General features: G+C 39.6%; 7 protein-coding genes and 1 long non-coding RNA gene across 23 annotated transcripts; 2 read left to right on the top strand and 6 right to left on the bottom strand.

Annotated features, from left to right (window-relative positions):
• Positions 1-2032: 2032 nt before the first annotated feature.
• MINDY3 (MINDY lysine 48 deubiquitinase 3) lies at positions 2033-53460 on the bottom strand. 2 transcript variants are annotated; one of them, XM_085050621.1, is made up of 16 exons: positions 53277-53410; positions 48375-48496; positions 46679-46758; positions 44486-44543; positions 43883-44056; positions 40275-40326; positions 38271-38385; positions 37768-37841; positions 37213-37292; positions 32496-32566; positions 30142-30222; positions 13141-13213; positions 12257-12329; positions 7211-7298; positions 3971-4042; positions 2033-3109 (listed from the first exon to the last, which is right to left on the bottom strand). In XM_085050621.1, exons 2-16 carry the CDS (start codon positions 48439-48441, stop codon positions 2960-2962), a joined length of 1308 nt encoding a protein of 435 aa, XP_084906747.1. In that variant the 5' UTR covers positions 48442-48496; positions 53277-53410; the 3' UTR covers positions 2033-2959. The 2 variants fall into 2 exon arrangements, with proteins under 2 accessions (XP_084906747.1, XP_084906746.1); XM_085050620.1 differs by lacking the exon at positions 48375-48496 and having other exon boundaries at positions 53277-53460.
• Positions 53461-63891: 10431 nt separating this feature from the next.
• LOC146440927 (uncharacterized) lies at positions 63892-109091 on the top strand. The gene is made up of 4 exons (XM_085049821.1): positions 63892-64054; positions 67167-67400; positions 93299-93370; positions 108535-109091. The coding sequence occupies exons 2-4, from the start codon at positions 67307-67309 to the stop codon at positions 109089-109091; spliced, it is 723 nt and encodes a 240-aa protein (XP_084905947.1). The 5' UTR covers positions 63892-64054; positions 67167-67306.
• Positions 109092-159872: 50781 nt separating this feature from the next.
• LOC146440926 (uncharacterized) lies at positions 159873-162254 on the bottom strand. 2 transcript variants are annotated; one of them, XR_014850377.1, is made up of 3 exons: positions 162064-162254; positions 161255-161356; positions 159873-161170 (listed from the first exon to the last, which is right to left on the bottom strand). It is a non-coding gene; the product is annotated as an uncharacterized LOC146440926 (long non-coding RNA). The 2 variants fall into 2 exon arrangements; XR_014850378.1 differs by having other exon boundaries at positions 161255-161353.
• Positions 162255-206555: 44301 nt separating this feature from the next.
• PTER (phosphotriesterase related) lies at positions 206556-227715 on the top strand. 10 transcript variants are annotated; one of them, XM_085050612.1, is made up of 6 exons: positions 209264-209821; positions 209910-210029; positions 217586-218021; positions 219720-219985; positions 223378-223518; positions 226862-227715. In XM_085050612.1, exons 3-6 carry the CDS (start codon positions 217590-217592, stop codon positions 227070-227072), a joined length of 1050 nt encoding a protein of 349 aa, XP_084906738.1. In that variant the 5' UTR covers positions 209264-209821; positions 209910-210029; positions 217586-217589; the 3' UTR covers positions 227073-227715. The 10 variants fall into 10 exon arrangements, with proteins under 10 accessions (XP_084906740.1, XP_084906734.1, XP_084906743.1 ...); XM_085050611.1 differs by lacking the exons at positions 209264-209821; positions 209910-210029 and adding exons at positions 211167-211416; positions 213276-213379; XM_085050614.1 differs by lacking the exons at positions 209264-209821; positions 209910-210029 and adding an exon at positions 206556-206656.
• A 137-nt stretch (positions 227716-227852) lies between these two features.
• Positions 227853-236405, bottom strand: C1QL3 (complement C1q like 3). Its single transcript, XM_085050619.1, has 2 exons — positions 235122-236405; positions 227853-230577 (listed from the first exon to the last, which is right to left on the bottom strand). The coding sequence occupies exons 1-2, from the start codon at positions 235707-235709 to the stop codon at positions 230398-230400; spliced, it is 768 nt and encodes a 255-aa protein (XP_084906745.1). The 5' UTR covers positions 235710-236405; the 3' UTR covers positions 227853-230397.
• A 23503-nt stretch (positions 236406-259908) lies between these two features.
• On the bottom strand, positions 259909-363236 carry RSU1 (Ras suppressor protein 1). The gene is made up of 9 exons (XM_085050607.1): positions 363123-363236; positions 362714-362825; positions 355086-355136; positions 340523-340643; positions 336990-337108; positions 335442-335524; positions 335056-335170; positions 321888-322020; positions 259909-260377 (listed from the first exon to the last, which is right to left on the bottom strand). Exons 2-9 carry the CDS (start codon positions 362820-362822, stop codon positions 260275-260277), a joined length of 834 nt encoding a protein of 277 aa, XP_084906733.1. The 5' UTR covers positions 362823-362825; positions 363123-363236; the 3' UTR covers positions 259909-260274.
• A 6413-nt stretch (positions 363237-369649) lies between these two features.
• On the bottom strand, positions 369650-511014 carry CUBN (cubilin). Of its 2 annotated transcripts, none has more exons than XM_085050605.1 (67): positions 510816-511014; positions 510524-510653; positions 510108-510200; positions 509102-509140; positions 508245-508346; positions 507251-507354; positions 503445-503571; positions 501821-501989; positions 500951-501082; positions 499682-499777; positions 498975-499096; positions 498260-498446; positions 496400-496518; positions 494763-494994; positions 493272-493453; positions 492312-492474; positions 491928-492118; positions 487757-487913; positions 486834-487012; positions 486183-486345; positions 485722-485938; positions 484601-484731; positions 477287-477473; positions 473553-473713; positions 472850-473031; positions 472046-472202; positions 469611-469798; positions 456334-456493; positions 448250-448431; positions 441400-441574; positions 439598-439779; positions 434249-434405; positions 432443-432559; positions 430073-430186; positions 428363-428491; positions 427950-428082; positions 424797-425002; positions 423686-423867; positions 421874-422063; positions 421130-421327; positions 420652-420798; positions 419596-419786; positions 419123-419306; positions 417621-417795; positions 416400-416578; positions 415041-415250; positions 414601-414741; positions 412887-413068; positions 411168-411339; positions 410020-410226; positions 406785-406934; positions 405806-405927; positions 403739-403964; positions 401522-401709; positions 399089-399245; positions 397674-397823; positions 390365-390565; positions 387991-388120; positions 386863-387080; positions 376453-376658; positions 375393-375555; positions 374786-374994; positions 373971-374118; positions 373669-373850; positions 372385-372550; positions 370373-370608; positions 369650-369974 (listed from the first exon to the last, which is right to left on the bottom strand). In XM_085050605.1, the coding sequence occupies exons 1-67, from the start codon at positions 510932-510934 to the stop codon at positions 369867-369869; spliced, it is 10902 nt and encodes a 3633-aa protein (XP_084906731.1). In that variant the 5' UTR covers positions 510935-511014; the 3' UTR covers positions 369650-369866. The 2 variants fall into 2 exon arrangements, with proteins under 2 accessions (XP_084906731.1, XP_084906732.1); XM_085050606.1 differs by having other exon boundaries at positions 373971-374115.
• Positions 511015-518810: 7796 nt separating this feature from the next.
• Positions 518811-548329, bottom strand: TRDMT1 (tRNA aspartic acid methyltransferase 1). Of its 4 annotated transcripts, none has more exons than XM_085050602.1 (11): positions 547905-548321; positions 539830-539939; positions 538121-538197; positions 536564-536635; positions 533131-533196; positions 531580-531649; positions 530203-530286; positions 529091-529461; positions 525086-525143; positions 523929-524058; positions 518811-519543 (listed from the first exon to the last, which is right to left on the bottom strand). In XM_085050602.1, the coding sequence occupies exons 1-11, from the start codon at positions 547966-547968 to the stop codon at positions 519443-519445; spliced, it is 1203 nt and encodes a 400-aa protein (XP_084906728.1). In that variant the 5' UTR covers positions 547969-548321; the 3' UTR covers positions 518811-519442. The 4 variants fall into 4 exon arrangements, 3 of the variants coding, with proteins under 3 accessions (XP_084906728.1, XP_084906730.1, XP_084906729.1); XM_085050604.1 differs by lacking the exon at positions 547905-548321 and adding an exon at positions 547350-547880; XR_014849719.1 differs by lacking the exon at positions 518811-519543 and adding an exon at positions 527276-527461 and having other exon boundaries at positions 524009-524058; positions 547905-548329.
• Positions 548330-552162: the final 3833 nt, after the last annotated feature.

Here is a 552162-nt window from a genome sequence, read left to right as displayed (position 1 = left end):
CACACAAGGAACAGAAGAGGTAAGAAAGAGAAAGCATACAGATGGACCAGGTAAGCAGAAATGATAACTGTCTGAAGGAACAGAATTTCAACAAAAGCATCCAAAACCCAAAATGCCCAGCATGTGCGTAAGTGATTAACTGCTTTATAACGCCCTTTGCGTGGATTCTAACATGGACATTTACTTTTCAGTTTGTACTGGCTGCTTACCATTGAGACTTTAACAAAGCAAATATGTATTTGTAAGCCTTCAGCCTTCAAATATACCTCATCTGGGCTAATATGAAGCACTAGAAGTAGTCTTTTCATTATTTACTTAGCTAATTTACTTGAAGCTGTCTGACTGTGAACCTCAGTATACATTGAAGTTGGAATAATTTCTTTTACCATTTAGCCAGCAGTTGACCCCACGACTTTTTCCCCCCCCTCACCTCTTTTTTTATTCAAGTGAATTTAGAGCAAAAAGACACCAACATGTATCTGACCATTTTTCTGTCTCAAACAGTTTTGAGACATGGGAAGGAGAACACAGTTTTCCAGAACTGGTCGATGTCCTGCTAACTGCACCCTGTTGCCAGCTATGACAGTAGTTGTCTCCCAGAAGGTACTGACCTTTCCTTGGCAATTAAAATTTAACAACTCTGCAATACATAAAAAGCCCTAGAATATTAAATCAAAATGTAATTTAACTGCATGTTTAGCTCACGTGCTTTATCTTAGAGTTATTATTACTATATATTATTATAATATTATAAATTATTATTATTAAATTATTCATTTGCTCTGGTTACTTAAAGCATGTATTTAATCCCAGAGTGCTCTGATTTTATCAACTAAGCCTCAGTTTGCAAACTGCAATATATACATACACACAGATGTAGCACTTAGAGCAGAACAATTTGTGAAGATTATATAGGCTTCTGGACATTTTTCTATGAAAGCAATTAAAAAGTAGCAGACATTAATGTCCCACATATTTTAAGTCTTCCATCTAACTAACCACATTCTTCTAGGGGACAAAAAGTGAATTTTCATCAAGGCAGAATCTCTCCCATCTTGCTCATCAGGAAAGAAAGGACAGAAAGGTTCACTTAGTTGAGGCTCTCAGACAAGCTGCCCAAATGCCATTAAGCACTATTAGGTAGCCTCTGTAGTCAAAGAATAAGTGAAGTAAACCAGAAGCAAGGCCTCTAACAACTAGGCAGTATGAAGGAAAAAAGGATATAGGAATGAGGGTTCTTAGATCACACCATCATCAGATATATGTCTCTGGAGTACAGCAGAAGTTTTAATCCAGACTAATGCTTATATATAGATCTCACACCAGTTGGGCTTCTATTTTTTTTTTTTTCTGTGAGATAGAACATCAATTTTTTGAGTGGGCTAGAAAAAGGGATGCTTATTCTAACAGATTCAAGCTATGATTCAGTGCAAAATCTGGTGTGAGACACTTTAGCACAAGCCAAGGACAGATACCAGAATTCAAGAGAAAGAGCAAGAAAAGTCAATTTTTCTCTTCCAAGGTGGAAGTCTAAAGACATCTGTCTTAAATGTGCAAAACCAGCTAAAACAAATATTTATCAAGCTTGAGTATTTTTTGAAAAGTAAAGTTTCACACTTAACAAGCAGATTCTCTTAATTTGTTAACTATAGTTTTCAGCAGTAATACCATTGTTGCACAGGTTTTTAATGCCAGGCCCACACCGCAAGACAGAGTACTTGTGTTCTAAGTAAAGTGAATCCAAAGACAAATCAAGGAATATTTTCAAATTATTGTTATCTGCAAAGGAATTATTTTTTTCAGTAAAAGAAATTGAAAAAAATTACTCTCTTAATACTACAAGACTATTCTGTCAGTTTGCAATAAGGAATGGTCCTGGTAATTCCAGAAGTTAGGAAATTACCTTTTGCTGTTGGTTTTTTCCCCTCAAGATGTGTTCAGCTTGAAAGCTGATGTTTCTAAACCTGTGGTACCTTTTCATCATCTCAGAAAAGGAGCAAACAAGTCAAAGTAAACAAAACTTTAAATAATATATGGTTCAAGGAAAAGATTTTATTTTAGGGCTAAGAAGTTGATAATAAATAAAGGAATATAATAATGTAATAACAGATGTTCTCATGCACTTAACACATACAGTAATGCTGGCTTACACTGCTGTTTGGACAAATTAAGAAGAGGTATTTGGCAATATTATAAGTTTGAATAGTTTAAAGATTATAGAACAAGAAATTCATTCTGCTGTTTTTACATTTCTTTTATACAAATTCAAATAAATATTAATATATCTATTTTTCCTCAGATTTTCTGTTCACTTTTAACATGCCCAATAACTAAGCCACAGTAATATACAACTGCTAAAAAGAGTATTTAATAGTATTTAAGAATTATACTTATTCCTAAAAATGTATCATATTTATGTCACATTGTGCAAGCTGTTTAGGTAAAATTAGATTTTAGGAAAAACTGCAGAAAATTTAAATTCATTAAAACATATCCAGTGCAAAGGCCAGTCTAGTCCACACATTATGGTACTGTAATGTAAGCTAATATAATTTAAATAATAAAACATGCCTATATGATTCTGAGAAAGCTGAGTATGTTTCATGTTTTAAAGATCTGACACCTAATATGCAGATTCTGCAATATCAGAATTTTTCAGATCTTCATGAGATGGCAAAATAATGGTAAGACTTTATAATTAGGCTTTTTTTTTAGGATAACTCACATTAACAGTACTACAGTGGCCAAAAAAGACAAACTATTATAATAGGAATCAATCTGATTAAAAAATTAAATATTCCAATTAACACTGAAAAAGTGTTTGTAATCATTATTTACAATTCATCAATGATACCAGTGTATAACTCCACACAGTCAAAGTATAGCACTCCCCAAGCAAATTCCAATTCTGCATCCCCATTTGAGGATCCGACAGCAGATGTTGTTCCTGGACAACACATCAGTTTAGGGAAGGAGATCGATCTGTGGTCCAGAGCAGTTCTATGTATGGCCATTTGGTCTGCAAGCAGCGTTTCACAGGAGTGTCGTCGGTCTGCAGCATTGGTTCTTCAAAGCCCATAACAACTGCTGTGCCCTCTACGTACATGACCTGCCAAAGGAAACCCAACTCTGTCAGTCTCTTCAAAAACTCTAAGATAAGATGATTATTTTCACCAGGTTAGGAGATGATTTGTTATGATACCTATCAAGGCTGTGAAGTTTTAAATACTTCTTTCTTTAATGAAATGGAAGTATGAAATTAAAAAACTCTGATCTTTGAATGGTTCTGCCTACATTTTGCAGTGAAACTGCTGGAGATTTCACAGGGGTAATTTTAAGGACTTAACTACAAGCTATTCCAAAGACTGAATATATATATTTTCTGGAAGAGTCTTCTTACTTGATGTCATTCTTGTTCCTTATGTCTCTTAATGCCTTACAATCTTTTACCCCAAATTCTCCTTCAGGAACTTAGAAGCAGTCATACTGTGTCTGGTATACCCATTCTTTCAAGAAAGCTGAAAATGAAACAGGTCATCTTTGTTCCCCCAGTAAATGGCTCCCAAAAAATACTGATTTTTTGATGCAAGCCTGGACCACTAAAAAAATTTCACAAAAAGGTTTCAACATCTTAATTTAGACCTAGAGATACATCCAGAAGTTGCATTTTGTGTATGTTACATCTCTACTGTTCCTTACAGTTCAGATTCCCCCTTATCATGGAAAGGTGTGAGAAGTGCTCTTTTCAAAATGCAGTTTCAGAAATGTGGTTTGGCCAAGCAATCCAGTATAGGTGCTTGAATATGATTAGGAGCACAAAGCAGTTTCCAGTTCCAAATATATAATTTTGCAAGAAAATGATCCAAGTAATAGCTTTGTAAAAAGCTTTTTTCAAATTAAGTGTTTTTTGCCTGTAACTACGTTCAGTTTTGCACAGTGACTGTTATTAGAGCTTAATTGTAAACCTTACCTTTTCATTATAATTAGATTGCTTCAGTCCATTGTAATGGTAAACAGTGAATGACTCTGAAACCCTGGAGTCCTAGCAGAAAGAAGACAGTTAATTTCATTGTGCCTTGAGTCTCTTTACAACTGGATTGATGCATTCAACCAGGATGACTCAAGGCAACTGTAAAAAAGTACAGCTCTTTTTAGGTGACAAAAATCTTCATTTTACCATTGTTATCAGAAATAAAAAAACAGATGTCAGTAAATTAATAAGTAGTACCCCCAAGAGCAAGTAATGATTTTCTGTGTTCACCTGTACACTTTGAATTACAACTTCAGCACTGAGCATGTAGAGGCTGTCCTAATTTTTAATGTCAGACACCTTATGCAGTAGTCACATGTTTGTTTATGACTGTTTGGATGCCACAAAGATTTTTACTAAAGACCAGATCCAATCTCTGGCCCTCCATCTGAGAGCTGAAAAGCCAATATACTCCCATGACTGTCTAAGTAAATTAATTTTGAAGACACTGGTTCTGCCAAGGTCCAACAGCAAAAGTACTGGCTCTTGTTGACCTTTACCTTCCAGGTGTTCAAATGCTTTAGTTCTAAGAGCTTTGGATTTCACTGAACTAGGAAACACAAATCAGGTGTAGTATCAGCTCTTTTATGCCTATGGGACCAGGCTCCAAACAAAAGCTTATCCCTTCTTTAAGCACATGGAAGTAAAGGTTGGAATGAGAATAAATCTGCTCAGGTTACAGTACATCCATCAAATAACAAAAACCCTCATTCATTTTTCTACTCTTGAATGATTCAAACTCTATCTCTCTATGGGTCCCTCACAGCCATCCAGGCTATTCAGTGGAGGGAGGGGGGTGAAAAGCAAGATAAGAGGTAACTCTGCTTGCAGGAGTTGCTTCACAGAGATAAACAAAAATAAGCTTTGCTGGGAAAGAAGGAGGACACATTCTTTTCCCTGAGGAAGTTACGCTCACCCAGAAGGCAAAGAAATGCTGTTTTCCAGTTGCTGTCACATGGAAGTTAAAAATTTTGTGCAGTTACTGTTCCAAAAAATAAATTAAAAAAAAAGAGCCAGTTGGGAATTCAGGAATCCCCCTCTCCAGGTGACTGTCCTAAGCTGTAAAGAGTTGGGCTTGCTCTGTCAGGCTGAATAGCTTTGAATAATTTTCTTCTAAGCCAGCAGCTTTCAGAAGGAAAGCTGATATATCTTTCTACTTTTGAGGTGGAGTACTTTCTGGGAGAGTAGAATAGAGGTTTGAATATTATCAGTGAAGAAGGAATCGAATCTGGATCTCCAAGCCCTAGCTACATGTTCAAATATTAACATCAACAGTTCCAACCATCACTGGCATCTGCTATTTCCTCATAGTATTTGAAAGAAAGACATTATCCTTCATTTCTGCAGAATTTCACTTTCCCAAAGAATTCTGAGCAAGGTGTCAATATGGGTAAGGGCTACTGCTACCTAATCCACAGAGTACAGACAGATTGAAGAAATGGATACTGGCAGGTTCCAGTCCAAAACATGCCGATTGCTCAAATAGCACCCATAAGGCAGTAACAATTCCCATGTTTTGTACTGGAGCCAGTGAATGTTTTACAGGACAGGCAAAACTGAATGGTGGGGAATCACATGTAGCAGGGGATTAGCATTTGACAAACACTCATTGACTTTGGGGTTCCAACTTTACAGCAGGCAAAGAGTATCCCCACCAACTCTGTAGGTGACCAAAGCAGGGTTCTGCCCATGATTCCACTATGCTTTGTTCTCCAGCTTCCCCTCTTCAGCCATTGATGCCCCTTAGTGACAGGCAAGAGAGGCAGCAGCCCCATACAGTGGCTCTTTTCTCCTCCAGCTACCTATGGCCCATGGTACTGGACAGTTTAGGCACAGCCAATTATGGGGGATGTTCTTTGGCTTTCTGAACTTCATTCTAAGAATCTGGGCCTAAAATTAGGCAGTGGAGTCTTCCAGATTTGCAAGATAATTATTATATAATAGTAATTATAAGAAATAAATTATATTCAATTGTACATATATTTCCACTTCTGGATAAACAAATGAAAGGAAGAAGAAACAGCTGGCAAAAATACAATGTGGATGCAATTCTAAAAGTCCAGAGAAAATGAACACTAACTCTTCTTTCTCTTTCCTCTAGATGATGAAAGCCTCTGAATGATATATTCAGTCTCTACCATCTTTGGCAGTGCAATTCTATTATCCTCTGACTGATCAGAATGTTTCATAGTATATAATACTATACCCAGTGCTGCACAATCCTTAACAAAAAGAATCTTGCTGAAGGCACTTAAAACCCATCAGTTTCACGTTTCCTTGACTGTAAAAATTAAGCCACAGTTTCAGTGACTCATTAGCTACAAAAGCCTTTAAAGAAGCACTCCTCTCAGCCCTTCTCCTGCTTCCACCAGCCTAACCTTCTATCCCCAGGTAAACCTGCTCTCTTTTGCCAATACAGCATGTGCATGGCCATGGAACAAGCCCTGACAAAGAGAGCAAAGAGAGCTCTTATCCAGACCAGCTCCCTGTATTGGCTTACCACATATCTGTTTAAAGAGGCTCCTGGTGGCAGGAGGGCAGCATGAGGGCAGGAAAATGGGATCCAAGGCAAAGGGAAAAGAGGACAGCAGTGCTAAGTTAACACTGGCCTCTCAGCAGTGGTGCAGTCTCAAAGAATATATGGAACAGACTGAGAAATGGAAGACCATTTTCCAGTACCCTAACTTCCACATATGTTAAACCTGAATCCATAATGACTTTTGTTAAACTGTCAAATATTTTACATTAGTAAGAAATATACACAAAAATAGTTTTAAATATGTTTGCAACTTTTTCCCATTTGCTAGCAATATTTTTAATATTAATAAAACCAGAGTAGTCATTCATTCTCAGAAAAACCAAACTCAGATGAACTTTCTGAGTAGGGAAACAATTTAATTCCATATGCAAAATTATTATATATTTCCTGAAATTAAATTCAGAACTTGTCACTGCAATGGAGTTTCCTTCCAGTGTAACGCTGACAAAATCATGGACATGTTATATGAAACAGTAGTCTACCATTTGCAGTGTAATACAGAAGTTATTTGCTGATCAGCTGAGTCAAATGAACCAATAATTATTAAAAATTACTCCTGTGATATTGATGAAAGTGTTTAATGAATGTCAAAGCCAAACAGAAGAGATAATGCTCTGCAACAATAAAGCTATATTGATTACCTGCTCAGGGAAAAATTCTTGCAGAAAAGGACCCAGTAGTATGATGCCCAGTCCTTCTGGATCTAATTTGGTCTTCATGAGGTTTACACTAAGATAAAAACATTGAATATAAAACTATGAGTAAGACACTTTTATTCTTGCATGACTAAGTTATGCTGTGCTACCATAGTACTGACTGCCAAGTATAGCAATACTATTCTATTTTTAATCGTAAGTGACAACTGCACCAGAATGGCATGCAAGTTGCCAAAACATGGTTATTTTTAAATAAAAGTAATCTGTTATTTTAAATTAAATAAGTGATAATTCTGAAGGACCACCATATTTGGTAAAATAATTTGAAACCCATATAATCTAAAACCAGGTTTACAGCCCAAAAGGCATTTTGCCGTCTTGCAAGCATTTTTTAAAGACACAGAAACCGGTTATCTTTAAAATATAGCTCTGTCACTGCCAAACAACCTGTTTTTAAACAGAGATTTGAAAACTTTCCAAGATTTTCTAAGTACGCAGAAATAAAATTAAATTTTACAGATACATTTCTTAGTTACATCACGTACTTGATATCAAAGAAGCCAGAACCAACAAACAATGGAAATACCAACAATACTAATCTGGAAGCCTTACTGCATGACTATGGTTTAATTTCAGGTCACCACAAACTAATGTCAATTTTAAGTCTACATTTCTATTTAAGCAATGCATTTCTACAGGCAGGAGATTCTATCTATTTGCATCTACCTAGCCCTCTGCTTTAGTTACAAGTTGTACCGTACACAAGAACGTCCTCTTAGGGTCAAACCAACAGAGTGTCTTGCCCACAATCCTGTTCCTGACACTGGTCAGTAGTGGATGCTTACGATAGAGTACAACAGGGCAAACACACATCCTTAGTTTACCCTCCCCATTTCCAGCAGTCTGCTGCTCAAAGACATCTTCAGTGACAGGCAGTATCTAAAACACAAAGATATATATTTTTCTTTCCATGCATGTGCCTAATTGGCTTTGAACCCATGTATACTTCTGGCTCTTAATAAACTCCACTCAAAAAATTAGAATTAAACTATGGATTCTGGGAGTGTCTTCTCTGTTTTGAACCTGCCACCTGATAATTCAGTTTGATGACACCTCATTTTTGTATTGTGTGACACAATTAAAAATCATTCCCTATTTACTGTGTCAATGGTTCTCTATCTTTTCCACGTCAAACAGTACTAACCTAGCTTTTCCTTGAACTAATAGCATTCCCTATCTTCAATTAGCCTTGTTACCTTCCTGATACCTTTCTAAAATATTCTTTTTCCAAGATGGAGTGAAACATCAGGCATTTATACAATGACATAATTCCTATGAATTCCACTCCATATGTCTATTACTATCAGTTTAAATCTAAGATCTGCTTCCTCACCAGTAATAACTAGTTCACAGACCAACAATGTATATGTGAAATCAGGATTGCTTTATCCCCTGAGCAACCAATCTACATTTCCTGTACTGAGACTTCTCTGTTACTGATCTTCTAGTAACTTCTCATGCTCTTCTTACACGCTGGTTTTTTTAACATTTTGAACACTTTTGTATCAGCAGTAAACCATCATACAAATCTCTACTGTCAAATCCTTGCTGAAACAATGACCAAGTTCACAGACTTAGTACAAATTCCTGTAAAATTCCTTTAATTATCTCCCTCCATTATGAAAAAGTGATGTTTTTATTCTTTCATCAGTTCTTTATCTACAAAATCCTTCCTTCCTATTCCATGTTTACACATCAAATATTTACATGTGAATTTTCCCTAGATTGGCCTTCAAATCTATTTCTAAGTGCTATAGCTCATTTGCATCTTCTCATTCTGATACTGTTTGGTAGCAGCACAGTTCACAGTGGTAGGTAACCTAAAATAGTTCAGCAACATTGTTCTGATGTTTCTTCAGGATTTTTGGAGTCTTTTACTTATTCTGACACTTCAAAATCTTAGTTACTCTGACTACCCATAAAAAGGCTTAAGTGCAGAACCTCTCAGTAATCTTCTCCAGTGATGAGTAGAACTGGTCATTACCACCTTATGTGGTGAACACGAAGTACTCACTGCACTTTTCTAATAGACTTTGAATACTTTTAAACATTGAAAGTCATCCATCAGAACTACAAACCTCTTGCAAACCCTTTGGCACTGATGGGCTCAGAAGAATACTATTCATTCTTTATTTTATAACTTTGCTGAGTAGTCTACAGAAGATTTGAACTCTGTTTTATACTGTATTTACATTTAACATTCCACAAATCCAGACTCCTCCCTTTTTTTTTTCATGTAGGCACTACGTTTTCCTTTCAGAAGACACAATCTTAGCTTCTCATAGATGCCTCTTTTACTGCTTAGGCCTTCAACCACCCCAGGTCTCTTTTGCTGGGGGCTGCGGGCAGAAGGTGTCATTTCCAAGGTCTTTTTGATTGTTTCACAGAAGCATTTTGTCCTTTTGGCTATCACTTATGTGTCTTCATCTTTAAGTAACTTCCTTTCTTGGTCCTAACATAGTACTAATAGCAAATTATTTGGATTATTTTTGTTTCTTCCTCAGCACACAGAGGATGTATTATGCAAATCTTAAGAGAGTGACTCTGTTAAGATCCTCAGAAGAATTTTAAAATTCGTTACACTGCATGTGATATCCCATGAACTATGCTAATCTATTATCTTTTAAAATGTTCACTACTCAAGTGAAACCACAACTGAGGATTTGCAAGGTACTGGACTTCAATCCTTCCATTCCTCAATCTCACTACTCTCAAAATGCAAAATTTTAGGTATTTCAGTGGCTGTTTGAAACCTGACCAAATTCTTGAAATGCTGCAATAGAGTTGCAAAAACTTTGTGTTTGCAAACAGAACCATGTTTTGTTAACCAGATAATTTTTAAAATGCACTTAAAATTCTGTAAAAAATTAAAGCAAGGTATTTCTCACTAAAGAAATACAAGAACTATTTAAAAATACAGAGCCATGCTAAGTTTTTAAATATGGCCAGTGTACAAAATTCAATCAATTAAGCAGGAGGGTAGACTTAATAAACTTGGATTGTGGTGTGTTTCAGCTGAGGCTTTTTCCTTCAGCAAATCCCTAACACCTTCCAATGTTACTGGTACCTCAGCAGAGCTACTGAACATGTATGTGTCCTTGTGTTTCAGACTCCTCAGTGCAAAGCCTGGCACCTGAAATGAGGAGGTTACAAGTGTCGGGGTGATGGTCTTTGTACTGTTATGGCTGAGAAGTGTGTGGGACAAAAGCCTCCACTATTGGTCAAACAGATAGAGAAGATAAAATGTTTTAAACAAGCTAAACCTAGATAGACAGATGTGCTCAAACTGGTGCCCTAAAGAGCATCAAATGATTTTTAGAAACAGGCAAAACAAATGAGACAGGTGGGTTCTAAGATATATTTACTAAAAGACTAGAAAATTTTGCTAAAAAACATGCAATGGCATTCAGTACTGGCTAAGTCACCTTGCTAATTCATGTCTGCTCTACAGAGTTTTCCCCTCCACAGTTCTAAAATTCTAATCAAGTCTGATCATTATACATCCTAAAATTCTGAGAATCCTAAAGCCTTGGATTAGATCATCACAAATTTAAATAGTACATTTGGAGACAAGGCCTTTAATTTTACTTATGAACAAAAAAACAAGCAGAAAAGCCTGTATGTAGTCTGAAATATGTTATTTATACTTGTGTTCCACATTAAATAGACAGAATATCTAGAACAAAAAGAGAGTAGGTTCTCAAGATAATAGTATTAGGCAATATATTTATTTAAGAGGAGATGATTGAAGACTGCATACTACATGGTTTGATCATGGCTTTTCAATATCGCAAACCTTTTGATTGGCTCTTCATACATCACTTTATAGTTGATGTGCTCTGCACAATAAAATAGGACAGGGCTGTGCTACAAATGCTCTGCAAGCCAAACAGCCAAATGGAAAAAATGCTGAGTAAAGAAAGAGGATTTCTGCATATTTATTGAGACAGCAGAACAAAAAGGTGAAAGAAAGCTTCTCAGATCCATTAATCAGTGGCTTTTTTTCCTTTCCCTTCCTTAAAAAAAATATTTTGCAGATTTCACCACGTATTGTCATAATGTGAATGTGAGCCTTTTGTCTCGTACTTTCTTTTGGTTTGGATATGTCTTTATTGCAGTTTTCACTCCTATCCTTCAGAGAACAACTCAGTAAACTTCATTATATTTCAAACATTTAAAAGGACAGAAAATGGGCTCAATCACATTTCAGATGGCTGTGGTAAGTAAACTTGCCGTCTCCACAGTCATTCCAGCTTTGACCCAACTAAACTAGACCAAATGTTTACAAGAGAACAGAAGCATCTTTTGGAGCAGTAAAAAAGTTCAAGCACTCGGCTCTCCTTTCTGGTTTAAGCATTTAGTCACAAATAAGTTTTGAAACCAAAGGGTAACTGTTGTCACATAGTCTTGTCTGTCCACATTAGATCTAAAACATTTGAGTTTTAACTCTAATCCTGAGAATCAATGTGTCATTTCTGAAAATAAATGGTAATTACTTTAGGTCCTGAGTGCTGGTGGAAACAAAACTGTAACTGAAGCAGTTTCAGCTTCAAACTCTGCAGAAACATCCATGGGTAATTCAGATTTGCCTCTGAATACTCTGACTCTTTGGCTCTTCTGTCACACAGTTTCACCCTAATTAATATACAGAAATAGAATCCCAACTGTCTCTTCAATATATAGTAATGCAGTAGGTCTGAGCATCTTTTTGCTTCTAGTTATCACTACTAGAGTTAGAGACATCTTGACTTTAATTCCTCCCCTTTAATTTAAAGCCGACTAAAATATTTCCAAATAACATTCTACACCCAGAATGTAAACTAGGAAAAAAAATCCAAACTAGAAAAAAGAAACCAAAACCAACCTGAAATTATAATAGATATGTGGTTAATTGAATCCAGAAAAAAGCCTTTAATTATAATTAATGTGATTAATTGATATTTCTGAAGTATTTAATTTTATTATACTTACTATTCAGGATCTGAAACAAGGTCCAGAGCCTTCATTACATCTTCTAGGAGGGTATCAGGTATAAAACCATTATCTGAAGAAGTAGCAAAGCTTCTTGTGAGGAAAAGAAACAAAATGCTTTCCAGGAGAACAAACTTCACTCAAAAAACCAAATACTACATATCTTTACATGTAAAATTTGCAAGCAAATGGTGGGGTTCTAGAAGGAAAGCAGTTTTCAAAAGCTTCTTTCACACTTAAATAATAAAAAAGAAGAGTGCAATACAGAAACTGTGGATTTATCAGTCATACACTTAGAAGCTTAATACTTGCTAAGAATTCAATCTTTGTATAGAGTTTTCCACTAGGTACCTTGGAATAATAACTGTACAGTTTTTCCCTTTTGATTAGTTAAAACAGTACCTGAATGCTAGACATCCTCTGTTTTCCAAAACAGAAGAAAATTTTCCGTGTATGCTGCATACATTCAAGAACAAAATCTCATGAAGAATGAATCATATCAGATCAGTTATTTTATGAATATTTAATATTGGAGAAATAAAAGTATATTTAAGCTTTATGTTAATTACAAAGAACATTACAAGGTTAAAACCATCTCTTAAAAACTCTAGTTCCTATTGCACAACTTCACTTACTGCAGAGTTCTCAGGTAATTTCTTCATAGAATTACAGAATGGTTTGAGTTGGAAGGGACCTTAAAGATCATTTAGTTCCAACCTGTCTGCCGTGGGCAAGGAGACCTTCCAGTAGATCAGGGGGCACAATGTCACTTATAAACTGACTCCCATATTGAGCATTTCTTAAGTGCTAGGCATTTCACTCCTCTCTTAATGAGTACATTTCTATTACAAAAGTCTTATTTCATCACGAAGTACAGCCCTTACCCTCAGGGTCATATGTCTGGAAAACCCTTCTTGCTTGTTCTGAAGGCGCTTCAGGAGCAACCAGGGCCATATCCTATAGGACAGGGAGGGGGAAAACAAAGACAACTTTCAGATACAGATTACTAAGAAAAATATTTAGCCACACTACACCCAGTTGGAACCTAAATTAATGAAAATTTCAATACAAGAGAAGAAAAGTTAAGGTAATTTGGCAATTTTTCTGATAGCAACGTAAAACAGTCAAGAAATATGTTAAAGATTATTTCACAAACTTCTAGACAAATTTTATGCAAGTCTTTTTACATGGATGTTGTGGGACAAAAGCTAATTGAAAACTTCAATTCCAAGAGCTCCAAGTGGGAAAGTACACAGAAGAAACTAATTTGGGAGGAGTCCTTTTGTCCTGCTAATCTCTTCTGGTGAGAATAACTTGAAAATTGGTTGCTTTACATACTGGAAATACAAATGCTAGATGTTTACATTAATTCAGTATCACAATGTAATTTTAAGGATCCATAAATATGACGTAATTGGAACAAACCTACCGTGTAAAGAAAATTTTTAAGTGATTTTATAGATGAATCATAAATAGAACATTTACAGAAAACCAGTATTTAAACAGTGTGTCTTCATGTGTACATATGTTCTAAATGCCTTTAAAGTACTTCCAGATAAAAAGACCACATTAGCTCAACACAATTAGTTTCATGATGCCAAATAATGTATGAAGTTGTGCAGTTGTTGAGCACATACCCTGTTATTATGGGTAACACATGTTATTATATGAGGTACATACATACAGAATGAAATTCTGTAATATGTGACCAACTCTCAAATAATTTGGAATACAAAATGTACAAAGCAGGAGTAGATTATATTATCACAGTACTTACTAATGCTAATACTTCTCAGTTTAAAATTGATAATGCCATAGCACACAGAGCTTACTAGTAACATGATGATTAGTGATTTCAATATTTAGGATTTAACTCTGATGAAGGGATAGTATAGTGGTAGCTTCTTATGGATGAATTAGCAGCTCACAAAGCCTGTGTAACAAGAGAGAGCTCTTAAAATTTCCAATGGTATGGAAGGATACAACCCAAAGTAATTTCCAATGGCACAGACATATAATTTCAAATGTAAACTACATAGTTCTACTTTGGTTTACCAGTATGCATTTATTTCCAAACAATCTTAATGTAATCCAAGACTAAAGACTACCATTTGCGTTGTCCTCCCTCCCCACAAATTATCTTGTTAATGTAGTACTTTCCACAGTTTCATGGGATGCAAAACAGATTTTTTAAAGCACTTCTGCAAAAACCAACAATTTGTTTTGATAATCCAATTGCAAATAGTGTGTATTTTTGCTAGCATTTTAATTTTCCAGGTCCTTAGATTTTTGGTTCATGTATGTGTATATGGGAAGAACTTAGAGATGAAGACACTGAAAGCATTACTCAATACTGAAAATTCTCCTTCAACAGAACTTCTAAACATGGTAAAGCCTCCAAATTGTTACATATTAACAATATAATTACATATAATGAACATTGTTACATATTAACAATATTGTTAACATGTAATATTAACAGTGTTACATATTGTTACATATGCTTTTTATTCACTAAATGTGATTTCCTGACATTCTAAGCAAGTAACTTCAGGAGGAACCTTAGAAAAGTCTACCTTAGAGAGATGACCAAAAACCCCTCCTCTCTTATCTGTAAAATAATTCTAACTTTTCACAGAAACTGTTGTCCTATGAAAAGTTAAATACGTAAGATCCTTTATATACAAATTCCATACAACCTCTAACTTGTCATTCATTTCCAATATCCAGATAAATCTGAATGTCCATTTATTTGTATCTAGGGGAAAAAAACCCCATAGCTCCGTCATGCAATAAGGCTGAAAATGTGATAAACATCTAACAAAAACATACTTCAGCTGCCCAAACTGATATTTCACCGTATGTGCCAAAATATATTCCCCACTCCAGCTTTATGAATTGTATTTTGATGTAACCCATGCATTGAGAGTTCCATATAAGGGAATCCTATAAACAGTTAATTACAATAATTATTTCCAATACTAAGTACAACATGTCCCAAAAATCATGTTTCACTCATTGGCTCTTGTGATACACAAACAAGTCATTTTATATTACTTTGAAAAGTTATTCTCATCAGTAGTACCAGTTATTTTAAGATCCCATGTTTACCCTCAGAGGCAAAAAATATTCTTCATAAGTTTTAATGAAAACATTCCAGAAGTTTTCATTCTACAAATCAAAAGCAGAACATAATGGCTAAGCCACACTGAAATCCTGGCTATGAATTTTTACAAAAATCACACCCTGAAAGGCCCAGTGCCATGAGAAATGAAATCTGCATGCATTCGAACTGCTTTATGGTTCTACACTACCACTGTTGAGGGATACGTGGAAAAATTACATATTGTAATACTAACTTTCTTAAAAATTTACCTAGAAACAATACACAAACACTGATTATTTATCAACTTTTTAACTTGCTGTAACTTAATAGGATCTGGAGAACTGAAGTTTATTTAATCCAGTCTTGTATTACAGAGAAAAGTATATATTTTTCAATGCTATAATCAGTGGCTTTGAAGACATCAGCTTTTCCAAAATGGCTTCCTAAGAAAACAAGGTTGATGGGATCTGTGAAACTGATTCCCATCTCCCTAGCTGACTTCTGAATCCATTGCCCAATTTCAATTTTACAGAGGAAACAGGAGTCTCACAACTGGTTGTTCAAACTGGATGCCAGGCAGAGAATCTCAGTGTGGAGTTGGTTCAAAAAGAAATTTGATCTTATGTGTCAGTAAGGTTCCTTTGGAGATCGTCTTTTAAAAGAGAAAAGACACTTCACACAATCCTACTGATGTACTATGTAACTGTATCATTATAATTTGGACATATAGGTCTTCCACACATGACCAGAATGCATTTCAAATTGGATGCTCTGAAATAAGAATGTGCAACTCCAGTTCCTCCTGTGGCTGTAATCCTTCATTTGCAACAAATATCCACATCTACTATACACACCCCAGAGGTCACAGAGAACGTTCTTCAAAAGGTGAAGGTGCTGCCAAAGCCAGAACTGAAATGCTCTTTACAGAGACATAACAACTCAATTAAGAGAGAATAGACTGGAATGCAGCTTTATTTGGAGGCAAGGAGCAGAAGTGCCATATGCATCACCACACATACAAATGAGGTTATGCATCCTAAAGGCATCAGCTAGTTTTACTTGTAGGGACTGGCTAGGAAGTGAACCAAAATGTAAAATTTAACATAGACTGGTATCAGTTGAGAAGTAGGAAAGCTATCATCACTACAGTGGCAAAAACAGCTTCAAAGTCTTAGGGTGATATAAAAATCCAGCTGCTAAATGAAGAAGGCTCAGTAGAACTTGGGCATTGCTCGAAATTAAATAATAGCTTTTTTTGTAAGTTTTCCTAGGAGCTATTTATCAAACCAAAGAAAAAGAGTCCTTAAGATGTAAAACAGGAGGCTATTATTACCATCATACAAAGAACTGAACAGTTACAGAAAGGTCATAGATCTTGTTTCCTCTTAGGCACTACTGAAGAAGTCTGGAGACTGCTGAGGTATGAAGTTACTGGTTCTAAAAATACTCACCAATATAGCATCTACTGTCAATTTAGGCAGACTATTGTAAAGGGTCTGCCTGGAAGGGGACTGAGTTAGAGAATTATGCCGTGGTAACAAAGCAAGGCAAATCCTAGAGCCCTTACCTGCAAAGGGCTGTCCTAAAGCATTTCATGTTATTTGACATAAATGTAGTTTAAGAGTATGAGTCTGGCTCTGAACAGAAAGATGGCCAATGAAGACTAGTTCAAGACTACTATTAGTGTTCAGGGACATCATCTGCAGGAACAGTTTGCAGGGGACACTGCCTCTGGTTGTTACAGTGATGGTAGTGGCCTGCAGAGACCACTTACAATGTGCTGGCAAATTGAATGTGAGATTCCTCTGCAGTGTATTATCTTCCATGAGAGAAAGCATTAAAAATGCCAAGCAACTGTAACATACCCAAAGAATACTTGAAGGAGTATAAGATTTTTGCCACTTGAGATCTGCATACGGTGAAGCTACAGAAAAGGTCCTTGGCTTTTCTGTCACCTATACAAGAGCTCTGCAGCCGCAACTATTTCCACTTCAGAATGGCAGGTGTCAAAGATCATATACAGCATCCTCTTAAGCCTTGAAGAGGGGCTACGAGTCTATCTAAGATCCAGAAAATGCCAAAAGAAAATACTTTTCTTGAGTAAGAGAGGCAAAAGACACAAAAGGAAGAATGCCACCACCAAGGTAGCAGCAGAGCTCTTATCAGGGGTCAGAAAATAAAGTACAAACCTTGTTTTTTAGACCAGGAAAAGACAACTGTTTTTCTGAAAGTGCTTGTCAAGGGAGAGATGTGGGGGTGGAGGAGGAACATTCATGGTGAGCAATTTGTTGCAACAAGATGGTTAAAAGGTAGCAAACTGCCTTTAGCTGCATGCTGTCTTGCAAAAGTGAAAGGACTGCATTCACATTACAGCACCTTGTTGAGAACAGAAGAGAGTTCTAAGTAGGGAAGAATGAAAAGCTACATATGGACTACTTCAGGACTACTTCAAATTCTTTTTCACCTACACCCATACTATCAGACAGAAAAGAGAGACTACTTGATCCAAGGGTGGGGTGAGGCTGTGGAGAACACAAACCAAAGAGGAAGAATTAATAACAGAAATTTTAAGACCCTGTCAGCCTATTAATCTGGAAAGCAGGGCTTTTAACATACTCTCAAGTTATAGAAACTACAATATATCCGCCATTCCTGTGGAAGAGATTGGTTTAATAAGACTGCCAACAAAAAAGCCACAGCATTGCAGTTTTTAAGAAATAAGAGCAAATCAGAAGTACAATGAATATCTGCTTAACAGTTACATTGCCACAGATGGTGGTGGTTTAGTTTAAAACATCACAAGAAGGCAGCAATTCACTTGGTGACTAAAAGAAAAATAAGAGTTTCTTCAACATGTTCCTTGCTTTCATGGACAGATTACAAGAGATTACTGTAAACCAATAAAGATTAGGTATATAGTCTTTTTCTTACTCAGTTACTAGTTTGTTTCGTTCATCAACACAGAACAAGGTCTTTGTTTTGAAAGCAAAAAAAGATTACTGGAATTATAGACCAGGAGTCAGCAAAATTGAGTTTACTGGAATTCTTATCTAATAACTAAATTACATACTACCCTCCAGTCACAAGATTAATCTGAAAGATGAGCTTTTCAAATTATATTCCCAAAGATTTTGGGTTTTTTTTGTTGGAAGACAGAATGCATTGCTATACAAACACCAAATTTTGTTCCTTAGAGGAATCAAGCTGGAAGTGGACAAATTCCATGCTTTATGACTTCCAAAACCTCCACAATATAATTCACTCACTATGAACTTTAGCTTCTATTATTATGCTACCTTTTTTCCACATTAAAAAAAATCTTTATTAAATACTATTTCTACAACTAATACTATTTCAGCCTATAGACATGAGCTGATTGCTATACAATGCAGTGGTGAGTATAAACATACTAATTCTAGTTGGCAATGCCAGGAACATTTGAAAGCATAGTTTAAAACTAGTGGAGATGTACTGCAGAAATTTAAATCTTCCTAAATACAGTTCTCACAACACTGAAAGCTGTACTTGATGCTGGAAACCAGCTTACAGTATTCAGTTTCCCATTTAAACCACATAATTCTCTCTTGGGATGACGAAAACCCTCTGGTTTCCTTCAATCCAGAACGATGTAATGTTTTTGAAAATAGACTGGATTAATTATTTTATAACTCAAATATGACAAGTGATTCTAAAGGACAATTTTTACCTGGTTAATTAATCTAACAGTAATATTTCATGGCTTTTCATGTGAAATGTAGAAGCTCTATGAAGCAATGAAAAAAAGAAGTGTATTAATAATGGCATGTAATCCACTGTTATTTAGTATGGTTTAGTAGTATGTCAGGAAATCTTTATATGCATATTATTGCTACATGTACAGAGAAAATACTAAATATTCACAAACATGACAGTTTTATATATTATAAAAAGGTATTGCTGTTTCTATTAATATTTGAAGCATAGTATTTCAGGTAGCTAATTCCAACAGTAGCAGAGCAGAGCAATTAGCTTATATAAAAAACAGCATGTTTATTCTTTTAAAATAAAACTTGTGATATTTTTCTCATTGAAGCTGTATTATACAGTAAAGCCCATCTCACTTCATTCTGACTGCACGAACTTTCTTAACTACGCAGCTTTTTCTCTAAATACACCTGCACTGTTTCAGTATTTTCATACCACAGTCTGTTTGACTGACAACTCTGGCATCCCTCTGTAACAGTTATTTTAAAAGTCTATATATATATATATACATATATATATATATAAGATACCCCAGACTATCAACTGGTAGAGGAAAATGGCACTGGACTCCCTGCAATACAAAGAGAAAACAGATTTCATATACATCTGATGTAAAACAAACCAACACTGGAAAAAATGCACCTAGATATTGAAATGAGGTTACTACAGTTTTAGAAACAAAAAAATATATTATTAACACAGGTGGTCACATGTAACTTCTTATGTTATGTAAGAGGAGAAAGACAGAAAATGAGGGCAATATCTAAAGTATCATTAAATATTTTTCACCTTTGCTAGGAAGTGTTCAAAGCTTCCTCCTCCATAGACAATCCCTGTCTCTGCCTTTTCTTTGCATTTGTATCCTTCCACATTTAGACTTTCAATTCATTCATTCACATATCCTAACCTGAGAGTAGAGTTATCTTATCAAAAGAGATCAAAGATATTATTCTGCCTGCAACAAAGCTATCAGTATAAAAGGAGCAAATAAAGGGATGAAAGACTTGTTTTTCAATACTTTTAAAAAAGTGGTTAGAAACTGGTTACTGAAGATCTTTGTGATTATACTTGGATTAAATCGGACGCTGTATATGCATTCACTCTGTGTTCCCAGGGATTCTACAGCTGTTAGATGTATTAAGGTATTATCAAACAACAGCTACAACCCAAACTGATTTCTACTACAACCTACAACCAAACCAGATTCCTCCTATTTATAAAATTACCTAAAGTCTCCTGATAGAGATTCTCTACACAAGTTCAGTCTGTCATGTCACACATTTATCAGGAAGTTTCTGAGTTTTGCAAAAAGCAGAACTCGGTACAAAGTTTCAGAAGAGGACAACAACAGTTACTATTTTAAAGTGTGTTTTTATTACTGAAGCATATGTTGACATGTTTTCAGTCTCATTTACTGTTTCTAGTTCCCGCTTCTATCCCAGTAGGGTTTGGGAACATGGGAATAAAGCAGGCTGAACAGAGAATAAAAAAATGTCAACCTCTTCTTCCAAGGATACATGGTGCCCTGCTCAGAAAGAACATCTGGTCTTCAGACATTTTGGGGAAAAAATATGCAGAGAGACAAATGGCCACAAAATAATTTCCCTGTTGTTTAACCCAAGAACACTTCACTTTAAAATACCTTTAAGAGGCATCAGTAACTACATTTAAAACTCTCTGTTTCCTCAGTTCCGTAATACATTGACTACAGGACATTTTCCCAGGTAGAAAAATTGTAAGGGGAAGAATGATTCCTCAGATTCCATCCAGAACATGCATTTATAACATGTAAACAAGGATTAACAGCCATTCATTGAGACACATTTTCTCAAACAGAAGAAGGGACAGGCAGATAATCAGCTCATAAACTAGAACTAGCATTCTGTCACATGGTGAATATTAGATTCCCAGTTCTAAGTCTTAGTATTCCCAGTGTCATTACCTGGTATTAAAGATACTAAGTTAGTAGGCTACAATTAAAGTAAAAGGCAGGTGACTTGTAAAGCAAAGAATGGATGGTGTGAGGCTGGCACTATGAAGGTTTATGATTTCTACCTCTTACCTCATGTAAAGGTACATGGCATATGTGAAAAAGTTGTTCATTTTACTTGCCTTCTCTTCATCGTGATACTACAAGCATATTAAGTTCCGTATTTTGAAAGACCGTTTAGCTTTTAGGGCTCTTACAAAGAATTCTGTGTAGAAATGACTCAAAATTTCTCTTTCAAAATTCCATTTCTGGAATGATTTTACAAAGATAACCCCTGACTATAGTAGAATATACTACTGGCTGTCCTAAATTGGTTTATTTACTGACCTGCTCTGGTTTAGGAACTGACAATCATGCATACATACGGTTTTGGGGAAAAAAAAAAGGAAACTAAACTCGCCTTTTTTCCCCTCTCCACGTGCTGAGGTTGCACCTTATGACTAGAACAGCATCTTTTCCTCTGCTTATCTCCTTCATAAATACACCATTGTGCCAAAGCCTGGTGTGAACACTGGAGCATAGCACTGCATCTACAGAACTTCTGGAAAGGAGTGTTCTACAGCTTGTAACTAACACCCTTCCTTCTATTCTTCACTTGATGCCAGATTAACTACTAATAAAGCTAATGTCTTCTTCTTAACCGTGTGCTATACAATGACTTGTAAACTAGCAGGAAATGAAAATGCACTAAACCTATTAAAGTCAAAGCTTTTGGGTTAAGACTTCAGAAGATCTTCACGGAAAACAAGAAGTTTATGCTTCTCCCCTCCATTTAATCACAAATACTGCATGAACTACAAATTGCTTAGGGTGGAATAATACTTGCTCCACTATCCAGAGGGGTTCAAATAAAAAGGAGAGTATTATATCCAAACACATGCAGAAAGCTAAAGTGTAAAATCATTTTGAACACTAAAAAGCCAAGGCATAAACACACAAATGAGAAAAAGGCTTATGAAAAAGAGTTTTATTTTTCAGGCCAAGATCTACTGTGAACTAAGCATTAATTCATTCCCAGCCTGGAAGCTATCAGACACTGGAAGTGTTCCAAGTTATGCCATATAATATTCCATGGCAATGACCGCAGAGGGAAGGTGTCTGTGAATCAATTATGCAAAAACATATTTATAAACAATACATAATTTCAGAATATTATGAACAGACTGTAATAGCTGCAAACATAACATATGTCAAATGCAGAATCAAGTGGTAAATGTTAATGCATTGCATGAGGTGGAAATGTTTGGTGACCAGGAGGAAAAAAAAATAACAGAATACACAAGCAACAAAAGGAATGTTTAAGAAAACTTCAGGTGAGCTCTTAATGGATGGCTGTATACTACTGCACTGCTATCTGAGCAATAGCATAAACAGTATTTTTCTATTTAGTACAGCTGAAAATGAAGTAATTGTGGAAGAATTAAGTGGGACTTGTATGTGGAAAGGTTAGGACACCTGACTAGTGGAAGAAGCAAATGATGGAGGAAAAAGCTATCAGTATTCTGCTTTTCACTTGATTTGGAATGATAAATACCATTTTTATAATGCAGTGTTTTGTTAAATATCAATTTGATTATTATTTAAATACTTCAATACTAATAAAAAACTGTATCAATTTATTAATTGTATTTCAATGATGAGCTAGTATGTCTATTAATCCAAATTTCAATCCCAAAATTATTTACCCATCATGTGATGACTCAGGCCCTACGTCTTTGCTATTGTATCAAATATAGCTGGAACCAATATTGGTTTCATACCTAAAAGGGATACAGAGTGATACAAATCTTCAGCCTTTGTTTCTATCCAGTACCTTCACTTTCAGAATCTATGTGACATTGACTTATTAATTATAAAATTGCACTTAGCAATTTCTTGGATGTATTTACTATTTGCAAACCACTCCGCATATACTATCAAAAAGAATGAAACAACTAAAATGTGTTTTTTTAAAAATCAGTCTTTGGTAGGCTAATGTACATGCAAATTAGATGTTGCACGTAACCTCCTCCTTCCAGAGACAAGAGGCTGCAATTCCTTCCAGATACCAGTAAGTTCTCCTATGAGGTAGGAGCCGATTTGTTACCTTCCAGCCCCCAGTTTCAGTTCACATATGAAAGGCATCCATTCGAATATGAGGAAAAGGAAAATGTACTCCTTGGGACAGCACTGCCTACAAACAGGCTGTAAATGACCCACCGTTTCTATACTGCTCAGTGCATTTTGCACAACAGGTGTTTGACATGTTCACCACTACAAGCTTTCCACTAAACACAGAGCTAGCTCCTGTTCAATGTATCTGTCAGCTTACTGCCAAAATACTGTCTCAAGGAGATGACTACCCATTAGCCTCAAGTACATTCCCACAACCTACTATTAATTTTAAAAATCAGACAAAAGTTTATTTCTTAACCAACTGAAATGCAACCGAGCAAGCAGAAAGTAAACAGAGCACACACTTTGAAGGGAGCTAGGAAGTTGGAAAAGTAAATTGATAGATGTCCTCTAGAATCACTTTTCTTACTGGTTGTATTTAAAATAGACTTGAAATGATTAAGGAGACATTTTTCCTAAAAATGTTTAATGTGATATTCGTGGTCATTGTTTAGACATAATTTCTTTGTAAGTTTTCTCATTCAGAAGTGCTCCTACAATACACCAAATTGAGAGCTTAGCAGTTTGTGTGAAATTCCTTCATTTTTGATTTGTGGATCAAGAAAAGGTTTTCTTATTGCACTGGCTTTCTATCCTTCATTCTCTCACCCTTCCATCGTTCATTTCAAAGAGTATCTCATACAACAAGTAGTAGTGTTTTATTTTCAGTTTTTGTCTCTAGATGTTGGTGGATTGAAAGTTTCTATTGGAACTGCTAGAACTACTCCCCACTCCTCATTTTACACGTTTTCATCTAGGCTTGGAAACAGCGTGCCCAGAGTCAGCACAAAGGCATGCTCTCATCTACCTGACAACAGAGTAGTATCAAAATGTGTAACATTTTAGGATAAACTTTTTTCAGTGACTATAGCCACTCAGAGGAGCTTTTCTTTGTCCATTATTTAAAAATTCTCTTATTAAAGCTGAAGTAGAGACCATCAAAAATTATGAGCAGACAGAGAGATCTGGTATTTCCTAGCAGCTATCAGAACTGGCTGCTCACTCAAACAATGTGGGAAATAGGAAAACAAAATGAAACAAATATTTCTCCCGAGTAAAGCTAAAAACTATATGATGGCTAAAGTTTCTCATGACAGCCACCTCCACTTAAAACCAAAACAACATTTCTAATTAAATAAAAAAAAAAAGAAAAGAAAAGAAATACAGACTTCATAAATCACAATGCTCCAGTTTTCTTCAGTGAAGATAAAAACACCGTGACTTTGGGTAAATTGATTTTATTAACTGGTTTCACTAGAAAGAATTATACCACTACACCCTGTTACATCACATATAGAGTCTCTTTTACTAGAATGAAAAACTTAGACAAAATCTAAAAGTTGCTTGATAAATGCTGGTGTGAAAATCACTGACATAAATATAAAAAGCACAAGTTCTCCCACAGAAAACCTTCCAAACAAACAATAAACAAACTGTCCAGAAGCATCTGTTCACAAAAAGGAGCACATATCTGTAGTAGGAACAAATTCATTTGCAAATAAAACTGGAGTAGACCCACAAAGAGCAGAACAAGGTTTCACAGTTAGGCTCTGTGATGTCACAAAGCTAGAGTAGGGTAGTACCTTTCAGAAGTATCTTATTTTGAGGTGTCCCCTGCCAACAATGAGACCTCAAAGTTGGACCTTCTATTAGAAAAATCATTTGGAATTACTTATGAACTTATGAACTGCTGTGTTGTTCAGAACAACTTAAATTCATTTAGCAATATCATTTACACTACAAAATCCTAAACCAACCAGTAGAGTAACTTCACTTCTTTTTGGGAGCCCACAATTGCCACAGGAAACACCCTCCGTTAACATTCATTTTGAAAAGGGCTCTCTTCCTGCAGAAAGGAGCTCCAAAATTAACAGCCAATAGAAATATTTGGAGATTCAATGCTGATTTAGTCAGGTGAGAGCTATTTTCAAAAACAGAGCAGTATCTGCCTCCCTGCTCCTACACAGCACACAGAAAATGTGAACCTTACTTTAAGCCCAGAAACAATTTCTGCAGTTGCCTCATATATATATATATATATATCTTTTCCATTATGTGTGCAGACTGTTCCAACCAGAACCAATTCCTCTTACTCTTGAAAACTAAAGACTCTCAATCCACATGCTTTGCAAACATTTCCTGAAGTGGAATCTTCAAAATGTGATTTTAATTTCATCTCTGATGAAATTTCATCTCTGATGAAATACTTGTTCAAAATTTGATCACCTGCATTCACTGGTCGTGGGAGCAAAAAACAAAAGGAAGTGCATAGATATTTTTCACTACCTTTCCAAATCAGAAGAGTTCTTAAGTTAAAGGACACACATAGGTTACTTTTGTAGAAACCAAAGTTGTTAACACATACTAATGATGATTAAATTTTCACACATGCATCTTGTTTTATTTCATGACCACTGACAATCTCTGTTGGTGTTCTGAGCTTAAACACTGTACAAGTAACACTCCTCCTCAGCCCTCAGTCCTGGTAAACACCACTGACCCAAATTAAGGCTCTCCTATAGCAGTGTCAGTGTTTGTTAAGGTGCCCCTCAGTTGAACTCTGATGAAAAAGATTGTTTAGGAAGGGAAGTGAATGTTCTTTCTTCTGAGAGACAATTCTATCAAGGATGCAGAAGAAAGGCCCTGAGGATACATAGAACAGGTTACAGTGATCAAAGTAAAAAAAAAAAAAAAAAAAAAAGTAATCCGAAACCAACGTGCATCCAGGAGACCAGGACAGGACATTTTCGTTCAAAAGCAGCAATGTGTAACTTATTTGGATCTCTCAGAAAACTCTCTCAGAGTTTTCTCTGCTTATCTGACCCTTCAAGTCTAGAAATGTTACAACGCTGTAATTGAAAATGGATAGCCAATTCTGTTGTGGCCTGTGTGCTCCAAGACCTAGAAACAAACTAAGGGAATTTTTTAAAAACTTACATAGCTGAAGTGTCCCCACAACAGTTACAATCACCTGAAGTCCCCAGAAATTCATTCCATGCTGTCTTTTCCCTTTCAAAGAGTCTAAATTCAAACTTCTACACCATATGGATTTGCATGTCAGTGGAGAGTACTTAGAAAGTACCTATTAACCTGCTGTTACTCTTCCTATTCTTTGCACTGGAACATTTTCTTGTTATATTCTGCATAACATTTCAACATGTTAGTATTCTTTCGTACACTGTCTGACCACACTTTGACAATCCTAGAAGTTCTGAATTGTCTCAGCTTATCATAACTTTTGATACATAAGTATTATAAAAATAATTAAGAAGTGCCCATAAAACATTTCATCCAGAACATCACAGCCTTATTTAGAGCTGCACCACTTCTATTCTCTCTTATCCCTACAATAAAAGAGGAAAAAAATACAGAAAGACTGTAATGGTAAAGCTGATTTTTCGAGGACATTTGCAACACCACATATTTGCCTTCACACTGTCTGACAGAGCACACAGGCAAACTCAGTGTGCCAGATGAAAGCCTCCTTGTTTGCTATTTTGGACTGAAGCCATTTGAAAGTTCTTCTATTCACTGAGAAGAAGGGTGGGCATGGAGAGGCAGAAATCATGGCTGCTTAGATTTAGTAGCCTATGAAGAATATACATACTCACTTTTTCACGCAAAAATCTACCTTGTTGCAAATGCACAGTCCATGACCACTGAGAGTAACAGCCACACTTATTTTTTCAAAAATGTTAAATTTGGACTGCTGAGCGTTAAGCAGTTTTCTGACTTTACAGTCACACAGTTGTGAAGAAAAAAAATATGATGGTATTATTTATGGTTCCTTGCTAGGATTTGTGTCCCCTGCTAAACGATTCACAAAAGATTTTCCAAATCTGATACACATAAGTATCAGAATTCTGGAGACCTATTTGGCTAATACAGATATTCGCATGTCCTTTCTGACTTCATCATTTACTCCTCTGCAAAACAAGACAGTCTACCTTAGAAATGAATTTATGAGGTTTCATTTAAGATATTTCTGGGTTCTACTTCTTTCCACAAGATCTAACTACAAATACTAATTTGGCTGATGACAGGTTGGCTAAGCCCCAGACAACAAAACTACTGATATTGTCTCCAATAAAATGTGCTTCAATCAAAATTGCTGTTTCAATGAAGAAAATAGTTATTTCTCTCCAAATCTCTGTACTAAAATGATGCTAATAACTTACTGAGCATGTACAGAAATGCAATGACCATCAAGATGCGAAGACCATGCAGGTAGAATAAAACATCATTTTAGTAACAGGAGAAACCACTGACTCACTGTAGACTTCTCTTAGAATTAGGAATTGACTCAACTGTCTCTGTTTAAGGCTATTTCATGCAGCAGCAATTACCAGAGAGCTTAAACCCAATTACCTACTTTAATTAATTTATTTTCATTTTAAGCTATGTGACCTTCGGGCAAAGACACTGTGCTGCATTTCGCTCATTAAAATCCATTGAAAATATACAAAGTTTTAGAATGGCAGCTATGAATAGACTTTTTTATTTTGCAAAATAAAATATTTCTCACAGTCAAAGCTACAAAAGAAAGGTCCACATTCAGAGTAGTGCAAATATATTCTGGCAGACAGCAACAAAAGTCTACAATATTTAAATCAAAATGTTCTGAGACAGAAGTGCAGTGGTTTATTGTTCATTCCACTGATAGGAGAACAATGTTTTATCATTCACCAAATGTAAAAAAATCTGAGTCAAGCATCTGAGTACTAAAGAACAGCAGCCAGCTTTCTTTAAGTAGGGTAGTATGCAGAATTTGAGTAAAACCTTTTGTTGAACCTCCATGCTCAAGAAAAGTCCCAAAGATACCAATGAGGATTCTGTTCTGCTCCCTGATTTTTCCATTCTAGTTGTCTATAGCAACAGTAGCCTAGGAAGATTGCCGTTTCTAAATTTCTACACCAAATTACTCAGCTAATGACAAAAGTGACCACTGTTCTGCTTAATAATTGCCTTACATTATGCTATTTAAAAATAAGGCTTTATGCTCCTGTGAGATATATGCAGCTCGAAAGAATTAAAACTTACTTGGTATTTTTGAACTTAATCTGCAATGGTTTTGGCTCCACAGTTCATTTTTCTCTTTCCATTCTGAAAATTTCTTTCTCATGTAACCAAACTCACCATCAAACTAGAAGCTACAGCCTCAGCATCAAACACCATCTACACAACTACACATGCTACTTGAACAACTTGCTGATTAACCATTGGCAACGAATTCAGTTTTTGTCTTGTAGTTTTTGGCACGGAGTTTCAATTGATACAATAATGGTTTGAGAACACAATTTGTATTTCCACTCTAGCTCACATCTCTGCTCCACCTGAAATGCTCAACAACTGCTACTTTAGAAAGGGTGAGGTTAGACATGCACATTCAAAAACTAAGACCTTTTACACACCGTTAGCTCCTGCTTTGCTTAATATTAACAACAAAAAAAAAAAACACCCTAAGAAATTCTTTACCAAGATCATGTCAGTTCTTTATTCTGCTTTTTATTAATCACAAGCTGAAGTCTTCCACAACCTAAGTGAAGCTCAGTGAAGAAAGGAGAACCTATTGGACACACCAGATATTGATACCCAGTTACTCTAAACCCAGGACACAGCTTTCAACACCCTAAAAGAAAGAGCATTAGAAATGGATTTCTGTTTGGAAATGGTCCCTGTAGGCACTAAACATTAGCTGTAATAACACTGTGATAGAAACAGTGGACTGGCATAACAGAGTGATTATACCTGTCTGCATCAGACTGGTGCCTATATGACAAGGTACTGACTTTGATGGCATCCTTCAGAAAAACTGTGGATAAAATTTCAAAATTGAAATAATAAAGCTTTACTAGGAAAAACTGGGGAGAGAGTAAAGCAGGAAACAAACACCCAAAGGAGAATATGTTCATGGAATAGGGAGGAGTATTTATCAGGCATTAGGGATTCAAAATTTGAAAAAAAAAAAATCAATGTTTAACACTCGCTAATCAAAGTATTTTTTAAAAATGAAGTTTAAAAGTAAATAAATACTAATACACATAAACTTTCAATATATTGTGGGTGATTGTTTTTTAATAAGAAAAATCTTAGCATTTGTGTTTTCTTTTTAAAGACTAGGTAAAAATTTTAATTAAGGAAATTCAACAGCTCGAGAATTTACAGCTTTATCTTTGTCATATGTTCTAGTATTTGTTTTCAAGATTTATAACTAAAATTCTAATTCATTATTAAGATATTAGGTATAGGGAAGTTAACTTCTAATAAGTACCAATAAATATACTTGTAGATGCCACTCAGAGTTTCAATGACATTTTTAATCTGAAGCAAGTGTTCTGTAAAAATAAAATCTACAGAAAACAACTTACAATCTTCAACTAAAGAAACAGAAATTGTCTCCTTGGAAAATCTGTTCTAAGATTTTAAACTGAGAGTTCTCCCAAAAGCATTTTATGTTTCACAGGGTACAGTAGATACCTGACAGAAGATATATCAAAAATTATTGTAAGAGTTCTGAGATCTATTTTTAATCTAGAACAACCAACTAGAGATTAAAAATTGTGGAAGTACTGTCAGGGAGATGAAACTACTACCTAACTCTTACTTGCACTATAGAAATTTAAGATAGTACTTATCCCAAGCATGGTGTTCCAAAGCATAAACTACCACCAGCCCAATAAATTAAGCTAAAAAGGAAAGACTTCACTGAGATTTATGAGCTATTGCTGAAGTATGTGATCAACTCTGCCTTCAAGGGAAAGCTTAATTAAAAGGTCTAGTGACTACGTTTTTGTATTAAAGCCACATAAAACTCACATTGTAGCAAGATCTGCACTTTGAATTTCTGTCCTGAGTATGTGCCTGCGGTTACCAAAACCACATCTAACATACCTTGGCAAAGAAGACTGTGAGGTGCGTTTCACTACCAAGTATCCAAATGGGAAATTTTGGAGATTTCAGATAGGAGCCAACCTAAAAAGGTACGACAAAATCAGAAACACAATGCAAACCCAGAAAGGTCATCTAGTTAGGGGCCAAGTTAACAAGAAATCAGTTAGTTTTCAGAACAGTTGGGACTCCATTGATATAAAATGTTCAATAAAATGACATAAGTCTCTTAAGTTGCACACAAGTACTCCTGAGCTTAACAATACCATAATCACATGCTAAATGAGGTAAAAGTCCACTTGACTTATTAGCTGGTTTTGGATTAATTAATTCAGAATTGACATTGAAGGGACAGCCAGTTACAGTCAATACACCAACATTCTGTCAAGTACATTATCCTCTTTAACTGTGAGCTAAGCTAAAGGAATTCAATAGAGATTGAAGAGGAAGCAAAGAACAAAAAGGTTTTGGAATTAAAGAGTATTAATGCTGTTTCAAATGCAGTATTTGTAAAACAGCCAGGACCTGTGATCCCACAGGAGACCCACACTGGGTAAGTTCAGGGAGGGCTGTCTCCCATGAGTGGGACCCCATGCTGTAACAGGGGAAGTAGATTCCCTTGCAGCCCGTGGTGAAGACCATGGTGAAACAGCCTGTCCCCCTGCAGCCAATGCAAGACTGGGACATGGACTATAATAATGGTGGGCTATAGCATTGCTGCAGCCAGGCTGGGAATAAGCAGAGGAGTTCATTGCAATGTTAAACCAGACAGCCTGGCCCAAAAGGTCCAAGAGGTGGAGTTTGTAATGGATGTCTTTAATTTGTTGTAAGCCATGATTTGAATTGCATGTTAAAGGAATTACTGTAACAGAAATCACTGAATCAGTGGAGGAGAAGCCTTACAAGAAGCAGTTGCAGTGCAGCAGTGACCCAACCTGAGCAGGCTTTGGTGCTCAACTCCATGCAGCACCCTTCTCTATCCTGAGTGACCACCACATGGAGCCCAAAGTCATGGACCAAATGACTTCAAAGGATGTTTTGTGGACATTGTATGGACATTCAGTAGGGGTGGTCAGACTAAGGGAATGACAGATACATTTAATATCAAAGGGTGGGAAGGAGGGTGATGGTTAATGAGGTTTTAGTGAATAGTGTGGGACCAGAGCATGACATAAATGGTATGGCATAAAGGAGTGAAATGTGCTTGTTTGGAATGGAATAGAGTTCATTTTCCTGAAAGTGGGAAGTATGGGGCTGTGTTTTGGATTTGTGCTGAAAACAGGGTTGATAATAGAGAGATGTTTTTGTTGATGCTGAGCAGAGCTTACACAAAGCCAAGGCCTTATCTGCATTTTGTACTGTCATACTGGCCAGGGAGATGGGGGTGCGTGGGAGGAGATGAAGCCAGAAGTGACACAGTGACCAAAGGGACATTCCAGACCAAATGGCATCATGCTCAGCATATAAAGTGGGAGGGAAGAAGGAGGAATGGGGGGTGTTTTGAGTGACTGTGTTTGTCTTCCCAAGTAACCATCATATGTGATGGAATCCTGCTGAGATGGCTGAACACCTGCCTGCCCATGGGAAGCAGTAATTAATTACTTATTTTGCTTTGCTTGTGTATGCGGCTTTGCTTCCCCTATTAAACTGCCTTTATCTCGACCCATGAGTTTTCCAGATTTAAATCTTCTAATTCTCTCTCTGATCCTGCTGCTGGGGGAGCAAGTGAGCAGGTGTGTGGGACTTGGCTGCTGGCTGGAGTTAAACCATAAGAGTAAAGCACAAAATTTCTCAAATAAAAACCTGAAATCAAGAAATTCTGTCACAACAGGAACAAACAATATGGACTAAGGTGCACATCAACTACTTTCAAATGTTCAGAGATAAATACATAAAATACCTTTAAAATCTTGAATATATTATATTTAGACTAAATTTGCTTAATAGTTTTACAATTTTTACTTACAGATATTTATTTTAAATGGAAGACAGAGATAGTATAAAAGGAGATCAGTAAAACTGTAACACTCACAACAGCAAACCCCTTTGTGACTTTCAGTTTTATAACCATCTACATAACTTTCATTAAGAGTTATTTTAGTAAAAACATAAGCTTCTACCTAGCAATTGGTGCAATAAAGTTCTAATTTAAACAGCATCAAATAACAATTCAATAAGGTGCATTTAACAATTTTATCATATATGTCTTAAAACATTAGTCTGTTTGAATCTGGATATTATTTGAAAGTTCCTTGATATCTCCAATAGTACACAGTAAAGCTTTCACTAATACTGTTAAAAAAGTCCACAACACCTTAGTGAAAGAAAACTTTTAAATTATGTAGGAAACAGCTTACCTTACAATATCTCAGAGATTCCATCAATGTCAAAAAGCCTACTGTTGCCTGTTTGTGTATGCCAAGAAGTTCTGTTCAAAATAAAACACAAAATTTATTCATGAAAAATCAGCAAAACCTATTTTAAGCCATTTCTTCTTACTTTCAAAATTGGTCAAAAAATGATTTTAAGTTATGCAGTTTTAGTAACAAAGGCAAATAATCAAGGTACAGTCAAAAATGGTAAAGGTTTAATGGTTTAATAGTTTCTCTCGATATAAAATGAGATCCAGACTCATGGTTTTGTAAGCTTCCTATTGATAGCCTATTTTCAAAACCTGTTTGATTTCGGAGGAGATGAAGTACTTGCAACTTACGCCACAATTATTCTTAGAAAAATCTAAGGAAAACAGCTATCTTGAAGAGGAGAAAAGCCCATATATATGCATATACAAATGTTTCTTCCTCTCCCCTTCTTTTTTCTTGTCCATATTTATCTTAATAATTTCACATTCTGAATAATAAAGCACATTTTTTCAAATAACAGTTTTGTTAGCAGAAAAACTAATTTGATTTTCCATAGTGACTTCCACTTAATGTATCATAGAGCTCTCACACACAGCTGGCAGGAATAGCTGAAATATTTATGTACTACTGATTGGAAGAGACTTACTTGAGGTCCTCTAATAAAGAATGAGAATGTACTTCAAAATTCAAGCTTCAAAACTAATTATATGCATTTGGAAAAATCTCTGGGCTTTCACATATGTCGTCTCAAGAGTTCCAAGTACTGTCTGCTTGGAACAACTCTGTTAGTTCCCCAAACACTGTCTAACAAGAGCAGCACATACCTGGAAACACACACTATAATTAATTTCAGAAGATCTGGATTTTCTTTTTTTCAGTGAACACTGAATTTCATATTTTAAAGTTCCCTCTAAAACACTAAGTCTCAACTATAATTTTTAACATCAGTCATGTTTGTACAACGGCATAAAACTGATGTCTTTATCCATGGGCTAAAGCCTCAGGACCAGAACAAGTAAAGAAACCATTCCAAATTTAAAAGGTTTCTGGATTTGCAGCAGTCAACCCTGTATTTCATTGGAACTCACAGCACCAGGCATGCCATACTCCTTTCACCACCTTCAAGTTTACCTGACAGAATTTTTCAACAGTGCATAACAGTTATTATATGGTTTGACTCTTCCCTCTACTCTTAAGCAAAAGTCTGCATACATCCAATTCTGAAAATCAAAACCCAAAAAACTTACCAACATGAGCTTGTTCACTACCTTTGTGTCTGGAAGTACAACTCCTTCCTTGGAGTGTCAGCTATACATATTAAAAGGATCTCTGCAGTGTAGAATTCTTTGATCTGAAAACCGTGCTTTCACAAACTATCTTCCAACTTGCTTGGAATTAAAATCTTCAGGGGTGCATAGATTATCCTTTGCAAAACCCCATTATCTCACTGACTTGCTGAGTTCTCACTCACTGAGTTGCTGTAAATTGCCATACAGTGAGAAACAGTTCATCCTTTCTTTGAGCTGAGGGAGAGCTATGGCCCAATTAAAAAAAAACTAGTGAAGAATCCTGCAAACTAGGGAACAGCTAACGTACAGAAATAGCACATTTATATGTGCAATGAAGGAAACGAGTGGCAAAAGTAAGCAACAGTACATTAGAGAAGTAATTTTACACATCACATATATTTCTTAAAAACCATTAACAAAAATCAATGTAAAGTTCACTCTGCTAAACAAGGCCTTCAGATGTAGGAGCCAATGCCTGGGCACAGAACAACAATGTTACACATAAATAATATTTACTATTCAGAAAATTATTCAAAATAATTCTGTGATTAAGTACTTTTTTCCTCTGACTGATAACTAGAGAGAGCTGAGATGCTGGCTACAAGAGTAGCCATGCAGTGTGAATACTCTGAATAGTTAGTAGTCAAGCTACATAGAATGTGTATCTGGAAGCTCCTAGGTTAACTTCAGCTTGTAGTCACTGGTCTAGCCATGCCTCCTTAGAATCAGCCAACGGAGAAGAGCGACACAAAAGCAAAAACTACTCTCAGGTGATTTACAAAGAAACAAAAGAAGACTAGCTGCACTAAAATCAAAGTTTATCTGTGAATATTGTCACCCCACAAAAAGAAAACATGACTGGAGGACATCTGATAACACCAAAGATCAACTAAGAAAATGAATATAGATGCGCCTTGTCACAATGTTAGCTTCTCTTGCTGGGAAAAGCACTTTTGCAAAGTACTCAAATTTCTGAACACGTTTCTGTTCCAACCGCATCAGCACAGCGCCATCCAGCGTCCACGCCAATCCCAAAAATTCCTGCCACTGCGTGGGAAAGCAATTCCAGCACTAGCTGTATTCATAGGAAATTGCTACGGTGCATATAGGAACAACAGTCCTAAAAAAGCAGTAAAAAAAATTACCTCCCCATATCTTCCCACTCTGGATAGCTGTGGCAGGAGAAGAAATTAGAATAAGAAAAAAGGTTTAAAGGAGAACATGTAGATATTCAAAGAAGAGATCATTTCAACTGGCATTTTTACCACCGGTGGCCAAGAGCAATCCCAGTTCATTGCTCCTGCCCTATTTGGAAAATATACAATACTGTGAGAGTCAGTGCTCTGAGAACAATCTGCAAACACTTGGTAATTCCTCAAGTTTACAATCCAGTATGTTCTTTTATCACTGCTAAAATTCAAATGTCTTATAAATAATTTTAATTACTTATTAATTAAAAACTGCTTCTATAAACAGTTGAACAGGAGTTAAAGTGACTTTACACAACTTCTGAATATAACAGTATTCAGTCCTTGTTATTTTGACACCTGCAACCCTTCTAGATGAAAAGCTCATAAGCATTGACAGGAAACAAGCTGAAGGTTACAGACAAAGACAAACAAAATCCAAGAGCAACGATCGAAGAATAGAGGACAAAAATGATTTTTAGATAAAGAAAATGTGACAATGCATCCAAAATTCAGTCTTGCCTAAGAAGCCGTGAACAGTACCAGCTGTTCTTTATCTTTCTTTTTGATCAACTACACAAATCACTTGGTAACAGATACCACTATAGACTTAAGACAGTGAATAATCAGGTTTTGACTATAATTATCCAAGGCCTTCAAGAAAATGGAGGGCTCCCAATAGTAATGTCCAACTACTCAACTGCTCAGAAAAATCTAACAGGACGCATAATACCAGATCCTTAAGAAGTACTGAAGATCATTTTCTGCTCCTCCACTGCCCACAAAAAGAGACAGGACTCTATGGGAGTTCTGGTTCTAGGTTTTTAGGGCCGAACTGACTGAGAACCTAAATGCAGACTATTACTGCACCCAAAGCAAGTTCAGCATTCTCAGAAAAGGAAAAAAATCCACCTTGGATAACTAAGAAATAAGGCCTACCAGGAAGATAATCTCAAAGGCACACAAGGGAATGAACTCACAGTTTTCAAAATCAATATACTGAATTGTGGAACAGCAAATTATCCTAATGTAAAGAAAAGCTGCACGAACAATTCAGATTGTTTGATCGATCATAATCTAGAAATTCAGACTGATAAACGAAAAAATGAAAATTAAAAATACTGAGGAGAACATACAGAAAAAAACAGGAAGGCTAATTGAAACAAATTTCAGTTAGAAATGGGGGATAAATGACAACAATGTCAGAGAAGTTCAATATCCAAATGACATTCTGTAAAAGCCTGCAAATATAGGCTGCATGGAATCATAACCAAGTGCAAGTCTAAGATGTCTCAAAGGACAGTATACTACTTGTTCGTTCTCAAACCACAGCATTTTAGTTCAGGTCTTGCATGGAACTGTCTCCAACCTCAATTCAAGTAAGCATTTTTGGTGCTTATTTAGATGATGGAAAATAATTGTAAGAAACATGCTGATAAACCTGAGATGGATTTTATAGCAGTGGAAGAGAAGATGTGAACATTACCACAGTTCAAACTGTTCCTGCTTTCATATAATCTGTATTTGTAAAATGAAATGCAAAAAACATAAAAGCTACCTGATCATCTTGGTGAACTTCCACTCCTCCTCCATTATGTAAATGTCTTTCCTGCACTGGGGAGCCAAAAACTGGACCCACGACTCTAGAGGTTGTCCCTCAAGTGCCAGATAGAGGGAAAGAACCACCATTTCTCTCCAGCTGCTGGTTACCCTCCAGCACAGCCCATGATGCAGCTTCCCTTCTTTGCCAGAAGGACCCATCAGTGACTGAGTGCAGCTCACTGCCCACATGGGCCTCGGGTCCTTTTCCACAAAGCTGCTTCCCAGCCAGCCAGTGATGCCCTGTGCTGTTGCATGGGCTTATTGCAGCCTGGGTGTAGGACTTGGGTGAGTTTCAGGAGGCTACTGTCAGTTCATTTCTCTAGATTGATGTGGCTGCTCTGAATAGTGGCCCTGTCTTCAAACTCCCCAAATTGCAGACTGCACACTTCCTTCCATCATCCAAGTCATCAGGTAACTCCTATGTTCAACTTGTACCTGCCAATCCTGTATTCACTGATATTAAGAGCAGCAATTCTTTGCAAAGATGTTTTATTTCCATTTGAAGTCTACTGGAGTCAAAGGGCAGTAACCAAGGAGACTAACAAAACAGAAATGGAATGTATTCCAAATCTATAGGTCAGCATCTCAAAGTACATAAAAATTATGAACAAGCATAAACTAGAATCAACTTACTCATTCCTGAACATTCTCTGTCTCCATCCCACACGTTAGAAACAGCATGTCCCGTCAACAACAGATTAATCAAACTTTGGCTATGTAACAGAAAGAAATTATGTAAGACATAAGAAAATAAAAGGGGCATATAATTTATTTTCAAAAAAGTGGTTATCTGTAGCAAATTAAAAAATTATTGGATTATTTACACAGTCAAGCAGACATTTTGTAACTATTTTCCATTAACTAGTGTGTATTTGTAGTTCAGCAATGCCAATTATCATCTCCACTCTTTCAAACACAAACTTGATATAGAAATGTAGCCCCGAATTTAAAAATTATTCTTCTGAAAATTCAGCAAGAACAGAAGCATTTCCTCAGAATTGATTTGCTAAATGGAGTTAGCAGCGAAAAAGGCACACTTTTCAGTGTTGCTTTTAGTTATTTTAAAGTTATAATTTAATCTTTCCTTTAATGTCAGTAATTTCATAAAAGAATGATCAGTTACATAAAACATAAAGAATTAGCCCGCACATCTATTTTAAGTGGTAGCAAACCTATTTTGCAGCTTACCTTCCATGACCATAAACAGGATCTATCAATGGCTCCGAGGCATCTTCAATTTCATTTTTTATGTTTTCAATACCCTGCAGAAAAATTACAAACACTTTTTCTATCTTAAGGAATGAATTGCAACACTTACACAACAGAATGCAACAGTAAAACACTGGGAGGCTGATGTTTTTACATGAATTGATAACTAAACTGGCTGCTTTCTCTTCAAAAGAAGATGTTTTCAAACATCTTGGAAGGAAAGATGTTTTCAAAATGTGTAATTCTCCCAGATCAAAAAAGACAAACCAAAGCAAAAAAATTCAAAGGACTTAGCCTTTCAAATTTTTAGGGTGGAACTCTACTGCAACACAGATGAAGATACCATTTCATCCATTTATCTGGACGTGATTTAGTTCATCAGTTTATTGTTCACCTTTTACAGAAAAAGGGTTACATGATCAAACTTTCTCTTAACAAATAAATAAAAACCACCCACAAAATACATCAAGCAACCCACAAACCTTTGTCAGTATTACAGAATACAGAAAGAGCAATACTCCAAATCTGTTTGTCCATGCTGAATATTGATCCCAAACTGCATCCTTCAGTTCAGGGAAGCTTTTGAATGCTCGTTTGCTAAAGACAAAAAACAATAACGAACAAACAATAGAAAAGAAATATGTATTTAGATGAAGCATTAGAATAGTGCCACAAAGCACAACCAAGAACTACTAACACCTAACATGAAAATGTCAAAGTACAAGTAGAACACATCTGGTGTTAATATACAGTATGACAACAGCAGCTCTTCAGGAGTTACTGTAGCTGCCATAAAGTCATTGGTATTAATCCATCTGAAGATGATAAATAATACCGAAGCAAAACGCAAGAATGAACAATTTTTATATGTAAACACTAATCATAAATTTACATACATGTGTGATAGAGCTGAGTCGCTTGCACCACCACTGTAATTCCATAAAACACTGTTACTGAAATTGCAAATAGACTGTATGTCACCAAAATAACATTTGCATTGCACGGTGTTCTGAAATACATTCGGCCCATAAACAATGGAGGAAAAATGCTTCTGCTTAACCAGGTAAGACTATCTCCCAGGCTTTGGAAGAAGCTAGTATATTTCCCATAAGAATCTGACTTTGTTAGACTCTAGCTCTGGAAAAAACAAATTGTTCAAAACATTGAGCAGTAGTACACTAACATTTGGGACACTATCTGGTTGCATAATATGATAACTGCCTGGATGATAACGTAGCACCATCTGATTGTATGTTTAAAAAGAAAAAAACAAATAAAAACCAAGGAAAGGAAGAAATTAATCAGTATTCCAGTGAAGCAATACACTTTCAATTTCTTGGATAGTTAGAGCTAAACACTACATTTCAGAACACGAACATTAGTTTTTATTGAGTCATTCAAACTAGATCATAGTCTGTGCTTATCTTACAAAAACAGGTATATTATTTTCTTTCTGATTTCTTGCACACTTTTAGTAAACTTTAGTAAGCTAAAAAAGAAACAAACATCTACAAAAATATATCCATAGATGGATTTACTCTGGCTAATACTTGATTTTTAAACATCCTTTCTTTATCAGTAGAGTACACATGGCATATAAGGTATGCAAGACAAAGCCAGTTCTGAAATCCATTTGATATCTAAAGGCAAATGCCAGAGCATTTAATCCCAGTGAGAACAACACAAAAAAATTAAGTGGGTACCACAAGTCCAAAGATTGAGGGGGTGAGCAGGAGAGGAAGGCAGGAAATTAGTGTTTTGATCAGATAAGGTTATGAAAAATTTTTTTATTCTCCTCTTTCTTATTTCCTTATATGACAATGGGCTTAGAAATAAACTACAATTACTACTGATAAAATAAGATGGAGTTTTTTCAGTTCTCATTAGCAACATTTTCCATCTCAGGTGTTTTTTGGAATTCTTCTGCTCTTTATTTCCTCTCTGGGGATTGATTTGTATAAAATGTAGCCAACTGTTCACTGTGAAAATAAAAGGCTGCTACCTTTAAATATAAACTCACTAGCAACATGAGCTCTGCGTTTACACCCCCAAAAAAAAAGAACAGAATTTAAAGCATGAAACAAAAATCGGTCTTGTAAATGAAACATTTTAATAAATGTTTCTTATGATATCTCAAATCAGGAAAAATACTAGATGACATTACATAACTATTGAGGATTAACATCTTTAACTTAAACATGAATCTTGATTAGCTGTGTTCATATACTTGAAATGCACGAACTATCTAACCAATTTCGCACATTACATTGCTTCAGTTTTATTTTAAAGCCTAATACTTATGCTCAAAATAACATTCCATTTTAAATTGTAAAAATGCAAAGAAAAACCCCCAAAACAAAACTTGAAAACCAAGTTTAACCCAATGAGTAACACACAAAAAGTTTCTCAGCATATCCCTTTCAGGCCTGTGAATATTAGTGTAACTTCAAAATATTGTATTTTAAATGTTCCAACATATTACTTACTGAATTAATGCATGAAATCGCTCAAAGCCAAGCTCTTCGACAGCCAAGGCAGCTATACACAAGAGACACTTTTCAGCACTACACATGGCAAAAAAATGACACAAGATACACACAGCAAGCTAGTAAACTTTCAAGCTCTAATTATATTTTTAATCCTCCCTTGACATTTAAATTTAACTGATTAGTATAAACTAATTTACTGCAACATTAAGATTCCACCATACAAATTAGTGAGAACATTTCTGTTTGGACTAATCAATTAATTAAAAGCACAAAGCCACTGGAGTGTGTAGTCTTGGAAATATTTGTCAAATACTAAGCTGTTGATTTTGTACAAAATGTGGCTCTCACAAAAGTCACCAAGCATATGCATACTATAGATATTTTGCAGGTCAACAAGAAATACTATTACCTAGAAAAGCAAGCATAATTATTTGGATCATTTTATCACTGTAGGTAAGCTGTATTTTTTCTTCAAATATACACTTCTGTTATTGAAATTTAGTTGTTTTTTTCCCTTTAACGCTTATTTATTGTAAACAAAAAAGTAGAATTATTCTACACAGTGTTACACACTGTTTTTAAATAAGTTCTTGTTGTTTTCTTTCAATAACAGATAAACAACCTTTCAAATTACTGTTGCATCTAAGACATAAAAAAATACAGCATTCGTGTCTTCCCAAGTTCAACACAGGCTTTATACCTTTCTTTTTTCCTTTCTGTATCTTTCTGCTAGTAGAACAATACATAAAACAGAGAGATCTGCCTTCTGATAGATGCCACTTGATGCTGAATACTTAAGCAATGTCTGATCACCTAGCTACTGAATTTGACTGCATACAATTCGGTTAAGACCTGAAGCCGTTAGGGCTAATACTAGCAATTATTTCCACCAGAATTCCAGAAAAGGCTTTTTATGCCCATTCTGATTGTATTTTAAAAGATGCACTTGATTTGCCCTATATGCAAATACAACTGATTCTCAAGCAACAGAATACTTTAATTTTCTACTTCAGAAATACAGCAGCAGTCTTAAATGTTTAGCTTTTGTCACTTGAATAACTGCAAGGAATTGCTTAAATTAGGCTACCAAGAGCAAAAATGGACTTAAAAGAATGTATTTTCAAGACATTTTTGTAAAATCTAACTTAATCTAAATTGCAGAAAATGCTGCAGAAACTAACCTTGCTTGAAGAGCACATGTTTTTATAAGCAGAAAGTTAGAGGGACTAACTCATATAAAGCAATCTTTGAACCTGGGAACTTGCACTACTAAAGCCAATGCATGGCCAACAAGTCACTGCTGTACACCACAAAAGCAGATGAAAAATGCTATTGCATTCAGTAAGTGTGCTCGAATCCACCTTTTGTTCACGCAGCAGGATGATAGGCAGTTTCATTCTGTTACTAAAGAACAGAGTGAAATGCTAAGAGAATGACTATTTGAAATAAAGGGAACGAAGTAGAAATTCTAAAGAGAAGTAGAGCTATACATAACCCAAACAATGCTAAATAAAGACAGTGCTTAGTGGAACGAAAAAGAATGAACAGGAAGAGAACATGAGATGTATGAGAAATACAATTATATAGAAACTCTTTAAAATGATACTCTATCATGCTGTGTCTAGCCATATTTCATGGTTTTATTACAAACATATCCCCATTTTCAATTCCCAAATAGCCTGCCATATGGAACTGTATCTGTAACACTCCCTGCTCACCCGACTCATCTCTTAAGTCCTATCAACTATGACAATGCCAGTTTCTATTTTTATTGAGTACAGCAGTCAAGCAAGAAATAAATGTATTCCTTTGCACTAGCAGTTACACAACTCTGCATTACTCACAGTATCTTCTCCTCAACATCTTTGTCCCGCCCCTAACCAGATTAAGAAGATGGTTTACAGTTAAATAGCAGGACAGAGGAAAGGGAAAAAAGCCCAAACCTGACTAACATATCTTAAACGTGTATTGTACATTGCATTATACATAGAAGGCAAAATACTGTACATATGAGAGGTGCATTCAGTGTCTAGAAGGGAACGTAATATAGAAACAATGAAAGAGATTAACATTGCCCATGACACAAGCAGGTTGTACATAGTGAATGTATCCTGGTCTTCCTTGAGCACATGCCATGTTATTAAGGACAAGTCAGGCAGAACTTGAAGACTTGTACAGAAACATGAGAAATGTAGTTATGTAATAGAATGGATTAGTTCGTGACAGTGTTGAGAGTAATTATTAACTGTGTGTGTGTTTAAAAAGACTGTTGAACATTTTCTGCAGATAAAAGTCCTTTGGAACAAGGCAATTCATGAAAAAACAGTAAGATCCTGTAGATAACTAGGCTCTGCTTCACTTTCTCTTCAAAGCAAAGTTCACACCATTAGCAAGAGCTTGAGAGACAACTGAAAAACGCACAGAAATTAGGGATTTCAGAGTTACGACTCCTTTATCTGGCAAAGGAAGATTATTTTTATTACGGAAAGGTTGCAGATACAACTTTCTGTATAACACTTTTTCTTAAAAAAATTCTCACTTTGGAACTCTTATGCGCTGACCTTCTGTTTTTTCAATGAAATAACATTTTAATTATTATTTTTTGAGCCTTCTAATGCACATGCAGCACTTGCAATAAGCAGATGAAGATGACTTGTAACAAAGGGCACCAGCACTACAAATTGCTGTAACTAGCTGAGAATGCACAAATCTATTTGTACAATTCTTACTTTGTAGTTTTGCCACAAACTGATGAATAACATATTCCTTCTATCAAAAGATGGCACCTCTATAACCAACCTGTTCTCATGTGAAGATTTTTTCACTTCTTAAGGGACACATTGCGAACAAAAACTAAAAGAAAAAGAAGCTTATCTTTTAACACATTAGATTTCTCCCATTAAAAAATTAATACATACAACTCTCTGTGCATATGTGCACAGATAAACTTTCCATGTCACTGGCTCTGCAATAGTTAGATATGACTGGATGCCTCATCTTAGTGCAACAGATGACGTTCTCTGGATCCGTGATGTCAGTAACTAATGAAGGAATCAAGACATGTGCAAAAACAGGCAACTGAAAAATTCTAACCTACAAAAATATTCTGATAATTTACCAGAAGGTGATTTAAACTGTTTGGTACCTCACAGAATCAGACAAATGGAAAAACGTTACTTCTCCATAACAGGGGATCCAGAATATTTTAGAATAAGTGAAGTATTGGAGAATTTCCTGCAAAAACTTCTAAAGCAACAAGCAACAAGTTAAAGTATTCTTTCAGTGTTACGAAGCATACTTAACTTAAGATGTTTCAAAATTAAAGATATATCAGGTCTCAATAAATTACAAAATAAAATTGAAGATTACGGAAATTTATGAAATTCCAAGAAACACGTATGTTAGAACTCCAATGACAGAGAGCACATTCCTTTCAACAAAAAGGATCAGTGCTTCTAATTACAACAGACAAAAATCCGTCTTTTGCTAATAGAATCACAGAGGCAAAACTCCCATCTGCGAATTAATAAAAAGGCAGTGGTCCCTCACAAACTATGTAATACTTCACTAAGTGCTGAGTAATTTAGCATAGAAATACATCTTACAAGGCTGTTCCTCTTGATGACTGGATTCTGCAGGACTTTCAGAAATACTAGCAGTTTCTTCAGCTGTTTTTCCTCTTATCCATGTTGCCAGACAGTATGACTCAGAATTATCAGAGCAAGCCATTTCCAAAATATCACATAATGTGTGACAGAGAAGGTTCTTCTGCTCCTCTTCTGAAAGATCAGAAACCTGCGTGAGTTTAGTTGCTGGTAACCACTGTCATATATAAGCTACTAGTATCTTTTTTATACATTAATGCTTATCTAAGTAATTATGACTTTTATCTCATTAATTACTAATGTTAATTACTCTTTGGACCAAAGAGTATAAAGCTGTCTTTAGAAAAATGTGATTTTATGGGATTTCTAACCCATTCCCTTTCTTAATAAGGGATTTCAATTAAATATTTATAAAACACTAGTATTAAGGACAAACATAGACCTTACATACAGGAGCTCCGAAGCATGTAGTATATATATGGTATGGAAGCACACATAAAGTAAGCATGAAATATTTGAAATCCTTTGAACTAAGACATGCTTTACAAATAAATAAAATGGAGAAATTATGAGGGGGGAAAAAAAAAAAAGAGGTCTCAGTACCTGGACAGTCTCTCCAGGTAGACTTTTCACTGGTAAAAAGCCTCTTCAAAAGGAATGCCTTTGTTATCAAAGAATAAAATAATATGAAAATACAAGATAACACCAATATTACATTATGTCACAAGCTCTACAGTGAAGCATTTTTGTATGTTATTAGAAGAGTTTCAAGCTGCTCATCATTCAGTACAAGGCTCTGAGCATCCCCTGTTTACTGACTTTTCCTCATCAAACCAACTACAAAGGTGGCTTCATAATTACATTCAACATTATTGAGTTTGAACCTCAAGTACACTTCAAATACACATAGTGCATATTGACATGTACATTCCCAGCCTCACAGGACTGCAGCAATGGAGGCACAAACATTTTTCAGTAGAACTGATCAGTAGTACAAGACATTTCTAGTCACTAAGACAAACCCCTTTAATAGTTAACAAGCCCACCTCTTCCAACCATTGCAAATCATAACCTGCAGATCAGGTTAAAAAAATTCTATGCATCTCCATGTCCCTGCTTTGATTAATCATCAACATTAATACTGCAATTAAAAATTAAAAAAAAAAAGAAAAAGAAAAGTGCTCTAAGTTACAGACAAGGAACAATGGAAGAAGAAACTCTGGGAAGCAGTCTTGGATTTTCTAATTACTCTATTAAATGCCATTTCAAGTATTTGCAGCTCCTTAAAAACAGCTGATTCAATTTTCACTGCTTTCCTGACACGCTCACCCTGTTGTCCCATTACAGATCTTTTGCACAGACTTCTAGTAATTCACAGCAGCTGCAGGCACTGCAAGATCTGTTTGATCCCTTCCTCCTTCTCTATTGGGAACTCAATTCACTTTTAAATATGCTTTAACTACTTAATTTCAAGAAAGTTTAACTACACATCATCTGAAATAAACATTTGTCTACAAGAACATTTGATATGTTAAAGACTTGGCACTGCCTTTATAGAGCTGGCTGGTCCTACTCTTTACTCTCTCCAATACCCCAAATAAAAGCTTTGTAATTCTAACATCAAAGACCAGACTCTCTGCATCTGGTTTTAACAGCACAGAACTAGAGACAGCCATATTATAGAGTGCAATTCATAATAAAATAGTTTTTTATTGACTGTTTGCCATTTGAACAAATGGTGCTTCTTCCTGTGGTACAAGTCTTTTAGTGGGACCAGGGTTTAGAGTGGCAGAGGTTTTATGACATTATACACACCAGAGAAGCAAACACTTCCACAGTGTCAGTTGTCTGACCCAGTTACCTTCCAGTTCATAATCAGATTCACTCTGCTACACAACATAAGTATGTCCCCTACCAGTGGACAAGGCCTCCAATCAGACTGAGACATACCTGCAGAATCTGATCTGTTTAAGAGGAGTCAAGAGAAGGTTACCAGAAAAAGTAATCTGGTCCATGACTCAAAGCCTGCCTGTCCCTACAAGGTGCTCCTACAAGAATGAAGAGCAGTCACAGTTAAACAAACTGCTCCAGCACAACACATCCAGCCTACAGGTCCTAGATCCACCCAGCAGTCAGAACTGCCCAGAAACAGCATTGCAAAGAGCATGCACAGCCTGCAAGGTACAAGCCAGTAAGAAAACAAAAAAATCACAACCACAGTTGGTTGTGCATATCTGAAGCCCAAATGAAATCCTAAGCATGTGATCAGGAAGAAAATATATTCACCTGACATATTTCAATTATTCTGCTAGTCATGACTTTAAAAGTTTAACTTTTCCCCTTTTATTACACAGAAAACCTTGTTAGATTTGAAAATCAACTACTTCAAATATTTCTAATACAGAGCTACCAAAAAAAAAAAAAAGCATTGTGACACAGATATTAACCTTAAGAATGGGGAATTAAAGAGATGTGAAAGGATTAGGATTAAATTTGTATCTGATCTCTTCCTCCTCCCCTTTATAATGCATTCCTGATTTTGAAGTTACTTCTGCTTGGATGAGCCTGCTGCATTTCCTCAAACAAATGCCCTTCTGCAAAATTATAGTTCCAAATCAGCCCATGCCCATTTCTGCCTTTTTACAGAGATTTTGCCTCCTTCACGCTCTAACTATGAAATCAAAATACAACTGATCTGCAATTTTTTTCATTTTTTTTTTTTTTAGCTCCAAATATGTAAAGAACAAATTTTAGGCTCACTAATTTTAAACCATTCCTATAATAAAGGCATCTTACCTGCACAGGTGCTATCACTGCACAAGGGCCACCTTCAAATTGTTCTAATGCAGTTGATTCAGAGTCGCTAAAGACAAATCCTGTCAAATGAAAAAAGATTTTATTTAGTGAAATATGCAAACAAGCACATGTTTATGTATACTCCTTCCTTAACAGAAATGACACCTGATTTATTCCCTTTTAAAAATCAGGTTTTTGTTTCCTTGACAATGCAACTGCATATGGTTAAACTATCTGAAGAAGTCATGAATACAGATGAAAGGACAGAAATCAATTATTTATATCTGCAATTAAATCATGACCACAAAGGTCCAACAGCCTAGGGTTTTAAACAAAAGAATTTCTACTTAAACCATGCTTTTTATGATAGTTTATTTCTTATCAATGAATTTCAAATTGTGTTATTGTCTCACATATGTAAAAAATTTACATATTTGAATCTTCACTGAACATGTATGATATGCTTTTATTCCTGATGAAGGGCACAGTATGCCTCCCACTGATCTCATTTTTGACCTATCACTGCATCCTATTAAGACTGGAATATGCTGAATAGCTTGAATATTCACTTGTAACTACTGAATCAAGCCTCTTAATGGTGTTCTTTCACAGAAGATACACTACATTTACTGAGATGCAACATTACTTATTTTCTCCCTCCATCTTTAATATATTTGTATTTCAGAATTATCTTACAGTCACATAATAAAGCAAATACTGGAACAATTACTGCAAAATTGTTTCATTACCACCTTGCCCTTAAACTTGTCTTTAAGATAAGGTGAATCATAGCTTTCGTTTCTCATGGACAAATGCACATGCAATTACCTTGATGAAGCTGACACATGGCAACTTACAGCAAGTGGTGTTTTGCATTATCCTTTTAAGTAACGATAAGATTGTGCTGAAGTAATTCTAGTTCACTGTAATTTAGAAACCATGCAAGTGTAGTCAGCAACTAACCAGCAAACACAAGCAGGTGGGGGCAGGCAGAAAGGGGATACACATGCATGTTTTCACAGACTGACAGTGTCAGCCTCAGCAGAAAAAATGTTCAGTGCTTCTTTCCCACAATTTCTCCTTTTCCCAATTCTGTATGATTACATGCTGCCATATCAAAAGCACCTCTAAGCCCTGGATGTGAATTTGAACTGAGGAAATGTACCCCCCACACTACAGCATGGCAAGTACATCATCCCAAGCAGCAAGAAAGGACTACTGCATGTTTTGTAAGCCATATTTCATCACAGAACCGTAGTTGTCCCTCAACAACATGACATTTTTGTTTTAAAAAGGATCAGTGTAGTCATGGGGTTTCCCCAGTATCTGACAGAAGGCTCCAGGTTTATTTTTAACCCCAAGTGCAAATGTGCATTACAAACGTATTTTATATCCAAAATCTAGGTGCCTATATCAAGACTCAGATCTGGCATCACCTGATGTAGCAATGAAGCCCCATTAATTCATACTTTAATCAAAATTTGCAGTAATGTCATTTCATTTCCCCGTTAACATTCCCTACTAAGAAATAACATTAGTCCTTTAAACCTTCTGAATTGGTTTGTGCAGGCTTAGAATATTAAAAGGTAAGTACTCCTCTGCTTTGAAGTGTTACTGCATGCCATGTAAGCACACTGCAACAAGAGAGCTTTTTTAGTTGTTTTAATGATTTGGTCACTGCAGAAAAACAACATACTTTGGTGTGGTACCATTAAACCACACTTTAGAAATCTTGAATTTGCTTCACATTCTTCAGGCTTCATATAGAAGGCATGAACTGTCTCAGCTTAACCCTGCCTTGTTTTTCAAAATTGCTTCCTAAAAACAAAAAACAGCAAGTGATCCACCAGCATGAATACAAATTTGACACAGACAATGCAAAGCTGATATTGCACCGAATTTCGCAGAATACAACCACAGGCAAAACACATATATGATACCTGAGGAAACACTTCTTATTACCTAAATTCTGCTCAATACTTAATAAATATCAAGGTTCTAAAAGCTGTTAAGCAAAAAAATGGGCTTCAGGCAGTATGGTCTTGCTCTCTTTTTCCAAAGTTCTACAGAATCGGAAGTCAGCTCAGGTAAAATTTCAGAAATTTGCATTATGAACTGCAGCTGGATTCAAGTCTACCTCAGCCTGCAACCACACCTATTTACCTTTTCAACCCTCCACAACAGTCACATTTTGGGCAATCTCTGTAAACATTCATCAACCCCACACTCTTCCTTATGATTTGTAAGAATGGCCCAGCCACCCTTTAAGCTACCAACTAAGATGAGCATCTCTGATCCAGAGTCACTTCTGCTTACTCTCACACTCTTAACCATTCATATCCATCATACAGCTCTGTTCACTCAAGACAAAATTTCAAGAAGAAAAAAGACGTAATGCAGCTAAAATAAAATTTTTGTAAATTAATCTGTCTGCCTTTTATCCATGAGTATAATTAGCATCATTTCCCTGCAAGAAACATAAAATAGTATCATTACCATACATCTTCCATGTCATTTATAACCCTATGAAATGCTCCACTGACCCAATTTTTTCAACATCACAACTGCTCTGCTGCTTTAACCTTTTGGGGCAGTGCAGCAGGGAGAAGGATTGGATCTAGATTCCTGTTGGTAGTCAGTGCATTGCCCAGTATCTTCAATAGTGACATTGAGAAATCTGTCTTTATTTCCCTGTCCACTATAATCCCACAACATAAAGTTTTATTCTCCTTATTTCCCCATTTGGCATTTATCAAGGTCCATGTTTCTTTCTTGCTCTTAATTCTTACCTCTTCTACATACAGTTTGCCAACATCAGCGCAGGACTTAGTAACTCACTCTTGTCCTTCATCTAAATGCCACATCATGGTCCAAAGCACTACGAAACCCATTCATTCTTCTACTGTGACTACTCTACCACTTTCCTGCATCCTTTTATTACTAGCCTATTTCCAAAAAGTATTTTTTCCACCCAAGACACCTTATACATAATTGTCATTTCACAAAAGATGCGATGTCTCTTTAGTATTTCCTGTACAAGAACCAATTCTAACTGAACGAGACAAAAAAACTAGCAAAGAGCATGCAACTCTAACCAGATTAGAAAAACCCTAGCTGACCCAATCTAGCTACAAAGACGCTGTGCTATTCACTATTTGCCCTAGAAGTGTAGAATATGCTAAGTTGGAAGGGACCCACAAGGATCACTGAGTCCAACTCCTGTCCCTGCACAGGACACCCCAAGCATCACACCATGTGCCTGAGTCACTGTCCAAACACTCCTTGAACTCTGTCAGGCTTGGTGCTATGACCACTTCCCCAGGGAGCCTGTTCCAGTGCCCAGCCACCCTCTGGTTTTTCAAACTTTTTGCTGATACCCAACCTAAACCTCCTTTGACCCAGCTTCATGCCATTTTCTCGAATCCTACCACTGGTTTCAAGAGTGAAGAGATCAGTGTCTGCCCCTCCACCTTGTGAGGATGTTGAAGGCCACAATAAGGTCTCCCCTCAGTCTCCTCTCCTCCAGGCTGAACAAACCAAGGGACCTCAGCCATGGAAGTGCATTTCTTTTTCTCTTCTGGAATACAAGAACTGCATGACAGAAACACTAACACATTATTACCCAAGCACAAGGTTTACAATATATCTTAATGTTTCATTCTTTCTCTAGCTGGGAACAGAACGATACACATTTTGCTTGTGGCTTTGGGTTTTCCAAGTGTATCCTTACAGTAAAAAGAAACTTCTAAAATTTTCTGTGGGGGAAAAAAAACCCCAACAAACAAAACAACATCTTCCTGCCCACAAAAAGGAAGGAGCATTTACTACAGCAATACCACAACAAAACTCCACTGAATGGATTGTGGATAGAAAGATAGGAAGTCCTATAAGGGTATGAGGAACATATACAAATTACCTGGTAGGCTACCACTAAATTAGGCAACTGGTAGCTGGAAGAGAATCCAGATAAAATGGACCTTTTAACATTGTATGTTATCCATATTCACATAAAATGTACTTCCCACCATGCTTTTGCAGTTAAATGCTTGTTTGAGAAGACCATTCCATGTCTTTCTTAACAGAGACCAGTGAGAACACAGCTTATGTAATTCTGAAAGGATGGCGTGTGCAAATATTCCAGACATTCATATTGGATAGACAAGAAGCCTCATGCCTTGGAGATGATCTGAAGAGCAGTTTTATGCATGACATTTGCCCCTTGGATCAATGAAGAAATTTAATCTTAACATAGGTATATTTCCTTAGGGTTCAGTCGTCCTCTCAGCTCCTCACCAAGTCATCATATCTAAACCAGGAAACACTGAAGAGCAAACTGAAGTTTTGCACTACATTCCTGTGTCTGCTTTGAGGATTCTGGCAAATGGAATCCACAAGGTTCAAACTGCAAATTCTGCTGCAATCATAAAGAAAAACAATTCTGTAAAGACCTCCACACTAAAACCCTCACAACAACTTTGCAGCCATGCCTTTGTTAAGTCAGGAGTAAAACCAATATATTTAAAGTTGCCAATGCAGCAAACTGAGGGAATTACTGTCACTAACTTTCAACAGCACATCCACATATGCTGGGTCAGTTCTCTTAACTGGTTGCAGATCAGCCCATCTTCAAATGAGTATGATGGTCAACAAGTTTGGTGCATGGCAGGACACCTGGAATGCTGCTGTCTTTACTGAGAAACTGATGGGCATGGGCCTCACATTCCTCAACACTCTCCCTACTGCCTACTTTTCCTTCTAAATGAAAATCATAGTTCTCAACTTCCAAAGGATTTGAGAAAGGATCAGACAATGTTCACCAAGTATCTAAAATAAATGCCTGTGCTGGCCTTACAATCAAAAGAAATAAAAACAAACACAAAAAAATCCAACAGCAAACTAGTTGTTTGATGCTTTCTACACACTTTATGTGGAACAGGGTCTATCTTTTAAACTTTCAAGTCTTTGGAAATAATGAAGCTTGATATATTTGTTTGGTGGTTTGTTTTTTTTCAAATCTTGATGAGTCAGTGTTGACAGGCCTCCTTTGCAGCAAGTAAATGCTGCAGAACTTTTTCAACAAAATAGAAACTGAAAGCTGGTGAAAGCATTCTGCAGCTACACTAGGTAAGTGACTGAAATTGACTGTTTTGATTCTTAGCACAAGACCTCCAAACAGACTAACTTAATGTCATGGGGTTTTGCTACACAAAATTGATTATACTGAGGAGGATATAGAGAAGGGAACAGATACACTACACATTATAGTCAAAGGAGCTTCCCTAAAGACAGACTGGAAACAGCAGCTTCATTGCAGAAGCCACTAAGAACTCCAGAGACCTTTTCCATTAATCCTTCACTTGATCACACATACAGTGCAGTATAACACGCATTTCAAAATATGTTGAAACTGCTAATATTTCTCCAATTATCTTTAAAACTTCAATTGTGAAAATTCAATATTACTAAAGAAATAATTATGCTTTTTAACACCAGTACTTTTTTCTGACTTTGCATGCACTTTGTACTGAAACAGAAACATTACAAAACTTAAAGAGGTATTTCAGAAAATAATTATATTTCAATAATCAATTTTGTTAAGAGAAGCAATGGCTTTACCATAAATCTACCGAAACCACGTATTTGCCAACACCCTTGGTTAAAAAAAGAAACCAAACAAAAAAAAAAAAAAAAAAACAAGGCAAGGAAACTTCTGTTCCAAGCAACTTTACCCTGAGACCTGGATGCATTTTAAAAAAAAATCTATAAATTCCACTATCACTTACGAATTTTCTCCAGGAATTAGTAGCTTTACCATGACCTCATGGTCATTATCACAATTCTTTAAAGCTCAGAGTAAGTTATACAGAAGGCTATTATGGCCTTCTTTCAGCCAGGGCAGGTACACAGACTGATTCCTTGCATATAATTTTTATAGGTAAGCCTTGCAATTGCACTTTTAAGGATCACCAGCAAGTCTCCATCAAGAAGAAACCACGCATAGGCTGCATAACTTCAATATAGAAAAAACACCTGGCAAATACCGCAGCTTCCAGCGTTATTGCTGCTGTACCTCTTGACACATCCCAATACTTGCATGCACCTGCTTCCACGGCCAAATAACCACTTTAAGGAACAAATCTGTGACTCTGTGTCCCAAGCCTGTCCCCGCTTTTGCTAAGTCTATTTCTGACTCACATATTCCTCGCAAAAAAACCAGAACCAAAGCCCAACTTATGCTCGTTTCCACAAGCTACGTAAAATCACGACATGAGACACTGTTGCAACATTTAAGAAATTCACATCCTTTTTTTACACACTATTAAGCTCCTGTGGCGATCTGCGGCTGAAGACGACCATGCTGCAAAAACCCCAAATGATTATTTAGCAGGGGAAGCTGCCGCATCATTTCCCGCGTGGGCCAGAGCGGAGGCGCCGCTGCCCCAGGACAGGAGCGGTGAGGGCACGGCGCCCCTGAGGCACACGGACCCGCAGCCAGGGGGCGGCGGGGCAGCCGCGGGTGTGTCCGGCGGGTGGGCCGGGGCGGCGGGCGGGAAGGGCCGGGCGGGGCGCGGGGCCGGGGCACGGCGCACGCGAGTACCTTGCGCCCAGCGGCAGAAGATGGTGTCGGCCAGCCCGCGGGGCCCGGCCTTCTTGCCCCACACCAGGTGGACGAGCTCCTGGCCCGCCTCGGACATGGCGGGGCGGCGGCGGCCCCGGGCCGGGCGGGCGCGGCGGCTCCGGCGGCTCCGGCGGCCCCTGCGCAGGGCAGGGAGGGCGGGGCGGGCCGCGCGGGCGGGGCGGGGCGGGCAGGCCGGGCGGCCCTTCCGCTTCCCGGCAGGCCTCGCTGCTTCCGCGGGGCGTGTGGGGAGCGCGCTGCTCTGAGGGGTGGCGGGCGGAGGGCGTGTGTGAGGGAAAAGCCTCTCGAGCTGAAAGGTCCCCAGATCGAGCTGTTGTGTATTCGCTCTTGGAATTCTTCCTGGGGTGTGCAGCTGAAATGGAGCTGCGTGCTGTGCCAGCCCCCTTCACAGAAACAGAATCGCGGAACCGGTAGGGTTGGAGGGACCGCTGGAGATGGAATTAGAGTATTGAATCATCGAGGTTGGAAGGGACCGTTAAGAGCTTCAAGTCCCAACCGTGATCCAGCACTGCCACTGTGTCACCTAAACCACGTCACCTGGCAGATGTAGACACCTGTTAGACACCTCCAGGCATGGTGACTCCGCCACTTCCTCGGTAATCCGTTCCAATGCCTGACCACCCGAACGGTGGAGAAGATTTTTCCGATAATCTAATCTGAATTTCCCTTGTGATAATCTCTAGATCATCTTGTTCAAGCCCCTGCTAAGGCAGTCGGCTGGAGCAGGTGACACAGGGACGCATCCAGGTGGGTTTTGAGTGTTCCCAGGGGATGACTCCATCACCCCCCTGGCAGCCTGTGCCAGTGCTCTGCCACCCTCAATGTAAACAAGTTCTGCTTCATGTTGAGGCAGAACTTCCTGTGTTTTAGTTTATGGCCATTGCTCCTCATCGTGTCGCTGGGCAACCCTGAAAAGAGCCTGGCACCATCCTCTTGGCACCCACCTTTGAGATGTGTGTATGCATTAATAAAATTTCTTCTTAGTCTAGTCTAGACTGCATAGGCCCAGGTCCAGCAGTCTCTCCTCATAAGAGAAATGCTCCAGTCCATTAATGAATTTTGTGGCCCACCACTGGACCCTCTCCATTAGTTTCTTGTCTTTCATCATCCATTTAATGCTTTATGAAGACTGAGCACATATTGAGGATGTTACATGTGCAATCATTCTGAATCAAATATGAAAATAGCCAATATCAAGCGTGTTTCTGAGCTTTCTGACATGTCATACCATGAATTGATCAGAAGATGGGGTGCTTGTACTTCTGATTTTAAACATTTTCAAGTATATGCACAGTTAAGCATTTTCTGAATAATTACTGACAAGTCATCAATTCCTTCAATATCGATTAACAGAATGGATTCTGGATTTGAATAAATAATGCAAATATAATGGACATTTTTGATTTTTAGCATAAAGAACTTCAAACAATGGAGAAGAATTTAATTAGAATTAAAGGCATCATAACAACAAAATCAAGCTCTGTACGTACAAAGGCCATTATGTTGCTAGTTTATGTGTCTTTTGAATCAATAGTGCAGTAAAAAGTAAATTTTGTTGTCGTACTTTGAGTTTAATACGGGGTATACCTGACTTGAAATTGTAAGCATTCCATGAGCAGGAGGAAAATACCAAAGCACATTTATTTTGAAGTGTATTGTCGTAAATACATTTGAAGTACTTCAGAGAAGTAGTTTCCAAAATGGTGCAATGGTGCAAGTCTAAGTCAGCTCAATGAATTTCAGACTATATCCATTGATAGGAAGGCTTTACAAGGTAGAGAAAAGAAGTGCAAGTTTTAGCCCATCTCTTCAAGTTCCTGGGCTTGTTGTAAGAGAGAAAACCTATATTGTCATGGATGCTAAGGGTGCAAGCTGAAAAACAATTCAGTAGACAAGTGGATAACAGAGGGGAGAAGGCAATGTAAAACAAGGATGCTGAACCTGCAGTGGGGTGATGGCCACTGCTGTATGGCAGAGGAGTTGTGTGGCACCACCCAGAAGCACCAAAAGGCTAGAAAATCTCCTCCATTTCCATCTCCAGTGCACTGGATCATCACTTCAGGAAAAACACTGTGTGTGTCCACAGAAGGACAATGAAGCTGGTGAAGGGTTTAGAGAGTAAGTCATGAAGAGTGGCTGAGGGAGCTGGGGTTGTTTAGCCTGGAAAAGAGGAGGCTCAGGATGGACCTTATCACTCTCTACAGGAGGCTGTAGCCATGGCGGGGGTGGGCTCTTTCCCAGGCAGCCAGCAACAGGGTTAGAGGACATAGTCTCAAGCTGCACCAGGATAGGTTTGAGTTGGACATCAGGAAGAATTTCTTTATGGAGGGGGTCATCAAACATTGGAATGGACTGCCCGGGAAGGTGGTGGAATCACCATGCCTAGAGGTGTTCAGGAAATAGCTGGACGTGCCACTCAGTGCAATGGACTAGTTAACAAGGTGGTGATCAAAGGTTGGACTTGATCTTGGAGGTCTTGTCCAGCCTAAATGATTCTATGACTCTGGTGATTGTGGAAAGCAAGTTAATTAGACTGAGCATGCCCTTTGATTTCATCGGTACAAACAGGTATTCACAGTGAAACTTTTCCAAATATAAGGAAAGCTGAGTCACAACCTGAAAAACTGTGAGGCAGAAGAGGTCCTGCAGTTTAATGTGCTCTAGATGAAAGTGCAACAGGTTTACTTTCTCACCATACAGTGGAAGAATGTTTATCAGCTTCAAATCTGTGATTACAGACCTGCAGGTGAGCTAGCAGCTGATACTCCTGCTGTAACATCACAGTATAAAAGTAAATCTATATTTCTGATCAGAGTTAGAATGACAAATAGCCGCATTTCAGTGCAATAGCAGTATTTTTGTGTAGCAGTGACAGGTTTGCAGCTAACGCCTTGTGTTGTGTAAAAATGCTCTCACCAGCAACTGATGTGAACTCTGATATTGCTGATTTGATCCATATAATTGAATAGAAGAAAACACATTTTCAGAGTTATTCACAATACTGGCAAAAGCAAAGACAGTAGTGAGAGACACAAGATGTAAAGTGATGAGGCTCATCTTGATTTGGTTGGTGTACAGCACATGGAATTCAATATAGACAAATAAAAATTAATTAATCTAGGATCAAGGGAGCAATTTTTGGGATATATGCCAACTAGAACAATCTGCCATGTGCTGGTTAGGAAAAGCTTTGGGAAATTATTTTGGAAATACTATGAAACATCACTGAAATCATCAACTTCACTAATACAAATGGTGAAAAGCAAACTGTGTATCAGCTGTAACAAACAACACTGAATCCAAATTGTTCAGACTCTGGATGTCGCCAGTTTCTTATTAGTGTTGGACATTCATAAGCTAGTGATACGTTGCATATGCCTACCAAAAATTTGGACAGGAAGATTTGTTAGGAGAAACTGCATGTCAGTTGTGTCTAATAGCAGGTTGATATCTATGCTGTATTTCAGAAATAAACGTGAGTGGATTCGAGTCAGAACGCTGAACAAAGAGAATGCAAATCTGCGTACTACTACATGAAAATAGTTTTTTTCTAAAATTATGAAAATGGTCTTAAAATCTTTTTTTCTGTGGACTCTGGGATGTAAAAACTGTTCAATGAAGTCAGGGCTTCATGGAAGATAAACAGCAGATTTATCTGCATATTGGGTCTTGAAGTCCTTAAAGTATTTAGAGGTGTGTAAAAAGAGAAAGATTGAAAATTACCGCTCTGCAACATTGTTCGGTTATATTCTGAATAATATGCATAGATTTTAAACTACTTTTTTGAGTAGTTTTGATTAAATGCAAGGTTTTTTTCCCTTTTTTTTTAGTGTTGGACTGCCATCATGTGGTTGATTTGGTGACTTAAGGTGCACTTTTATTTCTTTGTGAAAGGCTGGTGTGGTGGGTTTGGAGTTTTAGGAAAACGTAACAAATACTGTTCTCTGTCTTCTAATCTCTAATCCAAACTCACTTAGGTTAGCTTGATTCTGTTGGTCGCAGTATGTTGACCATACTGTGACAAACAGAACAGTTGGTAGAACAGTTTTCCACTAGACAGAAAGAGTAGGTAAAGAACATAAGCATATACTCTGTATGTGTGCAGTCCTGTCTGGTTTATTTAACATATTTTTTAAGGATTAAACCTGTTCATGAAAGTTTTTTTATTAATTGAGAATTTATGGGTTTAATGCTATGAACTGTTGACAGACAGTGCAAGTTACAGACATTGTACATTTTTGCCAGACAAATCTTGGTAAAGTTCATCTACACCTAAGATAGCTTTGCCTTACATATTGGTGTGGGTGGAAAAACAAATATATTAATTAATGGCAGGCTTCTTAGTCCATACAGATCTGAAGGGAATTGCAGTGGTGTTGTATTACTAAATTGTTTGGAGGAGGTAGAAATGAGTATTAAAGTTTTCTGCAGTTCCCTTTACTGTTTATTCCCATGTTTTAATTACCTCACCCTGTCCATCTGCCCTCTCAACCCAACAAAACAAAAATCAATCTATTAATCAGTTCTGTATAGAGAAAATGTTATTGAAAAGTTGAAACATTGTGGTGTTCAAGAGTTAGAAAATGCTCATGAACCAAATTACAAAAGTATTTAGTTGTCTGCCTAGTTGAGGTTGGATGCCTGCTTCCTACTCGTGTGAATGTATCTGGACTTTGTTTATAGTACAACATGAAGTGCTCTATAACTATTTGTTCTCAGGGTAATCTCTGAGAGGAAATTTTAATATCAGATGTCATGCTCAAAACTGCATCGTGTGCATGTTTGTGTCTGAGGAATAATGAATGCCACCAGCTTAGAAAATGCTGATTACTCTGTCCCTTGCAGCAGAAGTAAGTTCTGGACTGCCACTGACATTAATTCTTCCAACTAGTTCTCGGTGAAGAGGTAAAGATAATTGTAGTAGCAGTGATGGCAAAGTGGTGGTGGGGAGAGATGCTGATTCCTGTTTTTTTTCTGAGGTTAGACAATGGGACACTGACTTGTTGACATTCTTGTGGAATGGGAAGGAATTTCTGCAGAATCACAACTTTCTTTGATAGCGAGGCAAAAAAGCATTATTTCCTGTGTATATACAGAATACATATAGTGTCTTAATGCTATAGACAATAGATTCGTTTCAGGTAAGCTGTTTAAAACTGCTTAACCTAAAACTCCCTAATTTGCATAAACATCAGTGAGTGAATACCTGTATATTCCTAGTGCAAGCTGCATCAGAACTTAAACATTCTACTCACTGTTGCATTTCATTTAGGATTCATAAGTGTATGGAAGAAGAAAACGGACTATTTCAGAAACAGTCATTTATTCATTTTTTGCACGTTACCATGGCATTTTCATGTTGTTTAAAGAGAAAAGTCATCTTTTTCCTCCCAAAACATACTGAGGTTTTCTATTATTTTCAGATAAAATGATCTTACAGAGACAGGTAAATTTAAACATCCATTATCCTTACATGGTTACTCAGTGTGTAGCTCACAGCAAATGCTTTGGATTATGGACTTCAATTTTTTGGGAGAAAAAGAGAGAAAATGGCATTGTAATTGGCAAGAAAAAAAGTCTGTAATTATTAAGACTATTAGGAGTATAATTAAATTAAGAATGTCAAGTTCCAACATAGTGATAGTAATACTATATCTCTGGCATTAGTTAGAAGTGGCTCAGACAAGCTTAATGCAGCATCAGTGGGCTAATAACTTGCTGTGGAGTCAGTATCCTCTGGTTAATTGCAGTTTTCCTAGCAGTAACAATGCACAGAAAGAAAGATAAAAGGCATGTAGATCCATCAACTTTTGTAATGCAAACTGAATTTCAAACTAAAAAGTTACTTGATACAAGGGACTGAATTTTTTATTTCAATAAAGCTGAATTGAAATATATTAATTGCACTGAAATGTTAAAAGAATTAAATATGCATTTTTTTAGTCAAACAGAAGTTTGACTAAACTTAGTTACAGTCTTCTAAAATGACTGGTTTCCTGCAGAAGCTGCCATCAAAGTGTTTAGACTAGCTTTACATTTTATCTTGGAAAGATTGAGGAAGAGTTGGTTTTTTTGGGGAAGCTTTGTTTCCAAGCAGGTGATGTGTTGGAAGAATGCAGAATGAAGAGGTGGTTCAGATTGCTGATAGGAGAAAACAAAGATACTCAGAAAGTGGTCTGTACTAAAGGCACAGGCACATCCTTCTCTTAGTGTGGCAATCAAAACCATTTGCCCATTTAAGTGTCTTGCTCTCTGAATTCTTTTTTTTACTTTTACAGGTTTTGTTTTCTGTTTCAAACTCTTGTTTTATAAAAGCCTGACACACTGGTTCTCACCTCCCCTTCATCAACAATACTTCTGTTCAATAATACTTGCCTTTTTCTTAAATTTTCCATCCTAAACCATTGTTTTGTTTCTTAAGTATTAATCTAAATGTTACTGCTTTTTTTATTCTTGCAACAATCTATTTCTTCCTGTATGACATTGTATCCTTCCAAACTGTGATTAAAATTCATTATTTCCTCCCTTTTCACAGAGGCAGCTGAACATCCCATCTACTTGCATATTGGTACTTTCTGTACAAGAATCTGAGATCCTTGGGCCTGTGACACATTTGTGTCTGCAATGCAACCTTCAAAAGTATCACAGACTTGTGACGTTTTAAGAATGCGTAAGGAAGAATGCAAGAATCAAATTCAAAAGGAGCACTCGTGTTGGTAACAGAGGTTTGTTCACAGGATATGCTGGGCAGTACTGAGAAAAGCACCCATCAAATGAGAAAATTCAGGGAAAGGGAGTTCACGAGTAACCTCTTAATTGAGTTGATATGGCCTTTTCTTTCATCAAAAGGTGAATTCCTACTTCGTCTTTATAAAATATTATCAACACACCAAAATAAATAATAGGATTTTATACATCATTATAGTTGTGTATAGCTTATTTGTATGCACTGTGTATGTGTACATCATGCACTCAAGCTTGATCTTTGGAAGATTGCAACTAGTGGTTAGTTTGGATCATTGAGAGTAACTGGTTTACCATATCTTGAATGAAAATTCTTTGCCCAATAGAGGGCGGTGTAGTTCTTAGAATAGCTAGAGTACTGCTACTTAGCTTGACTAAATTCAGTGAAAAAAAAAATCCTCAGCACATTCCTGTGGTTAAGAAATTAAGGGTCAGGGAGTTTTGTGGATTTATAGCAGCTGAACATCTGCTTTGTAATACATAGAGTGAAGGATTCAAATTTACAGTTTTCCACAACCATGACTTGTCTCTGCTTTACATACTGTTGGCATTTTTACTGACAACTTTTATTCTTGAACATATAAACTCTGTTAGTTTTTGGGTTGGTTTGTTTGTTGTTTTTTTGTTGGTTTTTTTTTTAATTTCTACCCAAGCAAAGTTATACTGATATTTTTGTCTTCTTCCCATTATCTTATTTTTGAAAAACCCCAGAAGAGTAAATACAAGTGAAATCCAATAACCTCTCTCCTGTTGATCTAAGTAGCAGTTGATAGACATCAAAGCTTCAAGAGATGATTGTGATCTGGAACTGTCTAGATTAATTAGGAGCATATCCTCAGTACCACATTCCTCTTTCAGTTAAAAACTGTGTAGATGAATAGGAGCATTTCCTCAACACTACATTCCTTTGTTAGTTAAAACCATCTATTCCTGAAATAAAATCTTGGAATGATTCATAGTCCTTATGGACTGTAACTGCAAGTATTAGAAAGGTTTTGTTTTTTTGTTTGTTTTTTTTTTTTAAATTTTGCCATTAAATGGAAATAAACAAGCTTCCTTGTTTTGTAAAAATTCAGTTTTCTTTGGATTTTGCAAAACTAACAATTCCAGAAAGTCTTGAGCCTATTAAGAAGTGTTTTTTTCTTCTCTTCTGGCTTCCCTCCTGCTTCTTTGAAATATACTAAGTAGTTTTAGGTATTACATTTTCTTAGAAAAAAATATATGAACACCTGAAAATTAAGGCTAAAAAAACCCCTGCTCATTCAGCACAATAGCAGATCTGCTGCTGCTAACACTGCTTTAAGAAAAATAATCAGCAGACAAATTTAAAGTATTATGGCAGCTCTCATTTTAAGATGGCTGGCTGTGGAAAACAGAGGAGACAGTCTGATATTGAAGCAGCTTGTCACTTGAATCACTAGAAATGGTTGAAATTTAAATGCTTGTTATTAAATTGTAGGAATCTGGTAGTGTCAGAGCCTGTTCTGCAATTTGACATATGGTACATCCTTGCATAGTGTTTTACAAAACTTAGCATTACACGAAGTGTGTATGGAAGGATTTCAAAATCCTTTCGCCTCTGCCATTGCCTCACTAATTTTTTTGCTTTAAAAATCTTCGTAAGCAGTCAGCATTAGTATATTTTTAGCAGCATCACCTATGTACAGTGAAATCCTAGTGCAGCTTTCCTCTTCTCTTTTTGTGATTGATTCATTCTGTAGCAGTGCAACTGAAAGCAAAACTCAGGAGCTCATTGGGAAATGTGAATGTAACTTAATGCTATGATGACTCACATGACGACAGAGAAACGTTTTTGGCTTGAAACATTTTTCATATGACATTGAAAAGAAAAATCAATGTGTGGCTTAGCATGACAAAATTTTTAACAAGCTTTGTGTATTTTAGTGAGGAAATCTGCTCATTTCAGGCAATGAGTGATAAGGATGTATACTCTAAAACTTGCACTTCTGATCTTCCAGTGTTGTTGAATTTGCATGAGAAATTGCTACATCTGATGGAGAAAATGAAAATCCTGACTTGTTTTTTTGAATTTCAGAGGGCATTGTGTTTAAAATGAGCGGAAACCTTGGGGAAAGAGAAGTTTCCCAACAAATTTTCAGAAGCAAATGCAAGGCGAGAAGGCAACTGGTTGTGGCTTCCCAGATTTCTGGATTTTTATTTTTGTTTTCTAGTTTGCATCAGTTAGAAACAGTTGCTGTGGAACTGTTTCCTATGTACTCTGGGCACTTCCCATCTGTGATAAGCTTTCTTTAGGTTACCTATATATCCTCTGTGCCTATATGTGGTCTGGAAGGGTCATCTGCCTTCCATTCTGTGATGAGATGACTAGCTAAAGCCATTAAGAGCAATGGAAGCTGTATTGCAAGGCCTTAAACAATCTACATAGTGCTCCTACAGCCAAACTGGTGAGCTGGATAAACAGACAGTATGATGGGTGGAAATGATCTCAGCCATTGAGCTCTAAGGTAGTGATCACTGGTACAAAGCTCACCTGGCAGCCAGGTATGAGTTGATTGCCTCAGGCATTGGTGCCAACCATGCTTGTTCTCAGTAACAGCTTGGATGACTGGATCAAGCACATCCTTTTTTTATTTGCAGATACATAAATTGGGAAGCTTGTTCAGTACACTGGAGTGCAGGAATGTTGTTTAAAGGAACTTTGTCAGGATCCAGAAATGGGCTGTCAGGGACCTCAGGAAAATTGCCGAAGGCAAATACAAAGTCCTACATGAAGGATGGCCCATGCAACAGCACAGGGCAGCATTGGCTGGCTGGGAAGCAGCTTTGTAGGAAAGGACCTGAGGCCCTTGTGGGCAGTGAGCTGCACTCAGACACTGGTGAGCTGCACTTCTGGCAAAGAAGGGCAGCTTCTTTATGGGATGTGCTAGGAGGAGGGTAGCCAGCAGCTGGAGAGAAATGGTGGTTCTTTCCCTTTATCTGGCACTTGTGGGACCACATCTCTAGTGTTGTGTCCATTTTTGGGCTCCCCAACACAGAAAAGACATTGACATGGTGGAACAAGTGCATCAGAGTGCCATTTTGGTGTTTTGCGAGCTGTAGCACAGGATTCAAGTAAAGATGTGCTTGTTCTGTCTAAGAAGAGAAGGGTAATCTTCTGCGTGACTACCTCACAGGAGTCTGTTGAGAAGACAGAGCCAGCCTCTTCTCAGAGCAGCACAGTGGAAGGACAAGAGCCTGGGACCAGAAGTTAAAACATTGGAACATTGGAAATCCATCCCAGTGCAAGGGGAAAACGTCTGCCCTGAATGGTCAAATGCTGCAACAGATTGCCTGTATAGCTTGTGGAATCTCCACCCAAGGAGCCACTGTCTTCAGCATTTGGATCTGAATGGACTTACACTGAGTAGGGTATTGGTGTGTTTTCCAATGGTTCCTTCCAACTGACCTGATTCTGTCTAAGGGATTCATTACGCGGTAGTCATTGAATGCATATGGACTGATGCCAGTAAGAGAGATTTCTCTCCATTCATATTTTTGAAGTGACAGGTACAGGTCAATGGAGTTTTGTTTTGCAGGGAACAATATCAAAATGAAACAGCTAAAACGAAAGAAGAAGAAATCAGTTGTGAATTCTCATTTGTATAATATGTTACCTGAGTCTTAGAAGTGCATGAGCAGTATTATATGTATATATTATTATACACTTTCTCTATTTCATCTTGATATTTCATTTGATAACTCTCATAAGAACTTCATAGTAATTGCTTTCACTTTCATGTTGCAGATAATCACATCATGTAATTGTTTGATTACACCAATGGTGATCTAGTTGAAACCTAGACTTTTTGCTTTTCCTGGTCTCACTGGGTTTTTTTCCCTGTAGTTTCTGATTCCCAGACTGATGACGATGATGATGATGATGATGATGATGATCATGAGCATGATGATGGTGTGTATTCCTACTGCTGAGAGAAGTTTACCAGTAACTTTGAAGTCTCATGTTCGAAGGAGAGGTGAAGCAATTTTATTGTAGCAACAACATACTGAGATAAGTTGTATATCAAGTGCTTTGATTAACAGCTTAGCAGTTTCCTACTTGAAGTATCTTAGTTCTTTCCCACTACATTACTAGCTGGAAAATTACCAGGCTTTGAGATTTCCCCCACTGACAGTCCAATATTTGAAAGCTTGAAAGAGAAATGTTTGTATGCAAGGTAGTAATTAGTTACAGGATCATCTTTGTTCTCTCAGGCTAATACTCCAGAGAAGAAAAGCACCAAGACAAAACCAGTGTGCAAAATATGCTCAGACATAAAGTCTCACTTCAGATAGCTTGACTGTTGTAAATTGATAATGGATCTGTTTCTAGCCTTTTTTGGTTTTCTCTCTTGTAATGCTTCCCCCCATGCAAAGTTATGTATTTCTGGTATCTAGTAATTTTATTCAGAAATTAACAGTAGTTATAGAGACATTATAGTCTCACTATGGGATTAAATACACAGGCAGTTCTGGGTGAAATTGTATAAATCATAACAGTGTACTCCATCAACTTCCATTTTTATACCCATAAGATGAGGCATTAAGAACACATTTTACCTTGTAAAATGAAGGAAGAGAAACAATAAGAATTTATTACAGCCCATAAACAAAAGGAAATAAAGGGAATAGAATTTAAGAAATAATGTACTAACTCAAAACAATCCAGAGATTAATATTAAATATATACAGTATATACTAAACTAATTCAGTGTAATAAATAACATGGAAAGAACATTGTAAATCATAGGAACTAGTTTAGTTTCCACACAGTTTTTTTTATGTAATATCAAGCAGGCCTTATAGGAAACCATAGGGCATAATTTTATAGTGCATTCCTTTGAACTGGGTTTGTGTATGTAAAGACTGTGAAATAATAACTGAATGTTTCCAATGTTCCCAAGTGTTATGACAATCTTGCTGTTTGCCTACAGATCTTGCTATAGCTGGGTCTTTTTCTCTCCTTGAGCTTCTTAATAGGCATGGTCTACATGCCTATTTGATTTTTCTGCTTGACTCCCAGTTTTGATATGTCAAAATTAATCTTTTAGATTACTGAATGAAATTAGGATTCAGTGCAAAAATTTTCTATTGACTTGTTGGAAATTAGGTCAGGTGCCTCTTGCAGTATGCTTTTGAAGCATTTTTAAAGTAAAACTCAAAATACATTTAAAAATTATCTACAATGAACACCTCACTAACACTTTTGCCAGCAAGGTTTTTGTAAGCATGAAAAATATATCAACCTCTTATATACAATTCTGAGCATCCTCTTATATGTAACTGTACATGGTAAAGAAATACAGTAATGACAACTTGTATGGTCAGAATCTTAAGTCCAAAGAGGTCCAAATTTGGATGTATTTTCAACAAATGGTTTTGAAGGGTTGCCATTTTTCTGTGCTTACCTATGACTTGTTAACAAAGTTGCATTATAGACCATCTTTCAGGAACCAAAGCAAAACAGCTTTCACGGGAGAAGCTATTTAAAATTAGGTCCTATATATTCACTTTTTGTAGCAATCACATAAATACTGGTCGGAGTTCCCTAGATAAAAGACAGTCTCTTTCCTTTTTCAGAAAAAAATTATATAAAAATTTTGGTTAGGATGGTGTTGGAAATATTTTGATGTTGATTGCCAAGTGCATCATAAGAGTTATTTTCAATACTTGTCCAAATTTCTGTTAGTATGAAACTTGGCACAAATGCTGGTGCCAGACCTTCAACCTTGTGTCAGCTTAAGAGTCTGGCAGAGATTTGCCAGATGGTCTTCTAGCTGCTCACCTGGAACAATGAAGGTAATAGAAAGTCTATTTGGTCTTTTGAAATATAAATCCCATTCTCCGTATCTCAGTTTGGATTCCCAGTATTGAATGCTGCCTTTATCTGTAGAGGTTTTGGATACAAATGCTTCTTCAGCATCATGAATAGTTAAAAAATGGGAGAGAGATCTGTTTCATTTAGCTTCTACAGCTAACTGAGAAGCTTTACCAAAATAATTGATGTATTCAGCTCCAACTAGCATGTTTAAAAACTTCTCTAAGCCATATTGTTATTGTAAGCCTAAAATGAAAAGCTTAAAGATCGGTGACCCAAAACCGTGATCACATAGTGGTTAATAAGTGGCAATATCTGTTTTCAAGCTGGAGAAAACAATAAGCTACTCAGCATTAGCTTCCTTAGATATTTATACCGTGTACGTTTCTAATGCAAAAATGGATAAAGAGTATAAAGTCCACTGTAAAATACAGTGCTCATTATATCTCATTTTTCTAAGTTCCTTACTAGGTGTGAGAGAAGCAGTTATGTAACTATGAAATATTAAAATGTGAGTTGTTTCCAGAAGAACTGCTCCAACGTGGGCCCCTTACACAAGGTGCAGTCCTTCAGGAATAGGTTGCTCCAGCATGAGTCTCTCACAGGGTCACAGGTCCTGCCAGCAAACCTGCTCCAGTGTTGGCTCCTGCGTTCACAGGGCCACAGGTCCTGTCAGGAGCCTGCTGCAGTGTGTCCTTCCAATGGGGTGACAGTCTCCTTTGGGCATCCACCTGCTCTGCTGTGAGGTCCAGCGTGGGCTGCAGGTGGATCTCTGCTCCGCTGAAGGGTCGAGTGTGGGCTGCACAAGGACAGCTGCCTCACCATGCTCTGCAGCATGGGTTGCAGGGGAATCTCTGCTCCAGCACAGGGAGCATTTCCTCCCTCCACTCACTGACCTTGGTGTCTGCAGAGTTGTTTTTCTCACATATTTTCACTCATCTCTTCTGGCTTCTGTTATTTTGCAGCAGTTTTTCCCTCTTCTTAAGTCTGTTATCCCAGGGGTGTTACTCCTGTCACTGATGGGGTCTGCCCTGGTCAGTGGTGGGTCCATCTTGTAGATGACTGGCATTGGCTTTGTCACACGTTGGGGAATCTTCTGGCAGGTTCTCACAGCAGCCACCTCTGTAGGCCCCCACTACCAAAACCTTGTCACGCAAACCCAATACAAATAGTTATGTCAATGTATTCTGTAAATGTTTTAAATGTATTATTTGTTCCAGAGATCATGCCTTTTTTTCTTTTTTTTTCTCAACCTGTCTTATGTGATTTAGGCATTCCTCATCCCAGCCTGTAAAGAATCTGTGAAGCAGGGCAATTGGACATCTTAACAAGTGCCCTGGAGGCCCAGCACATCCTCCACAGTGTCTGAAGTTTGCAGACTTGTTCCCTCTGCAGCAAACAGGCAGAAATCATGCACCACGAATGTCGGGTGAAGCAGAAGTCTTTTCCAGTGACACTGAAGGGTCTCTTACATGCAGTAAAGTGCTGCTGTGGAAAGACAAAAGGTAAAGATCATCACCATTATGTATTTATACTGCTTTTTTAAAACTTGAATTCCTAAAGAAGCAAAGCATATGTAATTATTCTTTTGGCCCATCTGTACATCTTTCTTTCTAGCTATCCACAAAAACTTTTGAGTCTTAAAACTAATCTCAAACAATATGGACAGGGTGGATCAGAGATCTTAAAAGTAATGAATTTTGAGAAGTTTTTTGAAAATTGGTATTTGGATAGGTAATATCTATGCCATTGAGGAAAAGACAAAAAAACCCTGCATGCGTAAGTACAGTGGAGCCAGTACACATGCTGAAACAGCTGGTCAGTCACCATGTGTGTGACACCAGGCAGCTTTTGCACCTTTTGCCCATACAGAAAGCTGGGATAAAAGCAGGAGGTGTGGCAGCAACCTCTATAAAGGATGTAGTATGTAAGCTGTTAAGAGAAAAGGGTTCATTAACTCTGTTGTTCATGGAAAAAAATTTATCTTGTATAATTCTTGTTATATTTCAAAGTAAAATGTTTATGATCACCATTGAAAATATTAATAGAAACAAGCTGATAAATGTATTCCTTGCTTTGTAATTAATTTTAACTAATATATTTGAATTGATACATAAGTTTTTGTTTTAAATGACTTTTTAAAAATACAATTATTACAATGGTATCCTGTCTGTGTCAGCTAAGCACTCTAATAAAATAGAAAGACAGCTTACTTTTGTTGTTTGCAGGTCATACGGTATCTTCATTAAGTAAGTCATATGCTTTCTTAAAGGAGCAGTTTTGATCATGAAAAATTGATCAAAATTTTGATTTTCTTTTCAAATCTCTGCAAACAATGAAACTTACTTCACACATAACTACAATTCTCTCTCTGTTTTGTGTAAGGATTATTTTAACAGAAACTTTTAAAATTGATAGGTACATGATTTAGTTGTGTCACTTGCAGTACTATAAACCATATCATGCTACATTCTAGATATTAGATATACAGTACAGATTTAGGGGCAGTTTGCAGAATGTATTTGTGTAGAATAAAGTTAAGATATGGAAAGTTAGTGCAATCTGTTATAAAATTTCTTACTGTTAAAAAAATTGAAGGAAAACAAAATCAATATGTTCTGCAGTTGCTATTCAACTGATTAAGTAATTTACACAGCAGAGATCCATTTCCAAACTTAAGCCCTCAAACAAACCCATTGTTTTGCAACACTGGGAGAGTACGTACAGCTCCTGGCTTCGTTCTATTTTGATGAAATGTGTCATTGATAAAAGAGAGTTCAAGCTTCCCTAAACCAATTAAAATGTTCTTGCCTCAGGTGGTAAATAAAAGCACATGATAGAACTAAAGCAGAGTGGGAGAGTGGTAATCAGTACAGTAGTTCGGTATTGAACAATATTGAACACTGTAACAATAACACATAATAAATCATTTTGAAAGGTACATTGGATATATTTTTTTTCAAGGACAAATAAAGTATACTCACAAGGATCAAAAGGACACCTTAGTTATTTTTATGCTTTATTTTAGAAATTATTGACAGTTTCTTTTTGAAGTAGCTTTAGCTTGCTTGACTGCAAAAAGTTTATGAAAATACTTTTAGGTATTGGTCAGATAGATATAAATATGTTTTATTGAAAGATTTTTTTCTTGATCACATTATGAGACTGTAATGTTTCATTTTTAAGAGTGCTATCCTGATTTTTACACATTACATATCTTGATCTCATAAATGTGAAATGCGTTCCACCCAGTTATATCATGCAAGCCAATGTGTTGTTGCTGTACTATCTTTACCTTTATATAACTGATTCACTGTAAAAAATTCTTACCTATTAGGAGAAAATGTTTTTGTCTGTTCGTTAATATGTCACTGTGGACCTAAAAGCAGTGCTATACACAGTGTTTATGAAGAAGCTAAAATGGGATAAAACCCCTCCTTCCTACTGGAAAATTTCCCTTAAGGCTAAAGGAATTTGACCATTCCTTACTATCAAAAGTTTACCACAAAATGCCAGGCTATCCAGGTCAAAATATAACTGGGGTGCTGAGGGTAAATTCTGGAGGATGTCAGATTAGCTAAAAACATGTTGAAGTTGACATGGAGTTACTTCACTACATCAGTATAGCCAGAGATTCTGTGGGAAATGTCTTTGGTTTGGGTTAAACTCTCAATGTGCAGCTTCCTCATCAGAAGGCAACATACATGCTGGAAATGGAGGTGAAAGTGAGTTTGATTAGCTTTTGCCACTGGGTATCAAAACTAAAACCAATTTTTCTCTCCTTCCCAAAGGACAGTCAAGGTCAAGGACAGTAAACAACCTGTAAGAGGGGAATTTGAAGAAAGTCTTGGTGTAGTACTTTAGTGCATGGAATACCTGCTGCTATTATGCATTAGTTGACCTCTCAAGATAAATATTTGCCCTCACAGAAAGAAAAGAGCAGCAACAAACGTATAATGCATATCATCTGCAGCTTTAAAATGTGCATGATAATGCTCTTTTTTTCTTTCTTTTTTTGTCAGTGCCACTGCTTGGAAACCTGAAAAGAGACTAAAATTTTGGTATTCTGTGCACTTTATTAATAAATATAGAAGACAAGCCTTGTCCAGAGAGTTTACCAGAAAATTGCTACATCATGCAAAATATGGCAAAAGACAGCAAATGTTATAGATCCAAGAAATAGTAAAGTGAGAAAATGTTTCCATGAAGATAAAAGACTTAAATTTATTAAATTATATCTGTATTTTAGCATAAGCCATGGTGACTTCTGTATTATTTTTCTTTCTAAATCTCTGTTTTTTCTATAGACAATATAGAAGTTGATCAAGTGGTGAAAGAGAATGCCCAAATGATAGAAATTAGAGGTCTTGTTCATCATTGTTGTTCTCCAGTGCTCTGGTCTCAGTCTCAAGGAACTCCATGACATCAAAGCCATTACTGCCTTTCTGTGTCTATTCCAAGCCCTTAAGATCATTAAGGGATTTCTTGTATTGGTTCCATATTCTCTCAGACTTTAAACATCTTTGTTCTAGATTGTCCTGGAAAACTGTTCTTTATATCCTTCAAATATTTGTCTCCATTTTTTGTAACTTCATGGAAGGTTTGATTTCTCAGACCACAACTGGTGTCTACCAAGCACATGCATGGTGTATTCCTATGGGTCCTCTCCAGTGAAGCATAAGGAAAAGACAGTCCTGTGTTTAGAGCAGTAACACAAATGTGCAGTCCTAAAAAGACATTAAGCTTACTCCAGATTTCTTTTACTGTGCCATATTTAATGTATGTTTATTTCAGTAGCACTCTCAGCTTCTCTGTTGCCACTGTTCACTTCAAGCCATTTGCTCTGTTGTGTGCCTCCCCCACTGCTGTGCCAATGGGTCCAGCAGTGGTTTCCCACTGGTAAGCCAGGTCAGGAAACTAATAAAGGCTTCATTTCTAAACTTTGTTTTGGGTTATTTTTAGGATATCATCTATCTCTATAGCACCAGCAGGTAATTTGCTATTTCAAATGCCATTCTGGTCTTTCATGAACAATTTTGCACAAAGTGGTTTCTTGCAGCTCTTTCCAGCTCTATTTTGTTTACTGAAAACCAGGAAGATAAACACAAATCTTCAAGATCAACAACTAAATTGCCAAAAACATGTGCATATTAAAGATATTTAATCATTGTGATTTCTTTTTGTGCTTTGCAATATAGCTGTTGTTCTTTAACAGTGATGATCTTAGTTGTGCTCAGTTGTGCTGTGTTTTCCATTTTTCTTTGTTCCCAGTGATGCTCTCAGAAGACTGATGAAATATTGCTGCTCTTACCATAATATATACACTTGAGAAAACACCAAAAAGGCATGTTTGTTAAGCACTCCAGGCAATAGCTGAGCATTCATGCTACTACTTTGGCCATCCCACATGCTCACTGATTTTGCATGAAAAGGTAGGAAACAGAAAGTCAATTGCAAAGTGGTATTAAAAGCACAGCCTAGTGAGTGCACTCTGAGCAGATACTAAACACCTAACCATAGCTCACTCTCTCCAGATCTTATTGTTTCTTGGAGAGCCATCCCATGCAGCTAAGCTTCGTATTCTGCCTCTTCGATCATGCTCTTCAACTGCTTCATTATTTTGTTGTACATAGAATCATAGAATAGTTTGGGTTGGACATGATTGTTAAAGGCATGTAGTCCACCTCCCATTCATTGTGCAGGGACATCTTCAACTAGGTCGTTTTGCTCAGAGCTCTGTCCAACCTGGCCTTGGATGTTTCCAGGGATAGGGCATCTACTACCTCTCAGGTCAACATGTTCCAGCATTTCACCACCTTCATTGTGAAAGGTGGTGAAATTCTTTGTATCTAGTCTGCATCTACTCTCTTTCTGTTTAAAACCATTACCTCATGTCCAATTGCAAGGGCTGCGCTAAAATATTTGTCCTAATCTTTTCTTTATATGTAGGCCCCCTTTAGATACTGGAAGACTGCTCCAAGGTCTCCCTGGAGTCTTCTTTTCTCCAGGATGAATAATCCCAGCTTTCTTAGTCCGTCTTCATAGCAGATCTGCTCCAGCCCTCTGATCATCTTTGTAGCCCTATTCTGGACCCACTTCAACAGACCCATGTCCTTCCTGTTCTAGGCACCCCAGAGCTGGATGCAGCACTTTGGGTGGTGTCTCACCAGAGTGGAGTAGAGTGGCCAGATCACCTCTCTTAACCTTCTGGTGCTGGTGACGCAACCCAAGATACAATTGGCTTTCTGGGCTGCAAAGGCAGGTTGCCAGTTATATCCAACCTCTCATCCACCAGCACCTCCAAATCCTTCTCATCAAGGCTGTTCTCAATTCCTTCATCTCCCAGCCTGTATTGAACTGGGGCATGTTCCAACCCAGGTTGTACGTCATCATGGTCAGCTTCATGAGGTTTGCACAAGCCCTCTTGCTGAGCTTGTCCAGGTCCCTCTGGAGGGCATCCTGTCCTTCAGGTGTGTCAACTGCACCACACAGCTTGATGTCCCCTGCAAATTTGCTGAGGGTGCACTAGATCCCATTGTCTATGCCATTGACAAAGATGTTAAACACTACTTGTTCACTTGATTCTTGTGTTTTACAGAGCAGGACTTGGTATGCCTGAGTTCTGAGATGGCAACAGGGTATCTCACTACCATCTTCATGTTTCCAGTCTTTTTCAGTGTTTTACAAATCCTTAGCAGTTTCAGAGCTGCTGAGTTGAGTCTCTTTGTGGTTTTGACTTCTGAAGAAATGTATTTCCAACTTGACATATCTAAAACTTTCTTATGCTTAATGAAGAATGGAAAATGACCGTGAAGTTTCACATCTGGAATCCCTTTGCTATCATCTTTACAGATATCTATATTTAAGAGCAGTGAGATGTCTCTTTGCATGTTCTTCACTGCATTATGTGATTTTTATGTTGCTGACATCTTCACTTCCCCTTTTGCTCTCCGTTCTAATACTGCTTTTGGTTTTGCTCTGAACAGACCCACTTATCTCCTTCTGCCTGGACTGCTTATTTGGCATGTAAGTGAAGATGATGTATGAAAGTAGTGGAGAGAATACTCTTATATCGCTTTTGTTGGCTTGAGCAATTGGTCAATGAGATATTTCTTCTAGGAGAAGTGGCTGAGGGAGTTAGGTGTCTTGGTATCATCCTTTTTAATTACAAAGAGTGCTCAAAATGACAGGAATTGTAGGCCTCTTTCAGGTAGCACTTGGCATAACCCTTGCTGGGCTTTTTTTAGGGCTATAATCCCAGTGCTGTTTGGTGCATATTGTTGATTTATTGATTCTTTCTCTTCATGTCTTTGAATTGCACAAAATGGTGTTCTGCAAAAATCCGTCCACCTGCATAGTTGATGTGCCTTTGTTTGGCTGTCATTCATGCTTGCTCCTATGTTGATTCAACTATTGCTTCACATTATGTTGCTCTATGGAGGAGTTCAATGGCATCTTACAACTCACTTTTTCTACCTGTTAAGAAAGCACTCAAGTGACCAAAGAGCAGCCTTTCTGAGAATGGACGATAATCTAAGTACATAGTGCACAGTAAGGTTCATGGTTGGTGTGATGGGTTGAAATGCTTCAGAGTAACCTAATTTAAACTGAAATATCTGATACAAAATTGATGGAGTGCTATGGCTGGAGAAAATAGGACATAATGGAAAAATTATGTAAAATAAGTAGAATAATGTAGCTTTTGTTTTTAAGTGAAAGGTAAGGAGAAAAAACAAAGGGAAGAGTCCTGTGCCCTTAGGAGATCATAGTGGATATTAGTCCAGGCCTACTAAATGGAGAAATTGAGACACTTTGGGTTAAGTGACCTGAAAAAGTCTCACAGATGTAAGTTTGTAAGTTGAACATCATGTTCCTTGTATCTTCCTTCAACTGAGGGGGAAATAGGTGAAAAATCAAGTTTATACAATTACTCAACTAATAAATTAATTACTATATCATGCTGGTTCCAGACTTTGTGATACAAACATTTTTTTTTAAAATTTGAGCATTTTGAAGCCACTTGCCTCTGCCATCATGTCTTATAATTTTTGCTGTTGCTGTTTAGTTATGAACTGTATTTTCCAACAATTCACCAGGAAAGTGTCCTTAAATGCCTGAACTTGCTGCATTGCAAAGTGCAAGGGACTGTATCTTTTTAAGCTTTGTTAGTGTCATACTGAAATAAGTCTGTCATCTGGGAAAACATAGCTACTCAAATGTTATTTCATGGTGGAGTCTTTCTCCCTCAAGTCATACTTTGTTGAAAGAAATAACCTGAATAGCCTGCTTGGATAGAACTTGCAGTCCCTGCAGTTTATTATAGAGCTTTTATTCTGAGATTTTTTTACCTCCCTTTTTTCATAGAGCAGTGTTATTTATCAGGTGGAGGGGAATGAGCAGAAAAATACTGAATATTATTAGGATATTTTCTTCATCCACTTCTAATTCCATGTTCCACAAACCCAAGAAACAATAGGAATATCCCTCTGGTTGTAGTCAGTGATTTTGGATCTGAAGCCAACAGACACTGACATAAGCACAGCTCTTTTACTCTGTAGGAAATTAGGATAATGAACTTAGTTCTGGACTCAAGTATTGCATACAAGCTCAAGATGTGTGTTAGCTTGAACAAAAACACTAATAACAAAAAAGAGCTAGAAGAAATGGGAAAAACATGGCTATGCCATCGCCCAAATTAACAGGTGTGGTCTTTATTTTCTTCTTTTGCTATTTACCTGGAATGTCAGGAGTATTGAATATCATGAGATTTTAGGAACAAAGGAAAGTGATGTGATCATTTGGAACGTTTGGTAACAACAGTTACACAGAACTATGCTGTTTTCAATTAACAGTGGAGCGGTACTGAAATATATTTCATTAATGCACAGGTAAAAGGACTTTACTGCTAATCAGAATGAATTGCTGCATTCAACACAGAGCTGCTACAGGTCTTTAAATTACTTTTGCCTTGCTGCATGGATACAGCTGAACATAGTTTAATACATTTTTTACATGATGTAATTTTGTCTAGCTCATACAATGTCAGGGTAATAATAATGATATTCTAATATTAATGCAAGCACAAGATATACATATTGATGAATAATGGTCATATGTTTTTGGATCTCCTTGCCAAGTCATATTAAAATGACAAATAATTGCCATTGCTTCAGAGAAATGGTACAGGCTCTGTAGTCAAAAAGCACATTAGGGACCCACAGCGTCCATTTGTTATCCTTTGTCAGGAAAACATGGTTCTTTAATGAAAGTGAATGAAAGGACACTGATTGAGGACAGTGACACTAAACCTCTTTCTCAACAGGAGCCATGACATGAGTATTAATAAGCAGATTGAAAGGTTAAGACTCAGCTTTGAAACTCTGAAAGCACAGTAGAATCTGAAATAACTCACCCCTTATAATATGGGGAAAATCACAGTGTAAAATGCATTGTATAAGCCTTCTGGCCACAGGAGGATAGAGCGGGTGGAAATTGGTTCCCAGACAATTCAGGCAAATGCCATTTAAAATCTTAACCCAAATATATTTTTGTTAAAGTTTTGCTTTTAACTCTGTCTTGATAAATGATTCTTTTCCTTTTCATTATCACCTCCATCTTTGCTCCCAGTACTACAAAAATGCTAACAAAATCAACCCAGGCATTTCCTGAGCATTGGTGAGAGCAGCTGAGAAAGCAAGGGCACAAAGGCACAGCCCAAGTTAAGTATGAAACAGTCACCTAGAGCAATGCATTTAGTAAGAATTTAACATGTATGTTACTTGGGAGATTGAAGAAATATCCATATAAAAAAAAGATTTTTGAATGCATAATCCATTATGGTGATCATTTATTAATTACTGAGAGCCCAGAGGAGCCAGTCAGGGTCAATGGAAGAGTCTGAAACAGGCAGTCCCTGATCTTGCTGAGCTCTGTGTGTGTGTGTGATCACACTGGAGTTGGTGGTGCATGCAAGGGAGCAATACAGAATATGTGTGTCTCTGCAGGATAATGGCTGGAGCTGCTGTATCCTTATTGATAATGTTTTTCCTCTGAAACTCTGCATGATCTGCACAAACTCTGTATGATCACAGTCTCTGACAATCTTTACAGGATTATGTTTCTTTTTATAGTCCCACTTTTCTATGGACAGAAAATACCTTCCAGGAATTTGATAGGTTTAAGTGTTTGAGGAAAAATGCCCCATAATACTAAAATACAAGTTTTTTTATGCCAGTGGCAAAGCTGGGCAAAATGTGTCAAGTTTAGGAGTGTTTGAACACAGAGACTGGTTCTGTTCATCACAGAGATAAAGTGAACTGGGATGTTTACAGTTAGATTTCAGTATATTCAAACAAGGTTAGAAGACTCTAACTGAATGTGTCACCTCCTAAAGATTTGACAAAATGGCAAACCATTACACACATTAAAGAAATGCATTCAAATTCAGATTTAAATGTATTTAAAAGGTTGCAGTAAAACCAGATTAATATCTTCAGGCAAGGCTAATAATGTTGTGAGCCAAGTCTACACCAGAAAATTAAGAGGACCTGGGACTATCTTCTGATGAAGAAGCCAGCAGCATGGCATAACCCATGTTCATATTATTAATTGCCTTTAGTCTTCAAACAGGTTGCCTTCATGCATGCTGCTGATTGAGACTCTGCCAGCTTGTGGTAACTCCTAAACTGTGCTTAGGAGTCAGCTGAGACAGCTAGTTGAGATGGGGAAAAATTATACTATGGACTTTTCTAATAATTGCATGATGGAAGAGTTTTACTGTTCACTGGTGCTGTTTTGTTTAATGGTGTATCTGTAGGAAACAATCTTATTTCTTCAGTAAACAATCATTGAGTCAGTATGAATTGATGTTTGATAGTCAATGTAGGGGAGTAGTGGAGATTTTCAGGATGAAATGGCTACAGAAAATATTTAAAAGAAGACTGTAATTTTTTTTATTAACTCTAGAGAAAATGTGAAAGTAATATGCATTGGTCTGGTCAACAGAGAGCAATAGGAATGTTTTCTGTCAAGAGAGGGGTCATCCTCTTTTGGAAATAACAGAGGAAGAAATGACTACTCATGCGTGTGCTCATTAAATGATGGAAATTCTCAGCTCATTTCTTACTTTTCTGATCAGCTGCTCTGCATGTATATTGGATTGTGAAGCTTTTTCTTGGATCTCACAATTAATTCCTTCCTGTGTGTAGCCATCCAAACCTAAACAAACCTGGTACCTCCCATTTATCACCCACATCCAAACAGTGCCCTTGGTCTGGCATTACTCTGGCATACTCAGATTCCATTTTATTTTGGGCACCTTAACTGGAAAGCCACAAGAGAATCAGTATTAATTCTTAGTGCCACAGGAGTATCATGCAGACACCACAGGGGACCCAGATCAAACACTGTGCAATTTAAGACACAGATGGTGCTCACAAGAAGAGGACTGCATGTCCCAAGCGGTGTGGGCAAGAGTCATTCGGCATCATTTGTGGCTGTCACCTCTGCTGTTGCCTGTAGAAGGTGCTTTAAGCAATGTGGACAGACTTAGTTGGCCAAAGGGTGACCATCCGAAGCTGGTTGGATGCAGGATTGTGAAAAGTAAACAGGATATATCAGGTGAAATGTTTCTAAGAGAGAAGGAAACGTGAATGCTATTTTATAAGGTCTTAGTGAGATATCATCAGGAGTGCTGATCAAATTCGGCTCACTTATATACAGTAAAGCTGAGATCAAGTTGAAACAATTGCAAATAAAAGTTTCCTGGATGATCAAGGAGCTAGAGCTTACAACAGGGTTTTATTAGTCTTGCAAAAAGTAATCTGGAAGAGGATGTGATTGCTTTAATCACATCAGGAAGGGGGACAAAAGGAATTGAGAATTGCTTAAACTCAAGGGCATTGTTGGCTCAAAAGAGCACACATGAGTAACCATGAATAAATAAATTTAGGCTAAAATAGAAAGAAATATTGCAACCTTTAAGAGAGAGAAGCTTGTGAAAATATTGTGTGGGGGGTGTTGTGGTTTAACCCCAGCCAGCAGCCAAGCCCCACACAGCCACCGGCTCACTCCCCCACCAGAGAGACCGGGGAGAGAATCAGAAGAGTAAAGCAAGAAAATTCGTGGGTTGAGATAAAGACAGTTTAACAGGGAAAGCAAAAGCTGTGCATGCAAGCAAAACAAAACAAGGATTTAATTCACTTCTTTCTATGGGCAGGCAGGTGTTCAGCCATACCCAGGAGAGCACGGCCCCATCACGCAAGATGGTTACTTGGATGACAAGCACCATCTCTCCAAATGTCCCTCATTCCTCCTTCTTGCCTCACACTTTATATCCTGAGCATGAAGCCATAAGGTCTGGAATGTCCCTTTGGTCACTTTGGGTCACCTGTCCTGGCTGTGTCTCCTCCCAGCCTCCCATGCACCCCCATCTCCCTTGCCATTGTGGCAATACAAAAGGCACAAAAGGCCTTGGCTTTGTATAAGCTTTACTCAGCATCAGCAAAAACATCTCTCTGTTGTCAACCCCATGTTCAGCACAATCCAAAACACAGCCCTGTATCAGCCACTTTGGAGAAAATGTATTCTAACTCAGCCAAAACCAGCACAGCGAGCTTTGGACACAAGGCACCTAGATTTTCAGACGGAGCCTGATGAGTGTAGGAAGGGGATTATATGACTGATGGTCCAGAGATCATTGCATGGCTATCTATTTCACCTTTCCCAAATACTGTAGAAAGATTGTTCATAGAAAGCATTTCAGTGTTACAGTTTCTTAGTTACTCTTTTAATCTGTGATAATGGAAATAATTTTCATTTTTGAAATAGTTTATTGTATTTACATTGAACAAAATACATATGGGCTTTCCATGCCTAGCTATATCAAGTAAAGGATAAACTGCAGATACCTGCACGTTAACTGAGAAATGGGATGCATTCACTCAGAAATGCCTCATTAATGTACATATGCATTGTACATTGTCACAGAAATATTGTGTCATGTGATTTGAACTTTGCAAGTGATACAAATTTTTTTGCCCGAATTTGATCTTTGGAAATTTAGCCCTTGATATGTAGGTTGTTTGAATGGAGTATCTGCTGCCTGAAGTTTTTTAAAGTTATTCTTTTGTTTTGCTTCATTTCTGATCTGCAGTGAGGCTTGTTCTGGCAATGACAGGGGGGACAAATTGTTCATAGATCTTGTGTGCCATTCCTGATACAGTGTATTTTCGGTACTGTAGTTCTCATGTGCAGTGTTAGGAGTAGTTGAATGAAGAGACAGAACATCAATATCTTGGTAAATAATAGACTTATTTTTCTTGCTGATAGTCTGATCTTTCTGGAACTCCCTCCCAGAGTCCCAGGCCCTAATCAGACTGGCCTCTAAGATCCAGTAATGGGCTTCTGTTGTGACTAGCTACATTTTTACATGGAAAGAGGAAATTTTGAGGAAATTTAAGAAATCAAACTGGAGGATCTGGCATTGGTTATATTGCATTGAAATTCATGGCAAACCACTTTTAATATTTTTATATATTTAGTATATACTATAATAGTATATACTTTAACAATATTCCTTTAAAAACAAGAATTATCTATTAGTGCAAACTTTTACAATTTTCTTTAAGAAACAAAAGTTTTCTTTACAGCTTCGAGATAAATTCATTCAATGGTGAATTCAATTCAGTTTTCAAATAGACAATAGCAGATGCCATAGACATTCACAATACTGCTTTTATATCAGTTTTATATGTACAGAAATAATACACATGCAAAATGTCTATTTAAATGTGTTCTGAAATTCAGTGTTGTAGGAAAAATTGTCACAAATTACTGTCATTGAAAAGAATTAGATAGAAATGCATCCATGATTCCCTTTTCATACCTGAGGTATAAAGAACATTCATTTCCCTAGTTATGCAGGTAGTGTTTAAAAACACCAACAGTTCCCCTTTGTCCTTATGGCCCTCCATGTAGTCAGTGCCTGCTATTATATTTATCCTAAATAGCAGCCTCACTTGTGATAGTTGCATTCAGACATTTATTATTCACAGCTTATCAGAGTGGGAGTTAAAGACAGATTGCTGTAGTTTTACATTTTTCCTGGAGGTTAAGCAAAAATTACTTCCTATCATAACCAATGCAGAGTCCCACTACAGGAGATGCCATCACCTTGTAAACCAGACAGCCCTTTGTGCTTCATTGCAGCTTGGGAAGTTCTCTGTCAGCTGGAGAGGTAGCAGCATACACATACCCATTCACCGGTTATCATTTTGGATATTGTGTCCTGTGGTGACTGTACAACTTTGTTACCCTAGAAATGCAGAAATAAATAAAGCTATGGGCAGAGGCTGTCCTTGAATAAACACTGCTAATTCCATTGAATTTTGTGGATGGGCAGTGCTTTGGCCCTAGGGAACCATCTTTATGAACTCTGTAACAAATTATTAACGTGTCCAGCAGAATTGTGTTAGTCCTGCAGCAGAGAGCAATTGAACTTTTCTGTGTGATCAGAGTTGGAAATTTTCTGTTGGTAAATAAATAATCAATATTTAAAAAAAACTATTTTACCAATGTTATTTTACTATCTTAATTTTTGCACTAACTGGACATTCTGCCTTAAAATTCATATAAAGGTAGATTTTTAATGAAAAAAATACAAATAATCAAAACCATGACTCAATACATTTAAATACAAAATATTAATATTTTTCCTATCAATCACATAAATTCATTAAAATACCATTTTGTTACAACTTTGTTTACTGGAGAAACATAGTTTAAAAGCTCCTAAGTATTGCTCAGCATCTCAGAGATATGCAGGTGTCCAAAGGGCTTTGAAATGTTGGGAATATGTGCCTTTGTTTGAACATGTTAAAAGCTAAACAGACAAATTTTCCCATGTTTACCTTCATATGCTTTAATCTTGCTGTATCTGAAATGAGACTGCTTACATGTGTAAAGTAAAGCCTGTACCTAGATTATATTCTTTAATGAATCAGGATCAGAATCTAGAATTTTTACATGAAGCCAAATGCTTTCAGTGTCCAATCTCATTCCTACCTATGATTTTTCCTTTGATTTCCAAAGGAGTAGAATCAAACACAAATATTAGACACTGCTTTAAAATAATCTTCAAGGCAGTGTAGAAATTTAGAAAGTGTAGAATTTTTTTTACAAAAAGCATTAATTCATTTCCATAACTGGAACAATCACAGTGGGTTTTTGTGTGGATTTTGAGTGGATGGAGAAGTCAACAACTATCTTGATTTGGCAAAGAAAAGAGAATCCCTTGAGTTTGTCTATATAATTTTCTCCCATGCGCAGTCTTTGCTCCAAGTTGGAGGATGCTCTGAATGGAAGATAATGAAGGGGCCGGCTGGGCTGGATGGAAATGAATAATTAAAGAAGCTTGTAAATTATGTTGCCGTCAATTGCTGGAGGATATGATTCTGCTGCAAAAGAACTGGCTCTCATATGTCTGAGGCATTTTTCAGAAGATATTAAGAATGAATATTGGATGCATAATTAGGTTTTCTTGAAGGTATATTAGTACATTAGAGGTAGAATGTGCAATAATTTCTATTATCCCACATTACCTATACTTTGATTGAGCAGTTGTATCACAGCTTATATTTCTGTGTCTCTAGTCAATATTTTTCTAGAATAAACGTATTTTAGAAAATGGAAGATTATGTAGCTCTCTACATGCAGCATGCTTCCCCCCCCGCCTTTTTTTCCTCTATATTTTATTCCCTTTATATATTTTCTTTCCCCCTTTAATTTAATGGGAACCATACACAGAAGGCAGGCAGATAAATGTACTGAAACCTTGTTAGCATTTAATCTCTTTTAAGATAAATGCAAATATTGCTGTAAATGGTACTGGAGTGCTGTCCAGCAGTCATCTGAGGAACTTGCTCATCCATTTTTCACAATGTGTCCAGTATTATCAGTTGCTGAAGATTGTGATCCGGAATATTCGTTCCTGATGAAAACAATAGAATTAAGCCACAGGGCTGCAGAAAATTGCTTTCATATTCAAGCAGTGCTACACATATACAGACACCTTGTTGATGATTTTCCTGCCCTGAAGAAAATATATTGCTGCTGCCACAAACCTGTCTTTTGGCACTTTGTCACTTACAAGTGATGATAAAATTGCAACAAAGAGACTTCTTTTTAATCTCATAGGTCATCGTTTGTTCTCTGGACAGTCCTCCCTTTGTCCTCTCATTTAGTTTAGATAAGGTGGAAAAATCCTTTTAGTTGCCTCTAAACTTATCTTAAAAATACAAAATCCAAAAAGTCAGCCTCAATGTACCCTCAAATTTTTAACATGACAACTTTTTTCTTCATGTTTCTCATTTAGATCAAAAGCTCTGTGTGCATCTTAAATACATATTTCTTAGGCAGCTGAATTGCAGGCAGACTTTTTGAGTTATAGATTCACATCAAACTATAAACCTTTAGAGAGACATTTAATCCCTTTAATTTTGTGAAACCCCCAGAATCATGTGATAATTGTATTACTGAAATTATATTATATCCATTTGTTACTGCTAAACACTTAAACTTTTTTTTTTAATTCCGTTATCTGGTCCAGCAATTCAAAGTTGCAGAAATCTGGTAATGGATAGAAAGATAGAAAAATTCTGAATAAATCCATGTATGTGTTGAATATTTTGAAGATAAACTTTCAAGCCGTTAGTACAAACAACAATTAATTTGGCTACCTTTTTTTTTTTCTACATTTTCTATACTTTCTGGGAGATTTCTCATCTTTGTCAGCTTCTTCTTCAGCTTTATATCTCAGTCAAGCCCCAAACCTGTCTGTGACATAAAAAGCCTACTGCCATGGGATTTCGATGCAGCATATGCAGTATTTTGTCTCCTGTCTACATTCTTGTCCAGTTTGAATCTCCTTCAGTTGGAGATGCAAAAAAAAACCAAAAAGAAGCTTAAAATCTCCTGAGAAAAGCAGCAGAAGAAGGTAACCCTGGAGTGTGCCAAGCAGAGGCTGTGGAGGTATCACACCTTTCTTAGGGTGGAACAAGGTCCTGGTCTCCCCATTGCACACAACAGCTTGAAGAATGTGTTCCAAGAAAATACAGAAATACAAAATTTTCAGATATGGGTACCACCTCCAGAAGCCTAGGACTTTCAGAGTTCCTCCTATGAGAAGGTCAAGCATTAAGAAATACCAAACTGGACACTTAGGTGCCTAAATAACAGGCCAAAACCTCTGTAAGTGTCCAGGGGAAAAAAGACTCATCACTCCAGATGAAGTGATTCCTTCAAACCAATCACTACTTCAGATAATGGACAGATTATTCAATTTACACAGGTTTTAGATCTACAAATAGAAGTGTCCCGGGCTTCTTGCCTGTGTCACTTTCCCTCATCTCCTAAAATCACTGGATATTCTCCAATATCAACTGGAAAAGCAGATATAGCCACAATGAGCATTCTTGCTTCTTTGTGGAAGTCTTCACATTGTGGGCTTAACTTGAAGATAATGAACCACCATTGTGTAGTTAAATTATACTGCTCAACAGTCTGCACAATAAATAAAGATGCAAGCCTAAATAGCTACGGTCCAAAGACTATTTTTTCATGAGGTAAATTACCCTTCGGGATTTACTAATTATTCTTTTTCATTCTTATATTTGCCTACTTAATTTTATTTTTTAGTAGATGTTTGTAGAATAAATACATCCAGACACCCAGTGCCTGCTCAGCACTTGCACTGTAGTAGTCTTTAAAACTAGTAACTTCAAAAAGAAGTGATTGAGAATAGAAACAGATTTCTATGATATCCTGTCTAACTGTAATGCTTTACAATACTTATGTGGAAGTGTCCACCTAAATTTCACAGGCAAAGAAACAGTCTCTGGTAAGGAACAATGTTTTGAAGGAATTGCTAGGCCTGAGATGTTCGAACATTATATGCAAAATGCAATTCCTCCAAAAAAGGCCTATATGTTGTTCAAAGTATTTTCTCAGTATAATATTGTATTGCAAATAATTATTTAAGTGATGGGACATTTTTCTCAAATTCTTTTATTACATAGGTCACCTCTTCCTGATCTTATGCTGATAACATAAGATTGTGCATGGGTATCATGAAAATGTATGTGTTTCCATGTCAAAAATAAATTAAATTAAATAAGGCAAGAGCAAGGCAATTTCCTCAATGCCAGACTGTAAAATAGAAGCAGAAAAATATGGAAGAAACCAAACCAAACAAAACGATATAAAACATGAAGGGTTTTGAGACTCTGATGTAATTTTCTCAGAATTTTAGGAGGCTTTTGAGGGGTATGTGCATTTCACAGCAACCACTGGTAGTTTCTGAACAGATGTAGTAGGGCTGTGTTTATAGCAGGAGCTCAATTCTGTACTCAGATAGAAGCTGAGTAATTTTGTAATAATGAGGGTTTTTTCGTAATAAAATTCGCCAGACTCTTGCTGTGTTTATACAGGACTGCCCATTTGCCCCTGGCACACTCAGCAGGATGGCTCCATGACTGTGCTCTGGTCTTCAGCCCTGGCTACACTCTCTCACACAGATCTGCTGTGCCAAAAATGGACAATGCACAGCAGCTGATTCAAATTCCGGATTCAAATGCTGCCTTACAAATTGAACATTGAATTAACCTGTAGCTCAGTTACAAAATTCCTGGATGAGATTCATTGCAGCCAAATGCAGGAGGAGCTATGCTGAACCAGCATAGGTGGCTGGAGCTGAGGTTCTGTCACATCTTGCACAAGGTACAATACATATCTGTCTCCTGCTGATATAGCTGGGATAAATGTGAGCATACCATGAGAGTGGTAAAAGGTATAGCAGAGACAGGAATGTTAACGTAATTGTGCAAAAAATTCCCCCGGGTTTATCAAACACTTTAAAATTAACATGTAGTTCAGGATTTAGCAATCATTTTGCCAGCTCTGGCATTTTGCCTGTATATAGTTGTTAATGTTTTCTCCAGTTTTATTTATTTCTGCAGCAACCCTCTAGTATTTAATCATCTCTCTCAATTCTTTTTGTTTAGTGAAGCAAAGCTTCTCTATTACAATCCTGAATCTCCACACTCAGGATCCTTGTGGTAACCCTGGCAACCCTGTTGGCAGGGTGGGCTACAGCTCCAGCACCTCTGGCTGGGCAAAGCAGAGTCCTTTCCCCCAGCCCTGCAGCTGAGCTGGAGTGTCACCACTACTGACATGTCACCCTCTCTTTCAGTGTGGAGGGCAATAAGGTGACACTGTTTAGGTGGCAGGGCTGAGGCAAAATGTGCTTTGTCACCTTTTGAGATTCTGTCATTTTTACTCATCCTGGAAAATATGCCAAGATCTTCTAAATTCTTTTTTTCATTCCCTAATTGAGCAAACAGTCCTGTGTTTGCTATAGACAAAAAATTTTACAAAAGGAAGGAATTTTCTATCCTATTCTATAGGGTCCACAAGCACTCACCCTGTTACCATAATCCATAACCTATTAACATAATCTATATTACTTTCTCTGGTATCATCTATTAAATTATACATCCATAGGACATGTGAAATTAGTATGCATGATCCAAATCTTAACTGTTTTTTAATTCTATTTTCCAGGAATCCTTCCCATTTTATACGTGTATACTTGAAAAACTTTAGGAAGGAAATTTTGAACTGATAGGCATAAAATATGGACTGTTCCTCTCCTGAGAGATGTTGATGGTTGCTGTGGCTTCCCTTCAGAGGCAGCAGACTAAATGGTAAAAATTTTTTCAAACTGAATTAGGGTAAATTTTTAAATCATAAATTCTCATAAATCCTGCTAAGTGTTCCATATTTTGTCTCCAATAGCTTTCTATTTTTCAGGTTGCTTCAGTTTTGTGGCTTTTCAGGGTCCTAATTTTAATGTGTTCATATTTTTGAGAGCTAATAGTCTTTTTTGTTTAGATCTGGTATTTCTCAGAAGAATTTCTTCCAGAAGTTTCCAAAACAACGGAGCATTCAGAAGAATAAATGTTGTTTGTAGAATATCTTTAACTTTTGAAACAGATCACTCTATGTATGTTAGTGTCTTGGTTTAGTCTTCTCTAAAATCCCAAGGGATTAAAGTTTGCTTTTAGATTTAGTCTTCAAAATTCAGCATATGAAATACATTAATTTATTGATATTAGTTTAACCAAACCAGATACTGGGGCTTTCTGCAACAACTGAATTGAAATTGATTTATGACAAAAGATTAATATGTAATTTCTTCTTGATCTGTTGTTGAGTATGGGAAAGGCTGGAGTTCAAATTTCTATGTTGTAGAAGCCTAGGACAAAACTGGAATGAGAAAAGGACAAGAAGGATTAGACTCAAGGTTATAGTTTGAATTAGGGTTGAGAGTGGGACTGTGGTCTGAGTTGATAGTTTTACACCTGGATCCTCTGAGACCTTCTCCGTGAAGATTTAGGAGCTTTGTGCTCTGGTTGTAGATAGGGTTATAAGTTTGTTAGAATTGCTTAGTGTTTGGATTCTACTTATCTCCTGCAGTGAGGGTGAGGGCTGGGACACACAGGGTCCTACACTTTATGTGCCTGTTGAGGGTGGGGTTTGCCACAATGCTAAAGGTAGGGTTGGTTATGGGTTAGTAATGGAAAATCATTGGAGCTGGATTTAGTTTGGGCATATGGAGTATGCAAATGATAAAATCATAGAGTCATAGAAGCATAGAATGGTTTGGGTTTGAAGGGACCTTAAAGATCATCTGGTTTCAACACCCCTGCCATGGACGGGGATGCTATTCCCCAGGTCAGGTTGCTCAGAACCACATCCAACCTGTTCTCAAACATTTCTAGGGATGGGGTACCCACAGCTTCTCAGGGGAACCTCCTCCAGTGCCTCATCACCCTCTGAATAAAGAATTTCTTCCTAATATCTAATCTAAATCTAGTTTAAAACTGTTCCTTTCTGTACTATCACTATCTGCCCATGTAAATCTGTCACTCTTCATCATTCTCATAGATTTTTTACAATTTATCATGAATTCATTTTGTACCAAGGGTCAGCAGGCTGCAGTTCAGGCTGCCTGCACTCCAGGTCCACTTGGAGACTATGCCACCAATGGCTTTGAAGGGTCTCTTCCAGGAGGGTCTGCAAAGGAGCCTCAGGCATGAATCCCTTCTCAAGTTAATGATTAGGCACCATGCTGAAAAGCCAGTGGATGGCTCATGGCCATGTTGGGTCACGTGAAGGCCAGTCTCACTGAGGAAGGGTGGGAATTCTGTTTTTCCTTAAAAGAGGACTTCAGTTTAGTGTTAACTGCTAGATAAGTGGCTTGATACTGTTATTGATATTGACACTGCACACACACCTAGTTGAGGACTTACAAGAAAATTGTGAAATGGCTTCTATTCCATTCTATTCTGAGATAGGTTGCAGAGGCCAATTGGAGTTAGATCACAGGCAGGCAGAGGTCCAGCACATGTTGATTTTATTGCTCAGTACCTGAAGGTCCTCATTGTGGATCATAAGCACTCTTTTCCAACTATGAAAATGACTGATGGAAAACTGCTAGCTAGGACAGCTTCACTGACTAACCTGTGGATTTGGCAAGGTAGAGAAATGAACCAAGCACTTCAGGCACTGCTCTCTCTAATATTTTTTTGCCAGCCTTTGTCCTACTGTTAACAATAATCCTTAATAGTAATTTAGACACCTCTCCCCTGGACAAAATTGGACATCAGTGGTTTTCCATTTCCCATCAATTTTCAGCCTGTTTTTCAGCTGTTAAATTTCATACAGTAGTAATAAGAAAAAAGTCAGTTCCCAGTGTCTGTGGTACTAATCAGACTTCATCTTTAGAGCAAATAGAAACAAAGGATAAAAAAAGTACTTCTTGCTCTGGCCCAGTCCTTTTTCTGTGTCCTCGTTCTTCCAAGATCATGTAGCAAAAGTAATAATTTATCATCTACGTTTTGTAAATCTAATCAGAACACTTACTAGTGCTAACCATTATAAAGACACAGTTAATGGGAACAGAAATTGTTCCCAAACTGCAATTGATTTGAACATCAAGCTGTATAAATTAGCATGTTTCTGTGACCATGACCCCAAATCAGTCCTAACCCTGAAATTAAAAACAGTCTGGGACACCTCCCATATAAACTGTTTGTTTTCCTCCAAGTATCGCTTTTCTCCTAGTTCTGTGGATCTTGAAGGAGCACTTCAGCTTCTTTTGTAATCCCGCCCCCAAACCCAACATTATTTGTAGCAATTCTACCTTTATTGTTAAAGTACAATGCAGATCAAAGCAGTGTCTGCAACTTTAATAAACTCTCAGGCACTAACTGTCACACTTTAGTCATACTGCTTTTAAAATTCAGGTGGGGTTTTTTTCTGTATTTTATTCACTTCTAGGCCCTAGTTCTCAAATACTGCATAATGAGAAACTCGAGTAGGGCTTTGCTTCACAATATTGAGGAGCACACATATGAGATCTTAGATGATGTTACATATAGTAGGGCAATGGCTTGCCTAGAGACAGCAGTAGGATTACAGATAAATGTAGTCAGAGAATGTCTAAACTGTAAAATGTCTCACAGTCAGAAACTCCTAGAAACAAAAGACTGACAGGGTAAAGCATAAATTAATAAATACAAATATTATTAACATTCTAGTATTATGAAATTAACCGTGATGGCACCCAGTAATATTTGTATTTCAGCATCATGTTTATAATGAAGAGACCTCTCTTTGTGAACCATCGAGCTGACAATAAGTGGATATGTGACTGCAGTGGAATGTGCATGGCTGCAGTCAGCTCTGCACTCCTTAGTAATCTAGCCAAAAGGGCACAGAGACCAGGGCACCAAATACAGCAGAAGTGAGAACAAGTAATCTTTCATTAGCTATGTTAACAAAAAAATCACATTATTGAGACTAATAGAGAAAAATTTGATCTAGAGCATTTTGTGGTCAATTTCTCCAGTGTGTTTGATTTCCTTGACAGGCTTTATTGCAGGAGCTTTGTTCCAGGGTAAGCAATTTAAGCCTGACTCAATGTGCAGTTTTCCTACTGTTTCTTTTGCCTTGGATGTTTAGCTTTTCAGAAACCTTCAACTCTCGCTGTTTCAGTGGGAGCATAGGAAAGTTCAGCTGACAGTACTACATCTGTAAGATTGTAGTAGATTCCTACAACAGATTTCATTTCCCTGACAAAAATGACAATCATTCCATCTTCAGTCATTGGGGGTATCAGGACACTTTAGTATTAAGAGAGAAACTCCTTGCAGTATCCTATTTACAGGTAATTTGTCTTCTTAATAGTATCTTGAAAAATTGGTGACAAAATTTGGTAACAGATTGTCATGCAGGGCATAATATACAATCTGTAGCTTGCCAGTTTTCACAAACACCAAACTAGGGAGATCCATTATACTGGTACATCACAAGGTCTTTCAAAACAGCAGTGCAAAACACACTGTACCAGATATATCTGTTCTCTGGTTGTAAAAACCTGCAGCACAGTCAGCCATGGAAAAAAATGGCAGAACTCTTAGATCCTGTGCGTTTCAATGCGTAGGGAGTTCGTCATGAGGTGATACTTTTAGAACACAAACTGTGATATACAGTCATTGCTTTGAAATGTTAGAGAATAAGTTGGGAGGAAAAATATAAATATCCACTGTCTTGAGGTGCCAGAAGGCATGAAAAATCACCACCCGATAAATCTTGTTGGGTTAAAAAATGAGTTCCTGGCACCTCTAGGACTGAATACACAGGATTACCTGATTTATGTGAGTTATGAAGTTACATGGTGCCACTTGAGAAGCCCAAGGCAGGGAGCTGTTCAGGTGGAAGGATAAATAGTGATTATACTTGATTTTCAATACTGAGATAGAAAGGAAGAAAAGGTTCCATCAAGCCTCAATCACTCTTTGATATCCTGTTCTAGAAAAATCTTTCTACCAGATACAACAGCATTTGGGCAGCTTCCAGCGTCACATCAGGTTGGTCCTTCACTGAAAAGGAGAAATAGCCAAAAACCAAATGTTTAGTGGAAATGTGGTGTTTCAAGCAGGCAAATAGGGGAAGTTTTTTCTTCTCCAAGAATGGGATGTTTAGATCCTCATGTAAGAGCAAAAGAATTCTCCAAATGCACAATTGGGCAGCTGAAAAAGGGAAGAATTGGTTTTTAGATTTTGAATGGGAGTATATGTGGTTGATAAAGAACTATTTCAGATTTCTCTTTCCTTCTTTCCTTTCCTTATATATTTTTCTTCCTCCCACCAGCAGATTTCTTTGCTTTCTTTTCTTCTTTCCTTCCTTTTCAATAAAAATATTTCAGTTACTTCAGAGAGCAATAATAGGAATAAAGAAATTGTTGCCCCAAATATAAAAAGCTAGTTATGGGGCTTTTCTCCTCTAATCCTTCTGTAAAAACCTGAAATGTAGAAGTCTGCCATGTGTCAACATGGGCCAGTTATTGCGATCTAAGCTTCCCAGGTAACAGAAATTTTAAATTTGCAACATTCTTTTTTTAGGCCACCAACAGCATTTTCTATCGAATTCTGTCTTACTGTAATATGCCGAGTGGGTGCGCAGCTCCTGTGTGTTGGGCAAATAACACATAGCCACCCCACCCTCCCTCCTCCTGACTGGGGAGCTGGCCTTTTACACTGTCTGCTGCTGTTGCCACTGAGAAAGACTTCCTCTACAATAGTCCTCTCCCATGGTGGGGCATCAGCTTGCCAGCAAATGTAGGAATAAATTAGTTCTCGAGAAATGAGGGCTCCCACTGCTGTTACTTGTGCTAAATGTAAATTAATGAAGTGAGCTCTGGTCTGCAAAAAGCTGCACAGGCTGAGAGTGATCAAAAGCCATAGGGCAGATGCAGAAATATGTTTTATTTCACTTGCCTTTCTAAACTCTGAAACTGAGTCTGCATTTAGAAGAAAACCTTGTTTCAACTCTCCATTGGCAGAATAACTGGTGGGTTTTTTAATCTGTTAGATGTCCACATAAGAGATCACAATTAATACATGAGTCTAACCAGCAAAAATCTGGGCTGTGAATATAAAATTCTACTCCTTACTGAAGAACTATTTGGGGCCAGAATGATTCTCTGGCAGAACTCCCATTCTTCCAGGCTGCATTTAAAGAATGTGAATATGAAGAAATCACCAAAAAAAAGAAAATTCAAGTGAATATTGTAGTTGCAAAATGCAAAGTCTATTTTATTATGCATCTTTTCACTGTGTTTTCACATACAATTTTGTTCTAAAAAATTCTGGCTTATCCTGTCTTTAGTATACACTTAGGTACATTTACCCAGTTAGTTGTTTTATATATATATATTTAAACCAAGTTAGAGAAATAATTTTTCTATTAAGTAGAATTAAATTTTCCTTTCAAAAAAAATTAATTTGGTTTACTTCTCAAAAACACACTGCAGGAACCAGCCCTCAGTCAAAACAGAGCTTCATGAAAAATGGAAAATCTCTTTTATTCCTGTAATTTTATGATCAAATTTAGTACTAAACTTTATTAAGCAATGTTTTACTCTTATAATTTAATACAGTAACAATTTAGAAGTGTGCTCTACTTCCAGAAGTGGCTAAAAAACCTACTTGTGCATCTAATAAGTAATTCTGACAGGTAAGAGCCAAAGTGCTGCTCTTTCTATGTGCACCTATGTATAATTGTGCAGTGGACCTTCACAGGAACAACACAGCATTATTGAAGATTTGTCTTGAAAGATTTATCTTATTCCGTTAAAACAAGTCATTAGATTTATCTCTTTCAGTATCATAGGTCTTCATTGAGTCAAATAAACCATATTTTGTTTACCGCCCTGGAAAGATATAAATGCTAAATACTCTTTAACTTTATTTTATGAGAGTGAATATTATATTCCTCTTTCCAGTGACCTTTTATTGCCTTGTGAATAAAAAAATAATTTACCAGACAGAAATAACAGCCAGAGGAAGGTGGGATTTATGAGCATGCCAACTCCACTAAAACCAAAGGATAAACATAGTAGTCCCAGAATAAAAATGGTGAATTATCTAGTGCTCTGGTCTCAAAACTTTAAAATAACTTTCCTCAGAAAATTAGAGGTTTACTCATGTCACCATGGCAGAAATAAAAGAGTGCAGGTTCTGGGTTTTTTTTTCCTTTTTTTCCCATTACTTCTACTCTTTTGAATCTAAGAAAAAAGAAAAAAATATTTTCTACTCGTAAGCAAGTAGAATATGAAGGAATTTTCCTTCCAGTCTATAATACGTCATTTTATATATGAGCTGCAGAAAGTTTCAAATTCTGGACACAGCAGATATTTGCACTATCCCAGCAGTGTTAAGTATCTTGTTATTGCAAATAACTTTGAAAAGTCTAGAACTTTTCAAAATAAGGCAAAAATCAAGTTGCCATGCTGGAATCTGTTTGCTCTATGGGATCTCTGTTTTTGAAACACAGTGTGCTTTAAGAAGTAATGGTAAAATGGAAACTTTGTTTTCTGGAGATCAGCTGTCAGAACTTTGTTTTAGGCTACAGAGAAATATTCTTGAGATGGCATCATACTAAATTCCTTACTGAAATCCAGACAGACCACTTTTTCTACACTTCAAAAATCAGTTAATCTCCTCAAAATATATGGTTAGTCTAGTTCAATAATCTCACTTTGCATTTTAACTCACTACCCATTTATAACTTAAATCTGATTTTTCTTTCATTTGGAACTCTCACTGAAGTCTTGCACGTAGACAGGTCAGACTCATAGGTATAAAGCTCATTTTGTAATTTCAAGCATTCCCTCTTTTCTTAAATGGAAAAAGCTTGCAAATATTAGTTCCATTTTTTTTAAAGTCATACGATGCCGGGTCTGCATTAACAGATTAGTACAAACACTTGGCATTAACTCCTGGGATTGGAAATGACTTCTTTTCCCAGCTTAGCTACATTTTAGTAGCTACATTTTCCTGTTGGTATTTAGTAGTTTCCAATTCTCTATCCTCTGCAATCCTTCAGAGAGGAAGAAGAAAGGGAGAAAGAAGGAAGGTGGGGGGCAGCAAGGCATCCCTCTGCAAGGTGCAGCACATGGCCCTGGGGCAGGGGGCTTCAGGTTACAGATCAGACAGGAGGGGAAAGAGTGAAAGGACGAGGACAAAGGAAACCATGCAAATTTGAGGAAAAGAAATAGTTTTGTGGACTCAGGAGAATAACAGACAGTAGATTAGGGTCTGGCTACACTAGATCAGGGCCGGAAGAAATAGTCAAGTCCTTTGTTAAATGGGGTTCAGGATGAGCTACTTTATAAGGATGAGATGGTTTCATTCTCCCAGGGACTGAATGGTTGAAAGGGAAGAACATAGCAAAGCCCTCTTTGCACCTTGCACATTCTCTGTTGAATTTCACTTTCTAGGTTCTCGTTTGTCTCCTGTGGAAGTGTTTGGGACAGAATACAAGGATATTGCATGCCAATATGGTGAGCCAGGTGAGGAATTTCACCCCTTTTCTCCAAGGTTTTTAGTTTATATTGATATAATTCTTAATTAAATTTTGTTCCTTATTTCATGTTTCAGATCGTTTTTCGTATCATCATCTAAGTAACGCTTACTGATAAAATGTCACACTTGCATGTATTTCCTAAGCAACATGTTCCTCTGTAAAAAGAAATTAACTCATTCTTGGTTTTCTCAAGACTGGAGAGAGTCCTCATCCATAACTGATTGAGGAGATCAGAGAGCAAGGTTGCTGGAGTGGGTGATCCTCATTCTCTCATAATTTCAAGGGAGCTTGTAGGGACTCCCACTGCTCTCTCATTGGTGGAAGACTGAAGTGAAAGAGCAGTTTTTGCATATTACCTCTCCCCAAACCAGGCACATGCACCTCTGAGCACTACACAGAATTTCCTGCTTTTCAGCTGCACAAAATAACAAAGTGAAAACCTGAAGTGAATTATGATTTGTCTTTTTGTTCATAAAATGAAATGAGTATTCTACTGCCCTTAGATTTCATTGATTTCTATGCTAAATTAAGAAAAAAATTGTGAAGAAAATGTCCATTTTGCCTCTGTAATAGAATTTTCTTGCATCAGCAGCAGCTCTGTCTCTTCCATGTAGGTGACAGGCTGACAAATGGAAAGATTATTTCTGTTCCTTCTTTCATTTGAGAATCATAAATCTGAAAAATGCAGAATAGATTTTTTTCATGCATCTTATAAGATTTTATAGGGAGATCCAAGATGGCAGGGAGGGCACAGTTCCAGAATATAAATTAAGGTTTGTACTGATACCACCAGCAGTCACTCAACATGATTTGACAGTATCTTTGTCAAATCGATATACAATGCTTTGTTGAACTAGTGGAGTAAGTGGATATGTCTGGTAAAATAAACATTGTGTTGTCCATGCCATTGACATGAATGCTTATTTAATAAGATTGTTTTGATTCAAAGTCAATGCTCATATTTATACTATTGCAAATCCTGCAGAAGCAGTTGTGTCAGTCATGTGTATGAGCTCATATTCCTTAGAGATGCAGATCTGCTCAGCTTTGTCTTGATGTTTGTGCTACTGTATCGATAGCAAATACTGTGATAATTTATATTCACCCTGCATAGGCAGACATGAAGCTTTATTCTTTCTCAGTGGTGATACAAAGATCAAGCAAAGTGAATGTTGAGTTATTGGTCAGCTCAGGAGCTCTTTGTCATGAAGCATTTCTCTCTGTGCTGCTCTGGAGCCACCTGACTTGGGGGCAGTAATTACACCATGGATCTACAGTGCCACAGGATTTTTTTGCCTTGGTTTTTGATGCTGCAGTACCAATAGCAAATTTTCCCCAGACACAGAGCTACTATATTTTAAGAAAAATATAGATCCTTCAGATCCTATAGATCCACATATCTGTGGCAATTCAAATGCAGTGGATTAAGTTGCATTTGTGCTTGTGAGCAGCTAGAGCCAGGGAAAATGTCACCCTTGGTCACAATCATACAGTCTTCAGAGGACAGTGGTGTCAATAGAAACTGGTCTCTTACATCACTGACACAATTAAAGTGCAAAATCTTACTAAATCTGAAATTACATACCTCATTTATAATTTTATTTATCTGTTCTGTTGACAGCTTAAACCAATTTTTAATGATAACCCTTTGTATTCATCCTATCCTTTTCTTCTTGTTTTCTTCTTTTTATTCTTATACATATATATAAGTACAGGTGCTCTTTAGTCAATTGATATATTAAGATTATATAATTAGAGAGCACTTTGATATCACCTTTTAGGGCATGAAAGGACATATTACAATAATAATTTATGGTTGTCTGATTACCCCAATGAAGTCCTCTTGTTCATGGTGTAACAGTGAAAGCCTGGTGGTGGCAGGTTCTGTTCTTTAACTGTGTGCTGACTTCATAACATAAACCCTTCCAATTTCTGGTAGTGTAAGAGATACTAGTTGCTGACTGAGCATGGGTGAGCCAAATATTTTTGAAAGGAATTTTTTTAACGGACAATTTAATTTTTTTTTAATAGATGCAGCCAGACTGATATGTCTTTCTCATAGTTAGTGCTTCCACAGAGCCAGGCATGTCCCTTTCTACCTCAAATATCCTGAAACCTTTACCTTTACATCTTTTTATCTTCACAGGCAACAAAAATTGCCTTTTATGAGGGATCTATATAAAGACTGACCCCTCACATCTGAGGCTTTGAGCAGGATTCAGGGTTTGTGCCTAAGTTTTGCACACAGAGAAAGCCACAATGTGCTTGAAAATAAAAAACTATAAAATAACTGTTGTAACTTGAATGTAGAATGTCTGTTTCAGTATGGCTCCCTGGTCTTCTTTAATATATGAAAGAGCAGCCTAAAACAGAGAGGGCAAGCCTGGGTGAGTGGGCTGGTGTCTTCAAATGTGGTGAGTGGGAGGTACAAAACTCCCTGTGTGCCTCCCCTCTACCTCCTACTCCCTGTGTTCAACATCCATCTGCAGATGGAGTAAAACAGGGAATAAGCAAAGAGGTCGCTCTGTTCCTCCTCCATAGTGTGGCCGCCTTCGTAGGATGATTCAGGAAATTATCCTTTTTCATGCATTCCACCCTCTGGCATGCATCTTTCCTATGGAGGATGTCAGCACCATTTCTACCTCCAGGAAGAAGAAGATAAAAATTGTAAATAACATTTTAGACTTAACTATTTTTGGCTATGTTGCATAGGCTGAAAGTCCTATTTTCTCCTTAAGAAATTTGTTTTGTGTGATCTGACTGAAGCAAGTCAGGGAAAGAACACAAAAGACACAAAATCACAGACCAGTGATTTTGGCCATTGGCTCTTCATGGTTCTCATCTTTGTACACTCCCAAATTCTGGATACTTCATTGTTTGTGGGGCTTTTTAAGTAACTGTGTCTCTGCTCGCTCATACCTCCAGTTTCAAAATAAGGTTCCCACTCACAGGTTCCAGTTGCTCCTGCATGTTCTCTCCAGTTAAGTCTAGTCTGCCAGGTAGCACTGCTGCACTGGTGTCTGGGCTTATACCATGCTGTTCCTGATGAAAAACCTGGGCACACAAACCAGTAAAAACAGATTTATTTGAGCCTGATGTAAACTGTAGACTATGCTTAATTTTGTAGTCTACTTATAGATTCTGAATTGCTTCTTGGGCTCCCAGAGTCTAAGTTGAGAAGGAAGAATATGGTAAACAATAATGGGTAGGAATATCTTAGAAAGCTTTCACTCATTCATAATGATTTTTACAGAGCACTTCACTATACTTCTCTTTACAAAACTGTAAACAACACTAAGACATTTCCCTCCTCCACCAAAGTGAATGTGAAGAGAGCAGCTCCTGTCAGTTCATACTTCCTCTGGAGGCTGCAGCTTTGGTAGATAATGCTAAACTATTCAATGCAAGCCCAAATGTCAGGGACAAAGACTACTACATTAAAAAACACACCTCCAGAACCAGAAATTCTGAAAAACATCTTGGGGTTTGAAACAGATGCTGTAGCAAGAAACCACCAATGACAATAAACAGGATGATCTCAAGTAAGGATGGGAAAGAGGAATGGCAAATTCAAAAGAAAATGATAAAAGGATTATTTTTTTAAATGTTCCATATGTAAACTGCTAAACTAATTGGCGTACAATATTAACATTTTACAAGGGTATGTAGTGATAGGACAAGGGATAATGACTTTAAATTGAACGGGGATAGGTTAGGATGAGATATCAGGAAGATACTCTTTACTTGTGAGCGTGGTGAGACACTGTAATAAGTTGCCCAGAGAAGCTGTGGATGTGTGGAAGTGTTCAAGGCCAATTTGGATGGGGGTCTGAGCAACCTGGTCTAGAGGAAGGGGTCCCTGCCCATGACAGGAGTGTTGGAATGAGATAAGCTCTTTAAGGTCCCTTCCAACCCAAAATTTTCAATGATTCTGTGATTATGGAGACCAAAAGCTTATGCTAATGCAACAAATTCCTGTAAGTACCTTTCACGGAGCACTTCTGAGCACAGAGGTGTCTGTATTTGTCATAAAGCTGGAGGCTGGTAGAGGAGTTCAGAAAATATCACTCACTTCTTTTCTTTTTTAAACTTCCCCTGAATCATCCACTGCACATCTCTGTCAAAGACAGGACATTTATCTAGATGGACCTTGGGACTGACCTAATACAGCTAGTCATATGTTGTTGTTCCTACTACTGATATATTTACCCTCCTGATATATGATCAGATTTCTAGTTCTGATGTTCACAGTCCAAGAAGGAAACTGAAAATTTGAAGACTATAGGAATATTTTTTTCAGTATTAGGAAACAAGTCAAATACTAAGGGATCTTTTTTCCTCTTAACAAGGGCAGGGCTAAGGGACAGTTAGCTTATAGTCCAAAAGTATCTGATTGAGAAAGGCCAAACTCCTCAACAGAAAGAAGTCATGCATGATGGTAGGATTCATCTGGCTAAATATAGATGTCTGTACCTGAGCTGGTCCATCCAGAAGCTCTGTGTGTCAATACAGATCTAAGCAATACTCTCAGTGGATTGTAAAGCACAATTCATCTCAGTCTAAAGGAGATGTCTAAAACAGGTTAGATGAATCACTCCCTTAAAGTTTCTATTTGTTCTACTGTCTGTGAAAGGCACCTAGTGTGACTGGCACAGTTGCAGACCACTACTGAAGTTGCCCAAAGTTGGTTAAGTTTTACTCTTAATGTCTGTGAACTGATTGGTAGAAATTAGGAAGGGTAGTAGAGTACAGTACTGCTCAGTGTGATTAGCAATTGGAATACATTATAAGGGTTCTTCTTTCAAAGACTTTTGAAAAAATAAGGCTATACTTTATTTCCTAAAAAATATGACCTAGAAACCTAGCTTTTGGCCTTGTGCCAGAGGACTCCTCTGACCCATGTTGTACGGGAGATCAGACTATCAAATCATAATGATTCCTACCAGTCATAAAAATCTCTGCCTTCAATCACTGCTAATAAAGAGTGGCATGTTTTCAATTCCTTTCTAAGTGGGTCTTGATCAATACAGATGTGCTATTTACCTGCAGGGCTTTTCCCACAATTGTTTACTACTGCTGCTGCTGCTGTTGAGTTTGTGTCAAAGGATGTAACATTGCAAACCAGATAATGAATCTCAGACATTCTGATGTTTTCCCCTTAGCACCAAAGGGCAGATTAAGCAGTGGCTCAGAGGGTGGTAGACTTCCCCCTAAGCACTCTGCTCCATGCTGTGCAGCCAGAAGTGAAGCTGGAGTGTACCACAGCCTTTTCTACCAATATCATGGCAACATCCAGCCCTGTGTAGCCAAGTTTATTCTTGTACCATTTAGTTTGCAGTGAAAATGGCTGGATTTAAAGCTGGCAGTTTAAGGAGGGTCTTTCCCTACTTCTGTCACTGACAGGTTCATGTGTAGTACAGGATGCCTTTATATCCATCAGTGTCAGACAGAAAGAAAAGGTAATGGTGTGAGATGGCTATGGCATGAATGTGTTCTATGCTGCCCTTCTTTTCATCAAGTACAATGGCAAGCAAACACATTAATTAATCTTAGTGTTCACAAATACAGTTTTGTTTTGCATTGCTGACATTTAGGATGACTAACTAGTACTTGCATGTAGTAGCTGTGTTCTTGGGGTAGCTGGTGTGAAATCGTGTTGTGAGTCAATACACCAACAAAACCACTTTTGACTGGCTTGAATACTTTACCAACTAAAAAAATCTCTACTAATTTTGTCAAATCTATGACATGCATTATAGTTCCTGATACTCCCTCTTCATTATTATTGCTGTTATAGGAAATTCTACATATTTAGTTTTTATTAAAGGACTGATGAAGGATGCTATGGGGGAAGGGGATGTTGAAGAATATTATAAAACCAGAACTATGTGTTTTTAGTGGTCTGAACAGTGATCAGTATCACTGGTAATAATCACTGCTGTCTCATCTGATTTGTTTTCATCTCACAAATGAGCACAACTGGAAAAGCTGTACCTGAAAGGCTTCAATTCATGGTTCTTAAAGCTGGATCTTCAGCTGCAGGTGCTCAGACATCTCTAAGGTACTATCAGCAAGCCCAGTCATAAATCACAGAGACTTGCTGTTTACCACTATGACTGATCTCCAAAAACAGGATCAATGCAGCTCATTCCTGAAACCTGAAAACAAGTGTATATATATAAGTGAAAGTGTCGAGAAAGACAATTTTAAAAAGAAGGTCAAACTTTAATTCACCTTGGTTCCCAGAAACATTCCTTTAAGCCTCCTGATGAGAATAACTTCACAGTCTGTGTGGATTGCATTACGCCTACCCTTAAACTGAGTCCTTTAAAGATAGTTACTGACTCATTTTTATTCTAAAAATCTTTACTGTGGTGACATCCCTTCTTATCCAATAAGGCAAAAGCAGATGAATTAAATGTAGTTTTCAATGGTATTTTTTGCTGCTGGAGGCTCACACCAGGTTTTGCCCCAGTATGGGGCAATGGAGAGGAATTTTTTGCACTGTTCCAAGGGAGGCTTGGAGAAGAGGGAGCACTTTGAGGCAGTGATGCATGGAGCATTCTATATTTGCTAGCACAGGGAACTGCCTTGTTGTGGGGAGAAGGCAAAATCAAAGCTTCTGCCAATGTAATTCCTTTCTCTTTGCACAAAGTAAAGTCATTACTCTGCAAAGAAAGATTGCTCTCCCTCTCACAATCTGGTCTTTAACTCCAGCATCCAGTACTGAGGCACAGGAGGAATTTTCACAGCCTTTGGCTTCTCTTTGCTGTGCGCCAGCTGAACCACAATTTGTTCCTTCCTGAATGCATCCTGCCACTGAAGGAGCAGACTGTGCAATCATCATACTCATATAAGGTGAGATCAAAGATCCTTCTAACCCCCTATCCTGTTTCTGAGTGGACAGCAGCAGATGTTCTGGCAAAATGTAAGAAAAAGGCAAGCTACAGTGGCATGTTCACACTGTCTTTGCCCTGATTCCAGGGGTTTGTTCTTTGCATATTTCCTCAGCTGGAGCCAAATTCTGCTCAACATTTTCTTCTGAAAACTTTTGGAGCCAATATTGTATGTTGTTACCCCTGCAGTTGATCCTCAAGGCAGTGATGCCACTGTAAATCCAAACTACCTACCATTCATCTGTTGCATTACATTCCCCACCAGTTGTAATAGAATAAGGCTTGCTCCTGGCAGGTTGCCTCTTTTCCCCTGGCACAACTTGAAACAGGAATCTCAGTAAATGGGTAGGCAAACCCTTCTCTCTGAGAGCACTCACCAACAGCATATTTATATAACACTGCTGACTTTCCTGGAGCTGGACTACATTTTCACCGGACTCTGTGTCATGTTTAAAAGCTGAGGCAGAACAAAAGTTTTTGCACCTGTGGCAGTTTTAGAGTAAAGCTGTATGGGCATGGCTGGGTAGATGGGCAATAGAAACATTCACACCATATTCTGGTGCCAACTTGAGCATTCAGCAGTCTTCTGTAGCCAAGAGAAAGAGAAGGCATGTACCTCAGCACTACAATTATCCCAGAGAGATCAGCAGCCTTATCTAGTTGCTAAATTTGGAACACATGAAGAACCTTCCCATTATTCCTACATTTCCCAGTTACAAGTTTAGTTTTAAAAATTAAACTAAGTGACTGGATCTCTGACAATCTGTGGTGGCCCAGCATCTTGCCCTGCAGCAGTTTCAAGTCTGGCAAGAACAACAGAACTTTTAGGAATAAAAGCTGTGACTGATTTTCTAGTTAATTTATTGTAATTAGCTTTACTTAATTATACATGCATCTGTTCTGCACCCTCAGCATAGCCCAGGGGACTGTTTAAAGTGCTTAAGTCTAAATGTCATGTTTTAGCACAATATAGAGCACAGTATTGTTCTTCTCAGGATCTGGTGGGAAGGAAGGGCATCCAGCAGCCCATCTTTATTTCCTTTCACTTTCTCCATACACTCTCAGCACATTCTCCTCCCCCGCTCCTTTTTTTTTTTTTTGCAAGGAAGAGAAGTCTGCTCCTCTGCTGTACCTGACCTGCACTCTCTCAGTGCACTGAAGGGCTGTGGAATTCACCACCTTAGCCCCTCTGTGGGGCACACGCTTGCTGTCCTCAGTAAGTCTCACCTGGTCTGGCCAGGGGAGGAATATGCGTCAAAGACAATCTTAACCTTGAATTTTCTGCTGTCTCTACACCACTGGGATATAGAGATGTTCTTTTTTCCTTATCACAGATAAATGGTGGAAATATTTATGATATTGAATCCCATGTTACAAATCTCATGAAAAGACCTTCTTTAAAGTAAAGCTTCATAAGGACTTTTTCTACCCTGTTCATAAAGCATTCCTATGCCCCTAAAAGTGTTCAATAAATTCTTTGTCTAAATCACCTCACCACAAAAGGCAGCACAATTTCAGCAAATCAAGCATTTACTCACGTAAACAATCAGCTGGGCTTTTCCACTAGGTTTGTATTGTTTATTGAAAGTAGTAATGACTATAGTTGAGATAAATAGGAATTTTAATCTGCTTTTCTATCAGATGAGACTATGCAAGGTCACCTTCGCTGCGGTTCAGATACTTGCATGTGCACATTCACAACACAGAGAACTGGAGCTGTCCAATTTTGTTTGTATTGTCATTCCACTTAAAATAGTTTATTTTAATTCTTTTTCCCTTATTAATCCAGCAGAGTTTTATATTCTTATGTTTACCAGCTCCTTCCTGTTTTGTCAAATTTTTGCAAGCAAGATGTAGAAGGTGCTGGAGCATCTTGGGGATAATTACTCTTCAACTAATTTGAAGCAGTAATGATGATATTCTAGATTTTTATGGAGCAAATGTTTTATGTTTTATTAATTGCACTTGTTCTTTCCTTTGGTATTTTTCCTGATGTCTAATAGCCTTCCACGTTTACTGTCTGATCTACTCCTGCGCTGTACATCTTGTACCCCAAAAGATAGGCTTTATGATAGCACTCTAAAGTCCAGATGCTGCCCTTTGGAGGAGGAAAGTATTTATGAAGAAAACTTTAGTCAGAAGCACATTCAGTTCTTGTGATGGGGAATGCCTGGCAGATTGTGCCCTTTCACAGACTCAATGTATAGAATCTGTCTAACACAATCACGGCTTGTACAACAATTCTGTGCAGGTACGTCAGAAAGTCTAACATATACAATCAACAAAAATTGCTATACCTTTTCTCCATACCCATCTGCCTCTTCCTCCTCCCTTTCCTTAACCTCTTCCTCACGCATGGGCATTTTGACCAAACACTTGGGTAATACTGTTTTGTGTTGGAAACATCACATCAAAGGTTTGAGGCAGAGAGGGTGAGCTGGTGGTGAGCTGAGTGGTTACCTGGCAGCAGTCTTGGGGTAGTGTAAGGGTGGGACTGAGGCAGAGCTGGTATCTGCCTGGGAATTAAGCTGTCCAAAAATTCTGTAAATCCTTATAGGATGTTGCAGATAAAGACTGGGCAGCATATAAGGTGGGAACACCTAACCCTTTCCAAGCCTTCAAACCGATATTCAAAGGGGAACTTGATACTGTATCCTATTTTTTGTGTTAATCATCCCTGTTCTTCACGCACTGCAAGGCCCAGAATATGTCAGTGACTTTGGGCATGACATCACTCCTATAGCTCAGGGAAACACCATGTAAGAGATGGGAGCAAAACTCAGAGTCTGTAGTTTCTATGCGATCCTTCAAGATGTTTGTGGTAGTGCACAAACTAGGGGATTTTTGATGACTCTTTTGCCTTTTCAGTACTACTGGTTGGAGAGGTTGGGAACCTCAAACTGTAGTTTCCTAGGCAAACTAAGGTGTATTTTAAAGCGAAGGTCAAATTATTCTTTCCTAATGAAGTGTTGGTTATTTCTTGTATACCTTGCAGAAAAAATCCATAGCTCTGCACAACAGATGGAGGGCCAGTTGCCCTGCTGTGCCCCCATGAGTCCCTGTTTTGCAAACACCAAACACAGAGGCAGATACATTCCTGACCTCTAATCACACCACTTTCCTACTTGTGAGTAGAGAGGTTGAGAATGCAGGTGATACTATTTTCCATGAGTTTGGTTGGTGTTTTGTCACAGACAGGAGTCCTGGAGTCAAACAGGACCAGCCTTAGCTTCCAGACGGTTTCTGGCACAGAAATTTTTGGTGGGACTGAGTGACTATTGTGATGGTGCATGAATATTTATGGGATGCTTACTTTAGGAATATCTTTGTGCAATTCCTTCTTTAAAAAGTGATTGAAGACTGCTTTTATTGCTGACAAATAAATGTGGGGTTTTTTTCCCCTTCTCTCTTTGCTACCCATAGAAGACCAGAGGTTTGTGAAGCTTAAGGCATGGTATGTGTCTCATGAGGTAGTGTTAAACACATTTCTCCTCTTCTCTGGCTCTCAAAACCGCCACTAAACCTCTCAGTGCTCTTGTCATCATTTTAATCTGTGAAACACAGAGAAGCGTTTAATCGCAGGGGTTGCCAAGTGATTAACTGGCAATCTGAAAATGGCACCCAGAAAGACCTTGACCATCTCCTGTAAAGGGCTAAATAAAAAATTTGAAAGAAGAACAGTTAAAGTCTCATAGAAGTTAGAATCCTTTTCCTCCAAGAATAATAATAATTCAAACACTTTGTGATGAGTCCTGTCCCTGTTGCTTTAGCCAAATTTGTTCTGGACTCTCACACATACTGTTTCCTACTCTTTCTGCACCAACTCACAGGGGAAGATCTCCTTTTCAATATTCTTAAACATTCAAGTGCCCAGGACTGTGGCAAGAGGAGCCCAGAGTCATAAAAACGCAGAAGAAGGAGAGAAATTGGTCACTGAAAGTAGGAGCAGCTAGTTAGCAAAGTATTAACTCACACTTGTAAATTTACATCTGACACTTGACTGTCATTTCGTTCTTCTGGACACCACTTTTTATTCACCATATTACATCTTCTGGTACTTAAAGAGTAAGGCTCAAATTCACAAAGGGGCTGAGGGATGGCTGCTGATACAAGAGATGGCTGCTATTGCCTGATATATCAGGATCCAGCAGTACAATTTCCAGAGTAAACTGGATTAGGATTAAAGTCATGATGCCCAACATATCCAGCAGGCTGGTAGGGAGTTATGCAGAAATGCTGAGAGAACTGCTTTGGGATTTACAGTCCAGAAGCCCTCCCTGAACTAAGCTGTCCCTTGGATATATGCAGTTTCTCAGTATTTTCTTGGGAAAGATGATCACAGGGGAAGAAGAGCTGTGAGAGGTGGCACAGACTTATTACCCATATTGACTCAGTGCACCTAAGCAGGTCGTGCAACACTAGAACTAGTTTTGCAATTTTTATTTTATTTTTATAATCATGTGCTCCATATCTTTACTGAGGATTCCCAGTGCTTCCAAAATTGAGGGAAAAAACCCCAAACAACACAATCCTAAATCCTCCCATAACCTCAACCCAAACAGTAAGGTATACAGCAATGCTCCTTGGTAGATTTTCAAATTGGCTGTTATTCCAGAGAGAAGTGTACTACCCTGAAGTTGGAAATAAAAAATAGTTTTATAATTTTGATACCTTCTTTTTGCTATCTAGCTTAAATGCTAGGTATAGTTATATGGTTATATAGGTATAGTTATATAAGTTATATAATAGTTATATAATTTTGCTACCTAGATTAAATGCCTAAATCTATGTTGGCTTCCTTTAGTACTAAAAAACCCAAGTACACTTTAAATCACAAAATAGGCAGATACTGAAGGAAAACTCTAGACCCAATGAACAAGTATCTAGTGACTGTTTTCTTTTAGTGGACTTTACAAAACCTGTTGGGCAAACACAATCCTAACTAAATAATGCTGATTCTACTTCTTCCCAAGAAGAAATAATTGAAAAGAATCAAATGATAAATGAAATGAATGGTGCCCCATCAAAGTAAATGGTGATAAATAGAAACACCTTAGTGTTGCCAGCACTCACACTAATGTGAACTGGTCAGTAGAATTTATAATTATTTTTTTTTACCTTTTGCAGGCTGTTTCTTTGTGCTGAACCTGATGTTAAAGTGATAAATTAGAAAGAGGGAGGTTGTCTAATGAGCAAGTAGGCAGCAATATATCAAAAAACCCCAAACAAATCTAGGCTTCTACCAATCTCTGGGGTTTTTTTTGGTGTTCCTTTTAGGAGAAAAAAGCATGCTCATTCTGAAGCTGCAGTCAAAAACATACAAATATTTTATGTTATTTTTATATAGGTGCATCATAGGCACACAAATCTGCATGTCACTTCCAATCTGTGTAAAAGTCTGCAAGACTGGAAGGACAATCTTTACATGTGATCAGTGGAAGAGTTTGCAGTTGGTTGCCTATGAGTGTTTTAACATGCAATAATACATCTGCATTTCTGAAAGTGAAGTCCTTCATGTTGTACTAGAAACATAAGTCACTTACGTCAATGGGGAAATGCTTATTTAAATCCATGAATATTCAATCAAATGCATAATTTTCTTACTTTTTAGGTTAGATGGAGTTCCTCTAAGGAATATATTTAATGACAGTCAAAGCACCTCTCTAAGTATCTTCATTATTCCATTCAAAAAGAGTTAATGAATAAAGAGGAGAAATTATATTTTTGTACTAAAAAGATTCAGAAATGTTGAAAATTTAAACCATAAAAATATCGGAAATCAAAATATTGAGAATTTTCATGAAGCAATAACATTTTTCAGCAAGAAAGCTCTTTATCAATAAATTAACTACTTATTCTGTAGCAAATTCTCCACAGCCAGGAAAAATTGCAGCATTTTCCCCTTTTTTCTCCTATTCATGGGTGAATTTACTCAAAGTGTCTCTAATTTTGAATGATGTATCACATACAAGCCTGGGCATAATTTTCTCTTCCAGTTGTCTGCTGAACACAAGCTGATGAAGATGATGGTTTACCTTTGTGCTTTCAGTTCAGCATTTTGCTTACTATCAGAGAGATAAACCAGAGGTTTGATGTCTAGGCTTTTTCCCAAGGTCTGTGAATATCTGCATGAAAATTATTAAATGCAGAAAAAAAATTATTAAATTCTGACTCCTTGTGCTAGTACTGTTGCTTTGAGGTAAAGCCTGTCTTTGCTATGATCTTTCAGTTCTGAATTTGGTTTTGTTGCTTTTCTTGGTGGTGTTCCCATATTTTCCTTATTTTTTTGCTCTGTTTGGCTATTGTGGGAGAACCCAGCTCTTTTTTCTTTTTCAGTCTCCTCCTAGGGGACATGTATGGCAGACAGCCTTCCTCAAGTTTACTGCAAGGCTTCTCTTTGCCATCCCCTCAGCCTGGTGCAAGGGCACTTGGTAGTGTCAGAGAGCATTTCTGGCAGACAGTATGCAGCTGTGGAGGTAAACTTATGATGAAAACTTCAGAGAAATGGAAGATAACCTCCTGTGGCTGCAATGTACCTTCTTCTCATATCTCACAGACTAAAAATAGGCTTTTGTGTTTGTCTACAATTTGTATTTTTATTTTCTGTGGGTTTCCTATTAATAATGGACCATAAACTAATTAGGAAAAAAAGCCTCTCTGTGTGCTTTGGCTCTCTTATAGCTGAGTTAGCAACTCTGGCTACATGCTGAGATGACTGGTACAGCTGCAGGCCCTTATTGCCAAGGTCTGCATTATAATTTTTCCATCACTAGCAGTGAGCAGTTTTTTTTTAAAGGGTCTGGGTAATAGTCTTGTTATTCCAAACTCATGGAAAGGGGAAGACATCCAAACAGACACCAGATGATAGCCTTGGTGAATCCTGCATTTGAAAAAATTCTGACTTTCTTTATTTTCAATTAAAAAAAAAGTTTAAAAATTCCTTTAAAACTGTAGTTTCTGCATTCAAATTTCACTTCTATCTCCAGCCTCACATTTTGTGCTTGTCCTCAATAACCACAGGTACCAAGAGGCCTGCAGGACCCCTGGGAGTTTGAGAAATACTGCCATTTTATCCACAAAAGCCTGAGTCTCATACATTAAAAGTACCATGTTTTACCTGCCTTCAAAATTGGTTTAAATGCCACTGATTTATTTGTGGTCATACAGGAAACCTTTGGAGAAGCAGAGACATAAGCCCAGAGCATTGGTGTAACGTCGTCCTGTGAATGGCTGAGTGCAGCTTATTGTCTGACCAGATGACTTCAGGTCTTAAAGATCAGCAAATCTTGTAAGGCTTTTTCTGGTTTTTGGAGGAGAGGCACCAAGAATATGGACTTATTCATATCTGGAAGGGGAATATTCTACACTTGGGGTAGCATGAGGGAGCAGCCCACCACAAAGCAGGGACTGGGGAACATCCACGGGGTGCAATCAGTAATAAAGTAATGAGCTTTTTGATTTCTTAGGTACCATAAATTGGCTTTTGCCATTGGGATATTGCAGCATTAGATACAGCGGGTCTGAAGAAGAAATATTAAATGTTTTTCAGTTTCTGACAGAAATAAAACAACCTATAAGTGGTGCAGGATTGTATATTAATCACTCCCTCCTATTTCAAATGTTTTCCTCATACTTACAGTTTGCCCTATGTAAGTCTAGCTTATTCACATGGTCCTCATTAGCATTTCATGTCTTCAAGAATCCACACATGAAATTATTTCCTTTTCTCCAGCTGTACCAGAGCAAAAGCTTGCATTCAATTAGTGCTGGTGTATTTGCCACTTCAAACTAAAGTGTTCTGTTTTGTCGAGTTGAGTCATCACTAAAGGGTATGCAACATCCATCTTGTAACCAACTGTAGTCAGACCCTTTAATTAATGACTTGGGATTCTGCTTTGTCTTTTAAAAGGATAAAATCTAATTGCAGTTCAGATTAGGCTGTCTAATGAACATGACCACAAAGCAATTGATCAAAACTAATAGGGGGAATAGTTATGCCGATGTTAAGTAAACCTCTTGTTTGTTTTGCATATGTAACCTAAGGAAGCATTGCAAACATTATTGATGCATTATTTGCTTCACTGGAATTTCAGTCAAATACTTTGCTGTGGTTCAAAGGCAAGAGGCGCTAAGCCCTATTTTTCTAGCACAAGGAATATTGCTTTTTCATCTTCCATTTAGCATAATATAACAAAGATGCTGTTCTGAGAGTCTTTTGACATAGCAAATCTAATTTTAATTTCCCACACATCAGGAGAGATGCTGGAGCTGAATAAGGCAGCCCAGTCTGCTCCCTGTATAACAACCAGAGCAACTAAGAAGACGTGCAAAGTGATAGTAGGAAGTGACTTTCTTCTGAGAGTTTTGGAGCACCCATTTGCTGACCTGATGCGTGCTCCAGAGAGGTGTGATGCTTACCAGGTGTTTGTATCAGGAATGCCACCAAGAGACTACCAAGCCTCTTACAGTCCACTGACTGTTATCTGCTGCTGTTATCTGTTGTTTCACGTGGGCACCAGTGATACAGCCAGGAGCAGCCTGAGGAGTACCAAGGATTGCAAAGCACTGGGAGGAGTTGTAAGGGACTCAGGAGTGCAGGTAGTTTTTCATCAGTCCTCCTGGTCAAAGGGAAGGGGTTTGAAAGAGCCAGTTGAATCTGACAAATCAACAAGTGGTTACAGGACTGGTGCCACAGCCAAGGGTTTGACTACCTCAGGCCATGGGACTGTCATTGAGAGACCTGGTCCACTGGGGGCTGATGGGGTCTGTCTGTCAGAGAAAGGGGAAAACATCTTTGGCCAAGGGCTTTAAACTAGGGAACATCAATCCATCCTCCTCCTACCAGTGTGATGCCATTGCCCACAAGGGATGCCCAGAGCCTGAAGAGAGATCACACGTCATCAGAAGAGCGCCTGAAAAGCAGCACAAAGGAATTCCAGCCACTGCAGCCAGTAAGTCAGCTTTATTGGGGGTTGTGTGTCTGTGTGTGTGTGTGTGTGTGTGTGTGTGTGTGTCTGTGTTTGTGGGGCAGGCAATTCAAATGCCTCTGTGCAAATGCGCACAGCATGTGGAATAACCAAGAGGAGTTAGAGCCTTGCAGGGCCATAGTTCCTCAACATCATGAGGTTGTGGTGTGATGGCTCCTATGGCCACAGGATTAGAAGGGGTGGATACGGGCTTTTTAGGAAAGACAGGCAGGGGGGCAAGGACCCTCTCTGTCACCCTCTGTGTCAATGACCAGCTGGAGTGCATGGAGCTCTGCCTGGGGATGGAGAGAAGTGACTCTGGATTAAAGGGAGGGAAGGGACTGGTGACATTATGGTGGGACTCTCCTACAGGCCACCTGACCTGGAAGACCAAGCAGATGAGACAGATTGGAGCAGCCTTGCATTCAGAAGCCTTGGTCCTCATGGGGTCTTCAGTCACCTCAATATTAGGAAGAAATTCTTTACTATGAGGCTGGTGAGACACTGGAACAGGTTGTCTGCAAGGTGGCTACCCCATCCCTCGAAGTGTTCAAGGCCGGGGTGGATGGGGATTGAGCAATGTGGTCTAGTGAAAGATGTCTGTGTCCATGACAGGCTGTTGGAACTAGATAGTCCCTCCCAACCCAAAAGATTCTGTGATTCTATGATTTTAACTTTCATGCAGGAGTATTCTAGAGGTTTAACTTCACATATGAAAATAAAAAAACCCCTCAATTTTCTCCTATGGAATGTTTTGTTTTTATTATTGAAAACAAGCCTTTTGTCCTAATTAGACAGAGTTGGAGATCAAACGATAATCTTTACATTTTTTCAGTGTGTTCATTGTGTACTTGTAGGCAAGAATTAGGTCACAGTGTGAAATTCGTGCTCCAAATGCACAGTAAATTTTTCAAATTTACATAATGTAGCAATACATCTTCAAAGTACTTTCCTCTTGATCTTTAGAAAGAGACAATTTCTATTACCTGAGCAAGGGTTTCAAGAAAAAGCCCTGTGCAAAGGTCATAAAAGATTAACTTGTATACTCAGATACAAAACACTCATATTTAGATACATTCAGATTTGTGAACAAAAGTCCAAGCTTTTTTTGTCTTTCTTTTTTCTTTCTTTTTCTTTTTTTGTGTGTTTGTGACTTGAGGTAATTTTTTTAAATATTAGGCAATTTTCTCAGGTTCATTATTTATGAGAATTTTTATGGGAAGGTCATTTTAAGATAATCATAAAGTCTTGGAAATTAGAAAAATTTATTGATATGTTATGCTAGAGATGTGGCACATTTCTTAATATTAAGGAAAAACTATAAAAAGAAACAAAATATAAGAAAGTTTACTAGACTAAACATAGATGCAATGAATTGGAATAATTTTCCACAGAATCACAGAATTATGGGAAGGCACGTCTGGAGATGGACTAACCCAACCTCCTGCTCAGAGCAGGATCAAATACAGCAGGTTGCTCAGGGCCATGTTAAGTCAGATTTTGAGTATCTCTGATGATGAAGATGACATACCTCTCGGAGCAGCCTGTGCCAGTGTTTCACCACCTGCAGAATAAAAATTTTTTTTTTCTTCTGTTTAAGCAGAATTTCTTGTGTTTCTGTTTGTGCCTATTGCCCCTTGTCCTGTCACTGAGGGCCACTGGGAGCATTGCAGTTCAGTCTTTTTAACTTCTTTACTTCTTCCCTTCAGCTATTTACATACACTTGGATAAACTACAATACTATATCTACGTACACTTGGATAATGTGCCCCCAGACCCTTGTCTTCTCCAGGCTGCATGGCCTTGGCTCTCTCAGCCTCTCCTCACGTGTCAGATGATTCAACATCTTCAACCTTGCTGTGGCCCTTCTCTGGACTCTCTGACGTGTGTCCATGTCTCTCTTATCCTGGGGAGCCCAGGACTAGACACAGCTCTGCAGAGGTGTCTCAGCAGGGCTGAGTAGAGAGAGAGGAACATCTTCCTTCATATGCTTGCAATGCTTTTGCTGAACCAGCCTTGGACCACTGTGAGTAAATTTTGCCTAACTTTCAATATCTGAAAAGCCAATACTAGCATGTCACCTAGCTGCTCGAAGACATCTTTGTAATCAATGGAGAGAAATAGGAACATTTATTGGATGTATTATTGTTGAATTGTGTCTTTTTATTTATAGTAGAAGAAATTTAAATTATTCAGATTAGAAGTATAACACTAAATGAAACACTTGACTGCTAAATCACAACTTAGAATTTATGAAGCTCAATCTAATGAGGTGGTTTGCTCTTAAACATTTGGCACCTATTTCCATTGATTCATATTTGGGAGTTAAAATAAGTTTTCTGAGGTCACAACTTACAAAGGATTACTTTTTCTTGGAAACATGATCAGAGAAAAAGAAAATACTCAGCTTTCACAGAAGAACCTGTCCACCAGAGCATTCACCCAGAGGATGGAAGAAAGACACATTCAAAGCGCTAGTCCCTACTAGCTATAAAAATATTTGAATGACTACCCTATAACCTAGTAGACCAAAGTATTTTGCAATGTGTTAAAGTCAAATGACAGTAAAGAAAAATGAAGGAAAATTCACAAGGTCAGAGATCCTGACTTTCTAGCTTTTACATAGGCATGCCCAGGAAGTTTGTTGGCATACAACACATTTGCATAGGGAATCAGATCCCTCAAACATGACTGCCAGTTGCTGAGTGGTGGTGACAGGAGTCTTTGCTGCAGTGTCTTTGGCTGGGTTGAGATTCCCAGAGCTGCTGTTCTGCTCAGGTCTAACCTGGTTGGCTTGTAGTCTTACATGACCACCTCCAGCACATAATTAACTACACATAAAACAACACTGAAATATCTTAACTATGTATTAGAAAATGGGCTATGTGAATATTTCTGTAGCTGCAGTAACAGTTTCAACTATTAACAAGTGCCTTATCTATGCACACATATCAGTTCTACAACAGAAATAGCCTGGGCATCTTTAGGACATTCCAGTCAAGATACTAATCGACACATTTGAACATACAAATCATTGCCTGGAGAGAATCTTCATCACTGCCTGAAATTCCCATCTGGAGAGCTTCTGTCACAATCACTCAAACACTTTGCTGTGGAGGGATAATGTTGAACACCCATTTTGAACCAGTCTACCATCTCAAACCAGCCCATTATCTCACTGAGAGGCCCAGAATTTTCAGTTTCCTCTCTAGGGCTTGCATTTCTGGAGTACAGTGACTCACCCCAGTAGGAGCAACTGGGCAGCTCCCCTTGTGCCTGCTTCACAGCTTGCTTTCAGGAAAGTCTTCTGCAAAGTAGAGTATCTAGATTTGAGCATTACTGGACACTACAAAATTCAAATGTAAGACAAATCCATGGGAAATAACATTTATTAGTCATTTTGCTTTTAGAGAATTCTTTTTAATGCTACAGCTTTTTACAATCAGCTTTCTATCTTAATGTTTCCTTCACGCATTTATACAGAAATGTGTTGCTCTGAAATGCCGAAATTTCTGCAGAAATGCCAGAAATAGATACACACCACGAAAACCTCCACATAGCTTACATCTAAAGTTCCAACAATTAAATAAATCAATATATTTCTCAAAAATATTCCTATGGGCAAAAAAGGGCAGCTTTTCCTCTTATTCTGTGTACAAACCAATGTAGAAGTACTATTTTTAAAAATTATATAAAAGCTGCAATGGAATTGAAAAGAAAGTCAGCAAGCAAAATGTAGAATTCAATGTTTTAGTAGGAATTTCAAAGGCTTTTGCTTTCACAAGTAACTATATCAAAATATGAAGCCAAATTGATTCATTGATGAGAGGGAAAAATAATGTTAAAAACATAAGACTCTCTGCCGTATTGAGGAGGAGATAAGAGGGATGACGAAGTGTGATACAGATTTTTTTTCATATATATATATGAAGTACATACTTCATTAAAATCACTGCAGAAAGTCAACTTATGCAAAGGGAGTCAGAAAATAACATATCTTCCTTTTATGCACAAAAATGCAAGTCTCCAAAATATTAGATCCCAAAATAAAAGCAATGAATCAGCATAATAAGACTAGAATCACATAATTGTTTAGGTTGGAAGAGACCTTTAAAATCATTGACTCCACCTGTTAACCCAGCACTGCCAGGCCCACCACTAAACTCAGTGCCACATCTACATGTCTTTTAAATACCTCCAGGGATGATAACTCAAATGCTCCCCTGGGCAGCCTGTTCCAGTGCTTGACCACCCTTTCAGCGAAAACATTTTTTGTAAATCTAACCTGAACCTCCCTTTGTGCAACTTCAGGCCATTTCCCCTGTCACTTGTTACCCATGAGGAGAGACTGAACCCCACCTGACTACAATGTCATTTCAGGATTGGAGCAGGTTGTAGTTGTAGAGAGCCATAAGGTCCTCCCTGAGATTCATTTTGGCCAGACTGACCACCCTCAGCTCTCTCAGCTGCTACTAATCAGACGTGCTCCAGACCCTTCATCAGCTCCGTTGTCCTTTTCTGGACTCGCTCCAGACCCTCAGTGTCCTTCCAGCAGTGAGGGGCACAGAACTGGACACAGTACTCGAGGTGTGGCTCACCAGTGCTCAGTACAGAAGGACAATCCCTGCTCTGGTCCTGCTGGCCACACTATCTCTCATACAGGCCAGGATTGGCCTTCTTGGCCATGTGGGCAGAGCTGGCTTATGTTCAGCTTCTGTTGACCAGCACCTCTGGGTCCTTTTCTGCAAGGCATCTTTCCAGACACTTCCCCCAGCCTGTAGTGTTTCCTGGGGTTGTGACCCAAGGGCAGGACCCAGCACTTGGTCTTGTTGAATTTCATACAACTGGCCTTGGCCCATCGATCCAGCCTGTCCAGATCCCTCTGCAGAGCCTGCTGGCTCCCTTGCAGATCAACACTCCTGCCCACTCAATTAGATGCTGGGCTGATTAGGCTGTCTTTCCACCAAGCACAGTATTGTCACACTTTTGTGAACACCTTCAAAAACACCAGCTGGATCCATTCTGACACAAATGTACTGTGCATTGAGTTTAAAACTTTTTCACTAGAAGAACATGCCTTAGTGATTTCAGATGAAAATCAGGAGTATTACCTTTAATATTACCACATTTGAAAGTGAACTTGCTTTCAGACTCCTTTGAAGGAATGAGATCTACTAGCATTCACAAATGGCCAAGGTAACAGTAAATGAATGATTTTTGAACTCAGTACATGGCTTTATTTCAAATGTGTCATAAGCTTGAAATATTAAGCTTCCAAAACTTGAAAAAAACATTCCCATATTCCAATTAACATTCTAAACTTTACTTTCAGGAAAATTCTAGATATTTTTCAAGTTTTAATTATATTTTAAATCATTCTTGCAAAGAAGTCTGCAGATACATACAAGGAATTTACAAGGAATTTCACTGTTCAGTATCATACATGGAATGAGAGAGTTGCAGGAGCTTTTAGGACTGGGGGACTGGAGAAGTAAAAATCAGGATAGAATGTATCATTTAGGGGCTAGAGTTTCCCAAGTCAGAGGACTGTTCAAGTTGAGGTGGAGTCTGCCTGACAGACATGATATAGCTTTTCCTTCCCAATTCCTAGCATCAAGAGTCATAATAAAAGAACTCTTATAACTTCATAACTGAGATGGGTCTGGCACTCTGCTAGCTAGTGAGATGTCCCCAGGACACTAGGAGAACATCAGTCTCTGACTAATAATTTGCTGCTGTGACATCTGTGCACCTGGGAATGCATTGCTAAGTTTCTGTAATTGTGAAATACCTTCTTGTTTTGTATATGGATTAGCGTGCTCAACACAGCAACAATTCAGACTTTCAATGATTCACTATTGCCTGCTGTCTATTCCATCCCTATGTCACACTAATAATTGTTGTAAGTATTAAAAAATACGTTGTTGTAACTTCCAGCAAATGATCAGTGTCAAACAAATAATTTTGCTGACAAAAAGTGATACTGCTTATATGAGGCTCTCAGATACTTGAAGGTGGAGTAAAAAGAATAAGATTACGATCTAACAGAGATTTGATCGCTGTCATCTCAACAACAAGATGTTGACAGCTAGAATAAATAACTTCTCAGGAGCAACTTGTTTAACTGGGTTAAAAGAGGATCTGTAATGATGTGGCCTGCTTTAATACCTCCTGCCAATCAGATTATATTTTATTACTCAGCTGAACTGTACAGCATGATTCAGTTTGTGTGAAACTAGAGGGTGTCACAAGATACAGACACTCATATTTCCTGAAAGCAATTTGGCAGAAAATGTGGATAAAAACAACAGCATGCCGGTGTCAGAAGAAAAGACAAAAGGCTTCATGAGAGTTATTTAGGGATAGCAGAGTGCTGGTCGAAGGCAAAGTGGCCACATTTTGCCATCTAAAAAATGTTCTCTGTGCTTCTGTGGCACACGTCATGAAAACCTCTGAAAGTATTACATATACATCAGCACATGTTACCCTTAGATGTCCTTGCAAGTAGGCTATGGGGCACCATCAGCCACTTCAAGCAAGTGAATGTCCTTCCTGAAGAATTATGAATGGAAAAAACTTCAACTACCAAATTCAAACCCATCCAAATGGCAAACAGGAAACTATTAATATTGCTCAGAAGAGGGTTGTAGAGCAGAACAGGCATGAAAATTTCACAGCAGTACTAGCACTAGTGTCCTGAAAAAATTATGTTGTATCTTGTAGTTCAGAACATTACACCTACTTTTATAAACTGACAGAGGATGTAGCTGAAAAGATCTACTAGTTTTTAAGAAACCTTTTGATATGCAGCACCCTCTGTTTGCAAAGATATCATTTGTAGTCAATGTATGTTAGTTTCCTTGCTGGTAGCTGGATGCAAAGACATTCTGCAAGTGTTTTCTCTGGCTTTTGAGTTGCTGTATCATTCCTCTGTGCTCTCTTTTAAGGCAGCTTGTAAGTATGTGGATATCAGAACTAAATGCAGACTTTAATGGTTATCCTTGCTGATATTAGGTTTAAAAGCAAAATCAACATTCTCCTTTTACTGATCATCACCTCTTTAAGAGGAGCTATTTGGCCTTTCTGACTCAGCATCTTTCTGACTTGGGACCCTAAAGAAAGGCCCACAAGTTAAAGCTAGAGGAGAATGTACCTTCTTCTGGAGCAGACTGGTGCTCAGACACTTTCTGGGGAAGCAAAAGATTAACTTCTGGCCAATGTGGTCTGCTCAAATCCAATTTTTTCAATTTTTTAGAAATTGCTCTTCTGAGCTCTTCATAGTCTAATCTGAAATGGTGGTCCTCTGAAGCTGTGTCCCTGCCTTGCAAAACCCAGAGAGTGGGAGGTGCAGAAGAGTGTGGATGTGTCAGTCTGGGCAGCAGGGCAGGTTGCAGCCTTAGCAGGAAGTCTCACGTTCCCATGTCTCCTTCAACAGCTGGCTTTGTTTCACACACAAGGCTCTGTATATTTTTTCATTAATTCAAATATCTGTCTGTTCTGCTACATTCCTATTTACCATTCAGCTGGCATTTGTGTCAATGCCAGTGTTTTTAGCAATGGTTTTGTGTGTAATCATGGATGAAATGATTAAGTAGTAACTAAGCAGTGATCCATGAGAAAGTTCTTGTAGAAGCACAACCCAGTCACTACTCCTAATAACCCATGCCCAAGCATTTTAGATCAATCCTAGGAACTGTTTAAAATATGCTCTACTACTAGAGTGCTGTTTTAACCTTTTAAAAATGAACATTTTAGGGTTTCCTTGAATTTTTGGCTCTGTGGGCCCATCTGAAATGTCTGCCTCCTGAAACAGCACAAGAAAACTTAAAATCTTAGAATAAGTCGGTACAGCTCGATAAGGACACCATCAGTACTGTATGGAACTAGTGGTGATTGAGTGGCTGAGGCAGATTAAAGAACACAGAACTTGACCTGATTTTTGCAACTGCCAAAAGGACAAATCTTTACCAAACTTGGTGGTTAACAAGTAACATGCTTTTGTCAGATAGTTCCTTTCAGTTACACTTCATGTCTTTCTTTCACTCATGCTAACTCAGCATTTGATTTCTTTCTTTCCCTCGTCTTAATCCATTCATGTGAGACATATCTTGTGCTCTCAGAAAAGTGCATCATGTATTTGAAGCAAAATTACAAAATGAATGAAAAATACTTCTTTGTGCTATCCTAGTTGTTTTGCGGTGGGTTGAAGAAAAGGGAGGTGAGATGAGAGATAAGGAAAAACCTGCTCTAGTGCTTTTTGTTTCAGATCATAAAATAAGAAGATGGGTTAGGGAAGGGATGAAGGATTTAAACACTGAGAGGCAGGTACAGAAAGGATTTTCTCCTATAAACCTGCATGAAATGCCTTTGAAATCTTTTGGTTTGTTTTAGCTTGGAAAAACACTTGATTTGAAGTTGAGCTTATCCCATATTAACAGGCATGCTGACATCAACTTGGGGAAGAAAGACTGAGAATCCTCCTCTGTCTCAGGCAAGTTATTAATATTCACAGTAAACCTTTGCAGGGAAAGAAAACAACTGTGAACAGCAGAGCTGAGTTTGCCAAAGGACTCTGGGCTGTGCCAGTGCTCTGGGGGCATCACGTTCAGGGTGGACGTGCCTGTCTGTCACCAGTGAGCATCCTGAGGGACTCCCGGGGAGCAAAATTAGGGCCAGGAGATGGAAAGGAAAAAAAAACCTGTCTTTTTAGGGAGGCTATGCCAGTAAAGCAATCAGCCCTCACTCTCCAGCTCCGGGGTTCTCTGCAGAGCTGCCTAAATCTATTTTCAGTGATGCCCTGCAGCTTTCCAATGCTCCCAGTCCACTAGGGCTCAAACTCCAGCAGCTGTGCATAAAGATGTGAAACCAACGGGAAAGGACAAGTAACTTCCAAGGACTTAAGGCTGAATTTCTAAAGGTTTGGAACCTGCTTTGATTTTCCCCACAAAAAGTCAGAGAGATACTCTTTTTCTGGGAACGTTTTGGTCAAATGCTCCTGGCAGAACTGAAGGCTTACACAGAGTTTTGATCAGAGTCAGAGTAGGTTAAACTTTAGTGGCCTTAGACAGGTAATCTAGTCTTCATGACAGTCTGGCATTTGTAAAAAGGTATTTATTAAAATTTATAGCTAAATTTTTCAATATTTTCCTGTAAATAGCCAATTTTCTACTACCTTTTCTGGAGCTAAGGACTTTTCTGTCACTGCATTCTCATTAAGATTCAAAAAAGAACTAAATTAACAGGCATTTTTTGGCAAAGCAAATATTTCTGCTTACTAAAAAAAAAAAAAAAAAAGGAGAAAATTCTGCACCAGAGAGAAACCAAGAAAATGGCATGGGATGACCTGAAGCGCAGGGAAATGGACCAAAGCTTTCATTTCCTTGTTCTCTGATTTTGGGGTTTCATCTCCTTTCATAAACTGAAATTCTCCAGTTCATGAAAGGAAATGAAACCCCAAAATCAGAGAACAAGTGAAACAAACACTTGGGACTGGAGATGTGATAAAACAACCTGTGAGTGAAAAAATTAAAATCAGAAATGGAGCAAAAACAACACACTGGATTGGGATGAAATGAGGTGCAGTGCAAAGGACCAAAACTTGCCAAAATTTTACAGATTGAATTTTGGAAATCAGAAAAGAAAGTGAAAAGGTGAGACAGGAGGAGATATTGAGAAATTTCATTTACAAAAAGCCACCCTGCCTATGATCACAGACATGGACTTTTTCTGGCACTTATCCTGTAGGATGGGACAATTTTCACACTTATTTTACACAGAGTCAGCTGAGGAAACTTGGTCAAATAGAAGGTATGTAATGCAGGAGATGTATAAAATCCCTGCAGAACCAGGTTACCACTCAGGTTGGGCTTCCTTTTTATGGTCATATAAATTTAAACTGGGACACACAGCTGCTCCCTTACCTTACCTGTGTACCTGCATGCAGCCTCTACCCATACCCAGGCAGTAGGAAACACTGAGTAGGAAACTCATATGAGCAGGAAAGGAAGGAGTCACACTGAGCTCCATGAGCCTCTCCGCTCTAGGTGCCAGAGGGCTGGATATGCAGGCCACAAGCTGGAGCACCCTTGCACAGCTGTGGAGACTTAGCACTGCACCTTTGAGATGTCAGGCTGTTACTGTTAATTACTAATTTGCAAGTCACAGATGGTCTGCATTTGACATAAGTATATTAAGTATCAGAGGTGCAACTTCCATGGCTATCCAGTAGCCTAAACGAGGGGAAGGGTAATCAGATTAATTTTCTTTAGAGTTTTATGTGGAAAAACCTTAGACTATTTATGAAAACCCTCAAAATTATTTGGACATTATATTGCTCTCATCCTGTTTGTAATTAGAAATTAAAATGTTTGATTAATACACAAAGTGAATGTTGATTCACAAAGAAACAGGAGAAAAGGGTTGGAAGTGTCTCCCTTAATTATAAAGTTCTTCTTGCTGCTGTCTCAGTCAGTTAGATCATGAAACTCTTTTTTATAAAGTTATTTCGTCTTAGAATGTCTTAGAGGTTTTTTCTGTTCCTACTTTTTCTGCAGGAAGGCAATTCAAGAACATAACTTTTCTTCTGGCAGGAGGCCTCACTGATGTCCACCCTAAGTTTGTCCTCAGCTCAGTTTTCTTCATTGACAAATGATAAGTCTGTTGACATAAGCAGCTCTTTTTCCTAATTCCTTCCTTCCATATTGCATCCATAGAGAGTGATCACCCCAGCCTGCATGTTGCGAGACTTTTCAAATCACATGTTTCAGGTCTCAGGGTTTTACTCCCTAGCTGTCTCCCCAGTAGCCTCTCCATATCTGCCATGTGTTTTGTCACTGCTCCTTCACAGAAATCACTACCACCTGCCGTAGCATTCCAGATAATCTCTTGCCAGGGCTTGTATGGACATTGATGATTCTCTGATTCTACAGAATACATTTTAAGCCATTCATCCCCTTTTTCTACATATCCCTCACCAAGGCACTGAAAACTGTGATCATCTGCAATATTCATGTTTTTTCCTCAATGATTTCCAAACAATCCCACAATTTTTAAAACTTAACTTATAGCAAAAAACGCCTACTTTTAAGTCCATGATTTTGCCATTTCTATCATTAATTTCATAACAGTTCTTAAACTCTAGAGTTCATCATGACCTGCCCTGCTCTGATAATTCTTTTTAATTTCATGTCATCGGAAAATGTCATCAAAATACTCTTGGTTTTCATATCAGGGTCATTAAGAAAACATTAAGCAAGATCCATGCTGCAGATGATCCTTAAGATCCGTCAAGTAACATACTTCTTCCTTCAAGATTGACTTTTGTAGTTTGGTTCATTTGGTCCCATTTGGTTCATTTCCTATATTTCTTAAAGTACTGTGGAAAGCAACATTGCTGCATACAACTGCTTCTTTGGTGCTTGACTGAAGATTAGATAGATCAGGCTGCCTGCATGTCTTTTGCACAGAAAAACAAATTGTCAAGGAAAGATTCTCTTTTTCTGACAGTATTTTCTTGTAGGATATCAGAAAAAAATTTGGAATCTTATGCTGAATTTTATCCTATCTTCTTGCTACAGGACTGGAAACTCTGAATGGTGCCTTTTCACAGCTGTGTGGGAGGCCTTCCACCACTGCCCACCACCCTTCCAGCAACAGCATCACCTATTAACACCAACCAGTGCTGCAGGGAGAGGGGGCACAGAGCCCCAGTTTCTCTTTCTTGGCTTGATGAATCATGATCTGTTTACCTCTGAGTCTTTGACAACACCATTTTCACACTTGTTCTCAAACCCCCCAGACATCATGTTCTGGGATTACCATGGATTATAGTGTAGTTGCTGGGATTGCATTTCTTCTGTCCTCCTTTTAAAAACAGATACTGTATTTGCTGGTCTCCAGTCGTCTAATATAACCCTTGATCTTATGAGCTTCCAAAAAGCCTTTTCCTACAATTTTTTTTTAAATGTTGGAAAGGCTTTTAGTTTATCATTATAGAAAATTGAGGACTTGTATTCATCAGTCCTTATGCCATACCCAGTTTATCTTTAATCATTCTCTCCACTCTGGATGCATAGCAGCTAATTCCTTCTAATTTTTTGTTATCTAAATTTTTTTCCTTCTATTATCTTTGGGAGGTCTAGCTCAATATGGTAGATGGTCAGAACAGTATAGTGTTGCTCTAAGTCATTGAAAAAATTGATAATACTAGTTAGGGAAAGCATGAGCTGAGCTCCTGATTCTCTGGCTCAAGCAAGGCTTAACAACTGAGGGATGTCTGGAGTGACATGGAGGTCTCACAGCCTAGATGAGGCACAGAAGGATACCCACACCTCTGTACTCCTCCTTCACCCTGACAAACAAGCCTTGATATAAAACTGGTCCATTAAAGAATAAGGATATGTGCAAAGACTCTCTGTTGAAGGTTCGACAGCCTTCACTGCCTATGAACACGCCATTGTTCCATCCCATTGGGAAGGGACAAAAATGTACAGTATAAAAGGGTGGCTTCAGGGCAGGAAGGATCAGAGAGAGAAAACACCTCTGCCTGGTCAGGATCAGTTGGTGGACTGTGTCTCTCCTCCTCTCCCTAAAGGATGCCTTTAGGTGAGCTTTGCACCTCCAACTTTGTTGGACCAGACCTGGGAGTATTTATTTTATATGTATATATATGTGTGTGTGTGTGTCTGTGTGTCTGTGTGTCTGTGTGTTTGTGTGTGTGTATACACACATACAGCACTGATAGATGTCTTGGCATACTTTCTGTAGTGACATCTATTAACACTCTCTAACTGGTTAATTTATCACCAGCAATCCTGAACTTTCTTTCCTATTGCTTCAATGAACTGTTCTATTCATGAAGCCAGTTTGTGCAAGTCCTTATTGAACACAACCAGACCTATAGTACTGAATTGGTAAATTGCATTATTTGTGAACCTGTGCTTGTGAAAGTTCTTACTGAACTTAACTAGACATACCATGCTGAATTGACCACAACCAGAAGTTAAACCCAGTCACACCCACCCCTTCTGATCTCTGAGGACCAGCTGCAGCCAAAGGTGGTTTCTTTTCTGCTAAACTTCTGTACCTTTTATGCAACACTCACTGTTTTGGGAAGTCTTGTTCTATTTCAATACTTTCCAACACCTTAGTTTTCTGTATTGATCACTTCTTTCTTCCTTTACTTATAGCCTTATTTCCTAGCCCTACTATTTCCCTTCAGGTCTGCAGCTGTTTTGTCCAAGGTTTTTATCTCTAGGCTGGTATACACGTTTTGAACATTTCTGCCTCTGAGATACAGAGAAATCTGAACCCCCTCTTACGTGTCAGTTCTGATGCTTTCAGTTATTCTGACATCTTTAGCTAGATCCCTCAGTTAAAATAATTGCTTTTGAAATCAAGAATCTTAAATACAGAACTTTTTCATTATTGATACTTCTAAACTGGGGTGCTAAACTTTATATATTCCACTAAATGATGTTGGTTTGGGAGGTGATACTAACGGGCTGCAAACCCCATGGAAGAGAGAAAAACAAGGCTAATGCAGCGCCCTGACTCAGGTTTGCCACTGTCCACCACTGAATTCCCCATTTTCCTCACACAAGGAGAAGCACCAAAGCGGTAAATACATTCTGCGTTTATTAATGGTTTTCTTCTTAGCTTATCATGTAGGAACAAAGGCAAATTCTACAAATTTTTAAGGAAATGAGGCATTTAGAGGACAAGAAATTTTCTTCAGGGAAGGGATTTGGTTTACCATGATGTTCGACAGATCTCAGATCTTCAGAGACAAAAGCCCTGACTGAACCAGCCTCACCACCATGACTTGCACTTCAGATAAATGCACCCCTGAGAACAACAGGTTCAAGCTAATGTTAGGCATGGATCACAGGCTGAGGGTCAAGCATGATCAAGCTCCAGAAAACGTGATGTATGAGTCAAGAACAAATAAACAAAGATTGTCTAAACCAGACAATGAAAGAATTAATGATAGCAGTCCTCCACACAACTTTAGTGAGGATGGGAGAAATCTGTGCAGGAATAAATAGGAAAAGAAACAATGGACTTGAATTGCTGCAAGAAAGTTTTAAAACACGTTAAAATATATCTTCCATATGGGTACACTAAAAAATGGATAAGAATTGATTGGCAAGGAAATCTGCAACATCTCCGCTATTGGAGTTCTCTAAAAACAGATTAAATAGATTAGAATAGCTTTTCTCAGAAGAGTTGTGGTTATCATTGATTTTGCCTTGAGGATGATAAACAGAATATATGAGCCCCAGAAAACCTTCCAGACCTATGACCCTATGGCAAAGACTGGGAAGTCTAGGAAAGGTCTGGCCTTTCTTGCATTTGCTCATTCATCCTTTCTCTAGATACAGACTCTTCACCAGGAAAGTATAGAAATGAAATAAACTCAACTTTAGCAAATATAACAGTTGAGGTCTTGATATCTTCTGCTTTGATGAGAAAACACAGCTTGGTGAAGGCCAAAACAAAGTTGCAGAAGCAACTCCTTTTTGTACATAGTGGCATAAATAATTCTTTTTCACTATGTGTGGTACCAGCTGGAGATCATTTTGTTTCCTAAAAACGACAGGACTTATTATCTTTATCCTGGCAGGTTACCATTTTGATATTGCTCCTTGCTTTCCCTCCCTCTGTATTATTCAGATAAAAGACAAGACTTTTTTTCTGATAAATTCCCCATCAAAACCTCTGTTCTTCCTCTGTCAGTTCATTTTCTTGGTAATTTTATCTGGCCTTTCTAAAATGGCCTTCATTACTATTAATGTAGGTCTTCTACAATATCTAATTACATATGGCGATCATACACATGAGTTTGTATGAAAGCCTTTTATATTTAAACTCTATAACCCAGGTCTATAATTAGAGCCATCAGATGGTTTTTAATCTCTGTCTGCCGTTAATTTTACCATCACCAGTTCACCAACCTGCAGCAGCCACTGTGGCTGTTCCCTCTCTGGGCTGCAGGCTACAGTAGGATGGGGCTGGAGAGGTCCTGACTGTGTCATCCTGCTCATTCCATTCAAAAAGGACAAGGAAACTGCAGCTTGGCCTCCCTGCAGCAAAAAAAATATTCACCAGACCAGATACATTTTCTTCACAGGTCTCCCTGTGCTGAGGTATATTTGTGCCCTGTTCCCATTCAGAGCCTTTACACTTTAATGTTGTACAAAAATATTGCCATTTCTAAATTTACACTTGGGAAGTTGATGAGGTAGATGGTGGTTATGGGATAGTAAAATGTTTTAATCTAAGGCCATTTTCAATAAGAGTGGAAAATTACTTTTTGCCGAAAAGGTTCCTCATTTTCCTTTGGTTTTTTTTTTTAAGACACTTTAGTATACTTTAAATTAGTTTTGCTTTTCAGCTGTGAACAAGATGAAAAAAAATCAGTCATGGATGCCCTGGTAATCTGGGTGAGCACAAACCATCATCGAGGACAGATAGAGGAACAAGAGTTGAAAGAAACTTGGAAAATGTAAGCTTCTTGTAAGACATCAATTTAATACACAGAAAATTACATTTAAGGTGGGGAAACATTAAAAGCCTTACAGAATATGGATGCTAAAAGAGTAAGTAATCAATTGTTCAGCATGGGAAGGATAAGATGACATTGGCTTAATTTGCAGCAAAGAGGACTTAGGTTTGACTTTAGGAAAACCTTGCTAATTCTAACAATAGAAAAGTACTGTTAGAGACTGCTCAGAGAGATGGCAGAATTCCCAATGGAAAGTTTCAGGAACATATTTCCAGAATGGCTTCGGTATGTTTGGTTCTGCCTCATTATGGAAAGATAACCTGACCCAGCCTTATATTGCTCTGAGCTCCCCTACCTGTATTGTTTCAAAGAGACAAAAGACAACCAGAGAAAAACTTTCTCAAATTTTAGCTTCAGGTCCGGTTGAAATTTTTCTTGCATTTCTGTTTAAAATTCTTGGATAATTTTAATGAAAAACAGATAGGATTTTTTTCCCACCAAAGTGTTAATGGAGATGATCTTTCAAAACCTCTAATTCTTTAATTTATTTTCAAGAGGAGAAAAAAGCCACCTCTTTATATCTCTGTGTGAGAGACTTTTTACCCAGGCTGTAAGTGGAGGTGAACTTCTCTTTCTGGGCTTGGCTGCCATGTGAGCCTGGGAATGCACCACACATTTTGACTGATCAGCGAGACAAAGTGCTTTTCTCTTAGTCCTAAGACTTACACTGCAGGAAGAAAAGTTTTTAGCAAATTGGATATAGATAGCAACATCTCTTCCAGTTGGCATCACCTCAACCAGTTCAGAAGAGACCATAAAGTCCATCAGCATAAGGAAAAAGGCAATTAGCTGTCTACCTAAAATGAACAGAGAGCTACCTCCTTCACAGCTGGAGGCACACTCCTCCTCCACCGCTGTGTTGGAGATGGTGCTGGGTACCATAGGGGGAGAGGTGAGAAAAATAATACCAAATTGGATCAATTCATGATTTCTCCTGCTCCCTGCAGAGTAATTCCCAGGGACTGTAAGCATCTGCCCCTGGGTGCAGGTTTCCAGATGCTGTGTGTGTTGCATCTTGCCACTCGGCAATTGTATCCTTCCTCCCAGTGCCTGCTGACAGCTCTGGCCCTGCGACCATCTGGCTTGCAAAGTAATGAGACCAAATGAAAAGGAGCTTGAAGAATTAACTTTCTTTCTTTAATCTATTAATAACTGAACAGTGTTGATTTTGGTGACAGCTAGATACTTTATTGTGAAGCAGACTGGTTAATTAGAAGCATCGTAGTGAAGGTTATATTGGATATGTGTATCCCTTCAGAAACACACATATTTTTAATAAGGAGAGGTTGGTTTTGCTCACAGATTTAAACATTCACAGAAAATGCTATGTTTTAAAATAACAGGTTTTTTTAAAAAAGACAATTTTCTCCAGCTCTCTGTTACTGCTTTTTGACTATTCAAAAGATAGTCTATTTTTAATGTGGCTAGCAGCTAAAAGCTATCAGTATACAAAAGGAGGCATCAGGTACGTGCAGATGTCTGCACCAGTACCAAGCCACCTCATTTTCAGGGTCCTGAGGGCTATCTCCCTGGCCTGAATAAGCACACAGACAGGCACCTTTCTTGATAAGGAAAAGCATTCCCATTTACCTAACTTAACTCTGGTCACGAGCATCTCATAGATTCTTTTATGTGCTCTGCCACCGGAAGACACAAAACCCAGCCAACCCACAGGCATTTCTTAATTGCAGTTAAAGAAGGTTCATATGGTTTCAAAACAGTTCAGATTAAGTCTATAGGACCCATGGATAAACTGGAAGAAATAGAGGTTTTGCTTGATTTAATTAAATTTGTTTTAAGCTGATCTAAAGCCACAGTGGTACAATTCTGAATTTCGCCATCACCTTCTGGTAACTCGTTATTCTGGGAGTAGCTTGTTCACATGTCAAGGCTTTCAGATTGAGGAGCTGGCTGTTAAAAATACCTCTATTTTTCTGGCACAGTTATTAACTGGTACAAGTCAATGCTTGTAAAACTGGTGGTTGTTATTTTAAATATCAGCCTTTAAGTAAATGTCTTCTCATTACCACTTTCCAAGTGAGTAAGGTACTGAGAGTGAGGACACAACTGAGTAGTTCCAGTGCTTCTTGTGGACCTCTGGCACTGCCAGCTCTGGTATTTTCATACCCTCTCCATCCTAGAAGACTGCACAGCAGGGTCAGCCTGCCCAGGTTAAAATATTACCTGTGTAAAATTACAGGTTTATTGCCCTTGATGCTTAAACTTATGCTACTGTAATAACTAAAAGGCCTTGTTAATAATCACTGTTGTTCATCACGAGAGACACGCAGGCACTCAGCCTGCTCCTTCCCTTTTCTCCTCCATCTCTCCACTATAATGCTTCATTCCCTCCCACTCCACTGCTGTACAGGCTTTGCTCTGGTTTCTGCTCCTGTTGATGCTCCTCATCATCTGCAACCATCGCTTTCTCTCCACCTCTCACTTCTTCCCTCTCTTCCCAGCAGCTGTATTTTCACCTTTCAGCTCTGGCACAGAGTGGGTCCAGCAGTACTAATGAGAAGAATATATTTGCACAGTCCACACTGGGTGCCCAGATCAGGTTCCAGCATCTCTGGTGTCTCTGCACCAGGTAGGCCAGTGAGTCCCAAAGAGGCAGCTGGGGCCAAGTCTATCAAAGGCTGCTTTTTCCCAGTGGTGCCTTCAGCCATGCACTGGCATGGGCTGGATCCCCCTGGGAGGGACTGGCTGGCCCCTGGCTACCTGCCAGGCACTGCTGCTGGCACTGGCATGCTGCACTAGTGTCTTCTTGCTTAGCAAGAACTCAGTACTGGCCCTGTTAAATGGCAGTCTGCATTTAAGTAGGGGAAGCTTGGATTTTGATTACTAAACTCCATCAGAGAACAACTTTGGGATTTTTGTGAGATTTACGACACAAGAATCCCTTTCTTTTCTCAAATGGCTGCTTGCATCACTAAGTTCAGGTTTAGTATTCCTAAACAGTTTGCTTTAGGAAGGTAACAAGTGCTCTTCAGATTTGCAACTGCAGATCTGCTGACTTGTGCAAAATGGCTGTAGTTTTCCTTGGGCTTCTTCTACCCCCACAGGGACAGTGGCAGCTGAGTTCATGTCCTTGTGGCACCAGAACTCCCTGCTGATATTAGGAGTCCCTTTTCCTGGGGAACAAACAACAAAATGTATTTGTGATATGATCATGATATCAACAGGTAGGGAAAGGCAATGACAGCATTACCAGAAAAACAGAAAAATGTGTGTTTCTTTTTCCCATTATTTGAGTATCCCTATTTCAGTCTCCACATCTCTCTAACTTCAGGAGAAAAATGTGTGGCCAGCACTACCAACTGGATGTATCTGAAGTTAGGATCCTTTTAAAGTTTTTAGATATCTATATAAAGGACTGGCCTGATATCCAGGAAGGCTCAAACCTGCTTTATTTTACCTCTGCAGTCCTGGAATCTACACATCCCATATAGATATCCAAAACTGAATTTAGAGGTCTAATTTGTGTTTAAATACATTTTCCCAGGAATATCTCACTTTGATAACAAATATTCTAATATTGCGATGTCTAAATAACAGCAACAGGAAAAGCCCCCGAGTATTTTGTTCTTAGTGGAAGAGGTGTTCAAGGAGGTACACTATCTGGACGAGAAAAGCAGATTTCAAGAGGGCACATGTGGAAGTGGACATCAGAGTTGTTTGGCAGAACAAAACTGGAGAAAAAAGACTTGAAGTTTTGCATATATTTTCTTACTGTTCAGGAGATTTTACAGCTCCATCAGTGACCTCTGAAGAAAGATACTTCTTGTTCATTGGTAGAATTTAATTTCTATATTTGAAGATCATGCCTTCATTTTGAACCTGAGGAAATGGAACCTGAGAACTTAGCAAGTTCTGGTGAAAAGTGGTGAAAAGCAACCAGTTTACAACTCTGCCCAGGGTTTCTTTGTGTATTATGGTCTCCAGGAGACATGGAGTTGCCAGAAAAGGTCTGTGGGAGGAATCATCCACTTCCAATCTCTTTTTATTTTTTCTCAGCACTATAATTAAAATACTATAAAACTGTCATTTGTTTTGGATAGTTTTGCCTGATCCTGTTTCTGGCTGTCTTTTAAGCTGTGATTTACACTACTGGTATCTTGGTAGATGATGTTCCCTATGATTTAGATGGTGTTAAAACTAAGCAAAGCCCACCACAGGATCTCTGTGTAAGTTCCAGAGCACTTTCAGCTTTTCAGCACATGTACCATTTGTGTAATTTTCTGTAAGTAATACCTAATCCTGCAAGTGATACTCAAGGGAATAATACCACTGACAACAAGCATCTAAGTTTAGCACCAGGTTTGAAGGCTGGCACACAGTCAAGAATACAGTCCAAAACTGCTGCCCAGCACTTCTACAACAACAATCACAGCTGAAGACTATTGCACACCCACCAGACATTCCACAATAACATGCCTGGGAGGTGTTTCTGCAATAGTCTTGATAGTCAGTGAAAAAGCAGAGTGGAGAAAACCCCCCCAGCTTCCAGATATGAAATATTTTGAGACTCCATTCAAGCTACTATAGCTGTGCTAAAACAGGCCTTGAAAATTTTAGACATGCTACTCATGGGCATGAAAAACTTTGTGTCACGTACTAAATTGAGTATTGTTGAGGCATTCACGAATGGCCATGCAAAATTAGATAATTTAATGACAAAAAAAAGAGTTCATGAATGCTGCTAAAGAATTACATGCAGCACCATCTGTTGGCTTTTTTCTTCTTCCCTTGAATCTTTGCACGTCCATTGAAGGTTACTGTTACCATCTGAGTTGCATAAACTCAGCGTGAGTAAACAGAAATGATTTATTTTGTAAATTTTCAAGTTCAGAACTTGTGAACTGCAGCATTTAGCCTTGTCACTGATTAAACTGTTTTATAAAGAATTTCATTAATCTTACTTCATTGTGTAAGCTATTAATTTTAGAGGATTTTTGGCTATGTGTTTTCATAGTTCAATAAAAAATGATCAAGTTAAAGTGGAGAAGGATATGGAGCAGAAGGTCTGTGCCTTTAGGGACTGACACCAGTTATTAGACACATATCTTAAAGAATCTGAGATTCCTCCTGGCAGGTGTATCATAAACAAGAAGCTGTAACTTATGGTCTGATGGTGCTGAGCTACTTGGCCATTATAATTAAACTTACATTAAAAGAACCCTCCTGCTGTTCCCCTCTCCTTCTGGAAAGGCTAGTAGCTTTCTTCAAACAATTATGACAGTATTTCTAACACCTCTGCATTAGTTTTCAGGATATAAAAAGTTATATGCTCCTTTACATGGCCAGACTGCAAATCCAGCAGAGGGGAAATGAGCAGCATTCCCCGTCAGAGATAGGGATTTCTGGGAAGAGCAAGGCAACAGCAAGAGTGATCTCTTCTTCCAGTTCTGTTTTTAAGATAAAGTGAAATAGCTACGCAGATCTCTAGCTAAAAGGAAAAAGGAAGTCCAAACCAGAAAACTATGTCAGTAAGAAGAAGCCATTTCTTTCCTGAGTTAGCCAAAGACCCACATGCTGTATATTTAACTCACAACATGGGGGATGGCAAAGACAAAGGTGAAGTTTCCCAGGAAGTGTGACCACTCTGTTCTCTTCCTCCAGAAAACCCCAGTCCTCAGTTTCAGCCTCTCTCCCAGGCTGGTTTCCCCAATGGAGTTCAGTCTTCCACATACCTCCTGACGCTGCATCTCTTCAGGATCTGGTTCATATCTCATCAGTAAATTGTTCTGTTTCCCATTCAGGCCCATTTTTATTCCTTTGCCTATCCCCTTCATCTCAGTTTTCTGCTACCTGCAGGATCCCAATACACTCACACATACCAGAGTTTGCATGTTATGAAGTTGTAAGAGCATTTAAAAACTAAGTTTGAATCAACCTCATCTGCTTCTATGCCAAGTGAATTTTCAAATTTTAATTTGGGCAAAAGTCTGACACACATGAACAGAGCTTTCTGGCTCCCTCATGCTCCCTCTTGGGGCACTAGAAGTTTTCAGACTCTCAAACACATTAACTTGTGTGAGAGCACCAGCTTTTCTGCAAACAGTTTTTGGCTGGGTTCTCTAAAAAAAAAATTATTCTCCAAATAGAAATTCATAGACACAGCATTTGCAGCTTTGCAAAGTTAAAAGCAACTAAAAGACAGGCTAAAATGGGAATCAATACCAAATCTTATCTACAGCCAATGCTGGGATCTTGTTTGCAATACGTACATACGCCTGAATAATATCTATATAGCATCCTGTCCACCTGCTGCTTCAAGAGGTATTCAGACTATGTCATTAAATGCCAGCAATTCCAATTCTTCTCCAGCCAAGCCTTCCAACTGTAGATTTCTAAAGTGCACAGAAATATTTATAACTAGCATTCATATTGCTAATTGAAATATTAGTAGGAGATACCAGCTGCTTCATGTATCAAAATACTGACATTCATTATTACTGGTTGGCAGAGACTTCAGGAGCTTTTAAATTTTTGTATAAATTTGAGTGTTTATGAAAGCAAACTAATGGAATTGAGAGAAACCCAAACATGAACTCTAACCCTTTGCTCTACCCCTGCCTTTGTAAGAGCTTCAACTGCAGAGCCAAAGCCTGGGCTGGGTTCCCTGGAAAGCAAAGGACTGGCATCGTAATTTAACTTTTTCCAATTTCTTTTTCTTAGCTGTGCAGGAAGAACACACCAGATATTTGAAAAGGTTTATGCTATCCGTATGGCTTGGTGTGCAGTTACATTAACAAGAAGAATGAGAAATGGAAAAAGAAAGTCTTGGGCAGCCTTGAAAGACGTTGCTTTAAGGAAGCTTAGCTCAGTCCCTTCAGGGAGAAGACATGTTTTATCCCACGCATTGCCAGTTTGAAGTTGCATGCCATTTCCTTAATTGCATATTCAAATGATTAAGAAGCACTGCTGCTAGCATTATGATCACAAGTAAAATTAATATAGGGTCTTGCTGATTTTGGAATGATTTGGAAAATTATTATATGTGTAACATTACCTGGATATTAAATAAGAAAATAATGACCATTTAGACATTTTACAAAATGTAGGAACAGCAGGTACAATTTCATTATTCTCTTCAGGCAGCTTGAAAACTCTTCTAATCCTCCTTCTTAGAAAGAATGACTATATAATTGTTATCAGTCTTGTGGTAGCAACCTTGCCTAACTAGGAGGAAGCATTACAATTTAGACATCCCTGTCCTGGGCATTGTACAAACAGGAGAAAGTGGATCCATCACAAACAGAAATTACAATCTTAGTCTAAGACTAAAGTCAGTAGGTGGCAAGGTAAAGAAAAAGTATAGTTTTTGTTATAGTGTATAGAGAAGCTGAATTGCCCATTGCTATGACTTACTGTGCTATGACTTCAGGATTGATTTTACCTGAGCAGTTTGTTAACTTTTCATTGTATCAATCCAGACATTTATGCTATGTATTCATCATAGTGGTACCCAAGAGAGCTGGAGGCTCGTGACAGCTTTAGTAGCCAGCCTTTGGATAAATACATGGAGGAGCACTACACAGTGAAAAAGAAGAGATTTCGTTCTCAACATCCTATTAGTGTAACTTAAATGGTGATAGACTCTCACTCAAGTGTGACATTAGAGGCACGGTAAGATACTCATGGCTCAGCATCCCTTTAGAAAGAGGTGGAGGATTACTGGCTAATCCTTCTTTACTAATTACCTAACAAAAATCCAGTAGATTATATAAAATAACCTAGTTATTTTGTGTCTTTGACTGAACAATCTCTTTTGCTGTGTTAGGACAAGGCACACACTCAATACATCATCTCTCAATTTCCTGATCCTGAATTTCCTTCTGTTTTGCTGCATTAGATCTGGGTGCTTTGTTTTTGGCAATGAAATAACAAAAGTGAGAAAGCAAAGAGGTCCCATAGCTCCAGTGACATTGGAGTGAACTCTGCTGGTGGTGGGACTCCCCTCCTGGGCTCCTCTCCAGGGATCTGTGTCGGTGGCCTCTGTTGAGTGCTAGAGCTGATGGGAATGTTTCAGCCATAAAATTTTGTCTAAAAACTTGGATTTATCAAAAAAATCACTCAGAGGGAAAGCACAGTTTCATTGAAAAAGATTTTTCAGGTTTTAGGTAGAATTTTTAACTGGAAAGGAAGCTTTTCTCCCCAGAACTGGTCATCCAAGGCATAGGAACCGTGGTTCCCTTTTCTGCTTTACCTGAAGTACAGGGAGTATTTCAGTCTTAATTTCCTGCTCTCTTGTTTAGCACACAAAATGCGACTAATTGATTATTTCAGGTGGGGTCAATTTATTGTTCTTCAGTGTTTGGAGTGTTTCTTTTTTCACCCTACAATGAAAGGGTAGCCAGGATATTTATCTGCTGCCAAGCCTTGCTGAGACTGTCAAAACTTTTATCTTCACAGCACACAGGAAGGCCTTAGCAAAAAATACTGGGTTTTTAAGGTGGAGAGGACACAGAGTCTTGCTAGTTATGTCTGTCCAAAGCCACTGAGGATGTCTGTAACCGAAGTGCTACTTCCTATTTTCTCTGGTTATGAGGCCATTGTAAGCCACAAAATTTACACAGAGGTGTACAAAGATCTCCAGCAACTCTAGATACATTTATTTCAAACAAACTTAAGAAGTCAGTAGTCCTGGCCCAAGCACTTGAGATGGACAACTGATTGCTGAGTGTAAATGACTTGAAATCAAGAGCTACTTTATCTGCACTTGCAGAATTCTGCAAGAAGTTCCTGAAATCATTATGGCAATATGATTATTCCTTCTGAGAACATAGAAGCTTTGGTTGTCTTGTTATTTGATTCCCTCTTATCTTTTCTAGTTGCCCTTAAGTTAATTAAAGTTAATTAAAAATCTGATTTGAAGATCAGAGACAAAATACAGCAGTCTTTTAATTGCTGCTGAAACATCTGCGTGGGCATTTCCACTTTCACTTAAGCTGGTTTCATTTTTAATAAAATCTTGTCTGGAGAGTGAGGTTAGCAGACACTTTGTTAGCAAAACAGCAGCTTAACAGCTGGGGAAGGCAAATCATCAGCTGCCTGTTGCTATAGAGTCTGTCTCTGGCTGTTTTGCTATTCAAGTATCATGCCTTCATATTATGCCTTTTAGGAATATGTCTAAGACAAGCTTGCATCATATTGGATTAAATCAAATCTTGACAGTTTTTTCTGACTGTATGTAACCCCATATTATTAATTAACTATAAGGTATGAGAGCTCTGACAGTTTTTGAAATGGAAGAGAGCAAGTTCCTTAGGGCTAGGGATTTTCAATCTGCAAAGACATTCACATCAGCGTAGTGCTTTGCTTTTGTACTTTTTGTTTAATTTTGCAATATCAAATGTTACATCCCAGTTGTATAATCCAATTCACGTTACTGGACCAAGTAACTATATGGCATAGGGCATGATAACATCATAAATTTAAGTTTAAATGCAGCATATATAAGAGATGAACATACAAAATGGCAAAAAAACCACAGAGCACAGAACAAGAAAATATCAGATTTGGAAAAATAAGACTAGGAACAGTCTTGACATATGATCTGCTCCACCCCTTCTCCCTCACTGCAGGATCGGCTCTGCCTTTGCTGTTTGCAGCAACTGGGCTCAGAGCTCTGCAGCTCCAGAGATGCTCTGGCTGCGTCCCTTGCACCCTGCTGCCTTATTGGGTGATTGTCATTACGGAATTTAACCTACTGGCTCACCTGGGACTCTTTTGCTGTGAGTTAAATTCATTGCTCTTTTCCTCTTTGGATGATAATTTACTACTGTGTGATACTTCACTTGCTGCAGGAAGAAACTGTCAGAAATCAAAGATTTTAGGCTCATAACTTATCAGTCCAGACACATGGTGCCCTCCCTATAGCTCTAAAGAGTGATTACATATTCTGCCCCAGGTTAGCCAAGGATGCTGCTTTTACTAGGTTTGCAGTGGCTCTTGTAGCAGCGTCACCGTTGGTAGACAGTGCCAGTGCTGTGTTTTGCAATCTCAGGCAGCTATTTTCAAACACATCACTCCAACATTGATAATGCATCACCAATTAGTCTGAACAGAAGCTCACACTCCCAGCTGCACTGATTCAGTACTGTGCCACTGTGCATTTCAGAGCCTTGGGTTTTGCTGTTGCCTTTCTTGTGTTCTTTTTCATCCAGGCACTTCTCCATAAACCAGTTGTTGCTGTTAAATTTTTGCTCAGATTGTGGCAATTCCAACCACTAACAAAAAATCCTTTAGAAATTATCTACAGGGCTTGTATGTCTTGTGAGAATATGTGGGTCTTGAAAGACCAAAGGAAATCTTTACCTTAGGAAAAGATAAGATTTATTTCAAGAGCATTAACATTATACATCTTGAACGTGCTTTAAAATATCACACTCACTGAACTCTTAATCACATTTGAACATGTAATGATGATGCCAATATTTTGTAAGTTATTATAAAAATAAATTTCTTCAGAGATCTACAGAGTAACCATTGACAACCAAAATTTCATCCTGTTGAGTTCATTGCATCAGTTTGGGAAAAATTTTTTTCCAGGCACTCATCTCTCAAATGCATTCTCTAATTAATCTATTAATATTAAAGGCAAACAGTTGCAAATCCTACAGGATAATTTTACCACTTGTGCATTCTCTCTATAGTAGATCCATTATCCTGATGCAATTAATATCTCTAAATTTTTGCAATGATTTATTAATAGCAATTTGTAATGCAGCAACCAGTTGGTGCCCCAATGAACTGTAGATATACTAAAGATATTGCTAGGTTTCAGAACTTTATTCCAAGATTAATGAAAAGAGGTTGTGGGAGACAGAGCCAGGATACTGTAAACGTGTTATTGGTTGCACTTTCAAACATACTGTGTGTTTAAGGTACAAATGATTTGTGGGAGGAGCAGCATCAAAGTTTGTATATGTGATACTTCATGCACCGGATTATGGCCAGTAGTCATTTAAACATGCTTCTGTCAAAGACAGGAACTCCCACACATTCCTGTTACATCCCAGGTTTGAAAGTAATTTATAAATGTTTAGATAATGTAGAACAGGCAAGAAATTCATCAAGTCATCCTTCAATAGATACACAGAGATAGGAGTTTCCATCTGGTACAGCCCAGTGACTCCCACTGCAGTGAACTGACAGTGCATATGGTTGCCTTTGGCAAATAGTTCACTTTTTAGAACTTTCTTCCAAGCATGGGGGAAAAATACCAAACAACAGGACAAAGCAACAACAACAACCAACCAAACAACAACAAAAAAACCCACACACACAAAAAAAAAAAAAAAAAAAAAAAACAAACCACCAAAAAGCAAAAATAAAAAAAGAAGAAGCAGGTCTCACTGCTTCACCTGTGTATTTACTATACCGCTGATTCTGTGAGAGTCCTGTATATTAATTCCACAGTAGGAAGCTATTGTTAGTATATCTTTCCTGCTGCTCTTTACTAAGTTGAATGACTGATGCATTTGCCACAGGCATAGTCTTCTTGTAACTACACATTCACAGGCAGAATTGGAATGATGTATTTTGTAGTGGAATTTGGAAGAAGTAAATTCCATGTAACTAGCTGAGAATAGTGATAAGAAATTTCTCACTTCCATACTGATGGTACATGCGACAGCCAAAAGCTAGTTTTTGTTACAGTTCCCCTCTCAGAGTGTGATGTTACTTGTTATCATCACTGGCCTTCTTTGCCATCCCAGTACTCTGCAGGGTATATCCACCAGTGTTTTATAAAGTACCAGTGCTTGAACATGATTTAAAAGAATGTTGAAAACCTATTTTATCTAAAACTAAGTTAAATAAAATTGTCTAAAATAACTTAAAAGCCTAAAAATTGATTTAGCTGGAGTTAAAATAACAGATTAAGGAGCCATTACTCACAAAAGTGTCATTAATCTTTACTACTTTCTTATACACTTTGATAGTCGATATGTTGATAGTTTATAGGATATTGATAGTTGTTATGATTACCTATAAATGCCATTAATTTCATTACTATACTACACAAACTAAATGAACCTCAACACACACTGAGATTTTTAGATGTTTTAAATTTTGGTTGAAACCTACATTCCCCCCATATTTCTAAGCAGTTATATACAACAGAATTAAAGACAAGACAGATTTTTCTTGTGATGATATTCTGAACCAAAGCTTTAGAGAACACTATGTGTTACAGGAGACATGAAAAGATGTGATAGTTGGCAACACTGGTTTTGTTTCATTACCATCACATCCGAATGCAGGGAAGCTGCTCCCAGCACTGCTAACATTTACTCCTCTGGAAATCACCCAGACCACCATCCTTCTCCAGGCTGCAAAGAAGGGAGAAGGTATCTGGAAGCAGTGATGAAAGCTGGCTGTTAAAAAGCATGCTCTGAGCAGAGATTTGTTTTCAGTCAGGTGGCAAAATATCTGTCTGTGAGTGAGACGGGCTTGTGAGGAGTCTGTGGGCAGAGCTCACTCAGGTGCTGGCAGGTTGCAGATTCTCCACCAGCTGGTCTGAAGGCTCTCCCGAGCCTGTGGAGCAGACAAGCTCCTCCTCTTCAACCAGCAGCTTTCAGTTTTACACGGAATGAATAGCAAGAGTGCACCTACTGCTTTGCAGCACAGAATAGCAGAAACCTCTTCTGGCTTAGAGCAAGTCTCTCCATGACTGTCACACTTCTCCATAGTGTATGGCTCAGATCTTCCCATTAATCTGGTTTAACAACCTTGTGGTGTAATGTCACTGTTGTCTGGCAGTTTGTCTGGCTCCTTAAGCCATTCAGGATGCCATTGTTCAAGACAGCCATAATACATTTCAGCTTCAGTCCTGTGGTCTGGCTTGAAAATGCAAACACCTCCTCTACCACACCCCTCAATGCACTATGTGATATACAGCAGAGGTATTCCCTAGCAACAAAGTTCAAGAAAAAAATCTTCTTATTAGAAGTTTAGAATAGGAAAACACAGAGAACAAAAACCTATGCACAGGCTGTGAAGTAAGTGTTCATTATAAAATTAAATACAGTTGAACTTTTTTAACTTCTGTATGTTTATACCTGTGTCACCAGAGAAAGGCAATTTTGGAGAGGTAGCTGGAGGCTGTAGCAGAGGGGATTTACTCCTGTAGTAGTGATGACTGGACCATGTATGGGTCTATTTCAGGGACTACACACTGAATTAGCAGAGCTTTAGGTTCCCTAGGGAGTAATGAGTGGTGAGGGTGCATATGAATGTGATTATGGGGACCTCAACATACCATATGTTCTACAGGCTCAAAATATGGGAAAATGATTTCCTAATTGGTAACACATAACTGAAACAGCTGCTGTTTTAGAAGGAGCAAATCCATCACCTAGGATTCCCAAGAGGAGTTAAATCATCACTTGATACATCAAAGTGTTGGATTAACTTTTCCCTGTGAGGCAGAGTTTAACTGCTGCTGTATTTGATCCACATACTTGATGGTTTTTGTAAATTGAACAAAGTCCCTGCATGCCAAAACTAAATTGTGATTTGATCTAAAGAAAATAGGGGTTTTCCAACTATCTCAAAGGAGGCTTTGTGAAAGGTAGAAATCTTCCAAGAGGAGATACACTTGAAATATCTTAAAAGACAGTTGTTTAGATATGTGGGACATGCATACTAGTTGTCCAGGTTAAGAGAAAGCTTTCTTGAAATAAGAGTACAAAACTGTCACTGTGAACTGAGGAAACCACTGCTATTTCTAAAATATCAAAATACCTTGAGAAGATTACCTCTGGCGTAGTTTTGCTTAAGGCATGCCAGACTCATGCTTGTCAAACCCCCAGCAATCTCTTTGAAGTATTCCTCAGACAGTGTTTCTGCCTTCCACAGCATTCAGCCTTCTGCAATGGACTGTGGATGTCTCCAGACTCTGGTCAGACTCTGTGAAACCCAGATAAGCAAGTAACAAGGAACCAGTTCTCAGAACACCTTTTTTCCCATTCGCTTTCTAGGAAACCTTGATCACTTTCTGATTTGAAGACCAGTCCAAAGTAATCAATACACCTTTATAAGAAATTAAAATACCTAAAGCTGAAATTAAGATTGGCTTATAAGGCATCAGAACAGCTTTATTTCTTAAGAGAGGAATTAACTCAAGATTTCTTTTGCATGCTCAGTCAAGAGGACCTAATTTTGGAGCTTTGGATGCTTTAATATTCCTGAAAAAGTCTTCTTTGTCAAAGAAGAAGCTTTCCATTCAAGTGACCTTTTCACTTCCAGGCTCCATTCCAAAAAAAGGGAGAAACCCACAAATTAAACAAAACCTAGGCAAAATTCTGGTTGAAGAGGTTCTTCATTTTACTGGGAGCTTTGCTATATGTTTATATGAAAGCTGTTCCTATATGATAGTGATGGAAAATAATATAAAACCAATAGAATATAAAGTCACTGGGTAACTTTGAAGAAGGGGACTCTAGGCATCAAGAGATTGAAAATATTCTTCTCTTAGGACAATTATCTTGTTTTCTTGGTTTTGGATGGCTAGATGCCAAGGAAGCCTGCAACTGTCACAAGAAGGAGAGAACTAGGCAGTGATGAACAACTCTCTCAACTGCCACCACTCTGGATTTAAGAAAGCTTTAGAGAATCTAGGGGGATCAGACAGACCATAAAGGAGAAAAACTAGAAGGGAAATTAGAGTTGGGGGACTCTGAGACTCACAGTAATAGACATAAATATATATTATATAATATACCTATAGATATCAAAAACAAATGTCATGTACCAGAATTGATGCGCTGGAAGGAAATGAAAAGGATTTGAGATTTTGTCTTACAGTGAATGAGAGGGAAAGAGGGAACAGAGAGCCCATACAGCCCAGAGTATTGATTGATCAAGTTCTAGGGAGATTAATTGGAAGAACAGAAAGCCACAGAGGCAAAATCTTTCTGGAATTAAAGAAGAAAGCTAATTTTTGGTCCAGAAAAAAGAGAGGTTCAAGGGGATGCAAATAGCAGCTCTGAGACTGGTTCAGATATAGGTTTCTGGAAGCAAGAGAGGAAAAACCTACACATGAGAATGAAGAGAGCAAAGCAGGGATGAAAAGGAAATCGTAGAGCAAATTAATTTTAAGGGTTTCAAGAAGCTCAGAGACAAAGTGGAAAAGAGATACAACATGATGATTGGATAAAGCTTGCTTTGTATTTACTTGGAGCAGTGGTGCTAAAAGCCGAACTGACAGGCAGAAGGTGAGGAGCTGAATACAAGGAAGTGATTTCATGGCTTACAGGAACAAGTAGCCAGAAGAAAAAATAAGGCTTAATTGATGCAGGGATTTAGTTTATTAAGAAAAAAAATACAATATTTTTCCTGTTAATTACTAAAGACAATTCTTGAAATGCAACAGCTTGTTTTAAAGCACATATGGTAGGGGGTGCTAAGAAAATGCAGCAGACACTGTGTTACCAAAAGAAGAAAATCTCTTTTACATAAGGAGACATATGTAATCCAAATTTATCCACACCGTACCATCAAAAAGGGTATTCTAAATCATGCTGTCTATAACACTAATATTCAGACTGCAATTACTCAGTAAGGTATGTGCAATCAGTACTTTCAGACTTTACTCTATGGGGCAGCTTGAATTTTAGATGTATAGAAAAAATATGATGGAATGGTAGCTAGGAGTTTGTATGGTAAGTGATGGGCTAACGTGGCTGTGATAAGTGATTTGCTAACCCAGCCTGATCACATGCTGAGGCCAATAAATGGTTCTGTCATCTGGAAGCTTCTCACAACTCTGCAACAACAGGATTTACCTCTTTTACATAAATATTATCTTTCTGCCTTCCTCAAGCACTCTTTGAATACATGCTTGTAACCTAAATTTATTTTTCAGCACTGCTCTCTTTATGGCATTAGGTTTTTATACCTCTACAACAACATGGTTCTCTTAGTGTCTCATTGCCACCTTTTGTCAGCTGCCTTCCAGTTTTATATTCTCTGGCACAGTATGAAGAAGTTTCTGATCTACCTTCTCTTATATCCACCCAAATACTTTTGTAGATGAGCCACAGAGGAGAAAACTGGCAGCACTCTGCACTTGATCATAAAATTACCTCTGTTTAAAATAAAATTTTGTGGTCCTATGAAAAAGTAACAAACAAACTGTGTCACAAAATGGATCTTTTTAAAAATAGAAACTAATTATGAATGCCCATCTTTCCAGCATCAGTGAGCAGGATAGAGACCTGAAGGAGGACATGAGGGACAGCGCCTGGCAGCAGGAATTACATGGGAGAACAGGGTCCTGCAGTGGGAGCTGCACTGGGAGCAGACGTTCAGACTGTCTGTGTGGGTTGGGTAAGGTAGGGTGCCCATATGAGCCCCAGGTTTGTCGGGATGATTGAGGGGTCCCAGGGGGTCTGAAGGTCAGGGTGAGTGGCTGCACAGCCTGCAGCTCAGGGGGTTCTGTGCTGGCAGCAGGTGCTGGCAGTGCCACCTCTGGAGGCAAAGGGGCTTCCATGGCAGCCTCTGTGCTCAAGTGACTGTCTGGAGTGATCCTGTGTGTGACTTCCTCAACTCTTTGTGCAGGTTTCCAAGGTGGAGTGGGATGAAGAGCACAGTCCCAAGCACACGCTTTGGCTCTGCAGGGGAAACAAAAGCCCTCAAACAGCTCTCTGCAGCCAGATGGGAAACCAGCCCACAGGTTGCAGGGCAAAGACAGCACCCTGCACTTAAACCTGAAGTGGGTTTCGATGAGCGTTTTAGGTGCTGTAGAATGAGAATGGATGACTAGTATTTCCTGGTTTAGGATAAGATCAAAACAGAACCTACAGTAACTTCAAAATTACAGTAAATCCTCTGTAACCTAAAGAAAATACATCTTTCCCGGTTTTGAAAGTCTGTTTCAGTAATTGCAGATACTGTGATGCCTCTAATGAACCAATAGGGAGAGAATTGATGTTGCTGATTTGGCCATCATGTCCTCCTGATTGCACTGGTTCTGCCAAAGGAGGTAGCAATACATACAGCTACTTGTAAAGCAGAACAGATTAAAAAAATGCAAAACTCTCATGAAGAGGAAGTACATGTACTAAATTAGCATTTCAATATCCATCCACTCTTGACTTTGGTGAGTGGTTTCAACAGATTTTTATTTCATACAAAGGCTAATTTGTATAGTAATATCTACTGAGAGAGTAAGATGAACTCTGGAGATGACATGACCGCAAAAAAAAAAACCATTCACTTCCTGACCCATCATCTTCCGGCAGGATCTTCCGGTACAAAGTGTTTTTCCTTTGTGAGTGGCAGTTTCTATACCAACCTTGCTCTCTTAAACACCCTTATGAAGAGCTGAGATGAGAAGACTGCAGTTGAACCTGAGAGCTACTGCACCCTGTGCTCACTACGATTGTAGGTTTGCAGCCCCCGCCTGTGGAGGTGCTCAGCAGAGAGCACTACATCAGGAGCATCACTCCTCCGTTAAACCCAGTGCCAGGTTAGGTATCTACATTAGTCACAGGGAGAACTCGATATGGAGGAATGAAAATCACTACTGAATGAGGGGACACCTTATAATAGTCAATAGGAAGTGCTAAAAAGGGAAGAGTGTTTCTTCCAGACTCAGACATCTGTTCCTTCTCTGGCCCCAGACTCGAAAAACATATGTGAGATTCACAGACCAACACTCTGTCACTTAAATCATTCCTTTGGGTACAGACGACCAGCTCCCTTTGTTTCTTTAAAAAACATAGTCAGTGGCAACATAATTTTATCAGCTAGTCTGGTGTTCAAATCTGAGTCTTTTCCAGCATGAGGCGGATCAAGCTCATTTCCCAGCAGACACACTGTGTGGCACACTGGGATGAGCCTCCTGCCTGGTACACGTTCCCTACTGTGCAAAAACAGTGGGAACAGTTTTAGGGTCAGAAGGAATGACAGTAGGAGAAAGCATGATGTTGTAAATCTGAAAAGATAGTATTCAGCTAAGACAGAGGGCCTTACTTCAAGCCTTGCCCGAACACAAGTGAAAGCATACATTAAACAGAATTAGAGTTGTCATGCAATCACACTGCATAAAAGAATTTATATGGTGATCAAGAACTAAAGCCCAGCTATCTTCATGAGCAGCAAATGCTATAAACATCTAGTACATCCCTGTTTCTGAGCAGATGACCTCTCACTGAAACTTCTATTTTAGTTGCTATTCCATCTCTTGCCTCTGACTGTACCTCACATCAAAGCCATCTTTGCAGTTTTCCCTTTGCAGCTCCTCTCCAGGTACAGCTCTAGACTTTCTCTGTCTTTCAACCTTATCTTTTGTTCATGTGTAGGTGCTTAAGCTCCTTTGTATATCTGCACCTTGTTTTCAGTGATAGATACTTTGAATTTTAGCTTTGGCTTCATGACTCTGGAAAGATGTTTTCTCACTCTCTTGCTGCTAATTAAAGCTAGCTCACTGAAGGCTCTGATCCACTGTCCCAGAAGATTCCCGACCCTTTCATTTGGCACACAATTATTTTCCAGGTGATTAGTTAGGGCGTTTTTAAGTGGTTTTCAAAAATTATATTTGCTAGGTACAGTGCATTAAATACTTCCATCAAAGTCATACACATTATATTTTTAAGAGGAAGTAATTATTAATCTTTCTAGTTAAATTATGCATTGTAATTTTGAATTTGTCTGCCACTTTGAAAATAAACAGCTTGTTTTGCTGCTACATATGTTTTAAAACTGCATTACTTAACACCCTAAGTAAAAATCGAAGAAACAGAAATATGTAGGCAGATGTTGCATTTCAACATCCATTCTCACACTCAGCTCAGAAAATCTTATGCCCAGATTTCATTTTCCTCGAGATGATCCTGTTCCTAACCATTGACTTGGCATCAGCAATTACACCAGGGCAGGAAGGCAGAGTATCTGCATCCTTTGAACTGCCTCCGTGGATCACTGATCCCAAATGTCACTGAAGGCAACAGGTGGTTAAACAGTGTTACAGGAATAGGTTTATTGATTCAATTCGTTAAATAAAACATTGGAAAGAAAAGACTATCTCAAAAGATCTGCAGATCATCCAGCAGGCTTGTGGTGTGCATGTGACTCCTGGTATAAAATATGCTTGGTACAAATGCCCTGGGAGTCTGCTCCTTGTCATCGGCATTGTGTCACACGACCGCAGCAAGCCAAGCAAATGAAAGATGTGTGTGAATTGCATGTTTACACAGATAGGTGACTGAGCATTGGTGCTGAGTTCATTCCCTTCTTGCCTGCTAAAAATAAAATCTTTCATCTATATTTGACATTTAGTACAGGCTAAATCTTTCCATATTTTTACACCTATTTTGTTTTCCAGCCATCTCAGCTCTCACAGACTATCCAGGCTCTCCCACGCCATTTCAAAATTACACAGGTCACTCATGATTTAATGCTGGTTTTTCTCTGGAAAGAAACCTCATACAATTAGCAACAGCCACAAGACGATTTTAAAACCTGCCATCTCTACACAGCTGAGCTGGGCTCACAGGCTGTGTGATGTTGGAGCCCAGTTGTTTGTATCAAGAGGGTCTGGAGGCATGTGGGTGATGTGGTTATCTGTCCAGCTCTCTGGATGCAGCACAGAGGGTCTGCTGAAATTGCTTCACAGCTGCAACACCTGGCCTGTTGTCTCTCCCAGCATTCCAAAGGCCAGGGTAAATGTGGAGACTTAGTGCTGGTGTGCTTTTCAGCACAGCCTGCCTACCCCAGCCAGAGTGCAATGCCTCTGCGGGGCTGCAGTGCTCCCCAAGGTAGCCAGGAGCTCCCCATGCCACCAATGCAGCTCACATCCCACTCATGTCAGGAATCACACGTTGACACAGGTTGTGGTTAAGATTCCCTCAGCTTGGTGGCCCCACTTGCAAAAATATTTTTGGGAATGGTGCTGACTGATAAAAATATGCACTATAGTCTATGCCAAGGCAGCGGTAAATTTGCTATAGCAACATAGTATGTCTGATGGGTATGTTATTCTGAAGCCTCAGCTGTGGGCCAGGACTCCTTCACACTAGATACTGTACAAGCCCAGACTGAAAACTGTCACTGCGAATTTGCTTTTTAAAGTAAGTGATTTGATGAATGATGATAGCCTCAGTTGTCAAAAATACTGGTTTCAGAGTACAAATCCTGCTATTTTTATCTACAGCTGTTTGTTAAATGTCCAAGTAAACTTTCAGGTTCCAGAGCAACAAGCTTTCTCACAAAATATTTTGAGTAATTTCTGAATTTTCTTTTAACTCTGCCTTAGGGGTACCCTAACAAAGTCCTCACAGATAAGAATTTCTGGAGGTTGTAGAAACCCTCAGTCATTGCAGAATATTGATATTTGCAAAGATGTTTCACCATGTTAAAAAGCACATTCACATTTACCAAATAGTTGTTACTTCCAGCCTATTCATACATGGCACTGTGCTTTCTCTCTGTTAGGAGAAGAGCCAAAACATAGCTTCATGTAAGATCATGTAGGTAAGGATGACAGAAAAGGTGCAATGGGAAACAAGGGGGTGCAAAGCAACACCACAGGGACTGCAGCTGCCTCCTGATGTGACAAAATGTCCCCAGAGACACCAAGGGAAGCTATTTCATAAATGGGCCCTCCTGGAGAATGAAAATCTAAAGGCATCACACTGGCACAAAAAAGCAAGTAATTCCAAAGGAAAGGGTTGTTTTCATATAATATGGTTAAATCAAGTTGTGTACTCTGTTTATTAATGCTCTAAATAGTTTTCTTATTTAAATTACTTGTTTCAGATTAAATCCTCTTTCCAACTGGCAGCGTGAGTGAAGAGCTGTAAACTGAGGTTTACTTCCATGTGCTGGGAAGTAGAAAGGACTCCAGACTTACAGTATGCAGTTTCTAGCTGATGCAGAGCAGGTGCAGCTCCATTTTGCATAGTTTTAAAATATAAAATTAATCCTGATTATGTAACTTTAACTTTATGCTTACCAAATGAACCTGAACATGATATTGTGTACCTTAGACAGCTATTTACACATGGGCTGAATTTTGTCTTTAAAAGGCCTAGTAATGTGAAAAAGATTGGTACAACAAATTTTCATCCAGTTTGATAAATACACCTCTCTGTGTCAATCCTATAACGATTTTAGATAGAACATAAATGGTTATGGGAATAAATGTATCCAATTCCAGTGGATTTTGTTTCATTACATTCACATGTTTTGTTTAGCATTTTTATGAAACCGTATGAAAAATGAATGAATGCTCAAACTAGTTTACATCACTCCTTAGTGATTAATTACAGCATAAACACCGTGATTCTTCTATGCTGAAATAGAAAAAAAATACCTCAGAGACATGTTTAATCATTTGGATCTAATAGTGCTGTGTTTATTCGTTCCTTTTTGGTCCATTAGAGAGTAAATTAGATTTGATTCACTTACTTTGATTGGCTTAATTGTACCAGTTACAGATGAAGTACAAATAAAACTGTAATAAATCCAGCAGATGTTTAACCTGCTCAACCAAGATCTTTAACAGTCGATTCCAATAGCAATTTACACTCAGCAGTTTAACCAGACCCTTAGGAAGTTGATCTGATTTTTCTGAAAATGAGACAATTTATTTCTGTACTGCTGACACAAGACTGGTGTACCATATTTTCAAATTAGGATTGTTTGACAATAATTTTTTGTGATTTCACTCTTCTCTGAGGTGGACATTCCCCCCTACCAAGGGGCTTTTAGGAGCTGGTGTAAAGTAAGTTATATGGCTTCTGCCCAAGGTAAAAATACTAAAGGTCGCTAGTAGAGAAAACAACAATTTCAGAATAAAAATATAAAATAATGGTTTTTAATGTCTTTGACTTAAAAATCTGAAAATACTTACATCTAATGCATAATGCACTAAACCACAAGGTCCATCAGATCACAATTTAAATTGCTATGACCTTTAAATATACTATTTAATATGTGCATGAGAAATTTTAATACTAAATACCATATCTTAGTCAAATTGGTCTTTCACGTGGCATTGAGAAACCATCTGTATCTATAGAACTGAAAAGGACAATATACATTAGCAAACCAGTCCATGCTGGAGTTCGTTATGCCCCAACAAGCCCCACTAAGAAATAAAGTAGCTTATTAACATAGAAAAATGTCAGTTATTTTAATTATAACAGGAGGTGAAAGGAATCTTCTCTGAGTGTGAAATTACTGTGAAGCCATCCATTGATCCCTCTATTTAATCAGTCTCTTGAGAACACCAGAAAGATGGAAGAGTATCTGATTAGTGTGGAAGTGTCAGCCTGGGATTAGCTTTAGGCACCTAGCTTTCATATTGGGGGCTTTTCCCTCTCCTCTACAAAAGCTGGACTGCTGGCTGGACTTCCCACTTGCCCCACAGAAGCTGGGTTCCCCTCCCTGTGCAATGCCAGTGGGAAAAACCCAGAGCATGCCCAAACCTTTTGGTTAGGTTCCCTGACCAAATGACACACCAGGTACCAGTGAAGAGAACAAAACCTAAGCTCCCAAATCAGTTACTCCAAAGCCATTCAAGGAGGCCAAGCAGACTGCTGTCCCTGGGAGGAAACCCACTGAGGTGGGTCAAGGAGAGATCCTTTCCTCCCTGGCCAGCTCCAGCAAACCACGGGCTGATGGGTGCAGGGGTGTGGGACTTACTTTGGACAGTACAGGGGAAGAACTGTGCAAAACTTAGAGGAAATTTTAAAGGGACTGAGTGTGAAACATCCTATGGGACATTTAGGGTAAGAATCAAGATTGGGAAAGGTGTCCAGGTGGCTCAGGGTTCTGGGTGAAGCAGGGAAGAGGCCCACAAATACCAGGTGCTTCCATCAGTTCTCTGCAAGAAAATCACAGCTTGACCCTGCAGGCACAGCCTGCTGCTCCTGCAGGTGCCTATTGCTTTGAGAAAGTCAGATTTCTCCTTCCTCTGTTGTAAAATCTTTTACTCCTTCAACCAGCAGCAGACGATGATGCTCAGCAAACCACTGAATACACACCTATACTGAAAACAAACAATTTGCAAACAAGATATAACCTGGAATATGTTCTGAGTACTTTGAATATTGAACAAATCTGTCAAAATCAAAGTCTGTTCACAGATAATTTCTGAATAGCAGAAAAAGCCAAACCAGCAAAATAAATGTTTGATCTGCATAGTTTATGCTGTTCTGTCAACATCTGAATTATCAACCAGAACTCCTACTCAGATTCTTCAATGTCAGATCCAAATTTACTGCCCCCAAGACAAGCCTGATCTGTTCAGAGGAGGCTGAGGTGAGCTGGTCAGCACTAGGCATGTATATGCCTTCTATTAGCACTACACTGGGCATCTGTAGGGAAAATCTGTCTTTCCTTTAAATCAGCTTTCTGTTTTAAACCAACTTAGACTATGCAACATCTGATTTTTCTTCTTTGTGTGTGTGCCTGTGTGCCTGTGTGCTTTACAATACACTTGAATATTGTAAAGTGAGCATTTTCAAAGCATCTCAGTTATTCACCACCAACACTATTTTGTATTTTATTCAGTTTACTGTAAAAATTGCCTGTGAATTAAACCACAATCTCTAATAATGTTCACTTCTTATTATTGATTTTTAAAAAGTGTTTGCAAATAAAATCTATAGTTGGAACATAAAACTGCTCAACAGAGCCTTGAATCTGTTAATAATGAACAAGACCTCTTACTCTCAGACTTCAGCCTTGTTGCAAACCCTATCACTTTAAAAGGAAGGAGCTCTTTATTAAAATGGTATTCCTAAACCAGTGGAGCAATATGGGAAGCTGTGATCGGCTCTGACAGCTGGTTTACTCTTAACATTTGATCACAAAATTTCCGTGCCATCTGCAGGAAGCCACACAGGCAAATGTGTCATCACATCTAATAATGAAAAGAAGAAACAGACAGAACGTGCTGTAGAAACAGACTGCTTTAATTAACCCCTGAAAAATGCTTTGCAGAATTTGCAGAGAAAAAGTCCTGTGTGGACAGGTTGCAAAGGAGAATGTCACAACAACAGCAAAAGAGGGTTTTACCTTTGATACACCATAGATTTATTAAAAAAAAACTTCTAAGTGAAGAATTAGGGGATTTCATGCTTTGCAGACCTCTGAATTTAGTGAAGGCAGGCAATGCTGGTAGCAAGTGGCTGCTTTGCCCTGTGACAAGTGCAGTGCCCAGCTCTGCTTGCAGACTGTCTGCCCAGGGCCACTGGGTGCACTGACCACATGAGACAGGGTGTGGGAGACTTGAGAAGTTTAATAGTAATGCTTAGAGATAAAAAAGCTCTATCTGATTATTACTCTGAGTGGGGATCTCCAGCCACAAAGAGCTGAATGAAAATAGGTGCACAGCAGCATCCCCTGGTGCCAGTCAGGGTGAGGTGTGGTGTGAGGACAGTTTTGGGGGATGAAATCCCCAGGGTCATTCAAGCACATGAAGTTGCACTGAAGGATTGGCCTGTGCTGATGGGTAGAATATAGGCACACTTTTGAGAACAGGTTATTCCTGCACAGGTCATGGTACTCCTGTGTGGTTTCTATCTTAGCAAAGAAATGGTGCCATGCTGCTTTATCATGACTCCATGCCTTTCTTCCTGGTAATTCTGGGATGAGGACCAAAGTGATGGTTTACCTTGCTGGTTCAAAGAGATGCAAATCTCTCATTATTGAGGTGGCCTGAGCACCAGGGCGCTTTTGCAGTGAGAGTTGTGCCAAATGCCACCCAACAACTGGGCAGGAGAGAAATCCCATAGTGGTGGGGTGATTGTTTATGCAGATGCAGTGGGGCCCACTTGGACAGTATTTGGATGGGGAAAACAAGTCATAAAGGATCGTTCTTATCTTCAAGCCAGCCTCCTGTTTCAGCATACACTTGAGGTCCCAGACTGTCCCTGAGCCTTCCTAGGTGCTTCCTCATTTACATCTAGTCTCAAGTTCTGCTGCACCAATGTTTGGAGGAAAGAATGTGGTGATGCTATTATTACTCTCCTCATGTTTTTCAAGCACTTTATTTTTCTCTGCCTTTGGCAGGCTGGTAATCCTCCCCAGGTATGATCTAAAGAGGAGACATCCTGTGGCCCCTCACAGAGGCTCCAGGCACCTGCTTATCAGGATTTGATCTCTGAAAGGAAAGAAAGTTTGTTTGGGATTTTGTTTGCCATTCAGAACCTACAATGAAAAAGGAGGGTCTGCAGTGTAGCACAGAACTTTGTGGCGAAAGCAGCTGACAGCTCTCAGAGGCATGGCAGGGCAAGCACATTTCCCATTCTGGCTAGTCTGTACCACTGAGAATGACACTGCAACGCTCACAACTTATGAAAAAATTAGCACATTCATAGCATTCCTGTGTGACCAAGTGTGGCAGCACTATACCTGTGTGCAAAATTGGAGTAATTTGCTATCCTTGAATGCCACCTATAGGTTAATGTTTTCTGAAATAGTCCTTATAAAAACCATGGAAGGCAGAGGTCAAAATGCAGTTTTGGATCAAAGTGCCAAAATTTTGTGTGCTTACTTTGATTTTTGTAAGGTCACTACTAGTCCTCGGGACAACTGCATCCATTGCCCAATCACAGTTCCTCTCTTCATGATTTTACAGATCTCACTCATGGTCTTAATGGCTCATTTATGAAATTGTCACTCAAAGACTAATCTTTTGCAGGAACACAACCCTATGGATTTATTCCTTATTGCACAAAACCCTTTAGTTACTGCACAACACTGACACACAGCATCTTTTCGAAAGATGTCACAAGACATCTTTGCAACAAGAGTTTCAGATCATTAACAGCGAAGTCAGTAATTTACAGAAGCTGTGAGTCTGGCCCTGCTTTCTGGTAAGAGATTTTTGAGCAGCATGCATTTGACCCTTCACTTTACACTTTGTCCTTTCTACTTGTTTATATTTTCCTCATTAGAGCAGAAACTGACCATTTCTCAACTTCAAAAACAGAAAGTTCCTTTGGGAATGGGTTTATTTGGGAAGTTTTTGATAAAATAAATGAAACCATCTAGAGATGGTCAGTTCATTTCAAAGAGCATTTATCCTGCAACCTGCTGGTCATGACCGGCACTTCCCCTACGTATCACCTTTTGAGAAGGCACCCAGTACCCTGCAGGACCTTCTTGCCTTACCCAGCTCTGGCTCAGTGATTCAGCTACCATGATTTAGGAACATATTTTGTCCTGCTTCTAAAATATGCCGGCACATACTTGGTAGCATATTTGGACAATGTTGTTATTTTAGCATTTTGAGACAGTCTAATGTAATTTCTGTTACAATAGCATCCCTGAAATGCTCAGGAAAAGAGGAATACAGATTTACTTGGGTTTTCTTCTTCTTCTTTTTTTTAAGAGCTTCTAAAATATGTGGATGGATAAGGTATTACTACAAACATATTCTTACTCTTCACATCTGCATGCATGGAACATATGGGAGTAAAATTTAATAAAGAATGTTTCTTTTATTCATCTATAGTATTTTCAGGACACTTACAAAGAGATCAGTGAGGAAGGTGTTTGACTTGAGCCATTGCATCTCTAGCTCTATATCAACTTAAACCAGCAATGCAATAATGGAACCATAATGCAGATTAAGAAATTCTGTTGATGCAGGAGATCCTCCAAAAGGTGTAGGGATTTAAGATGTCTCCTAAAAATGTTGCCAGAAGTACATGGTAATTCATTGCAACACTAAACTTCATTGATATTTGTAACAGCAGGAAAAAACAGCTTTCTCATACAAATGAAAATTTTTTATTTTCAAAAATTTAAAGCATAAGGAATAACTGCAGTCCTTCCTCAAATGCTTAGATGATTTCTTAGAGAACACCTGAAAATGAATATGCAAACAGCCTGAGATTTCTTTATTGTACAATCTAGTGAACTGTTAAATACATGAGCAAAGGTGTATAATTCTGTCTCCTCAACCTTTGTTGCTAAAGTAAACACTTAATGGATCATAGTGAACACATCCTTACCACATAGGCTGATACGTTCCTAAAGCCCCTGTTGTCTTCAAATTTTCCTTAAAAGACTTGCAAAGATCTTTATTATTTGCACGTTTTTGATATCAGTGATGTAATAAAGTAACAAAGGCAGATGTAATCAGCTGAAATGAGAGAGAGTAAGTTCTCTTTAGATAGCCTGATATTACTTGTATTATTAATATTTCTTTTTTTATTTCTCTGCTTAAGCTATTTGCCTGTCAGTTCCAAATGTCTTTTAACTGTGCTATTTTATATACCAAATGCCTTTGTTTGAATAGAAGTTTGGACTATTGAATTGCTGCAGTCTTTCATTTTTTATCACATGTTAAAGGTACTGTACAAGCATCTGCCCACATTAGCAGGCTCAGCTGCACATTTGCTCTCATGGAGTCAAGAGAAGGCAATATTTTCCTGATGACATTCCTAGAGTCATCTAATTGTTTTTCCTCTGTTAAGAGTCTTTCCCAGGAGGTATAAACAACTTGCAGAGAGGAAAAAAAAGCACTCAAGGTACCTTCCAAGATGACAAAGCACAAAAAGCTGGAAGAGACATGATTTTTCCTTCTCTTTTTTTTACTATTTCAGTATTTGCAGTGCTCCTTAGCAAGGCCTCAGAAGCAATGAGTCAGAAAATAAAACTCTTAAAATAATCTAGAAATGTTCAGAAGAAATGTATGTTTTGCAAAATCCCAGGCTGTGCCATCTCCGGCAAGTTTTCTAATGACTGTTCCACTGGAGAAGAGAGCAATACTTTCCACAAGCCTCCTCCTTGAACGTGTAACTCCCCAAAATTCCCATCCTCAGCAACAGAGAGTTTGGGCAGGCCTGACCTCTCCTGTTTCTGTTGGTTTATTTCTCACCTGATGGGCTTTTTGAGGTGGCAAACCATTTATTTAGGGTCAACATGAGGGGACCAGTGCAGACTGGTGAGCAGCCATTGTATCAGTGGCTCCTGCTCTCTCCAGACATCATCTCCTGCACAACAGAGCCTTCCCAAAAGGGGGTGAAGAGGAGAACAAAGGTATCATAGAGGGGGTTCCCTACAAGGGCTACCTGTTCCCTGGCCATACAACCCATTTTCAAAGACATACTAATAGAGAAGCCTCTCCTGAGCCAGGAACAAGCTTGGCTTTGTCACCTCTGCGAGATCACGGATGCAATTAGGACTCTGCCAGTGTGTGACCTGGTAAACTGGATGTTGAGATAAGGTAATGCTCTCTCATCCATTTCTGTCAGCAAAGGCAGGTTTTGGCATGGCTAATGACAAAATTCTTCCCTTTGAACAAAACAGTGCATTTTTATGATTCTGGTGCTGGCTGTGATTCAGCTTTTCTGTATGTCACTTGCCAGCAGCTTCCTCAGATGAATCAGTTTCTGTTCCCTAAACTGAGGCAGACAGATGTTAGCAAAATATCTGTGCAGTACTTAATTCCAAATACTATAAAGAGAACTTTCTTGGATTTACATTCTGTCTAGAGGACTGGTTGAGGTTGTGCAAAAAAAATTGCCTTGGAAACAAAAGGATCAGAAGGCATCCCCTTGTTCCAGCTTGGACAGAAGTCTTTGGCACACTCACTTAGACTGTATTTCACAGGTTCTTCAGTATCTGTGGGATTTTAATTTTTTTTTCTACATGGCTCTGAAAACGTTAAGATTCCAAGTGATCTTTTCACAGAAAACTCTAGCATTGCCTTTTGGCCAGAAGTTAATCATAGAGCTTTTTGACTCACTTCTAGCACAAATAGTAAACAAAGCTTATTCAGCATTGAGCATTCATCTATGTCAACAGATTTTGCAAGAATTCCAGCAAAAGTGGAATCCTACCAAAGTAAGACTGGGCCAGGTTAATGGAGTATATTGCAGAGGCCAGCATCTGCAAGTCCTCTTCTGACTACTGTCACATATGGAAAGCCTTGGTGCAAGGTACTACATTTGGAAAAGTATATTGAGTGTTCCACATAAACATACTGCTCTGGAACAGATAGCTGGACCAAAGAACGAAATATGCACTGACATTATTTTGATTAACCTTCCAGGGAATCATTTGTGAGAAAGCATAAATAATTCTGTAGGAGAAACCTGAAGAATTTGACAGCAGTGTTAAAATGAAGTCTACCTCAGTGGTTGTTCTCCCCTATCATTATCCTGAAATGAAAATATTCTGGGAATGATTCGCTGATCCCCAAGTTTTACTTTTAATGACAAAGAGATCTTCAGCCAAAGAAAAGCAATGGCATTTTTAGGAAAAAGAAAAATATATACAGAAACATTTGCTGTATATCAAATGCATGCCCATTTATAACAATAAGCTGGAATGCACGGATTCCACTTTATCTGTCCTTAAAAAGAGTTCAGTGACTACTAAGGAAACAATTATTATTCTTAAAATATCTTTAAGGACCAAAGGGCAAACAGATGGGTGATTCCAAGCAGGGTAGACATGAAGCTCCTGTGGTACAGCTGGTGTTTGCAGTGCAACCACCTCCAGCTGAGCTGCTCACTCCAGCTCCCTGCAGGGTCAGTGCAGAGGAAGGCGTGACGCCCAAAACACGCTTATGGCATGACTCACTCAACCTCTTTTACAGTCAAAATTGGAGCATCAAAATTCAAGCATTGAAACAGGCTGCCATGGGGAAGTGACTGAGACACCATCCCTGGAGCTATTGTGAAGATGTGGATGTGGCACTTAAGGACATGGTTTAGTAGTGAACTTTGCAGTGTTTTGGTTATGGTTGGACTAGATGATCTTAGAAGTCCTTTCCCTCCTAAATGAGTCTCTGACTCTAATCTGGATTTCTCTTGCTGCAACATGTGAAGGTTTACTTTTGCTGCTCACCTGTGGGGGGAGCCTAACTGCCCTCTCTAACCCCTGGCAGGTAGCTGAGGACAGCAATCACATCCCACTTCCATGTCTCTCCTCCAGCTGATTAAGCCCAGGTTTTAAACATCTGTGGGAGGCCAGGGTGCAGCTCCCACTCTACTGCCTGGCCAGAACTGTCTGCATCTCCCTGGAGCAAGGTGAGTAGCTCAGACTCAGGCAGTGATGAGTAGCAGGTTCAACAGTGTCACTTGCCAATCCTCTATCTGTAATTAAAGCTAGACACGTGCCTTATGCTGTCTGATGAGCAGGGCAGCCTCTCCTCCCACACAGACTACACTTGTCATGGCAGTGAGCACCGTGCTTAGATACAGTTGATTTAGCATTCCCGTCCAGACACTAGGCAGGTATCACTGATATAGTCTCAAAATTAATGTGCCACTGAAGTGATATTTTGAAAATATCCAAAAGTTCATCTCTTGGGAAAGTTTCAAAGAGTAAAAAGAAAATGAGGTGTAATGGCAAAACAGTTTCTAGTGGGGCTTGAGTCAAAGCTCAGCTGTCATTGCCAGCAGTATGACTACGTGCACAAGGTAGGTAGTTTCAAAAATAAAACTATTTCACCAGAACAGATAAGTGTTGTTTCAAAAATGGCAGCTACTATTTTAGCATTCATATGAGAAATGTTATAAATAGGTAGTTTTGAATATAAAGCATCCAAGCTACAAGAGAAGACAGACCCTGCTTTATGCTGTTTCTGCCTGGATTATCTGTGCTGCAGCTTTGCCCAGAAGGAATCAGCCTTATCAAGGTTCTCTAAACTCAAAGGACAGAAACAATGCTGAAGATGATACAAGACTTGCCCATGGGACCTGCCTTCTCAGGGTCTCTTTAAAATCATGGTGGGTGATTCTCCTTTCTCTGTGTGTCTATTACATCATGTTTTCCATGAAGGGCTGTAGGTGATCATCGGAGAAGACATGGAGGAGGAGAGACAAATAAACGGGAACAGACTGGGATGTCATCCTGCACTTGGTCCAGCGTTATTTCCTTGGATGGGACAGAGAGATCCAGGCTTTCCTCAGCAACTCAGAAGAGTATAGGTAGAGCTATTTTTATACCTTTGTGCTTTTGCTCTGTCTAAAATGTTTTTTATTTGATGTGTTCCTTTTTTAGCATTACAGATTCCTCCCTTCCTTGTAAGGAATTTTATCTCAAAGTCTTGGTCCATTTGGGGCATGTCACAGGAGTAGTCTCTCCTTGTTATCATGCTAAAGAATCCATTGATTGACCTGTACATGAAACCATCCTATATATTTAGCAAAAATATATGAAAATTTATACAGTATAAAAACAATCACAGGAATGTTGGCATATGCTGGGCATCTCATGAGGGATTTCATTTTACCAAGCCATTTTAATTTTTTTTTCATTTGAGTACTGCAAGAAAGATGAGTGCCAGGGATAAAATTAAATGAAAAAAGGCAGTAGCTTAGCACCCTGGGACATGGAGGACAAGAGGTGTTGCACATGGGAAAACACATGATGAGAGATTCATGGTGTGCTGGAGCTTTGCAAAGCTTACCTGGCACAGCCAAGAAAATTCAAATGAGACAGAATGGGTAACAAGGAGTCAGTGGCATGAATCACAAGGGTGCAATGACTCAGGAACCAAGTTCATATTAACCAACTGGATAGACTGAATGGGAACAAGGCAAATCTCAGGGAGGCCAGATTCAATGACAGCACAATGTGAGTTGATGATTTGTAATTTTAATAATGCAAAATTCAGTAAATAAAATGTTAAAATAAGCAACTTTAATAATTCATTGCAACATTTACTATTTTAGGACTGTTATTTTATAGCATATTGGATTCAATTGTTCAATGTCATTGTATGTCCTTTCCTTCTAACCATGTCACAACTTAGACATTACATAATGGTCATTCACAATGGTCAGCTAATTGTAAGGTTTTTCTGGGTTTTTCAATCAAGCAGAACCCTGTCTGTCACACTAGAACATCAGCTTTCAATGACATCCCTGCTCACTGAGGCTTTATATCACCTCAGGTGGCCTATATTTCTAATCCTTGTCCTAAAGCAGCAAGTTTATGTAGGTTTGAATACCATTTAGGACTTCAACAGTTTGTGTCTTCAAAGCACTGTGTAAATATTAAGCAGTGTACACATATGGTAACTTCACCCAGAGATACTTGTGTTAACTGCAGGAGTTAGAGCCAGAGGCTGCATCAAAATTTAGAGGTTATGCTGTGATTATCTTTGCTTTATCTGTAAAAGCACTTGCAGGTGCTTTTGGTAGACCTGGCATTTTTGCATACAGACTATATATAACCTACACCAAAATCTATCTTTCTAAGAATAGTTGTCTGTGTTTGATGTTGTACAATAACAGATGCAGACATGTGAACAGGTAGTGTTAATGGTGGGCAAACTGCAGGGCTGACTGCAGACTTGTTAGCTTAGCACTCATCACAAGCAAAATTGTGGGAAAGATTGAGCATGACATAAATATTATTGTTAAAGACTGGTTTAAGTACAACATAACATGCAAATATAAAGAACACTAACAACATTCTTTAGTGAGAACAATAGCATCCTATTTAAATGTAAATTTAAATGTTAGCATTTAACACTGGAATATTGCTAGCATTTTTGACAAGTTTAGTTAATAAAAAGTGACAGCTGACATAATACGCTTAGATTTCCAAAGGTTCTTTCCCTTGATACAGTATGACATCCTGATTAAAAACATTTAACTGAACCACTGAAGCTCAAACTAGAAAAGATTTAAAACTCTCTATTGGGTGGTTCTCAGAAAGAAAGCACAGGTGGGGTCTCTTTCTAGGCTCAAATGTGTTCAGTCTCTTTACTGAGGAGCAGAAGCCATGAGATTACGCCTACAACCCAGCAAGACCAAGGCTTAGGAGAAGACTTGCTAACTCAGTTTCTCACTAGCACAGAAAGCATCTCATGAAGCCCCCTACATTTTTAGTAACATATTCACATCTGCTCTCCTGCTTTCCTCAGTCTGGCATTTTCCCCATCTGACCTATTCAGGTTGCACAGTGTTCAGGGCAAAGTCTTCACTGCTGAGCTGGAACAAAATCTTGTAGCCAGTACCAAGCTTTCTGTCAATTCAGTTGACTTTGGCTGGGGTCTTCACTGAGATATTCAAATAAACAAAATTCCACCAATTACTTGGACCTAAACAGCGGTGAAAGCCAACTCCCTGATACCCCTGAAGCCCTCTACAAAAAAAAAAAAAAAAAAAAAAAAAACCACCAAAAAAAACCATAAACCAAAAACAACCAAACAAAGAGTAGTCACAGAGATTTGGGTGCAAACAAACCTCCTTTTATTATTCCTGCCTGGGAGTAGCTTCCAGCCATAGAAGACAACAGTAGAACAGGTACATACACCTTCCACTGCACAACAAAATAGTCTGCAAACTGATGAAAACAGAAGATTTTGGTATTCCTATCTGCATAAAATTGCAGAACCAGGCCTTGTGCACACCTGAGTAAACTGATCTCCAGAGCCCTGATGATGGGTTAGCAGCCTCATAGCAAGTGCACAAGCTGAGATGACAGGTGTGATGGCCACAGAGAATTAAAATGTAATTAACATTACATCCATGATACATGTTTACATTAACTACCAATCTGATTGTTCTACTATATAACCAATGAGAAAAGTTGAGGGAGCCTGAACATAGAAAGAGATATTTTTATATGGGCACCAATAAGCATGAAAAGTAAATCAGAAAAGCAATGGTGATCAGACAATGCTCTCTGAGCCTGTGGCACAGAAGCAAGAGGCTTGCAATTTATCATGCAGTTAAGAAGGCAGCAGGAACCCTACAGTTCCTATTGTGAAGCTGCAGAATTGTCCTGTAGTCAGCAATTTAGTCTGGACCATTTTATTAAAATATCTTTTAGTGCTTTGCAACATAACTTCTGTTTGAGACAATAAGCTTGAATTTAAAGTGAGAAGAGTCTCCAGGCTGCAGTGGAGAGCTCTGCAAGCTCAAGAGGACAGACTGCTATTAGCACTCCAGCAGCTCCTCACTGTGGGTAATCACATTATAATATGCTTTCTTCTCCTGTAGAGGCTGATAAATATATGTATATATAACAGGTCCAAGATGCATGTTTCTACCATTTTTAAAGTCTTACTTACTGTGGCAATAACTTGTTTTCTGTTTAACACTGGCAAGTAAAAAAATTGCTAGAACATGGGCATCTTTCCCAGTCTCTTTAAACATACTGCCTTTATAGGAGGCATGAGGCTTTAGCTGCTCCCACTACAAACAGCAGAAGGAGCTCACTCTGTCCTTTGTTGTATCAAGCTTGTTATGGCTTTCATTTGACAAGATTGCATATATGCAAACCTCAGAAAATGCAAATTGGTTTAGCTTGATCTGACATTTGTAGCATGCCTCTCTCTTGTTGGTTTGGAGTGCAGGGATGAAGGATCATACAAATGGATACTCCGTTTCAAAACTCGTGTACATGTCATGGGATCTTTATTTGGGATATTTATTTGAGTCCTAGGGAAACTATGAGGTCCTTATGCAGCAGTTATCAATTCTTTGAAAATATCTTAGGGTTTCATTGAAGATAAATAGAATGAATACACTGTCATCTAGATCCGTAATTTCCTATAGAATAAAATATTGCTTCAGTAAACAATCAAATTCACATGAAGAGATGGGTCTCAGAAGAGGTCCTCCAGCCCTTTGTCATTCTCAGTTTTAATGGGTCTTTACAGTACTTTTGAGATCCAATAATGCAGCACAACATAGGAACACAAGACTGGTGTTACTGAGGCAGACCATGGGTTTGTTGATCACTGCATCCTGCTCCTGTCTGTGGTCAGCAATGGGGGAATACAAATGCAAGGGAAGCAGGCACTTATATCTCCCCCAACTTGAGTCCCTGACTCCAAAAAAACATGGTAGCTCAGAGACTTTCTGAACAAGAGCTGCAGCCTTTTCATTTAATGGATACTGATTGGTTCTTTCCAATGAATTTTATCTACTCATGTTTTTAAAGCCATGCAAATTCTTAGTATTCACAGCATCCAGACTCAAGGGGCTACACATATTACCTGAGTAGTATGCAAAAGCCATTGCCTTTGTTTGTTTTGAACTCTCTGCCTGCTGTTAAAATTAGATGTCCCTTGGATCTTTTAACTGGGTATGTCAGAGCCACCATTCATCCCCCATTAACCTTTTCCGAGCTGCTCCTCATTTTGTAGATCTCATATGCCCTGCAACTGTCATATCTCAAAGTATTTAGATCTTTGAAAGAAACTTAGTTTACAACCAGAAAACTTTGTAAGCTTTGGCCTTCTAACAGGATAGGAAGAAATCATCACTATCCTCAACATCACAACAAAATGCACATTGGCCATAAAACACTTCAGCAGTTTTTCTCTCTCACTGCAAGACAAAACTTTTATTCCAAAAAATCAGATCCTAAGTGGTGCAACACCATCCTTCATCCAAACTGTGCTCTGCAGCCATACAGAAACAGACCAGTCAACAGAAGGTATCATCCCATCTTACTGTCCCATACACAAAGTCTACAGTGTAAATGGTCTCCACAGAACCCTATGTATTACCATAATAAGGAATTGCACATGCTTTCCATGCTGAGGCACAGCTTTAAAGGTTTCTCTGAGTCTGTGCTTGCATCAATCAGTTGTGTTTGTTGGGATAGTGGAATACCTACCACATTTCACACAGCAGCAGGTAGTATGGGAACTTTCAAAAGAAAAAAAGTCTTAAATCACATGAATCTGCAATTTATACTGGCTCAGAACTATCTTCCATTTCCATAATTTACAGGAAATGGACAATTAGGTATTTTCTAAGCCTGCTCAATTATTTTGAGCCTATTTCAAAATTATTGTCATCTTTTAAAGCCTGTGTCCTTTGAGTTACACAGGACTGTGATGCACAATAACCAAGTGTAACTTGATAACAAATCAGTACAGCAATGAGTGCCATAGCTCAGGAGTTTCTTTCCAAACTATCTGCAAAGCCTTCAACCACCAATCTTTGCTTCTCCCCTGACCATGGCAACACCAGAGATGGATTTTCCGTTCAGCTCCCAATAGCCAGGAGGTGGAGTCATGAGGCTTCAGCATGACCCAGCCTAGCTCATAGCCCCACAGTCCTCTTCAGGTGATCAGTCTATTGGAGATCTATCTTCTGAAAATAAAAAATGTAAAAACATAACCTTTTTAATGGATCATAGAGGTGACAAAGCCCCTGAGCCATCACGTGCTTCTGGATTTGCTGCACAGACATATTTTGTGTGATTAGCAGAAGCCAGTACTTCTTGGGGGAAAACATTGTTGGGTAAATGGCTCAGAGAAAGGAAAACAATTTGAAATTGTCTGCAGGCAGCCTTGCTCAGACAATATGGATCTGAATTTCAATTCTCTGTAAACAAGCAGCCCATCTCTGAGTGTGTCAGCAGTTTTAATGTCATGTCATCCAATCAACACCGGTTCTGTTCTGGGAAGCAGAAAAAATACTTTTGCATTAATGGGAGAGAAGATGTTTTGTCCCATTTTACTAATTCCTTCTACTAAACTGTACGTCACTTAGTGTCTTGCTGATGGTAAAGACCAGCATTCACCTCCCGGCACTGTTGAATTCCTCTTTCAACAACACAACGAGTTTACACATGCTTCCAGTCTGCTGTACAGAAAGAAGTAGCAAATCACTCTACAGAGAGTGACATTTCTTCTTCCGTGATGCAGTCTGAGTGTACCCCTGCCAAACACACTTTTTAAGGTGAACTGTCTATTTGAAATCACAATTTGCTTGAAAATACTGAGCTAGTTCTTCAGTTGCTGAAATCTGTCAGAGATCCATTTAATTTAATGGAGACATGCTAATTTGAACTAAAGAGCTGACCCTCTGTGCCTACCCATATTAAATTATTATTCTATTAGACAGATCACAGATAATTATAATCCTCCATGCTTCTGTTTATTGACACCATGTCTCTGGGAACACTCTCTTAAAGGAATTTAGCCAGTCATCTGCCATTCATTTCAATTACAGAACTGTAAACACAGACTCCCAAACAAAAACCAAAGAAACCCAACCCAGAAATAAAAGCCCATAAAACCAATGCAACTTTCAGAGAAGTTATAGGCTGGTCTGTTATTTGATCTGCTTTCAACTCATTGTGAAAATGTTGCCTACCAAGCTGGAGCGATTTTAATGCCTCCTTAACAGGCAATTCATGATTCTTGTCATGAAGCATCAGTCTGCACACATAAACCCTAACTCACTCAGTCCTGGACCAAGACTGGCCCCAGCACTCTTTAGACCATAAGGTTTCCTCTTATTTTAATTTTGCAAGAACAGATGTCTCCTGCCTGACAGTATATCACTACCTTTGAGCAGTGGAGACTTGTCCCCTGCCACCCACTGACCTTGGCACAGAGCCTTGCCAGTGTGGCAGAGAGGGCCCATCATGTCACAGAGATGCTGCCTCACTGCTGTGATGGTGATGCTGCCTCACTGTTGCCTTGTGCCACATTCTGCTCTGTGATGGAGAATAGCAGAGGTAAAGTTACCTTGTGGCTTCATGTTCTCAGGAAAATCAGAAAGGAAAGGAGCTTTGTAGTCCATGTGTACCCTCCTTTCTGTTTGCCTTTTCCCCCACATATGTTCATTTCATTGGTAAAAGACTGTGAACCTTGTTTAACAGATAAACCTAAACCCTCTCCATGTGGTAGTTAATTATTGTCTGTCTTAGGAAAGCAGGGTTTATTTAATGCTAAATCACTAAATAGAAAGTTTTTAAGCACACTGCACATCTTATAATGTTTGGTGGGAGATGTACTACAACCACCTTGTATGCCATTTATGAAAACAAATTTAACCACATCAAATTTTACTCAAAAGGTAGATCATCCTCTCTAGTGCCTCAGGTAGCTCCCAAATCACTGTAGTGCCATGAATGTGGGATGAAATAACGCCCTGCAAAAGCACAGGCCAGGGCCAGCTGTGGGTACTAGTGGAGGGGCAGCTGAACCCAAGTCTGCAGTGGGTTCTTGGGGCTGGGAAGGGCAGCCATGTGCTGGGCTGCCTGTGAATAGCACACCCAGCAGATCACGGGATGTGTTTACTCCCCTCTTTCTGGAACTTTTGAGCCCAAACCTGATGTGCTGTGTCTAGATTTGAGTTCCCCAGTACAGTACAGACATTACAAATGGGAGATTCTACAGCAGGGACATCAAGATTACAGGGTGGGAACAAAAAGCAGGAGTATAAATACATAAAGAGAGTGGGAGAATTGAATTTGTTCAGTTTGAGGATGATCAGGCTAAGGGAATATCTTACTATCTTCTTCAACCAAGTAATGGGAGAATATAGAGAACATGAAGCCTGACCCCTTCCAGTGATAAACTGTGAAATGGATGCAACTTGCACCAAGAGGAATTTGGCAAGACATGGAAAAGTATCTTAAGAGGGAAACTAAACAAATTCTGGAACAAGCAACCCTGTGAGTTTCTGAAATTCCCATCCTTGATGATGCTCAAAATGCAACTGGGCAGTCAAGCAACCTGGTTGAGGTTTGAAGCTAATCCTGCTCTGAGCTGGGCACTGGAGCATGAGACATTCAGGGTCCCCTCCAACCTAAACCATTCTGTGATGTTGTAGTGCAAGAGACAGATGTTTTGGGGGGATGTAAGGTGGTGCAAGACCTCTGGACACCAATGGATTCATTAGGTCTGAATGCTGCTTCTGAACCTGACCCCACACCCTATGTGACCAACCACTCTGGGGCAGCTCAGGCATCACGTCTCCTGGTGAGCCCAGAGACAGTGGGAACACCTATATTCTTGTGAGCAATTGCCCACTGCCAGTAGCAAGGCATTCAGCCTAGTCTAGGATCTCACCATCATTTTTCCCATCTGAAAACTAGGCACACACAGAGTGAGACAGACTGACTGTATTTGAAAGATCCAGGCTCCATAGCCATGGAGGCCACCAGACAATAAAGGAGAACATCTACAAATAATACAAACTAACATCCATTACTGGGGAAACCCATCATTTTATCTGCCAACTTATCTGGAATGGAAATCAGCTGTCAGGGATTGCAGATAAGTAGGGAATGTGAAAACATGATTTTTAATGTTTGGTAAGTATTTTTCAAGGCAATATTAACATTAATAATTCCTGCTGGTATTTGGACTTCCGTTGTCACCCACGCACTTTGGCATCAAATCATACATAAAAACTTTTGCCATTTTAGCTAGTTAGTAACATTCTCCAATACTGCCACTAGCACTTAACTTTCAGTTTGTCATCATTTAGCATTCCCAGGTAATTTGTACAGTTTTTTTAACTTCTTCTTCTTCCACATATTCAGAACCATCTACTGGCTACAAAGGTCCAAATTTTGCTAGACAGCCCTCTCCATGAATATGAACTGTAGTACCATCTCTGGGTCCTAGGAGCTGGGAGCTCTTTGTCATTTAAAAACAGGAGCCACCCACTGCCCTTTGCATGGGTGGAAACTGCTGCTGAATCCAGCAGGCCTGTGTGCACAGGAGGGATCATAATTCTGTATTCTGGCTGTGGTCATCCTGTGGTACATAATCATGGCTCAGTGGGTGTATTCAGGGCACCACAGTGCCACACAGAGATATCCAAATCAGCTGAAATACTGGTGCTTTACCTCAGTGATCCGTGAGGATGATTCATCTATTTCTCACCTTTAACAATACGCTATATAGTATCTTCTTGCAATCACGAGAGAGGTACCTCCAGATGCTGATTACCTTCATCTTGGCAAGAAAAAGTGCAGGCAGGCAGTTCAACAAGGTCAGAGCGACCTCAAACACATTTGAGGTGCCTTGGCATGAGAGATATCTTTAGGGGATCACTGGCCAATAAAAGGAACATGATGAAGCAGCTATATGAAATGTAGAAGCAATAATATTCCCAATAAGCACCTGACTTTTTTTGCTGCAAGATTTTGAGTTTATTTTCTTGTAAGGACTCTACTGTAACTCTAGGTCAGGAGTGACCATATCCCTATATTCCTAGCATTGAGAATTAAACACCAGTCAGAAGCCATAGGCTTTTAAAAACCAGTGGGTTTCATATTTTGCTGATATTTCACCATTATCTTTATTACAAGAAAAGTGCAGAAAATAAGAAGTATGACTGGCCTGTCTCTATTGCATGTTTAATCTTGAAACTTAAATAAATGCATTTGCAAATATATAGCACAGCTGAGGAGAATATGCTCGACAGTGGGGCATGTGCCTTTTGCAGAAGGAGGGTTCAGGAGGTGCTGCCTTGCACAGGCATGACCCCAAGCTTGTCTCTCCATGTGGTGCTTTTCCCCAGGGCTGGGAGGTGCAATGGCCAAGGCCACATTCTGCCTGCTGTCCTCCAGGGATGCTCAGGGGTGGGGCAGCATCCCCCAGGGCTCAGTGCATCGCTCTGACAGATACTGAGAGCAGCCAGCTTCCTGGGCCCTGCCCTTTAAACCAGAGGCAGGGGGAGCCTGAAGCAGAGGAAAGGAAGGGCAGAGACTTGTAGCTGTCTGATCTTGGGCAATTAATTTTTCCAAACTTTTTTTCTCGCTGGCGGTATTTTTATATAAATATGGGGGTTTTATTGGAGGAGGAATTCATGTGCCATAATAGATACTCTACAAATTTATACTGACTCTCTTCACTCTTTATGAATGGCTCAAAAGCATAAAAAAGATACAAGTTAAATACATGGGTTTTTTTCCTTAAGGTTATACATTCAGTGAGAAGATAAATTGAAGGTCTATTATTGAGTGGCAACCAGCACAGTCTGCAAAAGTTGAAGGGCTTTATCAACTGAGTGGTCTCACAGTCCAGTTTATAGCAAATACAGGAAGGGCCAAGTCTGACTGTTAGCAACAAGACAGCCACGTGCAGAAAATAGTTACAGAAAATGCCAGTCACTAGAACAAAAGAAAATTCTCTTTTTATCCCACCCCCACAAACACTATATTCAATGCAAAGCAGGAGAGGATTGAAAAAAAAAAGTTATTATTTCAAACAAAATAAAATGCTCAGCTCTAGTCTAAAAAAAGACAGTACTGATGTGGGCATACAGAAGATGCTACTTTTCAGGGAAGCGTTTGCCTTGCTAACACCCTGTCTATCTGTGAGACAAAAATGACACAAACATATGAAGATGATAAAATGGGGTTATCCACAGGGGTAAGCACATTCACAAGAGGGGGAGGCTGAAAGCCTGCATTTGCCAGTTACCCAGCACACTACTACTTGGTCTCCAAATGGACAGCCTCTGCTCCTCTTCCCAACACTTCATTGCTGCAGGGCTTGTTCTTCTCTGTGAGACCTGGCCTGGTTGCCCCTGACCGAGTGTGCAAGGGCCTAGGGTGTCGCTGCTGCTCGTGGGCACGCCAGCTCCCCACTTCCTAAGCAGTTCCTGTGTGTGCAGTGGGATAACACCTCCTTCAGACAGTCTCTGAGGTAGCTGGGGGGCTGCAGGAGTGGTTCCTGTGGGAAGCTGCCAGAAGCTTTCCCCATGTCTGGCAGAGCCAACTCCAGCTGGCTCCAGCACGGACCTGTCGCTGGCCAAGGCCAAGCCCGTCAGTGACGGTGGCAACACCTCACTGAGGATTACACATGTAAGAAAGGGGAAAAAATACCCTGTGCTGAATCTGCAGCCAGAGAGAGGAGTGAGAATATGTGAGAAAAAACCCTGAAGACACCAACATCAGTGCTGAAGAAGGGGAGGAGGTGTTCCAGGCACTGGAGCAGAGTTTCCCCTGCAGCCCCTGGAGGTCCACACAGGAGCTCATGGGGGATCCCACACCAGAGCAGGTGGATGCCAAAAGGCCAAGGCATATGTGACCCCATGGAAAACTCATGTTGGAGCAGGCTCCTAGCAGGATCTGTGACCCCATTGAGAGAGGTTTGCTGGCAGGACTTGTGACCCCATGAGGGACCCATGCTGGAACAGCCTGTTCCTGAATGCCTGCACCCTGTGGAAGAGTCCCTCACTGAAACAGTTCTTGAAGAACTGTGGGAAGGACTCATGCTGGAGTTGTTCATGAAGAGCTGTCTCCAGTAGAAGGGACCCAACACTGGAGCAGGAGGAGATTGTAAGGAAACCAGCCACAGTCAACCCACCACTATAGTAAAAAACACACCAAGTTTTTCATCTAAATAAGACAGGTGAAAAACACAAAAGGAAGTCTCATACAAAACTCTTTAACAGGACACAAAGGAAAAGAAAAATAATTTCATTTTTTTCATAACCAGAGAAGAAATCTGTGGCAATATTCAAAAACCACCCACTCCTCATGAATATTCACCACAGATCCCTCCTCTAGTGCAATTTAAATGGAACCTGCCTAGCCCTTCACCCAGCCTCAAACAGTCTTCCTGGAACACCCTTGTGGTCCAGTCTTTGTGGCAATGCAGGCAGTAGGACAGTAAGTGTTATACCATGGAAATGGTTGCAGTTTCAGCAGCACCAATCAGGAAAAGTGAAAGCATGCTGCCAAACACCTCACAGTCTAGATGGAAAACAAAATATTTTGGTCCATTAGGAAATGGGCTTCTTTCTCCTCTCAGGCTATGAACTAGTTCTCCTATTGGTAATTCCAGATATGGAAAATTTTTAGAAACAGACATCAATAAGCTTATCTCCAGCTGGAGCAGGTCTCCCTGGTTTGTTGTTAACCCCTCGTGCTCCCTAAATCTGTATGTTGAGTTGTTAGTCTTTTTACAGAACTCTGTTCAGAGCTGTCAAAATTAATTCTTAGGATATATGCTTGGGAAATTTTGTCCCAGTAGACTTTGTTCTCATATAGCTTCTACTAGATTATTTCAGTCAACTGAACAAAGTTTTCCATCCCTTTCAATTATTCATTTTTTCCCAGAGATGTTATTTATACAGCAGTGTACACAGTGCTTTGCAGTAAGTAGGTATGTCAGGCAAAGAACAATGTCCTCTTGACAGCCTTTGCAGCACAAAGAAATTAATAAGGTACAGACCAAAACAGTAAGAGTAAGGAGGCAAGGTGACTGCAGTTCAAATACTTCATGGAACAAAAGCAATGGTATGAATGTTTGAAAAAGCAAAAATACTTGTCACATTGAGAAGGGTTTGTTCACTTAACTTCACACATCTATAAGGCAAGGATCCGTGTCTGAGCTAGTCACTGGAGGTTACTTTCTGGTGAGAAACAAGTGTTTTAAGCGTTGAGATTCATCTAATTTGGACACCTTTCGGAAGAAAGGAATCTTGCTTTATGCTCTACTTATCATATCAAGCGTTCCTCCATTGACTGTAACTTAGTCAAGCTGACCAATTCGGATGTGGATAGATATATTTAGTTAGATGATTCCAACCTACTATTCTAGCCACATGACAATATCTCTTTTAAGTCCTTTGTAAATGAAATTTCTGCTTGACAAAGCTTCAAGAAGTCGTTCCCCATTCTTTTCTACTGTGGAGAGCTTTTTTTTGGATCACCTATGCACAAACTTTTTTTTCCCTGTGAGTAATTACTAGATTAGCTCAATTAAATCAGCTGTCTCATAGGCTGCACTCTAAATCAGATTGGGTATAGAAGCCTGTTTTTTGAATGCTGTCTGCAGATATTTTTTCTTTCTATTGTAAAAAGATGCCATGTAAGTGTGGTTTACAGCCCTGCCATGGAACAGGCTGAGTCAGAGCAAACAGGAGATGACCTGACTTAGCCTTTTAGATGAGTGGTCACAAGCTGGGATGGAGTAACTAGGGGGAGGCAGAAACCTTTTAGCTGTGTCTGTGACCTGTGAATTACTCCATGGCACCGTGTCTTCAGCCTCCACTGCTCCCACTCGTGTTCAACGTTGCCACCCACTAGGCAGGGACAAGGCAGGCAGACATCCAATGAGGTTTTTCTTGACACCCTGTGACTGCTGGGACTCCAACTGGAAACTTGCACCTTTGAGCAATAAAGCGGAGTGCAGCACAGAGAGCACAACTGCAGCCCACTCTGAGCACCTTCAGGTCCCTGCACCAGCAAGGAAAGCTGAGGTTGCTCAGTGCTTGGTCTCACATTTGAGGCTATAAACATTGTCACTGAAGAATATTTTTTTCTTCTGCCGGTAGAAGTGTATTAATCCACTTGTGCTACGGCACTGAGCAGCAATGAGGCTGCAATGATTTGGTGGCAGCAGTTACTGAAGCCCATTGATGTGGAATGGAAAGTCCTGCTTCCCTTTAGCACTGCTAAACCTCAATCAGTCTCCCATCTGAGACATCCTTTGTTTTTCTATTTAATAATTTCAGTAACTCTGCAATATGAAACTTTCTCAATCCAGTCCTTGTGTGTGGGAGGGTGTGAATATTTCCAGCTCATAGTAATGAATGCTTTGGCACAGGCAGTTGCAGCAGGCAGAGGCCTGCGAGCTCCGCTTTCCAAGCCCAGCTCCAATATGCTTCTCACTGCACCCCAGTGCTAATGCAATTAGCTTTGCTTTCCATGTGCACCATGGTGAGACGACACAGGCAGAGCAACAGAAAAGTACTCAAAAGACCCTGACATTTATCTGTGCTTTTTTTACATACTCAAAAGCAAATCACGTTTCTTACATGAGGCTCTCCAGTCTGAAAATGGTGTCTTTAAAAATCTGAGGCACCCATGAAAACAGAACGTCCCTCTGCAGTGGTTTGGTGGCACAGAAGAATGTACCCAGGTCAGCTCAAAACTGGTCCCACCCCAGCAGAACATGGGGCAGAAGGAGGCAGGTACGGATTCTTCCTGCACTCTTCCTCAGAAAACAAATTCTCTCTCAGCTGCAGTCAGGATGAGTTTGAATTCAAGGTCTGTTTTCAACATGCACATTGCCTTTCTTTTCAGTCCTGAAGCCAGGCTCCAGCGAAGACCTGGAGCAGCACAGACAGCATAAACCACTTCTGATTTGCCTTTTCTGTGACTACCCCATGAATGCATTAACATTTTAGCATTTTTGCTGCATTATGGCAACACAGAAGTGTTGATGCCATTTTAAATTGGTCCCAAGTAACTAATGAAGTGATTAGATGCTGCTGTGGTATGTTAATTAGATGTGCAGCACAAAACCTGTATATTTAGCCAATCAGTCTATTTCTTCTAAAATGAAACCATACATTTCAAACTCTAAATAAATAGAATGAAAAATATAAATTAAGGGGAGAAAAAACCTAAATATCAGCTAATGAAAGGAGTTGATAATAGATTATTATGCATGGTTTAATCATGCAAAGCACATTGTTTTAAACAAAACAGTACATACTAAAACTGAATAGCTGTAGATGCTAATTGTCTTCTCCATTACACAGAGAGAGCTAATGCCAGGGATTTGAGGCAAATGGCACTTAACCTCCTGAACCCCAGATGAAGAGGGAGATAGATGTTTGCTTTTGATCATTCTGGTCTTTTCATGATCTGAATCAATAAGTACGCCTTATAGCTTTGAGTCATGTTTCTAATTAGTCAGCCTCTTGGGCCTGGTTTACAAAATAAAATATAAATCAACGCATATTTGTAAATTCCAATGAGCATGCTGGGCCAATGCCATCTCAATAAAATAATTAAAATGCCATCAGCCTGTTAACTTGCTCTCATCTCTGCCAAAATATATATATGGTCAAATGCCAACTCATATTTGGAGTGCTAAGGAGAAAGGTATTTTGAAGATATAATAGATGTAAAAACTATATGATATAAAATGCTTAAGTCTTAATATAACTTTACTTAATCAAAAGTCTTAATAAAGACTTTTACTTTCTTTGTTAGTGCAAGGAATTACAGAACAAGAACTAGCAATTAATGTTCTTGACTATGAAGATCATAGAACCATAGAATAGTTTGGGTTGGCAGGGACCTTTAAAGGTCATTGGTCCAACAGTCCCTGCAAGGAGCAGGGATATCTTCAACTAGATCAGGTTGCTAAGAACCCTATCTAGTCAAACTTTGAATATTTCTAGGGATGGGGTATCCACCCCCTCCATGGGCAACTTGTTCCAGAGTCCCTCCACCCTCATTGTAAAAATGTCTACCTTAGATCTAATTAAAATCTACCCCTTTTTAGTTTAAAACCATTATACCTTGCCCTATCACAACAGGATCTTCTAAAAAGTTTGTCACCATCTTTCTTGGAAGCTGTCTTTAGGTACATGGAGACTGCTAGAAGGTCTTCCCAAAGTATTCTCTTCCCCAGGCTGAGCAGCCCAAATTCTCTCAGCCTTTCCTCACAAGTGAGGTGTTCCATCCCTCTGATAATTTTTGTGGCTCTCCTCTGGGCCTGCTCCAACCATCCATTTCCTTCCTGTGCTGAGGACCCCAGAGCTGAATGAAGCGCTCCGGATGGGATCTCACCAGAGCAGAGCAGAGGGGCAGAATCCCCACCCTGGCCCTGCTGCCCACAGTGCTTTGGATGCAGCCCAGAACACCTTTGGCTTTCTGGGCTGGGAATGCACATGGCTGGATGATGTCCAGCCTCTCACCCACCAGCACCCCCATGCCCTTCTTGGCAGGGCTGCTCCATTCATCCCCCTGCCTGTATTGATACCAGACAGTTGCCCAGGGAGGTCAGATATCTATGATTCAGAAAATACTCAACAAAGCTCACAATTCGCTACTCTAAAAGGTAATGCAGCAGGTAAATCCTGCATTACAGAGTGAAATATATACAGTGACACATGGGGCTTGAGTTCTACAAAGACAACAGCCTGTGAGGGACCCCCCTCATTAGGGAGCATTCAGGAGACAAATTGTCCATTAGCAAGATGATTAATTTTCCCTTCTTTTGCCTACTGTTATGCCTCGTGTGTACTAGGACAAATGTGTAAGGACAAATTATCAAAAACAGCCTCTGAAATCCCATCTGCCCCTCTCTGAATTCCCAGCTTTGTGTACATGCTGTCGCTTGCTGCTTCCAACAAAAGGCCAGATTCAATTCTCACTGGCACCAGTGAAGGAAGGAAGATAGAAAATAGCACATTTAAAGTGGAAGCCAAATCCCTACAGCTCCAGATATGCAAAAGAAGGCACTGGAATTTCCCCATGAACAGTCTCCAGTGAACTAGTCAAGCAAGTGATGTGCCACACATCAAACATCAATTAATTGAATATCTATAATTATGAGGCTCATCAACAGTATACAAGACTTGAGAAAGAATTCTTAAGGAAAGAAAAGTGGAAGATTTGGAAAAATATAGGAAATAAGACAGAAATACTTATTTTTTCCAGAATAGATAAAGCCAAACTGTCCTGATATTTTGGGGGTTTGTATGGTAATTGCTGATGAAATGCCCTAAATTTAATTCACCTAAATTTAAGATAATCTACATATGGTGCCATATGAGGAACAGTTAAGCTGGAAGAGATTGTCCTTAGTAAAGAATCATAGATTTGCTCAGAAAATGACTGTGATAGCAATGAGAAAAGGAACAGGAAAGTTACTGTTAGAAATCCCAAAACACAAGCCTTAGGACATAGCATGCTTAAAATTTTTGCTAATGGCACAGACAAAACCAAGGATGCACAAAGTGATCTGGGTGCTTCTGACACCCAAAGGGAAGTACCCACATTGTGATGAAGATTCAAAACAGCACAAAGGGAAAAACACAGAGAAGAGGAACAGAATAGTAACACAATTGGCACTAAAGATTTATCAGGATTTAATAGGAAGGGGCTACTACTTTGCTCCTCCAAGATAGCAGTCTAAATTCTGTAGTAAATTTTTAGCAATCATTACCCACAGCTTATCTCAGCACTAATGCTTTTTAAATCAAAGTGTTAGAAAATGATCAGCAGAGATGTCTGTTGTTCTGTCCTGTTTCATCAGGATCAGAAGCTGACTCCCTTTCTGGGTTGGGGTAGCTTCCCTGTTTTCAGGCCAGGCTGCAGGAGTTGTAGGAAACTCTGGGCAGGGAGAAGGCACTGGCTCCCATGGCAAGCAGGTCTGCATGGGCTGCTGAGCTCCTTCCAGTGAGAACTGAAGGCTGATACTTCTTAAACACACCCTAAATGTTCAGAAATGTTCAGTGATCTTTCTTGTTGGCAGACTTTCCTTTTTTTTTTTTTTTTTTTTTTTTGGCAAGCCATTTTGCTCTCTGCAGTAATGCTTCAGCTTTGATCTGAAAGCCCCAGGGCCCAAGAGCTGGGAGGAAGGATTTGGGCAGCTCTAACATCAAAAGCCCCTTCCCTCTCAGAGCACTTTCAGCACCAGTCCCCAGTGGGATTTTCTGGGTCACCTCCCCAACATGCACTGAGATGGGGAACGAAGGGGATGAACAGGGACATGGTCTTGCTGGATATCATGCTTGCTTTGACAGTGCTCTGTAATTCTGAATGGGTCATTTTGAGCACAGAGGCTCACAAAGGGTTTTGGTCAGGTGATGCTTTGCAATCAACTTTAAAAAAGAATTGTAGTGCCTATGAAACACTGAAATAATACAGAATAACACCGGAAGCCAAAGACTGGAGAGCTGGAACAGAAGCTCCAATTTTGCTCATGCTGGTGTCCAAGGAATCAGAGAATATATGGCTACATTTTGTCACCACAGCATAAAGGTCTATGGTACACAATATAACAATTGCTGTTTGGCAGACGCACAGGTGAGGATGTGCTTGAAAAGGAGCATCATTTATTTGGACAACTGTAACCTGAGCAACACCCCAACCTGGAAGTCCCCCTGTTAATATATGTATATCAACTTAGTTTACACACATGACTTCACATGTCCTTCCACTTCGAGAAGCTTAAGAATTTCTAACCATTTATTTCATTGCACAGAACATTGTTTTGTAAGCACACTAAGAGTAAGAGTTCAGTAATGGGTACTAGGTCCTTGCCCTTTCACAGACTGTAATAAAAACCTCAATACCCCAGGAAGTGACAATAATCACTATAAATAATAGAAAGGACTCATCTTTGTTCAGTTGTTCTCCCGCTCTGAACTTAAGGAAAGACCCAGAGAAGCAGATGAATGCAAATTACATCTGTTTCCAATTCTGTGGCCCTATTATACTTCATAAACAAACAAAGCAGGGATGTCACCCACTCACTACAGGAAAGGGAAGGTAGTGTGTTGCTTAATGGCTAGTAGAGTAATCAGTGTGCTTCATTGCCTTCAAAGACCATAACATTCAGGAGAACTAGTGAAATTTAGAGCAAGAGGAAACTTTGAAGCGCTGGAGCTTGAGGAAACTCAGCCTTCTGTAGAATTGGGCACTAGAGGATAGAGAGGGCATAGAAGAATTTTACCTCTCTTATTTTTACCCATCTGCCCAATTGCTGCTTTAATCTTGGTTTCCTTACTTTTAAAGTACTAGAAAGGCATTTTAAAGGCTTGTGATTTACTCTGCTGCAATTTTCCACAAGTAAGAATGATTGCATGTATTTGCTAATTATCATTATTTACAACAATAATTTCAAAGACTTATTGCTCACAGTATCACAGAATAAACTAGGTTGGAAAAACCTTTGAGATCATCAAGTCCAACCTATGACCTACCACCACCATGGAAAATAGATCATGGCACCGAGTGCCATATCCAGTCTTTTCTTAAGCACCTCTGGGGACAGCGACTCCACCAGCTCCCTGAGCAGCCCATTCCAATGCCCAATCACCCCTTCTGTGAAAAACCTCTTCCTGGTGTCCAACCTAAACCTCCCCTGGTGCGGCTTAAGGCTGTGTCCTCTTGTCCTGTCACTGGTTCCCCGGGAGAAGAGACCAACCCCGACATGGCTACAACCTCCTTTCAGGGAGTTGTAGAGAGTGATAAGGTCTCCCCTGAGCCTTCTCATCTCCAGGACACTCTTAACAATTAAAATCAAAAGCTGGAGGCTGCTGATGTTATATGAACAGAACAGAAACAAAAGTTAAAAGACCCTCAGTCTATTTTTTTACAATTCTACTCCTGGGCAATCTCAACCAGCACCAATGGACACCCTGCTGGCTCCTTGAGGACAAGGAGAACACTAAAGTGTCATTTGAGTTGCACCTGTCATTTGTAAAATTGGTAGAGTGGCTTGGATCATCTCTTCAGAGCAGTGATAACTACTAGGTTGAAAATAAACATGGAACCATGTAAAACGGACAAGAGAATAAACTCTCTACAGAAGAACAATGACTTATGAAATATTCTATGTCAATTTTGAATTGAACATATTCATCCAGAAGAGACAGAGAAATTAGGCAGGGAAACTAAATTTATATTTATTTTCACACTGGTGGTAAATACAGATTTAAATAAATATCAAATACAAGCAACACAAAAAACCAATTGGATTTCTTCTTAAGAAGAGGCTGTGTTCTGGTCTTTTGCCTAATAGAGGATTATGGGCAGAGACTGTAGGCCACTCCTGCTTGGTGGAATATCACGAAATGCTAAATTTTAAAAATCACAGGCCACCTAATGAGTACAAAATCCTTATCCCATGGCTGTAGTTGCATATGCAGTTTTCTTTCACTGTAGGTACAATATCAACAGTACTGTTGTGCAAGCCTTTTGTATTTTATTTCTAAAGATAGACCAGTCTAGCCTGGAGCTAAGCTTTTCTAAATAGTAAAATCACTTCCTATTAAATAACTCTATTTTTAAGCTGTGATTAAGCTTTATAGCAACAAGCAAACAAGAATCTGATGTAAATACAAATATACTAAGTGCAAAATACAAAAAAATTAAAAAGCACATCTAGACATCTTAGCGTCTTAAGAATTTATTTGGGGTTTGGTTTTGTTGTTGTTGTAGTGGTTTGGGGATTTTTTGGGGTTTTTTTTGTTTGGCTTGGTTTTTTGGCTTGTTTCTTAAGTACCTCAGGTGCTCAAGTCTCTGGAAAACTTCCCTAGCCACTAAATTTTTTGTAATGTTCTGAAATGAAGCACAGGGAAGTGAGATGAAAGGAAGGAGTTCAGGAGTGAAAGGGAGGTGGTGAGAGCAGTGTAAACAATTGGAAAAATTCCTTGTACGTTAATAAAATTTTGTTAAATGGTTCCCAAAGCACCCCTTGCACACACCAGGTGGATGAGCAGCTCTGCAAGGGCACAGTGAGTGATGACTGCACATTCAGGACAGCATTTCTGCCTACATGCACCCATACAGGGCTGTAACTGCTGGAGGGAACACAGAGCTGCTGGCCAGGAGTGTCGAGCATGACAGCACATATAGACCTTGAAGCTCAGCCTCTCCTCTGCTCCCCTTTCTCACAGATGCAAAAAGCCTGAAGCCCCTTCTGCTCATCACACAGCGAGACCCCAAGATATCAAGGCCAATGTCAGTTGTCACTACAGGGCCTGGTCCTACAACATTTTCCCCTGGGACCTGGTTTGTACCTTTCCTTATAAATACTTTATTCCTAGAGGCTAAACTTCCACCATTTGCCTCCAACTGAATAGCATACCCATAGCATATCGTAAAAACATGTTTCATTCCTCAGCAGATGCAGATAATGGCAGATTACTCAGATTAGGCTGGAGAAATTCTATGATACTTCAAAATAATTAAAATGGTCTGGCATGCAAATGTCAAAATGGAAGAAATTTAGCAGAAAATGGAGTAGAAATGGCCAGATCTTCCTATTATCACTTGCTGTACATCTCACAAGACAGCTGATTCCCAGCTCTGTATGGGTTCCAGCATTCAGTGATTTATTGGGTAATTCAGCATTTGCCAGTATGTCTTGTGCTAATTAAATGCATCGCACTCTATTCAGAAATGTCATAATTGATTTGTCTTTTGCAAGCACTGACTTTATTTCAATCTTCTAAAAAAGATTTTATGAGCCCCAGATAACTTATCCTGGCACATTCATCTCCCAGGGCAGCTTCTGCATCTGAGGGCAGTATGGGAAGAAACCAACAGTGAACAGCCAATACAAATGTCTTCTTTGGACAGCTTATTTATCTCATATATCCTGTATATCCAGGAATGCATAGCCTATATGGTGAAATTACAAGCTGGTCCATTAATGTATAAAAACACTTAAACATGACAGAAGTTAATATACTGTATTGGCAGATTTTATTGGCTGATAGACTGAGCCAAAGAGCTATGAGACTGAAAACACTGTAATCTGTAACAAGGTGTTTATTTACAAGTGGTTTTGTGACTGAATTTGGCTATTAACTAAATTGCGTCAAGAGGAAAAGAGCATAAAATAGCTCACTCTAAATATAAGATGCCAAAGCATGCTTAGTATAATATTCAGAACCTGAGGACAATCCTGTCATTTTAATCCAGTGCTTTCCCTGCACGCTATGCATAACTGAGTGCTGAGGGTGAATTGCAGCTTTTCCGACTCAGCCATGGAGAACACATTTACAGTGTACAGTAGAAAACGACTTTGTTCTGAGAAAGTACAATTCCTCACACGAAATTGTGGGTGCAACTTAATCGGAATTGAAAATCTGTGATGCAAGGCAAGAGAGGACACTTTTCATGTGACACAAAAGAAAATAATTACCTGTTTTAAGGCAGGGAATGATTATTCGGAGACCCAGCTGCAGAGCCAATGCAAATATTTTGAGTATTTTACTATAAACCAATAATTTTCTATGTCTACTGTCTCAGACCCTTTGCTGTTTAGATTCTTCTGTGACAGAAATTGTTGCAGGGAGGGAACTTGCTGCCTTGACAAGCAACTTTATGGAATAGGCTGGAATCAGTTAAACACAATTTGAATTTGTCATTTGTCACATTAGCAGCTGAGTGTTGCATTTGTAGCAGTTTGGTGTAAAGCAGAGGGAGGACACTGTTTCTATTTTTTGCTGCACAGCCTTCTGCTTCTGGGCCCCAACCAAGGATGCCTCCTATAAGTGGCTGTCTGAGATACTGCAGCAGTGGTGACATTTAGCTGGAAGACAGTGATTCACACAGTTTACTCCCTGGTGACAGACGGTGACTCTTTACACACTGTCTGGAGAAAAGCCATGGCCATGAACATGGTTATTTGGCTATGGCCATTCGTCTTGCCAGAGCATGGATGGGTGTGGAGTAGATCTGGACTATTGGTTCAAGGTTCCTGTTCACTTGTACATCTTTGTTGTCTTCTTTTCACTGATTTGTATGTGAAAGTGAGAAAACACAGGATATGAACTGGAATGGGAAGGTCTTGGGTCCTTTCATCTGCAACTTCAGGCAGTCATATGATACATTTCTTCTCATAAACTCATCATGTTCAGGCATATGAAATTACTTGTTATGTGAGGCTGTTCCAGAATCTCACCAACAATTAAAAACACCTTTCCTATGATTTCCCTCTTAAAATATGTATTTATTTGTTCTGTACTTATATGATTCTTCTGCTTAAGTAGCTCTTCTTACTCTGACTACATATGTCCTTTATGCATTTATAGAGTGCTATCATATGGTCTCCCAGTTTCCACCCAGCCAGTCTGCTAAGCTGTACCAACCAACTGTTTCAACATCTATTCCTCTGGTCAGCCTCACTCCCTACACCAATTCTAATTTTATTTAATGTTTCTAGCACACAGATAGGCAGAACTACTTCAAATAATCTATATTGTACAATGACTTTTATACTTCCCTCTTTTTTTTTTTTTCTGAAAAGGCTTCATATGCTACATTAGTACCAAATCCAAGTCTTTCAAAATTGCATGATAATTATTGCTTACAGGGACTCTATCATTGAGTAACATACTTTGTTTTTTTCTCCTTTTTCATTTCAAACCTATGAATTCCCAGTTTATATGAAAAGACTATATCACTCTTCCTTAAGTGCAATTATATTTTGCCCAATTTTCTATTACCTAATATATTTTAATCATCTGGTTACCCAGTTCTTCATAATATTCAGATTTGTTGCTCTTTTCTGCCACAAAAAATTCATTTTCTATATTCAGAATGTCTTTAATATAAAAAACCATAAACATACTGTTTGCATGAAAGAGGAGAAGATTACACACTAGACATCTTTGCTGCAACCATATTTTAGTATTGCTTTATTTTCCCATGTTACTGACAAAGAGGGTGCCATGGAAGTAGCTGTCCCTTCACTGTTAAAAGGAGCATCTGCTTCTGTAATAAAGGGTAGACATTTGTCTCCAGAAGTATTTTAGGATATCATTACTGCAAAAGGCTGAGACGGCTCACAGGAATGCAATATTTTCAAAACCATGGTTTTGAAATAACTGACTGTTGGAAAGTAAGAATTAGTAGTTCAGCAAAACTGTTATTTTAGAGAACTGAGATGGAGGAACATATCTGGTTAATGAAGAAGATCATATCACATATGGAAACTTAGCTGATTAGCAGAGTCATGGAATATGCTTCTATTTCATCAGGAAAACTTTCTGGCAATCCAGAAAATTCAAATCTAACACAGTACCTGGTATTTTTATAAGTTTTGCTTTCAACTGCAATTTCCAAGCCACTCTTTCAAGTGACCAGTTGTAGGTCATGCAGGGTAACCTCCAGAGCACTCACTGCTCATTTGCCAATGCAAGAAGTCATGGACCACTTACACTGTTGTATCTTCCAACACAAATTTTTACCATCAGGGATCATGTTTTCAGAAGGGGCCTCCAAATTTGCAAATTGAGTTTAACATCCCACCCGTTGTGTTTGGTAGATCTTCACAAAACTTTCACAGCTCAGGCAGTGGCAAAGATGTGGTTGAGTGAGATTGCTGAGGGTTGATACCCCTCCCCTGCAGTAGTGCAAGTCATGTTTAAATGGGGTCTCCCTGAATGTGTAGCTGGAGATGCTGACAACAACATCACTTCCTGGTCTGCCCATGGCACAGGTCAGCACTTGCAGAGGAGGCACTGCTGTAGTCTTAGTCAGTCTCTGAAGAAAAAACACCCTCATACATTCTGCTGTGTGAGACTTCTCTCATTTCTTCTAAACTTAAATTCTATCTTGAGCTTATTGCATTGCATGGAGGGTGGGGAAAAAAGGGGTGCAGACCGATCAAATGTTCTAATTGAAAGTCAGAGTAAAAATGTACAATTAATGCCTGGAAGACAGAAGCAATGAATCTCGATTTCCTTGAGCACTATCTAATGGGACAGTTGCTAATGTAGCTGCTTTTTCTTCTATACATACAAAGCTGATGCACTTCTTTGCAAATATTTTCCATTCTCAGTCCTGCCAATTCACTCCCATTTGTGTCATTGGCAAAACTCCCATTGATCACACAGGCAGCATGATCAATGCTTTCTGTACCTGGATGTTTGTCTTCCTTTTTAGGAGATATTTGACTGTTTTTCTTCTTACTAGCTCACTTGTTCTGCCTATGTGGGCTTCCCTTCATGGCACTGTCATAGATGAAGATGGTGATTTAACAGAGGTGAGCAAAATCTAGCCTCTGAGTCTTTCTAGGTAAAAGCAGAAAAGGAGATAGCTAGAAAGGTCACAGTATGCATTTCTACTGGTATTTAAAACGATAAAAACTATGTAGAAAGATCTTGGTAGATAGGAAAGCCTAGCTGCTGACTTGCAGGGCACATGAAGCAAACACAAGCCTTTTCTTAGACTCCTAGGATACATATGCACTAGAGACAATTTCTATGTTAGAGCACTCCAGAGGTCCACAAACCCAGCACTGCTAGCTCAATTCCTGGGAGAAACCTGTCCTTCCCTCCTGGCTGTGGGACTGCTCTCCTCTGCCTTGGAGAGGTCACAGTATGCTATTGAGGGCGGTACAGGTATGTTTTTATTCTCCTCCTTCCCACACCATTTACCCTTCTCAGCCAGGAAATGAACTACTTTTTCTCTATTTCTGCATCTTTTTTTTTGTATTCCCTCTCTCTCTGTCACATCCCAGTAGCTCTGGTCCCCAGCGCGGCTCCCTAGGGTGGGTTACAATGTGCCATCCTGAGCACATTTCTTTCTAAGAGCGTCAGTTTTCACTGGATGAGAGGCAAACACTGAAGACAGAGAAGGATTCCCTCTAGGACTATGCAGAACTGTTCTGCCCCTTATTTTTATTTAGACTCCTGTCAAACAAAAGCAAGCATTTGCTGTCTGAGCTGTGTCCTCTCACTATGGCAACAAACACAGGTCTTGGAGAGGGGAAGGAAGAACGGGTTATGGAGAAACCATGTACTCAGGGCAACGGCCCTGAGGCCACTTTTCTGGCTCCTGAGGCCACCTTTCTGGCTCCTGTGGCCACCTTTCTGGCTCCTGAGGCCACCTTTCAGGCTGCTGAGGCCACCCTTCTGGCCCCTGAGGCTACCTTTCAGGCTGCTGAGGTCACCTTTCTGGCCCCTGAGGCTACCTTTCAGGCTGCTGAGGCCACCTTAGAGGCTGCCGGAGCCGCCGCAGCCCCGCGGAGCTCCCAGGCGGCGCGGCACCCGCAGCCCCCGCTCCGCCCCAGCAGCGCAGCGCCTCTGCCAGGAGCCTCCGCGCCAGCTGAGTCACAGCATCCCCGCACGCCCAGCCGAGCAGCCCGTGTGCCCCGGCACTACCGAGCTCCTCCGGATTCCTCATCTTCCCCTGAGCCGCCGAGGAGAACGCCAAAAGAGCCTTCTCCCCTCAGTCGTTCTTGGAAGACGGGCATTCGTCCCACGGAAGCAAGAAGGCTATGTTTCTTTCATTTGCAATTAAAATAGAGTTCTTAAGCACCACATTTTAACGCAGAAGCAAAATAAACAATAAATCAACAAAAGCAGAGTTTGTGAGTTGAGAGAAAACTGCTACATTCTGCCTTTGCTGCTCGCTTTCTGGAATATGAAAGACTCCAGTCAGTCTCTGTGTGCCAAGGATTCAAATAAAAAATACATACATAAAAACAGACAGTTACTTCTAGCAGAAAGCCAGGATTCGTGCATGGTAGGCTCTAGAATAGATATTACTCACTAGTTGCATCTGCTGAAAGTCTGGATCTTTCCCTGGAATCTGTCAACTTAGCTTCAAGCCACAAACTGAACCAAGGGGCTTCTTAGGGACTGTGAGCTGGTATCTGCTGTGAGGGTAAAGATGGCCATAGGTGCTCAGGACAGCTGGGATAGCCATGTGCAGCTAGAACACTGAAAAATATTACTCCTACTGTCAGAAGACTGCCAGCAATAAAATGATTTGTGCTTCTGGTGTGCAGACAACCACTGAGTTTATGTAAATTAGCTGTACACATCTAAATGAGCTGCACTTGGCCACATCCGACTTCTTGATCAGTTTGCAGAGAAATTACATGCAGAAAACTGCAAGTGGGTGGCTTATCCTGGGCAAGGGCCAGAGTTGTTGGAAGTGGCCTCAAAAAGCATTGAGTAAACTTGCCATTTCCCTGAGCCCTACGTACGTTTCCCCATTCAGCACTTCCTCTGTCATTCCTTTGGTGGTAGAAATGCTCCATACCAAATTTCTGCACCTGTTACTCTCCTAAAACACCAGAAATACCTTGCCTTGGTATGAGTGTGACTATTCACAGTGACAGGAGCCTGCAGAGTCTCAACCCTGGTTGAGAAGACACCCACTCTAATTGATAGATGAGGTGATTACCACCAGAAACACTTACCCCAAGGAAGGGAAAAAAGCAGCTAACTGCTGATGAAATCCTGCCGTCAAGTGGCAAGCAAGTTGCAGAATATGAGTCTTACCTGTTAATTGCTGTGTTTTGCTTCTGAGACAGCTGAAGATCAACAAGGAAGAAATTTTGTTTTTTCAGTGGAAAATAAAAGCACTTTTGGGGTGTAATACAGAAAGTTCTTTTGATTACACATCTGGGCAAGGTCAGACTTAAACCTCATAATTTTATTGGGAAAAGAGTTCTAATGAAGGAAAGATGTTTAGGCAAGTGGGAAAAAATCCCTATTTAGGATTCCCATGATTGAAACTTGAGTGATGTCAAGGTTTGACTCTGGCCATACACCAGTCACCCATGACAGCTGCTTCCTTGCTCTCCCCGGCCACAGTTGGACAGAGGAGAGGAAAAAATTTTAACAAAGTGGTCATGAGTTGAGATAAGGACCAGGAGGAAACACTCCAGGGGCAAAACAGGCTCAATTTACAGCTACAAAGTGAATTTATTGCTAACAGAGAGAGAGTAGGATAATGAGAAGTAAAACAAGCCCTTAACACACTGCTCTTCCCCCCAATCCCTCCCTCCTTCCCACCGACAGTGCAGGGAACATAATATGGGGGTTTTGGTCAATTCATCACCGAGATCTTCTTCCACTACTTAGGGGCAGAAGTCCTTCCCCTGCTGTGTGGTGGTGACCCTCCCACGGGAGACAGCTCTCCGTGAACTTCTCTGACATGTTTCCAAATCTCACGAGAGCATTTCTCCAAAACTGCCACAATGCTGAGCTCCCCCCATGGGCAGACAGTCCTCCCAAAACTGCAGCAAAGTGGGTCACTCGTTCATGGGGTGCAGACCTCCAAGGCCAGGCTGCTCCAGCCTGGAAGCAGAGCCCCCTCTCTCCACCAGGTCTCCCACTAGAACACATCCTCCTCCAGGCATTCACCCACTCTGGTGTGGGCACCTCCCTCATGGGCTGGGGGTGGATCTCTGCATCCCCCATGGACCCCATGGGCTGCAGAGGCACAGCTGCTCCACCATGGTCTTCACCATGGTCTGCAGAAGAATTTCAGCTCTGGCGCCTGGAGCACCTCCTCCCATTCCTTCTCCACTGACCTTGGTGTCTCCATGTTGTTTTCTTCATACATTCTCACCTCCTCCTATTCTCTGGTTAGGAAAAACTGTGTGTGCACTTTTTGATTTCTTCTTAAATCTGTTATCACAGAGGCATAACCAACCTCTCTATAGAGAAAGGCTCTGCCTTGGCCCACAGCATGTCCATCTTCAGAACCATTAGGGATTGGCTCTGCTGGACAGGGTGGAAGTTTCCAGCAGCTTCTCACAGAAGCCATCTCTGTAGCCCCCCTGCTACCAAAAACCAGGCCAAGCAAAACCAACAGAAGTGAGAATTAACCCTTGAAGTCTGGACAGCAGGAAGTAGAAAAGGCACTGATAAGCAAGACATTTGTTTCTCCCTGACTTGTGCTGACTCTGGCAGAGAGCATGGTGACAAGCCAAAAGGACAGAACTGGTGGTCAGAAGTTGCCTAGGAATAAAAACAAAATGCTTTTTGCAGAAAGCACAGAGAAATTAGTCAAACAGGGAATTCAAAGGAAGGTTAAGAAAACAGATCACAAACAAAAAGAAAAAAAGAACACCAAAACCACTAATGATTAAGAAGGAAGAGGGGAAATACCAACAAAGGGGGAAGAGGACTTACATACAAATTTACTGTGGTCCTAGAGAAGAAAATAACTGGACTCTTAGTAGAAGCTGATCACTCAAAGCATCCATAGGTAAAAGAAGTAGCAAGGCAGGTCTGTGTAACTTGCCACATCTTCAGCTGCCTTCAGGAAATCGGTACATGTCAACTGAAATGATACTAATGGAGTTCCTGGCCCAAAGATTTCAAATGGTTGTGATTAGCTGGCTGTCGATAGCAGATGTGTAACTGAAGTAAAATCCTTCCTTAAGTGAAGATGCAAGTGCCTAATCAAGCACAAATCACAATGAAACCCAAGAAGTGGAGGACTCGTCCATGCTGACTCAGTGATGTTTGAGAGCTCCAGCTTGGTCACGGAGTCCTATTTTTCAATTGGACAGAAAAATATTTACACTCTGAACCTGGGAAGCCTCGTGGCTTTGAGTGTAAGCAATACTTACATGTAGCTGGAGCAGCTGATCATCTCCACTTGAATGGTGTGATTATGGTGACAGTCACATCTTCAGAGTCCCTTGTTTCTGTTATCACTATGCATGCTCAAATGTCTCTCAGCAATGAACTTGCAAACTTACAATTGAAAATTGTTAGAAGGAAATTAGGATGGCATGTGGGAAGTCAGCCAACATATCCAGCAAAGGAACCCCCCTGCTCTTATTGGAGGTCAAATGGTGAAATATGACAACAGGCAAGAAAGTTGCAGTGAGAAAGGTGAGGGTTGATCAAGCACACTGATTTTGGGGACAGTTAGAAACTAATCTGGCCTGATGTAAAGCTCTTCTAAAGATTCTGCGAAAGCAGAGTCATTAAATGTGACTTCAGCGCCAGTCAATGTTGCCCATCCAGTATTCCTCACGGTGTTAACAATAATTACTTTTCCTCAATACAGAAACCCTAACAAAAGTCTGTAATGACAATGATGAGAGTGAAATAATTTCTTTTGCTAGTCCACTCCTCTTGCAGATGCAGATGGACCTATATGTTGGTGATAACATGGGTTTGCAGGCAGTCTGCAACACACGAGAACTTAATGCAATCAGCTCTGCATGGAGGGCTGGTCTCTTGCAGGACTCTGAAAAGTCTAAGTTTTTATTTACTCAGTGCCAAGTAAATTTTAAAAAAGTTGGAAATACTTGTTCTTTTCTATTTTTCCATCCTTTTACTCTCCATTTTATGAAGTCCTTCCTACTCTTACAGTCTTGCTTTAGAGTATTTGCAATAGTTTCAGACCAGATAGAGTCACTAACTGATAAGCAATACTGTATAACCAGTGTCCAATAATTAATAATTGCTTGGCATTTCATAATTTGTTATAAAAATCATAATACACTAATTTACTGCAAGTATGAATCTAACAGGCAATTCCAGATGACTGCTATAGCTTGGCATCATCTCATGTTCTTCATGTACGTATGGTACAGAATTTTCATTTTAAATAAGAGCTCTAGCAAACCTTTACAACCAAAATACACAGAAAAAAAAATCACCACCTCTCTTCCCCACACTGAGTTTTCTGTGTCAGTAGAGAGTGTAGATCTTCTGATAGAAACGTGTACCTTTTGGATGGAAACCTTGCCACCACATCCAGTGCGATGAAAATCTTTCTGTGCAACAGCAGTTGCCTGAAGTTTGACTGTATTTAAAGTAAATCGGGATTTCTGGCCCACGGCCTGGTAAGAAAAGCCTTCTAAGGAGTAGTCCAACTTGGGTACAAAGCTTTTCAGCTACATCATATGGAATGTAGCTGTGGGGGGTTTTGTAACATATTGGTGAGATCTCGACATTATAGGAAAAACTGTTTTGAAGGAGCAATAAGAAATATGTTCACCTAACTATGATGTGACTCTCATGAATTTCATATGATAAATTTCATAGGCTATTTTGTAATCATCACATGATCCCTCAGGAGCCCAGAAGTAAGAGCAGAGCATAATTACAAAGGTTGTCAGCACATTTCTGCAAACGAAGTGGCCAGAGCCTCCTTCCCTTAGTTCCAGTTTACCTCAGGAGCATAACTAAGGGAGTTCCTGAGATACGAGGGAGTTTCAAATGCTTCTGATCACAATTTCCCCATTATGATACAATGTAGCAGTACTAGGGTTAATCTCAGGTGTGATCTTTTCAAAATGATTTTGCATCAGGTTAATTCAGAGCTCAGGACAAGGTCTCAGAGAAACTGAATTTCTTATGCACCCACAGATGAAAACTATCACCAACCTAGGGTAACTTCATATGATCTAACAGTATCTATCAGTGCAGCAAAGTATCAGAGAATCTTTCAGACATGAAGGAAACTATTATTTACAACTGCGCTTGCAATTTTCCATGACAAATTTTTGTATGTTTCAGGTATGTCAGTGTATGCTAATTGGATATAGCTAACTATACACTTAATGAAAAAAATGCCTATATGGGCATGCAGATGCAGGATCAAATTGCACAAATCTCCAGATGTGCTCTGACAGCACATGGCTGGTTTGCTTTAGGGCATGAGGGCATGAGCTTTCCCCTGTCAGAGGGATTCTGCACAAGTGTCCCTGCCACTCCCCACAACAGGAGCTGTGAACAATGAGTGTCTAGACCACATCTAATACACGATTTTGCTGTTGAAATATCACAACCTCTTTGCAATATTTCATGGTGATTCTTTAAAATTCATCTCCTCAGATAGTTTAATCTAAAAATGTTTGATGTTGGCTTGAAAACCAAAACAAACCAGCACACCTCTCCCTCCACAACACTTCCAGCTCTATGGGGATCTGCTGAGAAAATCCCATGAACATAATCCAAGTCCTTCCAGGGACTGAGAGGCTAAATGAGAGCTCAAGCTGCATGACCTTGTTTCCCAAAAGCACCCCTTCCCCAGCTGCTGGAGGAGCTCTCCCCAGGACATTGGGGAATGGGTAGCAAAGCTCCCTGGGGCTGCACAGCAAAGGTCCTCCTGCAGAGCAAATCCTTCCATTACTCTGTAACCCTGTGGGCAGGAGCACCCATCCCTGGCTGTTCCTACCTCAGCTCCCTGAGACACAAATGGTTCAAATGTTTTTTCATGTCCTGTATAAAGCCCTGGAAGGGCCTTTTTGAATAAGCCTAGTTTCAGTGTATTCTGCAAGCTCAGTCTGCTCTGCAGATTTCAGATTCCAGCTTTTTCCTAGCCTACAGGCAAATTAGAAATACATGCACATTTCAGGAGATTAGAAATCTCGCAGGGACATCTAAAGGGAACTAGAATGGTTTCACAGTTAAGTCACACCAAGGGATGTTACCTTTATTCAAATAACCTTTACATAAGTGATCATTTGTACTGCTTGTGAGATGTCAAAGCAGTCGAGACAATCAGCAAAATGTCAATTCTCCTGCTTTCAACAGACTTTGCTACAGACTCCAGCAGAATCCTCTAGTCCTCTGGGAATAGAGTTGTCATGCTGCAGAAGCCAGAAGTGAAAGTGGGGTAGTTAATATCCCCAGCAAGGCACCTACATTGATCTCCAGTCTACTCCTGCTCGTATTTCTCTCGGTGGGATTAGATGCAGAGCAGGCTCCCCAAAGACCTCTTAGCAGGCAGTCTGTGATTTGAACCACTTCAGGGCTTCTCAATCGGCTTGTTACCAAACACTAACAGCCAACATTTCTCAAGCTTCTCTGCCCTTTTGCTTAAGGTTGCTTTGTGCCTGCTAACCAAACTGATATCTCAATCATGGCAGATTAATGTCACTCTGCTACACCCTGAGAAAAAAGGGAGGCAAAAACCCATGTGTTTCTTTTTTCATAAAGGCTGCCATGCAAGGAGGGACCACGATGAATTTGCACTATTTACTTGCCCATCTGCTCTGTACCCTCTCCATCAGGTGCTGTATTTAATTCCTCTTTAGCAAGGGAGACTATCCTGAGCAGTAAAAGACTCTAGGTAATACAAACCATCAAAAGCTGTAAATGGGGCAGTAAGTGATAAATAATTTTCTTTTATGATTATTACTGAATCTTATTACAAGTTCAGCAGTTGTATGTCCTTCTAGTCCACAACTATGCCAGAAAAGGGAAATAATTTCAATAAGTCTTATGGTTCGATTTATTGAACTGCTGTACAAGTATTGAACTTACCACTCTTTTACCTTTTGTCCTTTGAAAGCTGCCAAAACTGCTGTTATGGTGGGGCCTGCAAAATAGAAACTATCTCAATTTGATTTTTGGAAAAGATTTTGTCATAAATAAATGACAGACTGTCCCTGGAGGACAAGGATATCCTCACCTTCTTTTCAATCCTACTGCAAGGCTTCCTATATTTTATATGATCAGAGATATATGAAACTGCTCTGATTGTCTCCAGTTTCCCTCCCCACTATTAATGTCTGTGTACATAAAAATATGTGTGATCACAAAAGAAATTGGGCAAGGGAGGGTAGGGGGCCTCCACTAGCCGTGCAGTCTGGTTCAGAAGTGACAGCTGAAACACCCACTATGACAAGCTAAACAGAAAAATAATCTCTTCAGACATGTCAGAACTGCTAAAAGACCCAGGGAGGGATTGTGCTCAACCTCCCATTCTTGGTTTTCATAACCAAATGGGGCAACAGCAACAAAGAAACCTCTCTCATCTCTTCTCTTCTTCAAAAAGCTGGAAAAGATTTTTTACATGTTGACTTTCATCTTGATACCAGGAAAGAAACAGCTTGAGAAAGCACATGCCTCCCATGAAATAACCAAAATTCCAAACCGCTTCTTGCTGTCTGTTCTGTTTCTGGCCTTCTGATCTATGCTAATTGCTAAACTTTGAGTATGTACTTGAAATTTTCTGTGGGCAATGTGACTCTCTTCAAATAAAAATAGATGCCAGAATTTTTTTCTAGCTGAAATACATGTGAGAGAATGACATTTAATGTAAGTGTTTAATCATTATTAATTGCTTTGGTATTCATTGAAATCATGATGGGTTCATTTAAATGTATAGCACCATTTAAGAATAATCTGAACAAGTAAATATGCCAGATCAGTGTAAAAAAACATAGTGAAGCCTTCTAGGAATGTTATTTAATCCACAGATGTGTATATTGGAGACAGTTAGAAATTCTAATTAATTGCATCAGATACCTTCAAGAAATAACCCCACCTATTTCACTGAATAAAGAATTTCATTGAAAATCTGATGTCTAAAACATTTTAAAAGCAATATCATTAAAATAATTAAGTATAGGGTTTGAAATGTTTTTTTCTTAACAAGTTTTGTGGTAAAGCTATGTTTTGTATTTTCTTTAAAATGTCAGCCATAAAAAGATAGTGTCCAGCTCTAGCCCAGGTAGGCAGACAAAAGACATCAGCCGAAGTACGTGTGACCTGTCGGGCAATATGGCATCCCAAAGGCTTGCCAAAAAGGCCTCTACAGAGCTCTTTCTTTTGATTCCAGAGAAAACTGTTAGCAATCCTGCCACCTTAGGGATACAGAGACTCCAGAGCACACTTTTCAGTTGAGACAATCACTGACTTTCTCCATTAAAATATCTCCTGCAACAAATCATGATTCTCTCTAACCTCTTAACACAGAGATCTGGTGTAAATTTACCCACTTTTCTCAAAAAGAAACAAAAACCAAAAAGCCTCTTAAGACTTTCAAGCTCTTTACAACATCAGAAATACAATCACAAGAACTGGCAGATGAAGCAAGCCAAGCAGTTATAGCCACAGAGGGCAATATTCAGACATTTATTCACACGTGCATGCACACACATGCTATACAATTTAGTTTCAGAAGAAAACAAGTTTAAAATTTTGTTATTTCTTCCTCTTATCTAGTAACTACACTGTTTCTTCCAATTTCCTACTCATTACACACATCATATTCCAAGTCTCAGTCATGAATCCCTTAGCTGAACAGGGTCAAACTTTTCAATATTTGACACCAATGTTTGTTATTGAGCCAGTTGATGGCATTGCAATTTCACACAGTTTTATTGCTGGCAGTGGGCACCAAACAGAAAAGAGAAGCAGAGCCTAGATAAAGGAAAGGAAGACAGTTTTTCTACTGGAAAAATATATCTTGATGATTGGGAAGAACCATAGGTTTTCTTTTTAAAGTTATGTTTCTGAGCAGAGTAGTATTTTATAAACTGCATAACCATAGCTGCAGGAATCTAGAGCAATGGATGCTAAGAAATCATGAGTTAAAAGTAAATGATTCTGAAAGACAATAAATCTATTTATACGATAATTTCTGTTCCCATTTCAGAAGGTGGGTTCACAGCTGAAGATATGCAGTGGTGAACAATTTGATGTCTATCCCTACATGGTACCAGTTCTACCTATCCTCTCAGCCCTCCTGCACTCCAGACACAATAGCATAGTAATGCACTTCTCTCTCATGTTAATAATTTTATCTTAGCTCTCATGCTCTATAGTTGCAGTTGGGAAAGTTTAAATGGAAAGATTCATCTGGCCTTTTACATATAAAAATTGCCATTTCATCTTCATGCAAAAAAAAGAATAGTTGTGATACTTAATTATATATAAAGACTATTTTGAACCAGGCAGAAAGATTCAAATAATAAAGTTTATATATTCTTTTACAAAATATGGAGATGTTTCACTCTACTGGCTTAGAGCAGCTGAAGGAAGAAGCATAATGACATTTTGAAGTAAGAAGAAGAAATCTGGCTTATTTGTAGAAGCAAGACAAAAGGAGATGGGAGATGTGAATTCTCTTTCTCATATTAGAGAAAACATTTGAAGGTATGTGGTTTAGACTCTATATTTTTATATTTGTTGATGGAATTCCTGATTGAATAGGAGTCCTGTTACTACCCTTCAAATGATCAACATTGGAGTTGGTGGGAATTTTTCTGGTAAAGTAGCTTTCTGTCACAAATATGTCAGCTGCTCATAGCCAAAAGTTAGTGCAAAATAGAGATATGCTTCCATAAAGATGAGCTCATCTGTGCTGGGGGAGAAGCTGGAAGGAAACAAAACAAAAAAAGAATTCAGAGATAATATTTGCATGCCAACCTTTTTCTCTCAGATCACTGGCCAAAATACTGTATTTTCAGTCATTCTGAGGTGAGCATGACCAGAAAGAGAATAACAAGGGCAGGAGAGGATTGGCTCCCCTTATTTTGTATGGTGTGACTTTCACTTTTAAACCTGAGACAAGGAATAAGCTTCACCTTTCATGACCCCATTCACATAACATTTATGTCTGTCCTGAGTGAGAACCAGTCTATCTGATTTTCTCATTTTTCCAGTTTGAAAGCACGTGAATATGCTTGGGTTAATTCCCATGTGGAACACGCAATCAAGAAAACTTCTCCTAGGAGGCAGAAAAACATTTCCCATTTGGACTTTATTAATATTACTAGTGGCTCAAGAGCACTTTCAGACTCTTTAAAAAGTGTTAAAATGTCCTTTCATGGCTAAGTAAAATAAAAAGCTTGACAGCAAGACAGCTCCCTTCACAATTAAAAACATCGGCAAACCTGTAGCTAAATGTGTTTCAAATTCAGTTCTAGCAAATGTTAATCTGCAAACCGTATGAAGCCACCTCGAACAGCCAACGGCTTGCTAGCAAACTGCATACCTTCTGGCACAGTGATGCACACACATAGTGAAAACAAGGCATTTTAAGGTATTTCATGCAATTTTTTCAAGCCACGAATAAAATTTAATTCTCCTTCTTGACTGGAACTTTCCACAGTGGTAATATATGATACTCATAGACATTAACAATGTGAAAAATAATTACTGTGGGCACCATTGAAAATGCAATTGTAAACCAACAAACATATCTGAAGCCTTTTCTGGGAAGATGACTAAGGGTAAAAAGATAACAGTACAAAAATTATAGGGGAAAATACGGTTGCTGCTCCCTGGACAGCACGTGGAAAGCATACCCAGCCTCCGACACACAGCACAACCTAACAGGGACTAAAAGGAGGGTGGAGAGGAGTGGAGACACCCAGAGTGGCCAGGCTCTGCCAAAACCCTTGCAGAGGAGGGAATTCAGTGGTACTGTTTAGCTGATAAGCTGCACAGCAGCTGAAAATGAAGTGAGATAAAGGAAGATGTTCTGCTGTTGAATCAGCAACCATGGCAAAATCACTCTCCTTGGACTGATGCATGTCTCCACCAAAGGTTATCTTGGTACAGAAAGATGAAACAATTAGCTCATTGTCCACATGGACCCTGGTTTTCCAGAGTCCTGGTGTAGTATCTAGCACTAGATGCATTGCTGTCTTGCAGAGATGTTAAGAGCTCTCGGTGGAGAGTACTAGAGAAGTGTAGAGTGTTGTCATTGAAGCAGCGCAAGCGAAAACTATTAATGGACTCCAAGAGCGTAGTCCTTATGGAGCAGAGAATTTTGTCTCAACATTATAACATCAAATCAAAAGTTTGGATTGAATGACTGTGCATCATGTATAAATGCATCCTTTCATTTAAAGTCAAGTTATGGATACTTCGCTCTTTCCCTCAATAAAATATTCGAGGGATTAATTACTCTCACTTGTTAAATGACAGAGTATTATTTCTAATCTGAGTTTGTCTAGTTCACATTCATTATTTTTACCTTTTCAGATGAAGAGCCATGTACAATTTGCCACCACTACTTAATGTATAAGGACTATTTTAATCTTACCCTTAATAAACAATATTTGAAAAACAAATGGATTAAGCATGACTTTCCTTCTATTTTCCTTCAACCTTCCTTGCAACTCTTCTCAGAGCTGATTTTGTAATTTTTAGTAACCCTTGTGAAGAGACAAGATGGGAAGGAATGGTCAAATAATGCTTCAGTCAATGTCACTGTAGATTTGAGATTATTCAATCTGTCTACTTCTCTTTGATAATGGCAAATGTAAGCATGCAGCACTTGCATTGCTGCCTTGTATAGAACATCAGATTGGGGTCTTGGCTTCTTTTGATTGTTTGCTGTGATTCCTATGTCATTTTCAGAATTACTGAATCACACCCTCCCCTTCACACCATCAATACTTGCTCTGAGTCTAGATACAGGTCTTTATATGGAGATGAACTTAAAAAATATGTTGTTGAGGTAAGCATAGCATATACAATTTATCCCACTGTGAATTTTGTAACTATCTGTAAACTTTAGCATGAAGATTCAAAAATAGTTAGCAAAACAATTGAACAGCAACAACTGGAGAACAGATATTTTCTTTCTGCCAGACAGATAATTGTTTCCCCATTCTGTGAGAATAAGTATCCAAGTTCTAGGTAATACAGGCAACACAGATCTTGCCTTCAGTTTATTTTTCAATTTTAAAATTGAATTTCTAAGAAACCACTATGAGAAGTGGTCAGATGTGAATGTTGATATTTGTGAAAAGTAAACAATTTTTCTCTGAAAAAAATCAAAATTTTATTAAGAAAAGCATTACTCTGGAAAGCTCATAAATCTCTAAAACCCATCTTCTGTGATGAATCTAGAAAATTCATGCCACCCTTTTTTTTTTTAATGTAACTATAGAATGTTCATCTGGTTTTGGAAATATTCAGCCTATTTAGGGACCAGTATGTTAATACCAGCAAACAAGTATAATTCATAACTTTGACTATAACTTTGTTAATACAGCAATTGGCCCTAACAGATTCATGTTAATGCATACATAAGACTATTTCAGCATGCAATTACCACAAATTATTTAATATGCTCTCATTACAAGTTGTACTTCAAAGCATGATGATTAAGGCTTCAGAAATATAAACTAATTTTGTATGATGTATATAATAAATAATATTATTTTCTGGAGCTTTTGTTCTTTAAACAAGCTATTCCCTTCCCTTCCCTTCCCTTCCCTTCCCTTCCCTTCCCTTCCCTTCCCTTCCCTTCCCTTCCCTTCCCTTCCCTTCCCTTCCCTTCCCTTCCCTTCCCTTCCCTTCCCTTCCCTTCCCTTCCCTTCCCTTCCCTCTGTTCCTGGTAAAGTAGCTTTAAGGGAAGATACAATGTGAAGGAAAAAAAATTGTAAATTCATTTTAAAACAAGAGATTTAGAAAAGGTAAATATTGTGTTTAGTGTACTATGGGAGAACAACCTAAACTCTTGGTCTAAGGTACCCGGGAAATCTTCTTTGTCAGTATGCACTGATTCTCAGACATCTGAAATGCAGACATTTTATACAAAGAAACAGAAAATGAGAATATTCTGACAGGATGAGAAAACAGCCTTGTCTTGCAAATCCACATTAGAACGAGCTGGATTGCACCCAAAATGCCAATTTGTTTTCAGGAGACGAAGGCTCTTGAGATATTTCATATTTTAGCTTCTATTAGTAAATTATGTCTACATTTTTACTTCACAAATGAGACCATTTGCTTGTATTTGCTCCCCCAGTTACACAAGCCATCTCTGTTTCATTAGTCTGCCATTAAGAGACACTGGGGGCACAGGTTTAATCGAAATTAAGCACCTTTCCTACAGTGAGACGCCAGATTGATTTACACGCTCTTGCAACACATGCCTCATGGCAAAATACAGACAGCTCTAATCTGAAACCTGAGAGCTGCTTAACAGTGCACAGTGATACTAAACTGTACTACAAGCCTTGAAGATAAGGACATTTTATCCAAATCTATTACCAGGGTTTTGGACAGCATAACACATTCCTGTCACATTTTATAGCACATGCTTACACACTCAAAGCTGTAGGGCTAACAGCAGCCTAGACCAAAGAACTCATGTTTAAGACAGCTACACAAAAGCAAACTCCTCTGAACATATTGGACTGCACAAAATAATTTTTGCTGTTTTAAAGCAGATCTGGTATATTCTGTAGGTTTGCATCGCTCTGGTTTCCTAGTGAAGGAAGGCACATTCCTGGGTGCTTCAGCACACCAAGATTCAATGCTAACATACTGATGGCCTGAGAAAAATGAATGTTCTCCTAATGCAACAACTTACACAGTGAAGAACTAAATAGCAGAGCTTTGACCTCTGCTTTGCCTTCCTGGTCTTGACGCATGGTTTCCCTGACTCACAAGTCAGGTAGAGGAGCTAGCAGTCCTTTCACTAACACTTCTGTGCCAAAAAAATCTCTGTAAATCTCATCTGGTTCTTACTGGGTCAGCTAAGTACAGGAGCAAATTGTATCAATAGACCAGGAATCTAACTCTCAAATCTTGAGAAAAACCTATTGTGAATCTACTGATAATGTTATGTCATAATTCCTGGATATTTCTCCAAAACTGTAGTGTTAAAAATCTTCTGTTGCTCCTCTTCCAGCCCTATGCAGATATTAAAAAAAACACCCAAAAACCTGAAACAACAAAACCCCTGAAGTTTTAATTAAGGAACAAAATTTGGGTGCTTTCAACTGCACTGAAAGCCAGTTTTCCTTCTGTATCTCCAAAATCAATTGTAGGTGCACTTGGGAGTTTTGTACTGCTGACTGTTTGACTGACATCTTCAAATAAATTGTTCATGGTCCAAGTACTCAGGTGTAAAGTTTACACAATTGAATTCTAAGTGGATGAGGGAAGCAAAGCTTGACACCTGCTGTATCATGGTTGCAAAAATATACCTCTTTGAACCTGAAGTCCTGCCTGCACTAGAACAGCATGTTCCTATCAGTCAAGATGCTGATCCTGAGTTACTCAAACACACATGGAAATACCCTGTACCTTCAGATGCCTGCATGTTTTGATACATAAAACAGATGTCATGTCCTGGATTTGCCTGGCTTTATAAGTGTTACAGGAGAATTCAACAACTTTCAATATTAAGCAGAAGAGATTATTAGCAGAGAGCTTTTAGCAAAATAAATATGACAGACATTGAGAATGTGAGATCAATAGAGTGCTTAATTAAATGCTTAAATTAAGACAGTTACCCCATGGCCCATTGTCTTCTTTAGGATCATGTTCAACTGCCTTTTTTAACTCATTCCTACACAGCCATCAACAGTACTTTTAATTAAACTTTGCAAAACACTTTCCCATAGCAAGTGACAGACCTGGCAAATTTGTGTGAGGAAAAGCCAATGACTTGCTATGAAGGAAGACATGGAAGACATGGAAGACATGGAAGACATGAGAAAATCCATGATTTCAGCACTGAATGCCACATAGCACTGCAGTGCTCCTTCTGAGGCAGTGTGAGCAGGACAAGCAAAGACCCAGCCTGCAAAGGTCTAAACTATCTTCTCCTTCCCTTGGCTGGTTGACTAAACATCACATTACCGGGGCAGCAAACACTGAATTCTCACTGCTGCTACTTGGAATGTCCTCTGGAGAAATAAGGACAAATATGCAGGGCTGTTAATTTGGTGTCTTTCATGAACATGAAATTCACACCAAAAAAAATTAAGAAGGGAAAAGTCACCAAGCCAGTTTCATCAAAAGTTGTACTGAGTTGTGATAAACCACTAAAAGTTTGGAGTGATTCTATTTTCAAAGCAATTGAAAACGTACTGTTCAAATACAGCACTAAGCATAACTAATTTGTTCTCGTAGTGTCTTCAGGCTGCCAAATGCATTTTAAAAGAACCCCACTTAAAATGCATCCTTATAGCAAAATGTACCAATATTCTCTAATTGGACAGTGAAAGGAGGGGCCTGCTACCTCTCTTTCAAGCAAGAATGGTTCAAGGAAAGAATATTTCTGTTGCACCACAAGAACAAGCTGTAGGTGACAACAGCATTTTCCTGCATTTTTCAGCCTTAACAGGTCAGTACAATCACTATCACACTAAACTTCAACTTGCTGTATCAAAAAAATTAGAACAGACAGGTACCACTTTAAGGAAGTTGGTACAATTTACCTTGACTTAATAGGGTCTTTCTGTGGGAGGATGGCTAGGGGTATAAACAGTCCTAAAGATATATTCATACCTTTCTTTGGTGCTTTGTAAGACCAGCTGCTTTCATGATATCAGCGATAGAGATATTTATCTGTCTCAGAACATTTGCTTAGCCCTTGTTTGAATATCTCAGTCTTCATTCTATTAAATATTACCAGATTTTTTTATTTTAATTTTCATCAAGTTCAGATGCAGGCAATGACAAAGCTTTTTTCAGGTTTTTCCAGGCTGTTTGCTCTCCACTCTATTTTCTGTGCAGACATATTTTGGAGCTGACCTATCGTGTATTGCTTCTGCTGCGTTCCCAACAGCAAGACTGATAAAGCAGCAGACAGTTCCTCCTTTTCTAGACAAACTATTTCAGGTAATTTAGACAAATCAGCAACAAGTCCTCTGCTATTTTACAGAGCATCATATTTTTCATCAATTAAAAGTGTCCTTGTGAAAAAGGCATTCACTTGTCATGGTCCCTGAGGTCAGTGATATGACTGAAAGGAAGTTATGACCAGGACCCTCATCATCTGGATCGTGTTTTGAGGGCCACAGGCTGGAAAATCACATTGAGTCTGTCTGAGTCCAAAACTCTGGCATGTAACTATTTCTGAGCTGTAAGTATTCTCCTAAATTTAACAGAGGAAGCCACAAATTGCTAGAAAACAAGTAGCTGGAACTGGCTCTGCATATTTCTAGCAAACTGGCACCCATATTACAGACAATTATGTTTAATATACCAAGCTAGTATTTCTGAATTGATAGACTTTCAAACAGGAAAAAAATATACCCCAAATTTATAAAATGTGCCTATTATTGTTGATTAGTTTGTCCCATCTGCTTTCCTCAGAAAATTATCTCTCTATAAACATGGGCTTCCATGTATGATTGCTGTCACTGGTACAAATAAGGGGTGGTATTTCACTAAATATGATTTTCACATTCCTTTGCACAGGAAATTATACAATCTACATGACAATCTAAGAACTTAGACCTACAGCTTGTGCAAGGCAATTAAATAGACAGGTACAGTGTCTCAAGTGCCCTGTCTGAGATAATTAATACAATATTTAGAAACTATAACTATGCTCCCTAAAATGTAAGCTCTTCTGATTTATCTATCACTGAGAGAGGAGAAAAAACACTCCTGTTCATAATAGGAATATTGTGGCATGAGACTTGGTATCTTGTCCAACAAGGCAATAAATCAAAGAACACAGCAGCCAAATTTTTAAAGAAAGAATGTTTTCATCTGAAAGAGAACTGTCCTTGACTTTCTTCATGTGGATGTAAAACTATGATTCAACAGCAAATATGAATAAAAAATTAAAATGTACATATAAAATAACTGTAGCTCTAACCTCAGAAATCAAAACATGGGAAAATGAGAAATCTCTCCCGGTAAGATGTTGCAATTGATAATGCTGTTTCAGGATACAAGGGGATACTGTCAGCCCATAATTTAGACAACACAAAAATTAACCAGAAGAGCTTCTTTTGATGTCTGTTCTGGTTTTGTGCATATGTACTTCCGTGTGCATGTGGATGAGGATGCATGTGGAGCTTTCAGTTCTTTGCTACCTCTTATCTTCTTTTTTTTTTTTTGTCTGTAAGATCAACACATACAAGGGAAGACTGACTAATGCACCTCACACTGAAAGTTTCTCTCCAGGGAGAACTGCCTTTGCCCACACAGGACACCATTAAAAATGGTGAGGCTCCACATGGGAGCACAGGGCTTCTCACATGCAGCAGTTTGCAGGATCAGGGGAATTAATGATGCAAAATGTTGTCTAAAGCAGGCACATGACTAAAGAGCAAAAAATAATATAGATCTAAAAACTCAAGGAGCTCCTTGTAAATGCAAAATAAAAACAAAGAAGTTTTTTTCTTTGTAGTGTTCTCCCACGAACATTCAATATGAGAAAATCCCTTTTATTTGTTTGCCCAATCTCCAGTTGGTTATTCATGAAGAGCTGTCAGTTTTCCCCTTTTCCCATGGCTACATCAATTCCTTCATGGTGTGCACAACACAGAAGGGAACTACTTTCAAGCCAGATTCTTGTCCCTATTAGAAATTTGCAACTGAGAATTATGCAAGAAAATGGTAAATCCAGGTCATCCTCACTCCGGCAATCCCCAGCAGTTGCTAGAGCCCCTGGAAGTGACAGTAGTCAGCCTTGAAATTTCTACAGCTATGTAATATGACTGTAAGCAACACCATCGAGTATACAGTTGGTATCATACAAATTAACACAGTGCAAATTCTGCCACTTTGCTGCTCACCCCAGTGAGCTCTTTCTTTCACTTTCAAGAGTAGCTGTGCTGATCAATAACTAGAAAATCTGATAGAACCAGAGAAAATTGTTTGCCTTGTGAAAACTGTTTCTCTCCTGTAAACATTTGCTTTTAAATGGCATGGACTGCAGCTGCATCCTAGATTGAACAAGCCAGCAGAAATTGCTCACCCTAGTTTGACTTGAAAGGGGCAGTCATTTCTACTTCCATCAGTTGGCCTCAAACTTGACCCCTCTCCCACCCAACTTACGGTCAACACCAAGGGACTGCAGGATCAGGATCATTAAGCAGTGCTGAATGGACAAGTCCTAAAGCAAAGCAGAGGGACAGTCAATTGTAGGCGGAATGCAGCAGATTTATATCCACTGGGTGAAAGAAAAATGACTCCTAAATGGGCTGGAGCAGCTGTGAAACTAGTCTGCCACAAGCAAGGATGAAGCATGGGAATCTCAGAGAAGAGCCTCTTTGCTCTCCAGCTCTGAAAGCAATTACCATAGATAAAAGCAAGTTCCTGGCAGAGCAGGCAAACTGACAGGGCTCAATTCTTAAACAGCAATCTGATCCCAGGGGACCTTCCAGATCACATACAGACCTACCATCGCAGCACCATTACTGACTGAAAATATGACACAGAGTAGGAGTGGGAGAGACTGTCCCTTCAAATAAACTGATGTTGTCCAGAAAGAGAAGCAGTAAAGAGAGGATTCCAGGGTAAATTACTATCCTTGATGCACATATTAGGGAAAGCAATATAGTCAGGGTTGGTAAGAATGGGCTTCAGTTCTGCAAATCAAAAAGTAAAACTCTCAGACATTTAAATTTTTAATTGAATCCCCCTTTTAGTGTGCTAAATCTGATTGTGATTAGTGTTCAGTAGTTAATTTCACGGATCAGAACAATTGTACCATAATCTCTCAAACACAATTCTGTAAGGCCTAAAGCTGTATTAAATTTTTTTCTGTAAGCACAAACTAATATAATTTTTTTAATAAAAGATGAAATAATAATATATTACATTGTATGGGGAGGCAATTATTTGTTCTAGTGGTAGGCATTGATTTATTTTAAAAAAATCAGAGAAAAGCTCAAGGTTAAAGTGAAGAGTTAGAGGAAGACTGGAGAAAATACAATATCTTTCACTTCTCTAAAAGAAAGTTTTGAACTGTGTGTCTCATGAGCCATGACAGAGAGCGAAAACTGAGAAGATAGAGCAGAGCAAGAAGCTGGACACTGAAGCATGGAAAGATGTATGCTTATTATTACTTAGAGAGACAGGTGAAAACAATGAGTAAGTGAACAAGCAAGAACAAAAGATCAAGAAGATGCAGTTAAAGCTGAAGTGGTAGCAGGTGGCCATGCTGTAAGAAGGGAAAATAAAGAAACTCTACTTCTGAAAAAATATAGACCAATAACATAAGTCTACAGAAAGAAGCCATCACAAATAAAACTTTCAATATGTGGATGCCTGGAGTCAGAACTATAAAAGTTTTACTCAACAGGGAAATGGTTAAAGGCATTGTGTGGTAACTCCTCTGCTGACGGTGTAGCTCCTCGGATCAGGCTACCTTAAGTGCAAAGTACAGGCAAGCTAAGGCATGCATGGGTGCATCATGATCACCAGGAGTTACCTAGAGAGCATTAATAAGTACAAATACTTGAGCTTTCCTTGATCTAGCATTAACCAATTTCAGATCCATCTGTTCCACTTTGGATTGCAGCCTGAATGTCTCATGTTAACTTCATATGCTTCTAAATTGCCATCAGTTGTATCTTCTATTAAATAATGTTCATAATTCAATAACCATCTGGACAGAACAAGGACAGTATTCTCACTCATTTCAAAAAGCTTGAGTGGGGCATAGAAGACCTGATCCCATGCCCCTAAATTCACTCCTAGGTTTAAAGAACACTACTTGTAGCATTTTTTGTGCCCAAATTAAGAGTGAAACATTTAAACAAAATAAAAATGTGCTTTAAGCAAACAAACCAAAGGCTTGTAAGCCAAATTTTATCCTTTTTTAAACATAAGCAGTCTCATGACCTTCAGAGCCCTTTTCCTAAGCAATGGAAATTTGAGGCAAATAAAGAACAAATCTTGTTTCCAATAAAGAAATGGGAGGTAGGGTACTGATTTAAGGAGATAGGATTTGATCCAGGGAGTTGGAAGGAAAACAAAACAGTCTAGCCTCCCCTTATGGCTTACTGTGAGCCTATAGAGCCATCTCCATTTCAATTCCCCTCATTAAGGAGTTTTCTCATTCTCAGTTTCTCTCATTAAAGACATAAAGTTTAAAAGGTGTCAAATAACTGGAAGAAATTGTGTTTGTACAGTGAATTGAAATCTAGCAGCCTCAAGTTTTGCCCTCAATTACATCCACATGAACATATTTGTAACTTTGGTACTAATTGCAAGTACAGATGGTATCAAAGTCATTTATCTGCAGCTCTTGGGATTTATCAAAAAAATGAAGGTAAAGTGGCAGGCTGAAGTGACAACTCTTGGTTTACTCATGTTTGTTAGCACTGATCACCAGCAGAAATAAGCTTGAATTTTGTGCTACTGAATGAAGTCATCCTAGCAGTGAGCTGGAAACAAAGCAGCAGTTGTTTCCAAATTTCCTCCACATAGTACTATAAAATGATGTTCAAATCAATAACAGTGAGTGAAACAGTAAAAATGTACTCTATTTTTGTTGTTGTTGTTGTATGATAAAAAATATTTATTGGAAAAAGCTGGAAATTTTTATTTGGGAATCTTTTGCTGTTGACCAGCAGCCCCTTATACATTATGCAAATTGCCCCATCAGCCAATCTTCCACTCTGTCAATGAACCTTTCCTCTCCTCTGTTCCTCCTCATTCCTCCCATCTTCTGTTCCTCTACTGTGTCATCACCAACAGTAATCCACCTGCAGTTTAAGTATATATATGATTGTTAAACCTGTCATTTTCTAAGAAAAGTCTGTGTAGTCACTTGTCATCTAGATCCAGTAGACTTACGTACACGTCTTTGAAAAAATTTCTCTTAACACAGAAGGTGAACATGCACTTTTTGCTGAAAACACCTCAGAAGCTTACAGACTCCCAGGAATACTTGTCTGCATACTCCTCTCCGGGAAAAAGAAAAATATTTTTCTGATCAAACAAAAGCTTGAAAATACTTGCCTCCTAAAATATTAATCAACAAGATAGCGGAGAGGTACCATCATATAAGATGCTACGAGTTTCTAGCTTAGTCAAAAGAAAAACAGAGGAAGGTGCTGAGAGAATTGAATTCAATGGTATTCTGAAATAGCATTTAAGCTGAATTCTACAAACCTTCTTAATGATCAGCCCAGCTTGGCTTTTTCTAAACACCCTCCACTAACTCAAGTAATAACTAAGAATATAGGATCAAGTAAGTCTTTAGTCAAAGTCAACATTGTTCTGCCTTTTGCCTCTAGAGACATATTTACTTTTGCTGTTAATGAATAGCTTTGTGTTATTTCCATTTAAATATTATGTATTGCCTACTTCTTCAAATTTTTATTTGCTCCTTGGAGCACCTGCAATTTAACACTCAGACTGGTATCTACATCTTCAGTACATCAGAATTCTTAAAAATAAGTCACTGTCATCATTGAATAACACTTAATCAAATAAAACCCATTTCCTAAACATAAAAGACATACTGGAAACCCCTTTCAAACAGTTATGTTTTATTTTAAAACCCTACTTACCATACAATTAATCTCCTGCATCATAAAAGGAGTCCTGTCTGTCATTCTGTCATTTAAGAGCAATAGGCATATGCCAGATTGACAAGCAAATTATTCTTTCTAACCCTCTAAATTCATGGAATCCCTTTGGAAAGAGCACGATCAATAAGGGGTTTCCCTGGAGGATTCAATTTTTCTTATTTTACCCTTGCTGAATGAATTATCTCTGCAGTGTTTTTTATGTTCTGGAGTTCCTATTTATTCATACTACCAACTTGTGGATTATATTGTGCATGTGCGCAAATTATATTCTCACTTCCCATTTCTCAACAGCATGTGCAAATGCTTATGTTTGCAATGGCCCTTGCACAAATAGTGCCTAAATTACATTCTGCCTCTTTTTCCTTTCCGTGCTTACTATCTTTCTGAAGAAGGAGTAATAGTAATCTGTGGCTTTCAGTCACTAAGTTTTATTATAGCAAACTGGAATTTTCTGTTTTCAATCATAGCAGAAGAAAAACTCATGTACAGCATGATATTGAAGAAGTGCTTGTTTGTGCCTGGAATTTTGTCTGCAGTTACATTAGAATCATAGAACCATAGAATTTTTGGATTGGAAAAGACCTCTAAGATTGTTTAGTACAACCATTAACTTAACATTGTCAAGTCCACCACTAAACCATGTCCCTGAGCACCGTATCTACACACGGTGTGTCTTTTACACACCCACAGGGATGGCGACTCCAAAACTTCCCTGGGCAGCCTGGTTGGCCTAATGAATGCTATAAAGTTTTACTGTTACCACAGTCCTCCCAAGAAGAGGCTTGTTGCAAAAAAAAGAAAAATATTGCATTTAAACTAGTGTAAACATTACCGATGGTTCTCTGGGTAAAAAAAAACCAGGGCATGATTTTTCTGTCTTCTGTAATACCTGAGTAATTGAGCCCTGAGCAGAAGATGTCAGTCTGGAAGAGATCACTCAGTCTCAGGGGTCCCGTTCCCCAGGGTCCCAGGGTAGTGGCTCAGGTGTTTCCATGGCTACCCTGGTGGCAGTGGCTCTCACAGCCTCTCTGCTCTGGGAAAAGCCACCTAGTTTTGGGACCTATGCACCCTCCCTATGGACCCCTAAGAGCACTTTCCCCTAGGTCACCCTGGCCTGATGTAGCAGCTATTGGTCTGCCCTCTTCTTCATGCACCTTTGGAAAAAGAAGAAATGTTACTGAAGCTCAAGCACTGCAAGTATTTGGTCCTTATTTTGTGTCTACTGTTAAACAGTGCACAGAGTCTACAACAGTGTCCCAAATGGAAAAAGAACATTAGCTTCAGTGCACTTTCTGGTCATGCCATGATTGAGGTGGACAAAAGCATAGATGTGATCTAGTCCTGAGCAAACTGTAACTTCTACAAAAGCTACTGACATCAAGCTTTGCTATAGTGCACACCTGGCAAAATAAAGAACACCTCTTCTGTTTGTTTGGGTTTTTTTCAAGTAGTAAACTACTTCTCCTTGTTTCTGAACTATGCAATATGGATATTTTAGCTTGTGATGTATTGGCAGTTGTCACTGCTATTTGTATAGCAGAGAGGCTTTAGGGGGCAAGGGAGGTGGGCTGTTACCCCAATTTCATCAACTGTTTAATCTGGAAACCAATTCAATATTTCTAGAAAGCCCACAGCCTGATTTTCAGACTTGGGAAAGTGGATACAAATGCCAGATACATTACATAAGGTTGTATATCACCTGAGTAGTGAACATAGTGTCATATGTATAGACTTTGCCAGCTGCTGACTTTTCACTGTTCACTATGTGAACGAGGCAGTCTCATTATGTTTACAAGCCTCTGTTTCGTAGCAGGTTGAAGTCAAGGACGTAAAAATCAAAAATATAGTATCTTACTTTGCTTTGGACATAGTGGAGATTGCTTTAAAGAGAAGCTCATTCTGCATGTGTAAAAATGCAGATTGGATATGGTTATACTTTGTACCTACCCAAGTTTTAATACTGCTTGTATATTTTAAAACACAAAAGATGTAGAAGTGCAGGCCTTATGTAAAATTCATCACAAATCTTCAAAACAGGTTGGATATGGCCAGTGACAAATGATGTCCCATAAAGCATTGCATGACTATTTTTAACATAGCTCTCATACATAATTTCTTGTGCATTGACTGCCCAGCAATATGAACATGTTGAAATACAAGGCATTAGAAATGACAGGCCTTCATATCTCCACTTAATCTTTGCAGGACCCCTACTCACTTGACTTCATATGAGAAGCAAATAAAAACAAGAGGTGCAGAAAACTGGAACCATCCCAGCAGAGGTGCAGAAAACTGGAACCATCCCAGCAGCTTAGCTCCAGCCATCTATTTGTATTAATCACTGTTGCATATTTTTGGTGACTGGATGCTAATTCAAAAGATCCCAAGCATTTCACTTCCATCACCATCTTCATCTTTACTTTCCCTTACTGGGCAGTAATTTTCCTTTTAGTTGAGATCATAAAGGTTGAGCCCTCCCCACACCAATAGCAGCAGTCATTGTGGACTCTAGCCCTCAGGTCCACTATTCTCACAATGCCCTTTTTCCTTTTCCTTCTTCTTTTTTAATGCCAAAATTTCATTTCTCTGTTCTTTCATAAAAGAACAACTTTCTCTTACCTCCTACCTCTCCAAAGTTGTTTACTTCAGCACCCTTCTCATTTTTCATCCACTACCTCCACTTTTGTCCTTCGCTGTAGGATAGATGATAAACGGCCCATGCATCAGCATGCATTGGCTTTCATTCCCAGTTTTGCCCACTCACTTTCTGCATCACAGGATTATCTGGGATCTGAATAAAGCTAGGATCTATTTCCCCCAGGCCATATTAAAGGCAGGCACACCAGAGTCCATTTGCAGGCATTGTGTTGCAGTGCTGGCCCCAGCCTGCTAAAAATGGGAACAAGGAAGAGTCTGAGTAGAACTGATAGCAATGAAGAGTAAGTGCTTCTCCCAGGAAAGCTTGAGGCCCACTTCCAGACTTGAGGTAACCTGTCTCCACAATGCCCTGGGTGACTTTGCTGCAGCTTTGGCTATGTGTGATGGCTGGAGAAGTTCTGTCCCCTGTGCCTCTGCTAGTCATGTTGTCAGCATGTTTACCCTTCTAGAAAATGGAAGAGTACCACAGTGGATGCTGTGAGCCTTAGGGAAATAAGATACTTTTGAGATCCTTGGTAAAGGATTCTGAAGGTGAATTCTTCATCAGGAAAAATTTGAAAAATTTCTTTACTGAAAGAGTTGAAAAGCATTGGAACGGGCTGCCCAGGGAAGCAGCATAGCACTTAGTGCCAAGATTTGATTGGCATGGTGGTGTTCAGTCAAAGGCTGGACTCGATGGTCTTGGTAGTCTTTTGCAACATTAATGATTCTGTGAATCTAACTTGGTGTTAGCTGTGTTTTTATTTCATACTCTGGACCTGCACTTTCTTCCAAAATCACTGTCACTGTCATCCTGTTTGTATATCCTGGTGCCTCTTCAAACTTCCTATTTGCATTGCAAGGGCAAATAAGACAATATTGCCTCTTGCAAGCCCTAAGCATTCAGCGCAAAGTCCCCAAAATGACTCAGTGGATTCCAGCCTCCTCCCTGTGTAAACAGGGGGTACGCACAAGGACAGCCAGGATGCTCACAGCCACCGACTCTCGCTCGTACTTGGAGCCAAGGATGACACAAAGCACCGCTGCACCTCACTGCACCGGGGAGCTCCTGGGGCGGGCAGCGGGCAGCAAGCCGGGCGGCTCCTCGCAGGGAGGCAGAGGGGCAGCGCGCCGCTCCACCGCCGCCCTGCCGCTCTCCCGCCCGGCCCCCCGGGCTCCACAGTCCCCGCCGCCCCAGCCTGCTCCGCCACTCGCTCCCGTCCCCGGGAAGTCCCGCCCCGCTCGGGGCGGTCGCGGCTGTCAGCCAGCCGGGGCCCTGCCCTGCCCGGTGCGGTGCTGCCGGCGGAGGGTCCGGCCCGCGGGGTGAGCGAGCGGGGCTCGGGGAGCGCCTGCGGAGCCGCTGCGCCACCTCCCGCGGCCCAGAGCCCTGCCGGGCTCGCCCTTGCTGCCCTCGGCCCGGCAAGGCGCTCGGGCTGGCAAACTTCGCCCGAGTTGAGGGGCGGGATCGGCTCCCGGGCGCTCCGCTGCCGGCCCGGGAAGGCCCGAGGCGGGAGAGCGGGAAGCGGCTGGCGGGGCTCGGGACTCGGGGCTGGAGCGGGCGGGGAGCGCGGCGCTGTGCCGGGGCTCGGCCGCAGGTCAGCGCTGCGGTGAGGCCAGGCCCGCCCGGGCAGCCCCGGCGGAGGGGCGGCTGCGGGACGAGGGGCAGAGGTGGCCGGGACGGCGGCGCTGGGTCAGCAGGGCTCCTGAGGGGCGACCCGCCGCAGGTCTGGGGTGTGAGGGCATGAGCAGCTCCTCTCTGGAAAAGCGTGTCACAGAAACAGATGATAGTTATCAGCAGAGTAAGCCCCCAGCTCAGGCGGCTTCCTTGTGTGAGTGGAGCTACGCTGCTATTATTAGTGCTGGTATTTTATATTTGTACAGCCATAACAAGTTAAATATTGGAGCTACGTCCTCTCTAGTACTCCTCTCCCGACAGTTCCCGAGGGTGTCTCTGTGAAGGAACAAATGCCTCAATCCAAAACTGGGACCTTCAGAGCCTGCCTTCAGCTGCCTCTCCATCTGGAAGCACCAGCAGCACTCTGCAAAATGCTTCCAGACTTGCTTAAGCTTGTCAGGGCTCAGCAGCAAAGCTGCAGACTTGCCCGTGTGCCCCGTTGGGATTCGCACGCCGTGCATGTTCTCGGTGGCCCGAGGCGTGCTGCCCTTTCCGAGACACTCTTGCAGCAGGCTCCCTACTCCCCTGGCACGCCTGCTGCGCTGCGGAGGGAGGCTGCATCCGAGGGAGAGAGGTTCAGCTCCCCTCCGGGTGTGCTTCAGCACGGTAGCAAAGCCACTGCTGGGCAGTGGCCTTGGGTTTTGCCAACCCCTCTGCAGCAGGTCCTGTCTTGTGGTGAATTTGGTCACAAGTTGAAGCATACAGGTCCTGTTGGTGAGGAACTCTGAGGAGCCTAGCAAGTACTTGAATGTATATATGATCTCTAAGATACTTGTAAACACAATTTTTTTTTTCAGGTATCTGTTAAGGGTGGTGTCTTCTGTATGCTAGAGGCTTTGATAGTTCTTTAATGAAGCATGTCTTTAGGTGGAGGTCACTTATGTTTGGGAAATTTTGTTTTACTTGTCTGGAATTCCCTTCTGCTTTACTCTGGGTACATTATTCAACATCCTCTGTCATAATATGTTCTGTAGTGTTTAAAGGTTGTTGCCTTCTTTCTGCTGGGGGCTGTGTTTCAGTGATGGGTGAAGCAATGCTTCTAATAGGTAGTTTTGTATCATTTTGTCAGGTACTCTGGGATTGTTTTATGAAAGACTACATAAATGTCATTTATTATTATGAATGCCTCTCATGTTTTGGAATTTAACAGACATAATATTTGCTATCCTGTCACCATCATCACATTCATTTTTGTAGTTATAATCAAAGGTGGCAACAATGGCATTCAGATGCTTAATTATATTTCATGTAGGTGACCAGTGCTAACTTATTAAATTAATGCAGGCTGCAGCAGGAACAAGTGTGACATCTTCCCTCTGTGGTTAGGGAACCATCAGCTTGCTTCTCACACATAAAGATCAGTATATAGTGAAGCATATGGCACCAGTGAGTTCTGTGTTTATTAAAGGATTATTCCTCTGAACATTCTGTGAATTTTTTTCCTTATTTCACTTGATGTAGATCTAAAATGTTTTTCCTGTCTTTCAGGACTTGAAATACTGAACAAATGCATTTTTTTCAGTAAGATGAAACCAAGACTTCTTAAGGTTCATGAAAACAGTGAGACTTCTGCTTGCATCAGACTGGCCCCCTATCTGGTATGGGGAGGATTAGAGATCCATCTAGACTGTGGACACCTAAGGTTCAGGTCCCTGGTTTGATTCAGGGCAGTTTTGAACTTTTTTGCATTTTCTGCATTTCTGGAGAATTGGATTGCCAGATGTATTGGAAAAGAAAGGGAGTATCATATCCTTCTAGTTCTAGGAAGAAATTACATTTTCTCAAAACTGGTAGGGTAGTTTTTTTGCTTTAATGTAATTTTTGTGGTCACAAGTTAAAAAGCTTTCTCAGAATTTTCTAAGCAGTGGCCGTGTCTTTGGTGTGATAGTAATATGTTTGTGGGTAATAATCCAAGAAAAGCATTTTATCCTAGCAATAGCTGGGATATGTTTCACAACCACTTAACTACTCAGATAAAAAGTAAGAAGAAAGGCCACCACCATCCTCTCTTAGATGACAGCTTTAAGTAAATCACAAATTTTTACTTGGATCTCAGAAACGTGTAGGATCACTCTTCTCAAGATATTCTGGAACCCTACTTTTGTGTAGCCAAAGCCACCAGGTTTTTCCTGAAGTAACTTTTGTAGAGGAGGGAGAATCAAAGAATGGTATGTTACCTGCTGAACTACTGCCCTTTTTTGGGATCTCACCTCTTTCCTCAATATGTAAAACAATTGTTTTATACCGCAGTTGTCTTCGCCCTGTCCAGAGTCACTGCAGTGAGGATCAAATGACAGGAATTTACCTCTGTTTTTTGCTGTGATTTGTCTACCTTTTGGCAGACGGGTAAATTTCAGATGGGTCTGTAAATCTTTAACTGGTTTTAATGCTTGAACTCTGGTGTTCTGTAAGCTTTATTGCAAGACTTTGTTCTTTGTCGTTCACTTTAGACTGAGTAGCAAGGAATTTTTGAAAAACAGGTAATAGTTTCCAGGACAGAAGTACTGAGTTTGTATCTTCTTTCAGAAATCCTGTGATACAAAAAGGCAAAACAGTGGCAGTGTTCTGTTTCCCGTTCTGGTTAAGACTGGAGATTCAGCAATACCTGGAAAGGAAACAGAAGGATATGCAGGAGACCTGATAATTTTGTCATCTGAGTGTGTTGGTTTTCCCTAGCATTCCACTGTTGTACTCAGATGAGGGTAGGAATTTAAAAACAGCAGGAGTCGTACAAGCAAGAGGTCATTGACTGTGACCACTGACAAAGCGTACAAAGACTCTGTAAAGACAGTCTCTAAGGTAAAAGATATTCCCTGAGTTACACCTATCAGCTTTAAGGTTTCCCTTGACTCACGTTAACTTTCCTTGTGTGGGCTTGTTTCTTTAGAGCAGAAGTGGACCTTGGGAAGGGCACACAGCTTCCATTTCCTGATACCGCCACAGAGGACTGTCACAGCAGAAACTCCAAGGGTTTTTCTCAGGGTATTTTTCCCCATTAGGTCTTCAGGTTGGTTTCAAATTTTGTGATACAGTTGTTTGCAGTAGTGGGACTTTGAATTTAGTTCTGTGCATCTAAGCTCATCACTCCCCAGTAAAGAAGGTGGTTTTCTGGAAGTCCTTGCCTGTTTCAGTGCTGCAGTTTGTGATACTGAATGAGGCACTAAACTCAATCCCCATGTTCTTTTCCACCATGCGTGGCTTTACAGGTCTGAGTGAATCAGTGACTTACGTGTTCTGTTGCAAACCTGACGTTGGGGTTCATTCATCTGTGTTTTTCTAGATAGTAATGTCCAGTCTTGATCAAGGGGTAGTAATGCACATCACTCATCCATTGCTTAGATTTGTGTGGTGCATTTCTGCATGTAAATGTCATAGAGTGATTTGGTGTGGCTCTGTGGGACTGTACAAGTGCGTAATAATGCTCCACCTAACATGCTTACTGAAATGTTTAAGCTCATGTGAAAATATGTGTAATGTGACCTTAAGTAGAGAGAAAACCAATGGAAGTCAATGGGACTAGCAGGAGTAGAGTTAGATGTATGCTTGTTTCAAATTTGAAATTCAGAGGGAATAAAGGCTGGATAGGCATTCTTGAAAAGGAGACTTTTTTCCCTACATCTTGTTGTCCTAGGAAGAAAGAGAGTATGTGCTTGTACTCCAGAACCCATGAGAAGCAAATATGATTCCATGAAGTCTTAAGAATATGAATGTATGTATTAGCATGCAGGACTTGGCCTGTATTTGCATATAGCATAATGTGACTTCAGTTCTGATTTTTGGCCTAAAAACACTATGTGTGCATGTAAAATATAATTAATGTAATGTTTGACCCTGGAGGAAAATTTTTATCTGACCTTTTATCAGGAGTAATTTTGGAAGCTGCCCAAAATGTAAAATCCCCTGAGGTTCTTCCAAAGGAGATGTTAATGAAAAAACACTTTGGGGTATGCTGGTCTCAGATCTCTCTGAGGAAAAGAAACTTCAATGTGACTTTGCTCAGAGAAGCCTACATTTTGAGACTCTTATCTGCACAGAAATAAGGTAAAATAGCAGTCTGACTATTCTAGTCACAACAGCTAAACTTTAACCAAATTGGAAAAAAATTGTGCAAAGTCCTATATACAAAGTGACTTAGACTCTGTTTCTTGGGGCAAATCATGCGTGCTTGCTTTGATCCCAAAGGTTTGTCCACCCTGTGAGATCAGTATGAGACGCTGCACTTGTCCTGGTGTGGCAGTTCAGCTGCAAGGAAGCAATTTGGTTTAGATATGCCTGGCTCCAAGGCTGGCTAGAGCCAGAATGTGGCCCTCAAACCACGGGAAGCTGGGAGGTTTGTCTGCCACGAGCTGAGGCACAGAGGGAAGACGCTGTAAGAATTGTCACTTACCTTTCAGGTGAACATTTAAAAGCTTTGCTTCTCGCTTACCCAGCTCCTTATCTGAGTGTCCTTTTCAGAGGTTCTGAGGGCAAGGGGTCAATATATTGACCTTTCCCGTGTGTGCACTAGTGCTTACATTTCTCTTAAAATTTAAGCAACTTTGCTTTTAGATTGTGGAATATTGTCAGTGCCACTCAAGCAATGTAGCTGTTGTGGAGTGTGTGTATCTGCATATTTTGATGGGACTTCACTTTTTCAGAGTCGGATTGTATAAGGCTTGGCTAAAGTGCTCCTAATTTTTTTTAATAGCCCATACTGTAACCTTATAAAGTCTTACTTTTAATATTCCTTCTCACTTCTGTAATGTAAAGGTTTTTTGGTTGCTTAAACCATGTATAGAAAATTTTGTGAAAATCAGTATTTAGCATTTCTTTTTGCTTGTCTTAAAAAAATATGTTCCTGAATGGTTTGGGGACCAGAGGTAGGTTACTGAAGGGCACAACATTAGCCCGCTGTTCTGAGTATTTCCAGAATAGTGTGTTTCAGGAAAAAATGCGGCAAGGTAGAGTATGCTTTTTAAATACTCTCCCTGCAAGAGTTCTCTAGGCTTTGAATCTGTTGGCCAATTTCTACTCAGTCGAGAGCTTACACATCCAAAATGGTGAGGTTTGTATGGATGCTGCGTAAGATACAGCCACCAAAATGTGGGAAAGTGCAGGTGCCCCATTAAGGGGGCAGCTGCAACATGCTTCTGTGTGGTTAGACAGGAGTTGGTGTTGGAGAAAGGCACCATAAGTTTTCCTTTCCTCTCTCGTAAGAGCTTTATTCAAGGCATGAAAAATCTCCCATGCGACATTGCTCCTTAGTATACAAAGCCTTGAGTTAGCTTGAAGTTCAGCAAATCATGGTAATCTCGCAGCTCCATTTTGGGAGAGGAAAAAGACCAGTGTCCCATCTGACCAATGTTAATTCTGAAGACAGGGAAGAACTTTTAATGAAAATTACTTTTAATGAAAATAATCTGTCACCTTCAGAGCAGCATATCTGCCGTTTCCACAGAAGAGACGGGTTTTCCGAGAAACCTCAGTTTTTTCAGTACTTCTACCCGTTTGCAAATTCTGTTTGTTGGGCAGAATAACCCAAAAATAAGATGTGTTATTATTGTGTGTAACACAAACTAGTGATGGTGTGAGAGTGCCTGTAGGAGTTCAGTGTCACAGGCCATTGGACACCTTTGCAGAGAGTGATGCACAGGGCTTTGCTGGGCTAAATGACAGGTGAGTCTGCATCTGTCCTGGAGCAAATAGTTCTGTCCTCCTGCTGCCCTCAGCATGCAGCTGTGGTGAGCTCTGCTCCACAGCCCCTCTAGCTGTGCTTCCCTAATGACATGCATGAGCAAAAAAGCCATGCTCACTGAAACCTGTGTCCGAGGGAGTGCTGAAGAAGGTAGCGTAGATCTGGCATCCTTCTGTTGGAGAAGTTAGAAAGCTTGCTTGTCTGGTGGGGAAGAGGAAGAAACATGCTGGCAGTATTGAGTTCCTTTCACTGTAAACCGCTACAGGGTTGGCAGAAACATGGGGGAAGAGAAAAATAATTTAATTTTTTAAATTCTTCCTGGCATTCTACGTGTTCTCTTCTGCCTTTTGCCTTCGTCTTGCTAACTTTTTCCCGTGTCACAAAATGTTTACATGTGGGGAACGGTGAGATAATACAGCATAGACTAACCAATATTTAATTTCCTACAGGTGTGTCATATATTTCTAATTTGTTGCTTTTCCATGCTCTGTAGGGGTTGCTCAAAGTAGAGTTGAATGCTCACAGCATTTCCTCCATCTGTAAATATATACTGACCCTGTGCTATGTCACATTTCCCAGTACTGCGTAGTTATAGAGGAAAAACCCACTTAAAATGTTCTTGATTCAGCCAGGGCAGCCCTTGTGTCTAAATGACAGCTGTGTTTAACTTTTTCTAGATACAGGTAATACCTATTGAGCCATTCTTTTTGCTTTTTTGTAAATTTTCTGTCACAGCAATCTGGATTTAATGCTGCTCTAATCTCACATTGTAATGTAATGGCAGTGAAATGATTCCCACACTAGTCTACAGAGGCTCTGCGCTAATGCCATTAAAATGTGCTTACCGAATCAAAACAAATGCAGAATTAGCATGTGAAAACTGTGTTTATGTGATTATAATGTTTCAGCAATATGAGATTACTGTAGGAAGCAACTAATCCAAACCTAGGGGGACTTCCCATTACAAGGCCATTAAAATGACACAATGACTGAAGCACAAGTTTCAGATGGGAAAAGCGGAAACATAAATCTTGTCATCCGTATTCAGGCAAAACATGTAGTGAACTCAGTGGAGTTTTTACCAGAGCCAGGAATGCAGCACCATGACCTTTTAGTAGCAAGTCTCTTTTCTCTTAACAGTACCTCTAGGAAAAATATTTACTTCTCCAGGATTTGATAGTTGGCTAATGGTGAGAGTTTTATTTTGTGCACCATACAATTGGTAGTTATAAAGATTTGTTCAGATTTTATTACAAAAATGTTAAGATATTGTTGCAAGGCTGTTGTGAAATAATACAAGTTTTGGTTATATCATAAAGCAATTTTCTCAGTTTTGTTTGAATATGTAATTTTCAGGAAATATAATTTATTTCTCTCTTTATACAGCACCCAAAGTTGAGAAGTCTTGGTCTATGCAGGAGCTCCTTGGCAATACCACCACATAAATTAGCGATTTTCAAAACCAAAATAGTTGTTATTGCCAGATATGAGCCTACCTGTTTATTTTCTGTTAAAGGAATCAGCACCTTTCCCCTCTCTTTAGACTGGGTTAAGATTAAGGAAATAAAATTCACATGTCCTGTGTAGAACCATCTGAAATATATTGGTCCTGGATTGTTTCTTGGCTCATTCCTTAGTCCATGGAAGGAGGATAACATTACAGAAAGTGACTTGTCCTGCTCTATTACAAGCATTCAGAATAAGCCGGATGAATTGCCTATGGTTATGTCCTTCCATGTCCACTATGGAAATGGTGTAGATGATTATTCTGTAGTAGACATACATTGTTTAAGTGGCTAAAGTGATATGAATGCAGTCCTTGGTGTATGAAGGAAGAAGCTTTTTCAGAAGGAAGTTCTGTGTAAAACATGGTATCCACATCATAAAGTACATGAACATTGATTTCTGTAGTAACATATACATGCTTGAATTAAGTAGGTATCTTTATTCCATTTAAAAGCTATTTGCACCTAAAATCGGGTTTTAAAACAATTAAATTCTGATTCCATCGAGTGAATCTTATTAGGAATGATGTATCATTATAGCATAATCAGGGCAGGCTGTTTATGTAAATGACAATAGGGAAGATACCAGGATAGTGGTTTCAAAAATAATTCCAATCTCAGGTTGTTGACTGTCTTTATTTTTCATAATTCTTTTATTAAGAGTGGTGGGTTTCCAAAACTGCGTTAGTAAGCAGGAACAGGCATTAATATTAATGTATCTTTTCATGAAGATAAAATTAGGCCTACTTTAAATGCTGTTTGTGTCAGTTTCCATTTTTGTGATGATTCTTATATTTATAAAAATCCTTGGCCTCAATCAAAAGGTTCTGTAAATTCTGTGTGTGAACTGTAATATGAAATCTAGAGTTTAAAAATCAACAGGTTGGTGTCTGCTACAAGAGAAGCCTGAGATGGGAACTGATAATTTTCGATGTTTCCTGCTGTTACAAATCAGAAGACAGCAGCTTCAGGCTATGAGATCTTACATGTGCCAACCATTGAGTTTTTGCAATGAGCAGGCCAGATTAATTGAGAGTTGTCTAAATTAACTATGTCAAAAAGAAACTGCTGGGAACAAATGCTGAAAATCCACTTTTCTTCAAAGTGGTAATCTGAAAGTGAGCAAAAATTCGCATTCAATTAGAATGGCCTTTTTGAGTAACTACAGTAATAAATAACTAAGCAGCTGAAGTGCAAGATTGTTGAGGAAACAGTGTAATTGATCTGTGTCAAGCTTTATCAAAAGAAATTAAATACTTGTATATTTAATTGTATGTAGGTTTGTTTTGCTAACTTCATAAAAGGATTGGAAAATTGTCAGTGAACATGGAGAAAGAAATGTGAATCCAATGCAGAGGGTAGTTATGACTGCTGTCAGGGTTTTACTGAATGCCAGAGTATAGATATTTAACATTTTTTTTTAAAGGCAAAAAAAAAAGGTAATGCTTAGAATTATGTCAATTGCTTTGCTGTGCATATAAGAATGACTCAGATCATTGAACTTTCTCCAAAGTAGTGGGTTGCTCTATATAGAACACCAGCCTTCTTCAAGGATGGAATTAATGACTGCTTAATTGAATTGCAGCTAGGAGCAGTTTCTGACTAAGACAGGTATTTTGCTTTTAATTATTTGTTCAAGAATAATATTTTCTGAAATCATGCACTTCCTAATTTGTTTGGAAGAAAAATAAATCATTCTATTAATCAGCCAACAGTCTGTTCTATGAGAGTAATTATTCATCTGCCTTCTCAAACAAGTTAACATGCTAGTTCAGGAATGAAATTCTTAAAAGAACAGCTCTTCCTAAGTCTGCTTTTACACAAGACAAGTAAACATAGTTAGTCAGTAATTTCTCTTTCTTATGGATGGCCAACTCTTCATATTACAATAAGCACCATCACTACGGACTTCAGTTGGCAGGCAATAGCTGCCTTTTCCAGGGGCTGGGTCAGTTTTTGTGCTGTGGTGCTCTGACAGTGACTGCTTCTCATGAGATCAAAGTATCCCCAAAGAGATCTTGATGTTCCTGTGCCCTTTGATATGTAGAGTTCAGTGCCCTTCAGATTTCAGTTTTTCTGTCATCTTGGTAGATTAACTTTAGCAGTTAAAAGGAAAATGTCCTCTGAGGGCTTTACCAGTAACAAACCCATGTTTATGGCATTATTCACTAAAAGGGAAGCAGAAATGGGAAAGACCTCTCTTTAATCAATAATGCATGCTCTAGTTAGTCCTTTCCTCTGGACATGATTAAACATGTATTTTGTTTCATAACTGATGATTTTGGTTGACTAGGGATTTTAACTATATATCCTCAAGCCTTTGTGACTAGCATCAGGAAGATCTAACATGAACTGGTTAGTCAGGACTACCCCCACTCCCAAAAGAGAAAAAAAAAACCAAATCCCAATGGGGAAAGCTGCAGCTAGTTCTAACCTGCAGTGAGTGAGGCCAGACTGGCACAGGGCCTTTGACATGAACCAGCTGCAGACTGTAGCCTCAGTATTTGTCTTTGTCACTGCTCATTTGAAGTTTTGAGAAATAACATTGTTTAATTCATGTTAAAGAGGAATAAAAAAGTGTCAGAGATGCTGAGCCACATACAAATTGTTAGATCAAGGTCTGTTCTTAACTGGTGAAATATTTGCCCAGTGAAGCACTTCGGTTTCTCCACTGCTTTGTGGGCTGTGCTGTACCTTCAGCAGCTGTTGTCAGCCTTAGAGGAGTTGTCCTGGGCTGTTCTGGACCTCCAGAGTACGGCTTGTAGGAGAACCTGAGCCCTGCTGAAGCCAGAGGAGTAGATTGTCACCTCCATCCCTGCATTCCACATGGAGAGGGGCAGACAAGGTGCCCAAACACAGCTTGCTCGGCATGCAAGGGGTACACTGAGTCTTTGAGGCCGGAGATAAATATACTGAACATACCAGTGAGGAATATTCAGCCTTAGTGCCAAGTGTGTTCATCTGGTGGCTGAAGCTGACAAAATTTGACAGCTGCTGAAGAGCAAAGAATCCTAAATGAACATACAGTGGTTGTTATTAAATAGGAAACATTTATCTTAATGTGATACTGACTGCAACACAATAAATGATGACAATTTCTATGGAAATTGTACTGGAACGCGATGTGTTTATGTTGCTGGACTATTGATACAAGCACTGTTGGGTAAAATAAAAGCCTTGTTTTTCATATTGGCCACCCTCCTGCAAGCAGCTTTTGAAAACATCCCAGCGAACACACACACAGTGTAGGTACATGTGTGAGAGGGAGGAGGGATTTCAGAAATTGCCTGAGAAAGCGCTGCTCTTTCTGTAATGTTTTTGTTTCCTTTCTTCTTCCTTCCCAGATTCCTTTAGGATCTGATTATTTTTTCCCCTTTGTTACAGAAAAATGCCTTCCTTGAGCGGAAAAGTGCAGACTGTCTTGGGCCCTGTGGAGCCAGACTGCCTTGGCTACACGTTGACTCATGAACACTTGACTATGAACTACAGCAGCTGCTTTTGTCCACCTTCTCCAGGCCAAGAGCCTTTGTCTAATGGGCCCATTGAGATGAAGAACTTGTTTTGGATTAAGCAAAATCCCTACAGCCATAAAGAAAACCTTCTTTTGTATCAGGAAACAGATGCTGTGAAGGAAGAGCTGCTGTATTTTAAAGCAGCAGGTGGTGGGACAATTGTGGAAAACACAACTACAGGAATTGGCCGGGATATGAATACTTTGAAGAAACTTGCTGAAGAAACTGGAGTTCATATTATTGCTGGTGCTGGGTTTTATGTGGATTCCACTCATTCTCCTCAAACACAGGCCATGACAGTGGAGCAGGTAAGTCTTAAGCATTGCTTCAGTGCCTCTGTCCTTTGAATTATCCCTGTGTAAGCCAAAGTTGGAGGGAAGTTGCAGCAAAATAGGTGAAATACAGAGGTTACCAACATGAAAAACGAGAACAGCATTACTGCTTGTGTGTAATAACTGGAACAGCACTACTTGCATGTGCATTCTGTCAGAATTTCCAGTTCTTAAGCTCCATTTTCTCTGAGGGATTTGTTACAATGCAACAGTAAAAGGAAAATACAGTATTTCATGTGTGGACATCTGGTACACCACCAATTATCTTGGGGTTTTTACTATTTTTTAAGGAAGGAGTTTATCTTTGCTACCTCTTTTGTTGCTTTTTCTGGCTAATTGCTTCCCAATGTGTTTACCTAGCATTTCTGTAAAAAGCATAAATAATTGCAATATTTATAGGACAGTTGTAAATCGCTGCTCTCCTCAGGCTGTGTGTTCTATCTCTTTTCTGTCATTTGTTCAGGCTTTTCAGGGCATAATCTACATCAGGCTGTTTATACAGTGACTAAGACAATGTGTTAATAATAATTGAGGTCCCCAGATATTCCTTTAATTATAAATATTCATCTTTTATTAAGAAAATATGGTGATGAGGATAAGAGGAAATGGATCTCTCCAAGGTAGGAGGCTGTGAATGTGGATGAATAAGTTGAGATACTTTTTTAAAAATCTGTCACAGTTGAGAAATGAGTCAAATTCATTTTGAAAATCAATGGTCAAAACTTGAGCAGTGCTGCCAACAAAACTGGATCCATGCTGGCCCAAACTGTGTGCAACAGTACTGCTTTTCCTAAATGTTCTTCCATTGCTTGAAATACAAATAGATACAAATAGAATACATGCAAATAGATTTCTCAAGGCAAAGGTTTCCCTTCTGTCTTTGGTGGACTGATGGAGACCCACAGATTTCCTGTACTCAGCACTTAGAGGGTAGGTCATCATCAGTGCCATTTTGTGCTCTCAATTCTGAATGTATCCTTAACATATATGGTCTGTTCTGGGAAAGAAAAACTATAGCCTTTATAACAAACTAGTTTTATTAAGAGAATCTCATTTTTTTTGTCTGTGGATGTTCTAAAGCAGGCTAATTTTGATCCTGTAAATCTGTCAAATGAGCTTTGTTTTTGTAGTTCTGAACTCAGCAGAGCTCCTGTTATTTTACATTGGCATTCCCATAAGCAGGTTTTACCTTAAACTTGGCTCTTCAGGATGCTTGCCAGAGTTTCTCCCTTCCCTGTCTGAATGGCAAGGTTTTCTTATTCTCTGATCCCTTGTTTTAAAAAAATTACATTGAATTGTATCTGGAGTCAATTCAGAAGTGCAAGGCACAGGTTTTGGAATTAACTAATCTTTTTTTTTTTTTTTTAATGAAAGAAAACTTAATCTCTGCCTAATTCAGAGTTCAGATTACATGTAGACCAGCTTTCTTGGCAAACCTGGACAAATGTGTGAGTGGATACTGTTAAATTGATTTCCTTCTGTGTTTATTTTGGTCTTAGTGAATGGCTGGCATAACATTAGTTGACAGAAACCAGATTTTAACTGCAGTGTTTTCACACACCCAGCTGTTGTGACCTTGGGAGTATAACTAGCCCAGCGTCCATAGGCCAAATTTGATGCTATTTAAGACAAATAGTATTGAATAACCAAAAATCTCATTTTCCTGTTCTCTAGCTGACAGGGATTATTGTTGATGAGGTACTCAAAGGAGCAGACGGGACTAATATCAAGTGTGGCGTGGTGGGAGAAATCGGTTGCTCCTGGCCTTTGACTCCCAGTGAACACAGAGTGCTTCAGGCAGCAGCAGAGGCTCAGTGCCAGCTTGGGTGCCCTGTTATCATCCATCCTGGCAGGAACAGTGAATCACCTTTCCAGATTCTCCGCATCCTGCAGGAAGCTGGGGCTGATGCTTCAAAGACAGTCATGTCTCACCTTGACAGGTAAGGGGGTTATTCTGCTGTGCTTCCTGCAGTGTTGCCACATTTGCCAACACTGGGATTTTGTGGAACTGCACTGGAAATGGTTGACATAGAGTGTTATCCTCAAGTTTACTGACTTAAAAAGAAGTGCTTATGTAGAGCTTGATCAGCCTCCAGCACTTCAGCCAGGATCAGCTTTTAGATTCACAATGATAAAGGGATTTTGGTATTCTAAATGCTGTCTTTGAAAGCCTGGGAGAGATATTAGAAATAACTGTAGCCACATTTTAAAAATGGGAATTCCATTAATTTATATCCCTGGAAAAATCCCTGTATTTACAAAGCATTGGACATTGAGCAGCTCTCACTAAATTGGGTGGGAAGTTGCTAGACTTCCAGTGTTTTTGAAAACTGGGTCACTCTTAATGGTCTTACTAAAATCTCTCAGAAGCTAATGGGGCTTTCCTTGATTTCACTGGAGTCTGGATCGAAGCAAAAGGCAGATTTTTAGTCTTCTCCTACCAGACACAGGAAATACTGCTTGAAAAGAAAATGGATGGGTTTTGGATAGTTCATAGTGTATACCAGATGGTTAACTTTTAGTTTCCTCAAGAACAAAAACCAGGAGCTCCACATCAGGCATGGAGAGAAATTGGGATGCTTTTCTATCTCCAGCTTATAAATACAGCCTCTATTACCAAATCATTTTTGTATGACCTTGTGTTGCTCATGGTGAGCTGGAATATGTCCAAGCATTGATTAGTTTGGCCAGTTGCTGAATAATGGAGACTATTTGTGGTCATATGATTCTCAGCAATTGGATTGTTTGCCCTCAGTGTGAATGTAGTACAGGGAGCAGTACTGTTCCAAATTTCTCATGGTTACAGGCTCTACAGACTTGCAAATCAAGCCACAGGTGTTTTGTATTCACACAGAGCTCCTTGTTTTACTTGAGGATTTTAGGAGCATAAAATTCATGCCATGAAATTATATTTGAATATTTATAAAGGACCTCCTTTTTGTATTTACCTGCATTTCACTGTGTCTGTAGCTGTATTTTTCACCCCTTTTTGAAGGAAAACTGTTTGCTTAAATCTTCTTATGAAAGAGGGCTGACCAAGCTGCAGATATCAGTACTAACGTAGCCATTTCAGTACAACATAAATATACAGTTATGGGGTTTTGCCTTTATACACTGTTTCACACTATTGCATTAAGTAATTAATTGATGGAAATTAGGCAGTGTAAGTAAGAAAACAGAGGTGCAGTTTCACTAACAGCCGCTGATGACAATATGACATTTCCTTAAACCTCTTTTTATCATTACTTTCACACATTGAGGTTGGCACTTGCTATAACATAAACTACTGTGAAGTTTGGCTTTGCAATGTGCATTTAACATTTTAAGTCTCCTCTAGTTAGAAAAATCCACGTGGGAGCATCCCAGTCCCTTAAATGTGAGATAAATTTGTACATAGCTCCATATTTCATGTCTGCATTTGACATAGATAGAATGGTAGCTTTCCAGTGGATTTACAATGAAATGATAAAACTAAAATGCTGGCTACCACGTCTTGCAATTTAGCACCTTAGAACAAAAGGTAGCAAGTATCCATAGTGGTACAATGGTGTAGTAAAAGGCTGGAAGCAAAAGCTACTGAACCTCAGCTTTAGCCATTTGTTAGGGGTTAAGGTTATAAAGGAGATCAACATCTTGACTCAACTCACTTGAGTACCTTTTGTTAGGAGACTCACAGCAACTGTTATGAATTTGGTTTTTGTGTCTGTCCCTGTGGTATTTATGGATAAGGTCGAACTTCAGGATGCTTCACTGTGTCCTACCTCCTTTTCCAAGAGCTCGGGGCTGTTCGGGGACAGTGTTGCCCAAACACTCAATTCCAGCACAGAGATCAGCAGTTTGAGCTGGGAACTGCTGCTATTGCTACATCCTTGTGGCTCACAATGGGACACAGTGGCTGACAAAACAAAGTTCACCACCTCTTTGCTGGGATAGAGCACCCAAAATCATGACACTAACAATAGTTCTGAAAAGAAATTGTTGTGGCTGGGATTTTGAAATATGTTGTTGGGTGTTTTTGCCACCTGCACAGGACTGAATACTCTTGGTGACTGTCTCCCTATGAACCCAGCAGGGCTGGATCTAAAATAACCTGTTCTTTTGCTCTGCACTTTGAAAACTCATTTGGCGATAAATGTTCTGTCTCTGTAAACTGTAACATTTATTTTAAAATAACATTTTTTATTAATTACAGTTGGCAAGTCTTAGACTCCTGCTGATGGCAGGCTTGTTTGAACAAGGGTTTTCTCTCTCTCAACCCATCTGTTCCTCCTACTTGGTCCTGTTGTTAAGTCATAATATTGAAATTGTGACGTCAGTCATTTCCATAGCAACAGACTGTGATGTAATTGTATAAGGTAAAACTGCTTTGTGACATCAATATCTGCCATCATTTAAAAAACCCCAACAAACTACTGCCCTTTTGGTTAACTGTGCTGCTCTTGGGAAAACTTGTTTTGTTCTTAAAAAAAAAAAAAGTTGTATGGCAGCTATAAAGATAAAATTGTATCATCTGAGTGCTTTTGTTTTTCTTTGGACAGCTTACACAGTTGGTAAAAATGGTTCCAAGAAACCCCAAAATATCCCAGAGAGCTCTTATTTCTGTTGCTGTTCTTTTCCAAATGAGTGAGAGGTGTTAGAAGCTTTGTTCCTTCACTTTTTAAATCTGCTGCAAAGCCCATGTCCCAGACACTCACAGTGCCATTATATATTTTGGTGAGAACATTTCCTTAAGGCGTTCTGGGCAGATCCCAGTGCAAACAATGATATATTGCTGCTCTAATAGCAATGTAGAAACATCACTGTACAGAATAGAAACTGAAGACAAAGTTGTATAACACTGGTGTGTGATGGATGAAACAAGCCCTGGATGAAGCTGTCTCCTGTAACTCTTTTGGGAAAGTAAATCTGTCTTAAGCAAGCAATCCATTGTCTTTTTTTTTTTTTTAATGTCACTATGAATTAACCTCCTCCTTACATGTCCTTCCTTGTTAGGTTGTCTGTTGAGAGGGTTAATGATATCAAAAGTAAGTAACTTTCCTGTTTCCATTTAAAGATTGTCATAGAGGTTTTCATTATTTCATGGGAAAAGAGTTGGTTTTGGTTTTTTTTTTTTAATGCATGAAATCCCAAATGAATGTAAGAAAGACAATGCTGTGCATCATCTTAAGTTGCATGTGTCAAATGGGAGTCCTGTTTTTCAAAAGGGTGAATTAAATCTTAGATTATTGGTTTTTTTCCCTTGGAAGTAGAAGGTCACAAAATGCCTGTCCTCATACCATAAGCTGTTTCATTCCTGTTAGAGTGCTGACTCTGTGTTATGTATGTTCTGCAGGACCATATTTGATACAAAGAAGCTTCTGGAATTTGCTAAACTTGGATGTTTCTTAGAGTATGACCTGTTTGGTACAGAATTCATTCATTACCAGTTCCAACCTGATATTGACATGCCGAACGACAATGAAAGAATTGCAAGGTATCTGCTCCCATGCAATTTTAGCTACAGCATTGACAAAAAAATATTATTGGTATTTGTTTTAAGACCATCACAGAGTGATTCTGCTTGCTGTTCAAAATCGTCTTCTGTCATACTAAAATAATGCTATTTTCCCCTGCTGCTGTCACACCTTTAGAGCAGCATGTGTCATTTCTTCTACCTGAAAGGAAGATGCAGAATCATAGTGTTGTAGGAATTTACTTGAGAAGAAGATCAGGAGCTCTGTTAACTTCATTCTCTATCCTAATTCCATACTGATCCAGTTGAATTTTATCATTTACTGAATTTATACTGTCTGTGAAAAGGAAAAAGCTGGAAATACTGCATTTGTGTTAAAATTAAGTACTTCTTTCTGAAACATAGTATTGGAAAACCTAGTGCTGCTACTAAGCATCATCTGAGCCTGTTACATCTCCTGACTAGCTTGCAAACCCAGAAAAACTCGTTGGTTGTTTTGGATGGATTTGATCCTGTTTTTCCATCCTGAAAAACTGCCTTTTTTCGTCCAAGCACTTTGTCATCTTTCCTCCCCTGTCCTTTTGCCCCTTTTCTCTTTTGAAGGATGAGTTTCCTGTCTCCTCAGAGCTCCCATGCTCCTCACACTCACTCACAATGTGAAAATATTGGCCCCAGTGGGAGGATACCTCTTCCCTGCTTCTCATCAGCACCTGCAGTCTCAGCTCAGCTGCACAGCAAAACTGTTGTGCTGTGCTAACACAAAGTTTTGCCAAGGAGATACATTCTGTACAGAAACTGTCTGAGAGAAGGTAGGATAAGCTGGGAATGGACACCTCACTCCTTCCACTCTGTCTGGAGCTGTGATGCTGCCATGCTGTTTTTCCCCAGTGTTTGTGAGCAGTGAAGTGGCAGGTGTCTGAGGGGTGTGGTGCCATCCTGCCTGTGCTTTTTAACCTTCCAGAGTCACAAACAGTTCTTCTGTTCTTCTTGATGAGAAAGATTTTTGTGGTTGCTGATTGCTAATGAAATAACTTCTGGCTTTCTCTTACATTTCAGACATAGCTTCCCTCCCCCTCATTGTCAGATTAATCTTGAAACTAATCTGTTTTTATACTGTTCTCTCCTAAGAAGGTGCTATCGTTACTCTTCTAACTGCCAAGCGTTTGCTGCTGCTTTTCACACTAGAAATTGTTTCTCTCTTAACAGTGCTCTCAGTCTTGCACTTCAGTATTTTAAACTGTTGCAAGGAATCCACAGTTTTCACATTTAGAGTGGGTAAAGTTGGTTTCTCTGCTGTTCCTCCTGCTCTCTCCTCTGCTATGGAAGGTCAGCATCTACAGAATCACTGGGGAGCATATAGAGAGGACTGGACTAGGCCTTGGTTAACAAGTGCATGTTCAAGTGTGGCAGAGTTTTCATTCCATCCATGGTACTTGTTCAGCCACCACTGTCTCTCCTGAAAATCTCTAGTGTCTGAGTATTTGTTGCAGCAGGCTGTTCATAGGAAGAGAAGGTGAAAAGTTTGTCTTCTCATGGCACAGTGTGAGTATGTGCATTTGAGTTATATGTGCATTTGAGTGAAAAGTGTCATTTAATGGGTACCAGTGCATTCACAGTGGAGTTAAGATGGCTGGAGCCATCCCCTTGGGGTTTTGTTTTGTCAAACAGTACCAGAAAGGTGGAAATCAAATTGACCTCTGAATGAAAATACTGAATGGAAAATACTTGTTCAGATCTTTTCTGTTCAAAACATAAACTTCCTATAGTCATAACATATCTACTCAACAGAGTTTAGCCATCTGTGTACTTCTGCAGTTTGGCTGCAGTCTAGTGCCAGTGCAAGCAAAACACTGACTTTTGTTCTGGGACAGTTTTGAGTCAGAAGCAGGTACTGACTGAATTTACAGGAATGAGCAAAAAGCAGCAATGGATACAGAATGGAAAGGATTGTATGTCTCCCCAACTGATGAAATTAGTCTGAATATGAAAGGAGATTCTGAGATGATGTTTGGTCAGCAAAGAACTTAGTCCATCCAGTGCCATTGCTCTTATTCTCCAGCTGATTTGTAGTCTCTCTGATTTCAGGCTGGAGGAGATACTTGTGTTGTTGTAACACTGTGGTTTATGTAGTGTTGTGCACTGTATGGCACAATGTATGGTTTTTGAGAGACAATATTTTACCAAATTCTGTCTTATTTGCCTTCTTTCTGCTGCTCATGTTGATTAGATCCTGCTACATGTATCTCCTTGTAACTCCTTGTATTAAAAACTGTAAGGGCTTTCAGGTACAGTGTGGTTACTTATAAAGCCCCTATCTGTTTTCTTGCTGATCAAATCACCGCCAGGAAGGTAAGAATTAGAATTTCACAGGTCTGGCAAGTGATGGAATTGGAGGCCTTTATAAAGCATGAGCACTTTCCAGTGCTGGTCTGTCAGTCCCTGCCACTTCAATGCTGCAATCCACTGCCACACCAAAGGGAAGCTTACTGGGAAGCTTAACAGTCATGCAATACAGGAGTGTAGACACACACATAATATAAATTCTAAAAAATGAACTGATCAAGGGAGTAAGGCTACCTGAGTGAAACGTGGAACAGAAGGACTTCTGGCAGTCCTGGTACAAGGGTGTGACCAGAAGGATTACTTCTTTTTCCAAGCTGACTTATCATTTTGCCAAGGCTGTTTAGCTGCGCTGCCATATTAATTCCTCTTACTTCCTGGCATGTGCTAGTACTGTGCCATGCCAGTCTTATTTATCTTCTCTAATGAACATCTTTGAAATGTGTTTTCATGATAACTGTCTATATGGAGTATGATACTGGCAACTTCAAATTTTTATTAACCTGCTAAATGTGATTTAACTGGCGATATGGAAATGCTTATGTAATTGAGCCAGGCTCTTGAAGAGACCTGTCACACAGAGAGTCTGGTCATTGGCAAATGTAATGGGACCAGATTTGTCACAGCAGCAAGAAGGAACCTGCTGAGAAGGAATTTATGTAGAAAATTATTACTTACTCATGTCTGTAAAACCTGTGTCCCATGCGTGGTGATGCTGAAGTTCTTGAGTTCCCCTGTGGACTTAATGGGACTGAGAATGCAAAGTCGTGGGAAGAAGGGAAAGAGTTTTCCTTCTCCATTTGGATGTGTGTGGTGGTGTGGTTTTGGAGGTGAGGTTTTTTCATGCAATAAAAAAAGCATTTTAATTTCAAGTAAATGTAAGGAGTATGTCCTCTGAGCACCTAAGTATTTTCTGTTATAATACAGTCCAGCAGTGTAGTAATTTAAGAAATGTAGATGCTGGTGTGTTTTGTGCTGTTGCAGTGAGAACTTTCACTGACAGGGATGCTTTTAACTTTTGCAGGATTCGTATGCTGATTGATGAAGGCTACGAAGACAGAATTCTGATGGCTCATGATGTGCACACCAAGAACAGGTTGATGAAATATGGAGGTCATGGATATTCACATATCTTTGAAAATATAGTTCCTAAAATGCTAATTAGAGGCATATCCCAAGATCAAATTGATAAAATACTCCGAGCAAATCCAAAGCGTTGGTTGACTTTTAAGTAGGAATAATAAATAAATAGGCCTGTTTTATAGGGAAACTTGATAAAATTCAGATTTCAGGAGAGCAGTAATTTTAAAAATTGGGGTTTTTTCAGATAAACTGAAAATTTTTAGGTAGATGCAAGCAAACTGATTATAAGTTTTCTTTTCAATTAGAACATCACAATTGTGTATTGTCTCTAAATTTTGTCTCTTCTGAAAATTTACTCTTGAATGATTTACAGAATAAGCCTACCTATAAAATCTTCTGAATTGAAATTTTAAAATAATTGTTACAAAAGCATAATCTAATACTGTTACTGAATGTTAACCCTAAACTACTTTTGAAGATGCATCACCTGCATCTTCAAAATGGACTTGGAAGGAAATTATGGTTTTCAGCTAAATTTCTTGTCTTCAGGGGCTGATTTTAATCCTTGTAATATTGACAATCTTTGCATTATCATTATATTAAGTAATACTTGATGAAAGTTCTGGAACTTTTAAATAGTTTCCACAGACAAGAGAAGGCAAGAGGAATCTCAAATAAATCTAAAAAGATAATGTTTCTTTCTAGTTAAACAATTTACTTAAAATTGTAACTGAAAATGTAAAAAGTACATGGAAAAATATATTTTTGAATAAAGCAATTTGATCACCTCTTAAACTATGTGCAGTATTATTACAGATGTCTTTTTTTAATTGCATTAAATTTTTATCGTGAACTTGGACTCTCACAGCAATCATGTAAAACTTGACACATACCAGCTTATTTTTGTAAGGATGCAACACCAACACTCAAAATATATTACATAATACAGTTTTAATGAGTTGTAATAGTTATAACAAAGGTTGTGATATAAGTCTTTACAAATCAGTGTATCAAGATATGATGAAAAAGGAAGAAATGTTTGCCTTATATGTGGTGTTCACATAAAGTGTGTTCTTTGCTCTTGTCTAACTTTAACCAGGGCAGATGATTTATCCAAAAAATGCATAAATCCAGTAGCAGTGGTAGCCTGATTTCGAAAGCTTCAAATCTGACCATTTACGTCTTGTAGTACTGAGCTTTACCAATAAACATTATTAAATGTGCATTGCTGTTGCAGATGACCTCTAGCTCGGTGCAGGACTGTTGGACACTACGTAGGGAATCTCTAGCTATGCTGCTGTGGGAGGGCACTGGCCAGCAACAGCAACAGTGGAGCAAACAGACAAGTCAGGTACACATCTGTTATTAAAATAAGTGCCTCGTAGAAATAAAACAGGAGTAGCCACAACAATGTACAGATAAAGGCTGGCACTTCGTCATAAGGTAAAAGCATTAACCATTCTGGTGAGATAATACACAAGCAGCTGGCAGCACGATGTCCCCTTGTAAACCCTGGATGAGTTTGCTTGGAAAATCCTCTCAGTCAGCCTGGACTCACTCAGCATTTGTTTTGAATTGGACCACTCAAAACAGAAGGAGTAACACATTCTGTTTAAGAAAAGGTTCGCTCATTCAAATAAGAGATTTTTAGAGAGATGTGTAAAATCTTCATTAGACTTTTGCTGAGCAGCCAGCACTGGAGAGCTTTTTTGTTGGAAATTTTAGTGCAGATAAATCTAAGTTTGTACTCTTACTACATTAGACAAGGTTGCTTGTAATAGAATATATGAAATAGCAATGCTAGGGGTAGCCTCTGTTACTCTTTAATGATTTATAGAAATGTTACCTTGCTTTTGCCGAAACGTTAAAAATAAATAACAAACAATGCTAAAGAAATTTAATAATCTTGCTAAAATTTAGGTTTAGAATGAAATCTGCAAGTTTGAACCTGAGAGAAATTGCCTCCCAAATCCAAAACAAATAGTAAATCCATTTTCTGAATAAAAATATTCTGTGGACATTACTGCTATGAGTGATTTTAAAGCATTTTTATAACTATGTATCTGTCTTTAGTTTAATTCTCCAAGCCATTAATCCTCTATATGGATTAAGCTTCTTTGAGACTTTATATATCTATATCTATATGAATGAGAAAAATAGGTTTTAATACATACTTTTTTGCATGTAAATATCCACTTCCTTCTTTGCATATGTGTTATCATTTTTGGTAATATGCTTCTCTGTGTCTGTCTCACAGGCACACCTTACTATGAACTGATAACTAGCTTCCATGGAAAAGGTCTATGTGACAGCATTTTCTCACGTGTCAGATCTCCCACTCTTCCCTTGTTGGAAAAATCCTACTAACTTCAGTGGGACAAGACACCTACGACAATTAAGGTTTTGACTCATTATACTCCTATGAAATTCTAATGGAACATCTGCAATATTTAATCCGTAGCTAATTTATTAAAAATGGTACTGAGGTACAGACTAAGTGCTAGAAGACTAATGAAGACTACTTGCTGCAAAGAAAACTCTGCCTTAGTCTGATGGTGTGGATGCCAGGCTTTCTAAATATTTACACAACTAACCATCAAGAATGGGCCTGTAATAATTGTCTAAATACATATATTTACATGTATACAAATTAAAAGCCAAATCCCTTTTCCACTAACAGCAATGGGAGTTTCGCCATTTGCTTTGGTGGAATCAGGGATATGGTCCAATAGAATAGTTTGTCAACTGTTACATTTTTCAGGGGAAAATAGTGTTTCTTCTAGCTTTCTTTTTCTTTTAGAAGACAGCTAAGGGAAAGACAAAATTTAAATAACTCCACTGGATTGATTTTATATTAAAGGTCTAATGTAAACCTACAAAGCAGGAACATTGAGTTAAGGCTTGAAGCTGATTAGTTTCTAGTTTAAAGTAGAAGGGTAAGAAAAGTACAAGGCAAACAATTTCTTTGCGGAGAGAAAGCATATTTTGATTACCTCTTCCTTTTATTGTAAAATCATTCCTCACCACACTATGAGTGGACTCCAAGCATCATTGTTAGCAGGTAAGTCACAAGAACCAAAGCTGAAGTATGGATAAAGCAGCAAGATCATAACACATCAAAGTATCATATACACTGAAGAAATAACTCAGCGTCCTTAGGTGGGCTTTTTTTTCCTATAAAAATTTGATCTATGTAGAACTTCATTCACATGGACACTAACAATGAGGAAGTATTTGCTTTGGCGGAAGTGGATCGCACATCTGTTTAACTTGGTTTGTGGGTTTTTAACATAAGGTTTCTCTGTGTTGTACAGATGTGAATCAGGTAGCATTCGACTTTTTTCCCCCCACTGCTGAGGTGTTCAGTGGTCACTCTCTGCTGGGGTGCTTTTTTCATTGACTTTTGCCACGCAAATCCATCGCTTAGAAGAGCAGGCTTCATTTGTCGACTGGTTTGGTGGGTCTTTTTACTCATTATCAGTCAGCATAAATAATAAATCCAGAAAATGTGCTGTATTTGTTGTTGTTTCCTCCATGTGCTTTTCCTCCATCTAATTTAATGTAAACTTCGTCTCCGGGCTCCAGGTGAAGAACCACACTGTTACTGGCATAGTCGTAGTTCTGATCGGCATCCTGAGCAATCGCACTAGCTCGGACCTACATAAAATACAGAATGACTGGTTAAGGAAACTCAGGGAATTCTTACTGCATGGTGAAATTAAAGCAAATCCTCAGTGTTTATTCAACATGCATGAGTTGCCACTTTAAACATCTGGCAACCTATGTTGTAGTTTCTTCCTATGGTTATTGCTTATTTTCTCCTACAATACCTCTGAAAATAAAGCAGTAATATGCTCCTGTCTCAGTCATGTGATGAATGCACACCTGCCTGATCTTCTGTAGATGTCTCGAGCCTTTTTAAATATATCTGTAAGAATAGCTGGAGTTGGGAGAGCTAGGTCTGGTCATGTGCCAGTTTTACATTGGTGTAATTCTGTACCAGTGAGACAAGTGATTGACAATGGTGAGGATCCATCAGGAGGCCCACAGGGAGCTCCCAAGATGGACATGGACTTTCTCCAGAGGCAGTTTATTGTCATACCAAGTAATAGGATCATGCTGCAAAAAAGAATACAAGTACTAAGTACTTCCCCCCACCCATGCACACAAGCAGGTAAGGATTCTAGTCTGGGTTTGGAAAAACTGCTATTACTACATTTCAGTTCGCAAACATTTAATTTTGCTGTGTTTTAAGAGATGCACCTTTGAAAAATCACAGGCAAGTCACTATTTGCTCTAAGAAATTTTTGGAATTTACAAGTCATTGAGGGCTTTTCATTTGCAACTTTCCCTTAAATATAATTTTTTCCCATTTCTCCCTTGGTATTCCACTACTGATTAAATTTGACATTTCTTGCAAACTGGAAGTAATCTGTGATTTCAAGATATATGTTGGTTTCCAGCAATGAACAGCCTGTGCCATTGTAGTTCTCCAAATCATTTATATATAATTTGACTCTGTTTGGTAAAATATTTAAACATGGTTGTATGTGATTTATTTCAGTGTAACACGTCATCTGCTTGTTGCTTGTCTTTGTTCTTGTGCAGTTACGGAGCAGTAAATGATTTAGTGGCATTGCAAATCTGAACTAAGTAATAATGCATGACTTGGCGTACTATATGTGGGATTTTTTCCGTTCTGAACTGAAAAAAATAGGCTATAAGTCACAATTTTCCGTGGATTCCTTTCAAAGTTTACATGATATATTTCCAAATTAAATTTTCATGTGATATGATTTCACATTAATATTGAAATGTTAAAAAGGAGGGGGTTCTTTTGCCATGCAGAATCTTATGCCATTATGCAGCTTAAAAATCACAGTAGGTGGAAATTCTTTATTCATCCTGTAAGAACAGTGAGAGAGGCTGAAAAGGCTTGCAGAGCTGTGACAGGCTGCAAATTTAAACTGATACATGGCATGATGATAAACCCTGACTATTTCAGGACTTCTTGATCCTGACTCGCCTGGTATTGTTTACAGAGGTGATCTGTTTTGCTGGTTTTTTAAGCAATAATTATTCTAAGTACTGAATGTTTCCTCTGGATTAATGACTGGCAGGGTGGAGTTGAAGGCTCTGGGCCACTAACCCTGGAAACACCTTCCAGAGAAAATAACTGACTGAGATGGTCACTGGCAGTGGAAATGGGAAGGGCAAATGGGGAGGAGTGAAAAGGCTACAGATGAGGTAGAAAAACTTTCACAGAGAACTACTGGTGAGCAAAATGGTTTAAATGACTTTTCACATACCCATTTACTTCCTAATGAAATGCTACGTTGTGGATTTGTATAAAATACTGTGCTTCTGTGGATGGTAAGGGAGAATTAAATTAGTGACTATCCTAAGGGAGCCAGCATGTGGACACTGGCTACAACAGCAATGGATATTTAGTTTTTAAGATTCTATATACTGGCTGCGGAAAAAAAAATATTCTGGGTATGGAAAGTCTAGAAACCAAAACGCAGATCTTAGTGCCTTGTGTGTAGCAATAAAGGTCCTGTACGCTATTCTTAGTGGGTTTACCTTCTTGCTTGGTTAGCCAGAACAATTTCTTTTTAAAGCCTAGGAGAACAGCCTCAAGTGAATTCTCATGAGTGTACTGCTGCAAGAGGGTAAATGTATCTCAAAATTAATGCATTATGGGACAATACATTTCACAAATTCCATGTAAATTCTTTCATGAAGCTATGCTCTCAGCCTGCACACACGTATCTTGGCTGAGTGATCTCAGCACTTCCCTGTTCAAGCTTGATAACCATTAAAGCAGACAAGGTGTTAACACTGGGGACCTTGAGATTCCACATATATATTGCTTAGGAATGGGTTTTTTTTTCTGTATGTCATACACTTTTTAATGTTTCAGGTTTCTTCATTGTTAGAGAACATTGGATTTATAATGTTACCTTTGTCACTTCATTTAACTACTTACTTCCAAAATTTCTGAGCTTCCTTACAAATATAAACAAATATATGTCACATCAGCATTTAGTGTTTCAAGTGTAAATCATAGTCAGTCTTAGAGGCATTAAAATTGTGGGTCAATTTTAAACCATTTATATTCAGGTACTTACCTAAATACTTATCTGGTATAGTATATATAAATATAGACATGGAACCCCTGTTTGTGGGTTTTTTTTTTAATCTTGGAATAACTGTGAGTTTAATTTCTCTCATGTCTGGTACTGCAAGTGGCTATATTTGGAAATGGTTAGACTTCAGGTTCAATTGAATATTTGTAATTGGATACTTCTTTAAAACTACTGCTGTGTATTTACTTTTCAGGGTTTGTGAAAATAAACACTACAACACTATAAATAGGGGTAAAAATAGATCAGTTCTTAAACTGCAAGTAAAATGGTATTCTTTCAGTGAACAATATTGCCTTTGCATGAAGATATCAAAGCGAATATATTAGGATGCACTTTTACTAGTCCTGGTTTATCTGCTGAGACAGTATTTATGGTAGACATTTTCTAATTTAATTAATTGCCGCTGATGTCCTCATTATTCTGTTTCCACAGTCCTTCTGAGGAGCCATAAACAAAAGGTTAAGTGGCATATCAGATTAATTTACCGGCCGCCGCCGCTCCCGTGCGCGCCGAGCACAAAGGGCCGTGAGCCGCCGCGCTCGGCGGGGGAGGAGACGCGCAAACGAACGAGGCTCTCCGCGGCCGGCGGGCACGGCGGGGACACGGGGGCCGGTGTGCAGTGCCACGGACACGGCGTGGAGCCCATCCATCCCCCAGCCCACCCCGCCGGAGGGCGAACAGCCCGGCGAGAGCGGCGGCGCGGGCTCCGGGCTCCCCGAGCCCGGGAGAGCCGCCAGCCCGCCCTGCAGCCCTGCGCGCCGGGACGGCTCGGGCGCCGAGGGACCTGTTGAGTGCGCTGCGCGCCCCTCGCCCTCCCGCCGCACGGGGACCGGGGTGCCGGAGGGAGCACCGCGGAGCTCCGGGGACACGGGGACGTCCGGGCACCTCGCGCTGTCCCTGGGCACCCAGAGCCTGAGGGATGGCGGTGCCGCTAAGCACTGTAGGAATTAGAGCCAGCCTACCCGTGCCTGTTGACTACGCACGAAAGAGGCGCAAAATTGCGAAGGACGGCTCCCCGGGGGCAATGTTACAGGCACAGCCTCTCCGAGCGCAGCGGCAACGTTTATCCTAATTAAAAGGGATGATTCCTCTGTCTCTCAGACGGTAGCATCGCAAGACCTTTAATTATTTGCGATGTTTCCATCCTGCCTAGCAGATGCCGACAGACTCGGGTCCTGCTCGGGCTCTCCGGACGCGCCGTGTGCCTCCCCGGCACGGTCCGTCAGCCCGTCCGTGCCTGCCCCGGCGCTGGCCCGCCGAGGGCTCAGGTCTGCGGCAACCGAGCTCACTCTGGTGCCAGCTCTCCTGACAGGGGAAGCCTCGCTCCCCGCCGGGGGCTGAGCGTGTCAAACCCCGCGCTCCTGTGCGTGGGAGCCCCGTCCCGTGCCGTGGCTGCGTTCCTCCCACCCACCTCACCCTTTCCCCGCGCAGCACCACCCTCTCTGAGCTCACCCGCGGCCCCTGGCTCCCCTGTCTTGCCGGGGAGTTTCCCCTCCCCGAGGGAGCGCCGGGCTCTTGTCGGCCCTGCGGGGGCAGCGCTGTTTGTACGCCCGCCCCCCGCTCCCGTCCCGGCACAGCTGCGAGCAGCGCTCCGCGGCCGGGAGCCGACAGCGGCCAGGTGCTGCTCTGCCCGCGGGGCCGCCCGGACAGCGGGCTGGGAACGGCTCTCGGAGGGGACAGGAGAGAACGTCGAGGCCGCTTTCCCCCAGCAGCCCGGGCGGCCTCGGCTCTGCGCGGAACACTCGGCCCCTCGGTGGCCCTCGGGCACACGGGGCGGAGCGGGCCGGCGCTCCCCGCAGGTTCCCCGCCGGCTGCGGAGAGGAGACCGCCGGTCCCCCTCGCCCGCTTCGCGCCGCCCGGGCTCAGGCTCCGCTCCCCCGCCACGCACCCGCGCCGCCTCCAGCGGCCGCCCGGCTCCCCCTCCCCGCCCGCTTCCCGCCCTTCCGCGCCGCTCCGCCCGCTCCCCGCGCAGCGCCCGCTCCCACGGGAACCCCGCTCCGCCCGGGCGCCCGCTGCCCTCCTGTCCCCGGCTGCCCCCGGCGCGGCGCCCACCTGGTTGTTCTTGCAGAGGTCGGCCCACATGCTGGTGCCGTCGCCGCCCCGCATGAGCACATGGTAGGTGAAGAAGTAGATGCCGGGGATGGAGCAGGTGAACTTGCCGGTGGTGGGGTCGTAGTGGTTGCCCAGGTTGGTGACCACGTCGTCGAACTTGAGCACCTCGTAGCCCTCGTGCTGCCGCTTGAGGCCGGCGTAGAAGGCGATCTTGGGGACGGTGCTGTAGGTGGCGGCGCTGATGGCCCCCGCCGCGTTCAGCCCCGGCGCCCCGGGGGGACCCGGCAGGCCCTGCCGCCCCGGCTCGCCCTTCTCACCCGGCGGCCCCACCGGGCCGGGCGGCCCCGGCTCCCCCGGCGGGCCGCGCGGCCCCGCTTTGCCCGGCCGGCCGGCCTCCCCCTTGGGCCCCTGGATGAAGGTGGGCAGGGACTGCATGAGCCCGCGGTCGGGCGTGGCCGCCGTGCTGGGCGCCTTGGTGCCGCCGTAGGGGTCGCAGACCATGCGGCAGGTGCCCAGCATCTCGTAGTGCGCCGAGGTGCCTGCCGAGCTGACCAGCACCGGGATGAGGATGACCAGCAGCAGCACCATCACCACCCCCAGCGCGCCGGCCGCGATCAGCCGCCGCCTGCTGCCCACCAGCCGGCTCAGCGCAGGGCGATCCTCTTGTCTGCTTTTGGACAAAATCTTGATGGTTGGCGGGGTTCCTCCTCAGAGCCGAAAAAACGCCGAGCCCGCGCGAGCTCGGCTCCCCTGGGGCTCGGCCGCCCTCCCGAGGGCCGCCGGTGTTGCGGGGGCTCCCGCGGGTCGCGGCGCTCCGCTGCGGCCGCCGGCCGGGCGAGGGAGCGGAGCGGAGCGGGAGAGGGAGAGCTGCCGCCGCGCCCCGGCCGCCCGCACTTTTATGCTCCCGCTGGCGATCGACTTTTTTTTTTTTGCAGGCTGTGCCAGTCCGAGTCAACTTTCCCTGGAACTTGCCTTTCCTCTCGCGATCGCCCCGCTCGCCTCCTCGCTCTCTCTCTCTCCCTCCCTCTCTCTTTTCGCAGAGACGACAGTCCTCAGCGGGGACGCGCCTCCCGGCCGCCCCGGTGCCCGCCGCCCAGTGCCCGCGCCGCCGCGCCGGAGCCGGAGCTGGAGCCGAAGGGAGAGCGGGATCCTGCCCGGGTGCCACCTGCCAGGAGAGGAGGAGGCTGACGAGCGCGCTGGAGCAATTTATAGGCACCCAAAAGCGCAGGGGAAAGGGGAGCTGCTTTGGCATCTCATTCCAGCATCTGCTCTGCTCTTCCCACTCACAGAGAGTTTGGCATTACTCTGGCAGTGTGGGAAATATATATTTTTTTTCTTTTCTCCCTCCCCCACCCCTCCCGCAAACGGATGAACAGCGAAATCGTGAGCCTCACTCACTAGCTGCATCTTGCGATGACAGCTCTTTCTGAGGCAGACTGAGAGGAAGAGATGTGCTTAGCAGCCTCTGGGTACCCTTCAGGTCACCGATCGAGAATTAAAAGGTCAATCCACCTCCTGCTTAATGCTTCCCTGAGGCTGCTCTGCCATGTTAGTGTTTTCTGGGAAATACTGCTTTAAATGCAGGGATGTTTTACCAATTGTCCAAGTAAAAGTCATTTGAAAATATACCTCCCAAAATAATCGAGATGAATATCTCTGGCAATTTCGGATCTCCCTCATCCTCGTCGTCCCAATTGCAGCCATAAAGGCAGGGAAGGAAATAGTTTTTCCTGTGAATTAAAATTGACATACTCATCACTGGCCACAGTGTTTCCCAGTGTTTAAGCCAGTTGCTGCTCTGCTTGCAAACTGACACTGAGGGAAAGTGTTCCCTTTTGTTTAGAAGCCAAAGAAAAGTCCGGGGTATATGCAAATCGACAGATGCCTGGACCTGAGAAAAAGATCTCTTTGGCTTAAGTCAGGGGAAGCAAAGCATTCTGTTAAATCTTGTGGTTTTCTTTTTTCTTTTTTTTTTCTTCTTTTTTTTTTTTTTTTGTGTGTGCATGAAATGCTTCTCCTCCCCCAAGGTCTGGTGGGCACCTCTGTGACTGAGTGGGAAGGTGAATGTGCAATATTAGTGGCATTGTTGCAGAGAAAATATTAAGGAACTTGTCCTGCTTACAGATATACAAGGTACACAAAGAGCTGTTTAAATAAACAAACAGAATTGATTCCTAAATCATACTTCTGTATTCAGGAGCAATGGACGTCAATCAAACCTGGGTGACATTTGCCTGTCAATACAAGGATGATGGCTGGAAAGAGTGTGACTTATTACAGCAAGGCAAGAATCAGAAATGAGCAGCAGCGGCAAATAGGACAACAACCAAATAATGGCATCTCCAGTGATGATCAGAGGGCTGTGATCTTGTCTTGGATTTTATTAGCACGAATCTGCTCTCTCCTCACCCGTTCTCTTTTATATCTTTTCTATTCCGCAACACAATAAGGTCAAACAAGCAGGCAGTGGGAAACAAAGATTCATTGATTCTTCCTTTTAAGCAGAAATGTCAGCAGCTCCTTTTGCTCTTTCCTGAGAGACTCAAAGGCAACGAGTGTGTCCACGCCGTGCAGAGATGGGCCAGTCCAGCTCCTTATCTCCCCAGAAAACTGTCGACAAAGCTTCCATTCATGCACTTGTAAATATTCCTCCCTCTCCTTTTTAAATTTTTTTTTCTTTTCTCTAATGCTCTGTCTTAAAAAAATTCTTTATCTGGCACTGACACAAGCTAGCCAGTTCCCTTAGCTAAGGGCTTCCCCTCAAGACCCAGGAAGGCAGTTGTACACTCTTGGAGGGTTTTGTTCGTATCTCTTTGCTCTCTTTACTCCATGGGAAAGGACTTTCAACACTGTTTTTTCTTCTGGGCAGGAAAAACTGAAAAGTTGTGCCAGGAGTGACTGCTCTGTCTCAGCCTGTAGCTGGACCCTTGAGGTGTTGTATTCAGTCATCCCTAACCCAGCTGGTTTTTGTGACATCAGGGTGTGCACAGACCTTCATCGCAATGGCTGTGTTACACATTAGACAAAGAGATCTCATCCTCAAATAGAAATAAACCTGTCATGATCTGTGAAGCCATCATGATGCTGGGTCACCTATTGGCATCAAGTTCACCCTCAGCTATGATAAGCCTGATTCTTAAAGTGAGATCCTACTATACCAACCATGTTCTCCTTCTTAACAGATACTTTTATCCTCACACATACTGCCTGGGATGCTCATTCACTGTGAGCTGTTGCAGACTTTCTCCCAAAGAAAGCCACCAAAATTATAGCCAGAGTAACCCGAATAGAGAGATCAGGGCAAGTACTGGGTTGACAGAGGAGCTTGTATGTTAGTCTGGAACACAACCCAGGACCTTGCATTTAGTTACCAGTTTAACCTTAGTTCCCAAGGAAAAATCAGGTTTTCTTGGAAAGCTAAGAATGGGAAACCAAAGTGCTCAGAAGTTATGCGCCAGAGGTCTCAGCAGCCTGGTGCAAATTAAAAGGAAGTGTAGAAACCTCTTTTTACCATGGGGCTTTTGTTGTCCTGAAGTGGTGTGTCAAAACATTGATTTGCTGTAATTAAGGCTTGGGTAGCGCTTATGCTATAATCTCTCCATGCTAAAAGCTGACAGTCCAGATTGACAGTCCATTCTTAGTATAACCATTATACCTACATGAGCTGCTGCCAGTCTTAATGTGCTAAATTTATTTGTATTTTTGAAGCTCTCTTTGCAGGCTTGCTCCAGCTTTTCAGCTTGCTTGATTCCTTTCCTCTTCTCTAGGCCTTTGTGCATTCAGACACGCAGTTGGTGTTCAAGCTGCATCCCCTGCAGCTTCTGCCATTTGCAAGAGCCTTCTCACAGCTCTTACTGACTAATTAGTTCATATTCACACGGAGACTTAGAGACATACAGCATAACATGCATGTCCATTTCACATGTGTGCCTTTGCCTCAGCACTAGCACAGGGGAAAGCTGAAGAAAACCCTCCACGAGCTCACCCACTGGCACACAGGGGAACATGTTCTGCAGTCACTAAGCACAAAATGACTCCTTACACCTGCACTGCTAAATTCAAAGTTAGCCCAGGAAAAATGCTCTGTAAAAAAGGGCAACCCTTTACCAACTACAGTAGGCAGGAGTAACATGGAAAAAGGCATATGCCTAGCAAAGGAGTGTGTGAATGCTGTGCCAAGCTCCATACTGCTTCTGCTCACTCTTATCTGCATGTGGTTTGCTCTCACTTATATTTTCAATCTCTTTTATTATTATTTTAAAGATGTGTTTTGAATTTCAATCTGCTCAAAAATTAAGGCTTTGCTACACTGTGCTGTTCTAAACACTGGTTTAATTATGTATGTAAAGGTTAGCATTTCAGCCTGGATACCAGTGGTATGATCAAGGAAAAAACATGCACTCACTCCAACACATAATTAGGTTCAATGTTGCAAAATATATCATAAAAAGGAAAAAATATTCATATCTATAGGTGGCTCAAAGGTACCATGGAGACAGACATGATGGTGATAAGTTGCTATCCCAAACCATCCTTGGTAGCCTATTTCACATCTGTTCCCTTAGTTTGGTAAAATCAGCACTGGCATTTGTGTCAGGTACCAGGTCCTGGGGAGCACCATGTCCTGTACCAGTTTTGGTAGGAGCTCATGCAGGCAGCTTTAAATAAATTCTTACCAAACCTGTCCTGGTCAGGATGACTGAAGACCAAAGATGTTTATAGTGCTGGAAGTTGCCCACTATATTCCTTAATATAGATTAAGCTTTTCATGTTCATGGAAGGAAAATCAGCTTTGGTGTGTAAAAGAAAAAATTGTTTTGCTGATTTTTGGAACCTTTTGGAATCCTTTGGACCTAAGGGATTTAAGCCATCTTTATATGTGATTGGAAATAGTGCAGATTAAGTTTTATTGCAATTAATAAAGCCCTTTGAAGATCAGTCTCTGAATGTAAAGGCAAACAGGAAAACGATCCAAAGAAAAAGGTCCAGCCTTGAAAGGGTTACATTCACTTTTCAAATCCAAATGAGGAGGGAATTTGGGGAGGGCTGTCGCTAAAGTGACAGGGCTCAACAAGCAGAATTTGCAAATAAATTTGACACATTTCTTCCTTTTTAGTTTTTAATCTGAAAAGATCAGTTAAACATGACTGGTTGCTGGGCGGGGGGAAGGGGTGAGAGCAGAATTAAAGTGGAAAGATTGGAACCAAAATCATGTATGTCATGTTTTGACTGGTGAATTACTGCAGATATAAAAACATAAATGTGTATGTAAAAATAAGCCTTAAACACATAGGGAGCTAAAGATTACACATTCAGCTGACAAAGTTTAAGGATATAAAATAATCATATATGACACTTGATAACTGGCAAAATAAATAGCAGTAATCAACCATAAAAGATGCTCGTAATTGTGAGTGCCCCTATTTATTCAAAATAAAACACTAGTTGCAAGCATAAAAGATTGTTCTTTCAGGTTCCTTCTTTCCCATACACCTTCAAGCCTGCTGGTTGCTGTCTTTCTATTCCATCCCTCTGCAGTCACGATCAAAGGTGGTGAATACAAGGCTGTAGTGAATACAAGGCTGTACTTCTGCATGGGTCAGCCTTGTGGGTATTTTTGATTGTGATCCAAGCACTTCTCCAGCCACAGTGGGACCTGAGCAGTTGATTGCTCTTGCCCTGGTGATGGCACAGAACTGCCAGAGCTGTGTCAGATCCATGGTCTCTGGGTAAAGCTGCACCCACTGAGATCCTCTTTTCATCACCCCTCCCAAAGGAAGGTTCATGCCTTCCTTTGCACAAGGAGCTGGGATTTGGACAGTTTCTGGAGAGTCTCTAAGAGCCATGGTGCTGTGGAGGTGTGATTGAGCAATGCTTGCACCAACCAGTAAATGCTTCCTTCAAAAGCAGCCTCAGTTTGCCCTTAAGCGCACTGCATTTCAGGAAATGGGTTTCCAGCCATGAGGGTTTTTTACACAGCACTTCCTCCAGCTTTTCTCACAGGAGCCTGGGCATCCAGTGTCCTTACAGATCATGATTGTATCTGCTTGCAGCAGGGTACAGCTCACAGTCTAAGTCAGCTGTACTTGGTGAAAACACCTTTTTTTCTCTACATGCCCCCCCTTTCCCTTCCTGTAGGGTGGGTATTTTAACTAATCACCTTTTTTTAATGTAGAAGTGTTGGCTTCTGCCACCCCATATGTAACCACAACAGTGGTGGCAATGCTTCCCATGTAGTCTTTCTGCTTGATCCACCCCCCTTCTTTTAACTCCCTTCTGGTCAAAATCCATAGCAGACAGCCTGTCATAAGGAGGCACACAGAAGAACTCACAATGTTCATTAATAAAGCCCAAAATATAGAGATATTCATAAGTGCTATTAAATCAAGGAGTATTGCTAATAATGAAGACTACAGTGTCGGCATTCTTATGAGGATGCAAATAGTAAATACAAAGGGGTGGAAGATAAATGCCTCTAACATGGGAGTAAGATTAAACAACCACTTTGTCCCTGCTTAAAACTACACCAATAAGCAAAGGCATATATCATGTTGCACTTCTATTAAAAATTATGTCAGTAGTTAGAGTCAATCAGGAGGAGATTTCCAGATGATTTGCCCATGAGAACGATTTTGGTTACCTTTGAAATGGTTATTAGACTGCCAATGCTATTAAAGAGAGAAGTTAGGGGAAAAAAGCAAGAGCAGAGACAAGCTTTTCTAAACTGTCATCTGTGATTTGCCCTTCCTCCTCCAAACCTGAAAGACTCCCTTTCCATTGTTCTACCAACCCAGCAATCTTCTGGCATTTCATACTGGAGTCCTTTATATTCATCAGGAGGTTGATGGATGGGCAATAAGAATGGATAGATGGGAGTGGAAAACTCAAAATTAAAATCCCCAGAGTGGCAAGATGCCCAAGAGATTTATTTTTTCTTCTGTCATCCCCTCAACTGAATTTCTTTTTGTGCCTGATTATTGATTTCTGGAGCAGTTAATGATGTAATTTACTTTGCAAGTTGCAGTTACTTCTGATCATTCATTTTTCTTCCTATCTGTTCATTAGCTAAAGCAGGAGACCCTTTGATCCCAAACAATCTTCCCTACAACACAATGGCATACAGTGGACTTCGGTGTGATCTTGCAAGACTCTGAACTTTTGATTATTATGCTAGAGAATTGGGTTTGGAATTTTCAGAAAGCTGCCCTTGTTAAAAAAGGCATGTTGCAATATTAATCAGTAGGCCTGATCCATCACAAATTAGGAATAACTCCACCGAAGTGAGTTGTTAAGTGAGATGTTAACTAGTGCATGTGAGATCAGCTTTGGGTCCACTATTTGCATCACATGTCTGGAATCCTGTTTCAGTTCTGTTCATCCAGTTTGCTAAAATCAGTTTGCTTCAACAGAGTTACAAATCACAGGCAGATACAATGAGTGCTGTCCTTCCCAAAAGGGACTGATCATACCTGCACAATGAGGAAGGGACCAGGACACTTCCTTGAGGCATTGTAGAGATACCAGCCATGCAGAGGGACCATTGTGTATGTTTTCCAGCACAACATATTGCCAATGCCCTTATTAATAAGCTATCCTGTACTGGATGTAACTTTGGGTTTGGTATTTGTTATTTTAACTTAAAATTTGTGCATTTAACAATAATAACCACAAGTAAAGGATGCAGATCTGAGACAAAAATTGAAGTATTTACCACCTCTTGAGATATGCATGTGTTCTTCTGTGATTCATACACTTTCAGCTAGACTGTTTGTATTCTTCCTATGCAGCATTAAAACTCCAGTGTGCACAATTACTGCACAAATCCAAAATGCCTCAAGTGAGAAATGGAACATGACTGGATAGAGAGCATGTCTGCCATCTGGGAACTGAGATTTTCTCATCTCCAGGAAGATAAAATTTCAGCTTGAATGTTGTTTTCTTGTACTGAGACGTTACACATACGTTTTCAATATGGAGAGACACACACATGCCCATGCACATGTATGCACACAAATGTAGAATAGAAATGTGTATATTTTTGTGAAATCAGAACAGAACTATAAAACCTATGACTATCACAATTCAGGAACCTGCTATTTTGTGTTTTATTTTTTAAATGTAATCCAAAAGAGTAGGATAATACACACAATATTCCATGAAAATATTCTCCATCACTGGCAGGCATTACTCTACTGAGCTAATTGACAGAGTGCCAAATGCTGTTTGCACTTAACACATGAGCAGCTCCACTAGCCTGGAAGGAGCCCTCATTCCTGTGCTACTACACAGTGAAGCTCATTGAACTTACATTAGAGTTTCACTGCTATTTGTGAGAATGGAATTTACCCTGAAATCTCCTGTTTAATTATCTTTAAGTCACTAATGCCAGTCTTAAAATATCTTAAAGAGGAAAGAATCTTTTAAGTATTTTAATGCCTGGGAGAGAGAATGAAACTGAAAGAATTTTCACTGAGTGTCCTGACAAATGCCACTTCTGCCTGCAACGCTGGAAGGGATCAGAAAAGGATATCTGAGCAGAGGGCAGTGACTCTGAGCATGGTAAGACTGCTTGACTGTTGTGAACCTGGGTTATGAAGGGAATGCCATTTCTGGAGAGCAGCATTTCTAGCCATAATGTTGCAGTGATAATAGGCTGAGAAAAATATGTTTAGGTATTATTTTGAGAGTTAATTTTGAACCAGGCAAAATGCAGCACAGGGAGTGTGTGTCTGCAGGAGGAATCTTTGTATTTCAGAACAGGGAGCAATGCTGCAGCAAAGCTGAATGACAGAAACTTCAAGGCAGCTTTGAGCAAATTCTTCAGACAACTTATCTGGTAAATGCCTCTCCAACATTTGTCTCCCACCAGGTAGGGCTATTAACGGCTTTAAGTACAAACCAAATTTGTGCTGCCAATTTTGTTACTCAGGTTCCTTTACTCAGGAAGTATGGCAAGTGGAAAGCAATGTGCTGTTGTGCTGCCAAGCATGGACACTGTGGGATTCAGCCACCAGGGAGACTGAGTATAAAGACTTTGAGTCAGTTTCCTCTTTATGTATTTAATCATCCCCTTAGGTTTTATATCCCAGATATTTTTTCTTTACACTGGGTAGCCATTTATTTGGCATTTAACATATATCTTTTATTAGGTTTCTGTTCTTAATTATGTCCCTATCACACCTGCCCACTCAATCTATTACAGCTTTTTCATTTTAAAGTGCTAAGAAATAGCTAGTCTGAAGCCAGCAAGTAGGTATCTCAGTGACAGCATCACATCTGGGCTTCCCTTCCTCTTGGTGTATTCACTGGAAAGGTAAAAATACAGTTTGGTTTTTTATTTTCTAGTCAAAATAAACTGTCTCACCTCTGTGATTTCAGTGTGCCATGTCAGAATAATCTCCTTCATCTGCCTAGCTTCCTTCATCTGTGCTACTTCAGATGAGGGACACAAAGGATAGACTGAGCTGCCCTTGCTGTTTCCTCTGCAGGTTTTCTTGCACAGAGGTGAGAGCTCAGTGCAGAGGATGCTGCTGCCAGAGGGCTGAGAGGATGGCAAATGCAAAACCATCCCCAGCTCTCCAGTCACTTGGAAGATTCCCGTGCTTCCACTCTGGACAATCACACCTGCTGTGTTCCCGTTTATGCAGGTGTTTGTGCCAGGTTTCCAGAGTGAGAACACTCTGAATATCAGTGGACCCATGGACACTATCTGGAGTCAGGCCTTTATTCCCTACACATGCATTCTCCTTGTGCTGTTTTGTCTACAGTTGTATGAAAGTGTACATGAAGAAATTTCTAATTGCTTTAATCCAGGCAGGCTGTAGAACAGCGAAAAATACGGATAAAAGCTGTTTTTTGAAAACCCGCAGACAAATCTGTCACTTGGCCCACATTCTTTCCCACTGGCCACCTGCTCAGGGCAGAGGGTGCAGCATTTCCTCAGCCAGGGGCATCCACAGTGCTAGCAGACAGCAACAGAGAAAGAAGTGCAAGTATTTGTCCTGCTGAGGACACACAGCACCAGGTGATGACAATTCTCAGGTAAACTAGATGCTGCAATGGAGGTACTCCACTCTGCAAAAAGGCATATGTTTGCCCAGCTCCACAGGAGAACTCTGAGAAGTGGAATAGAGAGCAAAAGTCTGTGGCTGAGCTTGCTGCATGGGACAGATGGAAACCCTTGCCAAAAATAGCTTTGCTAGAAGTAGAACACATGGTAAATTGCATTAATTTTAATAATTGCTTTTTATGCTTTGATAAAAACTGGCAAAGACCTAAAGGATCCTCTGCCCAAGATAATTAGCATAGTTCTCCTTGACTGCTCCCCTTTAAAGAGAATGCTGTTTTGAGGCTCTCACGGCTCACAAAATTGAGAAGGATGAGGCTGCCCACTTGTGCTGGGAAAGCAGAGTGCTCAGATATATGTGGGACCCACCAAAAAAACAGTTTAGCTGCTGATACATCAAGCTTGAGGCAATTAAAGCAGCAATGAATCTGCAGCCTGGCAACATCCAGCATCTCTCTGGCCACAGGATCTTGCAGAATCACACTCTGAAGGTGAGCAGATCCACAGCCTTTAAAAAAAATCAGCAACCACCTTTTACCAAAAGGAAAGGCAAATTTTAATTTTTTTTTCAGGAGACACAGGATTTTCTAGCTGCTGTAGGAGAAAGTGAACAAGCAGCTCCTTTGCCCACTGCAAACAGGATTTTTGGCTACCATAGTGCCAGGTAGAACTGTCCCTTTGCCACATGAAAAGGGATAATGGGAAGAGCATGCTTGCACTACTCCTTCTTATCCCAACCTCTGTTCAAGATTTAGGAATGCTTGACTTGAAAAGATATCCTTATATCAAAGTAATCTCCTCCAGCAATGGTGCTGGATGCAGTGTCAGACAGTGCCAGCACCCCATTTCCTCCAGCCATCTCACCACCTACCTAAACTGGTTTAGTCTTCTGACCAACTACAGCTAAACCAAAACACAGAGCTCCAGCTGCTGGCAGTGTCCAGGCCAGTGACACAATTGGCTTCTAATTGATGTTGTCAGTGCAGGGCATCTGCTGTTCAAACAGCTCTGAAATAACATTTAGTTACCTGGCGGATTTTGGAGCCAACAATGTCTGCATTTGTGTCCAGTTCTCGGGAATACACAATGCGTTTCTTACTCAGGTGCTACACATTTTTGTATGAATGAAATGTATTCTCTTTTACAGATAAAAAGTGTGCCTGTCAGTCCAGATCAAAGTCAGACCAAGGTACAGTCACAAACCTGTCAGAGTCAGGTGTGCAAGAGTACAATGTCCAGGAGTGGTATTTGGTTCTGCTAGATTAGGGAAGCTCACTGGAAGTACAGTTTTGTCCCCAAAAGAGCACTGTGGGAATGCAGCTGAATGGGGTTGATTTTCTTCTTCCTGCCAGGGCCAAACTCAGGCAAAGAGACAGGATTTGTGCCACGTAAGAGCAGCCTGGGCAGCACTGAATCTGTGATAAAAATGCATAAATATAGAAATATAAACATGTCTGCATGCAACTAATGCCCCAAAAGTACACTTGAGTTAAATTGGGAGTTGTTTGAGAGTGTGATTTGGATGCACTAAGTACGGATTGTTGAAAGTCCTTGGGCAAATGGACTGAAAAAAATCCTTCTAATTCAGGTCTTCTCCAGCCTCAGGGATTATAGAAGTGAGTGAACTCATCCCTGTACAAGAGCCCTGCTGCCTTACAGGTGGCATGGTTTGGCTTTTTCCTTCCCAAGCCAGAACTGAAGCACACAGGCAGGAGCTCAGCAGGGCCAGAGGGATGCTGTGGCCCAGCTGGGAGGCAGCTGCTGGCTGGCAGGTTTGTGCTGCAGTGCTCAGAGCAGGGATGGCACCAGAAGGAAGAGCTGTCGCTCCCCAAAATGCCTCCCTGCCTTCCCATTGCCTTCCCCCTCACCCCAAGGATGCTTCAAGCATGCATGTGAGGATTATGCTACTGATGCTATTGGTATCCAGTAATTTTTTAAAGCTCAGTGATTTCGATTGACAAATATATTTTGATTTCCTAATGTTTTCCTCACTTCTTTGCTGTGTTTTTCCATGAGAATTATTCTGTTCAGCAGCTTGGGAAAAAACAATCAACAGCTAGAAGGTATATTCAACTTCAGAATTTTGCAGAGAATTATAATGCCTCTTCTTTTTTTTTCCCCTCTGAAAAACGTATTTATGTTTCCTCCACTGGCACTATCCTGTAGCTCTGTTTAACCTGATATTCTGTCACCACTCCTGTTTCTGTTGATGTGCTTTAGTGAGGCTGGTCCATCATGCTGATGTTACTTTTGCTCCCACTTTTCTCCTACAGCTACACTGTTGTTTACAGCCTCTCCACAGAGCACCTCGAAGGCTGATGTTTGTGACGCTGCAAGTGCTCAGTGAAGCCCTCTTCAAACACAGCCCTTAGCTGAGAAACACTGTGAGAGGAGCAAAGAACTGGAGAGAAGTGGACATACTTGAGCAAACACTGCAAAAGGGATGAGATATTCTGGAGCTGCTGGGTTGAAACATTTGACTGCATCACAGGCAGCAGATGAGGACAAATTTTTGACTTTTCTGCAAACCTGTGGGTTTTGACTGTAACTGAAGATGAATGTCTCAGTGTGTCAGGAGATGAGAAATCTTAGAAACACCAACAGAATACCAAAAGTGCTGCAAGAAAACAGAGCTGATTCAGTTTCTTGCCTTACTTAGTAATCAAAGAAGTTGCTTTTGATAGCTTGCTTGTGAAAAAGGCTTTGTCATTTTTCTTCCAGAAATTAGCAGCTTTATTTGAACTACTGTCAGGATGCCAAAACCATGCAGGGAGTGGGACAACTGTAAAAACTGTATTTTAGGATTGATTAGGGGAGAGCAAGCCCCCAGCTTTGTCATGGTTCAATCAGAGCCACCAGCCTGTGCTTGCTCATAGGTCCCATAAACACAGCAATCCAGCTAGGCACTGGTGGGATTTTTGAAGACTGCCCAAGAAAGTGCTACTACACCCATACTGGCTGAGTTGAACAGGTTTGTGTGACGGCAGACAAGTCATTCTGCAGGGGATAATTAAAGGGATTACATACTGGTATAGAAGGAGTTTGCATGATGAGTGAGCTGTGCTATTTGGGAGCTATTTCCAGCATGATGAATACAAAGTTATTTGAGCATGCTAGACAGAAAATTCTCTTTTCAATCCATTATATGAATACGCTAGATTGTTTTTAGAGATGGTGCCTAAATTTCTGTTTAGAGCCAAGTTTCTGTATTCCACAGAGGGGTAGATTTTCCCTGTAAACTCAGGATGGATGTAGACTTTCTGTTTAGGAGGAGAGATCCAGAAAGAGAGCACTGCTTTGTGCTTAACCCCATTCACAGATTCTTCACAGTCATCCAAGCCTTGTGGCCAATTCAGAAAGAGAAGAGGGGGAAGAAGAGTGACCAAGACCTGCCTGGCAGAAGGAAACCACTCTGCTGATAGGGCATGGCTGCAGAAGGAAATCTTGTTTGTTACCAGTATAAAAAAGTTATCAGGAATTTCTTCTGGATCTGAGTGCTGCCACTCCAGTGTCCAAAGGCCATGAGAGAGCAAAGATTCTCTGTATGCTATAAATCATAATGAATATTGTGTTTGTCCATTTTTTCCCACAATTTTTTAGAAAGACCAAGCTGCAGAGAATTGAGAATCCGCATCCAAACCTTCCTTGTCTCAAATGTTCTAATCGTGCTGCTCTGACCTCTGCTCCCTGGTTTATGTACTGACTTCTGCTCTGAAGAATTACTCACATTCCTTCTGAACTGCACCCACCCAGCACAGCCCAGCTCATTTACTGTGCACACCCCACTGGAAACCCCAGCAATGCAGTGGCAGATCAGAGCCAAGTTTGCTTACAACTTGTTTGCATTTCCTATAGCCCATCTGCATGCACAGAAAGGGAAGTCACTTCCCAGGCTGCCTGAAAGGGACATTGTGACTGATGGAAAGAAGAATACGAGACCCATACCAGAATACCAAGTCTCAGATTAAAGCATTTCGTACTACAGAAGCAGTTTAACATACTTTCTCTAGAAGGAAAGTTCACAAGAGGTCTACCAGGCTTTTGGAATCAGGAGGGACATGCTCTGTGAAATAAGGGCAGAGGATTGCCACTGTTGTGCCATTAGACCTTTCCAGACACCCACATAAAAGCCCTGCCTTTCAGAAATGTGGAAATACTGCTTTTAGCCACAGTCCCCGGGTACAGAGGAGTTTCATTTCAAGGAGCCCTCAGTGCCCAGTCCTTGCAGAGGCAGCAGCAGGCAGGGCACCCACCAGGGCAGGCTGTTCAGCTGCCCCTGCACAAGGCACCACACTCCCTGTCCTGGCCCTGAAAGTTTATTTCTCTTTGTAAGAGCTTGTAACCCCCACCAAGAGCATCAACCTTCATCCACTCCCTGATGAAGTTTGAGCCTGTGCCCTGGGTTTACTGTACCCATTGTTTTTGGGGGTGGTACCACCTGACTCCCAAGCCAGGGTGAGGACCAGCCACTTCTTCAGGTCTCTCAGCAATGTGGTGAGCTCAGTCTTGAAGCCAGAGGAGCATTCACTGCTGGCTGCAACACTGAAATGGAAAATACTGAGTGAGGCTTATTCTGAACAGAACATGAGCATTTTGTACTCAATCACATTTGAATTTTTTGATCATTGGTGCTACAGCTTACAAGCATAACTTCCACCCTCCTGAAACAGCCACCAGCCAATTTGTGAGGCGAGAAGGAGGAAGGTAGGAAACCCCGTCAGCTAAAAAAGCTAAGGCATGAGGTAGAGAAAATGTGCTTTGGGTTTCATCAGCAGTTTTGCACACAAATTAGGTCTGAAGGCTGATACCTGGACAATGGTCTTGCATGGTGCCATCAGCCACTCTTCAACCTAAATTCTGGGTAACCCTTATTAGCAGAGTGAGCTCTTGCACTGGCTGCTGCTATCTGCTCCTGTCTCCTGTAGTGTCATGTAGTGTTCCAGCAAACTGAGGCACTGCAAAACCTTGAAGACAGAAGTTGTGATCTCTGTGAAAATGTTTCAGAATTCAGGCCTAGTTTTATTTTCCTTCCCAGTAGGAAATGTCTGCCATGACATCTGTAACCAGGAAAGCAGGTCTGAGTGAGAAAGGACATTCGTTTTCTTCTTTTATAGGGTCAATAAAGAAAAACAACATTAAGCAAAGATAAGGTAGGAAGACAGCTGATTTGAAATGTGTAACACATGTGTGTTCTTCTTAAAAATCCCACAGGAACTGATTATCTCAGTTTACAGCTAGTTTAAGGCAAATTGCAGAAAAAAGACGAGGCTGGTCCTAACCATCACTTTAGAGGGGGATTATTCATATTGTTTCATGGGAAGTGGTGAATTACTAAAAAGCTGTCTCCATGTCCGCATTGCTGCAATTACTCCCAATTACTGTCACTCACTCTTGTAAGGGATTTCTCACTGCTGTGTTTGCAGGGGCAGCTTCCTCTTGCTGCTGTCCCCCAGCTTACTGCTGCTGTCCTGGCAATGCTGGCTCTTGGAGCAGGGCCAGGCCAGTGGACAGGCTTTGCACAGGTGGGGATGTTTGAAGAGAAGTCGACTCCATCTCCTCTCACTGCTATCACCCACTGCATCCAGCCCCTCCTTTGTTTGCCCTGAGCCTAATTACAGCTCTGTCCTGTCATTCCCCACACCAGGGGCCCAGTTGAATGTAGGGAAGGAGCCTTAGGAGAGTGGTGGGTGACACTGAAGCCTCCACTATGAGTCCCCATGCTTAATCCTGGCCAGGAGTGAACTGTCCATTCCAGGGAAGTCTCTGTGAGAGGGAGCTGGCTCTGTAGCAGCTCTTCTGGTTTGGACTGGGCTCTCCTGTGCCATCTGCTAATCACATCCTTTTGACACAGCTTCTTCTTCCCCTCCCCTGTTGTTGGCTTGAAGAACTCCCATTAACATGGCTGATATCAATGCCATAAAAAAATTGGCTTGAGACTCATTTAATTATTTACCCTGTTACATCTCTTCCAGTGTCCAAAACCCACAGGAAGGGGGAAATGAGAAGTTTAAGACAGGGACCAGCTTTCCTCTCTGATTGTTACGACTCACCTCCCTGGAGACTTGAGCTCACAAGGGTGTGAAGACTCTTATGTCTTGTGACACACCACGAGTGGCTCCTGCCACCAAGCCCTCTCTCCCTCTGAGCCAAGGCCAGGCCCCTGTGCCCTGGGGATGGCAGCAGCCCTGCTTGCTGGCTTTGCAGCTCACTTGACATGGCAGAGGCTTGCCTGCTGGCAGACACAGCCCTGTGACTGGCTCCAGGCCCCTGTACCCCCTCCTTGTCTGCTGGTGACGGGGGACAACCTCTCACATTGCCAGTGCCGTCCCAGTGCTGACAGTCCCTTGGATATGCAGAGCACCTCAGGAATAGGAGTACTGCACCATGGAACTACAAATAACTACAGTGGAAACAACTTTATTTTCTGTTTTCATCTGTATCTGATGAATTCTGATTGAAAACAAAAGTCTGCTTTGGAAAGGAAACAAAACTCAGTCTTCACTTTTCATCTTTTTCTTCAAAAGCTCAGATCCTCATTCTCTGGACACTCTACTTTAGTTTTGGGAAGATCTGGGCATTGATGGGACAGAAGCAGTTTGACTCATCCTTCACTTATAGATTCAGACTTTTATCATGAGGCTCTAATTAATGACAATAGCAAAACCCAAGTTTTGCCATTATTGGGGGATTATTTTGCACTTGCAACTGTGGCTGCTCTGGTAAGGACTGTTTCTAAGAAACACATAGCACTGAGGCACGAGAGAGATCCATTTGCAGGTCCTGAGGACCTTGGAGCAGCAGCTTCCTGCACTGTTTGGAGAGGAGCTGGGTTCAATGCTGCTCCCTGCTTGGTGTACATTTTTGCAGTATTTACCTCTTACCTTCCATTTTCCAGAGGGCTTGTGAACTTCATAAGCACCCAGTGAATCTCAGGGTCCTTGCCATCCCCGCAATCCCTACTCCAAACCAAACCTTTCTCCCTCTACTTGTCACCCTGAAAAATCCTTACCACCCACTAAGCTTTTCCCTTCCTCTAACCCCCTGCACATGGAGTATGTCTACCACCCTGTACCTCCACTCTTGCTTTCCCCAGGGTCCTCTGGTCCCACTTCTGCCTTGTAAGCTCCCAGGCTGTTGCAAAAACAGATGGTAGGGCCAGGCAGGGATGTCCAGCAGTGTTTGTTTCCAGTGATACCTCATAGGTATTCAGGTTGCTCTTCTCTTTTCTGATGAGGCTCATCTACAGAGTTTTCCTGCATAAAAAACTGCACATGTCAGAGGGGAAAGACAAATGACGATAGCGATAATGTGAAAGAACATCCTCTGAACATCTGAGAGGGCTGAATCATGAACCACTTTTATCAAGGCGTACAAGAGGCACTTAAATATTAGCTGCTGCTTATAAATAATATTGGTATGTTAAATACACACATTTTTTCACAGTTTTACAAAGCGAGTGATCTCTATTTGCTTTCAACTAGAAATCATAAAGTAAAAATCAATGAGCTGATATCAAGCTTGTATTATGGTCCTTGAAGAGCCAACTGACTCTATAAAAATGACTGTTTTCTAATGAAGATATAATTAATTGGATTGAGTTGGCAAAGTTTAAGCGCCTTGTCATATTTTGATTGCTATGCAGTGCTAGAACTTATTGATTTTATAGAACACCCTGTAGATAAATGTAATGATTAATTTCATGTGGTTTACAAGAACAGAAAACTTCAATGCAGAACTGGATGCGTGATTCTATTTTTTTATAGCCCCCTGTACCTGGCAGGAGTGTGGGTCTAGCTGTGGAGCTACATTGGGTGGCCTGGCCTTCCCTGGTTTCTTAATTACTCAAAAGAAATTCCATTTTTCTCCCAAACCCATGGAGTTTTTAATTTCAAGAACTTCACAAAGAGTATTTTTACATATATTTTTCTTGGGTGTTTCTGTTTTCTTTCTGAAATAAAGAACGGTAAGTCTTAGTCCATGTTTCTTGGTTTGCAAAGCCACCCAGCTCAGGACACTGACTCTAGGTCAGTGCTTGCCTTGGCATAGAGAAGCTGCTGCAGGCTCCTGGTGTGCTCCCTTGGTGTCTGGGTGCCCCTGTGCACCTCCCTGCCCTGCCCCAGCATTCCCAGCCCCATGGCAGCTGGGGGCTCTCCCAGGGAGAGGTGCAGAGAGCATCACTGCCCTCAAATCCAGCCATGGCAGGGACAGCCAGGCCAGCTGTGTGGGGTCTGGCTGCTCCCCAGATGGGGGAAGCCAGGGCTGTGATCCCCTTCACACACACCACACCGGGGCTCGGCTTGGTGTGCAGCCCTTGGAGCTGTTTTCCCGAGGCTCTGGGGTTATTTTTAGCAGTAGCTACAGCACTCGGTGCCACATGGCTGCCTCTGAATTATTTGGTCTCTTAATTGGCGGAGTTGATGTAAAAGCAAAGTGAGGGGAAAGGAAATACCAGCAGCCTCCCTGGGGACACCCTGCCAAGCCTGGGGGTGACAGTCGCGCTCACTGTGAACTGTCGCGGCGTGTTTTTGTACCACAGCACGGGGAACGAAAAGGATTTCAGGCCTTCGCTTCAGATCCACGCCGGAGTTCCCTCCCTCGCCTCTCCGGCTGTATTCTTGCCCCCACTGCTGGCACAGGCGGAAAGTGCATCCCCAGGTGCTGCCGGGCATCCTCCCTGCCTCAGGGCAGCCAGGAGCCGCTGGAAGCTACCCCAGACCCACGGGTTATCTGCAGGGCAGCGGGGCTGAAACCAAACCTTTGATTTTCCAGTTTGCCCTCAGAACGCATCAGTATTGAATGTCCGATCCACAAGGTGTTTAATGAGTCTCTCGATATCAACTGGCAGAGCAGGAATCTTTTGAGTAGCGTAAGCTGACCAGAAATGAAAACAGGAAAATCCCTTTGTACAGTCTGGATGGTAACTACTAAAATCATATCCCAGTAACTACCCTTGCACTGCATTCCCCCAAATCAGTGCTCTCTTCCATTCCAAACACAGATACTAATTTCCGTGTGGTGTTGGGAAATCACATGTGCCAGGCATGTTTGAGTAATTCCCTAAAATAAAGTTACCTGGATCGATACGAGAGCAAAGAATTGGCTGAGGATGCAGTTGACAAGATCACCAGTTCTCCATGCCACTGCTGTGATGTTACATCCTGAACTACAGAGTTGAAAGGAAAACAAAATCCAGGATTAGCTAAAATTCATTCTCCCACTGAGAATCCGAGCCACCCACATCCCAGCACAACCCACAGCCTCTACAGAGCTGTCCCTTCTCCAGCACTGCTCCGGGTTGCAAGCCGAGCCCCAGCCCAGCTCTTAGGCTCTGCTCCCCTCTGGCTGCTCCTTGCCGAGGCACTGCCATGCCGAGCCCCACAAGTGACTCTTAGCAACCACCAGACTTTTTCTGTGGCACTTTGGTCCTGGGGAGCAGTGCTGACTGAGCTCAGTGTGGCTCCCATGGGTGCTGGGTTTCACTGAGGATGGCAGGGGCAATCACCAGGGCAGGAGGTGTCCCTGTTCCCTGGGCTCACCTGGCAGTAGTTTCCTGTCGCTGGGAACTCCACTGCCAGCAGCCTGCAATTTCCATGCTGGCAAAGCAAAGATTAGCAAAACCATGAGGAGCACAGCATCACCCAGGCTCGGGTACAGGACAAGATTCTGCCTGGGGGCCTGCAGGATGCCCTCCCTGGCAGAGGGCACCCCATTTAGAAGATTACTGCCAGCAGTGGGGGTATACAGTCCAGTCCTTGCAGGACACAATCTGCAGGCATGAATCACTCCAGGCTGGAGGTGCAGCTTGTCCCTGGACACAGCCATGCTCCCCACTCCTGCTTGTGTTGGGAGCTGCCTCAGGCACCAGGCCATCTGAAACATTATCTTGAATAACCAGGATTTCAGGAAAACTGTGAATGTACATTCAGCCTGGGGCTCATCACGGCTTGGCTCAGCACTGGCTGTACGTTCAGGGCTGCCAGTGGCACAGGAGCAGGGCAGAGCAGCAGAGAGGCTCTCACCAGCAGCAAGGGAGCTAAGGTGAGGAGGAGTCAGTGCCCTGGAAAAGTCACCTTCCCCAGTGCTTTGCTCCCAGTTGCACCTTGCCGCCAAAGCTGCCTCTGAACACGTCCATCAAGCTGCAGGGGTGACTCCTGTGACTGGCACACTCGTGCAATTGCCGTGCTTCTTGATCTAAAAATATGGTTAGAATTTTGCTCTTGAGATACACTGTAAAAATGTCACTTTTCAGGGCTTTCTCACAGCAGGGATAGCGCTCCCGGTGAGCTGTAACTCAGGTCCTGCTGGGGGGGACCGGAGCGGCAGGGCTGCCTGAGGCACTCACAGGTGAGCTGGAAGGGGAAGCAGGAGCTCAGCTCTGCCAATGGCAGCAGCTTTGGCAGCAGTGCTGGATGGAAACCAACCACAGAGATTTATAAATCACTGCTCTTAACAGGCAAATTACTTCTCCTTAGATAAGAGGGAACAAAGTACCCAGGAGGGGAAGAAAGTCTAACTTTTGGGAGGTTATCACGGTTTCATCCCAGAACATCTGCCAGCCCCGGTGTCAGTGCAAGGTAACCAACACATGGCATGAATCTGAGAGTATAAAAGATGTGTCATTACAAGAAGGAGTAGGAGGAAAATAAAGCAAGTTGACAGCTCACATCCTGTGCCATAATCCTAGAAATTGTTAATATTTACAAAATTAACAACTAATATAACTGATGACAATCTCACTCCTCCTGGTTGTCATGAGGATATTAACAGTTACCACCCGCTCCAAACTGGAAATATTCCCCGTCTCTGGAGCTCCTGCTGCTCAGCAAGCGTGGGGATGGCACAGACTTGGCCTCCCAGCTTTCATACCAGCCCCAAGCCACGAGCCAGTGTGGAACACCCAAGCACTGCTGGAGCTGGAAATGCCTCCTGACCTCACACTGCTCCCTGGGAGCAGAGGGTCAGACAGAACAGGAGGAAGATTTTTCTCTCTCCCCAGCTCCTCCAGGAGCCCAGGATTCAGCCCTATGTAGAGCAGCATGGTGGGGAGAGCCCAGAGAAAGAGGATGGGGAGTACAGACAGTGCTGGAGGGAAGAGAGGCAAGGGCCACATTGGCTTCAATTATACCTTGGAACAAGCTGCCATTTCAGGAGAAACTCCAATACTGCTGGTTTGAACTGCCAGCTTTAAGGCTGCAAGCTGATTTATGAACACATGCTCGAGTGTCATTTCCTTAATATGGCAGACCAGACTAAAACCAAAATAAAGGTGCCTGAACACCAGCAATTCCACAGGAAACTTACTCCCAGACTAATAATCATAAAAAGGCAAAACTTAAAAATCATGTATGTTACCCACGTATTTCCTAAATAAGAAAGAGTAACAGCAGTGCCCATTTTCTCAGAACTGAGATTTTTTTTTTTTAACTGCTCCCTTTTCATCAAGGGGACTGCAGGAGGCAATGCAGGGTTGACACTGTTAAGTACAAGAAAATTGTGGCTGGTGTCTGCACAAGCAACTTTTCTGGCTTTATTTTGCCCTGTCCTTAGCAAGGAACATTAATTTCCCAGGCCACTCTTTGCACAGGCACAGTGCATCAGGCTTATGGTAATTTTAAGAAGTTTCCTTTGTCAGGGTGTATAGCAGGCAGAGAAACTGCCATACTCTTTACAGTTCACCATATGCAAAATCAAAACAGAGAATTACCAGCGTAACTGTTTTTGAAGAGCTCCCAGGTACAGAAAAGCTGTAAAAAGCCAATTTCCTCTTCACAGGCATCATTTTCTCCCCTTGAAGTGGCATGCAGTTGGCTGTATGAGAGGGTGACCCAAAGAGGCAACCTAAACAAGTCCCTCTGAATGAATGAATGCATGGCAAAAATGCCCTCTTCAAGGCAACCTGAGATCAGGGATCTCATTTTCAACCAGGCCAGCAAAACAATACTGATAAGTGGAACAAAAAGCCTTTCCAGAGCTTGGTGCTCCAGCTGGCAAAACTAGGTGCAGCAACCAAGGGCTCATCAAAGGGGCCTCAGTTTGATGGATCCTCTGGAGAAATGACCATGGGGACCATCACAAGCTGCACTGCTTATTAAGTGGTTCACTACAGTAAGATACAACTCCTTTCCTTGAAATACAGTGGGGAAATAAATGTGACCCAGTAAAATATAACATTGTTTTTAAATATTAAAAAGCAATGACCTTAGAGAACAGATACATAGAATCATAATACTCACATTAAAACTGTTGTGTAGTTGGCTCTAAGAAGCTGGTACATTTTTAGAAACACTAAAACCTTAAAACATTACATCTCAGATAGTTTGCTTTTCTTTCCCTTGTCTTTTATTCTGCCCTGCACCTCTGAAGAGCATTCCTTTACAACCTATTTTGTTTTCTGTTTGTAAAGCTTTATGCATTTCAGTTTTTCATCATCTTCTGAGATCATTATCTTATTTTTTCATCTTTCTTTTCAAGAAACTTATTTCCCCCCCCATCTGCCACCATCTTCAGCATAATACTTCTCCCTTTAGGATTTCTTTTATCCTTCTCATCTTTATGCTTTTCACTTACTCTTCCCCAGGCCCTTCATTCCTGCTTTTGCTTGTCAAAACTGTGTTTCTTCCTCCTTCATAAGGGAAGAAGTGGGAAGGTTGGGTGGATTTTTTTGCTATGAACACACAGGAATGCTCCAATCAATACTTTGCAAACTTGCAGAGGAGAGCTTGCATGACTCTTTTAACACTTCAAAATTTGCAACTGCAGTTAATGAAAGTCTGACTAATGCTTGAAAACCATAAGCTTATTTTAAAGCAGTGCTGTAGCTTCCTACCAATAACATAATCAGGCCTTCCCCAACAAGCTTTTACTTTTACATTAGAGACACCACTCCACGCTTTGAAACACTTGCAGCCCTGTAGCAACTCTTTTTTGTCTAAACCTCAGGACACAGAGCAGGTGATGGACACAGTCTCAGACACCACCAGAGCCTTCAGCTGTGGCTGGATTTCTCTTCAAACCAAAGGAAAGCTGTACTGCCACCCCACTCACAGAAAGCTGTGTCCGAGTGCACCCAGGGAGGTTTTGGAAGAGTGGCAAATCCAGTTCAGCTGGAAGTGAGTGTATGTAGAACATCTCCAGGTCTCAAGGCAGGTATCTAGCCACAGTTGCAGGCATATGTCAGGAGAACAGTGGCATAGCCCTGAGGAAGTGCCACCCTCATGGGCTGGGGTAGTGTTCAGTGCCAGGGAAGGATCCAGACCCTCTTCACCCCTTCCTGACACATGTGCCCTTGCTATTTATTTTGTTCCAAAACCAATTTGCAATAGCAGTTTGGGGATCTTCTGACACTTCATTGCCATTTCTTCAGGACTTTTTGTAGCATGATTATTATTGTCATTAGTCCCCTTCACGTGTTAATGCCTACAACCTCATTTGATTGTCTGCATTCCAGATGGGGCACAGTTTTTGCTGTGAATTCTTAACATGCATCCAACCTGGCACCTTCATGGGCCTGTTTCAGTTGGACCTGTTCCCTTGGCAGATCACTTAAGAGGTATGGAAAATCCTCTGCAGAGCTTGCAACAGATAGAATTGACTGTTCCTGACAAGTCTACCATTTTTACTGTTCTCCATCTGCCTAGCAAGACTGCCTCATTCTTCTGAAGTACTGAAGACCACTTAAAGTGTGTCTAAAGCTTGATGCCAACTTCCTAGCCCTGCCTGCCAATTCAAAAAAATCTGTTGCAAAATATATGTCAATACATTCATCCCCAGAGTACGGCGACCATGTTACTTTAATGCTGGGGTAATCCTAAATGCGCTTGAGAGGCTGGTGCTGATAACAGAATCTTCAGCAAAAAAGCAGCTTTTGCAGAAGGTATCACTTCTAGCATGAGATATTTAAAACCTTTTCTTCTCCCACTGAACACAACAGGCCTGTCTCGGCAGTCTGGGCATGCTTCCCAGCTTGCTGTCCGGATGGGATGGCAGCCGACACTCGGCAATGGGCTGCTCGGGTATGAAATTCATTAAACTGGAAATCAAGGGCAGGAAGGTCTTGACACGAGTGATCCAGGTATGAATTTCTGTTCTTGTTCCTTGAGTTCCCTTGTTAGCTTTTGCTCTCCTAGAAATGAAATTTGGATTTTAGGTTTTCCTTGCCCATTGGTAAAACCTGAAACTATTTGAGCTGTTAAACCATTTGTGGCTTCTGAGCTTGGTTGTGGTGCCAGCTTTGTATAGATAAATATAGAACCTGTGGCATTTTCAAAAGCCATTTGGAATAACTCTTCAATACAAGCACTTTCAGCAGAGATTAAACACATTATTTGGGTTTTCTGCCTGAAGAAAAAAAGAATCACTTGAAAAATTGGCAGAAGTACCAGTTTCTTCAAATGACAAAGTTCTCTTCCCCAAACTGAGGCTGGCAATTGGCAGCTCTTTACAAAGAATTTTTTTTCTTTCCTCTCTCCCCTTCCCTACTCCTTGATTTCAAAATAACCTTCAAGGCAAAAAGAGCAGTACACAGCAACATAAAAAAAGAAAAAGAAACTGATTAAAATTTCTCACTCCTTGAACAGAATGCTTTGCATTTTAACTAACTTGTATCAGATAAAATGCTACCACGTTCCTACAGAAGAAATCAAGACATTGCAGGAAACTGGACACATGTGTTCCTCAAGGAATTTCCTATTCAGAAGTCCTACTGAAGAAACTAAACAACAGTACAAAGGAAGAGCTTTATTAAAATCACTTGGAATATCATATGAAATTTAATATAGTATAATATAGGTGCAAACTCCCTGATATAAACAGGATGTGATGTGTGAAGAGAGGACATTAATATACATATAAATAGAAAAACTAAAATACGTTTGACAGTGATGTATTAAATGGCTACATAAATGTGATCACAATTAGGAGAATATGTCATTTTGTTTCCCTCTAGTAGTATCTTCTAAAGCATCATACATAGTAAATTGCATTTAATTCTAGTCCCTGCTTTCTTGAAAGTAACAGATGTGTAGAAATATTATAGGCACAAGCAAAAGCAATGTAAAAGATACAAAAGCAGAGGCAGAAGCCAGGCACTTATTTGTTCTTGGCTGCCAGAGGTTTACGGCTGATCTTCTTTGACTTGTCATTGTTCTTCTTTGGAGGCTCAGGGTTCGCCTGCACGTGTCTGCCATAAAGGCTGTAAGGAAATGAGAAAAAAAAAAAGTGATACAACCATTAAACATGGACTTTTACTCTGCAGCACATTAAACAACGCACCTAGTTACTAGAAATATATTTTTAAAAAAGTCTTTGTCTCAACACACTGAATTTTCTACTAAATCACAAGCTGCAGTCATTAACATTTGGTTTTTCATGACTTTTCAGGGAAGTAACATCAGGGAAGAGCAGGCCTTTGGAGCAGTGAAGGAGCAATCAGTTTTGCCTTCAGAAACTAGCAACCTTTATTCTGCAGTTATGGGATTAAGGCTCAGAAGACTGCAAGGATGTGTATTCAAGTAGACAATGACAAAAATTAGGTTGAACTGGAGAGATAGAGTGCCCGCTTAGAGCACAGTGAGCATCATCCCTAACCAGAAAACCCAAGGGCTTGATAATGTGACAGAGAGCAATGGTGTCACAGCCGCCTTTGCTGCTCACACATGATTGATAGCACTGGGACAGCTACCAACACATCAATGCCACATTAGTAAGTACCACTGATTAAATGTTGACAAAGTATCCTACAATTAAGACTGCTAGCATTCACTGTGAACTAAATAGACTACATGGCTGAGAGGATCTTGCTTAATATCACACAGTAATTAATAGATAATTTATGAGTAATCCTGATTAAACTAAATTAAAAACCTACCCAAAATAAACACAGCCCGAAAAAAGAAAACTTCCCTTATGGACATAAAGTGCTTTTAGAAGATGCAGTTTGTGGGTTTTGGTTGGGGTAATTTTCTTCAAAGTAGCTGGTATGGGGCTGTGGTTTGGATCTGCACTGAAAACAGCGTTGATAATGCAGGAATGTATTTGTTATTGCTGAGCAGTGCTTGCACAGAGCCAAGGCATTTTGTGCTCTTCACCCCAACAGTCAGAGGGCTGGGAGTGCACAAGTTGCTGGGAAGAGATGCAGCCAGGACAGCTGACCCCACTGACCCAAAGCACACCCCAGACCATACCACACCATACTTATCATAGGAAAGTGGGGGAAGACGGAAGGGGGGACGTTCGGAGGGATGTTCGGTATTTGTCTTCCCAAGTCACCATTACATGTCATCCTGGAGGTCTTTTCCAACCTTTGTGATTCTTTGACTTTATTCTATTTAGTATTCTAACTTGATGTCAGAAGGTTAAAAGCTACCACCTGCTCTGAGTTTTATGCTGCTGTGCCTGGAAGATACTTCAGCCGTGGGGTTCCTGGACTATGGAATGGGATTAGAGCTTCGTGTAGGGTGGGGTGAAGAGACAGTGCTCACTTTCACCTTCTCAGCAGCTGAAGTTTTACATCATGCTGCTAAGCAGGCTGCTGTCAAGGTGTACTGTAGCCAAAACAGCCTTGCTCAAGGAAAATACAACTGTAAACTATGACATTACTTCACCCCACTGAAATTTTATGTGTGCCATCACCTACTGTCAACAAGGGATCAGGTGCCATTTCCTGATGAATACAGAGAACCCTGACCTTCCGAGATAACTACATGCTTCGTATTAGCTACAGTACACATACTTTTATTTCATAAGAGATAGAGCTCCAGCAGCACAAGGCTGCATTTTATCCAAGTACACAGTATGTGTATTAATCAAATATACATCCTAAATAACTGTCCTATTTTGGAAGGTGTTAAGTGAGTCAAGGGAGAGTCTGTGGAAGGAGATGGTTCAGTACTATGGAACACTATCACTGCAGAAGTGCACAGAAGTGACATTCAAGGAGGTTGTCCCATCAGAAACTGATTTACAATAGAAAAAGTCAGGGAACAAGCAGAATCTTGTTCTCAACAATATGCAGTGCAGCATGTGAACCACTGTCAGCAGTAGTTTTGTAACTCTTAGAAGTTAGCAGTAGTTAGGTAAATACTAAATTCACATTCAAGCTGGTTTTTGGCTCTTTGTAAGTCCCCATTTGGGGCTTTAAGCACTGAATTAACAGAGAATCCAGTGATTCATTGTATCTGAGTACAAAAATCCTTCACAGATAGGAACAGAAGTCCCCTGTCACTGTCCTGTGTTCCACATCCTGCTGTCCCACAGCTCCTTTGCCCTGTTAGTGCCACCTTAAAGAGGACTGAAACAGCTTTAGTGGTTCTCAGGTGTTACAAACCCTCCTTTTGCTCAGGTTGGTTTAGGCTCTCCCTTTTTGCTTTGGAAACTTTACGTCAGTTTCCTCTCAGATGATCTTTTTGGCACTCATTCCACCTCTCACCACCTCCTTTTTCAGGGCAAATGTTCAAGTTTGTGGGCTGGCAGAGCTCAGAATTCCTCAGAAGGAATTCTACTGACCACACAGATGCTTTCAAAATGCAGAAAACCTGAATACTGACAATTTTGAATGAACTTCAGAGCTCTGGTAAAGTCTTCTTGGGCAATGCTTTTTGACTGCGAAATGAGGTCCAGCAGTCACTGTGTGTGTTAAGCAGTAAAAATACCAATTGACCTGTAGGTCTTTTCGGTATTTTTTTCATATTTGCTCCTTACAATATTCAGTGCTATTGGTGCTCCATTAATTCTCTTTGCCCCATGCAAATACGACACTAGTAACAATAGATGTACATGAGTTGAAGGCATCTACAGCACTTCCACATCCTTTTTTCTATTTTCTTTTCTATTCTCATGTCCACCCACTTCTATCAGCATGTGCACCAAAGTTTCATCCAGCAAAGTAATTACTGGGTTTAAGAAAATCAAATATATCTACTTAGGTTTCCCTGGCAAAATGAGAGGAAGTTTCAATGCACATTGCTATCCCAAATGAAGATGAGTGCTTTACAATCTGTCATGTGGTCTGCTCTGCAGAGAGCAAGGATCAGATGCACTTAAATTATACAAATCTTCACAGACAGGGTCTCCCTCTTCTGTTTACATACATCTAATATGAGGAGACATATGGTGTCACAACAACATTTAAATACAATAATGATTGTGATAATGCCTCTGCGACAGAATTTGCCTTCTGTTACATTAGGGAAAAGAGAATTCAAAATTTTCAATGAACTTCTGGTAGAACAACAGACACCACTCTTACAGCTCCCAAAAGCCACAGGAAAAAAAAAGGCAAAAGAAAAAAAACGAATGGAGCTTATCTGCACAGAGAAGCAACTATCAGAATTCCCCAAGAACCTAGAACCCTTCATATATAATAGATGTAAAGTTTGCATACAGTCTTTAATAATTTCTGACTGGAAAGACACAGCCACAGAAATAGCCATAGTCAAGCTGTACAAACTATGTACATGCTCTTGCTCTGCATGAACAGAGTCAGATGTGTTAGACAGACACTTGCACATCATCCTTGGCAGCAGAGGTCAGCTGAAGACATGCACACAGACAGTTCTGCTGCTCAGCTGACGGATGGTGATGTGCTGGAGGATGGCACCTTGACATAGCTGTTTGCATGACTAGACCCTTAGCCAAGGAGGCACACTGTCTCCATAAACACACAAAAGAATTTTGACGCAGATTGTGGCTACGGTTTCAAGGCAGACTTGTGAGATGAGTGCTGATAACACATTCATGGCAGTGCCCTCCCACCTGATACTTTGGAATGTCACCTGTTCACAGGATTGCTACAGCTCTGAGCAGGACACCACACACAGCTTGAAGGCCAAAGCCTCCGCTGAAGAACAAAAGCTGGAGTGCAAACAAATATTTGAGATGTTTGCGGTTTGCAGCAACAGTCAGAAGCTGGTTATTATAACCACAGCTCACAAACTGCAGAACCTTTGTAGACTTAGCTGCAGTATTGCAGGCAGCCTTCTCATGGCATTAAAATTAAAAGGGAGATTACGCATAAAACCGAAAGTGCAGAAAGCCCTCAGACAGAGACTCCCAGTTGCTTTCTTTCCTTGTATATATTTTTAAAAGTATCTTTCAAGAACATAAATGTATCTTTGTATGCAGATGTAAACATGAACAAAATTTTCCTGCATTGTCCACCTGCCCCACTGGAAGTAACAAATGAGAGCAGCATGGCTGCTGCAGCAGCAAACTAACAACATCAAGTGAGAAAGATGCTCATTAAACTTCATCATTCTGTCTACTTTAATGATGCTTTTACTTAATAAAAATTCCCTAAGTAGTCACAAGGATATTAGGCAAGGTCTCTGGTTATGTATCAGGGGTCTAAGCTGTCACTAGCAAGCATGCAGTTCAGGAGAGGCATTCCCAAGAGGAGAGAGTGAATACAGCTTTCTTGTAATAAATTCAGAGAGAATCAATAACCACAGCTTGCCACATTACTTAAGCATTTAGGAAAGTAGGTGATCCTTCTAAATTAAACCACAAATTGCTAAATGTTGCAATTTACAGAATAAGATTAGGCATGGAACTTTGTAACTGGAAAGCATAGAGTCTTGCTACCAAAATCTCTGAATTTAAAAACAGAACCATAGTTAAAATTCATAAAGGTCAAAAGAATCACTTTCAAAAACAAATCCAGCACAACTGCCTCCAATTTTTCTTTCTTGTAAAACAAAATGCTCTCTAGCCAAGGGCTACATGCTCCCAGAGATAAGAGTGAACTCATGTAAGCTAGGGAACCAGTGCGAAGTGTTTGATGCACACATTGATTTTTTTAGGATTTTGAAAGATGATTTCAAGACTGAACCAGGAGAAACACACTGGTCTCACTTTATGTCTGTAATAGACCTACGGGGTGAGTATGCAGTATGAAAAGGACCCCACAGTTAAATATGGTCCTGGAGAGATGCTACCTCCAGCTATGTACTGCAATCAGGGAAAAAACGGTGAAACATTCCAGCTCAGCTCGATTTTTCAAAAGCTGGAGCTCAGGATCAGGCAGATATTTAGTGCTCAGATGAAGCTGCAAAAGTGGATATTCACAGGGACCTCAACAGGAGAGTCTCAAGCTCCAGCTGCTGAAGCAGGAGAGGGGAAAGGCTGAATCAGTGGTGGTATCAACCAGAAACCCAAAGCTGACAGAAGTGCTTGCATGACTGACACATGCTGGCTACCCTGGGTTAGTTACAATTCACATGCACTTACAGCAAGGTGCTTTTGCTGCAGCAGTTTTTGTGTAGCTAATTGCTGCTCTGGTATCCCCTCTGAGTGACTGTGGCTGACCTTTTCTCCTGTGGGAGCTGCTAACATGTCACCCTCTCAAATCACATATTCTTTCTTCCAGGAAAGGCACAGATACTGAGATTTAATTTGTCAGTAATGTTCCAGTGAGACAAACAGCGGAGGTTAAAATTACTATGCAAATATTGTATTATTTTGGTAGTTTACCAATAATGTTTTTAGTCTTTGTGACAAAGTCAGATGATCTCAATGAAGAGGAACCCTGCATGGGTAAGTGAAACCAGGATCTGTTTTCCTTACACCGGAGCGACAAACTGCAGCTTTAGGATTCTTAATAAGGAAAAACAGACATGAATTTTTCAGATAATTTTCTGCGCTTTGTTTTCAAGTGCTCCGAGAGCAGATGGCAGCAATGTCAGCGATGTTCATCATCTGAAGATCTCACAAGTTTCTTCAGAACTCCTCAGCTTTGGCCTGTCCCTGTCTGTGCAGCAGCTCTCTCCTCCTGCTCTGTGATGGAGGCAGCATTGGCTGGATGAAGGGAGCAGGTGCTGGCAGTGCCACGTGCTGCAAGAGCCTCTGGGCCACTGAACCTGCAGCTCTCAATGTGCTCTGAAACTGCTCCACTATTTTTAGGTCTGTTAACAGTTTGCCTTCCTCTATAGCCCACTGACACTCTGGCATGCCTAATGCTTCAGACTGCCCCAAATCTCCACACACCAGAGCCCAGCCTCGAAACACTCCCAAGTGTAACAATCTGTGTTATTTTTCTGTTCCTTCCACCTGCCGCAGTTATCTTCATAACCCAAAGTTCCTGCAGACTTTGCCCATCACCACTCTCCCTAATCCCCCCTTAGTCCTGCATTTCACCTTTCAGAGAAACTTTCTGCACCACTAGAAATCCTTAATACTCTCAAATGCTTTTTTCATCCCATGAAGACTCATGGGAGTCTTCACCCCCACAGGCACTTGTTAGGGGAACTGATAATCTCTTCCCATCTTGGATTAGCTCTTTTTTTGTAGCTAGTTTCATTTTTTGGAGCCCAAATTAGATAAGAAGAGGATTCAGCATATGTGGAAACCTAGGTATCCAAGCCCATGTCTCCCAGTCACGGGAGATCTGGCTAATGAAGCCAGTGGAGTAAAGAGCTTTTTGGGTGATCAAGTACAAGTGTCTGCTGTGAAGTGCTTAGTTGCACTGCTCTGTTAAAGATTTTCACCAGCTACAGAGGACAGTGGGTAGCTGGCTGACACACAGACACTCATGTTTAGCTATTTTAAAATGCTAGATGGAGTCCACCCAACCACTCCCTCTATGTTCCCACTCTGCACTCTCACAAGCTGTTAGCTACCTTACATTAGAGACTCTGCTGAGTCACGCAGTGCAAAGTTGATTTACTCAGAATTCCTGCCTAAAAACACTTCAAATCTCAATAAGCAAAAAAATAAAAAGTATTCTGCCAAAACTTTTTGGAGCTCACTGTTTCAGCAACCATGCAGAACATGCATGCTCCAAAATAAATCCCATGTGGGTTCCCTTCTGCTGGACCCCTCCACCCCAGTCTACCCCCTTACATTTCCTGCTCTATATACCTGAAGAAAAGAAAGACTCAACCTCCATGTGCCACATTTCTCACCCTCTATGCCTACAGGTTACTGCCAGAGACAGACCCTGACCAGAGGGATATCTGGCCTCAGCTCAGGAGCTCCCTGTCATCAGTCCAGCCCAAACACAGCAGTTCTAAAGGGAATACAGTACAGTGAATCTATAAGGAGACACCTTGGGGAACACGTGTCAGTGAGGTGAGATTTGAGCTAACCATGATTTACAAACACTTGCTCTCCTATAGGGCTGGCACTTGATAAATAATTTTAATTCTGCCAGACACATCCACTCTTAAAATGGTTAATGTAATCCTTTCTTCTTTCAACTCACCATCTTGCATGTTATGGGGAACTAATTTTTTTTTCCCATAAAGGAATTTCCAGTAGGTGTTAGGTATTTCTTTAATTAATACACACTAATAAAAGAAAGCCTTCTCCTTATATTCTCTGAGGCTAGCAGCTTTTGAAGCAAGTATTTTATATGTGAGGCTTGTTAGGGAAGCACAGCTGGAAGCTCACAGAAGCCTAGCGAAAAAAAAGATTTTTTAAAAAGGAAAACATACAGGAAAAGATTTGCAAAGCTGGCTAATGACTTTGCACACCCAACCTGAAAGACTTTACAAGAGCTGTGGCTTTTTGCAGAGACAATTTTGTAAGCACAAGAACACCAGCATCTAGTTTCTGAAAGTCAGACCTATCTGAACAGTCAGGGAGTACAGCACTGAAAATCTCAGCTGTGCTACAAATCCAGAGAGACATACAAGGGAGGCCTCCATGGAATTGTCACGAAGATGGATAGGAGAGGGCATGCTTATGCTTATTTCTTTCATAGCAGAGACAAACAGGAATTAAGATTTCATCTAGAAAATCTATTATGCTGATAAAACAACCCCCAGCTAGCCCAGTATAATGAAACAGCAGCCTGAGAGGACCAGGGAGAGAACAATTCGTTTCTGCATGTGGACAGTCCTATCAGACTACAATTATGAAGAATTTCTCACCTGGGACTCAGACCTTTAAGCACATTCAGGAGGCCTGATCTCCCTTCTCATGCTCCAATTCGAATGCAGCAAAGATGTGTTCAGCCTATGCATGCAGACCAGTCCCTGAATCCACCCCAGGCACGAAAAAACTGTACAGGCCAGAAACTGAAGTCCTTAAGGGTAAGAATTCCCACAGATTGCAGTGGAATATTTTTATACTTGTTTACATAGACCAAATAGTGCTTTCCAACCTAGGACCAGAAGAAACAATTTAGTGCCAGACACAGGCATCAGCTTAAACTCTGAGGGCTGAGGTACTCACTAGAACAAATGGCATCCAACATCTATTTCATCAAAACCAGTTGGGAGCCACAGATACTGCATGAGCATGCTCAGCTTCTCTGGCAGACACCAGCACAGGTAGCTGCAGAGAAAAATGCACCACCAAGAAGGAAAAAGACTACTCCAGTGAGAAAGAAGTGTGTGCTGTTTACTGAAGTCATCTGTATCATCACAACTCTTATCTTCATGTATTTGTAATTTGTGAACATGCAGTAGATAAATCAATCAACAGTTGCTCCATTTCCCCAAACCATGTTGTTCGGACAACATTCAGGGCCACCTGCCTGATCTCAAAGTAACCCTGGACGGGCAGCAAACACAGTACAGAAAACATGCTGGCATGCAACACAGACACCCTCCTGGAGACAGCTGAGCACAGTATTCTTCATTCTTATGTTATTTTAATGTTGTTGTCTTCATGGAGTCCTTTGGGCTTCAGTAAAACAGTGCTCACTTTCCTTTCTGAATGCTACACTGCTGCTCAGATAAATGCCCTTACATAATCTTTATTATTGATTTATTACATGCATTTTGCTGTGCACCTAATTAACATTTAAAAAAAGGAAAACAGAGGGCAAAAATTGCTAAGTGCAAGCCAAGGAACTTTCTTGAAGTTATTCTATGTCTGGCAGGTATGTATTTCTTTTCCAGTAACTAGACAAAGTGTACCAATAAAATGTGTAGAAGGGACTCTGGGGAAATACTGATACAGAGAGTTTCTTTTTTTCCCTTCTTTTTTTTTTTTAAGCAAAATTGAAGTGTCTGAGTTAATCTGAGCCTGCTCAGCTGCACACTGAGGATGACCAGTTTCACTGGCAGTAGCATGGAGAACATTCAGGAGACTGCAATTCCCCACACACAGGGTTTATACAGCTGCCCGGCTCTGCTGGGCTGGCTCACACTGCTCTCCCAGGGTGTCTGCCTCTGCCATCCCAACTGGCTGCAGAGCTAGCTCTCCAACAGCTCCTTAAAATAAACATAAGGACTGGACAGTGATAAGGGACACAGTGACAAGGTGGGGAACTCAACCAAACTAACCCCTCTGAATCACTACCTCTGAGACCCTCAAAGGAGAAGGAAGAAGTCCCTGTCCTGTCACACAACCCATTTGTGTGATGCAACACAAGAAACTCTGGAAGGCTGTGTGAGCTCTGGGGACCACTGTGTAAAGGGGGCACAGGATTTACTGTGGGATGCTTAGACAGAGTCTTGGGATTGAACAAAAGTATTTAAGGATTATACAGGACTTGCAAGTTCTTATGGGGACAGACCAAGAGAGTGGAAGTGAGTGACCAAGGACAACAGCAGAGAACAAGTGCAGGGAAAAGGAAAGAGGATCAGGCAGGGAATAAGTAAGGTCAATGGTGTGCAAGCAGGAGGAGGTCAGAACACTTATTTGGCAGAACTCTGTGCCAAATCACGTTCACTTTGTCCTGCATAAACCCTGTTTCTAGCTGTGTGAATGTGCCCTCTGTTCTGACAGCATGCATGCATGTCCCATCAGCAAAGTTCAAGACGGATCAGCTGGTCAATAGGACGGACCGAGTCCCAGACACTTGAGAGACTCTAGGATCAGCCCCCAAAAAGACTGAAGGGATGTAGGCTGTTAAGATTGGGTCTGGGGGTCTGATATTTGAAGCATCAAAACTGGGGAGCCAGGTATCAGAGGGATCCCTGACACAGTGTTTTCCCTGAGCATTGCAGGGAAATGTATTGAGGAATGCAGTCTGGGTGTTGTTTGTCCTCTCTGTGTTTATGCGTCCATCTGTCCTCCCATCATGCTAACATGCCCATGGCTGACCATGTGTATACATGTGTTCTGAGTCTCTGGTTAGCCTTGCTACTGAAAGGACAAGGGAACAGAGATTTGGAGCAGTTGCTCACTGCCATCAGTGAAGGAATCAACTTGGTTCCTCCACGACACTGGATTTAGCTGCTCAAAAGCACTACCAGGAAGAAGGTGAAAAATGGAGAAAACTCACTTCACTTTATGGCAACACTGTAATGAAAATATTGCTTTTGACACAAAGGACCACATCTGAAGTGCTATACATCTCAGACATTCCAACTTCACTCAGCCACATGAGTTGGCTTTGTTTAACTCATGACAGATACACTTTCCAGAAAAGTTGTTCTTGGATTGAACTTTTGAACATGCTTAACAGGTCAATGCAGATCTTTCCAGTTCCCAAACACAGCCCTTTCAACTGCTCCTGGGCCAACATGCACACAAACATTCCAATTATGTCAATCTCACAGACACCTGGTAAGTTGTACACTGACAGATCAACAAAAACAGAGGAGAAATGTGATTCAAAGTAAATTTTGAAATCATTGTCACCATGTATGTTAAAATGCTGAAACACTGAAAACCAAAGACCGAGTTGTTCTATATGGAAACAAAAAATGTCAATACAATGGTTTTCCAGCTATATAACTTTACTGTGGAAGACCAAAGATGGCCACTCAGAAACCATACAATAAAATGATACAGACTATTCACCTAATTTTCCAGCTAGTTTTGAATAAAGCATCACAACCTTAATATTTGGCAAACAATTACTGGGTTTTAAGCAAATCTTTGGTGATTTTCCATGGCTTTTACTGTGCCAACAAAGCTGTTCCAGAATCTTTTCAGGAGGGACCTATGCTATGTGGCAGCCAATAATCTTTATGGCAACACTGCAATGAAAATGTCGCTTACTGTAATGAGCAGAGATCATAAGTTAAGCCCCCAGCTACCTTTCCATTATTTTTCATTAGAGTTTTTCTGGCTTTGCTATGCTTCAAAGTACTCAGGGAATTACCCCAAATTAGGCTCACTAGTCAGCTCTTCATTACTCAGACCACACTAAAACTGAGCAATCAGCAAACCGAACCAACTCCTGAGTAACACAAGACACTAACATTTGTCTGAATGTTTACCTTTTTTTTTTTTTTAGTTTGTCCTCTTTCTTAAAGCTCTGTTCTGTAAAACAAACTTGCCCACAGTTGGAGGCGGTTCTAAAACAACAGGAAAATCACATAGTACTTTTTCATGCCATTAACACCTTGAGCAAAGGGTTGGGCTTCCCTTCATCTACCAGAAACAAACTGTTAAACACTCATGTTTTCTTGACAGCACTGTCTTCCCTAGATTTGTGTTCCATAGTGCTATATGAGGTGGGTGAGATAAGAAGTCTCACTTACTATGTAAATCCTCATCCCTTGCGGAATCCCTAATCTATGGAAGATTTTTACACTGCCTTCCTTCCTTCTTGCAAAGCAAGAAGCTGACCAACCTGCTGGAAAAGAGCAGTAACACTGACATCAGTAAGTTCTGATATGCAATCTGCATGACTTCCCAAGTTGCTTTCACTGTCTTTCAGGGCCAACAGCATGAGCAACATGAAGCCTTTTGGAAGGCTTTCTTCTCCCCCAATGTCTGTCAAGATGAAACGGCAATACAGTGTCAGCCTGATTTTGATTTCAACAAAATCAATACAAGTTTTCTTTCTGATTTCATTGGGTTCAAGGTTTGGCCTTTAAGGTTAATTATCCATGCAAGCAAAAAGGCAAACTGCAGTTGCAGTGTGTTTCACAAACCCCAAAATACGTACAACAACATATGAACAACATTGAGGCTGGCTATGAACAGTGGAGTGAAAATTATGCTTTCTCATAAACTGCTAGTAATAGCTAAGGCCAATGAGTCACTATGTGACTTCTTAATGCATGCATTGACCAAAATAGTTCCTCTTGCAAGGAAGGTGGGATTATGCATACTGATCTGGTTTTGCTCAACATCCTTTTGCCGTAGGTAGGCAGCACTTATCCTAAATTGTTGGTGCTTACGAATGCTCATGAGTTAGAGGAACAAATATGGAACTCTTACTTAAATGACAAGAACTAGTTTACTCATCAGATATTTGCAAAAGGCACCCATGGGAGCCTTCAAGCATGATGTAAAATAAACCAGTGATTCCACCTGCTTCTGGGCAAGAGGAAAAGGAACATGGAGTTGAAAACATTTGCACTGAATCAGTCTAAGTGGCACAGCAGCAACAAAGGCAGAAAGAGTGAAACAACAGGGAGCCAAACCCAATGCTGCAGTCTCGGTGGACAAACTGCAGATCACCTACTTTGCATCTTCTTTGAAACATGCTGGAAAACACATTGCAGGGAGGGCAAACGTGGTCCTTGGTTCTTTCTTCCTGGTTTCTCAACCAACAGGCTACAAACATGTTTTCCAAATCCCAGCCTATGCACACAAGCTAGCAAACAGACACCCCCTTACTTGTGAAAGATATTAGATTGGATATTTGGAGAAATTTCTTCACTGAAAGGGTGGTCAAGCATTAGGACAGACTGCCCAAGGAATTGGTGGAATCAACCTCTCTGGAAGTATTCAAAGTACATGTAGATGTGACGCTTAGAGGCATGGTTTAGTGGTGGACTAGCAGTGCTGTACTCATGGTTGGACTCAATGATCTTAAAGGTCTTTTGCAAACTTTGTGATTCTACAATCTGAAACCACCCCAGCATTCCCCAAGCCTGCAATATGGAGCAGATTTATGAGAAATGCAGGAGCAGGAAAGGCAAAGTGACAAAAGATTTGTCAACAGCTCTCTGTCACTGAGAATGCACTTTATTAACCTGTCAATTGCAGTGTCTAGGAGACACATGTATTGACAACTTACTGCCAATTGATCCAACATCTATATAAAGCTCTTCTTATGCAACGAGCTTGCTGACTCAGATGATGATGAGATCTATAGAGAATTAATAGCTAAACTAAGCCCCAAACTGCCCTAATTTATAAACAAAATGAAACCAGAAGTGACAAAATCCCACCAACATTTCAGCAGCTAAGCCATATTCGCTGCTTACAGCACATTTTAGAACGAGATTCACTTTGATACACTCTATAGCTGGGGTAAAGGTATGGTGTGGGTATGAAGTCCTAATGCAAACACTCTTTTTTATTTCTATGGCCCTACACACTTGTGGGATTACTTCTGAAATACACGGATTCTGCATTTTCTACTCCCTCAGTTTAGCATGGAAGCACCCAGAGATGTTTAGCTGTATAGTACCCAAGTGCTCTGTGCAGTTGGGTGCCTTAGCCTCTCACCAGGACAGGACAATGCTGTGAATGGCTAATTGATCCTGCAGTGGCTTTAACAACCGGCAGTCACTTCACACAGCTGGCAGCATTCCTGCAGTGCACACACTCCCATCCTTTGCCTGCTTTGCTTTGTACTACCTGTTTTATCATTTCATGATAAGGCAGCGTCAAAGACGGCAGGCATAACCTATTCTGGCATCTCCATCTGGCTTTATATATCAGACTTGTGCTGCTCTGGTGGATTAGTTTCAGATCCCTGTTGGCAGATCAAAGGCAGCAATAATAACCACAAATCAATCCCTCTTTAAGGCCTAAAACATCTTCTCCCTCATAGCATGCCTCATTTCTTCACTGCTTCAGAGCGCTTATAAATACCAACTTTGTCTAGACACAACAGTTGTATGCAGATACTCAGGCCCTGGAGAATTTGGCATTGTGTTTTCACCTGCTTTCCTCTGTTCTATTATGACAATCAAAATGAGCAGCATCAATAGAAAGACGCTCATGTAGATTAAACATTTGAGTCTCTCAAAGTCAGAAAGCTGCTTGATGCCAAAATGAGTGCTTACACAGAAGATGGCTTGCTTCCCTCAGTCTCATCTCAAGTAATGTATTTTCCAGCACTCAACAGAGCTGTATTTCCACTGAAGCACCCAGCTACCATCAGGTCACTGCTCAGTGCTCTAGGCTGACCAACAGATGTTTCCAGATACAGAAAAGATGCATCCACAGTTGAACAACAGCACAGCAAACAGGTTGCTTTCTAATGGTGTTTCCAGACAGCCTCCCCCCTTGATTAGCACATGCTCTAGAAAACAGGACTCAGAAAAGGGATTCATGAGGTTCAAGATCCACACTGTTGCTCCCAATACAGGAGGAACATCTGGACCTTCTAGCCATGACTGTGCTTGCATTCTTGAGATTGCTCCTGATTTCCTGATGTTCACCTGCTAGGATTTATCTAAAGGCAGTGGAAGCTACAAAATGACTCAAAGACTAGGTATCAGCTCTCTGCCTGGCTAAGTCTTACTGCCAAAATGAGACTTCCACTACAGATTTTTACCTTTGTGTGCTCCCTCTCTGTAACAACTTCACAGGGACAAAGTTGCATTTACCATGATGCAGCTAAGCAGTTCTCAAATCACCCAGAGATACTGTGGCCAAAAAAAAATCCAAAACTGTGCCTTGGATTTTACAGGAAAACTGCACTTTTGCTGTAGAAGATATACCTGCACAGGCAGCAACAACATTACCTCTTCCTCTTATCCTTCCTTGAGTCTTTCAGTCTTGTAACTTGCAGTTTGAACTACATCTCTGAAGAGACTGCAGCATCAGCTAGCTCAGCAATAGTTCAATTTTCCTACATTCTACTTAAAATGAAACCCAGAGTTAAATAGCAGAAATGAGACTTGCTTAAAGATCTCCTGAAATTTTTAACAAAAAATTAATCAGTTAAAGACAAACATACACAAATCCTCTGGTGCCAACATTGCTTTTATACAGCTTGCAAAGGCCAGAAAGATCTGGATATTTCAGGATTACCACATAAGGGCTTTAAAAATATTTTCTCCTAAAATTCTTCTGGATGCAAATGTAAAGTATTTTGATCCAGAGTTTTCCAGTATTCAATTAAGCTCCACACAATTGACTGTTTGCCCCTTATAATTTTTTACTATACACATAGAACTAGAACAGTCTCAACATATGGAAAATATGGATGGTACATATTGCTCATAGCCACACATAATTTTAAGAACTGTAACTGTACTATTTCTAGATAATTTTTAAACTATGACAAAGATGCATGCTATTGAAGAAAAATGGCGAGCCTATAAAAAGCTGTATGTGTTTGAGTCAATCAAGTAAAGAGAGTATCATTTTCTTCCTAAAGTGTGATTCTTTTCCATGCTAGTGGAAGCACGAAGTCAGAAAGATTAACCAAAGACCAAGAAAAAAGACCATCCTCTTCTTCCCTCTCCCACCACTGAGCTTAGAAAAATGTCCAAAACGGGGAAAAAAAAGACCCTGGCAGCTTCTAGGACAGTTTAATAAACCTTGGGGAAGGCCTTAGTGTTGAATTTGCCTTACCAGTAGTACCTAAAGCGCTGCTACTAAAGCAATACAATAAAGTTTATGACCTTGTCTTTACCGCTGCATAACTTATCTTTGAGAAATGATACTATGGTGAACAACTGCTCTCTATGAATCTCTTCAGGCTTCAATGGACTGCAGGTTTTATCACAGCAAGTAAATTGGGTCAAGATTGAACTCCAAACTAAAATAAATATAACCTATTTTTGGATTAATGACAAATACCTAATTCAAAAGTTAAATACTAGTACACTCAAGTGGATTTTTATGCTTCATGTCAACTTCCCAACTGAAAGTCTTTTTGACATACTTTTCACTGAAACTAAAAAGAAATAAATTCCAGAACCACTTATATTTCTTTCTGTTCAAGAAAATTTCCCTGTTCTATTAGTTTCCTGTCTAACAAAAAAGCAAATATATCCTTTCATAAAAAAAACCCACAACCAAAGCAGAACGAAATTCACAAATCCAAAGCCACACTGGAAATTCCAAACAAACATAACTATTAACCTCAGTAACCAAAGACAAAGGTATACCAACTGTACTTCTTTTCTTAGACTAGTGCTCATGGCACAGTCTGCTCAGACCACTTGCCAGTGCTGCAGTCACCCTGCTCTAGAAAGTGCTTCTCTTTTGGGGTGTATGCTTTCTGTCAGGTCAGGAAGTTAACGTGTCTATGCTGCTCTTTGATTACCAGATTTAATATGATGGAGGCATGGGGAATCCCTAGCCAGAGGAAAAAGGGAAAAAGCAAGAAAATAGATCAATCCATTTTTTAACTCAAAACTCCCCCTACAAATCAGATGGTAGGAATTGGAAGGTGTAACTGCACAGTGGAATGTGTACACATGCTGTGGAGAAAACTTCACTGTCGCTCAAAGTCCACAAGCCCATGCAATGCTGACATAAAGAGACATAAGGAATGAGAACAATGGGACAGAGACCCACAGAATAATGGGCATCCCAATTTCTTGCCAAGGACTTATCAGACAGGTCTGTAGAACAGTCTTGTAAGGAAACTGATTTAGCCCAGAAAAATAACTGTGCTTAAGGACTGATGACCTCTGAGTACAGTAGGGTAGTTTTCATTCCTGGATGTTATGATTGTTGGGCAAGTGGCATTTCTCCATGCTTTTGTCTATTACAAGATGTTTCTAGATTATTCAATAAATTTCAACATTTCAGGTCATGTTCTAGGCAATGTGAAACGTCATATTCATCTTGACAAAAACAATTAGAGGGAAAAGGCACATTTTAGCACAGGGTTTCTGACCTCTTGCAGTGGTTAGCAGATGCAGCTGTTTCAGCCATCCAGGTCTGGGAGCAATGGTTTATAGACCAAGAGCCAGGGAATGGCTGCCACCTTCTTTGCTATAATTAACGAGCCTGGCAAAGAAAAAACCCCATTTCCTCCACATCCTTGCAGGACTTGCAGTATAGTTTAGGAATGCTGACACCCAGAAAAAAATTGCCTCAGGGAGAGGAAGAAAGACCAAGCTGGGGGAAGGATGGAAGAAAGGAAGGAAGAGCTATGAGGTTAAAAGAGGGATAAGAGACACACAAAGCTTCATGTATGGAAAAGCGACTGACCCTGGCAGAAGAAGACAAGGTATATTGCAAGAAACATGCAGGCAACTCTCATTGCAGTGAAGAAAGGGAGCATGGAAGGAATGAAGAAATAGACAAGCATGCAGACCATGTGAATTCATGAAGCCCTTATGGTATAGAAAAACATGGGGAGCTCTTGACTGATGCGAGGAGCATATCCCCCAAATGGTGTTCTCCTTATCCTATGATTTTCAGCACCATTATTTCAAGAGCAAGCACAGTCAGCATGAGCCCACACTCCAGCAGATCATTCCCCATTTAAACATACATGGTGCTTGTCACTTCTTCACATCCATCTCTCAGCCACATTAGCTCCATTAATGAAAACATAAATGTTGCAAAAGGGAAGTATTAACACAGCCAATGCCAAGGACATTAATTTTAAAAATGCTATTTACTTTGTATCAGAGCAGTCATATATCTCGATCTTGAGCAGTTCTTAGTCTTGTCCAGATTCTGATTCCATGCTGTACAGACAAACTCTGTCCTGACTCTCCTTCCTGGACATGATTAATTCACTCGACATCTTCAGTACTGTACCCACTTGATGGGCTTCATGTATTTAGTAGAAGACAGTAGTTCTTATTAAAGCAAAAATTACTTTTAGTGCAGATCCTGGATAGTGACTTACTCTAAAGTATAGACACAATACAGTTAAAACTTGAAGAGAGAAGTCACCTGGTTCTGCACACAACAGCTGGCCCAAACAGCTTTGTGAGAAATTTACAGCTCCCTGAAGAGTGGGTGGGTCCCCAGTCTCAAGGGACAAGTGCTAGGTCCAGCCAGCTGCCTACAAGCATCACTCAGCATCTGTCTCTGAAAATCCAAGAGCTCAGATGCAGGACCCTAGTGAAGACACCCGTGCAGGTAGCCTGCCTTCCTAAATCTGTTCCACAAACACAAACCAGCAATATCAACTCTGCATTTTCTCCAAATCAACAGAAAAAACCACAGAGAGCATAAAACGACTGCCAAAGCACGAGGAAAAGGTCAGTCTGCATTTTTTTTAATTTGCCAAGACAACTAGGCAGCCAGAGCAGGAGAGCCTGTGTAGCCTCTGGGATGTGTGGGTGGTGATCTCAAGACAAAGGATCTGACAATTATCTCCATAGCAGTCACTGTTAAGAGTAAATACAGTATTTTCAGGAATGGGAGAGGAACCAGAAGCAATTACCCTGTCAGGAAATGTGCCTATAGATAACTTGAAAATAACCAGCACATGTGAACACAAGTTGGGTTTATTTCCACAACCTCCTCACAGGTCCAAGACATGACTTCAGTCATTCTTAGCAGATGCCAGGCGACCTTGATGTTTTCCTGCTCTGATACCACATTACTGCCTGTCTCCCCAGCAGGGTTCTTTGGTAGACATCACATGCTAAGTTAGCATTACTAAAGCCCCAGCTGATATTCTCTTCAAAACCCCTCTGTTCCCCATTTCTTGGTCTCTATGGCAACGCCCAGCATCCTGCAAACAGCAAGAGCCAGCTCAGGGCTCACTCTGCACTCATTCATCTCAGATGTTTGAAGAATTGCCTCTTTTACCTGTACAATGTTTCTAAAACCAGAGTTTTACTCCCTGCTGATGTCCCCACATCTCTGACACAGTTCCACTGCTCCGTGTCACAAACCCATCACGGCTGTCCCAAATGAGGTCCCACTCCAGACTAGGTAAAAGAGCCAAAATCAAAACCACACATGTTGTCTGTTAGTGGACGCAGACTTTCTCTTGAGAATCCTGGTTCTTGTGAGAGCTTTGCCTTTTATAAGCTACCCCTGCTAAGTAAAGCCATTGAAGATGACCTGTAGATAGCCAAAATAAAAACAGGGAGGCAAGGACAAAAGAGCAGGACTTTCCTTTGACCTACCTTTTTTTTCCAGGATACATCTTCCTTATCTGCTATTTTGTTTAAATGGGCTGTGATTATAAGTTATTATTCCTCATGTTACACTCATTCTGTACTTTCGTTAATTCTGGCCTGGGAGAATAAAGAAGATTTCATTTAACTTGATTCTGTTCTTACTTACTCTTCTACTGTATTCTTAAGACATTATTTCAGCACTGGCAACTTTCAGTCACATATTCTCAGAGCCTTTCTGAACATTTTTTTTTTCTAATTTGGAAATTATCTTTAGTAAGACAAGGATATATCTGTGGTGTACTTTTTATTCCTGCCAGAACAATAAAGAACAGGCCAGGAGTTCACTGCCTTAAGATAAAATAGTCAGCACATAAAATAAAAACAATTTGAAGAAACAAAGAAACTTCCTTGAAGGAATTATATTATTTTTGCAAAAATTAGTTTAATAGTACTTCTGTTTATGTGTATGGGGAAAAAAACTACACATGCTGCAATGGGAGACCTGTAACTTCTCCCAGTACATGGAAGAAAACATTTTCTTTCTGAAGGAAAAAGTAATTTTCGTTGAGACAGTGTATAATTTTCCACACACAAATGTGTTCATCCAAACCCAACCTACATGTCTCCGTACCTTATGCTCAAATTTTCTCCCACTGCATTCAATACATTAAGTGCTGCCTAACTCCCACTGCCTGAATTCAGCAAAAAAAATCATTTTTTCCTTTAAAAAAACACCCTTTGAAATAGAATCTATTCTTGCTGTTATGGCCTACAACTTAAAGGCTGAAAACAGGCATTAGTTAACAACCTACCTATTATCTTGTAAAGTGTTAACAAGTGTGAACCCCTGCTGTAAAGAAATTGCCCAAAGAAAAGGGCAGAGCACACTCCCTGGTCCACTCTCATCTAGAGAGCAAAAATGTACCACGGCATTATCACTCAGAAAGCCTTGTTCTTTTATCCTCTCGTGCTGGCTAACCTTTGTTAGCCAGCAAATAAAAGGTTGGGCCACAGCACAGCCAAGGGTTTCTCATCCCTGCACACACTCATGAATCTTGGTCAGCATCTAAATCCTGGGAGGACTGAACCTCTTCTGGAGTCATCTCACCACCCTAGGGACAGGGAGATGCTTGAGATTATGCACTACTACTCTATTTACACTGAAGGCTGCACACCCTTACACACTTGAGCTATCAAGTCAAAGCACTTGCTAGTTACTGGATTAAAAGCGGGGAGGGGATGTACTGAAACCTGTACTCTTCTAGAAGCAAGAGGAAGAGATGATTCAAAATGGCTCAGAATCATTTTAAAGCCTGTTAGTTCAAGCTGTGATCCTAAAATAATACAATTCAAGTAATTCAAAGCAGTCACTGAGTTTAGCAATGTAGTGGTATTAAAGAAGGTGTAGTTGACCCAAAGTAAACATAGTCAACCAAAATCACAAAAAGGAAACCCAGAGTTCTAAGAAGAGGACAAGCAAGAAAATACAAGCTGGTTGCACTTTTGACATTTGTCCATCATACCTCTCTCCCACCTACTGATTCATAATGGAAGGAAAAGGCAGACAATATTGTCTTATATCCTATCCTTTGATTATTTGTGTGCTTGACTTGTGCTTTTATTAAATCCTCAATTTTTCTGCTATTGCACTTCCTCCTATCTCTTCCCATTTGCCTAATCAGACAATCCTCATTTATCTCTCCTGCTCGGGATTTCAGGTCTTCCCATTTCTTTACTACTCCTTCCAGCTTGTCAGTCTTTGTCTTCTTACTGGTCTTCCTCCTGTACCACTTTTATACTTTCTTCTTTCCTTTCCTTGTTTCTTATCCTCTTATCACTTCTTTTTTTTATATAGGATACTCATCTCTCCATCTGTGCTTGCTTTTTGCCTCTCTGGTGGTTGGATCTGAAGAGGACAAACTCTGTTTTGAGACACTTAAGTAGGAAAATGAAGGTCTCTTCTTAATATTTTTCACAGCAGATGGGCACACACTGCACAGAGGGGATCTGCTACAATGTGTTTTAAGATATTTTCCTGGAACCCTTATCATTGTTCAAAAAAATGTTTTAGAAGTATTTAAAAAGGATTTCCTATGAAACATTACATATAAATCTTTATGGGGACTGCAATAAGTTCCATTTTTTCCTTAAAAAGCAGGCGTGAAATAAAAGTTATTACTGACATTTGTCATATTTTAAATTCCTTTATAAAATTTAGTAGTGGCAGCAACAGATGTAGCATAAAACACTGTGAAACAATCTCCCTAACAGAGCATCCTTTAAGGAAAGTAGATCCATCATTGACAGTCATTTAGTAACACAGGAGGCAGCTTCCCAGGAGATATTTGCTGCTGTTATATTAGAGGTAATTAAACTATAAGGTGATTTATTTCTTTGCAGCCATGTAATTGAACTTTCTAAAGCCATTAATGATATCTTATGAAAGTATCAGCAGATGCAGAACATGATTATCCCCAGCAAAACTGTGTTTACAACACACAGAGCCACAAAAATTCTACAAAATGCCATTTATTGGCAAAACATTAATATATTAACCCACAAAGGACAGTGCACTGAGGGTAGAAATGCTGTCACTAAATGTACAGCTCTCCACCCTTCCCCCAGCTCTCTCTCTCCTGTGATTGACAGCGATTTTCAGAGGGTAGGCATTATCTTAGGCAAGAAAATCTGAGTACATATAAAATAGTTTTATATTAGTTCTTTTGCAGCACTACTGACTACTAAAGGAAGCTCCAGACAACAAAAAATATATATTTAAAAATAATGTGTATTTAAGAGTAAAAACAACCCCTATGTATGAAAATAGGAGTATCAATGCCTCACACATTTTCCCTACCATATTAACTAATCCAGCAAAAAAATCCTTGATATGTCATTTGCTGATTGATGAGCACAGAGAACTGAGACCTGAGTACAGAATTTTATTGCGGAAGACATTTTCATCTGCAGCCAAATCACCAGGGAAACATTTTGTCAAACAACTTCATTCTGCAGGGAGACTTTGTGACAATATTGGCAACTTAAGAATTTGTTCTGGTTTTTCCAATAGCATCTACCTCTCCATGTTGAGAAATATTTACAGCAGCACTGCAATTCATGCATATGACCAGCTTAAAACCCGGGAACAAGTGTTTTACATTTCATTGCAACAATATGTAAAAAACAGATGCTCACAAGTTCTAGTTTTAAAGCAGTATTTATTTCTTTATCTATATATAAACGACCCAATATATTTTTGGAAGAGTTTCATACTAAATCCATGTACTTTCATAATAACTGACCTTGTATCAAGCATTGGCATGGCTACAAATCGATACTTGTTTTCAAGTGCTCAAGTACCTCTTTTACCCTTTTTTTTCGTTTATTTTCATGTATTTTTTGGTGGTTTTTTTGTTTGTTTGTTTTTTGTTTTGGTTTTTTGGGTTTTTTTTTGCAACTGAGCGGGGACTGAATCTAACAAAATGCTGCTTTTACATCACCAAGTTAGGTAAGATGCTAGGCTTCCAGTAGAACACCATGGGTTAATATATTCACACTCCTGCTGCTCTTGAAAAAGGAATCTGAGTCCTCTTGATTGGCTTGAAGCTTCTAATTATTTCCTGTGTTGAACAAAATTCCCAGGTTTCACAATTTTTTTACTGAGATGGCAGGAAGAGTGACCTACTGTGAAATTTTCTCAGCTGAGAACAGTCATTTGGTGCTCTCAATGGCTCAGCTGTGCTGTCCACAATGGGCTAAACCTGACAAATCCAGAAACAAGTAGTCTCAGTCAGGATTTATGTATAGAATTGTATGTACAATTCCTTTGATCATAGATGAGCATAAAACCCCACATGAATGGCTAAACAAGATGGCTAAGACTACCTGGCACGTGATGGAATGGGGAAACAAGGAGTGCCACTCTCCCTGCAGTCAAGGCATACTTTCATGCTGCAGATCAGCAGCAAGGAACTCCCAGCTTCAATTCAAGCTAATGGTAAAACTCCAGTCCCTTGCATTGAACAGGGTTAGTTTCTCTTTTGGATTCTAGGATTAAGCGCTCTAAGCCTAATTGATAATTCTTTATCTAAAAATGAGGAGTTAAGCTGAATAATTACAATTTTTCTCAGAGAAGTTCCCTTAGGTACATCAATGAGCAATTTGCCAATTAGTTGGTATTGTTCCACCAACTAATTTAAAGGATGTGGGATCAAGTGTTTAGTTCTAGCTGCCAGACAGCTGGCAAATAAAAAAGGTTTTTATCCAGCACTGAGCATCCATTTCCAACATTCCTATCACCACAGGATCCACTCAAACCTCCACTGCTACCCATCTTCCTCATGCTGGCCTTTGGAAACATAGAATTATGCTATAAAAAACTCACACCATGCCACATGTATACTAAGCAAAACTAACAGGCTGAAATATGGTCTGAACAGGTTACCAGCACCTTCATTACCTTTTTTTAAGATACGAGCACACTTTAACAGTTATCTCTTATGAAACATTTCTCTATGTCACCTACTCTTACCTAAAATCTAAAATCTCAGATCAAGTCTCACCTCAGACAAACCATCCCTTTTGTTTATAGATAAATTCTGGCAGGGATGGAAGTTGAATGATTTGGTGTGAGACTTTAAAATTGCAGCTCTTCATACCTGCTGTTTAACTTGCTTTTTTTTTTTCATTTTAAAACCCTTGAAACAAACAAACAAAATTAAAAAACAACTGACCTCAGAGCATTCTTTCCTATACCATGAGCAGCTTAGCAAAAACAAGTCTGTGGGTATTTTACTGGCTAAATTGCTCTGTGAGTAGAACAAGGTGCCTAATGCTCTCTGAGACCATCTACATATCTGTCTCAGAGACAAGTGCTCCCCTCTTAAAAGGGACATGTCCCCAGCACACAGCTGCTTCTGCAGTGGCTGTCAGGGGAGTGCCCAGAGCCCTGTTCACTTGCCCTTGGTTCAACAGGGAGAAATGAATCCTCTGAGCTGGGCATCCTCGATCTGACGCTGCTGATCCTTTCCTAGCAGATCACTTATAAACATTTTTTCCCACTACTATTCTTCGTTAACTTTGGCTTGTTGATCTCTGGCTGTTATAGTTTGCAGTTCAAGTGGCACACAAATAAATATACACCAGGCAACAATGTCAATGTTCTGATACTCCATAAAGCAGAGAGCACAAGGACAGGCTGACTGAACACCTTGCCTCACATCTGGAAAAAGACGTGCTTTTCCCTTTCTAGCAGAGTGTATGAACACAGCTTGTTACAGGCACTGCTGCGTTAACGTGACAGGTTTACAAGGCCCTGGCTTGCTCAGCAGTAATGATCTTTCAACATGCCTGTCAGATCAATGCACAGCTTTCCTCAGGACCTGCTTACTGGAACACTGCTCAGGAGGGAATGTAACTCTGTGTTCAAACCAGACGGCTCTAGCAGGAGCTGCTGTAGTGAGAGACGTGGGGATGACTGCAAAGCCCTTTGATTTGGGATGCTGGAAGGATGCCTCCCTGACCTGTCACTGACCACACTGCAGCACCGCTGTACCTGTGTTTTCTACCATTACTGAGGATTTTAACCTCATGATCTAGTTTTGTTTCAAGTCCTTGCCCACCACTGGGCTGCAGTTTTTGGCAAATGTCTCGCTCCATCTGGTCTTTGTCCCTGGCAAGCAGGAGACAGTGGGAGGCAGTTAGGGTATTGTCCTCAACATACTTTGACAAACTGCAAATCTAAAGAAAACACGGGACATCTCATTACCATAAAAACATGCTGTTTTTTACTCTCTCCTAAATATAAGTGTAGATACACACAGCTTGATGAAGAAGACCTGTTAAAAAACAGACACAAAACAAAACACCCAAGAAACAACAGCTCAGCTGTTTGAATTGGGCAATGAGTAATTTCTTATGGAGCCCTTACAGGAACTTCATCTTAGAGACAGAAAGGTGTTTGAGTGGAGGGGGCAGATGAAAAAGGTTTGATCTTCTTTTTCAGCTTTGTTTTTAATGCTTCACTGTTACAATAAAACCTGGTAAAACTAAATTTCAATTTTTTTTCCTAGTTAGGTCATTAAGTTTTAATCCTCTTGTTGTGAACAGCACTGCTATTACTCCAAAGGGAGTTCAGACAGTAATTATTAATAGTACCTTAATCACAGACACAGAATGTATAACTAAAAAATAATTTCTCATTTTGAATGTATTATCTTTGGGACAGTAGAAAGTCGAGCCCACAATTTGGAAGCTGTTTTCCAAGGATCTTATTTTTCCCCTAGTCAGAATTACTAACATGAAAACACCTTTCAAAGTGTCAAACACCAGGCAATAACTATACATGTCTGAATCTTGAATGTAACTTCACTGAAATGACACTGCCTATTTCAAGCCTGCCTTCTCTGAGAGGAAAGACATTAATGCCTGACCAAACCATGCTAACACTGCTCCAGCTCAGGAAGTTGAACCCCAGCATCTCACAGGGATGTCAGAAGACTTTCACTAGGAACTTAGTACCCAACAACAAGCTTTAGGGCACAAGTGCTAGTTTCACCTAAAATGCAACTGTTGAGTTGTAGAACAGGGCAGCATTACAGTAGCTCAACAGAAATGCATGTCACCATTCAGTACATAGAATCTCTTAGTAAAAACTTATCCTACTGATCTGTTTTAGATAGCAAAAGCAGCCAACATCAAGAAGAACTGAACAAAGTTAGTGTAGTCTCCTTGCTGGGGTCCCGTTCTGAGGGCAGTTATACAGTTAAGGTCACAATAGAGCAACTGCAGATGCTGCATTTTAAATCGTGCTTCAAAACTATTATTTAATTCCTAATATATTGCTGTCTCCATCTGAAGACCAGAAATAGTATGAAATTAGGACTCAGTACTTATTCATGAGATCAAATTTAAGCAATTCTTCTTTTGGGATTGCAGGCTTGATTCTCCTCTCATTTGCTCTCTCATAGAATAGGAGTAACTCTGCTGAGGTCAATGTCAGTGCAAGAAAGGGATGAGTCATTCCTTAACTGCAGGTCTGTACTGCAAGGGAAGAAGTGATTTCCCAGCCAAGGCAGCACAGACAACCAAAGCAGTGAAGAAGCAGAGCTAAGAGTTTCAGCTGCACAAGACTGCTGAGTCTTATGTTGTTACAACTTTACTGTTATTCGTACTCATTAAAGCCTGCTTGAATGCTTTCTGCTTTGCTGGGTATCAGACTTTCCTCTCAAGAACAGACAAAAGCAAGGCAGTAACTGCGCTCTGTTTTACATACCATCGGGCTGATCCTTGCTAGGTGTAAGCTGGAACAGCATGATGGACCTATTATGTCAATGGAAAATCTCTCTATTTTACTTTTAGAAGTCAGGAGATTACAGGATATACATTTTACCCTTTTCTAACATTCCAGGGTAAAAGATCTAGCCTTTGACACCACTGTCAATACTATACTCAAAAATTCAATGGGTGGACCAGCTAGAGTGATAAACAAACAAGCCCACAAATGACACAGAAATGTTACCAACAGAATTCAGTCACATTGGGAACACAAACAGTGCACAAAGACATCAGCAGAGTAGATTAAAATCCACTGAAATGACTGCAAAGAGGTTTACATTTAATTAACAGGATACAAGATTCAGATGGACAGACAGAGCAAAAATAGACAAAATGAAACATGACACTGAAGATCCTTCCTTTACACAGCAGAAAAGAACTGGAAAAAAAAAGTCATGGATATTTTACAGGTATAAGTATTAATAAATACATTTATTAAGTATTATTACTTAATAAAAGGATTATAAGTACTAATAATCCTTCTAGTTCCCTATCAGGGAACACTTTCTGCTCTGACAGTGACAATGTGCTTGACAGAGAAGAATACTATCTAACTCCAGTAGCTACCAACTTCAACGGCCTCTCAGGAAGGCTCAAACACCAGTGAATACCACACAGTTTGGGGTACTCCAAGCTATGAAAACTCCTGTCAAAATCTTGACAAGAAGACCCACAGCCTCACACCTACTGGAAGTCAGCCAGACAGATGAGAAGGAGCCACTACATTTGCAAGAAATTTTATCCAGGAATACAAAGCCAGTACAAAGAAACCTGCCAAGCCAGTCAGACAGTATGTTTCAGAACCAGAAGAGTGACACAACAGACAAGTCACACCAAGCAGCATAGCAAACATCAGCAGCTGGATGGTCAGGACCACTGCTGGGATCTGCAAGTGAAATGGCACGTAAGTAACAACTCTTCCCCACACCTGCTCTCACTCTTCCCTGGGAATGATTGATTTGTAACTTGATGGGATCTGAACAAATCCCACCAGAACAGAAGAAGCTAGTTCTGCAAAGTTTAAAACAAATTCCAGCTTTAAGGAAAGGACAAAAAATGGAGAACTCAGATTTACAAGTGTCCGTTCCAGAAGAATCAGCAACTTTGCAAGACCCTGATCAAATGAGCTCTGACCTCATTGGACATGGGTGATTTTGAGCATTAGATCCACCCCTAACACACAGTGATGCCACTAGGCAACTTTTTAAATTAGCCATACATGACCAGAATATAGGAACTCACCAACTGTAAATCAGAAAGAAGTGGGATAGAGAAGGCTACACTGGGCCAGAGGATTTTGCTCTGGAAAGATTCCTCTGAGACTGGATTAATGACGTATGCAAAAGTATGTTGGAGTGCCAATACATCCACCGTTTAAGTGGCCTGTGAGTGCTGAAGAGTGTGGAGAGATGTCCTCCTCTGCATTGCATCTGCCTACTGAACTGCTGAACTTTAAAACACCTCCCTCTGCCTGCTCAGCCAGCTCCCTCCCCAAAACACCCCAGCAACTTCACTGAAACGTGTCTCCCCCTCCTCTGAGTGCCCGTAACATTCTCTTGGAATTGACTTGGGGAATTTCTGTCTGATGCTTTTCATCACTTAAGTTCTCAGCCCCTTTAATTTGGCAAGTCCATGGCATTACATGAAGGGACTCCAAAGGTTGAAAAATTAATAAATTATCTGGATCATGCCTTTGCTGCTTGAAAATAGGACTCTTTTCTTCCATGAGAATTACTTAACTTCTTTGCTTGGCTGCTACCTACATGAAGTAACTGTAAGGAACACTTGTTGGGAAAACTAGCAAGTGTCTCTCAAAAACGCAGTGAAATTACTGACTCCTGCAAAGAGGATTTTCTAAAAGCTGGTTATTTAGACTGTGTGCAGCCTGCATGAACAGTCTTCTCCAGCAGGAAATGCAAGAATTTTTCTATATCAGATTCTCATCTGTTTCTCAGAAATTCCCCAATCAGTACTTAAGAATGAGGTAATTTTTTAATCAAAAGCCTATTTGGTGAGCTGTCTGCCCTCAGGTTCATCTCATTCATCTCCCTGGACATGGGTTTCAGTTTTCTTCTCCGAAGAGGTTAACAGATTGCTGTAATTGGACGGCCCCAAGAAAAGTGCTTTAAGCACCACAGCAGCTAGAAACAGAACCCAGCCCATGCTCTGAGCAATGAAAGAGTTCCTCCTTATTAAATCTTGCTAACAATGTGTTTTAAGTACTTCAGGAAAAAGCATGATCTAAAGAGTTAATTCACTTGTATACTGCTATGTAAAGGTCTTCCTTGGCATTCAGGTTAAAACTGTCCGTATCCCACTTGTAGTAAGCAATAGAAAAATATTACTCTGAGTAGTGGTTTGCATCTTTTAAACATCTGTAGACTGTTACAATTCTGTAATTGACTTCCTTCACCTACTGCCTTACTGGCAGCTACTACTGCCACAGAAGCATAGCTCCTCATGTCTTCTGCTTTATTTGCAAACATATCTTCTCAATTATTTTCTAAAATTACTTTCTGAAAATGCGCAAATAAAAGAAGATGTCTTGACTGACCTTTACCCTTGTGAAATCTGTATCATATTTATCATCATTAAAAAAGCACACCTGGTTCTGCATTCTCCCTGTGTTTTCATTTGCTGTGGGTTTTTTTAGGAGGATTTTAACAAGGTCAGAAGGTAATTTACTGTAATTACAAAAAGCAGAAAACCAAAACAATATTCAACAGAGTTAAAATGGACATCTGAAAAACATGCAAAGCTATGTGAAGCACCACCTTTTTAAAAGCCTAAAACTTATCAGTCACATACTCCACCACAATTAAGACCTCTTGAAGTTTCACTCTGAATATGCCTCATGCCTTTTAACTCTCAAAAGAATTGAAATATCCACATAAAATCAGTGAATATTTATTGAGAGTTAGCGTAACACTGAATAACTGAACAATGGTAAATATATGTGTGCAATCCTCTGTGAAAAAGAAACCACATGAAAACCCCTAACTACCAAATCAGATTAGACTTTTCAGCATTACAAGATAAACTGAAGCTTTCCTTAACATTCCATTTTAACAAAACTGAATACAAAAATTCTGCACTAACAAAAACTCAATTGTTATCTGTTGATAACACTCATAGGTAAAAGTGGTCCCTGGGATGGCTCAGCACCACAGAACAGCAACCTACTGTATGTGATATTTGGGGAGGAAGTCCCACAGTACCCAAAACACTGAATCAAAGATGATACATCTGGACAATGCCAGTTAAATCCATAAATACAGTGACTCACTGGAAGGATAATAAGATATAATCTCTTATTGAATCAGAATGTGCAATGATGGATACCCTAAAGAATGATGGATATGCTTCAGACAGAGGGAGAATTTCTGCTAGATGCAGGGATATCAGAGGCAGATCTGAGAAAAAATGTTTACAGCCTTCAGATGAAACACAAATATTATATCAAAAGCATTTGCTATATCACTTAACCCAGGCAAAGATATAAACCCACTTTTAAAAGCAGGTCTTCCAGAAAAATTCAGTTATCCAAAATACCTTTCTTCTATTTCCTGATGCCAGAATTTTGAAGCAATGCATTAATCAAAATTGCTTCTAAAAAGTAGGTTGTTTCTTTCTCGTTTTTGTTTTTAGGGTTGGGAGAAAGTAGCGAGGTGAAAAGGACAACAGACTTATTCATTAAATTACACACACACACATATTCTTTTGCACACAGACTGTCAAGAAAGCAAAAAAAAGAGTACCATCAGCCAAGTGTGAACAAAAAAATGTAGTTATATTGAGAGTTCCTGTTTTAAAGGCACTGGAATTACCTGTCACACCGGAGCACTGTTCTGTGGGTCTGAGGGACAACTTTGAAAGGCATTTGTCACTGAAGTAATTCACCAAAGCTACTGAACCAATGAGCACAGGAAAACCATTTCAGCTGGCAGCACCTAAGAAACAGCTGGACTGAAAGGAAGAAATATTTGCTCGAAATTTGAAGTGTGTAAAGATGTGGGGACAGAAGATGGCAAGGAAAGCTTTCTTAAAAATATTTGAGCAATCAGCTTGGACTACTATAGGAAACACAAGGGGAGAGCTCTCTATGAGCAGAAGCATCAGTGAAGCATTTGTTCCACACTGGGCCTTGCTCCCAGGGACATTCCTGATATTATTCACATGCCCAGCAATTCTTGCAATGCACCGAAGGAAGGGTGCTTACCTGGGAAGAATGACTTGATGACAAATGTTATTTTTGCAAAACACATTCTCCTTAAAAGTACTGTCCTTAAATCGTACTGCAGATCTAATATATTTACTAGGGACTCCGCTTCCTGTGATTTCCCAAAGCCTTACTTTATGATTACTTCTCAATGTTTTTCATCAGGTTCCTAAACAGCCTGGTGGCTTTCAACATAAAAACTAAACGTATCTCCCAAAGCATCAAAAAATATAACCAATAGATGAGACCACTTTATCTGACTTCTAAAAATATTGTTGTTGGAGTAACAAATCTAGGAAACATAAATAAGAACTGAGGCCACTAGAAGTTATTAAAAGAAAACTATTTCATATCATTATATGGTTGCTCTGAAGCTTCTATAACCCTGTCAAAATGCAGGTGAGATATTTTATGAGTACAAGAAAAATATTTTTAAAGTTCTAGGAATTTCAAAACTTGCTTAAACCATATGTGAAAACAAGATGGACAAAGATCCCCTACGTTATCTAAGGGGCAGACTACAGTTCCACAAATAGCATGATTTGACAAACAAGTCACCATCGCTACGCTGGGCTGCAGATTTACAGCTGAGGAGCTGCTCCCACAGGAGCTGCCTGCATGTGTCCTCCAGCCACCCAGTAAATGGCAGGTGACTCCACTGGAGCAGTACAGCACCTTTGTCTCAGGACGTGAAGGTGAGTTCTGGCAGGTCTCAGGGTCTCAGCTGGAATGCTGGAAGGTGGTGTGACCCTGTGACCATCATATTACCCTTATCCTGAGCCTCAGGAAGGGCGGGGAAGGAAGAAAGGGCAGGGAACCTTGTAGCAGCTGAGGTCTCAAAAAATAGCTTCCAGCCCTAAAACCTGAACTGACCCTGAATTAATTGTAGCCTCTCAGCCAATGCAGCAGTTACAGAGTGACTCTATGTGTATCCAAATCACAGAAACCCAACCACACCAAAGACATTCTATCTCAGAGGAAAACACAGCTCTCCTTTTATCTGTCCTCTGCAGAGGAAAGAGCTCTTCCAAGACGGAAACTTGGTGGGGAGCAGGTGCCAGAGACACTACTTCTCTGCAATACCTCTCGGCACACTAGAATACCTCAGCTGCTCGTCTGCTCAATGCACTTGAAGTACGTGACCCTCAGGAATTCACTGCTGCCCTGCCCGTGCCAAACAGATGGCTGACACAGCTGGGCGGTGCATGGGCCAGGGGAAGAAAAACCCACCCAAGTCCCAGTGCATCTCTCTTTACTATGTGCCACTCTCTCCTCCTGTCAACCACAGGTGACTCCTTTGAACTCCCATGTATCACTGAATACGAAGCTTTTCTCGTCACAGAGCTTTAGGTGGATCCATCTCCAATAACATGACTATCATGCATTTACCCGTGAACATGACTACTCTGGCTACACCCAAGGAATGTCAAGGAGATAGCAATACAGCTCCTGCCAAAGGCAAAAATTGCCATCTGGAGGGTAATGGTGTAGCCAGATGTAGTGCCTGGGTTAGGTGATGGTGTGTTTTATGGACCACTACTGCTCCTATGGAATAGATTTCTGTCTGGTCCATGCACCCCAATTTCTTTTCTGTGGGAATAATGGTGAAGGGGATAGGAAGAGGAGTGATCTTGACTTCAGACAGCAGCAGAATGAGGCTGGGAATGAATGACGTGCTAAACCCCAAGCTACCTCCTTTCTTCCTTCTATTTTACTTCTGTCCAGATTATTTCTCTAAATTCCTGGATTATGAGAAATACTCAGTAAAGCTCCTTCTTCCACTGTATCATGCCACTTACTATTTTACAGCTTTCTAGCACATCATGGTTGATCATTTCCTTTCCAGGGTGGAGAGTTCAGGCCTATTTCTGCAGATTTGTATTTCTTATTGAATACAGCTTTCCAATATTAATTATTTTAAGTAATTTAAATGCCTTCCCTTCCTAACTAGGTAATGCCACTGAAAACCTATAAGCTCTGAGCTTGCAACTCCTCAACTACTTTTGCTATACATCTAATCTAAAATTCTAAACTTTGTTTTGTCACCCAGTAGACTAATTTTTCACATTTTTTAAATATGATTCCAGGCTGAAGAGATTTTGTTACCATTTTTTAGATGTGTACTACACAAGTCACTTTTAGATATGGGTATACATAATCTTAACCTAATAAATATTTTGAAAGCTACAGAGTAAGAAAAATTGCTTTACAGGCTTCAATGGTACAATGAACTCTTAGACAAAAACATTATTTTTATCGTGACTGTGCACAATTTATCATGACACATTTTTTGCCCAACAAAATCCAACAGAAAAAAAGGGAATTAGGAATTTTTTTTCTCTAGCTAAATTACACAAGTCCTATGTGTCACCTTCTCCCTGCTGGGCCCATCTAGGTCATGCTGCCCTTTAAGAACATACTCAAGCCTTTGCTGTGAAATAAACAAACAAAAACTATTTCCCAGAGGAATAATTTTATCCCTCTCGTGGTAAGTCTCCCCCCTCCATCTTTACGTTCCTGTATTACTCTTGAAAGACACTGACAGCAGACTGAAGGCACTGTCAGACAAAAATTACTTCTACAGCAGACACGAATTCAATCTTGTAACACTTCCTTTTGATCAGATAAAATTTTTTTATACCCCCTCCTAAAATGGAAAGTATTTTTTTAATCAGATTCATCTTCTGGCAAAACGATCCTCACAATTTCAAAGGAGGATTGTGAACAAGATGGTTTATTGGAGAGGAAAATTATAGCTATTGGCTTTTGGACTGTCAGAAAAGAAGAACACAATTAAAACATTTAGCCATCCACTATTGAATGAAAAGACTACAGGAGACAGGTATTTGCCAGAATATCTGCTAAGTCTAAAACCACAACTCTAGCTTGTTTGACATTTTACACATAAAATGAGAGAAAAGTGAATCTGAAGGGGAAATAGTTTTAGGTAGAAAGCAGTGTTTCAGGCTAGCTAGAACACACTTATGATGGTAGAATTGAAGTAGTCCCATTGCAAGCAGAACACTTCAGTTAAGCACAAGTAAAAATCTGACCAGGGCTGTCACAAATTATTCATGCTCTGTAACAAGTGATCCACCACAATATAATACATCTGAACCTCAGTTTGTACTGTTGCTCTAAGCACACTTCACTAATTAATTAATAAAAACACTGAAGTTGATAAATTAGGTGGGGTTTTTTTTCACTTGAGAAGGGAAAAATACTACTGAACAATAAAGACAATCTTAAATAAAAGAGAAACAAGAAAATTACTGAAAGAACATCTCCCCCAGCAACACTGAAAAAAGTAAGCAACAAAATGCAACAGTGTAGGTAAACTTTTAACTCCATTTTTAATTCATAGTTATTTTACCAAGCATACCTCCAGGTTAAATAAAACAGTACTATTTGAAAAAGTTTACATTTGAAATATCTTCACTTTAAAACACTGTCACATGGAAGTCATGTTTTACAAGGTGATAGAACACCTCTGTAATCGAGCAGAACTACTCTTTGGAGCATTTCTATAACTTCAGCTTTGCATCCAACAATGCACCCCAATGTGGAGTTCGACAAACAGTATCTATTTGGCCATCTCTTACTGTTTAAAGGGTTTAATAGTATTTTGTGTAGATAACTACATAAATATGTTTATGAAAATAAATAAAACTACAAATTCTTTGTATTTGTTTCGGTGGTGATGTATATACAGTTTACTGTTAGCCACAGCAAGTGCAAATTTTTTTTAAAGGAAAACTACAATTGCTTATTCTTGAAATCTGCATTTTACACCTTTTGAGCATAAGCACATAAATTTTCAGTGTCACTATTGCTGAGATTTCCTGCTATTTTTATTTTCTACTGACAGAATACTCAAAGCTGACAAATGTTGTAGAACAGACATAGTTATTAAAAGCTTCAATTTATAGCAAATAGTGACAGTTTGCCTTTGCTGCTCATAAACCAAAAATCTAAGCAGTGTAAATAGAGGAAAGGTGGCAACAAAACATTTAGGTAGATTTTAAAATAATTCTATAAGCAACAGTGATACAGAGTAACATATCTGCTTTCATTGGGCATATACAACATCATCAGGTTTATGGATCTAGAAACAGCCCTTTTAAATTTGGCTTATATAAAAAAAAATCAGGTACCATATGCCTAAGCGAACAAGAAGACCAAAAAGATAAAATGTATAGTATATTTAAGCACACCTTTTTGAAATGCTGGGCTTTGCTGTGAATAATGCTCCTCTTCTTTACTAAAGTTGTGCTTATGTTTGATGAAGAGGTGTCTGTCACCTCTCCAGCTTCAGTCCCTAAAATGATTATTTCTCCTTCCTCACACCCCTCTCTTCTGCCACCACAAAATCTGGGTAACAATTACTACTGAAGCTTTTCAACACCCAAAAATTTTTTAATCCATCTTTCAATAGCCATAGCAAATACTTCTTTTCAGCACACAGGTCTCTGATTAATTTTAAGGCCTTTTGTGCAACAGTGAGGTAGCTGTCTGAGATGCTGAGGACCCATACAGCATTAAACACTGAATTGCTGGTTGCATATCCTGTACATTAACAACATTAAAAGGGAGAGTGTGAAGGATAAGGAAGGAAATTATAGCTGCCACTTCATGGTAAGAACCGTGTCGCAGACAGCTGAAATACTTGGTATTTATGATGTCTGGCATCACTGCACTTCCCAGTTCCCATGCTCTGCCTACCCTCTGCACCTGTAGGAAGGCTAAGGTAGCTGGAATGTGTCAGACATCACCTCACAAAGGACCTAAACAGGTCTGTGGATGGGCAGAATCCCCTGTGTGGTGGAGCTTTAGGTGCTTGACCCCAGCCTGCTAGCAAAGAGTACTGGCACAAGAAAAGGTGATGTACTGAGTAGCAGAAATTAAATCTAAAATCATCTTCCCCTGAGATCATAAATGAATGTGCTGAGTAACTATTCTGTGACTGCAGTGTCCTACATCCCTGATCTGGCTACTGTGCACAGTCAAACAAGTCTGACAGTACATTTAACTCCTTAAGAGATTTCCCCTTAGTTTTCACTCCTGTTTCATTGAGATTTCCTCCCCCCCCCCCCATATTCCACTCTAAATAACAAAAGGCCTCCCTGTGCTTGAAAACCTGCATTAGTAAGTCTGCATTTTGCACAGCTGACACCAAACATTTTTGCATATCTTTTCCTTTCACTTCACTGTGAAAACTCCCAGCACAAGCAAAGCACAACACACACTACTTTGCTCTCCAGTAAGTTAAGAATTTCTAGTAAGACTAATTGTCAGTACATCAGTCTTGCAGGAAAGTATTTATTACTTTTGTTATAATATGCACTGTAATTGCCTTAATAACAGCAACCATCCTAAAGTTACATGCTTGATGCATCAATTTTGATTTTTTTTCTTTCCTTTTCCTAATTATCATGTCGGGGAAAAAAAAAAAAGTAATGCTGAATAACAAAACACTGAAATTCTATTTATTTCAACTTTTCACACTGAAATTTTTAAAGATGATTACAGAAGGTAATTTTTTCAGCCTTCACTGCCGCTTCCAAAAAATCCCCAAAGGAAAAATCTTTTGAGAGCCAAGATAAGAGCAGAAAACATCCTCATAAGGCAGGCAAATATGCTGTGGCAAATTTCTCTACTGCAAACCACTGTTTTTGCTTACTAAGAAAATTGGGAGTTTTATGTCCACATTCCTTCCTGATAAAGATGTGCTTTCAGCTACATGAGGATAATTTAAAAACTTGTAACTTTTATTTTGACTTAACTTTATTATTTTTAACTTTATTTAGCTTTTTATTTACTTTTGAAGTGAACAAAGTTCTTTCCCTCCTCTATGTTAAAGAGTCTTCAGGACTGGGACAGAAAACTATTTTTAAAAAAATCAGAAAACATACTTGTGTTTTATGTGTGGCTCACACCTCCCTCTAGAAAAACGTATGCTATAAAGTGACATGATGGGTAAACTAAGAGGACTACAACTCCATGGCAAAGGCTAAGACAATCTCCAGCAAAGACAGAAGTCAGTTTCAGAATTTGAACATTTTCTGTCTTATGCTCACTCAAGATCATACTTTTTTCCCTTCTTCAAAGACTTGTTTGAAAATATTTGAACATATACTTTTTCAGGGTAAACCCCTCAACTACATCCATCTTTCCTTGTAGGTGAACTTTTTTAGCCTTTGACTTTGCTTGTTCCTCTGCTCTGGACTTTCTCTGACTGGTTCCCATCTTTTTGCAGCTGGATATATAATTTAAAATAGAGCTGATAGAACTGAGTTCAGCAGGTACATTACTTCTTCCATGTCATATAAGACACTTCTGCAATGGTGTGGTGGCATTTGCTGACCCCTCGGTGATTCCAGAGCTCATTCTGTAGATCCAGTGCTCAGCAGTAATTCCTAACCATGTATTCCTTCAGTCAGTATTTTACACTCAGTTCTGCTGAACTGCAGGCTATTCTCTTCAGAACACAATCCTATCTATATTTGAAATGCTTTTTTATTTTCCAAAATCATCAAGAGTGATTTTTTTAATTGTAACTCTGTCTCCTGTCCTGTTATCTTCTCTTCAACTCTGCTAATCACTTTATCATGCTGTCATACCTACATAAAAAATACTTTTCAAGTACACAAGTTCCCAATTTTTCAGAGGAAAACTCTATACAAATTAGCTGTATGATTAAACAGTCAGTAGGCAAGCAATACAGCAAGTAGAAGAAAAACGATGTCTGATATAAATATTGATATACTTTGTCTCTGTTATTCATGGTCTCATACATCTAATTTTTTCCCTTTATTCTTAGCTAGCAACTGCCTATATTGCAATCGCAGGACCAAGCAGTAGAAGGGAATGTGCTTTAATCTTTTGTGCAGAAGAGCAAAAACTTCTCCCAAACAAGGAGGAGTGGAGGAAAGATAATCTGACGTGGACTGTGAGATGGGGTTAAAAATGGCATCCAGGAAATCTCTGCTTCAGAGATCTACTGAAACACCTGATGTTTTCAACAGCACTACTGGCTATTCTAGGCCTGTGTTAGGCTCAAGAAAAAGGGTGAAAACTCAAAAATGTTCTTAAACATTCACAGTCATTCTGAAGAGTCACTTTCCAATGCAGATACCTGCACTCTGATCCAGTGAAGTGCAAAAATTAACACCCAGCAGCAGCAGGCCTGGCAGGTGTAGGAATCTATAGCTATTAAATGAATTCTACACCACCTCTATTCACGTGTCCTGCACAACAAGCACAGCAATGACAAAAAGGGAGTCAGAGTTTTATGAGGTGTAAAGCTGTAAACAGAACACAGGTTGGATAATGTGAGTAAGGTCTTGGGTGAATTAAGTTTTCCTGAAAACTTTTGAAAATTCTACCACCAGAAATCGAACAAATTTTTGAGCAATCAGCATTTGAATCCTGATGCTGTTTCCTTCACCACACTCTGAAGATCTGACTATTCTCCACTGTCCACATAGCAAAGAGCATAATTTCCCTCTGCCTATGTCATTCCTCTCCAGAAGTTATCAAAAATAGTTTACCCTTCCTCACTGCATTGTGCTCAGTTTTTTATTTCTCTTTAGTTGGTTCTGCCCAACATCAACCTGACATGAAAGGCCCATCTTTTTTCCCTCCTGTCAATCCCATGTGCTCTGCCTCATCAAGGATGTTACCTTTATTGCCCCATTTGCCTATTTCCCACATTGTCCAGGTTTCAGCTGGGATAAATTTTCTTCTTAGTAGGTGGTACTGCATTTAACACAAGATCTGTGTCGATAACACACTGATGTTTTGCTTATTTTTAAGTAGGGCTTACCCAAGTCAAGGACTTTTCAGTGTCTCATGCTCTGAAAGTGAGGTGCTGAACAAAAAGCTGGGAGGGAGCAAAGCCAGGACAGCTGACCAAAGTGGCCAAAGGAATATTCCACACCATAGAACATCATGCCCAGTATACAAACAGGGATATTTGTCTATGAGAGACTGATGACTGCTCAGGGATGGGCTGAGCATCGGTCAGTGGGTGGCGACCAATGCATTGTGCATCATTTGTTTCTCTTGAGGTTTTATTCCTCTCTCTTTTTCATTATAATTATTATTGTACTACTACTACTAATTATTATTATTATTATTGTTACTACTTTGGTTTAATTATTAAAACTGTCCATAAGTGTTTACATTTTTTCCTGATCCTCCTCGCAATCCCACTTGGGGGTGGGAGTGGGGAATGAGCAAGTGGCTGCAAGGTTGCCTGCTGGTGATAAACCACAACACACATGGCAAACTCCTGATGTGCTTCTACCAACCCATCTACAGACAAATTTCTTCTGACGTGCTACGGCAAGAATTACCCCATTATAATTCAACATTTTCAATAAGGTCCCATTTATACTGTGAAGCATCTAAACCATTATAAAAAATAATCATGAAATGATAAAGCACTTTGGCAATGTTTATTCCCTTTGACATTGTTTTGTCTTTCAGACTCCTCAGTTCTCAAGATCAGGAACTGTCTTGTATTTTGAATATCGTCCAGGACATTTTGGTAGCATCCAAAATCTAATAATCATAACAGCAATAAAAGCAGTAGCACATTTCAGATGCTGTCCTTAGAGACTTCAGGTTTCACAGGGTTCAGCCAATTAATGGAAAAATCAATGTTGCCAGTAATTGCTTTTATAGTCACTTGGTTCAACTCCTTTGAATATGATGGTTATATTTCCACCCACTGGGTAAACAACCATGATGGAAAGCTCATTTGCACGGCTTTTAGAACACACCAGCACAAACTGAAGTGATCTGCATGATTTGCAAGACCTACAACATGATGTTTTTGTCAGTGCATGTGCCAGCATTAAAAAAACCTTCTCTTGCAACTCAGTATGGGAGGAGAGTATTAGGGGGAAAAAACCCTAATAGAACCATGCCTTTTTAGTTTTAACACATTTCAAGCTTCTTCCACCACTTAGTCAACAAAATTAGCAATCAGTAGAAATCCTAAAGTGAGACGGATGGTTTAGTTACTGTCAGTAACATATTTCAGAGGTCTGTAACAAATAGCAGCATCAAATGAATAAATAATGTTCAAAGCCTAACAGCCGGCTTCCGTAACAGTGTGAAAATATGTAAATGTTACATCGCTTTACTCTTCAAACTGGCTCTCCTTTCATTCCTCAGAGACTCTTCTGTCAGAATAACAAGCTAAAAACAAAATATGAATGACAAGTGCACATACTTAGCTGATTGAGAACACAGAGTCGAACAGTAACCATATTAATCTCGTCTCTCAAAGAGGCTGTGTGAATTCCAGGCAGAAATATTGATTTTGATCTAGCCTACTGCAGTGTAGATTGCTAATTGGAGTTCAAAATCTATGCAGAGTGCTTTCCTTAAAAATGGCAACTTTCAGCACTTTTCTTAATTCAATTAGGACACCTAGAATTTTATACTTAAAACCCATTAACACTGTCAAAAGCCTCTGCTATCTCTATACATCCTTGACAAACATCTGATTTTGATTTCCAATACATACATAATCATAGCCTAAAGACGTAAGAAAACTGCAAACTATCAGTGACTTTACTCTTGATCTGGATTTTTTCAGTGAAGCAAGTATGTGGTGGGCAGGTTGATGGGGTGATTCTTGTCTGTCCTGCTCTGCTCTTGGGGTGATTCTTGTCTGTCCTGTCCTTGTCTGCCCCACCTGCAGTGCTGCATCCAGCTCTGGGGTCCTCAGCACAGGAAGGACACGGAAGCACAGGAAGGACCTGCTGGAGTGAGTCCAAAGGAGGGCCAACAAAGTGATTAGTGGGCTGAAGCACCAACCCTATGAGAAATGGCTGAGAGAGCTGGGGCTGTTCAGCCTGCAGAAGAGAAGGCTCCAGGGAGACCTTTCAGTACTTGAAGGTGGCCTGTAAGAAAGACGAGGCCAGACCTTTTAGGAGTTCTCTTGCAATAGGACAAGGAGTATTGGTTTTTAACTAAAAGAGGGTAGACTCAGACTAGATACAAGGAAGGAGTTTTTTTACAATGAGGATGGTAGAACACTGGAACAGGCTCCCCAGAGAGGTAGTAGATGCTCCATCCCTGGAAACATCAAAGACAGGTTGGACAGGGCTGTCCCTAAACAATATCTCCTACTGCCTCCTGGGGGAGGCTGCTGGGCTCAATGAGTCAGACGTCGACCACGGAAAGCTTTATCTTAAGCCCTTAGGATGCCTACTGCCAAATGGGAGCTGAAGCAGTCAAAACACAGGTGAGACTAGCCACAAATGAATGATGCTGTAAAGGCTTTATCAGAAAAAACCCCAATATTATTTGTCCAAAAAGGTCAAGAATCATTATTTTGTATCTAGCTATGAAAAACTCTCAAGCTACTAAAATAAACTGAAACATTTCATTTCGAAGTTTCACTGTGAAAGGTTAGGGAAACAGTTGCCTACACTCCAATTAGTGCTGTATCCCGTGATTTTCACACACTAATTCACAAAGGCCCATTTTAATTAAAGGAAAAACGCCAGGTCACTTTTGTTGGCATCATTAGGTGGAAAAAACCTCCATGACACCCAACAAACCAACAGCAAAAAAAAAACCCCAGCAGGCACAAGCAGCTGTTTACCACTCTCTAATGCTGTAAATAACAATTACATTAAATTGAAGTTCAGGAACAAGGTCCAAAGTTTGAGCTAGTGTGACTCTACTGACTCTAAAAGTTTCTTAGATTGTAATAGCAAGAGCATTAAGCATTTCCCCTCAATGGAGTAGGTAGGTTCACATGAAAACAAAGGATTAATAAAATTGATGACAGTATCTCCTTGGCTGCTATTACAGGACTGACCAAGGGTAGTTATTGGCCCAAATTGTCCATTATGTTGGTTAAAAAACAAGACTGAAAAACTTTCAGCCTTCCCTGGTAAAATTGATGTCATGTCGTTCTGAGAGGGAAAAGGGCTGTCTGCCCTCTGAAGGAGAAAGGAAAGGTTAAGCTTTCCAAGTGGTCCATCTTTCATCCCCAAAACAATTGTGCTGACAGTAAACCATGAGCCTGCCACCACACCGAGACCCACAGGTAGCAAGAAGTGTCACTGCTTGCAGAGACTTAACAAAACAATTAATACCACTGGCTTGCTATTAGCCTGAAAGTGCAAACCTGTCCTGGTCTCAGTAGCTTCCAGCCAGTCCGCCTCTTCTTGTGCTGGATATCCGTCAAGAAACACCTTATAATTACAAACCTCCCAGAAAGTCCATCAAATATCTTTTATCTACACCATTTGTGCTGGCACAAAAGATGAGAGACGCTTTTTGGAGAAATGTGCTTCTCTCAAACTGCTGCCCATCTAAAGGTGTAAAATGCTGGACTGCACACAGAGAAAATCCCTTGGCAAACCATAGACAAATACTGTTACACAGTGGGTTTGAGGCAGGTCAGCCCTCTCAAATCAGTGTATAGTTTGACATTTCCTGCTAACTGGGCTCTAAGGTTTCAGAATCCTGTGACTTCAGGTGTTTGTTTTGTCTACCTTCTGCTATAGCAAAAGCTTCCAGTAACCATCATCTGAACGCTGATTTCTGTTATGACATCACTTCAGAAAAACACACCTTCACATATAAACCATTACGACAAGTCAGAAAGAGGCACAGGGCTAATTTGTGAGAGGAACTTTTGTCCTACCTAAGAGAAAATGAACTGTGAACTTTCATTGTGATCTTATTGTTCTGGACCACTGTATCACACTGTGTAGAGGAAAAAGAACTTTCACAGTGTCCTGCTAAGAAGTTAAAACAGAAGGCAGCGCCCACAACCTGGTACATCAGTCCCAAACACTTGAGCACAGGAATTAAATGAATAAACTTCAGTGTGGAAAAATATTTTACTTAGTTTACATATGGGCGAGATCAGACAGGATGTGGATAAACAAACTGGCTAAAAAAGAAATTTCTTGGATTTCTCCTTAAGGATACTTATATTTGGCTAGAAAATCCACCTGGAAACTTCCCCAGAGAGGTAAGTTAAACCAGATGCATTGCACCATCTCTCTTCTGGCTCTCCTTATTTCTCCTTTTTTTCCCCCTTTTATTTGCAGAATTATGCCTATGTGGAAGACTTTACTGTTGTAACAGTATTTCCTGCATCACTTGGTATCTAAACAATTTTGATGCTTTGCTAAATCCTTTGATCAAAAGAAAGATGCTACGCTTCTTTGGGAACAGAAGTGCACAGCTGGGACTGTGCCTTCTGTTTGAATGTAAAGCATTTGCTGTACCTCAGGCCTTCAATAGGCAAACTACAGCCATGGCTGCAGTGGTCACAAAGCTGTATGTCATGAAGATTTGTCATGGTTAATTTTTCCACTGATCGGTTTGTTTTTTTATTATATTGCTCTCTATTTAATTATGAACAGAAATCTTGAGTGTATTCTAGCAAGACATGAAATTGTAATACATAAAAAGGGACTGATCCTTTATTCAACACCAAGACATTTATCAAATCCAAAGTGTTCATCAGATGGTTTGCACCCAATTTCATTAGACTCTAATTGCTTTTGACATCAAGTGAAAAAAATTCTGCATCACCATGCAAATGGCCACACAGCTGTGGCTAGCACAGGCCTTTCCTATGAGAACATTCCTGTATGTTTTATAAACAAAGATAAAGTTTGGATGTTGTTGTTACAGTGTCTCGAGATTTGGACAGTTCAGGCCTGGCCAATAAGGCCTAGGGAGAGGTTTCTGACTGACCAATCTGGGTAACTTCTGAAAAGTCTATATATATGTTAGATTCAAATAATAAAGCGCCTTTTTCTATGCCACGCTGAGAATCCGAGTTTTCCTTCTCTGCTAGCGGCTCAACAGGGACACACAGTAACCCATTTTTAAAGTATTCACCACAAAGCAAAAGATTTCAGCTACAGTATCAAACTCCTCTGGCTTAATAAAAGAAGACCCAACCAAGTGATAACTGTTCCACACTCTGCTAATGTGTACATGTTTTAAGTTGAATTTTTCTTTCTGAAAGCCATACTTTTTCTTCTTGCAAATTACATTCAAAAACCCAAAAAACCCAATGTGGTTGACAAAGTAAGACACACAACATATATCCCTTAGGTTCCCTTCTGAATACTGCTACAGGCAGATTTTTTCATTTGAATTCTATTGGAAATAAAGATGTCTGGCCTGTGTACACAAATTAGCCAGTGTTTATAGACCAGCCACCAGACAAGGTAACTGTGACTATCTTATAGTCACTCTAACTGCACATCACATTGGTAGAAAGCCTCCCCATCCTGCTCTTTTTTTTTTAGCACAAGTCTTGTTGCCCTGACAAACCTGGGGGAGGTGTAAGGCACCACACACTCCACAGGTATAGAACTGATTTTTATAACTTTGCTGGGACATCTGTGGGTAAGCTATAAAAATGCATAATGAACATGTTTTACCATCCTTTGGTATTTTTAAAAGAACCGATTTATAGTTGTAAGCTGAAGAATGGATAAGCACATGGAATTTAATTAAATGTGTAATCCTAACTTTTTCAATGTATATCTCCTTTTCATCTAAATGAACAATATTTTTAAAAAAGAGCAGCAAACAATTACATATAGAAAATAGGTATTGCAACTAAACCGTTTGAAAGTATTCTTAAATGTAAACTGCAAATGTATGTTTTTAAGAGATGCTGATAGGGGTTTTGGAAAATGCCCCATGGATCATTCTAAAATTTAGAAAAATTTCCAATACAGTATCATGATAAAATGGGTCTGAAAATGTATTGAAGCAAGACATAAGAATAGAGCAGTTCATCTAGACAGCAACCAGTTATAAATAATTTTAATAAAAATGCAAAGACTACATTCTGCCACATAAAACAGCTAGTGAGTTGTAAACCTACAATACATTTTTAGGCTATAGTATGTGTTTATCTAGAATTATATAATTAATTATCATCCTCATGAATATAGTAATTCAGATTCTGCAATATCTACATTTTGCATCAGTTCCTCCCATGATTCATTTTGATAATCTCAGTATTTTATCTATGAATATTATTTTGAAATTTATTTTTAACACTTTTTGCTTATTTCATGTCAACAGAATTCTGCACTTCAATGCCCATTGTTTTCTAAATCTATCCTTCTCCTGGAAAAGAATGAACTGGAACTGAGTTAATGGATGCATTTACTGAACAATAGGTAATTTCAGCACTAAACCAAATATCTACAGGAATGTGCGAGAGTATTTTTGGACAGATGACTGTGTAGAGAGACATACACCATGAACAAATAAACTCTTCAGAAAGCTACCTCTGTCCTTTTACCAGAAATACAGGGATTGTTCCAGCTTATCTTATTCCAGACTCCTTGCTTTTCCAACACATCTACTCTTTTGTGCTCATGTATATATGCCCATACCAAGATACAAATGTTTAAGTGAAAGCAGCCTTCCTGATTCCCAGCTCCATTGTCTGAGAAATATATGGAGAGGAAGCTTCAGTGTGAAATAACTCCTAATATTATCTAATACCACAAATCAGTCCTTTACAGGAAACAAGAATTCCTAATGCTCACCCTTGATATGAGGGTCTCATTTTCTTACACATAAATGCTAATACCTTTTTCAGTGAGGAAATAATGGAAGCAACTCACACTACTTACTTTGTGAACACAGGTAAACCTGACTCTAGCAAATCAAGTTTCAGAGTATTAAAACTAAACATTGAGCTTAATGAACCAATGAAATTAGGGTTTTTAGTAATTGTATTATAATAGTGGATACAGGAGTGGCCAAGCAAAAGGAATATGAAGTTTCAATTACCATTGTTAGCATCATAAGCCACAGAATAACTAGCATTTATATGCTCATAAGCAAATATTACTGAAAGAAATAACAATCAAGTAGTGCAATACTTAAAAAATCTTCAGAAAAAGAAGTAACTATCAGTACAGCCATAATCCAGTGGGAATCCAAACACAACACCAGTGTGTAAAAAGGACATAGTTTATCTTTGCGAACTGAAGTGTCAAAATATTTATGATAGCTCAGGTCATTGTCACTAGTCTAATAAAGTGCATCTGTGGGTTTCAGTTTGGCTGATAAGAACCTTTACCTGCAAACTCTCCTCCATAAAACAATGTGGGATGTACAGATTATTGCAATACTCAGACACATATTTGCCACATCCAAAGCTATGAATCTATGCAGTGAATCATTTGGAACTGATACATTATTAGCAGCTAGATTTGGATCTCAGGCACACCTGAATCTCTAGGGCAATCTAGTGGGTGGTATCTCATAATTATGAACAGGACTGTACTTAAGAGGAAAGCAGGCAAAATCAACTTCTCTGGAAGAGATTAAAACCTCATTATGACATGCACTTACAGAACATTCTCAAAACTGAAGCAAAAAGTAAATAAATTAATCAAAACCTAAATTGTGAAATGCCAGACTGAATTTCCAAGAGTTTCACCTGCAGAAAAAACTATTTTGTTTCAATTCCCAGACTAAAAAGCAAATTAACATCAACCAGCAAACACAGAAAAAGGAGTCAATATTACTAATTTTAAAAAATGCAAAATGGCTTGGTGAGGAGACTTGTAGGCTATACAGTATGATTTGATGTACCTGTGTGTAGAACTGTTTTTGAACCACCTCTCCTAGTTATAGCAAAAGTACTACACCACAGGAGGCCACCTCTGACACATCAGGTCAGGTACAGTAAGTATCCAAATCCACTAAACAGATTTCACCCTCAGTAGCTTCTAATAAGAATGCAGGTACAAGAGACAACCTCATGAAAACAAAAACATCACCTGTCCTTCAAGTTGTCCATAACTAGTGATTAGAGCAGCTCTTGACTCTATCCATCAGTGGTAAGTCCTGTGGAAGAGGCTGCAGGATCTTGGACCTAAACTCCGCTTGACCTCTGTGTGCTGAGGGGTAGATATTTATGCCTTTGTCCTCTCTACAGCACTCCAAATCCTAGTGAAGTTATGGAAAACCAAGGCCTGGCTAGGTAGATTTTACGCTGGGAATGAAGTGAACCAACTTCCCAGTGAAGGGAGCAAGCAGAACTGTGTGCTTTAACGCCAGTCTGCCATTGACTGGCTGATTCCTTACTAGCCATCTGAACTGCCAATTTCCCACTGCAAAATCCATATACACCATTATCTACTGATTTGGTTTTTGGGAGTTTGTGGCCCTAAGCTGAAGACAGCTTGTTTTTAGATCTTTGAAAAGTTACTAAAGCTACATGAGATCTGTGACAGACACAGAACTGGGACTGTATCTTATACCATGTCAGCTCCCAGATACCTCTCCAATTTATGGAAGAACTTGGAACTCAGATTCCCACTTCATTATTCATCCAGCAGATGCTTCCAAATTTACTCTGGGAGTACTCAAATATGTATGTATTTCAAGCAAGCCTCCTTAGCCACCATCCAAATCACAGCCTTTAATCCACAGAATTTAACAGTTATTTTAACTGTAGTTTTATATATTCTACCACAAAGCTGTCCTAAACTTGGACCAGTCCAAACCCCAGTCTGCCTTAAAATCAAGACTAGAGCAGGTAAGTCCTTTCTACTCTGAATGCAAATGCTGCTGAGCAGCAGCCATGTAAAAGGTACACAGAGTGATGGTTACTTATTTTGACATATTAATGACAAATACAACAGCTTAGAACTTCCATGTCCCATTATAGAGAATATATGGATGAGAATGGATGAATAGCCATTCATTCCACAGGCAGCTCTATTTTCAGGCATACTTAGGACCACAAACACAGAAAAACACAATGCTAAAGTTAAATATGTTTCTCCTAGAAAGGCATGCATTGAGCAGAATAGGGAGCAGTAGGGTTTTTTTGCATTATTCACAGTTCTGCATCACTTGGTAGCCATCCAGAAACATCCTTTCTGGTTATTAACACAGAATAAATTCAATCTCCCTTCAGTTATTTTTTATTAGACAAAACATATGAAAGCTACCTGTAAGAATTCCATTAATGAGACGTGCGTATTTTCAGCATCACCAGATTCATGTGAAATGAATTTTCTGAACACAAGACAAATCCAGGCTTCCAATTAGTTTACTGATGCTGGGGAGTTTGTATTTTTTTAGTTCTTTAAAGCACTTGTGTTCTCTTCAGAGATTTGCTTCATTTGGTGCAAGAAGCTGACTCAGGTTCTCCTCCTCATGCCTTTGGACACATGGCTGAGGGGCTGATGTAACCAGCCCTGGAACTTAAACCTGCTTCAGGTCAGCTGCCCTCAGGGCTAACGCTGGCTGGCAGGCACTGAGCTCAAGGAGATAATTCAGACTAAAATAGCCAAACTAAGTTTCCAGCTGTATCAGCCTCTGAACACCCTTGCTCCATGGTCACAGAAGAGCCAGCACCAGCTGGGACATGCAGGAGGCTGGCATCAGCAACAGTGGCAAACAAGGGAACAGCCTCCCCCTCTGGGCCTCAAGAGCCTGGCTTAGTTATTTGGGGAACTGTCTTGCTCCCTGAGGTGCTCAGTTGACTACAGGGACAACCTAAGGTGACTCTTGGTTCTCATGACTGCTTGACTTGCCCACATTTGAGTACTGAGCTGAAACCAGGCTCCATAAACCAATACAATTTTCTGGTTTTATGATTCCTCAAACACTCTGAGGACAGGGCTACCAGTTTGCGTGTGGATTTTTCACGTATTCATGCCAGGGAGCCAACAGCAGTTATCAAAGGAAGGTGAAGCGATCAGCCACACTCCCTGAGCCATCACAAGTATGTTCTTATCACATTCCTGTGGCTACACTCCCTTGCAGTCAAACTGGCCAGGGAAGCCCATTACATGTGCACTGACTGGCGAAGAGACTTAACCAGCACAAATGTTAAAATATAAGAGAGTTTCAGTAAGATGAGCATTTTGCTTCAACAGAAAGGTGGGTCTGGGAAGTATTCAGCTCTGACTTCGTACAACAAAAGCCACAAGAAGTTTGACCAAGAAATTAATCTTAAAATACCAAACCAGAGTCATATATATAAGATTACTGTATCCAATAAGACACTGGGGCTTTAACTGGAATGAATATCAGAGGTCCTTATGCAACTGGATCAGAGACTGAAGTACATTTGTGTCACTCCAGTACTACTCACAATGTACTTCCATCCCACCCTATTCCTGAAGTGTAAATGCTCTACTGCAACTAAATATGAAAGTTTCAGATTTAAATTAAAGTATTACATTACAAAGATATATTACATCTTACATAGACATTTCATGTCTTACTAGAATGGTGCTAACAATAAAATATACACACAAACATAGAAAAAAATAAATAAATGAAGGAAGAAAAATCTAGCTCTAAAGGCAGCAGTTGTGTTATGGTCATGAGTATCTTAATGAAAATGTAAACTCTGACCCTAGCAGTAAATGCAATACACTAAGTGTCAAAAGCATGTAGTCTTGAATGATCTTTTACATGCCACTTTGTTCACCCTATTAAGATGCTAGTTGTTTCTTTGATTTATCTGATAATAAATTTTTTATGACTAGTGAGTCTCATAAAAATTGCTCTGGTGCTGACTACTTTGATTAATAAGACCAAAGAATCGAAACTGTCAGAAATTCATAGGCAAGAGTAAATTACTGCCAAACATACATTAGATATTCCACAAAATATAGACTAAAAAAGGTTGATTTGGTAATTTTATCTTGCATCAATTTCTTTGATATAATTTATATTCAGGACCATCACTGTCACTCCTTGCATACCTTTTCTTTTTTTTAAGTCAACAATAGTGCAAATCTGAATTTTGGAGAAATAAACAGGAGACTGAACATCCCAATACCCAAATACCCAAAACTAACATTTGCAATTTAGCTAGGAAATTATATCTACTTGAAAGGTGACTAAAACCCATGTTCTAAAAGTTGCTGCTTTTTAAAGCAAAATCCCCTTTACAATGAGAATCAAAACTGACACACATATATGTACACCTAAATCCTGTTCTAAAACTGTGATCTCTCTCTCGGGGCCTTTGTATGTAGCAGGTTCTTGCAACACATCTTTGCAGACTCCTGGATCCTGCTCTCTCACCTTGGATGACTCCCAAAACATTTAATGTGTAGAAAGCACCACCAAATAGACACTGAAGCAGGTCAGAGGCAGCAATCTGGGTACACATGTGAATACAAATCAAGCATATCCTTTTCGTACCAAGAGGAACATACTTACAGCACTGGGTATAGGATTTGCTCCATTTATTTCTGCATACTTTTACCATCCTGTGACAGCATTTTGGTGCAAGATTTATCTCTGTAGGATTGAAAACCTACCTGATCAAAAATTACTATAGATAACCAAAAGGATTTAGGGAATCACTGTTCCACATTCAGTGAAACAAATGCTGCTGTTACAATCACCACAGACAGCTTCTTAAAACATGTGGCAAAACTATGAAGAGGGCTAATATTTCTGCATTTATTATTATTGCTTCTGTGAAGCTGGAGCAAGTGAAATGGTTAGTATACTATGTAATTCTATTCACTGTTTGTGCTCCTGCACACCTCTCTTTAGACTACAATTTCTTCTTTCAATCAAGTGTAATAAAGAAGAAAAATTACAGGGTATTTTTTTGCTGGCATATTTGATACTGATTTTCAGTATATCAGATTTTTAGGGTTCAATAATTAAAGCAGTTGGGTACAGAATAGAAATAAAAAAGCCATTTCAAAGCTATAGTAAAAAGGTGTTGCCTACACAGGACCTAAATTCACCTATCCCCAGCTTTAACAGTAGGGCATTTCTTCTTTGGTCAGAGGAAAGCATTGAAATGCAGGACTGAGAAATCCTGTGTCATATATAGTGGAAGTTCTTGCTTTTCAGGTTATACTTTTCTAGAAAAAGTTAATTTTAATGACAAGATTTAAAGTGAAATCTGATTATAACCATTTTCAATACTGTGTTTTAGGTGTAAGGGGCTGTAAAAGTGCATATAAATGGGATGACAATAACACCTGCTAAAATAAAATCATGGCTTTTAAGAAGTTTATCATGCATTACAAGGGACTCCAGCAAATTACACCAGAATTATTCCAACCTCAGCCTTTTACTGGATAAACAGTTGATAGAGGCAATCATCAAATTAGGGATGCCTCCATCTAACTGACAGCCCTCACCAGAAGGGGAAAAAAATTGCTAAAGATCACACAAAACCCTGAAATAATCTGAAACTGAAAGAAGAAACTGGAGTTCAATAAAAACCAGCATGCAATAAAACAGATATGACTGCATAGAGAATAGAAATTGCAGACAGATCTGCTTGATTATAAAAGCGCCACTTTTTAATTTATCTCTCAAATAAAACCAGCAAATGTGTGCAGTAACTCTTCTTGTTTGGTTATAAAGAACCAATCTGAAGAAGAAAACAAGAAAGCAAATCAACTGAATTTTGAAGATTACAAAGGGTTAAGAGACCACTACTTACTGTTAGCTGCACCACTTTACCAGAAAACATTTATTATGTGGAAAAACCAACGTTTTCCACATTAGTCCTCAACTAGTATTGTTCTGTCTGCCATTTGCTATGTATTGTTCTTCCTCTTGCAGTCTCAAGGATTTTCTTTAAAATGCTATATTTTATTTGTTACCTACTGTAAAGTCCAAATCCTGTTCCCTGCAATATCCTCTCCAACAAAAAAACCAAAACCAAACCAAAAAAAACCCCAAACCAAACCAAACCAAAAAAACAAACGAACAAAAAAACTCTCAATCTCAAACAAGATGAGGTGAGTTACCTTCAGAGAGTTATCAGTCGAATGTCTGAATTCTGTGTGTTTTGGACACACTGTCTTTGGTTAGCAACAGCATCCCCCAGAAATGCTGAGAAAGCCCCTTGAATCCATTGGAGATGATGGTCCCACCATGTCCACAGCAGAACATGTCAGAGCAGCAGAACACACTATTGGATACAGAGCCCTACAAGTGTGGCAGTTCTGGTAAAGTCTGAACTCAGGCAATAGATCATCACCTTTGGAAACTACACACAGTGTATTAAAATCCATCATGGTTCATGCAATAACCTTCATACTGAGATGTTGCTCTAAAACACTTTCCCACAAAGTATCCTAAGGCAACAGGAGGACAGTAAGAGAAAAATTAATATGCTACTTTCCCCTATTTGCCCTAGTAAGTTATACCTTGTTTTCCTTCCCTCATCTACTTGACTTCTGCTCTCAAATAATTGAGGTGTCTGCATTTAAACACATTTTTAACATACTTTTAAAAGTACTGACACCAGGACTGAACTCAGCATCAGACCCAGTTGATATCAGATTACTGAATATGGGAATAGGAGCTTAGTACTTACCACATCAACTGGGGCTGATGCTGAATTCAGTTTGATACAGTTCAGTTTCAGATACAACACTGAACTGTGAGCTGACAGTGCACTTCGGTTATATTACATCTCTTAAAATGTTTTTCAGTGCTGATTGCTTTCTGGAAAGACGTATTCACTTGTTTTTATCTCCTCCTGTAATTGTAAGCACACCATGTGGTATATCTTGCATATCTTATTCACAGATATGTAATTCTTCTTCGAGCTGCTTTAAAATACACTGTGTAGAGGCTCAGTTCACTAAATGGTCCAGGACAGCCCACACCTTCACTGTTATCTTTCACCAACCTCCAGGTCGTGAGAAGCAACTGCATATTTGCTTCCAAATACCTGAGGAGAAATTAATGACTCCAGCTCAGATCTCTGTGGAGCTCACCAGAAACGTTCTCCATGGTAATTGTCTCCCATGACCTATCAGGGAGCTGTTAATTCTTCCTAGTGTTTTATTGAAATTATACAGTGCTCATTTTCTGATGACAATGTTGTGTAGCAGACAATCTAAATGCTTCACAAAATTCTACAGTTAAAGAGTTGCCTTGACCAAACAAATTTATAATGTTTATAATATTTAGTATTTCTTTAGGAAAAAGGTCTCAAAAACATAGTAATGCCTTAAAGTGTATTAATTACACTCATATTTCAGTCATATTCTTTAAATCATCACTAGTAGAATCACATGTCTCTTCTTCACTATTTAACACAAAAATAATTTCAGAGTAAACTAGCTCAAACTAACCCAATTTGGTCTACTCACCTTCCTTGATTTTGGAAAGATACTACCACTTCTGTCACTTTTTGGGTCTTTAGTTGACACAACAACTTAATTAAGACTGAACTTCGGTGAGTCCAGACTCTGTCAGTCAAGTTTTCTAAACCTTCTGGGCACCTGCCCAGAGGTTTGGAGGTTTAAAATCCTTCCTCACAACAAAATGTTGGTCAGGTTTCTACTTGAGGGACTGAGAAATAACTCATCTTCCCTAAATTATCATCCAGCTTGCACTGAACAGAAGCATAACAGAACATGACTTTCACTCCCTCATCATTACTAATAATCTATCAGTTCAGAAAAGGGCTCATTTAGTTTCTAAGGTTTATCATAATCAGATAGTTACAAGCAGTCTTTCTAATGGCTAAGAGCCCAACAAGATAGATCTCACTTTGGATTGCCACTGCAGAAATTTTTTTCAATCTCCTGTATCATTTTTCCTGCCCAAGGTGCCACTTGCCTGAAGCTGCACATCTCACTCCTTGATTGCCTGCTTGAGCCCCAGCCTGGTGTCTAGGCTAGGTCCCTGATGCTGTTGCTTACCAGTTTCTTTGGCACACTCCTACCTGTAACTCATTTTGGATTTTACCATAACTGCCACTCATTTTTAATTCAGTTACTGGTTTTGCCTTCCCCTATAGTTTCATGCAACATGGTATGGTTTCCCTACTCAAATCCTGTACCCTACCATCACTGTTGCCCTAGCTTTGGTTTCATCAAGTCCTCAGTTTCTGTGCTTAACTCACTTCATTCCAGTTTCATTTTTAACATCGCTCCAGACATCTGCCCCAGTGACATAAACCCTGGGTTATCACCCTTGACATGGTAAATGGATTACTGCATAATATTCTAAACTTTATATAAAAGTTCATATCAAAGGGAATGGCAGTACCAGTAGTTGCACCAATATTTATATGTGCAGTATCTGTATCTGTCAGATACACCAGTGATAGCTTTGGTTTTATTACAGATCCATCTTAGCAATATATAAACAAAAATATACAAACATAGTGTTTTTATTGTTTATCTTTTGACATGGGTTCCAGTTAGCTCTTCTTTAGGGAAGAGTTACAGATTTGCATGTAAATGTTGTCTAAAGATGTCAGGACTCTGAGTCATCTATTTTCTCCGTTGGAAATAATGTACTAATATATTTATCAATTTTTAAAATACAGCCAATAAATACAACATTTGGTTGGAATACAAATCAGCATTTTCATATAAAATATACAGTACCATGTCTTCAATACAACAAAACCAAACGTAAATGACATTTTTATATTTCCCCACATCAGGTTGATAAAAGATTTTTATTGGTAAATTTAAATTTTTTTTACTGGTACGTGATCAAAATGTGTGAATCAGAACTATTAACACTTGTTTACTTCTCCGCTATGGTGGATCTTGCTTCCAGCCATCCTTTTAGAGAAGCCTAATTTGTCATGAGGTCATCTTCACAGGAGATGTGGCATCTCAGAGACTCCCACCTAAGGGTGATCTCTGAGGTCATCTTTTTTCCACTACCTTTATCCAGTCTTTGAAAGAATACTAAAATAAATGAGGTCACAGCTACCACTGGCACAGATGGTACATCCATGTCAGGGGTCAAATGATAAAGATGCCAGGTTAAAACAGACACTGGAATATATAAGTGAGCTCCAGCAGTGGACTGTTGGACACACACCATCTTATTTCTTGTACAGGCTCAGGACAACTGCACAGTGCAAAGAGAAGGGAAAAGAAGTACTTACTAATGGTGCATCCTACAAGTTTATGAACATGAGCTCTAGGAACACTGAGAATACTGGTTCTAGAAGTAAAGTATTTGTAGAGCTGCATCTAAGAGAAAATGAATGCATGAAGCCTTCTATTCCATTGTCCTGGTTTTGTCTGGGGTAAAGTTAGTTTTCTCCCTAGTATCTGGTACAGTGCAGTGTTTTGGATTGAGTATGAGAATAATGTTGGTAACATGCTGATGTTTTTGTTGTCACTGAGCAGTGCTTGCACTGAGCCAAAGACTTTTCAGTGTCTCATGCTCTGAAAGTGAGGAGCTGCACAAGAAGCTGGGGATGGGGATGTCTGACCAAATGGGCCAAAGGGACATTCCACACCACAGAACATCATGCCCTGTACACAAACTGGGAGCAGTTGGCCAGGAGGGGCTGATTGGTGCTCAGGGATGGGCTTGGCCTTGGTCAGTGGGTGGTGAGCAATTGTATTGTGCAACACCTGTTGGGGTTTATTCCTCTCTTTTTTTCATTACTATTATTATTATTATATTTTAATATAAGTAGTAGTATTATATTTACTTTGTTTCAATTATTAAATTGCTTTTATCTCAACTCAAGTTTTTTCTTCCTTGACTCTCCTCTCCATTCCACAGGGTGAAGGAGTGAACAGCTGCGTGCTTCTAAATTGCTGTCTGGACTTAAACCACTACATCCACAAACTACCAAAGAATACTAGAGGCAAAAGCAAAGAAAAATAAAGGTGGTGAATTGTATTTATTATAGCCTGTCTTTCTTAGCAAGGCAGGGCAGACTCACATTATCCAAGTTCTTTAAATCTTCACTGTCCTCTGCAGATCATACAAACAGCTGAGGTGTCTGACTGAGCTCTGCTGAATTGGATCTACAGATGTTTCAAGTCTGTGTTCCTCTACATGATCTTTATTTCCCCCAGGGAGCACAGAATACTAACCGTTTGAAATTACTCCTGGAATCAACTGTGCCCAGTTCTTTTTGGTATCGTCACAAGATCAGATAATGACTGGATAATTTAATTTTGCTTAGCCAAAGAAGACCATTCTCTCTATGGATCTCTACAGTCTAAGCGCAAAAAGAAATGTTAGGAAGATTTTCATAATCCCAAATGATTTTTTTCCTAATGAATATGTAATTGATATAATAACAGTTCTTAGGTTATGAAAAATTTTCAGGAATTTTAAGCTACTGCACAAAACTGCCATACATGTTTATTTAAACAGGTTATTAAATGTAGGAATACTCATAATTATTCTTCACATTAACAGGAAACAGAGCTTTGCCCCTCCTCTAGTTTAATGTCAGTGGCACTATGCAGTTATCTTAATATATAGGGGATGTCATCTGAATTTTTCACTCAAAAATCAGATGTGAATGTAAGGTCTGCCTACATCACAGACACACTGTCCTCTGCCACATGTAATCACGTCATGTACTCCTGCCCAACTCATTTGTGCTCACTGAAACAAGACTTTGGCCTTGATTTCTTCTGTCAGAAGACTATTTCTATCAGAAGGTTATTTATTACCCTGCTCCGTTAATAATTAGAGACCTTTCAAATATACATCTGACCAGCTTATTTATATTTGTTTCTAGTCCACCATTTTTTATGCCTCAAATGAAGTTTCTCCCTCTCCCTTCCAGTGACAGCCATGACCTCTGTTACCAGACTTTACTTTGCCAAATAATCAAATACCTTTTAAATTTCTTCTTCTTTCTTCATTCATTTCACTATCCTATTATATTTCCACACTTTGCCTGTTCCTGCCTGAATTCATCTTTCATGAACATAATGACTACAACTGTGAAGTATTTCCTTTTCTATACTGGAAAATTTCCACTCCTTTAAGCAAGCTGTGAGGATTCTGCTTATCTTTCTCTTCCCCTCACTCCAGCCTATCACACCAGTGGCTCACCTGGAACTAATACACCCAAGCCTTCCTCTTTGTTTGCTAATTCTTCCTGTGTGGTGTGCTGATACTTTTCCATGCTGCTAGCTTTGTACCATCAGCAAACAGAATTTAAATACTCCTGCTTTTTGTGCTAACATTAAAAAAACAGATTCTTGCATGTCCTAGACTGTGTGCTGCACAAGTAACACCATTTCAGGACTATCTCTCTTCATTTCAGTTCAACCTGCTGATGCCAACATATCAACTGCTTGCAATTCCCACTTTCCCAGCATGCCTCCCAAGAACCAACACACAGATTTTTCAGTTGTTTGACCTCTTATCCACTCCTTGATAGGTGGTTTCACTGATCATCATCTTTGCATCTTGGACAGCATCAACCATGCAGCTGAACTTAAACAGGTTTAACAAACATGGAATAAAATCACAAGTTATTTCAAGATACTATTTGTATTCCAGTGCACTACTCTGAGTACCTTGCCAGTCTCCTTTAGTTGTTAAAAATAAATGCTGAAATACTCTTCATTAATATAACCCAGAAGAGGAATCTGTTCCTTCAAGACTTGTGTCTGTTGCCCTGAAAGCAGCTGCTACATAATAGTGGGGTGCAGTACTTAACTCATTCCCAAGAAGCTGGGGAGATTATCTACACAGAGGGCTGAATCAAGAGAGGATTTTTCCACACTGTCACTGCCGATGAAATGGGGTTTTCAATTACAATGCTTAGCACAGAGCAGCCTGCCCAGGGAAACCTATGCTCCAATGCTGCCAAGCGATATATGCTCAGCACTGCATTTGTCAAACCATTTCCCCTGCTAAGAGTTCATGTGTCAGTCTTGAAAATGGCTTGCTCTTCTACTACCTTTCCTGATGGAAATGTGAAAAGTGCAACTTACTTCCTTTCACAAAACATCTTGTCGAGCCTCTCGACTCCAAATTGACTGCCTCGTGGGGAAAGCCTCCTTTCTACAGACTTACAAATGGTGTGAGTGTTCTATCATAGTTCTGCCTCTCTGGAATATGGAGGTCAAACAGGGAAACAACAATCATTAGATAAAATCTTAAAAGGTGATTGCTGCATTTAAGGGCAGTGTAAAAATGCGCTCAGGACCCAGCAATTTCTTTTGTTTTAGTTGAGATTATGCTATCAGGTGTTGATGTCAACAACAGACTCTGTTGTGATAAAATCAAAGTCACTATTCTTTCTGTTACAAAAACAAACATGCAAAGAACAATTCCACATGAAGATGGATCATGAGCACATGAAAAATTCCAGAAATGTACCCAAAGAGCAGCTTTCTGGACTAACTCTGCTGTAAATGTCAGCAACCACCCATTGGTACCAATTGCACATCTCACCTTTATCTCATCTTAATCAAATCACTAATTATCTTACAGAAATCATAAGGAGCACCACAGAATTTTGTTCTTCTTAGAAGCTTAATTCATTGTTTTCTTTCAAACATTTATGTCTGTCTGCACTTATCTAAGTACATTGTGACCACTAAACCCCACAATACATCATCTCTTTGTCAGTATCCTAGACAGAGAAGATCCTCTGAGAATATGCTTACAACATAAAGGTCACTCTGAAAGTTGACTAAAGGCATGAATAAGAAAAAAACCTAAACATTCAGCTAAGCCCTTTAAGGAGACAAGTTTGCCATTACCCTTCACTGTTTAACCAAGCCCTTCAACTACTTTTCAACACTATCATGGCATCACACAAAGAGTTTAATGGCAGCTCCTGAGTATATACAGAATCAAAGCCAAAATTCAGCTTACGAAAGTTTCAGAAAGTTACACAGCAGTGAGAGATTAAGAATCATTATATACTTGGCAAACTGACCTATTTCCAAACGATGCTGTCACAGGATGATATGTGCAGTGGGCGTATTTTAGCCAACAAAAGCTAGTAAAGTGCCAAGAGCTGCTGAATTTCCTGTTAAGAATTAAGAGCCCCTCCACACACATTCTCCACCACAATATATGGCCCATCTTTTTGTCAGCACAAGTCTTCCTTGAAAAATTAGGGTTGAAAAAAATCACCAGGCACCATTTCTCACGAAAGGTAAGGAAATTAAAGGAAATGAAAGAAGCTTCAAAGTAAGAAGAGCTGATCTGAGGGTCTTACTGGTTAACATGCTTCTGAAGTAAAGTGCAATTCCAGTTTTATACTTGATACGTGAGTACCATGTAAAACAAGAGGGTGGAAATGTAAAAGTATGCGAGACAAATGACATTTTATCTTTAGACATAATCATCCCTCATGGATGTCATCCCTACTTATCAATTAATCACAAGAGCATGAATATCCCAAGACAAGGCTAAAAATGGGATGTAATTTTTCACTAAATATGCTTGAAACAGCCAGTACATTTCACAAAGGAAAGAATAGGTTTGTGATCTATTTGGTAGCTGCTTCCCAAGTGCAACCTCACAGAATGTGAATGGAGATCCCTGACATTGACTGCAGTGACGGCTTGTGCCAGTCATCAGCAGAAACCTCAAGGTTTATTTACATGACTGCAAGTGAGTGTATTGCCAGGACTTACTGAATTATTGCTTTCTGGCTAAGTTAACAGCAACAGAGTAAACACGACGTTCTAGCCATTGCAAACACAACATAAAATGTGCTAGAATAACCCCCTTAGTGAAAATGCAACTTGGTGAGCACCTGAAACTTGGCACTTGTGACTTTATGAGCCTACCCTCACTGTCTCAGCTAGTCTAGACAATGCTAAACTTATGAACAAAAAGAGATCAGTATTTCCAATCAGCTACCAAAAGCAATGGGCATAGGGAAACAAATATTGTCTCTGGAGCTCAAAATTCATCTGCCATACAGATGCATAAATCTGGTCTGTGAAAGTCTACATCTTCCAGTACCTGAAAGCAAACTTACTGGTCTGATGGTGAGCTGCTAATGTGTGTTCTATCTCCTCAGTGTTGCAAGTGAGGTTACCAAAGCAGCACCCTAGCCAATAAATCATATTTAACTGTACTGCTTTGCCTCACAGTAAAAGTTAAACGGTCTGGATCTATCAAATGTTGGAAGATTTTTTTTTTTTTTATTTTGACAGAATGTGCAATAAAACAGAAAAACTCAAGAATTTGACTTTCCTTATTTAGATACCCACAGGGAAAAATACTAAATTCACAAATCAGCCTTGTGATTTGCTTCATAGGGAAAAAGACAGAACCTGTTCAGAGGCTCTGAAAGAAAAAGGCAGTTGAAGAAGCTATATAGCCATTAGCAGGAAAATATCAAAATTCCACCACAAAAAGCCGTTTTAATTTCTTCTGAGTGTACAGCTTATCTCCTTTTGTGCACAATAATGCTACTAGACCTGTTACATAAACCATGCCACTGCTTTTGAGTTTTAGCACCTAAAACTTAATGCGAACAGAGAACCATCTTTAGGACATGGCATCCCAGTAATTCTCAGATCACATATTTAGAGGAAATGGAAAATAAAAAAGACAGTATTTTTTCAGTAGGAAAATCCATGAACTCTCTTTATAGCAGGGGAAACAAGGAAAATCAAGACTCAAAACAAGTTACTACTGGGTTTCTAACAAAATTATACTGATATTTTTAAGTTATGATTTAAATATAAAATAGTCATATGCTGAAAATCTAAAATTAACACCTTATTAACATCTCCATGCATTTGGTTTTCATCACTAAACTTTGAAAATTGTGACACATTAATGTAATAAGCTTCTCCGATCAAAGTAGAAACCATGAATAAGCCACAGAAAGATTATTTGATTTTGATTTTTCTCCCTATTAATGACTAGAGTCTGATTCTGCTTACACTGTTAACTACACAGGCTTCAAATATTTACTGTGAACAAAATCAAAAGCAGCCCATTAGCCAACGAGACACTTCTACATCTCAGCAAAGAACAAGACAACAAACATAATATGGCTAACTTAGAACAAAGAACAACAGCTGATGTAACCGATGAATTACAGAACCTTCTCCATTTTGATTACACAAGGCAAGCTGCCAGAGCAGTTTAATATACCCAGAGTATAATTTAATATTTTTAAAATTATAGATACATAACAGCTTCCCCCTCACTCCTTTCCCCACAAATTGAATATGGGTCAAATTCTCAAAACTTCACTTGAATCCTTAAAATTTTGCTGTCTTCGTGATGTCCAGAGTGGACCCTGTGAGAAGTGCATGAGGGTCCTTAACCTACACTGCTCAGCAAACAGAAATGTAAAATTGACAACATAAACCAAAATTACAAAACGTTCTCAAGAAACCAAGATGCAGCTACACAATGAACAGTGGGGAAGGGATGGTACAAGGGGATAGGCAGCTATTTCCCTACACCATGCCTGTACTACAGAGTACTACTGGAAGAAGGGTGTTGCAGCCTACTTAAATCTATGAATAAATCTGTCTTGAGAACACATATTACAGCATAAATATCAGTTCTGAGACACACAGTTTTTGCAACCACTCTCCCATCTGTGATTCCTTTCATTTAAAATTCTGTAAATGAAGAACAATGGCCTACAAAAGTCATTGTTGGGTCATTTAGTTTCATATAGAAATTTACATCTCAGTTACTTAATTGGAATCCCACAACTGTCACTTGTGAATACTCTTCTCTGGTAATTTTGTACAGACAGCTACCATATAAAAGGTTGTCAGAAATGCTTCTGAATTATTAAAATATATTTTTAAAATAAAGACGAAATGTGAAAACTAAGTTTCCAATCCAGAGGTTGTACTGTCATTGTACTGCCTACTGCTCCTAGGGAGACAGAATCAAGATTGCTGCTAGACACTGAAAAATAACTTCCCATCTAAAGAATAACATGGAGATTTTTACATAACATAAATATTTCAATTCAGTGAATGATTAAAGACATTATTTCCTAAACCAATGCTCATTTGTACATGGATTCTTGCATTAAAATGGAAAAGCCCCAACGCACACATTTGCACCGTTGAAGAAAGCACTAGTACCTGTATTTGAATTACTAAGGTTGTAGACTTTTGCAAATCAGTCCAGATCAATAAACGTTTGAATTCTGGATATCTCTCAACACATAACAATCTCCATCCAAAAACATTAACAAATATCTATTTCAATCTCTAAAGCAATACCAAACATCCTTAAAATTAGTACTTCTCAAAAGGCTTTAATGCTTGCTCTTTTACATCTCTCATATTACATAACAGCTCTTACAAATAAACAAAAAATGCAGGACAGTATCAAACAGTCTTTGTGCTTCCCTAACGTGTCTACATGACAGTTACCTTCTTCTTGGCAAAATTCCTTAATATAAATGTACAGGCTTGCATTATTTGTCCTGAATACCAAGTTACTGCATGTATTATGAAAGATGTGTGTAGCTCATAACACTTTGCCCAACACACTACAAGGAAAAAGCCAAACAACACAGCTACAGTATATAATGTAATACTTACTATTTATATGTTTCTGAGCGAATGTATTCAAAAACATGAGATACTCCCAGCTGGAACTGGTCAGCAATAGGGGTAACCCAAGGATTGTTCTCTGCTTTGAAGACTTGTTTTTGACCAGTCAAATCCAAATTACCTGAAAGAGATTAAACAAAATAGCATATGAAAATTATTTGAAACATGAAAAATTTGAAAGAAATACCTTGCTGTGAATATAAAAACTTCTTACTTGTTTTAGGGAGTACAACCATAATAAAAGCAAATATTTCAGTCTTAGCAAAGAGGAATAGAAGAACATAGTAGTTCCCATCACGATGGACGCAGTTCTACTCTATTTGTTTCAGTGCTGCTACACACTGCAAAACAGGGTTGAACTCTGTCCACTTATTCATTAAACTAGATTTAAGTGGGACTTGATAGTGCATCTGTTCGCTATCTCCACCATGATCTGCAGGAGTGAAAGGAGAATGATTCTCTGGTATAAGTCTGCTCTGCTGAAGCTTGGCATTGCAAAACATTCCTCAATCCCTGCTCCAGGGGCTTTTCACCTTCCCAGTGAAAAGCCTGTGTTGTCTGCACCAAGATCCCACTCTGATCTGTGGTTAGAGTGACACTCAAAAAAGCAAACCGACAGCGTCATTCTGATAACATGGCAGTTCTACCTACTCTGTTTACAGGAAGACATAAGAGACCTATTAAGGGCTTGCTTGGGTTTTTTTGTTTGTTCATTTTGTAAAAGTCTGCTATCCAACCCCAAAACAGTACATGCTCCACTGAAACTCCTCATGGCTGTGGATATGAAGGGCTGAATTCCAGGACAGTCTAGCCACTGAAATATTTTCTTGTGTTCTTTAGATTAAGAAATCTGTGGTACATTTTCAATTTATTTTTGTGAATTTTACAATGAAGAGAGGCCTACCCTCTCCCCAGAGATCTACAGTAACTAAACCACAATAAGATAAGCTTTAACTATGGGGAACAAAACAGAAAACATTTACAGGGTTTTGAAGACTGACTGAGCCAAGCTGCTGGTGAAATCTGAAATCAACCTGATAGCACAGCTTTCCAAAATGAAAAGGGCTGTGCAAGTGCACGCAAGGGGAGCTGCTGCAAGCCCTGTGCTCACTGCCCACTTTGGCTGCACATTCTGCATGACAGCTAATCCTTGGCATGCTCCTCTCTGTAAAAGGGGTTAACACAATTAAAGACAGGCCATTACACGGTGTGAAAAGATGCCAAGCATGTCATCCCAGCCAATTCCGGAGTCACCGTTACCTTAACAAGCTCATCTGCCAGCTGTCTGCGGCAGGCTGGGCTGAGGCAGCAGCGGCAGCAGCATCCCCCAGCCGTCAGTCAGGCCGCAGCCACCCGCTGCCGCACGCTTCAGTGCGCCTCGGCTGCTTTATTAAGGGACTCGGCAGCCCTGCTCTAACAAGGAGCAGGAAAAAGGATTAAGTACTGGGACAAAGAGGACCTAATAAGCTAGAAAGCAGTGTGTCTAACTCGGCGCTGGCTGAAGGCGCGGGCTGGCGCTCTCGCTATGCAGCTCTCATGTGGAGGCCGCTGGGGAAGCTGGCCAGAGCAGCGATTAGCCCATACCCGCTGACCAGGGCTGTGGGAACGTCATGGATCGCTCAGGGGCTTGCTTTGCAATTGCAAATTGGATTTCCCAGTTTATTACCTGCAAAAAAATCCCGTATGTTGCTCTCCAAAACTACCAACGCTGTATGCATGCTGTAGGTGCTGCATCAAGGTAAAATGATCAATCTGTGTACATCTAATAAAACCAGTTAAATTTGGGGAGGCAAACTTGACCTCACCACGGGTCAAGTTAAATGCTGCTTATAGGAATGAGTCACATGTACCCAAAATCTCAGTATCTGGGGTCTCAGCTGAATCCTCTTGTCCCAAGCTGTTTCAGAAATTTACCATCCAGGGAAGGCTGCTGCACGTTTCCATTCCCAGAGCACACTGTGCCCACTTCCATTTCAAGTACCACATGGCCCATTTAAATGTAATTAATTGTAATAATTACCACTCTACTACAGCCAGAAAGAAGAAGAAATCTTACAGCAAAACCAGGACTGCTCAAGCAGAATAACCTGTAGGTCCCCATGCCAATACAAAAGCTTTATTTTCCTCCGTCTTTTGTTTTTCCCCAAAACACACCGGAGGCAGTGTGTTTCACCTTCAGAGGGCAGAGTGAGGCAGAAGCCCTAATTAATCTAATTACAGAGGAAATTGGGGCACACAAAAATTCAGCATCCGCACCAAAATCCACCCCCTCTGACCAGGACGTCCTTCTGGGAGCCGTGCCAACAGCAGCTGGCCTGGCAGCCCATCCCACCGGCCACCTAGAGCTGGAGCGAGAGCCTAGGGATTTTAAGTGAAAAATTTAATCAAGTGTGGTACTGAGAAAAGGAACAACTTGTCTGTTCCCATGGCAAGCACCAGGTTCTCCGCAGGTGAGTGAAGGAGGGCTGCCCTACACAAGGCAGGAAGGACAGGGCAACCAATGCTTTAAAATCCTCCACATTTGATACCAAAATTTCCATCTCAAAATGAAGGACAGAAATAGGCAGAAAAATAAGCAGGATAAGAAGCTACAGGGAGACCACCCCACCTCATCAGAACTAAGGAAGAAAGGAAATCTCACCCTCCTGCCGCAAGGCAAGCCATTTGAGCACAAAGAAGCCACATAATTAAAAATGAGACAGAAGGGAAACGTGTCACTCCTGCATCACTGTACATTCCTTGGGGCCATATCCTGGTGTCCTTTCTGTGCTTACAGCTAAAAAAATCCATTAATCAAGGCCATACCTAATTCTGTTCTGGCTGCAAGACATCTAGGAGCCCCAAGCACAAGGTCAAAAGTCTCAGTAACATCTCAGCAACGGTATGTGCTGGGGTAGCCAAGCACCCAGGAGCACTGCATGGACCCTTGTGCTGCAGTGCACAAGACAAATGCAGCAGTGTGGAAAAGAAGATCACACTGGCCTGGAGCAATGTCTCTGGTACCAGGCTCACCACAGGAGTGCCGAGCAACCAGACACCTCAACATGTGTCATTATCCCCCCACCCTAAAAGTCTCCTCACCTGCGTGATTTGTTTAAGGCAGCACCATGTAAGAAAACGCTGTTATTCCAATTCTGCAGCACTAGAGCCATGGAAAAAGCCATGGCAGATGCACCTTCATGCATATTGTCTAACAGAAGCATCAGCAGAACACCATCCCTAGGGCTTTCAGGAACTTATATACTGTTCTGCTACACAGATCACATCAAATCCCTCAGATACTTTGAGTAAGCAAAATACAGAATTACCACAAGTAAAACTCCAGCACTGAAGATTCAATCACAAAATATATTAGGATTGGAGACTTCATTGGTCATTGTTGTTTTGTTCTTTCCATGCACATCTGCCTATTATAAAAATAATTATCATTTCTCCAACTTGGCATAATCGTTTGGCTAAAATTGTATTTCTTCATTATGCACTTAAGGTTCTTGCTATTTTGTCATACTGAAAGAGATCAGCCCCACCGAAAGGCATCACAGTCATATGCCTCTGATAAGAGAGGAGCAGGCTATCTTCAAGGCTAGCCAGCACGGCCCCTTTCCTAGGGCACAGAAGTGTTTTTCAAATTACTTTTGAGTTCTTCTAAAATTATTCTAATAAATAATCAAAACTATATATCCCAGAACCCAGGTTTAACATGCTTAAAGAAACATCTAAGTCCAACAGGTACTTTTTGACTCTCTCTTGTGTAAATATAGATTTCCAAGTAGGAAGACTGCAAAGTAGACACTGCTGCTACCAGCAAGAGGACACTGAAAAGAGAACAGAATCTGGAAAAGGGAAGAACAGAGATCTAACAGCTGACTGCTGTGGATGACCTGCACAGAATGACCAAAAGCCTTCTAAAAGGAGACATCTGTGTGGTCTTAGAAATGCCTGATCTTGGCATTTTTATTTCTGTCTCAGCACTTATTGCATCTAAGGTGATCCTGAACCCTTAAGTTTGATTGGATTGTTGTGAGTTATCTGTTTTGTTTACCTCATCTCAAAACCAAATTGCTCCTAATGCCCAGCTACTAAGCTGTGCAGACCTGAAAACTGTCTACTGCCCAAAGCTCTCGTTAGCTGCCACCTGGGAGCTACAAAAAATAGATCTACACCAAAACTCTTGAAAATTCAAGTGCAAAATCAAAGTATGCATATTTTTAATTTTTATGTATTCTAACTTAGGCTACCCATTAACTAAAAATACCATTTATCACTCCTCAAATTTAGAGCTTCTACAGCCATGGGTGGGCAGAAGGACCATCTCGTATGACAGTGGCCACACCTCATCCTGAGAGACATTTAAAGGAAAACAAGGCAGCTACAATTTCCTGTCGCAATGGATCCATCCTGCACTTGAGCTAAAATACAATCATTAATGTTTCTTGTTATTTTCCTGCAGTGCTGTTGAAATAAAAAGTGGTTTGTGTGAACATTCATGGTTTGCTCACATGCCTGCAAAGGTCAGAAGAGAGCTCATAATAGAAAATAAAATGCTGCCTCCCACAGTCGTGTTTGCAGAGAGTGTCATAGCCAGTAATAATACTACCTATCACTTTGGCCAAGGGTGCCTTCAGACTTCCCAGGCTACTCCTGTCCATCAGATCTAGCCTGCAGGCACCCCTTACACACAACTACAAGCCCCTCATCCTCATGTGATGTATGATATGCAAAGTGTGCAATATTTACCCAATGGACATATATTGGAGGTACGGTACGGTATTATTGTATTACTGTATTACAGCAAGGCATTACTTCAATACATACAAAAGGAAAAAGAATGAACACAAACCTGGCTTGTCCTTTTTACTTGAATGCCCCCTGGCAACACTTAAAAATATTTCCAAAAATTAAAAGGTGAAATTAAGTAATTAAACATCTCTGACATTTGAGAACTGAACATTGGCATTCAGCATAAGAAACGTGATCCTAGCTGTAAAATGCCAGATCAACACTTCTTTGTAATGGTTTAAATTCATCCCCAGTGGAGCTTCATTAAAATCAATGGATATAATTTTTAGCCTGTATACTGTTGAGTTTCACATCTGCGTCCTGTTGATACTCTGACTCACCTCCCAGACTATACACTCTGCTTCACTGACCTCAAGGAGAGTCCTCAAGCTGTAACACATCCCTTTTAGTTATTCCTCTTAAGACTGCAATTTAAATGTTCCTTCCCTTTACAACACAAAGGTCTTACTCTCTGTTGTACGTATGACATGAGGAACAAAATTAGTTTTAGTAATTTATTTAGATATAAATACCTTAGAATCCTGTTTTATTAAATGCTAAGTAAGGGATCAATTCACCGCACTAAATTTAAACATAGGTTGTACGTAAAAATATGTCTATCCTGGCTTGTTTTAGATTTGCTTTACATACAGGGTTTATAATTTTTATTACTTTTGTGGCATTTGCTTTGTCTCAATAGAGACAGAGATTGTTTTAAGTGTGGAGGTGGAAGAAATATCACAACTATTATGTCGTAAAAGGATACCAAAGCAATTAATTGTGAATGATGTCTTAATATCTATGTAAAAAAATGAAAATATATACTGATTTCTATGTCAAAGTATTATCAAAAGCCAAAGATTTTTACCCAAATTTTAAGCACATGTAAGGCCATGCACCAGTAACTCATACCATTCCTATAAACAAGTAAGATCATCTCTGCTTTGAAGACCACTCTCACTTTTGAACGGTTAGTAACAGAAAACAGTACATTTAAACAGTATTTATAAAGGAACAGTAAGACAACAAAGAGCAAAGTCTTCTTGTACCTAACTGAAGTGTGACTCAATCTCTTTAGAACCAGCAGAAATATTCACAGAAATATTCAGTATGATAAACAAATCTACATCTCCATAGCATATGTCAAAAATACCAATTTGCTTACTGATGAGCTTCTATGCACTAAGAGAGAACAACTACGTTTAGTAAATCTAAACCTAGACAGAAATGCCTCCAAAGGAATTCAATCCCAGCAAGACTTTTGCCCTCTCACCCCTACATTCTTATACTGGAGAAGGTATAACAGCACCACTTCAAGTCACCAGCACTTCAGAGAACCCTGAAATAGCATCTGCGGTGGTTCTACATAATGTGGGAAAGGTTCATGTCTCAGATAAGAAATCAGATTCAGTACATGCAAAATAAATGAGATACTCCAGAGCATCTATCTGACAGAAGCAGGCTGGAAGTCTTCCCCTGGCTCCTTTCCTAACTGCACAGATGGGAATGCCTGCAACCTCACCTGTGAGTGTTAGACAGGAAGCCCCAGGGTAGGAGAAGGCTGAGGGAGCAATCTAAAAGCCAAACACTGAAGCGTAAGGCCATCCTCAGTTTTACAATTACTTTCAGGGACATAAAATAGGTTTTGCAACATCACACATTATCCCTACAAGTACTAAGATGTAAATGATAATTTCCAATAATGAGTTCAGAGATGAAGACCCCAACTTCAGCATTCACCTGACTACATCTAACAGTAGATCGCTATGTCAGTTCAATAATTGAAGAGCTCACAAAGATATTTCAAACAGAAAAATATCTGGTCTGAAAAACATCAGGAGATGGAGACACTGCCAGCTGTGTCTTGTTCTAAGGGTTCATCACTGTCAAAATACATTCTTTATTTCAGCACTGAACTAAGCTGACTTAGTTCTAAAACAAAGCTGCTCCCTTTGGCCATCTACAAGGGAGAAAGACCACCTGTGCTTTCCCCTCATAGAGTGAATGAGGATCAGCAGCCAAATGTCCTCTCACTCTTCACTTTGATAAGTTAAATAAAGAGTCTGATTATACTGTGATCCCATAATAGCTATTCCACTTGCTTCAGCACTTAGTAAAAGGAACATAGCTGAAATAAAGTAAAAGCAACTAAATCTTGAATTCTTTACCCTTGATGTAAATGTGAAGTGATACAGGGCAAACTGGTATGGCTGCAGCTATTACAATTGTAAGGGAAGAGAATTTTACCTTCCAGCACGTTTCATAGGAGAGAGTTTAAAACAAAGTGAACGTAGTCCTGAGATATTTATACAAAATTCCAGCCTCAAAGCAAAGGTCAGCCAGAATCTTTCCACCAAAATGTAATGGGAAGTCTGACACTTCAGAATGTGTCAGGACTGAAGATGAAGCCTGGAAAAGAGAAGGGGATGGATGAAATGCTGAACTACTACCTTAAACCACACTTCAGGTATTAAGTGCAGGCAGATTATATACCTAACCTGACTGGGCACGCTTGCATTTCCATATTTAGGTAACAGGAGGAGTGGTTAACTCTCCGGGAGCAAGGCGAGAGCCCTGGAAACTTCTATCATCACAACACACAACAAACCAGACTTTACCAGGACAACTAATAGAAAGAGTAAATAATAACAACAGTCACAGATGAAAGCCATAAAACAGGAACTTATTCAATGCAGCACATAAGGTACTCCTCACCTACCAATACTCTGCAAATGGCTTGTACTGCTACATGACAAATAAGGCTGTTTCAACAGCTGAACTCCAGCACACACAGCTTTCAGGTACCAGAGCAACCAGCACAGCTGCTGCCCTTGTCTTTGTAGCTAAGAGAAAAGGCAGAAGAAAGAGGATTTTAACAAAAAATCCAAGCAATTACTTCAAAATGTATTTTTCAAAATATGTTCTAAAATTATGTATTTATTACTTATGACTTTATTAAATTAATTTCTCCCACATTCCTCACATAAGAGTGAGGCCATTTACTAGAAGACCTATAAGTACTGCTAAGTTTCACTGATTTCCTTCTTTGAAAAGTGACATGTGCTGGAAATACCATTTCCTTCACTGCTCTCTGTAACAAATGTCCAATGCTGACTGGCATCCCAAGGGGCAAACCAACAGTCACTGCTAAGTGTTCTCAGTGAAGAAGCCCAAGAAACACACTACACAGCAGATGGGTTTTGGAACAAAGGAAATTAACATGATGTCAAAGTAGTTTAACATCAAAGACACTTTAATGGCACAGGAAGTATTACAGGCTTAGAGGATCAGCATCCCAATTTATTTTGAAATATATTGCACATTTTTACCAGCATCAGAAACTCCCCTGAGATTCCCAATTACATGGGAATTCAACAGAGCATCCTCTCTTTGAAGGGTCCCTATCAGACAAAAACCTAGTTAATTTAAAAAAATTACTTCAAAAAAGAGTCACTGTAATGCTTTTGCCCTGCACCTTAGAAACTTAAAATAAAACACAGGTTGCCAAGTATTCAGAAGAGCGAAACCACTTTTAAGTACTATGAAACACATAAAATGAACCAAATATAACAACAAATGCAACATTTGCTCAGATTGGCTCTAATTACAGTACTCTTACCTATGACAGCTGTGACACAACAGATGAAGTATCTGCTGACAGAAACATCATTATTATGTTGATGGTACTTATAATCAGAGTACAGTCAACATGAGGAGAACCCACACACACACTGTAGTCATCTGAGAAGTGACTGTAAAATTTGCATATTTTAAGAACTAATGCAAGATCAAATCTGAATCTTGGAAAGTTTGGCAAGAATTACAGCAGTGTACATCAAGTACTTTGCATTCAGCCTGGTTTCTAATTACAAAACAAGTGGTGAGGTGTAGGGTGTAGTGGTTTTGGCTTTTTTATTATTTTTTTAACTTAAACCATAAATGAGAATCACAATTAGAATATGCACAGATTTTCAGAGAAGCTTTTGTACATAAATAATCTTTCCATAACCTGTTACAGACATGTTTTTTTATTGTTTCTTGACTGATAACTGCTACATCAGCAGTCTTAGAAAACAAGTTATTTTGTTTATTCACCTTTACCTTAGTTCCAAAAGTAGAAACATGTCCTTTTTTGAAATTGTAAGGTATCAATTAATCGTTCCAGTGCTCAGAACTGTTGTCCAAAGAGCCCCAGTATTCAGGCTTCCAAGAAGCACCAATGACCTGTACTGCAGGTGTGAGCAGTGCTGCGTTGTGACACAGGCAGGGTGCAGTGACAGTTTATACTAAAATAAGAAAAGTTTAGCATTTACATCAACTATATTTGGAAAAGAAATATCTTTTGTAAAGTAAGTGATTCTTATGTTTGCACATGTCAGTTATAATTACCTGAGTAAACGTCTATTTCAATTAATATTTACTTGAACAAACAACTGCAGCTACTATTTTGCATAATATAATAGTAATTCATGAATTCTAAAGTCATTTCAAAAGCCTAAATTTTGAAAGGTCTCTCTGTGATGGAAATATTGAGATTTTTGGCACAATTCCTTGAACTTTGTATTTAAAGCCAATCCTTCATCCACAGAAGGCAATTTAGCTGTTCAAAACTAAAAAATTATGGAAGAATTACTTAGCTATTCTGACATACAGATTAAATTTACAAAATGCTTCATGTTCCTTAAAAAGGAATGTGGCTACCTACTCAACAAGATTTTTTGCTTTTTTAGAAGGCTTGAATTTTCCACTTTTCCACTATGTACCAACTTCACAATTTTGATAGTGTCTCCCTTTACCTGAGGAAATTATTTGATAAACTGGAACAGTATTGAACAGTGACTTATAAGCCATTGATGCGAGATTCAAATTTGAAAAAGGAGGATGGTAATTTGGAATGTATAGAAATAACTGTTTTTCCATATGCATAAACATGAGCAAACTACGTGTGTGCACACGTGTGCTGGCAGCAGGGCAATGCACACAGGCAACATTAGAATCTGGGCTTTAAAAATCATACCATTTGTTTTCACATCAAAAATGCAAATGTACAGATAAATTAATTAGATTCTCTGTGTGGCTATTTAGCTACATCTTTGTGAGTACTCTGCACCATATACTACTCTTACACTCCTAAGCCTGCTGAGAAAATCTTTCATGTGGCACATATGGGTCCACCCAGATGAACAAACAATAAACTTAGAAGACCATCACTGATGTTACTAATTGCATCCACCATTTTATGTGGTTCTTGTTTCTACTCTTTCTTTCCAAACCATTCTCATTGTTAAATGGTCAGAACACACAAAGCGACAGATTTAGTGCCTCCTTGGCAATTTATATAACTGACTGCAACTCTGTTGTTGCAGTGAATCATGATTTATTTGTCTCGCAATGCAGCACATAACCTTTTAAATGCTAGGGAAAAAAATGCCAGCGCCTCTTTAAAGTTTATATATGACTGCCCACCACCATTTCTCATGAATGGGGTTTTGAGAGACAAATGATAAAAAACAAGCTGCAAATTCCACCCACCTACTCCCGGCCATTTCCTGTGTTCATCACTCACACATACTGTATTTACAGAAAAGCACCTCACCCAGGGACCAGTGCACTCTTTCAGTCCTCTCATTTCCTCCTGGGCAGGAATATTTTTCTTAAATTAGCAGTAGGTATTCTCTGCTAAACACAACAGAGAATAATAGCAATCTCCCCCAGCCCTTTACCGGTGCCATGCTCAGTCACACCAGATGACATTACAGGCAGACTGTAGGGGTTATTTATTGGTATCTCCATTCCAGAGTTGTGACCCCAAGGCCTGTCTGTGGCCTTTTTTCATAGCCTATTCTCCACTCCTTCTGCACTTATTTCCATTACCTTTAAAAAACATTTTAATGTAACACACACGTCCTTCTCATCATTCAATTGTGCCCATCTCCCTGGTAAATGAACATGCAATGACTCACTGCTGTCCACCTGTGCCTGAACTAAGCCAGTCAGAAGCCTTCAGCACCTTTAATTATGAAAGTGATAATGAGACAGAAAAGATTGTTTACTTTTAATGGAACAGCAGCAGCTCCAATTAATGCAAACAGGACCTGCTCATTGAAAAGCTATTTATCCGACACACACACCAAAAAGTATTTGAATAGTTCTCAGTACATTATAATTCAATTTTAAAAATTTAGGAGGGAGAACTCGGACAGCAGATAAAGTTGGTTCTCCCTCAGATGGTGACAATGGCATTAGCAGTCCACACAGTAGGTTGTAACCCTCTCATACCACCTTTTGTTGGCAGACTTTAAAACTGTCTGCACAGGGATGTTTCTCTAAACTGCCTTAGCTTACAGAAGGGAAAACAGAGCTGCAGAGATTCACTCTTGCCTATGGTGTAATCTGATCTCAAACAAGCCTTCCAAACCCTAGTCTGGTGTTCCATTCCCTATATGTGTGCCTAGATGCTTAACAAACAAGGAAGAACACTGCTTTTCACAGTAAATATGCCTGCAAAGTTGCACAAGTTACAAATCTAGACTTCAGTGTAATGGTCTCTGGAAATATACCCCAAAATCTGTTTTAAACATTTGAGATAGTTCTAGCATTATCCACGGCATAGATCACAATAGAAATTAATGGCAACTGATCACAAATGAGGATCTTCAGTAAGACCATGAAATGAAACACTGATGAATTAATATATGAAAAGGAAAGTAGAACTTATAAAATACCTTTTGAATAATAAAGAACACAGGTAACAAGGACTTAGCTATGTCAGTGCACCTCACCTTTTATCAACTGGGGCAAAATTACAAGTTCTTTTTCTACCAGATTGTGACATTGTTCTATAATACAAACAAATGCTAACTAAAAGGAAAAAATTTCCCTTGGCCATCCTGAATTTTGCAGGTCAATACAAAATAAACATTGAGAATTTTGTTTCAATCATTTCTATTTGGGATGGCTTTTGATAGTAAAACTGTTAAATGACGATTTGTTGTTATGCTTTTAAGTCAGTAGCATGTTTAGAACATTTAATTAGCCAAAGAATGTGGTTAGACTCAGTGCACCATTCATCTTCCACTTTCTGAAAAAACCCCGAAAGCTGTAATTGAGGAAACTACAGGAAAGTACATTTACAGATACTACATGCTTCTGAAATGTTATTGCTGTTGAAAAAGACTTTATAAATGAATATGAGTTTGACAAAAAGCTAAAGAAAGTATACCTGTGTCAAGAAATAAACATCTGAAATTAAAGAGAGCAACTTTCATCCACTAGTGGTGAGGGGAAAAGGCAAAAACCCCCATAGTGGGTAGACAAGTAAGAGTCAAACACCTTCCCCTATCTCACAGAAGAAAAGCAGGCACTTTGCTGTATAAAATAAAAAGCATTCATTGCAGACTGTCACATTTAAGCAGACAGGGTCAACATGTCAAAGCAAGTTCTAATGACAACAAGTAATTTTACTTTATCGTACTAACTTCAGTCACTATCCTTCTGAGTTTTGGGAATTGTTATGCGGAAGATACCAGTAGAAACAAAGAAGCTTCTCCATGTAACAGTCCACAGTAACAAGACACAAGGAACAGACCCTGTGTAACAGGTGTTTCAAAAACAGTTAATCAACATAACTACAGTATTCCTAATGAAAATATTTTTAAGGATTTTAAGATTAGAAACCAATTCCAGGCTTGGGATGAACAGGAACAATGCCCCTAACATAAAATGGAATGCTTCAATGCAAATTCAACAAAACCAATACTTAAGATTTAAAGAAAAACTCTTACTTCAAAGGTTGAAAGAAGCCACCTACAACTGTATTTAAATGGACACCATCACAGATTAAAACTACATCAACCAGCTCCATTGCTCTAAGTTAAACAATTGTCAACTCTCTATGAAAGGTAGGCTATCAAACTGAAAAAAAAAATCCTCTAATTCAGCTACAGTTCACTCTAATTGATCAAATTTCCACTTTGGATAGGCACAGTCACTAAGAAGCCACTTCTGCTACTGTCATTTTTGCTTAATTTAATTTTGGCTAATCTACATCGTGTTCTCAAAACCCACTCAGAACTAAGAATGCGTTTGCTGACCTAGTATTTTATGATGTGTTATATAAAGCAAGGTGCTACATACAAACCAACAATCAGGTGTACTAATACACAAGAAAAATGCAACATGTAAAAAACCAATCAGACCAAACACACATTATCTTCTGGCTCCCCCTGCATATCCAGGAGGAGTGAAAAAGTGAGTGTTTCTCACGGGAAGGTAAATATTAGCATATATGATGACTTAAGCATAATCATTTCAGAGGAAATATAGTTCATCATCGTCATTATCAGTCAAATACATAAACAATCATCCATAAACTTACCCAGTTCTGGGGGCAGCACAGTAAGACGATTTCCCTGGATATGCAGTTCCTTAAGCTGGGTGAGCTCACCAATTTCTTTAGGCAGTGATATCAGGTCATTGTCTCTAAGACTCAGCTAAGAGCAAATATAAATTCAGTCAGAACTATTTTCAGTTACCATAAAGCAGTCCAAAAGAGAACTCTACTCCCTCTGCCCCCACCTTTCTCCTGAATACTCAATTCTTCCAATTTATTTACAAGTGTCTTCTGGTAAACAAGAAACAGTTCCAGGTGTAGTGGTCTATTCCTGCAAACATACCCTACTACTCCTCAAATTGACTGGATTCTATTCCTACAAGTGTTGCAAAAGTGAATTGATTTTCCAAGAATTTAGATAAATTACTTACTATCTGCAACTTTGTGAGCTTCCCAATATCTGGCGGCAGGATTTCAAAATCGTTGTCACTTAGATAGAGTGCACGAAGGGTGGCTGCAAATTAAATAGCAATATATAAACAGGGTGGCATATAACCCAACCATTTGAGGTCTAATCAATAAAAAGGAGTCAGGTTTGATTAATAACCCTGACTTGGTGAAAAGCCTTTGACATACCCAGGGCTCACAATAATAACAAGCAGGTCAAACTTAGATTTACTGGCTTATTATATTGTTGGTGAGTTCAGGAAAACATCTATATTCAAAAGGACTAGCTCAATTAACAATTCCTGCAATAGTAGACTCTGGCAGATTCTGGCAAATAGTCTGAATGCTCAGATATGAGAATACTGTCATTACTCTTTATTACGACTGATTCTTATTTATTTAATCAATTTGCATCCTAAACAAACACTTAAAAATCTGAGGTTTTGACAAAAATGTATGTTAAGCTCTATAGAAACCACACAGGGAAAGGGACCTGAAATGAAATACAGAAGACTCAAACTGTGTAATTTGTAATTTCCATGTGAATCTCAATGAAATTCACCAAAAAGATGACCCAGCACAACTATGTAGCTTGCTATTATTGAATGAGCATACATGACAGCTGGAAAAAGGAATTAAAATGGAGACTCACAAAGAACTGTCAGGTGCAGCAGGAGGGGAGGTGGTCAGATCAGCAAAAACCTCTCCTTCCCATCAGAGGAGATCCCATTTGTCTTACGTAGTTTACTCCTCTTCTTCTCATTTCACTAAATGCAACCATTTTTAATAATGCTGACTTAAAGATTTCCCTGTGCCAGGTTACAATCACAACATCCCTCAGAGAGCAGCGCTCCTTCTCTCCCCTTGCCTATCACTTTGATGCTGAATGCACTGATCCTGAAGCTCTTCAGCACAGTACATGGAAAAGCAGAATCACTGAAACCCAGAAAGTGCCAGAATTCAAGTTGCTTAGGCAACCATGAAGCAGCCCTTTTGCACATATGTACTACAATACCTTTCTGTCAACTCTCTGGCTATATATTTTTAACATATGCAAAGGTCAATTTAGCTCTACCATTCTCTGCCAAGCTTTGTAACCTTAGCATATGTTTTAATGTACTGGACACCTCAACATCCACATGCTGTTAGAACTATTTTAGTAATGAACCGTCAAGAATACATTTGTTTTCAGTTGTGTTGCAAAACAGTTTATTCTTCCCTGAGGCTTGCAACCCTCCATGAAGTTTTAAATTTTAACCAAGTATGGGATCCAAGGAAATATTACTCAGAATGGTGTATTACTAATATAACATTACTAAGCAAATCTTCTCATGTCCAAAAGGTGTCAGGTGACTATATATCAGTGATAAATATTGCTGTGCTATGTAGAAATATTCAACATGTATTAAGAGCAAAACATAAATATTAGAAAAAAATCAGTTATATTTTGGTCTCCATCATATAAATTTCAACTGCAGAAAGAAAAGCACCATATCATGAAGATTTGTAGAGTTTTTAAAAAAGTTTCTTACTCAGATAGAAGAAGTTTCCTGGTAGGGAATTTTCATTTAAGTTGTTGTAAGTCAAGTCAAGAACTTCTAGGGCTGGTAAAGAGCCAAATCCCCTTGGCAAGGTGTTTAACCTGTTCATGCTGTAAGTAAAGAGAAAAAATAAAGAATATGACATCAGTATTCACTTCACCTAATAGGAAAAATACAGGTCACAAGGGTGTTGTTTGGTCTTTTTCCTTTAAAAATGTAATTTGTGCCAAGATTTCCTCGTGTTTTGAAAAGGGTTTGATGATCCAAGACACTGAGGAAGCCTTTTGCAATGCAGATTTTTTTTTAATCTCTCATTCCCATAAATATACTCAAAATTTATGCATGCTAAAGGGATTCTGTCTGTTATGTCAATCAGCAGCCACACCCAAAACATAAAGCACAAGGGAAAGTGGTGTCACAGGGTCATGCTCAGCTTAAACAGTGCTCCAGAGAAAGCTGCTCCTAGGTAGATGACTTGTAGCTAAACTACAAATGATATACCATCTTGACCATATGCCATTCTGCCACATAGGTCTTCACCATGGTACCAAATACAAAGGGGAATACCTCAACTGCACAGTATTTATGTTCATTGATAACTGCTGCTCAAACCTCTTCTTAATTCTTTTTAAGAACAGCAAATCTGTGTCACTACAGAGCTATTGATGCACACGGAGCATGAAGTAAATAAAATGTCAGTCCTGTGACTGATGAGGCTTAATCTAAATATAGCTCAATCAGTCAGTCTTAAGAGGGTTTAGGACAGCAGTTCCCACTAGCAACAGCCAGAACAACATGAGTAAATCTAACAGAAGAGATTTCTCTGATTACCTGGAGCAGACAAGGTACAGAAAATGGAAACTTTTCTCCGACCTCAAAGACCTTGAACAAGGTGATCCAGATAATCACTAGAGCTGCTGCAACAATGAAGGCAGGTACATGGCTGGAGAGATCATCACAGAACCTTACTGTTTGTGTACAGCTGCTTATCATATGAACAGAAAAAACCTACCTACCAGCTTCTTATTCATATTGTCCCTATTGCATGTACAGCAAATATACACCTTGTGTGCATGGATCTTGCTTTGGTTGTCACCTGGGTTTGAAAGCAGAACAGAGAAGAGTTCTGACATCAGAATATGTCACGTTCTTTTCTCTGAAAGAAAGAGCCTGTACAGGTAGCTACTGTCACGAATGGGATTTTATTCTCACAGGATGACTGGAAACAAACATGACCTTTCAGATGTTGTCTCTAAACATACTCTGAATTTGATTCTCTTTTTGATGCAAAAGTGATAAAGAACAACAGTCACAACTGAAGTCAAGAGGAGATGTTATGTGAATGTATGAAGCCTGATCTAACACTTAAAACTATAAGAACTCAAGTCAAAGGACTGACGAAGTTGTGCAACCAAAAATAAGAAAGACTATACAACCACGTGAGCAAAGGCAGGAGAAGCACATATACTATTTCTTTCACAAACTCAGAAAATAACCTCACTTTTCCTTACCCCTTTTGCATAAGCCAACCCCAACAAAACAAGAACCTGTAGAGATCAGCCCTCTGTCGCTCAACTCCAGATGAAATCCTTGTACAACTTGTAGTAGTAGTAATTGAAATACAGAAAGGCATTCTCCACTATTGCTACTGCAGAATTGTCACTCTTTTTAAAACTGGTCTTTATATCAAACAAGACTAAAGAAAGCAGCTTGTTTTCCACTAGTGAAAAGGGGTTTTTACCATGTTGCCCTATTGACCGTCTCTTTTGCAAGCAACGAACAGGGAGGTAAATAAGGTTCTCCCTGCTCCCAAGAGGCAGAATGGTATCTGCTCTTTGGCATGGAAATAGAACCAGTTTAAAGTTGCTGCTCAGCACTATTCGTCCCTGCAGAAGTTCAAACACTGAGCTTGTGCCTCGCCTACCTTCCAAATGTTGTATTTTTAAGCTTTCAGTGCAGCAGTACACCTTTCCTCTTTTCCACACCACTTGACCCTTCCATGACAAAACCCTCCCAAAAATAATCTCTGCTCTTATTCAAGGTTCCTTTCTCCCCTAGGGGGCTGTTCTGAAGCCCTCTAACACGTGCACTGCAGATGACAAGAGGGTTTCTGGGCTGCTTCCTAAAAAACCTACTAGGGCAGAAAAGTTTCCTCTTCACTGACTCAAAGGACGTCCAAACCAGAACCCATTTTGCAGAGCTAGGATTGGGAGGTAAATCCTGTGCCTGGAAGATTACATGTACGGAGAGGACTAAAAAGGAAGAACGTTTAATCTTCAAAATTTTAGGCCACATGACATGTGAAGGTGGCAACTGTGGCTACAGAGCTGAATGTCTGTTGTTCCTAACATAGTCTTTTCCACGACACTATTTTTCATTAATGCAGACTAGTATTTGAACTATATTAACAACTGTCACTGCTTTAATCCATGGGAAGTGCCAAACTTCTTCCTTCATATACTGCAACACCTCTATATGTCATTCCAAAAATATGACTCTAACCCCCAAAATACACAGATTAACATTTGCTCTGAAAAGCAGGGTTTTTTACAGGTTCAAACAGATATTAAGGAAAGCTAGAGATCTACTGTGACCACAAAAAGACCAGGGAAGACAGATCATCATTAAAACATTTGTTGGCATTCCAACAGCTCAAGATGCAATTCAATTATCAGCACTTTACAAAAGTATCTAAAGTAGCACACACAGAGCCTAGCCAAAATCATTTGGTATTTCGAAGAGTAAAAATACTCAGTTTAAGGTGTTCAGGAGTTGAAATTTATAAAATACAAACATTCTTTCTATGAGAAGCCTATAATGTTAAAGCTTACGCCTACCAGTGCTTTCCTAAATAGTTACACTTTAATATGCCCATTTAATTTTAAGAAGGTCTTATGCTTCACATTTGTTTTCTTAGTAATTCAAAAAAGCCCTCTGCAACTGTAGTTATTATCAAGTATCACCAACTCTACCAGAATATAGAATCTGAACATTAACAGAAACATCCCTGGCTCAAATTCAGTCAACACTAGCTCTCTGAATTAAATGCACACCACATCTAAGATGTGCTGCTTCTTTTACAGGTTAAATATAAACTGAAATGTCTATAAACCCAAATTTGAAAATTTGGAATTAAAGTCCTAAATTAACATGGAATGTTTTTTAAAAATCAGAATGGGAAATAGAGCTTGATTCTTATACAGTAACCAGAGAATTAAGAGGCAGTTGCTAGGGAAGTAAAAGTCAGTTTGTTCAAATTGTTCAGTTTGACTAAAGTATTCAATGAATACGAGTTGGTGATGTCCTTAAATGGTTATCAGCATACCAGAGTAAGGGCCTGATCACTGAAGCTTCTGTTTATCCATGACTTTAGCTGAATACTCTGAAGCCATAATTCCCAGGTTATCCTCAAAACCCCTTTCAATAAGAACCTTTACTATGGAAAAATAAGAAGTTCCAGGTTCAGCTGTGATGACATTCGATAGCATCTCTATTACAGCAAAGTTTTGCATTCAGATACGCACCCAAGGTTCAGGTGTTTGAGCTTCTGAAGGCTGCTTATCTGGGTAGGCAGCTCCTCAATCTGGTTGTTGAAAAAGTTGAGCACTTCTATGTTTCTCAGGTCCGCGATGTTTGCTGGCACAGCTGTGGGAAAGTTTGCACAGTGAGAGACTGCAATTAGAGCAAGTTACCCAGACTACAGATGCTCTACCAGCACCTGGTGTTTGCACTGTTTGTACAGTGGCTGCAGCACAGAAAGCATCTCATTATTCCAATAAAGGTGAAGTTAATCTCCAAAAAGCCTCCTATCTGGAACCTGTTCTCATTGCTGAGAGTACTCATTTTGTACTCTTCAAAATTTACTACCAGAACTGTAAGGTATTTTGACTAACAAAGACCACTGCAAAGAGAGAGAGACAAGGGCAAGTGCTCTTATAGACTAACAAAGAGAAGCAGGCTGTCCTCTCAATTCATGTAGCACACACAGGTTTCAAAAGAGCAGAGCCTAAGGGACTTGGCTCATTTCATTATTTGAGTGGAAAAAACATTAATGGTACAAGTAGTTACACCAAGACAGCAGTTGTACTAAAGGTCTTTAACACCAACATAAAAGAAGCCCTCCTTTTTAGCAATGGCCCGTTCTGCTTACTGCTTAAACAATCTAGTATACTAATTCTTGGGCATTTAACATACAACAACACTTAGAAAAAATTAAATTCAGCCCTAAAAGAGCTGTTTAGCCAAGACCATTTTCAGTTACCTCCCATCAGTGACAAACTAACTGATCAATAAACATACATGGCTACAGTGGATTACCAACAGATCAATAGCTGGTTGTTATTATCTAGAAACATGAAATACAAGGCAGAAGCACAATATTAATTACTGTGCTAATGAGGTTAAGAAGCTATTCAGATTTGCATATTTTCCCCCTTAAATTACTGAGATTTATGCAGCCAGCTGAGGTGTAAAGGAGGTTGGCAAGTCACCTGCACTGAAGCTTGCACCTGTGTTAAATATTCACCTTGGTTCAGTCTCAACTTTGACTGCATCAGGAACCCACAGAGTGCACATCTAAATAATTAGAAGGTTTTATGAGGCCATGATTTTTTTTTATTTGTTGGTATGAGGCAATCTCAGTCTTAAAATGGAGTCAATAATGTTTACAAAGCAGAACATTGCAGTATGTCACATTTGCTAGATTGTAAGTCTAATTACACTGTGAACAATAATGGGATCCCTAACAAAGACTCTAATTACACTACATAAATATTACTGTTGAGGGCCATATTCGTTACAGGAGGTTTTTAGCAGACTTTATATAAACTTATTAAGGCAAATCTGAACATTTAAAAGACCTCCCTTTGTGGTATTTTCCAACTGGTCCATGCTTATCTGTCATTCAATGATAGCAAGAATTATGTGCATTCACAAACTAAAGGATAATGCACTATTACTGTTGTTTTAAATTATTCCCTAACAGAAGTTAACTGAGGGTTTTAATTGACATAATTCAGCTGTTTCCAGCCTCAATGTTTCACCAGAACAGTAATTACAAGTATTAAAGTATCTTCCTTTCAGAAATTAGACTTCATAATTTGACTTTGATGAGATGCAATGGACAGGCAAACCATGTTTTCTGATCTTCTCAGATACCACATTTATGAAGACTAGTAATCAGAAGTCCTAGCAAATATAGGTTCTAGTTTAGTCAAAGCCTAAACTATAGAAAGACCAAACACTGTCTCCTGATATATGTTGAATTCCCACATACTGTATTTCATGTTGTGAATGACACTTAGGATACTTTATATCATTATTTTCTTCAAGATATACTAAAGGCTGCATTGGTAAGCAGGCTGAGATGAGACAAAAGCTAAATATTTAGCAACGGATTTGAATGAAATATATTTGTGTCTTACCCTATTAAATCAAAAGGAAAAGCCCCAATCCACTACTGTACTTTTTGGTTTGGATGGAGTGCCTCAAGGTTTTTTGTGAGAAGGAAAAACAGAGAAGTCAAGACCAGGCTTGTGGTAGGGAAGAGAGGACTTTTTTCTGTAATTGTTTATTTTCTGGTTCAACAATTCAGATTCTTCTGTAATATAAATGAATGCTCTCTAGTATTCAATGAAAATCAAAAGAATGAAATGAAGTCTTATGCTGGTCTTGTGGCTAAACTGCACAGGTTCAGTACCTTCAGGTCTAAATATCAGTGGTGGTCAAGCAAGGCTGACTTGGCATATCATGCTCTCTGTTTTGAACTCTACACAACCCAACTACCATCCCACTACCACGTTGCAAAACTCTTCCCAGACACATAGCAGACAGCCAAATCCCAAGACATTCATGTTCCAGCAATACTGAATTCCACTCAAGTCACCTTCCCATGACGAGCTGTGAGAGTGAACTGTCAGCATCCTGGTTCTATTCACCCACATATTTACAGTACAATCCACAGTGTCTTAACAACTCTTCTAAGACCATCTGCTGCCCAGTGTCATTAACAACTCCCCCTCAGCAAACGCTAGTAAAATTTGGCAGCCCAATGCCTTTGCGTTCTCCTGTGAAGCTTCAGTCACACCATGAAGCCCCATTCATATGAAGTTTCACTTCACAAGACCAGCAACAGCTTCCTTCCCCTTGTTCAATACTGGAAATTACATACAGTGATTCACTATGACAGCTATAGACTTCACCTTGATTTCAAAGGTTGGTTGACAGTGAAAGACAGGGTCTACAGGCTGCCCACAAGGAATAAGGGGACTTTGTTCATGTTTGTGGAAATATGGATTGGCAACTTGTTATACTTCAAAGCATTTATGCTCTTTTTGCCCTGAAGTTAGTGGCAATTCTTTAGGCACTAAAACTTCAAGTTCTCATCAAGTTCACTTGAGGCAAATTATTATACTTTATTCCTATACAACCAGCAGCTGTTCAAAAGTTAACGAAATTATTTCTAAAACATAGATAAGAAGGATTAAATGCTACTAATTCAATGCCTATCCACACCTAGAGTATCCTGGATCCGGGCCCTAGTTCTCTTTGGACATTGAGAACCAGAACCATGATGTTTACTAGAAGTCTGATGTTGCCCTCAGTTGGAGAACAGATACTGGGTTAGAAGGACCTTTTATCCAAGACAGCTACTTACCCTGCATAGCAACATGCTAAGAACACCTGAATCAGTGACAGCAGCTTGGAAATACGTGTCTCAGATGTAACCCTTTCTCATAAAGCAGGAAGTCAAGAGGTTCTCATACCACTACCTAGCACTGACATCCAAATTCAGCTCCTCTTCTATTCCCAAGCCCTGACAAAGGAGGAAGAGCACAGCAAATGGAAGAAGAAAAGGAGGTCCATTATCTTCTCTCAATTCCACTTTGTAACTCTTTTGCCATTAAGACAAGTCTCAATACAATTCCTCTTGTGGTGCCAGGGCCCTTCATAATGCTGAAAATGCACAGGCTTCAAAAAGTCTTTATTTCTAAAAATAATCACCAAGATTATTTCTCTTAAAGCATCTGTGAAGCCCTGAGAAACACCAGCAATCCTCACAACTTTAAAAGTAAACAAACTCAGTATTGTAAAATTAAGTCTCCATTTCCTTTTTATCTAAAAGATGAAATCTAGTCTGCTTGCTTTTTGGTTTTGATGGGGTTTTTTGGGGTTTTTTTTTTTTGATTGTTTGGTTTGTTTGTTTTGTTTAGTAAAGACACTAAATTAAACATTTCTGAAGACACTCTTGGTAAAAAAGATCTGTATCAAAATTTCCTTTACAATTTGAATCAAAAATATAAAACATAAGGAATCTCAGATGAAAAAATACTGGAAGAGACAATAAAATACCCAACTGAATAGGCAAAATTATTTAGTAAAAATGTAAGTCTCCATGAGAAGAACATATGGTTCATAAACTGCATTAAACATCTCAGTTCATCTAAACCTTAACACTGTATGCTCAAAATAAACATTGTCCCAGCGCTGCTTGGAAAATCTTATCTATAATACCTGATTATACATAAAATCGTGCATAAGTAAGCTTGTGAATTTGTCAATAAATATGATCCAAAGGTTACAGAAAAACTCCAACCGAATTCAATGTTTTTTGAATCAGACAAAAGAGAAATAAGAATTTTAATTTTTTTTAAATAAGATTTAATTCCCTTGGCATTCATATCCTTAGAAATTTAGAATAGGTGCAGAATCCCTGTTTTTTTTCAGAATGTTTCTTTACTTAATGAAGTAATTTTGCAGTACCTAGGAACATGATGTTCAGTAGTTCTCTAAACCTTTACAGGTTCTAAGGGAATATTTATCCAGAAGAGCTATTAAAATAGCACTACCTGACAGAGGAAAGATTTACAAGACTATGCCAGTTTCTCATTAAACTGTTCCACTGAAAAGCTGGTCAAGAGTCACACAGAGTAAAGAGAACTCAATACAGACCTTTCAGAGTCCTATCAGTCCATTGTGGATCTCAAGTAGAGTTTTCTTGCCAAGAGCAAGAACCCACTTTTTAAGACTAAAGTAAAACCTGAGGTCTATACAATATAACAAACCCAGTTCTGCAGACTTGCTAATCCAGTTAGCGTCAACAGGAAGTTTTCATGAGTAAGGATCCCTTAGTGTAAAGGTCATAAAGACATGAAATGTTACTCACATTTCATGGGGGAGGAAGAATTTAGAATACTAAATATATAATGCATTCTGTGCATCCAATATAACTGTACTCATAGAGCTAGAGTCATGTTCAGATTAATTTGACAAGGGTTCTGTTATAGTGAGAGAGAAGCAATCAGCTTCACCAAAATGAAAGAGGAATTAGCAGAGGGAGAACACAACAGTTTTCATTTTAAATATTCATAGGCATGCTGATATCATACTTGGCAGCTAACTGGAGAGAATCCTGATCCCAGCTGAAGCATACAGTACTTAATTTACACACTATGTAGTTCAAGTTTCCCCTTTTGCCCTCGCTTCACTCTTCCTAAGATGGATATTAATCTTCCTCACACTGAAAACATTAAAAACAAACTTGTCTCTTTAATCTTCAGCTCTTTCCAGAAACCAGCAGCGTTTTTTTATTGCAATTATCCACAGAAGCACCTCAGATATGAAACTGTTCTTATGAACATGTTTAAATTATACTGCAGCTCACTGATGTGTTACTGTGCTAACAATGCAATTTATCAATAAACAGTTTTGTTTCAGAAGCCAGAGTCTAAGAAGAGCAGTGAGCACAAGAAAGACTGAGAAGACACAGGGAATCAAGTGACATCTAGTGAAGAGAAAGGACAACTGTGTTCTTCTCTGAGAAGCGAGCTTAAGATGACAGCTTGGAGGGAAATACTAGAAACCAGGGGATGAGGTTAGGAATGGATTACTCAGTTGAAAATACATCACCTAACTGCAAAGAACTGAAACCACTCCAAAACAGCTCACAAAAATCTGATGCTTGTTAGCTTTTTCTACAGCATTAAGGAATGGTGAGAGTAAGGATATATATAAAAATGTGTATATAAACATGTCCTTCATTTCAGCAAATAATTTTGAAGAAAACAAAGTATTAGTCAAGCTTTTTGAATTACTGTAGTGTACCACAGCATCTTCATCTTCAATAATTGCTTTGTGAGAAGTGCACAGTTCAGCCAAGACACTTGCTGTCTTATATTTAAGTCAGGAGAAAAAAACCTATGAGGTACACCATGCAAAAAGTTGAAGAATACAGACTTTGTACCTTATTACAGGTCAAATTATCTGTATATGTTGATACTTCAACAGCAGACGGTTAAGAGAAGTAACTTTTGCAGGACAAAAGAACTTTAGTTGATAGTGTTGAGATTTATTATTAGGCTTCCACCAAATGCAAACAGTACCACTAAATCTCAGTGAGTCTCTTTCAGGTGTTTAAGCTGTTTCAGCATGATCTTTTCAGTATCACACTACTACACAGTAGCCAGCTTTAGATAAATCAACCCATCTGAAATTCGTTCAGCACATTCACCTTTCCCTTCCTCAATATTCTCTTTACTTCAGTTTAATTAACACGTTTTCTGTAGTTTACAATAGGGACTAACCGAAGATGCCTTGCAAACCAGGCCTTGAACAATTACTATAGGTTACCCTCAAAGGTGAAAGTCACTTCAGCCTCTGACTCACAAATATACATCTACCTGTGTGCCTAGCAGCCCTTATTTACAAAATTCTGCTTTCAGCGTGCCTAAAAAATTGTTCATAATTTTGGTTCACCTTATTAGCCAGTATTTGGAGTTGACACTTTTTACACAACTGAAACGTTTTTAGAAACCCATATAGGACTGTTTCTCACTGCAACTTGGATCAAATGAGTCTTTCCCCTATTCAGCATCACAGACTGCTTTGCTGACACTGCTTAGCAGGGACACCAGCCTGTCCTCTAAACACACTCACAGAAGAGGCTGCAGTAAAAAAGCTCACTGCTCAAAAGCAAAGTCAGCACATGTGTTTCTTGTTCCAGTTCTCAGAACTGGCAATGAATTAAGGTGCCTCCTAGTTTGGGCTCCCCATGCCCAGTACTTAAAGCCACCTCCTTAAGTGTGTATGGTACAGAGTCCTCCCAGTGCCTCCACATCAGCTTACCCCAGGCTTCAGGTAACTGTACATTTCATTTCCAGCTATGAAAGATATTACTTCAAGATGAGCAACCGGTTACCACATCGCCCATCATCACAACAAGATCAGGAAATCATTTCACCCCAAAGGTTATGCCATAGGGTATCAGTGGAAAAGGCCAGATGGTGAGTGGTCTGAAGGGAAACGCTGTGTCATTATCCCCTTTAACACACTTGACTAAAAAAACAAAGACAATACATAGAAAATAGAGTACAAAACCAAGTACACAAAACTAAATCCAGTTTCCCCTCAATCTAGACTAAATCTACCTTCTCATCTCAGTCCTTTCATATTAGTAGCAAAAAAAAAAAAATCCCCTTGGCTTGGTAGACAGTAAATTCTGTAATATAAAATCAAGCGCTTTAATGAGGTGAGTTCACTTTTGCAATGTCCACTAGCTTTGAAAATGCCAACTTCAAAACAGTCTGTATCTGGCAAGAGGATTTCCAAGAATTTTCCATTAGAACCTGTATATAAACATGGAGACTGATCATTTATATGGGGCTTCCACAAAAAATATTACAGCTATTTTAAGTCAATGAGAAATAAGTGAAGACACAAGAAATTTGTATTAACACGTCAAAAACCACTGAGACTTTAAAAAAGGAGTTGATGTGTTTGCAGGTGTCTTTTAACAAGAGAAGTTTCTCAAGAACTGTGCTCAAGACAAGTGATTTGTGTCTAGTGCTGTTTTTTAGTATGGGCATGTTACTTCCGATGCAAAACTAACTTTGGTGCCCAGCACAAACTCTGACAATTGAATTTATGCACAAATCGGGTAGTTTCTGCATGTATCCTTATGCCATTACAGCACAAAACTCTTTCACACATTACTCTTTTTCATTCCCCCAAAGTTTCTCAGAAGCAATGTTGATACTGTATATATTTAAAACTAAAATGCTCTACCATCTGTACTTTTTCAGAACCAAAGGTTTGAGGTTTTTTCAGGAAGAAAAAAGCTAACAAGGTATTTAATCTAAAGATTTGAGTAGAACCCAGATGTTACAAATTTAGTAAGGCATATGTATAGGGATCTCCTTTTTCCTCCTTTTCACATCCTCCTGTGTACTGCATTTATAAAGGTATTTCCCATTAGACATCCCTGCATCAGAAATAGGAAGTAAAACCGAATCAAAATATACCAAAAAAATTTAGGGTTTAAAGCACCTCTTCCATGCATAGTTAATAGACCACTGTCAGGTACAAGTCCTATGCTTTGGACACAACCCTGGTCTCACTAAGCAGACATTCCTTGCCCCATTTTGGGGTATATTGTGTCAGGACAGCAGCATGGAATGACTTACCAAAAGCAAGGAGAGGCAGAAGCAAAGTAGAGGAAAATACAAGAAGCAACAAAGAGTAAAGAGTACACAGGCATCTAGTTCCTTCCAGCAGTCAGCAAATTTGCTATATAAATAACCTGATACCAGGCAAGATGCAAAGTGTCAGACAATACCAGTGGGAGACACCATGACACATTTCAGCAGACTGGAGAAGACAAAGCAGCTAGACTGGGAAGGAATTCAGGACAGGCAGATGCAGTGTTGCTGTCTCTGGACTACCTCCAATACATCCAGGTATAGACTACAGACAGAAAGGTGACTCAGAAAGGAGACATCCTAATATAAAAACGAAACCAAGAGATTTTAGCAGCATGCTGAAAAAGATCAAGGACACAGTCAAGAGGGTTAACAGCAACAAAGGGACAAGCGTCTGTGCTGGTCACACACAGAGAGAAAAACAGTTTAGGAGATGGCAGAGCAAAGAAGCAGCAAGTTGTGCGAGCAGAAAAAAAAGAAATTTTGAGCTGCTCTGCCGAAAGAAGGCAAAATGTACAATGATGATAAAGGGTGACCACACGGCTGTCAAAAGAACATGATCAATGAGACACAGCTATTCTGGCAGGAGCACAAAGTGAACTCCAACAAAATTCAGATCTGGAAATGGGAACCAGCAACAAAAAATTAATAGATCACCTCACAAAAAGGAAAGAACTAAAGATGAGTAAAGGATTACACGAGAATCAAGGGAGAAACAGTGGAAAGATCACAGAACAGTACAGGACAGCAGATCAGAAGCCTGGTAGAGGAGGACAGAGAACACGACATCAGGTAACACAGAAGAGGATTGAGGAAAAAATAGCTGTTCCCGATCTCTCATCATTTAATCATTTGATAATACTGGGTAAGGACTCAGAGCATGAGAGCAAAAGGATACAGAAATCATCAGGAGTAAGCTATGAATAGCAAGAAACTTCTGAGATCATTTACAGGCAGCACAAGAATATGTGAAGCCAGTGAGCACAGGATCACCTGAGGATAAGGAGACTGAGAAGAACAGCAAAAACGAAGTTGCTATCCACCACCACCTACCAGGTGGGATGAATAGCTATCAGCTACCAGGAACACAAGCTTCTTCCCAGGAAGAATTGCTAAATATATTCAAATAGTGACCTCTACTGGACAAACCATAGAGTACTGGTACTTCTACTGGCAGTGGGAACACTCCGGCTACGAGCAGGTAACGACACAAAAGCTAGAATCTCTGAATAGATTTCTCTAAATTATTTCAATGTTAATTAACCACCACTGGCAGATAAAGCAAATAATTTTTACAGTAGTTACAATTCATCAAGACTTACTGCACATCCCAAAATAAGCGAAAATAAAACAGGTTGACAGAATAATAATTGCATGCATATTGACGACAACCAGCACTCACACCTGCTGTCAATGCTGAGGTAACTTTTAATATCCCAGCCTGCTTTCCAGTCACGTCTTACCCTCTGTGCCCTTTTGGGTGGGATTACTGTCAAACTGAGCTTCTGAAACCTCTTCAAACACACTTCCTATTCATGATGTAGTACATGGATTTTAATTGTGAGAACTTCATCAGCATACCAAGTAAGGATTTCCCATCCTATATGAGGATGTGATATTTTGTTTATGTTTTAAGTGGCTGGAGAACACCTTGAGTTAGCCTACCTATGCAAAGTCTAGAAAGCTCAGTATCTCTTAATACTTTATGGCAAAATAGTACACAAAACCTGCTCTGCTAGGAAAAAAAGTCAGGCAAAGGCATAAGCCACATTTTTATGCTCTATCAGTTTTCTTTTAAAAAGGGAGTTTCTCTGCTGCTAGTTCTACTCCAATTATTGCTCATTTACAAATCTAGTGGCACAAGGAGACCAAAAGGTGAAATCTAATTTACCTGCTGACTTCAGCCAAAAAAGTATGTTTTTCCAGTCAAAGGGAGCCATTTGTTGTTCTAGCACAACCAATTTATAAATGAAGTCAATAAGTAAAACAAAGAACAACCAAAACCCATAAGCCTTCAAGACACAATGGAGACAAACCCTACCATCAGCTGGAAAAAAAATCCTAATCCTCACTCAGATGATCTACTTCACACTGTCTCCCAGAGCTCTGCCTCATTGTGCTTGAAATGATATGGGGCAAGACCCTGAGAAAAAACAGACAAGCCTGGTGATACCCCATTCTCTCCCTGACCTGGGCTCCAGAGAATCTCAGTATTCTGCAATTCCCAGCCTGTTCCTCAGAACCATTATTAAAGCACAAACTTTAGATGAAGGGCTCTGAACAAAGTAGGTCTAAGTTTGATTCGAAGAACTTTTATGACAAATTCCTCAACATGTGACTGACACTGCCACCCCAGCATGAACCATGGAGTGGCAACGTGGGAGGAATCACAGCAGGTGGCCCTGCAGAGCAGGCAGATCTACAACACCTGAGGGTCACTTTCATCCTGCACAGAGGCAGCAGATGAGCAAGTGGCCAAGATTGCTGCAGACTTCCAGTTACATTCCACCTGAAGTTGAGTGAAGCAGCCCTAAGTAGAAATACACAAAACAGGAAAAGAAATACCCATAAAAATTACTACTGTTGCACAGATGATGCAGAAACAGTATTTGTGGCTGATCAAATTGATCAAATGTGGTTTCTACAAAAGTATGTCCTGTGGCTGTAACTCCCTCTGTGCCCCTCCAGCACAGCTACCCTAATTCCCTACCACTATTCATGTCTCCTAAATGTTTCTGTTGAGCAGGAGGTGAACATTACCTGTGTGTCCCTCAGCATCAAGTGACATGGAACAAAAACAACTTGGTTGCATCCACCCAAATTAATCCACCACACTGAAGGCAGGTATCTATGGTTCAGCCACTCATTTCCACCAATTTAAAGAACATTTGATAGGACTTCTATTGCATTTATTTTGATGGTAGCCAGTGGGTCCAAAAGACACCTGGGTCAGGATCAGACAACCTATACAGGCTAAGACAATCTTGAGTTTTGCTTCTCAGCTGTATACTAGATGGAAGGCTTTAAAACAACTAAATGATGGAACAAAAAACTCCCAGTACAACATAGAGAGACACTGGCCCCTATGTCTACATTTCACTAAGAAAAAGCACAAATATCTACTTTCTCCTTCTGCTTTCTACTGGATTGTCAGAGACACTACAGAGGAATAATCCCATCTTTGTCACTTACTGAGCAACTGGTTCAACAAGACTGCAGAATCACAGCTATTTAGCTTCTCCAAGAGTTTTGCTTGATTTTGCTAGATTGATTGCTTCTGATTTTGAAGCACACAAAGGTCACACCAAGCAGCAAAGGACAGACTCAACTATTTCAGAAGTCACCTACAGCAGAAAAAGCCAGTTCAAGACCCCTCCATTAGCAGAGAACCAGATAGCTCAACAAGATTCAGACTAATATGTTCCAGAAAAATCAGTGTGGGCTTGAATGCTTCTGATAATGATTGATTTACACATGTAAATGCAGTACAAATGGCACAATAGAAATATTAACAAAATCCATGCCACAAAAGTATTCTGAGCAGTATGATGGATCTAATAGAGCAGCCCTCATACTTGCTAATGAAACTTTACTTGCTTTTAATAGTTTTCTGGCAAAATGTGAAGTACGTTTACATAAAAATATGCATATCCAGTTTTTACATTTATTTATTCTTTCAGATAGACATATTTACTCTAAACAGCAAAGAAAAAAGCTAGCAGAACACTCATTTAAATGGCAGAAAACTAGTAGAAGATGCTAATATGACCTTAGTGTAGCATGTCAAGTGTCACTGCCATCAACTTCCTAGTCATTTTAAGAACAATCTGCTAAGACAATTAATTACACAGCTTAAAAGATTAGGTCAACAGTGTCAAATACGAAAATATGAACTTGAAATTTAGCCTTTTAAAAATGTGTGCTGTCTATTTAAGTGTATACATCCATTTGTGAAAGAAGAGTGAGTTTCAAATTCAATGAGCTCCTTCTCAGGCGAAGTGGGTCTCAACTTCCCATGAAAGAAACCCAAACACAGCAATTAGAAAGGCTGACAAAATCCCTTGGCTGAGAGAAGGCATATACTTGCAGCCTGCTGATCTAATGGCTACTTTAGGAGAAAGCAGCAATTAGAGGCTGAGATTTAATGTAATATAACACAAACTTGTTGTCATGGCAGTCCTTAAACCAGTATTTTGAGAACTAAAACTGCTTTAAGTAAACAGTACACTCTGGATTTTTCTTGGAATAGTAAAGTCAACCTAAATGCATCCTTCTTGGACATTTCTTTTTACTGTATCTTTCCTCCCCCAGCCAGGTCTGCAGCTTGTGGAGCTCATGCTGAAGCACATCCCTGCCCCAGGCTCAGATCTGAGACAGCCAAGTTTACCATGATTCCAGCCTCCATGCAGGAGCTTCAGCCTATCTCCTCTTCCTCAGAGCAAGGCAGACACCTGCTACCTGCCCAGCCAGTTGCATGTTCAGCCGAGATCATCCTTTAGCTACATTTAAGATTTGTAAGGCACCAGGTGGAAGAGCTGATTCACTGCCAGTCTGATAGTCTGTTAGATTCCAAAAGTCGTAGGAATTTTACAAACCTCAGAGAAAGAACAGTGAAGTTTACAAGCAGTAACATTTCCAACTCATTTCATCCTTGTGCCAGGTAAGCAGCCACTCAGAGATACCTGAGCAAATAATCAGCACCAGAGAGAAGCTTTGCCTGTCAGCACTAAGGTACCCAACCCTAGGTGAGCTGTCAGACTGCAAGCATTAAACAGAGATGTGCAGAATCAACTATCTCAAGGTGCTTGCAAACCCTCCAAAGGCTGCAGAGAAAGCTGAAGTGGCTTTCAAGTATAATTAAGAGCCTAGCTTTCAGAAGCTCAAGTTCAGAGACAGCCATCTCCTTGCAGTACCTGAGTGACCACACAAAGTCACCAGCTAGGTGGCCCCATAGCCGAGCTCCACCAGTGGCTGATAACAGACGGCAATATGCCTGAAGGAAATTTACCAATATCTTTCTCAAAACATTCTCCCAGCTTCGAGCTATTTGTAACTTCATGACCTAAACCAAGGATAGAGCTGCATGTTTAACAGTGATGCTAATGATTTTCCTTGCCTGAATTGGCCCATTAATTTACCAATCAGTCATCACTTACATCCTAGATGGCTGCAAACTGTTGGTCATATTTATAAATAAATTGAGATTTGTTTGAAAACTGCAATAGGGTAAAAACAAATAGCAAGATGCCAGTCTAGAGGGCACTACACAATTAAAAGCAGGGCCCAGAATAATTAATTCATACCTCTTACAGCCAGTCATGTAGCACACATAATTTATTTACAACTACAAAACACTTAAAGTACACATTACGACCCAATAAACTGCATCCAGAGAAGTGCTTATGTGCTAGAATCTAAGAATATTTACGGTTTTCCTCATGCTTAATCCTCTGCAAATGCTCAGACTCTAGTGACATTTTTGCATTAAATTCATATGTTTTAAGTAGTACATACTACATTACAGCTCATGCAGCAAGTAGCATAGAGTTCAACAGGCTGGGTTTTATTGTTTTGTTTGTTGGGGCATTTGTGCTTTTTGAAACCCACCTCAATTTGTAAAGATTTCCTCGGGTGCACACTAAAGCACCTACCCAGTCCTCTCGTCAATAATAAACCCACTTTAGTGGTTCCATTCCCCTCCCCATTTCATCTCTCCAATTGAGTTTCAAAAAGGGAAGGACTGGTTCAGACAGAAGTCCACTGGCACACGCAGAGACCAGAAAAGGACAAGAACATCAACAAAACCAACACTTCTCTTTAGAAGATGCACAGTAACAGGGATGAGACAAAATTCCCTGCTTGAATTTCAACAGCCAAGAAGCAGGAATGTTTGCACAAGACACTGATAAATAATCCTCAATCTACAAAAACAAACAAAAAAACTCAACCAAACAAAAAGCCCCTAAAATGCACAAAAACTTTTGCCTTGCAAAAGCCAATCTGATATCTGCCTCCACCAGTTAAGTCTCATATTTATGTTGCTCTTGACATGGTGTTCATCAACACCTCACTTAAGGGGTTCTTTACTATGGGAAGCAGGATCCACAAGGTAATAGCCAAAGGTGGTGTGTGCAGTACGAATAAGATACAATTTTTTTTGGACAGAAATAGGCTGCTGGACTTCCATGCCAGATGCTTACATTCAGTTGGCCTTGTTCACATATGTTTGGCTATAGATACAATGCAGTGGATTTGTAATTTGCTTTGCTTCAAATTACTTATCCATCCACTAAAATGCAAACTGTATTGTTTCTGATACAATTAAAAATTTCAGAACTCCTCACCTTAATGTAAGGACTTCAGAGCCATGGTAGGAAATGGATTTCTGGCTGAACTGGTAACAAGACTGAGAATTACAGATCTTTTAGTACATTGCAGGTCTGTGTTGAAAATGGCTGCTAAGTCACACCTTCAATCTCTTTTATTTTTAATGAAGTACCAACCAAGAAGCACTCTTAATAGCAACATTGTACTCTATATCAAATTAGCAGTTTCAGCTTTTCAATATTATTCAACTGCCTGCAATGAAGTCCAAAAACAGGAATACACTTACTTGTAAGCTTGTTGTGACTCAGAACCAGCTGTGTGATGTGCGACAGCGTAACTGCAAATGAAGAGAGAAAAGTTAGTTTATGGACAAAGCAACTGAGAGCTTGCATCTATTTCAGCTGAAAAAAAATAGAAAAGTTATACTCTCCACTCCAGCAACTTGATTCATGGGCATTGTCACAATAAGCTAGAGAAGCTCAAGATTAAAGGACACATCCACCTACTCCTCCGCCCTTTTACTTCACATTTCTGTTACAGCATCCAACATAACTTGGAGAGCTTTTACTCACTGATACAGCAAAGTCTTTCAGCTAACCCTTGAAAAAGCTCATGACAACACAGGCAAATACAATCTGTTAGCAGAATGAAAGCAGTCACCCAAAGGCACCATCAGATCAGAAAGTTCAGTGTTTAAAAAAAAAAAAAAAGCATCACCACAGCTCCCTGTGCAATTGCAAGTTGTGGAGGAAGGAAAGGCAGGGAGGAGAAAGGAAGAAATAGTGCACCTATCCCAAATTTCTCCTAAAATTTGAGCACTCTAAGTACTGCCTGCACCACCTCACAATGCAGAACAAGACAGGGAAAGAAGCCCATAGAAAGTCTGTAAGAGTATCATTACTAAATGAAAAACAAGGAAAATCATTACTAAAGGGTGAACAAGAGGAGGTGCCTCCACAAAGAGCTCTAAGCTTTAATACATAAAAGGCACATCAGCACCTGAACCACAAGTCACCATCTAACACTACTGAGTTACCTAAACAGGTAAATATAGCATTGCAATTTACACACAAAAATGAGAGAATATTCTGGAGATAGGCACAAGCTTGTGAACAAATGCCTAAGTACACTTTATACATTTGTTTCCCTTGGTTTAGCTATTTTAATAACTGTAACAATCAGTTAAAGTCAACATTTCATGGGCCCTTGATATCCAAGCCTGACTAATAAGAACACAACCACCAGAAGGGCAGTCCTACCAGCTGGCAACCTGAGATGAGAAGTGGTCCAGTCAGATGTCTTCAGTTCCAAGGCAACTTAACCTAGACCACAGCCAGATCAAAACTGACATCACCAATCCCAGTGAAAAAACTTCTTTTTCCTGCATTTAACTCCAGAAACAAGTCATTCTAGTGCTCTGAGGCTTCACCTAGACTCAACAGCATCAACAAAAAATCTGGTTTTTAAAAGAGGAAAAAAATAAATTCATTGTTGTTTTTGATACTGTGTAAAAATGCTTCCATTTCACTTGGCTTTTAAAGCAGAGAAGTTGAATTAAAGTGGCAGCACAAGACCAACTAACATGACCTCATCTCTATACAAAAGACTCAGCATCATGCCATGTGCACAATGGCAACTGGACCCCTGCATCACTTCTGCCTGGCAAAGGCCTGCAACACTCATGCTGAACTGTGGGTGCAGCCACTGGGAAGTCAAATTGGGCACTCAGGTACAGAGTATGTTCTAAGAGAACTTTTGCACTGTTTCCTTTTTTCCTTCAGAGTTGATGCTTCCTTTGGTTCATTAAAGCAGAACAAAGACTGAAGGTGCCACCATGCTTCCGTGGCCTTGACTAGTTAATTCTAGTTTTGCACAGAGCTTTGCCAATTTCAAAGAAGAATCCAAAATTCAGATGATCTGTTATTTTGTTGGAGTGTGCAATGAACTCCATTACAGTAAAACCATCAATCCCCACTACATGCCTTTTAATAAAAGCAGCTAGAAGTACACAAGGAAAGCTGAAATTTAGTTCATATATCCACCAACATGACTGGACTTTCTTCACTCTTTTCTGCCCAAGAATCATTTCTTCTGCGAACAGGCTATGAGTTCTCTGAATGATTATTTGTTAACACTAAGTCTAGACATATCCAAGGCATCAAAGTAAAACAAACTCCTTAGAGTAGCAATAAGAAATGTTAGGATCTCCCCCTCCCTCTGTCTCACTATATGAAAGCATAAAAACCAGACTGACACCTCAGACAGACTAAGAGAAGTGTTCAGGATTTTGTTTTTGTGCTTAAGACGTAATTCAGTATTTAAAAAGAAAAGCATGCCAAATGATATTTAACTCCTGCAAAAAGCCAGCTTCTTCTAAGGAGACACCACTTGCATGCAACTTGTTTGCACCACAGAAGCATAAAGTCACTGAACTGCACTAAATGCTACACAGCAGCACACAGGCCAGTATCTGCTCTGGATCAGTTACAGACTGAGCTCAAAATACGAAGTATTTTACTAATAGAGAACAGAGAGAGACCCTGATCTAATCCAAATGTATGCACATGGTGAACCCCTCCTGCCACAATGTCATCATGTCTATATAAGGGAAGCATGGATGCTTACTCAAGGGCAATGAAGTATGGGGGCTGCAGACTTTAGTCTTCTGAACACTGAATTCCTGATGAATTTAAATACCACAATAAGTTGTGTGCATATTTAAAGGTAAGCCTTCTGACTGCACCATAAACCCATGTGTACCACTGGCCTTTAGATTAGAAGGCCACAAGATTAGAAGCATTATTCTCACTACTGCCTCTCCTTTTTTGTCCCATCACTGTATTCTTCAAGTGAGATTATTTTCAGAGAGGTTTCTTCCCTCACATCTATACAGAACAGAACAAAGTCCATGTCAAAAATTTCAAGGCCAAAATCCCTAGACCAAAGACATTTTAAACAGGATTTTCCTGTCCAAATTTGACGGAAGCCTAGACACCTTGTCTGAAACTCCACTATCTCAGTCAATCCTGATGCATGACAAAAAATCCCATGGCATCTTTGACCAGAAACAGCAGGCTGACATCTCCCAAAGGAACAAGAAAGGCTACACTACAATACTGTTTTGAAAAGAGCAAAGGTTTAGGTGTCTGTGCTCTGACTACTTCCAGCAGCATTTTAGACATATCAAGACAAAAGGATTCTTCAGTCTTGAAAGGTCCAAAGCTACTACTAGTTCAGAGATAAATTTAGAAGCATTTTAAGAAAGGGAGCCCAGATAAGAGAGCAGTCCTTGCTCACACCTTACACAGAAGGGAATTTGCTCACTTACATTAAACTGACCTGTGTCAAACAACCAGCCCCTGGAAACATGTTCTTCAGTATGCTGCCACATGCCTACTCCTGTGAAAATGTCTGTGTTGTGAGAACAGCTGACTGAGATTTACCTCATCCTGTACAAAAAGTCATTCTGTAGGACAACTAAACTACCAAGTCTGACAAAGAAGACATCTGTCTTAACTGATTAACACCCCCAAGTAACATCTAGAGGGCTAAAGGGGGCCTGTGGGGCAATTTGGATTTGGAAGCACACAGTCCAGGCAAGCATAAGCAGGACTTGCTGAGGATCATACAACAGGCCAGATAAGTCAGTCTGAATACTAGTCTCCTGAGAATGGAAGGGCACTGAGATTCCCACGGGGAATTGCTATAACTTCTCTATGATGCCATTGGTGGAGCTTCTGGACACCACTCTGGTCACATTACAGTCATTAGCATACAGGCAATATAAGTTGCTGTGATTTCATGAATGCACCAGATATTCACACAGAAGTCTGAGGGTCAGGATAATACCTACTGCCACAGCAATTTACTTGCACAGTAATCACAAATTCTCATTATGGTCCCAGTCCCATTATTACTTCAAAACAGAGCAAGTCAAGGGAAGAATATTTAGGTTTTTCGATTTTGGCCCTAATATCAAGACTCTTCATATACTGCTGCGATGCACTGCAAGTTAGTTTTACATAAAATATCCGGATGACAATACTCAACCTAATTATTAAGGGGGAAAAAAACCCAAATAAAAACCCTCCCTGTCAAAAAAACCCAAAAAACTGGCAAACCAACCAAATGAAAGTAAAATAAATTAGAAAAAAAACATCCCACACCCACAAAACAGGAAGACCCCAGTGACTTTGCTGAGCCAAGATAAGACATTGCCTGTCCCACTGGAGGAAGTTAATGCAGGATGAGCACTACAGTATTGTTACAAGCAGCCTGCCTCTCCATCTTCTGTGCTTTGGTTATTTTAGGAATTAACAATTTTATCAACACTAACTGTCTGATAAATAATTCTAGTCATGTTAATTCCTACCACACAAGTATGTATTTTATGCAAAATATGAATAGCTTACAGATGGAATGATAATGAGAGCAAATTAAAACTTACAGACTAAATAGGATTGCATCCAATATTCTTTCCCTGACAACAGAGCAGATGTCGTGAGTTATTTGGGCAAAATAATTCCTCCATTTGTAGCTTCTCCATACCAATTGCTTAAAAGACACAAAACTGACACTGATCCATACTCCGAGAACAATTCCATAGCTGTTGATGGCTGTCCAAAGTCCTGCCAATAAATGCCCTATCCTTTGCTAGGCCAGGGAAAGGGCACATCATTCCCTACTTGCTGAACCTGCTTGTTCAGCCTCCAGGATGTCTATTAATAATGCTCTCTACCATCACCTGTCCCTAGTGGGTGCTTTATAAACAAATGTCATTTATTTATTTTACAATATGAAGGAAAAAAACCCAAACCAACGTAATTGAACACTTCCACAGGGGAAGACATTTTTTAACACTATTTATGCATGAACTCGTGAGTTAGAAGTGATTAACTTAACTTTTCTTTGTGAATCTGAACGCCATGCTGTAAATAAGCTCATAAACACATTCTTTCTTTGCCGAGCATGAAAGTGGGAAGAGATGTAAAGGTTGCCAAGCTTTCAGGTCTAAGATAGCTCATCCATCTCCTTCTAGATAGAAGTATTTCATCTTAAATTAAAAGAGACACTGGTATTTGAGAGAGGCAAGTTCTGTCTGTTTTGTTTCTCTCACAGCTGCTATAGAGGGTGGAAGTCAATGCAAAAGAAATATGAGTGGCTGCCTTGTACTCTAACAAGTTATTCACTAGACTGAAAAGAGAAGCCAGAAGAGAATCGTATCCAAGACAGGGCATATTCCCCTTTACTCCTCTTTGCCCCCACGTAACACCAGCTTTCTCCATCAATTACATTCTGCTGGGGTTTTTTCTAAAGGTACACAACAAGACCAGGGCTACACCTAAAGAAAAGGATTGGCACACTGAGCAGATGTTACATGGTACACTGCTTCCAAATACTTGAGTCTGTATTAACCCTAAGTGAACTAAATTAAGAAAGCTTAAATACAGGCTCAATAGCCACTCTGCAACAAGTACTCAAATGTGCAGTGAGACAAGGCTTGGTCCTCTCCTTGAAGAGTAAGGACTACAGGGAGCAGCTTACCTTTGAGGGGCACTGGCATCTCTGGTAGGGGCATTCACAACCACTAAATAATCACATGAGACAAAATCCTGATCAGGGGCTACTGTACACAGTAACACAGGCATATCTTCCAACCTACAAAGTCATTAAAACTCAAATAGTCAAAAATGTTACCTCCACTCATCATTTAAACTTACCTTAACTCTCAATATCTACTAATGGCCCTCCTTAAAGACAAAATGCTGTGCTAGAAGAGTCACTGGGCCTGAACAGTGATGTTTGCTTTTAACAGAGATCTTTACTTTATGAAAGGAAAGAAAAAGTAGCTGAAAAGGCAAGCTTTAACACTGCTCTGGAAAGAGTTATGCAATACAGTGAGAAGGAAAGGTATACCAGGTTAGCCTCATTTACCCTCCATGCCAGCTCTGAGAGCCAGAGAAAACCAAAACACTCAATCTACATTAGAAAAGGCCATCCATTTAAAGTCAGATGACAGCATTTGAAAACAACAAATTTAACACTTTCTCAAACCATTACCAAAAATTCAGAAGTAATACCTATTCATTACTTTTTATTTGGAGGAAGGTATTCCTCCTCCAGAAGGCAAATACCTTCATGGCAAAAAAATCCAAAACCACAAAACCAAAACCCACAACTTATGCGTTCTCTGTCAGAGAACAAAACGACTGAAAAAAACAATTAATTTAACAGAAATCAGTCATCATTTCCCCCTTCCCTCAAACTGGAGAACGCCCCAAATGCCCATGCTAGATTAAGTCACACGAGGTGCACCCAGAGTATCTTTGCAAGACAATTCTCTGATGCAGTCTAACTAGGGTATCATAAGTCTATACTTATATAGGGAGCTCCCTGCCAAAGACATTTCAAATGCCTAATTAGCAGCCTGGTATCAGGGAGCTTCTGGGGACCACAGTGGCCCACCTTGTGGTCCCTCGCCCTGCCTGAACAACAAACCCCGAATAGTCTTTGTACAAGAAAAGCTTTTTTTTTGAAAGATTATTAATGTGCTTCAACATTAATATGCTTTTTTCCTGCCTGAAAAATCAAAGCTGGTTAATTAATTATGTATCTAGTGCTGATAGCAGGCATCAAGGCTACTTAACAAAAGCAACACCACTCTGTTGCTGCTCCACATACCTGACAGATATAAGTATAGTTCTGAAAACTGATCTGTAGTTAATGTGAACTAAACACTCCTCTGTCTCAAATAAATGTTCATCCAATAGAAATGCAGTGAAGCTTTCTATTTAATGTGAGCTCACATATACAGTCCTTCCAATGTCATCTTCCCAAAAGCCCATGTACCAACCAGAAGCAGGAAAAGAATGACTACAGAATGAAGAATTAAGTACAGAACCTAGTTCTGCAAAACTGTACTTAAGACTTCATCCTTTACTGATGTGATTGAAGTTACCTGGATGTGCTCCCAACTGTGCAGATAATGGTGAGTTGGTAGTAAGCCATACCTTTCCCTGAGCTCGTATCTATCTTGTAAGAAGACTTATGTACATTTGCTCCTGGCTGCTAACAAGTTCAACAAACATAGTAAAGAGCTAAACCAGGATACAGTTGGAGTTTTGAGTATGCTGGTTGGTTGAGATTTTGCTTTTTTTCCCTCATTATATCATGCATTCAGAAAAAATTCAGCCTGTGGCACACTACAGCCTGTCACAACTTTAACTCCCTGAATACTGGCTGTGCCATAACATCATGTGCATTTCAGCAAGGCAAAGATACCTGACTTGCTCTTCATTTATGTGTCCTCCAGAACAGTGACAGCATGTTGTCATTGGTAAGCTGTATTTATGGTAAAATAACTACAGCAAACGCACCATACCAAAAGCAGCACCCTGTCATGGTTCAGGATGCATGTGCAATCATCTACTATCCAAAGCATGATGCTGCTGCACCTGCGACACAGTATTACTGCCCTCTGCTTCAGAGACCAGCCACGGTAGCTGTAGGCTGGTGTCACCCCAACCCTTTCAAAAACCAGTGGGGATGCTGCTTGGCTGGTGGTTTTGTTTCGGCAGTAGGATGGAGAGGAGGGAAAGTGTCCCTATCAGTCAAGTGCCAGAATGCCAGCAGCGCGACAGGGAGCGCTGAGCGCCGGCGCGGGGCTCCCCCGGACACACGCCGGAGCCCGATGCGGGGCGTTCCGCTCAGCCCACGGCTCTCTGCCCAAGCCCCCGTGCCCAAAGGCCACCCCACACCGGAGGGGCTCGGGCAGCCCCCCATGGCAGCGGGCCGGGGCAGCGGCCGGAGCGGGGCGGAACGGCACGGAGCCCCCGCGCCCAGGGCCGGCCCCGCTCGCCCGGGACAAATAAGGAAGTTTCCGCGCTGTGCCCGCCCGCCGTCGCCGGTACCTACAGAGGCCGGGCACGTCCAGCATGCTGGAGATGCCGCGGTCGCACATGTCCACCTCGGGATGGTTCTTCTCCCTGCTCTCCTCCACGATCTTCTTCAGCGACTTGGACATGGTCTGGGCGGGGCAGAAATGGACACCGTGAGCTGGGCGGCGGAGGAAACCCGCCGGGGGCGCCGACCGGGACAGCACCCGGAATGCCCCGGCCCCGAAGGGTACGAGGGCGGCGAACCCCCTGCCCGGCCCCGCCGGGGGTCCCGTCCCGTCCCGTCCCGTCCCGTCCCGTCCCGTCCCGTCGCACCGCGCCGCGCCGCGCCGCGCCTGCCCCAGGCCAGCAGAGCACTGCCCGGGATGCCGCCCGCCCTCTCGCCCCGGGCGGAAGCCCAGGCCGGGCGCTGTCCCGAAGGCACTCACCGGGGCACGGCGGCGGGACGCGGTGGGAAGCGGCGGGACGGCGGGCGGATCCCACGGCGGGACGGCGGGCGGATCCCGGCGGACCCTGCTCGCCCCGCCCCGCCCCGCGCAGGCGCAGCGCAGCCCCGCCCACAGCGGCGCGGGCCGTGAGGGGCTCGGCCTGGCCCGGCTCGGCCCGGAGGAGTGGGTAGGGGGCTCTGAGCCCTGCGGGGTTTGGCAAAGGCTGCCGGAGATAAAACACTTTATCGCCAAAAAAAAACACACGCCAAAAATCCCCGGTGCGTTGAATCAGCGGTTCTCATTTTTCAGGTGCCTTGGTGGATTCTCTCGTTGGCTCTACTTGCAAAAGCAGCCACAAGGCTGGGTCCAGGTTCTGAGCACTTGGAACTGGCCTCGACACACCATGAGGTTGGAGTTATGTAGCCTTACTGCCCAGAATGTGGTTATCCATGTCATCTCTTTCACAGGAGTTAAGAAGCTCCTACTTACTGTCATTCAACAGATATGGAAGTTTAGAGCAATTGACTAAATCTATAAAATTACCTGAGGCCAGGCTACCCGTTGAGAATCACAGCTTTGAATTTTGCACATGCACTCCATGGTGTTTCTTAGTAGCCTAAAAATGGTATCCACAGAAACCAAGAGGATGAACATTTGCCTAAGCCAGCAAATAAAAAACTTTCTGGAGGCACAGCTTCAACCTTTCCTTGTTTAGGAATATAAGGATTTAGTTCTGGGCTGCAGAATTCTAGCGTGTTTATCCCTAATTGGCGTTTTCTACCTTGAGCACTTCCCTGAAGTTAATGTCTGCTTTCAGGTCTTTCTTACAAGATACTACTGGAACACTTTCCTTTCAGCTGGATTTTTCAGCAGAACCCACTGTCGCTCAGATGTACAGGACAATGATGTACAGTTCTCTTTTGTCTGCAGAAACATGAATCTGGATCTCTCTCCTGTCTAAGAAAATGCCCTGCCACCAGTCAGTTGTCCCAAAGACCTAAGTGCTAACATGTCTGCTGTTCTTATTTCATGGAGAATGATTGCAGGTGTCATTTAGTGGCAAAGGCTCAGGCAGATTGAAAGTATGGTCCTACTTCCTTATTCCAGCTAACAGCACATGTGACTCTAACAAGATAATGAAAAAACAGTGCCTTTGTGGCTAATGCGAATATCACCTGGCTTCTCTCTGCCTCATTTATGCAGTGATTAAATCATTGCATGTGGCCTGGATACCCACATTCTACTTCTACTGTAGAAGTATTTAATTGCCCCCCACTTAATAAACATATTGTCATTACTCCCTTGCGTCAGGGTTATGGGGCTTTTTTGCCATCTACCTAATTTCATTAACCTGTTGTTGAGTAAAGTGTTCAGCTATCATTCACACCTTCCGTGTGACCTGCTTTCGTTTCTGCTTGAGCAAACCTTTTGTCTGAGCAGGAATCCATCCCCCAGTCAGGCCTGCGTTGGATTTGGCAGAGGAGTTGCTGTCAAGCCTTCCTTTTAAAGTTTCTCAATGCCTTATGGAGCACCGAGTGCCAATTGTCTGAGAAGAGGTGGGAAAGAAGGTACACAAGCCACACTGTCCAAACGTAGGGTCATTCCTTGATCATGAAAACTTATTTTTCATTTTGTCCCTTCAGCAGTCATGAAGAGTAATTTCCTACAGAGGGCCTATGTCACTGCAGTCACCCAGTCTCCTCTGTTATCCCCTCAGCTCTTCCCAGTACATGCAGTCATTCCAAAACCCCTTTGGCCCTGGATATCCTTAGCTCCCTCTATACTCCCAGCTAGAGGCTGGCTAGCCTGTGCCTGGGGACTGGCCAGTAGAGCCCTCCCAACATGTACAGTGCTTGAGCTCACAGTAGAGGCTGATCCAATTTAGATCTTGCTGTGCCTTCCAGCTACTGATTTTTTGCTTATGCAACAACTATAAAATATCTTTGCTATCTGTCAGATCTGTTCTAAATCCGTTACTTGGCTTAAATGTTTGTAGAGCAGACGCCTGAATTCTTTGTAGTGGCTGGCATGTGCCTTCTGTCCTTAGGGCTGCAGGCTGCAGTAGGTGACTATGAGGTGGCTGTATGGCCATGACTGTGTGGCAGGATGCAGTTTTCGCTGTGGTGGTCGGAGCAGGGACAAGTTGCCCCTGCAGCGGTGCTCCCAGCCTGCTCTGTCTGGGCAGCGATGGCTGGACAGTGCCTCCCGCTGGCTCCTCTCACTGTGCTGGGATCAGCAAGGGGAGGAGTAGCTCTGATGCCCCCTTGCTTTCGCTGTCCTAGGTACTTCTACGAACCAAGCAAATGATGGTTTACATTATTATTCTATTTTTATCCCTTTTTTCTCCCTCCAAAGAAAGCTGTGATAATAGGCGACATGAATGCAGGGATAATGTGTTGTTAAAACGATATAACAGCAACATGCCCCTGCAAAACCAGTTGTGTGGTGCTGGGCACTGCTACTATGAATGTATCCATCAACATTCACTAAATGTGATAATGGCATGCAATATTTATTTTTATGTTTTTCTTTTACGTTTTTTTACATAATTTTTAATGTAATTTTTATTTTTATGTTTACTTATTAAAGCAAACTCCTAGAATTTGGCCTCTATTTTATTATCATTCAATAAATAATTTAAATATTTATTTGTTAGTAATCCTATATTTTTTCAGTTGTTTTGCATTGTAAACAATACAGTAAATCCCATGAATTTTTGTTGCATTTCATTTTTATTGGGACTGCAGAATAATTCTGCAGTTTTAGTTCGGCAGTTGACACAAAATAATTGCACCAAATATTTTAATTCTGGTGCCTAGGACACATATCCTGTGTTATTATGGGAAACTGAGACACCTCCTCCTTTGCTTAATGAACCAATTGAAAACTGTTCTCCAGTCAAAATTGCTTTCTAAATTTAACTAAAATTAGCTAATGTTTTAAATGGACCGGCACCATGATTTCTAGAATTTTAGCTGTATATCTTCTGTCTGCTCTACTTCAAGTAGCTATAACCCTAAGCATATCTCATTGTGGTATTATTTCTCATTTATAGTTTATAAAGAGCAGTCCTGCCACATGGGAAGGGCAATTAAAAACATGGTTATGGACATTCTAGTGCTTATTCTTCAAATCCTAGTGTTCAGAGGGCTTACCATTCATATATAACTGCATCATAAAATTACTTTTATATAGGAATAAATATCTATAGTAACATGCAGAAGAAGATTTACATGTAAAATAAAAACTTGCAGGCTCTAGGAAGTGAAAACATGCACATTCATTATCTGTGCCTTGTCATTGACAGAGGGAGGTTGGAGTTATGCAGGTATTATAATACAGACATGCAGCATTCACAACAATGACATTATAAAATAGCAATGTGCACAGACATAAAAGCAAAGGTTTTCATGACAGTGTTGTGAGATGGAGCTATAATTCTTGTTAAATACAGATTTTGTCTTTTGAATTGTACACTACAAAAAGCACAGAAGTTTCATGGAATAATTCTTTCCAGATTATCTGTTTAGTTCTGCTTGGTTATGTTTGCTGTGCATTCATTTTAAAGCAATTGTTTTAAATTATTCCTTACCTTCCAAGACAGAAACATGGCTTAACAGTAGCTCTCTCCTCTAAGGACCTCCACTTTAATACTTCTGCAGTTGGTATTTTTGTTGTGGCTCCTCATATGAAATGTTAGAGGACAGCAGTGGGTTACTTTGTTCCTTTGTTCATTTGTTCCTTTGTTTTTTAAAGAATGGGTTTGATAATTTACTCTAATTTTAGTCTTTGACTATTTTTGGCTGGAGTCAGTTGGGCTAGATCAATTGAACCTTGTACCAGCAGCTCCATTCAACAGTCTTCATGAGCACAAATTCTCTGCTGGACTTTCTTTTTTTCCCTAAATAAGCTCATGCATTTTACTAACTTGCAAATAACAATATGCCCACGTATTGAGTATTTCTAACATTTAAAGACGCACCAAGCATTAGTTAGTTACTGTTAGATTTTACAAGAAAAAAACCTTAATATTTTCTCTTCCTCCCATTCACAGTGCTCTTTAGGATTTTCTTCTGCAGAATTTCAATGATTCTGTAATATTTGATGATGTGGTGGAAGGTCTTGCCAACAGCAAGTATTTATCATATCAAAAAATGTCCAGAAGCATTTTATGTGCTTTAAAGTGAAAGGTGCTTTTTCTTTTCATTAAATCAGTCTCCTTGAACTATAGATTTCAGCAAACTCAACAGTTTAGCTGGAATAGCCCTCGAGACCTTAAGGCCAAAGGTTGTCTTACCAAAATGGCCTCAGGCACATCATGGGTCACCAGAGCATGTCTCCATCCCAGTCTCTAAGTCAGCAGGAGACAGCCTAAGTGTGGTGAACTTGGGAACTGCCATGTCCTCAGGAACCTGGTGTCCTCAAACTGTGTGACATGGCACTGACACCAGCCTTGAAAAGCCACTAATGAACTTCATTCATTAAAATTATGTACAGCTTTCTATCTGTCAGTTTAGGGTCCATCACTTCTGTGAAAAGGCCAAGGTTTAACCTGAGAACTCATTTCTGACAGGGCTGATCCACTTTTAACAGGAGCAATGAACATACCACAGAACACTACCTGCAGTAACAGGGAACTGTTTGGAGGGACATATCCTTCCTTTTCACGTGTGGCTTCCAGCTGAGCTGTGCTCCAGGTGGATGAACTGCAGAAAATGACAACTGATTCTTGACAAGATGATTATTGCCTAAAATCTGATGCTTCCATGTCCAGCCACCTAGCAGGAAGTGACAGCATCCAGATCTTGAGGGGATTCTCTGCCAACTGCCGTTTTGGTGCAGCAACTGCACCAAATCCGTGGTGATCCATAGGAAGGTCAGAGCCACAATGGACATTCATAAAGCTTGTAATGCAGCATTCCACAGGGAAGAAATACAGTCCTCCTCATCTCTGCAGGCAAACAGCTCAATCCATGCTTGATTGTACTTGGAGTTTCTTACACATTGCCATCTTTAGAATTTATTTTGTGGCTTTATCTCCAGAGAGTTCAGATGTTTCTTTACTGGTTGCTATCCCCTCTAGGGAGTTTTAATAAACAATATGGACAAAGATTGCATCATCCTTTGTAAATACAATATCAGTTCGAGTGGACTCTCAGCAAAAGTGTTCTGGACTACTAATCTGAAAATATTTCATTTGATTATATGGTCTTTTATGTCTTCCCTTATTAGAGGAAATTTCTGTTTTACTAGCAGCTCAGTAGGACATAGATTCCTCCCAATTTCATCCTAATACAGGTATTTCTGCTTTTCCATGTTATACTTAGGCATGTTAGCAGGAGTATCACCTCTACATAGGCTCAGTTTTTCTTAGTCGTTGGGCAATTATAAAATACTGGCTTACATCTCATTCTGTTGGCCAGTGGGACTTCACAAGTTTCTCTTTTTCTAACTTACCACCAGAGGATTTTGGCTTGTATTTTATAGCTTTTTGTCTGCTTTGTTTTTTCTACATTTTATTTTAACCAGAATGTCTGTTCAGCTGTTATAAAGTTTCGTATTTTTGTGGAATGATGGGTTTTTTGGCATTCACTTGGAAATCTTCAAAAGAGTTCCTAGATTTTGTTAAAACTGCCACTTACACTTTAAAATAATTTCATAATTAATTACTGCAGTAATCACATTAAGGAATTTCTTTCACTGGGAGTGACTCCTTTCAATAGTTGTGAAGTGAGAGTTCTGATAACGCCCATATTCCTTAGTTGTGGTTCAAATTTCTCTTGCCTGTCCATCACAGCTGACATTCAGGAAATGAATTGGTCATTTGTTCTGGATTGTGACAAAAAATAGTTCATGGTGGGAATCAGTGTCCTCTGTATACCCTGTCAACAACATCTTTTATCTATGATGTGCGTTAGCCTGGGGAAGGGAAAAACTAATTGTAGTCAAAGATCAATTGATATCTTTGTGTCTGCCCTATTCCGAAGTTAGGGTGACATAGTTACTAAAAGTCTCAGAAGTCTTTTTATATTCACTTGTAAAATAGACTTTGAAGCTTGAAAATATTACCCAATAAGTATAACCACAGATATCTGTATTTATTGAACATAGGACTCTGATTCAGACATTACTTTTTGATGTGGTTAAGTTAGAACCACATCATGTCCTTGCTGTGTTAAACTTCAGTGAATGCTCAAGTACTGATTCAGCTGGGTTCTTATACCCAACGCACAGTATTACTGAAAGTTCTTTAGCACAGTTATCTGTGTAAGTGGTTGTAGGACAGGGACCATTTTTTAGCAATTTCTGATTTTATCTAATTTGAATAAAACTTAAGCTGATGTTTTCAGAGATGCTTGGGACAAAACCACATAACTCTAGAGAATGAATTAAAGATGGCTTCATATCTTAGTTCCTCTTCTCAACTTCATGTGTAAGTTTTATCCTGGGTAATTCACTTTTTATAGCATTAATTGTAAAACTTTGAAATTATGTAGAATATAAAAAAAATATGTATGAAAAGCTCCTTTTCACCATTGGGTAGATAATAGTTTATTTTCAGTACAATGGGAGATCAAGGGATTTTTTAACAGAATTCCAAATTCATAACAGCTATATTTACAGTAACTTTTAAAAGCCCTTACTTCAGCTGCAGTTATCATCACTGGACTTGAAACTTCCTTTATATCCTAAAGTCTCTTCAGTATACCAAGGAATGGTAATATATTTCTCCTAAACAGTGTTTTAGCTTGTCCAGCTTAAATAGAATCCTGAAGGCAAAGTCACATATTCAGCATGAAATTTTATATAGACTTGATGAGATGTAGCAGTAAATGGAGCGATGTGTGTATCCTAAAATTAAAGACAAGAAAATGAAAAGCGTTATTAGAACATCAAGATCCTTTGGAAAAGACAGTCAGAGAGTTAAAACTGAGGAACAAATTGGATTATAGACTGACAGTGATCTCAGGTCTGTTCTAGATACTGCTGCTGCATTTCTCCCTCAGGGTATTACAAATATTTCAATCACAAATACAACTAAATATAGAGCAAACTTATTTGATGCCTCCCACTAGATGTCACTGTATGGTCTGAGTTGGAAGGCTTATAAAGCTCCACACACGCCTTGTGCCTTCGTTTCTACTCATCTGTGTGGAACTCATGTCAGAATTAGGAAAACAGTCTTGTACAAGAAACAGTAAAACTCCTTTTAACCACTTGTGGGGTCACAGAGGGAGGGCAATACGTACTGTGCCACAGTAGGGCCCGGCAGGGGGATGGCTGGCATCTGGCCCATCGTAGAGGATCAGATAGTTGCTGCTGCAATCCCCTGGGTCATCGATGCTGATGAAATCAAAGTTCACTGTGACAATTCGTCCCTGGGGGGCAGTAATGGCCCACTCGCAGTCGGTGTTGTTGCGGTAAGTTGCTGGGTAGCTGGGGCTGGCAAATGAGCCAGCAGTGCCGTATAATGTTCCGCCACACCCTGGAAGCAGACATTGTTAATTGGCCTAGGAAGCTTAGTTTGACAAGGTAATACATGATGTTGTACATTAGCACAGTATTAGTCGTAGCACTGAAAACCAGAGAGACTGTGAGCTGGGACAACTAATGTGGCTAAGAGCACTAATCAGTAAGAGACAAAACCAAGGCTCTAGCTTCAGCAGCCTAAGAATATGCAACGGGCATAACACCATCACTGAATCTTAAAAACCAACAACCCCCCCACCCCCCCAATACTTTGAAACAGGAACCAAAGTTTTACATCTGTGCCTTAGTCAGTTCAGTTCCCAGCTACTCAACTGGAGATGAATTTGCTGTGACTGTTCTTTGGCATGAAAAGTAGTGAATCCTCATCTGATAGACAAATATAGAGAACAAATCAGAGAAAATAGTAAAATTAAGTAAATCAAAGTCAATTTATACCAAAATTCAGTCTTCAACAGTGGGCAGAAGCTGATGACCTGGGAAAAATGCAAATTTATAGAGTTGGAATGTGCAGGTCATGCCCCAGATTACCCTCACAGTCTCCAAGAATTTTCAGCTCACAGCTCTCAGAGATGGCATCTTTCTATTTAATAATGTGAATCCATGTGAATTTGTAGCATACTGTGGGAAGGAGCTCCACAGTTTAACTGCATACTGTGTCAAAAACTGTTTTGTTTAGTTGTTTTAAACCTACCAGCTCCTGGCTTTATATGATGGCTACTAGTTCTTCCATGGGAAGTCAGGGAACAGTTGATCACTATTGATCATCCAATATCATTCAATTTTATAGACCTCAGAAGTTTCTTAACCAGATTGTAAAGTCTCAGCGCACCTCATACAGAAGCCATTTTTCACGTTGAGCCCTTTGTTAATCCTGATTTTTTGTAAGAGACCAGAACTGAGCACATCATTCAATTTGTGTATGAGCTATGGATTTATACAGTGGCTGTCTATTTCTCCTCTCTTCCTTTCCCAACAATTTCTATCATTATGCCAATCTATTTGACTCTTAGTGAACGTTTGTTTTCATGAAACTATTTTACCCCTAAGAGCTTGTTTTGAGCACTAAAAGTCAGCTCAGTGCCCATATTTTTGCAAGTAAAGTCAGGATTGTCTTTTTATTGGACCACATTCTTTATCAACACTTTCCTACACTGAACTTTATCTGCCTTTCTATCTCTGGGTCCCTCAGAATTGTGTGGTTATTCTCCAGTGATTCTCATCTGGCCACAAACTTTCCTACCTCCAGTAACTCAATGTCATGAAGAAATTGTTATCCAGCTGTTCAGTGCCACTTCATAAGCCATTCATGAATGTATCTATGATATAGTCACTACAAGCATTATAGGTAATTTATTTTCTTGGGGCAACTTCCCATCCTCTTCAGGCTTAACTATGCCAAGCTCCTAGTGAATATCACAACTGGATTATTGGAGCAAGTTGAGTCATCACCTCTACCATTCTGTGGGTCCCAAGTTAGATGTTCCTGATATTTTCCTACCTCTCAGTAAAGAAGGAGGTCTTCATCGTAAGTGGACTACATCATCTGAGGTTGCTAAAGTCAGTATTAGGGAGAGGGAATTGCTTCCCTCATAAAATGAATCTTGCCCCACGGCTCTTGCGGAGCAGCTACCTCTCTCCAGTGACTGAATGGGGTGGACTTTGGGCCCTAGGGAAGGTCTAAAGTGGTGATGGGGCAGGGTCCAAAAAGACCTGAATTCCACATTGCTGCATTTTCCTTCTATGTAGCATTATTTTGTAGTTACAGCCTTACCACTTGATGATGAAGTCCAAGTAATTTCATATCCATCATGAACCCCTGAAAAATCGCTCTTGAAACGAAGGTACACTACATGGTTTTGGGGGAAGATGGGACTGGGCACAGTGTTTCCACAGAACCTGCCGAGTAGTGGTGATTGCACATGACTCCCATTTCTGACCTTCAGGGGACACAAAAAAATACTGTCAACATTAATTTCCTATGCCAGTTATACACCAGCACAATTACCCATGGATACAAGCACAGCACAAACTGAACAGTGACTTGCATGCATGCTATAGCTGTCATTTTAATACTGTTCTTTTCCTACCACATACTCTTGTGCAGAAGGAAAAAGAGATCATTAACTTGTCTGTTTGGGTTTTATAAGTAATTGCACAGAAAAAGTATAATCAGAAACAGGCAGTTAAATATTATAATGTGGTATATCTCCTAACTGAAAAAAATTGCTTGACCAGTAGCTAAAATGTCCTCATGCAATTCAAGCCCATGTTTTGCTTTTCATAAGAAATGTTACTATTCCAGATGAAAAGATTAATTCCTTACCCTGCAGACTGCTCTTTTCCCTAGTCATATTAAGACACAGATCATATTACATAGCTCAGATTTAATCTGATTTTTTTCTGTATTCCAGTAGTGCTTGTGCTTAGATCCATTTCTTGAGACAGTAAAGAGGATATGAAAGGAGAACTAAATAATGATTCTGCCACAGACATCTGATTTTTGTCATCTGACCAGTGAATAGGGAAACCTGCAAGAGTGAGGATTGTGTAGGAGGCAGATATGCTTTTGATTGACACAAAGTACTTCTGCAAGTATCTTACAGTTGCCACTGGAACTTGTTGGTTTTTTTGTCTTTGGGTTTTTTTGGGGGTTTTTTAGTTTTTTTTAGGAAAAAGATCCTTCTTAAGGAAAGCATCAAGCCGATGGAATCTACTGCTATAACAAAACTATTCAGATTTATGGCTTTCTGTTCATGAATGGATGTTAATACCAAACACAAACTATTCCAGATAACTCTGTTAACTAGGTAACCGAAACAAGAGTTAGGTAAAGATGAGTTGGCTGATAATGAAACTATTTATCCAGTGGGTTTGGACTGATTACAGTGTATTGTTTAGCCTCTTACTAAAACATCTGTACGTTTCATAAAACTGTAGCAACAAATTAGTCCCTAATTCAGTCAGTTCAACTTAGACTTGATCCAAAATTATTAATATCCTTGGAATTCAGCAGATTTTTACACAGGCTCACAAAATATGTATATTTGCATGATACCTCCAGGAAATCATGTGAACACTGGATGCTGTCTTCCAAACTGAAAGCATGGAAAAAGAGAGATATTGTGTGATTTGGGGGAGCTCGAAGAATGATAGAACAATCCATATTATTTGGGTGATGACCAGGCCAGCCAGGACTCTTCAGGTAACCAAATGTCTGGTTATACTCTCTGCTGCAACCTTGAGACAGAAAACCAGAAACACGTAAGGATTTGAGATCTCTGTATTGCTTTTCACTGTACGCAATAAACAAAGAGAACAGTAGATAAATTTTTGTTTTTTACAATTCTTCAAGCTTACCTGTAGCTTGATAGGAAAATCTGACTCCATTATTAATCATATATTCTTCTGACTTGAAAGTCACAATGGCAGTGCGATCGTAAGAATAAAACTCAGGGACTGGAAAAGTTTCAGTGCCACAGAATCTATGGACTGACCCTTGGCTCTGCTGGAATATAATGCATCACAAGTTACTTAATGATATAATTCGGTTTTATATTTACTGAATTTAAGGTAAATAAATCTCTCAACACTTTCTATACCAATTATGTGATTGCATTTTAAAGCTCTCATGGAAATCACTTAAAAATATCTCAACATTTCATGTGGAATTATTATGAGAAACAAATACAATATAACAGGTATTCTCATGTCAAAATGAGAAATGATGAAAGAAGCTTTAGAATAGTATAATATGAAGGACATAAAAGTTGGGTTTTTTCCCCTGGTGTTTTTTAAAACACTCTTCCTGGCATGAGTATTCATTTTTATTATAGTTCTTGGATGGGAGGAAGCACAATTAGTTTATGAAAACTTGTGGGGCAGTATTTTCTGGGTGTTAATTTTGGCAGCACTATTACTTGGTGCAACTGTGCAAAACTGTGCAACACTTGCCCAGGTCTAAATTCATGTATGCATAGAGTGCTTCCATGAGGTCTATGTACCAGTTATCACACCTTAATTGGGGCCCTAAATGGTGAGGAATGCTTTGGAGGTGCCCCTCACAGAGGATCATCAATGAATATATTACCAAATAGTGTGTTTTTTCTCTCTTTCCAAAGAGTGAAGGGAGCTGAATGGGAATGGGGAATTGGTATCGCCTGTAAATTTCTTACTATTGGTGAATCCTGGAGCTCCAGGTAGTTCTGAGAGCAGTCTTGGCTGGAATGGAGGTGGAAGTCCTCTACCACCACCCTGACTTGCTGTTGTGGAGGGGCATCAATGACCCAAGTGCAGAGAGTAAATGGTGGATATTCATTTGGAAAATTAGGAGATGTTGCAGTCAGGGATGTAGAAGTTGCATTATAGATTCCTCCACACAGGCCTATGTAAAACAGTAACAAATGCATCATAGAGTGACAACTGGGAAAAACTAGTTTTTGAGCAAAACTCAAATGGAGTTGAGTTTGGATGGTATAGTTTTGTATTTACCTTTGTGTCTCTAGAAGGTAAACAAAAAGCAAAACACATGGTAATGGTGTCAATGTATGTCTAAAAACTCAAAGATCAAAACTGACTGACAGTCACCTCCCAGCCAGCTAAGACCAAAGAGAATTGCACTGGGGTGTGGCTACTTTTAGCTTGCTTAGAGATGCTGTGCTACTGTCTGTGCCCCTTCCTGAGTCTTATGTCTAAAACAAATTTTGAGTTGTTATTTAAATATGAATTTCCATCAAAGAGTCACAACAATATGTATGCATATATATGTGTGTGTATACTTACGATCCACTGTGGTGTAGGTGGCATTGAAACCCCTCCTTTCCACGGAACTATCTGTGACAAATTTCACCGTCAAGGAATTACGGGTAGAAAGAAAAGGAGCTGGCACTGTAGATCCACAGAATGAGCCAACTAAATTGGCATTTTCATTATCTCCATCATAAAGCTGAAAGAAGCAAAATATATCAGTCACTAATAGCTTAGGCACAACAAACAAATAGAAATAAAATTCTCTGGCCCCTCCTGACATTACAATTTCTCTTATTTGAAAGCGCAGTACATGTTCTTGTGCTTTAAAAGGATGTTCTTGATTACCATAATTATTCACTGCCATATTAACTAATTCTGTTGGACAGGGTAAATCTCATTATGGAACATTCTGGTCCTGTCTCCACAAATCTATAAAAAAATGATTACATTTTAATTTGGCATTCTCATTTCCTTATTATATGTAAACTCAAAGTGCTTTTCAGTGAGAAATGATTTTATTTATTTCACTGATTTTATTTATCAAAATGTAGAATGAATTCCGTGTTTCACTGAGTATCTTTAATGTTCAACGGGATTTATAACATTCCTTGGTGGAGTTTGTTTAGCAGCATTCTGCTATTGGATGTTTTGTATGCTCTTCTCCAAGAAAAGAGCTTCCACAGGGTTAGCACTGAGCACCAGGACTCTTGATGAAAAAAAATATACAAAAAATTTTATGAATTCAAGTTCTTTCAAGCAACTGTATATGATAATGAATCTGCAAGTTTACGCTAAAGTTTTACTTTACACATGTTTGAGTTTTGTTTTGTTTCTACCCTGGGAAATAAATACTGATTAAATGAGCAGTCTAAGACCAGAAGTGTGTGCCCTTAACAATGTTAAACTCTTAGTGGTTTCCAAAAAGGCAGGATGACATCTGGAGTAGTAATCTAACTCAATGAAAAAATTTAATTATATTAAGTAATATAATTTCTTCTTAAGATCATTTTCTATTAATTAAGTTAGCCTCATAGAGAAGATAATGGATTGCATCTCACTGCTATTTTCTTGTTAAAATGCGCAGCTGTCTTACTTTGACATAATCATATCGGCAAGTCCGAGGAAATGGTGCTTCAAGCTCAAATGAAGTGAAAGTGAGGTTGATCAGTTTGTTTACAGGTGCAGTTATGATCCATACACAGTCCAGATTTTTCTCATATCTTCTGGTCACATTGGAGACTGGAGGGCTAAAGGTAGAAGTTGAAGTTGACAAGTAACCACCACAGCCATTCTGGGGTCCTGTTGAAGAAGCAGAAGGTTTTTTAACAGCAATTCCTGGCATTTATTTAATCTTCAACTCTTTAATGTTAAGCCAGCAGCTTTTTATCTGTGCCACAGTATTTTACTGTCCTGTCTTGCAAGGACTATCTGAGTGATTAAAAAGGCTTTAAACACAAAGAGAGACATGAATCACAATTAGATTTCATAGAGTGAATTAAGAAAGGCTCATGTCTTCCACTGAATATAAAACCAGTATTTACTTTGAAAGTGTAGTATAGAGGTTTTAAAAGGGGCTATAAGAAGACAGAGGACAGCAATGAAACAGAGGAGCAGGGGTGTGGAGGCCTTTGAATGGGATTCTGCTGGCCACTGAGAACATTTAGTCAGTAGGGGGCACTGAGCTGTTGGCTTTGAAAAATGTGGCATAAACTCAAGTTGCTTATTTTGGCAATACAACCGCATCCTGGGGGGATTGAATTTGGCAGCCTGACACTGTGACTCAGAGTCATATTCACGAATCTAGCTAAAAGGGACTTTTAGCGCTCTGGAAGCATTTTATTCGGTGGGAACTTACAGCCCCTCTGAAATGCAGGGTGCTTTTCATTTGGTTCCCACAGACAGGGCTAAGTCCTTGACTTAACTTGCTGTGAAAATTTGAACCCTATAAAGTCAGTCACACTGAAAGAAATTACCTTTAGGGAAAAGCAGTTATTTGTTGCATTGAATTACAAGCAAGCAAAAAACACAGACAATCTGATGGGCTTTTTTTTTTTTTTTTAATAGTTTGATTTCCAGAGGTTGGACTGGGCTAGTAAATGTGATCAGTTCATTTATTTCCGTCCTTCCCCAGTCTCTACAAGGTCTCCTGGACACTTATTTAACTCAGGAATTCTAATAAAATACGGTTTATACTGTTGCTCTGGGGTCTGAGGAAAGAGTTTTTGTAAACTGCACAGAGTTACTGCAAAGAGCAATAACTGCAAGCAGCCTGTTGTCTCCTGCAGCAAATCCATTTATGAGCATTCAATAACAAATGAAGCTACAGCTGTGGCTAAGCAACACAGGCAGAGTTTCAGTCTTTCATCTGCATGTGTAAAATGTCTCTGTCCAGCACATTCAATGACTTCACCTTGACATGCTGATGCATTTGCAGACATATAAAACTGTGCCTTACTTGAGCTACAGCATTACAAAAGATCATTCTAGTGAGAAATCAGCATCCAAGCATCAGGATTGCATCAGTGACCCAAGGCTTGCGAGACTGTAGTGGTTAAAGCAGGGTGACTAAGGCTGAAAGTCGTCCTGGCTCTACCCACCAAAGCTGGAAAAACCCCACCCTGTAAAGCAGTTTGCTTCAACCTGAAATCCTAATAACATGAGAGTTCAGCTTTTGCTATAGTTAAAAATGAACAGAAGAAACTTATTACAAAGTGAAAAAGCCAGGAATTAATATAGTGCAGTTTTGTGGGCATTTAATGAAGTCAGAAACTTGGAAAAGTGTTAGCATTCGTGCCAATGCCACTGCAGAAGGCGAGAACAACAGCAGGGGAAATGTGAGCAATAAATCACATTCTCACAAATAGTCTAGGAAGGAGGAAAATGTCAGACAGGAGGGTGCCTGGGCTCTAACAGTGCAGCTTCACTATATTTTTCTCTGTGTTCACTCTTCTGCATGATTTATTCTGTTCCCCTGAAACAATCTTCTTGGGGCCATTTCCTGCCAGCATTTTAGACAATGTCTACTAAACATGACATTAAGCATGTAAACGTCAGTCATAGATCATAGTCTGACTATCCAGCCCAGCAATATTGAGTCTGGACTGATATATGCATCAGACACTAACAAAGCTCCCCTTCCCCTTTTTCAAAGGTAGAATTGCAGCGATACCAGTCAGACCATGGCAACACAAGTCAGAGAATTGCCACAGAGTCACGCAACAAGAAGGCTCTCAGTGCTGCAGGATCATCCTTGTTTTGAATATCAAATATCTGGACCTTCACAGTGGTGAACTTCACTGCTAACTGGGCAGCTAGAAAGACAGCTCTAGTGAAAAAAAAATACAGATGTGGGTAAGCTCTGTGTACAGAAATGAAAAGGACTGGACAGAGAGAGAAGCAGGCTAAATCCTCCTTACCAGAAAATAATTCCAGCTGGTTAGTATAGCCAGCAATATCATCTAAGAGGAGATAAATAACCAAAAGTGTGACTTATGGTTAATAAAGATGAGGTTTCACAACACCTGGCCTGCTCAGCTGGGTTGAGTCAGATGCTTACAGGACAGTATATTATAAATAACAGCTAGACTGGAAGCTGACCAGCTATCAAGTAGTCCTGCATCAAGCCAAATAAAGAGCAGCCCTTGTTGAAAAATCCATCTATCTTGGCGCTTTTCAGTACTGATCGATGTTACATCTGATTGCAGGCACTAGAAGTTACACAATAGTGGAACTGTGTAGATGAAGGGAACACCCACAAGTAAATGAAGAACCAACTGCTTGACAGGAGGGAACTAAGAGAAATGCTGTTTCACTGCATTTTAGCCAGGCCATGACACATTGCTTTAAAAATCAGCACCACTTCTGAACAGAAGGCCAAAGAGTAGCCATCCAACATGATTTTTAACAGAAAGATATTCATCATCACCTAACACAGCCAGAAAGAAATATAGCTAAAATCTAGGCAAAATCTGGGACTGAGAAGTCTGTTAATTTGTAGAGTACACTTTTAGATATTAACAGCTTAACTTGATTAAGATAATGAGAAATGTACCTTATAGAACAATTTGTATGTCAGCAGATGAACCAACTACATGGCTGACTGTCGTGTTTCAGTTTTGCTTTCTTATTTAAAATAAAAATCATAAGGTCATCATAAATCAGATAGCAATCTCGTTCTCATAAACAGCTTGCCAGAGAACACAAATTATCAGAACTAGGGCACACACTGTCATCCCTAATTGCTTTTAGTGGGAAGCATTAGTGAAACTAAAAGGCTCAAGGACCATTCAGAAAAGAAGGAATTAAAGGTTCCCTATGGCAAATAAAAATCATTACAGCAGAGACCAAGCACATGTTTCTCTGTTAAGAGTTATACCCTCTAGATACAGAATGAAGATGAAGATAAATCTTTGAAGCTTCCTGCCTTTGAAGTACAGCCAGGGGTAAGGTTCATTTATACAGGTATGTGTGCAATGAAAGGGTAGCCTACTAGATAGTTTGAAATCTATCAGAATCAACTAAACCACTGACATTTCAAAACACAACAAAGCAATTTTGCTCTCTTTCCCTTCTTTTATAAATGGGCACCCTAAACAGCTACTAGAAGGCTGCAAAGTTAAAGAATTGGTCTAGCTCTGCTTGACAGTCATGAAAATCCCCTCCCAGACTTCTGAGTCTCTTTTGGTTTCACCTAGAAGCGTCCCTGGGGACTCTAGACTTCTCTCTGATCTGAATTAAAGATATGCAAAGATTCATATTAATAAGTCTTAATTCAATTGAATTAATAAGTCTTAATTCAATTAACACTTATTCTGCATTTTTGATGGGTCTTATTTCCAGTGCAGAGGAGTGGCTGGACTTACTGTGGCTGTAATAATTAGCTCATAACTTGTCTAGATTGTGGTTTCAAACAGCAAAGCTCAGAAGGACAGGGCTGGAGTGAGGAATTGTGCTGTTCTGCTTTGTCTCATGACTGATACTGAAGGTTGGTACACCTTTGCAAGCTGAACTATTCCTGTGTTTGGCAATCTCTGCACCAACATCATGATTTTGCGTGGCTGCAGGGCCCTGTCCACAGAGCCTGTAACATTTCAGGAGACTTCTGAAAGCAAAAGGCCCCTTAGAGTCCTTAGCCTAGCCTTTATGCAGAAAAGTGTTTTGACTGGTTTGATGGCCTGGCAATGGTACTAGCAGTGACATTTAGGACTGTAAAGCCCCAGTATCCTGCTTTAGCCAGATTTCACAAATGCAGTCAGATGAAATTTGTATCCTTAAGGTTTTTGGGACTGATACCAAATGTTACAGTCCAGACATGCTCTGTGCCAAGCCTGCAAAACTGTGATCTATGTACTGTCCTATCCATCTCTTTGATGCTTGTCTGGGAGACCAGAGGCTGACATGCTGTCTTGCCTAATTCCAATACTTAGCAATACTGAATTAGTGCTCATATTTGGCACCACAGCTGCTTAAGCCTTTGTAGATCTCTCTTGCAATATGAATGAGAAATGTCTCCTCACCTCTTTTTTGTATGCACCACAGATTTTCAGCTGAAGGAGTCATTGACTTCAGTCAAACTAAGACAATTCATGTCAGCAGAGTTCACCCACAGTTTTGTGAAGTGCCATTAATCTGAATATCCCATCAGTTTTTAACCATTAAGTCACTACAAAGATATGTAACTACTGTGTCTGAAAATAAGTTTTCACCTCAATTTTTCAGATCAGACAGAAATTTCCTATTTGAATATTTGCCTTTCTTCTTATCTGTCCAATTTGAGCCTGCAAGCCCTTTCCATTTATTTTGCTTTGGAAGAAGAAATCCTTCACTGGAGATATTCAAGCACTGTTTGGATGCAATCCTATGCAGTGTGCTCTAGGATGATCCTGCTTGAGCAGGGAGGTTGGAGCTGATGACCCACTGTGGTCCCTTCCAGCCTCACCCATTCTGTGACTCTTTGATTAATTAACTGACATTTCTGAGAGGCATTTGTAGACTATCCCTTAGCTCAACAGTTGTATTCTTTTCAAAGACACCAAAGAGATGTATTTCAACACCACAAATGCCTTCTAAATTTAGTGAGATTTCAAACTGATGGATATTTTTATATTTGAGCCCCAAAATAAATTTAGAAACTGTCTGGGACTTGTGACTTATGATCATATATTCTGATCTTGTCATGGATGTTCTTATTTTCATAGACTATAATGAGATCAAGAAAAGATATTATTGGCCACAATTTATTAACTTATTTTAATACATAAAACTAATCATAAGTTATCTGTGACAGTGTAATGATAGGTGTAATACTAATGGGTAATATAGTTGGTAAAAATTGTGTGAACTGAAAGCCCAGTGAAATTTCTGCCAGAAGACTTGTGACATTCAGACAATTTACTTCTCAGCTACACCCTCTGCAGCACCAGCTTCCAAGTTCAGCTTGGATACCTTGAGACACACCCCTGGAAATCAGTCCTAATGGGATGTGAAAGCTCTGCAAGTCGCTGCTGCTTTTCCAAAGGCTTGAGAAAATGCAACAGCACTCACATGCCACAGTCAAGGACACATTCTTCTAAGATATTTTTTTGTTGGAGGAATAAAAATTTGCAGGATTCAGCCGTGCTGAGCCCTTTCCACATAGCAGGCCATAACTGCTGTTATCAGTGCAGGTGCCTGGTGCCAGCTACTAGCAAGTACTAACATCAACTACATAAATCAATGCAACGAACTACTTCTGGTGGTATGAGAATTTAGATATGACTCACAAAAGGACACCTACCCCTGGCCTATGCAACAGAATATCCAAACCAATATTTTAAACCTTATATTGCTCATTCAGAATTGTGGGGGCTTTTTCAGCAATTCTGAACGACCCAAAAAGAATCTGCAGTGACCATGCATGCTGAACACTGCTGAAAATGTGCACCTAGAAACCAAACAGAGTAAGCCTTTGTTTCAGTTTGCAGGACAGAACATGAAGTAGAACTAAATAAGGCAATTTTTTGTTGTTGTTGATACAATTGAATAGCATAAAAATGCTGTGAAAATTCTACTGGATCAATTTTTTAAAAAGTAAACTGTAATTTCATTAGGGGAGAGTGTAACAGTAAATCTGTTAGTGACAGGCATTTAGTGTATTCAGTTCCACACAGGAAATAAGTAATTCAATACACAGCAAATAGAATAAGAGAATGCAGATACCTCTGGGTGATTTATCAAGTAAGTTACAGTTCATCTTATCAAGAAGAAAAGCATGTAGATTATAATCTATTTCTATTATATGCAAATGATATTATTTATGTAAATTACCTATTAATGTATTTTTCTGGTATATCAGGAAAGATTAATTTTTCCAGCTCATTTTCTTCTAAACTCTACTTGCTTATGACTGTTTTTCTTATGTAAAATGAGTAATATTCATTCAGTAGAAATGATGATTTGAATAAAAAGAATGGAGAGATCCTTGAGGGAAAAACTGAGAAAACTGAGGACAATGTAGACGACGGGGTGTTTCAGGAATTAACATTCCAACAGCCTAATGGTTGCCAAAGGTTTAGGAGACATTTCGTCTGCCCTAGAGCCAACAACACTAGTCTTCTCATTGTGGCTGCCCTTTTCTTTTTGCTTGTCTATATCCATCAGATTTTCTTCATCTTGTGTTAAATTGTAATCTTTTTGTGACAGTAGATTGTTGCTTCATTCTGCTTGTGCAGTGGAATTGTGGCCCATGAGCTCATAAGCCCCAAAATAATGCAAACAAGGGACCACATTGGTATTAATCCAGTACACAATGCTCATCTTTCACAACACATAAACTTGGATTTCTCCTGCATGCTCACAAATGATTGTATAAAAAAAGGGAGGGGAAAAAGCTGGTTACAGGTTGAAGTCAAGCAGAACTTAGGGCAGTAGAGAGAAAGCAGGCAATCTTTCTCCCTGCCTCCACCCCACCTTCTCCACTGTCCCAGCTGTTGCAGTTTTACCTGTATTGTGTGAATAAAGCTCAGGAAGAGCCTTCTGACTCAATCCACTTATCTAACCATATGCAACACTTTGCTTCTTGACAATTCATGTGAATTCTTTAGAAAACCTCAGTGAGCAGACCTGCATTTCAGAAGACCCCTCAGTCCTTCTCTGATGGTGAGAATGTGAGGTATTTAGAATGTGAGGTATTTTTCATTACTGAGACAACAGAGCTATGTACATGAGCAGAGAGCTTTTAAGGAGAAATTATTTCCTGTTAATAAGGTCACAGCTACATCTCCCAACAGGCATTGCTAACTTTAAAACAAGAAAAAACCCCAAATCTTTGTATGTTTTCTTAGCTTTTGTATCATAAGCCTCAGAGGGATCACAAATTGAGGTGAGAGGGTCACCCCATTACTGAATGGGAATAGGCAGGATCTCCATTTATCACCAAAGTACTATTTGTGCTATTACAGCAGAGATGGCAGAGGTATGTGCAGGCTCTGTCCCTGCCAGCCAGGGTCAGCTGAAAAACTCAGATCTTCCCTTAGAGCTCGAGAGATAATCAGGAGATCTTTGGCCAAGTCACAAGCTCAGTACACGCAGATCTCATTCTTTGGGGACAGATCTTAGCTTTCCTTCCTTTACAGAGACATCTCATGTAACCAAATGCCTTAAGCTGATATTGATTTCTCTCTTCTCATCCTTTTATTGATTGCCTAGAGGAGCACATGCTCGCTGTGGAACAGAGGTATAATTCTCATTTTACAGACTGAAAACAAAGGCAGAAGAAAGGTCAGTGGTAACTAAGGTAAGAGGAGTCTCTCCTCTTGGAGAGACTTGGAGCAGGCGGGGATCTTGCAGTCAGCCCAGCTCACCAGCTCAGCCTGAGAGTATGTCCAAGTGATTCCAAAAATGAGGCTGATAAGTGCCCAAACTTAGCAGCAGAAATAGTGAAATGATGAACCCTCTGAACCACATCACAAGGGCTATATGTTCCACTGCCTCAAACACACCATCTCACAGAGTGAGTTATGACAAAGGATGCTGCTTGTGAAATGTGCACTTTTTATTGACAGTGTATGGAGTAGCACGGTGAAAAACAAGATATTTAACTGGAAAGATGAAATGTTGCTGAATGGTCGAGTTAACACTATTTCATATTTTCTTTTAGTCTCCTTTTTCTGTTTAGTGGGGGGACCTTGAATATTCTATTGGGGGCAGGATCAGTGATGCCAACAAATTGTTTTAATTTAAAAAAAAACCCTAACAGGGGAGGTTTTCTACAGAAATGTCAGGTTTTAACTCTTTGAGTGCCTGGATAACCCTAGATTTTGGCAAAATCTTCCCTAAAAGAAGCCTGATCAGGAAAGAAATTGGAAGAGCCTGTGGGGAAAGGAAATGGTTTCGTTTACTACAAACAGAAACAATGTACTGTTTCTGTTTGCTTCTTTCCAATACATAATCAGGGCCACTCACAACATGAAACAGAGAGCAATAATTACGTTATCCAGTTGTGTTTCCCTGGGGCAGCTAGAGAATAATGTGCTCATTGTCATCCGACAGAGAATGAGGCTACTTGTTTCTCTACAGATACCATCTTCCTTATTCAAGAGATTTATCGTTATTATTTGTCATCTGATTGCATTTGTATGCTTACAAAACCACATGGGTTTTATCTTTTAACCGACATGAGGGAGCTTCTTTAAAGCACCATGTAAAATAACAGGCTTTGAGATCTTCATGGTTTTATTCTCTTTTATTTGAAGCATAATCTCAGACCTCATAGTACAAAGATGTGTCACAGATTTTCCTGGCTCTATTTTTTAGGCAAGCCTAACTGGAAACCTTTATAGGATGTGACTCATGTTTTCCTTTCATAATATGCTTTTCTACTTTTTGGCTATTCTGTACTAGCATGGGACTGCCAAGATACTTGCTAATGGCTGTGTGGTTTAGTCCCTGTGGGTTGCTCCCCACAATGAAGAGACAAGACCTACCATTAAGCATCTCACCACCATGGGCTCTTCATCACACAACCCATACCTCTGCCTGGGCATCTTTTATAACTTGCAACACATTGCTTCTGAGTAATTCATGCAACATATCAACCTCTCTTTCCTTGGGAGCCTCCAGAAATGTCCCTCCAAGGCATTTAAGAGATGTCAAAATTTATTCATGAAAGTCTTCTCCTCACTCTAGGAAATTATCAGGCGTGAGACTGCCTTGAAGAGCTTGGCTTGTCTTCTGTTGTGTGCTTAAGGAGAATATCTGGCAAGTTGCACAAACAAATCTAAAGTCAGTGGCTAAAATATTGACTAAATGCCAAGAGGAAGAGCAAGAGCTTGGGGAGTTCCTGATGATCTCAACCTGGAAACATGGACCCAGGCTGCAGGGGATCTATAACCACTTATACTTCAGAGTTTAAAGACAGCAACATGTGAAGCAACATTAAGTTACCTGGAATACCATTCACAAGATGTGCCTTAAAGATTCTTGTAGCAATTACTTTGAGTGAAGCAAAGAAAGAGTTAATAATAGTAATAACCATGAGGTTCTGTGGGAATATTTTTCTTGGCAAAGCCTGTAGAACCAGTTATTTTCCTTATCTGTAAATACTTTCTCAGACTATCAAATGAGAAAGTCACTGGCTAGGGGTAGGGAGGGGATTCAATGACTCAGCAGAAGACTATGTTTGTTCTGCCACAAAGGCCTTTCATTCTGATCTGTCTGAGCGCCAGCTTTGCAAACTAGACAATTACTTCTTTCTAGATCACAAAAGACATGGAGTTAATTATACAGGGAAGTAGTAGAGATGACATGAAATAAATTTGCATGTAATAATTTGTTTCTTACCATCCCTAAACAATTTAGATGTTATAAGAAGATAAAATCTCCTTTTACACCTTGATCTTAAAAGCAGAATGCTGAGTTTAACTGTTTTTTAAGGTAATACTTAAGCTTTGCCCCTTATTCTTGTGTCCATCAAAACATGAGGCATCCAGTGCCTTCTTAGTATGATCACATTTATGTTAAGGGCAGCTAATCAGAATGATCCCACAAATCAGCAGAAATCAGCACAGAGGTGCCTGGTGGGGAACCACAATCTTAAGTGACCTCAACACTTTAGATTTTTAGAATGTGTGAGGGAGACTGAAAGGAAATGGAAATTGAGAATAGATTGAAAAGAGGCATCTTTAGCACATCTCCAACCTTTGACTACAGAAGAGTAAGAGTTCTCAGCTGTTGCTGTATTTCCTCCTGAAGAGAGGCCTTTGCATGCTGCTGAGCTTTCAGTCACCCAGGCAATACCTGTACCTTCAGAGAGGCAGGAAAAGGGTAGCAAGGAATAAAGGGGATCTGGTCAGAACCAGATTGGAATGCAAGGATCCTATAAGCTTAGTATTTAGCTCAGTTCACTCAATTTTCATGAAATCAGAAACATTCTTCTGCTTCACACACCACCTAGAGAGGGAGATCACAACTGCTCCTCACAAAAAAATTACTTACCAGCAGATTATGAATCGGATTATACACTTACCTAAGGTCTCCCTGAAGGCTGCTTTCCATCCCCTGTCTGCTCCATAGAAGTCAGTGCTAAACACCAGGAACAATTTATTACTGGAGCTCTTAATATTTGGAGGCAACTCTGAACCACAGAATTTTCCAAGGAGAGGAGCATGGGTATCTGAGCCATCATACACTGCCACATAATCTTTGTAGCAGGAGGGAGATATTTCAAGCTCGAAGCTGTTGAATCTGTAAAATACAGTTGGAGCCTTAGGTATCACGTTTTCATTTCTTTTCCTGTGTTAAGTGTGTTTTAGTGCTTGAGGAAAGGTCCAAGAACTAGCAATAGCCAAAGCCATACACAGACAAAACACATCTCTTCAGGAACAAACCAAGCAACTATTAAGTGCATGGCAAAACTCTTGAGCCAACAAGCCTCAGAGAAATTGGGACCCTCACCCAGCTGGCCTCTTGCAAGGCAAGCTGTCAGCACACCTCAGCTTTCTGTGAAGCAGGAGGTCTCTCCTGTGCCAGCACACCCTCTCTCACTTCTGCAATTGCTCAGGCTGCAATTTCCGTGGGCACATGTGTGGCCTATAAAATGCAGGCGCAGGATGAGGCCAGTGGTTGTTTCTCTTAGTTGGGAAATGTACTCCTAACCCAAAATCAGCATATATGTGATTGAAGAATGGATTGATTTTTAATTTCTCGGTGGCAAGATTTTGTGCCAACAATATCTCTCTCAAGCAAGACAGCATGAACTCAGAAATACACTCTTTTTGGGTGGACATTATTACTTTGGCTATGAAGTGAGTACTAGCCTTCTAAAAGAACTATTCTTTTTCTTGTATAAACTTCTCAAAGGCTGACAGAATTTAACTAAAAAGCACGAGCTGCATTTTCACAATTTCTTAGTCCTCTCAGTAATCAAAGTGGGAACTTAAAATTGTGGTGATTTTTTTTACATAACAAGTTAAAAACAAAGATGTAAGGGAGCCTGAGGCTGATAAAAATGACTGCAGTAACTATTTCTTATTTTAGTTTAGTTTTGACCTTGGAAAAGGAAAGACACAGAAAATATTGTCAATAATTGCTATTTTTAACTGTATTCAGAGACCTCCCTGTTCCCTTAATGACAAACTGAACTGGGATGACATACTTCAGGGCCACTACTTTGCCATTTCCAACTGTGATGTAGTATGAGCAGTTCATGTTGTTGTGATAATCAAGAACCAAATGGGCTGGACTGCTGATAATACCAATAGAGCCATTGAAATTGCCACCACAAGCTGTAGGGAAAACAGAAAAAATAGCGATTAGTGTCTGAATACTAGTTTGGTCCTCATTCTCATATTTCTTTCTATTTTTTGCAGGAGTTCACCTGCAAAAAAAGAAAAACCCTTGGTAAATTAGGAGCAGTCTTCATTGTCATGCTTAGAGCTGTTAAATGTGAGATATCTGTCAGGCTGTGCTCTACAGTGCAAAATTAGTCAGCATGAAAGTAACAGGTTGTTACTAATCCATACCAAATGACATTGGCTCTGTGCAGGAAAAGACTGAGCCTGATTTCAAGTGTCCTGCAGTAGGTCCAAAGAGCAGCAGGATGGGCTGAGTGCCCATGCAGCAGCATGAGTGAGAAGTGCCTGGAGTAGCTCTGCACTTGTTCTATCTTGCCAAGAGAAACCTGGCTGACACATGGGAAAAGACATTCCTTCACCCAGATCTTGGCCCCACGGAAGCCTCTAAATAGCCACAACTGCACTCATGGCCCTGTCTCTGACATTTGTGAAATAAATGTATGCAGAGCCTCATAATCTGTCAACACCCTGTCAGGACTGGGGCATTGCTATAGCATTTGTTCTGCACAGAAATGCATAGAGGAGTCTCCAGGTATCGCTAGTCCTGTTCCCCACCTCACCCTGTGCTGGGACTCACCAGCACTGCAGGGTGGCTGAGCTGGAGGACTGAATATTTGCTTTCTGGCTGAAAAGCAAGTTAAACTCTGCAGCTATAAACTGCTTGGCTTCTCAGGGTTTCACACCATGGATGCAAATGAGGCCAGGATGTGGCTAATGTTTGTTCCCAGCTTCAGTGCTTCAGGGAACAAAAACTCTAATCTCCATTGTTAGCTTCAGCCTTTATTTTATAATCTTAAACTTAGCCCCATAAAAAAAGGTTCCCTGAGTCTCCCTGCATCCTGTTGATAAGCTCAGAACCACACACAGTTTTTTGTGTTTTAAAGAAGAAGCCATTGCCCAGGCCACCACCTTAACAAAGACAGTCCCGTACAGGAAGAGTATGGGGAACAGAGTCCCTGACTCCTCAGGCTGGCAGCCTGGAGTACTGGCAGATAAAGGACAGGAGCTGGGAGGATAAAGAATCAGCATTATTCTACACTAGGAGGGGGGAGCCTTTTTCATTTTTTTGCAGCAAACAATGCAACTAGGGGGAAGAGGAATGTTAATTGGCAGAATCTGCTTTGTATACAACAACAAGCTAATAAGGCTGCAGTCATCTTTCTCAAATGTCAGAAGTCACAAGTCAGATAGCAGCAACTGACTTGAGTGAGCTGTGAAGGTCTTTTCCATGAGTAACTGCACATTGTCATTTCTCAGCGCCAGTCCCTCTGTCTTATCTGTATCAGGCCATTCATTTCACATAAAGAATTTAGCCTTATGCTTTTTTGCTGTCGCTTTGAGCATGAGGAATGCATTAAGGGAAATACCAAAGTTACAAACTCACACTGTTCTTTGCAGTTAGAAAATTATGCTTTCAAACATAAAAGTGGTCTCTACCAGTTAAACCTAGAAAATATTAAAATTGGTTTTGCAAATAAAACCAGTCTTCTGGGATATTCATATTTGTGCAGATGTAAATTCTAAATTCAGTTGTTAATTTCTTTCTTGAATTCACATTTCCTCTTTAAAACATAAGAGATCTCTTGTGAATGACAAAAAAGCTTTGGTGAAAATAGTTATTGTAAAAAAAATCTATATCCCAGGTTTTATTTACATGAATTCCTGGCACTGCAAGAGGGTCATCAAATGAAGGCATGTAGCTGTGTCCGTTTAAAGATCCTGTTCTGTTTCCCATATTGTATAATGTAGTTTTAGTATAACTGAGAATAAGACCATTCTCCTGTAAATGATAAAATATTTTAAATTAAGTCAGTTAAATAAACTAGTAATGTTTCTCCTTAGACAGTGTAAACAACAAAGAAGCAAACAAGCAAAACCTGCAAAAAATGGTTGCATTTCTTTTTTACAACAAAGGAAAAGTGTTTCAGTTTCTGACTTGGTCCTGTGGAGAGTCTAGAAATGAGAATTGTGAAGTAACACATTATTCAGTTGTTAATACACACCAAATAGTCCCACGTTCTGGTCCTGAGAACTGTTTTGGGCAAATACAGAGGGAAAATATACCATCTACATCCATCTTAGCTATTCCCCAAATGAGGTACAGCTTTTCTACATGGAACCATTATCCAGCTGAAATATTTCTACCATCTAAAACACAGAACAGTGTATACTCACCAATTGCTCTGTATCTGGCCTGGAATCCAAAGCCTACAATGTGGGAATCAGTGTAGAAGTTGAGCAGCATTGGTCCAAAGACACTGACTGGGGCAGGGAGCTCATTGCCACAGAGTGTGATGAGAGGATGGCCGGCTGTGCTCTTCCCACTGAAGATGCTAACTCCATCATAAAGACAAATTCTGCTCAGGAGTGCTGGGGCTGCATGGACATAGAGTGCAGAAGTGTTAGCAGCATATTTCACATGTGATTTACTGAGTAACAACCATATAGACCTAATCTAGGATAATAATTAAATTTTATATTACTTTCCATTCCAGGGATCTCAGGATCTTGTTTGCTTGCTGAGGAAGAAAATGTCAATTTTTCACGTGCAGTAAAACTGAGGCAGAAAAAAGAGACCTTGTATATAAGACATAAGACTTGTCTCATCCAGCACATCCTATGATCTGGAAAAGGCTCCAGACCCCTTGAATTTGTAGGAGTTCACAGCTGAGTGATTGCCATCTATGAGGAGATGAGAAGACCTAACAAAAGCATGGATCTCCTCTTTATCTACACATAAAAGCAGTGCACTTTTTGTTGCAGGCAACAAGCTACCCGGAATTTCTTTCCCATAATGCAGAATTCAGCACTCAGTGCAGGGAATTTCAAACCATTGAAATCAAAAAGTAGTCCATACTCTTAACAAGTTTCAGAGCTGGCTAATTTCTCCCTGATTTTCCTCAAACTTCGGAGTACCTGAACTCAGGCTCTTCAGCTTGACTCAAGGAAGAGTTAAAAGGAAATCTGATTTTCTAAAGCAATCTCCTTTAGGGGGAAAATCAGTGCAGATATTATGCTGAGTGAAAAAAAAAAGCACTAAGGAATACAGAAATGGGGTGTTTAGCATTCTGTTATTTCTTTCCCACTGGTTTTAAGTTTCTCATTTGCAGTTAGCTTTCTAGAGGAATGAGCCATTTTCTCTGACTCCCTGCCCTACCTTTGGGACCTTCTAGCCACCTCACCATTTGCAAACAGATTCAACTGAGATGAGAGGTCTCAAAAATATGAAGGTCATATAAGCTTCACAGAATCACAGAATATGCTGAGTTGGAAGGGACCCACAAGATCATCAAATCCAACTCCTGGTCCTGCACAGCATCATCCCCAAAACTCACACCATATGCCCAAGAGCATTGTCCAAACACTTTTTGAACTCTGTCAGGCTTGGTGCTGTGACCACTTCCCTGGGAGCCTGTTCCAGTGCCCAGCCACCCTCTGGGGGAAGAACCTTTTTCTAATATCCAACCTACACCTCTCCTGACACAACTTCAGACCATTCCCTTGGGTTCTCTCACTGGTGACAACAGACAAAAGGTCAGTGTCTGCCCTTCCTCTTCCCCTCCTGAGGAAATTGTAGCCTGCAATGTTGTCTCTCCTTAGTCTCTTCCAGGCTGAACAGACCAAAGGACCACAGCCACTCCTCATATGGCTTCCCTTCAATGTCCTTCACCATCTTCATTAACCTCCCTTGGACACTCCCTAATACGTTAAAGTCTTTCTTATACTGGGGTGACCAAAAGGTCAGTATTTAGCAAGAGTGCCAGAGGAATGTTCCCAAGGAAGGAGAAGCTGCATTTTCAGGGGGTGTGAGAGACCTGCCAAACACCAGCCACTGGTGCCCTGTGAGCTCAGAGCCATGTTATCACCTCCCTGCCCAGCTGGGAGCCAAATGCATGGCGAGAAGTTGGTGGTACCCAGGATGGCACCACCAAGGGTAATGTGGTGGGAGCAAGAAGGGAGCCATGTGGGTTATGCAAGAAAACTGAATGCTGTCAGTGAAAAGCACAGCACACACCTACTGAAAAAATGAGCTTCATTAGTTGTTACACTTAAAGAATAACTTGATATTGTCTTTGTATTTTTGATAGTTTACAAGCTTAATGGAAGCTGGGGTGTCACATGTTTATTAAGTTATCCTGTTTAGTGACCTGTAAGCAATAACAGGCCAGTTACTTAAACTGCAAAGGATGAACAGGGAATTATCTAAATTTAACAGGAGAGACATTGAGCCTACTGTTGTAGCAGAGTGATTTGTGCAAATTGTCCAGTCAAAACAAGCTGCTTCCAAATGTTGCAGGAAACAAGATAACTCACATCGAACAGGATGACAAGTAGGAGTGGAGTGATAGTTCTGTTTTATGAGAACAATAGAATGATCTTAGCAGTCAGATGTATTTTAGATTCTCTCTAGGGATTTAATTTCCAAAATTCCTTCTGTCTCAATGAAGACAATGTATGCTAACATGCTTTGCAATTATGCCAATACAGAAATATGGCATGGTGCTTGTCTGACTCTAGTAAGAGTAACTAAGCTGATAACAACCTACCATGTCAGATAGCTGTTTACACTGTTAATAAAATAATGGATAAAAAAATTCTTCATGTCCTATCTTGTTTTGGAATATTTGATAATGTGATAAATTTTTTTTTAAATTACACATTTTAAAATTAAAATTAAAAAAATAAATTGAGATGAGTGCAATTTAAAAATGGAAAATATTTGAGAAATCAACCTAGGTCATTTTCTGAAAAGACTGGAGAAAGGTATGAAGTGAAACAAACTTCTCAGCAAAGCAGAAGTCCCTAATACTTATCACAACCTGATTTGCAATGCGGAGCTGGAAAAAAAAAAAGAGGGTTGATGTAGGATTGTGAGCAAAATTCTTAATTTCTGTCTTTGAATCCTCATTGTTTGGACCAATATGATTTATGACTCACGAATCTTGGCAAGGCTGATGATTGTTTGATCTCTATCCTGTAACGTTCTCTTGTTTACACTTTTCTTAATTTCTCACCAACCTAAATACATTATTCTGTAAATAATCTCGAGCTTCAGATTCTCCTCATGTCATACTTTCAGCCTCTACACATACTCAGCACATCATCAGCAATTCTTCTCCGTGGTTTATTTCCTCTAATCATATAATCTTAGATCTTTTCTAGACCAATTCCAGTTCCTTACATGACAGTGAAATAACTTTCATGACTTTCCAGAGGTCTGTTCTTAGCCAGATGTCAAACCCACATCCTCTTTGAGCTGACAGGCACTTTCCACATAGCCAGCACTGTTTTTCTTCATCAAACCTTGTCTACTAAGCTTTTGCTCATCCTTCTGGTAATACTGCATCCTCTGCTCTGATTCATTCATGAGGATTCAATGAGATATCTTCTCTTTTCTGCTCCTTATCTCCACATTAGCTCTGTATAATCTCATTTGCAAGGACAGATGCAACTGCTCTCTCTGTGTTGGTGACCCCGTAAATTTCCAGTTACTATCTTTAAGATAAACTCTTTCCTATCCTTCCACATAGCTATGACTCTTACATGAGAAATACTGATTATTTTAACAAGGATACTGTACCATTTATTCCTCTAGCCTTGAAAATATTTCTTCTAAATACTTCTGGAGAGATCATTTATTTGGCCTGACATTATGAACATATCCCTGTTTCTTTGAATTTCTGCATGCATTTGCTTTCAAGGCCTTTTGTTATCTATCTGTGCTCTATTTATCATTTCTTGGTACCATTCAGCATTGATATATTGACCCTTCCCTTCAAAGTTCTCATGATAAGAGCTTCAGATATTCTTATGTTACATTTTGAAATATGCCTCTAGGTTGTCTCCTTTCCACTTAGTAGAAATTTCTGTCCAGTCTCATCATTCTCCATAAAATCATTTGTTTGATATGAGGCCTGCACAAAAAGCCTTGACCAAATCTGGGCCCCTGCCTGATCACTAATATCAATGTCCTCTTTCCATCTGTCTGTCTATAGCCATAGATTCTTTTTCATTTAGTATTGGGGCAGAACCTGTCTTTTTGTTTCAAATTTGTAAAACTTGAGGTTTCACAACAGAAGTTTATGATATAAATGGCAATACTATTAGTAATTACTAATGTAGAAGAAATATTACCTAGAAACATACCCTGTGCAATATATCAACCAGCTCTGTAGCACAAGATATTGTGTTGAAGCCAAGGGACTAAAAATCTTTCTCATATATATTCTATTTTAAAATAATCTATTGCAAAACTTGTCTATTTTCTGAATTGCCTAGTAACAATTGAGAAAGCAGATAGAGCAGGCTACAAAACAACGATGTGACCCTATCCCAGATTGCAAAATTGCAGACACATGTTTTTTAAAAAAGGAGAAATAAACAAGTTCTTAAAACATTTTGCAGGTCAACATGGTATAAACACAAAGCAGTTGTCTTGTATCAACAGAGTATAAATACTACAGAATTCTAAAAGCAGATATTGCATGAAGCCTACATCCATTTTCCCCATTTTCCCATTATCTGGGGCCCTGACTTTTTTGTGTGTTATACTTACATTTGAAAAGTATTACAGCCACTTAATAATACATTACTGTAGCTGTTCTAGAGGTGAATTTGTTGGGGCATTCTTCTAAATAAATCTTATGGACAAAAATTGAATGTGATTAATTATTTCTACGATAGTAAGTCCAATAAGAAAGATAAATAAGGGTTTTTACTAATTCTAATGCGCGATTGGTGCAGATGTTTGATCCAAGGAGAGAGGGCAGATGGAAGACATTTATCACTGCACAAATTGGGCTGAGATAACAACTCACCCCTATTTGTTTGGCTCCTTATCAAACAACCAAACACAACAACGCAAATGGTAATACAAGAAGCAAGAGGCAGCTTATGCAACTTCCTGAAACTGGCAAATCAAAAGAGAGGTTCTGTGACAATATTCAGTTTGGCACAGCAATAAACATCCTTCACACTTCAAGGAAATCACAGAAACTAAGCCAAACTCCATTCATGGGGTTCATCTCGCCTATGTTTTCCTGCCCAGATCTCAAGTATCTTGTGTTAGCTATTGTCTACGGCTTCCTGCAATACTCAATAGGTAAAGACAGTGAGAGGCTTTCAGAAAGTAATTCACTCCACCTGCACAACACATTTGGTTTTGAGTTTAAAGCACTCTTCCACCACTAGGAGATAAATCTAGATGAATATCTAAATTAGATGCATATTTTTAGGAGCTCAAAGTGAGATAAAAATTGTTCTACCTACCAAGAAGCAGAAAGTTTAAATTAAATTTTGATCACAAAATAAACAAGTGCAGTTTCCCCCACTTCTCTCTTGTTCTGTTAGTTGCTATATTTGGTGCTTAATGCATATTTAATATTTAGTACATGCATGTCACGTTCATTTGGTTCCAGATAATGACACCATATCTCTGCTGCGGGTTAACAGCCTCAGTCATTCTTTATAATCAGAACAGGCCTCCCATCATAACTGAAAACATTTATACTCTAGGGCAGAGATCTGTGGCTAACCCATGAAGTCATGCCATTTTGAAGCAATGTATCACTGCACTACAGACAATTACCTTCTGCCTTTTAATTGTCTGGATAAGATATCTCAACCTGTTCAAGCCAATGAGATATGCATGCCTTACAGGCTTCATTTTAAAGATTTAATTTATTTACTTAACAACTATGGAAAAAAATTAGATTTCTTTTGTGAGGTCAAATAATTAATAAATTATGTTAATTAGACATGTAGCTAAACTTTAAAACTCAATCCAGAACACCTGTAATAGCATGGTCACAATTTTAAAGGCCACTCTCAGCAGCAATCTAAGCAGGTGTGACGCTTCCTTGCATATGGAATAACAGAAATGTTTTTAACAGATGCTGCCATACATTGTCTGCCTTTGCAAAAGAACTAATGGAGTTCACACTGGAAACCCTTGGGCACACTTGCTAAATATATTCAGTGCGACTGCCGAATAAGTTTTCCACTTCTGCAATGATAGTTTGCAAGATGGTAGTTTCAATCTTCTTTACAATTTAAACCCAGGCAAACCAGTAAGACTTTTCTTTACTGCAGGGCTGTATTTTAAGGTTTTGTGAAAAATATTAGTAATCAACTACTGGAGAGTGTCATACTTCCTCTTGGCTAACCAGACGTCCATTAGCTCATATCCACATTGCTTTCATGTGACCAAAGACTATCAGTTGGTGTAACCTAAGGAAGCCTGTAACAATAAAAGAACAAATTGCCCTGCAAGAAATATAATATTTTTAGTATTTACTTAGATCTATGTTTATTATTATATCTGTATCACTTACCTCTCTGCTTTAACCCTCTTGATAATAAAAACTTGGATCCATTTATAAATTAACTGAATGCACAGAAAGAATGCAGATTAGTAAATGTACTCAAAGTGTTGTCAAAATTGGCACCATCTGATTCAGCCTAATGTTTAGTGTGTCTGCTGAATAATAATGTCTTCTATCTGAAGAAATTATTTAATTTCTTTGGCTTACATTTTATTAAAAGAATTCTTAAAGCAGTGGTTTGTATTAGGCAATGAAAAAATATTTCAGATAAAATCATAGTCAAAACAAATCTTTATCTCAGACCTAAATTAAGTCTGAACTAGAATACTTTTGAATTCAAAACAGTCTTCAGACTTAAAAAGAAAAGAAAATAATCCTATTTTCTGCCTTTACTGTTGGGTCTGAAGAAAAATTCAAATCACGCAACCCAATTTAGTACCAAATTACTCAATAATCTCTTTGTCTGGTGACTCCAAGGGGACCAGATTAAGATGGCAATATAATATGTGATGCCACCCAAGTAGTTTGTACATACTGATTCCTCTGTGTGTTCACGGAATGTCCAAACATAAAAATTTGATCTTACCAAAGTTAAGAAAGCTCTACCATTCACACCTATGTGATCAGGATACTATACTTGTTATTTCTTGGCTAAATGCTGCCAAATTTGATAATCACAAGAGGGACTTTTGTTCATTGGTATATACAGGGTAATCACTTTTATGCATTTCCTCTTACTGTAGTCTTTCACCTAGTTTGGTATTTTTGTGTTCTTACATCCTTGTAAAACACTCAAGTATATTTATATCTGTTTTATGAGTTAAGGAGCAGATGCACTAAAAAGCAAAACATCTGGCCTAAGATGAAAAAGACCCAGATTAACCACAGTCACTTTTACATTCCAAGAAACTGGTAAATTCCCAACTTCATTGCTGCAAAATATTCAAAAGGTGAGATCCCTCTCTTCATTCTTCTGGAAGACTTCAGTGACTCAAAACCTAACCCTGGAAATTATCTCTATAAATGTTTGTCAGTAAAAGATTTTCAGAATGGACCAGCAAATAACACCATCAATGATTTTCAATGATAGAATACTTGTATGTTTTTAAGTAAGAAATTACATTTCATAATACATACAGAAATTATGAAGAACCAGTTACCTTCCAAGTGAAAAGTCTCAAATTCTAGGATCAGCAGTGACTGTGGTCCCAGATCTATGATATAATTACAGTTCAGGTTGTTATCATACTGCCTAGGGTAGTTTGGAGAGACAATGCGACCTTCAGGGCTGGTGAAATTTACTCCACATCCTGCAAGCAAATAAATAAAGCACAGTTATGATCCAGGTGGTAATATTATTCTGGGTTTACAGTAAGATATACCAATAATGTACTCAAGAACCTCACCTATCCTGGTGACAAAACCAGGGGGAGAGTAGCATATACCATGATGGCCAAAGTAGGTCTTACACATACACAGAGCAGTGTATTTGGGAAGCACAGGGCCTTCCCGCCTAGAGTGTCACACTCTCGGGTAAGACCTGGCTGTAGGCTCTCAGCCCACTGACCAGAAGGACACAGCTCTGCTGTCCTTGTGGCTGTGGAGCCTGCACATTTCAAAATCCCTTAATATATACAAATGTACCTGAATTGTAGGGGGACATTACTGGGGGACAGCAGCAGTTCAACCTTATTTGAAAATACCCACATTGGCCTAAGTGGTGCCATTCTTGTTTCATGCCTGACATCCAGGAGAATCCAGTCTCCTGTAGGGCTATCTCTGGGTTGCTTTGCTATATGCAGAGGCAGGAAAGGTTTGCCACCCAGAATTTTTCAGGCACACAGAACAGTTTGTTTTCATGGAGCTCCTTTGGTTCTTAATGATCTTGCATTGCTTTTTTTCTCTTTTTTTCTTTTTAAGACAAAAGCTTAAAAGGACACAGTGCACAATAAAATGCTGGTATAAGATTAGGACCAGACATATGGAGCCTGTGACTGTCTCCACTAAGAAATTGTTAGATGTTACTGACAACATTTATGCAAACATGATAAAAACAAAAGTGGTTTCAATTCAGAACTCTCTATGCTTCAACAGTGTTTCCCTCTAAGCACTTAATTTCTCATTTTGTTAATCTGAATCCCATGAAGGGCAAGTGTGCTCCTTTGGCAGCATCCTACAAAAAACCCCAAGCAACCAACAGCTGAGCATCACCTCTTCTATTTCTGGTACGTTTGACCATTACAAAGCGCATGCCATGGTTAAGGAAATGTCTTTTTAAGAAAATTAAAGCTTTAGCTTCCATGCAGTTTAACTATGAATTTTTAAAATTTAAATCCTATTAATTCTTTTCAGCACACTGAAAGGCAAAGGTGGCTGAAAATAACTACAAAGTTAGAGCTGCATCTTTGGCAAGTCCAACACTAGAGTTCATTGCATTCAGCATGGAAACTCTTGGTTTCCAAATCTGAGCAGAGGATTCAATGCCTTGCTGGACTGGGGTCTGAATTTCTACACACAGGTCAAACTAATCCCAAGTGGACCAAGAGAGCAGCCATCTGGCTTTAATATTACTTACTGCTTGAGAAAGATGCAGAGAAACCTGGCGCAGGAGCATCCTGAGACTGAAATACTGTAGTTATCACATTGTTTGGAGCAACAACAGGATCAGGAGCTGAACTTCCACATCCTGTGGCTAACAAAGCTGCTGCTTCTTCGTTATTTCCTCTCCACACCTGGCAAGGCCAGATTGGAAATGGTTTAGTGCTTTCAAAGCCTAAATAGTTTGTGGGAATCCACCAGGAATTATATATGCAAATTTTTCTTTCCATAGACTTAGGGTAGGATGCATCTCACACTGAATCTAAGAGATCTAAATTGGAGCTAATAACTACAGTCAGTGGAGACAAAAAGGTTCCTCCAAGGAGTGAATCACAGTGAATAACTTAGGTTGCCTGGGACCTCTGAAGGGCATCTGGAGATCATTTGCTTGAACCTGTGCTGGTAACGTAGCAAACATAGATCAGGTCCAGTGGATGAGAGAAAAACATTTTATGCATATAATTACCTACTTCCATTTTGTTTCTGCCTTCTTAACTCCATATAACCTATGAATACACATATCTGTGTATTCAAGGAATTATTATATGCAATCCTTATTCAGTAAATAAAAATCAAAGCTGGCATGCTAGGGTAATATAGAGGCATCAGACTGTGAGATCTGGATCCTTAACACCTAGTGTTGCTAATAATTTTTTTTTTTTTTATTTTGCATTCACTTGTTCAATGACAAGTATCAAATCAGGTAAAGAATTAATAAAATAACAAAATTAAATATACATATAATAAAGAAAAAAACCATGATTTTTTGTAAGTAATACTTCAACTGTACCAATAGCCAATTGAAGTTCAATCAAACCATGCATCCAAAAAAGCACATGCAGGTTTAGGTAGGTATTTAAGTGAAACCCTCTCCAGGTAATTACTTAAATATGTGCTTGAGGCTCACAGTTAAGGTACTGAATTTCAAGACACCTATAAAATGAAACATAGATATAAATGTTTGATATTTCTAAACATTTACATATTTTCCTTAGAGTGTTTATTGACAGAATTAAAAATGTCTGTTCAAACAATAAATTACTTATTAATAAAATTATTTTTGTTGATGTTTTTGAACTGGTTTTTTACTGTAGTTTCCACCAAAAATATATGAAATCATATCTGGTGTTTAAAATAATGTATTTGAAGGAAATTGAGTGGACCCAGTACAACCACATGAAATTATGATGTCTCTAAGCAGCCATCCTAGAAAGGACAGGGTTAGCCAAGGGTTAGTCTGTAAGTGTAAGCATATGAATGACCTCATTCATGAGACCAGGTGTTTGAGGCAATGGATGCTCAGAGAATTAATTTATACAGTCTATAGCCTGGCCAAGGTTTTGCAAAGTCACTGTTGATTTTGGATACTCTTTTTTGGCTGCTCAGTATGGAATAAATGGAAGAAACTGACATCGTTCTACAGCTTTTCAGACACCTTCATACATCTCAAATTGAATATTCAGAAAAAGAAGTGGACATCAAAAATTTTGAATTTTTCTCTATGGGAAAAATCTCCAATTGACATAGTTTTGCTTATGTCATTCAGGGCAGTTTAGGAATTTTAAATAAAACACTTTTACTGAGTGGCATTAATACTTTCATGTTAGTGAAATGTATTGTAACATTACATCAATTAATTGCTGGAGCAGGTTATGAAAAGATAAATCTAATAGCTGTGGGATTTTTTTTCACAGCCTTAAAAAATGAGTACAACTGTGATTTGTAAATTGGTATGTATAGATCAGATGTACAGCTGCTTAAGTCTTCCTACATGTTGTGAAATTATGTTTGCCCTTTATTTCAAGTGGGAGTTGTACTGCTGTGGAGAGAATGAGCACAAAACCTCTGAATAGATGCCAAATGCCTGAGAAAAAAATGACACTGAAAAATTCAAGGCATGTCCACTCCATTCTATTGCTTTGAAAACAATAGCTCTTGACAACACATGAAAGATCTGATTCCTATCTTTGTTTCTGGAGATTAAAAAAAGAAGGAGTAGTGCAAACTGGATAGTCTAAACACTTATAAAGAAGCATGGTAGAATTATAGTGTAACATTCCTGGGTGTTTTACTCACTGCAGTAATTGAAAAGATCTTTTCTTTACACTTTATTTTGTCATTATTTTCTGGTTCTGAAATAATATATGCCTTTTTCATATTTTTCATTTTTGTGGAAGCATGTAGGGTGATGGAACCCTGCTGGAGGTGGAACCTCAAGAACTGATGAAAATTAAAATTATATACAGGCCAGTTCACAAAGCACACAGAAAATGGACTATGATACAAGGACTTTATATTTCCCAAGTTTTGTGCCTTAATAGTCCAAAGCATAACAAATGCAAAACAGGATTCTGAAATCAAGACTTCCTAAAGCACTGCTCTGCTGATCTAACCTCAAAAATTATTTTACCTTCACATAGCTGCTCTGGCAGCTTCCATTGCTATCTGGAATCTGGAAGTTACTGTGAAAGTTCATCTCCAAGTGTTTGCTTTCGTGCGTAATGATGGTCCATGTGCATCTGCTGTTCATGGGAAAGTTTTGAGGCCAATGAGGGGACTTGATTGTACCATTATCTGAATGAATGATTCCACCACAGCCTGGAAAAAAATAGCAACAGATAGCAACAAAAAAATAGCTTCAAATATTTTTGGCTGGTGTCAGCTTTGAATGGTTGGTTGCTTCTGTGGCTGCAAGAGTGAGAGAGGAAAGCCCTGATACCCATTGAAACTTCTTTTACCCCTCTTGATTTGCCTTCTCCCACCCCTGCAGCAGGGAAATAGTTACATTCTAGAGGTGTCTCTTTGTACTTCACTTTATTTTCTTCACAAGCTCATTCTCCTTACCACTTTTGCAAGGTCCATCTATATATTCCTGGCAATTTGAACTGAATATTGTTTTGAAAGAGTGCAGGGGTCAGGAATACATCAATGAGGAGGTCTTCCTGAAACTGTGCAGGTTCCTCCCCACACCTCACAAGGATGCACATCATGATAGACAGCTGTTCAGAAAAGCACTCTAGGGAAAAAACCACCACTCTTCTGTTATATCCTTTTTTCTTCTCACTCTGCAACATGCAAATAGTGCTGTTCCACATGTGAATCTATTCACGCTACATCTGTTTACCCAGGGCAAAACAGTGACTTCCCCAGTCCAGGCAGCCCTGTGGATGTCAGTGGAATTATGGGGAGGGCTGAAAAACATGCCTTTAAAAATTGCTAACAGATTCATTTATAAAGGGGAATATCTGGTCATGGCTCTGTGGCAGCTCATGTTTTTATACATAATAAGTTTTGTTAATTTGAAACATATTTGCAAATACCATGCCAATAATAATTTTCTAAGGCTGTGCATACAGTACTAGCAACCCCTTATTATCTCAGATACCATGTAGTAAAAAGATTAATAAATAGCAAAAAAAAAAAGGTTTCTAACAGCCTACTTTTTTCTTCTTAATTGAAAAAATATGTAACAGTTTCAAAAGGAAGATTTTATTTTTCATTCTTCTATGTTAGAAATGGCAATTGTGTTTAGATAGATGTGAAGCCATGTTTTGATCACACATACAGAATGTAAACTCATAGATTTTCAGTGAACAAAGGAGAAGAAAGCTGAAGAAAATAAACTAGGTATATATATAGAAAAGACAACTTTCACAGAGAGAAACTGTGTACATGGCATGTGTGGGCTAGTGTCTACTACACCATTGAAGAGTGGGCTTCCCAGAACATGGAATCTCAGGGACAACAGGGAACAGTGTTGACATTGTTCCCTGTTGTTCCTGAGACTCCATGTGCCATGAAGTCCACTCTTCACTGCTAAACTGAAGAGCAGGCTTCTTCCACTTCACTGCTAAAGTGACAGTGTGCATTCATGCAAGCACAGACTAATGATATGTTTAAGAAGACACTCCAGCTAACTGAGTGAATACAGCTACACCATTAGTGGACAGAAAGCTGATCAGGCTCAGCCAGAAGTTTTCCAGCTGGAGGTGACACTAGGAAGCATATGCCAGCTCTGTACTAAAGTAGGAAGGCACAGTGATTTCTGCCCTTACACAATCTGCCACATCTACAGTTGCCTTTAGTCCTTCAGTGACTTTCTGAAGTACACTGCACAAATGGTAAGCTACCCTTTTTTTTTTTTTTTTGTAACCCAGAGTGATGATAATTTCCAGAGAAGGAAGATAGCTTTGAGAAATGAACCATTCAACCCTGCATGTGTACCACCGTCAAAAGCATACCAACATCTCTGTCACAGTGCAAGAGTTTTAGGCTGTTGTCACATGTGCTCTTTGAGAAATTCTGTTTGCTTCTCAGTTTTGCAACTCATTTCTTCCTAGTTTTAAGTGTTTAAACCAAATCAAACCATGGAACAATTGTTATTCATGAAATGAAATGTCTCATAGTCCTTGACAATAGATTGGACTGCCGGGAGGGTAATGGTGGTGGTGTCAATTTACAGCCATCAAGAAACTGCCAGTAGGAGGCTCAAAATTGATCCAAACTTGAATTAATTGTGTGAGATCAGACAGTACTGGATTAATACTTGATTTTTGTGGTACTGGTTTCTTTCAGGCATTCTGATGATGTTGGCACGCATTTCTTTTGTTCTTTAATGCAAACTTACCTAAAGATTCTGCAGTCCACGTTGCATAAAAGCCACCTCCTTGAATTGAGTGATCAGAGTTAAAGATGATGACTAGCTTGTTGGAACCAGACCGAATAGTCCCAGGTGAGGTGGTTCCACAATACTTTCCTATGACAGGAGATCCTGGAGAGCCACCATTCAGGATAGTAACAGAATCCCACTTACAAAGGGAATGGTTTTCAACGTGGAAGGCTGTAAAAGTAAGCTGCAACACACAAAGGTGACATTCAGGTGCTAAAACCAGTCACTCCAGGGGAGGGTTTAAGTAATTCCAGACAGATCCTGTAGTCATCGTGGCACAATGGTTTCTGGGTAGAGTCAGAAATCTGACCCTCACTTCATGATGCTTTCCTGCATTGATTGGAATCTTGCCACTGTAAGTAACAGCAGCTACTTAGCTTGAAGACATAAGTGGAAGAGGAATGCATAGGTTCAAATCTGGCATAATTGGGACTTAACCATATTTTCAGTCTACGTATGTGCTTCAAAACAGTTAAATATGTACGTGTACAGGTGTTGAACCACTTTTCTGCACTCAAAGTTTCTCTTCATGAAATAAGAGTAGTTATGCAAGCAGGCAGCCTTGTATTTTTTTTTCTTCCTATTATTTTGAATCGATATACTAACAGTTACTAAAAATAATGTTAGTTTCCACCAAAATAGATACAGTTCCGTGGTTTGTTCCTGTGGGCCTGGATGCATTGCATAAACAGACTGGGCTGGACAGGCAGTTTCTGACCCTGTCTCCCTCCCACACTGATGCCATTTGTCCTTGGAGTGATATGCTCACAGGTGGGATTTCCAGTTCAAACATTTAGATTGCTGATCCAGTAGAATCCTGGATTTGTTGACGCTGAAATGTTAATGTACACTAGTTATTTCCTGGCCCTGTTTCTATCAGTTTTGGGGTTTTTAAACTAGTTTCAGGAGCAGGATCTTTGTAGAAAAGTCTAGCAAATGCACAGCATTTTTTTCCTGTACCTTTTGTGTCTTCATTTGCAAAAGAACCTGGCTAAGACTAAATACAAATTTAACTGTAATGGTTTAAATTCAGAACTCTGCCAGCAACTGAAACTGGCAGCTTATACTGGAAAAAATTAGTCTGCTTTCATTGAGTGTGCTGCTACCCAGTCCTTTCAAAACAGAAATCTGCTTTCATCTGATTAAAATTAGTTCTGCTTTAAACTAGTTTGTGGATTAAATAGAAACCTTGTGTTCTACTAAAATAATCCTGCATTCCCAGAAATAAGTACATAGGCAGTGGTCAGAATATCATGTAGCAGAATAATTAGGACTATGGGTCTGCATTTCTAAGAAATGCTTTTGTAGTTGTAAGTAAGGAAAACATGATAGGGAAATTAGTGAAAGACATTACATCTGAAAATCTGCAATGTATGTTCCCTAAATTGCTTTTCAGATATTTTTCTGACTCGAACCATAAGTGTCACTGATTTGATCTGTGCTTGAAAGAACCAGTCAAATAATTCAATGAATTAAGTTTTGCACTGCTAGGTCATAAAAGTGCTTAAATTGGTCTGTCAGGAGGTTGACACAAGAAAGTAGCACCTCAGGCACACTTTTTATACTTTCTGGGAAATAAGAGCAACTTTTCATTGTATTTGTACCAGAAATTATATTATGTTCCAGACTAACCAGTAGGACACAAAAGTAACTTTCTACTGACTTGAAACTTTCCTGTAGAGAAGAAAAACCTTCAGCCTCATGTTTATTCTCATGACAGTGAGAATATCCATGAACATCCAATAAAATTACTTATTTCAGTTTTGTAAACATAGAAAGTCATTGTTTAAAGGAGAAGTCAGTGCTATGTTTTGAGGTCAAGTTATACTAGGATCCTTCTGCTTTTCATGAAGAACAATCTAGCTTTGCTATGTTATCTTCCCTCTTTTATGTAAAGTCAATGGGAAGATACTTCATTCCTGCACATTTATGATTTTCCAAAGTGTCTCAAATCTGTTCCCCAAACTCAGAAGGTACTTTTCACACTGTCAGCTGTGCACACAATTGTGACATTAGGTTACTCACAGTGATGGTTTCACCTTCAGGGGCTTCCAACACCCAGGAGCAGCGAGTCAGACTGCTGTAAGGCTCTGGGTAGTTAGGGCTTGAGATGACTCCGCTTTCACCTGACTGTATACCACCACAGGCTGAAGAAAAAGAAAGTAACATTTCAATGTATTTTCGGAACTGAACACTATAATCAAATGAATGGAAGATTATTCAGCTTGTAATAGCATTAAAATATATTTAAGTTGTACTGATAGAGATGAAGATGAACAATTTATCAGGGAAAACCCAAGCTTTAAAACCTTTGTCATTGAATAGTGAGTAAAAAGATGCAATGACCTTGAAACTTTGCATTTATACTGATATTTAGTATAACTCTGCAAAACGTTTGCCAGCTGACACAGCTGCGTCTTCCACCTTATCTTCCATTTATTTATCTCACTCTTAAGCAAACCAGTGCCATTCTTGGATCAACACAACGAAGTCAAGTTTGTGATGTGTCTAGATAAGCACCAAGGCTAAATTCAGCTGTGATAGGAAGAGTAGTTGTTCTGGCACATAAATGGCAAAGTGGTGTAATTTGCACTGATGGCTTCAAGTGGATTTCAAAATGAGTGCAAAGGTTCAAGCAGCAGAATGCATTTCAGCTCTGCTAGCACTCCAGAGACCCATTTGAAATAAGTCAAACTTGGCTGGTATTACCTGTTACATCCCTATTCCCAAGAGCAACCAGCTGTTCTAAGTATTGCACAGCATTGCAAAAACCCAAATGTGGTTTGGGGAATGGCAACAGTGAAGGAGAAAATAAATCTGAGAGTTCAACTGCTAGCACATGCTTGCTTTAGAAGGATATAAATAGTGGCAACCACTGTGTAACTTTTGAGGACCTCGTTGAGGGTTGATCCCACCGTGAGTATTCTCCGTATCACCAAACGAATGGCAGCATTCCCCAGAAGTGCCTCAGTCAGCCAAGGCAGCAGTCTGTCAAGCAATTTACCTTCAAATGTGTAATGGGCCAAGAATCCTTTATCTTCTGTGTTTCCATCACTTACAAAGCGTACCCAGACCTGGGGGGCAGCTATGACTAGTGGCACAGATGGTGCAGCCTGACCACAAAGTCTGGATATTAGCTCTCCATCGGCATCCCCTAAGTAAAGAAAGAAAAAAAAAACATTAACACAATACTTCTTGAGTCCTAAAAGAGCTACAATAACATAAACGAATAGTGCAAACTTGTAATTCATTGTGTTTTGACATGAAAATGGAGAAGAGTACTTATCACACTTTGTAACTGATTATTTGTTACGGATATAACCAGAGTGTTGCAGTTCATTGCTGGGATCTAAATCTTGGCAACAAGAAATTTCTCAGCAAAGCTATATTAATGATCCTTTTAATACCCTGGACTCCTTTTCTCCCCTTCCTGCCATCCTGGACACTTTGATTTCGTATGTTACATCAGCCACACAAACCCCTCACTGTTCTGCCCCAAAACTACAGACTTTTTGAGGCAGAACAGTGGAAAGAGATGGCCTAAGGACCACATCACATAGACACCTATTGAAACTTTGTTTTTGTGACATCCTCATTAAAGTCAACAGGGATTTTGAGTTTTCTAATAAATAGGGATGTGCACCATCAATGAACAAGCTGTCATGACTGTGTTAGTAGTGAGCATCTCCTTCCCAGGAGGCTCAACATATTGTTCTCTGTATGACAAAAAAAACATGCCAGCATTTGATGAAATCCTTGAAGCCTAAAAGGAAAGCATAACACAGGCCACTGTACTAAAGTGACACTGAATGTGTGCTCATGTTGGTAAGCTCTTATCTATCACACTGGTAAAAGTATCAGTTTCTGTTTGTTACTGATAAATTCTCAGGAGAAAGAAAATAAGTATAATAGCATTCCTCATGACATCCAGTCAATGCCATTCCTGAGTTCACTTCTCCAATAATAGCAGGCTGCTGGTCTTAAAAGTCTCCATTCAAAAGCAGCTCCGAGCTCTGCACAGAATGGCAGGCTGTTCTTGTGAAGTTGCCAGTAGAGCAAGAGGGATAAATTTTGGGTGCTCTTTAAAGCCTTTTCATAGTAATTCCAAGAAACAGATTGGTTGAGTAACTTCATGTTTCTGTCATATGCAGTGACACAGCCACCATTTGAAATGCATTAAAGCACAAGGATGAAAAGGGAATATATAATGAAATAAAATATAAATATAAATAAATAATAAAATTCTATCATGCAAATTACACAGAGAAATGCTACAAATTTTCTTGATACCATGCACTAAAAATTATATAGAGCTGTACAAGCAGAAGACATTAATGATAAATTGTGTTTCAGGAAAAATTAGTAGTAACTACTTTTAGCATTAGTATGTGAAATACATGGTGGGGTTTTGCACATTTTACAAGGTGATTGACTATGTGACAGATGTCACCCAGGTCACTCAGTCTCTACAGTGGGAAAAGTGACACCAATCATGGCTTTCATGAATGGCTAGCTATCTAGACCGTTGATAAACAGAAAAAGAAAACAGAAATATTGTGCTATAACATTTCATTCAAACTGAAGGGAATAGTCTGAAAGATAAAATCAAGATTGTATCTTCCACAAAAGCCAAAAGTTAGGAGTGTATTTCACTGTAACAATATGCTCAGCTGTATTACCATGTACAGCCTACATACACATGTATGATAGTTTAATAACTAAATACGTTATCTTAAGAAAATTGAAATATTTATCTATTTATCAAAAAATATTTCTCATTGAATATATACCATGAATTCAGCTTTTTAATTTTTTTACTTGAGTACCATGAAGTGTGTTTTATTGGTATCACAAAATAATTTTGCACATCTCAGCTACATTTGGGGTCTCTCAGATAATTTGCAATTGAATCAGACCTTTCTCTAACTATGCATCTGCTGTATCAAGAGTCTTAAACAGCACCTGTCTGAGTTTAGTGGTATTCTGCACAATGGGTCTCAGTGCTCATCAAATGTTAATTGTGAGCATACACAGATGAATGAGTGCATTCTGCTTTTGACACATGACTTGCCAGGAAATTGGAGTTCCATTAGTAGTGCTGAAAGGAACACTACTCTTTAGATGATAAAACTGTGTAGAACAAAGCAAGAATACACCTTCCCCTCCTTTCTTTGACTGCATTGCCTGGAGGCCTGAGGTTCATGATGAAGTGAGAGTAATGGGAATGGATGAGTAACAAGACAGAAATATTTTATTATTTCTTTCTCTGAGTTTTCTTTCAATTATTTCCCAGCTCCAGTGCATACATGGGAGAGAACTGCTAGGCTACAGAGCTATGCAGGCTCTGGCTCTACACAGGACAAACTGATGCTATACAACCAAAATCTCTTGCTCAAATTAATGCAAATAAGGATATGACAGATTCTCACTCTCAACCTTTTCACATGTTTCAGAAATCATTTCCTGGTAAATTAAATACTGCTCCCTCTGGGACTCACAGGTACAGCCTTTCCACGAAGAAAACAGCTGCAGCTTTCATGCTACACTTGGCATTAGCTGAGCCACTTTCATATGACATTTCCAGTTGCTTGCCTTGTGGATAGCTAAAGATGCTCAAATATGCAGAGATATTACTAGTGTATTAATCCTGTGACTTTTTTTTCCATTTTAAATGCTTTAGTCTGTGTTTTGCAATGCAGTCTCACAGGAAATATGGATTTCTTTTTGGAGAATCATCTTATAGAGTACAAAACCGGGTATGAAGTTGGAGTGCAGTCCAGAGGCTATGAATAATTAAAACATTCTTTATGCCATTCCTGCTGCTCCTGAAGATATTTCAGGACCAGGGAGAGAATGGGCAGTGGACCAAATAAATTGTTTTGATGGCTGCAAATTCACCTCTCAAGGAAGATGAAGTGAAATTCATATTGTCCCTTGTAAAGAGTCAGTTTGAGTATTGCAAACAGCAAAACTATTTATCCCCCCAAGATATCTACCCAGTTTTCCATTTTCTCCCCTGAAAGAAAAGGTGACAAAATCCATGTATCCATTGCTCTGATAGTGGAATCAAACTCCTGATCATGAGTGCAACATGGAAGGCATGATGTGAACATTCTTAAATGTACAGATTCTACAGCAGTGATTCCCTGCAAATGTATATGAATGAGATTTGGGACAAACACAATTGCACAACCAGAACCTTGATAGGCTTTATCCATTCTCTTGCTGAGCATACAAACCTGTTCGTAGCTCTAGGTAGTCATACTGGCAGCTCTGGTGATGTTCCAAGTGGAAATCCTCAAAAGATATATAAATGGATGAATTATAGTGGGAGGGATTTTCAATGATCCATTCACAGTTCAGGTTACTTGTGTAATTTTTGATGCCATCATAACCAGGAGAAGAGAAATTTCCACCTGCATATGCCATCAGGGTTCCACCACAAACTGCAAAAACAAAATATAGTTTATTTTAAAGTAGTACTAATTCTTGTATGAGGAGAAATCTCTATTCTGTCTGTTCAAGTATGCTCATATAAGAAAGAACATGTGCTGATTAGATCAAAACCTTTTCCATCTTCTTACTTTTTTATAATTTACTGTTGTGTACAAGAGAATTCTTTCCTGGTATCCTGGAATTTTTTGGCAGGCCTTTAAAAACACACATGTAAAGCAAAAACAGTTTTGAACAGTATCAAATAAAATATTTCAGCAACACTATCTATACAAGTATTATTTAAAATTTTGACAAAATCTCACTACAGCTTCAGTTCATATTGCTCAGCCCTACTCATTACTTAATTCTAGACTCAAGAGAAATTTTTTTCTGGAAGATACCCTCAAGGGCAGTGCACTCATGCCACAGTAGGATGCTTGGGGTGGGAGCTGGCAAATAAGTTCAAAAGACTTAAGGCTGTAGTAGTAAGGCTCTGCCAGCTGCCTCCTCTCTAGAGGCTGAGCTTGCAAAAGTAGGTTAGCTGCACACTTTCACAAGCTACAGTAAATTAATTACCCCCCTGAGTAAGAAGAAAGCACTTGAATTATTTAATTTGTCTATGGCACTATGCTTTTTGGAATTTTTCATGTAAGAAGGCCACTTCAGACCATCTCTTACTCAAGACTAAGTACAAAACAATAAATCAGTAGGGAGAGCAGGGGCTGTGATCCATACAGGGGCACATGAAGTCCATTACTCAAAGAGATTCTCCATTTTTTTCAAGTCCTTTCAGCTAAATAAAGACACACATCTATTCCCATCCAGAGATGTAAAAGAAAAAAGGTATCAGAGATTTGTTATCAGTTTAGGTAATTTTTTTTTTAGGTGCCAGTACTGTGGCTATGAAATGACTCACCAAAGACCAGTCACTTAAGTCAAAAACATACAGTACCTGCATCTTCACTAGAGGTATATGAGACACTGAAGCCTCTAGATGCACGGGACATATCTGTCACAAAAATGACTTTCATTGTGTTTCCAGTGGCCTTCACCTCAGTTCCTGGATTTACCTCTCCACACAGCTTGGCCAGCCGGGGAGAGTTTTGCGCAAGGCCATTGTAAACCTGTGGGGTCAAAATAAACCCTTATGACATTGATATACAGTCTTGTGAGCATCTCCTGTATCATTTAACAGTGTTTATCATCTTTAATACAAAGTTCACTGATGTCCCTCACAGGGGGTTAGTTCTAAAATGTACTCAAAACCTTGAAACAAACTTTGATTGCCTTGAGTGGATGAGGCCCTGAAGTAAACACCAAAAATAACTTGCTTATTTTGGAAATACAAAGAGATTCTCTCTCTCTCTCTTTCTCTGTCTCCTTTTCAAAACAGAAATTGTTATATTGGGAAGAATACTGTGTTTTAGCTCTGAATATAAATATATATTAAATCACTTAATAATGCTGGCTACTGATCATATTCATTTCATTTCAAATCATCAGCTTTGTATTCTTGTTAAAGCCAACATCAGCTTTATCAAAATCTTCTCCAACATATTGAGTGCTGGTGGGCATTTTTGATTACTTCAAATGTTTCACTTTTTGATGATCCAGAGGTATTTTGCTCTGTTTCTTTCATACACCCTTTTGCCTAGGAGTTAATTTCCTTCTTTCTACTCTGCAGTGCAAGCAAGGCAGAAATGATGTTTTCCACTGAGAATTGGAATATATTAGAGTGTTGAAGGCATAAAAGCTGGCAAGGAAAATCTTCCTTTAAGAGATCATTAACTGATAAAAAGCCAGCTCCCAAAGGTTTGTCTAAAGCATCTGTGAAGAAAAACAAGGGAAATATCATCTGCAAATCTCAAGGGACAGACAGCTACTTCAGCCCCCCAAGCTTGTGCATGGATTGGCTTCTGATCATCCTGCAGTTAATTCCTGTGTTTGCTCTGCTTATCTGAACAAGTGGGAAACTAAAATTTATCTCCCATTTCTGCAATTTCATAGAGGAATCATATTTTTGAGACATTTATACATCTGACCAGGTCCAGGTCTGTGTGCCAGGTTTGATTTTCTTTCACTAAATAACCAGAAAGCAAAAATAAACATGATAAATAACCAATATCTATCTTTTTGGAGACAGAGGGTGATAGAGAAGTAGAGTTTCCTGGGGCTTCAGCATCTTTAGTTCAGAGCAGCCATTTGTTGCAATCTCTGGCTTTTTCTTTTTCTTCTTTTTTTTTTTGTTTGTTTTTTAATTGACAGCAATAAGTAACAAAACCAGTAGATATCTCTAAAGTCAATTAAACCTTTAACTGACTGATGGATTTTGTTTCCACAGAAAAGAGACATTGCAAGCTTTCAAAAACCCCAGAACTTCTTTCATAATTGATAAAAGGACAATGATTCCTTCAAAAACTCCAGCGATTCCTTCAAGTCTTCCACTCTGCCTGGACCACAGTTTCAAAATTTCCATACTCTAAAACAAGCAGATGGGTTTAGATGCTCCACAGAGATAATTTTATCTCATTTAACTGCTTTCCACAGATTAAATTATGATTTGTCTTAAAACCATATATAGACCTATGAGTGACTTTTCAGCTTTATTACATCCATTAATTCTCCATAAAGGGATTAGGAAGAGCAATTTCTGACTACACCCAATACTCACAGCCACATAATCTGATGAGCAGCTCCAGTGCTCTTCAGTTTCCATGTCATTAAAGATTAGGGTCACACGTCGGCCTTCTTCCACTGTGATCCTCCATTCACACACCCGGTTATGTGGGTATAGGTTGGGATAGTTGGGTGAAGTAAATGTTCCAACAGGTGCAGTAAGATCCCCACCACATTCTGAAATATCCAAATATTGGGACATTTCTTAGAGTAAAGCATTGCTTATGGAATTATTGCAAAAAAATCAATGCTGTGAGAAAAAGAGATCCTGAAAGGTTAATTTGATCAGCCTACCCTGTGAGTATGTTTGTCTAAACAGTCAAGTTCCTTCCAGTCTTTATCACTCAGTCATAAAAGCAGTTGAGTATTAACTGACCATAGCAACTCCTTTTAGTCTAATTGTTAATATTCCCTTCTCTGAAGGGCTCATCCCAGGCTTCAGAAGCCTAGCTGACCCACAGGCTCTGATGTCATATGATACAAACCTCTCATTGTGGCAAGACTGAGACATTTCTGACTTTCAGAGGACTGAGCAGAGCTACATAGAACAAGCAGGGTCTTAGAGTGGCTAATGATGGAGGATGTATTTTTCCTCTTCTGGTTAACAGAGGTAGAGAAAAAGCTTTCAGCTATTTTAAGCAACACTTCAGTACAGTACAGTGTTTCAGTACAGTGTTTCAGTACAGTACAGTGTTTTGTGCTTTTCCTATCTTTGTTATGAATATCAAATTGTGCTGTGAGGAAAGAATACTTAATGTCTTGGATATAGAGGGCATTTTTCTGAAACTTATGATAGAATTTTACCAGCTTACTCTAAGTTTCCTTTTAAAATAGAGAGATATAGTTTAATGGAGTGTAGTGGAAGTCGCTTTTCTCACACTCACAGATTGTGCAGAAGAGTCTGATCTGTGCATCCACCTGCATTAAATTTTTGGTAATAGAGTTTCTCTTCTAAGTTTGCATAACAGTATCCTAGGGGTGGAATAATATTCTTTTGGAGTTTGTTTCCCCCTCTGTTTTATTGCAGAAGCAAACATGAAGAAACCTTTCAGCTGAACTTTTAAATCAGTCGGAAGGAGTTAAGAAGGGTCAGCAGAAGATCTTTCAAGATGACTATTGCAAAGAATTTCTAAAAAAGTAGCCATATTTTGGTAGGAACAGCATTGCATGGACATTTGAGAAAGTTAAAGAGAAGTGTGAAGCAGGAATAGGTCTATGTTCTCAGTCCTGATTTGAGCAGTTCTTTGAAGTCATTGGGCCCAGGAAAAGGGTCAATGGGCACAAACTGAAACACATGAAATTTCATCTGAACATATGAAAACACTTTTCACTGTGAGGGTAATTGAATACCAGAATAAGTTGATCTTGCTTATCAAGAGGGATGTGGGAAGGGTATGTTAGGATATCCCTGGGAAGGGTATGTTAGGATATCCCCGGGCTGATGAAGAATAAAGGTGTGGAAGAGTGTGCTTCATTGTGTCACTGATGGCAACATCCATTATAGCAGGAGATTGCCTGCTCAACCAAGTTTCAGCTCAGCTAAGTTGTTACCAGAGAGCTCCATTCATACATCTCCCCAAGTTTAAATTTAAGAGTAAGTACACACCAGTCCAAGAACAAGTGATCTACAATATATGCTGTATTAGTGCAATTATGGTCTGTGGTGTAAGTTGCTTCCTGAGAGTATATTTCAACCTAACAAATCCAACCTTCAGTACTGGAATCAAAGCGCAGTCTGAATCCTCGGGCATTGACTGATCCATCAGTGACAAATTTGACATAAGCAAAACTGTCAGAGGTGTCCACAGCATCAGGGATAGTATTACCACAGTACCTGCCCAACAAATTTCCTGCAAAAAACACACAGAGAAAGAGAATCTTACATCAATACATTATTTACATTTATATGGAAGGATCACTTTCCAATTTAAATGGACAAGCAGGAGTAAACTAGTAGAATCAAATTATTGCTGGCAAATAGAAGTGTTTTGTTTGCCTTGTTTTGCATTAGCAAGCAAGGCAGACAGAAGCAAATACAGTACATTGAAAAGGCTCACTTTGCACCCAAAGGGAAATGCTTTCAGGAACCTCTGGTGAGGTTTCATAGTAGTACTAGGGAGGGGAAGACAAACACTGAAATAATTCAGACCAGAAGCATTGTATTCTCGGATCTCCACGAAGTCATTTGTGCACTCAGAAGAGTTTTGAATATCCAGGTCTTCTAGTCTGATGGTGAGATAGTGGCCCCTGGGACCCTGCAGAAACCATTCACACAGCAGGTTGTCTTGGTAATGAAGGTCAGGATACCCCGTGCTTTCAATGATACCAGTTTGTCCTATCACTGTCCCACCACAGGGAGCTGCAAAAGGAAGAATATTGTTTGGTTGACTGAAGGATCTCAGAGAGATGATCTTTCTCCTAAACAACACTTAAAGGTAAGACACAACAGACTTGTTCTCCAACTGTGGTAATAAAAGAGGAAGTGCCTTCTAATTAAAAAGCTTCCATGTTTTCAGTCTAAGTCAATCAGTCCTGGCTGCTGGTTAGTTCTGTTTTTTTCACACCCACACACCCACAACCCCCTTGCCACTGCAAGCATCCTTTCTTCTTTGCCATATATCTTATAATTGAAATAAACTCACATTTTCAATCTAATCTCTACCTATGTTCATCTTTACCAGAAAACTTTGCAAAAATGTGTCATATTAAAAATTAAAAAATCTGCAAAATTCTATGTTAAAAAATATAGTTCACTACTTTGCCTTTGAGAAATTAACAGTCCTAGACTTTCCTATATGAGTGATACTAATGTAATAGCTGTTATTCTTTGAAGATTATTAACATTATCAAACAAAAAAGGTAGCATATTTCTGAATCTGATAAAGGACTATTTTTCTTGAATTTTAAAATTTTGCTAGTGCTTTCTAACCCTGTTTTTGCAGCTTGAGAACAAGTAACTTTAAAGTATTTCTTTTCCCAGATGACAAATAATGGTTCTCATTGCTCATTCCTTTTCCACTCCATTATTATGCTTCCCGTTTGTCTAGCAGCTTTGTTATTATAGATTGATTTCCATTTACATAGAGAAGCTCCTAATTTGTTCTTCTACTGCCAGCTCTCATCTGATCTTTGCATTCCCTTTCAGAACTCTGCTCATGAAAGTGACACTAAGTTTGCATGCTGAAAATCAAACCATGTTACATGACTTTATCTACACTGACCTTTTTTCTATTGCACCTTTGATAACCTGCATTGATGAGGTTATCCAGTAGCTTTTTCTGCTACTGCAGGTCTATGAGCTCTTTCCTATAAATATATCCCTAAATTTCACTTCTTGCTAGGTGCAGAACATGCTGATATTCTGATGCCTTAGCTCTAACTCTAACTGAAAGAGGCATGTACCTGCCAACAAACCCCAGAGGTCTGATTTAAGCCCTATTACAAAAGCCTAACACTTGAGACCAAAATCTTCTTTAAAATCAGAGAAACTGATAAATGAAAGCATTACCAATGGAGTATTTAGCATTGAATCCCACGTGTGTGGCACTGCTGTCAGACCTGAACCTCAGGTACATGACAGCTCCTGAGGATCTCTGTGAGCCTGGCATCAAAGCTCCACACAGCTTGGCAATGAGGGGGGCACTGGAGTCGGCACCACTGCGCAGCTCTAGGTAACTGGAAGTGCAGCTGGAACAGGAGAGAATTTTCTTTTCAATGTATGGCAGTAGTGGTTCAAAATTATTTCAGTACGTGCACAGAGCCATGAAGCTGTAGTGAATTAGATCAGTTTCTATGCAGTGTGACCAGGACAGAATCAACAAGGTCATAATCCATTATAGTTATGTAATCATTGAATCAAAAGAAGTGCTAGAAACATTGAGAAAGATTCATCTAAAACTCAGATTATGAACAGATCAGATCTGACAGGAGCAAATTCTTGGTAGGGATATGAACAGCACTGGCAAAGTAGTTGTGACCATCTCTAATACATTTTTTTGGCAGGATTCAGATTCAGCAGATATTCCCTATTAAGTCTCACTGATCAGTGTTGAATTAAGAGACAACAAGAAGAGAGATTAAGGGAATAAAAATTCAAATCTGGGGTCTAATTAGGTGGGCATATAAAGACCCAAAATATCTTAACTATAAGGTTTGCCTTCAGAATGGTGCAGTGTCCTGGAAGCCAGAAAGGATGCTTTTGGGATTCTCCATTCTTCACTATTTTTTCTGGATGTGGTTTCACAGGCTCAGCTTTGCCTTACACTGGTTGAGCCCCTATGAATGAAGTTACATCAGCTGGAAAATAGCCTTGTTTTATGCTTCAGGCAGGGTGTGCAAAATGTGTAGACCCATTGCAGACCAGCAGCCAGGCAATGGGGGAGGGAGGCAAAGTGTCATGGTAGCAATCCATTGGCTTTAAAAGCACCTGAGAGTCAAATGCTGAAAACTTGAACAAGAGGGGACTACAGGGCACAGATTTAACAGAAAGCATCTTTCTACCATGGATGTTTCCACTTTTTCTGTCATACTAATTTCTGTTATGCATTGCAAAGTCCTAGGAATGTATACCAGTGGCCTGATAGCTGGAGTGTTCTCTCAAAAATTTCTTAATCACATTTGATTATACATCTGAAACTGCTCTCTGGGAGGAACTAGAGAAAGTAGTAGAGAAAGAAGAATCAGAATGGAGTCTCTGAAGAAACATAGGCAAAATAATGTGGATGTATACTTTGGTGAAGGTTCAATGTAAAACTGATCTTCAAATTGCAGCTCTATTGCATGTCCATTGGGAGCAGTTATGGTCCAGACACAGTCAGCATGCGGAGGGTAATTGCTCGGATAGTTGGGGGAAGATATATATCCACTGGGGTTGAAATCATTGATATAAATGTTCCCTCCACAGGCTGGGAAACAAAAGATTGCAAATAAAACACAACATGAAAAGGAAATGGGTGAAGCATCAAAAATAGGACTTATCTCTATATTCCAACATAGTTTCCTTTTGATGTCACACAGTTACATCAAAAAACAAAGACATTTTAATGCTTACTGTGGGAAAACACTTTAATGCAGTTGAATCCTATATTCCTGTGCTCCTGCTTACCTAGCCCTCCTCATTTCTTAATGTTCAGGGCCCTGAACTAATCTGCTATTATTTCTTCCTTGGATTGCTTCTAAAACAAGCAGAAAACATATTTCTGGCCTTGTTCCTATCCCAATTCCCAAGAGCTAGAAATTCCACAAGTCAGACTCATCAATATTTCCCAGCTTCTACTTTCCAAGAAGTGAAATGTCTGTTTGAGATAATAATGAATGTGTGAGGAATGCCACTCAGAGTAAACATGGGGATTTGTTCAGGTCCTTTATCTGACAAAAATACTTTTATTTTGACCAGAACCTTTCTGTCCAAAACCCCTCTATGTTCTAGCAATACTGGTTTAACACAGGGCTTTACTCAAGCTCCCTAAATTGAACTTGAGTTCAATTGAAGTGCTAGAAATGGTATTGTACATCTTCACCTATTCCTCTCATGAATCCTCTGAAGTAATGCTAAGAACAGCTCTGTTGGGCAGCAGGGAAAATGGGCAGAAATTAAGCACTTAAAAAATTTGAGCTGACTGACAGGTTGCCATAGTTTAGATCCACTGTTTAACAGGAGGTCTCCAGGAGTGCCAAGTGGTGTGTGTTATGAACACAGTGGGATAACTGCAAATGCCAAGTTTGTGATTTACTCCTGGGACCTGGGTCTCCCTTTTGCTCATTCTTTCAAAAAAGTGAGCTTTGGCAATTAATGTTATTTTCTCAGCTGGGAGTAAAACTTGCAAGAAATGTTGCCAACTTTCTAGACACTCTACCCTGAAAAATTCCCAACTTCATTTAGCACTTGCACTGGGTACTATATGTTCAAAATAATGTTCTAGTTTCCAACGTTATTTTCATTTCCTGTATGCATTTTTAACGTCCCTTCCTAACCATAGATGCTACTTCCCTACTAAATGGTCTCTCTTTGTTCTTTTTTCTTTAATATCTCCAGTTTCTGTGACCTGAACCTGACTCTCTTTGAAAATGAAAAATCTGAGTGTCAGATTAGAAGTCATGCATTACAGAACATTTTTGCAGACACCTGATTTTGCCAGGGCTGGGACTTACAACAAAAATATCCTTTAAGAGGACAAACTCCAAGTTATATATGTATGAGTTGCAGGATTTAGGTTTATTACGAAGACTTACCTAGACTCTTAGCCTCATATTTCAGTTTAAATCCTTGACCCTCATTCCTGCTGTCAGAAGTGAAGTGGACAAACAGCTGATTGTCTGTGGTGTACATGGTAGAGATAGGGCTGCTTCCACAAAACCGTCCATGACCTCTTCCAGACTCCAAAGGTGGGGCAGAATTATCTAACCCATTCTTCAGCTAAAACAGAAATTGCTAATGTTACTCAAGCAAATGGCCCTAAAACGTAAATTTTGAGCACAAACCATCTTAATGATTCTATCCACAGGGGAAAGGAATAACTTAGTGATTAGTTAATGCATATTAATAAAAAAGAGAGAGAGTCAGATAGAGAGAAATATCATCTTTGGTATTTCTCTTTGGTGTTTCCACCCCGTGACATCCTGAGCTGCTTTATTGACACCAAAATCTGAAAGATTCAGTAGCTTAAACAGCTTTGAGGATTTGGTGACCCAGTCAATAACCTCACCTCAACATAATCTCCAAGGTTGCAGGAAGTATCCTCACTCTTAACCTGGAAAGGCTGTTCAAAATGAACAGCAATGATAAATCCAGGGGTAACCACTACATGCCATGAACAATTCAGATTTGGAGAATAGTCTTGAGGGTAGTTGGGGGATGTTATCACACCCCTGCTTGTGTGCAAATAGCCTCCACAACCTGAAAAAAAAGTTAAAAGTTGAAGCAAAGAGAAAAATATTAGTGTCAAATATTCAGCTGTTCATTTAGAGAAAAACCCTGTCTTGTAAAAGATGTGATGAGTAAAAACAAACGTTGAAATGAGTGTATGAAGAGCAGAGGGGCATATAGCAATGCACATGATGAATGACCTCCCCGAACACAAGCTAATAGATTGCAAGATGACACTCACTGAAATTCCTGACAGTGAGACTCAGTTCTCAGACCTAGCAGATGAATAAGCACGCAGCTATGTCAAGGACCTGCCATGGCACGAGCTTATCATTACACTGAGAACATTGCTTCTAGCCATGGACCAAAACAGTGCTATCTACTCCAGCTGCCAGTCAGAAAAACTTCCCCTGATTGTCACTGTTGCCCTAACAACTTCCTTGGTGCCCCAGCCCATTCAGGAATCTGTTATCATTCCTGAGTGCATGTGGGAGGACTGTTGCTGGAAATTGCTGACATTCTTGCTGGAATTTATATTCCTTTCTGCTTTTGTCTCTTTCTGCTTTGAGTCATTTATTTCCCCCTCTTAGCTGAGGATTCTTTCACCCTTCAGCTGAGCTGTTATAAACTTGGGCATACACTTTTCTTCCTTCTGAAAAGTGACTGGTCTGGTTGAATCATGCTTTGATCCATTATATTGCTGGGAAAATTGCAAATTTTACCTTTGTAAAATTGTAGCATCAGACATTTGTTAACACATATTCATGAGATGTGCATCATTAGTGTGTGTGATTAATTAGATTGTAGATGGCTGTTAACAATGCCAGAGTCTTTGGCCCCATTGTTAGCAGCCAGGCAGACATTTATCTAGGGGAGAACAGAAAAAAAATCTTACTTTTGTGATAAGAGGCATTAAACCCAGCTCCAGTGACACTTGCATCTGACACAAACTGGATGAACATTGCATCTCCAGTTGATCTTATTGGCCCAGGAGGTTCTCTTCCACACAGAGTAGCCAGTACTGGGGAAAGACTATTGTCTCCTGAGATGAAAAGAACACCTAAGTGTTAAAACTAAATCAGTCCACATCAGTCCACTGCCTGTTTGTTGCTGGGGCTCACACTTCCAGGAAGGTGCTTTTCAAGACCTTCAACCCCTTACAGATTTAGAAATATTTTTATAGATCACCAAATTTTTTGCTAGACTTTGCTGATTTTATTTTAACTAGCAGAATGTCTCAGAATAGAGGAAGAGTACTGTTTTAGGGCATGTTACCCTTGCTGTCCAGATTGCTTAAGCTCAGTGGATTTGAGGTATTTGGACCTTGGATCTCTACTGCATCCTGTCAGGGTAGGACAAGATAGGCTTCTCACCATCTTTGATAATAAGTTTGTCGTAGTTGCACGAAATGTGAGATTCTATGTCTATTGCCAGGATATTGAATTCCACAGTGGATCCAGGAGCTCTGATAAGCCACATACAGTCTGCATGATTTCTGTAACTCATTGGCCAGCCCGGTGAGAAGAGGAATGAAGGTGTTTCTTCAGCTGTTACAGCCCCTCCACATGCGCCTGTCGTGGACAAGGAGACAAAAAAAGAAAGCATCCTCTTTTTAAACCAAACACTCCCCTCATGTAGTGTAAGAAGACAGTCCTATGATTAAGTACAATGAAGGTACAGTGATGAGCAATGATGTCACCTATTTTGCCGTGAGGAATATCCAGCAAAAGACTTAAGAGCATCTACCACAGTTTAACATAAGTTATTGTGCTGGTTTCACATCACAATGGCTAATGATTTAGAATGGTTTCTCAAGAGTACATAATTTTCCATTAAAGCAGATCAAATGTTTAGATTTAATGAAATACCTCTGTAAAGAAAAATGATCCTCTAGGAACATGCTAATTTTTAGAACACTGTAAATTAGTATATCTAAGAGTACCGCGAAATTGTTTTAAAAAGCTAATAAAATGCTTCATTAAAATGTCACTGAAAGTTTTCCCTTATTAATAGCTAGAGCTTTCTCTAGTGGGGAAGTTTGTTTGAAGTTCTTTACTTAAAGTCAAGTGTATCACTGGCTGTATCACTTGTAACTGTGCAAGCCACTGAAAACCCACCTCTAGCAATGGTCTGTGTAACAGCAGAAGCATCCACTGCATACCACTCCAAAAGAAAGCCTTGTCCAGTTACAGATGAATCTGACTGGAACTGGATTGTCATGGAACTGCCAGAGGACGCAAAAGAAGCAGGGTCTGCACCACAGTATGTTGCAATGAGACGAGAATGAACAGTGGGCCCATCATACACCTGCAGAAAGAATGATACTGTTCCTCACACAGCCAGATTTTCATCTGCCCCATACTCAGCAAATTCCCAAGGAGAAAATCACCCTCTTTAAATGAATGAGGGATGTTTCAGAAAATCCAAGTTAGAGAGAAACGTCCTTTATGAAAAGGGGAAAAAAAAAATCTCTATTTCCATTTCCATTATATGCTGTTAAATGTGGAGTTTTCACAGAAGAGGGATATAAATGGAAGCCATCAAATTCAGCTCATTCCCAATACCAGGACTGCTCTTTGGGGACATAGGCTGGCATTCCACGTTAAAAAGTCCACAGGTACAATTTTGTTCCTTCATGGGGGAAAAAAAACCCCCATGACATGCAAGGAAAAGGAATTGCTTTCTTTTATTCCTTTCTTCCCCCTGCTCCCCACCCCCACACTCATGAACATATATATTTTGAATTCTTTCAGATAAATATGCAGAAATATTATTTTTGTTGTATGTATTAATGAGCCAAAATCTTGGCTGATTACAAGATGCTTCTCCTTTGCCATCTTTCAAACCCATTTTGTTCTTGTCATCTACCACCCAGTAAAATGTCTGGTAGAGAAAGCTAGGAAATATTAAATAAACATTAACATTACTTTAACGATCTAATCCTTGAGTCAGGTTAAAGGTCAGGCTGATTTACATTCACTAAATGTCTAGCTGGCTTAAGAAACTCATTTTGCTTTCAGAGGGACAAAGAAAGGCAGGCTGAGTAAGGAGAAAAAAATACTGTTAATGTATGACATGAGATGAAAGAAAAAGTGATTTTTCCTTTTTGAAATAATATTACATTTGAACATCAGTAAATTAATAATGAACTGAAAATATTGAACTAGCATTAACTTTCTCAAATTAAAAGGGGATAATTGATGAATTAACTGCTTTAAAAAAAAAAGAAAGAAAGAAGAGATTTACCTTAAGTAGTTATGTTTAGCTAAGTTCAGAAAGAAAGTGTTGCCTCTATTGTTCCATTTTGTTGAGCACTGTGAGTGCTGTATTGAAGATTCCTCTGCTCATTGCAGGGAGTTTGGACTAAATGACCTGTAAAAGGTCCCTTCCAACTCCAAACTATTCCATTATTCTGTTTTTTAGGCTGGCTAGACTGTATTACAAGGGGGTACAGAAAAACAATCAAACTGGAAGAAAGAGGCACCTTTGTACTGCCAGCAGCAAAATTACTGATACAGAGAGAAAAGAAGGTGCAAGGAAAGGATTTTTCCTTGTAGGATTTTAAAATAACTTTATTTTTAGAAGCAATGAGATGTTATTATCATTGCTGTCCTTAGCTGAACCAGCACAGAGCAAATTTCAGTCTGCTATCTGACTTGAAATTCTTGAATACTAATATTCAGGATTGTACCACTGCAGACTTATTTTTAGTAAATTTCAAACTTACAGATTGGAAATGTTTGCTAGGGAACCAAAGACTATGTAACTCTTCCATTATTATAACTAATAATAATTGAAAAGACAACATAGCAAAAACAATAAGCCACACCAGATCCTCAGAAATGCTTCCCATTACTTTTGAAGGTTTCTCTATTCATCCATTTTACTAAAGTTGATTGAAATAAAATAACTTCTCAGAATGAAATCACCTTTAGATGGTCAAACTGGCATGTGTCATGATTTTCAATATCCATCTGCAGGATTTGGCCATGGATAACTTGTGAAGAATTAACGCTTATCCGCCACTGGTAATCGGCATTGTGAGGGTAACTTCTGGGCCACTGTGGTGAAGCTATTTGTCCTCTGTCTCCCACAATGTCATTTCCATACACTGGAAAACAAGAAAGAGACAACTAATGCCTCTAATTCACGTAGAGTAAAAGAAACACTGGGGCCCATCTGACTTAATTTACTTAAGACTAGACAGTGCTGTAAGGCACATGTCTGAGACATGTCTTAAATGCACATCTAATTGTACATTAAGATGTGCACCTAAGATGCACATCTAATTATTTTCTTGTTTTGAGGGATGCAGTGTTCCCTTTTCTGAAGGAAATTACCCATTTGAGCCATGTGGGTCTATGTGTAGGAAAAGGAGGGAAGACAGCACTCCTAAACTCCTCCCTGACTCTGACCACTTTATGTTCATTTCTACCCAAAAGCATGAAACATTTTTTTTCTTAAATGCCTTTACGTGTTCTGGTGAAAAATGGTTCTGAGTTCATTGAGGTCTGAACTACTGATAATTCCATTTGAAAATGAGTAGTTAAAATCTCAAAACAAGGAAAATTATCAGAAGTTTGGCCTGCATAATCATAATGACTGCGGATGTTTAGCTTCAGCAGTCTGTTCATACAGCAAGTCAGAATAATGTTGGCAATGGTCCCTTGGAATTTTGGATCTATAAATTAGCATAATTTCCTTTTTTCTAATTCCACTCCCTGGTTGATGGCATCTAGATCCAGACCAGAAGATGTACACTATCATACTCAAAAAGCAAAACAGAAATCTGGGAAAGAAATGCTTTTTTCTTAATATGTCAATTGCCTAACAAATATGATGTACTTACAAATTTATTTAATATACTTACATGCACACGTGTTCCACTGTGGCATGTTTTAGAGCATCCCTTCACATTCAGCAGATATTTTACACAATATTTTATAAGTGAATTTACAGCCTTTTTGATATCAGCAAGTATTTTCTAATAGACTTTACTATGAAATATCAATAGTTTTCAATCAAATTACTTCTACTTACAGTGAGAGAAGGTGGCTCTGAAGCCAACACCCGTGGCTGAACTATCCGAGACAAATTTGACCCACAGGATGTGTCCAACAGTTGATGTGTAATTTGAAGGCAAGGAGCTCCCACAGAATCGTCCTGCCAGCGTGCCTGTATCGTTCCCTTCACGAATCTCCAGGTAATCTTTGGTGCAGCCTCTACTATTTTCCAGCCGAAATGCTCTGTTTCAATAGCAACAGAAGAGCATTAGCATGTTTGCAACTGGCACATGCTTCGGAGTGTGCCACTGCCAGGCCACTAATCCCACTGGAGCTGGTATCCTACTGCAAGAGTTCAGAAAAGGGCAGTGACAAAACCCTCATCACCTGCCAAGGCCACCAATCCAGGGCTCTCCCTTTCCAGCCCCTTATTTTATAACAGAGCTTCAGTGAGCAGTTACACATTTTATGGAGTTCTAAAACTCTTGTAAAATTTCTTGGTTCTCAAAAAACAGCCAAGAACAACCTGATATACAATCCAGATTGTTAATGTAAATCCAGTGAGTGTTTCATACAGAGAATATTTTAGCCCCTTCACATGTATATTATTTCAGAACACTCTGTGGTGAGAAAACAACTTGATTACATTGTTTTGCTGATTAAGTTGTAGTTAACACCTCAGAGCTCAGAAATCCCTTAGCAGTTTCTCCAGAATTGTAAAATATTACTGTTTCTCTGGCCTCTCTGAGTTTCACATATCTGGGTGTGCAAAATAATAACAAGGATTGTTATTAACTCTTCTAAACTACTTTTTACCATAGGAAAAGAATGGGATACAGTAACCAAATTAAAAATTCCTAATTATTGTACCAAGCTGAATGCTAAATATATTCTAAAAGTCAGTATCTGCTATTCTACGTGAAATGCTTTTATTCAATCCAACATGCTTTCCAGAATATAAAGCATGAATAAAAAGCAAAGATTCCAGAGAGTGTCTCTTATAACCAATACCTTAAATATTTATGCTTTCTGATTTTCTGGTAACAGAATCTCCCTTTCAGACTTGAGTATAGCCATATGTGTTCAGCATACCATGCTGAGAAATGGTTCCAGCCACTCATCTGGATATACTTCAGAACAATTTAAAGCTAACCCTTACATTGCAAGACAGACATTTCAGTTCAGACTGAGCTGAATAAAATGAATGCCTCATGCCAAAAAAACTTTATAAACCCCTAATATTAAATGAAATAAAACAAACAGTGCTTTCTAACACAATTACTCCATGCTTTCCAGTATTTTCAGCTTGCCTTTCAGCTATGTGTAACTGAAGAAAAAGAATTTACATCTATTCAGTGTCACTTTATGTAAGTGAGAGTATGTTCGGCTGAAGGTTTCTGCTTCACGCTAGATTTTTGGGTTGTTTCTGAAAAATTATTTGTTACTTTGTAGCATTTTGGAAAATGTTTTCAGGTTTTGCAAAACATTTCGGAAAATGTTTTCAGGCTGTAGTACTTTTTCTGTGCTTCAGTGAGTAGAGGAGGAATAGAATGTCCTTTTTATTGCATTAGCGAATCAGCACATGCCTAACAAGCTGTGCCTTATGCAGTCAGTGTGTTACTGGAAAAATTTCCCTTTTGTTCAGATTAACTGCAAATGCAGGTTTCAGAGTTAGTTTTCTTTTCCTGCTCATTCTTGGTGAGCTTAGCTAAAGGTCAGTGCTCCATTTCTTGGCAGCAGCCACTGTTTGATGCCTGGAAACGGAGACACTCAGAAATCTACCTCATGGGTAAAGAAGGACCTAACAGCCCTGGTAAAGGACTCCACATTATTCTCCACATGACTTTCCTGTCAGAAGTGTTCAAAGGAAAGTTAGTTTGCTGAAGGGAAAACAAAATTCCAACACATATTCTGATTCCTGTTGTACCTCCTCTGCTTTAACTGTTGGAGAAATTTTGAAGAGCTTAATATCAATTTTAGAAACTCAGAACATAATATTTTGAGTCAAAAGGAACCTTAAAGATTGAGTAGTTCCAAACCCCCTGCCATGGACAGGGACACCTTCCAGTAGACCAGATTGCCCAGAGCCCCATCCAATTTGGCCTTGAAAATTGCCAGGTTTGGGGCATTCACAACTTCTCTGGGCAACCTGTTCCAGAGCCTCACTACCCTCATAGGGAAGAATTTCTTTCTAACACCTAATCTAAACCTGTTCCTTTTCAGTTTGAAGCTACTGCCCCTTGTCCTGTCACTACAGTTGCTGATGAAGAGTCCCTCTCCAGCTTCCCTGTAGGCCCCCTTCAGACACTGGAAGGTTGCTAAGAGGTCTCCACACAGCCTTCTCTTCTCTAGCCCGAGCAGCCCAAACTTTCTCAGTGTCTCTTCACAAGGGAGGTGCTCCAGTCCCCTTTTCAACTTTGTGGCTTCTATGTCTTTCTTACACTGCGGGCAACACAACCCGACGTGGGGTTCCAACTGGGGTCTTACAAGAACAGAGTAGAGGGGCAGAATCCTCCCTCAATGTGCTGGCCACACTCCTTTGGATGCAGTCCAGGATTCCTTTGGCTTTCTGGGCTGTGAGTGCACATTGCTGGCTCATGGTGAGTTTTTCATCAACCATCACCCCCAAGTCTTTCTCTTTTGGGCTGCCCTCAATCACTTCGCTGCCCAGCCTGTGGGTGTATCTGGGATTGCCCCAACCCAGTACAGCATCTGCCACTTGGCTTTGTTTAATTTCACGAGGTTTCTCAGCCTACCACTCCAGTGAGCTAAGGTCCCTCTGGAGATACAACCCTAAAATCTAGGCCCTTTATATTAATCAGGGAATCATAAACACTAAAATGAATCTTTACATTGTAGGAATTTCCTTTGTAAAGAAAAGGCAAAATGATACTAAATTTCCTCCGCTTGTTTTTAAATGAGTGAGAACTGGCTTCTTCAGTACCTCATGCTGCTTAAATAATAAACCACCTATTTATACAATGCTGTATATGCCTTAATATAAGCAATGACTAAGACAGGGAAACACTGATTGCAAGCTGCCACTAACCCCTGCTGTGTTCTCTTTCCAAGTTACTCTAAAAATACGTTTCAGCTTTATCATTCAGTAATTACATTTCCTAATAAACACAGAGCATCCTTCCTTCAGGTCTGTTAAAGGCTGACTAATAACCCCTGGCAATGCACTTACATGAAGGACAGCTGGAGCCGGTTGCCAGGGGAGCTGAGGATTGTCCAGACACACTCGCTGTTGAGCGGATATGGCTCAGGATAGCCAGGGCTGTTGAAAGCTCCTCTGTCCATGTGGAAAGTACCCCCGCAGGCTGCAACAAGAAAGAGACAGCAGAGGTTTGGTAAGGATGGCATAAAAAAACCAACAAAAAGGCTTGACAGAGCCAGAGCATTTATTAATCAAGAAAGTATTTCTCCTTGTTTCTTTGTTCTTAAGCTTGTTGATATACTTGCTGAGACCTTGGCCAAAAAGAGGAAGGCCAACAGTGGGGGTTAAAAAAATCGAATTGCAGAGAGAACAAGAGGTAAAGGATCTGTTCTTTCCTTAAACGTCAGAGGCATAAGGAGCTAGCACCTGTTGTATGGACTTACATGATGATGATGCAGCATAGGTGGCATGGAAGCCCCTGGCAGTAATGTTGTTGTTGGAGATGAAGTTCACCACCAAGGCATTACCAAAAGAAGTGACAGGATGTGGTATGGTAGTGCCACAGTAACGGCCTGAAAGAGAGCAAGCCAGAGGGGAAAAAAGGAGTGTTCAGCATGTAATTACTACTGCTAATTTAATATTTGGAGTTAATGCCTGACAACAAGCAGAAGTAACATTTGTTGCTTACAATTTCAGTTGTCAATTCAATCTACATAAAAATGAAATACTCCATTTCATTTGCACAAAACTCAACTCTGGTGGCAATTTTTTTTAACAGAAAAATGACCTACTGCACTGCAGACACAGTCATTACCAGATAGTCTGTCATTGAGTTCCCCCAATGATAATGAAAAAAATGAGAAATTACAGCCTAATTGGAAATAAAACCCAACCAAACCTATTAAGTATGTCTGACAGCAGTTTCCATTTCACTCAATTGGTTTCTGATAAAAAAAACAATGAAAAATAACAGACCAGTTCCCTTGTAATTGATTGTAACATGGGAACTAGGAATATGAATCATGATCTAGCAAAAAGGCATCTGACAGTAAAATGAAAGATAGCAGCCAGTATCACAGAATCATGGAATACTTTGGGTTAGAAGGAGCCCTTAAAGGTCATTTACTACAATCCCCCTGAAAAGAGCAGGGACATCTTCAACTAAATCAGGCTGCCCAGAACCTCATCCAGCCTGACCTTGAATGTTTCCAGGGCATCTACCAACTCCCAGGGCAACTTGTTGCAGTGCTTCACCACCCTCATTGTAAAAAATTTCTTCTTTATATCTAGTTTAAATCTACCTTCTTTCAGCTTAAAACCATGACACCTTGTTCAATAACAATAGGCCCTCCTAAAATGTTTTTTCCCATCTTTCTGAAATGTCCTCTTTAAGGACTGAAAAGTCCTTTTGCCAAATGAAAGCCAAGGACAGGAGACCAAAATATGAATTCTCTTCTTAGTTACACCATTTCAATTGACTGCAGCCCCACTCCCAACAAAGGAGCATATGCAAAAGTAGAGTAAGGAGGAACATAATAAGACACAGATATTCTGAATTTTCCAGATGGAATTTGAAGCAACCCTGGGGATGAGAGGAGAGCTGGGACCACCCTGTGGCCGGTACTCTGAATTTTCCTGCTTCAGGCTGCTCCTAGCACTTGAAGTGGGTGGTTCTGACCAAAGATACTAGAAGAAAGCTGTAGAAAACTCAGGAAAGGGGAGAAAAACCAGGCTTTCCTGAGCTTGAGGAAAAACATTTTCTACTCCCAGAAAACTGCAGCTTTTCTACCTGTGTTTAGCATGGACTGCACTTATTTACTGTGCTTGTGAGTTATGTTTTGTTTTTGTATAGCTAACTGGGAATTCAGTTTAAACTGAATTGCTTGGTTCCCAATATTGTTCAGCTGAGGAGGAAGGAAAAGGCATCTGGAGTGAACACCAAACTGCAGGTCAGTAGGAGCACAGCCTGGGAGGACTCTGCCATTCACACTGAAGACTTATCCTCCATTCTCTTTTTTCTCTGGCCAGAGTGGCCAAGGAGATTCTGTTACCAAAGAAAATCTATGAAGCAGGAGGCCATGCACAGAAAACCTTCTCCTGCTAAACCTGGGTGTAGTTCTAGATATGAAATACAAAAGAGAAAGGTACAATACCTTGAAGAGGAGCCTCATAGTTATTTCCATCCAAAATCTCCACAAAATCCGTTGTACAGTTTTGTCTATTGTTTTCAATATCAAAGTCAGTGAACGAAAGTGTGACGTGGTTGACTGGAAACAGGAAAGAATAAAAACTTAGAAAGAAATTTCACAGAGAAATAATTACATGTAGACAAATGTTCTCATTTTCCCCTGAAGTCAATCAGTCTCCATAAAGCATAACATCTGAAGTAGTTTTTTTCCATTATATGTTGAATGAATTTGATGGAAGTGCATTAACCTTTACTGCAAAGGTCCTGGTAAATCTCTTCACCTTTCAGTACATTCTAGTACAATCAAGAAGGACAAGATTTAACGCATATACATGAATCTAGGTTTCCTTGTATCTGGACAGCTTCATTATATACTGAAAACATCAGCAAATAGAACCTGGAAAATCTACAGACATCCAGAAACAAAACTTATTTCTACACATCCATGACCTGCTGTCCCTTTGTGATCTATACCATAGATCCGGACAAATGTGAACTGCTGCTGCCCTGCTCCAGGCTTAGAAAGAGCCGCTTCTTTCATCATATTGCAACATTCCATATTCATCAATTGGACTGGTCAAAGGATCATTAACTACCCTCAGCTATACTTGTACAGAATTGGATTTTCCACACTCTTGCACTGCAGGCTATATCCTAAAAAAGAGGATTTCTGATTCAGGGTATTTTTGACTCCCATACTGCTCTTGCTTGTCTGAGTTAAACAAAGGTGCAGTCCCAGCTGGCAGAAGAGAAGCTGTCCTTGACACTAGTCTGGGAATGAGTTACTACTGGCCTTAGAGCTCCTATGCAGTTTGAGTGGGCCAGAAAGAGTCTCATGATTTAGAAGACAACTAAGTTTTCTCCCACATTGACCAAGCTGAATTTGACACAAATATTTTGCTTCTCACCAGGCCCCACTTAATTGTCTGGCATGAGCTGAAATGACAGCCATGGAGCCAGCACTGCATCCAGCAGGGTGCCACTGACTGGCATTCAGCTGCACACGCGTGTTCCATGCTCCTTTGTGTCCCATCTGCTCAATCAATTACAGCTAGCAATGCAGGTCCTCAGGATATACAGCAAAAAGGAAAAACACAGTGGGTGGCCAGAGCAGGAGACTTGTTGGCCTTCTCAGTAAAGGCAGAGCAGGAACTCTGCTGGGGCCTGCCATTGGTTAAATCTGTGGAATATGGGTAGGCAATGCCATGTATGTATGCTATCTAAGTATGTAGTGCTGTACAACAGCATCAAGAAGCCACGTGCAGCTGCAACATGTGGTGTGGGGTGGTCCTGTTATAAATGGAGGAAGTCACTGCTTCTTATACGGCACTTTTATGGCCTTTCATACTCGCATAATTCAGGAGACAGCAGTCATGTATGAGTTTTCAACATAAATCCAGGAAAAGTTTGTTTTTAAACATAAACTCTGCATAGGTGAGGAACAGCTTTGATGATGTTCTTTTCATGGACATCTTATTTATATCAGTAACTATGCTAAAAAAAACTATTTCTTGTCTCCTGATTTGTGTTTTGGTGTTTTCTTGGCAAATTGATATTTGTTTTATAAATCAGCCAAAGAAACTTATAAATGGGATTGAAACATTCCATGATTTTAACAACAATGGCTAAATATAAAAAGTACAACTGAAGCAGAATAGTTGATACTTAAAATTAGGATACCAGGACACTATTATAGGATTTAACACACACAAATTTTTTTAGGAATCCTATAGACTGTAAAGGTAATAGTGGGTATTAAAGGTAATACCTGTATCTGATGGAAAATATTTGGTGTTTTATGATCAATCATAAATATGTGTAAAATTATGAATAGGTGGGAGTGTATGCACATAACACCAGTTTATTTATATATTTTTGTTTGTATTTGAAATTGAATTTCTGTGTACCTTTTCTCATTTTTCAATCTATTTTTTTAAGGTTAACAGCATAGATTTCATGTAACACAATTCCATCTTGAAAACTCTAGACCAAAATAAGGTCAGCTAAATACAAGTGCTTTAATTATATGTAAACCCTTAGATTTTCTCACTAATGAATCCAATTTCACATAGTATTCAACACCTTATTTATAATTGTAACATTAGGGTCACAGTAAATGGGCTAAGACGACAAAGTTGTAAATTGTTTTCCTCACTAGGCACTAAATCTTTTACAGTGAAATCTGAGTTGTGACAGATTGGGAGAGCCACACTTTCCAATTACCAGGATGCAGAACTTCCTAAAGAAATAAAGGAGGAACTTTGCATTGTTATTACAGAAAAGAAGATGAGGATGTTAGTCATCCCAGCTAACTATAAAAGATGTTTTTACTTACATGGTTCCTGAGCCTGAATAATCCAGCTGCAGTTCTGATTGTTTGGGTATTTGGCAGGATACAGAGGAGAGGAAATTGCTGACCCAACTGAGTCCGACTCTATGAAACTTCCACATGCTTTAGAATGAAACACATATAGGTACATTTATAAATATTTATATGTTAAAATCACCTTTCTAAAATTCTGTAGTGAAAATGAATGCATAAAGTGTAACATGGTACATCAGCGTGAAATGGGGATAAAATTCTCAATATTTTTTAATCAGAAAAAGAGACTTAAGGATTAGCTCCCAGCACTGGGTGCACTTTCTTCATCTGGATCCACAAGCCATACTGCACCTGGCTGACCATCTGAGAGAAGCCATAGTGACTTTAGGCCTGATAGTTTTCTTCTCCTCATAGCCCAGAAGAGAAATCTTGGGGCCAAAATAACTTGGTTCCAGGATAGTGCAATACACCCATTTCTCTGATCATTTGTCTGTTGTGTTGGCAACTCGGAAGAAAAAAATCATAAGTAACTCTCCACAACATTGCAGCACCCAGGGGTAGAACCACATTGCATTGACAGGATCCTCTTGTGAGCTGTGTCAGCAAAACTGCAATTGTGTGAGGTGTTGCACACACATAAGAGCTTGGCTGACTGCAGAACTTTGGCTGACAGTGCTGAGTGCTGCCTCATCTCTAAGCTCAGTGGCTGCTCATAAACTCCCCAGGTCATAGTTTAACACACACCTGCTTTAAACTGCAGGGTGAGGAGGCGTGTACCAAAAAGTGAGATTCATTTATTGTGCTGTGCTGCCTAGAATACAAAACAACAGATGGGGCTTAACTGAGTTTTCTCAGGAAGAGAGAAGATGGGTTGCTAACATCCTGGGCAGGGAGCACTCACTCACCAGTCATGGTTTGTGCAGTACAGAATCCAGTAGGTCTGCTCTGAGAAAGCTGAACACATTAGGCTCTCACAGCTGTTAACCAGAAATTCCTAATTAGGTATCTAACTAGTACCTTAGTAACTGGGGTTTCTGAGATTTTTGGTTGATGCAAAATCCTCCTTTTCTATATAATTTTTCACAATATTTTCAAAGAAAGAAACACTTCTGGGGAAACTACTAATTTATAGTGAAAAGAATCCCGAGACTGAGGAAATGAGGAGAGGAGGAAATGAGAGAAACTGATTTTCTCTGCAAAAATTAAATGTCTGTATCTTAGGGAAAAAAATGTTTCCCAAATTATTGAGAAAAAGTGAAAGCAAATCACCAGTTATCAAATAGTATGTAATTTCATGAAAAATTCTGCCCAGTTGGTGTCATTTTTCATTAAAAAGGAAACCATGTAAAACACCAATTAGTCCCCCACAAATTGAATAGTTGATGTTTGGCAGGGTGTGCAGGCCTGAATCCATGAACTTCATCAACAGCACCACACAGAAATCTTTTATAGCTTTTCAGATTCATGCGCATGGATGGACATATAAAATGTTATTTTGTCACTAGGTCTGTGGAAACTGCCAGTTGCACATTTTTCTCAGGATAGTTATGGACAGCTAACCCTCTAGGGAGGAAAAATAAGAGGTAGCTGATGTGTACTAGATGCCTTGCTATAAAAAGTATGATTTCTTTTTTCCCAGTTGAAGAATTTGAGTTGATCCTCAGACTTTAAATGCTTTAATTTATAATTTGGAAAGATTAGTTTTTGGTAAAGATACACACTGGTGTGCTGTATGTGTGGGAATGACACTTCCCATTATCACCTGTGCTAAAAGACTGTAATTGGATAAATATGAAGTAATGTAAATGACGAAATTACCCTCTGTGAAACGAGCACTGAAGCCCCTGTGCTGGATGGTGTTATCAGAGTGCAATCGGATGTACATCAGATTCCTGGAGGATGTGATAGGGGGAGGATTCTGTGTTCCACAGAGTTTTCTAAGCAGTGGTGCTTCATTGTTAGGACCATCAAATACCTGTTACAAAAAGATCAAATGAAATATTTGGTTTCAATGGGAGTATTAAGACTTTTATTTCATTCCCTCTCTTACGTTTCATATATTTTGATTCTGATATAGTCCTGCTATGCCCAGGGCAAACAAACTGTGCATTGCCTATCTTAAGTGCCAATTTCCAAAAAATGTGTGTATTTCAGGTTGAAGCTACTGTGGCCCTTGTAAGAGAAATGCCTCAAGTAAACATCTTCTTTCATTTGTATTGGGTATTGAAGCAACCCTCATTCAACAATCCATATTTCCCCATACATTTTTTGTATTCTGTTAATGGCTAACATGAGTTCCCATGTAGCTTTTGTTCAATTAAACCCTATATCTTGCCTCAGTCAAGATTTCTAAACTGGCCCTAACATGCAACTGGTGCACCAGTGAGAGCTATGACTCTGGATAAAAGGTCATTACAATTATGTTTTTAAGATACATGTATGCAGCATCAAGGATCAGAGTCCATATATCTATGTTTTATAACAGCTTTAGAGTGCTCAATTACACACATATACATGAAGTGCTATTTAAACAGTGGGTAAAGAAAAAGTTAAAAAAAAAAAAAAGGGGAAGAAAGCAAATATAGGTTTACAAAACTTCACTTTTCATTTTACCACAAATGCCTTCCTTCTCTTTTTTCCCCCCCTACAGCTGATAATTTCGTTTCCTTCCGTTTCACAATCGGGAAGAGAAGGACAGAGAAGTTAGAACTAATGATTTCATAGCTTAAGCAACATCAACATTTTGACAAGTGAAACCACAGAGAAAAATGGCCACAGACTCAGTCTCCCATTAATCCTTCCTAGCACTCCAGCAGAAGTGATTTGTTGCTGCTGTGTTTGGAGCCATGGGACAGTCTCAGAAGTGCCTGGTTTCAGAAGTGAGGAGCATTGGAGTTCCCAGCACAGTTGTATGACCCACAGAGGAAGAGTCTTTGGGCTATTGGGCAGCAACAGCAGTCAAATTCAGTTCCTGTTTCAGCATTTACGCCCTGCCTTCCCATAGGCACATCATTTAATATAATTTTTGGCTCAGCTGGAGAAAAATATGGATTGAAATATGGATAGGAGTACTCGACGATGGAGCCAGGATGCTAAAAGCTATATAAATGCTACAAGATTAGAAGACATGTACTTTATATTGAGATTGTCTTCTTTTACTTCAAAATGCCTCACATTCTATAAAGTCTGTGCAAGGCATCACCAATGAATTAGAAATTTTAACTAGACTGTGTAACACAATGCGATGTTTCTGCCTTTAGTATTCAAAGACCTTTGAGCACACTAGTGAAAAAAATATAAAAACAGCAGCAGAGAGAAAGATGACCTGTCTCAAATAAACCTCAGAGCTGAGAAACAAGGGACAAAACTCCTGCTTAATCCCCTGTCATACCCCACATAGTCAATGCTGTACTCATGAATTAAACATTTGCCTGTAATTCTGTGAACACTAGCTAGCTGTGTGGGATCTTGTGATTGAATATTAAGTCTGTAACGCCTGTTAAAATGAGTACCTGGTAAAGACACCCAAAACCATCCATCCATTCAACCTTTTCTTCTCACTTGGCAGCCTGCCACAATCAGCCCTCTAACACACAGTGTGCAGTGTTTATTCTTCCTTTGCACATATATTCTGTACATAAATCAAACTGCCTGGAGTTAAAAACCACAAACCATGGAATGTGGGGGGAAAGAAAAGTAACTACTAACAAAATAACCCTTGGGAATTACGGCAGTATCTTTCCCTAGACAGTAGTGAGAAGATTTTATCTGAATGCTAGAACCAAGAGCATAGAGAGAGGGCCTGACTGATGCCCTGGTAAAATGCCAGGTTTGATGGATCTGTGAGCCTCTGCCCAGCTGCGGATACAACTAGGAGAATTTCAGGCTTGAAGTTAGATCCGAAACCATAGTATTCATACACTAGCTCAGGAAAGAGCTGTGTCTCTGCAGTTTCTTAAAGTTATTTTAAAAACATCTGAGAAATGCATTTTTGTGGCTGCATGAGTAAGGAAACCCAATGCATCTGCTTACTTGAAAGCCAAGTTTTCAGTTACACTCTGCATAACAGCAATTCCCTTTCCACAGTGAACATAACTGAGTGACTCATTGGCTTCTTCTTCAAATGTGGCCCGAATTTTGCACGAACATGTGACAAAAAGATGTCAATTTTTGTCTTCTGAGCCCAAAAAACTCCACATATTTCTAACTGTTCTCTCTTGAAAGATCCTCTTTGCCAGCACCTGGAATAAATGAAGTCCTGCCTCCTCTGTAGCTCCTAGAAGCTTACATTCATACATTCATGTGTACTGTTTGTTACACTGCAATAGGAAAGAAAAATAACATTTACTTAACCAAACTCACTGGATGGAGCAACTATTTCTACCTCCCTTTTTCAGCACCTTGTGCTACAAGCACTGCCTTCTGAGCCATATCATCCTCGAGTCTCCAAATACTTGAACCTCCTGCTGGCCTGTGCTCCTGGCATACCATCAGATACATTACTGGTTAAACGCAGTCAAAAATACAGCAATTAGTGCATTCACAACTACTTTCCCCCCTTTTCCTTCAAAGAAACAAATTTGTTGTGAGAAACACTCTCCAGATAAAAGCACACAGAAAGGAAATAAAAATTTGCTCATGTATGGTGACAGTGACAACAAAAAACAAAGATCTTATGCTTTCTACATAGTATGACTGAGTTAAGATTAGAGTTATGACTGACTTGAGATTAAAGAAAGGCTGTACACCCTCATTTAGCAGATGAAGAGCTGGTCATCTATTCTGAGAACAAATAAGAAACAGAATCGAGGCACAGAAACAGAGGGCTCAACTAAATTTAGGCAGCTAAACGAATGAAAAATGTGCTCTCTGTGCTCTCTGTGCACTCCTTCCATTGGCTCTAGAGGGAGCTCAGGGCAGTTATCCCGTGATTTACCATCACAGGCTCAGAATACATTTGGCTGAACTCAGATCTCTGCTCAGATTCACCAGTAAAATCACTGAGCAAAACTGAAAAATGCACTGGGCTGTACGGAACAGCAGCACAGCCAAGAAGCAGCAGGCACAAGTATTTTCCCTCCTCCCACTTTGCTCATATAACACATGTGCAATAGAAAATCTTAGAGGTAAAAATTACATTTTCATGTGTTCCCCATAGAAAGGAATTTATGGTAGAAATATTTGAAAAAAAAAAAAATCTTGAGTCATAACACAGGGAAAAATGAGTGTATCTGGAAGGGGGAGGATGAAGGAAAAGACCGTTGGTACACTGAAGGGTGGAGGGAAGCCCCAAGAGAACTCACAGAGCAAATAAAATCCATGCAGATAAGTAAAAATTCAAGGAACAGAAAAGGGTGGAAACACTGTCCTACTCGTACATAGCAGTTGTTCCTATATTAGGGAGAGAAAAACAACCCACCTGCTTCCTTAGCTGCCTGTTTTTTCCATTTGCACAGCTTTTGGAATGCAATTCCTAAACCATTCACAGACACCTACTTACACTTTTCCAGCCTCTCCGTCCCCTCACTCTGTTCTCCTGTGTGTGAGGCATATAGAAAGTCTTGGAACAAGGTGAACACAAATCACATCCAGATATTGGTAAAAGGTGATTCTCCTATTATTGGCGTACCAGGAGCCAAAGAAACCTCATTTACTCCTTTCTTGCCCTGCAGGTTCCCTGCATGAGCACTGAAAAACTCTACCTCATACACCAAAGCCTCAGAGCCCTTCATTATCTCTTGGCTTCAAACCAGCATTCCCCCTCATCAATTTTCAAACCACACTCCACTTGGTGGGCAGTGATTGATGTCTGCATTTAATTTGAGCCTCCAGTTGTGTTTGCACAGCTGGGGCTGATGGGTTACTTCCTTCTTCACCACCCCCAAAAAACCAAAAAGCAGAAACAAACATCAGATAGTTCGAATAACTTTGGAGGATAAGGGGTGTCACTGCACATGGTCTGCAAACTCTGTTCATGCAAAGAGCTTTGGCACAGCTGTCTCCTCAGCCCACTGAGGGATTGATTCTTTTCAGTGACTGAAAACTCAGTGTCCTATCCAGCCTATTAAGGTAATGGGAGACTTGCATCTGTAGCTCCAAGGAGCTCATGGAGCAGAGTACTCCACAAAGTGTTTAGATAGGTGTACACACTCCATTGGCAGCAGGTCTTAAAGAGAAACTTGTATATCAGGCCTTTTCAGATTTAGCCCTTAATTTGTAAATTGTCTTTTTGCACTAATAGAAGTACTACTATCTCAGATGGCCTGTGTTTGTCAGGTACTTTGGCTTTCTACTCCTGTGTGATAACACAGAAGATTTGAAGGTTCGTTTTCAATGGTCCCCTGATGTAGTTCATAATTCAAATAAAATGACATAACCATATTTCCTTATGCTTCATAACCAGAAAAAAAAAAAAAGGAACAGTCATTGTACAAAGACGCTTTGTGGCCAAATGGAATCTTCAGTTCTGCTCAGCAAAATGGGGACACATTTCCTTTTCTTCTGGTTCAGTACAAAAAAGCTTTACGAGGCAATGTTGTTAAAACTGATGCTGTTTTCAAAAGAGTCTCAGTTCCTGCCAAATTGAGTTCTCTGTGAATGACAGTTTATCAAGGAGAGGAAAGCTGGATTCTGGGCTACAGCCACTCTGCTTTATCTGACTAGTACTCATCACACATGCCTTTGTACTGAGTGAAGTGCAATCTGACATCGAGGGTCAGGGTTTCATGTCCTTGTTCCCAAAAGGCCAAGTGGAGACTTGGAGAGCTTTTCGTTGTTGTGAACTGATTGAGCAGCAATTTGAATTTCTGTGACATCAACAAAAGTTCACAAACCAACAGCAATGTGAAGCTTTAAAGAGAGCAGTGGGTCTAATGAAGCAATTAAACAGACAGCTGAGGAGCACCTGAATAGACAGTGCATACATAAAGAAAATCAGCCACCAACAATTCCCCCTGGATGTCGACTCCCCCTCTCCTGAGTTTGTAGCAGAGTGTGGGCAATCTATTCTATATGTCAGCAGTGCATCCTATGGCTTGGATCAAGCTAGTAAACTGCACTCTAAATGGGAAAGGGTGTGATCACAACACTCATCTATGTATCAGGTTATTTTGCAAGCATTTCACCAGACTCATTAAGGAAACTTTTGAAATTTCTTTTGTTACTTACTTCAACATTGTCATAGTTACACAAATTGTGATTTTCAATGTCAAAATCTGTGAAATTCAATAGGACTCTGTGGCTGTGGTCAACTTGGATGACCCAAGAACAATCTGTGTTGTTGTTATAAGGATGAGGATAATTTGGAGAATGGATTTCCCCACTCGTAGCTTGGAAAATACCACCGCAGCCTGAAAAAGACACAATCAGTTTTAATCACAAGCTCTTCTCTTTTATGCTTAGTGAGAGTCCACCTCTATTTTTAAACAAAGAACACATCCTTCTTTATATTTCCTACATTAATCTTTTGTAAGATGAGTGCTACAGTTGTTGAAGCATCCTGGCTGCAACAAAAAGCAATGGAAATTCCTATCAGGAGAGCGTAATATTATTATTATGGTTTAATATGCCACAACAATGCTGTGAGTAAGGCAGCCCCAAGCTGGTAGTAGCTGTTCTAAAGGCTGAAGCATTAGTGCTGCTATTCCTCTATCCCAGACACTGTAAAAGCAATCCAAAATACCGTCCATATGAATGCCACAGACATGGCACACTGAGAAAGCAATGACTAGGCCTAGCTGAGCACTGGGTGAGAAAACTACTTCTATATCAAGGCAGTTGGGAGCTCCTTGTTGCTCATGAGCAGTGCAGCAACTGCAAACCTCAAATTTCTACTTCTCTACCCATGAAGTTGAGGGTTTCCTGAGGACTCCACCCTTAGATACTTCTGGTCAGAACAGCTCTGATGCTCATGAATATCTAAATAGCCTGGAATGATGAATCCTGTGTGGGAAGTACCAGGGCTTTCAACAGAACAAACACAAACAAACAGACTTTTATATCTTTAGAAGGGATGGAGGAGGGAGAAAGAAAGACATTGGGACTGCTGTAGATGGAGGCAGCCTGCTGGAAGGATAAAAAAACTATCCTGTTATTGCATTCTGGTGAGTGGGTATTTTAAAGGCTAGAGGGGGGTTGGAGTACAACAGGCAAGACGTTGTAAAGGGATGAGAAAGCTTCAGGGGGCCTAAGCAGAAATAATAAGCTGCCAGATCTCAGAAGGGGATTAATTCAAAGGACTATTGTAGACTTCTTTTATTAAAAAAAAAAAATCTTGTGCCTTTCTTACAAAACTTGTGAGAGAGGAGAAGTATAAACCTTGACAAATTAATGAATCAGTGTGCTTAATCAAGCAAAACTGTAAGAATTAAAATTTGTATTGCGTCGCTTTTCATTGCAATTATTTTCCAATAATTGGCCTTTTTATAAGAACTCCTGTGTAGAGACGTGTTTGAGTCTTTTAAGCATGTCTCTTCTTTTACTGATTACCAGTAAGGCTATGAACAAATAATCACATTTGGGGTGGAGGGACCTTATAGAGTTCAAGTATTTACTAATCACTCCAAATATTTTTGGAGTCCACTGAGTTCTTCAAGTTAAGCCATGTTGTCAGATATTTTTCAATTACCATTTAAAACCAAAAGCATTCTTCAGTGAATAAAAAACTCTATATGGGTAAGTGGGTGGCAAGAACTGGTAGCATGCAAAACTCCTTTGCTGATTTCAGGAATGTCTTGATTAATTATGTAGAGAAGAAACCCAAACAAAATACATAAATTGGCCTAGACTTCAGCTAATTAGACAATTTTTAACTCTGTGTGTTTTTCAGCATCTCTTAGTGTTACCAAATTCAGCATCACACAAATTCTCCTTCAGCTTTCAGTCCTGTGCTGTTTAACTACTGTAAATGCTTGCTGATCCTCAATCCTCAGACTTCCTGAATTTCTCATGGTATTAACCAGTATACTCACCACCAGGATTTTCTTGCCAGGAGGCATTAAAACCTTTCCCTGTCACTGCTGCATCTGTCTCGAAACGGACAATGGCTGAATTGCCAGTGGTGGAGACTCGCAGTGGGTTCTGTGCTGATCTTGGAACACACAGCTGGGCTAGCCTAGGAGAGAGGAAATCTGGGCCACCATAGACCTAAAAATGGAAGAAATATTGTCAAAGATTTCCAAAGAGAGTGTCTGCCACACAGAGTACATGAGAACTGTTTCATTTCTAGGAGGAAACAACAAACATCTGTAAGTATTGAAAATTATTTGACATTTAAAATGTAAAGCAGCTAATAGAGTTATTTTCTCTGCAGGTTTACTTGGTATCTGAACCACCTGTACACATTTAAAATGAGGATGTCAGAACAGCCTTGCATTAAATAGCATTTTCTGTCTGGGGACTTGGCCACATTCTTCTTCCCTTTCCCTCCAGAATTATCACCTTGTTTCTCTGGGCATATAAACCCAGATTATTTTTTTTGTGTGTGTGTGCTTGTGCAAACAAACGGCTTCTTTTTGCAGGAACCTGTGCTGATGTTTTGCACCATTGATATTTAGAGGCATAGTTAAAGATGACTTCTAAATTTGGGCTAGATTTCATAATTCCTTCTGATAAAACAAAAAACCATTGCAACTTTCTTGACTTCAAGGGCAGAATAAACATCCAAACTACTGTATTTGGGTCAAGTAAATTACATTTTAATAGTATTCTTTGGAAGCTAAGATATATAGCAAACGTACTTGCCACAAAAGACGGGGTTTGGCTTTTAAGAGTAATAATTTCCTACTCAGAAGAGTGTGCCTCAGGCAGTCATAAACCAGAGAACCTCCACTCTCTGACATATCACAGCAGTACTGTGAACTTACAATGCATTTTTAAAACAAGTGAAGTGAATTAGGTGGCAGTGCTAAAGCCTTGTTAACCCTGTTTCTTGTTTTCCAGAAAGGATGTGAGATTTTAGTTTGGACCCGTTTATATCTGGTGGAACTGGCACACCTTCCCTAGTCTTCCCTCTCAAAGCTGAAGAAAACACACAGGGGGCAAATGCTCAGTGCAATTTCCAAATGACATGTGATTTTGCTGCCTAGAGCCCTCAGTGATTGAATTTTCTTGGCTTCTTGCATGCTAATGAAATGGCACCCGATACTAACAGTCTACCACCTTCCATTAGTATGTCCCTGGTAGGACTGCAGCTGCAAAAGTCACCTTGACAGTAACCTTGGATGTGAAAACTATAAAAGAGATACAGCAAACAAAGAATGTGCTGCTGTCTTTCAGCAACTGAACTAATAATAGAAAGATTCTCATTCTATAAGCATATAGTACGTATAAATCCTAAAACTAAACTAGTTAACAGCAAGTTCTAGCAAGAAAAGACCCCAACAACCCAAAACAACAAAAAAACCAACCAATCAAACAAACAACCCCCCCCAAAAAAACCAACCTAAAGCAGAGAATAGGAATATAAGGCAACAAATCCCACCATAATTTTCCAACTAGTAGCACTTCAAGACCACTCCAAAATTTTATTAGCTTGATAAACATCAAAAAAGTCAAAAGAAGCAATCCATGAATCTCTCTCAGAAAGTGACAGTACTGTTAGAAACAGATTTCTGTGTGTCTCTTTTCCTCTGATCACTTTTGGATGAGAGGAAACTCAATATTTTAATAAGCTCTGTCAGACACTTTTTAACCCCAGGAGAAGTTTGGGTTCTGTCCAAGCTAAATAGCTGAGCAAGTCTAACAAAGAGCTGAGCTAGTCCCCCTACCTCCAGGGCTAAGTGTACTGCATTGTTACATAATTTGATTAATTGTGTGCTCACTAACTACTCACAAGGCCTGACAGTGCTCTGATGTTAGAGATATAAGAGGAAAAATCTGGTTTTTAACCGGAAATAAATTCAGTGACTCCGGGTTAATGTGAGACCTCAGGAACTGAGGCTTGCATCCCCAGAAGAAATAAAGAATTAATTTTTCTATAAAAATCACAGCCTGTTAGATGTTCAAAAGACAGTATTTTGCTTTGGTGGCTGATAACACAGGCTTAATAGCTTAAACACTTTTATTTTGACCGAGACAGCACTTTTTTGCATTCTGCAGGGAGGCTGCATGACTTGAATAGATAATGGTTCCTCTGTCCAATCGATCGTCTCAAGGCATTCAAAAGAAGTCAGTATGGATGAAATCACAGCTCAGATTCAGAATCTGTAATGAAGCTGTCACGGTCTGGGGAAGAAGCCTGTTTGTCTGCTGGAAGCTCAGTGTCTTCAGAAAAATCTTACTGCTTGGCTGCTTGTGAGGCCCAGTGACAGCTGCGTTTGCCAGAAGTCTGTTCAAAATGTGAAATTTAAAATGTGTTTGTGGTATATTTCCTGATTCAGAGCCACAGCATGAGATCTAGCAGGAACACATGCTCTTAATCATCTAAACCAGCCCAGGGAAGCGATGTGGCAGGGGAAACAGCAGGAGTTTCTAATATGCATCTAATAAGTCTCATGGACCAGCCTTTCACATCATCCCTGGTGCTCCCTGGGGCCATCTGCACACCATGGGCAAGGGAACCAAACCCAGCTCTGACATAAACCCTGCTGATTTCTGCAGCATTACCTCAGAAATTAATGTGGCCCAAGCTGAACACTTCGAATTGATCTGTTGGGAAAGCATTAAGGATGGGGAAGAAATATTGATGGAAATCTGAAATTTGTGAGTCTCCTTTACATTGTTAACTGTTCAGCAATGGCTTTCTGCACAGTTTCAAAATAAAAAGCAGTCAGAGGTATGCTCTTTAGAGTCAGGAGTGTATTTTCTTATCTCCTTGAGGCCAGTTCAATTAATGAGATGCTTTCATAAGGGCTGGAACAAAAACAAGTTTGAGTGTTTCCATGACAAAAAACAATAAAATATTATATTTGGCTACAAAGAGAAAAACCAATAGTTACCACATGAAAAAAGAAGAGGGAAAAGAGAATGGACGGAAAGAATGAATTCAAGGGTGTGGTTCATAAACAGTGATAGGATGTCTGAACTGAAAATAAAAAAATTAAAAAAAAAAAATCTAGTCTGACCAGAGTACCTGATCCAGAGATAAAGTGGTATTGGATGGCATAGCAGGGCTGCAGGATCCTGCCATAAAGCCCATGGTTTTAATCTGTTCTTATAATTTGCTTCTGCCCCGTTAGCTCTATTTATTGTTAACAGTCAGCATTCCAGAGTTATGAGCAACAGAAAGCTGTTTTTATGCAGTTGGTCACCCTCATGACATAGATTTTCTGGGAATAACACTGATCCCTCCTCAGATATAACTTCCAGCAAAGAGAAAGCCTGGTTGTGACAGAGAATTAAGATTTATGGTAATATCTGATGTTTCTTTATATTTAAATGAGAAGATCAGACTATCTAATAGACTTGGAATTGCAATAGATTGACAGTTTTCCTTCCTTTTCAGCTCAGAGCTACATCTTGCTGAGGCAGAATACATTTATAGTTTACAAAAATCTGGTCCATGCTAAGGAGAAGGTGTCATAATTTATGTGTCATAATGTATTCAAAGCAGACATGGTAATTTTTCTCTATGAATGCATTTTCAATAGAAGCCATTTAAATATTATTTCAACTCTTTCATTGTGTCCAAAATGATGTCTTCTATTTCCATGAAACATTTCTAGGAAACATCTTTAAGAACAATTTAAGTTTGCTTCTGGATGTTTATAAAAGGAATAGAATTTGATGGGGAAGAAAAAAAGACCGTGCAACAGTGTCACAAAAGAACCATGGAGAATGATTAAAGGAGAATGTGTCAAACACTTTAGCCATGGGGATAACATGAGGATTTCACATTAAAAAAAAAATAATGTAACTATTATTGCACAGTTTTAGTGAAGCATATGGCAGGTCCTGGGCTACTGACGTGGAAAGGATGGCTTGTTTAATAGGCATTGTCAAAGGAAAGGGAAGGGAAACGCAGCTTTTTACAAGAACAAGTATGCTTCAGACAAATATGCAAGAGTGAAATACTCAAGAAACTATGGTATAAAGTTAGCAGCAAAGGTGCTGCAATGGGAAATATTTCTTGGAATTTTCCTAAATTCTCTGCCAGGTCAAAGGGATGAGTGTGTTCCCAAGCAAAAGCTAAATGCATCCAGGAGAGCAAATTTTGTGATTACTGGGAAATATTTATTACAAGACAGCTTATTTCAGGTAGCAGACATAATGGGACATGGAGACACAGCAGAGTGCAGAGCTACTTTAGCGCTGACTTTGACTTCCTATTAAAACTGGAAAGTTGTGTGACATGAAAGAAAGCAGGAAATGGTAGAACTCACTGCTCAGAGATAAGGAAAAAGTGAAATCAGGAGAATAACCATGAGAAAAATCAGACTTGAAACCCCAAAGAATACCTAGACAGGATACTTTTGGGAAGATAATGTGGAAGTGAAAGATATTTGGAACCTGAATGATCACTGAAAGACGCTGTATCAAAAGCTCACCAGAAACCTCCCTTTTTTAACTCTGGGAACTTAAATGTGTGCGTGGTTTTCAGCTTGGACATATGTAGACAACTACAGGAAAGATGGCAAGATAAAGCAGCTTCTGAAAAAGGCTAACAATGTTCTTCTTTTGCTCCACGATATCTGAGTCATCACTTGTTCTGTGCAAACTATGTCAATCATCCTATGAATGTATTTTATAACAAAAGCAAGAAAATCTGTATGTGGCAAGGTACATAAAACTCCACCGTGTATCTGCAGTTTGACAGGGGAAGCTCTATGGTGCCAGACAGGACTTTTGTTCTTGCACTATGACATGAACCAGTTTTCCCCAGTAAGCTGACTCATGTTAAGTTATCTGCCAGCAGATCAGAGACAGGTGTTGGGAACGGGATGAACCAAGGTCAGGCAACAAGCAACTCAGAGTGTGCCAATTCTGAAGGCAGGAAGGCAGGGAAGTTCAAACAGCAAGGTGAGCATCTGTGCAGATGAATCAGTATGGCTAGGAAGAAGCAAAACATAGAAACTAAGGAAATGGCAAAGAAGGGAAACCCAAAACCTCAGGTGAATACCTTGCTCAGGAACACAGAGCAACAAACTGCAGGATCCTCTTAAACAGCATCTTTAGGCAGTTAGTGTCCAGCCAGCCACTCAATTGGTTTTAGGCCAGCCACCTTCTCTGTCAAAAAGTTCTCAAACAAATGGTTGCCAGCCATCTGTACCCTTGCTGATCATGACAGCTCCTGAGCAACCATCTGCAGCTGTAGGCATTGTCCTTGGACTATTCAAGAAATGGTCATCCACTGCAGGCTTAGATTGTTTAATGGATTCCTCTGTGCCACAAAGGCATAACTGAAGTTTCCAGACAGATTAACTTCAATCTAGTAATTCTAGGCACAAAGAACAATGAAGGTGTAATAAAACAGACTTCATCAATACCCAAACCAGCCAGTACAGGTCACCTACTAACAGTTTCTGGTGTCAGCAATGTGACATACAGGCACACTTGCCAATGCTTCTGATGGAGAATTCATGGAACAACTTCCTTATACCCAGATCCTACAGACATCCCAAAGTCAATAGGATACTCAAAGCACAGTGTCCATTTGGTAAAGACTTCTACTGCATTGATAAGCTAGAGAAGCCTTTTTTTAGAGAGAGACAATTAGAGTTAAGCTACATCTTTTCTACTCATACAAATTCTTGTCTATCATCTATCTATCTATCTGTCTATCTATCTATTTATCTATCTGTCTGGCAACTGTATATTCAGGACCAGCTTTAGGATGTTGGTTAAGTTTCCAAGAATACTGCTGATTAGTGTGCACTAAGTAACATAGTCTGGAGAAATCAAAGCTACTAATGCGGGAATGGCAGCAGTGCATAGGTGTGGGGGCTGGACAGAAAGTTGTCTAACGGTATGCTGTATCACATCACCCAAGAGAAGAGGAGAAGAAAGGCTGCAGCAGTGGTACAGGTTCTCTTAATCAATCTTTTGGGTTCACTACAAAAACATTAAAATGTCACCCAATGTACTAACATTGATGAAAATTCCCAGAAAGTGCACCTCCATTAGTGATGTCAAACTAATGTGAGAGCAGTCTCGGAAGTCTGTAATTCTGAACAACTTTTACCTGAAATTATTTCCTATCCCTTCTTCCTGTACTGGAAGTCTACTCAACTCTGTTAGCTGAGATTGGTCACCTGTCTGATTACCAACATGAGCAAAAAGATGTCATACATAACAGAGTCATCCAGTCTTATGGGTCTCTTAAAGGTCAGTACATCCTTAGAGGGGTCCCTTTTCTCCTTTTTCCATCACCCTAAGGTGATGGGGACGTTGCTTCTTCTTGTATTCTTTTTTTTCTGAGTGCAAAGATTCTTCATAATTTTCATCACTTAGGATTATAAATCTCCCCACATCCTTAGAAGATCCTACACAAGGTTGCACCTGAGTTATCCCCACAGTGATCCATCATTTTCCTTTACATCGGGAAATTGTCTTCATGGTACAGCACCCTACACTGAGTTCTTTGTGAAAGGTGGGCTTTTTAAGACTGAGTTTTTCAAAGCAGTTTTGTCATGTGTTAGGAAGTGTACAGTGCCTAGCATTATAATTGATTAAGGTAATAGAGACATCAAAGACATGAAAACAAAAAATAATAAGAACATTGTGCCTTCTGTGACAATACCTGTTGAACATAATTGTAACCACAGCAGAAAGGGAAAATTGCAGTAAAATTGTTTCTTCTGCATCTGCAGTTTGGGGTTATCTGTTCCAGACAGAAATGAATATAACCTGTGTATTTTAGAGGAGTAAATCTAATGCTCTTACCTCCAAAACATCATAGCTGCAGTTTGGGTGATATTCAACGTCGAATTCCTGAATGGTGAGTTGAATGCTGCTACCAGGCGCTGTGTGGATGTACCAGATGCATTCCCTATTGCTTGGGTAGCTGCTGGGGTAGCCAGGGCTGTGAAATGAACCAGAAGGGCCAGAAAGTTCTCCTCCACAACCTGACAACACAGCAAAGCAGCCTGTCAGCAAGGAGCTCTGGAAAAACTCACAGACAGCTGTGATAAGGACAGGCAGTAGCACCCATTTCAAAGACAATGTGTTCACTGGGCTGGAGGGTCTGCTCTGTCACAGGGAACCCGGGAAGAGAATGGCAGGCTGGAGCTCTTAGCACTGCCTGTGCAGGAAGTACTTCACCTCCTGTTTTGGTACATTTTGTACCAAACCTCAGCATCTGCTTTGACTGCTGAACTGACTGAGACACAGCAGAAAAGTGACATTTTTTGTATTGGCTTCTAACTTTGTCAGTTCTAGAAAGCTGGATCAGACCCATCCCCAGTTCTTGCTGGCTTCAAATAATACACAAGCTAAGTTAGCATGGGGAGTGCTTTCTATTGTAAAAATGCCATTTCCCACTACTTTAGAAATCATAAAATTAAAGACAATGCAATTTGCCTCAGCCTACTGAGCATGATTACAAGTTGCCAAGTCACAGTGGATAAACCAGCTTTCTGATACTTGGTGTGTTTAATGTCCTTTTTTTTATTCAGTTGTAACTGCGCAATTGTAAGACAAGCCATGTTTGAAAAGTCATGTATTTTCTTTTCAGATAAGAAAGTATTGTCTTAACACCACTCCCCAAACCCTGGGATGACTAAGTTCTTACATAGTGTGAGCTAGATTGGGAAAAAAAAAAAAATTAGCAAAACAATGGATCAAATGCAGGCCCTGGTTTGACAGCACAAAGCAGCTGAACATCTGAGACTAGTTTTATCATTGCTTTATGGAGATGTGGAAAGAATAGCACTAGCCTCTCTTTATTGAATCCCTGGGAAGATGCTATCCCTGACTCAGTCCCCAAGCCCAGGCATAAGCAGGGTGGGAAGGCACAGCAGCCCTCCCAGTATCAAGGCAGATTTAGATCAGCTACATTCAAAGTGAAACCTTACCTTCAGAGAAGCCAGTAGGGCGGCTGTGTATCTGTCACATGCAGAAAGCAAGAGAATTCTGTGTTCAATCTTTTATATGTGTACTGCTCCACCTTCCAGCAGCATTTTTTTTCTCTCTATATCACAAGCCCCCCATAGTGTTTCATTTAGGCACTAATTTTTTGCTTACACAGAATTTATAGGGTCACCCTAGCTTTGTAAGTAATGCTCACACTCCATCAATCTCTTTGGCTCCATCCCCAGAGGGAAGGTTCTATCACATAGCAAAAAATACAAAAAAACCTCAAAAACACCGTCTAACAAACCATGAGCTCTGTATTCCCAGTGGCAAATACTGTGGTATGTCAGAAGTGATAAGTAGCATCTGTATCAGAGCCTTCATTTATAGGAGATATTTTATAACATAAATCAAATAAACTACCCCTTCAACCTGCTCAACTAATGTACACAGATGTGCAAAACTCATCTAATCTCTATTAAATCTAAGAATAATTTACAATTTGAACAAGGTATCTTTGGCCATTCCTCTGCTTAACACCTTTTTTTCAGGAAGCTGTAGATCAAGATCTTCAATTAAGTGCAAATATTTTCCTTAACACCTTTTGAGCCAAACTTGTAGCTGCTAAGTCCCAGAAGCATTTACCATCATCACTAACCATGGGGTCTTTCAGCTTCACACAGAAAACCTGACTTTGGCTTCCTTGTAGTCAGCTTTAAGACTTCTAGGACTGCAAAATACAGATGTATGAGGAGAAAGAGGAGCAGACCTGAAAGGGAGCAAAGCATAAGAACCTATTTTAAGCTAAAAAAGGAGACTTCTAAATACAGATGTGAAGCCATGCCAGCTATGTAACACTGATCTCTGTCAGTCCATCACACAGTATTCACTGGAAAAGCACCTTTTAAACAGAAGAATTCCCACTAATCCAGGTAAACCTTTACAGAGCTGACATTGACTCACAGGGGAATTGGCACAGGCTTAGCAGTTCTCCCTTTCCCCTACCTTGCTGCACACAATGCAGCCAGAGGTGGCTTGCCCTGCACTCACAAAGCTACATTGCCAAGCTGCTGGGCCTCTCAATCTAGGAGCTTTTAAGTATACTTCCAACCAATCTTGCCTTCGGGCCCTGTGGAGAAAAAAGCACTTCCTTCCCCAAGGCTGCCAGCACGCGTAAATGTGAAGCCCCTGAAACTTTGATATCCATGAACATTTCATCAGTGAGGTGGAGAGGAAGAAAGCTTCAGCATAAACCACCACCCCTTTTTATTCCCAGTGCCATTAGAAGATGGCCCAGTTTTCCTCTAAGGAAACCAGGTCGTTGAGGTTTTACAACTGGAGAAAAAAAAGGTGGTGCTGTCGGGGAAGCCTTACAGTGGAATCTGCAGACTTTCTTTCCCCTCAGCAGCCGGAATTACACAGCCACAAAGGACAGACCTCAGGAGGAAAAAGCCGCTTGGCCAGCTTGGGAAACAGAAAGATTTCTCAACAAACAGACTTGATGTCTCGGCTCCTGAGGGGGTGGGAACAGGGAGCAGGGGAGTTTCAGCAGGCGAGAACAAAGCCAATTGCTATTTATCTCAGCCTGAAGAAAGCTGGGAACATTTTAAAACTTAACAGGCAGTTATGACTCAGCTTCTCCTACTAAGAGTTTCCTGATAGCCACAAAAGACATGGTTTTTATTTAACTCGAAATGGCTCAGAGGAGTGGAAAGCTTGTGTGCTCTTCCTTGAGGCACAGACCTTTCTTCCATGCAACCCTTGCAGGTAGCATTCAGATTACTCACACTCGCTCTCCAGAGAGGTTTATATTTCCTCTGAGCTCAATCAACATTCTCTGGAAGCCCATAAGTAAGAAGGTCACACTGTTTTTAATATCCCATTTCTTTTCGTCCAACTAAAAATGTTCCCAGTAAAGGCTTTTTTGCTTGTTTGCTTGGTTGGTTGGTTTTTTTGGTTTTGTTTTTGTATTTTTTTAAATTTGTTTTGTTTTGTTTTAAATGGATTGATTCTTCTTAAGTGCTCCAGTAAAATGGAGGTAAAGGTTAGGTCTCTGAGATTCATTTCTAAGTTGTTGCAAACATTAGAATTACTTGAATTTATACCTAAGCATTCACTGACCAATAGCTGAAATAAGAACTCACTGATCTTTGCAAATATGTGAAATTCACACGTGAATTTTTTTGACTGACCAGCATATGCCACTAGAAACCTCCACAACAGGGCATAAACACTATCTCTCAACTCTCTGGCTAGCTGCCAGGAAGTCTATACATGATGTTTCTGCTATTCATAAGGCTGAAGTAAGAATAAGTTCTCTTGGGCTTTTCTGAAAATATACATGTTAGTTGATTTTTTAAAAAAGATTTACATAAATAAGAGATTAAAACAAATGTTCCAAATTTAAACTCACTTGCTGTATTACAACACCAAAAAGAGAAAACTCAAATAATAATAGAGTAACTTTTAAAAATTGTTACAAAGTTACATGAATAATTAATTATTTGACTACAAATCCTCTCCCAATGTTTGTCTTTGTCTGTGAACATCAAGTAAGATTTCGAGTCTATTCAAATAAATGGAATTTGTGCTGTTTATAGCAACAAAGTAAAAAAATTTGGTCTTTAGGGACAAATAAAAATGCAGAAGCAGAACCTATAAATTGCTGCATTACTTCAGCTCTCACTGAAATAACAGTAAATAATACCAAGCCATTCTGCTCCTAGTGAAACATCTTAAAAAGTTTTTCTCATCACAGTAATACATGGTCTTGCTGTGTGCTGTGAAATGCAGACAGCTGCACTGTGGAAAAGTTTCTTGCGACTGAACTGCATACAGATTATGACCAGTTTGTGCCGAACTCCTTGCACATTTTGGGCATTTCAGCCCTGCAGTTAAAAGAAAGGGGAGATACTCTTTTAGTAGTGTAAAGGTCCTGGAATTCCTTTGAAAAATGCTGAAAACTGCTACCTACTCTGGTGTTAGTTGCTAGGAAATCAAACAACAAACAAAAAACTTAGGACACATATATTTGGTGGTTTTGCTTTCCTCTGACTAAAATCTATGTAGTCATTGAAGATTGTGCAAGGGGTGATTTGCAGATCTTTCCATATTACTGCTTGTCTGGTTAGCAGATGGTGTTCATTAACCAAAGCAGAATCCCTATTCTCATAAATAGTTATAGCTGAACAGAAGTGTTGTAATCTGTGGAAACCTCTATTATTTGCAAAGTTTTCAGATTTATTCATGGGTATGTTTTAGCCACAGGCTAGAAGAATCCCATCCATAAAGGTTAAAGTGAACTGGCACTGTTCCTGTAAAATCAAAGTTAAGGAAATGAAAGGATACAGAGTTTTCCAATTGTGGTACTCATGGTGAAACATTTCAGTACATGTAAACTGACTCTAACTGCAAGGAGCATGTACTATAAATATCTGCCTATAAATATTTGCATACTAATACTTGCATGAAGTATAATTTGATTTGATTCTGAAAAGTTTTGCTTTTTTGGTAGGTTTGGTTATATTGTCCAATGGCTGAAGTGGAATAATTGATGTGATAACGGTTTATGCAAGAAAGTAAAAAATTCAAGTGAGATACTGTTTTGGGTTTTTTCTGCTTTCTGATTTGTTAATATCAGACCCTATTTGTCCTTAGACTTAATGTGACAGAAAGACACTGAAAAGGAATAGTCATTTTTGGAAACTGAACAAATGGCAATTTGTTGCGCAAGAAATCAACAACAGAGTTATGATTCAGGCTTAGAAAATCTCTACCTCAGCTCCCTTGCTGACCTGCAGTGTGATACTCTCTACAGTAATCCTAATGGATGCCTGACAAGTGTTTGCAATGAACAGCTTCTGCATCTTCATCTAACCTCTGTTTCTGTAGTGCTTCCCTGAAGAACTAACAAATTATTTAACATTTGACCTGACACATAGACTGACAATGTGAAACAGAAAGCAGAACAGTGGATGCATATTTGGACTATGCTGACAACGGAAAATTAAATTTATAAGCTCTGTTGATAATCAAGCAGCCAAATGAGTGAGCTTGGAATGAAATGCAGATGTATATATAAAGCAGTGAGCTCCTACATGCACATTGCTTAATAAGGTAAGTGACTGATCTAGGAAATATGTGTCTTCTCAGATATGACAGTTGTCACTGGTGTAATTTTGCACTGAGAGACCTTTGCCCTCTTGGCCTCCTGAATTTTTTTTAAGGAAAGCAATTTGATTGGCATCCCATCTTTGCAATATCCAGACTGTTACTATGAGTTTGTTCTTTCTCAAATGGCCAATATATGCCCCTATATATATTTGCCTATATTAAGCTTCCTAAAATAGAGAAAAAGTAGAATAAGCACCTTGCAGATTCAAGCTTTCCACTGGTCAATAAACCTTTTGAGGCCTTGACTGCAGAAGAAAACATTAGTGATTTAGCCAAGTCAATTCCAAATCCATCCTCATCAATGAAAGCCCCTTAGATGAACACTGTAATTTCAGAACCACAATAATTTTTAAATTGAATTCTCTGCACTAGAGCTTTCTATCACAGCTAAAATTACATACAACACTTTTAAGCAAAAAAATCAGCATTCTCATAAGAACAGTTACTAATTCTGTCTTTGTGAAAGCCTGGTAAAAACAACCACTCTTTAGAATGGGTTTCCTCAGCAGCTGGAAAGATCAGATGCAAATGTTTCAAATCAAAACAGTTTTGGTTCATGTGTGTCAGGAGGGGCTACTCAAATCCAGTATCAGTGAGGTAAGCTTTTGTCTCTTTTTGATGACCTCACAACTGTGAAAAAACTGCTGGGAAGGGTGTCTGAAGCAAACTGTATCAAGCACATAGCAAATATAAATGCTGCTCTCTTTACCATCAAAACATGTGAATGTCCTTGATATATATGTTATAGATGCTTCATAACTGCCAGTTAAGGAGCACATGGACAGCCTGAGAAATAGTTCACAGCAGCTTGAACTCTAGAGCACACACTTGTCACTTGAGCAGAAATAAAAGCTCTTCTCTCAGCAATATATGTAGCTCTGTTATTTTCTTGTCAGGTGAGATGTTACCAGATCTGGGTGTAGATTCCCCTGGGGATTTGCCCTCTGGGAAGAAGGGACACAAATGATTCACTCTGAAATACCCAACTCAAAGGCTGCATCTCTTGATCAGTTCCCCTAGACAATGAGACTTTCTCCAGTGAATTTTTTTATGTACTTGAAAGATTTTCAGAAGGGAGAGGTAACTATAGCACCCCAACCACAAGGACATATCTAATTTTATCCACTCTAGGGCAACCAGACAATGTGACCACCAAGAGTAAGAGGAATAGCCATATTTGTGCATTATACCAATTGAGAAAAAAAGGGAAATTATTGCAGTGAACAAAAAAGATTACAAATGTGGTCAGCTCTGGAGGAACTTGCACTCACATTGCAAGCTGTCAGAAGTCACAGCTGTGACATTCTGAGCCGGCAATGACATTCCCTAGAAGCCAGGCCTATCTGACCCCACAGAGCTGGTCTGCTGCTTAGACACAGCCCCATATTAGCAGTCTGGACCCTGTGCAGCATTAGGGAGGAGTTTAGCGTCCAGGAATTAACAGAAGGGCAGTGCTGTCTGACAGAGAAGTGAATGTCAGTGCAGAAAAGGAGTGCAGAGGGGTGAGAAAGGAGGGAAAGCACAAGAGTGTTTACCATGCAGGCAGATTCTGGAAAGCTTTGAGAGCTTTAGAAAAGCAAGTTAACCCAGCACCATGGCTACTGTATGGAACTGATGTCATCTGGCTGTGCATAAAAGCCTCCGCTTTTTCTTCTTTTGTGCAGCTCCACAATGACGTCACCCCAAAGCACAAGAAGGTACCTTTGTGCTGCAGCCCTTCCCCTCTGGCTCCTGCCACACATCCCACTCCTCTGGCCTATGTCCTTCCCTCACCCAGAAATGCTCTTCATTCACCCTGCTGAATGCACAGCCCCGCCGTGGAGCCGGCAGAGCCCTCCGGGAGCCCAGAAGTGCCAGCAGTGTGCGGTGGGCGCCGGGAGCTCCCATTCAAACCGGGTACAGCCTGCCTTACACCTCAGCAACCCACAGTGGGGCCTCTGCAGCACACTTCAGCTGCTTCACAATGCTGTCAAACCTGAATGCTGCAAACTGATTAGACAGACAGGGCAACTGGGGAGATTTAATTATTTTCAAGGTTGGAACCCCTTTGATGGGATGTACAACGGCACACGATTTAATCTTGTTACAGTCCACAGTTGCTGTGAAATAAGCAGAGTGAAAAATATTGCATTTGTAGCCTTACTTGTGAAGAAACTGCAAACGTAGTTTGCAGTTGTAAAATCATTAACAGATTTGTTTATAGCTGGCATGTATGCTTGCATATTTAATAAGGCCTGTGACAGTTTTCATGACATGCAAGAACAAGAGAACAAACACCCAAAGCACATCCTGGCCAATGTTATTTGATGCAGAGAAATGGGGCAGGGGCAGCTGCAAGTGGGTACTACCCAAGGAAACAAGTACCACTAAATTAAACTAGAGAGAAGCTTGCACAGGAAACAGAAGTCTATAGAAATGGGCAAAACTGAGGGCTGAATGTTCCTATTAGAAAGCCCAAGTCACTCACAGTTACCTTAAGAGCATCTATCTCCTGTTCAGCACAGAAATTCTAGACACACCCCTCATCCCTGTGCCTACTCCTGGAAATGAAAGCATATTTCACTAACAGCTCTCAGCCTCCAATCAGCTGATCTTTGATACTGTACATGTGCAGAAACATAAACTGGGAAAGCATGTGAAGAATTACGAGGAAATGCAGTGGGTTTAGAGCTGTAATGGGTTATTTATATTTTTTTTTATGACATAGAATGGCATAAGCTGGGACTCCATTACACACAGAGGGAGGGAAACCTACCTTCCCAGAGGAAACCTGGCTAACTTACCATTAACATTCCATAGCATCTGGAACCCACTTCTAGCATTCAGTCCATCAGAATAAAATTCCACATGAAGGCTGGTCCCTGTTGTGCTCCCTGCCAGTGGAAGAGACTGTCCACAGAAGGTGCCTATCAGGTCAGATTGTGCATCAGGCCCATCATAGAGCTGAAATGAAATAAAAAAAAAATGCCAGTGAGTAAAAAGAAGCTCCCCAGTTAAGTAGCTCCCCAATTCTTAATGTTTTGTACAGGATTAAAAAAACCCAAACAAACAGTGACCTCTCCCACTAGCCACCCTTACCCAGCAATATGAGCCTGGGGAGTGTGGAAAGACTTGGGTAAAATGATGAGTAAATATAACGCCAATATGTCTTTAAACCTGGCTGCACACTGTGTGCAGTAGGAAGGTTTTGCTGTTTCTGTTTTGGTGTGTATTGGGGGTTGCTGAGGAAGAAGATAAAGGGCAAGTGGCAATGAACTGAAATAGAAAGAAAAAGAGGATGTCATGGGTCTGATTTGCCCATGACTCTAACGTCTCCAGTGCCTCCAAACCCCTTGGTGACAACTCTGTTTACATCTTCATCTCTTTAAGACTGCACTCAGGTGATACAAGGACTGACTGGGCTTCTGATGGAGAAACAAAGCAGTCAGCATCACAAGGGCCTCCCAGAGTTGCGAGAACAAGCTAAAAACCAGAAGGAAAGTAAATCTTCAAAAACACAAAGAAATTCCATATGTGTTTATTCATGGTTTCATAATCTTATGCTAGAGTCTTGCTTTGGAGGAAAACTGGACCGAGCCATGCATCTGAAATTTGATTTCCTTGTCATATTCCATGTGATGGTATTTTGACAATTAGTGTGTTGTCAGATGTAGCCAGCCTAAAAATCTTTCTGTTCCTCAAATAAAGATGAGAAATCCTACATCCCACTCTTGAAAGATTGCCACTCTTAAAAAAATCCAAAATCAAAGTATCCAAAATCCAAAATCCAAAATCAAAGTAACACAATGCTAGGGAAATATTTCTGTATTTAAATATTTAAATGATGTCTGAAGGTAGTCATATACTCACAATTGAATGAAAACACTTAATACATATTTTGATACCGTGATAGCAGATGCTTTGAGCTTTTGAACTTCTTTATATTTGTTGTCTCCAAACAGGTTTAAATGGTATTTTAAATTCTAGTTTTGTAACTTTTTTCAAATCCAGCAAATCACAGTGAACATAACTCTGTGTTATCACCACACACCCTATGCCCCAGTGTCATTTTTCAGGCTTGAGGAATGTAAATTTTGCAAAGCTAGTAAAAATGAAACATTTTAGCTAAATTGCCTTTGATTTACAATATCAGATTGCTGGTTATTTTAAAGTTATGACTTGCTTTATTATTTCTACCTTGGTTACTATGATTCTTAAAGTTTAGAAAAACAGCAACCCTTTTGCTTTATTATCACTTTGAGTCAGTTCATCTGGTTTTCTGTCTCACAAAGTGCATCTTCCTAACACAACCCAGCAAATTACTGGCACAGAAACCATGTCTGAACATTCTCATTGTGCATTTTTGGCATGCTTCCTTTCAGAATTTCAACAAAAACTTTTCTCTGTTCTGAAGCCATCACCGTAAAGTTCTCTCCATGCAAAGAATAAAATCTATGATCTCTAGAAAAACAGCCAAGGTTTATTTGTTTTTACTCTCCATTCAAATCTCTTTTCCATATTTCTTTGATTCCACTAAGAATTCTGCTACATTCAGCGCTGTAAAACGCATACTATGGAAATAGAACATTACAGGAAATATTGATTAACCATGCTAGCCACTAATTTTTGCACACATTTTCTGGCAGATTCACACATGGATATGAATAATTAAACCCACAGCCTTTCTCTTCAAGATGCTGGTCTTGCAGAACCTTCAGAAATCTTGTTATTTATTTAAAATACAGTCGGGGCTAATAAATCTACTTGAATGGTTTCAATTCCTGTAGCAGACAGTCCAGTTTGTCTTCTTTAAATTAACAAAAGTTAAATTTAAGTTAATTCTGCCAGAAGTTAGGGGTAAATTGCAGAAATAATTCTATGGTAATATTCCATGGCCTATTTCATGACTGGTGACCATGAATCTAACACAATGAAAGGCTCAAAGCAAGCTAAGTGTATTGCAACTTGAGAACTATCACTCTGTTTGGTATGATATCTCTTGGTAAAATCAGAAAAGATTGAAAGTTTCTAATTGCAGACACATTGCTGGTAGTGATAGGATATATTTGAAAATAAATATGAAATTTTCATAAAAATTAGATGGCAGTATGTTAAACATCAATCACTATTCTTTCCACATGTATAATTTGAAGGACCCCCTGATACACAGATGAACTGTCCCATGCTCAGTGTTGCCATTATGATCTACTTCCAAGCCAGGGTAAGGGCTTTACACATTCTTTCAAGGCATAAGTTCAGCAAAATAAAATCAAGTCAGATCCAATTAGATTTTTTAATAGTACTTCCTTTGACAATTTTGTGGTATATACTACTCATATTTCTGTGGCTTCAAGCCATGGAAATCTTACACCAGAAAAATATGAAAGGTGAAGAATGAATCAATGTGGAGATCATGCATCTGTGCTCTGAATAGCAGCAAAAACTATGTCAAGATACATATCCACAATCTACCATTAGCTCTAACGATTAAAAATGAAAAACCATTCTAAAGAACTATGGACTAAATAATACCTAGAAACTTTCAAATCTAAACAAAAAAACCCAAAAACCAGCTTCATGCGTCTCCTGCAATTTGATTCATGAAGGGAGTATTATTTTTATTGAAGACAGAGAATGCCGCATTTCTATGTCATTTCCTCTGAAAACAGTCCATCAGTTTTGCTAGACACAAAGAATGGTTACTATGGCAATCCCTTCATGCCGCGCTGCCCCGTGGTTTGAGTTCAGAGCAGCATTTCGCAGGGAATTTGAGTGCCTGGCCAGCTGTAACTCATTGAGAGAGGCAGAACCACGACTGCTAGAATTACAGCCGGGCTTTTTTGAGCTGTCTTTCATTTCTAAATGAAGGGAACAGCTGTGTGTTTTCACAGGGCATTTTGAACTTCTCAAACCACCTTTTGCTCTCACTCAAACACAAGCAAGTGAAACTGAAGCTGAACACAGTTCTCATGAGCCACAATTTCTCTTCTGATCTCTGAGATAGTGTTTCTTGTGTAAGGTCCTGCTTTGTCAGCTGTGTTATCTTAAACTGCTGCAAATGAAGGGAAGGTTCTTCTGCAGGCTGTATGAGGCAAGATACTACTTATGATTGTGCTAGACAATTGGATTTTGGGGCAGTGTATTAGTCACTCCTGTACCATATTAACTTTAGGAACTGGTGATTTGCCTCCCTTCCAGCTCCCCATTGGGAAGAAAGTGCTTGTTCTTCTTCTGTGTATGTATTGGTTTTGTAATATATTTATTTGTTCAGACCTTTTAGCCTCCACCATAAAATCCAAGTGCTTCATAATGATTTTGGCAGACAATTCAACAGGCAAAATATGCAAGCAGCTGCAGCACATGTTCAGATCCTTAGCCTCTCCTCTTTAGCCAAAGCAATTGCCCAGCTTCAAGCAACACACTCTGTTTCATCAGCCTGAGCCCCAGCACCAGGCCCAGGTGGGGATGCGCTCCTTTCAAATTAATTATTAGGCATGGGCTCAATAGCTGTTGGAAGAAACTCCTTACCAGGCTGCCTAGGAGCAAACCTACAGGCTGACACGAAAGTAGAAAGGGGAGGTACCAGCTCTCTAAGGGATCAATCAAGCTGTATGACTGCTTCGAAGCGAAGTGGCAGCTGAAAACCATCTGCTGTACATTAGAATGGGGCTGGGAAAGCACTAGCAAAGGCTGCAGGAAGGGTTCCGCCTGGGTAGCTCTCCCAGGCGAGACACCATGGTCACCAGTACTACATTCTGGCTTTTCTGACTCTTCAGCCTGATAATATGTCACTAACACCAGTAATGATGCCCTGGAGGCTACAGCTGTCCGCTTCTCTTTGGAGAAGCAAAGCAAAGGGCATGACCTGTGTCACAGAAAAACTCATTGCCAGAACTGAAGCAGAGGCTCAAGGACTGAGCTGACTGGAAAATGAAGTTTCTGCTGCTTGGAAGGAATAAAGATCTAGAAAAAAATGGGAAAAACAAACTTTGAATGTGTTCTATTTGGACATATTTGAGGTAGGGACATCTTTCTAGCAGAGCACCTTTTCAAACCTACTCTGTCTTGCAAAGTGAGCCTTTTAGACTGGTAGTGGGACTCCATCTGTTCAGGTTTCCTGGCAGAAAACTGGGGGCGGGGGGGGGGGGGGATTGGTCAAAATATTGGTTTTCTTTTGGAGAACTTCATTTCTAAGAAAAGGCATGGGGTATTTTTAATCAGGAAAGACATTACAGAGGAAAAGCCCATGCCTAATCAGCTCCGGAAAAAAGCTGCTTATATACACTAGTTAGGCATAACACATAGTGATGATAGAGTCTTCAAATACAAACTTTCAGTTTTATATGGGAGGAAAATCTATTCTATGAATACTGACAGTTTTCATTTTATTGTACAGTTAATAATACTGTCATCAGATGTCATGAATTCATCATAATTATGAACAATTATATTAATAATTGTCTCCAATTGAGTCTTGAAGCTGTGTGCTATCAGAAAACATTTATACAGGGATCACCAGCAACAGTCCTGGGCTGTATTTGCAGAACTCAGGAAAGGAGGTGTTGCCTTGGATCAGAGCAGCAGAGCTATGAGTGTCCCACCCATAGTCAGAGCCTCTAGGACAGTCTGACACATGCAAGTATCCCTTTCCTCCTGATTAGAAGTGGGAAACCTGATATGGGATTGTTTAGATCTAAACACCAAAGGCAGTGATTACAGGTTTCTGAATAGCTCTTCCTGAAAGGAAATGAAAGGAAATTTTGGAAAGGAAATTTTGATGGCATTGCCACAAATATATTACCAGGAAACAAAAAGAAGCAAAAACCGGACAATATAATCCCCATCCAAGTAACAGAATGCACTCCAAAGAGAGATTACCATTAATTGTTAAAAGAAGAATTAACACAAACAAAAATAATTAATTTCGAAGCAACACATTTCGTTCCAGAAGGAATAGAGTGCAAACTTAAAAACCTGCAGATCTGTCAGCCAGAGGAAAAGCCAAACAAATTAAAGCTCCAGGATGTGACCCAATGTGCTCAGCTAGAGCACCACAATGACATTGTTTCACAGAAACAAAGGCTGCTTAAGGCTTTGAGATTGAGTGCATGGAGCCTTGACACTTCTGCACAAACAGAAGAACCAAATAAGACTATGCTTGCATGATGAGAAGAGTTTGCAATTGCCACTAGAAAAAAGCTCTCCTGAAGAACTCATTCTAATTAATATTTTAGTATGATTATTTAAATGTGTTTATACCCTAGATGACTGAGATAAAAGTGCTTGCTCTGACCACCACAGGCACCTTTCTTGTCTCCACACAATGACAGACTCTCACTAATGAACCATTTTATTCCATAGTACAATGGAGTTTGACATTGTGCATCACTTAGACATGTAGGCATACTAGTTAATCTTACTAGGATTTATCTTACATATAGAAAGAAATAAATGCCTAATTTTTTAATAGTAAGAGTTTTATCTTAATCTGTGTTTTGTCTCGTAAACTAAACCTGAAAAACTCAGAGCCCTTTGAAAATTTCAAGCAATGGTTAAGTCCACATTAGACTGCAGTGATTTTTAAATAATTTTTCACATCTTGCATTAACACTTCCTTATCAAAGAAAACAAAGTTTTTTAACTACAGTCATATCTGCTCATTCCTGTCTTTTTAGGAAAGGTTTATTTCTTCAAATTATATGAAACCAATATTTTTCACTAGTGATGAATTAATTATAAGAATGTAAGAAATGCAGAGTGTATCTTTAGAATAAATTTTAAAATTGTTTTAGGTATAGGAGTAGGAAATAATTGCCATTGAAGAAAAGAATGCCTAGAAGATATCCACCTAGTCAGCCAACACCAAGATCTGCCCTCAAAACCTTTTTTGTTCAGCTTGCCATTCTAAACCTCTAAAGCTGTATCAGGAAAGCACCTCCTCCTAATCCCCATGCTGTGGTGGACAGAATCAAAATGGGTCCCTGAAGTGTCTCTGCAGCCTTTGCTGACCAAGGGACTGCCTGGGGATCCACGCCTTTGTGGCAGTGGGATCACATGCTCCTGGTGATGAGGCTGTTGCTATTTTGGTAGAGTGCCTGCTTTCCTCAAAGCTCAGAAATTGAGGTGGTTCCTCTGCAGTGAGAATCCCCTCGTGGTGGAGGGAAACAGGACTGCTTTTGAGCTTCGGGCAATAATATTTCCGAAGTTATTCTTCAGCAGAAAGCTGTTATTGTGGGAAAAGCTCCCTACAAAGGGAGGGTCTGTGCCTAAGGACACAGCAACTGGGGGATGGAGAAGTGTGCCTGCTCTGAAAAGCCCAGGGTGGTCTGAGCAGTTTTCAGTGCTGCTGACTCGTGCTCAGGGCTGTTCTTCTCCTCCTGTGCCTTGCCAGCCCAGATGAATTGAACTGTAAGTGGAAGGAACATCACAATGACACCATAAGGGGCCAGAGAGGGCAGGATGAGCTCTGGGAGCTCCCCCTGTTTGAGAAAATTTGCATCATGCATATCTGTGGCAACTAGGGAGAGTTGTAGCTCAGTCTCAGCAAATGGAGACAGAAGAAAAGGGAAATATTCCTGTCTGTTAGGCTTTCGGGCTTACTTATGGAAACAAGGCAGGGGGTGCACATGACCTTCCTCAAAGTCCAGTGTGGTTTTTTCTGAGCTCTCTGGGGGCTTCCCTTTGATGAGGGGAAGCTTTGACTGATTCAAGTGGAGTTTCTTCAACCACAGTGTAATTTTTTATGCGACACCTGTGCTGAGTGTGATAAGCAGACAGTCTCACAGATGATGCCCAGACTTTCCAGCAAAATTTGGAATACTGAAGAAGAACAGAGGAAACAAGAATCCAGCTGCATCTAGATGACTCCCAAATATTCTTTCTCCAACAAGGGGCATGCATGCATACCCCTTGCACACATACCATCATGTGGTGGTATTTCACAGTCATTTCATTGTACCATGCCTTTTTTCTGAAGGAACAGGCAAAGTCACATTGCCATGAGCTGGCAGGGTGTGGAAAACGCCAAGTCCATGAACGTCTGACTCATTCTGTGAGTCCAAAAGAGGAGTTTGTGCTGGCTTCACTCGTGCTTCTTGTCATCTGAGGTTTCTGTAGGCACCAGGCAACCCTGTCATCACTACAAATTTAGCTGTTGTGACGGGTTGGGGGTTTTGTGTGCATTTGTAATTTTGCTTCTACGTAACTTTTCAAACAGCAAAGCCAAAGTGTACTTTGATTACGGCAATGTAGGCAACTAGAAAACAAAAGAAAAATCTGAGCCCTGAGCCAGTTTTGTTTAGAGTGGGCAGCTTTTTGGCCTGACACTCTCCTTTTGAGTATCCAGATTTCTCATTGAAAATCAGCGTATGGGCTAAGATTTCATTGGATACCAATGGTGAAGCCTGACACAGAAACCTGAGGAGAATTGTCACTTTTATCCTTACAGTCTTACACTGAAGGATTTCTCGTGGAGGCCCATAACCCCCTGAAGGAATTCAGGGATGGGCTGGCGTGCTGCCAGCTTGCATGATAATATGTTAATGGATACCACTGGCAGTCTGGCAGTCTGGCCAGCAGGCTGTGATTTGATGTCTGTGTGCAGGACCTGGGTGGGTATATTTCATACATCATCTGCTTCTCCAGGGTGATGGACTACCAGTGACATTTTTTAAATCAATGCATGCCCATAAGAAAAGCCATTCCCTGTGCTTGAAGAATTCCTGCAGCACTTTAGAAAGACACACTCATAAATAAAATGTAATACCATTAATCTCCTAATATAGTTTAAGCATATTTACTAATTGCAAGAGGGAGTAAAACTAGAAACAGGGTAAGATATTTTTATGTTGAGCTAATAAAAAAAGAGGATGACCAGATGAGTGTGAGTGACAATTATCTAATGCAGTATTCCCAGATGGAGAAAAAGGATATTATAGCACATCCCTGGAATGCTACTGTGGTTTAAAAAAGGGGGGGGGAAAAGACATATCCTGTTACCACCAGACGGAAATGAAACAGTTCTCAGGAGCAGATGCCATATTAATTACTGTATTCATTTGATTATATTCCTCATACAATCATGCAATGGTATTTTTATCACTTTGAGCCTAATTGCTGAAAGAGTCTGGGCTGCTTAAGTACACTGACAGTAAGCAAGGAAGGCAGTGCTCTAGTCCAAAGTGGAACTCTGTCCTGGCTTCCAGCAGAAGAAATGTATTTGCTGTTTTCAGGCAGTTTGCCCTCATAAGATGTTCTTTTGCATTAACCCAATGATAACTTCATCACTGGCACTAGATGCACAGATCAAAGGGGTGAAGCTTGGACAGAGAGCTCTGAAACTTGTCTTGCTGCCTGGCACAGTTTTGCTATGTGCTTATCAGGCTGCTGGCATCTTGCAAACATCTGGGCAAGATCTTCCCTTGTTCTGGTTCTGGCCAGGACAGGGTTATTTTTTTGCACTATGTGGGATGGGGCACGGCCAGGACAGGAGCTTATTCTGTACCACCTCACTTCATTGCCGGGCCAGGGGACAGGGCCAGGAAGAAGGGGCTCCTTCTGACCTAGAAAACCTGGCAGAGGGAGATGTCCAGTACTGTCTATTATAGTTTGGGGGTTTTTCTTTGCATGAATAATTTCTTTTCTTACACCCGTTGTCATTAATATTATTGCCTTTACTGTACTTGTCTTATCTTAACCCTTGATCTTTGCTTTTTGTGGCTGCAGTTGGAGGGGGGAGGGGGAGCAGCACATGGCTTCAGGGGGAGTACTAAATTGGAGAACACCATTCCTAAACCACAACATCCCTGTACTTAATAAAAGCAGATGCTAAACAGACTGGACGTCAGGGGACAGTAATACTTTCTGATCAGAAGAACGTAGAGGGATATTGTCACTAAAAGACAGAATGATTAATGCTTTTCAAATATTTTTCTTAGATAAGGAAGGAGTAAATTTCAGCTCTACTGCAGAAATTGGATCTTCAGGGCAAAAACATGACATTCTCCTTACTTTGCCTCCATAGAGATTATGTACTGCCATACATAATAAGAAGGTAATTAATCATTAAGGATGGGGAGTTAAATATATGCTTTTTCAGCTAATAACCTGATGAATGTAGAGGAAAGAATGACATTTCTATGTCATTTCCTGCAATATCTCACTAGTTACAGCCTCATGACTCCTCTAGAAAGACTAATGTCAGGTTATTAAGCCAAGCCACAGCATGCAATATAACTTAAAGACCATCCAATCTAATTACACTTAGTGTAGCTTCACCAGTAAACAGTCTGGTATTTGGTATGCCTTGTATCTTATTATTGCCACTTCTGTGCATGTCTTTATCAGAAGCAATTCATCTCATATTCTTGAAACTTCGCTGTAAAGCTCCTTCCAAAATGTCAACCATCCTATGAACATTACTAGCAATGAGCCAACATCCTCTGACAGGTCATGAAACGCTGCACAGTGCTCATTTGCTGGGATTCATAGTGCTCATAGGAGATTCATGCTAGAGACTGACATTATAAAAAAACTGCAATTTGGTCTCCCTCCCAGATTGCCCTTCTCAGTTTCTGGCAACTACACACAGAGGCAGAGAATGGCCACAGAGTTAGAAGAACAGGCTTTTTCCTTCCTGCTTGACACAAGTATAAAGAGTTGTTTATGCTAAAGTGGTGGAGATGCAGGTCCTGCCCAGACCAGAGCAAGCTGGAGTCACTCAGTGCTCCCTGCAGAGAGGGAATGCTGCTCATCATGAGTAACACTGGCCAGCTGGTGGAACAGTAGCCTGCCTGACAGGAGGCATTCCATGATCAAAGGAGAAAAGGAAATAGGTAACACTATACACAGCTGACTTCTCATTGTACAGCTGTGCCTGCATTTCAGTCTGGGACAGCGATGCACTGTACTTGTACTTCCTCATACTCACTGGACATCTGACTGTATTTTTCCTTGTCCTTTCTGTGAAACAGTTATTTGCTCTATGGCATGATAATATCTTTGGTAAATGAAAATCACTAGGAATACCCATGTGTGGAATTTTTTGGTTTTGACATTACATATATAACTTCTGACTCAGAGGTGGACTAAGCCAGGGAGCAAACAGCAAATTAACTGTATCTGACTGAATTAGTCATGAGGCAAAATGCTCCTCTTATGTGGGTTTGGGTTAGAGTGTCAGTCATAATTAAACACAAAGCTGAAGAACTCCATTTCTTTTCCAGTATGGAGACTGGGACTAAAACCACTGTGTCCAGCTGGCAAGGTCCAGCAGTACTCAGGAAAACAGCTTGCTCAGTCTAGCTGTCCCCACCCCACTAAGCACCATGACTTTCCCCTTCAGAATTCAGAAAGATTTCAAAAAAATTAGAGCTTTAGTTTGAGACTATAAAAATATGTCCACATGTCCATAAATCTGTTTCTCACACTAACTTTTAAAAGTGGCTCTGCTATTTTTGGGGGTGGTTTTGCAACTACCGTTTCTTGATTGTAGTTTGCTAAGGCAGGTCTCTGTCTCTGCCATAGCACCTCTGCAGCATTTAGTCTTGTCCTTTTACATCATATACCACTTTTCCTTACTCCTTCTGCCACTACAACTGTCATCATCACCGAATCCAACCTAACAGCTAACTCTTGTCCTTCCTGTCCCCAGCCTCCCAACAAGAAGGATGAAATATTGTCACCAAGCCTGCCATCTGCTAGCTGCCAGGGAGCAGCATGCTGCTACTGTCAGAGCTGCCACAGAGCTAAGAAGACAAAGAGAGTGTTGCTGCCTGCTGTAAGAGGCTGAGGTGGGAGAGCTGCTGCCACAAACCCAAAAGGAAATGGGAGATGAGGCATTTGAAAGCTCCTATGGAAAAGAGCACCTGATCAGCACCACTGGCCACTCTGGTTTATGAGTGCAGCTACATGGAAAGTGCCTAAGCAGCAAATTTTCATTTCCTTCAACAAAATGCTGAGGGATTCAGGCTTATGGCCCATGCATCACCTACTTAGAGTACAGTGAACAGGTTTATGTCTCTATTATACTCAGCAAAAGCATCAGATCTTTCCCCTCTTTGACCTCTTTGCAATAAAGAAATCTCAAAACTAGCACTTGGCAGAAAAGTAATTTATTTTAGCTGAATGGATATGAGGTTTCTTTTAATTATCTTTTTTTTCCAATTTGCAGCAGTGTCAGATTCCACATGGATTTCAAACAGAAAAGTCCCAATATCTGCAGTCTGCTTAGAAAGTGAACTGTAGACTTGTTCAAGATGATTCCCCCTTTCCCCTACACCACAGAGCACTCCCAGCCTCGCCAGTATGTTCCCCTTTCGCAAGATTCAGGGTGGGAGCAAACATTATTCAGTTTGCTGGTTGGTTCAACTGTGTTCTCTTTTTACACTATGGCACATATTTGTGCAGCATGCAACAACCAAATGAGAACATCTTTTCCAAGTGGTATTTCTTAACGGCATTTGGAGAAAGATTTGTAAGTAATGTTACATGAATTGCAAATAAAAGCCTCCTTAACACACTCCCATGACTCTATTTGCCCCTTGTATTTTCTTTTTTATACCTCTTTCAGTCTGTATTTTCTTTGATTGAAAGCACTGAAAAACAGTTAAGCAAAGAGTACTCCTGTCTCCTGACTCCCTCCAATATGTTTTATTTCTGTTCTTTTAAGTGCTTTGGATGAGGTCCTTGCCTCTGGCACTATTCCTCCACCCTTGACTTATGTGCAGAATAGTGTCTTCTGGCAAGGCTCTTGCGACACACAGGCTGGCTACTGTATGCAGGGCTCCTGCTTTTCATGGGTCAAGAGCTTAGGCATCTTGAAACTAGCACTGGCCTCTCCACTTGGCTCCAATATTTCCTTTTTAGCCTCCTCACAAAAATGAACCAGGGTTTAGTAGTTAGTTCTCAATACAGTGCTCCTTTGTTTATTTTCTTCACATGTCTATCCTTTCTTTCTATTCCTGGCCACAAAGAGAAGAAAGCTGGAAGAACATCACTTTTGCCAGTTTACTAGGAATTTTGAGCTGAGAAAGCTGCCATAGTAAAGAGGTAAAGGGAGCAAGGGAGGACATCTAGAAGGAGTAGATTAGCCCATCAGCAGGTCTGCTGCTGAACCTTCTGCAAGACCCCGGTGTAAGCATCCCCAGAAATATAGGCACTATTCCATAATCCTCTCCCTGGCTGTAAGTAATCTTCTCTAAGACTTCTCTTAATTTCTGTTCCTCTTGTGCAGAAACCTAAGTACAGAACAGGGGCTACACGCTGGCATCCTGTACAAGGGTAAGATCTGAAGGATGAATTAGTCCAGCAAAACAGCAAAACTGTAGGCAGGAGATTATAATCCATGATATAGAGTGATCGTGACTACCCTCCACATCCTACAGTACCGAGTACAAAACGGAGAAAAAATATCTTTTCAGTTGTCCTAGAAAATTTCAAGAAAACATCCTTTTTGTCTTTGAAATATTTTTCTGAGGAAATGAAAATAAAGGGTACTTGTCTTTAGTTTGACTCTCTGTTTTCATTTGCCTAAAAATGCCACATTTTGTTTGTGGGTGCGTTCATTTTCTTTCAGTCCCTTTAAAGCTGCAGATGAATTAGGAAAAGTATAAACAGGAGACACAGCAACCCTCCCTTTAAAAATGTAGAAATTAAACATAGCAAAGTTTTTGAACATTACCCACTCCTTCTCAGATAGGAAAAAGAGGAAAATAATTGGTGTCATTGCCTTTTTGCAGTCAATACTAATCTCAGGATTTTCTCTTCTTTGCATGAAGCTGGAATCAGAACATCTCACTTCACCCACAAAAGCCAGTGCGTCTTACCTAAGGTGGTAGCTAGAATGTACCAAACCCAGGCAACTGCAGAATGATTCATCCTCCCAGATGCACACATCTGTCTTAAGGAAGGAATGCTTCACTGCCTACTGATCGCTGAGGAAACAGGCTTAAATAGTTTGGATTAACACTTGAGCTGTAATTGTTAAATTTGCATAAGATAAATTTCCCTTTGCTCTTTTGCATCCTCTTTTTTTAATTCATAAAGACTTGATTTTTCTTGTTTCTAGAATCTGGGCACATACCTTCAAGAAGTCCCGATCACAGTCTGATCCACTTTCTAAATCAAAGGCTGTGAAGCTATAGTTGAGAGTGTTCCCCTTGGTAGTTTGGATAGTCCAGTTGCAGTGCTCATTTAATGGGTAATTATTTGGATAATTTAAACTTTCCAATATACCACGGCTACGATTAACAGTCAGCACTTCATGGCAAACTGAAAAAAAAGTAATAGATTATATTTGCATAGTATTATTAATCAAATACCTCAAAAATTACTAATTGAAGTTACTGATAGCATTACAAGGTGAGAAATTTTTTTATTGCAGAAGTTTACCCTGTCACTTGAAACAGTTTGGGAAGGTGCTCAAAAAATACTGACTAATAGATAATAGTGATTTATTTCAGCTAACTAGGAAACAATTATAATCCCTGACTGAAACAACCAAGTACACTACTAGTACTGGGCTTTCTAGCCCCAGGAAGAGAAAGTGATCATGAATTTTTTTTTAAAAGAGTCATGATTTTCCTTGTGAGACAACCAGTAGCATCTTAGCATAAGAACTGGACGCTCACCTGGAATAATAAGAGTTTTCCTTGAAGTGCAGAGAAAATGAAAATAAACTAAACTAGATAAAGAACAAAATTACAATGATGGCATTGGTCAATGAGTCTCATTTTCCTGCATCCACCTTTCCCTAAAGACAAAAAATGTCAGTGTGGGCAATCTCTTGTCTGGAGACAGCATACAATGTGGACTGGGAGCAGAGCAGTGTAATGCACTGAGAAGTGGGCAGGAGGCAGGGAGCAGACCAGGCTGTTTGCTTTGTACAGCAAATCTGCAGTGTTTGAACAGCAGAAATAGCTGAGATGCACTGGCATGACTATTCTATTGTCTGTCACCACGGATAGTACACCTACCTCCTGCACATTTTTTTTATTCTATCCAAACGATTTAAAGAGCAGCAAGGTCTGAGTTTTCAGTATTCCAAAATGCTTGGGATACAGCAGAAGGTCAGGGTCAGGTGGAGTGGAGTGGAGCTTGCCTGCAAAGCTACACTGAAGTATATGACTTTTTGAAAGGGCAGGACGAAGAGCACAAAATGGGTTTTGAAGAATGCAAGACTGGTAAAAGCTGCTACCCCCTGCCATCAGGATTTTATTAGAAACATATCAGGCACAAAGGTGCCTTTGAATGTTAACTTGATACCATGTTTTCCTTTTTAATGTTTTTCAATTAATCATTACATTTCTTTCATGTACATGTAAATGTATCTGGTGTCTAAGCATCCTTGCTTTATAACATACTGCCTACATAATTTTAGCTTTTGGGCAAGCCATTAAAAGCTTTCTCTGATGCATCTTCAGGAATTAAATATGAATGTAAATCACATTATCTGATAGCTCAGGTTCTACATCTGAGTGCTTTGAAAGTGCTCTTTCTGTTTAATTAATGAAAGGGAGGGGGAACCTTTTCTAATATATCCTCTTGACATTGCAGTCTGAAAAGTACATGGTAGATGAATCTGTAGTGATATCCCTCTTCTAATTACTGTGTGTGTCACACATGGATGAATAGCTCTGTTTTTTTGTAATCCATTAACTTTTGTCCAAACCTAGGACAACTTCATGTCTATAAACCTACAACAATCCATATCACTTGGGCATGTCATATTAGGAGGACACAATGATGCTTGCAAATCACTTTGTATGTGATGAAATTACATATCTTCCAATATGCATTTAACCATAAAAGAAGTATAAAGTGTATAAAGAGAAAAGTAAACAGCTGGACTGCATTCAAGTTTATGATTGGGAGTAAAATAATTTGTCATGTGTCTTCTTGTATTTTTCTCCAAATGTTATTATTCTGATATTTCTGGGGTAGTACCATTTTACAAAAAATTGTTTGCAAGAAAAGTATTACCCTTACCACAAGATATATAAAAAAAAGAAACTTTTCTAAATGTTCCAAATAGGCTAAATTATCCCAAGCACTCATAATGATGCAGTCTGGCTGACAGAAACTCAATTATACTTTGTCATCCTGCCTCACAAGCAGCTCTAAGATCAGGGAATCTTGCTGTTTCTGTCTTCTCTTTCAAAAAGTCAGTAGCCTGAAGGAGCAGAAGAGGAATAACAGTCCAATCTACCCTGTTATGGACTTCCAGAACTTGTTATTCTGTGTAAATCTGGAGTGGTAAGTGCCACTGGTGCAGGTAATAGAAAAAGAGCCACCTCACCAGCTTTTTCCTAAGGAGGAGATAATCTCCATCACAGGTAGATGGGCAGATAATTTTTAGCTCTCGGTGTTCTGTAGCTGTAGCAGACTAGAAAATCTGAGTCAGTAGCATGATCTGTACATTTCACTCTGCTCTTAAATGCATAAGATCATGGGCTGCAAACAGTTTCACAGGCAACATGAGCTTTGGAAACATGTTCTCTTCTTCTTCTACTTACTTACCCTGTTTGTATTTGGCTAAGAAACCTCCTCCTTGCAGACTGTTGTCTGTCCTTAGTTTTACATACACGGTGTCTCCACTGGAATGGATTGTTTGTGGTATCTGATCCCCACAAAATTTACCTAGCTGTATAGCATTGCTGCTGTTGCCATCATATATCTAAAAAAAGAAAAGAAAAATTTAAAAAATAATAAAGCTGATGACATTAAAAATACGATTAATTTCTCCCTGACAAATGTTTGCTTGGGGAAATGTTACTGGATATACAAGAGGTTAAATTCCATTTCTGCTCAGAGGAAGCCTGGCAGGCATTTCAGAAACAAGCAAAAACAGGAAGCCAGTAACTGAATACTAGTGGGTTTTTAGGGGCTTAGTCACCAAGAGGGGAACACTGCACTCCATTTCAATTTTATTAAAAAAATTCAAATAATTTATGCAACAATTCGAATAAGAAATTTGGGATTAACAATATGGTTATTGACACTGTTCTGCTTTTTTTCCCCAGAATTTATTAAGAAAGCATACTAAGACTTTGATTCAAAACTCAGAAAATTTAAAGGATATAGACAGATTCTTCTTTCTATCTGTCTAGACATAAATGTGTTTCATACCAGCAGCTACAAAGACACTGCTGCCTTGCCTCTCATGGCTCCATGATATGAAGGTAACACATCAATATGGATCTTTCCTAATCGCAATCTGTTAATTTAGGAATATTTGAAAGCCAAGGCCTTATGTTTTGCCTGGTCTTTGTACTCAGCATATTCAGCTGCCTCCTCTGGTGCAAAGTGTCACAGGGTACCTACCGCAAGGTAATCAAAGCTGCACTTTGGGTGATACTCCAGATGGAACTGCTCAAACTGGATTTCAAATGGACTTCCTTGGTTTCCTCTGAGCAACCAGTAGCACTCTGAATTGTGGTAATATGGCATAGGGTAGTTGGGAGACATGAAGATGCCAGAAGCTGTTGTCAAAGTCCCACCACAACCTGAAAATGGCAGAAAAAGCAAACCAACATTTAACTGCTAGAAGAGCAGAGAATTAGACATGGTGTGTGAGATTCTCACTACTGACCTCCTTCACATGCCCTGCATGTCTTCAGTAGTGCCCCAAAAATCTGCATCTAGCCATCAATGTTGGCAAGCAGAAGAGAGCCCATAGCACCTAGAAATATTAACTGTCTAATTTGAAGAGTGCTTCTGATAGAGAGTTAATCTTCAAATAGAAAGCCCTTCAGTAAATTCTTAATTCTTTCTTTCCTGAACTTAAGAGAAAATTGAAGCTACTTTATGTCTAGGGAATAGTATGCCCTTCTCTGTGGTAAAAAAGAAAGACAAGAAATATCCTTGATCTTAGCAAAATGCATACACATTGCTATATAATTAGCAGACATACTTTAGAAGATGGGAAGCAGAAAAATTGTGGGGGAAAAGGTGAGAAATTAAATACAAACAAAGGATCATAAATGAGATGTGTAAAGTAGTTCTACACTTAATGCAGTTATTTTACCTGCTGAGGTACCATCCCACTCTGCTGAAAATCCCTCTCTTGTGCCAAATACGTCACTTACAAACTTTATCCACAGCTTGTTACCATGAGAGATTATAACAGGAGGCAGGTCTGTACCACAGTATTTTCCAAGGGGAGGAGAAGTTTCAAAGCCTCCATCTCTAGAATGGTAAAGAAAAACTTAGGGTCAAAGAGGGAAACTATGAGAAATGTTAACAAAACAAAAATCTTGTGATTCTTTCAGGCTGGGGAAAGAAAAATCCTGGCTCTTCATTTTCCACAGAAGTACTGCTACCAAATACTGAGGGAGTCTGCTACTTGAAGTAATAAGCCCTACCACAACCACCTGCTTGCTGGGTATGCCACTCTCATCTCAGCAGCCTGTCCAGAGTGTGCCAACACAATAACAAGCTCAAGAAGTGACTCAGGTAGACTTGGTCCTGGAGAGGGCAAGACCTTGTCTATATTTTACAAGGGGAAAATCATCGGTACAATCAAAGGTAATCTTCTAATTTGAGGTAGTAATTTTCTCACTGCTCACTGTTTAGCCTGGAAAAAGCTAGATGATCTGACTTATGTAAATAAAAAAAATATTTATTTGCCACAACAAAAATGGGAATTAATTTCTGAATTAATTTCACTGATGTTTTGAAATATTTTTTAGTCTTCCGAATTGGTTCTACAACCACTTATTTTCCTACTTTTTAAAATTAAGTAATATTTCTATTAATATTTTTATTACTTTAATCAGGATACACAGCTAATGTTCTGTTTTGCCTCCTGCACATGCCTCATGGGAATAAAAAGGATGGTGACAATCTGTTTATCAATTGCTTCCTGACCTTATCCTTAAGCACTTTCATACTACAAACACCCTACAGGTCAGTAGGACAGTAATAAATACATTTATACCTATATTTTGGGGTGATCTTGCTATGATGTTTTTAAGTAAACAGTAATACTTTCAATCACATATTCACAGGTTTATAGCTGCTTTTGAGAAAAGTTTCCACTTAGCCTTTGCCACTCTGTTTTCTTGTCATCCTCCCAGCTTAAACTGCTTGCTGCTGTCTCATGTTACTAGCACTTGAAGAAATGTGCCAGAACCTCTCCTCACTTGCATCTTGGCCTCTGCAGCTGTGGTCAGATGGACAATTTTCTTAGTTGACTGAATGGAATTTATCAGAGGACACCTCAGGACACAAGAAACAAGAGTGGCACTTCACCTAAGATTTGTGTAGCCATCCCATTTAACAGTATCAGGTTTGAAGAGACATTCTAAAAATCCAGTTATGGCAGCAGCAATGTGCTGAGTTGCACTTAGAATGTCCTGTCCATATCTTAAAACCTGTTTAATGCTGCTGAACTCTTCACAGTGAAAACAGAGTTAGATTTATGCTATAAATGAATGTTTTCAGTTCCTGAGGTGAAAAAGTGAAAAAAAAAAAATCACCCCTGTTTACAATTTGGATTACCCCAAATTTAAGTGTTCATTGTTAAAATAAAGTTAGATTAAATTTAATTTCAGATTGTTGCTTTAAAAAGAAAAAAAAATGAAACAGTTTACATAGCAAATATTGAGAAAGGTTTCAGGTTTTCATAACTTTCTCCAGTTTGTATGTACAGCTTAAAATACCCAGCTAATTCAGCGGGAATTCAAAATCTCAATACTGCAACTTCAGCAAGCAGATTTTTGTTTGGTTTTAAAAAATAAGATACTACTTACCAAGGAATAACCCATACAGAATATCTGGTATAATGTTCAGGATGAGCTTTATCATGGTGCTCAGTGAGGTAATGGAAACTCTCAGTGTGCTCAGAGTGAAAAAACACACTGCATTCGGCAGGCATGGTTCACCCAGAGAGCTGCCTCATGAGGACAGGAATGGGTGCACCAACATTGCAAAGTGCAAATCCATCTGCAGCCACACAGTAGAAAGGACATCCCCTTGTGCTGCTGTACTGTAAGCAGGTATCCTTCCTGCAAATATTACTTTCTTCTACTCATCTCTACCCTGTAAAACTTCCTAGAAATCACTAGGTTAGTATACTAAGTTTAATGATGATGCCAGTATAGAAAATTATAGCTGATTATTTACATGCTCATGTTACATCCTAAAGTAGCTGCTGAGTAAAGACTATAAACATAAACCAGCATATAGAATGGTTTGGGTTGGAAGGGGCATTAAGGGTCATCTATGCCACCCAACTCTGAAATGAACAGGGAGATCTTCAACTAGATCAGGTTGCTCAGAGCTTTGTCCAGCCTGACCTTGAACATTTCCAGGGATGGGGCATCAGCTACCTCTGTGGGCAAGCTGTTCCAGTGCCTCACTGCCCTTATTGTAAAAAATTTCTTCTGAACAATCCAGACTCTCTCAGCCTGTCTTCACATGAGAGTGCTCCAGCCGTCTGACTGTCTCCATGATCTTCCTTTGCACTTGCTCCAACAGGTCCATGTCCTTATGCTGGGGGCCCCAGAGCTGGATGCAGCATTCCAGGTGGGGTGTCTCTCAGCAGGGCAGAGAAGAAGGGCAGAATCGCCTCCCTTTATCTGCTGCCCATGCTGCTTTGGAGGCATCCCAAGAAATAGTTAATTTTCTGGGCTGCAAAGACACATTGCCACATACAATTTTTCATCCACCCTCAGTTCCTTCTCCACTGGGATGCTCTTGATCCGTTCAATCCCCAGCCTGTATTGATACTGAGACTTGCTCCAAACCAGGAGCAGGACCTTGTACTTGGCCTTGTTGAACTTCATGAGGTTCACATGGGCCGACTGGTCAAGCTTGTCCAGGTCGCTCTGGGTGGCATCCTGTCCTTCAGGTGTGTCAACTGCAGCTCTCAGTTTGGTGTCATCTGCAAACTTGATGAAGGTGCACTTGATCCCACTGTGTCATTAATGAAGATATTAAATAACACTGGTCCAAATACAGATTCCTGAGGGATCACTTGTCACAGATCTCCATCTGCACATCAAGCCATCGACCACTACCCTCTGGATGTGACAATCCAATCAATTCCTCATCTTCTGAATCATCCACCCATCAAATCTATCTCTCTCCAATTTGGAGAGAAAAATTATATGGGGGACTGTGTCAAAGGCTTTACAGAAGTCCACACAGATGACATGTGTATCTCTTCACTCATCCACAGATGTAGTCATTCCATCATAGAAGGCCACTAGGTTGGTCAAGAATGCCCTTGTTGAAGTCATGACAGCTGTCCCAAGGCACCTTCCTGTCATCCATGTGTCTTAGCAGGGCTTCATCTGTTACATGATCTTCCCAGGCAGAGGTGAGGCTGACAAGCCAATAGTTTCCAAGGTCCTCTTTTCTACCCTTTGTAAGAATGGGTACAATGTTTCCCCTTGTCCAGTCACCTGGAACTTCACCTGACTGCCATGACTTGTTAAATATTGTGGAGAATATGTTACAAAACAGGCAACAAAATTCTTTGTTCCTGCACCAAGGAAAACAACACAAATGCAGTACATGGGAACACAGTCCACATACTCCATTTGCTCACAGATCTGGAATTTCTCAAGTGGGAAAGCTAACAACAGAGCAGGATAAGAGGAGGAAAAGGTAGCCTTTAAAGTTATCTGCTAAGTCCTTTTCTCACACTGACAGAAAGGTGCTTAGTTAAAACTAAATCTTCTGAACATACCTAAGTGGGTTTGAACAACTTACATGGTTATCAGTACTAAGGACAAGATTAAAAATGAGCCTTGCCTGATTTCTACATAATCCTCAGTACAGCGTTTATTCCCTTCCAAGGAGAAGTTGGTGAAGCTCAGCACAATCTGTCTGTTCATTCCCACAGTGATGGTGTATATACACTCAGTCCGGACAGGGTACTTATTGGGGTAGTTTGGAGATGTCAGCACGCCTGTTTCAACGGTGTAGTTGTGTGAGCAAACTTGAAAAAGAAAAGAAACAAAGATGAATTAATGTCATATGTCTGCTAAAATTAACAGGAAATTTCTATTTCCAACAGGCAGAGGAGCAAACATCCTGTATTCCTATGCATTATAACTCTTCCTGGACACATTTTACTGCTGAATGTCAACAGTATAAACTAAAACCAGAATCCAGCTGTTTCATGGGATTTCTTTTTTAGTAGATTTGAGTAGATTTGTTCAGCTTTTACCAGAACACTGTGTCTGTAATAAATAGGCAACATTTCAGCTGCCTCAATGGCTTTGTCCTAAACCCCAGGTAAGAAGAGAAAGGAAACTGAAAGGGATGTCTCGCTGAACACAAGACGTAGGATTCCTGAATTTCTGAAAAGCAGTGGCGATGGAAACTGAACATAGATTCTAGCTATGAGGAGAAGCTACATTGTTTTCAAGTATTCCCCATGATCAAACCTGGTAGAGGTTTTATATTTTTATTTAAATCCCCCTGATAGAGGGGATTTTATATCTAAATGTCTTTTTCCATTTTTTGGGCTGTGACAATAAGTTGGAAAGTGGTATAATCCTTAGAATTTGAGGATACAACAGTTTTACTTAAGGCTTTTTACTGAAATCAACTACCTCACTTTTTTTTTGTGAGCAATGCAGATGCATCTTGGTATTATGAGCTGGGAAGAAGAAAATGGTGTGGACTAATGCTGAGCTAGAACCAGAGCAATAATTAAAAAGAAGTTCTTCTCAAAGCACAGCCATAAAGACTAGGAATACAAATACTTGCCATGACATTGTATGAAACTTGGTTTGGAAAGAAGAATTATTGTCTATTATTTGATCACAGTCAGTGAGTAAAGGTGATCTGGCTGCAAAAAGGGCAAGAAGAAATGTGAGCTGTGTCAGGTGTTTTCAGGCTAAACAGGGAATCTTCATGCCACTGCATGAGGCAAAGGTGATGTCACTTGGAAAAACGTGGATAACCATGGTCACTCATGTTTTGAAAATCAGATAAGAACAAGTAAGACAGATTATGGACATAGCAGGAAATTAGTAGATTGGTAGGCAAGAGACACTAGAAGAGCTTAACTTGTTTAGCTTAGCGAGTGCAGATAAACATCAAGAAGCATGAAGAAAAGAAAAACAGAACATGTTCTCAAAGACAGGACAAGTTCTGAAGTTAAAAGGTGTCCATGAGTACAGATAGATAGAAATTAGGAGAAAGTTTCTATTAGGAAGTGAGTCTCTAGAGCAATCATCCAACCAGCATAAGAGATGCAGAAAGGAGAAAAAAGTCCATTGATTTTTAACTTTGATTAATTTAAGGAGGGGTCCACATTATGTAGCTTTTAGCAAAAACAAAAGTACAGGGTGAGTGGCATAAAATTGTGGACTGGATTTGATGATGCTGGGGAACTTATTCAGGTCCTCCATTTCCCCATTTCAGGTCCTACAGGTTGCAAATATAAGAAATTATATAGCTCCTACCAAATACGCATGTTTATCCGAATTATAAATACAACTGAGGGAGCAAGCAAAATATCATGTTCAACTACACCCATTTAATCTGGTTGCCACAGATCCCTGAGATCTGCTGTCAAACACAGCACAGCTGCAGTGTAGCAATATTTATGCTTAACTCTTTTATTGCATACCAATTTAGGGGGAAGAGATGGAGCTACAGTTCGGGCCCCTCATGCCTAAGGGTGGTCATTTCCATGTTTGCTCTCTATCCATTCTAACTTCTAAACCACTTTCACTTTTAATGGTGTTTTTTCTGCATTCTTGGTCACCTGGAAGGCCTCTGATGAAAACATTTTCTGTGGGATAAATCCTCCCAAAGCTAGCTCCCAGAGTCATGTTCCTAATTCATCACGAGGAGAGCAGAGAAACAGGACACAGAAAAAGGTCAATAATTTGCTGCCATTGGCTTGTGCTTTGGTATTGACAAGTCAAAAATGTTTCATGAACTAGTTTACCTAAAATCATTATCTATTAAAATCTTTACCTAGAATTTTAGTCATTTATGTGCTCCATCACAGATCTACTTTAATGTACTCGTAACAGGTTAGTCCTGGTCACCTTAAGAGCCTTGTGCTGCTTTGTAAATCCTTATAATGCCCTGGCTGTGCTGCCAGCTCCCATGGTGTTTTGTGATATGTGGAGCTTATCACCAAACCCCAGATCATTAAGTCATATGATTTCTTGAGAATGCTGCCTGAAGAGTTAGAAATCTAACTTAGAAATGTGACCCAAGTTTTCCTAACAGACCATTGCAAAAAAGCATTAAAAAACTTAAAAAGAAAATATGAGCATATTTGTTAGGTTAGTTATTTTTAACTAGTTATTTCCTCCTGCTTTTGGAAGGATAGGTGTCTGATTTATGCATATTTAATGATTAGAGCTCTTGCAATACTGCTATTACATACTCAGAGGCTGAGAGCAAAAATACCAGCTTTCAACCTGGACAACATTAAAACTGGTGTACTCGATAAGAAAAAACAGTAAAATTAGCACTATAGAAGCCAAAATATTTTTATCAGCCCTCTTAAGAACAATTTCCACTGGATTGTCCAGGTTCCCTCCCTCACCAAAATTTTTCTTCTTGGGTGGAAACCAGACAGAAACATATCCCAAGTGTGCTGTTTTGAACTGGATGCTGTGTACTGCTTTACATTTCACATAACAATCTTCTCTATGAGCTAAGGGATAAATACAGAAGATGGAACAGTGACTGCCTTATAAATGTTAGACTTTTGGCGACAGCGAAATAAATCCAAGTATAGATGGAGAATGCAGGCTGCTGTGAGGATTTAGAAAAGCATAAATGACCCCATGTTTTTTGTCCGCCAGCTCTGTTCTGGTAACTGGATTAAATCATGGTGTTCTACTTTCAGCAGGAGAGCTGGCACTCCCCTTTAGCACACACCTCACTAACAACATTTGAGGGTGTGCTTGGGCAGTAACAGATCCTTCAGTGAACACATAGCAAAATTAGCTGGAAAAAAGTGCTTTGACTCCTTTGCCAAAGTTCAGAATGCAGTCTAATACTATATGTGATTATTATATGTCTGGAAAAAAAGATTAATTCAGTTTAGTTGGAAGATGCTTATTACAGCTCATGAAAAACAGAAGGAGGCAATTGTTGAGGACTATCACGCATCTTGCTTTGCCCAGTGTGTGAGGTTTTGAAAGCTATTCAATCTGCCTTCTGATTTTAGTGCTGAACGTGTTTGTTTCTCTGAAAAAAATGCCATAAATGGCAGTAACCCACTGTAATAGCCAACAGCAGAGAAAAATGCCAGCTTTTGTACTACTCACTCATGCAATCATGCATAATGTAGAAAATTATATCCATGTTTTTTCCGCTAAAGAGTCGTTGTAAATAACATATAATCCACAATGAAGCTATTTAAAACTGGCATACCCATCTTGATAAATAATATCATTCACAATTCAGGAAAATTATCTTTCACCAAAGCCAGAGAAAGACCAGGAATAAAAAGTCTGTCAGGAAGGCAATCTGCTAAAAGCCTTGTTAAGGTTAACTTTTCCCATCAGAAAGAATGAAATTAAGCATCTCTAAAGAAATAAACAAATTAAAAACCCCCAAACAGAAAAACAACCAGCCAACCAAACACACCACCAAAACCCCAATTCAAAGTAGAACCGATGAATTCCCACTTATTTGTGAAGAAGTTGAGGGGGGAAAAAAATAAAAGCACTGACTCCAGTGCTATTCCCATTGGAAAACTGTGGCCTGTATTTATCAATCCCTGAGCAAAAGTTCCAGGAAAAACTAAACTCTCTCAAAGATTTTTCAATAGTTTTACATGGGTTATTTGTTATGTGGTCAGCCAAAACTGGCAGATGAAAATCCTAAAATATACCATAGCACTTACACAGCTGTTGTGACATTCATCTATCTGGTAGTTGAGAACTGAACCCAACTGAAATCAAAATACTACCTTGCATTCCATGTGACTTTCCCCTTTAAATAACAAAAGGATGGTGAAGAACTAAGCATCTAAGGTATCTATAGTTTAAGTGGGAGATACACATTTTAAAATGAGTTTCATGTGGGCATGTCTGACTGAAGGATTTCCATCTGTATTGATGCTACATGAGCTATTCACAGCTACTAGCTGGCAAACTGCTAAAACAATTGTTTGCACTTTATGGGCCATGGCCATGGCTGCATTTTGTGGCATTCAAATTTTTTTTGGACAGGAAATCTAGCTTTGCCTTTTATTCTTTTCAGGCTACTTTTCAAGTATTTAATATATCACAGATAAACATGCTAATAAAAACATTGTTTACCAAGATGCATGGAGAAAAAAATTAGTTTCATTTTACATTTTAAAAAATTCACTCCTTCTTGTCTTTTTCTTTTCCAATTTATTTGCCTTCCAATTTATTTGGGGGGCAGGGAGGAGGGATAATCTTGTCCATGTTCTCAATAGCTCATTCTCTCTGAAATAACTCCAGGCAAAAGGCTATTGAAATGTGTAATACAAACCAGAACATCTTTGACAAATTCCGATACTTGGTTATGCTCTAAGTGGCTAAGAAAACATAACTTAAAAATATAAAGGATTCTTATTGCACAAGAAACATTATTAAAACCATGTTTTCTTTAGCAGAAAAAATGTAAATAAGCAGCAGATGCAAAGAAAAAAAAATCATCGTTTTGGTAAATCTCTCAGACATTATTATGTTTAGCAATTTGCTACCTTAATGTAATTGGATATACATAAGATGAAGATCAGACCTACACATCTCACAGTGGGAAAACTAAACTTGATATGATTGAAAGGAAGTGAGGAGTCGCTTCTCACAGCATATATGTTTACCTTCTCTCAGGCCACAGAAACTTCAAAACACTCTATTCTTAATAAAAAATGAATTTTACCAGTATGGTATTTATGAAAACTTCATTGTACTGCCATGTTTGTTCCGGAACCAAAAGAAACAAATCTTTGTAAAGAAATCAAATCATAGTTTCAGCCTCTCTGTAAGTTTATTACTCTGTTTCAGTAGCTATCTCCTACTTGGCCATATTTATACAATCTGTAGTGGTTGAAATGAAAAAGCATTTATTCTAAAGATCATTCTAAGTCAGAGTGAAAATAAATTGAGAGTTAGCCCAATTCAGCTAAAGAGTAGTAAAGGTATTTATATTCATTATGGGAAAAGAAAATAATAGGTTTTTTATAGAGTATGGATTAAGATATTACACAGTGCTAATTTAACATAAACATATTATATAATTGTTAAAAGCACTGAACAGACAGCAGATGTGCATTTTTAAGGCATAGTTTGAAAACAGTCCAGGTTCAGCTTTGATGCAGTTTGAACTCCACCTGACACATATTGCAGTGCTTTGGATGAAAGATGAGAAAAGCCAATCACCATGGTGGTGGTAAAGGAGGGAAATACAGAAGAGAGGAGGCAGAGCTGTGAAACTGGAAAGCATTGAAATGGCTAACAGAACCCCAGAAACAGATATGATTACCACAGGGACAGAAATATAGATTAATGTTGAGTAAAGAATTCTTTGATCTTGATGGACTGTGAGAAAAGTTGGTATAAGAACATTATGGAAGGAATCAATCCACCCATGAAATATTAATCTGAGGTGAATTAAAAGGAAAAAATATCACATTAAAAAGCAACAATGATATTTACAGAATGTTTAGTTTGCAGTTGTAAACACAGGCTGGAAAAGACTTTATCAGGATGATAATTTCACAGTTTCTCACTAGTGAGAATCCAGATTTCAAACTACAGAGTTTTCTTGGAAAGATTTTTAAAAGTAGAACTTGGTGTTTTGCCTATTACATTCTGACAAATAGAAATTTCCTCCTTGAAATAGCTCTCATTAAATCTTAATTGTTTGTACTGGCTTTTTAATTTCTATACCGTATCACTCAAATATAAATGAAGTCAGCTGAGAAAACAGTTTATTTGGATTTGTATGTTATCTGGTAGTGAATACAACCACAGTGGCAAAATCTGTACTGGTCTTGCCTACACACATGCTTGAAAGATGAAATAATAGCCAAATTTTCCAAGCTGTCACAAGCAAGCAGTTAGGAATTGGAAATTTTGCTGCTTTTAAACAGGTTGAATAAATTCAGGAATTAGGAAAAGTAAACTAAGAGCAAACAATGAACAGGCTTTGGTAGTTCACGGCTGCACAGATGAGTACTATGAATTTCTAGTATTCATCTAATAAATGAATTGTAGTCTGCACACACACACAAACCACATAGAAACTGGTTAATGATGGATCACAAACATCCCAGTTACGAATGAATTCTCATTTTTACTTTTTTTTTCTCTTGCCCCAGTCTGCCTCTTCTGTGGTTTAATTCTGCTAGGCAGACCCTGTCCCTCTACCTTCCATAGCACTAAGTGCCATGTCCAGTTTTTCCTTGAACACGTCCAGGGATGGTGACTCCAACACCTCCCTAATGTCCACCTAATGTCCAAAAAATTCCACCTAATGTCCAAAAGAGAACAGAGAGAATGAGCAGTCATTCTTCCTTTCCCTCGCTGATGTGGTCCTTCAGAAAATACTTAAAGAAGAGATTTAATGGATAACAGAAGCCTTGAACTCTAGTGGACAGAGAAATGTTGCACTCTGTTGTAATGAAAAAATTGTGTGTGCTTTCAGGCAACTTTGCTGCTTTATCAAATTTCATCCTATATGAACCTTTCTCTACCCACCATCAATACTGAACCTTATAGGGACTAAATTAATTTTTTATGGCACCCAAGTCTCACATTCAAGTGAGTTGTCCATGATCACTAAGTTTCCTAGCTCACACATACTCAGCTCAGAATGGACAAAGAAAATTGAGAAAATACTTTTCCTAAATAATTCATGCAGTTCTGCCATGTCAGCTCTTACTGACTTTTTAAAGAAAGCAACAATGCTGCTTACAGAAATTGCTTTCCGCTTTCCTAGGGAGTAAAAAGCTTTTGAATAAAGCAGAATGAATAAGAAGGAGTAGAAGAGGCACCAGGAAATCTTCTGGCAACACAGAAAATAATGTTTCTGTTTCTTGTATTGGTTATTTACAGTGACAGCTGAAAACATTTAATTTGCATAATGAACAGACTGACATATTACCTTTGGATGCATTCAGGGAGATATAATTAGCTGAGAAGCCCTCAGATGCAATGCTGTGATCTGTCATGAAGGACAATGTCATCATGTTGCCACCACTAGTGAGAGATGGTGGAATTGATCTTCCACAGTACCTGCAGCAAAAAGATACCCCAAACTGAATGGCAGTACTTTATAAAGCATCTGTATTACTGGAAGAGAATTCAGCTTTCCTGGGAAGTTTGAACAGCTACATACACAATTCTCTCCTTTTGATGATACAGATCCCAGGCATACATTTTGTATCGTGGCACTAAATAGCACAATACAAGGGTACAAATCTAAAGTGTGGCAAAATCAGAGAAGAAACTATGACTTTCATCAAGTTGGCAAATTCTTGTTGGATTTATACTATGCTGTACCTACAACACACTCTGCTCTTTTGTAGGAGTCAGAGTGGCTGGCCAAACACTAAGATTGCAAAATGCTCTCCATTATGAGAGTAATTTGCTCCTTATTTTTCAAAATACTGCCATGTCAGCCAACTATTTTACAGTCTATAGCTGCAGCTGGATACTCTTCCAAAGTAATTCAAATGTTCTTGAATTTTAGGGCAGCAAGAAAACCAATTGGAGAAGTGGAATAAAAGAAAATCTTCTTCCCTAAGATAAAATCATGTATCAAGAGAAAGTGAAAACTAAATCCCATAAAATACAGGTTTTAAATTAGTTTTTGCAGAGATCCAAATGTATGGCCTCTTAAGTAATCTTTCTTTCACTTCTACAAGTTTTAAAAGCATGTGTTTTCTGGGCAGAGATATATTAATGCTTTTCAATTTATTTTCCATAAATCAAAATGTTAATGGAGTGGGACAAAACCAGCAATTGAAACCCGTCCTTAAAAGAGCTATCCTTTTGACAGAACTTAGATTCTCCCAGTATATTATTTATTAAAAGTGCTTCTCATTCCATGGACAAGGAAAGCAAGCTGCCTTTACTATCCTAGCAGACAAATTGCTGCTATTTCTGTGATGAAGAGAAAATAATCTATACACAAAACTTAAGGAAACAAATGGCATGTCAAGACCTAGAAAACTGTGCTCACTCCACAGTAATTCAGGTCTAGAGGCTAATGGACATACTCACCTTCCCAATTTTTGCACAGTGCTGTTGTCATATATTTCAAGATAATCCTTTCTGCAACCATAATCAAACGCTAAGTTGAATGAAGTGAACGTCAGGCGGATAAGGTAGCCAGGTTGGATGTTGATAATCCAGGTACAGTTAATCCCATGTGGGTAGACATCTGGATAACCAGGACTTGTAATGGTTCCTGTTGGTCTAGTCAGAACCTCTCCACATACTGCAGGGATTTAAAATGTCAGGTTAAATGATATATTTATAAAAAAAGAATTAGACACTTGTAAAAGTGGTAACTTTTCTTTCAGAAATTTCATAGTCTTCCTTGATGCATACTACATGGTAACTGATTCAGAATTTATCTCCCATTACACCATCATAAAACTTGATTGCCAATTGTTTTCAGTGTGTGTGAAAATTTGGACAGTCCCAACACTCTACACAGAAAACAGCAAAACAACCCTTACCTGTATCTAATGGCCAGTACTCAGCTCTAAAGCCGAGGTTGGTAAGTGAGGAAGCTCTGAATTTGATATAGAGATTGTTCCGTGTTGATTGCACTGTAGAGGGTACAGCTGTACCACAATATTTCTCCAAAACAGGAGAGTCTCCGTTATTGCCATCCCTGACCTGTAGAACAGTGTATTCAAAATATCCTATGGAACTTTGCATTACATTCAAATATTAAGCATAAAGTAATTCATATATACTACATAAAAGAGATCCTTAGTAAATCAACCCTACCCTTTCTTCAGTGCGGTTTCTACTACAGACACATAAAATACAACCTTATGCCTATCAGAGATGCACTGACAAAGCATGTCAGATGGAGAAAAGATGAAATCTTACACCCTCAGCAGTAAGTGGCACATAAACCTCCCAAACCAGGCCTATCTGTTTAAGGACACCTGAGACTTGTCTCTGATTATCAAAACAGTCATAACATCTTTGGAGAACCAAGAAAAGCTTTGGGATCCCATTACGAAGCTGGAAAAGCTTTACTGACTGCTGGAAGGAGTGCCTGCCTGTCAAGAACTTCTGCTTTGGCAGAGGTGAGTATTAGAAAGAACTTGCAGCTATGTATCTACTATTCATAGTATATGGGTATTATTCTTTACCTCAATGTAGTCTGAATCACAAGTGGATGTATTTCGAATGTCAAAGTCGATAAAGTTAAGAATCACCACTGTGTTAGCTGGCTGGGAGATGATCCACTCACAGGTCTTTGGGTGGGGGGACATCCTGGGATAGTAAGGTGAATGGATTGTGCCTGCTCCAGACAAGGAACCTCCACAGGCTGCAAAGAGACACCGAGAATCAGTACTTGTGATGAATGATTTCAAGGAATGTATCATAATGATGATGTATGATGTGTATCAAATACCACTATGAAATTAGCGGAAAACCAACCCTAAACCCCTATCTTATTGTAGCAGCTACTACAGACCACTCAAGTAGTATAAAGAACATATTTAAAAGAACAAATTATTACAGGTATAGCATAAATATGCTTGTACAGAAGACCAAACTGTGCCCATGAAAACGAATGTATTTGACTTATTTTTTTCACAGACACAGATAGGCTTGTTGGTGGTTAAGAACTAAAGGACAGCCAAAGGGAAAGTAAAAAAAAATTAGGCAGAACTGAAGCTGTAACATCTTCGGTATGTCAGCAGTAAGTGATACATCATTAGCGGAATCATGGAATATTCTGAGTTGGAAGGAACCCACCAGGATCATCGAGTCCAACTCTTAAATGAATGGCCTATATGAGCACCCAGAGTCTTGCTGTTATTAGCACCATACTCCAACCAACTGAGCCAATCTCAAGCTCAGAAGCAAGGGCATGTTTCCAAGCGTGCTAGGAGTGCCTGCAACAGACCGACTGCAGACATCTTTTTAAACAAATAGACTCTATTTTGTTCTGTCCTTTCTTTTGCAATTTGTGTTTAACCTAATACATGAAACATACAGCATGGAAGTGACTGAAAGTGTCCAAACTACAGGCAAGTTCACTGTGCAAATAACCAGTTCTTCTTACCAACTTCATAAATAGCCCTGAAGCTCGTTCTTTGCACAGAAGCATCAGACTTGAATTTGATCCAGAGACCATTGCTGGTAGAAGTGATTGCAGACATGAGTGTATTATTGCAGATTTTTCTAATAAGAGGAGACGTCTCACTGTCACCATCTCGAACCTAGTCATCAAAAAGAATAAAGACAAATGTTAGATCATAAAAACATTGGGACCTGATATCCAGATAAAATTATAATCTCACAAGAGCTGCTAAATAATAAAAGGAGTAATTGTCTTGCATATTTTTAAGAGACGCAAAGAGCCATCCCAGTAACTGGCACAAGCACAAGCCTTACAAGAGCTCAAAGAAACAATCAGATGATCAGCACAGAAGACACAAACACATGCTGCTGTCACAGGACATTAGGATGAAATGGATTTACTCTATGAACCACGGTTTTAGCAGTACTTGGGCCTATGCTTCCAAAAGCAACACCTGTCGTATGAAAGAGACAGGTAGGGTGCTCACAATGATTGCTTTGAAATTTTTGCCAGCACTAAAATCTGCTGGAGGAAAAAAGATATTTTTGATTTTCTTGCTCTAGCCATGAAGTTTCCAGTGACTGATCGGTGGCACTTCTCCAGAACAAGCATCTGTCCCATCACTCCCATACATCAATTCAGCCAGACAGCTCACTAGCAAGAGATGCAACTCTTAGTCCCTAGAGCAGTAAAGAGGCACATTCACATCTTTTCACTACTTTATCTGAAGGGTTCAATGCATGATAATGGCAATTAAGCTATATCAGGGAATCCAGCTTTTACCTTCTTCATGGCCTTTCTACTCACCTCAGTCAATTTGCTAATCAAAGGAGAAATGTATCTTATATAATTCCCCTGAAGTTGATTATAAATCCTGATTATCAGGGGGAATAGATGGGAAAGAGATACTTGTACCTCAAAACTTCAGACCCTAAATCCAGTCCGTAAGTAAGAACAACAAAATCTAGGGATCCAGGCAGAGCTCTGGTATATGTCTGAGGTGCCTCATGAATGCATTTCATGAATGAGGCATCTCATTTCAAGTGGGCAACAACAACCTGATGTCCAAAAGATAGGTGCTCTGCTCTTTGCCCAAGTAAAAAATGTAATTTTTTTAAAAACAAAAAACCACTTTTTTTCTACTGTAAAAGTGGTGGTAGTTCATGTAGATGGAACTGCTTTTAAATGCATCTATATGCTGTTAACCCCAAAAAATCATTCCAGTGAGTTCACTGGCAAAGCAGGAACATCAAGTTTTCAGGTCCCCTCCCATCACCAATTCTTTCACCCTCAGCTGTATTCATCCATGGGCTGGGAGAGAAAGCAAGGAACCCTCACGAGTGCCCTGGTAAGCAGGCAGTGGCTGGACTGCTTGCCCAGCTTTGCTGTCGCAAGCTGGTGAGGTGGCTTTCTGACTAACAGATATTTCCAGTTTCCCTGGAACTTGAGTTTGAGGTGACAGAATTATTCTGGATTTACAGGAGAGCAGCTGACATCAGAGTTTGTGCCAAAATATTTAGTAAATCTTTGGAAAGCAATGAAAGCTTCCAGAAATGTAATACACAGGAGTTTACATATTTTTCTTGAGATGATTCTTCTTACACTTTTGGTTTATAAAGTCCAGTGAGTAGTAAAAAAATAACAGGTTTTCTAAACCATATGAGTAATGTTTCCTATTGCCAGTTATAAGGATGGCATGGAAAAGGAGCTGCCTTGGCTAACATCTTACCTCTGCATCACTATGTCACAACCTTTCTCAAACAAGTTTTATTTTCACTATTTTCTCAAGTTTTATTGTCTCTATTTTCTTACTGCAGATGCCTTCTTTAGTAAGTAACTAAAACCCCTCCTTAAGCAAGTGCTGTGAGCTGTGTGTGGTACCTATGGAAGTCTATAGATCTGGTATAGTCAGGGAATGGAATAATCTGCACCTTTCCAAAGTGACAAAGGAGTAGTTGGAGAGTGACTTTTAAAGTAACTTAAACACCCAAAATCTATCTCCCCAGCTGAACCAGTGGGACAGTATTTTAGAAAAGCACATGTGGAAAATCAGGCCTTGATAGCAGAGCACAGTACTTTGGTTTTACTGACTGTTTCAGCCAGAAAATGTCGATCCCATTTCTCTGCTCTGGGCTGAGCCATGGAGTAAGAGAGCAGGAAGAAGAGGAGGACAGAAGCACACGGAAACTGAAGGCTTGTGACCGATCAGCAAACAGCGAGGCAAATGCCTTGCTGAACTAATAGAAACCGATGGCGTTCAACAGAAATGGTTTTGTTTCTCTGGCTGCTGTGAATTTAGCTGCTGTTCTGCCAGCAATTAGGCAAGAGGAGTAGCAGGCCAAACAAACAAAAGCTGTCTGTTTTCATTAAACACACTTCCCCTCTCATTTCAGAAACTAATTACACTTCATTCCAACCCAGGTCTTTGTATTACAGGAGCAGAGAAGGGAACAATGTCAGCACAATAACATCTTTTAAAAATAGACCAAGAGTATGGAGCTCACAGATGCCTGTTCCTCCCTGGTCAAGAAGAGATTAAACACAAAACCAAACCTGCGCTGCCATTGAGCTGCATGGCCGGCAGTGCTGGGCCCTGCTCTAGGGCTGTGGGGATGGCTCCCTCCCGCTTCAGCTGCGGTGGCACCTCTCAAATCAACCACTGACTGCGCTCAGTTTGTTTTATTCCTGTCTATCTCTGCATGGCACAGTCACAGTTTTATACAGACAGCGTACCCAGCAGCCATCCCATGTGGGATGAGGTATTTATGACAGTATGGAGAAATACAGGCTGGTATGACAGCAGAGGCCCTGAGACATGGCAAGTTGGGGCACAATGCAGAGGAGAACAGAGACAGGGTGACAGGAGAAGGGGCATGGGCCACCAACACAGAGAGCTTGTCAGGCCCTCAGGGCACCACCACAACTCCCTGGGGCCAGCCTTGCCTCCCCCAGGACCCTGTGCCCTGCCACTGTCCAGGACCCATGGCAGTCCTGCCCCAGCAAAGCTGCAGCCTGGCCAGTGTCCATCTCCCCACAGTCCTGCCCTGCCTGGCCGTGGGCTCTGCTGAGCCAGGTTCCCCGTGTGTGCCACATCCTGGCCTGGCCTCAGTCCACGTCCATCCCCAGGCAGGTGCCCATGGCCCAGGGCTGGCCTGCTCCCTGGCCAGGGCAGTGGGACAGGGCCTGCTCCTGGCCTCCATTGCACTGTGCCAGACCTCACCCACGGGCAGCTCAAGGGGTGCTGACCAGCAGCTGGGCAAAGCTGGGCTTAAGAACAACAAAGAAAATGAAAACATGTTATCTCATGTACTTAAAAGCTACCCTACAGTGGCAAATGTGTATGTAACATGAAGTTGCAGACCAATGAAGAGAGAGCTAGAAGTAAAAGCAAGCATAAAAGTCACCTCAAGTGGATCTTGGTTAGTAATGACATTACTACTGTATTATTATGGCATTTTCCATATAGAAACCTTCTAACTGTGCTATTGTGTTTTCTTTGACAATTAGATTTAGACTAATATCAATCCTTTAATTAGATGTAATATTTCAGTTAGGGCAACAATAAACTCCTATGTTTATATATGTATATAGGACCATAGAACCATTTAGGTTGGAAAAGACCTCTAAATCTTAGAGTCCAATTGTAAACTAAGCATGGCCAAGCCCACCACTAAATCATGACCCTAAGTGCCATGTCTACACACCTTTTAAATACCTCCAGTAATTGTAACTCAACCACTTCCCTGGGAATGCACAGATAAACATTCATGTGGTGTTTCTGCTTTTAGTATCAGAACAAGGTCTTCCATATAACTCCATGACTCCATAAAATGCTGCATAGTGACACTGGCATTCATTCTATTTTTCTTGCAGTTGACATGCATTTATCAAAAGTCCAAACTCCCTCTTAATCATGTACAGACAATTAAGAATTAGTGCTAAGCTAGACAGATATTCTCATTCTCTTATCTTTGCTTCACTCCAAATGCACCATTCTGCTCTTTCAGCTCCTGTGACTTTTGGACCTTAATAAATTCATATACTTATCCTTTGATTAACACCTATTTATGCAATGGCCCCTGGGACAGAAGTTATACATATTCTTGTACACAAATGTAATCAAAATTTCATATCAACTGATTAAGGGAGTCACCTCTATATAATTTGCTGAACAACCACTATGACTCTCCAGCTCCACATGGGTGAAGTTGAGGAATACTTTTTCATCCTCTGGCTGTTGGATAATGTAGATACACTGTCGGCTGCTGATATAAGGGTTAGGCCAGAAAGGGGATGTGATAACTCCTTCACTCTCTGTGAAATTTCCTCCACAACTTGGACCTGCTATATTAAGAAAAAAAAAAAGCAATTGAGATATTCATAAGTACATAACTCCTTTTCAGGCTTCCTCTGTCTGCAAATCAAGAAGAATTACTATATTATTAAAGAGCAAGTGTTAATTACATCCATTCATGTGTTGTTGCCTCTATCTTGAGAATTTCACAGACCAACCTTTAATCCTGAGTATTTTGCTTACCAGGAGATGTTGTATAGAGAATATGGAAGCCTTTATCAGTAAGTGAGTCATCAGAGTGAAAGTGAATCCATGCATATGGCCCAGTGGTTTGGAGTGGGGGTGGAGATCCAGTGCTACAGTATTTACCAAGGACAGGGTCTTGTGGACGAAGACCATCTCGAATCTAGACAGAATGACAGATCAACATTTAGGATTATCAGATGTGTGCCAGTTGTGAGCAGTACCAACACTCACTAAGTTATCTTGGAGGCCCCAGAGGTATTGTGGATGGTTGGTGGAGGCAAAGCTCATAGGAAGTTTCCTCCAAACACACAGGAACCAAGAAGCAGATCCACCAGCACAGCTGTGATACTGCTGCTGGGGGTCATCAAGGGTTTTGTAAAAGGGAAAGAAAGTATCAGGAGATCTACTGTTGAGCTGTTTTCTTGAAATCATGCTCTGCATTGCACACAACATGCTATACCAAACCAGCTTCTCATTTCCATGAACAGGTATTGGTGAATTCTGTAAACGTTATGTCACAGTTGACCAAAAAAAACCTAAACCCACACATCAAGTCAGGGACTGCTGTGTGAGCTATGATATGAATCTATTAGTCTTAGATCCCTTTCATGAATAGTTTCCTTTAGGCTCGTGAATTCTCTGTGGGTTGACATTTGACAAAGAGTTTGGAGACTGAACTTTTTAAGAAAGTGAAAGCTTCCCATCAAATATTTGGCCTAAATCCAATCTTTTTTAGTCACAGGTCTTCCACTGACTCCAGTGGAACAGGTTCTCATCCCCTTTCTGTCCTATTGTCTCTGACTGTGCATGGATGGCTGGAATATGTAAATACAAAGGAGCATTTCAACCCAGGATTAAATTTTCAAACTGTCGCCTTCTGTACATAAAAAAGTTTTGAAACATCTTGTTGTGCAATAACATACCCACAAAATGTCATAACTCACAATTACACTTTACCTCTAAATAGTCGAAAGTGCAGTTTTCATGGTGTTCTAGGCTCAGTGTGCCAAAAGCAAATGTGATGAGGAGGCCAGGACTGGTTGAGATGGTCCAGAAACAATCTCTGTTTACAGGATAGTTACCAGGATATCCTGGAGAGCTTATCGAGCCGTAAGTACCTGTCAGCTCACCACCACATTCTAACAGAAAGAGACATGGCAGAACACAGTCTTTGTCACCACATGTTGGGTCAGAAGATGATTTGTCCTATATGTCAAAACTATGTACCACTTTGGGGTCAGAATAAATTAAAAAGAAATATCAAGCCAAACAACACAGCAAGTTACTTCTTTCTTTACATTTTGTGGTTAATTCTGCAACTCAGTTTTAAAAGGAGAACTCAAAATATTTCCTAATTTGCACAGTAAAAGAAAGATTCTTTCCCAGTTATGATAAATATATCTTAAGAAGAATGATCAGAAGCAGTGTGTTTAGATTGGATTTACAAAATCAATCTGAATTTCTGTACTTTGTAAATGGTCTCCATTTTTTATCCTAGCACAAGACTATTTCCATTAAAAAGGAAAAAAATGGGAAATTTAATTACAAGTAAGGCAGTTTTATAAACCTGTAATAACATCAGTGCAACAGTTGGGAATGGGAGGAGTAAATCAGGTGTTATACCTCAGGAATAGCTAGTTTAATCATATCTATGCTGCTGTCTTTCCTTTCTTTTGTTAGTGCTATTTTTTCCCCAAAAATATTTGCTTCCAATTTTCAGTATTTGTATTTGTCAATTAGTAATTTTTGAACTAACAATTATGATTGAAAGGAAAAAAACCCCACCAAATATCACATTAAAAGCATTTCAAGAAATATTTCTAAAGATAAGGAAACTGCACTTTTTTTACTGTATGGTTCATTCAAGACACAACCCAATGCACTGTTTTGTTTCTAGATAATACACAGAACACTGAAGTGTTCTTGATGTTACATGAGATGATTTGAAGTTTATCTCTGGAAATGCATTGCCAGGCCATCTGGAAAAATCACCCAAGTAGCATTACCAAAAATTCAGGCAGAAAAATACAACAAGTCATACCAAAAATCTCACATATTCTTTAAAATCAAATTCCTTACAATCTGTCATGTTTGGAACACTTAGGCTGTTGTAAATGGTCAGTGGAAAAGCAAACCATTAACTTGCTTGCTGAAAGTATTAGATACTTCTGTGAGAAAAGAGAACTGATCAGATGAATGGCATCCCCAGGAACTGCTCTTTGGGGGATTCCTCACAGGAGGTGTAAAACAGCCTTAAAAAACAGCAGAAAGCTATTCATGCAGAAGTCTGGAGCTGGAGTTTATTTTCAAGTGATATGTATGTCTGCATTTCAGTCTCACTCCCTTGTAAAATACTGTCCTTCTGTTTCTGTTGTTTCCCAATCAAGGAAATAAGTAATTCATTTTATTCCAAAGCCGTGAAGATCCTTGGTATTTCATCAAACTTACCAGGATCCTGAGATTCCCAATGAACAGTAAAACCTCCAGTAATGGCGTGGTTTGAGTGTAACCAAAAATACAGAGAGTTGTGAGAACTGAATAGCTCTGCAGGAGCTAGGAAGCCACAGTATTTTCCCAGCGTGTGCATTGATGCTGAAGGCCCATCATGGATTTGAAGGAATTCAGAGTTACAGTCATTACTTGTCTCCAGATGGAAGAACGGGAATGTAACACGCAGAATCTAACGGAAGCAAGAAAACAACAAATCTCTTTTTCCCATCTGCTGAGACACTGTCTATGCAGAAACTTTACAGAGCAGATATATGTATTCATGCAACTGTGAGAATACAGCCATTATGTCATCTCCTGAAATGTTCCAGGACAGAAGAGGATCTTAAAGAATATTAAGGGTCAAAAGGAAAGAGAGAAGATAGACAGACAGATAAGAATTTAGTCAGTGAAGTTTTCTGGAAAGAGCATTATTTCTATAAACTAATAATTGAAACCTTTTGCCTGTGTATGTTATATGTGCGAAATACATATATGTGTAAATTTCAAGTCATGTGAAAAGCTTGAAATACAACATAAAATACCTTCTTCCAGGTTTCCCATGCCAATTTTTTCATCACATAAGTAGCATTTTTCATCCTTGCTATGGTTGAAAGTATTCTAATGGGAGTTAAAAGATTCAATGATCTTGTTTTGCACATATAGAATCATTGTCCCTAAAGCCCATTCTGGATACTTTGTGACATGTACAGCTTTAAGTTTGCTCAGATTCTTCACTGATATGCTTTAATATGCTCTGCTGAAGACAGCAGTGGCTCCCAGGCTTAAGGCTGAGGATACATCACATAAATATATATGTATAATGCTGTACAAACCACTGTTAAGCACTGATTTATAAAACAACTCAATTCATTCCACAAAATGTCAAAAATAGATCAAATATTTAGTTCCAAAGTAAGAAATTTCATGCTGAAGTATAAAGTAGCATATTTTGTAGTTGTTATTTATAACACAAGTGGAATTGTTAGCCGCAGATAGAATCAGAATATGCATTTGAGTGCAACATTTAAAAATTAATCCTTAAAAAAAACCAGATGCTGTTATTACACAAAGCAACTTACAATATGAATTCAGCATTCTACATTTCTGCACTCAGAGATCAGAAATGTGAAATTGTTTTGGGGTGACAGAATCACAGACTAGTTTGAGCTGGAAGGGACCCAGAAAGCTCATCGAGGCCAGCTCTTAAGTGACCAGCCCATATGGGGATCAAACCCACAACCAACTGACTTAGCTCAGGAACCAACTGTGGAGCCCATCAGAGAAGAGCTTTTGCAGCTACTCACAGATCACATTGTAAAGCAATGTAGAATAGTTCCCTTCTGTAGCTGGAGGCAGGTTAATAAACTCTAACCCTCAGCTGCATATAAAAACTCTGGAAAATCTAACCCAGGCAAATTCTTAGGCCTGAAGGCTTGTAAGGATCTGAAATTTATTCTTTTGAAAAACTATTTATTCTGAGGGGATTGGAATAACACAACTTTGGAACATAAGTAGCATAAAGAGAGTCATGTTTGCTCTGATAAACTGAGGGGTCCTGCAGACTGAGGGTTTCTTGAATATGAACTCTATTTTACCTTGTTGGGATTAGTTTCAACAACCCAAGTGCAGCTGACCCCACTGCTGGACCACTGGCTATGTGGGTTGTTAGGGTAGCTGAAAGTCCCTCTGGAGCCTGAGAGGTATCCTCCACAAACTGCAGAAAGAGAGAGAAAATTAAACAGATCGATTTTGTGCTATTACTATACAGACTTAAAAAAAAAAATCTAACTTTTTTTGCGTATCTTTTGCTTCTTAAACATTTAAAACAATGTTGAAAAATATGTCTATAAAAGGTTCTTCAGGAGTTCCTCTCAAGTGGAATGGCATCTCAAAAAACCCCAAATTCCCTGGAAGAAAAATAGTTCCTGGAAAAAGAACAAAGAGTATCAGTTGGAACATGTGGATACTGCCAGAAGATGTTGATTGTGTCTTACAAGTGTTCATAAACTGCTTTGCTTCCGGAAGGATACCTCCAGATTGAATCTCTAAATTTTCCCTTACAATGAAATAGCATTTTCCATTTTGAAGTTAACATGGTGTAAAATAATCTTTCTCAGTAGTGGTACATGATAGAAGTTATCCTCGAGAGGTTTTGTTGTCACATTTATTATTTTTGGTCAGATTTCTGGGCCTGATAATCCCTCTCATTAAATACCATGATCTATTCTCTCACTGAACCATTCAATGCATGGGAACTGAGAAATGAGAACTCCAAACAGCTACAGAAAAATGTGCCTATAAAGCAGCCAAAATATAATGCACATGTAGCCACAGTGAGCACCAAGCAGCCAAAGTTTAACATTAAACTGATACCAAATAAATAGGCAATTCTCAGCAAACTGTTTTATTTCAAGAAGCTGTAAAAGGAATATAATTTTATTTTAAATGTCTGTCTAAAATGTCTCACCATTTTTCAACCAGATTCAAAATTATCATGCAATAAAATACACTATTTTTTCATTGATTAGAAACTAAAAGAACGGTTGGTAGATTATAATTTCTTACTGCCTGAAAACTAGTTTCTATCCCTTCATTATGAATGGCTAAAAATAAGAATTTTTCCCATGTGGATTTAATAATAAAACATTACTAGTTAGATACTTTAGAAAAACAGAAAAAAAGCCTATAATAATTCTAAAATAGAGCAGATTTCACAGGGGATCATTGGAAGTTTTACATTGTGTATTATATTAAAATTTAATTTGCTTTCTTCTTCGCAATCTACAATAAAAATGAGCCACTTCTGTTGTCACAGGGACACTGGACTCATTGGAATGCTATCCTGACCTTGGTTAATTAAAATTAATGGAAAAAAAATTCCCAAACAAACAGAAAAAGTGACATTAAGAAGAAATTTTAAAGGCAGGACCTTGCAGTCACTACAAAACTGAGTTGCCCATTTTCATGGCTAACATTTCTTTTATTAAATTTCTGTTTGAAAACCTTTTCTGTCTTTTCCTCTTGACTAAGAACATCAGGACCTCTCAGCTTCACAATAAATAAAATGAAATAATAATGTGCAAAAGGGAAACATCAATATATTCTCTTGTTCTCCTTATACCGGATCCTCTTTCCCAACCAGCTTACCAGACCACTTTCTAGGGAACAGAGATCTGATTTTAGGATGTCTGGCATCTAGCCAAGGCCAGTGGACCTGCAGATTAACTTCATTGTTGGGTTCCTTCTGCTAAACAGAACAGCTATAAATGAAGATCATGGAAAAAGCCATTGTCAGGACTTTGGGTTGGGACCTCTAATCCACCAAACACAGGGCTGTTTTACCCACCAGAACTCAGTTCTTATTCACATACTAATCCCATACACCAAGCATACTGGCTGAAGCCTGGTGTCCCATTTCCCAGGAGGGAAGGAAGGGGAGGAGGTTCAGCCTGTACCTTGCTGGGCAGTCTGGCACTGTGGTCCTGTCCAGGCGCTGGTGCACTCACAGGAGTAGCCATTGACCCCATCGGTGCAGGTTCCCCCATTCTGGCATGGGTTGCTGATACATTCATCAATGTTCTCTGTACAATTAGTGCCTGTCCAGCCTGCATTACACAGGCAGAAATAGCCAGAGATTGTTGCCTACAGGTGTAAACAAATCAAATTGACTGTAAGCATGAATCACCTAAAGAAATCAACAGAGTCCACAGAAAGATTGATATTTACACTTATGAGGAGATATTGGAGTAAAGAAATTAAACCTTTGAAATTTTTTTGCCTTGATGGTCACTGGTGCATACCAAAATAAACATAAAGAATAATCAGTTTATCTCTCTCTTTGGGTTTTTTCTATTAAGTATTTTTCTTTGCAGGGTTCTTTCCCCCGACAGCACTAGCATTCCATTGGCTAGCCTGGGCTACCAGACACAACTTCTCAGGCCATTAGTGCAATGATTGCTACCTCTACTTCACACACAAAGAAATGGCTTGTGTGCCCTGAACCACATTTTGCTTTCCCCAGGTATATCCACTGATCTTGCAATCCCCAGTGACTTTGCCTCATTCCCATTAGTATGTCTGCATTCAGCCTTGACTGGTTGAACCAGTCTGGTCTCCCTGACTGGTTAACTACACAAGATTGTCACTAAGTGTGAGGAGCCCAGCACTTACCAAGCACTGCCCATTTGCACAAGGGTTTTGCAGCTGACAGATGTCACTGAGAGGAGAGCACCCATCCGGCCCATATCCACTTCCAGTGTACCCAGGTGTGCAGGAACAAATTGCCATCAGCCCTTGGGAGATCAGACAGACTGAATTACCTTTTGTCTTATAAATTTGTCTTATGAATTACCTTTGCCTTGTGTCACAATGACAATACCAATGCCTGTAAATGTCCATGATATTTTGAAGCAGAGTCTTTATATAATTCTAACGTATTTGCTCTTTTGACACCTTCCCTGGTCAGTGCCCAGTCTGATCATGGAAAGAGCCCTAGTGTTGTTTAGTTGTGGGTACCTGAAGGTCCAAGGTCACCTTCATGGGAAGTGGTGGGATAGGCAAAGGGTATTTAAGGGAAGGGGAATAGTAAAAGCAGCTCTGCAATTGGAAAACTGCATCACAGAGAAATGGTGAAGGTCTCCATGATTTTAGGATAAAGTCTTGTTTTTGGTGGAGCGTAAATCTACTTCTGTCAGCATTTGTGGAAAAGTCTGCTGGCTTTAGCTAACGTGCCTGTAAAATCCTTTGGGTGAGGCAAAACTGACTGTGGAGAAGGGACTACAATCTAGATAACGTTGCTACAAAGTGGATTCATCCTAACCAGATCCTCCTTGAGATTCACACTGGTATTACGTACAGTCTTTAAGAAAGCATGGTACCTGGAGCTGAGGTACAAGTAGCCAAAGGATGGCATCCTCCATTGTTTATTGAGCAGATATCAACCTGGGTACATCTTTGTCCATCTCCCTCATAACCTGTTCAGAGGTAAATCTCAGTTAGTCTGTAACTATGTTCTTTGAGAATCGATAGTAAAACAATCAACTGGTGAGCAGAACACTATGTCATGGTGTAAAATCATGGTCTTCTGCAGTTGAAGAGTTGAGATAGCTGCTGAAGTAAAACCTGGCATATTTATTGTGGTTCCTTCATTGCAGGGATAGATTCTGACTGTAAATAAATCCTTCCATGGTTGTGGAAAAAAGATATATTAGTGTTGGCCAAGTATAGGTGAGGTCAGTGAGGCCATAAAAGCCCATGTCTTTCAGCCAGCCAGTGCTGCCCTCCCTACACATCTGCACCCAGTTAGCCCTAATCACATCCAGGCTTTTTCCTCCTGCACACCAGAGCAGCCCTTGGATCTCAAACACAGCACCCAGTTCTTCTCAGGACATTCAGGAGGACCAAAACTCTGTAGCACGACTCTTCACAGCCAGAGCTGACATAACCAAAACTTGTCTGAGGCCACATTTCCAGCATGGTGATACCCCTTCAGCACTCAGTAACAAGGAGTCTTCACAACCTGCAGCTAATTGCCATTTAAATAGCAATCAAAAAGTCAATTAAAAAGTATTTTTCCTGCTATATTTCTATTGATACCATCCATTTCAAAAAGCATTTTAAATTATAAACCACAAATTATAAAGACCTGAGTTGCAACTTCCACTGCTTGACCTGTACTGCAGTGGAAACACATTGCCTCCACAGACAGCATTCAGAGCGTGACAATTATCAAGGCTTTTTTTTACTACAGACAATACAGCTGATTTATGGCACACAGGATACTGTTTCAATTAATACAGACAATGAAATTACTATCATAATTATGCAATCCTTTTTTCCCACTAATGATCTTGTAAAGGAAGTACCTCACCAAATCAAGGCTTTAACACTGAAAATAGCTACCTAGTAGAAGAGAAACACATTTCAGAGGATCATCTTTAGAGTAATACTCTATACAATATTCATTAATAGCTGCAGCAGTTTGAATATACTTGGACTCTGCGTTCTGTATTACACTATTGTCTATGCGATACTTTCTATAAAACCGATTTTTACCTTCTTAAATCTACCCCAAAACGTGCTCAAATGTGTTGAATCTTCCTATTTTAAGCCTTTCTGTAGTATTATCAACAAGAAATCCATTTTACCTGGTGGACAGAGCCCACAGCGGAATGATCCAGCTGTGTTGATGCATTGAACCAGTGGTACGCTTGAGCAGCCTCCATTATTAGTTGCACATTCATCAATGTCTTGGCAAGTGTAGCCATTTCCTTGCCAGCCTAAAAAGCAGCACAGAAAAAAACAATAAAAAAAAATTCCCTGTCTTTTTGGTTTCTTCTTTGACCAAATCTTTTCAAAGAGTACAGCTGAATTGCACTTCATTAACACAAGAGTAGACATGTCTGTCTCATAACTGATTTATACTGGTCTGAAAATTAGATTACAAACAGCAGGTTGGAGATGTGTGTGCAAGAACATTTTATTTTAATTGTATTCTGGATACTCCAGATTCAAACACACTTCTCCCTGAAGAAGATGCAGTTCTGGTCTAGTGCATGTGTGTTACAATTTGCAGCAATGCTTTATTATATCTTCAGTTAAATACTTCAAAAACTCCTCCCATAGGCACCACCTACCCAACTCAGGAAGAGTAATCATAGGTTATATGGTTTGAGGGGACAATCAGATTTTTATATTGCCTTAGGGCAGTAAACATGCAGATACGGAAGTACTGCAGACCTATTATGTGAAGGTGATAAGACATGATGGACATGAAGATACCTGTGGACATCAGACCTATTTAGGTGCTCAGTTTAGGATGATATAAATCATGCATTAGAATCCACTGCCTGTGTTACCTAGATAAGACATAACCTGCAAGCATTTATTCCCTAGAACACAGAACCAAGCATTTCATGGAGTTACTCTCACCTGGATCCTGTGTCTATGCTTATGATACACACACAGTAGTACCTCCTGCCACCCATCCCACCCGAGAGCAGGGAAGGACAAGATACCTGTGGGGCAGGGACCACATGTGTAGGAGCCTGGAGTGTTGTGGCACTCCACAAGTGGAACCTGGGAACATGGAGGATTAGGGAGGCTGCATTCATTTATATCAGCACTGCAGGCAGGGCTGCCAGGAGGAGACATCCAGCCAGTGTCACAGATACAGCGGTACTTGGGCTGCCACAGAAAACATCGTATTACGTATTTAAGATATTTGCAGTTGTCAAGAAAAAGGCAGGAGGAGTTAATTCTATAAAATTACTTTCAAAGTATAGCAAGACAGCTTACAGAGCATTACATGGCTTGCACATTTTGTTTGTTTGGTAAGTTGCTTCAGTAGTTTTCTCAGTCTATTTCTTCCTCTGAATTTACTTATTCAGATTATGGAAGCAACTCAGGCTCATTAATTATGTTCATAAAATAAATCTGTAATTTACCCCAAAGGTCCCAAAGAAAATAAGATCAATTATGAGCTGTACATAAACATAATTAAAAGTCATCAGCTTGCTTTTTAACCATGGCAAACAGATAAGTGTAAGCAACTTGAAACCTTCATGGCTATTTTATTTTAATCACATTATTCAGTAGTCTATGCAATGTACAGCACTGACATTAAATTGCAAATACATGTTTTCTTTTAGGAAAACAGTTTTCTCTCTAGTAAACTTTACTAATGGCCAGATTTCAGCATTTATCTAGCTTCAGTCCAATTAAAGCTAATGGGAGTTTTGTTGTTGATTGTCACAGGAGCAGACACTGTTAAACCAACACTGAACCCTTTTGAAAAGCTTTTTCCACAAAATGCAGGCAGAAAATAAGTGATGAGTTGTGAAACTTCTAAAAATTAAGCAAAGAAATTATTTTATAGCAAAACACAAAAAATATCTGCTGTGAGTGGAATGGTGCATGGGGATATATGAGTATTAAGGAGCACAAGCTTGGCTGGGTGGTTTTGGAGGGCTGCTCTGAGTGGAAAGAGCCAAAGCTGGCATGGCCCATCTGTCCCTTTGGAGTGAACACCCTGTACCCAGATTATCGCCCAAATGAACGAGATTGCTTGCTCCAGAAGAGCACTCAAGTGTGTGTTAGCATCCACTGCATGCAAGCACTTGGAAAGATTGGGCATGGAGTCAGACACCACATCCAGCTGACACTGAGTAGCACCAAGGATGAGCAGCAGCCACCCAGTCACCATGCAGCCCTGGCAGCTTCCAGGCCCCTGGCAGTCATATTCCACTGGTATGCCTTTTCCCAGGAAAAATAAGATTCATTATATTTGTCCTTCCTAATCATTTAAGTAGTAAAATATTCTAGCAACTTAGAACTCCCAAAATAATGAGCAGTAATAATATCATATGTCAAATAAGACTTTGACTTATTCTAAGAATATTCCCAAGTTCCCAATGGATGCAGTAGTAGATTTAATACTGTGACAAGTACCTCTTACAAGACATAAGACATTTTTGATTCTTTCTGCCATCCTTGGTACAGCAGAGAGACTTTTATATTGTGTGGTGGCACTTCTTGCTGTTTTTCAGCAGCAATGTGTGCTACACAGTTTTGTTGTGCTCAGCAGTATTTGTTGCTTATTCATGCTGTGCTGTATAATGAAGTTTATACATTGTTCCTTACCCTGTTGGGCTGATCTCTTTCTTCGTCTATGCAGAGGCCATGCTCACAGAGCATCTCAGATCCTTGCTGGCAATCATCAAACTTCATGGCACAGTGAGGCCCATATGTTTCTGGAGTACAGGAGCAGCTAATAGTGCAAGTGGACAGAAAAATCAAAATTTTGTCTTTCTACCACTGTTAAAGATTGTTTATTGCCATTCTCCACTCTGTGGGGTGTTCCTTACAAAATAAGTCTATTCACCTGTATCAACAATCCTGCTAATAATCATGCACAGAGGCAAGTCTCCTGTTCAGCAGAGACTCAAGAATCACATGAGACTTGTGTATATTCATGACTGTCTGCCCCTATTGGAGAATCTGCAGCCTTTTGTTACATTCATAAGCACAAATGCAGAAAAAAAGAAAACTCTAGCATAAGACTTAAACAGAATATGAGCCTAGAACACCCCACTTCAGTCAAAGAGCAGCTAAACTTTCTGTTTCAATTTATGACCTTCATATGATAAGTGCTTAAAATCCTACCTCTAGCAATATGCAGAAATGCCATGTCTGGCCTCTCGCAGAGAGTGGAGTACATTCACCCTCACACCACAACAAGGAGCAGCTGCTGTCTCAGCAGCACCTCAGCTTTTAGGGATGTGTGGTGGGCAAAAGGTGGCATTTGGGGCTGGTGGGCTGGGAAGAACAAAGTAATGGAGTGAAAGAAGCCATTCCACTCATAGGATCTGGTTTGAAAGCTCCCAGATGCATCACACTGTTATTTATAGGACAGAGCTTAGTTACAGCACTATACATATGTGGTGGAACTGAAATTGGGAACTTCTAAACCATCAGATTATGTTTCCCTTTTCTCTGGCTCTTTATTTCCATATAGATCAAATGTGAGGCTCTGAAATACAACTGAAAGAGATATAAATGTGCAGAAAACCTCCTGTCAGATCACTAGCTTCTTATTAAAATGACAGTGAGACTCTCATTTGGATTCAAGTTATATTCTGCAAGGTCTGCAGTTTGCAGACATATGGCAGATACACACCCTTCTTGGATTGCTTTTAAGCTGCCTAATGAAAAATGCTCTGAAAAGCATTTCTCTGCAGAATTAGAATCAGGGTATTCTGGCACAGCTTGACCTGGACCTTGGAGCAATTTACATAAAATAAGCTGCTGCTGTCCCTTCTACCGTGTCACATGCTCAGTAGAAATAGCAGTTTGATAAGCCAATTGCAGGTAACTAAACAGCACACCCAGGACAAGCAACCCACATGAACTTAGGCTTCAAAAACCCACAACAGCTTAATGCTTAACTGCAGTCTGCAGTGCAAGACAGCGTGTTCATTATTGTAAGAGACAGAAAGCAGAACAACACCTTCCCATCAGTGCAGCAGCTCAGCCTGGGCGAGCACAGAGGTAACAGGTCAGGGAACCAGATGACTTTTGTATGTCTAAAGTACATTCAGAGCTTCGTGTTCAACTTCAAAGGACAGCAAGGCAATCTGACCATCTCCAAAGGAAGAGAACAATGACGCTGTCGCCTGCCTAGTCCGGCAAAGATTAATCTGCCACTCATCTGAAGTTTCTCAGAGAAGAGCTTCAAGAAGTAGGTCACACTGCAAGGCACTTCAGCCAAATTGTGATGCACTGCTACTTGGCACGGCCATGGTTCTCTCACATGGCTCATAGCACATTGTGATGAGGCCCCTGTTATTTTTGTTGTGACACAGAAGTCTGAAAGACATGGGGACTGTCACAGCCTTTCCTCCAACTGATGCAATGTCCCCTTAAGATTCTGATTGAGGAAGGTGTTTCCTGGACACTGCTCTTTTTCCTCATACTTCAGTGCTTTCCTGAGTTACAGAAAAAGCATACAGGTAAAAAATATGAACAAGGAGTGAAGACTGCATTATGTTCCATTTCATGGTACCTAATCCAGTACTTCCCATCACCTGGTATTATCTCTGTAGGCTATGGAAAGTCAAATATTACCCTTTTCTTTCCCTGCAGTCCACACTGGTATATATAACCACACTAGAGCAGGAGTGGGGTGACCTGAGTTGCTGAGTCCCAGAAAGCTTAGCAGCAATGTCCTCACAGTTGCTGAAAAGAGATATCACACTCTGCCTGGGGATGGATTGAGCATTTGGGGAGCACTCAGAAATAAGTAAGAAAATATGTGAAGGGAGAATGAAGGCAGTACAATGGACTTGGAGAAGGGACTATATAATAATCCTGAGTGTGTAATGCAAAACCAGTAATATTAAGGTTTGGATGACTTGTGAAGAGGTCTCAGTTCATTTCATGAAGCACAGATTCAGCAAATACCAAGGAGGGCAAGAATTGCATCAAGGAAGAAACAGAGGAATCGTGACTATAACACAATGACAACACTTGCAAGAATGGCAGACCTTAAACCTTAAATTAGTCACATATCTGTACATCTCTGAGCACAATAAGAAACAAATAAAGGCAGATTGCTTTGTGCATTGTTTCCTTAACAACTATGAGTTGCACACAAGCTAAAAACATCCTTTAAAATCAAAGGAAAGCTTACAAGAGGCATCACACACCAGTTACACCTCAGCAGACTCTGTGTTAATGCTGAAGCATGAAGAGCACTACAGGAGAACTTCCTTTGTTTGAGGTTCTTCCAAGAACTGACAAAGCACTATAAGCCAGTGTTACACCAAGCAAATATTTGTGGGGGTTGAAGCAGGAGACAAAATGCTTTGCAGAAAGCTGTGGCATGCTCTCCAGTGTGCTTGTTCCCATTGCACAGGGATAGCTTTGTATTATATCTGAAAGTTATTTATTTACTAGATTATTTGACATTTTGGAGAATGAGACACAGAATGTTCAGGCTGGCTTGCCCTGCAAGCAAATGCATATTTCCTAAGGAGCTGGGCACAGCCAGAGGAGAATATGCTCCGGGGGCCTCATGTATATGGGGTGCAGCACACAGGCAGCCCAGGCACCCCTTTGGTGAGCTGGCTGCTGACAGCTTTTCTCCTCTCTTTCTGCCTGGCAGCACTGTGCATTCTTTGCTCTGCTGCTGTCTCAGCAGTGGCTGTGTTTTTGGAGGGGATGAAGGCATTTCACAGAACTGTTTCTGATTTCACAGAATATTCTGAGTTGGAAGGGACCCACAAGGATCATCAAGTCCAAGCCTTAGTGAATGGCCTGCATGCGGATTGAACCCGTGATCTTGGTGTTATTAGCATCCTGCTCTGGCCAACTGAGTGTGCTGGAAATGCCTCTGATCAAAGGTGCCCATATATTCAGGAGATTTCCAGCTCAAAACTTTCCCTGGGCCAAACCTGTTCACCTCCTTCATCTCCTCAATCCCCTTGATCTCAAGGGGAAGGTGGTAGCAGAGGAATGTTAGTGTGGCTGTGCTCGGTGGGCACATTGGTGAGTGCTGGTTACAGACCATCATGAACATCTCACTGGCCCAGCTACATCCCATGGTGCAGGAAATTTCCATTAAGGCATCTGCACCTACAACAGCGGGGTGGGTCACTGGAGCCAGTATTCTATTTGCAGCCTTCTCCCCCAGCATGGGTGTGTGATGGATCTGGTTCCTGCTGTTCCTCTTGTGTCAAAGCAGGCAACAGCTTTGGAGGCCCTTCTGTGTCTGTGGTGGGCTCAGTGTACAGTGTGGTAAGGATTTTATATTTTCTCAGACTGCAAGGGATTATAGTGCATAGATATTAAACAGACATTTCTAGAACTTGTGCTGCAGGCATGATATGGGGTACAAAAATAGCAGAGTATTCTACATGGGATATTTGTGTCTAGTTTTGAGAAGTTACCTGTAGCTGCCTGGCGTGTTCACACAAGTGGCTCCATTCTGGCAGCCTAATGCTGTTCCCGCAAAAGTCTGGCATTCATTAACATCCACTGAGCACAGGGGGCCCTAAGATGAAATGGAAAACCAGTTTATTTTCCAAATAACTGAGAAATGAAGCAAACCATGGACCCAACGTTTAATATAGTTTTCAAAGATATACAAACCATGGGCTGTTATCAACACAGCTTTCCTTATGAAACACAATAACAAAACTTTATTTTTCAGCTGTGTTTCTGTGACCCTTGCTATCAGTCAGATGGGGATAAAATATTTCAGATGTAGAAAGCATATGTACAGCACATTTTTGTCATCCCCCACTTTCCAACTAGAAAAAGACTCAAAAAATTTTCTTTTAAACTGTTTCTGTCAGGAAAACACATCAATTTTGACCCAAATTTTGCTGGGATAACTTTTAAGTTGAAAGCCTTTTAGAAGAACATATAACATTTCCATCTCTAGTGCATGTAATAGCATCATTAAAGCATTTGCTAGTAAAGCCTCTGGATTCAAAAAATTCAGAATGGTACTGATTATTTACACCTCCCATTTGTCTTACTTGCTTGAGATTGAATAAACATCCATCCCTTCCCCCATTCTCTCTCCATCCTTGCGTAAGGTCAACAGCAAGGCAGGCAGTTCAGTTCACTGCTCAGCAAAAACCAGACTAATTCTCTGCTGTGGGAACTGCCAAGAATCACTGACTTCATCGGCCATTGCCTGCGTGCAGGTTTGGCCCAATGCTTTGGACTTCTTTTTTTTACATACATATGTTGATATTGTTGAAAAGCAAATGTCTTGCTCTCCAACCAGTGAGTGATATTGCTGCTTTGCTGTTCAGTGTATCTTACTCTATCCTGTCAACCCTACAGTGCTGTGCTTTGTGGCACTCACACCAACCTGGATGTAGCCTTACAGTTAAAATACACACTCTGTGGTCAAGGAGGCTAAAGACTCACCTGCCAATTGCTGGGGCAGAGGCAAATGAAACCATCCAGTGAGTTTACACAAGTCCCTGAGTTCTTACAGGGGTTACTACTGCAGTCTCTCCTCTGGATGTTCTGAAATGCCAGAAAAGAGTAGAAAATTAGGCTTCTGCTTAACTGGTGTTCCATTAGTAATTCTTTTCAAGACAAACCTTTTTTTTTCTTTATTTTTTCCCCCCATTCTTTCCTGGTTTCCCTGTTCAAATTTTTTTAGCAAGGTTGATTTGTAAAAGTTTTGAGTTATTTCACTTAGACAAAAAAATGATGCTATGATTGGTCATACACAGAACAGTCAAGCACTAGGATGAGAAAAACCCCCTAAAAAGTAAATATTAATAGAGACTGTTCTTCAGCAGCAGACTGGGAGTCTAGATGAAGAGCTACCTTGTCTCTTTGATTCCACAGGGGATTCATCTGACAATTGTTTTTACTGGCCCCTGTAGGGGCGGCTTGTTACAAGCTTGCTTGAGAAACAGGCAACAGCTGAAATTTAGCTAGTTCCAGTACAATGAGTTTTCTGGTCTTTGTCTTAACAGACCAGTGAAGGAAAAGTTTATTTCTCCTTAGTATCTACTTGTTGTTCTTGAATGTACCACTGTTTTTCTGTTAAGAATTGCAGGCTCCTACACAGTTTATATTTTGTAAGAAGGCATATCACCTCCTCCGCAAATCTTGGCGCTTTTTTTACCTTCTGTTACCAAAAAATGTTTTCCTGAGGAATGTATGAGAGGAAAGAAATTATTTAGCTATTTAATCCTTGAAACCTCACTTTATTTACTTGAGGCTGGGATTTTCTTTTCTTATCTCTAGTTTGCTTCCCATTTACTTACCTGCTCTAAGCTTTGAAGTTTGTTATCAAGGCTCAGGATCTGCAAAAGAAACTCAAATTATGTTGTGCTTGGTTTGAGAGTGACCACAGAGGTACTTGCTGGATACTGGTAAGCTAACAAAATATTTTCCTCTGAGAAGAGAGAATAGCTGGTATGTGACACCAGGTGACAGTCCAGATGAGGCCCCATTCACTGTCATTTTGGTGGCTTAGGCTGTTTAGAAAATGACAGCTTAAATATGTCCCAGCTTGGTTCCACAAGGTAAGACTCAGTCCTGCAAAGATATATTCTCAGCTCAAAACTGAGAATGTGAATATTTCTGTGGGACTGTTCAGGTCCTCACACCCATGAGGAGGCTGGGACAGAGCACCAAAAGCCAAGGAAAGGGTTACCAAATCTCAGTGGGTTGTAACCACAAACAGCAAGCTGACACGGAATCAAGGAATATAAGGGATACATATTAGCACAATTTCCCTAAAGGAAGGTCTCTTAGGCCATAAAATATTTTCCTATAAGGAACTTGTGGAAACACTGTAACAAAAGACACTTAAATCAGGCAATAGTTTAAAAATCTTCTCATGGAAAAAAAAGTTTCAGGAGCAGGGAAGTGACAAAACTACTTTTTTTTCCACTGTAAACTGCTATAGCCCATTTTACCTATGGAATGGGATGTCTGTGTAACAACTATGAAAACATATATGGTCCATTTCCAGAATTTGTCTATAAATATTAGAGGATATAGTCAATAGAGATGCTGACAATCTACAAAGAAGAATCACAGTAACTGGAAATTTTGGGGGGATTTACAGAAATATTTCCATTGTCTCAAGAGTTTCTGAATAACTATCTCAAAATTAAACACAGACTCCAAGCTGATGTTAAACAGGGACTCTGCTCCAGCTCCCTGAACTGGGTCCAGAAATACTAAAATGAATCAGGTTAATATTAGTGTGAGGAATGGAAAACTGGGAATGCTGGAGGAGGATAACACGAAGGTATGGCTCACCTTGGAGGTCAGCAGAATAATTTGCTGGGACACATTCTGAGAGGCACCAATGTTTTTTTTAAGTTCTTGAATCTCTGTGCTACTCTCTCTAACCTAATGTTAAACAAAAGAGATAATGTGAAACAAACTTTGACTTTTCAAAAGCTTTGGAAAGTTTTATCCTTGCATAACTTTGCTATTATAAAGTCCACTTAAATACAGAAAGCTCTGCTACATACACAATTTTATCTTTTAATTATCTTCTGTGATGACATGATTATTTTACAAGTCTGCAATAGCCTAGTTTCATGTTAGACTACTGATATAGATAATATAAAATAAAATAATATAAAACATCAAATACTTGTGAAGACAATTTAACTATTAATATGTAAAAGTGAAAATTAAAATATATTAAGGAAAAATAACTACATCACCTGACTAGAAAGTTCTGCAAGGTCTTCTTCATTAATTTTTACTTTCCCCAGTGGTCCAGTTCTAAATTCAATATTTTTGCTGGAGCCAGCATGGAACACTAAATTACCCTGCTCAGAGGATAAACGAGGCCTGTTGTGTTATGGAAAGAAAATAAAAATAAAGAGATCATTTAGTTACACATATCTGCCAAAGAGTATGTAAAATAGAGCTGCAGTAAAGCCATTTTGCCCCCATTACCAGCACTTACAGGCCATCATATCACCAAATGCATTTGCAAGCAATGGTACTTACTGCTCGTCATAAGTGGTTCTTTTCTGCCTCTTTTTTTCATGGTGGTTTGAGTCACAGCTCAGTCCAGTAAGTAATAATAACACAACTACAAGCCCAGGAGCAGAAGGAGCCCAAAGCATTGCTCTCCTCCAGCTGTCCTGCACTTGAAGTGAAACCTCCAGTGCTGGATTGAGCTGCTGTGAGCCCAGGTGCCCTTTGCTCTCACACAGCTCCTTATTCACAAGGTGCCCATTCTGCTGTCTTGTCTTGCAAGGGTGAACTTTATCTCAGATACCTTAATTAAAGATTGACAGCATGCAAATCCTCTAGACATTAAATGCATTCTTCTTTTTTGTCTTTTGGTTTCAGGAGCTTTGAGAGATCATGAATTGGAATCTGCCTGTATTTTATCAGTATGTCTTTGCCCTTTGTACAGCTGAGCACCCCTATGTCCCTGAGCACCTTGTAGTCTGCAGCTGGCTACTGCAGGAATGGCTCTCCACACACTGCACCACACGGGTGAAGGAAAGATTATTTGGCAGTACTAAAGGACATAAATTGTTACCAAAAAAATCCCCAACCCCAAATGTAAAACCCACAGTGCCTGGCAAGGAATATTTGTATTGAAAGAGAAGCTTCCAGTCAGTATTTATTGGGCAAATGACACAAACAAGTCAGCAGGACTGAAAAGCATCCCATGGATTACAACAGCAAAGTTCAATTTTAACCAAATATGGTTGCTCTGACTCAAGGGTGATTCAGTCCCCAGATGCTGAGGCTCAGGCTGTTGCTGCTGAAAGCCACGTGAGATTCCACGTCCCACCTCCCCTTTGTTTTTTGCCAGAGTCTCCATATTCTGCTTGCACAAGACTTTGCTGTGCTTTTTTTCTTCCTGCTTAGACAAGCTCTGTGTATGTTTTCTTTCCTCATGCTAGGAGCTTCCTGAACCTCCAGACCCACTACCATTCTTTTTGACTTTCCTATTTGCTTAGTAGACATTCAAGTTGCTCACATTTCAAAACTCTACCGAGAAGAAAAGAGTAGCAACAGTTGTAGCTTCTCTTGCTCGTAGATAAGACCAGTATGCTTTAAGCCCCAGACCTTCCCCGAGGCCATGGAGCTCCTGCACTTCCTAACCCTGCCCAGTCTTTCTTTCTGCTCCAGTTTGTACTTGTCACAGATATGTGGAACCTGCCCTGGAGCTAGGGGACTGAATGAACTCTTCAGCTTTCACAGATGGGAGCGTTATAAGGTCAAAACAACCTGGGAAGAAATTGGATGCGGTGACAAAAAATATTAATGTCACCTCAAAAAGAGACAGATGAGGACTGTGAACAGGAATGTGAAGTCAGGATGGCTGAAGTTTGTGGTGCTGCCACAGATAATCTGATCTTCTCTGTGAATAACCATAAAGCTTTAGATTGTATCAGCTGTATCCCACCATCTTTGTTTGCATAAAAACTAGATTTTTATTACATTTTATTATCTGTGTTTTCATAAACTTACCTTGGAATTCAGAGCAGCATCAGCCTGCTGACCACTTCCCTTGTGCTCACACTGACTGTGATGCAGGTAACCCAACAGTCACTGCTGCGGCTGAGAGATCTGAAGGACAGAGATGAAGCTCCTCCTGAAATGACAGGAGAGAGCCCATCCTGTGTACCTACTGGTGAGGTAGAAGCAGCTCAGCTCTCTGGATGCTTACCTGCTCTGCAGCAGGGAGTCTATCAGCTGTTACTGCCAGAACAGAGAAACATAAGGAGAAATTTCTGTAGGTTGTCCTTTATCATCATGGAGGAGAATGTATCCATAAAAACAGGAAATTGTATCCACAGTTGTTAGAAATATGACTGCTCCACAATGACCTATGTTTCAATCCATATGAACTATGTTTTTTTATACCAACAGAGAATCTGTCCCTCCACCTTTTTACATTTATTATTATGCTTTTTGCTCTGAAACCTCTACTCGGGAGTAGGACAGCATAGACAAATTATCAATGTTTCTGTCTAGTCGACTGACCTTCTGCCTCTGGGTATCCTGGTACTGTCCATTAAACCAGTGCTCATTAACATTCTTCCTGTTGGTCCTGAAATCTGTCTGGTGGGGATTTTTTTCTTTTTGTTTTGATTTGCTTTTTGTTTTAACAGTTTACTGAGTTTGTGTAACTGTCAGTTGGATGTCAACTTGAATAAAATCTGGGTCAACTACACCCTCACTCCTTAGCAGTCTGGTTGAATGTCTGTATATTCCAGGAACTTTCACAAAGTCCCTTGTATGCTGACTGTTTCCACCCCAGCCTTCAGCTGTGGCCCACAAAATCCTTCCTTTCCTCTATTCATTTCTTTTGCACACTGAGTATGCATTGCCCCTCTCTGTTGCCTGTCAACCTTTGATTCAGGCTTCCCTTTCCAACTAATTAACTCCAATATACCAATAACCAGTGAGCAATAAACCATAAAGGATGAAGACAAGGCTGCTAATGCAAGGAACAAGAAGAAATTCAACTTCTCTTCCTGCAGGCTCTATAGCTAAGAAAATGGTTGGCCTGAAGACCAGCTGACTTTGACTATGCACTGACTTCAGGATGGAAAGAGAGTGCTGGACACCCATCTATTTGCAAGACACACTATTTTCCATTTCATTAGACCTTCCAGATTTTAGTTAATTTAGTGTTTATTCCTAGTGAATGCACCTTAGGCTGGCCAAATTGAGAAATCCATAAACCTTCTTAAGGAGAAAAATAGGTCTACACTTTCTAATTTTACTGTAATATATTGAATTGAGACATCATTTTTGGAGGAACAGAATGGAAAACCTGCACATGTCTGGCATAAGAATAGGGGCTGTTCTTTCTAACAAGAAGAGCTGGCATGAATCTCTCCTCCTGGGACTGGTCATTCATTACCTCCCTAACATTAAGGCTCAGAAAACAGCTCTAAAGAGTATAGGTTGTGCGCAGATTTGGCAAGAGTAATGGAGTGTTTGTCTCTAATTCTGGTTGAAGTTCATCCTGTTCTAGCAGGGACTACAATTTACCACCATCTCGTGCAGCTGTGTGAAATGAAATGGAGGCATTCCTCTACTTCTCCAGCAGTATGTGCCTGCAATGCAAAGATGCTGGTGTAGAAAAGAGTTGACTCAGATCACAACCAAAATTGAATACACATGAATTACTCATCGGAAGTAACTCAGATGCATGGACAACATGAGTTTTTGACAATGTTACATTTTTAAATGGAGGAAGTGCAGCAACTGGTGTGAATCCAAACCTGGCTAATTTTTTAATGGAAAACTAACAAATAACCCTTTTATTCCACCTGTGGACACAAAGAAAGATTCTTGCTATTCAATGTTATCAAACAGTTCCATATAATCATAAATCCAGTCCATTGCTGGTTAAATACCAAGTAGAGCACTTGACACCTGTTTAGGATTCTGCTTCCTCAACACAGCTGACGAAGTTCATAAGTTGCCTGCTAATGAAGTTACACTGCCTGGCCAGGAAATTGAGTTTTTCAGTTTTTAATAGCAAATGACAAAGATAAGAGTCTTGATTTAGTTAGCTACTTAAGCCGGAATTGATCTACTGTCCAAATTCTCCCTGGATTCCTTTATCACAATGAAGGTTTAACACATTAGTTTTTTACTTTCCTCATGAGACTTTTAGTTCTTCTGACTTTCTGATTTTTCTTCTTACACATTGTTGTTTCTATAAACCACTAACCACTTTGATGCTTCCTATTCTCCATTTCATTCTTTTTTGCAATTAGGTTCATGAAAAGCTCCCAGTCGGTTGTATTGGCTTTGTTCTTTTCTATTGATTGTTCCAGTCCTTTTAACACATTCCAATTGCTTTAACATACACTGGAGTTATTTTTAGGGACTTCCATTTGCATAGCCACCCTTCTTCACTAATAACCCTAAAGCCATGAATGGACCTGTCTGCACAACCTCCCTCAGATTCGTTCCATTCTATACTGTTGGCTCTTACCGAGCAGCTCAGTCTGAGCTATGCCTATAAAACATCTGCTGCGTGTTGATGCTGTGGGTACAAGTACTGGCATTCTGTCACTATACCAAATAAGCAACAAGTCATCATCCTGGGATAGAAAAAAATCTTTCCAGGTCAGTGGATCATCCAGGCCACTCTCCAACAGCGGCCAAAAGCAGATAGGATACATGAAGGGGCAAAACCACAGAGTACCTCTCACAGGTACCCTCTTGGCCTCCAATTATTTGCAGCTTGGGAACTTCTTCAGTCAGAAATATACTTACTCAGTACTCTCAAAGGATTTTTCTTACATGAACATGTCCAGTCTTCTCCTTCTCCCCATGCTTCACCTTAAAGCACATGTATAAAAAATATGCCATGCCACGTGAAGTATGCAGTGAAAACGCCAATCAAAAATATTAAAAAGGTGTACTACTTAAAAACAGAATGAGATTAGTTTATTTTTTGAAATATATACAGAGCAAACATTTGAACTAAACATAACTTTTTATTACTGTCTAAGAAAATATATCAGTATCATCAACATGCTTTGCTTCCAAATGCCAAATGGCAATTTAAAAATACTTGAATTACAACAGCCCAGTGCATGGAGAAAAACACAAGATAAACACACTCTCACCCAAGCTGGTATTTCAGGATGTATTACTGCATTTTAAATCAGTGACATTCCTCATTAGAGGAGATTTTAGGAAATTTTATGCTGCAGTTTCCTGAATCCTAGTGACCAACAGCTCTCTCACTAAAACTGTTGTGTTCCACTTCATTTAAACCCTTCCAACTCTGCTTCTTGCTTTACCAGAGCTCACTGAAAGATTCCTTGCCCAGCTTCCTCCTACTGTCAGACCAGGTAGGGGAAAGACAAACGAACAACTCAGTTGTCTTGCCTTCACAGATGACTGCCTGGCACTCTAGGGCCACTAATTCTTTTCTTAAATGGCTATATAAATTCCCCAAACCTCACAATCAATTAAAGATAAAAATAACAGAAATCTTGTCATGCTGTTCACAAACTATCACTACTCAGTATTTCATAAATTTCCCCGAATGAGGCTGTAACACTATAATACATTTGTACAGGCAAAAGGAAAATGGCTACTGGAATTAATTCTGGGCTCTAGGTCTACTTTATTATGGTTTCACATTATTTTTCCTTGGATATTTCTTTGACCAGTTCAACTTTATACAATATTTATATAAAACTGCTCAGAAATGCCTAGTGCGCTTAACCAATTATTACTTCATCTCTTCCAAATCCTTACTAATATGTCATATTCTTTAAACACCACATAGAAAAAAAATACAACACTTAAGTGGTTGTAAACACATAGGAGACAAGATACATTAAACTGCTGAGGAGAAGAAATGTAATTCAGTATTTATACAAGAAACCAAGTGTTAAACTTTAGTATGAACAGTAAGCAAAGAGAGCTGTGAAACCAAAGGGCAAGCTGAGAACCGAATAATAAATCATTGAGATATAACAAATATTTCTTAAATTTCTATTTATTTTAGAAATGTATGGCAACTACTAAAACAGAGTTGCACAGACACTGAAGCATTGGACCTGTTCAGACTTCTATTGAAATGTCTCTGTCAAAACCAAAATGGGCTTTCCCTTGACTACGTTTATAAAATAGTTATCACTGATCAATGTGTTCCCCAACTGTAACACAGAGATTCCTGAAAATCCTTACACTTCTCCTATGAGGGGCCTGTCAAAAGTGAGATAAAAAAGCCTCTGAGCAAGAACCTTACATTCCCTGCATGGAATGATTCACCTCCACTTCAAGCATCAAAAAATATTCAAACTCAGTGCATGAAACAAATGCTATTAATAATTTTGCTGCTAGACAGGTTTTGTCGTGCGTATAGGGAAACCCTGGAGCAACTCAGATAGAACTAGCTGGTATAAGATATTTTGCAAGGCAATCTGCAAGCTTCAAAAATGGCTGTATAAATATACCACCAAATATGACACCCTTTTGCTCAGTGGAAATTCTCAATTTAAAGGGAACACAACCACACCACCTCACTCAGACAATGAAATGTAATTAAGTTGTGCAACTGAATGAGGTACAAAATCAAAAATCAGATTCTCGAAATCTTCCCTTTCCAAAGCTGTTTTCCAGATCTTACTTTTTCACCTTTCAGCTGCTTTGGTAATCACATTTCATTGCTGTGAAAATGCTTAAGCTGAAGTTGCAAAGTACAGCAATGATGTGGACTGCAAAGTACTTAGGATTAGGAGACTGCTTGGAAAAGGAAGCAACATGACCATCAAGTGAGGTCAAATAGGTAACAACCCAACAGAACTCAGTAAACTAGTCTATTAATAACAAACCAAGGGGATAAGCAGCACTCAATTTAGCTGCACCAGTATTACAGGGTTAGCAGGGGTAAAATACACAAATATGTATTTACAACTCTGAACTCTTTCCATTATTTTCCTTCAGAAACAGCTCAAATTAGCAAACAGATTCTGTCTTCACAATACACATTGTATTAAAAGCCACTGTCAATATGTAACAGGCTGTATTACTGTATCAGTTTTAGGTGCAGCCAGGTAAGTTGCAATTTACACTTTAATACTGCTAGCTTACAAGTGGCATATAAAGCACGAAAATACATTCTACACATAAAGGAATTGAAAATTAATTGCCAATAGTAATATTTTTCCAAATATTATTATAGTGAAGCAAAATAAATATACTATTTACATGGTTTAGCAGAAGGAAATTCCAATTTATATGTCAAATCGATATCCTTTGTTTTCATACCAATGTCTGGAACATGTTAGGTATCAACAGATCTTCATACTACCACATTTCTCCCAAGAACAAGACCATACAGCTATTAGTTATTGATCTGGCTGATAAACCTACAGAATAACCACTCTGTGTACAGATAACTATGGTTCACTGTCAAAACCACACCTGCTCTTTGCAGTTTAGTAGCCAGCACAGTAGTACATTTTTGCCATTTCAGTACCACATGCCAGGTAAAGACACAGGCCAACCTCATCCTTCTCTAGGGCTTTGTCCAGAACTCTTTCAGGAGAATCCATTTCCATTTCTCTTTTACAGCTGGATCAGCCCAAATGGACAATATGCTCTTGGAGAACAACAGGCTGAAGTTGGTCAACCCAAGCTTTTCCTGGTTTAACAGTCACAAGAAACATGCAAATCAAGACTGAAGAACAATTACACGAGTCAGCATAAGATAAAGTATGGCACAAAATATCTGCACAAACTCATTTTGAAATTGTTTTCAGACCACAGCAGACACAGACACAGGACACAGAGTAGCTGCAGCATCTCTACAATAGCTGTGCTCTCCATGGTCTTCAATTTCTCCTGCATTACCAAGCCCAGATGGACCATACCCTGACTGCTCTTGTGTCATCCCATGGAGGGGGGGAGAGGCAGGAAGAAAAATCATTCATTTTCAGGATTGCCAACTCTGACTTACTGCTTTAGTGCACAGGAAGTATGATTAAACTACAAAATCCTTCTGGTTTTTGGCTCCCTAATGGATGCTTACTATCATCTCACCTTTTTCTGACTCCAGCTGCTTTTAATCTAGATACCAATGGGAAAATCCCAAGGAAAAATAACAACTGGAACACATGCTTTTTAGAGGGCTTTCAGTTTTCCCATCATTTTCTCTATTATTTCAGAGATACTAAACTCACATGATTTGATTAAAAACCCACTGAGTCCGGCTCTGTGAGGTGCTGTACAGCAGTGGCACTTGGGAGGGCCACATGCAGTGGTTTCATCCCAACATATATTCCTGACCCCAGCACTACCACCAAGATCTGTGAAGAAATTTTCAGAAGAAGCCCATATAGTTTTTCTCCAGTTCTTATGTCACAGGAACCTAAACATGGATCTTTTAAAAATTATTTTATGTCCTTTACATGTAAATCTTTGGTAAGGAGCAATGATCTTACCTTGAATAATGTGAGAAGATAAATAGGCAAGTTATTGTCAAGACTGTGATAATCTTGAAATATTTTTATTCAGCTGCACCTAGATAAATCATTCCAGACAGATACAGTTGGGTTTTGGAATCCTACAAGTATTTAAACATGAGACAACCATAAAGTAAGGACAACACTGTGTCTTGAGAGTTGTATATAAAATACTGAATTTAATAAGTTTTATGAGCTACAAAAATCACATCAAAATTTCAGATCATAAATACAGTATTTCTTTTCAGAATGGATCACTTACATTTACAGATGAAGACATTTTACATGTAGAACTTGGTCTCTGCACCTAATTAAAACAGCTTTGACAGAGTTTTACATAGTACTGAGAAAATAGTTTTCAAATAAAATAAAATAGTCCTATCCTTCTTCATTGAAGTTTTTGCTCCTCTTTCATTTTGCAAACTAAAAAGAACACATAAATAAAGCAACTAAGTCCTGTAAACTTCCATTTAAATACAAAACCTATACAGTTCAAATACCTCATGAAAGCCAGTTATTAAAAATATATCAAAACTCAGCAAAATGTCTGGACAAATATCTTGGTAGGCTCTGATTTTTGTCCAGCTTCCATCAGCTTTCTCCTGAAAGATGGAAGTATTTTCTGTCACCAGTCCATATGCATCAGATTCAGATTCTAAATTATTCAAGTAGAATGGAGATCAATTTTGCCACCACGTGTACATTGAGGCTGTTTCCCAGAAGACGATAGCATTGCTTTGTGGTTACCTTTTCAGGAAAACCTAGAACAAAAACATACAGTGCAACATCACTAGTCTGGGTTTGTTCCTACTTTTTAGTCTAATCCTTTTTTGAGCGAACATTTCTTAATGCAGTTATCACAGACTGCAGCAGGATTCATCCTCCCTCCAGCCCCTTCCCCAAAATTCACAAAGTTACAAAACCAATTACCAATCAATTCACTGGATTTGGATCAGTTCTTCTATTACCAATACTGCCAGCTCTAAGGTTTCACAAGAAGCTTCAAAACGTTCCTCTATTGTGTAACTAACGCTGATCTACCTTCCCTTCAGAGAGCTCAAAACATCCAGCAGTCTCAGGGAGGGGCAGCAGCACTAAATCCCTGCACAACTGCTACTCTAGATAACATCCCCAGAACAACATGGCCACAGCAGAAAGAAAATGTGACGATTCTGCAGATGGACTGAGCTGCACTTCTCAGTAAGCCTTATATTGTACTTCCCGCATGATTCCCTCTAACCAGTTCAGGCAAAGCACGAGGCTCTCAGTGCAATATAGCACCAGTACAGACTAAATGATGGGCAAGGCTTATTTCGTGAGTGATCAAGCAAACAATTTGCCATGTTATACAATGCTAACTCTGTTAAACACAGCCAGAAATACAGACAGCAATAGAAATGTCCTTCCCACAGTAAGTGCATGGGCTGGCAGAAAGGAGGGAGGGCCAGTAAAAATTACACCACTCCAGGTATTGAGAAAGGGCTCTGTTGTGTACTGAGGACCAAGCTCCTGAGAGCAAAGCAGTCTTGAGCAGCCAGCTGGTCTGCTCTGTCCTTGCTTGCACTCTTACCTTACTCCAACTGTGAGGTAAAGTGCATTTGCTTCAACCTGAGTGAAAGATGAACAGCAGTGGAGACTTAACTCATAGGGTCATATAGTAAGCTGCTGAAACTTGACCACATTCAATTATTTCATCATTCCCTAAGAAGAAACACCAAACTGTGACTCAGAGGTCATCACCACCCCAATTAGTGCAGATGCATAAGCACACTATGAGTGCAAGTAGTGATATGCATGCTCTGAAATTTTCACAACTTTTCAGAAAAAAATTCTCTTCCAGAGAGGGCTCAAGAGAGAATTTGGCTGGACAGTTGTCGAGCCAAAGGAGGCTCTGAGGAGGAGGTGGTGTCTGGGAGGAGTTGTTCCATCCTTTACTGCCAATTATTAATGCCTCAAATGTGGACTGCTTTGGTAAATACATCTTCTGCCAGCTCCATCCACTCTGCCCAGCTTCCTGGCACTCACATTTGGGCAACTGTTCTCTCTTTGGAACAATACTTGCACTCCCACTCACTTCCTTAGATGGAGTTTTCACATTCCATCGATGAATAAGGTACAGAATAAAGACATTTTAAAAAAGCAGATTAATAAATATGTATTTATGCACGCACACACACGTGCACTTACAGCCCAAGAAGCCTATCTGATTACCAAAAATGTCCGAATTTCTCCTTCTACCTCTTGGCAACTAAAAGACAAGAATTAATTTCCAGAACTCATGGGTTTTTTATCCTAAGCCTCCTCCCTCTCATTGTTAACATTGTCTTGCATCTTCTATCTTCTTGGCTTCAGAGCAGCCTACATCAGAAGGTCAGATTCAACAACTCCCAGTATGCTGGCACTTGCTGCACAGCTCTCACTGTAGCATTTATGTCACACAGAGTACTTGATGACATTGAGGTCTCAACAGCACGTACTGCCCCACCATGCTGGCTTTTGTTTCCTAAAAGCTCGCATATATTGCTAATAAGAAAAATGGAAAACACATCCTGTAATCATTCTCCTGAAAGCAGGTCACAGGTGCAAGAATGCTCTGTTCACTTTTAATGATATTGCTGTGGGACCCACCAGAGTGACTTAGACAAATCACTGCAGTATTTCATTGAACTATAGTGCAATTACTATTTATACATTTAGATGTTAAAAGCACAAATAAATCTGGTCATGTTAAGAATGAACAATGACTTTAACTCTGGACCTCGCATATTGGAAAAGGCCATCAACTTCTTAAAATACAGAAGCATTTACACACAATCACATGTCTTCTGATGATACTGTAGCTGCACTAGTAACAGCATCTGTTACAAAGCTCCTGACAGTCTGTTCACATAATTTTTCAGCTTATAGTTTCCTCATTCTTCAGTTTCTTGGATCAGCAAAATATTTGCAGTGGGTACAATTCCAAGCTTTTGGGTTTTGAAGATTTCAGCCTAAATGCTGCTGTTGCTACAGAACACAGTAGCAGAGAACTTATAACACATTTTGCTCTGAAAATACCGTATTTCACAATAATTATTTGAAGTTTAACATGGGAGAAATGCTGTCAGGGGAACACCCTTTGCTGAAGCTATAAATACATCCACTTTCAAAAAAACCCAGAGCTTGCAAATTTTTAAAGGAAACCGAGTTTACAGTACCTAAATTCACTGAAGATTTCAATCAGAGTCTAGTAACACTTTTTTAAGCAAAAAGAGGGAAATGTTTTAAACACAAAGAAATGTCAGACTTGTGACTCAATGTAGTGGGAAAAGCATGTTCTGCCTATGAATCAGGAGTATATGTGAGAGGAAACCACTGAATGAGAGAGAGGCTTGGTTTATGTGTCATCAAAGTTGGAAAAGTAGTATAGAGACAGAACTGCAAGAACTGTAAAAGTTGTAATGCTAACTGCCATAATTATGGAAAAAGGATACTGTCCTCTTGAGATGTGGAATCCCAACCAACAAAAGAATCCCAAAACAATCATTTAGCAGGTCTGCTAAATGAGCACACTGTACATGGTGATCATCTGGATGATCCTCAAATTCAGAAGCCTGACTTGTCTTCGGAGTTCAGTTCCGATTTGCAAAAATATTGAACCTCCCGAGTTCAGATGAGCTCTGAACAGAAAGCATGGTATCACTCCAAGGACTATGAAATTATAAAAGTCAGGTTTCACAAACTGCTCACCCCAAATTATAAATTTCTCAATTGTCTCACTTCTCCCTTTGAAAAATACAAGCAACATTAACCCTATTCCACTTCTCACTAATGTTGAAGAGATCGATTTAACAGTTGAAAAACTCCAGCTGTATTTTAGAAAAAGAGAAAATGGGCAATTCTGTGCTCAAAAGAGATCTTGAGCAGCATGATAAGCCTGTACAAGCCCAATCCAGCTCTGTTAAGTTCAAGTATCTTGACATCAGCCTACATGAATATGGAACAGAGCTGTGCTAAAAGGCTGTCAGCAAATAGAGCAGATCTATTAGAGAAGAGAGGCTATGAAAAAATACTGCATGTTTGTATGTAACAACACAGCACATGCTTGCAAATACTCACAAACACGTAAGCTTAGTGCTGGCAACTCTAGTTTCACTGTGCAACCTTGATAATGTTCTCCACATGTAGCAATTCCAAATATAACAAGTAATAAATGAAAAAAAACCCTACAACTGTGAAAGAAAGAAATACATAGAAACAAGTCACACTTTCTCAGAACTAAGGAAGTCAAAGAAAGATATAACTTCACTCAAGGTCAGTGCTGTCTTATTCTTTGAGCAATCTGGTCTAGTGGAAGGGTTTTGGAATTAGATGATCTTTAAGGCCTCTTCAAACACAAACCCTTCTATGTATGCTTTTGTTGCTGAGTGACAATAAATTGATCTGACATCAGCAGGCCAGTTTCTTAGCAGACAGCAACAGCTATACTTTCCTGCTTGCCTTTTTTAACAAGGAGGATTCTGATGAATTTATTTCAGGTTTAATTCTTGTTGATATGTATCCAGTGTACTGATACTGCTGAGTCTTGTTCCTTGACTCCTTCTTCACAAAAACACTTGGAAAATGAAGTAACTGACCAAGGGCCGCCTTTTCTAGAAAACAGAGATGGCTTAATAGATTGGTTACTCCCCAACAAAGAACTATCTGTATCATCTCAAATTCCCTTTCTGTCAGCAGCTGTAAATGTGTGGAAGGGAGAAAGCAGGCAGCTCAAATGCTGAGAACCACAAACAGACCTCCTAAGCTGGCAGGATATGTTGATTTACCACAGTTGTGACTAACACTGGCTGCTGAGTAAATAGTTTCAACTTTAACAAAGGTATTCCTTCATCGGGCTTCACTAACAGAACATTTCACATGCCAAAATCTTCTTCTTAGCTTATGAAGATAAACCTTAGCACAGAAGCTGGCTCTTACAAAACATGAAAAAAACTAGTGGAAATTCAGAGAAATTCAAAGTTAGCCAAATAACAAGAACCAATCAATCATAAGAGCTGAGCAGTCTGAAAAAAATGCAAAATAAAAAAAAAAGGTTTAGCCCCAGTAAAAGAAAAGTCATTGGCAATTCTGAAGAATAATGCAGAAGTGGGTACTTAGCAGCACATACCAAATTCCAAAGGGAATCCATGAAGATTTGCTATTTCTCTTGGGGTAAAGTACCTCAGTTTTAGTGTTGACAATTTCACAAGCTTCTCTTCTTCTGATAACTTGTCGATGTGTTTAAACACTGATTCGAGCTATGAAGAATACCAAAAACAAGAGATATAACTGATGTGGGCCAAATATGTAAAATTTACACTCACATGTTAATAGAATTATTTCTTTAATTATCACCAATGCCAAAGACAATAGCACGCTTTGCCTGGAAGTGTCATTGACATTCTATTTTTGCAGCCAACCTCTCAACACATGGACTTGCAAGAAAGAAGCCAATGTAGCCATGAGGACAGTCATCATTTCTTCCAAATTCCAAGTTGTATCAATACTTAATGGGGCAATCAAAGAACTACAAAAATTTGTTAATGACAAAGTACAGTGACTCAATATAACTCAACAGCAGACCATTCATACAAATAAAGCTGTATGGATGCAGCTGTTTTAATACACTCGCTTTGAGATTATCCTGAATTCCAAAGCTGCATTTTTCTTATGCTTAGAAATGCCCTATAATATTAGTGAACAGCAGAGAAGTGCAGAAGGCAGGGCTTGTGTACAAAATGGGCTTTGTGAAAAGTATATTTGAATACTGATTGACCAGTACATTTATTACCTTCCCCAATGCCTAAATACCATTTTGCCAAGAACTTAGTATCAACAGTAGAACTCTTCAAAATACTTTTCCCAGATAAACAATAATTTTGAAATTCAAACAGTTTAAACATCTGACAGTATTTACTGCTTCATCTATGTACAAAGAATGGCCCTCACTTCACAGCACTGTACTGTAGTTTCTCATGGTACTAGTAATTTTTAATGTTTTCACATTTCCCTGCGAAACTTTGGTATGAGGTGAGAGATAATAATATAATATCAACTCATATTCTCCTCACAGAGAGACACAGATATAACTTTGGTCTAAATAAACTACTCTTTAGGAACACAGAGTAAACCATTGGAAACTCAGGTGCTATAAAATACACATTTAAAAGATTTTTTTCTTATAATATTCAGAATAACAAAGGAGAAGACAGAAAAAACCCAAGCTTTAAAACAAGTGTCAAGTTTTAAAACAAGTCATTCCAATATGTTAGACTACACACTTACCTGCACATCTACTGCTGTCTGCAGAACTGAGCCTGTCCCTTCTACATAGTGTCCATACCTTAACAACAACAACAACAATCTTAAATTAATGTTTTCATTGGATTTCATAGTATTGAAAACTGAAAAGATGCAGGGGAGGTTACTTAGGTTCCTTTGTCTTGATTAATAAACAGCCTCCTGGATAGATAAAGCAAAGAGCCTTGTTATAAACACTACTAACCCCTGGAGTACAGAACCCTCTGAATGTGCTCTCTGGGGATGAGTGTGTGCTCAGTGCACAAGGGTTTATCCACACTAGTGCCTTATACAAGGCAACTACACAAAGCCAAAAAATTCAAGCACAGGACCACCAAAAAGAGCCATCTACATTGTCTAAACCAAATTTACATTAAGGCAAAATGTGTTAAAGGTCAAATGGTCCCAGGGGCTCAAATTAGCTTTCCTTGTTCAAAGGAGGACCACTAGTGTGAGCCTCCAGCTTTCATGTCAAAGCATTAGGAACAAAGCGGTTCAGTCAGGTTTAACTTTTGGTTGCTTGTGGATTTTCCACTGAAGAAAGGGAGATGGCCAGGCATCTATGCAGAGCAGTAGAAGAAAGAAGAAGAAAAAAATTAAGTTCAAGTAAACAGTAAGCAAACTTACTTTCTGAAAGCTATGATAGCTGTTCTGCATGCTTTGTGGTTGATTGCATAACATGTTTACTCTGTGGTCTCTTCCAGGCTAACATTTAAATATAATTATATGCTTTCAGAAACATGTTCTGTTGGTCTAACTATGGCAGTTTGAACATTCTGAACAAAAAGAGACTGAGTCAAGACAACAGACAGCTTTGCACTGTGGAAGAACTTCAGAAGATCCCTTGCATTAGAGGGATGTGGTCTGCATCAATCATTAACAAAACAGATACTATTCTCTAGTTTTATCTGTACAACTATAAAGACAATTATAAAGGTCTTTTGTTCCGCTTGGGACCCATTCCTAAAGCACAGCACAAGTTATGTTTCAAGCTTTTCTAATTCCACAGTGAATAAAAGAATACTCTCCCTTCAGCAGAGACACAATGACCCAGCATGGCTCAATCTTGAGCATTTCATCCTCAGCTGAAACAGCTTACGATTAATTCTGCCAATAACAGCCAGAGCAGCAATCATTTTAAAACAAAGTGCTTACAAATCTTCCTCAGGATCAGAAGACCTAAATACCGAGACAGATTAAATACATGTGGAATTGAACTGTGTTGTAAATATATCATCTTTAACTGGTTAGCTGCATTCTGAAAATTCCCCAACACCAAGTTTAACAATGTAACACCTACAGCACTGAGGAATCCTCATCCTCTTCCTTTTATATAGCATCTGATCATATTTCAGCTTAATGTAACTGAGCCAAAATAAATAAATGAGGTAAATTTCAAAGTGGTATTGAAGAGTTTTATTGGGAGAAATAAAGATTCCTGTCTAAGTAACTGGCACTAGAGTACGTAACTCATCCCACCCCCCACACCAAAAGACTCCAGTTGGTGTCCATGTGGTTTGGCAGCCATGTGTGCATGTGCACGTTGGTTTTTTAACACAAATGTGGGCATATGGCCAATTTAATGTTAGCTGGATTGTTATTAATTATTATTGAAGCTGCTGACTACAGAAACATTCCTACCTTAGACCCAGAATATAATTAAATTTTGTCATAGTAAAAACAATGATGTATTGATTTTTTGACATTTCATTACAAGTTATAACGAAAGAAACTGGCTTAAGAAATTACAGTCTTCAATTTTCATCTGATTCAAGATTCCCTCCCTCCTTTATTTCTGCAAAATTTAAGAAAACCTTTCCATTTCATACACGTATTTTTTCTGGGTATATTGTGTCCTGTATTATGAGTGACAAAAAGTAATTTCCACAAATTGAGAGAGCGCTTCTGTAATCAATATTTACCCTGTTTTGAAAGATATTGCTTCTCTTGTCAATAGCATTTCAAAAACTTAAAGAATGTCCAGAATGATTACATCCAGAGAAGTTAGATATAATTTTCATTTCCTCTGTCCTTTAAATAGACAATTTCCTCTCAAAACTTCAGTCACCACAAACATACTTCAAAGAGAAGCCATGGTGTAGGTAGTCTCATGGAACTCAGCAATCATTCACTAAATGCCCAGGAATCCAGTGTCAGAAGGGCACACAGAATTACCTGTTTGATCTCTCATGCATTACAGACCATTACATTTTGCTGTGTACTCCACCAAAGCCTTTCAGAAGACATACTGGTATAGCAAAACTCACTGGTGAAATATCAGTGTTTGAGGTCCCTGAATTAGCAAGGACTGGAGAAGCCATACCCAGATTATTTCCATCACATAAACCTTCCTAGAAATATCTGAAAACCAAAGAGAAAAGAGGGCAATTTTTCTCTGGCTCTCAAAGCTCATGATCAGTGTGATTTACAAGAAAGACACCACACAGGCGTAGCAGTAGAGGGATTCTCAGTACTACCTGGAGTGCTGTTCCACCCCATTCAGGGGTCTTTCTCCTAAATCTAATGTTTGAAAGAAACATAACAACAGTGCTTCTGGAACAGATACAGCAGGGACTTATTCTTGGCCTCAGAAAGTGACTCTGATGATATGCAATAATAAACCTTCTCTTACAGCAGAGCTGTAAATGAGATGATTACACTGAGAACCATGTTGGCAACCTTCCTTCCCAAAGGCTCTTGAAAAAGAGAACAAAGGTCGTAAATCAGACAGAACTACCACCACAACTACCTCCATATCAGCAGAGGGGTAAGAATCACATTCCCCTGGTGTCAGATTTCCCACCACCATGTACAGAGACTTGATACTAACTACTCAGGAGTCCCCTTCAGTGTCATTTTGATAAGAGTGACCACAAACTACCATGACGTATTCCAGGGAAACCACAAGTGGCCAATTACTTTTGATGACATTTAAGGCATACATAAGATACACAAGACAGTGTTCTGGCCTAAACACTTTTTATGACTATTCTAGTTGAGAAAGAGATTCTATGAATGCTGATTCCCCCACAACTCAAAAGAGTGAGGGCAGAAAAGGCACAACCATACATATAAATGAGAGCTGGGGGAAGGCCTCTCCTGTGGCACAAATTTCAATCTTTTGAAATTCTTTTTCTTCTTTTTTATAGTAAAAAAGTTAAAAATCAAAAAATCTGCAGGAATTCTGTAAATCTGGCAGTCTAATTTCTACTAATTAAAAAAAAGGTTACAATTACCTTTAACTCATCATCCAAGCCGTTTTACTGAAACATTCAGTGAATTCAAAAAAACAATCCGATTAGAAAAATTTATCAGTATTAAAAATTCCCACAAATTTCCAGGCTCCAAATGGAATGTTTCAATACAAATGCATTCAGTGGAAAAGCTCTTCACCAGCTATCCACAGTTTCAGAACACTCACCAACTTCCAGAAGTCAAACTTAAAATCACAAGGTACAAATCAGAAAACTACTAGACAGAAAAGCGCTGATGTTCTGCTCCATCAAATATGATTTGAAATGCAGCAACCTAACTGGTTTCATGACAATCCACAGCTATTCTGATCTACACAGCTGAAAAATCCAAGAAATCAATAAAATGTACAGTGGAGACAGATTTAATGAGGAATGGATCTGTCATGCATGACACTTTGTAACTTCATTGAGCAATATAAAGAAATTCATTAATGAATCAGCACTATACCAGTCTACTGGAACCATATTTCCGCAGGGGTAATTAAGCTTCTGTGAAGGTCAACAACAAATGGCAACTGTCTTTTGTGAATGCCTTTTTGGAGTGGGCACATGATGTTCTGCCAGACAGATTCTCATGCTGGCATTCCACTGGACCAGCAAGCACACTATATAAGATTTCTTTCAAAGGCCTAGGATTTTTTGATGAAACACCTCTCTGTGATTTTACAGGACGTACGCAAAAATACACTTAAAATTTCAGGACATGATTTAGCAAGACATTTTCTTGGCAACTCACCCTTTTGTAAAGCATGTGGATCTCCTGGAGGTGGGTTTAACAATGTCTAACAAGAAAGCATAGCGCAATAAGGACTTTGGTGGTAAGAAATACTGACTCATTTCTTCATTTTCCTCTTCCAAGAAGTCTTTTAACATTTGAATAGAGGAATCATTATCCTGATCATGTTTTCTTTCCATTTCTTCTACTGTTTCAAGCTTAAATAGAAAGGCCTCTTTTGGTAAACGCTTCTTGCTGCTGCAGTCTGGACCAGTGTTTGGACCTAGATTCTTCTCTTCAGAGGACAAAGAAGAACTGGTTTCATCCACTCTGTCAGCATCTTCTTCCTTGAGTAAATCTTCTGGATCCTGATCTGGGAATCTTGTCAATATCTAAGAAGAAATTGTGACAAAATTAAAATTAAAGAACTGTATTTAATAAACAACCTGACAGACAACCATGCAGTGGTAACCTTTTGATGGTATTTTTATGAAGATTTCAAAAAACAGTAGCATCAAGATTTGTTGACCTATCAGCAGTGATGTCAGGAACAGCCACAAATAATTGCCTCTGCAAAAAGACCTTTCCAAGTGTGTAAAAGATGAAGCACTATGACCTGTTTTCTAGCCCACTATCAGGTTACAAAACACATTTCCTGTGGCTAGCACAGGTTTTTCCCACGAGAATTCTTCTTGTGTTTTATAAATAAAGATAAAGTTTGGATGTTATTGGAACAGTGTCCCGGAACTTGGACGGTGCAGGCCTGGCCAATCAGGCCTAGGGGAAGGCTTCTGACTGACCAATCTGGGTGACTTTTGAGAACTCTATATATGTGATGAAATCAAAACAATAAAGGTCATTCCTTCTTGCCACTGAGACCTGGTGCTTTCATTACTCTGCTAGCTGCTCAACAGCGACAATTTCCCAACTGTTTGAAGCCATCTAAGCCACAGATGTGCACATCAGTCCTAACAAAACTCAATATCCAGGTTGAAAAAAGGACATGGAATTTAACTTTTCTGTTGGTATCACTCATTGCCCTTCTCCATTCATCAAAACACACCACTAAACTGAAAATTTAACCCTCAGTCTTCATGAAATTAAGGAAATTCAAGCAACACGGATAGACTCACTTGACCAGGCACTTGAAAGGAAAATGGTTCTTGGTGAAGCTTCGCAATCAGAAAATATCGCAGCCTAGAATTGGGAATGCCAAGCTGTAATCAAAATTCAGAAGCCTTTAGTGCAGGTGATAAGTAGAGAAAAAGTGGTCTATAGCATCATACAATTTACCTGTCATTACATACAGTAACAGAACTGTGACATACTAATATATTTCGTGACTTCAGAGAGATTCATAGAGTCAGGGACTCATAGAATGGTTTGTGTTGGAACGGACCCTGAAAGTCATCTAGTTTCAAGTCCCCTGCTGTGGGCACGGACACCTTCCACTAGACCAGGTTGATCAGAGCCCCATCCAAGACAGCCTTGAACACCTCCAGGGATGGGGCATCCACAACTTCTCTGGGAAATCTGTTCCAGTGCCTCACCATCCTCATCATAAAGAACTTCCTTCCAGTATCTAATCTCAAACTACTCTTTCAGTTTGAATCCATTCCCCCTTGTCCTGTCACTACATGCTCTGGTAAAACATCCCTCTCTGTCTTTCTTATAAGCTCCATTCAGATACTGGAAGGTTGCAATTAGGTTACCCTGACACCTTCTTTTTTCCAGGGTATTCTCTAGGTATTACTTGATAATACCTAAACACCTGTAACTTCCATACCTAGGTACTTCTAAGGAATCAAGTGGGCAATTATTCTTTGTACCTCATGGTTTGGACTTTCTCTGTAAATTAATACAAATGTAAACAATTTTATGTAATTCTTGAAGAAATATTTACATGCCTCACAATTTCTTGGAACAGGTAGTATCTGTTTTTTGTTAAAAGCAAAAAGTTCTCTCTTTGCCTTTTTGAACAAGGGATTATAAGACAACTAACAATTAAATAAATCTACCACAACTGGTTTTTAAGCTACAGTCTATTAGCCCCTCTCAAATATTTACGGTACTTCACTGATTCCAGTTAGTCTTGCACAATCTTAAATCTCTCTCAAACTTTTCAGTTGCCAGGGTAACATGGAAACAAAGCTCCTCCTCCCACAAGAAACAGTGACATTTTCTGTGCTGGGAAATTCAGAGGCACAGCACTTCTGAAGCAATGAGGCTCCTGCAGGGAAAACCACCTTCCTGGTTACAGTGTAAATTCATGCCTTCTTAAAAATATCAAATGACAGCAAAGCAATATGGGACTAGGATCTGAACACAAACAGCAATACAATTATGCCAGTATGAGAAATTAGAACTCATGTCAGATGGTTTTGTCATTCAAATGTATCTTCAGTTTTGGGCATGACTCTCTTTTCTATTACAAAAGACCATTTTAAAATGTTCTTGGACTCAGTGCACTTTGAACTATTCAATCATATTAGAGCAATTTTAGTACTCACACAGGTTGGAGACAAGAGAAATTCCTGATATTTAAATCCACATGTTGCTAATGTTTGCAAAAGTTCATTTCTGAAAATAATCAAAAAGCAATTACTCCCTTCACACATCTTTAGCCCCTTTTAATATCCCAAAATAAACCAGAACAAATTCAACATCGTATTTACCAAAGCATTCACTGAAATAATTGGACAGTAAATTACTCATATAATGTCATCCATTTCTGAATTTGAGAGATAACATATGAAGTTCAGTGTTAGAGACTATTAGACATTCAAAGGCACCTCACTCCTACTACAGTGCAAATGCCTCTTCAAAAAACACCCCATCTCTAGGAGAGTAATTGTAGTGTGTCAACAAGGAAAGTAATCAGAGGGCAAGATACTCTCTTTATTGGGAATCATAAAACAGGAGATTAAAATCACTACAAATAGCTCACTACTTCCCTCTGCTCACATACACAGCACCAGCTAAGCCTAACAAAAAGGTTAACTCATGGGATGACAAAAGTCAGTGCCTTTGATTATAAAAGTGAGGTAGGACTGTTCTTTATAAACAATGGAAAGAGACTGTAAGGGAAATTATCTCAAAAAGACTTGTCTTTTGTATTCCATGCAGACTGCATTAGGCTGGAACTACACAAAAGGCAGGAGCTGTGACCTGTACCCAGCACTGTATGTGAGACTGCATCCCAAGTGTCACAAGAGAAAACAAGTGTCCTAACTGGGGTGTTTTCTGAACTACAGCTTGTCCCAGGCACTGGCCAGCAAGGCACAGCCTAGGGAATCCCAGGGTCTCCAAGAGAGGACCATGAACACTTAACCAGTGAGGGAGGTGAGCGTGACTCCCAGCTGCCTGACATATTCATTAAGAGCTTGATATGCTGGGTGGCTGCTCTCTTGGTGCCTTAAGGAATGTTATGGAAAGATGCTACTCTATTCCAGCAAAAACTGGGAAGGAAGACTGCAACTCTCTCTCTCCTACTCTGGTCAAAAGAGAGGCGAATGCTCCTGCTGTCATTAGGTAATTGTAGTGACACCTTTCGTCGTCCACCTTTCAGACCAAGACTATGTATAATCTCACTGTATCTCTGAACTGTTTGATGGCAGCTCCAAACCAGGGATAATCTACTGTCAACAAAGGTACTCAAAAAAGCCGCTAGACTGTTCTGTGACCTTAGCACGAGATACCACTGGCTCCTGTCATGAATAAGCCCCTGAAACCTCTGAGTGTTACACCTATTCTTCTTCTTCTTTGAAAACTAATACTGACCTTTTCTAAAGGAAACATGATCATCAAATAAAATAAAATAAAATACTCATCAAATAATAAATTAAAATTAAAAATAAAACACTGTTGCAACATATTTTATCTGCTCAGAGAAATAAACAGTTATCTAGCGAGTTCTTTTCACAGCCTAGGATTTTGATTCCTGTCCCATCTAAAGCAATTTTGTTAACTCAAATTCTAGGAAATACCAATCCATTCTACAGAATAAATCCCTTCTCCTTCTAAAGAATGCACACTAAAACCTGCATGTATTTGGAATATACCTTGCAGAAGAGGATTCAAATCCTTTAACATTTTCTAAAAGCAGGTATTTTGGAAGCTTCTGAAGCCTACAAGGGAAAAAAAAAGCAAATCAGAGTAACAAGACGTAAAGTACATTAGATTCATCTGCAGATTTGTTTAGCTACCAGAAAGATCAAAGTACTTCTACATCATGCTAGCTATTAAAGTTTAGAATCCTTAAAAATGTACGTCAAACCATTTCCAACTGAATTAAAAATGTGTACTGGTAAAAATCACAAACTCCAACTATGTTCAGATGAATAGCTGTACTCTCTTGTACTCTATGCATGCACTTTTGAAAATGTTTATCCCTGTTCATTTCCTAAAGCACAATAATATTATTCAACAGATTAAGTGTATAATAGGAAATGTAATTGTTGGGAGAACACCAATTGCTACTCAACCATATAATTGTTGTTTTCACGTGCTTGTACCTGAAATCACTGTCAAAATGTCACATCAGCTTTACCATTAACTCATCAGAACCAGTACTCATTCAACTGATTTAAGAAACACAAGATGTTTAGAGTTCAATTTGCTATACTTAACTTTTTCATTTTGATGGGGAGAAGGGAAGGAAGTGTCTGAGCTTTAGCATGACCAGTGCAAAGGTCTGGAAATAGGCACATTCCAAAACCAGCATATTAAATCTCTGGAGAAATGAAAATGCCCTAACTGTGCCAGGGACTGTTCCAACAATTTAGAAGCATAGATTCAGATTCAAGTCTCTGGGAACATTCTGTGGCACTGATTAATTCTCTAATACGGCTAATGAAGACACAGAATGTCTGTCACACACTGGGATCTCAGAACAACATACAGAAGCAGAATATTAATGCCCCCAGACAGCAGCTCCATGATTACTGAAGTTAGTGACTTTAGACTTCCATTGGAACAAATCACAGCAAAATTTGTTTTAGCACATTTTTAACTACCACTAATAAAAGATATCACATGAAGAATTAAAAGAACAAATGCATCTCACAAGAAACTGGAAAATGTGCAAGATACTAGGCCAAATTTAGAAATACTAAAAATAATAGTGAAAAAATAATACTGAACTGATAAAAAGCAGCCGCAGCCAAATTCCTTGCAGAGAAATGGAAAATGTATCTGCTGGTATGTTTACCAACACCCATCATCATTGCCTACTATGAAACTTTTTTTTCAGCAATTAATCCAGAGCACAGCCTGAAATGCAAGCACTCATAAGGGATCGGCAGATCACAAGGCAAGTAATTATTGCACAAAGATGAAGTGTTAAGTACTTGGCAGGTATTAACATTAAAATTGTGTCTGTAAAAGCAGCATTTTGATGGTTTAGCATTGGATTTCCCCAGGTTATGGCTTGGACACAATAAACAGACAGTATTTGTTTGCTGGCTGGGTGCTCCAAGGATTTCCCAGGTCTTTCCAGATCTTGAAGTTGTCCTTTCCCTTATCTCTAGTATTTGTCATCCCAGGCTATCTCTGAGCCTCATTTCAGTGACATTTCATTATAAAAGGCTGAACAAAAGGTAAGTACATCCAAGGGATGAGAATTTGACAGTTTTCATAAACTGCACGCATGCCACGGTAATTTGCAATGTAAAGGGATAATTCCTATATTAAGAATTTCCTTTTTTGTGGCTGAAGTACTCCATACTCAATGTCTCACAAATGTATCCTATTAAAAAAAACCAAACATAAACACTATCTTAGTAAAACATAAATCCACTAGAACTGAGAAACTCTACAGAAGCCATCATGTTGAACCTTCTAGTGACTGCTTAGAGTAGGTGCTGCTTCACAAACCCTCCCCAAGGAGATAAGGGACATTAGCAGGGTCTCCTGGGGTGTTGAGATAAAAGTGAGACAGCCAAGCCCAGGTCTTTTGCATGGTCATGATAAAAATGTATGTCCTGGAGTGTCTAAAGCTTGGTTTTGAGAAGGAAAAGCTTCTGCCATTTATCCAGCTAAGCCCACAGCAATTTGGAAGCAATATTTCTGTATTAATGCACTCCAGTGTCCTAAAAGCAGCCAGCCTCTTAACCGTGTCTCAGTTTAGTGGAAAGGAATCCCAAGGTCAGGATTCCTTTAAGGATATGGAAGGTACTATTATTCTGACAAATTATTAACTCACATAGTATCTGCCAGGTTTTATTTATCATTTTAAAAGGTCAGTCGGAACCTGCATCACATTTCTTGTTCCGCAAAAGACATCCTCTGCAACTTCCAAACAACCCACATTCTCTCCCTAATTTTGTGTCTCTGCCAGAAGCAGGAGAGTAGTAATAACCATTCTTTTTAAGTATGAATTGTCTAACTTACTGTACTACAGAATCTGTGTTTTGTTCTGTGTTCTCTGCCACAGATTTCGTATGTATGTCCCTGCCAAGCCACTCAGCCCTTCTGTGTCTGTGTTCGCTTTCTACTCATGACAAGGGGGAAGACACAGTTCCATGTATTGTTGTTGGCTGCATAAAGTTTCTAGAATGATGAAGACCCTGTTCTCCCAGTGCTAACACCAGTTTGAAAGAAAGGCCTTCTGGTACTGGTTTCCTTCTGTGTTGAAAGCATTCATTAAAAAAAAAATAAATAAAAGCAAAAGAAAAAGAGACACCAAACATCCCTTTGCCCTTGTCCAACCCTGAGAACAAGATGAAATAATGGAGGAATATATAAAGAATAGCTGTCCTAGTCTCCAGGTGAAGCAAGACTGCCATTAATACAAATAATTATGGCTGTTTTATTAGGAACTGGGATCTGACCAGGCAATAAATGATAGATGAATGCAAAGACAAGGACATTGTTCAGACAATGTAATGCTATTTGAATTCTTTATATTACTACTCAAAACAAGAGATTGTACTACAAACCAAAAATACACAATCTGCCCCAAGACATCTAGAAGCAGCACCAAAAAGAAGAGAGACTTTAAGAAAGAATGGAAGGGGGTGGAAGATGCATTAGATTGTACAGGCAATAACATACTTAAACAAACTTTCAAATAGTACCTCTTCGAAAGATGACTGCATGCTGAATCTAAGCTTTTGTAATCTGGTATTTTAAAAAAATTCCATGTTTCCATGAGACCTGTAGGCCAACTATAATGTTATCTACTTCTGCTTCTATGTAAAATCAATGCACATTTGATGTTGAACTGAACTCTTTCTTTTCATTTATGATATAAGCACAGTTTAAACAGACATGCAATAAAAAGGAAACCACACAATGAAAGTGTATACAGTAACTATGAGGTGACTATAGCATTAGTAAAATACAAGTATTTGAAAGTTACACATGATCACGTGAAAAAAATCCACAGAATACAACATAGTACTAACAAGTACCTCTGTAAAACATTACAGATTACTTGTCTCACTGAAATACAGAAGACCCAGTTACAACAAAGGCTTTAGAATGGAGATATACCTTGGGAGAATATCAAGGATATAGAGAAAGCTCTTTGTCCGTGGATCAGACACATCACCTTGCAGGCCAATTCTAAGAAAGAATAAAGAAACACCTGCGTATTACTCAGAGCAGACTGACATTTGAGTTACATTTTTCTACAGAATGATGGCACTTTGCTATGAGTTTCAAAAGGGGATTCTGCAAAAGCATCACATAAAGACAGGAGGACCTGCTCACAGAGGCAGTGTCCTGAGCAATGTTCTAAGGAATGAAAGTCTGCCCCTGGAATCCATCAGCTCACAGCAAGATTAAAATTGAAGCATTCAGTAATGAAATCCACTCCTCAGTCTGCAAAGCCTTTAGCATTCTGGTCTTGTCCAGCAAAGCCTTTGAACATACTTGGCTCTGAAAGAACAAAAAAACCCCACTGGGTTTCTGGGAATACCCTGCTATTTTGCACTGAATATATTAAATTATTTCTGTGAATTAAAGCCTCATTGTTCACCATTTAGCAGGATTGAGCCCCACATGAATAACTTTGGAACCAATTTTATAACATTAAACTGGACAGATTATGTAGGTTACAAAAATGATAATGATTCCAGGTCTGCATTTCCCTAGCTTATACTTGTACTTGCTCATAAAAAAAGAATAAAAACTCTGCAGAAGAGCCTTAGCATGTATCTAAATTAATCAGTCGTACACAGATTTTTCTTTTCATCATCTTATAAAGAAAACAATCTGAAGAAATTATTCCTATATACATCATAGGTTTGCACTAATTCATTTTTATAGATCAGCATCACTTTACAGCGATTTTTCAATCTTAGAACATTGAATGAGACATACTTTCTTCCACAATCAGTATTATTACCATCAACAGACTTTTTTCATATAGTTACTACTTTGCATGAGTATAGTTACTAGAGTCTTACCTCCACTGGTCATTGCTGTCAAATGATATGAATTACAACCTAATCTGACATCTCAGTAAACTCAGTAAACTCAGTAAACAACATCTCAGTAAACTCAGTCCTTAATCAGCAAGATATTTCTCTTTATCATCCAAAAAATCATTTCAAAACCATTATCCTTCCGGTCTTGGCTAAAATAGAAATATTCTTCAGAGTAAGCTACCTGTGTGCATGTGCAATTTTCAAAGTACAAATAAAACCAGATTAAACTCTTAAGTGTCAAGCAGAACTGAGAAATTCCAATCCTCCTTCTGGAGTTGCCCCAAGAAAATATTAGATTGATATCTAAAAGGAAAGGCAGCACTCCTAAACATTAAATTTCACTATTAGTAGAACAACACAGTACACAAAATAGGTGCTGTAAGAAGCTTACTTAACTTAAACTGGACTAATATATACATATGCAAGAAATGTGATCAACAATTAAGATGCAAACGTCTGCATTTCTTTTACTTCAGTAAACATCATAGTGGACAGAACCTATTTGCTTAGGAAGAGAAAGATACACAGATCACCCACACATTTCACTCTTGAAAACATTTATCCTTTGACCGTACATAGTGCAATAACTGCACTTTTTTCCCAAGTGTGCTGCATCTACCTTGTAAATGGCTGACAGGGAGGACTCATCAAAATCATATCGAAAGATAATCCGTCAAATTCTTTCAGTGTTATGCCCTGAGAACAGAAAAAAAATAGAAGAATGTTGAGTGTTGTGAACTGTATGAAACTCCCAAGTAATCTTCCAGTTCAAACTACCCCTCTTACTTCCACTGTATGCTTCATATAAAAAAAAACTACCTAATCTCCCATTTGACCTCGTAAGTTCCAGATCTCTTCTACCCTGGCAAACCATAAAATGCAAATATGCATTCACTATTTTGAATATAAGACAAAACACTAATAATGTTAGCATTTATATGTAATCTTGAAGTTTTTATCTGCTCATTCTTTGAGGTGTGTAGTGGTTCTTTCAGTATATATTCACCTGTTATTTCTCCCAAAAATAAAGTATCATTATTCAGGTATTAACTCTTTGTACATCAAAACCAGTGTTCACATACTCAAAATATGTGAAAAAATATTTGAAAAGAAAAGCATCTCAAGTGTAAATATGATAATTTTCACAGATCCAAACTATGGGCTTTAACTCTTAGTAGCTCACTGGTAATGCACCCTGTAAAGTTTATTTCATTCTAGTTTTTGCCCAGTAAAAATTACTCAAAGATATTGTATGGCTGAAATTCTCCCCTGCAAAGATACTTCTGCTCAGAAAAGAAAGAATTAGGTCTGTGGCAGGAATTAATTACACAGGTAGAAATTCCTCTAAACTAAGTTTTCACCAGCCCTAGAAGGTCAACACATTAAGGGGGCAGAAGGAAACAATAATGATAAAGTAACTATGACTTGGACAAAGAAATCACTCCTTACATAATTTGAGGGACATCTATACAGCAAATGTAACATAACTACCCTCACAAAACTAGAAAAAAACTGCTACTTTTTTCCACTGAACTTGAAGAAAATGTTCTTGACTATAATAGTCTCCTCTACTATAAGATGACACAGGCAAAGATTCTTCTTTTTCCATTATAAAACTATAAACCATCATTTAGCCATTTTTTACTGAGTGCTGAATAAGCATTTAACCTTTAGCCACCTATTTAACTCTTACTTAAGCTGGTGTCTTAAAACAGACACAATATCTTTTACTGTCATGTTGTAAAACCATAAAAGAAGATTAAGAAGTATACATTAATTTCTAACTCAATCCAGGCAAACTCCATGCCTAGCTTGCCTCTCATTTATTAAAACAGAATCCAATTAGTTATTTTTCAAATCATTTGGAGAGTGACAGAATTCCTAAAACATTTTATCTATTGAGCCCATTAAAAAAATTCAAGACTTTTCCATCCAATATATTTTGGTGTGTTTTTCTGAGCTCAACTATAACTACAAAACAAAGGCATGCCCCCAAGTAATTTAATGAAATTCTTTCGAAGTACATGAAAATATTTTTTTAATCTAAAAATATGATTTTTGACATTCCTTTATTGGTGGTAAGCATTCATCTTGACATTTATGTAACCCTTCTTGATGCAGCAGGCAACACTTTAAGGAAAAGCCTGCAGTATGAATATCACTCTTACTTCAACAAGCAATTACAGCACAAGGAATCAAAATTATTGTAAAACTGCTTTATTCATAAAAACATAAATCTTTTTGTTTCTCTTGTTACTAGTAAGGATAGTGAAAACAACTTACATCTACAAATGCCAGACTACAGTAAAAAACCAATTGATTACTCACCTCAATAGTCTTTGCCCATAATGGTGTGCTGGGAAAGTTGTGTTTATAAACATCATTGGCAAGAGTGTTCACATCAACAGCAGCAACAACTTCTGCATATGTGCAGCTTTCTAAAATTAAAAAAATAATTTGAAAACTCTAGTTTCTCTTTACTACTCTTGGAAAAACATATTTGCTCAGCTGTGTTACAGCTACACTCCAATACAAAAGGGAAATTACACAATCAAACTCTGCTGCTTTACCTTTGAAACTTTGCATTAAAAACATACTGTTTTTCTAATCATATGGGCAATACTTCCCTTCTTTACATATCCAAAAATGGAAGCTAACTGTACACTCAATTAGTAGATAAATAAACTCCAAACAGGGTGCATCTCTTCAATGTTTCCACCTGCACTTTGCAGGTCTCTATGGCCAGCAAGCTCCCTGGCTACAGGAACTCCAAGAAGAATTAAGTGTGTTATTTTAAGTTACTACCTCTCATTATGAAAAGAATGGCACCAATATGTTTGATGTATGTCTACTCTTCCAATAAAACTTTTGAAAAGCATTTGTGCTTCTATTTCAGTAAAGCCTTAGGCCTCAAATTCAACTGCTGCCTCCTTTGAGTTAAAGGTACCCAAAGTACCAAACTTGGCAGCTCCTCCTCTCCTGGAAAGAGGTGCTATTGAGGAGCGGACAGTGTAAGAAATATACCCACAGCTAAAACCCTGAAATAAAAATACACTAAAAAGAATGTAAATAAACAACTGTTAATTCATAGGGTAAGAGAATAATAGGTTCTACAGAAGCTAAAGAGATAAAAAGAGCAGTGTTTACTCCATTGCTCACCATGCCACGCTATTTGTTATTATTAAACACAATACCTTCACTAGGCTTTTTATCCAGGAGATGGGCTGTGGTTACTGTTACAGCCGCAGGCAGAGAAGTGACCCTACCTCCTGACACCCAAGATCAGTTTCAACCATCAGGATATTTACATTTTGGTCAGCCTTACAAAGCCCCAGATGAAACACAGGCAATTTTAAAAAACTTTTGTAAACCGAAAGAAAAAGGCAAATAGCCACATGCCTTTGAATAATCTCACAATATGCTCGAGTAACACATTAACAAATGACCTTACGAGACAGCTTATGAATTACTGCTAGTCAGCTAATTATTTACAGTTTGAGAGGATGAAAGCCCAACTGGGATGACCCCAGTGGATTAAATTTTGAATGATGCAGTTACCATCCACCTACTATCTTTCAAGGTTTTAAGGCCATTTTAGTCAAAACTAAGATGAAAGAGAAATCTGGGTATTGAAAAGATTCTAGTAGGTACTTTAACAAGGACACAGCCAGTTCTTCTGGGTTTACTTGGTGCAATCAAGGGCCAAAAGATAAGGATTTTCACAAGATAAATATTTACTGACCATTAGGGTCAACATACAAATCATTATTTGCCATTACTGTCTTGACCTTTTGACCACAAGTTGTAACTGAGAACTAAATACAGGTGTATCCACAAGGACAATAGAATGAGCACACCTGAGATAACAGAACAGGTATGTTAACACTGACACCTAGCGTGAAAAGAAGCTGGATGAATGTCTCAATTTATAAACATATTCGAGAACCAATGCTTTCATCTTCCTAAAACAAAGCTGCAGCATCTAAGTAGCAGAACAAACTTCAAATACTGTTAAGGAGACAGCTTTTCTCACTTTTTCAGTTCTTAAAACACATTGTCCTGACAAGCTGACCCTCACTGTGTTTTCCAGAAGAAAAATAAAATTTTAAAAAATCAAAACCCTCAAATTACTATCTAAATTAACATATAGTTTAAAAAGGGCAATTGGGAAGGCAAGCTATGGGCTTTCTCTCACAACTCATGATTCAAACACTCATCTTTTTTACTGCCATCCATCCAGTGTCTCCCTGCATACATACGTTAAAAAAGAGCTACTGGGGATTTCACAGGCCCAAAAGCATTGAAATACTGGAAGAGAGCACATAGCTAACAGTAACCTATTGAATCTTCTTGCAATACAATGTTCAGTCTAAACCAGAGACGCAAACCTGCATGGAAAAAGGACAGGAACTTTTCCTGAAGTATTCCACCTGAGATCCTCTCTTCCCAATTCAAAGACCTTATAACTTTTTCAAAGCTTCTCCTCCTTTTCATTTAAAAGTTGCAGCTCACTTGGGAATTCCTGTTACAGAACAGGCTCCCTTTAAAAGCTGATTAAGTGTATTTGTCTGGAAATACCCTGGAAACGCATGAAGGAGCTTGAGGAGACAAGCAGCTCTCACACATTCAACCCAACAAAGAAAAGGTTGTACAAATTTCAAACAATGTGAAAATGTAACATTTTTTAAAAACTTCTCCTGAAAGTTAATTAACTTTGTGCTGAACTGTGATATTCTGCTTTGCCATAGCAATTATATTTACTACTTGAAAATTACTATGAGGAACGTATGATAAAAAAGCCTGAAAGCAGAATCTAAGAAAAACAGAATCAAGACTGTGTTTAACTATCCTCACTAACAAAAGGCACAAAACCAACTCAGGAATTGCTGACTTAGTGGGATGTTAAATCAACTCCCCAAAATACATAGCAGAACTTCAACACAGAAACAGACACAGCTCTGTAGACCTTTTTATCCCCCCCAAACAAGTACTCCCAATTTTCAAAACACAGCTATTTAAGAGAATTACAACAATGAAGAGAACAGCATCATTTTATTCAGAATATAGAAAAATAATACACATTTCCTAAGTGAACTAAGAGGCTGCTGGAATATACTTGATCTGCAAGATTCCTCCACACCAGTTTTTGAACTGAGACTTCGCATTTCCGAGCAAGATGATGTAGTTCAAATGGAAGCCCCAGACACGATGGGGAAGTAACTGAAGGAGGTGTCATGGCTTATTTTTAGGCAGACTAGATTGCAACATTCTCTCTTGGCTGAAAGCAGGTGAAATCAAATTTGTATCATCCTATTAGTAATGCACGGATTTTGCACTGAAAGCTTAAAACCTCTTGGACCCAGACAGCAGAAATTTTAACCATTACTTAAACTGCCTAACGAGGCAGCAATCACACTTTGGGTCCAGTTCTCTACTTTGCTAAATACACCATGCTTTCAGCTATGGAGTTGTTATTCTTGATGGAAAGGGACACTGCTGGAATGACTGGAAGGCGATGCATTCAAAACAAAGGAAGAGAGGATGTGTGCACTAGCTTCTGATTGGAAAAAGTAAACCCAAAGAGTGTCACCTTCAAATGCCAAACATAAAATTTCTGACATTACAATATCTGTCCTTTTCCTCTTCAGAATTGATTCCTTGGTCATGTGTCTCTGCAGACCTCAAAATTAACATAGATCTGTTTATATTCACCACTGTACTTTTGCAATAGACCCATCAATGTCAACAGAACACATGAAATACACTGTGTTACAGCAAGGGAAGTTTGGTGGATTACAGAATATTGGAAAATAGGAGTCAGAACAATTATCTATTCTAACAGGTATATGGAGACAGATGGAAAAGGGAAGATTAGTCACATGTTTTGTCCGTCCTGTTTCCTTTTAAAACAGAGAGCAAAGATTTAATTTCTGAGTTGTCAGTTCTGGGCTGAAATGATTAGGCTGAACTGTCCATGGCTACAGTCAACACGACAATCAGTAAACTTGATACTTGCTTCCTGCAGGATACTTAGCAACTTCTTTCACAGCTCTGTTTGTAGAGGATTTGATCATGTTAAGCCATATAAATTTTATGAACTTATTATAGCACAACTGGCACCATCCTGTGCTACAAAGGTAAATATTTTGGAGAAGCATTAAATTGAGTTTAGGTGTAAAAACTCACTCAAACCAGCAATATTTTTGTTTTGCATCGTGTTGAATCCTAAAGCTCCTTACCAGTTTTGTCTCCTTTACCTCTCCTGGTGGGACAGCTATGCTAATTACACACACCAGTTTATTATGCTGTGCAATTCACAGAGACAATCAAATAAAATGAATAAACATGCATGACAGAGCACAAGAGACAGAATTTTTTACTCTGTAAAAATTAATATAACAATTGCAGAGGAAAAGTATCACCAACTTTCACACTGCAAAATTATGGCATTTTTTAAAATATGAACTTTAATATTTTATGCAAGAAAACTATTTTCAGGGACCTGGTGGATTTCAAATGCTTATGGCAGAGACATGGAGCCCATTTTTCATGGGAAAACTGCCTAAATTAATAAGCCAGTTTAGGTTTGTTTTGGTTGGGAAGGAGGAAGAGCAGGATGTTTGTTTGATGGAAAGTTGCTAAGGAAATTAATTTGTAGCCATAGATTTTCTAAAAATAAAACACTATTTTTCACTGCAGAAACTCTGCACTTTATAAGAAACAAATTCACTCACACACACATAAAGAAGTCATAGATTTAGACATATATGACTTAAACATCAATCTTTATAAATTCCAAAAAGTTTGGGGTACAGAGTGGGAAGAAGAAAAAAATGGACTTCCATCTCTCAGCTCCCTCAGTCTTTCAAGAGTGTAAATATGAACAGACTCATTGATTTCTGACCTTAACTAATCTCACCTTTGTAAATTGTATCTTTTTGCAGATCTTTGGTGTTAAAATATTATTATAAAGCATTCAGAATCTAAACCCAGAAATTCTGCATGTGCTAAACTATCTAAACCTAAAGTACCAACACAGAGCTAGATAATCCCCAAGATTCTTCTTTTTCAGCTTTAGACTGAAACCTAAATTCAGGAACAACCTTCTCTTCACTGTTGAAAAGAACATAATTCAACTGTGAAACTATGTACTCATAACTTCCATGTACTCTTTACAGAGAAACACAAAAAACTATAAACTTCCATGAATATGTGAAAATTCAATAATTTCTTACAGTAGGCAAGGACAGTCTCAAAACCATCTGCATACTATTTGGTGCCAAATGCACTCCACTTTAATGACAGCTGCCAAAACAACAAACATCCTCATCCTAAGCAATCCTAAACCCAAGTTTTTGAAAGATCACAGCCAAAAAGGGCATCAAGGTAGAAGAGTCAGTGTCAGATTCCCTGAAAAATACCTATTTGCCAACTGAAACACTGGCAATTTCACAGAAAAGTGAGAAGTTGGATCAGCTGTACTAACCATAACTGACCCCATCAAATGGACAGGAACTAGCTTGCCAGAGCTGCAGAATCCCTTTTGTAGAACAAGTGTTTCCTGGGATGCTGCCACTGAAATACTCCATGCTCCCTCTGTTTTCAACATATTCATATTATTTTTCTTGGCTAATAGATTTACTAGAAACCATACCAAGATAATACATTATTATACATAATCCTCATCTCTCATGCATCTGGCTTATGAAAGCACTGCCACAATGGAGGCCTTTCTTTCAAACTTCATATTTATATGGAAAAAACCCCACAACCCTTCTAATATTTCCACATATGATTTGAAAGGAAGATGCTGAACAATCTGCCATTTACTAAATGGAGGATAGGATCAGAGAGCTTTTCAAATAACATGGTTTCATGTACACATATAGGCCAAAAATATATAAGGAACCCATTATTACAGTACTTACAGAGGAACATTCACTTCTTTTCTGTTTTATTTGCACGTAAAAGAAAACATTTCAACGCCCCTTGACTTTATTTTGTTGCATCATAAACTATGTAACAAAACTGAATCCAGATGTCTAAAGGACTTTAGAAACCAGTAGAAATTATCAAATGCCCAAGTATATCTCTGCTCACAAATGAAATCCAAATAATCAAAACCAGTTTCATGTAATAACCTGTCATTTAATACTTAATTCAGTGCAAATTTCGTAGGACCCTTGTTATTCAAATTGCCTGACTATTATTTTTAACAAGACTCTAAACAAGATTGTCATCTAGAAGTGTATGGTTTGGACCTTTCTTGAGACAGCACAATACTTATGGGCTGAGTTCTCATATGCTTTCCAGAAAAATAAGCACACAGACTGAAAAATGTTATACCAACTGTAATGCAAATAGCTTTGTTTCCATTCAGTTTGCAAATTTCAATTGATACTTAACCATTTTGCACTAGTTATGGTCATTTACACAAATAATAACTTAAATGTCCTTACATATAGTCCTTTCATCTGCCTTTGGCTGATACCACTTCAGAAAAATCTGTCTCATTCTTCATACTTACTGTAATTTCTTCAGCCAAATGTAAACCCAGAAGAATAGAAATTACAACACAGACTGACACTGAAGCAATTGTGTTCAGCAAGTTCAGAAACAGTAAACATGGAAGTAAATTTATGTTTTCAGGAAATAATACAAGGGGTTTAGTTAAAACCTTCAGACTCCAAATCACACCATATAGGTGACATGATGGCAAGACTTCATATGTGTAGTAACTATCCAATGGGGCATCACTAATTCTATGTATCATTTGGATAAAAGTTTACAGTATTCTGATAATCTAATGATACATTCCCAACATTCCCACCCTTCTAATTATTTACTGAGCTGAAAATGACATTTTTGCAAGTGGAAAGTCACACAGAATCACATCTAGCATTATAATTTATTAACAACTTCAGCACACTACTGAACTAACTCCAAGATATCTATTATTTTGGTTAGAACACATCTAGATAATTCAGTAAAGAGCAAAAGAACCATGGTGTAGGCTTAATTTCAGGAACCAGTCCACTTTCTGTGGAAATATGGAAATTGTCTACAATACAACAAACATGGATAGCTCCCAATCACTTCAGAAATGCAGCTACTAGAAAAGTGGCACGTTGCCCTTAGTGTGTACACAATATAAAAGGCATAACACACTCTCCTCATTCTACAAAAACTCCAAAATCTGCAGTTCCAGACCAAGTTATATTTTCCTCTTAATATTCTAAGAAAATCTGTGGAAATAAGGAAAATACATCCTCAAAACAGGTGGTTAGGAATGAGGCAGGAACCTACTTTGTTGCATATTTTTATATATAGTAAATATAATTAAATATATTTTATATACATATGTTAATAAATAAAGCACACATACACATGCAAACAAAAATAGAATAGTAGAAAAAATGCCACTCTTACAATTTTGAGCATGTTTTAGGAAAATAAATGAGGCTAAGTGGATATCACTCCATAAACATACTCTTAACATTCCATAGCTCCCTGGAAAAATAGGAAGATAAGGCAAGTTTCCACCTGATGTTTTTATGACAATGCTCTCTGCTAATGCTCCTGAGGACTGAAGGATTTGAAGGATTGCAGTTATGGTCAAAATTATTACGGTGATTTTCATAAATTATACTAATGTGTGTTGAAACCTGGACTTCAAAGCAATAAGGTCCAGGGTACTTTACATAGGAAATCAATAGTCCTAACTCAATTTTTAATTTGGGGAAGGCAATTCACAGTGTCTACAGGACCTGCTGAAGGTCACCTAAGCCATGCTTTAACAATTCAGCAAATTGAGCTCCAGGGTTCCTTGTACCAGATCAAAAACTCACCTGGGCACATGGGCTGCTGTGAACTCTCTATACCAGTTCAAATTCCCTATTCAGTTTATAAAATGTTGTGCCACCCTCAGCCAGCCAGGTTCACACAGGAACACGGCTCAGCTGTTCTCCTAACTATGGCCCAGGAAACCCAAGTCCAAGTGCATGCCAGCGGGAAGCCCTGGCTAGTGTGCTTATCACGCCGTGCACCTCAGTGGTCCTGATCGCATTTGCAGCAGGGGTGCGGCTGTACTAGACGGAGTATTAACGAACACAAAATCACGGCCTTTCCTGAAGCACCTGCCTGGGCCAAGGAAGGCGCCTGCATCCCTAATTTCTGTCCCAGCGTGCTCCTGGGTACCTGGTGCCGACACGCCGGGCTGGGGAAGGGGCTATGGGAGAAGAGGGACCACCTCTGCCCGCCCCATGGACAAGAGGGCACCCTGCACAGCCTCCCTCTCTCAGGGGCCGAGTTCCCCCCGAGAGGATGGAGCCCCGAGGGCGGGGTGCCCGGGCGGGGTGTCCCGGGCGGCGGGCAGCACCGAGCCCCGCGGGCCGCGCCGGTACCTCTGAGGGCCTGGTGCATCCCCCCGATGCCGCTGTACAGCTCCAGCACCCGCAGCGCCGCCATGCTCGGCCAGCCGCGCCCGCCCGGCCTGCCCGGCGCCTCCCCGAGCGCCGCCCGCCCGTTCCGCCGCTCTTTCGTTCCCCCTGCCCGCCCCGGCCTGCGCTGCCCCGGAGTAGCGGCTGCCCGGGCTTGGCGGTCGCTCGGGGAGCCATAGGCAGGATCGGCCCCGGAGGACGAGGCCACCCCCGGCTCAGCCGGCCCTGCCGCCCCCTGAGCTGTCGGTGGGGCGGCTGCTGCCCGCGGCTCTGCCACCTGCGCCCTCCTGGCACTGAGGGGTCGGGACAGCGAGCCGCTGCCCGCCACCGCTCCCTCGGGGGTCAGGCGACACTGCTGCGGGTGGCGCAGGGCGAGAAGGGGCATGGGGGTGGCCAAGGCGCTCATCCTCATGAGGGAGGGTGTGCTGTCCGGCCGGGGGCAGCTGGTGCCAGGGGTCTCGGCGGTGCCATGGGCCGGGCCTGCCGGGGTTTTGGCGTAAGGTCATGTTGTTGAGAGGTTCTTTCAAAGCCCGCACAGGAAAGAAGGAAATAACTGGTGAAACTGCCCTAGTTTGCCCCAACGCTTCTGCTAAATTGAGAAGGAAGAGGCAACTCAATGACACTGTTGCAGACTGTTATGTGGGTTACCCACCGCAGGCAAGCAGTGGTGCAGATTCGGATTGTAAAGTAAAGATGAAACAAACAGAAAAAAAAATCAGAGAAACCAAACCTGAACATGTTTCTCCACTAGTTTCTTGATTTAATTATATTGTTGTGGATCCTTTTAGAAAGCTGTCAAAAATAAGGTGGATTTAAGGAATATTTATTTTTTTCCTTGGAAGCTGCCTCACACAGCATGTCATAGTAGCTTCCACCTCTTGACTTGCACTGGGGGAAGAAGTTTTAGCTGAAACTGGAGGGCAAAAAAGCGATAAATTTGCTGCCTTTCAACACATTCGTCCAGAGTATGGGATGCATCAGCTGTGGAAAACAGTGCACTTAGAAACAAAATTTCAAAGTGAATATACTGGTCCTTGCCATTTTTTTTTCAAAACAGTGCTGTCATTAACCTGTGGATTTTTATTATCAGAGTCTTGGGCTGCTGCTTTATTTGTCAGCCATGGAAGCAAGCAGGTGACTAAAACAAGAAATCCAAGTCTACTTCTATGATTTGTGAAAGGAAGGGCAGCAGCTGAGGTACCAGAGGAGAGCAGCAGACATTGCAATCAGCTGCATTCAGGTTTCCTGCATGGGTGGGTGACGGAGAACTGAGAAAAGGGAGGGAATCACATGGCACAACTAAACCAGGAATGTGCTTACTGGAGAAAATGGTCATGGGACAAAGATGTTGAAGGCTCTGAAGAAAAGGGGTCAAGATGATGAAGATGGCTACAAAGAACAATGTTGTTATCAGCTAAGAAGATGCACTTCAGTAGAACCCCTTCAAAATATAGATGCAAGGTGAAAACAAAGGAAAAGGCAACTTTTAGACCATTGAAATTAGTAAAGCTGATGAATGAGTTTGAGTTTCTTGTCTTATTATTCCTGTAACCTACAGATCACAGCAATGCTAGGTACCATGATGAGTGGGAGCTGTAGCCAGCCAGAAACATTTATTTGGAGCTGCCCAGTACCTGGAGTGATTAATACCAGACAGAGCTGAGACCTGTTTTTCCTTCTTTCTCTGACTCCAAGGTATTTTTGCCATTTACACATAGGAAAAGTGGAGTCGGATTGAAAAAAAAACCAGCAGAGATGCCTCTGCTATGCTGGTGGTGGTACAACAATCCCTGCTCAGGGGAAATCCTCCACCTACTTCCTCTGCCAGTGTAGTAAACTGGAGAATATGATCAACATGCCTCCAATCTGACAACAAAGAAATTAATACACTGTGTTGGGATTTTATGGGCTTCCTCTTGAAAAGAATGGGAAACACCAAAATTTCCATAGTGCTAATTTTTAAACAACTGTCAGCAGTCATTTTATCATTCTGTGTAACTACAACTGCCCTAACCTGGTTCTCATTATTAATTTACCGCTGCAAAAAGAACCAAAATTAAAACAGGGAATCTGGAAGCAGTTACTTGTAGTACTCTTCATTTTAAAAATGCAAGGCAACATAATAACAACCACCATAGTTTTTTGATCCAAAATTACATAACAGTATTTAAGGTATGCTGCTATTTCAGAAAGGGGCAATGGCCAAGAAGTGCTGAGATCCATGGCCAGTCATAACTTACTTCTCACAGGAAAACCCTGAATTATGGCAGAGAGAGGGTGGAGCCCTGTGAAAGCAATTGTTCACATTTCACTCATAAACTCTTGCTAACTCACGGGGCGGGCATATTTTGTCTTGTGACCCCAAAGCAGCCACATGTCTGCAAAATTTCCCAACTGGATCTCTCTGACTTACTAAAATTTGGATATTGTGACAGCTCCTTTTTACTCTTCTCCATGCATATAGGATGGATAGGATTCCTGTAAAACTTAATGAACATTTCATTTTATTAACAGAGGAGATTAATAACAGAGTTGACTCTGGACTCTTTAAGTTTTTTAGGACACAAGTATGGGCTATTTTATGTATGAATCGTGGCTTCTCTGTGTAGTTGGCTTTAAATAACAAATGAAAGGCTTTTCTAAAATTATGTTAGTTTATTCTAAATGGGCACATCTACAGAGCTATGATAATGCATTGATGAAGAAGCTATCTGCTTGACTCTAATGTATTTATAGTAAAATATATTTTAAGCAAACTGATCATTTAATGATATTTTTAAAACTGTTGACATAAGCATGTGATATCATAATTTTCACTGAGACAGCTTTTGAAAACTCCTGCCTCCTACCAGCTAGCAGCATTTCCTCCATGCGGAAGTTTCCAAAGTTTGCCCACATCTCTGATGAGTGGTATGATACAGGTAATCATGCTAGATCTGAAATTGTTGCCCTGGTAATCAATAAACACATCCAGTGAAACAGCTACATGTGGTAAGAGGAACACGCAAATGAAACCACTGCAATATTTTCGCTTCTTCAAATGCTTTAGGATTGTTAAAAACGTTACAATTAGCAATAATGTCAAAGAACATAGCAGAAACGCGCAAACGCCCCTGCCTTACGATTCTGCATTGTACTTGGCAAGTGAAAAGCAAAATTATGAAATATGACTGGACCATGTACTCTTATCCTCAAAGTGAGATTTTAACAGCTCTGTTGCTATAATTCACACTGGCAACAAATGCATACAAAACACTTTATAGGCAGTTGCAAGTCTCCTCCCTGCCCTCCCCTTTGCAGCAGAGCAGAGCCAGCAGGGCCTCTGCCTGCCCCCAGCTGTGACAGGAGGCTGCCAGTGTGCACGGCCTGTTACTGGGCTTTGTCGAGGCCATGAATGTAATACTTTTGAGTAAGGATGGGTGGAGAAAGGTAGTAGACCTGTAGCTGTGAAATGTTTGTAAGCATTTCCTCTGTATTCAAAAAATTGGGAGAGAGCAGGGAAAATCTCCCTTTGCTGATGCACTAGATGTTTAAAAGTGACTTCACATTGATCAGCCAAAACTTTAATACAAGCAAGTATCAATGCTGACGGCTGAAGAACAAAGAAATGCTTGTGTCCAAAGGTCCAATATAACCTGCTAAATATCAGCATCAGGAAGAGTATACAAACATCTCAGCTGTCTGGAAGGGAAGCTCATGTTCTGGGTCAGAAATCGCTGTGGCCAGGAAAGAATGTGAGGCATGTCATACCCTTGCAATGCAACCACTGAATTGAAAAAATCACTGAGAGTGTATGGTATCAATTATTGTTTCCATAACCATCGGCCCAGTAGGTTACTAATAAAACTGAAAACCTTTTGCAGTTTATCAAAGGCGATCTTTACCGGATATAATGTTTCAGGGGGATATTTATCAGACTTGGTTTCTGCTGAAGTGGTGCTCAGTAAAAGTAGCTGTCAGCCACAGAGGTGGTGCTTCCAGGAAGCCTGCTGGGCTGTGCCCATGTGGCTAAGGAAGCCTATGATTTTCATTTATAATGCCACACATCTGCAAGACTAGAAACAAAACCCACATCAAACCAGATTTGTCAGCCTCTCTCAACGCATTTCTAAGAATTCTATACTGGGGAAATTTATATAGCTGAAATTATTTGGAAGAGTGATCAGACACAAACCTTTTTAATTTTTAGCTTTTCAGATATATTAATAGCTTCATTTCAGGG

The sequence above is a fragment of the Lichenostomus cassidix genome, chromosome 2, assembly GCF_008360975.1.
Source record: "Lichenostomus cassidix isolate B80296 chromosome 2, HeHo_3.0, whole genome shotgun sequence".
Classification (NCBI taxonomy): domain Eukaryota; kingdom Metazoa; phylum Chordata; class Aves; order Passeriformes; family Meliphagidae; genus Lichenostomus; species Lichenostomus cassidix.
The sequence above is the reverse complement of the archived record's forward strand: the minus strand, read 5'-3'. Positions and strand labels throughout refer to the sequence as shown.

Excerpts from the sequence above, each read along its gene's own strand:
- LOC146440927 (XM_085049821.1), top strand. The coding sequence starts at position 67,307 with ATGCACCACGAATGTCGGGTGAAGCAGAAGTCTTTTCCAGTGACACTG. Across the intron at positions 67,401-93,298 it reads CTGCTGTGGAAAGACAAAAG|GTTCTCGTTTGTCTCCTGTG; the intron begins GTAAAGATCATC and ends TTCACTTTCTAG. Across the intron at positions 93,371-108,534 it reads ATGCCAATATGGTGAGCCAG|GAGAGATGCTGGAGCTGAAT; the intron begins GTGAGGAATTTC and ends CCCACACATCAG.
- C1QL3 (XM_085050619.1), bottom strand. The coding sequence starts at position 235,709 with ATGGTGCTGCTGCTGGTCATCCTCATCCCGGTGCTGGTCAGCTCGGCA. Across the intron at positions 230,578-235,121 it reads ACCTCTGCAAGAACAACCAG|GTCCGAGCTAGTGCGATTGC; the intron begins GTGGGCGCCGCG and ends TATTTTATGTAG.
- CUBN (XM_085050605.1), bottom strand. The coding sequence starts at position 510,934 with ATGCTTTGGGCTCCTTCTGCTCCTGGGCTTGTAGTTGTGTTATTATTA. Across the intron at positions 487,914-491,927 it reads GTTCAGCAAATTATATAGAG|GTTCGAGATGGTGACAGTGA; the intron begins GTGACTCCCTTA and ends TTTGATGACTAG. Across the intron at positions 416,579-417,620 it reads TACATTGAACCTTCACCAAA|CTGCACTTCCAGTTACCTAG; the intron begins GTATACATCCAC and ends CTCCTGTTCCAG.
- PTER (XM_085050614.1), top strand. The coding sequence starts at position 217,590 with ATGCCTTCCTTGAGCGGAAAAGTGCAGACTGTCTTGGGCCCTGTGGAG. Across the intron at positions 218,022-219,719 it reads AGGCCATGACAGTGGAGCAG|CTGACAGGGATTATTGTTGA; the intron begins GTAAGTCTTAAG and ends CCTGTTCTCTAG. Across the intron at positions 223,519-226,861 it reads GACAATGAAAGAATTGCAAG|GATTCGTATGCTGATTGATG; the intron begins GTATCTGCTCCC and ends TAACTTTTGCAG.
- TRDMT1 (XM_085050603.1), bottom strand. The coding sequence starts at position 548,325 with ATGCCCCTTCTCGCCCTGCGCCACCCGCAGCAGTGTCGCCTGACCCCC. Across the intron at positions 536,636-538,120 it reads CCCTGTCAGCCATTTACAAG|AATTGGCCTGCAAGGTGATG; the intron begins GTAGATGCAGCA and ends ATTCTTTCTTAG. Across the intron at positions 533,197-536,563 it reads ATCCTTGATATTCTCCCAAG|GCTTCAGAAGCTTCCAAAAT; the intron begins GTATATCTCCAT and ends TTTCCCTTGTAG.
- RSU1 (XM_085050607.1), bottom strand. The coding sequence starts at position 362,822 with ATGTCCAAGTCGCTGAAGAAGATCGTGGAGGAGAGCAGGGAGAAGAAC. Across the intron at positions 337,109-340,522 it reads CTCAAACACCTGAACCTTGG|CATGAACAGGTTAAACACCT; the intron begins GTGCGTATCTGA and ends CTTTACTTACAG. Across the intron at positions 260,378-321,887 it reads CGCTCAGAAACATATAAATA|CCTTTATGGCAGACACGTGC; the intron begins GTAAGTATTACA and ends ATTTCCTTACAG.
- MINDY3 (XM_085050620.1), bottom strand. The coding sequence starts at position 53,373 with ATGTCCGAGGCGGGCCAGGAGCTCGTCCACCTGGTGTGGGGCAAGAAG. Across the intron at positions 44,544-46,678 it reads CAGTGATAGCACCTGTGCAG|GCATTCCTTTTGAAGAGGCT; the intron begins GTAAGATGCCTT and ends TTGATAACAAAG. Across the intron at positions 4,043-7,210 it reads AAGAATTTTTCCCTGAGCAG|GACTCCAGGGTTTCAGAGTC; the intron begins GTAATCAATATA and ends TCTTTCTGCTAG.